The 446,799-nt window shown below is 35.8% G+C and overlaps 1 protein-coding gene and 1 non-coding gene across 7 annotated transcripts; both read right to left on the bottom strand.

The window, feature by feature from the left end:
• Positions 1-7,412: 7,412 nt before the first annotated feature.
• CNTN1 (contactin 1) lies at positions 7,413-361,090 on the bottom strand. 6 transcript variants are annotated; one of them, XM_067009073.1, is made up of 27 exons: positions 360,916-361,052; positions 319,804-319,886; positions 316,460-316,536; positions 262,025-262,072; positions 168,336-168,471; positions 166,881-166,913; positions 158,322-158,454; positions 154,583-154,755; positions 152,683-152,778; positions 137,802-138,008; positions 134,438-134,537; positions 134,103-134,284; positions 131,051-131,175; positions 130,265-130,382; positions 126,386-126,536; positions 120,234-120,361; positions 119,769-119,944; positions 105,404-105,524; positions 80,563-80,721; positions 69,549-69,698; positions 60,922-60,992; positions 58,284-58,518; positions 55,825-55,928; positions 47,978-48,164; positions 45,488-45,600; positions 44,562-44,718; positions 7,413-9,894 (listed from the first exon to the last, which is right to left on the bottom strand). In XM_067009073.1, the coding sequence occupies exons 5-27, from the start codon at positions 168,394-168,396 to the stop codon at positions 9,818-9,820; spliced, it is 3,057 nt and encodes a 1,018-aa protein (XP_066865174.1). In that variant the 5' UTR covers positions 168,397-168,471; positions 262,025-262,072; positions 316,460-316,536; positions 319,804-319,886; positions 360,916-361,052; the 3' UTR covers positions 7,413-9,817. The 6 variants fall into 6 exon arrangements, with proteins under 6 accessions (XP_066865174.1, XP_066865173.1, XP_058936701.1 ...); XM_067009072.1 differs by lacking the exon at positions 319,804-319,886 and adding an exon at positions 232,259-232,357 and having other exon boundaries at positions 360,916-361,027; XM_059080718.2 differs by lacking the exons at positions 316,460-316,536; positions 319,804-319,886 and adding an exon at positions 232,259-232,357 and having other exon boundaries at positions 360,916-361,090.
• LOC131767518 (small nucleolar RNA SNORA18) lies at positions 118,845-118,975 on the bottom strand. The gene has a single exon (XR_009338727.1). It is a non-coding gene; the product is annotated as a small nucleolar RNA SNORA18 (small nucleolar RNA).
• Positions 361,091-446,799: the final 85,709 nt, after the last annotated feature.

The following is a 446,799-nucleotide window of genomic DNA, read 5'->3' as shown; positions in this document are numbered from 1 at the left end:
ATAAAAATACCGTAGTGAATTTATCTAAGCCACTATTGACGGGCATTTGGGTTGATTCCAAGTTTGAGTTATATGAACAATGCTAACTTTGGTACTTGCTAACTTGGTACACCTATGCACACATTTTTCTATCACATATACCCATGAGTGAAACTGCTTATTCACAGATATGCATATCTTCATCTTCAAGGTTTCTATAGACTGTTAAGATATTTTTATAGGCAATTCATAGGAGAAGAATATACGTATAGTAATCATGCAAAGAGATGCTCAGGATATTTAGTAGTCAGAGAAATATAAATTAAAGCTCTTCACACCTGGTTAGATACGCTAAACTTTCTATCTATATAACTTTAAGTTCAGATGGGAAAATGGAAGCCATCAGGTGCTGGAAGAAGAAAAATTGGAGCCACCATTTTAAACTGGTGTCACTTTCTTTTGTTTATTGCTATACCTTCAACCACAGGTATAAGACAATATAAGTTATACATATATACTATAACTTAATAAACTTCCACACTGAATATATACCCCAGGAAAGTTCTCCAAGAGGCACACAAAAATGCATGTAAAAAGATGTTTGTTTTCAAATTGTTTTTAGTGAGGAGATTTTAAGAGAGAATGGCAATGAAGGAATGAAATGTAATAAAGGCAGCTAGAGGAATAAACTAAACCTACATAGAACAACATGGACAGTTTAGAACAAATAATATTAATTGAAAGAACTGAGAAACAGAATAAAATATGCAGTGAAGTATAATTTATGTAAATAAAACCAAATATAACAATACTATTTATTGTTCATACAACAACATGTGTAACTAAAACAAAGAAGATGAACTGAAGTGACAGTGAAGGCATGGCAGGATATGGAATTGGAGTTAAATGGAAAAAACATAATACAATATATAAATAAATACATAAATAAATAAAGGATAAGTATGAGAGACATTGTGCTCAGACAGTACTTAGTGTGTGCCACAAATTGCAGAATATTATTGATCATATCAACCTGATCCTGTGCTCCTGAGGTGTGAACATTTAGAAATAAAGTGTTACAGAAATAATACTCAGAGAAGGAGGTTCTGGCTATTCCCTGAAAGTACAAGTGTAGATGAATTTCTTCCTCTTTGGTGATGGCCTGTTTCCCACCCAGATGTTTTCACAAACTCAGACTTGTAAACACAACATTGTCAGAAGCTTATTATTCTCTTGTAATATTAGAATATTCAAATATTGCAATATTAGAATCTTGTTCTCTTATAATATTAGAATATATGTAATTATCATTATTATATCAATCAAGTAATATGAAAATATTTATAGAAACGTACTAAAACACTGTAAACTTAAAAATTTGTTTTTCATTCAATAATCCATTCAAAATATATATATATACTGAGTTCTTATTACATACAAGGTCTTATGCTGCTCTATGAAGATGAAAAGAAACACACTTCAGCCTGGTGGAACATTTTGAGCTGTAGTCTTTATGGTAGATGTAAATGTAGAGAGGCTATTTCCCTTGGCAGCCATGCTCATCTCAGCTCACCACTGCGATTCCAGCCACCTAAGCTGGCATCTTGCTTCCTCAGTGAACTAAACAAAAAAAATTCAGCAACCTAACCTAAACATAACTCTCATGTTCTTTAACTCAAATTTGGTCCAGAAGCTGTAAGTATTCATAAGGGTTGTAAAATACCATATTTTATCATTTCTAGTATACCCAGTGATTTTTACGTGTTAGTATCTCTGAAAATGGAATGCATCTGACAATTTATGGCATCTCTTAATTGCTGTCAGTCAGAAGACAATAATGACTTAGTTATCACTGCCTGAGCATATGTGACTTTGGTCATAGCTGTTTATACTGGCGTTACTTCAGTTGAGTTAGGAGTATTTTGGGGATAACACATGTTGAGTTTAATTGCTTTTTAAATGTCTTATGATTCATCATTAAAACAAAAATTTTTTGTATGTACAGAAATTTATGGAAATAGAGCATCTGGACATATAGGGATAACGTTTTTTATTCCTGTTGGCCAGATCAGACAATTTCATTTGCTTAAAATTCTTGTCAGCAAGAGTCTTTATTTTATTCTATGTATAACATACTACCCCCAAAACTTAGTGGCCTGAAACATCAAATATTTGTTATCTCATGCAGTTTCTGAGGGTCATGAACCTGGGAGCATTTTTGTTGGGTAGCTCTTGTTCAGTGTCTTTCACAGACGGCGATGACACTTTTAGCCAAGGCTGTAGTCATGTGAAAGCTTGACTGGGACGGGGATGTGCCTGCAATATGACTCACTCACATGGCTGTTGGTGTAGGGGCCTCAGTTTCTCACCATGTGGGCATCTTCATAGGGCTGCTTGAGTGCTTCCACAACATGGCAGGTAGCATTTTCCAGAACAATTGATCTGAGAAAGAGAGAGAGAGACAGAGAGATAGACAGAGAGACAGACAGACCAAAATGGAAACCATGCAAACCACATTGTTTTTTTATGACCTAGTTTCCAAAGTCCTGCACTGTCCCTTCTGCTTTATTCTATTCACTAGAAATGAGTCATTAAATCCAGCACAACCTCAAGAGGAGGAGAATTCGTTTCTACCTCCTGAAGGGAGAACTATCAAAGAATTTACGGACATATTTTTTAAATGGCCCTAATAACTATTAATGCCTGATAAGATTGAGAAAGTTCTGGCAGAATGAGCATCAGAAGCTTGGAATAAATACTGGAGCATTCTTTTAAGAAATGATGCATATACCAATACCATCAAAGAATAGTATTTTGTGGCAAAACACAAATATCATTTACTCAGAGTTTAAGATTGATTTAGAAGAGTCATATTCTGAATGTGGAAATATTTAGGACTATATTACACAATTTATTTTGTACATAGTTTCCTTCTTGTCTATGCATAAGAATCACGTCATAAAAATTTTTGTGTAGGGCTTCCCTGGTGGCGCGGTGGTTGAGAGTCCGCCTGCCGATGAAGGGGACACGAGTTTGTGCCCCGGTCCGGGAGGATCCCACATGCCGCGGAGCGGCTGGGCCCGTGAGCCATGGCCGCTGAGCCTGCGCGTCCGGAGCCTGTGCTCCGCAACGGGAGGGGCCACAACAGTGAGAGGCCCGCGTACCGCAAAAAAAAAAAAAAAAAAAAAGACATACAAAAAATAATATGGGGCTTACCTGGTGGCGCGGTGGTTGAGAGTCTGCCTGCCCATGCAGGGGACGTGGGGTTCGTGCCCCGGTCCGGGAGGATCCCACGTGCCGCGGAGCGGCTGGGCCCGTGAGCCATGGCCGCTGAGCCTGCGCGTCCGGAGCCTGTGCTCCGCAACGGGAGGGGCCACAACAGTGAGAGGCCCGCGTACCGCAAAAAAAAAAAACAAAAAAGACATACAAAAAATAATATGGGGCTTCCCTGGTGGCGCAGTGGTTGAGAGTCCGCCTGCCGATGCAGGGGACACGGGTTCGTGCCCCGGTCTGGGAAGATCCCACGTGCCGCGGAGCAGCTGGGCCCGTGAGCCGTGGCCGCTGCGCCTGCGCGTCCGGAGCCTGCGCTCCGCAACGGGAGGGGCCACAACAGTGAGAGGCCCCCGTACCGCAAAAAAAAAAAAAAAAAAAAAAAAAAAAATTGTGTAAATAACTGTTTCCATAAATATAAAATAAAATTCGACATGATAAACAAACATTGTGTTATAATTTAATTAGGAGTATTTTTTCTTTCTTAATGGTAAAATTAATGGCCTTTTAGATCCAATGGGATTTGGTAAACGTCTGTGGTAGACTGCATCTTTTGGCTACAATTCGTCAGTATTCCCTATATCCACACCCTTTGCTTGTAACTATAAGGTGCCCACCCATATACATGAATGACCTGCCCTGCTCCTTGGCTCTGGGTTTTATAATGTGACTTGATTTGGTTAATAGGATATTAGCAGTCATGAGGCAAGCGAAGGATTGAAAGTGTACATGCACGTTTCCATTTGCTTCCTTGCGCCTCTGCCACTGTCATGACAACATGCCAGAATTAGCCTGCTGGAAGATGAGAGAAAAGTGGAGCAGATCCAAGTTGCCCTAAAGGCCCCAACTAAAGGCAGCCTCTAACATTTGACAGTCAGCCTTCTCTCAAGCGAGTGAGAAAGCCCAGTTCACATTAGCAAAGCCACATTTCGGATCTACTCCTGATCCTGATGTGTGAGCAATTAATGTTTATTGTTACATGTCACTGAGGTTTTGTGGTTGTGTTTCTGCGGCATTATTGTAGTGATAAATAGCTAATATAGTTCACTTAAAATGGTGTACGTGTTTTCACCACTTTAATATGGTATATGCCCCTTCCCATTGATTAATTGGCATGATAATCTCTGTGGATAAGATTTTCCACTGAAGTTCTGAAATCCCTTGAAAACTTGTACTATGTCTGGATACACACATCAGTCTTTCTTAGAAATAAGGAAAAAAGTGTAGACAGGACTGCTTGACAGTGGGTTTCTCCTCACCCCTCATCATTGAAAATGTTATACATTTAAATGTAGTAAAAGGAAGATTTCAGAGCCAACAGACCCTTTTCCTTATTCTTTTACATTCTGCTATGTCATTCAGTTCAACTAAATCAGCTCTACCTGACCAAGGATAGGTGACTTTGAATTGACTGTGAATGCTAAGCTCTGTTCTAGATATAAACAGACAGCTATGCAATCACCTGAATTAAGATTTTTAGAAGCTCTAAATGCTAATTTGCATATATCTGGTGAAAACTCATGGTGGGAGAGGAAATTTAAGATTTTGGGGGAATATATTAATACTATATGCCAGGCTTTTCAACTCTATCATCTTTTTTTTTTTTTTTTTGTGGTACGCGGTCCTCTCACTGTTGTGGCCTCTGCCTTTGCGGAGCACAGGCTCCGGACGCGCAGGCTCAGCGGCCATGGCTCACGGGCCCAGCCGCTCCACGGCATGTAGGGATCTTCCCGGACCGGGGCACGAACCCGTGTCCCCTGCATCGGCAGGCGGATTCCCAACCACTGCGCCACCAGGGAAGCCCCCTCCTCCTACTCTTAATGCTTGATAACCACTGACTTGTTCTCTGTCCCTAGAATTTTGTCTTTTCCACAGTGTCATATAAATGGAATCACACAGCCTTTTGAATCTGGCTTCTTTTCATTTAGTGTAATGCATTTGAAATCCATCCATACTGTTGTATGTTATCAACATAAATGTTTTATGAAAGCATGCTTAGAGCAGCTTTCCAATCATATCCTCATAAGTGTGAGTGGGGCATATACAGGTTTTAAAAAGATGAAAAGAATGTATACTGGGTTGAATAATATTCTACCAAGATTTATATCAAGCTGGAATCTACGATATGAATCAAGATTTATATCCAGCTGGAATCTATTTGGAAATAAGGTCTTTGCAGATGTAATCAAGTTAAGATGATGTCAGACTGGATTAGGGTGGGCCCTAATCTAATGACCGGTGTTCTTATGAGAAGGGAGAAATTTAGACATAAAGATACAAAGGGAGAATGTCACATGACAATAGAAGCAGAGATTGGAGACATGCAGCTGCAAACCAAGAAACACCAAGAATTGCCTGCAACCACAAGAAGCTACAAAAGAGGCATGGAACAGACAGACTCTCCCTCAGAGAACCAACCTTACTGACACCTTGATTTCTGACTTCCAGCTTCCAGAACTGTAAGAGATAGATTTCTGTTATTGAAAGAATAAGTTTGTGGTCATTTGTTGTGGCAGCCCTAAGAAACTAATACAAGAAAGTATAGGGGATTGCTTTTAGGGCAGCTTCCATCAAGCAAAGGAGCCTGCCTGAGGAGATAGGATAGATGAAGACCAAGTTCTTTCACTTTACAGTTTTGCCTTAAGATGAGCCTGACTGAATTCTAGAGCCAAACTGTAATAGCATCATGGGTACTGGTATATTTCCCCAAGCATCAAATCTATTACTAGTAACTGAAACCTGTTTTTAAAATATGATAAACAATGTAGAAACCTAATTTTGGCCTCCCCATCAACTAATTTTGAAGTCAACTCATTCAAAACCGCCATGTTTCCATTGTGAAGAAAAAAAAAAAGTTCAAGTTGGGGAGGGGGCACCTTTCATCATTCTTTTTATTAAGCATCTCCAGAAGATTAGAGACTCAGGAAATTAGGTATTAAAATTTAATTAACTTACCAAGTTACTTGAAGAAAAAAGAAAGAAAAAAGTAAAATCCACATTCCTCTAGAGAAAAAAATCTTCTGAAGTGCATTTCAGTCTGCTGCTTGGATTTTAGACACAAACAAATTAGGGGATATTTTTAATAGACAGAAAGTATATAGCCTTTTGATACTTAAGATGTAGAAGCAAAAGAGAGCAAATGAACAAATTAGCATTTTAGACAAACCAAGAGAATGGATTTTTTTCTAAGAGATATTTAAATTATGTATCCATGATGTTAATATTGTTGATTAAGTTTAAAACATCAGTTCATCTACCTTGTAATAATGATGAAAATCTGTGATTCTCAAACCTGGCTCCTTTTCAGACACTCCTGAACAACCTAGAAATATCCCTATGCCTCACTGCCCAGATTCTGATTTGCTAAGTCTGAACTAACACCTAAGGAATCTATTTATTTTTTCAAATTCTCCAGGTTATCCTGATGGACGACCAGGTTTGAGAACAGCTAACATGGAAAATGCTCTCACAGAAAGAAGCTTTGATCTCCCAAAGCATGGGGAATTAGAGATGGGGTCAATCCAAGGTCAAATACCAAAAGCAAAATATTAGAATGGAAGTAATATAATCCTTAAGGTCAAGAAACAGAGGCAGGGTCTAAAAGGGAAACCAGGATGCAGGGTAGAAGCAAGCTTCATGAAACAGGAAGGGAGGCCAGAATGCCAATGAGAAATCACAATCAGAACACAGGGGAGGATTGTGAGCCAGAAACACAGGAAGCTCTGGCATTCAGAATTTGGGGCTCAGTCTGGCTCAGGACTCAGAGAAAGCTCTACCTGAACCAGATTCCTGTCTGTAGAGTTATGCTTTTATGTAAATTCCTCTATTAAGAGTATCAGTTCATTCAGGGTTGATCTAGTCTCTTATTTTTTTCAGCATCTAGCAGCTTGCTTTAGTGTCCAGCATTAGATTGAGTGATATGCACTGACCTCTCCATAAACTGAAGTTATCTCCCAGGCGAGATTATTTCACTGTAATAATGCCTGTGTGTGTGTGTATGTGTGTAGCTCTATATTTGTGTGTATATTTTTTGTAGAATGCTTCAAACATTGAACTGTTGTTGAACATGTAATATTTTTTCCCCATGCTATTAAACTTTTAATGAAAACCCTCTAAAAACGAATTTTCAACTTCAGGTAAATTGAAAGGACAATTGTTATTTCTTGGGTAACAGTAAGACATTTATTTCTTTATAATTTGTTTTCATTCATAAAAAGGACAAAGCACAGTCCTATACTACTCCATTGAAAAAATGATAAAAAATAACTAAAAAAATCAATTCAATATTTATCAGTATCAAATAAAACTACTATCACCTTTCCTTGAAATACAAAGAAACAACAGATGTATCTATAGCTATATAAAGTTTAATTAAGAATCTTGCGTCTTAAAGCAGATGATACATTAGTTAGTTTGACAACAGTTTAAAACTGATGGTCCCAGTCAAATTTGTACACTTGTATGAGGAAATGAAAAGCTTGAGTTATCGGTGTATGAGAGATTTTAATCTACCTTATCTCTGCCACAAATCTAAAATTAAACAAACAACCTCCAAAGTCTGTTTTCTTCTTACCTTTCAGAACCATTTCATGCAAAACCAGTTTTGCTCTTTATTACCATACATTAGAAAATAAAAGGCAAGCATGCATTTGGCAAAAGATTTAGGTGTTGACTATATAAAAATGCCCAACGTGGGTCACATTGCAAAAGGAAAACCCCAAAGTGTAACAATGACAACACAAACATTTGTACAGAAGGCTCACAGAGTATTCGTTTCCCTAAAGTATGAAGAGATTTTGTTTTTTTCTTTTCAAATAATTAAATGCTTTATGAAATCTGGTAATGATCTCAAGACTGTTGACATACTTCCACTGGAGAATCATCCCTTTCACTTATTTTTAAAAAGTTTCATTTTATAACAAAGAGTTAAATGTAAACTAATGAAATATTTATTGGTATTTTCATAATGAAAACTCTAAACATTTATACATAGATATATAGTACAAAAATTATACAAATTAAAGAAAGGGGGGTAAAATAGTAATAGATCTATTTTGCTTCCTGTAAATATTTTTTTTTTAATGAACCATAAGGTATCCTTTCTAAAAAGATAAACTCTATCTCTAATTAGCTAGCAAGGTTGTGCTAATAAAATAGGATTATACCTCTTGAAGCATCAGACATGGCACTATTTCAGAAGCCAGCTAATCCTTTATTACTCGATTTCTTTCACATCCACACTCAAACACATTTCCGTGCACACCATGGAGAATGAAGAAATGTGCATCTTCCTTTTCACAACTTATAAAAACCTAAAGCACCAACACTTGGGAGACCACTGGACAGACACGTTATTTGTCTCCTCCCGGCCTTCCAGTTTTGCATACTCTTCAAAGTACCATTAGCAACATCTTGATTTGGTATTCATAGCCAGTTTTCGGTATTGCATTGAAGCAGGAAATTAGTTTAAAACTAAATTAAAAAAAATAGGGAATACTGTAGTTTTTCCAAGCTACAGGTGATTTCTTGATTCCATACCTTTAATAAAGAGAGGTTTTACTTAGAATGAAGCACAAAAACAAAGTCACTAGAATATTAGATAATTCTGATATTCACTTAACTGTCATTTATTCCTAACTGTGTAAAGACTGTCACATCTCAATTAAAAAATGGAAGCACTCTACTTCTCAAAATTCATAATTTCACGTATGAATAAATACAGCAACAAGATGATACTCTAACACAAGAGCTGTGATTTTCTGAGGTTTGAAATTGATGATAAGAAAAGCATAAAATAATGTCAGAGTAGAATACAAAAGTAAAAAAAAAAACTTCATGTAGTATATTAATTTTACTATTAAAAAACTAACTTAAAAGTATTACTGACTCTGAAAACCAAATATTTAGAAAATTACTTACTTCCAAAATACCAATACTGAAAATAAGTTCTAGAATTTGGTTTTCAATATTCAAAATCATCCAACTCATTCAGTAGAATGTTTTGGTATTGGAAATTATGTTAAATGCTTTAGTTATACTTTTTTTTTTTTAAAGAAAACTCAAAATGCCATGAATGATAGGGGCCATTCAAAAATATGCAGGACCCAAAACAGAGAGGATAGTACAAGAGACTGTATTACTCTTACATTTACCACATACGGTCAACGTTTCAACCTCTATTATACTTCACAACTTGTTATTAAATTTAAAGCACCTGTGTATGGTGATTTGACTTTCACTCTACAGCCTATGGTATTGAATTGAACACTGTAAATTGTCCCATTGGATTAAATCATGCAACTGTCACAGAATTAGGTTAAGTGGTTTATAAGGCATATTGGAACGAGTTAAAAATCATTTTATATCCATTTAAAAGTTTATTCTTTTGGATGAAGGGGTTCCTGGATGCCTCCGTCATAACATAAGCTGTAAATCAGTTGGATAGTTTGTTAAAGTATAATTTATTTGGCTTAGGATGAAGTTGCAGGAATTGGAAGGAATTGTAGTCATCACAGAGATGGAGGGTGTCCTCTGAGCTGGGCTGGGAGCAGCGGTTCTCATGCCACATTCAGAATTCCAAGTACACAAGGATGCCAAGGGCAGGCAGCAGGGAGCCAAGAAGACATGGTGATAGGACGGAGCTACCTATAATGTAAACCAAAAAAGTGCATATTATTTCATTGGTAACAGTCACTGTTGATCATTTACCCTGCTATGGGTATTAGGTAACCCTGAAGCCCAAGTGGTTCCTTTAAAAAAATACTAGCTTCACTTAGTCTTAAGTGACTTAAGAAAAACAAAAATGTTTGATGAAGGATTTTGTGTATGAGACTGTGTGGACTGTTTATACCAAAAGTTCATATAAATCTTTTTAGATAATAAGATCACAAATGTTTCTGTTTTTCCTGTGATCCAGCAGTCCCAAACTCCTACCACACGGCACTAGGTCAGGAAACATGTATAAATAAGTGAAAAATCATAAGTAAGCTGAGAAAAAATAAGATAAAGAGATGCAGCAAAAATGCTAATAATGTTACCTGGGGCAATGACATCATAGGTACACTGGAAGATCCTACATGATTTCATATCTTAATGGTTTTAAAATATGTAGGGGCTTATATGCAACGATTTTAGAAATGTATTTTTGATAATAATAATCTATTCAAATTTTTAGCTAAAGAACAATTGCCCTGAGAGATGTTATGTAAATGAAGAATAAAAATGATGTAATATTCTACAGACTTAAATTATGTCTTGATTGATTGCCACCTAGAAGGGCTCTTCCTGTGGTCAGGTAAGTTTATGGGTCCAAGTCCGGCTTCCCTGGAATTCTTGAGAAAGGGCTGAAAAGTGGGACCAAGAAGGTACGCTCTTCCTTTCAAGTCTCCACAATTATTAGGTGCTCTCTTCAATGAGCAAAAAATACAGCCAACAGCTTGTAAATATAATAGATTTGTGTCCATTTTTGGAAGTTTATTCTCTAAATTTGAAACTTTAAATCATTGTTATCTACTATATCAACAGTTGCCTAAATAGACCTTTCTTTAGAATATGCCTCTTACGTTTAGGAAGATTCAAGGCCATTTCTCTCGAATTTGATCATTGAAAGCACAGTCCTACTCCCTGTAAAGGGGAAGATGATTGTGTCCACCTGCATTCTGCTATTGCCCTGTGAGCAGCATTCAGTGCTGCATGGAAAATATGAGAGAAAACATTATCAGACACTGATAAATGCGTTCTTAGGAATGAGCAGGACAGTGAAAGTAAAGTAAGGGCAGAACAGCAAGCACTATATAAACAGCCCTCGAGGAGCTGCTTATAGCCTCTTTATGATAATGCATAACGGCATTATCGGTAGCAATGATGACACAAATAATGACCATGATAGCTGCTATTCACTGTTCTACAGCCACAAGACAGACACCACACTGGCCATTTATATGTATTATGACATTTATACAATAGATTATGATGGCAGATCTTATTTTCCTGACTTTATAGGTTATGTAACTCAGATTCAGGTAAAATGACTTGTTCAAGGCCAGTGGCTAGTAGAAGGCAGAGCCAGGATAAGATCTCAGATTGGCCTGGCTCCAAAGTCCATGCTCTTTCTACCTCTCTGCCACCTTCTACAGATAGCTTTGGAAAGGTACCAGTTCTGAAAAAGCGTTAGGACACTACATCTTGCACTTAAAGTGTCAAGGCAAGGGCACAGGAGGAAAATAAATGACATATGGGAAAGCAGAGCACCTAAGCTGTTTCAAAGTGTCTTTATTCTTGTAGTATTTTTCCTTCTATTTTTCTACACAGATATTTTAAAACTGTGCCACAGCCCACATATTATTTTATTCAATAAGATGGCCAGTAATAAACCTTAATCACACAGAAAAACATTAGCTTTCAATGTTTGACCTAATTTAAATGATCTTTCCTGAAGACCTTTGTCTGAGAATGACTGCAGGGTCTCTGCAATGCTCTGTCTTTGACCACGAATTACATCAGTGATGGGTACACATTCATGTATTTGCCTGAATATGTGGGCTGACTAAGTACAAGCTGTGGCCACGGAAAGAAGGTTAGTCAATTGTGGCTGCCATTTTGAAGTTTTGGTGTCAGTATGAAAACCAAACACAAGTTCATAATTTGTGGCTTCAACTTCAGGATATTTGATTTATTTAAAATAAACGCTTCATGTTTATGTGAGTTAGATTTAATTTCTCTAATGGCTCAAGCTTATGTAATTGCGGTCTTCAGCTTCAATTCTCTTCCACATTGCAAACACAAATTAGAGACCTGACTGAATTACTATTTTCAAGTCATTTTAAATGTGGGATCCCTATATTCTTGAGGGGTTTTAAACATATATTGGTTTTCCATCTAACAAAATGTACATCAAGCATAATTTCAGTACTTAACATGGTATGTAGTAAACATATACTTTGCTTTTCACATAGCTACTGAATATCAAGCACGAAAAAGTCATCAGTCTGGTTAATTACTTCTGCCTATAAGGACAAATGTAAGGCCGATTTTGAATACTATGTCTCTTCCATTGGATTTCTTGATTTTTTTTTTTTTAACCTAAACTGCCCAGATTTATTTTTCCCTCAGGAAGGATTCCTGCTAGAGGGAGTTATATATTGAGAAGAGACATTTAATTAAAAGTTAAGCAGTGCTTAACAATCTCTCCAGGTTTTATGCTAAATAGACAGCCACTCTAGTCAGTTTTTAATACAAATCTCTTTTCTGATGCTTAAGTTTAGATACCATGGTCCAATCCAAATTGCTAATGTTTACTATTAATACTTGGAATTTTCTCCTTGTGGTGTCATGTTTATGATCACACCGGTTAATATCTCTAAATTGTGAACAACTTCAGGACAGAGAATATATCCAAATCATATTTTCAGCTGTGTTGTCTAATACCAAGCCCAGCATATAGTGAGTTCTTGAACCATAACGTTATAATATGAATAATTCTTCCAGTTAAAAGCCCTGAACCTTTTCTGACTGCAGAGCACAAGGTGGGAGAGAAAGTGAAGGGGTAGGACACGGGGGGTTTAAAGAAGACAAAGGCAACCACTGTGACCTGCATCTCTTATCAGAGAGATGATATTAAAAATCTGCAGTATCAGAAAGGCCTTATTTTAACTGCTCAGCCCAAGGGTTTCTCCAACTTGTCTTGATAGGATGTTACTTTGGATTCCTTCAAAGCCTTATAACCATGGGTTGAGGGAAGAAAGCGTTTTGATAAGATGATTGATTCCCATGCCTAGGGGTATGCTTCATATATATCAGGTGTGTCAGGTATACATCAGTGGGTGTTTGCTGTTGAAATTTGTCGAATTCAATAAAACTCCTGCTGGGATAGCAGCAGGTTTAGAGACATATAAGAGTAAAAGTCTGTTTGGGATTGAGAGTAAAAATCAGCTCAGAGGGAAAAAGAACAAAGTCACCTGCCTTTATTCAAGTTAGTAGTAGGACAGACACAGATAATGCCAGCCTGAACTTAAATGGAGACACTGCCAAGGTCATGCAGCAGCTGGAAAATGCAAAAATGACCCCTTCCTTGAGTGGCTAGTGCTGTGTTACCAGTGATACTCCATACGTGCTTCACTCTTCCCACCTTTTACTAGAAGCACCCAATTGCTAAGCTACTCTCGCCTTGAGACGGCTCCCAACCCTAGGTAATTCCGGATACTCCTGCCCTCATCTTAGAAGCAGCAAGTGATCCAGAACTGATTGCTTCTTCCCTTAGACCTTCCTCTGGATTCTTCCGGAAGAACTCAAATCTTACAGAAGATGTTGCTCCTTCCCACTTGAGTGGTGTTCCACGACTACGCTGGGGTACGTTTCCTTGTTACATCCAGTCAATTACAGGTAGTCCGACTATCTATAAGACTACAGCTTTGTAACTGGTCCTTGGTTGTTTAGATTTTGAGAGCAAACAGGCAAATACGAGGGTCTGTAAGCAGGTCACTGACCTAGCAGGAGATGTAAGGGAATACTGAGAATAGTGTAATGGCGCTCTAGAGCCAGGCAAAGAAAGCAAGAGCCCAAATACTGCCTCTGCCTTTTACTGGCTAGGTCATCTTGAGCATGTTCTTTAATATTTTTATGCCCTAGTTCCTTCAAGTATAAAACAGGGCTAATATATCTCATGGCTTTACTGTGAGTATGGAGAAGATGTGTATCAATGGTTCTTATATATATATTTTAGCAGCATAACCTTTCTTCAGAAACAATCATATGTGGAAGCCCATTTACTGAACAAGCAGGGAGAGGGGATGCTTTATTTAAAGATGGGCCTGGGGCGGGAGACCACAGATTTGTTGCCTCCTTTATGTTCATGCTTGTACCTGTACTCCCCCTCAAGCCCATCACTCCAGGCAAATGTGTAGGGCTCTGCTTATCCCAGTTTGAAAACAGCTGCTTTATGTAGAGCACTTCAAAAAGTGCATAGCTGGTAGAAAACTTCTGTAAATGATAGTGATTCATACTATATTTGATGTTGTTCATCTCTATATACAGTCCTACACTGTATTTTTTGAAAAGCAGTTGGATAAAACCAAAGCAAAACAATAGATAAAGCAGGTGTCCCCTGCAGACAACTTACATTTGAGACCTGTATGTCTACTTACTGTTCCCCTGTCACACATTGTGTCTTTTTAGATCACAAACATTCATGAAATGTCCTTTCACCTATCAACACGGGGCATATTGGACTTTTCTGTAGTAGTCTAGCTCAAGTTGATCTCCTCTGTGACATGGTAGTTTGGGATCTTTGGTTTTAAGTAACTGGAGCTCACCTGAAGAAAAAGCTGATTTCACACTGCTTTGGGACAACTAGAGCTAGTTAACTGAATACCTGTGTCTGCCACGTTTCTGACTTTCATGTCTTCTTCCTTTGCAGATTGCCCTACATTCTCGGATTGATTTCTCAAGATAGACAAGAGAGTCAAGTTCACAATCATACATTCTCAAGATCAAAGAGATGATTTTTTTTTTACCCCAATTCCAGTGAGAAAACTCTCAAGGAAAGATTCTTATTTGCAAAGTCTGAGTCATATACCTACTTTCAGACCAATACTGTGGCTGAATTAGTGCATTTGTGTGATTGAACTAGCTTGGAACAGGTTCCCATCCCTCAATCAATCACTGTGGCCAAGAAGGAGGGTAGCTTAAGAAGACATCAACACTTTCTGATCTCAGGTATTGATTACGAGCTTTGTTTTTGGAGTTAGCCTGACCCGTTGGCAATTCTGGGTCTATCATTTACTGGCTGTGTACCCTTTGGAAAATTATTTGTGTCCGTTTACCCATTAGATTGTTGTGAGGTTTAAGTGAGAAAATCGCACTTATTTTCTTAAATTTTGTGGCAGAAATGGGTGAAAACAAAGGTTAAAGGAGGAAGAGCTGTTTTTTACTTTCAGATACTGACACATAACTTAATGTATTAATTAATTTTCTGACCAAGAAAAGTTTTTAAAAATTCATGTACTCTAATTTTCTTGCAGGACTTAACACTTGAAGGATGTGAAGCCATTGAGGCAAAAACAAATACTTCAAAATTTGTCTTGACTACTGGGATTTTACAGAATGTCTGAGACAAAACAATTATAGATTCGTTATTGGTTAATTCATTTCTGGAATTTCTATCTTATACGTCTCTTCTCCCTTTCATATTTTCTTTCTCATGATTCCCCCCACCCTTTTCCTGATTCCCACCTGATTTTTTACCCTTGACTAGAAACTGGTATAGAATTTGGAATAAAACTCCTGTAACTCAGTGAGGTTAATGTTAAAATTTTCTTTGGGCCATATATCAGAATTTTTATTTTTATAAATTTTCTAATGCTTATTAAGAATTAAAAGACGTATCTTTTTGAAAAGTTAGTTGGCTCTGCTTCAAATAGGTCTCTTGGGGAAAATGCTGTTACAGTTTTCAATTTTAAATCCATTATTATAAGCATAACTACCTGCCTTTGACAAAATGGAGTTATGGATATTTAGCCCAATCGGTTTTAAAAGTTTCTGGAAAAGAAAACAAAAGAGAAATCAGAAAATAAAATGGAGTTTTTCTTTGAGATACAGCAGACTTTTTATATTTGATGATTTTTTTGGTCTTTGATATCTATTATATTATAGTGTCTATGTGTATCAGCTTGCTTATTCTGTGTTTGAGAATTTTATCTCCTTATGCTTCTTTGAGATAGCAAAATACTAAGCTATGTAAAGAAGAAGAAAAAAAAGATAATTTAAGACCTATTTGCAGTTCTGTCAATAGCTAGTTGTGTAACTTTGGGCAAAAGAGAATATTTGGACTCAAAATATGGCTCTGAGGCTGGTGTGATCTTTGGCCATTTTACTTGTCAAGGCTGTGGATTTTTCTTCTATAAAATGACAGGGTTCAATATTATAAGTCCTTAGGTTCCTAGCATTGCCATTAGTCTATGATTCTATGCAAACCATAATGTGTTTAAGAATATCAAGCATTGAGCCTAAAATTTGCAAAGATATTTGTTATATTTCCCCTTATTTATCATAAAGTTGATATTTGTTTATATATATATATATATATACATTAAAAGCTTGATCATATAAGTGATAGTGGCTATGATGGTTTTTCTCAAACTGGTGAAACCCACTAATCTTGCTGCTCCTACTTATTTGGCAATTATAAACACATATGTCAAACAAAATTTTTTTGTGTGTCTTTTTTTCCCAAGGGTGTATGGTTTGCTGACAGCTTATCCTGGCAGTCATATGTTTTCCTTACTCTGGTCCTTTCCCTATCAGGAAATGTTAGATTGCAAGGATGCATTTCTTCTTTGAGAAAGGATCTAGCATCTCCAATAGAGTGATGACCAATTATTTGCTGGGAAATATAAAAGTAACTTCTAACAGTCCACTCACTAACAAACACATTCTAAATAACCTAATTTTGATATAATTTTGGGGCAAGATGAGACTATAATTCTGAGGACTTTTAAAACTGGTTTACCTACTTTTTTAGAAATGCAAGGAAGGTAAGATTTTCACAGAAGCTTGAGACTTGGCATTAGAAAGAATTCTAGAGTAGGAGTAAAACCAGTTGGTCATGACAGTCAATTTTCCTTAAACTTATCAGTGTATGTAATCAAAAGAAAGCTAAACAAAGGGAAGCAGGCAGGTATGTCTTCTCACAAAGCCCACTGAATTTTTCTTAGCTGTTCTTTTACATAAATTTGAGTAAAGGATCTTTTGCTGATTTTAATATTCATGCTCAAGGTCATGAGGGGCACAATGTTTGCTTGTAGGTGAGACCATGGAACAAAAAAGGCTTAGTCTATCATGCTCCTGGGGACGTCATGACTATTTATTCATAGATGGTCTATTTTGTTTAGGCATCCCTAAAATTATAGGAGAGATGACGTATTTTTAGCAGACACATATTTGCATGCCTATTTCTAGTACCAATATTTGTGGGACAAATCATTCCCCAGTTCTAGGAAAGGATAGGTATTTTGCCTTTTAAATTTGCTTAGAATAGCAGGCTTTTCAAGAGATGAGAGGATGGGATGACACAGAAAAGCCCCTGTTAAGCTTTGGCATTGTGAGCCCCAAAGTGGCAACTATATCCCGTTTCATGTGACTCTTTTGTGGGACGGAACTAGCAGCCATCATTCAGCCAGCTAGCTTTCGTGAGGGTGGTTTCCAATTCACATGTCAGGTTTTATCAAAGTATAGATGCAGATTAATTTCAATTTAAGTATTACCTCTGCTTTTCTTTTAAATCAAATCCTCATCTGTGAGGAAAACTCCAAAAATTTAAATGTACAGATAGCTATGATATAAGAATAATAAGATTTCTTTAAACCATTTATTCATAAGTTTTCTGGACAGTCTGGTCTACAGCATGTCCTCAACAAATATTTGTTCAATGGATTATTATTATTTTTTAATTTATTAAGTGCCTATTCTGTCCAGGGAACTTTTGCAACATGTTATTTTGTTTAATTCTTATAATAATGTTGAAGTATGTCTCATTATCCTCATTTGCAGATTAAAGGTCTAAGAGTCAGATTTTCCCACCTAGCACAAGGCGAAATTGGTTATTGAACTAAAACCTAGTTCTAAGCCCAGTGCCAGTTTCTCTACCCCAAAGATGCTTCATGAATCCTTCTAAATATGGCCAGACAATGCAGTGGTCCAACTTTCCTTAATGTAATGAGTTGAGAGTTGGATTTTATTACCAGTATATATACACCCCCATGTCACAACAGCCAAGGATCCTAGTCCCCCACTGGTTTCATGTGGTGGTTCAGAGTCACAAATACCTGGGAAGCTTTCCCAGGGCAAACGAGAGCAAAAGTCCCATTTGATTTTTCTTGATTCATCATTGCTTTGGGGCTATGACAAGTGAATGACTCACCTGTTTGAGGCGGTGTTTTGTTATTTAAGATTTTCGTCCCTAATATAATCCTGAACTCATTTGTTTGTCAGACCTCGGGGTCTTACTGTAGGCCCCCTACTTACTGTAGGATTCAGTGTCATCCATCTATCAGCAAGGATTAATTGGTGCTTCTCTGTTTTTCCACATGCACATGAAGTTCTTATAAGAAACAGTCTGAATTCATTGAATCTTCACAACTATTAAGAGGATCAGAATCAACTGAATCTTCTTTTTGTACTTTCACAGAAGAAACAATTTCTCAGCTATTTTCACAATAGTCTGAAACATGTAAGGAGGTACTGGCTGAAATCAACACTAATTACTCCAAAGGATTTCTAAGAGTTTGTGCTTATTCAGTAGAAGATATAAAATAATTTCAATCACTTTGGATGGCATCTACATGGAATTTTTGTTCTTTTTATATATTTTTCAGAGTTCATTTTTTTTCCCCAGAAGGCTCATTCTTAGTCATGTTTTCGTGGTGCTAAACTCTGAAATTTTAAGTTCTTTCCAAATTCTTTTTAGGTTAAAAAAAGTGGAAAAAAGAAGGTTGACTTTCATTATGTCTGTAAGGAGTTTATTTTAAAAAAATCAACAGAGTAGGGCTTCCCTGGTGGCGCAGTGGTTGGGAATCCGCCTGCCAATGCAGGGGACACGGGTTTGTGCCCGGGTCCAGGAGGATCCCACATGCCGCGGAGCTGCTGGGCCTGTGAGCCATGGCCGCTGAGCCTGTGCGTCCGGAGCCTGCGCCCCACAACGGGAGAGGCCACAACAGTGTGAGGCTCGCATACCGAAAAAAAAAAAAAAAAAAAATCAACAGAGTAGTTACTCCTTGCTAACCAATAGGAATTCTGGGGAATACTTTAAGGAAACCATTTTATTTACACTGAACAAGTCAAATTCTCGCACTGTGAGTGGAAATTGAAATTCTTTTGTCAACATCTATATTTCTTCCCAGTAATACCAGACTTCTCCCAGTCATTTCATTATAAAATTTTGGGAGTCATTATTGACTATCTCTCCATAAGACTTGTGCCTTGTGTCTCTATGACTCGTGAGAGTGTGTTTTATACAGAGGGACTTTTGGATGTTGATTGATGATGTTATACTAATATGCTTAAAATAACATAATTAATTTTCAAGATATTGAAAGAAATATAAAATCTAGAAAGAAGTTTGAGACCAATGATTTGCTTTGACATTTATTTCACCTGGACTGTCCTATCTCTTGTTTCCCTTCCCTGGCTTTTCCATATTAGGTTCTTCAGAGTTTGTCAGAGCACCACTTCTCTTGCCCTCTACACCATCTGTTCCATCCTTATTCTTATAGCATTTTCCCATCCTTCTAAATTACTTAGCTCAGTTAATGATTGCCATGCAATCAGAATGTTAAACATAGAGTCATTTTCAAAGTGCTTTTTCCTCTCACTTGCAATACACTGTCTTGGTCACCAAGTACAATTGATTCCGTCTCCAACATCGCTCTAGCATCTCTCTGCTCCACTTTCTCTCCTGTCTCTGCCATAGTGATCCAGGACCTCGTTACCTCTTACTTAAACACAAGAAAAAGTAAAAATATGAAAAAACCAAAACCCACAAATCCAATCTGCCCCCTTTGCAGTCTGTATATAACCTGTACTCCAATTATCCTACCTCCCCCTCTCCTTTTTGAATCCTGCATTAGAGACTCACTAAATGTGATGCCATTTTTATGTATACTCAGAGTCAACACTTGTTTCCTCAAACTCATATGCCCTATTACCCCCTTTTATGACTGGAAAATGCTCATTGATCTTAAAAGTGTCATCAAACATCATTCTTTTAGGTAACTGTGCATGCATTTAATGACTTCCTCCTCAGTGCTTGCTTGTACAACACTTAATACATTGTGCTGCCAATTATTTTTTCACCTGTCTTATTTATCTGTGACTTTATGGTTCCTTAAGAACAGAGACCATGTTTTTATTCAGCTTCCAACTTCCAGGGACCAAGTCCTACCTAAGACACGTGGTGCTCAGTACATTTTTGTTGAATGAATTGAACTAATGGTCCTGCTTCGGACCCCCCTCTGCTGTCATTCTACCTATGATCTCTTTCTCTAGGCATGTGTGAGAAGGACCATTCCTGAGAAAATGTGGTGCAGTGAATTTTTTTCCCTATCCAATCTCCACTTCTTTGTAGACTCAAAACAAGCAATCATCCCATTTAACCAACATCCAGTAGAGTGCTCAAGGTGTAAATATGAACAAACAAGGCCCTTCACTGATAGTCCATATTCTGAGGATGACTGTTAGCCAGAGGTTATTTTATAATTTGGATCAAAAAGAAAATAGAATTCACTGAGAGAAATTAGCTGCACACCAAAACTTTGCTATTTTTTCCTCTTGTGAGAGTTCTGCTAATAAACTTGTGAGCTTTTAAGTGTTATTTAACATCTTTCTTGCTTTCTGCAGTGTCTTGGCCAATTTTAAGTTGCAACTGTGTTCAGAATATAATCTTGGACCAGGAAAACAAGACTGTTCCTTAAAAGGGACATATTTAGATAATATTTTAATTTGAATACATAATTTGTGCTTCAAGAATTTTAACTTTAAATCAGATGAATTTTCCACTTGTACAGATAGAGTCTAAGTAATTAAAAGAAAGTAATCTGAGTTTATTTAACTTCTTCAATGACCATTTGGATGCTGCCTCATTATATAATGGTAGAGGCTGTGACACATCCTGTCTACATAGTTAACAAAATGTGGTTTGGGTTTGGCTGCTGGAAATCTCACTTCTTCCTATCTGGCATTTACTACTCATTCTGCAATAATGAATTACTTATAGAAAGACCTTGGTATTTCTGGGTGTTTTCATTTATCCTCCATTGTGCCATGTCATTTCCCGGTATCAGGTTTTTGTTAAAAATTGCCACACAAAATTAATCTTCTCTGGACATAGTATAGAGATTAAGAGTACATGTATTAGAGCTATAAATCATTTGAATCCTGGTATCTCACTTTAACAGCAATGTGATTCTGGGCAAGTTACTTAAACTCTGATGCTCTGTTACTTCATCAGTCAAATGAGGATAGTTTTACCTAATTGTGTCTTATAATAATAAAAGGTAAAGAAAGTGCATTGCTATTACATAAAAGTAAGTCAGAGTTGGCAGCTCTTCCTATTGAAATTACTGAGAAGTTGTTTTCCCGATCTGTTCCATTTGTCAAGGAATAGGTTGTCACTTATCTGTGGTAGCTGCAGGCCACATTCCAAAGAATTCTTTACTGGACTCGGGAAGGAAAAGGTACTGGGCCAAGCCCAAACTGAAGGGCATTTGCAAGGTAACAACTAAGATCTAGAAAACCATTCAAGACTAGCCACAAGGCATCACACTGTACTGACTACAATTTAACCACCCTGGATTTCCAAGGTTGTACAAACTTGAAAACTGACCTTAGGTACTGAAGTGAGGCCTCTGCTTCTTTTAAAATAAGAGCAGACCCTAGGCTATAATGCCCCAACTAGAAGCTGAGAAGACAGAGAAGGAAGTCACTGCTGAGAAAGGTACACAGACATGATCTACCTTGTAGTTAGTTACTGGATGTCTTAGCTAAGTAGGCAGTAACCATCTGGATGTGATTGAAATTTAATTCTGATCAACTCTGCTTCAATTTTTTTTTTTAAGATAGCTTCTTTAAGTTTTCATAGAATAGAAAGAGCTTAACTGCCTAATATTTGTTCATGAATTCAATTTACACATAATGAGAGCCTACTATTATTCTGCCCAGTGCTAGGCCAGAAACAGCCTTTCTTCCCCCTGGAGATCACAGCTGAATCATAAGTCAACCACACTGCAGTGTTTTTTGTACTCAGAATGCCCAAGACACCATGGAAGCAAAACTGAAATGAGGGGCAGCTGCAGGTGGTGGCACAAAAGGAGTTTTCTGGAGGAAAAGAGACCTGAGCTAAGAAAGAAGAGACGGGACAAACTATATGTATGTGCTTCACAAATGCCCTTCTGTTGTGAAAATAAAATAGTTACCAAGAAATGCATACTAAAAACAGAAAATCTAATGAAAAGTAATCCTTGATATTTAAAAGGAAACAAACTCTTATTCTAAGCCACTGATTTATAATAATCTAATTTAATTTAGTTATAGTTAATCCCCTCAGAGATATTAATTTCCATTTTGTTAATCCATAGAACACTCCAAAATTATAAAAACATGAAAATACTTTAAAATTTAAGAAGATATTTCATCATGATCTTCTTGAACATAAATTTAATAGCAGATGAATATACATTTTGTTAGACTGTATTTCAAATATAGTTGCTCAATGTCAGAGAAGTTAGTAACCTGGGAAAATAGCCACAACAGAAACATCTGCTACTTGGAAAAGTGTGTAATCTTTCATTTAAAACTGGCAATGTTGCATTCCATCTACTTTTTAAAAGCCTGAGGATAAGCCACAGAGGATATACTCTCTTCACTGACCATATAGCATATCGGTATTGAAAATATATTAAACATTAGAGACGTGGCATTTTAAAATTAACACAAATAAATAGGAATTTATCAAATTTGCACAAATGCATCCTATGACTTGACAATCTCTAAATCTAAATGTATATAAATACATTTAGTTCATCTTGTCACTAAAAAAATAATTCTCTAAATATGACATGGCAATTGATAATGTGATATGAAGACATTATTCTGTGTAAAGTAGATTATTAATGTGCTGGCTTGTATTGTTCACTGTAACTGCTGAAGATTAAAAAAAATTATTGAGTAATTGCTATGCACTGTGATAAGCGTTCTTGCCTATGTTATCAATAGGTTAATTTTAAAGACAAGAAATTTGCTCAAGTTTAAAGTAAGGAGAGAATATCATTTCATTTCTTGCTAAAGCAAAAACTGTCTGATCATATTGTCACTGTGATTTTCCATCTTTTATCTAGCTAACATTGCCTCATACATCTGACATGACAGCAAAACATATAATCTAGGATACTAGGCATTGACAACAATCATTAATTTATAGAGAAATGATTACAATCAAATGTGCTCTAGGAAATATTTATAACACTGAATTTAATATTGCCTGTAAAATATATGCCTTATTTTTCTTCCCAATGTCAATGCTGGAACTCCTAGCATAATTTATTACTAATTTTATTAATCTCAAATTTTAGTAAAATAAATATTCATCCAGAAAGAAAAACAAAGAAATTTTAAAATATGATATAATTTCAAATAATCACATAATAATAAAAAGCGTCCCTATTTTCACTTTAATTTCTTTGAGAACAATGTAAAATTCCCCCTCTCTCAATTAGGGAGCTAGTTTATAAAATTTAGATATAGAATATTTGTATACTTCTTTTATCTGACCTAAAATATTGATTATTTAAATAAAATAACTCTGAATATAATTAATAGTTAGAACTATATCTAATAGAAACTACTCCTTGAAGAATTAGAGAATAACAAGACAATAGGGTAATTGGGGCTCTTGATTGAGTGATAAATTATATTCAATTGATAAACGGGCAAAAAAGAATTTAAAAAATCGAGCAAGAAAACTCGATGTTAAATAATTCTCTTATTTTTTTTTTTTTTTTTTTTTTTTTTTTTTTTTTTTTTTTTTTTTTTTGCGGTATGCGGGCCTCTCACTGTTGTGGCCTCTCCCGTTGCGGAGCACAGGCTCCGGACGCGCAGGCCTAGCGGCCATGGCTCACGGGCTTAGTTGCTCCGCGGCATGTGGGATCTTCCCGGACCAGGGCACGAACCCGTGTCTCCTGCATCGTCAGGCGGATTCTCAACCACTGCGCCACCAGGGAAGCCCAATTCTCTTATTTTTTAACTGAACCTTAAGTTCTAGAAAAGTGTAATAACTGAATAAATATGAGATATATTTTTGTAATGTAATTTAAATATACCTTAGTTTACATATATTAATGATCATTTTAAAAGTTTTGATAAAGAGTTTTTTAATCCTAAGAAAAACACAAAATAATATGTGGCTTCAGAGAGCTGCAAAAAGATGTGTTCAACTGTCAAAATCATCCACATAAAGGGCAAAGTTATTAACAGAACCATAAAATAACCAGGGTTCCCAGAAATGAGCAATCTTCTAAAGAACCAACTCTATGTTATCAGGAGAAAAATATATTCAGTGAAAACATAAGAGACAGAAGCTAATTAACCTATCCATGTACTACTTTATTCTCTACATCAAATTCACTTTGGGTATCAGGAACCCATGACAATATATTTATGTTTGGAGGGTTAGGCAGCCACTTACGACAGTATAAAAAGAAAAAAAACATGTTTTCATTTATAAAAACCAAAGATTTCTCAAAAACCTTAGAATACATGAAGTTACAAAATTACTTGACGTACTTGGAAGAATATAAGAATTATGATGGCTATATATTTCAAACGTGATGGCATCATTTTTTTATGCTTCCAATCTTTTTTTCTTTTAAATTTGTTTGCTTTATGTTTTGGGTTGCTCCTTGGATTACAATCTCTTTGTAATTTTAGAATTACATATGTCAGTTCTCCATTTGTCATGAAAATTATTATACTAAAAATATAAGTACTTTTAAATTGCGTCAATTTTTCTTCATTTTTAGCATTTTTTCTTTAGATTTTATTGGCTCTTACATTTTACAATACATTCTTTATGACTTTATATGTTTTAAGAATCCTTTTTAACTTACATTTTAGTCACAAAGCATATACCGGGAATCAAATACATGTGTCTTATAGTTCTAGAGGGTCAACACATGTTCTTAAGGCATTTATGATCTAAGTCTTTGAAGCATTTTAGTACATCAGTATTAATTTAGATCACTTATTTTTGCTAGTTTAATTGAAAAAATAAATATTGAGTCAAAATTCTTTGCCAGGTTTTTTGGAGAATAAAACATAAATATTTACTTATGAGTTATATGCTACCTCATTTTAAAAAGGCTTTAAGATAGTTTACAAAGATATATAAATTATGATAAAGAAAAAATATTAATTGAAGGGAAGGGAAAAAGTTTAGGAAAAATGAGACAAAGCTGAGATAATTATACATAAATAGCAACAACATCCACTAATGCTACTATTGAAAAACACTTTACCTATATTCACCTATATTCAGTTAAAATATACAATGCTCTATGTACTGATACTTTGCTGAAGGTATGTTGGAAATATGGCACTGAGTTTTGGCCAGGCAATTCAAATAGAAAAATAGATCAATCATAAAGTTGATTATCTGAAAGATAAAAACAAGTATTGTGCTCAAGAAAAGTGTTCTACTTCTGGTCCTCAGACCAAAGAAAGGATGCAGGTTAAAGGACAGTCTAGCTGGGCAGTACCTGGGATAAAGGATGCTACACAATACTGGAAATACATCTTCTCCCCCTCCCATCACCCCTAGATCTTCTAAAGGAGAGTACTGTATTCAAGGGAGATATTGATAACCTATTTAGAGTGAGTATGTGTGGAGAATAAGGTTCCTATTAAATATGGTCCAGTAAGTAATATCTAAGGTGCCTACAGAGGACAATGGATTTATTTAGCTGTATGAATTTTTCTTGTGTGTGTGTGTGAAGCATGGGGTGGTGTTGAGGAGATAAATTTTTCTAGTATTTAGACAGAAGCGGTCTTCCTTCATATACTTCCTCTAATAAGATCTCACCTTCTCCACTAAATTGTGTATAGGAATTTGAAAAATACTGATTTAATATTAAATATCAGACATTTTATTTAAATATTTATTTATTAGCCTGGCCCAGTGTGTTCACTTCTCTAGGTTCAGCCTCACCTGAGAAAATTTTCAATCATGTTTCCATAAAAGGAGGACACTGTAGTACAGCAAAACATATCCTCAACTATCAAGGAATAATATGGTAGCAGACTTCATGTAATTGTTTTTTGCTTTTGTTGTTTTTTTTCCTATAATGTTCCTCAATATAAGCCAATACCACAATACCAAAGTACAGTTCAATAAAAATCAATCCTATGAAGATGGAAAACACTGTCTTCTAAAGACACAGCTCACTGAAGTTTTAGATTGATCAGTTTATAGAATTGATTGGATCTCCTGGGAATGGATGGAAGGGGGTATCTCCATAGCCCATGCATTCTCTACAGGGACAATATGGCTTCCACAGAGGTGAAAATTGGTTCTTGTGAGGTGAAAAATATCTGGGCTATTACAATGGTTTTTGCATCTCCAAAGGGCTACAGTACATAAACAGATATGCAGTATTTCTGTGGTATTAAAATTTCATGGGTGGCAACAGCTGCTAAGGAAAAACATGTTAAAAGTCTTATTAGGGAGAAAAATAATAAAAAAAAGATTGAGAAACTCTGGTACAGAGTATTATCTCTCCCAGTCATTCTTCTGTTTGGAATTGGGTGGCAGAGATGTAAGGTACATGAAAATAGATTTTAATTAATTAATTTATTATTTATTTATTATTATTTTTTACTCACATAAAATATGGACACTATTGTTCCCATTCTACATGTAAAGTATAGAAATACCTATGCTAAATAATCAAGCCATATAAATAATAAAAATATACACAAATATATAAGAATATTGTAGGCCTCTTGATTAGAGTTAAATTTGCAAGTTTGCAAGATATTAGAAAACCAATTTAAAATCTCACAGAAACAGATTTATGATTTATGAGCAAGAGAGTTAATGGCAATGACCAAGGTTGACAAAAATCAGACAGAATATAAGTATGAATATGATCTAGTCCCATCTGAGTAGATGAAAATTATTGGAGGTTTTTGCACAGATAAGACCTGACATTTTTGTGTGCGTGTGTGGTATGTGGGCCTCTCACTGTTGTGGCCTCTCCTGTTGCGGAGCACAGGCTCCGAACTCACAGGCTCTGCGGCCATAGCTCACGGGCCTAGCCGCTCCGTGGCATGTTGGATCTTTCCAGACCGGGCACAAACTCGTGTTCCTTGCATCACCAAGCGGACTCTCAACCACTGCACCACCAGGGAAGCCCCTGACATATTTTAAAATGATCACTGTGGTCATTCTGCTGAGAATGAATTGTAGGGTTTTAGCTAAGTGCAAAGCAGAGAAAACAGTTGGATGGCTAATCAATAATCCTGCAGACAAAGCATGATGGCTGGATCATGATGGTGGCAGCAGAGGTGGAGGTTTCTAGATATATTTTAGTGGTAAAATGAATAGGATTTCTTGATGAAGTGAAACTAGTATATAAGAGGAAAAAAGAAGTCAAAGATGACTTCCAGGAAGACTGGAGATTCATTGTTGAGACAGGTGAAAGTGTAGGAAAAGCATATATATAAAGAAAAAAGTTTAATTTAGATATCCAAGTGGAGATAGTGATTAGACAGTTGGATAAATCAGAGATTTATGTTTGAGAGTTTTTAGCATTTATAGCCTTGAAACAATAAGATTGCTTATGGACTAAGAAGGATAGAGTTATTGGAAGGATGATCAAGAACCAGCAAAAGAGATGTAGAACAGCATCCTATTAGAGAGGAGGAAAATCACAAGAGACTGGTGCCCAGAAAGCCAAGAAGGAGAAAGTGATCAACTGTATTCAAGCTGCTAAGAAATGGAGTAGGAGAGAACTAACTTCTGCATTGAAAACATGAAGGTCATTGGTGATCTTGACAAGCGCTATTTGTGTTGGGAGGATGCAAATTCAAAACAGGATTTGAGAAGGGGAATTAGAAACGCTGAAGTGGGACAAATTATTTTTTGCATTTTGCTCTATAGAAAATCATAGAACAATGCATTAGTTACAAGGGGAGATTTTCCTTTTTTCTTGTTGTTGTTGTTGTTTGTTTGTTTTTGTTTTCCCTTAACAATGGGCAATATTGCAGAATGCTTGCATAGTGATGAGACAAATCAAATAGAAAAAAGAAAAATGATGCAGAAGAGAAAAGAAAGAATGGCTGAAGCAATATTCATGAATTAACAAGAGGTGATGGCATCTGGCTCACATGTGGACGGATGCCCTTAGATAAGAATATGGAGCTCAGCCAGGGCATTAAGAAGGAAGGCAGAGCACATGGACACATATTTATGTGTTGGTTGCTTCCAATTCATTCCATTTTCTCAGGGAAACAGGGAGCAAGTTATTGACTAAAAAGGGAAGATAGGAAAGATACTTTGGGAATTTAAGGAAGGAGAAGGAGGTATGTAATTGTTGTCTAAGGGAGAGAAGAATAAAGGTACTAGGAAAGCCTAGTGGAATGGCCCAGCAGCACTGTGGGCCCACTGACATGGTCATGAGTTCAAGGTGTAACCAGTCTGAATTTGGGGTATTTTTCTCTAGCCACCATTAAATGTGAGAGTGTAGGTTTTGAGTAAGTGGACAGTTAGATTTAATCCACAATTTTTCCAAGTGAGTATGACGAAGTGAGAGAAGTAAAAGGGTACCAGTATGTATGCCAAGGAGTAATGATAATTTATGGCTGTGGGATTTCAGCTAGATATGGAGACATTGAGAAAGGTAGGGGACATAGGAAAAGTGGTGAGATAAAGGGTTTGTGGTTCCTGGTGGGTCAACATTTTTCAGGAATCTGAGTACTAAAAAAAGTGAGAAGAAAGATAGGTGTCTCTCAGAGACGAGAATATTTGAGATTATGAAGACAGCATTGATAAGGGTAAAAGTGGAGCCATGGCAAGGACAACACAAATTGGAGTAAGTGTTTCAAAGAACTGAGAGGACAGTGTGATGTAAGGATCATCGACATGTATATGGAAATCAGCAAAAGGTAGGAGAGAAGTAGTGTTGGAGAGAGAGCCAGTGATCTGTGCACCAAAATCTTCAAGGAATGAGTAGGAATGATCTCAGGGACTCATAGAAAACTTCAGGAAGGGGAAATAAGTGAGAGAAGCGGATGATATCAGGTTCTAAGCAGGGAACTTGGGGCAAGAAAGGAGGACACAAAAGAAGCATCATCAGGAAGGAAGGAGAGCACCTATCTTGTCACGAGGCCCAGTGTTCAAGGCGTATGAATAGACTGCAGGAGGAGCGACATCATTGGGAGAGGCGGGGGGTGGGGTGGGGAGTAAGGTTTCTGATAAATTAATAAGGTGAACGAAACATTCAGTGAAGAGATGAATATTATAGGAGACTACTGATGACTGATAATGAATTCCAGAGGCAGAGTAGGAAGGTTTTAAGAATTAAGTTTGGACAGAAATGATACCAGAAAATGGGGCACAGAGTAGTATTAATCTGTTAGACTTGAGGGTCTCCAGGCAATAGTGCTGGGGAAGTGGTGAATGTTGGGAAAGGGGATTGAAGAGGAGATCTTGGTGGGAACACATGGAGTTCTGCTTGTATGCAGGCATAAAATATGAGGAAAGTTGTGTTTAATCAAAATTTGGATTTGGCCATGTGAGGAGCATAAAGAGAGAATGAGGCAAGGTACAGTGGTTTTAAACATGAACTATGGAATCTGAGCTCTTTAAGACCGCAATTGAGGACATCAAGGAGAATGAGGGAAAGGAAAACAAGTGATAGGGTCAATGGCAGGTCTGGGTGGGGGAAGGTGAAAGAACTGTTGGAGATGGAAGGAGATTTGAAGGAATAAACTGGAAAGATAACAGTTAGTGGTCAGAGAATAAAAGCTTAAACTTAAATTTTTAATTTTTTATAGCTATTGGTAAAGCCAAGATTTGCAAGGATTTTTGTGTCATAGACACCTTGGCATCCTGTGAATCTCTGAGAACATTGAAAATAATGTTTTTACATACATAAAATACAATACATAGAGTTAAAAGGAAACACATTATATTAAAATGCATTTTTTAAATATCAAGAAAACAAATATATGTTTGTTAACACTTAAAATAGTGTGCTTATTAGAACATTACATAATAAGAACTAGGATACAGTCTAATAAATACATTTTTTGAAGAAGTGATATTGCAACAGGTGAACTATTATATGAGAATATCTGGGATTGTTACTGAGAACAGTGATTTGTAGCTTAAATTCATATTTGAAGAAATCATAAATTTTAGTTAGAAATTAATAAAATTTTTTATTATTTTTTTCTCAGTTAAGTTTCAGGGACCATTCAAGTTCTAATTCACATTCAAGTCTGTGAAGCCCTGCCTAGACTGCAATCATGGGTGGGTGGCTGAGGCAGGCAGAGGGCAAGATCATCAAGAAACAGGAATTAAGAGGCCAGGACATGGGAAGGATCATCTCCACACATGTTGATTCCAAAGTTTTCAGAATTTCCAGGTATATCTAGACTTTGAGGCAATGACTTTGGGCTAAGTGTCTTGTTGTGCTACTCCTTTGTAATCTACAGTATCCTTGACTCTTCCTGAGTCCTCTGTAACCTACAACAAACACTCTTCCCTCTTTCTGCTTCTCACAGCCACGTGAGGAAGGCTGGCGATTTGCTTTAGAGATGAGAGGCAATTATTCAGGGTCTGCTTGGAGTGATAGGTTGTAGAAGAAAGATTACTGAATGGAGAAATTCATACTCTTGGATTATGTTCCAAATGATTTATTTTCTCTTTATCTGGCTCATTTTGCAGAAGGTGTCTGTAGAAAGTGCCCTTGGAATGTCATTTGCTTCATTACATTGCTTTTATACTGTGAATAACTTACCAAAGAATCTGGCTTTTAGCCGTACTCAACTATGAGAAGTACTCTGAGACCTAAACATTCCTTCATCAATCACTAAAGCTGGTCCCTAATGTAGTATCAAATGGACCATTTTAATATGCTGATATATCACTTTCCAGTTTAAGAGTTATATTCCCTTTTATTGGAGCATTAAAGGTTTCCTGTTCTATTTGTGAGAATTTTGCAGGATTTTATTTTTAAAAATAACAAAACTCATTTTCTTTTCTAAATGGTTTTCAGATTTATGTTACAGTGAGTAAGTGTCAAACCTCAGGAGAGAAAATTTAAAACCCAACTCTCTTTCTCAGCACAGACAATTGCCTCTATATTTTCCTAAGAAGGTTACAAATTTCAACAGAGCCTATAATTTTTCATAGGAAAATTAATTTTGAAATGGTATTTTAATGGTTGATGTATATATCATTTTAAGATAATATAATTATTTTAATTCACTTATTTGTTGCTCTTCTTTCAGGAGAGAATATAAAGTAATATCTTATAATTTGAGGGGAGGTACATTTATCCTAATATTCCTTCCTTAGGATCATAGAATATTTCCAACCCATTTGAGTGTACAGAACAGATATCTTAATGTACTAGTTTAAGCCACCAATATATAAACATTCATAAAATGCAAAATTGAGTTTACTAATAATTAAAACTATACATTTAAGATATGCCATTGCACAAGATTACCCATCTTATGACTAATTTATTGATGCATAATAATATGACCCATTATAATGTTTGTTGAAACTTTATATTCCACAAAACTTGGTATTATGGAAACAAGGTAAAATAAACAGATTACTATTTAGTAAGACTGTAATTTTGCTGATACACAAAATTCAGAAAAAGAAAGCCCATTTTGAATGGACCATTGGTTCATTTTCTGAAACTTTTTCAATGTACTTACATTCTTCAAAAATGTTAAATGCCTTAATTTACGACTCTTTCGGAAAGCACTTATTACATATGGAAATCCCTTCTCAAGCTAGGTTCCAATTTTAGTTACATCAACAGTATTCTTTCCAGATTCCATCCTCCTAGGATAATTTCCTAAATGTAGAAAATACCACCAAATGCAGCTCTTGGGGGGGAGGGATTGTCTCACAGATTTAAGTATTGTGGAGTATATAATCTAATATGCAAAACAAAGCAAAGACATGTAGAATTCTCCTGTGACAGTAATAACTTAAACTGTTCGTATGCCTATTTACCTACTTACATGTTCTTTAACAGTGGTAGTGACAAATATATAATTTTAAGGATAAACTTGTGTTTACTGACTTTGGATTACAGTTCTCTCAACTTAGTTTATTGACATACTCTTTGGTTACTTGTTTGACATCATAAATCTGTGTTTTAGTCTCAGGATCCATGTTGGTGATCACCGCTTATTACCTAAATAAAAAATAATCCTGCCTAAATTTTCTGCTTTTGAAGCTAACTTTCCATCCTTCCTATGACTTTCCTCTCTCTTCTTCTGCATTTTTATAAGTTGCTCTTTGACCTAGTTTCTTCTTCTTCCTTTTCCTATATCCACGTTTATTTACCTCGCTATTTAACTTTTAATATTAAGTAGAAATCTTTTTCTCTTTGCTTCCTTGTGAATACAGTCTCCATTTTTTGTTCAGACGTTCATTCCTCAAGGAAGATTTTTCCATCCTCAGATTTGTGGTAAATTTTATCACATTGAGCAATCATGTAAATGCCATATTATGTATTTGAGGGTAGACTTGTGACTCAGTTCTAGACAATATGGGAAAGATTTTCTGAGGGCCTTCTGAGAAAGGTCCTTCATTTTAAGAATAGAGTTTCAAAAGAGAGAGACCCCTTCTTTCTTGGACATCATCAGGCCTCTTTGTAATAATTCCTAGCACTGTGGCAGCCATCTTGCAACCACAGAGAGCCTTAGATGAGCCTTAGAATGTACCTGATTCTGAGACCTCCCAAGTAGAGAAAGCTGGGGAGCGGGGAGGGGAAACTTGTCCTTGATTATATGTTTGAGACACTGATTTCACGAAAGACATAAGGCCTACCTATCTCTCGAGCAATTTTGAGTTGAGAGTTTGTTACTGACAGCTGAAAATATTCTAATAGATACGAACGCTCTGTCCAGCTATTTAAATTTTTCTTTAACTGAAAGTAATGAATCCTTTTTTCCCTTGATCTCCTATTATATTAACAATAACTTTGGGCAACACCAACAACAATCTGCTATCTCTATTTCTGTATCAGGCTGGTATGGGTTGTAGATACTTAGACAATTATGCCAAGTGGTTCTCTGACAAATTTATTATCTGATCTCAGCTGGATTCTCAGTTTTGCTTGATAATTTTTAAAAAATCTATATACACCTGGATGTCTAATAGATGTAACATGAGCTAGCATGTCAAAATTTGAACTCCTAATTATTTTCTCCAGTGATCTATTTTCAGTAGATGATTCTGTTAAGTAGATATTCTGTTGGCCATGTAAGTAGATGATTCCATTGGTTAATCTAAATTCCTAAGAGTTATGCCAATTCCTTTTTCACACCCCTTATCATCAGAAAATATTATTAGGTCTTCTTCCAAATAAATCCTGACTATAACTATTTCTCACCTCTTCTACTGTGACCACACTAGTCAAAGCTGACTTCATCTCTTACTTGGACTGTCACCTTTTGGCTGCTATTTCCTGCCCTCCTTATTTTCTGACATTTACAGAGATTTTCCCCACAATTCACAAGATTTCTACTTCCTTCCAAAGAATAGCAAACATACAACTTGTATAATATAAATATAAATATAATATAAATCTGATCACATAAGTCCACATTTTAAAATACTTCAACAGTTTCTTGTCACATTTAGAGTAAATTCCAAAGTCCTTAACCTTGTTATGATTCAGGTCCTATCTACCTCTCCAGACTCGTGTGCCCACTCTCCCCATGGCTTTCTCGGCCCCACTCACACTGGTCTCCTTGCTGGAACATTGAACATTCAAACCTACTCCTTGCTTGGGGCTTTTTAATGTTCTTGTGGAAATACTTTTCTTTCCAGATAACTGCATGGACAATTTCCTCACTTCATTTGATTTTCTTTTCCACTGTTACCCCGTCAGAGCAGGCTTTTCCTGACACTCTTATTGAAAAACATGTTTTGAAAGGATACATGTACCCTAATGTCCATTGCAGCACTGTTTACAATAGCCAAGACATGGAAGCAACCTAAATGTCCATCAACAGATGAATGGGTAAAGAAGATGTGGTACATATATACCATGGAATATTACTCAATCATTAAAAAGAAGGAAATAATGCCATTTGCAGCAACCTGGATGGACCTGGAGATTATCATAATAAATGAAGTAAGTCAGACAGAGAAAGACAAATATCATATGATATAATTTATATGCAGAATCTAAAAAAATATGATACAAATGAGCTTATTTACAAAACAGGAACAGACTCACAAACTTAGAGAATGAATTTATGATTACCGGGGGGAAAGGCAGAAGGGAAAGAGAGACTGGGAGTTTGGGATTGACATGTACACACTGCTATGTTTAAAATAAAATGCCTTTCCATGGGAAAAAAAAGAAAAAGAAAACATAGGCTCTAGCCCTCTTCCATCTCTCTTTACCCACCTGCCTCTCCTTTATTTTCTTCATACATTATCTCTATCTGACAAAATGTTATATATCAATACATTGATTTTACCTCCTCCCTATAGTATGTAAGTTCTGTGTGGTTTGCTTAGAGAAATATGACTTTCACCCACACTATTTTATGGAGGTTTTTCACTTGAAATTACCAATGATTTTATTATGGGCAGAATTTTACCCCTGAAAATTCATATGTTGAAGCCCTAATCCTTAGTACCTCATAATGTGACTGTATTGGGAGACAGAGTCTTTGAAGAGGTAATTAAGTTAAAATAGGTTATTGGGGTGGGCTCTAGTCCAATATGATTGGTGTTCTTATAAGAAGGGGAAATTAGGACACAGACCTACACAGAGGGAAGAACGTGTGAGGACAGAGGGAGAAAATGGCCATCTACAAGCCAAAAAAAGAGAGACCTCTAAAGAAGCCAAACATGCCAACTCCTTCATCTCAGACTTCTAGTCTTCAGAATTGAAAGAAAATACATTTCTGTTGTTTAAACCAGTCTGTGATACTTTGTTATGGCAGGCCTAGCCAACTAATACAGATCTATAAAATACCAAATTCAATAGTCTTTCTCCACTCTTCAATTTCATCAAACCCCTTTGTAGTGTTACAACCTTGAAATAAATTATGTAAATTAGTATTTTTAAAAATACTATTTAAAATCAACAGAAAACACCTGTATACTTATCAGCAGGCAAACAAATATTGATAACATTGTTAACATCCTATAAGCCTCTTCCTGATAGCCCCTCACAACACTGTGCTGAATTTTGTGTTAATCATTCTCTTTTGGGGGAAGTTTTACAGGTCATATATGTACCTCTTTAAAGGTTGCTTTATTATATTCTTTTTGAACTTCATATAAATAAACTTACATTGTATCTATTATTCTATTACTTCTTGTTTATGTGCATTAAATATTTGAGAATTTTTATAACTATTCATTACTTTGCTTAAAAATAAAACATATCAATCGAGTGTCAATAACATTTGAATACAAGTTTGAAAAATATTGGCTACAAATATGGCATGAAAATGTTAAAAATCTTGCTTTATAAATTGGTCATAAAAATTTAAAGAAAGTTATTAATAGTAAAGAAAAAAATATAAACAGAACTTCATAGAACTGAAACTAAGTAGCTATTAAACATATTAATATATTCACCTCAATCGTAATTAAATAATAAAAATTATGAGGTAATATCTTTGCTTAATTAATGAAAATTTTTTGAATAGCAAAATGCTAGTAAAAAAAAAAAAGACTTGTTTAATGATGAAATGTGGGCATCACTATTTGGATAGCAATGTGGCAGCTGTCAAGTGTTTGCCAAGTCTTTGAAAGGTCCTGCCCTTTAATCCTGCATTTCCACTTGTAGGAATCTTTTCTAAGAAAAACTGGGAAATTCAGAAAAAAGGTCTGTATACAATAATATCCATTATGATGTTATAATAATACTGAAAAAGGAAATATGGCGAGTGACCAAATATAGTAGCCACATTGTTATCTGTGAGTCCTAGTGATCAGGTGATATTAATCATTATTTTCCATATCTTGGCCAAATCTCCCTTTTAGATATTCTCATGATATAGCTTTAATATCTGCAGCTTCTCTTATCCTATAATTTTAATGGTGCTTCTAATAATATGAATTTCTATATCATGAAGTCAAGTTTAGAAGTTAAAACATATTTATTTTCTCTCTTTTATTCAATTTAACTTTCCCTAAAAATCCGTATTTAGCTTGGGTCTTCTTGTTAGTTTCGATGTAAACCTACTTATTTTTGGAGAAGGACGTATTGTTCCTGGAATTTCAGCACCATTCTTCTTGCTCCCTATGATCTCCTGACTATCTCTGGGGTAAAAATGTGAAAACAATATTTCCTAGATTCTCTTGCCACTGAGAGGCACTAGGGGGGTGAACTGGAAGGTCACAGAAAAGCAGAAGCCACTGCTGCTCCGGCTGTGGTGGGCAGGACTGTGGGCCTCAGCTGATATCAAAGGCCACTGCCTTTGGGGTTCATCTGTGGATCCCCTACTTTGGGACTGCAAGCAGACAGAACACCAGTGGGGGTTCCTTTCAACTACTTTGCTTTTCTAAAAGCCGGCAGACATTCATTCTCACAGTTCTTATAAAAGGTTTTCTTTTTTAAGACTCGAATGTTTGATTAAATTATCCAGAGAGGTTTCATTTTTCCTGAAAGCTGCACCATCTTTCACTGACAGAAGAGAGAGAGAGGAAAGAATTTCATAGTATATGTGGGTCGATCCTGATTTTATTGGAAACTAGTTCAATTATTATAGAATTGATCAGAGATCTGTAATCTGTTGATGAAAGCTATTGATAGTCTAAGGGCTGCTTATAAAATGGGTGAATTCCCTCCTCATCACCAACAGTGTTTAAGCTGATGTTGAGAGAGCATAAGTCATCAATGTCCTTCAGAGAATTCCAGCCCTTGGGAAGGAGTTGAACAAGATGGTCTAGACATTTTCCTCCAGCAAGCCTATGAATACTTTTATAATATTTTTATCTCTAACTTTTATATTCCACCTGAAAATTTTTACAAGAAACATTCTAAATTGTATATTTTTACCCTCTGAATAGTATATAATATCTTCCTTAGTCATTTACCCTCAAAAAGATCTTGTAATTTGCTTTGCTTTGCAGAGCAAGAAAAAATTAAACTATCCTACATATTGATTCTTTCTGAAGAAAAATCTGCTTGTGCTGATTGGGTTTCAGACTTTCTCTTTCTCACCAGCCCCACCAATTCCCCTTTTGTTCCACTCCAATTTATTTTCTGCACTATAGCGAAACTGATCTTAAATCAGATTGCATCACTCATCTCCTAAAGGCTCCTCAATATTTTCCCATTGAACATAGAATAAGGTACAAACTTCTGACAAAAGCCTTTAATGACGGGATGAGGGAGAGAATTAAAATGAGAGAGAAGGGTATGAGATGAGTCTAAGATAGAATCAAGGCTGTTCATGGCTTTGCCCCTCTCATTTCTCCAACTCATCACACACCTCTACGTAATGGTCACACTGGTCTCCTTGAACATGTCAGGCTCCTTCCCTGTACCTGGGACTCTTAGCCCCACTTGAGTGGTCTGGCTAGTTCAGTTCCTTTTCTTTAGGCTTCAGCCCAAACATTTCCTACTTAAGGGAGGCTTGAACTGATCATCTCATTTAAATCAGTTTTACCTCTTTTATTCTCTATATTAGCCACTTATATTTTCCTGATAATCCTTAATAAAGCTAAGTATAAATAAACTTTATTATTTGGTATTAGTTCTTTATTTTCCTGATATCTACTAGTTTTCTTATTTTTAAAAATTGATTTACAATGTTGTGTTAGCTTCTGGTGTACGGCAAAGTAATTAAGTTTTATATATCTATAGTTTTATATTTTTTTCCATTATAGTTTATTACAAGAGACTGAATATAGTTCCCTGTGCTATACAGTAGTTACTTGCTGTTTATCTATTTTATATAGAGTACTGTGTATCTGTTAATCTGAAACTCCTAATTTATCCCTCCCTGTCCTTTCCCCTTTAGTAACCATAAGTTTGTTTTCTATGTCTGTGAGTCTTTTTCTGTTTTGTAAATAAGTTCATTTGTATCATATTTTAGATTCCACATATAAATGATATCGTATGATATTTGTCTTTCTCTATCTGACTTAGTTCACTTAGTATGAAAATTTCTACGTCTATCCATGTTGCTGCATGTAAGCTTCAGAAGGGCTTGCCAATTATTGTAACCAGTAACCTAGCAGAATGCCTGACATATTGTAGGTGTTCAGTAGATGTTTATTGAATTAATCAATTTCCTGGAGAGCAAAAGTATTATACAAATATGGAATATTTTAAGAGTAAGGTTTATTTATCAGAGGAAAAAACTATTTGCACATTGTAACACTAAAGTATAGCTTCAGAGACTAAGACCAAATTTTATAAACCAAAATTATTTTGGTAGTAAGTAAATCTTGGAGTATTATTTTTAATTTTCCCTTCTATTATTATTATTATTATTATTTTCTGCGGTACGCGGGCCTCTCACTGTTGTGGCCTCTCCCGTTGCGGAGCACAGGCTCCGGATGTGCAGGCTCAGCGGCCATGGCTCGCGGGCCCAGCCGCTCCGCGGCACGTGGGATCCTCCCGGACCGGGGCACGAACCCGTGTCCCCTGCATCGGCAGGCGGACCCTCAACCACTGCGCCACCAGGGAAGCCCTTCCCTTCTATTTTTATAATGTATTCCACTGATTACTTTTCCTATCAAATTATGGCTGAATCTAAGTAAATGGACAAATTATGTTGGGACTGTTGTGTGAATTTACTAGTAGCTAAAAAAAGCATTGGGGAAGATTCCGGAGAACCCGAGTTAATTTAGACACAGGGATGCCATCCATGGCCTGACAAAGTGGCAAAATCCGCTTCTAGAACTACTGCTCAAAGCTTCTGAAGGGTAAGTAAACCTCTGAGAACTCCCTTTGCTGGGAGTTCCTAGCCTTGTTCATCAACTGCTGAAACAACCCTAAGTCATTCATAGAGCTACATTAACAATAATCAAGGCAGTGAGTCACTCTTCTAAGTCAAATTTAGAAATGCGAAAAAATATTAGTTTGTTCAGATAACTTCTTGTCCTTTTTCATGTTTTTTGTAAAACGAGGAATGCCAAGTACTGCTTTACAATTGGAAAGGTTTTAAGTGTGTAGTCAGGACTGAATGGTAATAAAAGGAATTTATATTTTAGAGGTAATTTTAAATGTAAGCTACTTGTCAGCCTAGAAATACATAGGTTGAATTCGCCCTCTTCAACTCTTGAATCCCGCACAACATGTAGCAAAGTAAAACAAAATATTTGGTAATTTCAAAATAGTTAGGGTGATAGCATTTCCTGAATGATAATATCTGATTGTGTCATAATCACAAATACAAGACTTTAAAGTTATGATGATGGACCTATAAGAATGGCATGCAACTGTAACATTATTGTCATATAATACACCATTCCAAAATTTTAGGTTAGTAGTTAATTTATTTATGGAAATCTATTTCTCCAAATGATACAGGACTTTTACAAAGTCACAGATTTGGGGATCACTTAATTATATAGCAACCTGTCATTACAGAAGGCAGGATAAAGTAAACCTAAGACCACCATGCATATTACCCTCTCCTCCTATATACAGGCTATTGTACAAAATGAGATGCTCAAACTATTTTTGGTTTTTGAAAATGCTTACCAAGGATATTTTGCAAAATTGCTGACATTAATTCTTTATGAATTTTAATTTCATAAAGCATGAATTAAATCTAAACATTCCGACTATCCTCTCGTTCCTTTTATACTACACTACTTACATGGGTAATGGAGAAGGGAGCATGTGAGTAATGGAATCAAACATCTAAAGGTTCCACCTAAAGGCTGGTTTCCTAGCCCTTTGTCTTCTGCTACTGGGAAGAAAGGACAAAGTGAAAAAAAAATCTGTTTTTCATCAGTGTTGAAGTCAGTGGCTTTGGTTATATATATAGTTTAACTTAATAGCTTGGAGTTACCAAAAATAGTAGGTTAAATGTTTAGATTACTTCATCTATGGTGACATCAGGATAAATTACAGATTTATTCGAAGACATGAAGTCAACAAAATAAATATATAGTACCTTTAAATCAAGTGGAAAAGATGCCTTGTTCTTTTAGAACCTACCCTAGACTTTGCCACTACCCTCTTTCCAGTCCAGACCACCATCATCTTAATCCTTCTATGCCAATAACCTTGTAATTCATCTCCTTATATCTTTCTCCCCTACTATATATATTTTCTATAATCACGAAAGTGACTTTTCAAGTGCAAATATATGATATTACTCCCACCTTAAAGATTTCAAATGACTACTTTTTGCCCTCAGGAAGAAGTCCAGACTCTAAAATGTCCTTGAAAGTCTTCATTTGACTAAGATAGCTATAGTGTGTTTAAAGCTAAAAGAAAAATAAAAGCTCAAAATATGCACATTCACACATTAGTAATGAAATACATGCTTCTCTGTGGACATTTATTTATGACCAGAGATCCTTGTTAATCTATATTCTAACATTTATAAGTGAATATGTCATAAGCTAAATTAATCTGTTAAAATTTATATTTAGAATTATAGTTATCTTCACCAGACTCTTAATTTAACTCACAATGATCTATAAAAACAAAAGATTCTTAAGAGACAACATAGAATGTATTAGACATAGTATGTTTGTGACGAAACATTTACAGTATTATGTTTGCCTCACTGTGAACTATAAACATCTGATAGGGAACAATTTATTAAGACAGCAGCTGACAGTGTTCAGGTCAGAGATAAGTGGAGTTACAGATTACCATGTCTAATAAATTTTTAAGAATATCTCTAATACTAAGTCTTAATCTTTGTAAGAATCAAACTTGTGGATGAGTATGTCATAACGTAAATCACGAACCCAATGGGAAACCATATCAACATTCTAGACATCTAAATTATAGTTTAAGTTGCCAAATTATTCTTACTCTATACAGAAATCATGAATTCATTCAAGAATTATTTGTTAGAGCCCTGTTATGTGCCAGATATGTCCTCTGAGTGCTGGGGATTCAAGGGCTGAACAAGGCAGGCAAGAACTTGCTCCCTTAGAGCTTCCATTCAAATAAAGATAAAGATAGACAATAAACAGTATAAATTAATAAGGTAATTCTAAATAGCTATAAATATTATGAATAAATTTAAAAAGTGACATGATATGACAAAACATTGGAGTAGAGGGCTATCTTACATTGATGGCTGTATAATAATTCTTCATTGAGAAGGTGACATCTGAGCAGAAACAAAAATGACAAGAATGACCTGCTGTCCCGAGATCCAGAGAATCCCAGGCAGCAGCAAGAAAAAGTACAGGTGGTTAAAGGTAATACGAATAACGTTGGTATGTTCAAGAAGCAAAAACAGGTCAACGGACCAAGGGTGAAATCAATTAACTGAGGGGAGAGAGTTTGGTAGGGCCAGATTATAAAGGTAGGTGGGGAGGAATTTAGATTTCATTTTATAGGATATCTTTCTAAGAGGAGAGTTATATGATTTGACATGTTTGAAAGGATCAGTCTGGCTGCTGCATAGGGAATGGACTATAGGAAGTCAAAACTGGAAGCCTAAAAAATTTTTAGAATTGTAATAGAGCCAGAGAGGAATGATTGTGATGTGGACTTGAAGGCATGTGGAAATATACAAACGGTAGCACATTTTAAGTATGTAAACTATGCCTCACATATTTTAGGCATTTAATGTATATTTGTTGAATGAATGAATGAATGAATGAATTGACAGCATAATGTATATAAATATGAAAATGTAGCAGTGTATTATATTCATGGCTATGTATTTCAGGCATGAAAACCGAAACAAAGGAAAGTACTGGGAGTCTTTTAAACTTATGAGAAAGCCTAAAATTTTAATTTCTATTTAAATGCTTTTCTCACTACAAATAATTTAAACAGTTTGAAAATAAATCCAAACTTAAATGAGAAAATTCTAGCATGGTGCTATTCACCAAACATCTGACATTTCCTAATGTTAATTCTACAGTGTTTTTTTTTTTTTTTGTACAGTTATGGTCAGATTGAGATAAATAATAGAAATTCTTCATTAATAAGAATATTTTCCATTACTTAGAAAAAAAAGAGGAAACTATGTTTGAGGTTTCTAAAAAATCATACTCTGTGTCTTCTGCACATGGGCTATTACACTGGGCGATTAGACTATAAACTTGGTGTGCTGCAGCCGGCCCCTACTACTTTCCAAAAGGCAACCATTACATTTTAAGGAAGTTTATGAGTAAGTTGTTGAAAACAGTTATTAAAATTGAAATTATATAAACTTATTAGTTAAATGAAAAAGTTTAAAACAAAGGAGGTAGTAAATATTCAGTCTCTTCACTTCCTAATTATTGACTACATTTTAATTGTCATCAATGCTCTTGAGGTTATGCCTATTGCGTCTGTATGGTGACAATCCTATCACAGTGTGCTCCTAACCACCTCTTTCCAACTCCATTTTTAGTGACATCATGTGGGAAGCTTGAAATCGGACATGACGAAATATTTACGTCACAAAAATTGGCAAACGCTATAAACCAGGGCTTCCTCCCACCTAGGAGAGCCAATTGTTTAACGTTTCCCAGCACACCACTAGTTATAACTGTACTAATGCTACTGTCACTGCTACAGCATCTATCCCTGCTACCAACGTCTATAGCCTAAATGCCAGAAACTACGTTCTGCTTTGCATTAGGAATGAATCAAGGGTAAAAATGAAGAGAGCAACAGTGTGACACAGCTGGCTTTTAGACAGAGAAGGTCAGTGTTCAAAAGTACTTTACTTAGTCCGTTTGCATTTTACCACCCTCTAAATAATGTCCATACTTGCCTCTCATTTCCTTTTGTGAAACAGCCCTGCTAAGTGAAAAACTATTGAAGCTGTGTGTTATCAAAGTTCAAAATTTAGAAAAAGTTTCAAAAATAGAAAGATGCCATTTTCTCCTATTAAAATAGTGATGATTTAAAAGAAGAAGACTAATGTTGGAGTGGTGCAACATTAGTGCTCATACACAATGATAATAGGAATATAAGTTGATAAATATTTTAAAATAAATTTTGAAATATAGAAGTAAAACTCTTTAACTTATTGTTTAAATTTAGCCTGCAGAAAGATTATTTAAATTTAACCTGCAGAAATATTTATAAAAATGCACTCAAAATGATGTTATTTATGATAGGAAAAACTGAAATGGGTAGATAACTTTTGTACATTTGTTTGAGAGAATATTATATATAATTTTAAATAAAATGCATAAAGTTTTCAATGACATGGGGATGTTCATAAAACATAATTGATAAAATTTGGATATGACACGATATATTCAATAGAAATCAACACATGAAATTATATATGTATATAAGGTAACTAAAAGTAAATTCCACTGAACATTAGTTAAGCAGTTAGAGTGTTTGGAATATGACTATTTTCTTTTCCTTTCATAGTTTTGTAATTTTCTAAAAAGACATAATAATGTTTAAACTAAAAGTGTTTTCAATGTAAATAATTTGAATTTATAAGAAAACCTAAAATTTCCATTTGTATTTACATGCTCACTACAAAAATTTAAATAATTTGCAAATAAATCCAAACATATTTTTTAAAAGTCTAGAATGGTACTATTCACCTAACATCTGACATTTCCTAATGTTAATTCAACAGTCTCTTTGCATAACCATGATTGGACAAAAAACACAGGAATTGTTTTAAAGAATTTTTATTTTAGGTTCATATGTAACATATTCATCTATTTAGCTATAAATCACCAAATTTTCTTCTAAATCAATTATTGCCATCTTTGCTTTAGCATCTTCTAGCACTTCAAAGTCTCATAAAATTCTCAATTTTAATTCAGTATAATTAAACTATACCATGTATATAGGGTGAGAGAAAATATCAAAATTTTTAAAATTAGTAGAGTTCTACAGGAAGAAATAACTGCCTTAAATATTTATTTCAAATTAACCAATGCTGTGAGAAATAATTAGAGTCTGCAGAAAAGGAATAGCTATACTGAGACAAATAGACATACTGGTAAAGGAAGGAACTATCATCTACTGTCTTTCTATCTTATTATATTAATATATGTAAGATAAAGAAAAGGGGGTGAGAAGAATACTGATAGTTGTCCAGTGAATTTCCTTTTGATATAAGAGAAGTTTGGATATTATTATCTAATGATCTAGTATTATGTACCATTTTAATGCATTATGGTATTTTAATTGTGCTTTGCTGTCCAGATAATAACCAATAAGTATCTGATATGTTGCAAATGTACTTTTGTGACTCATAAAGGGAGAAATTTCAAGTTTCAGGGCATCCTTACCATTTCAAATCTACTTACAAATGATACTGATATTAGTGTGAATATCAGTCCCACATTTACCCTTGAGAAGCCATATGGGCCTAGAACTTATGAGTACTTAATTAGAACGTGCCTTAAATGATTGGCTTACCTGAAATTTTGACTTGAGACACCACTCCATCTCCTCCATCACTGTGTGCACGAACCTCTACAACATATTCTCCATCCCTGGGGATTGGGACTTCTATGGAGTGTTTATGAGTTGAATACAGCTTGCCATCATGCTGGCCATCAGGTCTATAGAGTACCTTTAAAAGTTTCAAAATATGTATATTTAATAAATTGGCAATAAGGAGCCAATGCCCTAACATTAAAACCAGAATAAAAACACTTATACTTTTATTAATTAAAAAAAAATTTTAGGGAGCTCTGTGTAATACTAGCTGGAAAAGTCATGTTATTTTTAATTCAGAGAAATTGATTTCATCTATTTTTAGGGTGATCCAAGAGGATGCATCTTAAGCATCTAAATTTTATTTTTTGAAATTACCAAAATAGAGAGAAAGGTAAAAAATGAGGGCTCTTTCAATATATTAAATAAGTCTAAAAATTGCCTAGCAATTAAAATTTTTTCACACTGTTTCTAAAAGTTAGTGTTGACTGAAAAATGTGATTGTGTGATATAGAGAATATATAGAAATAACCTTTTTTCCATTTTTGTTCATTTACAGAGGGTACCTCATACATCAAAGAATTCACTGTGTGCTTGGTGACACTATCTTAATCATTGTCAAACAAAAATGGATTCTTTCTCTCTCTTTTTTAAACACTAATTATTCTAACAACTCTATTCTTTAAAGCAGTTATTCTATCTATCTTGCTCATTTGACATAGTATTTTTCTAGAATTCACTGAAGATCTTTTCTCATTTCAAAATGTATCATGTCATCTGATTCTGCTTCACAGCTAGAATAAGAGAGAGCTGGATGGGTTTTGGCAAAACAAAAAACCAAACATCAGTCACTCTTTGTAAGAATGAAGCTTGTGTGGGAAATAATCTAGTAATCTTTTATATACCTTATATCCTGTCACTGTGGATTCATTTGATAGTGCAACCACATGATCCCAGGTGATTATGTAGCGTGAACCAGACCTTATGGAACTGATGATCCTTGGAGGCTGGCTTGGAGCTGTGAAAGTAATAACATGCAACTGATAGTGACCATATCCAATTTCAATTCTGCAAGCTGTATCACATCGGGAATTATAATACTGATAATGATGTGACAACAACAATGGCGAATTCTGATGTTTGTACTGTATGCCTGGCACTATGGTATGCACTTTACATCCATGGGTTCATTTAATTGCACTCTGTGACCCTGGGAGGTAGGTAGGTAGGTAATTCAATATTTTTATTGGTTCTACCGCTTTAGAAGTTATAAAATATTGGCTATATTCCCTATGCTGTACAATATAGCCTTGTAGTTTATTTATTTTGTATATAGCAATCTGTACCTCTTAATCCTACCCCTATTTTACTCCACCCCCTTTCCCTCTCTGCACTGGAAAACCACTGGTTTGTTCTCTATATCTGTGAGTCTGCTTCTATATTGTTATGTTTATTCATCTGTTTTATATTTTATTCCACATATAAGTGGTAACATGAAGTATTTGACTTTGTCTGACTTACTTCACTAAGCACAATACCCTCCAGGTCCATCCACATTGTTGCAAATGGAAAAACTTCATTCCTTCTTTAATGGCTGAGTAATACTCCATTGTATATATATACCACAACTACTTTGTCCCTTCATCTATTGATGGACATTTAGGTTGCTTCCATATCTTGGCTGTTATAAATAATGCTATGAACGCTGGAGTCCATGCATCTTTTCAAATTAGTGTTTTTATCTTCTTCAGATATATATCTAGGAGTGGAATTGCTGGATTTAAGTTTTTTGAGGACCTTCATATTGCTTACCATAGTGGCTGCATCAATTTACATCCCAACCAATGATATACTAGGGTTCCCTTTTCTTCACATCCTTGCCAACATTTGATATTTGCAGTATTTTTGATGACAGCCATTCTGACAACTGTGAGGTGATATCTCATTGTGGTTTTGATTTGACTTTGTCAGTGATTAGTGATGTTGAGAATCTTTTCATGTGCCTATTGGCCATCTGTATGTCTTTTAGGAAAAATGTCTATTCAGATCTTCTGCCCATTTTATTTTTTTTTATTTATTTTTTTGTGGTACGCGGGCCTCTCACTGTTGTGGCCTCTCCCGTTGCGGAGCACAGCCTCCGGACGCGCAGGCTCAGCGGCCATGGCTCACGGGCCCAGCCGCTCCGCGGTACGCGGGATCTTCCCGGACCGGGACACGAACCCGCGTCCCCTGCAACGGCAGGCGGACTCTCAACCACTGCGCCACCAGGGAAGCCCTAGATGTATTTTTAATGTGTTCGTGGAGGGGAGGGGAGCTTAGGTCCTCTACTCTGCCATCTTGGTCTCCTCCTCCCATATTATCTGTTTATTCACTTTATTGCTCTGTCATCTGATGTTATACTTATTTATTTGTCATATTTCTCTCCCTCTCTCCCTTTTCCTCTCTTTCCATTAGTTTGTTAAACCCTGTGACAAGAGGATCTGGGTCTTGCTTCACCCTTTCTGTATTGTCAACACCTAGACCTGTTCTGGGCATGTAGCATATTTTTGATGAATGAATAAATTGAAAAAAGCACAAATGAATGAATGCTCTTTTTACAAATTAGAAAGCTGAGGTTTAAAGATTTGATGTAATATGTCTACTGTCACACATTGAGTAAGTGATAGAGACAGATTTGAAATGCCTGTCTGATACCAAAGCCTGGATCTTACCACCATGTTCTATTATTTCATTAGAACGTTCTTTTCCCCCAAGTGAATTTCATAAATTTTCAAACTCTAATGGTAATCGTGTCTTCAAATTCTTGTGAAGTTTCCCTAAATTCTGAATATAAGTTCTCCTCTTCCATCTGTTTAACTGGGTTCAAAAAAGAGCTATCATCGTGAAGCCAGGGAGATGGGTATGACCAAAAAATGTGAGCAGGGCAGGTGGTCTTGTTATATTAACAACGAGAACATACAGTAATAAGAGAGTGAACATAATGCTACAACATTTAACTTGCATTTGCATTGTGCAGTGATGAAGCTTTATAAATCAAAGCATAGAAAAATTACAGAATTTTCATTTTCTCACGTTGATGCATTCCTATAAAACCAAGTTTAAAACAATAAAAAATTAATTGTCTAATGATACAAAATTTTGTTGGCAGTCTTTACAAAGGGAGGTTCTGTAATGGAACATTGAAGGTATTCTCCACATTTTTTCATCATCTACAATAGCTATCAATGCTTTTGTTTGTTTTTGTTTTTTAAAATCTTGTGTGATTTTAAAGGTTAAAATTGAAAACCAAAAGTGCTCAGACTGCTAGGTAGTAATTTTCTCTCAAATATACCTGCATCATCACTGAATCAATTGGGAGTTTTTGACAAGTATAAAATGCAAATATTGAGACTCACGTGCTTTCTTGGTGAAGGTCTCAATCATATCACTGGGAGGTCCACACCCTGCACTATTGCAGGCCCTGACTTCCATAAAGTACTGGGTGTCAGGCAGAAGGTTCTCCAGCCTGGCAGAGTATTCTTGGCTAGTGACTTGCACTCTGTGTGCAGCTGCTTCTTTATCGTGGACAGCCCAGTACCGAATCTGCAAACATACAAGTTGAGTAATATTTTTTCATGATTCAGACACTTCAGTTGCAAAAAATTCTTTTCAAGTTGTTCTGACACTTGATGTTGGCTGAGCTTCATATTCTCAAATGTTACTTAATGTTACTTACATTTCTGTGAATCTTAGAAAATGGTAAGGCACACAATGCAGATCTGATTAGAAGTGTCAAAAGCAAATTAAAGGCTCACCTCGTTGCCTGAAATAGTCACACACAGACGAAAAAAGAGAAAAAGCCAAAAAAATGTGCATAAGATTCGCTCTCCAACTGTAAAACTGGTTTCTGTTTGGAAGTATTTGCCACAATAATTTATATCATTTATTTCCAGCTTTATTTGTGTTTACATGATTGCAAATTTGTTAAGGGCCATTGATAAACAAAAATAGTCATGTGGCCTAAAACATGCTAGCTTAATTACTTTCTGCCAGCTTATTTCAGAAGTATGTATATAAACTTATTTCCTTTGAACTTATATAGAGGCCAGATATCAAAGAAATATTATACCTAATAACTTGATTAGTTGTAGAAATTATCTTTAAAATAAGTTTTAAAAAATTTCATTCATGTTGTGATTAGAAATTATTACTTTTACCAACCAGCATATCAATGACAGCCTTCCTTGTCCCTTAAAGTTTAAGTAAAAGCTATGAATTATATTATTCATTCTTCCAATAAAGCTGTTTTATTGGTTAAAAATCTATAATTACATCTCAGTTATAAATAAAAAGGAGGGGATTGCTTATAAGTATACTGCAATTTTATATTTTAGATGCCCTGTCTATAAAACAATGGGATTTTAATTTCACAATTAACCAACGTACTAGAAGATAATATCTAATATTTATATAATCCTGAAATTTTTATTTACGTAAACACATTAAAAAAACCATTATAAAATGGAACTGGATGGCTCAAATTCCCTTAGTAACAAAGTGAGGTTTATATGAAGAATGAGCACATTTCAGAACAAAGGCTAGTTACTAATTGCTTATTGGTTTCCTTTGTAATATTTTTATTTTGTTTACTAGGGCTCATTTTTTCTGATGCAATAATATATTTCCTAATAGTTTTGATGGAATCTCTTTGGCCTTTCTGTCCTCTGACCAGAAGGATGGCTTCAGAACCGAGGAAGTGGAATATTACAAGTGGCTCCAAAGGCAGATCTCAGTTGGCAGAGAAAAGACTTTATGAGGATGGGACCCTCCTTGTGAAGGCACGAGTTTCCTGGTGTTGGAAGCATCCAGGCAGTGCCTACATTCATCTGAGAAGGAGGAAGACGGCCTATATTTTAGTGGAAATTTGAACTGTGTGACATGTAAGGCCTCTTCCACTGCTTGACTGAAGAGAAATAAAATGAACATTTATATTCTAGTGAAATGCCAGGTACTAAAGTAGGATCATCCACGTGTATTATTTTCTCAACAAACCAATAATGGTAGTATTTAGCCTGTTTTATAGCAATCAAAACTGAGGTTCAGACATTTTTATGTGGATGCTTGTTGACTGACAGCACATTTTAAACTCTTCATTCATTAGAACAACTTTTCTATCCCGTTTAAAGAGGAGGAGATTTTTAACTAGACCATTTTTAAAAGACACTAAGTATTAAAATGAAGATTTAAAGTGACAAAATTTTTTGACATTTTACCCAAAATTCCATGAGGCATTTTAGCAATACAAAAGGAAAGAACAGAATTTTCTTTAATTTACTCTTTGCACCTATATCTTAAATGGCCAATTATTTTATTCCTCTGATTTTGGTAGGGATCTATATTACACAGTCTCCATTGAAATTCACAATAAATTTAAGCAGTGCCTTAGTTATGCCCTGGTAACTAGGGAACAGAGAGCGTTATTGAGTGTATCAAATAATCTCTGACTTTCTTATTTTAGAATATGAGATTTTTTACAGACACTTTTGCAGTATTTTAAACCTCTACTAATGAAAGCATCTGATACAAAATTATTTTGGTTGAATAATCTGTCTCTCCTTAATTTAAAGCATACCTTTAGATTTAACTTGCAAAGTTTTCAAAGAATTCTAAAATAAATAGTGGATATATGTAAAATGTAGCATTATTATTTTCTTTCATCTAAACTAGGCACTGGCCATGCACTTAGAAATAATTTCCAAATAGATAATCTGGACCACTGTGTTTGATCCCTGCAGTGAGTTGCCCATTGTGGTGAAGAACCAATATTAACCTGGCAGAAAATTGTTTGGAGTGAAGGGTTGAACCTGTAGTCATGGAGCAGAGCAAATGCACTCGTTTTGATTAATCACTAGGGAAACCAAAAGGCAGGCTGGATGAACTAGTGGAAAAAAAGAAATAAATGAAGCAGGTCCTGCTTTATGGACAGTAGACCATAAATTCATTTTCACATGCTAGAGCAACATATAGTGTATTTATTTCTATTTAACGCTGTGGCATTATATAAATTTAACTCTTTATTTACGTGTTCCTAAAATCTCCACAACACCCCATGTCTAGTGTTAAATTATCTTAGTGCTTATTAAACAATTATGGAATTTTACCTCATTACTGGTCTCTACTATTGCTAGGTTATAAACTCCTTGAGGACAGGTATTCATTATTTCGAATGCTGTGTGTACATAGGACCGCATTTGATGTATGGCACTCATTCATTCATTGAACAAATATTTACTGGGTATCTACTTTGTACCAGCTATGTGCTAGATGCTAGGAATATAGTAGTGAACCAAGCAAACATGTTTTTTCCTCCATAGATCTTATAAATAAAGTAAGAAATCAAAATGTTTAAGTTCACATAAAATTACTAATATATTTGATGGAATGATCTAAGTGTATAATTTTGTCCCAAGAAAATTTACTCTTTATAACAGTATTGGGAAGCTGAAAAGAAAAGCCTCAGAAAAAGGGCTAACCCATATAACAAAGTGATAATTATAATAATTATATATTTCCATACATTTATGAACTATAATAACACCACTTTTGTACAAAGATAATAGTTATATCTCTTCTGAGGAAAATTTAAGAAATTTGTAGGAAAAGCAGCTCTTTAATCTCATTTTCTCCAAAGAGGCTTAGAATAAAACTTGGATGTTACAATTATGGAAGTATTTAAAGATATTTAGCACTTTTGAAAATTAGGCTTGCTCCATTTTATTATTTTCTACTTCAGTAAACTTTTGTGTCAGATTTCCAAACTTTCTTCTTCAAATTCTGAATTTTCTGAAAAATATATCTTCTGACAGCTGAATATTCTTTTGTTATGAATTTAATACAGTTTTTAGGAAAAAAATCGAAATACTGTTATTTAAGTGAAAAATATCTAAAAAGATATTATATAATAACTTTATATCATCCAGATCACAGACTAATTCAAGTATTAGTACATTCTATGGGTTAGGAATAGTAATAATATATATCACTCAAAATCTGTATTCTCACACTTCTTGGAACCTATTCAAAGTTCTTTTTTATTCTAGCCATTGGTGCAGGAACCAAACAATTCTATGTAGGTTTCAGCCAGCTTCCCATAAGTACTACCAGTCAGCATTTTTCCTCTGCAATTGCTGCTAACTTCTCACTCCCTGTCTTGGGTCATCCTTGATTCTGCAGTGTGAACCTTGGCCTGCGATCAATGCAGGGAGGGGAGGTGATGTCCCTGGGGCCACCCTTAACCAATGGGGAATAGCAGTGGATGAACACTTCCCCTTTCATTCTATTTGGGGTAATTCTCAACCACATTTATGAAGCTCCTTAAAGATCACAAGGGATGGAGTACCAGTGCCCACAGTGGTTGCCAACAAGATAAAGCACTTTTCTAACCCTCTCCTGTTCATTCTGCTTTTTCCTCATATCTGCTCCCTGGGATCATATTTAAAACAAACAAACAACAATAACAACAAAAACACTAACTTCTTCTATATACCTGTGTGTCAGACTTTGCTTTGGGGAGATCCAGATGAAGATAGATGCCTTCTCCAAAATAAGAAAATACAGCACTTCCTAAATATGAGCTTATGCTCACCATAATAATTTAACTTTTAAAGACATCTGTGTAAACTACTCAGGATGGTTAATCTTTTAAGATAATTGTGAAATCAATCATCTGCATTAATCTCCAATTCAGCTGCTAAGAAGTTTTGTATTTATTATTCCCGATAGAATATTTTGCTTGTTTTCATTAAGTGAATTCTTTACCTGCTGGGTGAGTAAACTAAGTCTTTTGTGGATTCCTGGGCAGGAGCCCAAATTTCTAATAAGCCTTTGATAAGAAATACTTCTTGCATTCTTCTAGTTCACCTACACTGCAGGAAATTAAGATTAAAAGTGGGGAGCTCTTTAACTAGGCTGGGGCGGAGGGGGGGGCGCGGGGAGAATAAAACTTAAACTTTCTACAAGATACACTTTAAAACCACAATGGATTTTTTTAAACCCAATTGCCTGCAGTTCTCACTTGAAATGTCAGGAAATTAACCTTGAGATGGGGTCAATCACACAGGACTTGGGCTTTTCCAACTTTTTATTTATCTTATTTTATTAATGTCCTGCTTTTTTTTCTCTGTTTCTTTATAACTTAGACCCATAGTACATTTTCATGGGAAGTGCAGTAGGATATTAGTTTTCTTGATCGTCTATCTTGTTAAACCATCGGCTTCTTCCTTCATATTTAAAAATAGTAACAATAACCACATTATAGTGAGTCAAGCTTTTCCCCCATAAAGGGACATTTTCTTACAGGAGAATGAATGTTACAGATTTTCTCTTTTAAGGTTTCATGCTTGTCTCTTTGATATTTAAGGCTCTGTGTGAAAGACTTAAAGGCTTTTTAAAGAAAGAATAAATGGAAACAACAATTCTATGATGTATTTCCAACATTTTTAATTAACCATTCTCTGGAGAGGCAAGACCTAGGTTCAAGTCAGTTTATACCAATTATTACTCAGATAAATGTTTTTAACTTCAAGTTCTTCACCTTTAAAATGGAGAAAATAGGGCTTCCCTGGTGGCGCAGTGGTTGAGAGTCCGCCTGCCGATGCAGGGAACACGGGTTCGTGCCCCGATCCGGGAAGATCCCACGTGCCGCGGAGCGGCTGGGCCCGTGAGCCATGGCCGCCGAGCCTGCGCGTCCGGAGCCTGTGCTCCGCAATGGGAGAGGCCACAACAGTGAGAGGCCCGCGTAACGCAAAAAAAAAAAAAAAAAAAAAAAATGGAGAAAATAATAGTGTTTATCCCCTGGGATTGTGTGGATTCAATATGATGAGCTTAATTAAATGTTTAACATCATAGGGCTCAACAAATATTACCGTTCTTATCATTATTAACATTATCCTCATTGTCATAATCATCATCATCATCATTGTCTTCAAATGTCCAATGATATAAAACAGGGAAAAGCGTTAAACACAGGTTATTTCATTTAGGCCACACAACAGGATATGAGGCATTGATTGCTCTCAGCTTTATAAGTGAGGAAACTAGGGCCCAGAAAGTTTGAATAAATTTTCCACAAAATTTCTAAGTGACAGAGCTGAGAGATAAACCCACGTCTGTTCAGCAGCAGAGCTCATGATTTTCTAGTATGGAGTTGCAAAACGTCAGAAATCTGTGAAACTAAACTTCTCCACGGCATACAGTTTTTGATCATTTGAGAAAATCTTAGCTGTTAAGATTATTTTTTGCTACTTAATTGAGAATCCTCTACTTAGCTTATTCCGCATCAAGAGCGTATATTCTGATTATTGTCTAAATTCACTGGTGCCAGGGCATTGTTTCACATCTCATATTTCCTTTTTACTCTGCATGTCAGAAGTTATAAAATAGTCAACATATAATTCTCAGACAAAGAAAATATCTATTTCTGTGGCATGTTTTTAGCAAAGTAATAATCCATCTTTAGCACTTTGAGTTAATGCATGGGTTATATATTAAATAATCATTTTTTCTCTTTTTCATTGCTTACAAATGAATAATATTAAAAAAGAAGAAATCCTATGTCCAAAATTTGGCTTGAAAGCTCTAAATATTGATGTGTTCTCCCAAGATACCTCAAACTTATTTATTACAGGGCTTTCTAACATCTAGTGAATTTCTCTCTCTTTTCCATTTCCATTTCTCTTCTACCAGCTGCAAATGTAAGTTTAATAAGTTATGAATATTGGAACCTCACAGTCCACTCCTATAATTCCACTCTCTTGGTGACAACTTCAGCTGATCACTTGCAAAGATGATCTGAAAACACTTTGACATCTACCCAAATCATAACCTATGATACCAAGAAAAAAAGCTTCCTGTTAGCTTGTGAGTTTAAAACTTAAAACCTTGGGCTGCTTTTGTGGTTCTATCTCAGAAACATGGTCTTGAGAAAGCCAGGTTGCAGCACTTTATTTGAGCATACTTCATTATTTCTATCGGCACTTGGTGAATATTTCCTTAGTGACCAGTCTTCTTTGCACTGAGAGCAAAACAGACAAAATCCTGCCCTCATGAAATGAATACTCCATGGACAGATGACGAAGCACAAGAACTGAGAGGGCAGCTCACCAGCCTTGGCTCCAGAAGGCCACTCACTGAATTAAAGAAAGGGAGTCTGTGATCTGGCAAAAAGCACTGAACTTTGAATCAGGACTCCTGACGCTTTTCCTTAGTGCTAGCTAAGGACAGTTGTTGAATCTCTTTGGCATCCATTTTCTCATCTGCAAAGGTAGGATGATGTCAGTTCCTCTTACTTTTCACTCTTTGCACTTAAAAATATGAGATGACTTCATTTTTCCTACAAAATCAAGTCTAAATTTCATATTAAAGATCCCAGCAGAACTAGCTTCAATTCCCCAGGTCTTATTTCGACTAAGACAAGTCCTCCCCTATCCTTCTGGCTAAATCCTACTACACTTTTAAGACTTGAAGGAAGTTTCCTTTGAGACATTTTGAATGTTGTCAATTTTCTGCCTTCATAGATAACATAATGGGATACATACTTAGTATATTTAGAAGTGTTTCCTTTGTTTTTATTTTATTTTTTTTTAATTTTTGTGATATGTGGGCCTCTCACTGTTGTGGCCCCTCCCGTTACGAAGCACAGGCTCCGGACGCGCAGGCTCAGCGGCCACGGCTCACGGGCCCAGCTGCTCCGCGGCATGTGGGATCTTCCCGGACCGGGGCACGAACCCGTGTCCCCTGCATCGGCAGGCGGACTCTCAACCACTGCGCCACCAGGGAAGCCCTAGAAGTGTTTCCTTTGGAGGGCTTTTTGGAAGTGGAACTACTGAGTCAAATAGGGTAAAAAAAAATTAAATTACCAAACTACCAAAATGATTTCCCAAAAACTTGAGATTCACCAGCATTTTATGGGAATGTTTGTTTCAAAAGCTTGTGCTTAAGCCCGAGTGTTATTACTTTAGTTTTTATTTTGGCCAATTGTTTACCTATACACAGGACTCCACATCTCTTATAGATAAGTCAGTTGGGAACCCCTGCTTTACTCATAAGTTAGTTAATAAATGTCCAACATATTAAACGAAGAGAATATAGTGTTAGTTGTCACATAAATCAGAAGGACACAGAACGTTGAGAGATGCAACGTATTTGAAAAGGTATGCTGATAATTATGAGCAAGTGTATTTAGTTTGGTAAAAATTGAACTCACCTGATAGCTTTCCACTATATTTTCTACAACATGCTCCCAATGAACAGATATCTCAGAAGATGATAAGACTTTTACGCCTACTGCTGTTGGGGCTTCACTGGGAGCTGAAATTTGATGAGAACATTACATTCTTACATAAGATGCTTATTTCGTGGTCATCAGTAATACATGCACACACACATATTCATATACATGAATGTTAATACAGACAGATACATATACATTCACATGTACACACACACTTTTACAAAATATGGAAATCCATAAGGATTTCTCTGATATCTGTGAGCAAGAACCATAATATTTTTGTATTTCTTTTAACTAACCTGTTTATGAAAGCCTGTGGATGCAAATTAAAATTTATTATGTTTAGCTTATCAACTCTATAGCGTCAAAGATAGGAAATTTGGTATTTATTATAGAAAATTAGTCATTACAATTAATTTTCAACTCTCTCACACTTCCTATTTAATATGAGCTAAAGATATACAGCAATACTTCCCTCTTTCTCTGTTTAAGCTAAGATCTTTTTTTTTTTTTTTTTTTTTTTTAAGATCCTTTGAAACAAGTTGTGACATCCACCACTTCTTGTGCTCAGGAAAGCCTTTATAAGTCTAATCGTCCAACTGGGCTTCTAGTCAAATATGTATCAAAAGGCTCTGTTCAGTGAAAAAAAAGTAATTTACATCCCTTACAAAAATTACACAAAGCAACTAAGGAAATCTTAAGCAGAAGTGATCAATTTTTATTGTCTTTTATTAACAAGCCATAATCCTCTTTTATGCTAAAATGTCCCGCACATGAACACTGTCATCATATTCCAAATCAAGGTAAACGTGTGGCACTGTGACTGATTTCTTAGCAGTAGCAGTGAAGATGAACACTTAAACGAGTTTTGTCACATGCACGTTTTATGAGACTCATGAAACATTTAGGAAAGAAATGTAATTAAATACAGATGGCCATAACCAAAGAGATGACAAGCATGGCCTTTGCCTGATTACTTTAGCATCGAACAAAACAGTAAAAAACAAATCATATTGGGTGAGAAGGTAACTTGTAAAATGCTTTACACTTTCATTTTCTCTGTGAGTTGTACTTAAGTTGTTCAAGCTATTGAGTCAAGTTATCATACGTCTGCCGAATCAGAATGAGTGTAGAAAATGTGGGATTAATTACTCAGGATTAAATAGTCCTGAATTGATTATTAGAAATTTCTACTTGTTATTCTTTCTATGTATTTAATTGAGCTAACTTCAGAAAAGTATGCACGTGTTTGTGTGTGTGTGTAAACATATATACATATATATGATTGCCTTTCATGTTTTTATTGAAAGTAAAGATCATGGGATGATTTGAATAGATATTAAATTTTTAACAAATGTGAAAGCTAATAACTCTATGACCGAAGAGCATAAATTCTAAGGGATAGCTGAATGTTTATTGTGGACTAAAATTCGTGTAAATTGGGTAAATTAATAGATAGTGTTTTTCCTCTAAGAGATCAGAAGAGTATTTCACATAGTTCTAAGTTTTAAAACCCTTCCATTTTTGCTTCTCACACATGTGCAAAGGGAAACTTGTCCAAGCACAAATGTTAGGTCAGAAGGCAATGAAAATCTCTACTTGCCTTTCTAGCCATTAATTATTTACATAATGCACGTGAGTACAAAGGTATAATAAGGAAGTCTTACCTTTTTAAATAGGAAAATAAATAATAAAAAATGTGTAGCAGCTTAAATAGGAAATCATAGAAATCAGTGTAATTAAGTTTAATATAAAAACATGTATCATTTAGCAGAGATATATAAAGTCCTCCAGAAGCATGCTCAGTTCAGTTAACGTTTCTAGAAAAACAAAGAGCCAGTATCTGTAATTTTTTTCCCCTGAATAGCCTTTCAGATATCCTTTTTTCTTTCCAAGAAAAAAATTTCACCTGGCTTTCTGACTCTTTTTTCATAGAAGTATACCTAAGTTCCCTTTAATGAAATTCTAGCATGCTACTGTAGTGACAAAAGAAGTGACATAAATGATACAATACACAATTTTGAGTTAAAAGGAGAAACTTTATCCAAAAAAAAAGTGTACGTTAAGGCGTTTGTAAAGTAGTGAATTTTATGAATGCACAGACATACTGAGATTCCCATCAAGTCTGGAGAATTTCTGACTGCAAAATTATAATCAAGAGTCCAGGAACAGGGGTCTAAGCCAAGGATTTTAGTGGAGCTTTCCTAACTACCATAAACATGATCTAAAGGATGAAAGAGATTTTGACAACGTTCCTGTCATTTAAATAAAGAGATTGACATTTTAATTTGGCTCAGAATTTGCTAACTCATTTACTAAATGCATGGTATCTTCAAAAGATCTTAATAAGTAGGCCTGAAAGGCAGCAAACAAAATGCCTACTGGAGAAACAGAATCCCTTGACAGGTCAGTGGGGTCTTTCTTTCACCTACCGTCTTGCGCGGAGTGGATGACAGCTGTGAGGCTGTATGGCCCATCTCCTTTGTTGTTGAAAGCTTTGACTTTGACTTGAAATGCAGTGGAAGGGCGCATGGTCTCATCTTTATGAACGTAGCGGCCAGTATCTGGGTTAGTAACTGTCACTTTTTTCCATTCTTCCCCATCAAATGGCTTAAATGCCACTATGTAACCAAAATTGTTGCCGTAGTGGTATTCTCTTGACAAAGGCTGAATAGAAATGGAAATATTTAATAGGTTTAAGCATTACGGTTAACTCGGGGAAAATCCTATGCAAACAATAAATATGCTACACATGGAAGCATGCTCTCTGTTAAAGCATTCTTAGTTCGTAAGTGAGAGCTGCCTGAAAAGGCCAGGGCACAAATGTGCTCCAACATGTGGTGACTTCATTTACCAAATTCGTTATTTCTGGAACACCCCATGCGGGCTCCCACTCTGGGCTTTTTTACTTTCAGTTCCTTCCTTCTAGGATGCTTTCCCATTTGTCAGAAGGTCCCTCTCTCACTTTCTTGAGTTTAAAAAGCCACTTGATGTTTTCCCTGGCCACAGGATCTGCCGTTTCAAGACTCTTTCTGCAATAATCCATATAGAATCCCCCCACTTTATTTTTTTCTCTTTATTACAATAATGATGATCTACACTACATATTTTACTTATTGTCTACTGTCTCTCTCCACTAGTATAACATAAGTTTCATGAGGGCAGGGCTATTGTCAGTTTCATTTATCTAGACTCTAGAACAAAGCCTCAAGTAGCATTTATTCAATGGATAAGTAAATGAATTTCTTTAGAGTTGAAAGGCTATGTTAAGACAGTTAACAACGCTCTGGAATATCTGTATTGTAACCAAGCAATAGAAACTCGTCAGAGGAAAAAGGGTGCGAAAGGAGGAAGGGATAACATCGCACTCATCTGTAGGAGGCCGGCTGTGGGCCCCGTCTGACTCCAGGGCTGAAGTAAGAGCTCTGCTTTGCATTATTTTCTCGGAGCTATTATTACGTAACAATTGCTCAGTAAAGAAGTCTGTGTCAGCCCTAACAATCCATTATTTATAAATACTGACTCAAAGCAAGTTCTACTGAGTATCCATCATTTAGTCTTTTTTAGCCAATAAAGTAAATGTGCCCATTGTATATGGACTTTTTTCACCAGAATATCAAAGTTAAGGTGTCTTGAGGAAAAACCTGGAACTAAATACAACACAGTAGCCTGAATATCCATAGGTCAAACAGGAATGTTTGTAAATGCACAAAGTTCAAAGGGAAAAGAAGTTGTTCTTGGTTGCACAATATAGAAATCCTGAAGCATGATCACAAGGATGTACAAAATATGATTTTACATTATTAATAGAATAGCTTAACAGTCCCACCATAATTTAAACATTTTTTCTTATTGATAGTTCTATACTTAATTTTTGCAATTTAGTAGATCAGAATTAGCTACGGAGTTTTCAAAAATTAGTGATTCTCAGGCCCTAGTCTCAGAGAATTGATTTCAAATTTTTGAAATAGGAATTTCCAATTCTGAGTTTTTTGACAAGCTCCTCATCTTATTGTGATGCATATACCTACACAGCTTAAGAAAATCAAGCCTAAAGAAAGGAGGAAGATGTTAAAATTTTTCCAATATCTTCAGTTTTGTGTGGTACACTGACACTAAAACTGACAAATCATTTGAGATTTGAATGAAGAAAAGGCATTTTTTTCTAAATCTTACTTAAAAATGTGATTTAAATGCCAAGTATAAAATATGACTACAGAGCACAGAGTGAAATCAATTTCTGCTAAATATCCATTTATTATATAAATCAATTTAACTCATGTAAAGAATAATTTTCCTGTAGTTCTCAGAATCCTTTGGAGCCTTAGTTGTGTTCTTTGACATTCTGCAGTGATTAAATACTAAAAATATTTAAAAGATACATAGAGCTATACAAAACATGTTACCTAGATAAATGCCAGATGTCTAATTCAGGCAAATCTATGTTACCAAAGCCTTCCCCACCCCCAGTATCTCTCTCAACTTCAAAAATTCAGCTAAGATGCATTGTTTTCCAGACATTATAGTCTCTGAAAAAAAGTTCCCCTTTGGGTCATAACAATTTAATACAATGTTGTGGACACCTCAATAACAAGTCATTTGGGGGGACTTCTAAGACTGACTAATGATAGATTACACATGGTGATGAAAGTAAGTCTCAAGTGAGAAAGCGAGCTCCAATTTAAAAACAGATGCTGATACAAAAGATTTTTTAACTGAATCTTTGGAGTTTTGAAAATCCAGAGCAAATGTTATGAATTGCAATTGGGTTACCAGGCCACAGTGAGTACAAAATATCTTTGGAATGAGAGAGTTGAATGTTTGTTTAATCTTTAAACCTAAGGATACTTTAGCATCAATAATCTGTTTTGGTATAAGAATTGCACTAAGCCATAGTAAGCTAGGTAAAATCTGGCATGCATTTAAGAAAAAAAAATAATTTAAGTAATTTATTCTTGTTTGGGTTTCGGGCATTGTCTTTTATTTCAATTTATTTCAGGAAGCAAAATGGGTTTGAGATTAAGTGTAGGTAAAGCAGCCTATTAACATATGCAACTTCTTAGCACTTACCGCCCATGTTATGGTCAGTTCTCTGTTGCTTCCACCCCCACCTCCTACATCTGAAGGAGCCACATTAGGTGCTGAAACAAATAAACAAATAAACAAAGCTACAAACGAGAGGCCCTGTAATTATTTTCTGATGTTAGAGTTCTTATTCACTTAGAAACTGTACATTTTTTCTTTCACCAGGAAAGACAAGCTGCACACATGATCCACTCAGATATACTAACAATGCCGCATAGTTGCTGTAATGTTTTACTGCCAAGAAAAGGATTGGTTCAGTGCCATAGGAAATATACTAGTTTCCTTCAACAAAGTAGTGAAGCAAATTTGCCTTCCCACCTTTTCTTTTCTGTCTTTTTATTTAATATGGTTTTGAAAGATTAGACGTATTTTATTGGAAAGATATTTCACAGCTCGTTTTGAACTCTATGGCCTAACAACTCACTGCTGTGTTAGTTTTATGCCTCAATCTACAAATAACTGTTAAGAAACAGTGCATGTGCATTAACATAGGATTATGCTTCCCTGAGATATTTGGAAACAGAAATCTAATGCTGTTCTTATGCTCTTATTTTTAATACCTAAATCTCTTCTAGAACCCTATCCCATCAGTGACTCCAGTTCTCACCTACTCCCATCTTTTTATATCATCCTTCTATTTTTCAGTCTCTAGTGTAATGACTATCCTTTTCAGTCTCTCCAGCCTTAAAAATCATCCTGTAATACTGTTTTACTCTTAATCTCACCCTTTCCTGTCACTGAACTGCAAAGAATGATATATGACTATTTTAATACTTCACTCCATAATCACTTTTTAACAACCCATAATCTGTTTCCACTTCTTCATATTACTGAAATCACTCTCTCTCAAAAATTACAAAATTACTTTTAACTACCAAGTGCAATGGCCTCTTCGCTTTTCTCCGAGTTATTCTCTCTCCTTGGAAGTCCTTCAAGGTGGGTGCTGTATCTTATCAGATTTGTATACTCTTTCTTATTGTAGGCTTTACCTTATTGGATTTGCATCTAATTGGAGTTGTACAGATAATACTAAAGCATAGTTTGTTCCTGCACTCAGGCAGTTGGAGACCAGCTACCCAGCTACACAGATGAAGACCGTGTTTTTACTGAGGACATACATTTTCCCACACAACCGCTGTGGCTCAGTCTGAAATATCATTCGCGGCTCTTTTAACATTTTAAAGAACAGATGAAATGTCAGTTCTTCCATGACTCCCCAAATAGTCCTTCCCTAAAGGAAACAGTCACACCTTCTACAGAGTACTCATTTACTGAATTATAGATCCTAACAAGTAATTGTGATTCACAGATAAATACTTCAAAACTTCCTCTGTGTTAGCCACGTAAATTCTTTGCTGAACTATGTACATTAATTGCACAGAAACAAACAAAATACAGGCTTTTCTTTCTATCTATAAAACTATATGGTTTCCTTTCCTGATTAAGAAATTAATGTGAAGTTTGACAGATTTTTATTATTCTATTTGATTTTATTATTTTATTATTTATTATTAACTGTCACCACTTGGGTGTTAGAAATTAAATTGAGTGCATGGGGGTGTTAAAAGGTAATTTACTTTTAGCACTTTAGATGAAATACATATTGAAGGCTGGGACATTAAAATACTGCTGGAAATCCTTTAAGCCCCATAACTCATATTCTGAGGTTAAAATTTTACATGCTATACAGAAACAAAGAACATGTCTTATAATCAATGAATAAATCAAATTTTGTGTTTAAGTACAAATATTGTGGTCACAGGCAAATAATTTCAAAAATAACTCTCGAATAATTTAATTTATTATGTTGCAATTTGTTGAATCAAATATTGCCTTCATCAGGACAAGTATTATTTGCCAAAGCATTTCACTATAATCTTTTTAATTATAATCAATATTAACCTTTGTTATTTAGAACAGAGCTAAAAATAGAGTATGTTTATGTTAGAGTGAATATTTTTCCCATTTCATCACTTTTAGTTTCAGGTCGAACACACTTCAAATAAGTAATTCAAGATTATTTTGCTCTTCAAAGATCATCCATTGAGTTCACGATGCTGAAAATAAGACAAAACAAAAGCACAGAAAAAAAGGTAGCTATATCTCTTAATAGAGTGTTTTATATCTTACTTGGAACAATAGAGCGTTTTATATTTTAATTTCCTTCTTTAAGCTTTGAACATTCATTTGAAGCTTTAGGAGTTAAGGGACATTTTTTCACAAGTGGAATTGGCATATAACCTACATATTTGACATGAATCTGAGTACCTAACTACTCTGTATTTGTATTCAGCCCTGCAGAAACAGGAGGACTTGGCCAAATACTGATTCGAGTGCAAGGAAGTTTACTTAACTTTAGGCTCCAGGGCATCTGACGGTGAGCAAAATAGACTTTCTCTTAACAATAAATTATTAAAAATAATTTAAACAAATATTTAGGGAAAATACAAAATTCTTGAATTAACAATGAATAAACAATTAAAAATAGTGAGGCTTTTAAACTTGTCTTTTTGCCATGATTTCAGTCTAATGATGATTCCTTAATGATGTTTATAGGAAGGCTTTCGTATTTCAGTTGTAGATCTAAAAAATATTTAAAAAGAATCAAGCCAATGTCATGATTATTCTTACCTATGAAAAGAAACTGTTGCCAATTTTACTTGTAAATTTGAATGCTTAAATAATTTGCATATAAGTAACATTTGGGGCTTTGGCGTTTTATTTAACAATGTACAAACTGCCTTGTGACAAATCCTAAATTATAAAAATCATGGAGTATAAGAAGAAAGGCCCTTGATTTAAAATATATGGACTACTCAGTTTTTGTTAATTATTGCTTTCCATTTTTACAGAAATAAAGTTACCATGATTGTAGCTTCTCATTTCAATTTGCATCAGAATTTCACTGTGATTTAAACAAATTTTTTAGTAAGAGATTCAAAATGGTATGTAAGTAATTTCTCTAGGGTCTAGATAAACAAAGGGATTAAAGCCTTACATCTGCTTTTATTCTATCTATAAATATATTTTCTTTCTGAAGTCATTAATAAAATCAAATGAACTGTATAATATTTGGATAGTCAAATGAGTTCTTCATAATTCTTATGATCTCCTGCTCTGATGGTGGACCAGATTGCTAACATTCTTTATGCATCTACCATGTTAAATTGATGCTCTTCCCAGGTAAAAATTATATAGGGGCTGAAGTAGTTCACAAAAACCTTAATGTCTTTAGATGTTATCAGGCCAAAATTGTAGTTTGCTTATTAATCGAGACTTTGTTCTCAAACAGGAAAGTTAAATGGGCGTAGCAGAGTAAATCCATTAACTGCTCAATAGAATGACAGTGTAAAGACAAGTCATCTGGGGCAATGTTTAGATGGGCAGAAAATGCTACAAGCATAATGCATAGTAACTTTATTATAAAGAACCCAAACCGATTATGGGTTTTTCACTTAAGTGAAAGAATGAACACTTCCTAGTTTATCTCAGTGTATTAAAAACAAAAGCATCTAATGCCTATGTTAACCTTGTTTCAAACAAAACAAATTATATTTGGTAATGTATTTTTCTAAATTTTAATATGCAAATATCACAGTAGCTTTGATCACTACTTTTCATTATCCTCTATTAACTTACAATTGCAAGAACCATCCTCTTTCCCTTCTTGTTCCTCTCTTTTCCTTCTAGAAATAATTTTAAGTACCAATTATAGACACTGTGTTGTGTTAAGCACTAAAGTTAACAATATGAATAAAATCTGATTCCGGTCCTGAAGATGCTAATGTAGTAAAATTAAATATGTACAACTGGTTTTAATTCAATGTGTTAAATATCCCCAATGTGTTAAAATTCCTAGTAGAAGTTTGCTGGATGAATGAATGAATGAATAAAAAAGCCCAGCTTATTAAAAGACTCATCTAGAACTTAGAAATGATTTTTACATATCATACCTAATTGGATACTCAGGTCAGCACTTTAAAATAAATATACAGAAAAGTAGCATTATTCTCTTTTTACAAAAAAGGCGAATGAGTCCCAAAAGTAGTTAGTTAACTAGCCCAGGTCACACTACTCACATGTAGAGAAGCTGCAACTTTAACTCAGGTCTCCTGATGGCTTAAAAATCTATACTCTTTGCTTCTTTAAAAAAAAAAAAAAAAAAAAAAGATTTTTCTATTACATAACTAGTGACAGCTACTAACGTTAACATAGCACCTTACTAGCTATAAAAGCTAGAAAACATGTTCTTAGCACCATCTTCCTCCTTTATCAAACATATCTAAAAAATAAAAAATAAAAATAAATGACACAGCTGAATAGCTTCATTAGACATGAAATTAAAGCTCTTACATAGTATGAAAGTGCTGATTACAGCACTTTCATTTCAAAGTGATTATAGCACTTTCATTACAGCATTTTCATTTCATTTCATTTCAAAAAATGTTATTTTTTCTCTTTTCCTTCTTAGTTTGATCTGGCAAATAAATGGTAAAGTTGTCAAAACAAACCTGAATGTATCATTTTCGGATATCGACTTACCAACTGCACCTGCAGAGCTATTAGCTATGGGGGTATGTCTTACAATGACACATCGCTTTGAAGGATGCTTCTGTTATCTCTTATTTACAGTCAAAATTAAATGGGTTACAATGATTACAAACACATCTTCTAATTCTTCTTTTGGGGCCATCCATTTACAATACACTTGTCCAAAACCAAAGAATATGCCCAACTGTGCCTGGCAATATTAAAATTAAGTAACTGGACAGATAAGGGCATATGCCACACTAGATAATGTCCTGTCTTTCAGTCGGTATAATGAGGCACAGGAACAACCTTTCCATCAAATGGGAACCAGCCTTTATCCCACATAACATATGCTGGCATCTCTTAGAGAGTTGTTATAATGGTACATGATAAGACAAACATGCCCCTGTTTCAGAAAGTATTTTTATTTTTTTGTAAGGATAAAAAATGTAAATGTCCAATTTTATGAATATTCAATTTTTCAAAAATAGGATGAAATGAAAAACAGAAATTAAAGAGAAAGTCTGTTGGATTGTATTGTATTAAATATATAAATTATTCCTTTAAGATGATTAAAATTACATGAAATTATACGATTCTCTTTTATGTTAATAAAAATGGAAATATATTGCCAAAAGAGGTGATCTATTAGAGTAGACAATATTTTCTTATAAGCATATTAAAGCTTAAAATGATCATTAATGGCATAATAAAAATTTTATTCAGCAAATATTATTCACTAGACAGCACTAACTTTGCTTTCCTTACATGTTTTTAATCATAAAAAAAAATTCGTAAGATAAATAATTTCCACTTAGAGATGAGAAACCTGAGGCTCAGAGAGGTTAAGTAACACGCCTCTAATCACAGAGTTTTAAATGATGGAACCAGTATTCTACCAAAGGATCAGTGTCCCAGAGCTTTAATACTGCATATTGCCCTCCTAGAAAATTATTTAGGAATGAAGCTTTTAGAATTGCAAAGCCCTGAATGTGAATCTCACATTAATCAAGTGTAATCTTGACTTCTTTGTCTGTAAAATTAGGAACAGTAATTCCACTTGCATGAAGTTATTGTGGGAATTAAGTGGAACAATGCAAGTAGAGAGTTTAGCTCTCTGTGATAACATACAGCAAGTACATAAATGGTAGTAGCCATAAGACTTGATTAATAAAGGATCCAAAAATATTTTCTTATGAAAGATTAACAAATGTATTAGAGGTTATAGGATTTATTTTTTCACAGTTGAAAGGAAGGCATCATCTTATTATATCACGATTGGGCCATATCTTGCATTGTGAATAAGACCGTTATCACTTCATATGTTTGTTTTGTGTCTGAAGGCTTTTAAGAGAAGTTATTTTCCAAGTACACTAGAGAGAGAATTAATTCCTTAACAAAATACCATTTGAGCAAACATGTTAGAGGTCATGCTTAATGAAGGTGATGCCAAAAGTTGTTAGTTGAAAGTAACAACCTTACCAAAATATTAGGTTTGATATCACTAAAACAAATTTTTCCCAGCATTTCTAAAGATAAGAAGACATTAAGGTTGGAAAGTCTTCAGAGTTACATACAAACTACAGGTAGCAAGCACATCAAAAAGTATTCTTATCTTCTAAATATGATACTAAATATAAATTATATTTATAGATTCACAGATGAAACAGTCAGACTGAATCTTTCTTTCTGAAACATGTTTTGCTGTTGTTGTTCTTAAAAACATATTTAATTTAATCAGGGCTTCTCTGGTGGTGCAGTGGTTGAGAGTCCCCCTGCCTATGCAGGGGACAGGGGTTCGTGCCCCGGTGCGGGAAGATCCCACATGCTGCGGAGTGGCTGGGCCCGTGGGCCATGGCCACTGAGCCTGTGTGTCCAGAGCCTGTGCTCCGCAACGGGAGAGGCCACAACGGTGAGAGGCCCGCGTACCGCAAAAATAATAATAATAAATTAATCAAATATACACTGAGTTTTTTTAAAAAATCCAAGTTCTTATAATTCTGTCCAGACGATCAACCGAAGTATACTACTAAAGCAATCATTTCTGAAATAAATAATACATAATTTTTTGGTAACAGAGTTCCTACAATTTTTTGGTAACAGAGGGGAGGGTCTACTCCTATCATCAATGCCAGAGAAAGTGTTTTCCCTCCCCATGAATGATGTTGTTTGTGGATCAGAATTAATTCATATTGTACTAGTCAACAGATCACAGAAAATTAATCAAGCTCAATGAGATAAAAAAGGCCTATATCTGAGATAAGCATGTTATAATTTTTAACTGAAATAAGTTTGCTTACAACAACTTAATCATTTGATATTTTTGCAATTTTATTTTGGAAATGAATACTTGTTATAACAAAGCAAGTGCATGATCTCTCAGCATGAATTATGTGGTTGAAACCACCAATCAGATAATGTGCCAGTTGCTTTTTATTTTTGTTTTTCAAGAAAGGGCAACTGTGTTCAGTCCATCACACAGAAACTTCTATTACAAACATAGGAGGCTCTAGGGAATAATCAAACCAAACAAACACAAGGATCCTGGCTACGTGGTATCTGTGTTCTCTAAAGCTGCAACATATATTACCTCCATATCCTAATGAGATTTCTGTGAGGCAGAGAAAAAGGAAAAATTGTGTTCATTTCATAGGTGGATATACTAAAACAAAAAACGCTGTTTAAGTCATATCTAGCTCTGTAACTGAGAATGAAATATGAGCTTCTACTAGAACGCAAATAAAGGTTCATATAAATGGCTGCGTGTTTAGGAGTCCTGCTTGAAAAAACACCTTTAAGAGAGGAAGTTGAATGTATCAGGTCTGTGTTTGAATTCTGAATCTTGCAAGTAGTTATATTAACCTAGGTAAACGGTTTAGTGTTTCTGAGTCTACTGCCAATTAATGAGCATTGGATTGTAATACCTACCTCAATATATTATTGTGAGGATTAACTGAAATGCATCTGAAAATGCTCAGCACAGATCAGTATTTTAGTGTTTCTGTTCTTCCTTTATTACAGAATCATCAGTTTTTAACTGATAAATTACATGAAATTACATGAAACTTTAAGAGATCGTTTATTGATGGCAGTCTCTGTGAATAACTTGGCTTTAAAAACTCAAGACAGTACAATTCATAATTCTATTTAGAAGTTAGGCCAAGGAACTGACGCAGCCAGAAATGTGGATAAGTGATTTTAAGATATCACAGCAGAATTTTAATGGCATTCTGTCATCCATTTAAAATATTTTCCCCCAAATAAAGCACTGAAGTTTGGCAAGGCTCAGTAAAAATAAACAAACTCAGAGAGTCTACAAAACATTTTCTTTTTCATAGACAGGGAATAATAAAGAAGAGTTATTATTAGAATCAGAACAATATTTTTGCCTAGAAATTCAAGGGAGAAGGAAAACAGAGTGGGGTATTTCTTGTATAAAAGGCTATTAAAATGGAGTTGGTATTCAGAATAAAAATGTGAACCTAAATTGGAAGAATAGCCATGGTTGAGCCGTGATAAAAGAGCACATTTAGAGTGACACCTAATATTAAAAGAACACATTATAGCTATTTCTGAGATGCTCTGACTCCCCAGGTGGTATAGATCCAAGAGACCCCATCACATTCCCTCCTTACCAGTCTCACCCTACTCTCCTGCCCATAACCTCCATCCACGTGGCTGTTTGGTTATATCCATGTCTTTGAGAGATAAAACAAATTGTGAGCCTTCTAAATCATGGAATCTGCTTAACCATGACTCTGCCCGGTTAAGATTCACAATTTACATTAAAGTTTATATTCTAAACACCAACTTCATTTAAGCGGTGTTCAGTGGATCACATCGTTGCCTCTATTTACCTCTTTTCCATTAATTATGTAAGAATATTCTAAAGCTTTATATTTTCTCTTTTGGTTTTTGACTGTCTTGACACAGAATGCACACACCTGTGTGAGATACATATACACACATTTTTTAGATAAATCACTTACCTCAGAGAATTATTTCCAAATACATTCAATTATATGCTAAAGTGTCACTGAAGTTATAAACCTTTTAAATTTTAAAAAGTTTCTTCTACATACCAGCACCATCTGTTTTAATTTTGCTTGATGGTATACTGGGCTCTCCTATACCCAGTGTATTGGTTGCTAGCACACGAAATTCATATTCCATCCACGGGATTAAATCCACTGCTCTTGCTGCCTCCATATTTCCTTCAATCATTGGGGGATCTAAATAAAATAAATATTAAATAGAGACTATTAGGTGAGTAATATCATTCTTATAATTTTTTATTTTACTGTTTTGAGAAAATGGCACATGTTCCATTGAGTTGAAATAAAAATAAAAAGTAGGAATGACAAAATGTTAAATTCAAGGGAGTAAGAGGAGAGGTCCTTAATAGATAACACGTTAGAAAGAGAGAGATGCACATGTATCATTTATTTATTAAGTATAGGGTGGGAGCACTGAGATTTTGCATTTCTAACCAGCTCTTGCTTCTCCTGCTAGTCCACTGGCTACAACCTGAACAGCGAGGGGCTGTATCCTGAAGACAGAATCCAGAAAGATTTCTTGAGGCAAAGGTACAACTTGTGCAGTTAAAAGTTTTGTGGACTTCCACTGATGTAGTGTATGGGTAGTGAATGATTTATTACCAGGGTACCTGTATGTTTATACTCTTTTGTAGTTAGCTTTTTAGATTTATACCCAATTCATTTGGGGCACTGATAATAAAGGTTATAATAATTCATTAAGATATATTAAGTATTTCTCAGAATTTATGCTACTAGATACTAACAGGAAAATTATAACTTAGGGGTAAGATACATTCAAGATGGCTTATTATTATTATTATTTTTAGAAGATGTTGGGGGTAGGAGTTTACTAATTTATTAATTTATTTTTGCTGTGTTGGGTCTTCGTTTCTGCGCGAGGGCTTTCTCTAGTTGCGGCAAGCGGGGGCCACTCTTCATCGCGGTGCGCGGGCCTCTCACTGTCGCGGCCTCTCTTGTTGCGGAGCGCAGGCTCCGGACGCGCAGGCTCAGCGGCCATGGCTCACGTGCCTAGTTGCTCCGCGGCATGTGGGATCTTCCCAGACCAGGGCTCGAACCCATGTCCCCTGCATTAGCAGGCAGATTCTCAACCACTGCGCCACCAGGGAAGCCCAAGATTGCTTATTTAATTGAGGTACGATAAAACATACAACCAAGGCAGGACTATACGTTATTTTAAGCTCTCCTAAAATATTCTCACATGTGTTTTTAATAATTAACTTATACATAGATATGCATGTAAATACCTGTACATCACTTATTGGAAAATGTGTTCTCTTAGGCTTATATATAACTCATTATCTTATTACTTAAGGAATTTTTATCTGGCACTGCAGACCATGAATAAATAGCTTTTTAAGATGTTGTACCCATTGTCACAATAAATGTTAAGCATCCCAGTGTCCAGTTTCTACTTTTAGACAAATTCCTAATGGCTCAGACTATCCCATGCCTCACACTGTCATGTGTGGCACATGTGGCATAACTCTCCCAGACACGAATTTTGCCATCCAGTCTCTTATTTTGTTAAGAATTTGTTTTATATACTTGACATATATGTTTGACTTTCTGATTAAAAGTTTGGCTTTCCTTCTCCTCTGTTTTAATTCTGCCTCTTTATCTCCTGTTTTCTTTACCCCTTCCTCACACCAAATTGGGATTTGTTTGTCTTACTTCCTATACATAGGAAGTTATTTTAGGTAATTGGAAGGGGGAAGTTGAAGTTTTGATTTGAGAAGGACTCTTCATGGAGAAAAGGAAAACACAGAGCTGGTTGTTATGACACTGGGTAGAGAGGCCCCCTTCTTCACTAGATACCTTTTTATGATTTTGAGCCTCCTATAGAAGGAGCCATTGTAGTGAATAGTTGAATGGTGACCCTCCACACACAAAAGATATGTCTATGTTCAAATCGCCAGAACCTATGAATGTGACCTTATTTGGAAAAAGGGTCTTGTAGACCATTTTAATTTTAAGACAAATTAAGTTAAGAATCTTTGGATAAGATATCCTGGATTATCTAGATGGGCCCTAAATCCAATGACAAGTGTCCTTATAAAAGAAACACAGCAAAGAGACATACAGGAGAGTGAAATGTGACCACAAAAGCAGAAATTGAAGTGATGCAGCCACAAGCCAAGGAGTATTTGGAGCCTCTGGAAGCTAGAAGGGGCAAGGAATGGGTTGTTCGCTGGGATTCTTGGAGAAGGTGCAGCCATCACCTTAGTTTTGTACTTCTGTTGTTTCAATTCATCAGATCTGTGGTAATGTGTTATGACAGACACAGGGAATTAATACAGAGGTTTATTTGTGAGCTTGTGAGTCCGGGGAGTCCAAGTAAAAAAGTACAATAGAAGGGCCAAGGAGGCAGTCTGATCCTCTCTCCTGCTTCTTATGTTGCAAAACCCCAGCATCATTTACATGCCTGAAGAATGGAAATGAAGGAACCATTCTAAAGGGTCCCTCTTGGCAAGGGCATGGTGTTCTCAAGATGGTAAAGTCTACCCTGGGGCTTTTTCAAGCAGCTGGGCAGTCAACAGGTAGGGGCAGGTGAAGGCTGGGTCAGAACAGGAAGAGCCAGATGGATGTGCAGTGAAAACTGCAGCTGATAGACTGATTCTGAGCATGTATGAGGATCCAGTATGAAAATATCTCCAAACAGATGGAAGATCAGGAATATGTTCAAACAGTAGAAATTCATACTTCACTACAGAAAACATTTGGAAGAATGAGGAGAGATAAAGAAAGAAAAGTCAACTGGAGTCATTTTAAGACAGGTTTTAGATTCCAGATGAGGAGTAAGGCCTGTGACTAAATGAAGTCTGAGATGAAGAAAGGAAGAAGAATAAGCAGAAAGCCTTGGAGTTACAACCATGAGAAGACAGACCTCAGTGGGAAACCCTTGACCCAGTGATGCAAACAGCTTTCCAAAGGGGAAGCTGGAAGTGGATGTTAGCAAGATGGACTTCCAGAATGTACCTTCTGAATGATTAAGGAAGGAATTTGATATCTATAAGTTAATAATATAGTCTACAAGGATAGCTAACAGTTGTGAACACTTCTCCTTTTAGAACAAAACCAATTATGATCATTCTTGTTAATACACATTAACATCAGTACTTATGAGAAGATAAGTATCTAAAACAAATAAGTTTTTGGCATATCTTTATAATACCCCCTCTATAAAACCATTTATATAAGTAGTAGGGCTAACTTAGCAAAAAATGACTAATGTCAATCATTTTAGAAAAATGTATTTAGAATTAAAAATGGCTCTGTATCTGGCCTGCTTTGGATGCATACCACATCATAAGAACAGGGTTTAAAAGTTTGCTTTCTAACTTTTTTCCAGTCCAATCTTGAGCTCGGTAGCCCATATCACCACTTTACAACTTGAACTTCAAGACCGGCTATGTCCATACCAAGCCACACCTATAATGTTTCTATGCCCCCCCTTGTTTGTTCCTGGTTATTATTTATGGACATACATATGTTTCTTTTACTTCTTATTCATGTTTGGGAACCACTCAGTGCCTGGTACACCTAGAATGATGTTTTGTAAGTAGAAGTACTTAATAAATATTTGTAAAAATTGTAAATAAACTACAAATACAAAAGTTGTGCTTATTTAGAGTCGACAATGTCTTAATGCAGGAAGCACAACAGTGTGTATAACTTTATTGTCTCCTTCAACCCTGAATCAGGCAGGCAACTGGTAGAAGAAAAGAGGGCACTCTGTTACCCTGTCCCACCACAAAACATCCGTGCTCTATGGCTCTTATGCCTGTATTTAGCTCATAAATCATCCTGCCTTGTCTAAACCAGAGGGTAGACCTCATCTCCATCCTCTTAAGCTCTCTCCCACCCTCTTTAACTCTGAGTTGATCCTTTTCAATGTCTCCCCTCCACTGCTACTGTGTTCTACCTCCAGTACACATTTTTATTTATTTTATTCTGAGCCCTAAATACCCCTAGAAAAGAATTTGTACCTTCTCCAGCCCCTTCAGCCCTGGTAGGAACTATTGGATGGATTTTATTTTTCCAAAACCACCCACACAGATAGGTTGGAAGCAAAGGTCATCTTTGCTTTGGAAAGAGATTCTTGCCTCAAGCCAAATGCACAATAATCAGGAGCAGAGGGACTTTGTGTTCCCTCTCTTCAGCCAAGTTCCTTGCAACCTGTTTGCTATTCCTGGAGTTAGAAAGAGAGGGGAGTACTTGGCAAAATAGAGGCAAGCACCAGGAATCGGGACTGTGGTCTCAAGTTCCTGAGTTTTAACTGGGTCATTTCTGAGTCAGGCCACTTTTTACAGACAATCTCAGCTTTGGAAATCAGATTGTAACTGTATAAAGGCTGTCAGAGGCTTCTTTCGATAAAAAACTAAAATGTTGTATATTAACCTGGTAGGTATTTAAATCTTGGTTTTACTTCTAAGTGTACATTTCAAGCAAAGGGATCCAGAATAAGAGACATACTCCTTACTTTAATATTCAGGTCAAAAGACCCCCTTTAGAAGATTTTATTCTGATAACCAGCCATGAGCACTAATCTCCAGATCTATTTTCAAATACCTTTAGTCTATAAGGCTCAGAATAAAACAAATTCTGACTATTCTTTGGAGGAAAAGAGAAGCAAGCCTCATGGGTATCCCAAGGCCAATAGTCACAATTGCCTGGCAACCAAGCTTTGTGGAGCTCTGCCTTCAGACCCCAACAACTAGTTCCCTGAGCAGCCTCAGAACTAGGCAGAATGACCTCCAGACTAAAAAACAGATGCTTCAAAAATAACTCCAGGTAATATAATCCCACCTGTTCTAGATTCTGGGAAGTTGCCACAGTGAGTTCTGCTATTTCCTCGGGTTTTAAATACAGCTTGAACCCTTAGGATCCTCCATCTCAATCTAAAACCCAAGTATTTGAAACTACCCAGAAAGAATTACCCACTTGGGGATCTAGCTGAAAAAGCTGGTCCATTGTTTCAGAATGAAAATGGACAATTAAAGGACTCTCTCTGGCTCTGACACAACTACTCAGTGTGATGTTAGAGGCTGTAGACCCAACCTGTAGATCATCGGGCAGGACTCAGAGAAGAGCCAGAGGTGTGACAATGTTCCTTGCAGAGAAAGAGAATCGGATTGTTCTCTGAATTCCCAGAAAGTGTGATTCATCGATTCTCTATGGAAAGTTTGCATGCTGCCTCATAAAAACCCAGAAGTTTATCTTTGAAATAAGAGCAACAAAAGTGAAGCTATGGAAAGGCAAAAAATAAAACAGTAAATTCTAAAATGTAAATCTCCTACAAGGAGCCTAATGCTTTTTCATTTTTTTAACCTATCAATTTGACAAAGATTTAAAAAGAAAATACTAAGTAAAGGTATGGTGGAAGAGATGCTTATATACTGTTGATTGGAATAAAACTTATTCCACCTTTCTACAGTGTAATTTTGTAGTAAGCTCATGGGCTTAAGCATGCGTACACTCAATAATTTAACTCACAAATGTCTATTCTGAGGAAATAATCTAAAATTCAGAGGAACATTTATGTGCCGTGACGATAATTGCAGGGGATTGGTAACAATTAATTCTAGTCTTCCACAAGACAGAACTTTAAATATAAAGACACTTGCTTCTCCTTTTTCAAGAACATATCTGAGGTTCTCTCAATTGCTCCTCATAGCACAGTTTCCAAGCTATTTTATGTTCTGGCCAACATTCCTTTTACACACACACACACACACACACACACACACACACCATCACTAACAATATTCTATAATTTTTCCTCTGAAAGTAGCAGCATAGAATCCAACACACATTCTAAATGTGACCTGAGCATCTTGTAGAACCCTAGGAATGGTATCAGGTTTCTGTTGTCCATCCCCAAAAAGTTCCAGAGAAGTAATACTTACAGTAGATTGTTTTAAAGATCTACAGTCTATTATTTCATCTCATTATTCTAAATTTAATCATTGGAATGCTGAAAGTTGGTGTCTTTGAAAAATATTTATTGGACACCTTAACTGATTACCTGCATGAAACTGAATTTAACCCTATACCTTCCTTTTTCAGTGGACACCACTGTAAATAAGAACCACGTGATTTTAATTTCTGCCCTGGTTGTAAATCTTTTTTTTTCCACTTCCACTTAGAACACAGTCACAAGAACTTTACTGACCAACTAACAGGAAGAACATGCAAGATAATCTACAAAATAAGTTTTTCTAGAGCCCATTGGAGAGCTGAGTTTGTGAAGAAATCCCATTAACTAAAGTCATCATCAGTAGAGTCACGGGGAGAGGAGGATTTAGTCATAGACGTTCATAAGAAAAAGGCAGTTTAACTTTTCATAGATGTTTAAAGATAAAGTGCAGGCTGGCATGGCTATTTTGAATCCCTGGGAGCCCCAAATCAAGGAGAGTCCTTACCTGTTGACTAACGCTTTCTCTGTAGGCTTTACCAGATGCATTCAAGAAAGTTCGGAAGCCCGGACAAGAGTGCTGAGAGACCACCCTTAAAGGCACAGACACCTCAGATCTGCTCAAATCTAAGAGCAGAGCAGGAAAATTGAGACCCTGCATGCACTCTGAGCCTTACACTGGATATAAGTGAGTGCCCATGTGTAGCTGGGTGAGTGGTAAGAGGGTAACAGAGATTTGCCTCCCATCTGAGGAGCAGGTGCTTTGGTTTTTTTTGTTTGTTTGTTTGTGTTTTGCGGTACGCGGGCCTCTCACTGTCGTGGCCTCTCCCGTTGCGGAGCACAGGCTCCGGACGCGCAGGCGCAGCGGCCGTGGCTCACGGGCCCAGCCTCTCGCGGCACGTAGGATCTTCCCGGACCGGGGCACAAACCCGTGTACGTGTCCCCTGCATCGGCAGGCGGACTCTCAACCACTGCGCCACCAGGGAAGCCCCGGAGCAGGTGCTTTGGATCTGTGAAGTCTGAGGGAAGGATAGGAGAACTGAGAAAATTCTCCCCCACCACCCCAGCACTCTGTGCTTTAGACTGATTTTCAGACAACAGCTGTCTGGGGCAGGAGAAGGGGAGGAGCAAGAGCCCTCGCTGATGTCCAAGCTGGAGAAGAAAGCTGAGGTCTGATAGGAAGACTGGAAAACGTCCAGACATGCAACATGGGGGAAAGGTTGTGATCCTGTACTCAAAACACTTGAAGCCTGTATAGAACTGAATTTAACAGCAAAGCTCAGATCATGCCAATGACAGATTAGATTGACTCAACCCCTGAAAGAATGACATGAATTTTCCTGGGAAAAAAAAAATTTCCTCTACTGTTCTTTTACACACAATGTTTGAAAATCAATCAACACACACACACACACACACACACACACACACTGTCCACAATCTGTGGAACACATCAAACAATCTAACATATATTTCACTAGAGACCAAGAAGAGCGAGACTGGGACAGAGGAATATCTAAAGAGATGATGTCTGAGAATTTCCAAAGCTGAAGGAAGATATCACCTCAAAGGTCTAAGATGCCAGTAAACTGCATCTGGATAAATATATTCTCATCAAGCTGAAAAGCAAATACAACGGGAAATCTTGAAAGCAGCTAGATAATATGGACACATTAAATACAGGAATATAAGGTAAAAAGAATAGTTGACTTCTTGTCAGAAACAATGAAGGCAAAAAGACGAACACACTTTATTAAGTGCTCAAAAGAAGCAGCTTAGAACATATATCCAAAAAATCACTTAAATATTAAAAGAAAACTATTTGTTCGTGTAAAAAAAAGCTGAAGGTCTTTGACTCCAACAACCTGAAGAGTTAGACATGTTAAAAGAAGTTCTTTACTTAGAAAAATTATAACAGATAGAAATCCAGTTCTACAGAAAGCAATGGAAAACCCAGAAATAGAAAATACATCGGTAAGTATGAAGGACTTAGAAACAACTTTCAGCAACTGAGAATAGAAAAGAACTTCCATCCAAGATGCCCTTTATCACCAGGGGCATAAAGCGGGGAAAAAAGCTGTCTACCAAGAAAATAAAACTACCTTTTAAAACTGAAAGCAAAATAAAGACATTCCCAGATAAACAAAAACAGAGAATTTGTTGGGAGCAGACCTGACTTACAAGAAATACTCCAAAAAGTTCTTCAGGCTGAAAGCAGTTGACCATTGACAGTAATTTGAAAAAACCATCCAAAAAAAATAAGGAGCACTGGTAAAGGTAATTATGTAACTAGAAAAGTACAAATACATATTTCTTCTTTCTTCTCTTATCTGATTTAAAGGCCATTGTAGAGAATATCTATCTATCTATTTATCTATCTTTATCTATCTACTTATGCATTTACCCATACACATATACATATGTATAAATGTATATATACGGTGTGTGTATGTAATAAAATTGTGTTGGGCTTACAGCATATAGAAATGTAATATATTTGACATAACTTAAAGGGACAGGTAGAAGCGAAGTTGTATTACAGTAAGAAAATAACATCAGATGATAATTCAAATTGACAGAAACAAATGAGGAGGATCAGAAATGTTAAATATTTAATATGTTACTTAATGTAACAAACGGTAAATATATATACTTGTTTTCCTTTCTTCTCTTAGCTTCTTTAAGACATTAAAATTACAGAACGCAATAATTTCAGCAGTTTATTGAATTTGCAACATACATAGGTGTATAATATATATAATATAGATGTATGAATAATAATCCATAGCACAAAAAAGGGGCAGAATAGAATACTGCTAAGAGTAATGTTTCTATATCTCACTGATATTGTTGGTAAAAATATGAAGTTTACTGTGATAAATTCCATTATACCAGGTAAGCTCTAGAGTAATCATTAAGTTTTTATATTTAGAGAATTTCATTAAATTAGTTGAATTTTTATGCTAGAAAATATTCATTTAATGCAAAAGAAAGCAATAAAGAAGAAATAAAAGGACATAAACAAATGAAACATTTAGAAAGCAAAAATATAGTGGCAGATATAAATTCAGCTACATCAATGATAATATTATATATCAATGGATTAAATAATCTAATCAAAAGGCAGAGATTGTCAGACTCGATAAAAAACAAAATCCAACTATATGCTGTCAACAGAAAATATACTTTAGATTCAAATATACAAATAGGTTGGCAATTGTAAAAGATATAACATGCAAACAGGTACCATAACAAATTGGAGTGGTTATGCTAATATTAGAAGCATCCTATTTAAATGCAACTCTTGCCTCCCCATCTCCCTTCTCTGTTGTTTTTCTTTATCACTAATCACCATGTGACTTATTATATATTTAATTAGTTGTTTATTACTATCTCTCCTACTAGAATGTAAGCTCTTAGAAGGTAGGGTTGTGGCTTTTCTTTTGACTTTTTTTTCCTCTCTGTTTTATTCACTGCTGGTCAACTATGTATCTAGGACAGGTTCAGGCACACAGTGGGAGCTCAATAAATATGTATTTAATGAATGAGCGCTATGGGCTCTGATCTAGTTGCTAGGGATAGCACAGTGAATCGAACAAAATTCTTCACCCTCATGGAACTTAATTTATAGTGGAAAAAATTTTTTTAACGGGAAGCATATTTTAATTGAGCCATATGTTAAGCATAATGTGGTAAGCATGGTAAGCACTAATGGAGATGATTGCAATCATTATTCCTTTTTCAAAGCCAAACCTAATTTTAACCATATGTTTATTTATTTCATTTGCTCTCTAGTATCTATAATTAATATAAATTTGGCTAGATATTGATTATTATCTATAGTTTTATCATTATCATCCATTTTCATTCTATTTAGAGAAGTAGAAACTGCTCATGCTTTATGTTTATCAAATATCTAAACAGTTTTTTAAATTGTTTTTCAAAAGGTCTGATTTTGCCAAGTATATTTATAGACTATTCTTACACTCACAAGCATAATATAATAGAAATGTTTCACTTGTTTCTAATTCATTTGAACTTCATACACTTATGTGGAGAATTACTTAATGCTAAAATATATCCTAAACCCTTGTAACAGATTTCAAGTTTATATTTCATTTATTGCCCATGATAGGAAGAAATTATCAAAAAAAAAGTTGAATCTAAATTAAAACTTCTCAGGGAGCAATACAAATAAATTCTGTTATGTTAAGATCAAAGTGAGCAGGTTTAAGATATGCTGGGATTAATTCTTTTTCATTTTTTTAAAAAGAGGAACATTCTATTCACTTTTGTCTTTTTTTCTCCCCTCTGGTGACAACTGAGAACATATTTCGATGTCTCTTCTTTATGCATGTAAAATAAATTCTGACAACTGCAAGTTTGGTTAAAAATATTGTCAACAATGACAAAGATAAACAGGTTATTTTATCAAAACAATCCTCTATCTTCTTTCATGTTCTATGAGAAAATACACTGATGTGTGATATTTGAAGACTAGTGATGACAAATGGCAATGGTAATAACTTACATACAAGGAAAAGTACCCACTTGCTCTTAATTAGTTTTTGTCTGTTAGAAAATCTTAATATGAGAGGAAAAAAAGGTTGAGGTACTAAACTTCTTTAAAAACCTGTTTTGAGGAAATTCAAGCCAGATAAGAACATATTCAGAAAGTAAAAAGTTATGGTAGTAAGATTTAGGTACTTAATCTTTATGATTAATTGTGTCTTTTTCTAGAATGCAGAACTATAGTGCCTATATAATTGGATAAAAAGGGTCATAAATAATAAGTTATAGATGCCATTTGCCAAATCCACCTTCCTTATAATTTTTTCCTAGTACATCTTGGGCTTAACACGTAGCCCAAATAAGAAACCCAGGAGACCTCTCTTTGCTTCCCCATTATAGATTTAGACATGCTGCTTCTTCCCCTATAGCTTTAAAACGTTTAGTTTGCTGTGGTTTTCTTTACTACTAAAAACATTGGGATGGTTTGTTTTAAGAAAATTTTCAGGGTCGATGATAAAATTCTTAAAACATCCAGGTTTTTTTTTTTGTTTGTTTTTGATGAAAGAATTCATCTCAAAATATGAACAGATTAATCAAACAAATAAAACTCACCCGTCTTTGCATCCTTCCAGTCATCTGAAAGAATAGTCTTGGTCTGGATAGTGTATTTAGATATAGGACTATGATTGTCTGAACCACGGCTCCAAGTAAGTCCCACAGAAGTGGCCCTAATGTCTTCTATTCGCAGACCACCTGGAGGGCCTGGAGGGCCTGGAATGAAAATTTGGGTAATGAATCAATGAATCCCAGCTAGTGAATTAAGTGCACATTAGAATACAAAAATGCCCTCTTTGCAATTAATCTAAAGAACATTTACACGATGAAATAAGTGGTGTCACATTCCATTTAAACATAAACTATAAGAAGCAGTAATAATGGTATTTATGGTTTTTACCAAATGCTTTCATGATGTCTCTTTTTATGAAAGGAGATAAATTCTGTCCTTTAAAAATGGCATTATTATTATATTATACATATGATACTCCTTGACTCATAAAATGCATTTGGCATCAAATGAACCTGACATAACTGATTGTAGCACAGTGATAGTTAATGAATGTTTGCTGACTACATGGGTCAGAGCTGACAGCACAGTCCAGATAGGAGGATAGTCAGTCGTATGTTTCATTCTGTCTACCCAAAAGGAGGCAGGACATATAACTCTAAATGTTATAGATAATTTATGTTACTTGGAGTAGAAATTTCTGAGAATGCTTGTATGTATCATTTTGGATAATGCATTTCATGTTAGTTAAACTAATAGAAATAAATAATATTAAAAGAAATATTTCTATTTTTATAAAATGTGGAAAACAACTGTCAATTCAGATATACAAGGAATGATCTGAAAACATCAAATAATATACTGAAGAGTCTTAGGCCAGAAGAATTATTACTGTAGAACATAAAACAATGTTAAAAATAGGCTTTCAGAGATGCTTCATAATTCAGTATTAATTTTATTCTCTAAACTGAGAACACTGTTCTGGGTGGTAGAGATGACAAGATAAATGAGACATAATTTTTAGGTTTTGAACAGCACTTTGTCTTGAAAAGGGTGAATTGGCCCAGTAAATAAGTAACAGTAATAGACAGTAGTGAATGCCAGGATTATGGTATACATGGTATACAAGATACTTATACCTTGCATCATGATTTCTTCCTTGTAAAAATGTTTTAAAAAGTCCTTTGGGTGGTAATGTGGCATCTATCACTTACAATGCTAAAGAAGGCTCTCAGTTGCCAGAGAACTCCTAGAATAGACATTTCAGACAGTGACATCACTTGTTTTCTTTGCACCAGAAAGGAGGCCATCCCCAAATGAATTAGGCATAGTGAATATAATAATCAACAACTTTGTTAAATGGCAACTATTTTGTTGAAAAAGTATTAAATAAAACAAAGTTTTAATCTTTTAGCTGAAAATAAGTGCCTTCCTATTTAAATGTCAGATCAGATGCTTTGTCTACTTGGCCTTTTTTCTCCACATGGGCTTTGGTCTTTGCAAAGGTATAGACAACACCACAAACCTTCTCCAATTTCCTTGCAGTTGGTCCCAAGGAGGAAAAGGTGTGTGTAGATCAACACAACTGCATTACTACTAATATTAAAATAACACAGGACACAGCCTATTGATGTTAGTAAATTTTATTTGGAATTATATAACAAATTAATAAAGGTAAATAAATTTTTGTAAATGTATAATCTGTAATAGTATTCTTATACTTCCTGATGTTAATTAAAAGTAATAATAATACACCATCCAAAATTAATGAAAATAGCCGCATAAATTGTATAAAACACATTTGATATTCAGAAAGAACACATTGTATTTTTCAGATGTAAAAACCACATTGAAATACAATGCACATTCTTGATCAGAACCACGAAGTTCCTTATTTCACATGAAGTATCATCCCAAGTCAATTACTGAGTGGAATATTTCAGAGTATTAAAATTAAAAATTAGAAATGAAAAATAAAAAATATAAATTTTAAAAAGAAGAGAAAGTCTTACAGTGAAGGCATTCAGACACTTTTCCTGAGCATAAAGTTATGGCATTCAGAAAATGTTAAAGGGAATTAAAGGCAAAATTGCCATAGGTTAGTCTTTTATCATTAAAGTGAAAATCATTTCCCTGCTATTATTCTGTGAAGTTCTTTGATGGCAAATGAATGACCTTCGCAAAGTCAGATTTAAGTCGCATACTATTAGTGTATCTGTTGGGACATTATATGCATGATAATTTATCCAGTCACCCATTCACTGAGGAACAATATTGTTGAGCAAAAGACTAATTATACTTATGCATTTTTTTCTCTGATATATGTCTGGCCTATAGTGAGTTCTTAGTAAATATTTGGTGAAGTCATAAATAAGTTTATCACATTGACCTTCAGACAGTTCTGTAAACATAACAGTCATCCACAATACAATCTGTATTGAAATACTGTATCATCATAAGAAGGTGAAATTGAGAAAACAAATGGAAAGGAGTTGGTTGATATTCCCAAAACCACTGTGTGGCAATATTGTTTGGTAATGGCTCACTTTGATATAAAGTAGATTTTTCCATCTAGTAATTAAATACAAATATCCCCCAGAAAATACCTAAGAGAAAATATACTATTAAAGAGCAGAGATTTTACAGTTAAAAAAGGCTTGACTTTAAATCCAGTGCCTTGATTTATCTTGGGCAAGTTTCTCAAATTTACTAAACTTTCATTTTCTCATCTATAAAATAGGAGTAATAAAAATTGACCAGATAGGACTGTTGTTAGGACTGAAATAAAATCTTTAAAGAATGTAGTGTTAGGCCTGGTCCAGAAGAAGTCCTTAGTAAATTGTAGCTATTAATGTTATTATTGTTACACCTGTAAGAGCTTTCTGGGCATCTGAGCTATATGACAGGCTTGTTAATAATTAACAGGGATTTGTTTACCAGGTTGTTCATTTATCACTTGTTTCCACTCAAAAGTAAGGTGTTTCTAGTAAATATGATGGAGGTAAGGAATGGCTGGGGATGTGAATGCCCTCTAATGTGTACTAAGGAATCAAGATGCAGCAAAAATAGACTGGTTCTCTGGAGACAAACTGGGCCAGCCCTTCACTGTCTCCCAGAAGGAAGCTTTTCTAAGCAGTGTAGCTGATGTTACTTGTTCAGATTTTCTGTTCAGAATGGAGAAAAAAGTGTTGTGGTAGAAAATGAAATAATGCAGCCACTAGATCCTCAGCACAAAGGCAGGCATTTAGGAACTGGCAGTCATTCTGATTCTTTCTTCAGTGACAAAAAAGCAATACATAATTCTGACTCAGAGTTTGTTTGTTTCTTTTTAAAGCTCTCATCACTGTGCAAACACTTTCAAGAAATCTTTAAGGAAAGAACTGAAGCGAGGGAAAATGGAAGCGAATGGACAGCTAGATGTAGGTTACTCCACTATTACTCTATCGGTACACCTTTCCAGTTTCTTAGGTGTCCTCAGGCAGATAGCTAATGATTGCTAAGAACACTATATATACCAAATTTAAATTATCATGAAACAGAGAAATTGGTCAGAGCGAAAGGACCTTTGGAATTTGACCTGTATTTTAAATGCCTAATTATATTAGATGACGAATTATTTTATTCTTCCTTTTTTTTTTCTGTCTTTTGTTTTTATCATTAATGATCCATAGTGGGAATAAAAAAAGAAGGAACTGGAATATTTCTCTGACTAGCCCTGCAAAGGTTTTTCATCAGTTCTTCTCACTATTAGTAAATACTAAGGGAGTTGGAAAGAGAAGAAAATGAGAAAAAGAGAAAAAGAGATAGGAAGGAGGGGATAAAAAGGTATTCCAAGTATGCTTTTTGTTTTTAGTTTTTATGAATATGGTTTTATCTATACTACTTGCTTGTCAATGCATACCCCCCATGCCCTGGAGTTCTGAAATTCATTTTATTAAGCTTATATATCATGTCCGTAAAACAGTGCTGCTATTTTTGTTTTCCGATTCTTCCAAATGCTGACAGATGCCGTTAAGTGTGGACATCACTAACTGTGTTAGGCCCGTCCAACTGACTAAATGCCTCCTTTATAAATTAACAGTACAGACTTCAATGTTGATTCTTTGCGTCTCCTTTTCCTTTTCAATATCACAGTGTTCAACCACTAGCTTTCTGTACTTATTCAGGTAGAGACTGCCATTATGGACTGTTCTTCCTTTTTTATTTGCATTACCCTCTATTTTTCAATTCTTGTTTTTCACCCATTATAACCCTTCTCTCTGGCTTTAAATATCTCTCTCAGAAATTACTGACTGAGAAAGCTCCAAAAAATCTCACCTATGGGGGATAATGAGTAGTCTATCAAGATCCTTGTTGGTGTTATGTTTCTACATTGTGAGCCCTTCAAAATCAGGCAAAAGGAGTCTATAATTACTGAGGCTTTTTTCTGTCACTTTTTTTTACACAGTGGAGGCTTTGGAAATAGCCAGAATGGTCCTTTATCATCTGTGGTTCAATGCAGTTTCACTGGCCACATCCATATTCTCTTTTCCTAAATTTTTCTAGGTTCTCAATGTTTTTACTATTAAATCACTGACTACAGGCAAATATTGAAAACATTTGGCTATGTAATGTAGATCACACACACTTTAGAGATAACTGAAGCCAATACCTGCACATTTTACAAACGGATGCTGAAGTTCAGAAAGGTTATTGCCAGAATCAAACAGCTGGTCTGTGACAGAGTACAGAAAAAGACAAGAGACTGGGTTTCCTGGTACAACCCAGGTAAAGCGAGAAGAAGCCCGTTTGAAATTCAGCCCAAATGTGTCTGTCCACAAAAAGCCTGCAGAGAACTACCTGATAACTGACACATTTATACTGTGGTTCTCTTGGATTTGTCTGCATTTTTAAAAAAAGTATGAACTCATAAGAGCATAAAATGTTAGTGAATCCAAAAAAGGAAATTTATATTGTCTATTTTAATAAAAGTAATATATTTTACTAAGTCCTTATTATATCTGAGTCATTACTAAATCTTTTATAATTCTTAAAAATAACCCTATGATGTGGGCACTATTATTTTCACTATTTTACAAATGAGGAAACCCAGACATGGACAGATTAAATAAAATAACCACAGTCATCCAGCTAGCAAACGGCAAAGCTAAGACTTAAACTCAACTGATTTGCCACGAGACTTTTCATTAACTATAGTAAAAACAATCATTTAAAAACAGCATTATCAGCTTCAAATTCAAAAATGGTATTTACTGCTTTCCTTTAGAGAACTTTTCTGTTGGGGAGAATATGAATTACTTGGGCACTAGTGTATATTATGGGAAAAATGACAAAAACTGCGATATATTGACTATAGCTTTTTAAATCTTTTTGTGATCTGTTAATTCAGATAAGTGAAGGTAAAGATGTCACCCATTTATAAATTCCTACTACATGCCCAGTTTTATTTATTATCGTGAAGGGATTTGTTAAACTTTCCTAAATTTTACTAGTGTTTTTAGAAAAATATACCTATGTGTGAACAAAATACAGATGTGATTTCCACTCAGTTTTCTTTCATATTTAAAGTAATTAGAAGGAAAAATGAACATAAATACAATTATTTCTCAATTCTGCCATTTCTTCTTTAGGAATGTAGTAACAGTGAAGTAGTTTTTAGACATTTGAGGTAAAATAGCAGGAAAAAAATTTTCAAAATGATTATTCACACATTATAAGCTGACTATAGTTTCTCAATCAATAACTGAGACTAACTTTCCCATAAGTCAAGTGGGATAGAAGATTTGAAACTGGGATCCTCCAGGATTAAACACGATGGATGCATAGTAGCTATGGCTATACCCCAGGCGTCACCTGAGTCAGCGCCAATACTTAGGCAGTAACCCTAACGCACTTTCTCCCTCCGAAAGGCTGACCAGCTCTCTAAATAACTGTAGTTGGAACTGGACCCAAAAAAACTGCTGGTCCTGGGCTTCCCTGGTGGTGCAGTGGTTGGGAGTCCGCCTGCCGATGCAGGGCACGCGGGTTCGTGCCCCGGTCCGGGAGGATCCCACATGCCGCGGAGCGGCTGGGCCCGTGAGCCGTGACCGCTGCGCCTGCGCGTCCGGAGCCTGTGCTCCGCAACGGGAGAGGCCACAGCAGTGAGAGGCCCGCGAACCGCAAAACAAACAAACAAACAAAAAACCAACAAAAAAACCTGCTGGTCCTTCTGGGACTCCACTCCACATACGCACACATTTAATGCAAGCCTTGGCGCTAAGCAGGAAAGACATCTCAGTGTCATCCTATTTCCATTTGTAATCGCTCCGTAAGTAATTAAAAGCAAAGCACCACATACGAATATCCTGTGGTCCACTGTTTATTTTTACCAAAAGAGCAAATGTTAATGAAAAGTTTAAATGTTAAGAAAACAAAAAACTTTCAGTACAAATTATCATCCCTTTTAAAATAAAATAATCTGAAAATAACAATGCTGAAACAACATCAGTTATTATTAAGGCACATGGCTTCTTCTTTACCAAAATATGTCAGAGTCTCTTTATTACTACATGCCCCTTCTTGCTCTGAAAATTAGTTAAGACAACAGCTTTATTATAAGGTCATAAAACACAAATTTGTGTGCACTTGTTAAAGCGTTAAGACTGTACTAAGATGAAGCTGAATATTAAACATCTCTACCATTTAACAGGAATATAGTAGTTTTTTAACCTCTAAAATTGGTATTTTAACCTCTTACATTGTTAAAAATGAACGCAGATCCCTATTAGAAATGAGAATGAGGATAAAGGAGCTAAATGAATCTATGTAATTCTAGTTGATATTGATGCAGTTTATCTAAACAAAAATATTCTCCTTTTCCTGCCACTTGTCATGCTTGTCATGTGGTTTCCTTTCTAACCTTTATTCTTTCTTTCCCAAACTATCTTCCTATCTGATCTTGGTGGTATACGTTCAGTGACGGACTGTGGACCACGATGCTGGTTCACGCACATCTCCATGGCAGCATTTATGGATACATGACAATCTCTAATTATTTTAAAATATCTTATTAAAATGACAGTTGCCCTAGATCTCCAGTCTAAATCCTAAGAGGCTTCCTTCTGTGACAATAATTAACACTAGAAAATGAAAAATGGTGGAAATAAGTAACATTTTGAACAAGAGACATGTATTCCTTTACGAGAACTAATCAATTATTTTTTTAACTACATACATATTTAGGGGTCATTACATATCTCTCAAAGCTTTCCTAAGAGTTCTTCCAACCACAGACGGGAATTCTAGAGTTACTAAATGAGAAGTTCATATACTATCCCACCCTTAACCATAAACCTGTTTAAGAAGAGCAAATTATTTCTTGTAAAGAAATAAGAATTTTAAACATGTCTCTTTGACCAAAGGGTGGAAATGAAAATATTTTCAAATAATGATATTTAAGCAGTTCCAGAAAGAATTATATACACTTCAATTTTAATCTGCCATTTCTGTTCATGTCCTTCCAAAAAGTCTTGACCTTCCTCTCAAAACAAAAGATCCAAGAAGGCTGATGCTAGGAGTTAACAGAATTAAATGTGCATACGTGCTGTTAATGGCTTAGTCATCTTCACTTAAATCTTGCTACTGAGATGACAGTTTTCTCCACATGCTGACCAATTTCACTTCCCTGTCCCAGGAATTGTTCCAAAAACCTTACAGAGCCATGGGCAGTCTTCAGTTGTTTACTGCTGCTTTTCATCTTTTCTTGCCAAAGAATATATATGGCTCCAGGATACAAAAGGCCACTGGAATAATGCCCCCCCTTAGCTTACATCCTAATTAAGATGACTCATTAGCAAATTTGACAACAACAGTGTTCATTACCTGCTTGGGTAAATCAAACAGTCCGTTCAGTGGCAAATCTCCTGTATTATAATTCACCAGTTCTTCATTTTTTTTTCAGATAATGAGCTAATTTCTGAGGTACGTAATTTCAAAGAAAAACAGGACATGAAAACACGAAAATTTTACTTGGCCATTATATGATGTACTGTGTTAGTTCAGTAGGCATTTTTCAGATATTAATGAAGCTATACAATTATATTTTTAAATATCATTCTGTTCAAAGTGTGTTTAGATGTTCAAAAGGGAAAAAAATCCTCTAAGAACTAGATTTTGGCAGGGGGAACTGCAGAAGCTACAAGACTGAGTTAATTAGTAAAATCTAGTATAATATGTTAAAAAAAAAAAAAAAAAAGGTTTTCCCACAAAGAGTGAGTGTCAACGATCACCAGGTTGGAGGCAGGCTTGCACAGACGGGGAGAAAAGGATCCGCCATGTTTTTCTCTCCATCTTTTCTGTTTTTACCTGCAAGAGGAAAGATCAAGGCTGAAGGGCAAGTGTGGATGCCCATTTAGGAGCAGGAAGCCATATACTTCAGGAATTTGCCAAGTATCCTTAATGGGTAAGTTGAAATAACGAACAAAGAAAGACATCTTCTAAACACTGTAGATGGGAGTCCAAAAAGGAGAAGGCTGAAGTGACAAGCTTTGGCCCAATCAAACCTGTTTCCCTCAGAAATAGTGACTGACTTTGTAAAGAACAAGAGTTGTAACCGGATCCCTTCCTCCCCTTTAAAAAAAACTCAAATTCCTAGAGCCTTTGTAATTCCACTCCACATAGTACAAGTCTACCTATACAAACATATGCTCATGCCCTTCAAGGCTTCTAAGTAAGAAAAAAATCCTGAGGATAAATTTCAGCAGCGATTTATGAAACTTAATCAGAGGTTGGGGCTGGAAGTCATGGGAACCTGTGTCTTGATTAATATTATATTTATTGTTTATGTCTATATAGACAATAGCAAAAGGGAGGGAAGTAGAAGAAAATGTTTATAGAAAGTCATCAAGGGCAACGTGTGAACTGGAGTTGTTATTATTCTCTTTCATAAATATGGACTCTGAGGCTTATGATGATTAACTGACTGGCCTAAGACCACAGGTTATTCAGCAGGTGGAGTGCGTTTCTAATCTATGTTTGCCTAATGCCAAAAGCCATACATTTTCCATTGTGCCATGCAGATCTTTTAATGACTATACACATATATTAGTATAACTATATTATTATAGAAAAGTATAGTATTAACAAGATGGTCATCCTCCTATGTTCCCTAACCGTAACTAGGGATAGTTTGATTATTATAATTAGACCACTTGATAACTACTAGTGCCCCCCTGGTTATAGTTATTTAAGTAGGAGAAATAGTATCTAGGAAAACTGCTGACTGCTTATTGCAAATTTAGTCCTATGATAAACGGTAACAAAGGTCACAAAATGCATTTGTCTCTTACATTTGTCTTCCAAAACGTAAGAGATTTCCAAGTCTTTTGATGAGAACTGAAATTGCTAATTTTAAATATATTCTTTTTTTCTCCCTTTTAAGTGAAGTTTTGGTAGTTTTGCGGAGAGAGGGGGCCGTGAACAGTCACACAGGGAGCCTCCCCAGACGGTTGCACTTTGGAGTGCCATTTCTGGAATTAGTAACAGAGGCTTCCACCCTCTGCAGGAACATATCAAACAGTGGTCCTCCAACTTGTTTAAACCACAAACATCAGAAATACCTGGTGTGTTGCAAAGAGGAACAGTCCCTTGCCCCAGAGAAATTCTCAGGGATGTGCGGGGGGGCTCAAGCACTAGCTGTTGAGAGCCACTAAGAGACTGTAGTAAGATGATGCTAAGAAGTGTATACCTCAGTGTGACAGAGCCCAGACTGTTAGTGACACACCAGGGATCGCTACCTTCTAGTGGGTCACAAGTTATTTGCTACTAAGAATATTGAAAATTCATAAGTTTGTACGTTATTTTTTTGTGTAAAAATGCAGTGGATTCAGGGTTATCGTTTTAGTTATGCTAGCTCTTGTTCACTGTGCACTTTCAAGATAAGGGAGTTGGTGTTCCAGCAGTGCCCTGGGAAATGCATGTGGGCCACAACCAAGTCCCTCACCTCATCCCATGTCAACAGAGTGACCATGACAAGCATTGGGCAGTTAGAAATTAAAATGGCGTTTTAATTTTTTGGAAAAAAAAAAAAAAGACCCTTTGGATTTATTCCAGAATCTGCATTCACTCATGAGTGTACTGAGCAGTTAAACATTATAATGGAGAGGTGTTGTGGCAGAGAGAGGACTGGGAGCTCCCCGCTGTGGTGATCTAATGAGATGTCCTAAGCCAAATTTAGATAACGGATGGGAGACAGGGTTCTGTCACACAAGGACCGGGTCCTGTAGTCACCTCTGAAGAGGAAATAGGGAAGGCACAAACTATGAAATAGCTGGATTTGTAGGCTACCAATGGAGATTCCATAGTCGGTTGTAGTACCCTTTTACATTTCTCCCTTTTGCTTTGAGTATGTCTCTATTAATCCCAGTGATGATGGTAGCTTGAGGACCTATGTGACAGGAATTTAAAAGGACTAAAATCTCCTCTCTACAGCTTGTTAAACTGACCACAGGTTTAGAGGGTAAAAGTTTTCTCTGAGTTTCCTTCATTTTCATTTGCTTAGGTGTAAGAAATTCTGTGACCCAATCAAATTCCCAGGGCTTGGGCTGGTGAGGTTGGCCGGTGGGAAGGAGATAGATGGTGGTGGCAGGCAGCCAGTCTGCAAAAGGCACTATGAGGAAATAATTGCACATTCCTGAGATTTGAAATGGCAGACTTTACAAAAATCACACCAAAAAAATAGTTTTGCTTAGAAGGGATTTTATACCATTGAGTCTTCTGCTGGTTATTTTTTCCATAATGAAGCTAAAGCATTTTCTCTTCTCTTTTAAATAAAATGAACCAAAAAGAGAAGATATTATGAAATTCTAATTTCAAATAACTTAAAATTTTACTCTCTGAATTAACTTTGAATTTTCAATGCTTCAGAGTATTTGGGTGGACAATTTAACAAACAAACCATATACCAATGTGAAACAGATGTACAATAAAATTATCTGAACTGATTTTTATATTTGGGAAGTTAAACACTAAAGAGAAGTGAGAAAAAGTAAGTTATGTAGTGAATTGGAAACACTGATAACTGGCCAAGTTCTGGCTTGATCATGTGAACACTAAGGAATATTTTCATTTCTTTTTCTATTTCTGTTTTAAACTTCCTTTGCCCATGAATGGATTACCAGTCCTTCAACGACTACCACACAGCAATTTTGTTAGGATGACATGATAAAATGTATATGAAAGTCCTGTAGACACATACATTCTAATCTAAAACACTTAAACATTTTGAATGTACTATTTTTAAGGCCAAAGAACACATTATAGAATCAAGCATAAAAACCTTCTACTATGATTTATCATTTTTGCTGTTGTAATTATAATTGTATGACATTGACTACATGAAAACATTTTAAAATTATTATAGCTTTCCCTTTTTATTAGACCAGTCATAAATATATTATGGGCAAAAATAAAATTGCAAAATCTGCATCAGTAACTTTTCTATAGAATAAACATTTCTTACCAAAAAAGAAAAAGGCCTACATTTTAATTTTTCCACATTGATTATTTTATCTCATTGACTATATCTGAATTAGTGTTTGATTATATTATGTTACAGCAATGAACTGGGTGTTATATGTGAAGCCAGACTGCCTATATTCAAATCTTGTCCTTTTACTTAGTAGCTAAATGATCTTGGGCAAGTAACTTAGCCTCTCTGGTACTCAATTTCCTTATGTGTAAAATGGGGATAATGATAGTATCCATCTCTTAAAATAGTGCTGTTATAATTAGCGTTTAGGGACTTCCCTGGTGGCACAGTGGATAAGAATCCGCCCACAAATGCAGGGGACACGGATTGGATCCCTGGTCTGGGAGGATCCCACATGCTGCAGAGCAACTAAGTCTGTGCGCCACGACTACTGAGCCTGCACTCTAGAGCCCACGAGCCACAACTACTGAACCCGCATGCCACAAATACTGAAGCCCATGTGCCTAGAGCCCACGCTCTGCAACAAGAGAAGCCATCACAATGGGAAGCCTGAGCACCACGCGAAGAGTAGCCCCTGCTCGTCGGCAACTAGAGAAAGCCCATGCACAGCAACAAAGACCCAACGCAGCCAAAAAATAAATAAAATAAAATTAATTTTAAAAAATAAGGCTTTAATAAATATTATGTATCCTAACATAATATAATAAATATATGCTATGTAATTTGTATTTTGTTATAAAATATACTATTTAATTATGTCATATATTATACATTAACTTATATAATTACATATCTTTATTTTTCATTTTATATTCATAATATATGTCTTTTCACAGGATAAAGATTAGAGTTGGAAACATATAATATTTTCCCAGCAGAATTTAGAATTATTTTTTAAAATATGAACTAATTGCCATTTATTCATGTCCATAAAGACTTTTGGATATCACTGGTTATCTGTACTGCTTGTAATTTGATGTAATTGTCAGCTTAATTTGACATTACTGTCTGGTAAGTGGACACTGATGTATAAAGCTCATGACGGGCCAGTGAAGTGGAGTGTCTAAAAGCCTGCCAGGCTATTAAGTTCTGTAAATCTTTCCTGCTTTCTCTCCTGGAATCAGAGTGAGGAGAAGCAAGTTTGCTGATTATTTTTCAAGGGAATCATGGATACAGACTGACTGTGTAGCAAAGAATAAATTCCAGTTTGCCAAAAGCTGACTAGTTTGATTGTAAGACAAAGAGAGTCAGGAGCAATTAATTGAAGAAGAGAAGAAATCCTACAAGGAAACTTCTCTCACTGTACTCCAGTGAGGAAAAAGAAAAGTAATCTAAATTTATATCAGTGCAACCTTCACAGTGTCATCTACCAGTTTATAACCCTCACACAGTTATGTTTCAATTTTTGAATTTGTTAAATGAAGGGTTAAACTAAAGCACTTTCAAGATCCATCTTAAAGCTTAAAATATCATGACTCATTCTGAATGAACTACATACTTTGTTGATATATTTGAACACTTCCTTGAATTTATGTCAATTTACATTGAACTGACTTTGAAAAATACAATTTCAAATTATTGATGTACTTCCTAACTTTAGTAGTAATTGGGAAAGCTGCTTTTACTAGGGCTTTTATCAAATAGAACTACTTGTAAGTTCTAGCTTTGAAACAATCAAGCTACCTTGTAAATTCTGTATTTATTATAAACAGATACGCCTTTCAGCTCATTATTTCAGCTTTAGCTTACAACAGTTATGGAGAACTGGCCCTCAGCAGCTTTTGAATTTGTTGATTCTCAATGGAAATGAGAAAGCTTAATTTCTGGGCAGGCTTCGCTATTAATAGATGTATGGCTGTGGTTTAGTGCCAAGTGGGGTCAGGATGCCTCCGAATGGCGCCCTGTAAGTCGTTGCTCCAGCCAATGTGGGCAGAGGGGGCCATTTTCCTGTCTCAGTCCTGCAAGGACTGACGAGATGGAATCTTTAGTCTGTCTCTGTGGCAAACTTTCTTGGCCAAAGCAAGTGGAAAGCAGAGGCAATTATCCAAATATCTGAGGTAAATGTGTGTTTTTCTGACCCAAATACTTGAAAAACTACCTCAACTATTCTCTTTGATTTGACTCTGATGATCTGGACACATCTTACTGCCTGTATAAGTGAATCTCTTTTCTGGATGTCTTCACATATGCATGTGTGTGTGTGGTGGGTAGAGGTGGTAAGCTGTGTGTGTTCTTGTGCATCTGTCTGGCTTTGTGTGCACACCACATGCAACTTTTTAATCTGTTCTTCCTAATTTTATAGTGATTAAATTAATTAATTTAAAAGTCCTTTTGAATTAATTTAGGCATGCCATGCTTAAATAATAATTTTGAACATAAATCCACATTTGGTTATTTAATAATAACTTGAATATAGGAATTCTTGAACACTGGGTAAATATTTATGCCAGATACTGCACAAATCTAAATCCTGATCTAGCACCAAGAGTTCCACTAACTTTTAACATGACGGCAGACTCACCATCCTTTTGCTTTCACAAATAGCCAGGGTCCCTGAGTTAGCCATACAAACAGAATGCTAAATAATCCAACAGGTGGTAATTTAACGTTTTTAAATAAATGTCTTTGTCTTTATTTTTCCCACAATGTTTTAAAAACTCAACTACTATTTATTAGCATGTGCTGGACAATGGATGGGAAAGCAAGAAGAGCAGAACTGCAGTCAGTAACTTTCACCATTTAGTAGCAGCAATTCTAGAACAGACTTGGTAATCGTTTGGGTACTATACCAAATTAACTATTGAAAGTTTTAGAGTATTAAAGTATTACAATTTTAAAGCACTAGCTACAGAAGTTTTAGAAATTAACTATAGATTTTATTTATTCCTACTCTCTGGAAGAAGCCTAGGTTCCAAAATGATTGTCACGAAATAGATGGGTAATACAAGACAAGCCTCTTTCTCTTGAAGTCTAAATTTTGTAGTATAAAGGGATGGAAATTTTCTAGATGACCTCCAGGATTAATTCTAGATTTAAAATTGTATATTCCAATTTTAACATAAATGCAGATATTTCATGTAGCTACTCTGAAGAAGTTGGAAGGAAAAACGATGTAACTGGTGCATGATTTTCCAATAATAGGGCCATTAGAACCCTTTTATCTGAGACAAAGAAAATGTTTACTTCATATTTTTTAAGAAAGAGTACTAATTAATCTGGAACAACATCTCCAAGTAAATGGTTCAAAATTGTTTGCCTGGATAGCGAAGAGAGGTATGCTCTGGATATGAACTCTGCTAACATAGAACATCTGGGAGTAACAAATACTCAAGAGCATTTTCTGTTGAAAAGACCATTGGCCAACCATTACGATTGTTTAAAATACAGCAGTATTATTCAGACTAAGAAGTATACTGACAGCTTCCAGCGGGTTATTTATTTGGTTATATTACCTTAACTTAGCCAACACAGGATTTAAAAGTGGGTTAGTCGTCAACCAAAATGACCTCCTTAAGAAAGAATCTGGTAACCATGTCATTAGGCCAAGTAATAAAAACTTCAGGGGATTACATCAAATAAAGATGACATTTAACATATCCATTTTCATTCTGCAACTGTATTTTGGCATTAGAAATACACACACACACATTTTGGCATCCATACATATACACACACACACACACACACACACAGAGTATTCTAATCTAAATAAAAATCTACATAAAACTATGAATATAAGCTTCTAATATAAAAATATAAATACAAACTTAATTTGGGGATGCAATGATTTACACAGTTTTGTATTATCCACTGGCCCTTTAGTTACACTCTTTCCTAAATGTTTCCAAATTTCACGTAGCACAGGTTAGTGCTGAGAATCAGACTAAAAGCAGAGAGTGCAAGTCTTTTTTCTTTTGTTTGTTTTTAAATCTCAGCCTTGTACTAAGAAATTTTGTTTAATATGGTATATAAGATGTAAAAGAGGGGGCAGATGTGAAAAGTATAATCATGATTGCATTTTCTGTTTTGGCAATTTTAGCGACAAACATTATGTTCAGCCAGGTGTCAGGAAGGTCCTCCCAACATTCAGTAGCATTGCCAAGGATATTTCTAATACAGCAGAAATGACATGGAAAGTCGTAAAACACAGACGTCAAAGCCTCATTTCTTGCTTTTGTGGCCTAATTTTATGGTCCATTTTCAATGCTGTCCAAAAGTGCACTCATAAAAGAGAATTTAGATTTGGCAAGCTACATAAATGTTCCCACAAGTGCTGTCAGATAAACCCTGAAACACTTTTCCTTCTAAATGACACTTTTTTTTAAACTGAAAACCACTAAGTCCTCCAGAAACATCTTCTGCTAAAAACATTCATACAGGGCTGTTGATGTGCACCAAACCTTACTTGATGAAACAACCCGAAATACACGTTTGTGGGACCTATTAAGTACAACCTTTATTACAGTAACAACAACAGAAAGGAAATTTGTATCAATCCTCTTGATTTGCATTTTTATATAAGAAGCCTAAAAACATTTGAAGTCTAATAGCTGGTTCTTTTTTTTTAAAACTAAAAATAGTTTTAAACTGTAAAGGTCTTCTAGATATTAAGCAATTTGTAGCTGTTTGAGTTATAAATCCCTTTGGCTATATTATATGCGACTCTGTCTTAAAGTTTTGTTCCAAAATTACCTCTTTCACTAATACAATAATAATTTAAATTGATGTCAGTATATGCTCTGATAGAAAAAAAATTAGTAAAATCTTCTATAAATTACTTGAAATGCCATAAAAACAAGAAATGGCATTACAATCTCTTGTAAAGTTATCTTCATTTTTGTATCAGTGCTCTAGCTGGGAAATATTTCATCATATTTTGTTTTGGTTTTTTTTTTTTACTTACTGTTGACACATAGATTGAGTGGTTCTTGATTAACTTTAGAGTTTTTTTTGTTTTGTTTTGTTTTTGTTTTTGCGGTACGCGGGCCTCTCACTGCTGTGGCCTCTCCCGTTGCAGAGCACAGGCTCCGGACGCACAGGCTCAGCGGCCATGGCTCACGGGCCCAGCCGCTCCGCGGCATGTGGGATCTTCCGGGACGGGGGCACGAACCCGTGTCCCCTGCATTGGCAGGCGGACTCTCAACCACTGCGCCACCAGGGAAGCCCAACTTTAGAGTTTTTGAAGCTATCTTATTTGGTGTGACTTAGGGCTTAAGTGTAGCTGTGCTAAAATGATATGAGGGTAAGGGAAAAAAGAGTTAACTCTTTTTCTCACCACCTGGACTGCCTTCCTCCGTTTCCATGCCTCTCCTGTCCTACGTCAGAGCTCCCTTCCCTGACTTCTAGCCAAATATTCATAACAGTTTTTCAATTGTCTGTTGATTGACTTCTATTTGGTTTGAACAGGACGAACTGGAGGAAAAGGGGACCTTACCATCTTTTTGAAACACATTTCTAATGTAATTTACCCATTCCATAAACAAAATAATACAGCTTTCAAACTATTTTCCAAGAATTCCCTACAACAATAATTTCCAAAAGCCATTTAAAGACCACTTCATCACAAGCATCATGGGGCATTATTAAAAATACAGATTTGCCAGCCCAGGCCAGGTTTAAACACTTGGTCACTCTGGAATGCTGTAATTTGATGCCCTCCATAATGACATGCTTTAAAAATATATCCAAAGGGGAGACAGAAATGCATAGGGAAAAAGGAGTAAAGGAGGGTTCTGGGGAAAGAAGTAGAATACACACTCTCTTCTACTGCCTTCGGTAATTCAACCCTGGTCCCAAAGCTGCAACTCCACCAGGTCCTTCCCAGGCCTGGATCCACTTCCTTAGAAGGCAGTTTGGTGGCCATCACTTGTTCAAACATTACCTCTGGGTTTGCCATACTCTTTGCCTTCTAGTAATATTATACTATTTTTGAAAAAAGAGCCCATATGTACATATTTTCTTTATATTTTCAGTATATTTTATGTCCAGTGATTTTTTTCTTAAACTTTTTTTTGGAGATAATTATAGATTCACATGCAACTGTGAAAATTAATACAGGAAGGTCCTGCATATCCTTCACTCATTTACTCACCATAACTTTCTGTATAACTAAATACAATAACAGAACCAGAAAACTGACATCAACATAATCCATCAACCTTACAGTACAGATTTTGCTAGTTTTACATTCATGGAGAACTGGCAAAAATAAGTTGCACACTGATCAAGTTGACAGCTGCTTTTACTTCACGTTTCTATTAAAACAACAAATCTATGTATGTATATGAGTATGTGTGCATATTTTATATGGTCAAGTATAGAGAATGCATGAAAATGATAATCACAAAATATAGGGGAGTGGTTACCTCTGGGTTGGAGATAGGAGAGGAGGTGAATGTGGTTAAGGAGGGAGGGGACCCACAAAAGGCTACATCTGAATAAGTAATGTTTTACTTCTTAAGCTGAATGGTGATTACATACATTACATTCATTTGCTAGTTTTACATTTGCGTGTTTATGTGTTTGTTTAGTTCTAAGAAACTTTTAGTTTTATCACATGCGTAGACTTCTAGGACCATGACCACAGTTAAAATACAGAACAATTTCATCATGAGGATCCCCTGTTGTACCCTTTCATGGCTACAGCTACTCCCCTTCCTCTAGCCTCCCTAAGCCACCATTAATCTACTCTCCATCTCTATAATGTTGTCATTTCAAGAATGCTAAATAAATGGAATCATACAGTATGCAACCTTTTGAAGTTGGCTTTCTTTCACTCAGCATTAATTCCCTTGAGATATATCCAAATCGCACACATCAATAGATCATTCTTCTCTTACTGCTAAGTAATAGCCCATGGTACTAATATACCACAGTTTGTTTAACCACTCACCTGTTTAATGGCATTTGTTTCCAGTGTTGGGCTATCATGAATAAAACAGCTATGAACATTTGTGTATATATATTTTATGTGGACATAAGTTTTAATGTCTTTGAGATAAATGTCCAAGAGTGCAACTACTGGGTCCTGTAGTAAGAACATGTTTAGAAACAGCCATACTCTTTTCCAGGGTGGCTATACAATTCTACATTTTCACCAGCAATGTGTGAGTGAGTGACTCTGTTTTTTTGCATCACTATTTCTTTTTTATTTTAGCCATTCTTATAGGTATGTAGTGATATATCACTGTGGCTTTAAATGTGCATTTCCCTAACGGTTAATGACATTGAACATCTTTTATACGTTTAACTACCATTTGTATATCATCTTCAATGAAATGTCTGTTCATGTCTTTTGTCTTTTTCATATTAGGTTATTTTAATTTTGAGTTTTGAGAGTTCTTTATATATTTTACCTACAAACCTTTCTTGGATACATGGTTTGCAAATATTTTCTCCCAGTCTGTTGCTTGTCTTTTCATCATCTTCACAGGGACTTTCATAAAGCAAAAGTTTTTAATTTTGATGAAGTTCAGTTTATCACTTTTTCATTTTATGCATTATGCTTTTGGTGTCAAGTCTAGGAACTCTTCATCTAACCCTAAGAGCTGAAGATTTTCACCTATACTTTATTTTTCTAAAAGTTTCATAGTTTCAAATTTACAAATAAATCCATGATCCATTTCAAGTTAATTATGTATAAGGTCTGAGGTTTAGATCAAGGTCCATTTTTGGACTATGAATCCTCATCTGTTCTAGCACCATTTATTGCAAAGGCTAATCTTCCTCCACTGAATTAATTTGCATTTTTGTTAAAAATCAGTTGAGCATATGTGTATGGGTTAATTTCTGTGTCCAGTATTGATGCACCATGGTTCACCAGGCCAATCTTTAATCTAGCTTTGCTAAACCCATCCCAGAGCTATTAATTTAGAAACTTCCAAGAGGGGCTTAGAATTGTGTATTTTAAATTAATTGTAGTAGTAAATCTGATGTACAGCCAAGTCTGGCACCTGCGCCCAGAGCTTACACAAAGATTTTTCATGAATCTTTGCTAAGAAGGTTGGTGGAGAGGAAGTAGGGGATAGCAGGTCACCCTGTTTAATTAAATTAAATATATTGAGAAATATTTAACATTTAGGTAAAGCTATAGAAAATAAGAAATGACCACCTACAAACTCACCATTCAGCTTAAGAAATAAAACATTACTTATTCAGATGTAGCCTTTTGTGGGTCCCCTCCCTCCTTAACCACATTCACCTCCTCTCCTATCTCCAACTCAGAGGTAACCACTCCCCTATATTTCGTGATTATCATTTTCATGCATTCTCTATATTTGACCATATAAAATATGCAGACATATTCATATACATACATACGTACATAAATATGTCAGATTTGTTGTTTTAATAGAAACTTGAAGTAAAAGCAGCTATCAACTTGATCAGTGTGCAACTTATTTTTGCCAGTTCTCAAACCTAGATGACAGCATATTCTGAAGTCTAGTTTAGCTCTATTTGCTTAGACTTGGATATGTTTACTGTTTTCTTTGTTCATCATGCTATTTGATGTCTCAGAACTTTACACTGGCATTATTTTCCTTCTTCCTGAAATTTACCCATTAAATATTCCTTTAGACATAAGAGTCTCTTGGGAAATAAACTCTGTTGTTTCTGTTGGTCTAAATATAACTATTTTTCCTCATTATGAAATGATAACTTGTCTGTATATATACTTCTTGGTAGAGAGTTATTTTTCTTTTGGCACATTCCATGGTTGTATTAGTTATCTACTGCTGCATAACAAATCACCCCAGGCCTGAGTGCCTTAAAACAATAGTAAACAGTTATCTCTTTTTTTTTTAACATCTTTATTGGAGTATAATTGCTTTACAATTGTATGTTAGTTTCTGCTTTATAACAAAGTGAATCAGCTATACATATAAACAGTTATCTCTTACAGTTTCTGTGGATTAAGGATTCTTGAGTGGCTTAGCTGAATAGTTCTTGATCAGAGTCTGCCATGAAAGTTATAATCAAACTGTAGGCCAAGGCTACAGTCATCTGAAAGCTTGACTGGAAGATCTGCTCTCTAGATGACTCACTCAAATGACTGGGAAGTTGGTGTTGGTTATTAATAGGAGGCCTCATTTCCTCTTCATGTGGGCTTCTCTACAAGATTGCTGAAATATCCTCATGACATGGCAGCTGGCTTCCTCCAGAATGAGAATTCCAAAAACCAAGGCAGAAGCAGCAATGTGATTTATGACAATGTTCAGCGCTGTCACTTCTGCTGGCACATACACTAACCCTAAGTGTTAGAGGGATTACACAGGGACTGGTTTATCTGAAAGCAAGGATCACTGAGGGTCACCTTAAAGTCTGGATCCCCCAATTACCTTGTGACTTTTATTATTGCTGCTGAGTAGTTGGCCATCAGAATTGTTATGTCTGTGCAAAAAATATTTTTTACTCTTGCTGTTCTGATAATCTTCTATTTCTCTTGAATGTTCTGCAGTTTTATTTTTATTAATTTTTTTGTGTTTCATTGTGACCCTTGAAAATGAGAAGTCATAATAGTCACTAATCCTCCCAAATCTATAGTCATTATCTTTTTGAAAATTATTCTTTCTTACTTTCTCTAATATTTCTTCTGGTAATCCAATGGGACTACCATTACTTTCTCATTGTGTCATTAATGTCATAATCTTTTTTTTTCATAATTAGTCTTTGTTTTTCTGTGATGAAATATGATGATTTCCTCATATCTGTCAATCAGGTCCCTAATTTTTTCCTAATTGGTCTCTAATTGTTGTTTAACCCATCCATTGATTGTTTTTTAATTTTCAATGATTGTTTATTTTTTACAGTTCTTCCTTTTCCCCCCACACTGCCTCATTTTATAGTTTCTTATTTCCAACTCATTTTGATCATTTCTTCTCTTATTTATCTAAATATTTAGGCATGATTATTTTAATTCTTATTCTGTTGATGAGAGTATCTGATGTACTCTAGACTCTAAATATATTGTTTTGTTTTTTTTTTTTGGCGGTATGCGGGCCTCTCACTGCCGCGGCCTCTCCCGCTGCGGAGCACAGGCTCCGGACGCGCAGGCCCAGCGGCCACGGCCCACGGGCCCAGCCGCTCCGCGGCACGCGGGATCCTCCCGGACCAGGGCACGAACCCGCGTCCCCTGCATCGGCAGGCGGACTCCCAACCACTGCGCCACCAGGGAAGCCCTATTGTTTTGTTTTTAATCCTTCCTGATTCTCTGTTGTTATGGCTTGTCATTTTTTGCATAATTCCATATTTGATTTATCTAAATTTGTTAGAATCCTAAAGGGGCTATGTTGAATGCTCACTATTTCAGGGAGTGTAATCCTTTACTTTTGTCAGGGCTGTGATGAAGAATGTTTATTGATTTATCTAAAATCTTTGGTGCTTTTGGAGCAGTGGAGTTTTTAGAACAGTGAATGAACATTTTGCCATAAAAAACAGTTTTCTCTTCTGTCAATCAGTGCAGTTTGAATTCTATATATTAAGTCTCCAGGGCAACTTTGTTTAAATAAAGGTTACTTTTACAAAAATAATGTCTATACTATAGAAATACTAGGAGAAATATTTCCAAACTGAAAGGATAGAACTAGTATAAAAGGCAGTTTTGGACATCAAAAGTGAAAATTACATGGCCAGTACTACCTCATGACTTGAAATTGTTTGCATAACTGGAGAAATAGGCAATGTATGTCAATTTTATGGTCTCTTTTCCTTGAGCACCTACGGACTCAATTAGTAGGTAAATAAATCGAAGTACTATAGGTTTTTACAAGTAAACATGACTATTACAAAAAGACAATGGCTTATATTTGATATTGGGCCAGTTTTCTATACATTTTTTTAGTTGACAACAATTGCTATTGTCTTCTTTGTTTCTCTGTTCTACCAAACATTATACAGATAAGTGGGGGAGTGAGTTTTCTCTGGGTAAAAAGCTCCATGAAATCAGATGCAATGTTACAGAAGCACTCATATTTAACTAATTCACTGCCTCCATTCTAAACGCAATTCAGTTCAATTTCAGGAGATCCATGGACCCCTTGAAATCTGTCCATGGACTCCAGGTTATGATTTCCTAGACTAAATGAAAAAACATAATTAAGTGGATAAATGGACCAATAATATTACGTTAGGCATACTATGTCAGTTTATTATAAGAGATAAAGAAAACTGTTTTTATATTCCATGATTTAAATATACTAATCATATTTGAAGGTATACTTCATATACATCTTTGACACAAGCTATGCAGAAATGTATTTGACTATTTGAATTGCAAATGTCTCTTGACATAAAATGAATACCTTTTATATTATTAGAAATAACGTTTGGAGAATGATTACAACTTTCAGACTTTTATCAGTGTTAAGCAATACTTTTTATCTACCTGTATGGTTTTTTCAACATCCTGCTATAGTGCAGGGACTTAAAATGCTATATCATATTTCTACTAAGTGCACTTGCCAGGTTGCATTGCTTTAAGTTATATTTCCTATGACTAAAGGGCTTTAGAAAAATAAAAAACAACTTTATATTTTCACATAATACCTGCTATACCTTTTTTTATATTGGTTTTACTGTAGAAAAATACAGAGTATGATGATTATTAATTATCTAAGTATGAGTGGATAAGATTATTAATATTCTTTGACTACATCTGTAAAACTTCGTCTTCCCTGTGAATACTGGGAGTTTACTGCAATGTAATTATATGAAGACACTGATGCACAGGCATTGTAACATAACCCCTATTGTAACGCTAATGATAATCTTTTAATATGCAAATAATTTCAGTTAAATACAAGCATAGACTATTGCTGGAAGTGGCTTAACAGCTAGTGGTCTGACTAGAAAGAACAGTGAATAGTCCCTCTCCCTGATAGCTCTCACAGACAGTAGATGTCCCAGATAACAAAATATTCCTAATGGAAATACTGAACCTAAATGAACTTCCTTTAATTTAGCATTTTGTAGCCTTGGAGTTTTATTAATTTTCAATAAGGGTTGTGTGTAATAAATGCCTAAATTCATTTGGATAAAGAAATTTCAGCTAGACTTCCATTACTCTACTGAAGAATATATTCAGCTGGAATAAGAGGGTTTTCAGTATTTTCCAATGTGACTGAGGGACTCCATATTACCGTTGTTACAGAGGAAAATGCAGGAGGTGTATGAGATTAAGTGAAATTATATCGATCTGCATCCAGAATGTGTATTAAGACAAACCATGAATATCATCTCATTTACTAATTGTTTATCTGATTGTGCAAAAGCTGACTGAAAAAAAAAAGTGCAATAAATAATGGTCAATAAATATTTCTAGTAGGTAAAATGTGAAAAAAATACAAATTTTAACATGTCACTGAGACAGAGGGAAAAAGAGAACAATGAAATTATGAGATAGAATTCTGCAACTCACTAAATATTAATAAAAATTCATATGTGAATTTCACAACTTAGTAGAGAAGGTAACTCATATGTACAGATTGCTATAAAACACATTAGAGAAAGTAGTATTTGTTATGAGAGTTTAGAAGAGAGGGCTTATATTTGGGACATCACAAAAATGACTCATGAGTTTGTTACTGCTTGAGCCAAGTCTTGAAGGATGGATAACATTTGGGCAACAATCAATGAAAACAGCATGTGGAAGGAACGCTGTGAACCAAGGAACAGAGATAGAAATCCTAGGGTATTTCTGTGGACTAGTTGGTCAGGAGGAATGGTGAGAGATTAAAGCTAAACAGGCCGAGGTCACCACACCTCGTGGAACTTCTTGGGTGCTGAGCTAAAAGGAACGGTCCTCATTCTGTAGGCAGGGAGTAAAGAGCCAATGAATGATTTTAAATAAAGTAAGGCATGTTCCGAGCTGGCCTCACAGCTATATAGCAGAGGCCAGTAGCAAAGGTGTTGTATTTTCAATAAGCATGTATCCAAGCACATTCTCAATCATTTATAAGGACAAAAGCACTAGTCTGAAAATCAGCAACAAATAGAAACATGTACAAATCATTTTTTATTCTAAGATGATACTGGTAAATATATAACACTTGAGGTTATAATAAACAGCACCAGTATATTTTTTCCATAAAAAATAAAAAAGGAAGCAAAACTCTACTCAACACATGAAAAGTGTTAGCAGGAACTGAGAACATCTGGTCAGTACTAAGTTTAAAAGCACAAACATTTAGTAGGAGGTATGTGGTATAAGTTGCTAAAAAATACGTAGTTAGTAAAACAAACAAAATCAGTTCTGTTTACAACTTGGCTGGCATAAATCAGTCTTAGGCATGGGTGAAGAACTGTTCTCAAGGATCGAGACTCTAAATATATAAGAATTCGTACCAGAGTTACCAGAAGATTATACATATTTATGTAAATCAAATAGCTTTGGTTTTGTGATTCCAAAATGTTGAACCTCTTACCTCGCACAACAAGGTCGGCTGAGGCTGAAGAATTGTCCACAATTGTCTGAGCGGTGCACGTGTACCTCCCCGCGTGTTTTAGCTGGGCATTTCGGATGAGCAGCTCCCCATTGGAATCCAGCTGTCAGCAAAAACAGCAGTCATTCAAATCAGTACATTTTTTTCACCAACTAAATGGTATTTAGGATACGAGAGGTACATTTTCCCCTAACAAAATGAACACCTGTTTTAGATGTGCTAACTGTCTGTGTGTTCTTAGGTTACTTAAACTCTGGGCTTTGGTATCTCAAGTGAAAAATAGAGTGAATTACCTCAGGTCCTTTTTAGCTTTAATGTCTTTAGTATTCTATTATTTATATAATCAGAGGGCATTTTGAGAGAAAACACAGGATGAAACTATTTCATTGATGTCTTTTAAAAAGAAATGTGAAGGTCCCAAAATCTTGATGCTGAATATCAATGAAGATACATAAATGCTGTATGGCTAGGGAGAATTATTAGTTTGGTTATATAAAACCAATCTAAACAACTAATTTCAAGATGTGCCACAGTTCATTTTACAAAGATACTAAAAGTGTGCAGAAACTGTCAAAATGGACAATTCTACAAACATGTTCTGTTTTGGCCAAATATAACCTCCTTGTGGGCAAGGATTTTTGTCTTGTTCACTGCTGTATTCCCAGTGCTTAGAATTGTGTTTAACATATGTTTTTTTAAGGAGGCTTGAGGGAATTTTGCTTGTGAATGATAAGGCACCATCCCAATGCAATTTCTAAAAATAGCTAATATTTATCGAATGCCTCCTCTATAACAGATCCTGGGATTCTCTTCTGAAAACAGTCCATTTTGTCCATTTTACTAAAGATAAAAGTGAGACTTAGAGTAGCCAAGTAATTTAACTATGGTTACTCGGTTTGCTTGGTTGGAGGACCATAACATAGTCCATGCTCATTATCTCCAAAATACTCTCTTAAGAGAAAAATTTGGAAAACTCGATTTTTAAATAGACATTTGGTTTTCCTGAGAAACAAAAATATTGATTTACTATTGCAATTATAGATATCCAGATAGATTAAAGGATGAAAAACTAACGATTAGGTTAATCTTTCACATAATAGATGAAGGTATTGTTTATGTTATATGACAGACCTGTAAATTTTAAAATTTTGATTATTTAATGACTATATGTGGAATAAATGCTCTGCTTCACCATCGGTTCTGCTGGTGGCCCCTTCACATATTACATTCCCTGATGGTCTTGGAAAGTACTTGGGTTGCAATCCTTGCTTGATTAATAAGATTAATTAAAAATAATAGCTAGTTATCATCTCAGCAGATTGATTCAGTTGGTTGTAACAGAATACTACTATCTCCATATGAAGAACTGGTCAGTGGCCACACACCTTGTTCCTTGGTTTCAGTGATTAAAATCGCTGTAAAAATGAAACTAGAGGTCATAGAATTTAATGTTAGTTGGGGTCTTCCTGTCTCTTGAGGTCTAAGATTGGGTAAAAATCCAGTTTCCAAGATTCCTTCAAATTCCTAAGGTAGGGGAATTCTTTCCTTCTGTTCTCTTGACCAAGGAGGTCCAGACCAGCCTTTTCTCTATTTTGCCATGAAACCTACTAGCACGAAGTATTCCCTAGTAAAGCAGGTGTACTAAGGAGTTAAAGGTCATGGAATTGGTTGTATCCCACAAAGTAGGGCAATTATCATCCACTGTATATTTCTATTTTTACAAGTCCTGTTGGTCATACTTTTACTAAGGATTTCTCAGTGACCTTCACCTCTCTCTGTTCCCCATCATCTTGCTGGCACTCACTCCCACTCCCATATCTTACCTCTCCCTGCTCTTCTCTTCTTTCCCTTGGAAACAAACAACTATTCTTCTTTCCTCATGTTAAGCTGCTTAATTATTGGATGGTTGCTTGGATTCTGACAATACTTCTTCTTTAAACCCTTATTTTCTGTTTTTAGCTTTTGCCGTTCCTCTACCTCTTACCCCTCAGTCCATTTTAATCTGGTTCCCAACTCTTCAACTCATTTTACTTGACTTCTAATAGCATTTGACCTTCCTTCCCCAAACATCCAACCTTTCTAGTCATCTGTGACAGCACATTTTCCAGAAAGTTTGAGAAAATTCTTAACCTCTCATCTTCAACTTCCTTATAATTCCATCATAAATTGTTGAATTTATCCCTTCCTTTTCTTCAACACTTCCTCTGTCCTTGTCCAAGCTACCAACATCTCTCACTGAATTACTATGTCCTATTTGGTCATGACCCTCACCCCTGTCCCATCTATTCTTTTCTCCACTTAGCACTCAGGGTGACCTTTAAAAAATGCAAATTATGATCAAACCATCCTTTTCTATGAAAACAAACTAAAACCTTTAAAAATGTTCCACTTCTTGGAATAAAAGCCATAAGTGTTATGATAGTCAACTTGGCTCCATTCTCTAAATTCTGTCCAGTTCAACTAGTGCCACCATTTCACTTACACTCTGCTCTCCAGAAGAACAATCCCTTTTTAAGACCTTAAATGTATCTTGTTATCTCCTATCTCTGGTTCTCCAAGGTGTTTGCTTGGAGAATTTGATCTCTTCATACCCCACCCTCTTACCACCTTCATCTAAATAACATTTACCCTCCCCCACCAATATCAGTTCGAATCATTTCCTTAAGCAAGTCTTTCTGTTTTCTGTTGTTACATTTTGCCATAGCACTTTTTACTTAATGCGATATTATATATCTCATTTACAATAAAATACTTTTGCAATTATATGATTAAAGTTGGTTTCCCTGAAGGACTGTAAGTTTTATGAGAGGAGGAAACATGCCTGATTTCTTCACATTGTATCCCTGCGTTACATGTGTACAGCCGTATGTGCTGTATCCCTAAGACCAGCACAGTCCCAGGGATATAATAACACCAAATATACATTGTTTGAATGAATTATTCAGCATGCTTATTAAGACTTCTGGCATCTGCTCTTAAGATAATACATGTTTACTTCTTTTCAGGTACAAGCAGAGTTAGGATAGCAAGTTCATATAGCCCATAAAAATGGCAGAATTTTGCAAGCACATAATGAGACATTTTGATGTCAGGATGAAGCACACACGCTTGCTACCTCTTTTCCCACTTCCTGTGCCCCAGAAACTTACATTTTACCATGTGTTCTCTTTCCTGCAGACCTTTGTACATATCACTTGCATTGCCTGGATTCTCCCATCTCCCACTTCTATCACTTGGCTAACTTCAAGTCGTGGTTTAGATGCCCCTTTCTTCTCTAGAATCCAAAGTCCTGGTTAGGTGGTTGCCCCTGGCATATTTTCATTTTAACTATCCCTTTCTATTCTAATTATTTAGTTGTTCATTTCTTCTACTAGACTGTAATTCTTTGAGGAAGGGACTAGGTCTTATTTATTATTACATACAAATTATGTATTGTGATATCTGACATACAGGAGGAATTCAACAAATAAATATTGCATAAATGAATTAAAATACCTATTATCTAAAATGTTTTTATTAAATTATTTTAGTAATTTCATATGATTTTTAAGGTAAGATAATGATAATATTATAAGATAAAATAGCTGAATTGAGAACAACTATTGCCATCCATATACCTGAGATCAGCTATCAATTAATAATATATTTCAAATTATTTGTAAACTAATTTCATGAGTAAATATAAACGTTTTAGGAATAATGTGTTTATTTATAGAGAAAAGAATGCAGTTGACATATAAGAAAATGGACACCTCTAAGTTTTTCAACCACCCATATTTGTTGTAAAGAATTAGGCTTTTACAAATTCAAAATTTGTAATACAAATCACCAATTTACAGAGAGATCTGCCCTTTCCCTCACCTTCTGGAAGGTAACCTGTAGTATTCTTTCTTTGCTTGGGTGTCTTGGGTCATACTGAACAGTTCTAACCATGTGATTTAGGGTGGCAGTTAGCCACACCTGTATAGTTTTAGAGTAGGGGCTGACCATGCCAGAAAGACTAACATTGACTTAGGGTAGGGGCTTTGGGTCATGTGTTATCAGTCAACCTAGATATTGAGATTAACCATTTGGGCAATCAATCAATCAATGCCTACATGATTAAGCCCTGGTTAAATCTCTAGATATCAAAGCTCAGGAAAGGATCCCTGGTTGGCAATACTCTGTGCCTACTGCCACAGACCAAAGCTGATAGAGTAATGCCTCCTGACTCCATGGGGAGAGAGCAATGGAAGCTCTATGTTTGTTATGTCTCCTGGACTCTGCCCCCATGCATTTCTTCCCTTTGTTGATTTTAATCTGCATGCTATTTGGGTAATAAATTGTAACCATAAGCATAATAGCTTTCAGGGAATTCTGTGAGTTCCCTCTAGCACAAGGAAACTGAGGCTGGTTTTGGCAACCCCTGGAACTTGCAGTTGGTTTCAGAGCTGGAGATGGTCTTGAGGACTCTGCCTGACTTTGTAGTTGGCCAATTCCACGTATCATACTAAATAGAATTCACCTGAGGGGGGGGTAAAGAAATATTATTTTATTACCTATAGCTCTCTTTTTAAAAATATTTAAAGTAAGAAAAGAGTAAAGTTGTGTATATGGGGAAGGTAATAATAAAAGAGGTTTTCTTGAGCCATTGTAGATGCTAACTGACACATATTTCTAAGAAAATTTCTAGTGAGAAAAAATAATATAAAATAATTATAGTAAAATAAAATAAACACTATATATTAATAAAACAGACTGCTTTAATGTGCTTTAACATCCTTAAAGTTCAATACATCATAGTACTGAACTTTGACATTAAATATTAATTAATGGAAAGATATTAAAAATATTTTTAAACTATTATGACACAAGATAATAGTTATATTTGAGACAGAATAATGTTTGCATAAAATAAAAAGCACTGGCTTCCCTGGTGGCGCAGTGGTTGGGAGTCCGCCTGCCGATGCAGGGGACACGGGTTCGTGCCCCGGTCCGGGAAGATCCCACGTGCCGCAGAGCAGCTGGGCCCGTGAGCCATGGCCGCTGCGCCTGCGCGTCCGGAGCCTGTGCTCCGCAACGGGAGAGGCCACAACAGCGAGAGGCCCGCGTACCGCAAAAAAAAAAAACAAAGTAAAGAAAAGCACTTAGCTCTATTGCATGCTTTTATTATGTGAACTCACTACTTGGGTTGCTTCATGTATCCAAATGAAAGATAACCCTGTTGCTAAACTTCCACTATTTCAGTGAACGATGGGATTAGGTTGGAATTTTAAAAATAAAATACTTCAGAAATTAAAATTTTAAAAAAATTCAACCTTAAAATAAAAAAATGAAAGCAGAAAAATAATATAAAAATAAACAATTTGTGACACCATAATTACTCTTTGTAAAATATTTGAATGCTGTACACCTAATAATCTTCTTTAATGAAATTGCTATAATTTCCCCCAAAATCTCAGTTTGAAACACAGTGCTGTTTTCATATTCACTTATTTAATCCTGAGAGGAATAACGTGGTCATGCTTTTCATACTTTTCACACGTAATGAAAAACACAGACTATTTTGTCTTAAAATATCATATTAAAGTTATACTTACTGAATCTTCAGAATAAACTCCTTAAAAACTTCTAATTAAAATATTCTAAAAGTTTAATGCTAAACTCATTTTAAAAGTTAGCCTTGTTTTAAACATTAGGACTTAGGTAGGTAATGATAGGCTGATTTGCATAAAGCAGTAATAAGCAGCTTTAACATTTATTCTCATTTGATCTATATTTGGTGAAGGTGTGGCACTGAAACACCTCAAAAGGAAAGTAAAGAAAAAATATGCTATATCATTTCCAATAGAGATGTGTATGTATAAAAGCTTTGCTGAAGTTTTTATAAATGGCACTAGCACTTTCCATACCTCAGGAGAAGTTGAGGTTCTCAGTGGTCGACAGAACGCTTACAAAGCAAGTAAAGATCATGGCTCTCAGCACATTCTAGCCACAAATTAGATTCGAATGCTCTCTATATTTTCACTAAAAACCACAGCTTGGCTGAATTACAAAATTACAAAATGCTTTCCTTCATATGAGGAGAGTTGAATCACATACTGGAAATTGTGATAGCACAGCTCAGGGATGTTCCAAAGTGTATATGTGGTTTACCACTTAGAAATTTCCCAAGTTTAAATCAAAAGACTTCCAAGATATAAATGCCTATTCCTTCCTTTCCACTCCCCCATGAACTAACTTTGAAAAATCAGTCCTGCAGTATAAATGAGTCTGAATTACTAAGTTGGATTAACAAATTCAGTTAATCATAATGAACAAAGAAATATGCCATAAGGTATATACAGGTCTAGATAAAGCTTAGAGGTCATAAATGGCTCTATAAAAACATCTCTTTTGTTCCACTGAAGTCCAGAATGAAGAGACAAATATGGAAGACTGGAGGAAAGCATAGCCTTTAAAGAGAATACTCTAGAAACCTGTAAGCAAAAATTATTAAATATGTATGATACATGCTATATCCATGAAAAATAAACATTTTTCTTTTTTACTTTTGGCTTGCTAGGTTAAAGAAGGAATAACCACCACCATCACCAACACACAAGTAAAAAAAAAAAAAAAAAAAGAAAAAAGTAAGGGTTTTATAGGTGCCAGAGACTATTATAAATTCTTTACATGTGCAAATTCACTTATAGCAATAACCCTGGGAAAGGGGTACTATTCTTAACTGTATTTTAGAGATGAGGACACAATAATACTGTAACTACAACCACTACTACTGCCACCACTGTTGCCGTTAATAGGATACTACTACTGCTGCTACTAATATCAATATTAAGATTGCTACTACAGCTTCTGCTATTGCTACTGCCATTGCTATAGCTACTATGAACTCCTACTAATACCTGATCTAGCTTATTAAGTGCCCTTAAGATGCCTTGCAATGTGCTAGCTACTTTACATATATGTTTCCTATTTAATTTTTATAAGACTCAGGGAGATATGTTTAATCTTTCCATTTTACAGATAAGGAATTTTAGATTTTAAGCTAAGCTACTGGTAGAAGGCTCAATAGTTAACCTGTTTTCCCCAAGTTAAGCTGTTGCCAAAGTAGTGCTTCATGGATCAAACAATTGAATTTAGATTCATAGTTTGGTAGGTAAAAGTGGATATTTTCTCATAACAGGAAAAATACAATATGTTATATTTTCTTTCTTCTTAAATTTTAAACCTATTTAAATGCTCAAACATAAGAAAATAGAAAGAATAATACAATGGTACAATAGTACAATGGCCACCCATTAGATTAGTTAGATTCAACAGTTGTAAACTTCTTGCCATATTCACTTTATCTAATTATCTAGCTATCTATTGTTGAACCCTTAAAAAACAAATTACTGATACCATCGTAATTCATTCATCAAAATATTAAATTGAATCTCCAAAAAGGTAAGACCATTCTCTTAAATAATCACAGAACCATTTTCACACACAACATAATTAACATTAATTTCCTAATATGATCTAATATTCAAGTTATTGTTATTTTAAGTAATGCATCAGCATTAAGTTTGCCTGAATGTAAAAAAATTTTAAAAGATATAACTTACAAAATCTTATGAAAATGAGTATTATCATTACAAATATACACACTTAAATATATTAGGGAAATAGTTGAGGATAATTACTGAGAGGTCACCCCGTACTTACACGATCAAAGGAGATGTTGAATATCCCTAAATTTGTTTATTTTGATGGCTGAAGAGTTCAATTTTGATCAATCGGACCATTTTAAATTAAAACTCACAAGGAAGGAAATTTTCTTTTCGATGTCTACTAAGCATTTTAAATGACGGACAGGGGCCTTCCCGGGGGCTTCCCTGGTGGTGCAGTGGTTGGGAATCTGCCTGCCAATGCAGGGGACACGGGTTCGAGCCCTGGTCTGGGAAGATCCCACATGCCGCGGAGCAACTAAGCCCGTGAGCCACAACTACTGAGCCTGTGCGTCTGTAGCCTGTGCTCCGCAACAAGAGAGGCCATGATAGTGAGAGGCCCGCGCACCGCGATGAAGAGTGGCCCCCACTCGCCGCAACTGGAGAAAGCCCTCGCACAGTAACGAAGACCCAACACAGCCAAAAATAAATAAATAAATTTATAAATGATGGACAAAACCATCAAAGCCTTGGGTTTAGAACCCATATTTTTGAGTTGAAAGAAAAATTGAACACTGTTTAATTTATATGGTTTTAAAATTGGTTTCCATTAGCCTTAGGGTTCTGAAGACCTTCATGGATCACTTGGTAGAAAGAAGGGATCAGAATGGGATGTGTTTTGGGATAGGAAGATGTGAGAGGCCCTATAGTTAAGGCTTTGGTCTCCTACACATGCTCACAAACGTGGGTACAATTTCTTCAATCAGACCAACTTTACCTTCCTCTTTGATATTGATTGGGGTTCTAATTTAAATTTTCTTGGCAAAAAGAATTCTGCTGCTAAAAACCTTCTGTTGCTGTTTTTCAAAACTTCTGCTGTGGCCCAACTTCCTCATATGACAGATGAGAAGCCTGAGGCACAGATTGACTGTTTTGCCCAAGATCATAAAGCTTGACAAGGGCAAAACTACAACAAAATTCCAGATCTTTAGATAATGTTCTGTTTTAAAAACTAGCTTTTTAAAAAATTAGTTTCTTGGGAATATGAGAGCTAATGACAAAATAGCATATTTCTAGTGTGATATAGTAAATAAAACATCAAAATTGACAATGTAAAATTATAAAATAAAATCCCTAAGACAGCAAAAGTTTATTTCCCCTTCGTTTTATTTTATATACACATTGTATTTTGCAAGCATAAAGAGCCAGAATAATTATTCCAGTGATGATTAAGTATGCAAGGAGTTCTATGTAAAACAAATGGGACTTTAATTGTGAATGAATTTTTGGAAATTTCTCCAAACCAGTACATTTCTGAAGAAAAAAGACTTGCTGTTATATGTGCTTTATTCCAATTATTTAACATTATCTTTGACACATGCTTCCTAAAGGCTAGACTCTGGGAGTCTCTGCTCGAGAATAACTTTAGCTGGCATGATCTCTGCCCTGCAAGTGTGATGATCTAGAAGGAGCCAACCCAAGTATAGATACCTGTAGTGAGCATACGTGCCTACCTCCCTCCATGTTTACTGGTGGAAAATAGCAAAATAAAATAGAATAGTTAGGCGTAAGTCAAGTTTTATTAGGATAATGAAAGGGAGGTAGAGGAAGTTCAGACAGAATGAGGGATGATAGAATTCTCTCTTTTCCAGTTAATTACTCTTAGTAGAGAAACAATTTGGGCACAGGTAGCCTGTCTTTGTGGGTTTTGTGTGGACCGCAGAACTATGTCAGGGGACATTTCACATATTTCTTTCTTTCTCCCCAAATTTAAGAGTCTTGAATTTGCAAAACACATGCAATCTATCCTCTACTACTGACACTATTTTGAAAAATGCTTTATCTATCCTCTTATACTTTCTTTTTTTGTCTTCAGCACTCTCATTTGCTCAAAATAATATAACTTCTCTTTGTTTCCAACATACTATGCTTAAAACTTTTCAGTCCCTTTATTCTTAAGTCTTTTTTTTTTTTTAAATCTCCCTTGAGAACAGCATTTCTCAATCTTGACCCTATGGATAATTTGGACTAGTTAATTCTCTGTTGTGGAGGACTGTCCTCGGCATTATGAGATATTTAGCAGCATCCGTGCTAGACAGGTGCCCATAATACACCACGTGCCTGCAGTTGTGATAATCAAAAATGTCTCCAAATATGACCAAATTTCCCTAGGGAGAAAAATCGTTCCTGGTTTAGAACAACCATTTTAGGGCTTACATCATCTCACTGTGCCCTCTTGGTTTTCTGTTGTTTCTTCAGCTCTAATTTGATTCTTGTCTTGGTCTGGATTATGGCTTAACACTCCTTTTCTGCTGTAACCTGTTGCCCCATAACTCTGGACAATCTTTACCTTCTTGTTCAATAATGACAGAGAGCCAATGAAATTGAAATAAATAAATAAAGACTTCTGTTTATTACTGCTTCTCTTTCTCTCTCTCTCTCTCTCTCTTTTTTTTTTTTTTTTTTCGGTACGCGGGCCTCTCACTGTTGTGGCCTCTCCCGTTGCAGAGAACAGGCTCCGGACGCGCAGGCTCAGCGGCCATGGCTCACGGGCCCAGCCGCTCCGCGGCATGTGGGATCTTCCCGGACCGGGGCACGAACCCACGTCCCCTGTCGGCAGGCGGACTCTCAACCACTGCACCACCAGGGAAGCCCTCTTTCTCTCTTTTTGCATGCACAGAAGCAAAACATCTGTTCAAATTCATAACATCTTCTAGTATGGGATACATGTTTCCGACTTAAACACATTTTTGTGACATGTTCAGTAGAATTAATATTTTCTCTCAGGATTAGGGTAAAAAATCTGTCTACTTTGGTTTTGAATGCTGTCGATACAGTCAGAACAAATGCATGTCCACACACCTGCAAACACACACACATAAACTATCTCTCTAAAGGGGATCACTAAGAACTGCCTAGAATTTTATAGTTAGACAATTTGAAACTCTAGACTTGACTTACAATGTAATGCAAAGGTTGCTAATCGTGTAGGAAGAATAAAGTAATTTGGATAACTTTGTACATAAAAAGTTCATTAAACAATGTTATAGAATAAGTTAGGAGTTGAACTACTGTTCAGCTGCTGTCTTATAGTGTTTCAAATAATGGGAGGGAGGTTATTTAAATAGATATAGACATGAGTACCAGTCAATGGATTAGAAACAAGTGGTGAAGACCACAGGGTCTACAATCAAACCACCTTGGTTTCAAATCCTCTCTCTGCCACCAGCAAGTTGTATGACTAGACAAGTTACTTAACATTTCAAATCTTGTTTCCCCACCTCAGAAACTGAGAAAAAATCACAGTAATATGTGCTCCATAGAGGACTGCTATGAAGATCACCTGAGAAATACATGAAAAACATTTAATCCAATGCTGGCTAAACAGCAAGCACTCAGTAAAATGTTGACTATTATTACCTCTCCATTGCCCTCAGCAAGGAAATACCTAGAATCTTTTGTCTCAAACTAGGTATCCAGTAGAGCAAGCAGTGCAAAATATAAATCATGAAAAATGAGATCTATAACCAGAAAAAAACTATCTGGCAAAAGCTTCTGGAATTTTCGATGTAGAATGATTGCTCTATTATAAAAAGTATTAGTAATAACCACTTACAATCTGCCAGATCTTGTGCCAAGCACTTTGTAGGCATTCTCTCATTGAATTTTCACAAAAGTATTATGAAGTAACCAGTATTGCAAACCCAATGAAGTAACCTGAATGAAATAAGTGAATTACTAATAAAATTTTACAGAGGGGGAAATCTGAAACTTAGAGAGGTTTAATCACTGACTCTAGATTAAGCCTAATGGAGCCTAGAGCTTTGGTTGTGGCAAAGCCTCTGAACAATTCATATAATATTTATGAATTCAAAGCAGGTATGTAAAATCTTCTAACTGAACTATAATTTTAACATTTATTTGTAATCAGAAAAAAAGCTATTATAGCAGCAATACCAGAAGAAGAAAGTTTAAGAAACTCAATGTGGTTAACTAAAATAATGGCTCTGACAGGGAGAATTGTCAAATAGTTGAAGGAAAATGACTCAAAGTGGGTGTCAAAAGTTAGGTAGGTCCTGAAAAAAAATTTCTGCAGATCAGGTACCACCATGAGAGAGGCATAAAATTATATATTACAAATATATATTTTTTGGTAGATAGTCTTACATCCTTTATAGAACAAAAGGGGTTATAAATTAAATTGGTAAGTAAAATGACTCCACTTTTGTATTTACTCTAAAAGAGTAAGTAGCTATTGAATTAGAAAATCAAAATAGAAATCATTTTATATTTGGACTTGAAAAATATAGGTATTTGCCATATAAATTTGACAGAATAAAAGAATGCCAGATAAACTACTTATAAGCTTATTGTATCAAAGCTCCAAAGTTATGAAATTTGTAATTCCTATATATATGTATATATACATATATATACTTAACATCAACACATAAATTCAAGTTCAAATGAAACATTTACTGACCCTAATTACATAACGATGTAACACTCAGTGAACATTTATTGAATAGTGAAAGAATAAACAACGTGACAGGTAAATTAGATATTTAACTTAATATTTTTCTATAATCGGTATTGTTTACTTACAACTTTAAAATTAATAGCTACATTTTTAAAACGAATTAATTCAAAAGAGTTTTACATAAAGCAGGATCATAAATGTAATAGAAATGTTATTTATATATTTAAATTTTATAGGTCACTATAAATTCTTAAAAGAAATGCAGATCTTCAAAAATATAGTTACTTTTTTCCTGATAATTATATTAATATAATTGGAAAAAGTATAAAGAAAAAAATTTAAATCACACATCTGAGATATAATTAATTTGATATCGATATATTAGATATATTATAATTTTATATATATAACAGATATAATTTGTTTAATTTCATAAAGCTTCAAGTTCCAAGTAGGTCAGGCTGTGAAATTTGAAACTTAATGCACGGTCGCCACACGGTGGTCAAGATCGAGAATAGCAAAAGCTAAACTCACAGCATGCTTGATTATTGAATATAACATATTATTGAAGCAAACTTGAAAATAAAAACTTAGGTTCTTAAAATTAAAAGTTTAAATTTTTATGTATATATTCTTCATGAATTAGAGTTTCTGATATTAATTTTTAGCAATTAAAATTATTAAAACATGATGGTGATAATGACGTCAGTTTCGTTAACTACGATAGCTACCAAGTCATTTATATTTAAATTTTAAACTCATAGGGTAACTCTGATTTATTTTGGATCAGAGCCTGTGCTTGTCTTTTTTTCCTACAAAAAGTGTAAAGGTATTTTCCTTTTATTATGTGTAACACAGGCAAAATTATTTAAGTCAATAAATTTTTAAGGAATTTCACATGTTCTGATTCCTTCCACTGCCAATCACCTTGGTTTCTCAAATGTTTGATCCAAAATTTTCAAGATAACCCTTTCAAAAAGAATTTTGTCTCCATCCACAGTTGTCATGTTGTCGGTCCATAGTTCTTTTAGTTGGGCTTCTTTGATCTCCAGTGGAGTATGGACACACTTCAAAATTCCCCACCTGTAATCTTTGGGATCCAATTTCCTCAAGCAACTTACTTTAGGACCATGTTTAGGGTCAAAGGAGATGGATCTGCCTGGTACTGAATTTTAGACACCCTCTAAACATGCATTAAGTTCAAACCATATTCACTCTTAAGCTATCACAACTTGGAACAGTACAGATCGTTGGGATATGCCAATACCCAAGATAAAAAGTTTGACTGTTAGGTTTTTCGTAGTTTATTAGCACCTCTCCTGAAGTTCTTTCCCACAGATCTAACACATAGTTCTCTCAGTAAAGGAAACCACACAGTTACTCTATGAGACGTTTCCAATAATGTAGGTCTGCAGAAAAAGTCCCATCGGGATAGACCTCAACAGTGCCTGTGTTTGTCTTATTCACTGTTTTATACACCCTAGTGCCTATCACTGTTCCTGCTGTGGTATGGGTTCAGTACTATATTTTTAAACAAACAAGTGATATTCAATAATTGAAATGTTGCCAGAATTAAATAAAATATAGAAACATGATTTAAAAAACCAAAAAAATATATACTGACATATTTGCTAGTGCAATCTGAGTAACAGACAAATGCAGGCAGCAGTGTTCCTTCCTTCGAATTTGCTTTCTCCAATACCTGCCATCCCTGTTACGTTTTCATTCACTGAGCTTTAGGTTGGAAGAGCCCCTCCTTCTGAGTGTTCTATTAGTGACCCCAGAAGCAGTTACTAGCCATTAGGACTGTCTTCCAAAAGGTGGATCAGACACATACGGTGTTTTACTCAAATTTGTGTGGTACATTTAGCAGTGAAGTGTGACTTTGAAGTTTGCTTTAAAAGAGAAGGAGGATGCAAGGGAAAGCTTCATAGATCTTTCTTAGGTTCAAAAGGCAGAATTAAATTTAATAATTTAAAATACATTTCTTATCTGGGTTTTAAAACTTTACAGAGTTAAATCGACTTGTCCATATACAAAGTGCTAAAAATGTGTCTTTGATACTTTTACTCACTGAAGTAAATTGTAGTATATTAATACTACAATTAATATAAGGAGACCCATGAAAAATTTTTGACTTTTCCAGTCTCATGTACCTGATTATGGTAATAGCAGTTGCAATGCAGACACATGGGGGGCACTGGAATGTTAATAAGATGAAAAATAAAACACATACCATAAAATTACGCTGGTAATGAATGTTCTCTTTGTTAAAGTCGATCACATAGCCATTGAAGGACCAAACAAACGTGAGATCCAGTGCAGGATCGAAGGAAGCAGCACACTGCATGGTTGCATTTTCTCCAACGGTGATATCGGCATTAATTGGAGCCAATATAATTCGTGTGGGATCTATACATTTTTAAATAAAGGAGTAAACCACTATTCAAAACATACGAGACACCATATTATCTGGTACATTAAAAAATAAAAATCAATATAGTTGAAATCTCTGTGCAAAAGAATAAGATGTTTACAAGTTCAAATTCCAAGAATAGTTTCATCAACCAAGAGATTTGCACAGAAGGCTTTTGAAATGGAAACATAAGCTTAGTGCTGAATCACGTCTTATAGTACATTAGAAATTAAGCACTGTCAAACTTAAAAAAAAAAAAGTAAAGTTAATCAAATGGTTTCTTACCTGTGATAACGAGAGTCCCAGTGCTATTAGCCTTCCCTTTATTATTTTCCACAAAGCATGTATAGACACCTCCATCATTCCTTGTAATGTTATTGATTTCCAAGCTGCCATCTTCCCAAATGAGTATTCTATTGAAATGAAAGACATACATACTTCACAAAACTAATTTAATGAAATATGTTACTATTCTATGTCTTAGATTAAAAACACTAACATCTTAGTATCATTAAAGTTTTACATAAGTGGCTTGACAGAGACTTTTTTCAAGATGAAACATTCTAGTCTTCGTTTAGAATATTCTTTCTCAGCATCAAGGTTTTTTTGGAAAACCACCTTTATCTTTTTCTTGGACTTATCACAGTAATCTCGAACTGTCCTCCTGCTGCCAACCTTGCCTCTACACAGTTTCTTTTCCCACATGTCAGCCAGACATGAAGACATACATCACATAAGTAATACAATGTCACTCTTTGGCTCAGTGATGTCACCCTACAGCTCAGAAGCCTCCAGTGAGTTTTCCATCTCACGCATAGTAAAAGCCACTGCCCTTGGTTTGCCCTTTTAGGCCCGGGTCATTTGCACAATCTGTTTCTCACAACCTTCAGGGTTTTGCACAGTGGCACCTTCAGTAAAGCTTTGTCTGATAAATTCTAGTTAGTATGGCATGCACACACCCATCCACGGAACTGCTGCTGTCCTGGCATTCCCCATGCTCTCCCCCTTCCCAGATTTTTTCTTCCTAACACATATTTCATCAGACATACTTCAGCTTTACTTATTAATCTCTCCTTGCATTAGATGGTAACATCCTGATGTCAGGAATTTGTACCTGCTTTGTTTGTGGCCCCATCTCAAGGTAACATATTCATTAACATATACAATCATTAGGAAAAAACAAAAAACTATGTTCCAGGAACTCCTTAAGGAGTGAGACACGAAACAATGAGTAGGCCCTCGATCAACCTGTTTTTCAATGTATGGGCTACATGGAGTTTAACTGAAGCAGTGGCTCTCTACGTGCCACCATAAAATGACTTTTAAACCACTGTGAGACAGACTTAGACCAGTCATAGGCCTGAAAGAAATGAGCCCAGATCTTCCAGGAACGTGACCCCAGGACTTCAGACTTGGTAGTTAGAACAGACTGTCATTTCCACAGCCACAGAGGAATACAAACATATTTTAATTTTAGGAAATTTCAAAGAATGATACTGTAAAACCTACCTTAGTAAAATCTTCTGTAACAGATGACTTTTAGGAAATTCTTCTATGAACAGAAACTAAATCTTTCCTACTAATAGAACTTAAATGTATTGCCTCTGCCTGTCTGCCTCTTCCTTGGAGTCAGGAGACCCCAAACTCATTATCTGTAACCTTATTATACCTAACTCTTACATAGAATTTATATTACATTGATATTACATATATTATGATATACTACATATAATTTATACATTTATTATATAACTTTACTATATAATGCCTTGCACTTACATTCAATATTGGATTGCCTGTCATTGGATTTTACTTTATTTTTAAATTTTTGATATTCTTTTCCATTACGGTTTATTACAGGATATTGACTATCCCGTGCTTTACAGTAGGCCCTTGTTGTGTATCCATCCTATATATAATACTTTGCATCTGCTGATCCCAAACTCCCAATCCATCCCCCCCACATCTCCCTCCCCCTTGGCAACCACAAGTCTGTTCTCTATGTCTGTGCATGTGTTTCTGTTCTGGAAATAAGTTCATTTGTGTCATATTTTCGATTTCACATACAAGTGACATTGTATAGTATCTTTCTCTTTTTCACTTACTTCATTCTGTATGATAATCTCTAGGCCCATCCATATTACTGCAAATGGCATTATTTCATTCCTCTGTATGGCTGAGTAATATCCCATTGTATATATATACTACATCTTTATCCATTTATCTGTCGATGGACATTTAGGTTGCTTCCATGTCTTGGCTATTGTAAATAATGCTGTATGAACATTGGGGTGCATGTATCTTTTCAAATTAGAGTTTTGTCTGGATATATGCTCAGGAGTGGGATTGCTGCATCATACGGAAACTCTACTTTTAGTTTTTTGAGGAACCTCCACACTGTTCTCCAGAGTGGCTGCACCAATTTACCTTCCCACCAACAGTGTAGGAGGGTTGCCTTTTCTCCACACCCTCTCCAGCATTTACTATTTGTAGAGTTTTTAATGATGGCCATTCTGATCAGTGTAAGTGGTACCTCACTGTAGTTTTTTTTTTTTTTTTTGCGGTACGCGGGCCTCTCACTGTTGTGGTCTCTCCCGTTGCGGAGCACAGGCTCCGGACGCACAGGCTCGGTGGCCATGGCTCACGGGCCCAGCTGCTCTGCGGCATGTGGGATCTTCCCGGACCGGGGCACGAACCCCTGTCCCCTGTATCGGCAGGCGGACTCCCAACCACTGAGCCACCAGGGAAGCCCCTCATTGCAGTTTTGATTTGCATTTCTCTAATAATTAGCAATGCTGAGCATCTTTTCATGTGCCTATTGGCCATCCGTATGTCTTCTTTGGAGAAATGTCTATTTAGATCTGATTTTTACTTTCCTTAAATCTATAATTTCCAAAACCTTAATTTATTTCTGAAGCTTTGTATAAACATATGCCAACAATTCTCCATATATTCCATTTTAAGAGCAGAGCTTGATAAAGGAAAATTACTACATACATACCTTATTAATAAAAATCTCCATACAAGAAAACACCAAAAATTTCAGCAATAATATAATCCATAATTTCCTTGCTCGTCTTTAACTCTCCAGTTCCCACTTAAGCTCATTTCAGAATACTTTTTACTTATTGAAGAAATAATGTAGTATCATAATATAAACATAAACATAAAAGTAATTATTTGATATTGTGGGAGCTATGCTAATGTCCCTCTATGGTCTCCAACTGTGAGGAGTGTAACTGATCCACAGCTCCCGCTGCTGCACTCAGAAATCCATCACTGTGTTTGAGCCAAGACAACACTTTCCACAGGTTGCTCTCAGCCAATGACTGAGTCCAGGAGGAATTTTAAGGCTGCATATTCCAGGTAAACATCAGGCTCCTCTTATGGTCATTTTTAGCTGGAACGCTTTCCAGTGGTCTTACCACACTCTCTTAGATCTGCACTGAAGTCCATTTCAACCCAGCCTTTCTTCCTTCCTTCCCTTTCCCCTTCATTTGGAAGCAGACCCGAATCTCAGATGGCTGCCCCAGCCTTCACCAAGAGTCTTCTCTGTTTTCCTTCCTAGGTATTGCCATTAATAAATCTCTTGCGTGGTTAATCCTGCATTGTCATCTGCTTCTCATAGAACTCATATTAACACAGTACTAACATTAATGTGTCTCATTTTTTCTCACTAAGCTCTAGTGTAAGTCCTTAGCCAATTTTTCACCCCCATCCATTGAATTATTTTGTAAGTAAAGCAATGAAAATTATCATCAAGTTGCAATGGAAACAACAATAGTAACAATTCATCTTTTTTTTTTTTTTTTTTTTGCGGTATGTGGGCCTCTCACTTCTGTGGCCTCTCCCGTTGCGGAGCACAAGCTGCGGATGCGCAGGCTCAGCGGCCATGGCTCACGGGCCCAGCCGCTCCGCGGCATGTGGGATCTTCCCGGACCGGGGCACGAACCCGCGTCTCCTGCATCGGCAGGCGGACTCTCAACCACTGCGCCACCAGGGAAGCCCAACAATTCATCTTTTAAAACCCACATTATATTCTTAGTTTTCTCATATATATTAGCTCTCAATTGATCATTGTCATCTTTAAAGGGTATACTTCCTTGTGCTGTTCAGCTCACCTACACTTTCAGGTACTTTGTCCATGACATTAAAATTAATTTCAGTAAGAGTATTTAGGGAACTTGATGCTTTTGAATAATGATCCATATTCTAAAGTCAATGTAGTTAAATTATCAGAATCTTATCCTTATTTTCAGATTAGATCATATAGGTAAGCAGTCAAACAAGCCAGGAACCATCTGGTCTTTAATAAAGTAGTCACTTATTGTTGTCAAAATTATTCCAGTGTAACCTCCATCTTATTTGTTAAGTTTAAAGCACACCAACTCTGGGGTAGAAAAGAATCTTGGAGAGACTCTCATAGAAATGGTTCAGATAAAGACCATTTTAGTTGATAGCAGTCCATTGGATATAAATGAACAACTACAAAGAGATTCTGTTGGAGAATGCATGTCATTTTAACCTCAAATAAAATCATACAGTTGAGAACTTAATTACAACTTATCAAGATTTATGTTTCCTCTCTCCTGACTGCAAGTACTGCATATGCTATTTTACAAACCATCTACCAGGCACAGTGATAACTTAGTAATGTGGAATGGTTTTTAGGTAATTATATTAATCAGAGTGAGATTATAGTTATGTTCAAAGACAGTTATTCAGTTACTCCTTGCATATTATTTTCAACAGAAATATTTCTCTAAAAGTAATTATTAGTTTAACTTTCCTTAATACATACTATTTTATAACATTCAAACTTATTTTTACGTGAAATACCAAATCTATAATAAAGAGATACTTAAATAATCTGAGATACTAACGGGTTAACATAGTGAGCAAACATTAGATTTATAGACTCTTTCATCAAAATGTCATACAATTTGATTCAAATACTTTAAAAATATTAACACAGGACTAAAATAATAAGATTTTAGGAGCTAGACTTTTCTTTTTTTGAACACATGTTGGTATTTAGGAAGAACAAATCCATGAAGCATAGTTCTGAGAAATCTGTGGTTGCAGAGGCCCATGGCATGAGTCCTCATCAGAATCAGAGCAAGATTCTTTTCATTAAGGAGAGAGAGCTAATAGTGCAGCCCACAGGGCATGCTGTGCTCGAGGCTGTTGCAGCAGTGCGTGTACCTAAAATTAGAACTACCTTCCGATCATGGTCTGCATCACTCACTACCTGACTGCTAAAGCTTCAACCCCATATTGCACACATTGACTTTTCCTTTAACACTGATTCTTCTAGTATCGCTTTGTTAAGGTGTTAATAAATCTTAGTCAGACATAGTACCTGTAGAATTTAATGTATTCAGGGAAGCGGCCGCTGTCCTTGCACATCCCTCGCCAACCACAGCCTTGTCTCATGCACAGCCATACCTGTGATTACCCTAATAAGGGAACTGTGTTGCTATGTGTTCATTCTGTATCAGCATGGCACAAGTTCAAGTTCTGGCTTGGAGATCACTGATGTATTTTCAGAGGGTCACTTTAACCTTTCCAGGCTTTAGATACTTCAAAACAGAGATAACACCCACCTTACATTCTTCATTGGATTACTGTAAAGATGTATCTCTCATACTTTTGCTAGAATATTTTTTTAAAGGCAAAACCTACTTTTTTCCTCCCTTATTTAGGCCTTTAGACAGATTTCTATTACTCTTAGCTGAAGCCACAGAAAATGCTGTTACTGATGACCTGGCTTACTATGTGTCATCCCTTAAGACTGTCCTCCATTTTACTCTAAAGACAGCCATGCTGGTTTTAGTCCTTACTTTCCTTATACATCCTCTGCTCTCTGCCTTAGGGCCTTTGCACATGCTGTGCTCCCTGCTTGAAATATTTGCTGCTCCCCAACCTTCACATCCCAATTCTCCTATTTCCCAACATTCCTTCTCCCCATAGATAGTTAGGAAGATGAGAACTTCCTGTTCACTTCAGAAGAGGGAAGAGGTGATTTGTACTTTAAAATCACCTTTTATTTCCCTACTGAAATATTTAATAGGCTAATTGCATAAAATTAAATCAAATATGAATGGCTATAGAAGCCCTTGTTAGGGGAAAAATTATAAAGACCCTATTTTATTTCCCACTGTTAATTAGTTTTGTGGCCTTGGGCAATTTGTCACATACCCCTGAGCCTCAATTTTTAAAATTCCTTATAAATTCTAGTAGTCTAAAAATTGAATTCTGTTTATAATAGATACTGACAGTGATGGGTATTTCTGTTTACCTTAGAACTGTGATATCTTCTGGGGAGAAAAGTTAGAACAAAAAATAGTTACATTATGAATATGAAAACAAGTTCTCTACAAAGTAAACTTTCCCATGTACTGAGTTGCAATTGGATTTCTAGTTTCTGGACTGACCTGCTGCTGTTGACAAGCCGCTCTGTACCTTTACTCCATAAAAATTTTGGTTTGGGTGCAGCTTTAGGTTTGCATTCAATTATAACTCTTCCTCCTTTAGCAGCCAGGATCTTTTTCTTCATAGGATTCATTTCAAAAGTTGGAGCCAAAGCTAAAAGAAAGTAAACTATTATTTGTCTCTTTTGCTAAAAAAGAAACAAAAGTTTCTTCTATACTATAGCATCTTTTATTCCCTTTTGATTAATAATCAATAGAAAAGATTAATCTCACAAAATGTTATCAGCAATGACCAACAGACATTCCATGCCTAATAATAATAATTGTTTTCTTTTATTTAAAACTTTATCGAGGTATATTTTACTTATCAAAAATTTACCCATTTTAAATGTATAATTCTTGGTGATAACTGAATTAATTATTACAGATTTAAGTTGTAATCAAATGCTGTATACATATTTACCTTGAAGGTAATACCTAATTCAAGTGTCTTGACTCAGTTGCACAAGGGAAGTTAAGTGAAAGGACAGAGGAAATTGAGCAATTATTAATATTGACACATATTCATAATCAGTAATCGTAGTCACACTTTGAATTAACTGTCCCCAGCTTATGGATGAAAGAACTGATATCTATTAAGATTATATAATTTGCCAAAGGTGCCACAGGCAGTAAGATATCAGATGGGATTTACATTTGAATCTAGATCTGTCTGATTTGCGAGCATGCTCTTTTCAGCAAACAATATGACTCCTCCTTCATTCTACAAACATTTATTGAGCACCAACTGCATGCAGACACTATGAGATGCCTTAATAAACAGAGAGACCCCTGGCTTCAGGACCAACCTACAAACAGTTATGGGAATGATGTTTTCAATTAATTGAGAAGTACATGATGCACCTGTAGCTCATCCTTACCTCAAAGTACAGATCAATAATTATGAAAACAGGCTATAGAGTCTCAAAAAATGTTACTCTCTTGATGATATGCTCTAATTTTCTTTAGTGTCCCCACATCTAGCTCATTTCTCAATCTCTTTGTCATTTTGAAGACTCCAGGGGGATTCCATCTTTTTATTTCCACACATCCCAATCATCTATAAAACTGTCCTTTCTGGGGGCTTTTCTAGGCCTAAGTATATCTTTATCCAGGTCTTGACCCTTCATCATCTAGTCCCATGATTCTCAAATTTTATTTGTGCATCATAATCATCTGAGGATCTTGGTAAAATGCTATTTAATAGATCTGGGGTGGACAGGAGATTCAGCACTTCTAACACGCTCTGAGGAACACACTTTTTATAAAAATGATTTAGGTTATCCCATTGTTCTTTTAGTCTGAGTTTTTATAATTGGAAATAAATAAGTAAACAACCAACCTGTGTTGTACACTTAACACAGCATGTGGTATTTTGTATAGGCTCAATAAATATTGTGGGTGACATATTGCTTATAAAATATGAGAAATTTAATCAGATTATATTTAGAAAGTCTAAATTTATCTAGAAAATAAGACTTTTTTCTGAATCTGTTCAGTCTTAATAAAATCATTGATTTGGTGCAGTCATTTAAATGACCCATGCTTGCCTAATATTTGAATTTCTAGTGACAGAATCTAGACCATGTTCATGTACACATATATATACATATATATGTGTATATATATATATTTTTTTTCTTTTGTTCTTTATTGAGCCTATTACTGACTAGTATCTGGTGCAGAGTAAGCAATCAATAATCATTTGGTGGATGAATAAATGAATTAACTAAATAACTCAGGAAAGAAGAGAGAGAAACACTGTTCCTAAAGGTAATAAACAAAAATAGATTGAAACAAATATAAAGCTGGTCAGGAATTAATCTCAGTCTCAAAATGATCAATTTGCTTAATTACTACCTTAATAGATTAATGATTGCAAGATTTAGGTTTGAAGACAGAAAGATCTTTCAGTCTGAGCTGTTAAATTTTCATTTTCTCTTGTAATATATAACAATTAACAAGAAATTTTAACAGAAAACAAAAGCATTTACATTTGGAAGGAATTGAAATTCACCTCATATCTTCTCTAAGAGTCAAAATGATTTTATTGCACTTCATACCAAAGCGATAGGGGATAAAGCCTAAGCCTAAACATTTCTTTGATACCCAAAGAAACTAGATTAAATATATTAGCAAGGAATTTTGACTTTAGGGGGAAGAAATGGAATATGATACTCAGCATAATAAGAAGAGGCAGGAAAAGTTAAAATCAAGAAGGCCTCAACTCATTTTAAAGATAGCTTTCTTTAATACTTTCTTATAACTGTCTCACTGTCTTTCATGTTCTTTTAGTGTCACTCAATTTGTAGTGATACCAATGTTTTAAAAAATTTCCCTTTGGTGTCTCAAGAATAAAAGAGGCTGCACTGAGTCATTGTTTTATCTTTTCAGTAATCATTTCTAGCAGAGAAATCCTGCCCACGTGATTCATTACTTACAATATGACTAAACTTGGTGACAGCCACTTCAAATAGTATGAAAAGGACATGATAGTATGAAAAGGACATGATACTTTTAATTAAAGTCGTTGTAATAAAAATAAGAAGAAAGTAAAAAATCTCAGAGATTTATGGGATAAAAATGAGAAATTTAATAGATATAATGGGGGAAAGTATGTAGTGGATTGTGTCATTCTTTAGAACAGTAAATATTTCAGGAGGAGATGATGTGAATGAGTGAGAAATAATGAATTCGGTTTCAGACATGCTGAGTTTGGGATATCTGTGAAGTTACCCAGATGACCATTTCTACCAAGAAGTTTTTATAGTGGGCTTGAAGCTGAGGATAAAATTCTGGGCCAGAGGTAAAAATTAAGGGGTCATTGATAGTTAATGGGCAAAGAAGAAGATATCATCCAGGTTTTTAAAAAACTTTTAAAATAATAATTGAGGAATAATATTATAAAATACATGAAAGAATGAGTAAGAAAATGGAATGCAAGCAGAGGAATGGAACTCTAGAAGAGAGCAAGATTTCCAACTGAGCAGGGAAGGGGTAAAAAGGAAAATGAAGGCGATCAAGACAAAATGATCTGGGAGGTATCAGAGCACGGCATCACCAAGGACAAAAGAAAGGAGAAGTCAAGAGGAAAGCATGACCAGAAAGAGAGACAGCTTGAGGATATGCACACACACTCACACACACACACATACACACACACACACACACACACACACACACACGAAGAAGGGATGTCTGTTGAGGGCAGAGATAAAGGGATTATTTTGGGACAAGATACATCGTTCTCTGGATAAAGAGTTTCAAAAAGACAAGTGTAGTAAAGATTCAGATAGTTCTGAAGAAGGATGGGAAGTTGAAATATTTTATTTCAGTGGTTTTCAATTTTCATGGAGAAGTAAGAAAGTAATATGAAAGTAGGAGTGAGGGTGGGGTAAGGGGCTTGAGGAACGTCTTGAAGGTTTTCAATAGCAATTTTAACCCAGGGACCCAGGGACTGATAAAGCTACCAAGTGCTAAACATTCATCTGAGGCTGGCTCACAGGCATTGCAGAAGCATCAGTCTTCACTATGTGATGTCCTGGCAGCGTTTAGCTGCCCAAACATAGGAGAGAACAAGACATAAAAATCGGCACGTGTGAAGTCTGCTTTACCATTCAAAAAATCTTAAAAACCTTTATACTCCATACTGCCTCCAATTTATTTACTGTTCTTTAATGAAAGGAAAATAATATCATTCTATTCCAAACCACATTTTAGAAATGTTTAACTTCTAATTCAAGAAAGTAATGTGAAATTAAATATAATCTGTATATCATGCAGGATCATTTTAATGTGTTGCTTTCTTGCTGATTGTTAACAGAAACCAGAAAGAATACTGACCCAAGATCTTCAACTCCGCGTTTGCATAAATGGCTCCATGTGTATTTTCAGCTATGCACTGATACATGCCAGCATTTTCAAAGGTCACGTCATATAGTCTCAATTCCCCTCTATGATACTGGAAAGAACACAAAGTGAAACACATTTTCTTGATAGACTTTAGTAGAAATGGTTTCATTTGGGTTTGGGCTTGGTTGTCTTTCCATTTAGGTACATTATTTTTGCCCCCACTGTTAACTAAGTCCAGTGGAGTGGGGTTTTCATGGTATGGGGAAGTAAAACCCACTTACCATGCCCAGTGGCTCTTGTTCTATTCATCCTACAGAGCAGAGAGTCCACCTTTTTCCCTCTTGGCCCAGCTGGGAGATTACAGTGGGAAGGTAGGCAAGGACCCCACTGCTGCTACTTGTCCCCAGGGCTAAAGGTAGGACCTTCATTCTTACCTCTGTTTCTGTGGGGTCATGGAAACAGTGGTAAGAAAAAGAGGACAATATCAGGTAGTAGAGATGGACACATAGGAAGAGGGTGAAAAGTGGAACAAAGGAAACAATAAGGAGAGAGAGAGAGAGAGAGAGAAGGTAGACATTAAGATTACAGAAAATTGTTTAAGCTGAAAAAAGACACTTTATGTTCACTTTCTGTTTTTTTCTTTTAAAGGAGAATTTTATATTTCAGGGGCTAGATGCCCTTAATCTACTGACACTACTGCTAACTTTATCCCAGGATCACCCAGAAATGTTACCTGAACATAGGCTCAAGAACTGCAAAGCACTTGAACATACATACCGAATATCCATTCTTCAGCCATCGGATGGTAGGGATGGGCTTCCCTGTGGCCACACAAGGCCAGTAGAGATCACTGCCTATATCCACCTCTGTGTCATTGATGTGTTCTACCCACTCAGGAAATGCTAAAAAGTAAAGAACATTGAAAATTGTCAAATGCAAGTCAACATTCATCATCATCTTAAGAGGACAAATATTACACTTTGTTGATCTTCTTCTGGAAAATACATCAAACACTCCATGTGTCTTAAAAATCAATGACAGAGTCAGTGAAATTGCATTTTACAGGCCAGCAGGTAAACTTTATCCTACATTATTACAGCACTAGGTAACTGTAATTCAATTCATAATTGTTTTTCTATTTGTGAACCATGTTTTTTTGGAAAGCTAATTCACGAATAGCACTAAAATAATTTATCATTTTCTTATAATGTAAATCTTTCAAAATGACATATAAGGTTTTAAAGAATTATGTGTTAATTTATTATGTAAGAGGGGCAGAGTCTAGGATACAAGTGGAGATGTTGACCTCAGAGAGCAGCTGAATCTAGAGTATAAAGAGATAAAGGTAGAGAAGTAGGTGTCAGTAGATGTGGAGTTGGGAGTTTGTGAAAGCTCCAATTTAATTACTACCATTTTCTCTGTGACATAGGAAGCCAAGTTATTAGCTGAGAGGAAGGCTGAAGGAGGAGGTACTGTGGGTTTGAAGGAAATCACGAAGGCATGAAATGGTCATCTAAGAGAGTGAGAGAGTAAGTGAATCTGGAGAAATGTAGTCTAGTTGCCAGGCAACATTAAGGGTCCAGTTAAAGTTAATGATGCTTCATTGAAAATGGGCTAATCAACCTGGTAGTGCTCATCTCAAGTCATATTCAAGTTCCTTGGTTCTGGCACTAAGGCACAGAGCTAGACTTTTCCAGGATTAGCCTTTGCCAAGGTAGTAAGGCAAAGTGGAGAGAGGAAAGTGAGCTGAGCAGGTGAGCAGGGGAATGATAATGATTGAACCCAGATTTAGGAAAGAGATGGGCAGGGTTAGGAGACGTGAGAGTAAGTTAAAACAGAGTAAGATTAACTGATTATAGTTGCTGGTAGATTCAAAGGATTGTAGGAATCTGGGTATTGGAGCTTGAAGGTGGTGATCAGAGTGAAATGCTTGAACCTGAGATGGTAAAGGGATTGGAACTTGGTGACAATAAGGTCTGAAGCATGGCAGTGGGAGTGAGTTGCTGAGGAAGGTTGTCGGACAACATCAGGGGAGGAAAGGAGTTCAAAGGAACTGAGACTGTAAACTATTGGAAAAGTTATTATAGCCTACATGATTTTATGTCACCAAGAATGAAGTCAGGAGTAGAGTTGTAGTTGGTGAGAGTTGTCAATAGTGAAAATCTTAGGGCAATGGGGGGTGGGGAGGGGTGACCTGACATAAGATTGTAAACTGGATGATTAAAGGAGAAGAAAGATAGTCTAGCAAGGGCAGTGAAGAGCAGGGAGGGCAGGTATTGGCAGTACTGCCAGCCACTCCTGGGGATGAGGGCTGTGAAAGAAAAATCAGTCACTGCTTGAGTGGTCTACAGGGGAAAGTGTCTTTAAGGGAGAGCCAAGTTTCAGTTAGAGCAAGAGAATAAAGGAAATGTTCATAGAAGAAGTTGAGAATATACGGGATTCTGATAGTGGACTATGTGCTCTAGAAGCATAGTGTAAAGACTTCAGAAGTTGGGAATGAGGGGGAAATAGAGACTGAGTAGGACACGTGCAGAGCTCTGTGGGTATTAAAGTGCAGGCCATAAGGAGGCCCTGGGGTGCAAGGGCTTCTTAAGGCAAATGAAATGCGCAGGGTGAAGGTAAAATGGTCCTAATCTTAGTGGACTTTATGAGATGGTGGTGGTGAGGCTGCATATCCTGGGTCATCGGAGACACTTACTTTATTCCGATATAGACAGAGGCCTGGGGTCTGAGGCATGGGGGTAGGGGTTGGTCTTGACCCTGCCATAGTACCCTTTCGGCCTTCTGGTATTCCAGTTCAGTTGAGGCATCATCTCCAGTTTTTCCTATCATGCATTTTTTGATGAGGCTAAGGTACCCTTTTGCCATATGCTTTATCAATATCTTATGTAATATTCCATATCACACTCTCACTATTTTCTTTATAATTATATATATTGGGGGTATATATTTATTTGATTGTATATGTTTGTATAAATTTGGGGGTTTTGTATGATATGACTAGAGTACGAATTCCTCAAGGACAGAATATTTCCTTTAAGTCTCCTTGCTCCTATCATAGTGTCTGCCTCTGAGGACACACTCAGTATACACTTGTTGAAGGCTTAGATGTTTACTTAGATGTGACCTGCAAACTTCACATTGTGGATTTGTCAATGGATTTGTAGGGATGATTTCAGCCTGAAAAGTTTCAAGCATTGACTGAGAAACAACATTCTCTCCTCCCAAACATAAGCTTATTTTAATGTGTGAGAATCAAACACTTGTGCCAAGAAAATTGTATTAAATAAAAATTTTCCTTAGACCAGTCATTCTCTAGGTGTGGCTCCTGAACCAGTAACATCAACATCTCCCAAGAATTTGTATTTCTAACAAATTCTTGGGTCCCAAATAGGCCTTCTAACTCAGAAACTCTCAGGGTGGAAACCAGCAATTTGTGTTTTTAATAAGCCCACCAGATGATTTTAAAACATGCTAAAGTTTGTGAACCACTGGGTTAAACTAAGTCATAATGCATAGGTTCTTGTTCAAATAAAAAAGAAAGCTTGAAGAAAGTCAACAAACTATATGAATTATATTTTCTGAAAATTATCAATAACACTACTATTGATCCATTGGTGTTCCTATGATACCACTGGCATAAATTCTTAACTTATATACTCATATTTGTGACTTAATTAGACATAAAGATGAATATTTTATCCTTTTGCATAATGTAATGCACATCACTATCTTTAAACTAATCATTTTATGCTAGTTTTTCAAGTATGAAAGTGGCTTTCAATAAGATATTGATTAAATGTATGGAAAATTAAAACAATATCTCTACCTTGAACATAAATTCTTGCCTGGTGTTTATCCTTTCCTCTAATGTTCTCAGCCTCACATTCATATGTGCCTTCATCTTCTAGCTGAATATTGAAGATCTTCAGGACCGCTCCAGAGGTGCTAATCTCAGCTGTGCTTGGCATTGGTTCTAGGACCTTCCGCCAACGGATATCAGGAACAGGACTTAAATAGGAGAAAGTAAGAGCTAATAGTCCACAATACTTAAAAGACAATTTACTCTATGTTTATAGCTAAACATTTACAACATTTATTTCCTAACAATACAAAATTTAATGTATTTCTATATTTGTTAATGAAAACTGTGAGTATACTTACTTGCCAAGTGCAAAACACTCTAAAGTCACATTTTGGCCCATCAATGCATATATGTCCTTGAACTGAACTACAATATCAGCAGGATATGGTTTTGTTGTTCCTAATTTAAGAAAAAAAAAACATCGACTAATTAATAAGCAGAGTAGTGTTTGTTTAACATTGTGGTTTTTATAGGATTAGAATTGCTTCAGTATGGAAGACTTTTCTCAGTACAAGTACTGGAAAATATCTGATCATGTCACAATGTATAGATTTGTTTATTTATGCATAGTATGCATACAACAGTATGAATTTTATTAAGCATTTTCAATCATATTGGCTCATTCTGACAACAGTGTAACCAGTTTGACTCAAATCACTAAAAAATTCAACAATTCTTTAGGAAGCATCAAATAGGTAGAAAACCAGCATAAAATAGGTATAAAACGAGCATCCCAGGCAATTCTGATGCATTGGATTTTTGATCTGTACCTTGAGAAAACATTTATCCTAGGGGCATTCCTTTTGATTCTGCCTCTAAAATACAACTTGGATCTGCCAGGTACTCTATGGGAATCAGGAAACAAGAGAAAAAGAAAGGAAATGAGGGATAAGGGAAGAAAGAAGAGAGAAGAGTGCAAAAGAAAGAGGCAAGGCAAGAAAGAGGAAGAAAAGAATAAAGGAGTGTCCATGGAGATGAAGGCAAAGAGAAAACAATTTTAAAAGAGGGAAGGAGAGAAGGAAAGAAGAAAATTGTTTATTTAAACATCACTGTGTTCATCAATGACAACATTTATTTAGCATGTCGGTAATGAAGGATGTAATTCCCTCTATCTTACAGTGGAAGAAATAGGCTCAGAAAGGCTAAATATACTGTTTAGGATCACAACATGAGTGTGTATTTTACACTGCATAACACTAGAAAGACAAATAGATACACAAAGACCTGAAATACAAGCCAAAACAAAAGTAAATGCTCTGAAAGAGTGGCAGTCAAGGAGGATTGTTGGAAGTATACAGGGGCCAAGGGAATTTCAAGCAAAGAGGGCATTTGAACCAGACCAGTTCAAGTTGAGGAAATAGCATATTATGACACAACTTCAGAAGTGTGCAGGGAATTATAAAAGGTCTAGGAATCAAAATGATATTGAAGCATATGTAGTTGAAGATGAGCTTGAACCTACAACATAGAAGACTTGAAACTGTGATATTAAAGATTTTGAAGATAATTTCCTCAATGGGTAACTACTAATAGGTTTTGATAAAAGAAGTAATATGAATCTTAATTTTGGTTTAAGTAGAAGACCTTGTTGTCAGTTTTAAAGGAAGGAATATGGTGAAGAAAAATAGCAGAGAGTCAGAGATCTAAGGGAGTGTGTTTCATAAATTCAGAGAAATAGATGTGGGACTAAACGAGGGCACAGTTGCAGTGGGAACAGAAAGGAAAGGGCAGATCCAAGTTATATTCTACAGGCAAATCAAAAGGACTGCCCCTTGGCTCAATGTTTTCTCAAGGTAGCGATCAAAAATCCAATTAATCAGAATCACCTGGGATGCTCGTTGAACTTGCAGATCACATCCTACGGGTATAGGATGGGTCACATCCTAGGTCTGCTGAATCACTATCTTTGGGTTCCACATTTTCCTCAAACTTCCCAAGTGCTTATGTCCTAAACGGGAACCGCCGTGCTTACTGTCCTGAGGACGGCAGTGGAGGGGAGTTGATGATGAAAAATGCTCCCCCGAGTTACTGCTAAATGAGAAATATGACAGTATTGCTAAATGAGATGAACACCAGAAGAGGAGGTTTAGAGAGGAGATAAAAGATGTACTTGGAATATTTCAAACTTAACATCCTTGGGAACTTTCTGTGTGTCAAGCCCAGGACGTAGGTAGAATTCAGGATTAAATACAGGGAAAAGTTTTGGAGACGCAAATTTGGAGTCATCACATAGGGCTACTAGCGGAAAAGGTGTAAATGAGTGAGAATATTTGGAAAAAGATTAGAAAGAAATATTAGAAGGAGGAAGATCTGATGAAGGATACTGCATAGAATTTGTCAGCGAGGCAGGTGGGAGATGAATGGAGGCAGAAATAGTCAGACAAAATAGGAAAAGAAGGGAGAGTTCAAGAGAGGCAGAGAGAACAACAAGTGTCAAAATTCATACAGTATCAGGCCTGAAAATGTCCTTTGGATTTAGCAAATAAGAAGTGTTTTTGCTTATTCATTGAATACAAAATAATACACAGAGGGAAAGGAATGGAGGAGAGTTTGAAGATTCAGAAAAGAAAAGAAAGAGTGATGTAGTGATGTCCTTAAATGAATCAAAAGGACTGTGAACCAGGGCATCTGGAGGAAGCAGCCTGAGCAGCAGGAGAAACACTTCTTCCACCGAGAAAGAAAGAAGCACTGAATTTCGAGGGAAGCATAGGAAAGAAAATTAGGGAAATTTTTACATGATGGCTCCTTTTCACTCTGTGAAGTAATGGTGAGAGTATCTCCTAAGATTTGAGAGAGGAAAAAAAGCCAGAAAATCAGAAGATATTTATTGAATTCTAACCATGTGACTGCTATCTCGAGAAGAATAATAAAAATAGAATCTTTGTGGTATAATGGACTTTTCCCCATTGTTATATACAACTTAGGGGTAGTGGTAGGAACCAAACTTAAGTCTGCCAACAACAGTACCAGTATTTCCTCAGAAGCTTGAACTCAGTGATATGAGTGTAGCAGCAGGACTGAGATAAAAATAATGTGAAGTAAGAAAACATATTGTGATCTGATTTTCTCAGGAAGTGGTACATTAAAAAGTGGAATGTAGTTCATTCAATTGAAGCCTGAGAAAAGACCAGTCAAGAATGTTAGTGGTCATCAAATATGGCGCCACGATAGTCATACCCTACACTACTTACAGTAGAACGGCAATTTATATGCTTATTTGCTTCATGTAAATAGTTCCTTAAAAATATCAAAATAATACAATTGCCTTCTTCCCCACCCCCAATTCTGTAATCACTATAGTTTGTTTTGATCTAATCATTCATTCTCTTTCATGAATTTACTAAGAAGTAGGATTGGACATGAAACAAAAAGCAGTTGCTGGTGATTCCCATTGTAAATGATATACTGGTATTTTGCTAATGAATTGATTGGCTCTCTATGCATTCCCTGAGCTAGAGGTAACCAGTCCAAACTCAACCACCTTAGGACACTTTTATGATGTAAATCTTCTCTATGGGAAAAACGAAGGAAGGGCAAGGCTTACAAAGTACATATCCTCCGACAGAGCAGTCAGCTGTTCTCAACACTGGATATCTCTTTTCATTATTGTAAGTATGCCATAAGCAGACAAACTTGCAAAAACAGAGGAACAAATATACTTACGTTCAGGTAGTGGAATGAGTGGGATAAATTTGCTGAACACACTCTTTGTAATAGAGGGACTGGATACAAAGCAGGAATAATTCCCTTTGTCTGATGCCTCAACATTAGCAATGTAGAGATTGCCATTTGTCTGAGACACAAATCTTCGTTTATCCATTGTGATAAATACAGGAAATTCATTTAGAAGCCAGCGGTAGCTAAGATCATCTAGAAGAAAATATTGTTGACTAAGTATTAAGCTCTTCTCCAAAAGCAAAGATTTCGTTTTCTAATAATAAGCTACCCCATAACCTAATCTAGGCTTTTAAAATATTGTTGACTAAGTATTAATCTCTTCTCCAAAAGCAAAGATTTTGCTTTCTAGTAATAAGCACATAATCTAGTCTAGGCTTTTGTAGAGCCAAAAAGTTGGAAACAGGCCAAGATAAACTGCAAATTTGCTAAAAGCTACTGTAGTTTGAGTGAGTATAAAGTGATGCTAAGCAATTATATCTATCTTTCTCTTAATTTTTTATGGATTACTAATTTTTTTTATTTCATTGATGGGAAAAATGAAACTCAGAGAGGTTAAATGACTTGCTTAGAATTTCATGGCTAAGAAGTAGGATTCTGAATCCAGGTCTAATAATTCCAAATTCCATCTTCCCTACTGCATTTAAAAGATAAAATCAATATTACTAACCATACTGTGGCTCTATATCTTTTTATTTTTATATTCCTATTTTAAATGATTGATTTAGGAATGAGTTTACATAGATAATTCTGGCCACATTAAAAAGTGAAAACTACAGAAACAGAGGAAGGCATCTTACTTGTTTTCTTAAATATCAGGAAGAAGATCATATGGTAACTTTTAACTGTAGGAAATTCCTTTGGCTAAACATACTGGCTGGCTAGGCCAAAAGTTGAATTTCCTCATTAAATTGCTGCTTTTCATGCAGTTTTCTATTCCTATCTCCCCTTCCAGCTTTGAGGAATGACCCCCCAGTAGTCATGTGCAGCAGTAATGTGCAAGAGGGAACTCTGGGCAATGCTTATTTCTCAGTCACAAAATGCTGATTCCCTTTAAAACATCATAACCATGTGAAGACAACTGTCACTAGGGATATCACCTCAGAAAAAGAGGGGATCTCTTAGTTCAAGTTAGAAAGGATTTTAGATGTAAGATGGTGGAAAGTCATGATCTTTTAAAAATGAAATTATCGTGACATAATACGCTTTTGCTTTAGGGAACTCAAGGTGATTGGTGAAGCTGCTAATGGGAGTGTGAAAGAGAGCTGAATATGAAAAACTATAAGAATTGCACACTATATACATCCAGCATGCTTGAGAATAATAATCCAGGGAATTCCATTTAGATTAGCTATGTAATTTTCTCCAGCAATATACAATATGATAAAAGTGAATGAAGATGATTATTCTGTTTTTTCATCTTAACTTTTTAATTATAGAAGTTTATTTTTATTAAAAAAAATAGGACACACAGATAAAGTTAAAAAGAGAAAGAACATTAAACCACCAGTTATCATTGTTAGCATACATCTTTCTAGGCATTTATATCTGTGAATGATTCTATTATCTCAATTGTTATTTTTATGCTGATTTAAGGTCAGGTAAAAACCACAGGAGAAACAAAATAAGAAGAAACTTTGGAGGCTGCTTAAATTGCTGAAATCAGGTTCTTGGAATTGGGCAACAACATAATTCCATGTAATCTTTGATCCAAAATAATATTTATAGTATATTTTAACAACTGTAAACCTGTCTAATTTTGAAATAATTTTTTGTATTCTCACTTAAAAAGAAAATTAATAGTTTTGTAATGAGTTCTGCACAAAATTAAATTCCCCAAATCAGAAAGAGTCAGGAAAGTATAGATTTCTTTACAGAAGAAGGATTTTCTTAGATATACAATGATTTCAAGATACCACACACAAAATGGATTCAGAATAGTCTGAGTACTCCACAGTTATGTGAATATGGAGAACTGTATTTAATTCTAGACTAAATACGACTTTGGTCAGTCCATTTTTAATTACTATATTATTCAGTTTCTGTAAATTTTAAGAAAGTTGTCTGTTTACCACTCATTAGAAAAGAGGAATGGGATAATGTTTTACTATTTGAATCTTCAAGGGAAAAAAGCTAGGTCAGAGAAGTTATTTCCATGATGTTGATAGAAACCTAAGTCTTGGACTACTGAGCAACTGGTCTGGCTGATTTAATGCCCAATGTGGATTCTCCAGTTTACTGAGTTATCTTCTATGTGCCACCAAACAAGACAGATTTGGTCTTTGCCCTTATGGGACTTGTAATATTAATAGTTAATCTAAATTTATTTAACATTTTTTTGCCTACTGATAAGCCACCTACTTGGACGAAAGAATAATTACAATATGTTGGAAGCTATCATTTCTTATTAAAATAAAGGTAGGAATTGCTATTGCTATTTTTAAACAGGGACACAGAGCTTTAGCTGGTTGACTTCCCTGGGGATATAGAGCAGTAGGGAGGCAGAACAGATCTTCCAACTTCCCTTTCCACCTCAGAACTACCAAAACGGCTCCACAACTGGTGTGGTAGCTGCCCTGCTGCTCGGACTTAAGAATGAGACTGAATTTAGGCAGTCAAGAGCCAAACCCTGACTAAGTTCTCATAGGAACTCAGTGGATTATCTATCTGTCTTCCCCTGCCCCATGCAGATGGTAAAATTAACCATCTCTGAAGAAGCCAACACATGCCTTCTTCATAGCCCTGCTGTCTGGCTTAAAAAATAAATTGTTATAAAATTACTTTTTTAGAAAAAGTAATAAGTACCAGCACCTGTTTCAGAAACATTACTTTTATTGATAGATGTCTGGGATGATTTTCCTTTGCCTCAAGAGAGTCTGGACCATATTACAGGGGGATTTGTTTTGGCCAATTATAGTGCATTTGACTAGTCTCATTGCATTACTTTGAAATACATCACTTATCTAACCTTGATAAATAATATATATTTCTCCTTGAAATAGATTTAAAGTAATTAAGTGTTCCCTGGATGAATAACTCACAAACTTTTTAGAAGATGTTTGTACTTCTTTTGTTAATTAACCTCAATAGAACAGAATTTACCTATACCAGTAAAATCACTATAGTTTCTAATTTTTCTTTGATACTCACAGTAAACTATACATTAAACTCTTTTAGAAAGAAATTTATACCAAGTTATACCATGGGCTCATATATTACCTACCATGCTCTGGCATTCGTGTCTATTTTTGTGCTTACCTTTTTAGTCTATTGAGATTCATTCAATATCATATTCAACATTTCATGAGTTATTTTTCTTAGGAGTATTCCCACTTTCTTATTCATTTAAAAATTCACATCATGTCTATTACTAGGTATTCCATATTTTGTCAATAGTATCCACCCTTTGAATGATGGATTTCATCTTTATTCTCTCACTTAATATACACATATATGGTTTCTATTTTGTGAGATGTATAACTCAATTTCTGATGGTTCTGAAAATTGTCCGGAAACCAAGCATCATGTTTTCTTTTTCCGAGGGTCTAGGGGTTTAGGAAGTCTTACACATTCATGAATTTTTTTTTTTTTTTTTTTCGGTACGCGGGCCTCTCACTGTTGTGGCCTCTCCCATTGCAGAGCACAGGCTCTGGACGCGCAAGCTCAGCGGGCCTAGCCGCTCGGCGGCACATGGGATCTTCCCGGACCAGGGCACGAACCCGTGTCCCCTGCATTGGCAGGCGGACTCTCAACCACTGAGCCACCAGGGAAGCCCACATTCATGACTTATTGATTGCTATTTAATAAAACAAAATCTTAACAGGAAAATTTATCTTTTCATGAAATTGTAATCACCACGTATCCACCAATTTAATGGACACATTTATTTACTCTTTCACTCTCTCAGTCCTCAAATATTTTTTGGACACTTATTCTGTGCTAGACATTAGGCAATCCGTTGTATATCAAATGTTATAAAATTGAATCATCTGTACTGATACAGTTACATATAAGTATTCTTTTTTTTTTTTTTTTTTTTGTGGTACGCGGGCCTCTCACTGTTGTGGCCTCTCCCGTTGCGGAGCACAGGCTCCGGACGCGCAGGCCCAGCGGCCATGGCTCACGGGCCCAGCCGCTCCGAGGCACGTGGGATCTTCCCAGACCGGGGCACGAACCCGTGTTCCCTGCATCGGCAGGCGGATTCTCAACCACTGCGCCACCAGGGAAGCCCACATATAAGTATTCTTGATAAATAAGTAAACTGGTTCAAATCAGAGTTCTCCCCTTTGCAAGAAACTGTATAACACCCAAATCCATAGAAAAATGTAATGGATTGTAAACAATGAGACTTCACTCCTAGATCTTTTTCCTGTGCATAAATGAGAAAGACAACATTGCTAGAATCGTGAATAAAAAATTCTTAGTAGAGTAAGAAGTACTTTATTTGCTTTAATAATAAGATTCAAAATACTAAATGTACTAAATGTATTTTGTTTACTTTAATAATAATCCACTTTAATTATATATCTATTTTATCATTTAAAAATATATTATTAAATTTGAATCTCATAATAAGGTCTATGAAGTAGGTGGCACAGGAATTATTATTCCCAAATTTTAAGCAAGGAAATTGAGATGTAGATATGTCTAAGTTGACTTGACTTAGTAAGGAGTAAATCCTAGGTTATCAGATAACCAAGTAGAGCAACAGGGTTTGACAACTATAAATAGTTACATATATAACATTCTTTGAGGCTCGGAATCCAAAGGCAGGTTCCTTTACATCTTCAACACCATTAAGTTTTAAACTGCAAACACAAAACCTTAACTTAACTGCATATAGGAGGAAGATAGATTTATGTCATGGAGATGGTAAAATAGTACACATACATACACACATTATGGGTTTGAAGCATATGTCCATTCTTATGTCTGAAGATGGAACGTCTAATGTTCAAAAAGGTCATAATCCGCTAAGAACACAAGCGGACAAAAGGAGATGAAGAGCTGCTCAGATTCTATTCTATGATTAATGATGTTTCTCTTGCTTATTTAAAAGACCTACTTAGTTCCCTGCCCTGCCCCTGCCCATATAAACATATGTATCTTTATCAGGATGAAGAGGTAATTCAGTCATTTGGCTTAATGATTTGAAGCTTCTATCAACCTTGTTTTGGTCCATGAAATTCTTCATTCGGCACAGTAGTAAAGATGCCACAGAGACTTGAAAACAAGACTTATCTTAGAAAAATCTCAAAGCCTGTTCCCTGGACATTTTCCCCCTTTCTATTTATACTAACTCCCTAAGTTACCACATGCATTCTTATGGTTTTTAAAACTATATAATGATGTATCACAAACTGATATTCCTAGCTCAGATGTTGCCCCTGGGTTCCACATTCACAGAACTGCCAATCTGACAGCTCCTTCTGAAAGTTTAAATCAGGCACCTCACTCTTATGTCTATAGCTATTCCTCCAAGCAATCGCAGCTCCATCCTCTCAAGAGCTCATGACAAAAACTTTGATGTCATCCTTGACTCCTGTTTTTCTCTTAATATCTCACAGAAAATCTACCAGCCAGTCTTCTTGGCTTTTCCTTCAAAATATATCTTGAATTCAACCATTTCTTCCCACCTCCAGTGCCACTGCTCTGGTACACCATTCATTGCCTAGATGATTGCAATACCTTTTAACTCATCTCCTGGTTTCACCTTTACCCTCCCCTCAGTCTTTTCTTACAACAGTAGCCAGATTTAAATTTCTATAACTTAAGCGATGTCATATGACTCTTCTGCTTAAAGCCCTTCAATGTAACTCTCACTCAAAGTAAAATCCAATGTAATTGCTATGGATTATAAGGTTCCACCCAATATATCTCTTGTATCACTTTTTTTCTTTTTTTTAACATCTTTATTGGAGTATAATTGCTTTACAATGGTGTGTAAGTTTCTGTGTACAACAAAGTGAATCAGTTATACATATACATATGTTCCCATATCTCTTCCCTCTTGAGTCTCCCTTCCTCCCACCCTCCCTATCCAACCCCTCTAGGTGGTCACAAACCACCTAGCTGATCTCCTTGTACCATGTGGCTGCTTCCCACTAGCTATCCACCCTACGCTTGTCATATATGGCCTTTATGTCCATGCCACTCTCTCACTTCGTCACAGCTTACCCTTCCCCCTCCCCATATCCTCAATTCCATGCTCTAGTAAGTCTGTGTTTTATTCCCGTCCTACCCCTAGTCTCTTCATGACATTTTTTTTCTTACATTTCATATACATGTGTTAGCATACGGTATTTGTTTTTCTCCTTCTGACTTACTTCATTCTGTATGACAGACTCCACGTCCATCCACCTCACTACAAATGACTCAATTTCATTTCTTTTTATGGCTGAGTAATATTCCATTGTATATATGTGCACATCTTCTTTATCCATTCATATGTTGATAGACACTTAGGTTGCTTCCATGTCCTGGCTATTGTAAATAAAGCTGCAATGAACATTTTGGTACATGACCCTTTTTGAATTATGGTTTTCTCAGGGTATATGCCCAGTAGTGGGATTGATGGGTCATATGGTAATTCTATTTGTAGTTTTTTTAAGGAACCTCCATACTGTTCTCATAGTGGCTGTATCAATGTACATTCCCACCAGCAGTGCAAGAGTGTTCCCTTTTCTCCACACCCTCTCCAGCATTTATTGTTTGCAGATTTTTTGATGATGGCCATTCTGACCGGTGTGAGATGATATCTCATTGCAGTTTTGATTTGCATTTCTCTAATGATTAATGATGTTGAGCATTCTTTCATGTGTTTGTTGGCAATCTGTATATCTTCTTTGGAGAAATGTCTATTTAGTTCTTCTGCCCATTTTCAGATTGGGTTGCTTGTTTTTTTGTTATTGAGCTGCCTGAGTTGCTTATAAATTTTGGATATTAATCCTTTGTCAGTTGCTTCATTTGCAAATATTTTCTCCCATTCTGAGGGTTGTCTTTTGGTCTTGTTTATGGTATCCTTTGCTGTGCAAAATCTTTTAAGTTTCATTAAGTCCCATTTGTTTATTTTTGTTCTTATTTCCATTTCCCTAGGAGATGGGTCAAAAAGGATCTTGCTCTGATTGATGTCATAGAGTGTTCTGCCTATGTTTTCTTCTGACAGTTTGATAGTGTCTGGCCTTACATTTAGGTCTTTAACCCATTTTGAGTTTATTTTTGTGTATGGTGTTAGGGAGTGTTCTAATTTCATACTTTTACATGTACCTGTCCAATTTTTCCAGCACCACTTATTGAAGAGGCTGTCTTTTCTCCACTGTATATTCTTGCCTCCTTTAACAAAGATAAGGTGACCATGTGTGTGTGGGTTTATCTCTGAGCTTTCTATCCTGTTCCATTGATCTATGTTTCTGTTTTTGTGCCAGTACCATACTATCTTCATTACTGTAGCTTTGTAGTGTAGTCTGAAGTCAGGGAGCCTGATTCCTCAAGCTCCATTTTTCGTTCTCAAGATTGCTTTGGCTATTAGGGGTCTTTTGTGTTCCCATACAAATTGTGAAATTTTTTGTTCTAGTTCCGTAAAGAATGCCAGTGGTAGTTTGATAGGGACTGCATTGAATCTGTAGATTGCTTTGGGTAGCAGAGTCATTTTCACAATGTTGATTCTTCCAATCCAAGAACATGGTATATCTTCCATCTATTTGTATCATCTATAATTTCTTTCATTAGTGTCTTATAATTTTATGCATAAAGGTCTTTTGTCTCCTTAGGTAGGTTTATTCCTAGATATTTTATTCTTTTTGTTGCAATGGTAATTGGGAGTGTTTTCTTAATTTCATTCTCAGATTTTTCATCATTAGTGTATAAGAATGCCAGAGATTTCTGTGCATGAATTTTGTATCCTGCTACTTTTCCAAATTCATTGATTAGCTCTAGTAGTTTTCTGGTAGCATCCTTAGGATTCTCTATGTATACTATCATGTCATCTGCAAACAGTGACAGCTTTACTTCTTCTTTTCCAATTTGGATTCCTTTTATTTCTTTTTATTCTCTGATTGCTGTGGCTAGAACTTCCAAAACTATGTTGAATAAGAGTGGTGAGAGTGGGCAACCTTGTCTTGTTCCTGTTCTTAGCGGAAATGGTTTCAGTTTTTCACCATTGAGAACGATGCTGGCTGTGGGTTTGTCATATATGGCCTTTATTATGTTGAGGAAAGTTCCCTCTATGCCTACTATCTGCAGGCTTTTTATCATAAATGAGTGTTGAATTTTGTCAAAAGCTTTCTCTGCATCCATTGAGATGGTCATATGTTTTTTCTCCTTCAGTTTGTTGATATGGTGTATTACATTGATTGATTTGCATATATTGAAGAATCCTTGCATTCCTGGAATAAACCCCATTTGATCATGGTGTATGATCCTTTTAATGTGCTGCTGGATTCTGTTTGCTAGTACTTTGTTGAGGATTTTTGCATCTATGTTCATCAGTGATATTGGCCTGTAGTTTTCTTTCTTTTTTTTTTTTTTTTTTTTTTTTTTTTTTTGCGGTATGCGGGCCTCTCACTGCTGTGGCCTCTCCCGTTGCGGAGCACAGGCTCCGGACACTCAGGCCTAGCGGCCATGGCTCACGGGCTTAGTTGCTCCGCGGCATGTGGGATCTTCCCGGACCAGGGCACGAACCCGTGTCTCCTGCATCGGCAGGCGGATTCTCAACCACTGCGCCACCAGGGAAGCCCAGTTTTCTTTCTTTGTGACATCTTTGTCTGGTTTTGGTATTGGGTTTATGGTGGCCTCATAGAATGAGTTTGGGCGTGTTCCTCCCTCTGCTATCTTTTGGAAGAATTTGAGAAGGATAGGTGTTAGCTCTTCTCTAAATGTTTGATAGAATTCGCCTGTGAAGCCATCTGGTCCTGGGCTTTTGTTTGTTGGAAGATTTTGAATCACAGTTTCAATTTCAGTGCTTGAGATTGGTCTGTTCATATTTTCTATTTCTTCCTGGGTCAGACTCGGCAGGTTGTACATTTCTAAGAATTTGTCCATTTCTTCCAGGTTGTCCATTTTATTGGCATACAGTTGCTTGTAGTAATCTCTAATAATCTTTTGTATTTCTGCAGTGTCTGTTGTTACTTCTCCTTTTTCATTTCTAGTTCTATTGATTTGAGTCTTCTCCCTTTTTTTCTTGATGAGTCTGGCTAATGGTTTATCAATTTTGTTTATCTTCTCAAAGAACCAGCTTTTAGTTTTATTGACCTTTGCTATCATTTCCTTCATTTCTTTTTCATTTATTTCTGATCTGATCTTTATGATTTCTTTCCTTCTGCTAAATTTGGGGGTATTTTGTTCTTCTTTCTTTAATTGCTTTAGGTGCAAAGTTAGGTTGTTTATTCAAGATGTTTCCTGTTTCCTAAGGTAGGATTGTATTGCTATAAACTTCCCTCCTAGGACTGCTTTTGCTGCATCCCATATGTTTTGGGTCATCGTGTATCCATTGTCATTTGTTTCTAAGTATTTTTTATTTCCTCTTTGATTTCTTCAGTGATCACTTCGTTATTAAGTAGTGTATTGTTTAGCCTCCATGTGTTTGTATTTTTTACAGATCTTTTCCTGTAATTGATATCTAGTCTCATAGCGTGGTGGGCGGAAAAGATACTTGATACGATTTCAATTTTCTTAAATTTACCAAGGCTTGATTTGTGACCCAAGATATGATCTATCCTGGAGAATGTTCCATGAGCACTTGAGAAAAATGTGTATTCTGTTGTTTTTGGATGGAATGTCCAATAAAAATTAAGTCCATCTTGTTTAGTGTGTCATTTAAATCTTATGTTTCCTTATATATTTTCCTTATGGATGATCTGTCCATTGGTGAAAGTGGGGTGTTAAAGTCCCCTACTATTATTGTGTTACTGTCAATATCCTCTTTTATGGCTGTTAGCATTTGCCTTATGTATTGAGGTGTTCCTGTGTTGGGTCCATAAATATTTACAATTGTTATACCGACTTCTTGGATTGATTGCTTGATCATTATGTAGTATCCTTCTTTGTCTCTTGTAATAGTTTTTATTTTAAAGTCTATTTTGTCTGATATGAGAATTGCTACTCCAGCTTTCTTTTCATTTCCATTTGCATGGAATATCTTTTTCTATTCCCTCACTTTCAGTCTGTATGTGTCCCTAGGTCTGAAGTGGGTCTCTTGTAGACAGCATATATATGGGTCTTGTTTTTATATCCATTCAGCCAGTCTATGACTTTTGGTGGGAGCATTTAATTCATTTACATTTAAGGTAAATATTAATATGTATGTACCTATTACCATTTTAATTGTTTTGGGTTTGTTATTGTAGATCTTTTTCTTCTCTTGTGTTTCTTGCCTAGAGAAGTTCCTTTAGTATTTGTTGTAAAGCTGGTTTGGTGGTGCTGATTCTCTTAGCTTTTGCTTGTCTGTAAAGGTTTTAATTTCTCCATCAAATCTGGATGAGATCCTTGCTGGGGACAGTAATCTTGGTTCCCTTTCATCACTTTAAATATGTCCTGCCACTCCTTTCTGGCTTGCAGAGTTTCTGCTGAAAGATCTGCTGTTAACCTTATGGGGATTCCCTTGTGTGTTATTTGTTGTTTTTCCCTTGCTGCTTTTAATATGTTTTCTTTGTATTTAATTTTTGATAGTTTGATTAATATGTGTCTTGCCATGTTTCTCCTTGGATTTATCCTGTATGGGACTCTCTGTGCTTCCTGGACTTGATTAACTATTTCCTTTCCCATATTAGGGAAGTTTTCAACTATAATCTCTTCAAATATTTTCTCAGTCCATTTCTTTTTCTCTTCTTCTTCTGGGACCCCTATAATTCGAATGTTGGTGCGTTTAATGTTGTCCCAGAGGTCTCTGAGACTGTCTTCAGTTCTTTTCATTCTTTTTTGTTTATTCTGCTCTGCCGTAGTTATTTCCACTATTTTATCTTCCAAGTCACTTATCCGTCCTTCTGCCTCAGTTATTCTGCTATTGATCCCATCTAGAGTATTTTTCATTTCATGTATTGTGTTGCTCATCATTGCTTGCTTCCTCTTTAGTTCTTCTAGGTCCTTGTTAAATGTTTCTTGCATTTTTGTCTATTCTATTTCCAAGATTTTGGATCATCTTTACTATCATTATTCTGAATTCTTTTTCAGGTAGACTGCCTATTTCCTCTTCATTTGTTAGGTCTGGTGGGTTTTTATCTTGCTCCTTCAACTGCTGCGTGTTTTTCTGTCTTCTCATTTTGCTTATCTTACTGTGTTTGGGGTCTCCTCTTCGCAGGCTGCAGGTTCGTAGTTCCCGTTGTTTTTGGTGTCTGTCCCCAGTGGCTAAGGGTGGTTCAGTGGGTTGTGTAGGCTTCCTGGTGGAGGGGACTAGTGCCTGTGTTCTGGTGGATGAGGCTGGATCTTGTCTTTCTGGTGGGCAGGTCCATATCTTGTGGTGTGTTTTGGGGTGTCTGTAGCCTTATTATGATTTTAGGCAGCTCTCTGCTAATGGATGGGGATGTGGTCTTGTCTTGCTAGTTGTTGGGCATAGGGTGTCCAGCACTGTATGTTGCTGGTCCTTGAGTGAAGCTGGGTCTTGGTGTTTAGATGGAGATCTCTGGGAGATTTTTGCCATTTGATATTACGTGGACCTGGGAGGTCTCTTGTGGACCAGTGTCCTGAAGTTGGTTCTCCCACCTCAGAGACAGAGGCCTGATGCCTGGCTGGAGCACCAAGAGCCCTTAATCCACACAGCTCAGAATAAAAGGGAGAAAAAATAGAAAGGAAAGGAAGGAAGGAAGGAAGGAAGAAAGGAAGGAAGAAAGGAAGGAAGGAAGGAATGAATGAAGGAAGGAAGGAAGGAAGGAAGGAAAAGGAAGAAAGGAGCTAGGAAGGAAGAAAGGAAGAAAGAAAGGAAGAAAGAAGATAAAATAAAGTAGAATAAAATAAAGTTATTAAAATAAAAAGTAATTATTAAGAAGAAAAATTTTTAAAGGTAAAAAACAAAAAAAACTGGATGGTCAGCACCCTAGGACAAATGGTGAAAGCAAAGCTATACAAACATAATCTCACACAGAAGCTCACACATACACTGACAAAAAGAGAAAAAGGGGAAAAAAAAAATCTTGCTCCCAAAGTCCACCTCCTCAACTTGGGATGATTTGCTGTCTATTCAGGTATTCCACAGATGCAGGGCATTTCGAGTTGATTGTGGAGCTTTAATCCGCTGCTTCTGAGGCTGCTGGGAGAGACCTCCCCCTCTCCTCTTTGTTCCCACAGCTCCTGGGGTTCAGATTTAGACTTGGCCCCGCCTCTGCATGTAGGTCACCTGAGGGCGTCTGATCTTTGCTCAGACAGGACGGGGTTAAAGGAGCAGCTGATTCGCGGTCTCTGGCTCACTCAGGCTTGGGGGAGGGAGGGGCACGGAGGCGGGGCGAGCCCGCGGTGGCAGAGGCCGGCGTGACGTTGCACCAGCCCGAGGCGCGCCGCGCGTTCTCCCGGGGAAGTTGTCCCTGGATATCGGGACCCTGGCAGTGACGGGCTGCACAGGCTCCCAGGAGGGGCAGTGTGGAGAGTGACCTGCGCTCGCACACAGGGTTCTTGGTGGCAGCAGCAGCAGCCTTAGCGTCTCATGCCCGTCTCTGGGGTCCGCGCTGATAGCCGTGGCTTGTGCCCATCTCTGGAGCTCGTTTAGGTGGTGCTCTGAATCCCCTCTCCTCACGCACCAGGAAACAGTGTTCTCTTGCCTCTTCGGCAGCTCCAGACTTTTTCCCGAACTCCCTCCCGGCCAGCCATGGTGCACTAACCCCTTCAGGCTGTGTTCACACCACCAGCCCCAGTCCTCTCCCTGGGATCCGACCGAAGCCCGAGCCTCAGCTCCCAGCCCCCGCCGGCCCTGCAGATGAGCAGACAAGCCTCTAGGGCTGGTGAGTGCCGGTCGGCACCGGTCCTCTGTGCGGGAATCTCTCCGCTTTGCCCTCCGCAGCCCTGTTGCTGCGCTCTCCTCCGCGGCTCCGAAGCTTCCTCCCTCCGCCACCCGCAGTCTCCGCCCGCGAAGGGGCTTCTAGTGTGTGGGAACCTTTCCTCCTTCACGGCTGCCTCCCACTGGTGCAGGTCCCGTCCCTATTCTTTGTCTCTGTTTATTCTTTTTTCTTTTGCCCTACCCAGGTATGTGGGGAGTTTCTTGCCTTTTGGGAGGTCTGGGGTCTTCTGCCAGCGTTCAGTAGGTGTTCCATAGGAGAAGTTCCACGTGTAGATGTATTTCTGATGTATCTGTGGGGAGGAAGGTGATCTCCACGTCTTAGTCCTCCGCCATCTTCTCTCTCCTCTCCTCTTGTATCCCTTTGATTTCATTCCTTGCTACCCTGTATGTCATTCACCATTTCAGCAACCTGGCTCACTTTGTCTTCCTCCACACTCCCATTGCAGACCTTTGTTCTTGCTGTGGCATATATCTGGCATGTCCTTCTTTCAAATATGTTCATTTTAGCTTCTTCATTTTCTTCAGGCTTTATTTCAAAGTTACCATCTCAGTGATGCCCTTTATAAAAGTTTAGCCATCCCTTCAACACTTCCTCTTCCCATTTTCCTGGATTATTTTTTCTGCCTTTCACTTATCTATTAATATCTAAAATGCTATGTCTATTAACTGTTTATCTTGTCTATTGTCTCTCTCCCTGTAGAAGGTCTCTGAGAGAGAGTAGCTTTTTCTTTTTTTGCTCACCGAGGTATTTCTGTGGTGTAAACAGTGCCTGATATATAACAAGTGCTCGCGAGAGATCTGTTGAGTGAATGAACGATTGAATGAAGCCCATCCAGTGTTGAATATGGTCACGTGTAGACACTGGTGACTTATGATCATTCGGTTTGTGGGAAACACTATGAACATAATAGGATTTCTTTTTCATAGTTTTGTCAGTTCTTCAAAAAAAAGACTACTCCCTCTTTGAAATTTTTTTTACAACATTTTGGATTCATAAATTCCTCCTATGTTTATCAATTAATTATCTTTCTCCTATAGCTATTAGAAAGAAAATTATCAATAAGCAATCTGAATTTATATATACATAATTGGAATAGTATATATATGTATATATATCCCATGTTAACATATTCCATAGAAAATGATTTATACTAGCCTGTTATGAATAATCCTCTATGGAGATATTTAAAGACAATTTTATGACATAATATTAAAACTATAAGAACCCAAAACATTTTTTTCTGTGAGAAAAGTGGTATTAATATATTGTTTGAACAGGATATTTGATAAATAAAACAAGTGAAATGTATGCAGTTTGTTCATCTTTTAATTAACACTTTGGTGGCTTTTCTTTTAGCCATATCAAATTACTGAAAACACGTATTCAAAAGTTAAATCTTGTAATAGATGACACTTGATTTAGCCCCTTTCTTGTGGATTGGTACTCCTATAGAGATTAATAATTTATTATGTCTTTCTTTATTCCTTTCTAGTGTTTAATTACAGTTCACAGTATACTGTAGATGCTAAATTGTAAATAAAATGATTGATTATATATTCTTCCTTGGTACTATTCTATTTCAGGAGTCATTTGTAGAAAATCTACAGTGTTTTCTCCTGTGTAACAGAAACTTTAATAGGGACATAATCCAACATACATATTGTTTATAAAGTGAAATGACCATAGATTTTTGGAATTAAGGCCCAGTTATGAAGGAATTAAAAAAGCAAGCACCTATAAGCACTAGTAAGTCATGCATTATAAGGTTACACAAATATTGTGTCTTATTTAATTATAAATGTTCCATTATTATTAAGAAAAAAAAAGAAAATAGAAACTTCCCCATTTCATTTCCTAGGTGCTTATAATCACAGAAGAGCTAAGTTTACCTGGGAAATGGTATGGAGGGTCACAGAGCAACACCATTCCTTTCCCTTCTTTCACTCTGACCTCGGGACGTTCCTCAGGTGGGAAAGGATCAAGATCTAATCATGAAAACGAAAAGGAAAACATTCACTCTCTGGGCAAGAGAAAGATTGATACTCATTAAAGTTTATCTAAAAGTGAGCTACTAACTCACTTTTAGATACAATCGTTCTCTGTTGGTTTGGTGAAACCTATCAAAGTCAATTAATTCCCTTTTACACACACTGGGATGTGCACACACTACAGAAGAGTATGGACGTTGGTAGCACCTGATAACTATTCAGACAACCCCGAAGATTGAGCATTTCCCAAGCTTTGTTTCAGATTTAGGAAGAATCTCCATAAGAGTATCCGGAAATAGTGTGTTCAGAGAAACCCAGGGCTCTACCAGAGAAAGTCTTAGGGAGGACTCCAACGGGGAGAAGGAATAAAGACGAAGGGCAGGATCCTAGATGAGGAATGTTAAGGTCAACAATCTCTTGCTCTTTTTCAAATTCTGGGTTTTCCTGTTTTTATTTCCTCTACTCTCTCCTGTGTATTTGGAACTCACATTTTGCTTGGTTTTTTGATAGCCTACTATTTGATTCTTCATTGGTTTTACTGGTTCCCATTCTGTTTCAGTCTTGCCTCATCTCCTATTCCTTACATGTGATCAGTACTCGAATTATAAAATCTAGTTTTTACTTCTCTCAGTATACTTATGTCCCTGAAAATTTATCATTCCAATAACTACCTTTTTGCAAAGAACGCTTCAAATCTACTTTTCTTGTCCTGGTGCCTCACTGGAATGCCATCCCTGTCCTCAAAACTTAGCTGACATCTTTCTCACTGTGGATAACTTAATGTCACCTCTGCATGTGAAGCGACAATTTAAATGCTTCCTCCCATCCTTGAAATTGGTTTTACTTGCGCCCATCCCATTTTAAAGAGAGCAGAATGTTTCTGGCTTTTGACTAGACTTTGTTTCCTTAAGAAAATATTGAAGGTCTTTTTCTTTCAATGCAATGCAATCTGTTGTGTATTTCTTCAAGGACTGAGTTTATTATTTACATTCTCACTGTCACCACACCAGTTTAATCTGACTGCACTTCCTGACCCTGTCTCACTCCCTTCTGGTAATCACTACCACTTGGGTCCTTTTAAAATGTCACTTTCATCCTATAATTCATTTTGCAGAATATTTAAATGCTGACATAAAATCACGCACGGAGAACACCCAGTCCAGCTCCCCTCCCAACACACATTTTTCTTTCAGAATAACGTCTAACTTTTAGTTTAGCACAATGTTTCTCAAAATATTTTTCATTATTATTGTCTCCAAAATGAGAAATTTTATTTAATTTAAACTTATTTAGTTAATCAATTAAAATTTTTATTTAATTTATTCCTAACAAGAAAAATTAAATACTAGGGAATAAGATTTTTTGGGTGGGGCTGAGCGTTGGAGAGCCATAGACCATTATGTTGCAATATCTAAGATGGTTCCCCCCACCGCAAAAACCAATTTTCACTACCTTGGGGGTGATATCACCCCCACTGAGAATGCATAACTTAGCATTTCCATTAATAGTAATCTTTAGAAACTTATTCAAGACCTTTTTGAACATGGCCTTAGTTTATTTTCCAGTGTTATCTTTCACTACTTCAAGTACATCCATAATACCCCTCGTGACATTTTGCTCTCCTGAAATTTTTTTCTTCTCCACACAATTAAGGTCCACTAATCTGGTAAGACACACCTCATCTACAGAGTCCTTCACTTTCTTTTCTTCTTGATTTCTCCTTTTGTTAAACTCTTATGATAACATCTAAGTTTTACTTCGCCTAAATCCATTTGCCCTTTTAAAAGTTACAGTTACTTACATCCAAAGCTCAAGGTTGCTTCAGTGCTTCTGACCATTCCGTAGTTATTTGATGCTAAACAGTAATATACTCCAGCATCTTTCTGTTTGTCAGGATTGTTGATAACAAGGTTTCCTCCTACCATACTGTACCGATCACTTGTCAGATCAATATCCCCATTATTCATTCTCCATCTATGACAAAAAGAAATAAATGGCATATCAAAGGCCAAGAGGACTGCAAACAGTGTACTGAGCTAACATTGTTCTAAAATAATATGAGTATAGCTCCATGTGAAGTCCGATGATTAAGTAGTAGACTCAGAGTGGTATTTCTTCACATCCCATAATTCTGTGCCTCTGCGCTCATGATGTATAATTCAGCTCAGGCACAGAAAGATAAATGTTCAAGTGTATGAATAATTTCCATTTTTTTATGAGGCATCCCAAAGGACAAATATTTCATTGAATTTTGCTACATAAACTGGTTTCTTAGCAGATATACATGGATTATAAATGATAACCATTTATGCACTATTTTAGATTCATGCATATAGATACATTGTATAAAATATTAAAAACATTCCTATAGCAAAATAAAATATAAAGTATCAATATCTGATTCTAAATATGAGTCATTTTTTAAAGAAGCATAATAATTGAAATCAGGATTCTTCTCAGTAAATGTCATATTCTGACCACTAGAGGTCGATCACACTATTTGAACATGATTAAAGTCAACTGGGTCTTCGCTTCCAAGCCACAAATACACTATTGCAGGTATATTTATATGGAGATGATGTTATGAATAAACCAACTAGAAACAGGAATCTAACTTTCTTGGTGAGATGATGAGAAGATTGCATATATAAAATAGTTGTCAGTTAAGTTGACCACCTGCATAATTTTATAATCATGTTCTATCAGGGTTAAGGTTCCATGTCTTCTGCAATGCTATAAAACTAGAGCCATGGTCAACCAGTGGGCTGTGGTCCCGTCATTCATTGCCTGGCTGCACAGTTCTGATTAGGGTCAGAATCTTGCCAAAGAGGTCTAATGATCTTAGAATATTTTTTAATATATCAAATTACTGGAACATCTTTAGTTTTAATTTTTACTGTGTAGAAGGGAGGGTGGGAGGGAGGGTGACAAAAGAGGGAAGAGTTATGGGAACATATGTATATGTATAACTGATTCACTTTGTTGTAAAGGAGAAACTAACACACTATTGTAAAACAGTTATACTCAAATAAAGATGTTTAAAAAAAAAAAAAGCAAGCAACAGAAAACTGTGCTTTCCTTCTGAAAACCTACCAAATACCAACCCAATGAATAAATCATCCCCTTCACCCCAGCTGATGGCAATATTGTCCCTGACTGAACCATCCAATGTCAAGTCACTTAGTACTTGCCAAGGCAATGGGTTTCCTTGTTAGGCAGTTCCAATTGTTATGTTTTACGCCCCCTCATTATATTTACTTTAACTTTTTATTTATTGCTTTAACGTCTTCCCAGCGGGTCTGATTCTGCCCTTGATGTCATATAATGATTAAGTTTTGCTGTGTTAGGGTAAGTTCACCGGTCTATTTTATTTTTAGGAAGATTCACCTTTGTTGTAATTCCTTTTACACAGCTTTAAACACAATTTTTATTGGAGTTCTTGTTACTGTGGGAGACAAGGCAAGATAATGAAAGCCTCAAGGCTGATGAGTGAAAGGTAAAGTTCCCTGTTGTAACTTTCATGATGTTGCCACGAATAACAAATTATCACAGAACATGCCATAAATATAAAAGTACTATGTGAATGACAAATTGCATGATTACCAAGGTAAGTATGGCTTGCCCTGAATATTAAGTAAATGTTCATAACTGCAAGTGTTCTTCTGTCAGACAAGCTGCATCATGAGCTGAATATTTTTTATTTTGCTGTCAAATGCAGATAACCTTCCTAACAATTAAACGTCTACTTCTCCCCTTCAGCTCTCTACATTAACGTGTAGATAATCAGGCCGTACTTGCCCTGGGGACTTAAGTGCCGATGCAACCTTTGGGAGTTGGTGATGTATTTGCCAAGCAATGTTTTGGTTTTCATTGTTCTTTTTTATATTTTAATGAGAAGACTAAGTAGGACTAGCAGAAGGGAGCTAGAGAGAGGTGCTAATCAACATGTACAAAATTTTATTGATGTAAAACTTTGCTTCTTACTGTCTCTGCTGGATGGTGGTAGTGGCGGCAGCAAAGAGAAGTACACGTTCGTAGAACACTATCTGAGAACAACCTCTGCTGTTCTTTTCTCTTCCATTGGAGCCTGGAGGCTGATTTGCTTAGGTTCCATGTATGAATGTCAAGGACACACTGTCACAGAATAACTGTCACAGAATAACCGTCACTGAAATAGCTTTTGAAATGCTATTGACCCGTCTAGATAGATAAATACTGAAAAAATTATATGTTTCTTTGAAAGTCATAAAACCTGTATTTCAGTCCTGGATCTGTGATTTACTAGCTCTGGAGCAGAGCAAGTCAACTTACTTATTCAGGACTCAGCTTCCTCTCCTATAAAATTTTGTACTTGGATTAAATCTTCTCTAGAGCCCCCATTAGTTATACTATGCCATGTCCACGGTTATGTACATAAACTCCCATTATATATGACTTAAGGGTAGAAATAAATCTAGCCCATCAAATATTTTCAGAACAAATGTGTTATTTATAATTTATAAAATATCTACTTCTACTTTTATAAAATTATAAAAATAATTTTAAAGAGATGGTGATTTTATATATACACTTATATTTATTTTAAGAAAATTTTTGTGATTATAGCCAGAGGCAAGAGAAAATGAGTTCAAGTATAATTAAATGGGGGGAAGGGGTATTCTCCATGAAAAAAACTTTTTAATAACAATAGAAAGTTGTTTTTCTATCCATGAGAAGAAAAATCTAGTACTAAAATGCACTTTGTTGAATGACAACCTTCAATTAACTCAGGTGACATTAACAGACTAGAGCCCCAATTTCCCCATCAATCACTTGCTTTGTTTTCCTGGAACCAAAATCCATTGGCATTTGCTTAATTTTTAAATCTTATTCTTTGCATCAGGCTAGAAACTGTTAGTATACTTTTCTGAACACTCTGAAGCAAGAGAACCAAATGTTACTTTTTACAAAGTTATTTTTGATAGCATAAATATGTACCCCAGAAAAACATAAAGAGGTATGTTATATAGATCGTCCAATATGTAGAGACATTTAAGGAATTTGCTTTGTTGTCTGGAATATAGATTTGAGACTACTGAAAAAATGGTGCTTTCTAGAGTTATCTATGTAAGAAGCTCTTTAAATGTAGTTAATATAGAAATACTATCCATAATCTGTAGGTATGAATTATCCAGGCCAATACATACAAAACCAGTTTATCCTCAAATGCATATATTTAAATTGTGCATATTATTCATATAACCATTTTCTTAATAGCATGATCTCCATTAGCCAGTTTTTAAGTGGATAATGTCAAATGACACTGGCATTATCTGTGCAGGAAATAGGAAGTGAATTATTTGCATATATTTGAGAAAACTATCTATTTGGGTATTAACAACTTAAAAAAAATAACCTGTATGAAAATATTTTTGTTAATGTTCCTGGACTTCATAGAAAGCTTTATGCCATAGCTTTCTCTATAGATACAGGGTCATAGATGCTGATCTGTAATCTTTAGTCCAACACTTCATTCTGAAAAGAGCAACAAGATACATTACTTGTAAACTGGGAAAGGGCTGGCTCGTGCCCTACAGTTTAGTGAAACTTTTCCTTCCGGTGACTCCTCTGGATAAATGGTATTGATTGGTTGTTCTTCAAAAATTGGTCCAAATCCTTTGTCTTCCTCAGAAACTATAAGAAAAATACAATTATTTTACATTGTTCTATTTTACAAATCAAAGATAATTTGGGTACATTAAAAAGTTTTTTGAAAAAACGGTCAGAAACATGGAATCTCCATTTTCATTCAAACCAAAGATATTTGCCACTATAATCCTGAGGAAAACGTTTAGGTTCTTTATTCAAAATTCTTTTCTGTCCATCTCTCATAATTTCTCTAAAAGCACTCTGCGTTGCCATGCTTCACTATTTACAGCTCCTCATACAAGTCTTGCTTTCTATGCCTCTGACACTTTGCACATACTTTTCCTCTTTCTGGAATCACCATCTGACTTTTCTCCTCTTATCAAAATTTGTACACTCCTGGGCTTCCCTTGTGGCACAGTGGTTGAGAATCTGCCTGCCAATGCAGGGGACACGGGTTCGAGCCCTGGTCTGGGAAGATCCCACATGCCGTGGAGCAACTAGGCCCGTGCACCACAACTACTGAGCCTGAGCGTCTGGAGCCTGCGCATCTGGAGCCTGCGAGCCACAACTACTGAGCCCACGTGCCACAACTACTGAAGCCCACGCACCTAGAGCTGGTGCTCCACAACAAAAGAAGCCACCACAATGAGAAGCCTGCGCACCACAACAAAGAGTAGCCCCTGCTCACTGCAACTAGAGAAAGCCTGCGCACAGCAACGAAGACCCAATGTAGCCAAAAATAAATAAATAAATTAGAAAAAACCCACAAAATTTTAAATCTAAAAACAAAAAATTTGTACACTCCTTTATGATTTAGTCATAGAGTTAGTTCCTTCACGAAGCCACCTCTCCAACCCCTCCTAGCTTTAGTTGGTCCTCATTTATGTTCTCATAACTCCCTATCAGGCTTATGACACTTAACACACCTGCTGTGATTCTTGATACAACTTTCTGTTTCACTAGATTGCAGATGCTTGGGGACAGGTCTGAAACATGCTAGGTGCTTAACAACTTTTGAACAATATAATGAATGAATTTCTAGATGCCCTGGGGGAATGAGTCCTTTTGGGGGATCAGTTCTTGTTTAGTTTTTGTTTTTGTCTTTAAACATGTGACCAGCACAAGTACTTAGCAACATCTGGAACAATCAGTAAACTAATTACATGATATGGGATCTGTCCAACTCATTTAAAATGTACCACAAAAATACCAGAAAATAGGGCTTCCCTGGTGGAGCAGTGGTTGAGAGTCCGTCTGCCGATGCAGGGGACGCGGGTTCGTGCCCCGGTCCGGGAGGATCCCACGTGCCGCGGAGCGGCTGGGCCCGTGAGCCATGGCTGCTGAGCCTGCGCGTCCGGAGCCTGTGCTCTGCAACGGGAGAGGCCACAACAGCGAGAGGCCCGCGTACCGCAAAAACAAAAACAAAAACAAAACAAAACCCCACAAAATCTACCACAAAAATAGTGTTGAGAAGAAGTTGTTCCTGACTGTGTATCCTCTCTGGAGGGCAGGCTCCTCATAGCAGGATGAGGAGAAGAGAATCACTCCCATGTCATCAGTGTGGCACCATTTACAGAGCACAGCTAAGAGCCATATACCTCAATTGAATTAAGTATATGACTAGAAATGAGGAATAATCTTACATGGGATCATTGTAATGTCTCTGCTTGATCAAAAGCTATGGTTCACTCCTCCAATTTATTTTTTTAAGAGAGAGTGTAAGGCAAATGCTACACTGAAATTTTGGTTGTTCTAACATTAAACTTAAGGATAAAAGCTTTCTCCCAGTTCCTCTTAACAAGCAGTTTAATTATGTCTTTTAAATCTTGCTTTAGTACTGTTTAGCAGTGCTTTTGGAAAAATTATTTAATGTCTCCAAGACAATATCATGCTTTATAAAATGTGGATAATAATAAAATCTATCTCATTGGACTATTGTGAGAATTACATTGAGACAACCCATGTAGTCAGTAATCAATAACTACTGATTTTACCAACATTCTCATGAATTTGCCAGTCCTTTCAAAGTTTAATTTAAATATCTTATGTATATCAGCTCTTAGACTAATTCCAAAAGCTTCAGGGGCCAAATTGTATTCATTCTTTTAGCTATGGTGCCATAAACATTATGTCAATACATATTTCTGTGTACATAGATGACTAATAAAAACCTTCAGTTAGTTTCTCCCAGTATGAAGCATTAAATTTTCTAAACTGACCTGAAATATTTCAAAGGGAGAAGCCTCATTTTTAGTTGGAATTTGCTGAAATTGCCATTCAAGAATTAATAGACCTTAGTTACATTCCAAAACCACCATTCTATTTCAGACTGCAGATAAATTGCTGGATCAGAATTGGAGGAACCAGAGAAACTGGGATTTAGCTCCAGCTGTGCAGCGTTCTAGCCGTTGTTTTATACAAGTTGTTTGTTCTACATGGTATCTACAGTTTAAAAAAAAAAAAAAGGAATAGGGGCACATGCCCTAAGGACTTCACAGGCCTACTGCAACCATAAGTAAGACAATGAGTACAAGGTGTTCACAGAAGTCCTCTGCTAATGCTTTTGAAGTCCTGCTCTGAGCTGTGTCTAGTTCCATATCCCTGAGGTTATAAAAACTAGAAATGCATATAATGTTTCTGCTTTGCTTCTATAATTTTTCTGATGATGTCCAATGTTTTCTGGCCTTTCAGGATGTAATAGCACACCAGGGAAAAATGAGGAATGAAACCCAAATCCCTGATAACTAGACCTTCATTTGGATGTAGGGTCTAGATTTTCTAATCTCTGAAAGAAATGACCTTGTGCTTATCTATGATAAAAATCATATGCTATTTTTTCTTCCCACTTGGACAATCTCATAAGCTCTTCCTTGAGTCTCTCCCAGTTGCACAGCTTTTCTAACTGGAGCAATTTAGTAACACTGCTGCCCTGGAGAGTCTGTTGTTTTTTCCCAACTCCCCCCCGCCCCAAAAAAAAGCTTACAAGGACAAGCAGAGGAGTTCAATTTTATTAATATATTTTGATTCTCTTCTGGAAGGTAAGATGACTTCTATTCTCACTTTACCCCCCGATGAATTATGAGTTTAGTATGAAATTTTTTGAACAATTAAAAAAATACCTAAATAGACTAAATATTTAGAATACTAAAAATAGTGTTTAGAGGAGTTTAAAGCTCATGAATATCTTCTAAGTACATTGTATTTATATACAAGCCTGATGATTATGGTATTACTATCATTACCAATAGAAAAGATCATCAAATTTAAAGAGGAATGGATGTTTGGTGCAATTATGCATATAATTAAAGCAGAAGCCCCCTGATCTGCACTGGATTAGATCTTGAGTTCCCATTTGTTACATCAGTGGCAACATAAGAATTTTAGATGGTCATCTACGAGGCTACAGTTTGGTGAACTAGAGGTGTTGGTTGTCCTTAATTCAGTCAATGACTTGATTCTGACTTTGCATATGGCGAAGTTTTGAGATATAATGCCAAAAGCATGATCCATGAAAGAAAAAAATGTGATAAGTTGGACTTTATTAAAATTTAAAAGTTATACTCTGTGAAAGACACTTTTAAAAAATTTATTTTTAAAATTAATTAATCAATTTATTTTTGGCTGCCTTAGCTCTTCGTTGCTGCATGTGGGCTTTCTCTAGCTGCAGTGAGCGGGGGCTATTCTTTGTTGTGGTGCGCGGGCTTCTCTTCTTGCAGGGCACAGGCTCTAGGTGCATGGGCTTCAGTAGTTGTGGCCCATGGGCTCAGTAGTTGTGGCTTGCAGGCTCTAGAGCACAGGCTCAGTGGTTGTGGCACGTTAGTTGCCCCATGGCATGTGGGATCCTCCAGGACCAGGGCTTGAACCCTTGTCCCTTGCATTGGCAGGCAGATTCTTAACCACTGTGCCACCAGGGAAGTCCCCTATGAAAGACACTTTTAAGAGAATTTCAGGTCTTTAAGATTAGGGGTTTTTCTTTAGGTCGACTCCAGCTTGAATCAGATAATTTTGCATTAAGCAGCAAATTGAAAAGACTGTCAACTAATTAAGTATCTACTTTGGTTAATAATGGTGATTACACACTATTTCACAAAATTTGAACTCATCTCAATAGGTGCAGGGTTTCATTACCTAAAGATTCTTCAACAGTATTGTATTTCCAATGTAGGAATAGTTAATCCTGTCCTGCTAGCATCTGCTTCTAGAGTGCCCTCTGGTAGTGCCAGTATAGGGTTTGTAATAATCCTGAATTCTCAATTTAATTTATAATTTTATTAGCCTTCTTAAAATAACTACTTTTATCACTTTGAAATAAAGTGAGTTTTGTTCATTCCAAGTTGCCTTGGTTATTTAAAGTACTGTACAGTGCTTTGAAATACAACAAAGACAGCTGCACATAAACATACATCAATATGGAGGTAGAGGTTAGTAGATTTGCATATTTTCATAAAATGCATAGTTTTAATGTTTCTTTTGATGGTGTATCTTTTTTTCATTTTTAGTTTATTTCTTAATTTTTTTTATTGTGATAAGTCACATAGTATAAAACATACTATTTTAACCATATTTAACTGTACAGTTCAGTGGCACGAAGTACATTCACGCTGTTGTGCAACTCTCACAATCATCCGTCTCCCGAATTTTTCACCTTCCTAAGCTGAAACTTTGTCCCCATTAAACATTAACAACTCCCCATTCGCCCTCCCCACGCCCCCCACCTCCCGGCCCCTGGCATCTCCCAACGTACTTTCTGACTCTATGATTTTAAGGTATATGCCTTTGAGATAAAAATCAGTCATCTTTTAGTAAACTGAAAATATGTTTATAGTTTCTTCATCATGATCATAATGCTTAGGGGTTTTTTTTGTTTTTTTCTGGAAGATACCAGCAATGAATATTTCCATTGAAAATAATGGAATGCCACATGTTAATAATGATGGGACTATATCTATTGATAGGCAATCCCTCAAAGGATAGATGTAAAAATAAAACACTTTTGGGATGAGCTGGGTTGAAGTTTATAGGCCAAACTGGATATTATCAGTGCCCCATGCTATTTTTTTTCAATGACAAGTGCTTTTCCAAAATTATATGCAGATATTTCCTAGTACTCCACTTCCATCTGCCCTTTATAGGAAGAGACAACAAAACATTTAAGGGATAAAAATATGAAGCTAATTTCCGATAAAATATTTATTTTTCACTTTGAGAAAATATTACATTTAAGATATTTCCCTTTGCCCACTTTCTAGATCAAAAAGCAGAATATGACACACTATATCACATTAGTGTTTCTACTCAGTATATTTTATAAATGTACATTTCTAGCTTTTGTAAAATTTTTGAGCCTGATTAAAATAATGCATAATATTCCATTAGGTGGTTTACCAATTACTCTATACATTTTATTTTGAGAACATATTTGGGCTCTGGGAAGATAAATTACTCAACACAAGGTTTTGAATTGTTGTGGCATGCTCAGTGTGAACTTCTGAATGTGAACTTCATAACCCTCTTGAATACTATCTGAGCTCATTGCTCTGTTAGCTCAGCTAGGGAGCCCAGATCAAGGAAAAATAACTTTCAGGGGGAATACAACACAAGGTTCAGCAAAGGATCCATTAATATAAGCATTATAATCTCCATCCACAAAAATTAAGCCAGCCATTGCTTTTCTTCTAGGGCCATGAAAATAATTAGATGACAAATTATCATGCTTTGGAAGTATTATGGGGTTAAAGCATACAAGAAACACATGGATAATATGTTAAAAAAATAAGATTATTTTAAAAACACATGCTCTTTTTTTGTACTGGATATATTCTTCTAAAAAGGAGCACACAATTATATAGATGACTTCTCAAGCTAATTGAAGACAGCACTTCACTCTTTTTTTGATCTATTCAATGCAAATTTGTGTATTTTCTACCATATAGTGGTAATATATTGCAGAAGTAAGTTCATTTCTTAAATCTGATCAAGAAGATGAATAGAAAAAAAGAAATCATGTATGAATATTTGCTGTCAAATTCACAGATGTGAGCAACAGGCAAAAACTGCTGCTTTTTTCAGTAGTGTTCTCAGTTTCATAGTTAATGTAATCAGTTAGTTGTATGATCTTAAATGGTATTACTTCACCTCTCACTATATAGAGATGGTCCACTGTAACCTTGTTATCCTATATTATCTCTGGAAATTGAAAGTATAATTACTATCTGTGCCTGAGAGTTATTTTTTATTCATTTTATATTCATTATGAATCAAATCCTATTTCTCACTCTGTAATATGTCATCTCAATCTGTTAGTTTTCAAACATAATTTTATATAAGTATGCTGTAATAAGATTCTCAGGAAAAAATCTGTTAGAAAAAAGCATTGAAAACAAAATTTTAACACAGTCTAATATTAGAATTTTTACAATATATACAATGCTACGGTGGTTATGGGATAAGGAGTGTTGTAGGCTCTCATGAAATACAATAAACTCTCCAAATGAAACAATATTTAAATTGGCTCAAGGCATGTTTCTTGTCTTCATTGTCAATTGTTCCCCACTGATAAGAGAACAAGGACATTTAGGGCTTAGGCTTTGAATACTCTGGTGCCCTAATTCTTTAGTCTCATGGGTAATAGGTAACATTGCAGTAATTTATCATAACTAAAATATAAGGAGTTGGCCTTGAGAATGTGCAGAAATCCAATAATTAGAAGGAAGATTAGGATCTGGTTAGCAGAATGGTTAAGTTGACTAAACTTTCCTTAGCATGGCATTGCCTGCCTAAGAAGAGCCTATCACATTTCCTGATGGCAACCATTTCCTTGACCTATGGTCCAACCCTGAAGCTCTAGACACTGTGTTTTGCATAACTATCTGGGCATCTGTCCACACCTACCTTATGTCTACCTATGTATGCTGCCACAAGCCAAGGAATGATGGGGGTACCAGAAGCTGAAAGAGGCAAGGAAGGAGCTTTCCCCTACAGGTTTTAGCAGAAGCATGACGCTGATATCTCCTTGGTTTGGGACTTTTAGAACTGTGAGACAATAAATTTCTGTTGTTCTAAGCCACCCAGTTGGTGGCACTTTATTATAGCTATAGCTGTCCTAGGAAACTAATACATGTATTACACTTAATCATAAACTGTTGAACTTTAATGAACTAGACTTTCTCAAATTTATTTGACAGTGAAGTCCTACTAACATCCTGCAGAATAAGAGTTCTTTGAATTAGTGATCTAACACAGCCCATATTTGCCCACATCTGTACTTTATTTGTGCCACTGCCTCTAAGAATTAGCTCCATTTCTAATAATTGAAATACTTCAAGTTTCCTTTACCTACTAGCTCCATCATTAAATACTCATTTATTCCTCAAAGTAATTGTTTTAAAATGCTTATTTCTCTTATAAATCTGTTTATCTACTTACTTTTATTATTCTCTATTATATGTAAGGTTCTTGAAGTCAAGAAACATATCTCACTGATCTTTATATAGCCTAAATGTAGTTATTCCTAACTCACAAGGAGGAAACAGAAATAGCTTTGATGTGCTTCTTGCTAGGACTGTCCTTTTTCTTAATCCCCTACAGATGGAAATTCAGACCCACGCTGGCATGAATATCTTACTTTGGCATGGAAGTTGTTGCATTGGTTGCTCAGTGATTCTTCCTAATTATTAATTCTCCTACCACTAAGCTGTGGCTTTTGTCAGTTACCAGTTTTACTATGTTTACTGAGCACCTACTATGTAGGTCACTGTGCTGGAAGCTATTGTCACATTATTTTTTTAGTTCTCACAAGAATCCTGTGGTTTTTACATACTGGAAACTTGAGTCTCATAGAAGTTGAATAATTTGCACAAGATCACATAACTAGTGAATACCAGGTTGGCTATGTAAATCCAGGCTGGCCTTACTCTAGATTCTTTTTTTTGCAGTCTACTATATTGCCTATATTTCCGGCAAGAACTGTTCAGTGGTTGAAACAGAATCTAAACTAGCAGGATTGCTAATTATATTCAATAAAAAATAAACAATAAATTTTGCAAGGTCTTTGGATTTCTAATTAAACTGAATCTTAAGGTTCCAAGTTCATTAATTTTAGTTAAAGTGATGTGTGCAGCAAAGCAGGAGGCTTTCAAAATAAGCTAGATTTTTACAATATTGAAAATGTTGCTTCAAAATTTAGTAGCATAGGATTGTTACAAAGCATGCAGGAAAAAATACAGGTTGCATTGAACACATTCCATCTGCTACAATCTTCTAGTTGGATATTTGTTTGTGGTGTATCCATTCATTCATTCTGGCAATCAAACAAGTTGCCTGAAGACCCTAGATAAATCATCTTACAAAATTTCCAAGTGCTCTAACATTAATCACTTGCTTGAAGTTTGGAGAATTAATAGCTTAAAGCAGGATGAAATATGATTTATTTGAGGAAAGCCATTTAAAAATTAACCCTTTCATCAACTTACCTCCGTGACCATACCTTCTGTGCCATGTAAACTCTAAAAAGAAAAAAAAGAAAAAGAAAAGAAATTAATCCCCAAAGCAGCTCTTCAGGTTGTGGTCTCAAACATTACTCAGATAACTGAGATATTAGTTAATGAAATAAGATCGCTGGCCTTTCACTATTAAGGCTGAAGTATCACCATATCTTTGCAAATATTTATTTCCTGTCTTTGCAATTTTATAGTTGTAGCACTAAAATTTATGGTCAACAGAATTAGTATGGATTTTCAGTACTAATAAGATTATTTTTGTTTTATTTTATTCATAAAGGTAATACAGCAATAATAACCTTACCACAAAATTTTTCTTTCTTATATTTATATAATATATAAGCATATAGTTATATATGTGTGTGTATGTGTGCATAATTATGTGGTTATATCAATGTCATTAAAATTCTTAAGTACTGATAAAATTATATTTTTCTTGATTTTGAAGTCATCATAAAAAAATTACTCCCTAAATTAAAATAGCTTTTTTATTTCCTTAATAATAAATAAGAAATATAATAAGATGCCTATCAAGTTCATCATTAAAGCAATCAAGGGGGACTGATAAATGAAAAGATGATATCCAACTAAGTCTTGAACTTAATAGCAACTCAACAAGCACTGACCTAAGGTAACTGAGACAAAGGTATCAGGAAAAACTGATTGTTAGAATACATGCTGCTTCAGATAAAAATACAATGTACCTCTCCTTGTAGAAAATATTTCTGAATCTTTCACACTTGTCTTTGAAAGATAGAAATATAGTATTTGTTTGTCCTAAAACTATACCATTCTTAAAACTGCTTTGTTATTCTTAAGTCCCTGAATGCGCTGTAGATTATTTCTGAATTGTTTTTCATAAGATTGACCAGCCAATAATAAAAATTAAATTATATTCTTATAAATAAAAAAGAACAAAGGTAACAAAAGCTTAAAATCCATTATTTTCTAATTATTTTACTGTATTTTACTTTTACGTATGCTAATGAGGTTAAGTCTATTATAACTATATAGTGAACATATTGTATAATGGTGAGCTGTTACCTATCTTTTCTGCTGCTACATTAAATGATTTCAAGTTGAAATTGAGAATGGTAGGATGGTTTACTCTCTAGGAATTGACAAAATGCTACACAGCAGGGATTTTTCTTTTCCTCCCAGAGATCCAGATTTTAAACATTTACCAGCACATCACTATATAAGACTGATTGACTAAATCTTGTGAACTTTAACTGAAACTAAAAAAAAAAAAAAAAAAAAAAAAAAAAGAAAACAAGGGCCAACCTTAATATATATGAATTTACTTGTCTGACCCAGGTGTCAAAAGAAAATATTAATTCTAACTTTATACACCAGATTCAATGAAGTGAACGGCATATTGTTTACATTGCTATAATTTATGGAGATTGTACAAAGGATACTCCTTACCTGATAGACAGGTTGTAAAAGATACAATCACAAGGTAATTGACCAGCAACCACATTTTCATCTTGTGTTCAGTAGAGGTTAGGTTCAATTTTCAAAAAAAACTTTACCTTTATGGTAGTTGGAGAATATTAAACACCTGCATAAAAAGGGAAGAGAAGAGGAGAGAAGAAAAGAGAAGAGAAGAGAAGAGGAGAGAAGAGAAGGAAAAGGGAAGAAAAGGAAGGGAAAAATGTTCATCATTTGGGGTCAACAACATTACCAATTCTATTTTATTTTATATTTCTTATTTGTAGAATGTTTTAGGTTATTTACGTACATTTGTAAACCCCATGTTGTAATGAAAGGAGTAGATTCTGCATCAGTGCTTCAGCTGCCTCCCAGTATTGACATGGTAAGAAACATGAGCAAGTCACTCAATTGATATGTTTTAGTTTTTAACTTTTTAATAATTGAGCATAGTAATATCTTTTTTACAAACAGCACAGTTGTGAACATTTCAATGTCAATTATTTTAATTGAAGATTAAATTTACTTGAAGGGCTGGTAGAAAGATTTAATAAAATATATTTGTATAAGGGCTTTGTAAACGCATACACGCTGTACAAGAGTTATACGTTAGCATTGTCTGTTGGTGGCTTATGGAAAATTTTTGCCAGAAATGCTAATTTTTAGACATTAAGATATATTGCTTAATAATATATTCATTCCCTTTCCCCTTCTTCATTTCTTTCTTTTATTCATTTAACAGAAAGTAAATAATTACTCCTTATAAGGAAGAATCTAGGTTTTGTGTGGCCAAATCTTTAAAATTTGGAGAACCATCTTTAAAGATAAGGAGACAAAATTACTAATATAAACTAAGCTACGAAACTATGCAGCAGTCTAAATAAAATATCTTGCTTTTATAAATTCTGCAAAAACTTATGACCACGTGATTATACTGGTGAGGTTTCAGGGCACTGAAATAGCCCCATGTAAGTGAGGGGTCCCATGACTTAAGCTTCATCATCTTCTTTGTAAATCCATCTGCGACCAAGCATACAGATAAAGGAATCTATAAGAAAGACATAGTCTGCTTACCCTTAAGAAGTTCACAGATCAATAGGAACACTTATGTGTATACAAGTCAGTGCAATGAAACTTTTTTGGATCTACATGCTATTAAACTTGAAAGCATGTTAATCATTTTAATTAAAAGCATTGCAAAATGCATCACAGTGGGAATGGGCCTTGTGGTGACAGGCAGGGCATTATGGTGGAGGTGTAACAAATTTTCTAATGTTTCAGGGCATTAGAGAGAGACTTCTTCAATTGGGACACAGTAGAGCTTTCAATTTGGAAGGATATTAAATCAAGTTTTCAAAGAATATATAAGAAATAGGATAGAAAAACCTCATGACATAAAATTGAATGTAAAATATTAAGATCGAGCATAAAAGCAATTCTGAAAAGAAAATATGTAATGTTATGATGATCAATATATAAATCTATTTAAATATTATCTAAAACAGCAAAAATAAAATGGTACTGATTTGTTGCATCAAAATGACATGTAAAAGTACTACTTATTTTTTTTTAATATGATGGATTTAAAGACTATATTTACCCCCTCTAATTTGCCAGAATCCTAGCATTTGCAGAGACTGGTGAAAATATTTAGTTGGTACTACATGGACCAGGAAAAACATATTTGTCCCTTTTGGTGTATAGGTTATTTTACAGTGAAAAATCATTTATTTCTAAAAAAAATTGCGTTGAATTCTTAGAGAAAACATAACAGAAATGGGTAAACTTAGCAACAGGAGATATTTAAAATATCTTTGTAAGAGGAAAAATATTCAACAGATAATTTTTAAATGCCAGGATTGATTTATGACCAATTTATTTCTCTTGGACATATGTAAGAAGGTGAGAACTCCACATCTGTATAAACTGTATTAAGTCTACACTTCTAAATTTAAATTTCATTTTATTTCTTTTACTAAGCAGAACTGATCAGAGAGAAAAAGAAACAGGTAAATAAAGGTGAAGAATGAAAAAAAATTCCTTCAGGAGGCAGAGAAATCAATGAAATGATCTATGGAAGGATATTAGCTTTTTATTTTGTTATCATTAATATTTAAATGTAACCTAAATTAAAATTATTGAAACCTGTGCACATTGTTTATGTCTCCTAAAGTTTGTCTTGAAAAATGTACATTTCAGCATTTTCTTGGCCTATTGGTTTCTAATTCCTTTCATTGAATTATGCACACTAATTAGGACAAGTTCCTTTAATGAGGAGGAAGGTAGAAAGGCAAACATAAACTGCCAAAACTGCTGTGTCAATCAAACAGTTCTTTTTGTAAAGATTAATTTAGATAAAATATTTGCAAACATTTTGCAAATTACAAAGCATGTTTGGTTTAATGTGGCAGTAATTATTGGATTTTAAATAGTTCAAATTTATCAATTAATAAACTGTTATAAATTGACAATTCTAAAGTAATTCTAAACAGTAAGTCTACATACTAATAATATTCAATGTAAGAGCAAGGGATGCTGCTGCAGTTTTTGTATTGTGTGTAGAGGAAGCAGTACTGACCAGAAAGAAAAAGAATCAGGTAAAAATGAAGGACAATCACAGTGAGAGTATCCTTCAGATTATTAATTTTGTTGGGTTTTTTTTTTTTTTTTTTTTTTTTGGGCGATACGCGGGCCTCTCACTGTTGTGGCCTCTCCCATAGCGGAGCACAGGCTCCGGACGCGCAGGCTCAGCGGCCATGGCTCACGGGCCTAGCCGCTCCGCGGCACGTGGGATCTTCCCGGACCGGGGCACGAGCCCGTGTCCCCTGCATCGGCAGGAGGACTCTCAACCACTGCGCCACCAGGGAAGCCCAGATTATTAATTTTGATGAATTGTGTGAGTGAGATTTTGGTCTGTTTACCTCATTGAGTCTACAGGGAAGCTGGGAAAGAAAGAGGGCAGGTCTAAAGGAAGATTAGCTGTGTCTACACAGAGCAAGTGATTTCAGGAAATTATAAATAAGGTACAGAAGGAGTTTCTAGGTCAAGGATATTATTTTACATTTCCTTCTTAGACAACACCCACGGTATACGGGAAAGTGAGGCAAGGCATGGTAGAAAGAGATGGGGGGAAGTCAGCCAGATCTTGTCTGAAGTTTGGCTCAACGAATATTTAGCTTGTAACTTTGGGCAAATCACTCAAGCTCTGACTCTAATTTTCCTCATGCACAAAGTATGAAAAAAAAAGTCTATTTCATAGGACTAATACAAGCATTGCATAAGATTGTGCAACGTGAAATGTTTACTGTGAAAGTATTCGATAAATATTAACTATTGTTCTACGAGATCTTAGGCCCATCGGGCTACAAGAGAAAACAACATGTCATTGTTTATTGTTATGCCTCTAATGCCCGGCACATAGACGCCATTTGATATATATTTATTGAATAAATGAAGAAATGACTGGACCATTCCATAACTGTATTTCAAAACACTTGCCACAAACAAAATTATAGTTCCTTAGAATAAGGATAGGATGCTGACAATAGGTAATAAGGAGTATCTCTTACTGGGGCTCTGGTCTTTGATAGGGATTATTGCTGCATATAAATACACTCTAGAAGAGGAATATTCTAAATAGCAATATTTTAAAGCATTTTTAATATGCACTTTATTGAATGTTGTTGGAAGTCTCTGTCTTCTGATTTGAATATGCTCTCTCTAGTCAGAAGGAAACTTTTTTCACGATTTTGAGCCACACTATCTTTTCCTTCACTCCAAAATATTGCCTATTTCAATAGGATAGTGAGTCCTCATTCTGGCAGCACGTATTTTATTTTATTTAATGGGTTTCTTGCTGTTTCAGTATAAAAGCATCTCTCGCATGTTGTGCACCCATTTGTTTTCTGCTGCTGATTTGTTTTCTTGTGTCACCAGTTATCCCATCACTGTGACTCCTGATCCTATCCTCTCAGCAGTGCAATAGAGGAGAGAGGCAGCAAGGCTGTGCCAATGCTTGCTAGTGTGGAAGAAATGGCTCTTCTTAATTGTCCCTTGAGGACCTGCCACTCAGTAATCCACAGACAGATCCCAGCCCCCATGGGCCTGAAAGGTTGCAGCAAGTGAAGTGGCATAGAAAGAAAACAAGTTGGACAAAGATGTGCCAGTTAAAGGAGTAAACATTTTCCTTCTCAATAACCAGAAGAACAGAATGACCAGCTCCTGGAACCCGGGGATGCATTCCTGTCCACAGGCCATGCTGTGCTGGCTAGCTCCCTGGTTTCTCCTACTCTCACCCTGGCCTTACACAAGGCAGTGCAGATGCTTCCCCCCAAAACCCATCACAGCTCTATAGGTGTCCAGTGACTGGTGTTTTTCTAACATGTATTGCAACTATAGTAATTTCCAAAGAACTTAACTTCTTTTCTCCAACATCGTTTATTAAATCTCTTCTTACTCATGTATTTAAACCACTACAACAACAAAAATATAATAAGGCAACACAGGGTGACAATCTCTATTCCCTTCCTTCATTCTCCCTTCTGTCTTTCCATGCTTTTCTTTCTCCGACCTTTCTCTCTTTACTTTAGATGATACTATGGTCCTCCTTTGAGAAATTTGGTCCATATCTATGTATGCATTTTTCTCCTGGACAGACATCATCTAGTTCTTGCCCTGTTTTGTTCTGTCATGGGATAGCCATATAATTATTCAAAAAAGCTTCAACAGTACATTAACAAACATTTAGCCACTAACAATTATTCACAAAGTATTTACTGCTGCTGTATAATCAAAGTTTGTTCCATCAATATCAATAAATCTAATATTTCATTGAACCGATGCTTATATAAGCATTTACAATGAGAGAGAACAAAATTTTAGAAATATTGAGAAAATACTAATATGTATTAGCAAATTGTCACATCTCTTTCAGAAAGAAAAACGATTTGGGGGGATATCAGGAACCTATTCGGATTTATCCTCAACACAGCTCATGAAAGGCCATGTTAAAAAATATTTAGGGCTTCCCTGGTGGCGCAGTGGTTGAGAGTCTGCCTGCCGATGCAGGGGACACGGGTTCGTGCCCTGGTCCGGGAAGATCCCACATGCCGCGGAGCAACTGGGCCCGTGAGCCATGGCCGCTGAGCCTGTGCGTCCGGAGCCTGTGCTCCGCAACGGGAGAGGCCACAACAGTGAGAGGCCCGCATACCGAAAAAAAAAAAAAAAAAAAAAAAAAATTTAACCTAAAATTTTACTTATGATACTCATCACTCTGCTCTGGTTCTAAATATTTGCTATAAAGTTCAGTTTCCAGAAAATAGAGGAAGCTTGTTGGTGTTGAGCACAGATGATCCTAGGTGAAAAGACATCAATAGCCCTTACTCTACAAAACCAGGGGACATTTTGTCCTCAACTCAATCTGAAATTCTGCCTTTGCTGCACACATCACTTCATCCTCCTGAGGTGTCAGTCACCCAGTCTGCAGAATGGAAATCCAAGTCCATTCTTCAGAACATTGTTGTGAGGAGTAAATTATTTATGCATAGAGATACATGTGTGTAAGTAAAAGCCCTTTGACATCTGTACATAACAGAAGTCAAAACATTAAAGTGAAATTAACTAAAATTTTCCAGAAATAAAATTAGTTTGTTTTTTTTTTTTTTGTCTGCGCCACGCAGCATACAACATATCTTAGTTCCCTGACCAGGGGTTGAACCCATGTGCCCTGCAGTGGAAGTATGGAGTCTTAACCACTGGACCACCAGGGAAGTCCCAAAATCAGTTTTGAATTTAAAAAATGGAAATCTTTTAAAAAAGGAATATTATATATTTAAAAATTCTTATCCTTTAGAAAGGAGATACTGTATATACTACACATTAAGCATTTGTATATCAATATTTTACAGCTCCAGTTAATTTTCAGATTATTAAAAACAATTTAAACATAGGAGACACAACTCCCTCTACCTATATAATTGCATACTTTAGATGATCTTCTCCAGCCTCATACTGACTTCTTTAAACTCTATTATCAAATTATTATTGTCTCAGTCTAATAGTTTTTAACAGTGTTTTAGCAGCTTACAGATGTAAAAAATTTTGAAGAACATGCTGTTCTAAGCCAAGGAATGACAGTGCACCGCCAAGAAAAACACCATGTTTTCTGAAAATGATTATAAACATTATCCTTCTTTTCCAGAATAGAGTCATACGCTGCTCAACTAACAGGTAGAATGTGATGGTTTTCAGATTGCAACTGCCTTAGCTGCTGAAGCAGCCTGCCACTTGATTATGTGTGAAGTATATGTAAAAAGAAAAGCAATATAATAAATATACTTCAAAACATTTCAATAAATATAAAATTATCAGACTGTGAAATTAATGACTTGGAAGCTGCTGAGGGAAAAATATCTGAAGGCTTTCTGAAGATATGGGTATTTATTGCATGCTGACAGCACACCTTGCATTTTACAGAAAACTGAATGCTCATATTTTTAAATAATTGGATTTATGATTACATTAATTACTTGCTTATTTCTAAAATGATGTAATGCCTGCAGAAGGACTTAAAAATAATGGAACCCTGTTTGTGATATTTATAGCACATATTCCTTGCCAGCCCATGATGTCATGCAAGATTATAACTGATGTAGTCATGATTTTTGTTGGGATAGTTTCAGGAAACCATCACTTTTATATGATAAATAAACTGAGAGTCCTACAGACTTTTTGTCCCACATTTCAGGAGTATGTGTATGTGTGGTTAAATATCTCTTAAAATTCAAGAAAATGCAAAAACTTCCTGCTGATTCTAAACTACCTCCCCAATGGAACTGACATGGTACCAATACTACATAATTATTTTGCTTGAAATTACAAAATTGAGATGCTAATGGAAAATACATATAGTAATAATAAGCAAATAATGCAATATGATTTCTTCATTATTTGCAATTCCAAAAATCATTGATTCAGTCAATGAATAAGGGAGGGGCTGCTTTGTCAAGCAAGATTTAAAACTCAAACATATACATGTGGGATTCCACTCAACCTCTTTCTCATCAGTGTACTAATAAGAATCAGTTTATGAGGGAGATCAAGATGACAGGGCAGGAGGATGCTGGGCTGACCTTCCACCATGAACACATCAAAATACATCTACACATGGAGCAACTCTTGCTGAAAACAACCCGGAGACTGGCAAGAAAGGCTCTTCTACAACCAAAACTTTAAAGAAAGATCCATATGCAATCAGGTAGGAAGGGAAAAGAAGTGACTTGGTCAGGGTCCAAGCCCCTAGCAGGAGACACAGAAGAGGAATGAGGATATCACAGGCTTGAGGATCTTCCCCGGGGATCAAATCACATATGAGGCACCTCAGCCCTGGAATCAGACCCTGGTTAGATGAGCCCCCTTAGCTGGCTTGAAAACCTGTGAGACTTACCAGAGAGCTATGAGAAACCAAGACTTTTCTTGTGAAGAGTGCATGCAGATGTTTGCTTACTCCCAGGAATGGTGCAGAGGCTGTAGATTGAAAATTGCCTGGAATTCTGACCAGTTTCCTCTGATCATCCCAGCATGCACCTCAGCCCATACCAGGAACTGGATCCAGCCTCTCTTGCACTGGTGCTGCTCTCCATTAGGGTGAAAGCTGCCATTGCCAAGGAGACTTTACACAATTAGAATGAAACCAGCTCAGATACAAACTTTAGAGCTTCTGCTCCAGCACCTTGGGCATCAACTCTGCCCTTGATAGAGGGCTGATTGCCACTGAGCACAGAAAAAGCCCTGGCTTAAACCTGGCTCTGGTCCTAGCCACTCCATCTTCAGCCCTACCTCCCTCCAAGGTGGTAGTTGCCAGCACGCTCCAAGGGAAGACATGATCCATGCTCACTTCAGATCCAGCTCTCCCACCAAAGCCACTGGATACATGCAGACTGAATAGGAATGCTCCCACACTAGGATAACCCTTCAAGACTGGAGTAGGTAACTGTTACACCTAATATAGTAGAAACAGAGAAAGTTAAGCAAAATGAGAAGACTGTTTCAAATGAAAGAACAAAAAAAGAAAAAAAACCCTAATGAAATAGAAATAAATAATTTACCAGACACAGAGTTCAAACAAGTAGTAATAAGAATGCTAACTGAACTTGGGGAAAGAATAGATGAACACAGTGAGAATTTTAATAAGAACTAGAAAATACAAAAACCAATTAGATCAGAAAAATATAATGGAACTGAAAAATACACTAGAAGGAACTAACAGCAGAATAAGTGATACAGAAGAATGCATAAGTGATCTGAAAAATAGAATAATGGAAATCACCTAATCAGAAGAGCAAAAGAAAATCAAACTTTAAAAAAATGAGGATAGCTTAAAGGACCTTGGGGACAACATCAAGTGCATTAACCTCTGTGTTACATGGATCCCAGGAGGAGAAGAGAGAAAGGGGTAGAAAATGTATTTGATAAAATTATGGCTGCAAATTTCCTGAAGCTGAAGAAAGAAACAGATTTCTAGGTGCAGGAATCACAGAGAGTCCCAAACAAGATGAACCCAAAAAGACTCATAATTAAAATGGCAAAAGTTAAAATGGCATAGTTAAAATGGCAAAAGTTAAAGATAAAGAGAGAATTTTAAAGGCAGCAAGAGAAAAACAAAGAGTCACTTACAAGTGAATTCCCATAAAGCTTCAGCTGATTTTTTCTGCAGAAATTTTGCAAGCCAGAAGGGAGTGTCATGATATATTTAAAGTGTTGAAATGAAAAACCTAAATCCTAGGAGTCTCTAGCCAGTAAGGTTATCATTCAGAATTAAAGGTGAGAAAGATAACTTCTCAGACAAGCAAAAACTAAAAGAGTTCATCAACACTAAATTGATCTTACAAGAAGTGATAAAGGGTCACCTTTAGTTGGAAAAGAAAAGGCTACAAGGAAAATTTATAGGAAAGGGAAAATACCACTAGTAAAGGCAAATATATAATAAAGGCTGTGGATCAACAGTTTAAATAAATTAGTATGAAGATTAAAAGACAGTAAATGTAAAATCAATATAAACACAATAAACATTCAAGGGATAGACATGATAATGTAAAATATAACATCAAAAACATAAAGCATGGGGGAGGAGAGTAAAAACTGTACCTCTTTCAGAATGTGTTTGAACTTAAATGACTACCAGTTTAAAACAAGTAGATACAGTTACAGGTCAACATATGTGAACTCCATGGTAACCACAAATCAAAAACATACAATAGATAAACAAAAAACAGAGAGAAAGGAACAAAAGCATAACAATAAAGATAGTCATCAAAACACAGAGGAAGAGACTAAAAAAAGAACAGAGAATAACTGCAAGGACAAACTGAAACCAAATAAGTAAAGGCAATAAGTACATACTCAGCGATAATCACACTGAATGTCAACAAACTAAACGCTCCACTCAAAAGGCATAGGGTGCCTGATTGGATAAAAAAACCAAAACAATGTCCTGCCTGCTGCCTGCTGTACACTGTGGGGTGTTGTTCCAGAACCCTTTGTTTTAGACTTGTAAGATCCTGCTCTCTAAAAAATCATTGATGTCTCTGTCAAAACAAAAAACAAACAAAAAAATGCTGCCTACAAAAGATTTACTTCAGAGCTAAAGACACACATGGACTGAAAGTAAGGGGATGGAAAAAGATATTCTATGAAAATGGAAATGAAAAAAAGTTGGGATAGCAGTACTCATATCAAACAAAGTAGACTTTAAACCAAAGTTACAAAACACAAAAGACAAAGGAGGGCATTATGTAATGATAAAGGGATCATACAAGAACAGGATATAACATTTTTTAACATGTATGTACCTAATACAGGAGCACTTAAATATATGAATCAAATATTAATAGATAAAGGGAGAAAATGACAATAATACAAAAATAATAGGGTACTCTAATACCTCACTTACATCAAAGGACATATTATCCAGACAGAAAAACAATAAGGAAACAGTTGTTTTAAAAGACACATCAGACCAGCTGGAATTAATCGATATCTATAGGACATTCCAACCAAAACCAGCAGAATACACATTCTTTTTAACTGCAGATGAAACATTCTCCAGGATAGATCACATTCTAGACCACAACACAAGTCTCAAGAAATTTAGGAGGATAGGAATTATATCAACCATCTTTTCCAACCACAATGGTATGAAACTAGAAATCAATTACAGGAGGAAAAATGTGAAAAACACAAACGTGTGAAGCCTAAACAACATGTTACTAAAAATCTAATGGTTCAATGAAGAAATCAAAGAAGAAATCAGGAAATACAAATAAAAACGAAAATACAACTTTCCAAAATGTATGGGATGCAGCAAAAGCAGTTCTAAGAGGGAAGTTTGTAGCAATACAGGCCTACCTCAAGAAACAAGAAAAATCTCCATTAAACAACCTAACCTATCATCTAAAGGAATTCGAAAAATAACAAGCAGAGGCCAAAGTTGGTAGAAGTAAGGAAATAATAAACATCAGGAAGGACACAAATAAAATTTAGACCATAAAAAAAATAGAAATGATCAAAGAAACTAAGAGCTAGTTTTTGAAAAGATAATAAAATTGATAAACCTTTAGCCAGGCTTATTATGAAAAAAGAAAGAGGACACAAATAAGCAGAATAAGAAATGAAAGATGAAATATTACAACTGTTATCACAGAGATACCAAAAATAATAAGGAATACTGTGGCAAAAAATGGACATCCTAGAAAAAAGGATAAATTCCTAGAAACATACAATCTTCCAAGACCAAATCAGGAAGAAATAGATAATCTGAACAAATCAATCACAATAGTGAAATTGAATCAGTATACAAAAATCTCCCAGCAAACAAAAGTCCAGGACTAAATGGCTTCATAGAGGAATTCTACAAAATGTACAATGAAGATTTAATACCTATCCTTCTCAAAAGTCTCTGAAGGCAAAAGAAATAAAAGCAAAAATAAACAAATTGGGCCTAATTAAACTTAAAACCTTTTTCACTGCAAAGGAAACCTTCAAAAAAAGATTTCCTACAAAATGGGAGAAAATATTTGCAAATGATATGATATTATATACATATAATTATATAGAATATACTATATATTATATAATATATAGTACTCAGCCATTAAAAAAATGAAATTTTGCCATTTGGAAAAACACTAATGGACCTGGAGAGTATTATGCTTAGTGAAATAAGTCAGAGAAAAATAAATACTATATGTTATCATTTACATGTAGAATCTAAAAGATAAACAAGTGAATATAACCATACAGAAATAGACTCACAAATACAGAGGACAAATCAGTGGTTACCATTGAGAAGACAGAGGCGGTAGGGGATAAGAGGTACACACTACTATGTATAAAATATGATACAAGAGTATTGTACAGCACAGGGAATATAGCCAATACTTTATAACTTTATAATATAACTTTAAATGGAGTGCAATCTATAAAAATATTGAATCACTATGTTGTACATCTGAAACTAATATAATATTTTAAATGAATGATACTAAATAAAAAAAGAATCAGTTTATTATTCAACTCCATAATTTATTCTACTTTGAATCTTCAGAATCTAGTGCTAGCTGTGGCAAACAATTGCTGGGCAAAATATGAGATAAATATTAAATGAAAAGTAAAACATAGCCAGTGAGTTTTAGTAAGACTTAGGGAAGGACAGTGGGGAGTGGAACTAATAATCCCTCTGTTGCCAATGATTTACACTATGGTTCATGTTGGAAGGAACTGAACAGAGCCAGGTGGATGAACAAGAAAACTGAAGGTAACAAGGTAACTTCAGACACATGGGAACAATTAAGGAGCAAAAACATGTAAATGTGCTAAAAACTTTACAATTTCCCAATCTACATATTATCTCATTAGATCTTGCCAAATAGAACGAGTTCTAAGGATCAAGGCGATTGCCCAGAGACACACAGCTGGTAACAGAGCTGGGTTTGAATTCTATTCCAGGCAGATTTAAATCCTTTATTTTCTACTGTTTAATTTTTTTTAAAGATACTTAGAATCTGTTCTTGCTCTAAATCATAAGAAATGATATTTTGTACACTCAAGGATTAACATATCTTTTAAAACACTGTCAGTGTTTCCCAAAATATGGTCTAGGGGCCACCTACATTAACAGTATTTGGTGTGCTTGTTAATAAAGCAGATTTCTGACAACTCCCAAGAATAATTAGAGTCTCTAAGGGAATAGTCCAGGTATCTGCATTTTAATCAAGCTTCCTAGGTAATTTGTACACATACATACTAAAGTTCCAGAACTATTGCAGTTAACGTGTTAAGTGAAGGTTGGATTATTTCCACTACTCGCAGAGAACATGCAAATGTGTTCTGAATTCATTAGGCCACATCTTTAGCCAGTGCACTCTCCAGATCAAAGATATGCAACACTTAATAACCTATCTCCTGAAATTATATCTGCACTGTACCTGTTGTGGCATTTGGTCTGGGTGAGAATTGAATATCCTCTCTGTCTACATCTGATTTACTTTACTTCTGATTTATCATAATGAACAAGGCATTTTGATATATTGCTTTGACAAATACCTGGAAGTTTTCCTACTTTTAAATGAGACTCTCTTGTTGGACTATAATGACATGACTGAATGTTCTATTAACCTCTCTTGTTGCCTAACTGAAGTTCAAACTGATCTGAGATAACTGGACTACTACAAAGAAACGTGCTCTGTGATACCTTCCCTGTGAATCATATCTAAGAATCCAAAGTAGGATTTAATAAGTCTTTGACAGCAGAAAAAATTCCCATGCCAGCAAGATAGAACTTTTGTTTTCCCACACATGCACAAAAGGACAAGACCTGTGAAGAAAAGGTGGCAGGTTGAAACCACTCACTCAATTTACACTGGGAGTTTTAAAGACTTCCTGGACCCTAATCTCCCCTTTGTATGGCTTTATTCCTCTGTGGAAATGGCCATGTCTAATAACAAGGCTTCATTGCTGCTGCCACTCTGCTATTGAGGCCCCACTCTCAGTCCTTCTCCCTAAAGCAACTGCAAAGGCCCATGATGTGAGTGACTGCTCATCACTGCACAGATCTTTCTGTATGTCCTGCATATAAAAGAGCAGACCTTTGTTCTACCTCACCAATCTAAAGGTACATAGAATTTCATACTGTTTTCTGACAAGTGACCCATCCATGATTGCAGAATGAGGCTGATGATCTTGTAACTCCTATATGCTGTTGTTCAGGTTAAGAGAGATACCACACGGAAGGCACAGACCTTCTGAAAGAACAAGATGTAACCGTTGACATTTTATTTTAAATAACAGGGAAGAGTCACTGACTCTTGTCGTTGTTTCAGTACTTAGACTCATGGCTGATTTCTACCCGGATAATTTAGGCCCTTATTTCTAGAAACAGCATAAGAGAATCATTTTTTAATGTGCTTCAATTCAAACAATTCAATCAGTATTTATTTTTGAAACACATGTAAGAAGATGTCTTTGAATGTTCGTGCAATTTAATAGACCTTGTTTTTTACTGAATGCTGTTCAAAGACCGAGAAGTTTGTTTCATTTTCTTTTGAAGAGTATAAAATAAAATAATCATGTAAAAGTAGCTGGATGGTAATTTTTAATTATTCATTCATTAATTCCATACATATTTGTGAAGTAGCTACCAAATTGAGACATTTCGCAGCAGCAACATAAGCATTGTTAAATCAAAGATGTATATTCAGTGCGAGAATTTCTAGGTTATAAATACCTCAATAGAAGATTGTATTTTTCAATGCTCCATGTTACCTGCTGTGATGTCTTACACATTGAAGATGCTCAATTTAACACCTGTTGAATAAATTTATTGAGCTATTACTAAAAGTAAATCACTGGTGTACATTTGGCTCACAGAGCCAAGCAAGTAGGAGGACGTAGCAATAGTAAAAGCATAAAGTAGGAAAGTATACGTCAAATTCAGAGAACTCAGGTATTTAATACGGCCAGGGCCTACGCTCATGGGAGCATTTAAGAAAGATAAGTGGGGAGAAAATATCGTCAAATTATAGGACCTTAAATGTCATGTGTTGAACTTTTGGTTTCTTCCACAGGCAGTGAGTAAATTTCCATTGCTGAATTGTTCTGAAAGAAAATGTCATCATAATGTTTAATCCTAAGTGCTTTGGTTGAAGAACACTGTTCTTCAGGCTCCTTTTCGGTGTTCCATGACCAGAACAGATATTGGTGAAACTCCCTAACTCCTGCATCCGTATGTCCTCACAGCATCAAGGTTTCAGATTTATAGTGACAACAAGGTCTTGGGCTGTACCCTTTTTATTCAAATTTGTATCAAAGATTAATTAAATTGCCAGTAAGGCAAGAATGGATATCCCTCTATTTATATGAAATTACAGAACAAAGATGTAGATTATTAAAAAACTGAAATATAAAAGAGGGATCTATAATTTCTGAAAATAATTTTATGCTCTTAATGTAAGTAATGATTTCTTTGTATCAAACCCAAGCCTTATCAATCATCAAATACTGATTGGGTACCTAATATGGGAAAGTCCCTATACAAGCCCCAGATGCAAATAGAAGTAGAGGAAAGTTTTCAAACTTCAGGAGCTTTGAGTCTAGTTAAGCACAAGAATTAGTGCAATCTCAATGGATCTGCCTTTGATCCCTGCTACCAAGAGGAACTCTTGCCTATGTGCTTGTTATTTTAATGAACATGGAGCCAAACATCTGAAACCTAGTGAATAATGTAAAATTAAATTTATCTTTAGAAAATTTAACTTACTTGTACTCTCTGCTTCAAAATTTAACCATCACTTCAACAAATATCTATTGAGTATCTATTGTATGTGGTACACATTATACTGTTACAGAAATTTAAAAAACTGAATTATAAGTTTTAGCTTAGTAGTTAAGATATCCACACTCTATTACCTCTCATTTTGTAAGCCAGGCTTTGTTCTAGAAGCTTAAGCATTAACTCAAGTAATCGTCACATGAACCAATAATGTAGTTACTACTATTAACTTTAGTTTATGGATGAGAAAACAAAAACCTCTCCTATTATTAAGACCCAGATCAAGATCATCTTTGTAAGAAAAAACGTCCTCTGACAATATCCTTCTGTGAGGTGCTATCCCTTGTCTAAAGTCTTGGAGCAGCTGTTTGACTCACTGATACCTTATTATTATGTGCTTGCTTGTCTACCAAATGCAAGGCCGCTTCCAAATGAATATATGGACATTTGATTATTAAACTTTTGAAGACAATTTAAGAGGTTGAGAAAAAAAAAGTATTTTGGAGAAGTGGTTTCTTTGCCAAAATCTGCTATTTCTTTCTTTCCTTTCTCTCTTTCTTTCTTTCTTTTTCTTTCTTTCTTTCTTTTCTTTCTTTTTGGCTATGTTGGGTTTTCGTTGCTGTGCACGGGCTTTCTCTAGTTGCGGCTAGCGAGGGCTACTCTTCGTTGCAGTGCGCGGGCTTCTCATTGTGGTGGCTTCTCTTGTTGCAGAGCATGGGCTCTAGACACACGGGCTTCAGTAGTCATGGCACATGGGCTCAGTAGTTGTGGCTCATGGGCTCTAGAGCACAGACTCAGTAGTTGTGGTGCACGGGCTTAGTTGCTCCGTGGCATGTGGGATCTTCCCGGACCAGGGGTCAAACCCGTGTCCCCCGCATTGGCAGGCAGATTCTTAACCACTGTGCCACCAGGGAAGCCCCAAATCTGCTATTTCTGATAGGTCTTGATGGCTTATGAAGATAATAAGTAGAGCAAAATATCTGACTATGAAACTCTCCTAGGAAATCTATACATATGGTCACAGTATTTTAGATTTTTGTATTATCAAAAGGCAATGAGATTGAGAGACAAGAGTGTGGATAAAGTCAGAACTCACTCATATAGCTAGTCCATTTTGGGCAAGTTATTCCAGCATGTGTCAATTGTGAGAATTATTTGAAAAATGTACACAAGACATCTGTGTTAATTTCTCATTACCCCGAACTACATTAGAAGTTAGGGAACAGAACATACCTTATACATATATTTATATTCTTATTAAGGATTAAATACTGTGCACGGAAAGTGTGATTAATAAGTATATGTGTGTGCACTTGTGTGTGAGTATGTGTGTGTGTTTAATGCCACAGAAGGTTTAGATGTCACAGAAGAAAGCTGATAACTAAAGAAAAAGCACCACAGTTGTGAATGGCTATGAAGCTGCTGTCATTTAGAACACTTAAACCACAAGAATCACTGTTAAACAGTTAACCCTGACTTGAGGATAATTCCACGCATTTATCCAATTGGGAGGAACAAAATGATACCATTTTTCTTCCAAGATCTAATGACTTCTCTAATGCAGTGCAGCTGCCAATACAATTTGCAATATAGGTAGGTAAAATCAGCAATTTGCTTAGCAGTAGCAGTAGTAGAAGCAGTTATACAGGCAACTTTGTTTTAAAATATTTGTGTCTATCATGTACACTGGGCTAGATCCTAGAGATTTAATAGAGCCAAAATATGTGGCCCTTGGCTTCAAGTATGGACCAGTGAGAAATTAACAGTGATTGGAAGTAGGAGGTGAGCAAAAGGAAAGAGTTCAGAGATGAGTCCTTATCTCTTGGCTTGCCCATGGGAGTGGAAGATGCTTCCATTTGGCAAAGGGGGGTCAGTGTTTTGGTGGGAAAGTGAGTTGACGAAGAATTTACTTTTGAATGTGCTAGGGTTCAGTTTCCCATTAGACATCCGAGTGGTGATACCTAGTGAACACTTGAGTAAATGAGACCAGAATTTGGAGACAAGCTGGGGGAGGGAACAGGTATTTGGAAGGGATCTGCATAGAGATAACATTTTTGAAGTTCAGTAATAGGTAGAACCTCCTAATCAATTTGTTTTATACAGTGGAGAAATGAAAAGAAGATAAATTAAACAGCAGAAAAATAAACCTGAGATTAATTTTTCACCCATCATGGCCTGCTCACTGACTTAAAAAGAAAATAAAAGAACAGAGCAGCTACAGCTGTAATTGGCAGGAATCTTGCAGCTCTTTGCACTCTTGCCAGAATTATTTACTTTTTTTATGATGTTAAAAGAAATATTTTGGCTTTTGTTCAAAATTTCTTGCTGAAAGCTCTATTTACAATAGCCAGGACATGGAAGCAACCTAAGTGTCCATCAACAGATGAATGGATAAAGAAGATGTGGCACATATATACAATGGAGTATTACTCAGCCATAAAAAGAAATGAAACTGAGTTATTTGTAATGAGGTGGATGGACCTAGAGTCTGTCAGTAAGTCAGAAAGAGAAAAACAAATACCGTATGCTAACACATATATATGGAATAAAAAAAAAAACAAACAAACAATGGTCATGAAGAACCTAGGTGCAAAATGGGAATAAAGACACAGACCTACTAGAGAATGGACTTGAGGATACAGGGAGGGGCAAGATTAAGCTGTGACAAAGTGAGAGAGTGGCAATGGACATATATACACTACCAAACGTAAAATAGTTAGCTAGTGGGAAACAGCCACATAGCACAGGGAGATCATCTCCAGGCTTTGTGACCACCTACAGGGGTGGGATAGGGAGGGTGGGAGGGAAGGAGATGCAAGAGGGAAGAGATATGGGGACATATGTATATGTATAACTGATTCACTTTGTTATAAAGCAGAAACTAACACACCATTGTAAAGCAATTACATTCCAATAAAGATATTTTTAAAAAATTTCTTGCTGAAGATTTTTTAAAAAGATTTACAAAACAGTTTCTTGGTTGTTTTGAAGATTTAATAAATAACACTAGTGTAGTTTCAGTTTCTTAGAATAAAGATCTCAAGTTTTAGAATGCAGAAATGTATCTGCTCTTTTGTGAACTAATTTTGAATGCATAATTAAGTTTATCATGGCTAGTCAAGGACTTTTAGTCTTAATTAACTATCAGTGTTGAATTCAATATGTCCATGTTTCTGTCCGAAATCTTGAATTATCATTGACATTTAAGGGATTTTTGATTTCACTTGAAAATTAAATTCCTTACATGACTATCATATAATGATTTCTACAGTTAAGGTGAAAAGGAAGGTTTTGTAATTAATCAGGAAACTTCAGGCAAAAAGGCAATACTTTTACTTGAATTATCTAAGTGACCATTCATTCTTTATTTGAACAATATCTGAAATCTTTAATAATAATAATAACCAGAATCTTTATGCTTAATTTTTTGTATTTTAATAAGTAATTTTTTCCAATCAATAAATGCATTATGTTTTCAACTCCATCATATTTTTCTTTATTCACCCTCCAGTTGTTTTCATTTTTCTTACATTTGTTTTGATTGATGTCTTGAATTTCTGGGAAAGGGTATTTGTAATGATTTGTATTCTGCTGAACCAAACCTCTCAGCCTTCTAGCAGAAACAAAAAATACCATATAAAGTACCTTTATATTTCTTTCAAAATACATTATATAATGAGATGTTGGCAAGTTGCCTCACAGCCAGCTCAGCTAAAAAGTTACAAAATATCAGATTGCAAATCTCTTGCCATTGGAGAAGTGAACTTCCATTTAAGAAACTATAAGTGTGCAGTTGTTGAATAAGTGATGTCATAAAAATGATTAGCATTTTCATCAAAGGACAGTCAATATGTCAACTAAATCAGGTGTTATTCCTGACATACACAAGAAGGTTGGTCAGTTATTATAGGCATTCATCCTCAGGGCTTCCTTAAAAATGCCAATAGTAATGATTATTTAGTTATGGTTCTATTATCTCTTCTGTTGCTGTGTTTCCTTTTATGGGAGGATGCCATTTTGTTTTCTGCAATTAATATTTTTATTTGAGTAGGAGTCAATAATATAGTCTTTCACAGTAAAAATTCTTAGTTGGTAAACAATGTTTTGTTGAGAATGAGAAGCTCCCCTGACTCTTCTGGAGTGTATGTAATCATACAGATTTTGAATCTGAGGTAAGTTCAGCTACACTGTAATTATGTTCTTTCTCTCACCTTCTGCTAAATACTTCTAATCTATACATCCTTCACCCTCAGACAGGCCTGATGCAAAGCTGCAACCTCTCAGTGGTAGAACTTTGTCTAACCTCATTAGCCAGCTGTTTATTTGGCCAGCGTTAAGCTGTGGAAGGAAGATAAATTTTTGAAATATGGCTGTGGTATGGAGGAGTTCAATTTATTCTTTTATTGAACAAATATTTTAGTAAATTTTCATGCAAAGATGAAAAGATAGGGAGGAAGATTCAAGAGTGTCAAGATGTCAGTTCTTCCCAACTTGATCTATAGATTCAAGATAATCCCAATCCCAATCCCAGCAAGTTATTTTATGTTATTTTGTGTATTGACAAACTGGTTCTGAAGTTTATATGGAGAAGCAAAAGACCCAGAATAACCAACACAATACTGAAGAAGAAAAACAAAGTCAGAGGACTGACACTACCCCACTTCAAGACTTATTATATATCTGTAGTAACCAAGACACTGATATTGGTGAGAAAAGAGACAGATGAATGGAACGGAATAGAGAGCCCAGAAATAGACCAATATAAATATAGGCAACTTTGACCAAGGAGCAAAGGCATTACAGTGCAGCAATGATAAACTTTTCAACAAATGGTACTAGAACAATGAGGTATCCACATGCCAAAAAATGAATCTAGACACAGACTTTACATTCTTCACAAAAAATAAACTCAAAATGGATCACAGACCTAAATATAAAATGCAAACTATAAAGCTCCTGGAAGTTACCATAATGCCTAGTTATACAAGAAGTGCTTAATAATCATTAAAAAAATCTCTGAATGTATAAATTAACAAATGCCTTGAAAGTCATAATTAATCTATTGACCTAAAAACAAGCATAATTAGCTAATATTTGCACAATACCTGAAGGGATAAATTGAAGACTGTAAAGTAATGACATACCAAGTGCCCTTTTCCTTTCTTCAATCACATTTTAACTGCACCACCATGTTAAACTGTCTTAGTAATTTTGTTTTGTTTTAAACCACTCATAATATCCAAAATTTTTGTCTTTTCTGCTTCACATTATGGTCTAAAATTCAGTTAATGAGGCCAGTGATTCTTATTGTAGGCCTAGCTACTTCTCACTAACTTTTTAATGAATCTCTCTCCTACATTAAGTGGATAGATAGGAAGTGAATTTCCTAAGACAAGGTTGAGCCCTTACAGAGAATAACCTGAGAAGGAATTTTTAAATGCTTTAATTTTTTTACAGCTCTAGTCAGAATACTTTAAAGAAATTTCAAATGACCTGCCCCATGAAGCGAATATCTGCAAGCCCAAACCTGTGCCCTCACTGGCATATTGTGGAGTGAACTGAGAGGCAGTCAGGGAAGGGAGACTTGTTCTTTGTCCTGATGCATTCCCCTCCCATGAAGGTTTTCTCCTAGCTCTAAATCAAGAAAGGTGAACTCTTTCCTCTGATGCATCTCTCACAGGGCTCGATCTTGTTTGTTGAGAGCCACTCGGCTTATTCGCCTCTTACTCTGATAAAGTGTTCCCATAGTCTCTCCACCAAAACCTGAGAAAGCCCTCTGCCTTCCCTATGAATCAGGCAATTTTATTAGAGAAAATACTTTCTATCTTTTCTCTGTTTCAGCAATAGAAATGTGAAAAAGAACAAACAAACACACACAAGACTATTTGTTTGCTTTTTATTTTATCAAATACATTTCTTTACAATTCTATTGTCTAGAACCACAAGTTATGATTGAAAATCATGCCCCAATTTATTCCTCTGTTTCTTAGGAAGCTTAAGTGATCAATCGGTGATTATGCACTTGAATTATGTTTTCTGTATTGCCTTTTAACATTCAAATATTATTTTTTTACATTTAAGCTAATGTATCTATAAAGAGTTCTTTTTAGGTTATTTTGGAGTTCTGTGTAGGTTACTTTACCATATTTCTATGGAAAATCAGTAACTGATTTTTGAGAATGTGGATTATTTTTAATATATATATACCTATAAGGAAACTAGTAGCACTATACAGGTTCATTCACATTTAAAAAGTCTATAATAGAGAATAAGAACATTTAAATCATCATGAAGTAACATTAATCAGGATATAACTAAGGTTACAACTTATTGCTATACATTAAGGTTAATGGTTCTTAACTTCTTACGGCCATTAACTCTTTTGATTATCTAACGGAAGCTATGTAACATCTTCTCTAAATAATGTAAACCCACGTAAAACATTTGATAATTGATACCATGTTAAGACCACAGGATTAGATTTAAAGTTTTATGAGGACAAGCCCTTTGGCTTTGCTGTCTGTTGGTTCATCCCAAGTGCTATCCACAGTATTTGAAATATGGAAAACACCCACTGAATATTTGTTCAATGAATTTAGCACTAGTAATTTAGCTTAAGTAAATATAGTTTAAAATGAAGTAAAAATCAGATTTCAACAATTAGAAAAGAAATAGGCAAAACTATTATTTGCATACAGTATGATTATATACCAGAATAGCAAAAAAATGGATTTAAATGAAATACTAGAATTAAGAGAGTTCAGCAAAATGGTTAAGCAGATGATAAATATAAACCAAACAATGGTTTTCTTGTGTACCAACAATTAACTACTTAGAAATAAGAAAAATAGATACTATTTACAATATTAAGATTACATAATTAATTACCTAGTAATGCTCTTAATAGTGTGAAAAATAATAACAAGCTATAAATATCTATTAATAGATCTAAATGAATCACTGAAAAATTCAAGAAATATACCATTTCCTCTGATAAGAATACTCAGTATTATTAAAATTTTCCAGAATACTGTACATTTCAATCAAAAAAAAAAAAAGGATCTCTCTGAACTTGACAGAATATCTCAATTTCATTAGAGAATAAAAATGGATGAAAAGGTCATTAAGACCATCTTGAAACAAATAATAGCTAATGCTACCATGACACTTAGCACTAACAACTTTAAACATATTTAATTCTCATTTAATCCCCATAGTAAATCTCTGAAATAAATGCCATAAATATCTCAGTTTTACAAATAGAGAAATTAAAACACAAAAATGTGAAGTAATTTACCTAAGGTCACATAGTTAATTAGTTTGGATACTGAGATTCACACCAGGGTAGTCTAGCTCTAAAATCCATGTGCTTAAATACTGTGCCAAATTGTGTCCCAAGGCTAATAAAATGAGAAAAATATCAACAGATAGAAAATTATAATAAGGCTCCATTAATAAAAGTGTGATGATATTCTAATATAAACAGATTCAATAATAGATAGCATTTTTCTGAGCATTTACTATGTACCAATACTTTAGATACATTACGTCACTTACCCCTCATAATATCCTTGTGATTTATACTTTTTCTTTGTGTTTATTTTCAGGATGACACAACTGAGACACATAGATTAAACAAATTTCTCAAAATGGTGGTGCTAACAAGTAGTGAAGTGAGTTTGAAACCATGCTTACATTTCATACTGCTATATTCTCCATTTGTAAAAGCACTAACAGATAAAGATATGAAATATGATTTAATAAAAGGCACTAGGTAATCAGATAGCTAGCTGGAAAAAATCAGTAAATGTTCTAATCTTGCTTCATACATCAACATGAACTCAGATGAATTAAACATTGAAATGTAAAAATCAAACCCACTTTAAAAAGCTAATAGAAAAAGGAAATAAATGTAGCAGTCCCTGACTATAAGAAAATACAAAGAAGAATTTTTAAATTGCATATACAAAAAGGGATGAAGAAATTTTAAAGCTAAAATATAAATGGGAAAAGCTTCAAAAAGATTACAGGCTCAGCTATAAGGCACCCACAGTAACAGACATAAAAAAATACTAATGTCACAATAGATAAATTGATAAAGGACATGTTTACAAACTTACATGAAAGACTAAATATGAATGACTAATAAATTAATCAAAAATACAAATTCTTAAAAGTGCTATGTATATTTTATTTGATCAAATTTTCACAGCATGAAAAATAATAGTACTCAGTGTTGGAATAGATACAATGATTGATATTTTCCTGTATTGCTACAAGAAGTAGTAACTAAGAAAATCTTTTGAGAAAATAATTTTGTACTATACATTAAAGGTTTTAAAATAGTTCAGATATTCTGACACAGTGATTTTCTACAGAGAAATCTATTATAATTAAATAATTTGAGTTATTTACATTATGATAAGGTAATATGATGAAATATTAGGGAGGCCTTAAAATTATGCTTGCAAGTGCTTTATAATAATAATAATCAGAATCAGAGAAAGTTTATTTTATTATATTATGTGAAAAAGCAGAAGTAAATATTATAGAGTATGACCTCAAAAATACAAAGTATAAAAAGACTTTAAATCAAATAGAAGGCAGGAAAGGAGAAAAAAGAGAAAAGAAACAGTATGGGTAGTAAAAAATAAATAAATAAGAATGTAGAAATACATCAAGATACATAAGAAATTACAATAAATATAAATGGATTAAATTAATTTATCTGCTAAAAAGGCAGGGGACATACTTTATTTTTTTTGTTTTTTGTTTTGAATTTTATTTAATTTATTTTTTTATACAGCAGGTTCTTACTAGTTATCTATTTTATACATATTAGTGTATATATGTCAATCCCAATCTCCCAATTCATCCCACGACCACCACCACCCCTGCCACTTCACCCCCTTGCTGTCCATACATTTGTTCTCTACATCTGTGTCTCTATTTCTGCCCTGAAAACTGGTTCATCTGTACCATTTTTCTAGGTTCCACATATATGCGTTACTATACAATATTTGTTTTTCTCTTGGGAACATACTTTAAAAAAAAAAAAAAAAAAAACTTTAAAAACCCTAGCTAATATGTACTATTTAGAGGAAATAAAGTATGAAGAAGTAATGATCTTTATCTTCTTTATATTTTCCATATATCCAAATTTTCCTGTGATAAAGGATATATTATTTTAATTGTCAGAAAATTATTATTAAAGCAAAAATTAAGATGAGTTTATTTTTCATTTATGTGTATTTCTTTTAAAAGTGATTATCTTGACAAAGTATTATTATATACTTACATTTTTATCCTTACACACACACACACACACACAGAATATCTGGAAGTTTCAGTGTAACATAAATAAACCAAAACTATTTCCAAAATGAAACTATTTAAATGAAATGATAACAGATTCCCTTTGGTTACACTTTAACAGATTATTTTTCTACTTTTTAAATCAGGACATGCTACCACTTTACTTTCTTGTTATGGGGTGATAGACAGCTCTGTAGGACATTTCATCTGCAAACTGTGTTTCTTAGCAACATTCTTTAAGCCAGAGTGTCTTTTTCATATCTATCACTTCCTTCTATGGAGAATGCCTAAAAACATTTCTTTCATCCTGTGAATAAACAATGTGAACTAGGCTAGTAGGCAGCTACAAAGGGAGAAAAGGAATATCAATTCTGTAATCACTAGCATTCTCTTATTCACTTTGGTATACTATAATGCTTTAAGTTTGGGGGAATATATTTGAATTTTTCATTCACAGTTATATAATTTCAGTAATACTTTTCTTTGTCAAGGATTTGGACTGAAAAAGAACAGAAACCATAACTATGTTATTGTTTTTCTCTCAAGACCTGAAATAGCCACTGATCCTAAAAAAATCTGCCTTCTCATTAGATCACTCACTCTCTACCTTAAATGCAAGGTAAAATCAACTAGAAATCTTTTAAAACATTCCAATGCCCTGGTTCAAAACCCAACTTATTATTTCTGGAGTGAGGCTTGACTAAAATCTCCCCAGGTGATAGTAATGTAGTAGAGCCTGGATTGAAAACCACTGCATTATTACAGTGTTCACAGTACCAGTGTTTGTTTTCCTAACAATGTGCAAGGCATTTAGTAAGTGATGAATAAAGTTTCTTAAAAAATGAGTGAAAGATGATACCTGGACATATCTCAAGTATATTAATTTAAACACAGATTTGCTACAATTACTCAAATGTAAAGTTCAAATAATAAAACAATAAAGAACGCCAAATAAAAAAAATCAATGCCTCATATGTTAAAAGCAAGTAAGAAATGAAGAAATACTTTTAAAATGTCTTCATTTTACTATAAACTATTTTACTTATATTAAATATGGAGTATGTTAAATTCAAAGCATTTTAAAAGGAGATTATGTGTGCAGTTGTGTGTTAATATTTATATTGGCTATAGAAAGTTGTCCATACCACATGGGTTTATTGAAGATGGAATAGTATTTTGAGCTCTAACATACAATTAAATGTGGCACAGATCCTAATGGGTGAGAAATAGGAGAAAGAGGTCCAGATGACACTGTTTCCTCTGATAGGGTTAGATCCAGTGGTCTTAGAAGAGAGATCTAGAATAGCGTTCATATTAATCAGTTTTCTGGGTTGCACGTTCCAGCCAGTCTGTTAGAGAAATTTTTAGGAAAGTGAATTGAAAACAAAAATCATCTGGGACACTACACCATTTATTTTCACTCTACAATGCTTTAGAGTTGTCTATTTTTATTGTTGTTAATGATGTTTCTTCTCATATGTAATAGTCTTTGAATCAAATTAAGAAGCTGATGAGGTTTATTTAACTCATGTGTTTAAATAATCAAAAGGAATCACTAAGAGAGTTTAAAGGGTTTTAAAATGCTTGTTAGTTTAACTAGTTCTCTATATATCATTCTGTATGCCTATTTTCCTGATACTTACTTGGCTCTTTTCTTGCCTTATCCAATCATAATCAAGGTTAGCTCTTAGAAAACTAAGAAGTGACCCAGGCTACTCATAAGTTATTCTTGCTCTACTTCTGTGTATCTTTCCTGTCCCTGTGCCCCTTTATCTCACCACCTGTTGCCCATTGTAATGAGGTATCATCCTCCTATCCTTTCTCTATCCCCAACAAAAAACTCTTCTCTGATAATTTACAGTAAGTTATAAATGGCATAAAAATAACTTCACATGTCCAAAAACAAATCACACTTTGCAAAGGGGGGCAAAATGGTCTAGACTAACTATATAGAAAGGAAATCAATTTCTTCTCCAACTACAAATGCCTTATTTGTAAAATTAGTTTTATCAATTTTTACTTTCTAATCAGACTTCATTAACCAGAACTTAAACTGGGAAAAAATTGGACAAAATGGTATATACCAATTACCTACTTAAGATCTGCATAAGTGAGTTTGATACTCTTTTATACACAATGTTACTGAACTAGTATCTGTGAAACTCTTGTACTATATAATTTTGATTTCCTGATTACTCTTAGGAAGTAATGAAACACTTTTGTAAGTCAATAACTATAGCTATGGTTCAAAAAAGATGGGTCCCATCGGGCGTTTAAAATTTTTGGAGTGAAACCCAACCATATTATTTCTCAGACCTAAATACTTATTAAACAGATCTCTTAGGTATTTATTTTGGTGTAGGGATAACATACAAAATATGACTCAGATACTAAGGCTGCTGTAATTTGAAAAGGTTTGGGAACCTCTGGGCTATAGTATAACTCTAAATTATGTATAAGTATGAAAATACCAACTATTGGAACAGCTAATGGATCATCAAGTTAACCATCATCATCATCATCATCATCATCATCACCATCACCACCACAACCTTCATCACTACCGGTAGCTAATCAATTAACAAGTTATACCAAGTCATCCTTGAAAAATTTTGCATATTTATATTACCCTTTCCAATCTGATTTATATAGATTGGATTAATACAATTTATGTCAATGGTATTTGGTCTTCCTGTTTGGGGGCTTTCTTTCTTCCAATCCACTGAACAACAACATCCTGCAGTGGTATTTTGGCACCAAAATTCACATTTCATTCTCTCTCTCTCTCTCCAGAAGAAATTTGCTCTGAGAAACAAGCCTTCCTTGATTCTTATTCATGTGGAAGTGGGGATGGTACAGAGGCTCTATGCCCAATCACTCATAATAATGAATTATTGAATTATTTTATTCATAGGAGGTATGGTTCAAGAATAGATCTGTGACCCACACCTGGTAAATCTATATAATTTTGTCCTTTTAGCCACAATGATTGGCTCAGAGATAAGCTTGTGACTAGAAGTTTCAAGCATAAAATACAGTAACATTACTCAGGAGTTAGATATTTCTCCCTCTTTTCTACTGGACTTAATCTTGGGAGGATGTGAGCCTAAAACTGAAGGAAATTACTATATGGAGCCTGAGAATGAAAACAATGTCAAGACAAGGATAAAAACGAATTCCTAATTAAATCACTCTCAGGATATTCCCAAAGCCCTGTTTACCTCTGAATTCTTCAGTGATATGTACCAGACAAACCCCTTCTTCTTCAGTCAACTGTAGTCGGGTTTTCTGTTCTAAGTGATGCACACTCTTTCACGATGCCATTTACTTGCTTAAGAGTAGATTCATTTTTGCCCATAACACCAATTGCAAATATCCTGGCTAGTGATTAAAATCTGTCTTTTCTAGAACTTTCGCTTCTATATTATTTTAAGACAAATCTATTTGTACACTGCATTCTAGCCAAACTAATTTACTGCTACTAAACCCTGAGAACGCAATGAATTTGCTTTACTCAGTAAATGTACACATGCTCAGGAAGAATGCTCTCTCACTTCTTCTTCTAACCAACCTACCCATAAGAACTCAGCAAAACGGAATCCGTCTCCTAAAAGACTTCCTAAATCCTATAACTCACAATGATCTTTCAACCTCTAAAATCTAGTTGACTCTGGATTTTTTGATACTCAACAACAAATAGTTGTTGAATTAATGAATATACTCAGTATGTATTAGCTAAATAATTTACCTTTTCTTTATTGCTATTCTGTCTTATCTCTCTATTGCATAAATTTTACTTTATCTCTGAATATTTATCACCCCAAGTAAATTTGCTCCCAAGGAGAACACTCTGTATTACACTGTGTTCCTTAAATATATTAGCTCCCCAGAGCACAGGTATAATTACAGGTATTTTTATAATCTGTATTCAGTTTATTTGATGATAATCCTATTTATTTTCATATAGCATACAATTATCACTAAGAATTTCTTGCTTCTACAGAGTTAACTGTTTTTTTTCTTTTTCTTGTTACAAAATTGAAAATTCCCAACAGATGAACAAACCATGAAGTAAAGTTGTATTCAAGGTAAAAGTCACAATATATGTAGAATTAATTTAAACAAAAAATTATGTATCTCTATGACCCTCTTATTCTCTCTTATTATAGGAGACTGTATTTTCCTCCTATACATGGGAAATCAAGAATAAGACTGAGAGGATTCTCTTATTCCATCCTTCAGCTAGTTTCTCTATATCCCTTCCTGCTTCCTGGAACATATGTCTTGTTATTTTGGGGTGGTAACACTAGTCGCTTCCTCAATTCTAAACTTCTCACTCCTTTCCTGATTTTCTCCTCTTCTTCCTAATCTCCAACCCTTGGATTTATTTTGCATAAATGTAAAGAAAGGAGAGAGGAGAAGAGAACCATTCTGGGGGTGACATAAAATATTTCTCTTCTTGGGAATCCCGTATCTGTTATTTCTCCTAGCAGCAGGATCTTTGTTGTTTTCTCAGAATTTTTTAATAAGCTAAGAGATTCCAAAGACCATATACCAGAGAAATGGAACTTTCTTTATTGTGGGGGGAATATAAGAAAATCTTTTAGAGAAATAGTAAATAAAATACTAATTAGGTGAAGAAAAGGGCAAAATGTGCTGTGTATAATATTGGATAAGTGATTTAATACGTGTAATTAAGGTCATCTTGGTACTTTAAAATCTCAACTTGAAAAACCATTACATTGATTTAAATTCCTGCACATGAGCCAACTCCAAGGCACAGTTAGTTATTAATCAATCCCTGAATAAACCAAGGCTGAGAGTTCTGACCTTAGCAACCTTCAGAGTCCCCAGTCATGTTGATTTTTTTTCATAATATTATTAATTTTAGATGGAGTACAAAAAAATTAAGAAATCTCATAGGAAGCCAAATAGTGTGAACAAATCTCATTAACTGATAGAAAGTGCATTAACCATGTCAACCTCATAAGGATTAAGATGATTTCTTCCTTTGAATGGAAAGACTTAAAAACATGTTTAGGTTTCTCACTTTCATTCTTTCATAAAAAGAAATTCTAGGGTGAAAAACCAGTGTTCGATTAAAATTAAAATTTTAAAGAATTATAGCAAGATGGTGTGGTTGTATTTTCTAATGATTCATAAGTCTATTTAATTGAACACATCATTTTACCTATTAACCTGGAATAGCTACTAAAGGCACAGTAGCAATTGCAAGGATACTCAAAGTATAAAATTTCAACTTTCACATGGAAAATTCTGATTAAATATCCCTGACCTTCACTGATCCCAAAGCAGGAGAATTAAACTTAAATGTTAGACTAGCTATCATGGCACATTGGCAGATGATGGGGGCTGATGAAAGAGATACAAGCAAAGTTGTCATGATAAGAAGGTCACAAAACAAGAGAATTCACATTCACAACTATATTGGTGAAATTCAGTTCTTAGAGCAACTCAAAACCAGGTGATTAAATTTCAATAGAAAATTAAGATACACTTGAAACTTTAGGCTTCAAAACATTATATATAGGTAAATAGTTCATAATTATCGAGGCTAAATTTTAAAGAAAAATAATGCACAGAGGGAAACACATTAGATTTATCAGTTCCTTTATAAATGTATTAAGCTCATGAAAATGATAGCATCACAAAGCTCTTCTATTAAAGTTTTGTTAAAAGAGGAAAATAATATGTTTCCTATAGAGGAAGATAATACAATTATGTTTCTGTCTTGACAAAGCAGAGAAATCTCTGTTTGCAGCAGGTAGGAAAAGAAAAGCTAACAGCTAATACATGTTCAGTTCATATATCTAGTAGGAAATGTTTTGGTATAGGAATAGACATATTAAAATATTTAAATAACTGTAATAAATTTTAAAAATTTCTGTGATAATTTAATTATATTTCCCATACTATGGCATTATGCTTTATTTTTGTTGGCTCTAGTGTCATTAAAAAAAAAAACTTTGAGAATAAAGGTGGCTATATTGATGGATTAGTCAAATTTAGCAGAAGATACTACATGTCTCTAGGATGTGAATATCATTCAATGCTATTCAAGTTTTCCATGAGATTTTATAAAGTTTAAATGTCATTTTATATCCAGTTTATTCTAAAAAGTGTTTTTTTCTTCAAAGCATCCCTATTATTTTGATTTCAAGTCAATGAACATATTATTAGAAAAATACGCTTCCTTTAATTTGGTTGTAGGAGAGTGAACACTGCTTAAGCATTTAGATTGTTTTTTCTCTCATCTGCTATATCTAGAAAGCAAAGGTAGGAAAATGAATGCATAATGATATTAATTTCCTAGTTAACTGGTAGTATGCATCATATTAGAAAACCTTAAACAATAAGTTCTATTTTTTCACTAACTAATGCTAGCAGTATTTAACCTGTAGCTATTTCATGTTTTCCAAGATCTTAGAAATAACATTTATACTCAAAATTAAAAATAAAATGTTTGTGATAAAAGAAAAATCCTCAGAGTAAAAAACTTAATTTTACCTTGAGATAGACACTGTATTTTACCTTCAAGTGTGATCAAAGAAAGAGGTTGGTGAGATAACATAATTTTTTTAATGTCAAGAATAAGTCAGGATGTCTGCTTCTACTCCTTCTATACAACTTTATATTTGAGACTTGAGCCATTAGGTCAGAAAAAAATAAAAGACAGAACAACTAGAAAGGAGGAAAGAGTGCCGTCATTATTCAAAGAGTATGACTGTCTACACAAAAATATCTAAAACAAAAATTACTAACTATAGCTAATAATAGTACAGCAATTTTTCTATAAGATCAATTATATAAATTAGTTGCAATCCTATAGACAAGCAGCAAGTAGTTAAAACGTCATAAAAATAATATTTACATTAACAAAAAAACTATTATACATCTAGGATAATATTTTACAAAAATAGTGTGAAACCTTTCTGGAGAAAATTGCAAACTTTGCTAAAAGAGTTTGGAGAAGAGCTAATTTAAATTTAGAGTTAGTATTAAATGTCCTTATGTTAAAGATCAAATAACTAAGAATAGTCAAGACAATTTTGAAAAAGAAATTAGTATTGTAAATAGTGCTGCAGTGAACATTGGGTACATGTGTCTTTTTGAATTATGGTTCTCTCAGGGTTTATGCCCAGTAGTGGGATTGCTGGGTCATATGATAGTTCTATTTTTAGTTTTTTTAAGGAACCTCCATAAATGTCCACCAAAAGATGAATGGATAAAGAAGATGTGGTACATATATATAATGGAATATTACTCAGCCATAAAAAGAAATGAAATTGGGTCATTTGTAGAGATGTGGATGGACCTAGAGTCTATCATACAGAGTGAAGTAAGTCAGAAAGAGAAGAGCAAATATCATATATTAACGCATATATGTGGAATCTAGAAAAATGGTACAGATGAACCTATTTGCAGGGCAGGAATAGAAAGGCAGGTGTAGAGAACAGACATGTGGACACGGTGGGGGAAGGGCAGGGTGGGATGAACTGGGAGATTAGGTTTGACATAAATACACTAGTATGTGTAAAATAGATAGCTAGTGGGAACCTACTGTATAGCACAGGGAGTTCAGCTCGATGCTCTGTGATGGGCTAGTTGGGTGGGATGGGGGGAGGGAGCTCCAAGAGGGAGGGGATGTGTGTATGCATATGGCTGATTCACTTCGCTGTGTGGCAGATACTAACACAACATTGTAGAGCAATTATACTCCAATAAAAAAAAAGAAATAAGTGGGGTCCTTACTTCAGCAGATCCACGGTTTATTATAATATTATAAGAATTAAGTCAACATAGTAACAGTGCAAGGGTAGAATAATAAGCCAACAGAACCAAATAGAAAGTCCATAAACAGACCCACCATACAAGGAGACCTGATCAATGATAGAAATATTCCTGCAACTAGTAGGGAAAAGAAGGATCATTTAATAATTGGGAGCTGGGACAACTGATGATCCAAGCAATAGATGATTACCCTAACCTCACATTAATTCCAAGTTTAATTTTCTTTTAATTTTTCTTTAAAAACATTTGAAGCATACAACTTCTAGAAAAATATGGAAACATACTTATGACCTCCTAGGGGGAAATAATTTTTTTAAAGAAATAAAAGCACAAATCACAATGAAAAGAGATTATAAATTTGGCTATGTTAAAAAAAAAAAACCACAAACTTCTATTCATCAAAAAACACCATGGGGCTTCCCTGGTGGCGCAGTGGTTGAGAGTCTGCCTGACGATGCAGGGGACACGGGTTCATGCCCCGCTCCGGGAAGATCCCACATGCCGCTGAGTGGCTGGGCCTGTGAGCCATGGCCGCTGAGCCTGCGCGTCCGGAGCCTGTGCTCCGCAGCGGGAGAGGCCACAGCAGTGAGAGGCCCGCGTACCGAAAAAAAAAAAAAAAAAAAAAAAAAAACACCATGAACAAAATAGAAAAATAAAAACAAGCCACAGCTCAGAGGAACCTATTTGCAATTCATATAACTAATTAAAGTTTCATGTCCAGAATATGTTAAAAAAGTCACACTAATTAGTATAGAAAAAGACAAAAGAGAAAAGAAATAGACAACTGGGCAGAGACTTTGACCAGGAAGCTTAGAAAAAGCTGCAAAGTTGATAAATGTATAGAAAGATGTTTAATCTCACTAGTAGATTGATGCAAAACAAAACCATAGTAAAATGTCATTGAACACTCATCAATCTGCAAACATTTTAAGATTTTGAAAATACCAAGTGATGGTGAGGAGTGAGCACCAGACTCACACACAGGAATATAAATGGTCACTTTCCTTTTGGAAGCCAATTTGTCAAATTCTAGTAAAGTTGAAAATGTATATGCCCTATGCCCTAGAAATGTCACTCCTAGGTATAAACCCTAGCACAATGATACCCAAATTATAAGAAGCTATGAAAATACTCACATCAGGGCTATTTAGAAGTTAAAAAATTAAACAAATAACTACTATATGACCCAGCAATTGTATTCCTGGGTATTTATCCCAGAGAAATGCAAACATATGCTCAAGCAAAACTTATAAATGAATATTCATAAGTTTTATATGTAACCGCCAAAAAACTAGAGATGATGGAGATGTCCTTCAACAGGTGGATGGTTAAACAAAACAAACTGCAGCACAACCATACCATGGAAAACCACTAGCAATAAAGAGGAACAAGCTATTTTGATACATGCAACAACCTGGATGAATTTTCAGACAATTATACTAAGTGCAAAAACTCAATTCCAAGTGGTTATATATTGTATAATTCATTTACATAATATTCTTGAAATGACCGAATTATAGAAATGGAGAACAGAGTTGCCCAGGCTTAAGAGGGGAGTCAGTGGGAGGGAAATGGGTGTGGCTATAGGTGAGCAATAGGAGGGATCTTCCTTGTGATGGAAATGTTTTGTGTCTTGATACTATTAATGTCAATTCTGGTTGTGATATTGTACTATAGTTTTACAAGTCCCATAATGTTTGAAGTTAAGAAATAATCCAAAGGTATTTCTATTAATACTAAAGTGAACATAAAAGTACCACCAATGATATCACCAAGAAAAATTAATTATAATAAATAAATCCAGAAAGGCCACCTCTATTCTTCTCTCCCTTTGCATAAAGGAGCCAGCATTGATCCTTTATACGTTATTAAATATTTAACAAAGAGCAAAATACAAGTTAGAAGAAAATAAATTTTGAGTATGTTGATCTTCAGTACTAGGCTTCTACAAACTACTAATCTTTTTAAAACACTCACATAAAAAAATAATAATAATAAAAATAAATAAATAAAATAAAAATAAAACACTCACATATTTCTATACGCTGTAATCAAGGTGACTGGGGAAATTCATTTAAGGTTTATAGGATAATTATAATTAGATGCATGGAATTGCTATTAAGTATATACAAGTGATTCATCGCTGCACAATCAAGAACATGATCCATTCAGGAGCAACTAAAAGTTAACTTGATTTATTGTTTTAAAATCTGACTAGGCCACAATTATTTTCAGCCTGGAAAGCCATTATCCTTTCTCTATCCAGAAAGACAGGATTCATGTGTCACTTCCTTTGACTCTGAAAATTAAAACCTGAACTTCTCCGATAGCCCAAGGCAAAGTTAAATACTGTCTCTTCTTGTATCCCTGTAGCATTTTGGATAATGATGTACATATTACATTACCTTCTGATTATTTGTATGTCTGTCTCCAGTACTCCTTATCTTTGCTTTCTAAGTGCTTCTATTGTTCTAAGCATATTGTATGTGCTAAATAAATATTTTTTAAATAAAAGCATTAATTAATGAATAGATTAGAAAGTCAGTACTGTGCTTGACAGTACTGTGCTTGAAAGAAGGCTTTGGTAAAATAGTAGGTTCATACTGATTTTATGATGATAAAATGTTTTAATAATTGGCAGAGACTACAAACACTATCTTTTTGCTCTTCTCTTCTGCATTTATAAGTTTAGAGCCTTATGACTGCTTTTGGCCAATGAAATGTAGATAGCAATGGCATAAGGCCTTTTTCTAAGCCTGGCCCTTAAAATCCTCTAGCCATCTCTCTCCCTAACACAGTGGCCTTTGAAGCCACATATTCCAAATGGCAAAGTAACAGATGTGATGTGAGTAAATAAGCCTTTCAGGTTGAAACAGATATTTAGACTGTTTATAGCTACAGCATAGTTTAACATGTCTGACTAATAAAGAAACTGGTATCTTAAAGAGGGATGCTGCTGCAAATTCAAAACTCATCCTAAAATGTGAGACAAGAGTATAACGGTCAGATTGTGAGCAGTGGGGAAGCTAATATTGGATGCTAGAAAGACCTTGATTCATGTTAAGCAATGGCAAATTTTGGTAAAGATGTTTCTTGCAGAATCCTGGGAAGCAGATCACATGAGTACTGGCTTAGCATATAAAGTCTTGTAGTGAGTGTTGATTATTGCTGGTTGTGTTTGGCTATATATTATCAAAAATAAATTAGCTCAGGAAACAACTGGCTAATTTGCAAGAGGAATATAAAGGAATAGAGTAAGTCCAGAAATGCATAGTCTTTCAGAGTTGAAAAAGACAAATGCTTGTAGATACCAAATGATAAGATAAAATAATAAAACAGGCTTTAAATGACAAAGGCCCAGGAAAACGTCTCATTTAAATAAGAGTAGAGAAAAGCTTGATTAAGGGTGTGGCCTTCACATCAATTGTTCCAGATACTCTTGGTAACTGCCATAGAGTTGATAGGAAGATGAAGGAAGTGTCATGATAAAGGGAAAAAAATAAATCAGATTTCAGAACAATGTTTAGAAAATATTTTGAGGTGTGTTTACTAGAACATGGTCAAACCAGAAGTAAAACATCAGGTCTTACTAAAATTGGGGAGAGAATTTTATTCCAAAGATTCTAAGAACTCATGCCAACAAAGTTCTGAATTTGAAAACCTAAACCAAACTGTCCATAAACTATGAACGTTTTGTAGATTCCCCAATGGTATGACTCCAAAACCTGCATTCAACGAGGAAGAGGAAGAGGGCAGAGCAAGGGTCCAGAAAGGAAAACAGACAAGAACTTTTCTTCTGGACAGCAGAGCATGAGTCTTATCAGGGGACTCTCCCCACTTCCAGGGCAGAGAGACTGCACAAATTGTCCAGTTGCCACATTTCTGTAGGGAAGTCATCTTTGTATATTATCCAGGCTTCCATTTTCTGAATGGTACTTGTGATTAAACTTTTTCTGCCCCCACCCCACTGTTTATGCTAGGTGCATTTATGAATGCAGAGGAGGGGAGAAAGACCTTGTCTTTTTATTTTTCAGGTCAGTAGACCAAGCAGATGCATATGCTGACCTGAGAGTTCCTGGATTTTGAACTGGATGCAGTAATTTTGGGTGGAACCCCCCTAGAGAAGAGGGTGATGGGCACACATGTGTGGAAAAGGATGACTGAAAGATTGGACTGTGGCAGAGATTGTTGGCGTTCACCAAATAACACTAATTCTCTACCTTTCCCAGCCCCTCTGGCAGTTAGGTTTGGGTCACGTGTGTGAATTCTGGCATTGGGGATTGGGGCAGATGTGTATATACACCTTTTAATTTTGGCCTTTTAAACAGTTCTTCACAGAAGTAGATTTCACAAATATTTCAACCAAGTCATTAAAAAAATAAACAAATGTCCCCCCAAATCCAAACAACAACAGTAACAACCTCCTGAGAGGGGGGACTGGTATCCAGAGTTACTCTAATATTATTACCTAAATTGTTCAGTTACCAACAAAAATTTATGAGCTGTGAAAAGAAACAATGCGACCCTTAAATGTAAAAACTATCAACAAAATACTAACAAAATGAATCCAGCAATATATAAAAAGGATTATATATCATAACTAAGTGGGATTTTTCCCAGGAATGCAGAATGGTTTAAAATCCAAATATCAAAAGATAAAATACACCCTATTAATATACTAAAGAACAAAACCACATGATCAATTCAAAAGGCACAGAAAAAAAAACACTTGAGAAAACCCAACACCTTTTACAATAATAATGTTCAATTAACTGGGAATAGCCAGGAACTTTTCAACTTGTAAAGGGCAGCTATGAATCATATTACTGCTTATATTACTGTAATGATTAATATTCCATTTTAACACTGCTAACATCATATTAATGATGGATTGAAATGCTTTCCCTTTGAGATCAGGAACAAGACAAGGATGTCTGCTCTTTTCACTTCTGTTGAATATTTTGGTCAAGGTTCTAGCCAGGGCAATTAGACCAAAAAAAAAAAAAAAAAAAGATTGTAAGGGAAGAAGTAAAACTAGCAGTATTTCTCTGTTTGCAAATGACTGATCTTGTACACAGAAAATCTCAAGGAACCCAACTAAAAAAAGCTATAGAATTAATAGATGAGTTCAGCAAGGGTGCAGAATACAAGATCAACATACAAAAACCAATCACCACTGAAAATGAAATTTGAACAGTTACATTTATAATAGCATCAAGAAGAATAAAATAGGTATAAATTAACAAAAGTGTAAAAATTTTACATTGAAAATTACAAAACATTGTTTAAGAAACTAAAGAAGTCCTAAAATAATGGACACCCATCTTGTTTTTGTGGATCAGAAGTCTTAACATCTTTAAGACGTCGATATTTCCCAAAGCATTCTACAGATTGAATGTGATCCCTTTCAAAATCCCATCTGGCTTTTTTGCAGAATTTGACAAGTCAATCCTAAAATTAATATGGAAATCCAAAGGACCCAGAATAGTCAAAGGAACAGTGAAAATAAGCACAAGGTTGGTGAATTCATAGTTCCAAATTTCAAATTTACTATAAAGCAACAGTAATCAAGACAGTGTAGTCTGGTATAATGATAGACATATAAATCAATAGAATAGAATTCATGGGAGTAAACCTTTACCTTTATGTTCACTTGGTTTTGAAAAGAGTGTTATGGAATCGTGATTTGTAAGAAATATACATGTGGTCATTCAGATGGCCAAAATATATTTTTCATTTATATTTGGTCTTTCTCCACAGTTCCTGGCTCATAGCTCCCCAAACAACTGATATTTCCAAAGTGTTGAAAGTGATACAGGTGTCTTTTGCTACATTAATAAGGTGACTTTTGGAAAGCACCTGAGAATGTGGGCTGGTTGCCAAAGGAGCCAACAATGTGATTAAAGGGTTAGAATTTGATGCTATCTTCAGGGTGATGGTGTCAAAATTGGGTTGAATTCTTGGATACCCAGCTAGTTTCTGGAGAAGTGCTTGTTTTACAAGAGCTATTTCAAATATTTTTGAATGGATAATGATGAGCACGGACTCTCAATACTCTTCAGACTCTTAAAGGATATATTTAGGAGTGAAACAACAGATTTATTTTAAAATGTCAAAATTTACAATATGCTGAAAATTACGTCTTTTGCAACTGTTTAAACTTATGATGAGTTTGTAAGTCAGTTCATAAGTATATGAGAGAATATTTAACTTTAAAAAATTCTTTAGGGGGTGTTTAAGGAAAAAGGTTTGAAAACCACTAGTCTAAGACATTATTATCTCTCACCAAGGTTACTGCAATATCTTCTAGTATTCTTCCTGCTTGGCAGCCACTCCCCACTTAAAAATGTCTTCAAAACTGCAGCAAGAGTGATCATGCTTAAATGCAAAAATTCAATCAAGTCACTACTTAATACAATACAATGGTTTCTCAATGTCTTTCCTTGTGTACCTTTCCAGTTACTGTTGCCACTGCTGCCCTTTACCACCGTCCCATGGAAACTGAACTGCAAGACATCCCAGATTCCTGTCTCTGGGTCCTTTCTCAAGTTCTTCTCCCTTCCTGATTCATTCTCACTCACTTCTTCCTCTTCCCCTGATTCCACCATCTGCCCTTCTCCTAATTCGCTCCTAATCATCACTCTAGTCTCAATTCTGAAATCACTTGTTTTAGAAAATATTCCTTGGCCCTCCAATTATGAGTTAGAAATCCCCTTAATGTGTTGGCATAGCACATGACTTCAGATTAAGAAACAGAAATTATAATGGAAGCGTAACACTTTCACTTGCTCATCTTGCTTTGGCTCCTTGAATCCTCATATTTTAAATGGTTAGATGTTTACATGGTGGTGGTTTTTGTTTTCTTATTTCTCCAGATGATTTCTGATCTAGGTTTATAGACATGTAAACTTAAGTTAATTCCTATCTTCATAAAACAAGACCAAATTTGTAAATCTAGAAGTATGAGAAGATGAACTGAGTCTAACTCCTAATTATTCCCCCATGCTCTGGCTTGGAAAAAAATCCTTACCCTTCCATATTCAAAATAATTGAATTCACACTTCCACCAAGACTCTTTCTACCTTCATCTAAATTAGGTGACAATCTATAGAAAAAAAGGACGGTATACCTATTGCTTAGCACTGAGGTTTCAATGCCTAGCATAAAATCTCACACATAGTGGGTGTTCAATAAATAGATGCTGAATGAATCAATGAAATCATACCAAGACAATAAACACATGAATGATTTCTGTTGTGTTAATTGTTGAAAATAGACTTCATATATGCCTTGGACTGAGCCCTCAGTTGAGTTTTTCACTAACATTTACCATGTGGGTAGGTCCATTCAACAAGGACTCATCCTCAGTTTCCAATGCTATGGTTTAATTTACCACCCAAAATAGAGCCATTCTTTGAGTTTGAATGAGTGCAATCATTTGGAATCTTATCTACCTCTGCTTTTCCCCTAACTCTTAGGGTCATTTGTTTGGACACTTTAATTTTTTTCAACTCTGACTTTCACTCTGCTCAGGTCCTGTTACCCTTGCTAACAAAACCTACACAGGTTAAGGCAAAGATAGAAAAGTTCAGCAAGAAATTCTAAAACTCAGTTTTTTTACATATATTTTCCCCATTAATTTGAAAATGTACTGGGGAGATATCATGAAATACAGGTAAGTTTCAAGATAGGTAATGTTTACAATAACACAATGGAGGAGATTGGTTCAAGATGGTACAGTAGAAGGAGGTGCTCTCACTCCCCCTTGTGAGAGCACTGGAATCACAACTAACTGCTGAACAATCATCAACAGGAAGACACTGGAACTCACCAAAAAAGATACCCCACATCCAAAGACAAAGGAGAAGACACAATGAGATGGTATGAGGCGTGCAAACAGAATAAAATCAAATCTCATAACTTCTAGGTGTTGACTCAAACTGGAGAGCACTTAAACCACAAAAGCCCACCCACTGAAGTGAAGGTTCTGAGCCCCATATCAGGCTTCCCAACCTGGGGGTCCAGCAATGGGAGGAGGAATTCCTAGACAATCAGACTTTGAAGGATAGTGAGATTTGATTGCAGGAATTCGACAGGACTGGGGGAAACAGAGACTCCACTCTTGGAGGGCACACACAAAGTAGTGTGCACATAGGGACCGAGGGGAAAGAGCAGTGACCCCATGGGAGATTGAACCAGACCGCCCTGCTAGGGTTGGAGGGTCTCCTGCACAAGCAGGGGGTGTCTGTGTCTCACTGTGAGGACAAGAACACTGGCAGCAAAAGTTCTGGGAAGTACTCCTTGGTGTGAGCCCACCCAGAGTCCACAAATAGCCCCATCAAAGAGCCCAGGTAGGCTCCAGTGTTGGGTCGCCTCAGGCCAAAAAACCAACAGGGAGGGAACCCAGCCCCACCCATCAGCAGACAAGGAGATTAAAGTTTTACTGAGCTCTGGCCCACCAGAGCAACCATCAGCTCTATCCACCACCAGTCCCTCCCATCAGGAAATTTGCACAAGCCTCTTAGATAACCTTATCCACCAGAGGGCAGACAGCAAGAGCAAGAAAAACTACAATCCTGCAGCCTGTGGAACAAAAACCACATTCACAGAAAAAGAGACAAGATGAAAAGGTAGAGGGCTATGTACCAGATGAAGGAACAAGATAAAACCACAGAAAAACAACTAAATGAAGTGGAGACAGGCAACTTTCCAGAAAAGGAATTCAGAATAATGATAGTGAAGATGATCCAGGACCTCAGAAAAAGAATGGAGGCAAAGATGGAGAAGATGTAAGACATGTTTAGCAAAGACATAGAAGAATTAAAGAACAAACACTAGAAGAATTAAAGAACAAACAAACAGGGATGAACAATACAATAGCTGAAATGAAAAATATACTAGAAGGAATCAATAGCAGAATAACTGAGGCAGAAGAATGGATAAGTGACCTGGAAGACACAATGGTGGAATTCACTGCTGTGGAACAGAGTAAAGAAAAAGAATGAAAAGAAATAAAGACAGCCTAAGAGACCTCTGGGACAACATTAAACACAGCAACATTTGAATTATAGGGGTCCCAGAAGGAGAAGAGAGAGAGAAAGGACCCGAGAAAATATTTGAAGAGATTATAGTCGAAAACTTCCCTAACATGGGAAAGGAAATAATTACCCAAGTCCAGGAAGGGCAGAGTCCCAGGCAGGATAAACCCAAGGAGAAACACGCCAAGACACATAGTAATCAAATTGGCAAAAATTAAAGACAAAGAAAAATAATTGAAAGCAGCAAGGGAAAAATGACAAATAACATACAAGGGAACTCCCACAAGGTTAACAGCTGATTTCTCAGCAGAAACTCTACAAGCCAGAAGGCAGTGGCATGACATATTTAAAGTGATGAAACGGAAGAACCTACAACCAAGATTACTCTACCCAGCAAGGATCACATTCAGATTCAATGGAGAAATCAAAAGCTTTACAGACAAGCAAAAGCTAAATGAATTCAGCACCACCAAACCAGATATACAACAAATGCTGCAGGAACTTCTCTAAGTGATAAACACAAGAGAAGAAAAGGACCTACAAAAACAAACCCAAAACAATTAAGAAAATGGTAATAGGAACATACATATTGGTAACTACCTTAAACATGAATGGATTAAATGCTCCAACCAAAAGACACAGGCTTGGTCTTCCCTGGTAGCACAGTGGTTGAGAGTACACCTGCGGTTGCCGGGGGCGTGAGTTTGTGCCCCAGTCCGGGAAGATCCCACATGCAACGGAGCGGCTGGGCCCGTGAGCCATGGCCGCTGAGCCTGCGTGTCCAGAGCCTGTGCTCCACAACGGGAGAGGCCACAGCAGTGAGAGATCACGTACCACAAAAAAAAAAAAAAGACACAGGCTTGTTGAATGGATACAAAAACAAGACCGATACATATGCTGTCTACAAGAGACCCACTTCAGACCTAGGGACACATACAGACTGAAAGTGAGGGGATGGAAAAAGATATTCCATGCAAATGGAAATTGAAAGAAAGCTGGAGTAGCAACACTCATATAAGATATAATAAATTTTAAAATAAAGAATGTTACAAGAGACAAGGAAGACAAGACAAAATGATCAAGGGATCAATACAAAAAGAAGAAATAATAATTATAAACATATATGCACCCAACATAGGAGCACCTCAATACATAAGGCAACTGCTAACAGCTACAAAAGAGGAAATCGACAGTAGCACAATAAGAGTGGGGGACTTTAAACCTCACTTACATCAATGGACAGATCATCCAAATGACAGATCATTTGGATGATTATTAATCATCCAAATTAATAATCAGATCAGAAAACTAATAAGGAAACAGAAGCTTTAAATGACACAATAGGCCAGATAGATTTAATTGATATTCATAGGACATTACATCCAAAAACAGCAGATTACACTTTCTTCTCAAGTGCACATGGAACATTCTCCAGGATAGATCACATCCTGGGTCAAAAATCAAGCCTCAGTAAATTTAAGAATATTGAAATCATATCAAGCACCTTTTCTGACCACAACGCTATGAGATTAGAAATCAATTACAGGGAAAAAAACGTAAAGAACACAAACATATGGAGGTTAAACAACACCTTACTAAATAACCAAGAGATCACTGAAGAAATCAAAGAGGAAAATAAAAAATACCTGCTGACAAATTACAATGAAAACACAATGATCCAAAACCTATGGGATGCAGCAAAAGCAGTTCTAAGAGGGAAGTTTATAGCTATACAAGTCTACTTCAAGAAACAACAAACATCTCAAATAAACAATCTAACCTTACACCTAAAAGAAGTAGAGAAAGAAGAACAAACAAAACACAAAGTTAGCAGAAAGAAAGAAATCATAAAGATCAGAGCAGAAATAAATGAAATAGCAACAAAGAAAATAATAGCAAAGATCAATAAAACTAAAAGCTGGTTCTTTGAGAAGATAAACAAAATTGATAAGCCATTAGCCAGACTCATCAAGAAAAAGAGGGAGAGGACTCAAATCAATAAAATTAGAAATGAAAAAGAAGTTACAACAGACACCACAGAAATACAAAGCATCCTAATAGAGTACTACAAGCAACTCTATGCCAATAAAATGGACAACCTGGAAGAAAGGACAAATTCTTAGAAAAGTATAACCTGCCAAAACTGAGCCAGGAAGAAATAGAAAATATGAACAGACCAATCACAAGTAATGACATTGAAACTGTGATTAAAAATCTTCCAATAAACAGGGGCTTCCCTGGTGGCGCAGTGGTTGAGAATCCGCCTGCCGATGCAGGAGACACGGGTTCGTGCCCAGGTCCGGGAAGATCCCACATGCCGCGGAGCGGCTGGGCCCGTGAGCCATGGCCTCTGAGCCTGTGCGTCGGGAGCCTGTGCTCCGCAACGGGAGAGGCCACAACAGTGAGAGGCCCGCGTACCACAAAAAAAAAAAAAAAAAAAAAAAAAATCTTCCAATAAACAAAAGTCCAGGACCAGATGGCTTCACAGGTGAATTCTATCAAACATTTAGAGAAGAGCTAACACCCATCCTTCTCAAACTATTCCAAAAATCTGCAGAGGAAGGAACACTCCAAACTCATTCTATGAGACCACCATCACCCTGATACCAAAACCAGGCAAAGATACTACAAAAAAATAAAATTACAGACCAATATCACTGATGAATATAGATGCTAAAATCCTCAACAAAATACTAGCAAACAGAATCCAACAGCACATTAAAAGGATCATACGCCATGATCAAGTGGGATTTATCCCAGGGATGCAAGGATTCTTCAATATATGCAAATCAAACAATGTGATTCACCATATTAACAAATTGAAGAAGAAAAACCTATGATCATCTCAATAGATGCAGAAAAAGGTTTTGACAAAATTCAACACTGATTTATGATAAAAACTCTCCAGAGAGTGAGGATAGAGGGAACCAACCTCAACATAATAAAGACCATATATGACAAACACACAGCAAACATCATTCTCAATGGTGAAACACTGAAAGCATTTCCTTTATGATCAGCAACAACACCAGGATGTCCACTCTCACCACTCTTATTCAACATAGTTTAGGAAGTCTTAGCCAAAGCAATCAGAGAAAAAAAAAGAAATAAAAGGAATACAAATTGGAAAATAACTAAAACTGTCACTCTTTGCAGATGACATGATAGTACACATAGAGAATCGTAAAGATGCCACCAGAAAACTACTAGAGCTAATCAATGAAGTTGGTAAAGTTGCAGGATACAAAATTAATGCACAGAAATCTCTTGCATTCCTTTACACTAATGATGAAAAATCTGAAAGAGAAATTAAGGAAATAATCCCACTTACCATTGCAACAAAAAGAATAAAATACCTAGCAATAAACCTACTTAGGGAGAAAAAAGACCTGTAAGCAGAAAACTATAAGACACTGATGAAAGAAACTAAAGATGATACAAACAGATGGAGAGATATACCATGTTCTTGGATTGGAAGAATCAATATTGTGAAAACGACTATACTCCCTAGAGCAATCTACAGATTCAGTGCAATCCCTATCAAATTACCAAGGCATTTTTTACTGAACTAAAACAAAAAATCTTAAAATTTGTATGGAGAAACAAAAGACCCTGAATAGCCAAAGTGGTCTTGAGGGAAAAAAACAGAGCTGGAGGGATCAGACTCCCTGACTTCAGACTATACTATAAAGCTGCAGTAATCAAGACAATATGGTACTGGCACAAAAACAGAAATATAGATCAATGGAACAGTATAAAAAGCCCAGAGACAAACCCACCCACCTATGGTCAACTAATCTATGACAAAGGAGACAAGGATATACAATGGAGAAAAGACAGGCTCTTCAATAAGTGGTGCTGGGAAAACTGGACAGTTAAATGTAAAAGAATAAAATTAGAACACTCCCTAACACCATACACAAAAATAAACTCAAAATGGATTAGAGATCTAAATGTAAGACCGGACACTATAAAATTCTTAGAACAAAACATAGGAAGAACACTCTTTGACATGAATCACAGCAAGATCTTTTTTGATCCACCTCCTAGAGTAATGGAAATAAAAACAAAAATAAACAAATGGGACCTAATGAAACTTAGAAGTTTTTGCACAACAAAGGAAACTACAAACAAGGCAAAAAACAACCCTCAGAATGGGAGAAAATATTTGCAAATGAATCATTGGACAAAGGATTAATCTCCAAAATATATAAACAGCTCATGCAGCTCAATATTAAAAAAAACAAACAACCCAATCCAAAAATGGGCAGAAGACTTAAATAGACATTTCTCCAAAGAAGACATCCAGATGGCCAAGATGCACATGAAAAGCCTCTCAACATCACTCATTAATAGAGAAATGCAAACCAAAACTACAATGAGGTATCACCTCACACCAGTTAGAATGGGCATCATCAGAAAATCTACAAACATTAAATGCTGGAGAGGGTGTGGAGAAAAGGGAACCCTCTTGCCCTGTTAGTGGTAATGTAAATTGATACAGCCACTATGGAGAACAGTATGGAGGTTCCTTAAAAAATTAAAAATAGAATTACCATATGACCCAGCAATCCCATTACTGGGCATATACCCTGAGAAAAACCATAATTCAAAAAGACACATGCACCCCAATGTTCATTGCAGCACTTTTTACAATAGGCAGGACATGGAAGCAACCTAAATGCCCATCGACAGACAAGTGGATAAAGAAGATGTGGTACATGTATAAAATGGATTATTACTCAGCCATAAAAGGGAACAAAACTGGGTCATTTGTAGAGACATGGATGGATCTAGAGACTGTCATACAGAGTGAATTAAGTCAGAAAGAGAAAAACAAATATCGTATATTAACATATATATGTGGAACCTGGAAAAATGGTACAGATGAACTGGATTTGCAGGGCAGAAATTGAGACACAGATGTAGAGAACAAACATATGGACACCAATGGGGGAGAGTGGCGGGGGTGATGGTGTGATGAGTTGGGAGATTGGGATTGACATATATACACTAATATTTATAAAACAGATAACTAATAAGAACCTGTTGTATAAAAAAAATAAAATAAAATTCAAGAAAACAAAACAAAACAAAACAATAACATAATGGAGAAAAGAGACTCCAATAAATAAAGCTGTTATTGAAAAACTTCAGTAACTATTCAGTGAAATCACTGAAAAACTGATAGATATTAGATCAAATTCTCTCAGAAAAGAAAATTATACAATGAGAATTATCTTCTCAGGAGGAAATCAAGTAACTTAGAAAAACAAGTTTAGAAGATTATGAAAATTCATAAAGTAAAATTTGACAGTGGTTTGGGGGAATTATAAGAACAGAAATCATGAAATAGTATTTGAATCTTCATATAAAGATATTATGCAAAAGCAGGGAGAAGAGAATCAAAGACATATTGTGTATGTTCCTAAGCATAGAGACACAAAAAACTGCCTTCTCAGATCTTTCACATCATTTGTTTTAGCAATTTAGTTTCAGATTCTTTTAAAATGTCATTGTGTCATTAATTTTTGTGACATCTTAATTTTAATAGCATTAAAATGGGGGAAACATACCATTAAGAATTGAAGAAAACATCATGCTAAAAAAACCACATGTGGTTCATAAATATTAATAAGCATTTTTGGATAAATAAAATGAAATCTAATAAATCTGATAAAAAGCTTGGAAGCCAAGCCACAATCATACCATGTACAGAAAGAGCAGTGATCCCAGGCAGAGCTGGCCTAGATTAAAAATAATTATTGCTGCTCGGTCTCATGATGTCTATGAAGCCAACTTCTCTCAATCTGTTTCCTCATCTATGAAATGGTAATAAAAATATCTTTCACACCAATCTTAGCAATAGCTGAGGACTTATTATGAGAGGATAAGATATATATATATAACAAGTTTACAAATTAAAGCTTGATTTAACGAAAATGAACATGTAGCTCTGTAGCAGTACTAAGCCCAGAGAGTCTAAGATGTGAAAAGTTAAAAGTCAGACGTCCCAGAGGGTTCCCAAAATGTTGATGGAACTTCCTTTTTGACTGGTTATTTCACACGAGTATCTACTCTTTTGTGAAATATGATTTAAAGCATATACACATGCATGGAAATGCATGCACACAGGCACTGCACGTGTGTGTGTGTGTGTATATATATATGATGTTTTTTAATTAAGGCTTTCATCCCTAATGCACTGGAAAAGCAAAGAGCATAAGAAGGAAAGAGAAAAGTGAAAAGAATACATGCAAATTCAAGACCAAGTCATCTCTATTTCTAAGCATTGTTTTTGCATAAGTATTCATTGATACTCCAGGTACATGGGCGCTCGGTCAATACCTTTCACTAAGAGCTTGAACTGAAGAGCTCCAGTTTCCACCAGTACTAGAAGTCTATTTTTTTTATTGAAGTATAGTTGATTTTCTATATTATATTATTTTCAGGTGCTACAGCATAGTGATTCAGTATTTTTACAGATTACATTCCATTGACAATTATTGCAAAATAATAGCTATGATTCCCTGTGCTTATATATATACATCCTTCTTGCTTATATATTTTATACATAATAGTTTGTATCTCTTAAACCCATACCCGTATCTTGCTCCTCCCACCTTCACTCTCCCCACTAGTAAAAACTACTCTGATTTTTATAGCTGTGAGTCTGTTTTGCTATATATATTCATTTGGTTTATTTTTTAGATTCCACATATGAGTGATATCATATAGTATTTGTCTTTCTCTGACTTATTTCACTAAGCATAATATTCTCTAGGTTCATCCACATTGCTGCAAATGGCAGTTTCATTCTTTTTTAAGGCTGAGTAATATTCCATTTTATGTATATATTGTGTGTGTGCGTGTGTGTGTGTATATATATATATATATATATATATATATATATATATCTCACATCTTTATCCATCCTTCTGTTGATGGACATTTGTGTTGCTTCTGTATCTTGGCTGTTGTAAACAGTGCTGCTATGAACATTGGGGTGCACTATCATTTCAAATTAGTGGTTTTTGTTTTTTCTAGATATATATACAGGAGTGGAATTGATGGACAACATAGTAGTTCTGTTTTTAGTTTTTTGAGGAGAAGTCTATGCAAAGCCTTTGGAAATGACTTTGTAGAAAATCAAAATTTCACTGTATGATAAATACAATCCCAAACAGAATCCCAATTGGAATATTTCCCTTTTATGTCCTACAGTCTGAAAGTGATCTAGATGAATGATGTCTAGATGAATGGTCTAGATGTCCTTGTTGAAGGCAACTGAATGGACATAACCATTAACACTGAGTTTGATTTATCATCCTTATACCAAAAAGGGGGGTATTTTAAAGCTAAAAATGAAAAATAATAAAATAGGAGACTGGATAATTTGTAATCGGTTTTAGTTTAGTGCAGTAATAATGCAAAGATGAATAAATAGCCTCATCCACAACTCCCATTAACAAATACTTTACTCCCATAAAAAAATACTTTCAAGTCAATTGGTGTATATCTGAACCAAGTATAATCTCATAGACAGCTGAAGAATACAAAAACTATCTATCTTATTTATCTAGACAAGCAATTTACTCCAGACAAGCTCATATTTTGATATCATCACTTTGGATAACTTTGATTATGTCAGCTGAAATAGGAACAATAAAAGATTCAGACTGTGTGTCTGCATCTGTGAAAGCTTCTTCTAAAATACAAAGCATAATCAAGGAATAGATTGGAGGCTTTAACAATTCCATTCTGTTTTATGACACACAAAGAAGCAGAGCTTTTGGTTACTATTCACTCCTTTTACCACACTCCTTCTGGGGAACCCTGCAGGACTTTGGATTGCAGCTAATGCAACATTTGAAAAGTACTGAATCAATTCTTTTGGATTGCAGCTAATGCAACATTTGAAAAGTACTGAATCAATTCAAACTCTTATCTGAAAAATCAAGAGAAAAAATAATTCTGTCCAAGTTCTCAAAAACTTTAAGCTGACAGTCTTTTAAAAATATGAAATGAACAATTAGATTTGTTGTGAGTTGATTTCATAATGAACAGTATAGTATCCATAGTAAGGAATATCCATAGTAAGAATGTTAAGAAAAAATGTGCAAATTGTGAGGTGCCTTTGTATAAAACACAATTTAATTTAAATCAACAAGCAGCATTTATAATGCTAAAGTTGTAAGCATCAACAAATAGACAACTTTAATATCCTCTAAAGAGTTGATTGATTGATTCTTTACTAACTCATCTATATATTTCCCACTAAGATAGTACTCTATGTCTCACAGCAGAAAAAATAGAGAGGCTCTTCCTAATTTGAGTTTGTTTTGCTTTGGTTGTACCTGACATGGCTGAGAAATTGTTTGAAAATCTTTATTTTAATAATACAAATCACTATTAGGTATTAATAATTATTAAAAAAATATTTACAAAGTTGTTAACTCTGTTTCCCCTTGTAAATCCCAACTAAGCACCCTTATTAGTATTTGTGAGGATAAGGAGGTCAAGAGGATAGATGGATAGACTGGATTGGAGCATAACTGTCAGTTTTGCAGGAAATGGTTCTAAAATTGACTATGATTTCTAATCTACAATATACTTGTTTTGGGGGTCAATTATTAATGTAAATTTTGCATTTGTTCATTTTTTACTTTCCCTGAATGAGATTTTATATATATATATATGTTATATAAACATATAAATATATGTAATGATGATATTAAATTAACTTTCTTTACCAAGAGTATAAGTTTTATTGATGCTATTAATGTTAAGTTTACTTTTTTGGTTTTTATACCTTTTCTTTTAGAAGTGTAAAAATTATTAACAATTCCATGAAATTTTTATGTGTACTTCACAAGCAGTCTGAGAATTGGGAGGCCAATGTTACTAATGCCCATTTTAAGATTAGTAACCTGGGGCTTCACTGGTGGCGCAGTGGTTGAGAATCTGCCTGCCGATGCAGGGAACGCGGGTTCGTGCCCCGGTCCGGGAGGGTCCCACATGCCGCAGAGTGGCTGCGCCCGTGGGCTGTGGCTGCTGGGCCTGCGCGTCTGGAGCCTGTGCTCCGCGGGGGGAGAGGCCACAGCAGTGAGAGGCCCGAGTACCGCAAAAAGATTAGTAACCTGAAGCTTAGAGGGATTAAGTTATTTGTTTAAAATTTAAAAGGGAATACATTCAGGTTTTCTTGTTCTTAATCAGTCCAGTAGTTTGATGATACTACCACATTCGTATTTATTGATACTTTTAACCTCACAGACATGTTTTCTTTTGATACTTCATTATCTATTGCTTAGTTATATGGATCTATCACAAATATTATCATATTATAGTCTTATATTACATTTGATTATTTTGTCTAAGAGGTCAATTTGTAGAGAAAGAAGTGATTTTTCTCCTTTATAACCAGTCCCTACTGCCTTTTTTTCTTTTTCAGATGCTCTAGATTCTGTCTGTACTACAAAGCCATGATATATAATTCAGTACTGTACAACTTAAGTAGGAGTTTCATCTTTGAGAAGCCCTAAAGACTATACTGGCTGCCAGACATATGAAACACATCCAGCAAAAGCTGGAAAAAAACTATAATTAATCAGAAAAGCATCTTTGAAATATTCTTTCTTCCTTTTATTACATTTTATCTCCTTTAGAGAGAACTATATGTGATCAGATTAGTGTTGTTCATAAATCCCAAAACAGCACTTTAATCTCTTGACTCAATCAAAACCAGTGAGGTCTAAATGCTAACTCTCATAAATTGTTCACATATTTATTTGTTCATTATATATTCACTAATGCTTCCAAAAGGAATCTGTTACAGCTTACATAGTCAACGAAGCTTTGAACACAGTGATAGAAGAATGAGATCCCAGTATGAAGGAAATCATGTAACCTAGTTTAGGGCACATTACTTATTAACCGAATGGAATATTTAGCTAAAATCTGCCTAGCTGACAATGCAAAAAAAAAAAAAAAAAATCCTAACATTGAACACTAAGAAAAATGTTGATGTTATAGACATGTCATTGGGAAAAAAAATAATTTAAAAGAAAAAATCAGATGCATTCTTCATATACATATTCTTATCTTAATTCTGGTGTCAAATTGCAGCTGTGAGAGTTCATTCTATGTCGGCATAAAGCTTTCTTCTCCTATGACAATATATGTGTAGAGTTTAGAAGTTTAGAAGCTCTGGAGGAACAACTCACTCCTTCAAGCTGTAACTCTACTGCTCCCTATTTAGGAATGTGTCTGTGGCATAAATAGTGAGAAATAACTCTAGTTGTTAGTCACATTATTAACTCACTATTTTTCAAGCTTTTCCTAGGATCTTTGCAAACAATACAATTCAAATAATTTTTAGTTCACATTTTTACTTAGCATAAGTAGGCTGCACAGTGCTTGAAAGCGACACAGATTGAAAGAAGGAGAAACCACTAGTAAATTCAATTTTCATTCTGAAATATGCAAGTAGAAAACAAAAAAGAAAGCTCCGGCTGATGTGAATTACTTTGTTAGAAATATTGAAAATGAAAAACTGCTCTATGGGATGATGATGCATAGGAAGAAAGGAAGTGAAGACTTAAAGTCTTTAAGGAAACTTAATGGAAGCATTTGAGTTGTTAACACTCTCACCCCCAATCCTTGCCATCTTTTTTTTTTTTTTTTTTCCAACTACTGGTAGATTTGCTCTCTTCTTTTTATATCAATTATCAAATCTCAATATGTTTTTCTAACTTCCACTACAGTGCATTGCTAAAGTAATCTTTTCCATCATCAATAAACTGGATTTTTTCCATTGATTTGTCTGCTGAATTCATTTTATTTAGATCAGGCTCTAAAATTAACACATGATTCAGGTTCCCCAATTAACTCAATCTGTGTATAGTTATTTTTACTGCCTATGTGGAATATTTGATTTCCATTCTACTCAAGTGCATTTTGATATGTTTCTTTAGAGCTCAAACTTAATCGCTCTATTCTTACCAAAATAATAAATAAATAGGAGGCTATATTTCTTTGCAATTTGTCTCATATTCAGTTATGTATTGCATAAAGACTTAATACTAAATTATTTTAAAATAACTAATCACTGGTATTTGACACATATATGACAAAATATCATTTCTTATAAAAATTAAAAGGTTGGGTTTTATTAACACATTTTAAATACTTATTGTTACTCGTGATAAAATTTTAATAAATATGCAAAACACTTATCACAATGCCTAGCACAAAGTGAAAAATGAATAAATGTTGGTATACCAATTTCCCTCTTTAAATTATGCTTTATTCTGTCAACAAAATATAATAAACAGTAATTCTGCTGTGAAACAGGTAGTAACATCTACAGGCAATTAACAAATATGTGTTCTTCATTCTCACTCTTTTAGCAGTTGCTAGGCAGTATGATCATCGTTTTTCTGCATTTAGTATCTATTGCATATCTACACTTTGATGGGCCAATTTAATCCTAATCAGTCTTCCATATGAGCAATAGAAATTCATAGGACCTCCATTTCAGCTTTAACACATTTACTCCTATATCTTCCTAAGTTATAAGCTACTGAAAATTCTGTTTTTAAGTCATATAACGAAAGCATTTATTTTCAGCACATCGATTGACACATGACTAGCTCTTTTAAAGAAGAATTAAGTTTATATTGATACTGAGCATGTCTCAAGGGATGCCCATTTTCTAATCAATGTTCATGAATGAGCATTATAGGTCTGTGGTTAAGATCTAAGAATTATACGTGTTCTGAATCACAAAGAAATAATTTTATTTCATTTAAAATTTCTTTTCGGGCTTCCCTGGTGGCGCAGTGGTTGAGAGTCCGCCTGCCTATGCAGGGGGCATGGGTTCGTGCCCCGGTCCGGGAAGATCTCACATGCCGCAGAGTGGCTGGGCCCGTGAGCCATGGCCGCTGAGCCTGCGCGTCCGGAGCCTGTGCTCCGCAACGGGAGAGGCCGCAACAGTGAGAGGACCGCGTACCGCAAAAAAAAAAAAAAAAAAAAAAAAATTAAAATTTCTTCTCTAAGAATGATTCTTGAGATAGATAATTTAGAGAAGGAAAAGCAATTCATTAAAAACATTTTTCAGATAAACCTGGAGACTGTCATACAGAATGAAGTGAGTCATAAAGAGAAAAACAAATATTGTATGTTAATGCATATATGTGGAATCTAGAAAAATGGTACAGATGAACCGGTTTGCAAGGCAGAAATAGAGACACAGATGTAGAGAACAAACGTATGGACACCAAGATGGGAAAGCGGTGGGGGGTGGGGGGGATGAATTGGGAGATTGGGATTGACATGTATACACTAATATGTATAAAAGAGATAACTAATAAGAACCTGCTGTATAAAAATAAACAAAATAAAATTCAAAATAAATAAAATAAATTCAAAAAAATTTAAAAAACAAAAAACATTTTTCATTAAGCTAAGAAATTAATTACATGAAGAACATTACATCTGAACAAGAATTCTACAGTTAAGGGAAAAAGTTACTGCAATTTTTATGGTATTATTGACTTTTTAACCATTTACGCTTTGAAACTTGTTTTTCTATATGTAGGTATCTCTAAATAGAAGGTCTTAAATTGTAACTCTCAATCATTAGAAACTCAGTTTCCACATGCAAAAATTAAGGATTAGTCACAATTTCATTTGAGACATTCCAACTCTAAAATTTCATTTTATCCTTGATGAGGGACTAGACAGACAAATTCTAAATAATCTTCATCTTGGATTACCAAAAATATTTTCTTCACTACTGCATGAAGCATCTATTTATGTTCAATTTAAATAAAAGGAAGGCTTCATCTAAAGGAACTGACATTTGCATAGGTGAGGGCTATATCCTACTGCAATAAAAAACAGAGAAAGAAATTTATTAGATTAGATTTTTTTTTTGCATTTAATAACTTCAAAATAATCACTGGGCCAAAGAATTTTCTTTTTTGCTACAAAAATGATTAAAGTATATCATTTATTAAAAAATCAACAGTATTTGGTATTCATCCTCTTCTGTAAAGGTCTTATCCAAATATATCTATGTAAACAATTGGCCATGTTTTCTCTCTTCTAGCTGAGTATTCTGGCACAAATAACCACTTCTCTCAGTACCTTTATTATTATTTCTGCTTAGTTCTACTCCCCTCAAGAATCTTCTATGTATTTAACATCTTGAGTAAGTTCCAAAGAACCAATGTACAATTTCAAGTCATCTTTAATAAATGATACAAATCCAGACTCAACAAGACACATTCTTTATGGCTTGGCTCTCTACTTATCTTGCAGGTCACTTACAGCTAAATATATTGTTTCATATAATTTGTCATTTAGCTGTGAATAGGTCACAACATGGAATACACACACTGATATTTTAAATACTTTCTTAACATTCCTACTGCCTCAGTGTAGTCCATTTCACTATTACTATTATGAATTAACTATGTGAATGAAGAAGACCTCTTTATCAATATATTAGTGACATTTTTACCAGCTGTTTACAATATATCAGGCAATGCGCTAAATGCTGGAGATATGGACATAAACAGAACAATTGTTCTCATGGTGTCTGAAAATATGTTGAACATCATTAAAAATAATTTAAAACATTTTTTATTACTTTCATCTCTGCTATTGACATAACTTTTGTATAAGCCATAATTTACCTTTAATTAAAATAGCCACAGCACTTTTGCTGGACAGAATATTTGTTCACATTTTAAAGCACCAAATGTTTTTGCATTAATATTCTAATCAATAATGTAAAAAAAAACCCACTTTGTTCATTCCAATCACCTGAACTTGCCAATTTCAACATAGTCTTTGTAAAAACTATCACAAAATACACTCACCTAGTGGTGGAGGTGGGAGAGAAGGGGCTACAAGATAAAAAAGATACCTAAATCTTGGTAGCCAGGCATGTTCCCTAAGGCATATATTAAAGTTGATCTTCACTGAGATTGAAAACCACACTCATAGAGAAGTTGACACTTTTGACATGACAATCAGATATCCAGGTACAGGTATACTTTAGGTCCAGCTACATCACAACCCATCCTTCCCAACATTTACTTGTACAGCCTTGAGTCACATGACACCATATCCTTCCAATAAATCTACCCTTTTGCTTAAGGTAGTTTGATAGATTTTTGCCATTATTTTATAATAACTTGAAATGAAGTATAATCTATAAAAATATCACTATGTAGTACACCTGAAACTCATGTAATATTGTAAATCAACTATACTTCAATTAAAAAAAAAGAAAAAAGAGAAAAAATCTTCCACTACAGGATTCACCTTGCATTTGATATGTATAATTAACATACAAATATTCTCCCCAAAGTCTATTCATTTGATAGTGTGACTTGAACAGTAATGTCTTATAAATTAATAAAATGTGATAACATTAATTCATGTGAACATTCATTCAACACAGATTTATTGAACATCTACTATGTTCATGGCACTGTGCTAGACACTGGGAATGCAGGCACCCTTTCTATCCTTCAATCAAATACAGAAGACTCCCCTGGTTAATATCATTTTTTCTCCTGAAGGAGTTAAGAAGAAGAAAAGGGTTCTAAAAGCACTTCCCCCAACAAAGGAATTTTAAAATTACTCATCATTAATTCATAGTTTAGAGGAACTAATAATGAACTAATTAATATAAATTTATTAAAAACATTATTCATCAGACTACTCTGCAATAAGCTGGGTACATGTATTGGACATCTTGTAAAATTTATATATTCTTCAAGTGTCATTTTTTTCCTTATCCACTAGTCAGATTTTCCATACTTGAGCAAAGTGACCATTTTTGACCTTAGATTATGCTTATGGATAGTTTCTTTTTCAAATTAAACTTGACTTTCTTCTAGTAAATCATAATAAAATTTAATTTTCAATTTTGCACTGCCTCCATTATGCCCATTTTAGTTAAAATGAAAGGAAGATGAACAAACTTATGAACATAGGGGTTCAAAATGTCATTGATTATATATGTGCATTGACATTTGAAGATTCCTGCAGTGCCAAGAAAATTTAGTAAAATTATGGGGATATAGAAAAGAAACTTTAATCTCCTAATCCTGAACCTAGAGTTTTAGTAACAGTATAACCTCTATCTCTCAGTTTTCCCATCTTTAAAGCGAGGATCTCATAGTCTCCTAGAGAGAATTAAATGAGATTATTCATTTAAGCATGATCTCAGCAAAATCTTTTTTCTTTTCAAGTTGTATTTTAACCACCTATCTCTTTTTAGTGAGAACCTCTGAGATTCAGTCAACACCATTTATTTCATAACTGCACTGACTAAATCATTATACCAATATTTTGAAACTATTTTAAGTATCCTTTTACTACCTCATTCAGGAAGTTATTTTTGATGCCCTCCCTTAATTTTAGCTAAAGCCCAATTTATATGCACTTACTCTACCTGCTTCTACCTTTACAAGTGTTAGCTTTGTCCAGTGAGCTTTCAGTTATTTTCTCTCCTTTTAACAGACTATTCTGTCCATGGAAATAAGGAATATGATTCCCTTTGCATAGCCAATGCACATAAAAGGAGCTTAATAAACATTTGCTGAATTAATAGTGTGTTCCCTGACCTCAACAGATTCACAATCATGTAGGATAATATACATATCTATTACATATGACTATAACATCATTCCATCGATTAGATTGTACCATAGTATCTGGTATATATACATCTATTTATTCCATCTGAATATAAACTCTTTCATGGAAAGGTTCATGTTATACTCATTTTTGTATCCCCAAAGTCTGACATAGTAGCTAGCATATGTGCAAGATTTGCCAAATACGGTTCTTCAGTTCAAGAGAGTTGTGTGTGTATACACACACACACACACACACACGCACCTACACACACACATAAAGTGGGCACTTGGAACTTGGGAATATACTGCTACTAGCTTTGTGCTCAAAAGTTTAATTCAAGGGATTGAAGTTGCAACTAAATGCATCACTCAAAAAGAATAGTCATACAGTCTAGACAACTGTTGATAAATGATCCTTGCTTCTGTGTGTGGGATTAATTGGAATGCAGATATTTTAGAAATAATTATGATGGCAATAAACATAAGAGTTTTAGGCACAGTGGCATAAGGGCTTTGGCTAGTAAAATAGATAGCAATAAATTGGCCTGAGAAATATAGTTGATGTATCAGAAAAGTAAGTTTAGAGGTTAGATTGGAGAACAAAAGGAAAGAGTGGAGTTAATTCTAAATTTATAAACGTGGCAAATGACAGTGTCTCTTGCACTTAGAACCCATGTAACTATCTGAAGATCAATCAAGATAGCCATAATGCCAAGATTCTCATACAAATGTTACTGTATACGGCACTTTTATGTTAGTCTATAAAGACAAATAAAATTTTAAAGTACTTAACTATGTTATATAATTTTACCAAGTGTTTGTAAGCATGGATAATTGTCCATGAATGTAGTGATTTAAGGATAGATAAGTCCGAAGACAAAAATGAGACAAAATGACTTGTAATCATCTTCTTAATGTTCACTGAGACAGAGCTGCTATCACTTTTAACAGGCAAGGACAAAATAAGAAATTTTTTCTAAAGATAATATTATGTTCAGATTTTCCACAGTCTGATAAATCCTCTTTTGGTAAGGATTAAAGTTCTTATTCTCTACAGGTATTACCTCTCAGTATTATTTTCCAGCCAAATCCTCCAAGCCAGGGCCAGAACTTAAATGATAGGAAACACAAAACTAGTAAATAATAAATAAATTTTATGTTCATGATGATTTCACAGAATACATTTCCTCAGTAGTAAGCATCTCAGAATTTTCTACTAAAACTGTTCCTCTATAGAAGATCAGTGTTCATCATGGTTTCAAAGCACTTTAAAAATTATAATAAAAATCATTTCCTAGGTTCAGGTAAAGGGAAAAATTGCAGTTTTCCATTATTCTTACCTATTTATTCTGGAACGTGGGTGCCCTCATACTGACCTATTTAGTTTACCACTAGTCCGCCTAATTCACCTCTTGGCTTCCTGCTCACCCAGTTCTTCAACAGATTTCTTCTGTTTGTCACCCAGCTTCTCATGTTGCCAACTTTATATCATCTTCCATCTGTTTAAATTCCTATGTTCTTTCTGGCACAGCTCCGCCTCCAGATTCTCTCCCAGCCACCTACCTTGCTGCCCTTCCATCTGCTAGCATGACTAGTGTCTTTTCTAACCTGTTCCCAATCTAAATTGTCTCCAATTATCTACTTGAATTTCTTTATCAAAAGTTTATCTCTTAAAGAACTACTGTGATTGCAATAGTTACTTATAATCACACAATCTTGGAGTAGATAGGGAAGTTAAAAGCCAAAATGCTCAAACATGCATTTAATGTTTTAATTCTTCTATCCTTTAAAGTCATTTACTTTTCTCAGCTTTTTTTTTTTTTTTTTTTTTTTGCGGTACGCGGGCCCCTCTCACTGCTGTGGCCTCTCCCGTTGCAGAGCACAGGCTCTGGACGTGCAGGCTCAGCGGCCATGGCTCACGGGCCCAGCCGCTCCGCGGCACGTGGGATCTCCCCGGACCGGGGCACGAACCCGTGTCCCCTGCATCGGCAGGCGGACTCTCAACCACTGCGCCACCAGGGAAGCCCTCAGCTTCTTTTAATGATAATGTTTTGATGGAATAGCGTGCACTACTGAAAGATACCACTAATGTCTTCATATACATTTCTTCTGCACACTACTTCTGTGTGGCTCAACTCTCCTTAGTCCTGTGGTTAAGTGCATTTGTCATTGTTCCAAAGTTCTGCATTCACTGATTACCAACAACCTTTTCTTGAACACCACATTCTCAAGACAGTTCAATTCAAATTTTTAGGCTTAATGTGGCAGAAATATTTTTTATTTAGGATGTGTGTTATAGTTGCCTACTGGATGCCAAAGAGGTTATATAAACAACACTCACATTTGATTATTACAGTTTCAGAATTTGATATTTAAGGAGCATAAGGTGGCATTTTCCCTTGACACTGATTTAATTGCTTGATGAGGTAGATGTTTATTTTCAAGTAGCAGATGTAACATATTACAAGTTAAAGTGGACTCAGGAAAATATTTAAAACTTTAGACCTACGTACCTTGTCATGAGATTAAAAACTAATTGTCCACTCACATTTCTGGAGTAATACCCTTCCTCTATCAACCACAACTTAGAAAAGAATTAAGTTTGTGTTTATAGGAGGTTCACTTAGAAATTACCTTTATATTCAAAATAATAATGTAATGGAGCAGGACCCTTATGGCGCCTTCCCAGGACAGGCCTTCCCCCCATATGCTCTGCTTTAGCTCCTCTCTGGAGTATGTAGATTACAGTATCTGATGCACATTTCCTGAGTTGTGTTACGGATGCGAAAACCCCCTACCAAATGGAAAATATTAACTGTTTGAAGACCATAAGCGCACAGCCCCCAAGCCTACTGGAGCCCGAGGATTGATAATGTTAACCCCTGTGACACGGCCCTTACCTCATTCCTCAGCCAAACAAAAGAACTGTGCACAAGCTGATCACACACCCTGCAATCCCCTTCCCTCACCTGGCTTTTAAAAATGCTTTGCTAAAATCCTTTGGGGAGTTCGAGGTTTTTGGGGACATGAACCATCCATCTCCTGGCATGGCCCTGCAATTAACCTTTCACTGCTCCAAACTCCGGCGTTTCAGTTCGTTTGGCCTCACTGTGCTGCAGGCCTAAGAACTTGTGCTAACAATATAGCAGTTTAATAAAAAGGTAATGATTTCAGAGAGACTTGACTGATTTATTTTAAATACTAAGAATGTAATACTTCTTATTGATGTTAACATTAAAGAAGATGTTGATAAGTTTTTCATGTTTATTTTAATATGTTTTCTTGTTATCTAGGTATGGTAAAGCCAATAGATCTGGTGATGACTGTCATTGAAAAGAAGGCGGGACATGCCTGGGGACATACAAGGAATCATGGGGGTGCAGGTTTGGTCAAGAGGTAGAGGTAAAAGGGCAACTGTGGGCAAGAGCCCTTATTATGGTTTTCTCAGGAAGGAGGCAAGATAAAAGTGGATTTAGGATTGGCCAGTTTGAATTATTTTAGGGAGCTCTGGGGCATTGGGGCTGTACCTACTTGTCTTGATGTGAGAATTCCAATAATAAGGTTGAAGGCAGGGCTTTGGATTGGTTGGTTTGCATTTGAAAAGGGAACTTGATGGCCAGTGGCTTACTAACTCCTGTGATTTGCTCACCCTGGGAGGTGCAGTCCCTCCAGGGTTAGCAAGGCAAAGCATTAGAATACAGAAAAAAATATATAGTTAATACAATATTCAATTCAGGATTAACAATCATTAAAAAGAAATGTTGAGAATTCTTCTGATTCAGAGACTAGAAATATCTTTAGCATTAAATGCCTCCAGTGTGATTAAATAATGTCTGTGAATACCCAATAACTAAAAGACCCACGTCTAAACAAGTTATTCTGGTGGTTTAAGTTCTTAACAACCTGCTCCCACCTTGTTTATTCTCATCTACACCTATACAATTCCTCTGTTTCAGTCCTGACGCCAGAATATGTAATATTGATTTTTGTTTCCACCCCTTTATGCACATTCTTCTCCTGGACTCCATTTAACATTTCTGAGCTTGGTTCCTCCTTTCTCCTGTGACACTAAAACTTTTAACAAAGTATTTTGCCTGATGCTATGCTCTAATTTTTTTCTTCATTTGAACTATTTGTTCTATTGAAAGCATAGCCCTTCATCTGTTTTTTGCATCTACAGTGAGTACCTAGAAAAAGCACACAAGAAGACCTTAATAAATGCTTCTTCATTGCACTGAGTTGTCTTGTAAGATGAAAGTGATTAAGAAACAATAAATAATTGGGTAAAATGTATATTTATAATCAGAGGGAATAAACTGGTGAAACATGCATGAAGCTATATTAAAATGACACACTCATCAGTGTCAACTCCTAAGAGCATATATAAAAGGAAAATGTTTCATAAACTATAATTTCTTAGGGAAAATATTTTAAGGAGGAACTAATTTTATCATTGTCTCCAATATAAAAGAATATAAAATCTCTTGGTATCACTCTTTGTTATAAATTCATACTTGGAAAAAAGTTTTCTGTGTATTTTACAAAGCTTGTAGCACATCAGGACTATTTACTAAAGAACCCTATAGGGGATTACCTTGTCTTATAAATGTAAACTCAGATTTAATCAATTTGTGTGTGTGTTTTAGGTTTGGAAAATGGGCATATCATCTCTCATCTTTTACTCTTCCAATCTTCCATAAATGATTCATAACTTTTCTATAATCTTATTTAATGCTGAATATAGTGTAGATAGAGATACAGTTTTCTTCTTAGAGTTATTATAATGTAGGTGAAAATATCCCTTTTTAATATACATATTTATTCTCTATAAGAAAATTGCTTGTTTACCAGTTTAAAATATTCTTCTCAACTGATTTATCACTCTAAGTCACCTTTAAAATTCATTTTTAAGCTAAATTCAAAACCTTATATTAGTGAATCATAATATTTCAGAATTCTTATAAATTGATTTTAGAGGCATTAATAATATATATCAACTATGAATTAAATTCACTTTTCTTTCAAAAATTTTACATTTGATATTTCACTACTATATAGGTTTCTCATGCTATTTTCCTTCTTTCCATTTTATTATACCCCTTTTATATCTTTAATTTCCTTTCCAACTGAATTTAATACTATTATACTTTGCCATAATAATCATTATCTAAACTCATTTTGGTGTTTCAACTCATATATTGTGGTTGATTTTCAAATATTCTCATTAGTCTCTTGTTATCTTCTCCCAATTGATAACCTATAAAAATTAATTGCAGCTAATGTGGGAATTGGGAACTGAGCACATCTCATTCCAGATTCCCCTCACACGACCTGGGAAATATTCATCAAAACCTTTAGATATTTTCAGTGAGATTGATTAATGGCCTGGGTTGAGACTAGAACAATGACAAAGAGGCTTAGGTAAGTACAAGTGCAATGTTACATAGACCCCTTTGTCTATACAATCTCCCTAAGTTGGTCCATTAATTTTACTGCTATGATCTTGTCACCCACCATGGGGGCTTTTCTTCTATTGTCACCTCAGCCAGCTCCAACAAGTAGCACTGCCATTATACTCATTATTCAGAATTTAGTATGTCATTAGGTAATAAATACCTTTAAGTTTCTGTTCCCTCCATTCTTTCTCATTTTCTTTTAGATTCCACTTTAGTAGCCGATAAGGGGCCACCTCATCCAGGAGGCATTTAAGCAGAACTGAACGCCATGACTCAGCAACGGGAGACCTCTAAGACGTATAGGCAGTTACCTATCCTCCCTTTCTCCCCCTGCCTAAGTAAAAACTCACACGTGAGCGTCCTCATAAAACACATTCTACAGTGCTGGGAGCGCAGTGCCACACCACCACCAGACAGTTGACAGGAAAGCCAAGTGACAGAGTAACACTGTAGCAGAACTGAAATGCACTGTGAAATGCTTGCAGGGTATTTTTCCTGTGGTCTTACTATCATTACTCTATTTCTTTTTTAATTTTTATTTTTTTTAATAATAATCCTTATTTTACAAAAAATACTGGCCTTATCTATTACTGGCTCTTGATAGATTATTTAGCAAACAAATTTTTAAAAACTTAGCATCAATTAACATACTTGAGGAGTAGGTAATGTTATATTATCTAATTTATATGATATACCAGTTATATTGCATATATTATGTTTTATAAATTATATATTATAGTGTATATATGTATGTATGCATATGTGTACATATATGCATATGTGTATACATATATATACTAATAGTATAAATGTACTGTTGAAAAGCATCCTTAAAAATGTTTACTATATCTAGAGTTTCCCGCTGAATGTTTATTAAATGCTATTTTCCCACCCTAAAGAAAGGTTTAGGAATATATATCATACTGCACATTGTCTGCATATTTATTAATTATTTGTCATGATATTTAAGCAAGCAGCTTTAATTCACAAAGACTGGCAAATATAGTAGTAGATAGAACTATATTTTTCAGTTTTGCAGAGTTTTTGTAAATTTTATTTGGCTTTTATATAGTGGGTTCTGCAATTGTATAAGCTTAATTTTTAAAAGACCAAGAAAGAAAGGAAACTTTTTTGGGGGGTGGGGGTCTAAATTCCAAAATATTACATCTATGCATTCTTTTTGGAGTAAGACATTCTGGACAAGAGGGAAAAACACCCAAAACACTACAGGTAGAAGTCAAACTGTTTTGTTTCTGACAACAAGGTCTTTCTTCAAGGACAAGCTAGTCCAAATTATTTTAATTCCATCTGTTCCATTTGTATGCAACACCGTATTTGAGTTTGAGTACCTCGGTGCTTTCCACTGCTTCTGGGGAAAGGATTGAGCATTTTTGATGTTTACCAACATTTTTTACCATAATTTGAAATTATTGACATTAAGGAAATAATACGAGCCAAAGGAATACCACAGCCCTGCTAAAACTTCTCCACGGGAGGTAATTTTTTATTGATTCAGCTCATACTTTCAGCGCTGCCCCTCCCCAGTTTTCAGGTTTCTGTCTACCTGAGACACACACATCTGAGCTCTGGTACATTCTTGAAAAGCTTTTGCGTGCAAAATAAAATACCCTACGGCAACTTGTCAAAAATATAAAATAAAATCAGCTTTCAATTAACATAAAAATAGAGAACCCTGACACTGCATAGCAATACTGAGGTGTGAGTCAATCCTCCTAATACTGCACCACGCTTATCCTAACTCAGCACATTCTCCCTTGGAATTTACTAACCTAGAGAAAAACCTCGGACTTACCTCATATGTTGAATTATCTGACGTTCTGGGTATAGTATTTATTGCAAGCTGTCCATTTGAATGAATGCAGCGACAGTTACACCACAGTATGTCTCTCTCCTGCAGCAGAAAGCAAGTTAAAAGGACTTCAAGCTGTGACCTCAGAGGCAGGCACAGCCGCTCCCATCCTTCAGCCAACCTTCTGGGGAGAGCAGGTTAGATGACAGTAAAGCTGGCTCTCTACATAGCATTACTTTCAAATAAAGCATTCTGTGCTGCGAGCTGTGGGATTTACATCCAAATTCAGCTGGCTAGAGTCAATGCTGCTTCTATGCCTGAAAATATTAAGCATTTCACTGCAGTCACTTAATGCAAGAAACTAGCTGAGGCGACTTCACAAACCCTGTCATTCTGTTCGGAGACTAAAGAATGAGCACCGCATGCATAATTCATGCATTAAAATCTTCAATGCACTTCCTGTAGCCTCTGTTCCATCCAGTAATGGGCTATTGATCACCTAATCGCTAATACAATTGGAAGTACGCGATTGGCTTATTTCCACAAATAAAATTACAACCTAAATCACAGGCAGAAGCCTCCAACCCTGCAGCATCCACTCGAGTAAAACATTCACATAAACGAGATAGCATTTGCATAGTGCAGAATGTTTAAACTGGACTCTTTCGCAGAAATGCTATAGCATCTATTTTCTTTTATTCAAAATACATATTTTCTGCAGGTTTAGGATGAATATTTTATATTAGAAGTGAGATATACAGAGTTGATCTTTTCCTACCATTTCGGGAAAATCAACAGGGCTAAACAGAAAATTAAGAAAAAAATAAAACACAAAGAATGGTGTATTGGTATAAATCATAGAAGTTTTCATCTGGGCTCATTTGAATAACATTTCTTAGAAGACTTTAACTTAAAAACAATTAATTTTCATTTCAATAATGTGGAAGAGGATTTCTTTTTTTTTTTTTAATCATCATAGTGGGTACATCATTGTTCATCATTGTTAACTATTTTGGATCATGGGCACCTGTGCTCTGGGTGTGTCAATAGTTCTGAGAGCCCTTTCTCTCAGAATTTAAGCTCCTAAGAACACGCCATGATTTCTACTAGTATTTTTTCATCGCCTCAATAAAGTAGCTTTAAAACAAATTGTGCTTTTTATTATGCTAATATTCATCAGGAGAAAACATAGGTAGCATTTTAAAATATCACAGTAGTATAATATTTTTTTAAATCACCATAATAATGGGAGATCGATGTAAAACAGCAAATGCATTTATGTACAAGAAATGTTTGTCTATTTCCCAAAGTATTTTAATTGTTAAAAACGAATTAAGCTTTCTCCACCAAAGAGGGCTGATGTTATTGAGATCATTTAGAAGCCTAATGCCATGTCTTTCCAAAGACTCTTCAATGGTGATTTGCAGTCAATAAGCCAGTAACAACTGATACCAGCATGAGAGGGTAGTAGGAGCCCTGATGACAATAGCAATGGAGTTCAGGGATGTTCAGGGAGACGGCTCTTCCTTCCAAGTGCAGTAAGAGCATAATCCCTGCTAGGCCATTGAGAAAATAGGTGCACCTAGCTGATAAAGATTATGCTAAAATATTCTAAAGGTGTCTGGGAAATTAACTATCCAATTACTATGTACATTATATATTCCATATTCTGCAATGTTTTGTTTTGTCCAAGCCAGGTTCTTTTTGTATGTTTACATATATACATAATAAAATTTACATAATAAAATTCAAGTAAACTACAAGAAGACCTTATTTTATAACATTTATCAGAGTAATATTCTTTATTCTTTATACGGAAGATCTCAAACACTTAAAAATTACAGAAGGTAAAAAAATAAATAAAATTATAGAAGGAATAGCTAAGGATTAATTTCCTGCCAAGAGTTGTATCAATTTAATCGTTTAGAGAAGCAATTTTATATGAAGATAACATCTCTTTTAAAAATAGTAGAAAATTGAAAACTTTGAAATTTAAGTTATCATGTATAAGGATATAGAGTACATTCATTTAGGAGATATAGATTGCTGACAAAATGAAAAATAATTACAAACGTAAGCATTGGAAATTTTAAGTTCTCTGAAATGACATAATTCAATAGTGCATAACCAGGTGGATAGGAAAAGCATTAGCTTTGTCCTTCTCTTCTTCTGCAGTGAGTGGAGGAAAGACAATATCTTTTCTCACATACAAATATCCAGGACCCAAGTCTAAAATGGTGATGGCAACTTTTCATCTACTTGTTGAATTTTCAGATTCAATTGTTTTAAAGGTGGGGAGAGAGATGAAACACACACATACACACACACACACACACACACACACACACACACACACACACACCATCAACCTAGAAAAGACCAAGATTAGAGACAGCAAAGAAGAGAAGAGTTTGGCATGAGAAAAGCTATGGAGATGCTAAGTCCCTAAGAAATCAGAGTGGGGGCAGCAAGCAAACCTTTAAGGGAAACACCTGGGTAAAAATAATCAGTTGCACTCCAGATAAGATGAAGCCTGCAAATGTAATAAGAATCAAGAACCAATTTCCACTTTCCAGAAGTCTGGCTATGCCTGAGAAACACACTTAATCAATCTTTTCAAATGGATGGAAAACAGAGATGGGTCTTTTAGATAATTTTGATCTCTTTGCAGATCTACAGGATTTCCAATATTTTGAATTTATAATGCGTGTAAAATATGGAGTGAACTCTGTAATGTACAATAGGGTCAATAAAATGAATCAAAATTTGTGAATAAATCAAAATATATTTAGTCTGCTAGTTTTGCAATATCTATTAAGATATATTCCTAGCCTGCCTGTCATTTGGAAAAATGCATAATTTATATCCACTATAAGAATACATAATGCCATGTAGAATTAGGAAAATGATTTAGCCTGCCAAAGTTTCTACATTCCTGAACTCAAGGGTTGTGGGAGCAGACTGCATTTATTCTCTGAGATTTAAGACATTCTTTCCTCTTTTATCAAGCTGTCCTACCCATAACATAGTCATCCCCTAATCATAACACATTCATTCAATCAAAAAATATTTATTATGTACCTTCTGTATGAAATGAATTGTACTATATGCTAGGAAGACAAATGTATATAGTGGCTGACCTGAAGGTATTCATGCTTTTGTGAGGAAAACAAGAAAAGATGTAGATACAGAGTGATGAATATAATTACCCCTGATACATGTTAAGGTATGCTAATGAGGTAATTACTAAAGTATGATGTGCCTGTGTGCTAAGTAACTGATAGATAAGTGTTATATATGAGGCATAGAAGCAGAAGAAATATTGGCATCACCAACTGCTCATGGGGCATTAGGAAATGATTCATGGAGGGGGTGCTATTTAAAGAAACTGTGTGGTAAATAGAACTAACATGGGCTTTAATGTTTGACAAATTTGAAATTAAATTCAAACTTCCTCAATTTGTTACCCAACCAAATTTGGGTCTGCTTGCCCTGCACAGTAAAGCCAAGGTTGACACGGGGTTGTAGTGAAGGAAAGTGCAGCATTTATTGTAAGGCACCAGACAAGAAGTCTGGGACAGCTAATGCTCAAACTCCCAGATGAGTTTCAGGGAACATTTTTAAAGGCAAGGTGAGGGAGGGGAGTCCTGGTGTATGTGATCAGCTTGTGCACAATTCTCTGATTGGCTGATGGTGAGTTAAGAGGGCAGTGTCACAGGGGTTAACATTATCAATCCTCAGGCTCCAGTAGATCAAGGTCATCAAGTAGTTAACTTCTTCCATTTGGTGGGGGTGTTAGCATCTGTTAAAAAACTCACAAAATATGTTTCAGATACTGTTATCTAGGTATTTCAGGGAGGAACTAAAGATTCTGTGAATGCCACATGGCTGATTTACTGTTTAAATTGTTACCAGTTCTCCTGGTTCAACTGCTACTTTTGTCACTACCTGTTCACATCTTTTTGATCATTAATTCTTTTTTTTATTGGAGTATAATTGCTTTACAATGCTGTGTTAGTTTCTGCTGTATAACGTAATGAACCAGCTATATGTATACGTGTATCCCCTCCCTTTTGGACCTCCCTCCCACCCATCCCCCCATCCCACCCATCAAGGTTATCACAGAACACCAAGCTGAGCTCCCTGTGCTATACAGCAGGGTCCCACTGGCTATCTCTTTCACACATGGTAGTGTATATATGTCAATCCTAATCTCCCAATTCATCCCACCTTCCACCTCTCTCACTGTGTCCACCCTTCTGTTCTCTACATCTGCGTCTCTATTCCTGCCCTGCAAATACGTTCATATGTACCATTTTTTTGAATTCCACATATATGCATATATATATATGGTATTTGTTTTTTCTATTTCTGACTTATCTCACTCTGTATGACAGACTCTAGGTCCATTCATATCTCTAAAATGTTCAATTTCATTCTTTTTATGGCTGAGTAATATTCCATTGTATATATGTACCATATCTGCTTTATCCATTCATCTGTCAGTGGACATTTAGGTTGCTTCCATGTCCTGGCTATTGTGAATAGTGCATAGCCATTTCTCCAAAGAAGACAGACAGATGGCCAAGAGGCACATGAAAAGATGTTCAACATCACTAACTATTAGAGAAATGTGAATCAAAACTACAATGAGGTATCACCTCACACCGGTCACAATGGCCATCATCAAAAAATCTACAAACAATAAATGCTGGAGAGGGTGTGGAGAAAAGGGAACCCTCTTGCACTGTTGGTGGGAATGTAAATTGGTACAGCCACTATGGAGAACAGTATGGATGTTCATTGAAAAACTGAAAATAGAACTAGCATATGACCAAGCAATCTCACTACTGGGCATATACTCTGAGAAAGCCATAATTCAAAAAGACACATGTACCCCAATGTTCATCAATCATTAATTCTTGAGCCAGGCCTTTGTGACTCAGGGGATGCCTGGGAGACTACAACTTTTCTACAAACAAAAGGCAGGGAGAAAATATGGGGGGAGGGATCTGTTGCAGGAAAGCACCATAGGGTCTTGTTCATGTGACCTCGGATGTGCTACCCATACTCCATGAGCATGAGTTTTATCATGTAGAAATCTAGTTAAATATCTATCTCTTTATCTTTTTAAAAGAATTAAATAAATGGCTTACAGAACAATAATTAAAAACACAGTTTTTGTAGTCAACCAGATGAGAGTTTAAATCCTGCCTTGATTTCCTCATCTCTAAATGGAAATTTCATTGCCATCACAGAGTTATTAGAAAATTCAAATATTACAATGTCTTTGTGTCACTTAACACAGTTTCTGACACCGTAAGGACTTTAGAAACATTAATTTATTTTCTCCAAAATCTTAGTCTTGAAGAAAAGGCTTGAAGGGAAAGCCATCTTTAGTAAAGAGAAAAGTATGCATTTGTAGAGACAGGACATCACATGATATGCTTGAGAAACTGAAGTATCTATATTATGATAATTTTGGATACAATAAACATTTTGTCAGGTGATGAGGCAAAATTATACAAAATCTGATAGTATAGGGTTCTTTTTAAAAACTGTTAAAATCATGATTATACACAACATTTTTAATCTGGGAAGGAGTTTGAAGCTATTCTACAGAGAAAGAGATATTTAAAGATTTCACCAAGAGAATAAAATGACTAGATTTTGTGGCTAGAGGATAGATTGGATGCAGTAACCAGATTAAAAAATGTGTTTAACAGGATATGATTTTAGTCTACCAGAAGTGATGAGGGCCTGCACAAAGCAGAGATAGTGATATTCTAGAGATATTTAAACATTAGAGCATAGGACTAAGTATGATTAAGAGACAGGGAGAAATCATGGAAGACTTTTAGGACTTGAGTCACTCAGTGTCCTTCTCTCATCCCTATCCAAAAAAAAAAAGAAGAAGAAGAAAAGAAGAACCACCGATATTATGAGAAGATGGTGAGGTAATGAGATTATAATATTAAATGAAACAAAGGAGAGGCAAACGAGAAGAAAGATGAAGAGTTGGTAAAGAATTGGACACTTATAGAACTTCTAGTCGACACTTGGATAACGAAGCTATAGCTCACTAAATAAATTAGGGAGTGGCCAGAATTGTTTAAGATATGGAAGTAGAGGAAACAACTCAGGGTTGAAGGTGTACAGAGAAAAGAAGGTGGAGGATGAAAACGTGAGATGTAGATAAAAAATGTACATAAAAGGCTTAATTAAATAAATATCTTGACATCATTAATAAGTTGACTACAGAAGGGAAACCTGCTAATATATGTTAAACATATACTATAAGGCTAGAACATGCTTAGTACTTTAATAAACTTATTTGATTTGATCATCACAAAGCTCTCGTGATATAAGTAACATTTACCTCCACTTATCAATGAAGACTCTGGCTCAAAGAAAGCCTAAGAAATTTGGCCAAGTCACATGACCAATGACAGGTAAGCCTGAAGTCACATCTAGATTTTCCAAATTCACAATTCACACCTTAAACCACATCAAGCTGCTGAACCACTTCCAAGAACCACAGTCCTAACAGAATGCATTCTCCCCATCTCTGCTTTTAAACATCCCAGAAGACCAGCAAAAAGTGAGTTTTGTATTAAAAGTATACAAAACAAGTATGTCTGGTAATCACTACTTGTTTTAAAAATAAGAGAAAAAAATTAAAATGTGGAAAAGAAAAATCATTTATTATTGTTCCAAATACATATTTTATATATCTATATATTTATCTCCAAATGCACAGTATGTAATTATGTCTAAACTAATTTATAAAGAAGACATTACCATCCCTTTTGATAGATAAGAAAATAGGCTGAAATAGTTTTCAGTAACTTTCTTAAGGGTACATAGATTAAAGAATAAGACAAAGTACCACATGACCAAAGCTCAGGGTTATTACACTGTAATATCTTTTAACAATATTTTTTTAAATTCACCAAGAAATGAACAATATAGAGCTAAAACCATCAACATAGATGGAGCTTGCATGCTTAATGCTGAGGAAAAAAGTGCAGAACTCATATATCATAATTCCAATTACATAAAATTTAAAAATAAGCAAATGGTATGATATTATATTTTGCCTAAAGGTATATGTAAATAAGATACATGAAAATTAAGATCTGGATATAAATTCCAAATTCTGGATTGTACTTATTTCTGGGGAGAGGAGGAAGGGTATTATTGGGGAGGAGGGTATAGAGAATTTTATTTGCATATACTTTTATTTATTAAGCTGGTAGTGGGCACGCATCTTTCAGTTAAATAAAGAAGAAAATAGCTATAGGGAACAGGTATCCCAACATGTCCCAAAATTTGATATACTTGTAAATTGTCCATACAACATTAAAGAATTCTTAGTTCCATTAATATACGCAACATTTTCTCAATATTTCAGTTAGCGTACAGAGCTTAATACACCCAAATGATTTCCAAGGTCTCATACAAATCACCCAACTGTAGTTCAACCTGCATATAAAATGAACCAAATAAGATTTCTGCTAATGGTTACAGGTATAATTGAAAAATATAACTTAAAGTTTTTTAAGTCTAAATAATTATAATAATCCCTATTTAATTATATTTACTTTTAGTTACTTTTAGAGAAGCAGTTTTCCTTTTTAAGGGACTAAATACTCTTGGAAGAAGACATATTTAACTTCAAGTCAGAGATACCAGCAACCAGTTCTATCCCATGAGATTCATTGAACACCTCTGGGAACATGCCAGTGTGTATCTTTAGATACACATTAGAAAAGAATTTTACAAGTTTAATCCTGCTTCTTTTTTCTAGTAACAAATTTAAATTTTTGCAAAATAGTCTGGTCTAAATAAATATCTAGTCTCAAGACAAATTTAGATTTACTTCATTAGGTCTCAATTTATTTTATTCAAGAAAAGTGTGTACTCTCTTAGGTCTTTAAGATTTTTGAGCTTTGGAAAGAATGACTTGACCCATAAGTAACTCCTTTAAGAAGGTTTAGAAAAATAAGGTTTATTGTATGAATTCACAAATGAATAAATGTCAACAATAAAATAAATGATACATTCACTACAATATTTGATTAACCCATTAAAAACAGAGACTCCTTTTATGGACTTTATACAAGTTTTAGCCTCACTATCACTAAAAAGTACTTAAAAAATAAAAAAATAAATAAATAATAAAAATTAAAAGTACTTAATTGAAAACTTCTAAATAGATGTATTTAAAAAATGACCACATCATGATTATACTGCAGAAGTTTACATTGTGTGTGTATATGTGGATGTGCATATGTATACAAATATTTAAAAATTTTAATGGCAGTATACTATATTTCACGTTTGTGTACATGTAACATCATACAACTTGTTGAATTTTCACAAACCGGCACAGCTATGTCACCCACACTCAGATCAACACACAATACATTACTAGGAGCCCAGAGGCCCTGTGTTCTCCCTTCCATCCTCCACCACCCACAAAGAGAACTATTGTCCTGAAGGCTAACATCCCAGATTAGTTTCACCTGAATTTTTACACAACCTTTAAAAACCAATGTCTAGTGCTGTAGAATTACCAATGTCTAGTGCTGTAGAATTCTTTAGATATAAAATCATTTCAGAAATAAGTTTGGACAGAGGTTTTTATTCACACTCTTTTTTGACCATAGGTTCAATGTAAAATGTAACTGTTATACTTTCATTTAATAAGGCAATTTTGTATAAGTTCTTTTTTATATGAATACTTTGCAATGCATTTTATTTTTCTACCGAAACTAGGTCTCATAGCAGGATATTAATATTCTAGTAAGTCCTTTCGTAAAATATTGGTTTTCATAGAGTCATTGCATAAGGCAATCAACTTCGCTTCTTCATAAGGAGTTTTATCTTTAAACTTGCAACTGTAATTTCCTGGAAAATATTTCATCATAGACATTTGTCCTATTAAGTTGAAGAGGCACTCATAAAGTATCTTAAAAATATAACTAATATTTTAGTTGTAGGGAATGGGTATGGGGACCTTTCTGAAAAAAGTGATACTTCACTGAAATACATGAGTTTAAATTAAAAATAGATGATTGATTGAACATAGGGATTGAAAGTCTTAATTTAAATATAAGAATAACATGAGATCTAGACTGACCCTTGGTGCAAAACTGTCAGATGCAAAACTCTTATCTAGCATATGACCCAGTAAAAATTATGTTTGAAAAATAATCCAAATAAACAATACAAAGAAACAGGTATATGAAATAGAAGGGAAAAAACCTGTCTTGGGGCATGCAGGTATGAATGCAAAAACACCTTTTTTTCCAGTCCAGTTCACATTGACTTGAGCACTCTTTTTTTCTAAAAATATTAATTGACATGGGAAATATTCACTGACATGGACTATAGGTCAAAATCTAACTTAGAATCAGTGGTCTGTTGGAGCCAGCCCACAGTTAGAGACCATTTTAAATTTCAGGATTTTGCAAGACAGTTGTTAAAAACAGTAATAATTAATAATTAAATGATATAAACTTTATCTTATGTACTTGCAGAACTTGACAGACAAAATTTCTATTCTGAACTCCAGACCCACCAGCCTACTTTTGTACTTGATGTTTATACTTGTATATCTCAGGCAGTTCACAAAAGAACTCAACTTCCTTTCTCTAAATTTGGTTTTCCTTTTTCTCCTCTGTGCTAGGAAATGGTACCATCATCTACTAATCTACTCATTCCAGAAACTGAGATACACCTTTTTTACTTGAAAGATTACCTATATGCTGATGAACTCAAATTTTGTCTCTAGGCAAGATATCTTTTCTGAAATTCAACACATCAACTTCATAGTTCTACTTGGTTATATCTCACTCATAGATAACTGAATTCCCAATATTTCCCCCAAATCTGATCATCTCCAGTCTTTCCTATCCTAGTAAATGACATCACCTTACACCATCCTATTTATGCTTAAAGCCTACAGCTTCAACCCTCTTTTCTACCACCTAATTATATACTGTATCCATCTACTTTTTCCTGTCTTTATTGTCAATAGCAAAGTTCAAGCTATCATCATCTCTCGCTTAGACTACTGAAACAGTCTTATAGATGAGCTCCCCATATCTACTCTGCTGTTGTCTAATCCATACCAAATACATAGTGAGATCACCTAAAAGGATATGTTAAAAATGCCAACGTCATCATATTGTTTACTGGCATAAAAGTGCTCAGTGTTTTCCTGAGCTACAATTAAGATAATATTCAAAATCTTCAACATAGTATATAATGTCCTGTTGGTTTCTAGCCAACCCTACAGCTTCATCATGTTCTCTTTTCCCCTTCCTTCACTGTTTTCTAGCAACTCTGGCCATCTCCTTGTTTTTCCTAACTTTAAGACTATTCTTCCTCTGTCAGGAATTTTTTTTCCAAATATTTGCTTGGCTAACTGACTTATCTTTCAGGCTATATATTCTACTTTACCAATTTGCAAACTTGGATACTTCCTTCTGTAATTCATTCTTGCAATACTTAGTAACTTTCCTTTATAGCTGATCAAAATTATAATTAAAAACATACTTTTATAATTGTTTAGTTAATGTCTAACTCTTCCACTATAATATAATTCTCACTACAGCAAAGATCATATTTGTTTCATTTGCCTTTCATTTATCACAGGTATGATGTGTATCACTGTGATTACTACACAGGGTACCAAATATGTGCTGAATGCATGGAAGAATGAATCAATACACAGTGTGTGCTTATATTAGTGGGTCTGATTCTTTAAGTTTGAATTATCAGGGATTATGATAGAATTGAAAAAGAGAGACCTGATCTGCTTGCCTTTGAATACATGTTTCATTTATTTTAGATCTGTGGCTAAGAATTCTTGTGTATTAAGTTTCTTTCTAAAAATCTGCACCATTTGTCTCTGTCCCAGGATTGATTTTGACTCCCTAGCTTATCAAACCTGTACCAGTCAGTAGACTTTGACCTGTTGCTACTCATGCTGGACATTCTGCTCTGATTTTGTGTCCAAACTCACTTATCCTTAGGTGGAGAAGTTTTATTATCTCCACAACCTCACCTATGCCCTGACCTACTTGAATTCCCTGTTGTCTTATATACCCACTTCGGTTCAGCCTAAAACAGAACACTGATTAACTTCTATTAATTCTAACAACTTTAGCTGCTGTTTTAACTTTACTTTCTCTAAGGAGATTCTCCTCAGCCCTTTGATAATTTTCTTAGCTGGTTCCTAAATTTCTAGTAGTTTAAGGCTGATGTGTTCAAATTTGGTGTGGTGATAACTGCCAGAGATGTTGAAAGAGCCTTGATGGCTTTAACTTATCTAACTTATGGTTTTCAGGGTGTGATCTATTTCTGTACTCTCACTGATTAAGCTGTCTGTTTCCTTCTTCATTAAAACTGGGAAAGCCCTAGTTGCTGAAGATTCTTATTAATAATATTTTTCAATTTAATAAGTTCACCAGTATTTCTTAACAGTAGAGAATGTTGCCTAAACAAAGAAAAATAAAAGAGTAATTTTTCTCCAAACTTGCATTGTTCATTTTTTTTCAAATATATTTTTCTTGCCTTCCCAATGTGTTGTAAAGAGAGAGGTGGTGGATCTAATAGTTGAAAACATAAGCTTTAATTTCTTACACCCTGGAGTTTAGTATCGTATTTTACATTTACTTGCTGTTTGTCCATAGCCAAGTTACTTAAGCCCTTTAAATCTCAATATTTTTACTTGTTAAATGAAATAACAATAATAATGCCTCCATAATAGGAATACTGTGAGATTTAATTAAATTAAAGAACATGAAAAAAACTTACCTCATATAGCACTTCAACATAGTGAGTGTTAAAAGTTGTTAGTTACTTTTATCGCATAAACTCCTCGCAATCTAGCACCATGCTTTATACTTCTGATAATAGGCATCTAACAGAGCTTACATAAAAAAGGTTTATGACAAATGTTTATTGATTGATTGATAAATTCAACCAGATTTTCTTTCTGAGTCTTTTTGTTTTATCAGATTTTAATGACTCAGAAGATGCTATCTCAGGAAAAGGCCAACACTCAGATTTGAAAGAGAGATTAAAAGCTAGTTTACAGGAAACAAAAGCTAAAGTGTTCAGCACCACTAAATAGACCTTACAAGAAATGTTAAAGGGACTTCCCTAAGTGGAAAAGACAAGACTACAACTAGAAATATAAAAATTTTGAAAGGAAAAAATCTCATTGGTAAAGGCAAATATACAGTAAATATAGTAAGTAAACCCCTTTAAAGCGAGTAAGAAACCTAAAAGACAAAAGTAGTAAAATCAACTATAGCGACAATAAGTAAAGGGATATACAAGACAAAAAGACATAGAATATGATGTCAAAAACATTAAATATGGAGTGGGTAGTAGAAATGCAGGGTTATTAGATGCATTTGAACTTTAGGGATCATCAACTTAAAATAATCATGTATATACATATATAGGTTAGTATATGTAAATCTCATGATAACCAAAACCCAAAAATCTGCAAAAAATACACACACAAAAAAGAGAAAGGAATCCAAATGTAACACTAGAACAATCATCAGATCACAGGAGAAGAGAGGAAAAGAAAAGAACTACGAAAATAAGCCCAAAACAATTAACAAATGGCAATAAGTACATACCTATCAATAATTACATTAAGTGTAAATGGACTAAACCTCCAGTCAAAAGACATAAACTGGCTGAATAGATAAAAGGAAAACAAGATCGGGCTTCCCTGGTCGCACAGTGGTTGAGAGTCGGCCTACTGATGCAGGGGACGTGGGTTCCTGTCCCAGGCCAGAAAGATCCCACATGCCGCGGAGGGGCTAAGCCAGTGAGCCATGGTCACTGAGCCTGCGCGTCTGGAGCCTGTGCTCCACAACGGGAGAGGCCACAACAGTGAGAGGCCGGTGTACCGCAAAAAAAAAAAAAAAAAAAAGATCTATATATATGCTGGCCATGCAGCATATATATGCTGCTACTCAAAGAGGAAAGTTTATAGTGATACAAACCCACCTCAGGAAACAAGAAAAATTTCAAGTAAATAACATAACCTTACAGCTAAAGAAGCCAGAAAAAGAAGAACAAACAAAACCCAAAGTTAGCAGAAGAAAAGAAATAATAAAGATCAGAACAGAAATAAAGAAATAGAGACCAAAAAAATAGTAAATATTAACGAAACAAAGAGCTATCTCTTTGGAAAGATAGGAAACAAAAGTGATAAACCTTTAGCCAGACACATCAAAGAGAGAGAGAAAGAGAAGATGTAAATAAAATCAGAAGTGAAAAATGAGAAATTATAGCCAACATCACAAAAATACAAGAGATCATGAGATAGTACTACAAACAATTATACAACAATAAAATGGACAACCAAGAACTTCCTTTGCCATTACTATGGTACAAGTCTGATGGCAATGAATTTGCTTAGCTTTTGTTTATCTAAAAAATTATTAAGTATTTATCCTACATTTTTGAGAGATATTTTGTTAGGTATGGAATTCTAGATTGACAGGGTTTTTTTTCCCATTTTCTTTCAGTATTTTAAAGATGCTATTCTTTAAAGATGTAAGTTGTATGTGGGAGATTAGAGAGAAGATGTTACAAATGACATTTAGGATTCTGGCTTGGAACAAATCAGTGGATGTGGACATGTGTAACTGAGATTGACTAAGAAAGTACAATAAATGCAGGAAAATAAAGGATTGTAAATTGGTTAGTCCTGTTCACTTCATTCTTTTTAATCCTGCTCTCTTTCTCATATTTACTGACTCCTTCTTATTTGAAACATCTCTTCAACTCGTTTCTGTTGTACTCATCTTTGCCTCTTGCTTTTCTAACCATTCCTTTTCAGTCACCTTTGCCAGTGCAACATTTTTATTATCATCCTTTAAAGATTGAAAGATAAGAGATCTCTTCTCATTTCATTTTCTCTTCCTAGGCATTTTCATCCACCCTAATAACTTGACCTACCATGTACAATGAATCCAAACTTACATATTCAGACAAAGTGTCTTTTCTGAGCTCAGACCCATCAATCCACTGGTCTACTTTATATTTACAATTATATTGGGTAACTGATAGGCATCTTAAACTTGGACAGTCCAAAATTGAATTCTTGACTTTTCTCTGAAACTTGGTTCCACCAGTCTTCCCTATCTTAGTTAATGGTACAAATCTCTACTCATCTGCTCATACCAAAATCTTAGATTGTATACTTTATATTTTCTTCCTCTTTGGCCACCAGCCCATTGGTTTTTACTTGGTAAATATACATATATTGAAACTGTCTATTTTTTCTTTCCTCACTACCATTAACATAATCTGAGTCATCACCATGCCTTGCGTGAACTAGTACGATAACCTCCTTAAAGTTTTCCCTGTGTAATTCGTGTCAAATACCCTATCGTATCACCTAGAAGAATATATTTTTAATGCAGATGTCATCATATTATTTACTGGCTTAAAATTGTCCTGTGTTTTTCTACTGCAATTAGGATACTATTCAATTCTTCAACAGAGCATAACAGGTCTGTATCATCACTAATCTCATCTTGTGCATTCTCCCTTTATTTACTACATTCCAACCACCCTGGCCATCCTCATGTTTTTCCCCAATGTACAGACTCTGTACAGACTGCCCTCTTGGCCTAGAATGCTTTTTCCTGAGCTCTTGTCTTAATCAACTTAATCTCACCTTTGAGGTTATAACTTAAAATTTACTTCCTCTGGGAACCATTCCTGAGCATCCTCCTACTCCTCCTCTTTGCAGGCTAGCTTAGGTATCCTGTGATTCAGTCTCATAATACTTGTACTTCTTCTGGTTAACACTTACAGCAATCATAATTACTTACTTGTATAATAACTGTGTATTTAATGCCTGATTCTCCTAATGGCAGAGATCACACTTGTCTCACTTAATTTTTTATCTCTGTTATTTATCACTGAACTTGGCACTTAAAGAGTGCCGAAAATATTTTTGTGGCTTCATAGACATATGATTCAGTGGCACAATTTGTGATAGTATTTATCTATTAACAAGACCTAATTCTTTAGGATGGAAAATTGGCAACTGTGATGTGGTTGGCCTAACAGATCTGGGCTGCCTGCTTCCAAATAAACAGTTTATATTCAACTTCAGACCTTTGGCTATGGATTCTTACATCTTTAGTCACATTCTAAAATAGTTATTCTTTTGTCCCAGGATTTTTGCCTCCTCAGCTTACCACATCTGCCCTAATCTTTAACTCTGCTTTGATCCTTGATGCATATCACCCTGACCACTTTCACTTATGCTATGTAACCTATACTTTGTGTCCAAACTCATCTTCACCTGAGTGGGAGAGTTTCATCTTCTCCATGATACTACTTAAGTTCTGTCCCTTCTGGATTTATTGTGGTCCCAGATTCTTATCTTGTATCATACTAAGACAGAACATTCATCAACCATTTTTAATTCCAGTTATTTCCAAATTGGTATTTTTATTCTGGTGTCCTGGCCAAGCTTACCTCACATCTTATTTGCTGGTCCTTGCTGCTGTAGTGCAGTGCTTTTCAAACTTTACATGACATGGATCATTTGGTAAACTCTTTTAAAATACAAATTCCCAGGCCCCACTCTAAGAAATTCTGATATGTAAAATCTGCATTGAAGCTTCCAAATTTGCATTTCTAGTAAATTCCTGGGTCATCATGCTGATGTTGATAGTCTTAGAATTATACTTTGAATAGCACTACTGTAATAGTTTGTCAACGTTTGTTAAAATCTGGTGGAAGGTGGCTGTCTGAGGTTGTGAAAACACTACAATTGCTTTAACTTTTCTTAGATCTGGTAATCATGATCTAAGCTACTTCACTATTTTCACTGTTGAAGCCATCAGACTCCTTCTACCACCCATGAAGACTTATCTGCTTAAAAACTCTTCTCTAATAAATATGCCTGTTTATGTTTTATGAATATTTAAAAGCACAGTTTTATTCTGATCATGTGTCATTGACTGCAGCCAATTTGTTTTACATTAGGAGAAGATGTGCACTTTAGTGGTTAAATACACAACATTTCATGAGCTGTAGCATGAAGTTTGGCCCTGAGCCTCATACATATTAGCTGTAAATTCAGTTTATTCATTAGTAAAATTAGAAAGATAATAATAGCCTCATTATTAATATCTATCTTATAGCAATGTTGTATTGATTGGTTAAATGAATTTGGAAAAAACAGTATTTTCCTGCCACACAGGAGTGCAGAAAATTACTAAAACTGCTACTATATTTTATGCTTATTTTTTCTCAAAGCATTTAAACCTGGCATAAATTAATGTTCAATAAAAGCTTAAAATTACAAGACTTAATTGTGTCATAATAGTTATAAACACAGTTTTGTTTAAAATTTGTAATAAGTCTTTATTTAGTCAGGCTGCTCCAGAGAAACAAACAATAGAACCAACAGAATGTGTGTGTGTGTGTGTGTGTGTGTGTGTGTGTGTATAACATATAAAATACATGTATAGCATACAGAATATATATGTACAGTATATAGGATATATATGTGTTTATATATAAAAAGATTTATTCTAAGGTATAGGCTCAGGTGACTGTGTGTGGCAGGCTGGCAAGTAAGAAATCCCTAGAGTAGGCAAGAAGGCTGGAAACTCAGCGGGAGTTGATGCTACAGACTTGAGGCAGAATTTCTTCTTCTCTGGGAAACTTCAGTGTTTCCTCTTAAGGCCTTCAAGTGATTGGTTTGAGCCCTCTCTCCTATGGAGGATAACTTACTTATTTAAAGTCAACTGATTATAGATGCTAACCACATCTACAAAATATCTTCACAGCAAAGCCAAATTCCTGTTTGATTAAACAACTAGATGTTACAGCCTAGTCAACTGACACATAAAACTAGCCATCATAACTCCTTTATATCTACAGGACAAAAATCAAATTCTCTCTTTGTATTTAAGGATCTCCATGATCCAACTCCATTTCTCTCTTCTAATTTCTCCCTCCTCAGCTGTGAGACTCCTTTTCCAAGTTCCATCGTTTCCAATTATTCATCTCCATGGGAAGTACTTTCCCTTTTTTGTCTCATAGTTATTGTAACTTTCCTGCATCCCTGTGTTATAGTCCTCTGTACATGTAATAATTTTTCTCTATTTGTTTAGAGCTCCTTGATTGTGAGAACTATGTTTTCTTTTTATGTCTATCCCCTACAGAGACTTTTCACTGTGGCACTCAAAAGACGTTTGTTGAATTTATTATCTCCCAGCAAAAAAGTTTCAAATAATGGCTTTATCAGTGGTGTAAAACTTAATCCACTTCAGTTGAAGGAACATTTTAAAAGTGTAACCAACTGGCAAATTGCCCATTCCCTGTTTTATAATGATATATTTTACTAAAAACATAATATTTAATAAATAAGACATTTAATATTTTGGCAATATACTGTGTGGATAAAATACCAGGTGGACATAATTTTTTTTTTTTTTTTTTTTTTTTTTTTGTGGTACGCGGGCCTCTCACTGTCGTGGCCTCTCCCGCTGCGGAGCACGGGCTCCGGACGCGCAGGCTCAACGGCCATGGTTCACGGGCCCAGTTGCTCCGCGGCATGTGGGATCCTCCCGGACCGGGGCACGAACCCGTGTCCCCTGCATCGGCAGGCGGACTCTCAACCACTGCGCCACCAGGGAAGCCCACCAGGTGGACATAATTTTAATGACAATATTATGAGTTGAGTTTTACTGAAATTATATATTTTGTCACTATCCATTCAGAAATAAAGGAGCAGTTATTCATTTTCAAATTCAAGGGGCAAGGTATAAAACAGCAGGAACTTAGGCAATTCAGCAATCCATCTATCTTGAGAGGAATAAAACATTATCCCACTCTGTACTGGCTGGCACAGCTCTTCACCAACAATCCCCCATTTAGGTATCAAAACAAACTGGCCTTTGTGTTTTCTTTATGCTGTCACCAGGACATTACTCTCAAAGCACTTCAGCAATACAAAAATAATGTTGCTGTCTCTTACAGGAATAGCTAAAAAATATTCATGAAAAGTGTTGCTCGAAGAACGTATTTATCTCAGGTGGTTTCTTCATTGTGCAAGGACAGCAATATTAAACAAAACTCTTTATTTTGTCAAGGTCCTGAATATTTTTTCATTTTATATACTTCTAGGTAAAATCCTGCATTGTGGAACATTTATTAGATATGTATAAGAGAAGTGATATAAATTTACCGACATGAACTTCCTCCAATATGATAATTGAATCAATGTCCTAGTTTCAAAAGAAACAAATCAATGCCCATATGTATTTTAACTGGCTTGCTAGGGAAAATGGTCCACCTTTGGTCACAAAGAGCATTCATAAATGGAACATTGGGAATTCCAGACCATAGAAGAGAATTTGAGATGTATTGAGGGGTAATAGAGATGAGCATTAATGCTGCCTGTACTTATTGCTAGATCAAGGTGATAAACCAGGAGTAATACAGTGACATGGCTTAAGCAAAATCAAAGATAAACTGATGACATTTTAAAAGCGATCACCTTTTCATTGGTTAAAATGTAAAAAGGAGCCAGTTGATAAACTACATACATATCACGTGCATCAACATGTGTAATAATTCTAAATTTGTCAAATACAGCACTTAAAAGAGTAGAAAATTATTAGTTCTAACGGCAGTAAGTAATAAGATTTGCTGTAACAACATAAAATAAAGATTTGAGAAAAGCGCTCCTTCTTAACCTCAGCCATAGACTAGTGGAAAGCCTCTTTTATAAGCTGTGTCTGAAAGGAAACGGCAGGGTTCAATCCTGTGGAGACAATCCTCAGCTGGCTGAGAATAAAGGCCCAGCCCTTCACTGCTGCACAGGATCCTCCCTCAAGTTTGGGTTACGGTTGTGGTTCCCTGGGAAATAGGCAGAACTGATCTCCTAGGATCTTTTAACAGAGAAGACATCTCAAAAGAAGGTTAAGAAAGAGAGCTGGAGAGAATTTATGGAGAAATAGGAGACTCACATTGCTCCCCTGCGTCTGTTGAGTGTTGGTAGGGTATAGGAGAGGTGGACAGAAAACCCTCCCTTGAGATTTGGATGTGATTTTGAATGTGGGGTGCTGGCTCTCCTTCCTGCCTGCAAGTTACTGAGCAGCAGAATCCCAGGTATTTCCAGTACTGTCAGAGCCTGGAAACTGGAAAGCTGGGAGATGGCCAAAAGGCACAGACAGGGAGAAGAGAGCAAAGCCCACTCTAGTTTCCTGTGGGACTCCACGATGCATGGCAAGAACTGTAAGTTTCCTATTAGTTAGGTACTCTACGACCACAGTTGGAAGCTGTAACTTAGGGAACAGTCTTGTAAGAGGTATCCTGGTAGAATGAAGTGATGGTATCACAGAGGTAGGGACGGTTCTCTGAGATAAGAGGGGAATGTGGTTTCCTATCCATAAGACTGCCCATCTCAGAAGCTGCAGGGGGAACTCACTGACTCCTAAACATCATCTGTGTTACCCTTTAGAGGCAGCTAAGGGTATCAGCTGGATAGGACAAGCTCCAAAGACCAACCAGACGCAGGCCTTAACAGCAGGACTCATACATATTTGTAAGAGTCTCTCATGTACTAGAATTTGCTGCTGGAAAGAATCTCAGAAACATGGTGAGAAAAGTGCCACCCTTCTTCTGATTTATAAACACAATGTATTTGGACACGAGTTATATCAGCAGCTAGTGTGTTTTGTTGGTACATATACTTGGGGTCCTTCTAAAAAAGTACAATTATTTATTTCATATGAATTGGTGTCAAGTCAGATCCCTTACCACCCCATATTTATAGAATTATATTTTCAAGTATAAAAGAAAAAAATTTATATTTATGCCTGTAATATTTTATCTTGGTTTGAGCTCAGTGTTATAATTGCACAATAAATTAAATATTGATTCTGTTTTCCAAAGTATAAGCTACTGGGCTATATAATGGCAAGTTGTTGTTATATTTAACTTTCTCATGTTTGCACTGTACTCTGTATAATATGATTTAGGCTACCACTTTCATTGTATAAACCTAGAACTACAGCTCTGACACCAAACTTAACAAGCAAAGCACAGAAGGGAGAAAATATAGATGTGATTGTAAGTGCTAAAAAATAAAATAAAATCCTAGAAAATCAAACGAATTAAAAGAATACTTTTTGGGTGGAAGGACAGTTTGATGAATTATTATAACACTCTAGTAAAGATAGATTCAATGTGGACCATGGAAAGGGGAGAAAAATTAAGCTGAGTGAGAGAGGGGCAGGCAGTCACTAGACTTCAATAGATGAAGTGAGTACTATTAACACTAGCCCAGGGCAGCACCCAAGTGTGGACTTCAATAAAATAAATAATAGATTTGTACAAGTCATGGGTCTATGGAGGTATTTCCAGATTAAATGGATCAAGGAAGGTTAAAGTAGCAAATATTAAGGATGTAAATCTAAAATGTAAGAATCTTACAAATGTTCTTATACATGAACATAAGAATATTGCAAGGATGTTAAAAATAAAATTATCTTTAAGTGAAACATTAGAGAAAAAAAACTTACATAACTAAGAGAAGTGGCCAAATTATATAAGTTATAATATTAAAAAATGGTTTCGAAAAATGTGTGACATGAAGAGTTTCAAAATTCAACACACTATAAGATGAACTAAAAAAATAGAATGTTAAAATTTATGTTAAAATTTATCTGTGACTTCAAAATATCTCAAGATGTTAACAAAAGTTTATATTTGAGATTATTAGTTATTTCACTTATTCTTCATTTTTTTTCAAAATAAGTGTGCATTTTTTAAATTAAAGGGTTTCTATTAGAGATCACTTACACAGTTATTTCCTCTAATCATTATAATAATTTTTTTATTGTTACCCTTTGTGCCACAAGAGGGACATTGAATGGCTTGCCTATACTCTTACCGGTGTCAGCAGAGACCTAGAATTCAGATTTAAGTTCCTTTCACTGCAACACATACAAATGTATTCTTACCTCACCATTTATGAGAAGGAATGAAACCCATCATTTCAAGGTTCTGTGAAAATTTCTAAGCAATTTAAGTGTTACTGACTGATAGGTGATTCAGTAATCAAAATGCAAATATATATGTTAGAATTTCATATCCTTTCCATGCCAAGCTTCTGCTCAGAATAATAATTTAGTATGATAGCATAAAGTCATACAAGGAAATTTAAAAAGCAGATTATATTATTTACATATGGAAAAATAAACTTCAAAGTAATAACTAAATCAATAATTACATAGCAATTAATATTTTTCTGTAAGGTATTATGCTGAGGCTTAAAAAATGTACAAGACATAACTATCTTCCCTTATCGGTTTTATAATCTCACTTATGAAATATATGTGAATAATCAAAATAACAGTAAAGATTTAAACTAAAAATTAAGAATATAAGACAAAGGAGAAAATTGGAATCTATTAAGTGTATACTAAATAGTGGGAACTGATAGGCATTTGCTATGTGTCATCTCATTTACTCTCTCAGCAACAGGATGTACAATGTAACTGATGAGGCAGAACCTAAGAGGAAGAGAAGAAGCTTCCCTAGTGAAGTCAGTGAGTCATCTAGAAAGAATCTTTTTTTAAATAGTCATGTGATTTATCCTTAGTAACCTAGTAGGTACCTATCTTCCTGGGGAAAGATTATTTAGAACCTTTTCTATTATTTAGAACCTTTTATGACCTGCTAAATTATGGCTCACCTCCCACAAGAGCGGGTCACTGAGTAAGTTTTGCAAGAGGTTACTTGGGGTTGGAGAATATCCTTTTGTGATCTAGTGTTATTGAAACGTCCTTAAAGGATTTCTGTTTCTGACTGAGGTTGTCAGCAGGAAAGGATATCAGGAGCCTCAACAAGGTTACCCAGTAGCAAGGGAGCACGCAAGGCCATTGACCCAAGCTCAGAACCATGGTTCAGAGATCCCTGGAGAAAGGTTGAGGCTGGCAGCCTTTCCTGTCCTGGCCAATATATGATGGTGGGAATTGCAGGAATGATAGCGGATGACAGATAGAATTATTAAGTCCACAGTGTGCAGGGATCAGTTCAGACACGACATCCCTGTAGCAGTGCAAAACCACCAGGTGGAATCTGCTGGGGAACCAGTTTTCCATAGCAGCTCCACGTATGCTGACAGAAAGCAATGGATGGACTCCCCGTTTTCTTTCTGCTTGGGATTTGGAAGCAGGGCAGACTACATTAGATAGTGTGTTCCTCTGGGAATCTTCAGCAATGGGAGTGAGGGCAGCAAGGACCTCAGGAGGGAGGCATTGGATTTCCTGCTAATATGGGCATGCCAAGTTTCAAGTTATGTGAAAAAAAATAAAAGAGATGTAACTGCATTTGAATTCCAGTTGCTTTTGGTTTTTTTTATCATGAGAAGAAGGCTCAGAAATGATACATAGCTTGCCTAAGCAGCCACAGTTAGTAATTTGCAAAACTAGAATTCAAACCAATTCTGTTTAACACTAATCTTCTATCCTCTACAAAAGGGATGTCATAAGACATTATATATTTTCCAGATAAAATTATACCTCTAGCAAAATTCAGTAAATTATTATTCACTAGTAATTAGTAAAATGTTTTCTTAAACTCCAGATGAATGCTGTTGTGCAATTCTGGGAGAAAATAAAGCTTATGTTTGCTTTGTGAAAAGTTCACAGTCATTTTATTTTATTCTTCATTGAATCTCAGGCACTAAATCCCCTGTGTCTTCCTGAATTTTCTTTTATCGAAGAAAACAATTATTGTTTTGATGAAATGGAATAAAAATTCACGCAGTTTTCTTACATTAGCCATGCTCAAAAAATAAAGCCACAGCTTTTAATATATATTCAATAATTCATTCTAATATAATTAATGAGAAACTTTATTAAGCATCTAAAATAATTCAGTTGTGCAACAGAAATAACAAGGCGAGTCTGCCAAAATTCATTATAATAAATAGTATTTAATGGCACTGAAAGAGACACTAGGGCTATAGTGTTTTTCCCATTGTTCCCGAAAGTGCCAAGTACAAGAGTGAGCACATGTTTGGTGTTAAACAAACTACTTTTGATTGATGATAGCTGCTAAGACCTGAGTAAACTGTAGCATTTAGGAGGGTGCATGGAATTGTTGAAAAACATGTAAAAGTTATAAAGATATCAAGGTTTATGACCGGCAAGCAAATGAGAGGAGTTACCTTATAAATAAAAAAGGTGTGACTTTATGCTGACAACCTCTAATTCATGAAAGATTGATATAAGTAGATAACTTGACGGGGACAGATTTTTTTTTATATCCCCAATGCCTAGAATAGAACCTGCATTCTAGTGAGCATCACAGGGAACTGATAATGAATATTTGTTGAATAAATGGATAGTTAGATGTGTTATACTTTTATTTAGGCTCATATTTGTTAGATATTAGAAATACTACACAGTATTTAAAGGTCGAGTGAAGAAATACAAATAAGCCTTCACAACAATAACACCCATAACTGGAAGAAGAGAGTAACGTGAGGTACGGGCTGCTCACAGAAAAAAGGAATCCTCTGGTAGATCCCATATCCCGGTAACTCTGGCTTCCATTTTAGCTACTTAGAAGTTGTCCATTAATCTAATCACCTTCCATTTAACAGTGCTGTCTTGCTTCTCTAGCTGCTTCCAGTTCTTCTTTTAGTGTTGGCATTCTGCAGTTTCATTTTTATGTGTTTACATGTAAACTTTCTTATAATTTATCCTATCTCAGGTTCCTTAGGCTTCCAAGATCTGAAGATTAAGTACTTTTCAACAATTCTCTGCTGTTACTTCTTTAAGTATTTCTTCCTCTTCCTTATTTCTATTTTCTGATTTTAGAACACTAATTACATGTTCTACATGTTTTCATTCTGTTCATCATCTGTTCCATGGTTCATAGTCTCTCTGGTAATTTGCATATTTTTCTTTCTGTGATGTTTCTCTCTTTGATAATTATTTCTTTGGATCACAAATTTAGCTGGGTCAATTCTATTAAACTGCTCTTTAAGTGTATAATTTCAATTATAATATGTTTCATTTCTATTATTCTTTTCCAAAGCCACACTCATTTTTACATTATCTGGTTCCTTGCTCATATTTTCATACATTTTTTCTTTAAATATATTTTTGGTGGTTAGAATAATGGTCCTCCTTCTACTCCCAGGATGCCCATGACCTAATCCTCAGAAACCTGCAAATATGTTACCTTACCTGGGAAAAGGGGCTTTGCAGATGTGATCAAGGTAGTGTTCTTGAAATGGTGAGATTATCCTGGATTACCTGGATGGTTCCAATCCAATCACATGAGCTCTTAAGAGCAGAAGAGGAAGGCAGAAGAACGGGTCAAGAGATGCAATGTGAGAATGACTTAGCCCAGTGTTGCTGGCTGTAGAAAGGTAAGGAAGAGGCCATAAATCAAGAAAGGCAGCAGCCTCTGGAAGATGGGAATAACCTTCAGTTTACAGTCAGCGTGAAAATGGGGACCCCAGTCCTACATCCACAAGGAATTGAACTCAGTCAGTAATTTGAATGGGCAGAAAACGGATTCTGCCTTACAGCTTCCAGAAAGGAACATATCTGCCACCCTTAATTTCAGTCCAATGAGAACTGTACTGAACTTCTGTTCTATAGAACTATAAAATAATTAACTTATGCTGTTTTAAGCCACTGTTTGTAATAATTTTTAGCAGCAATAGAAAATTAATATAGATTTTAGTACTAGAATTGAGGTGTTTCTGTAACAAATATCTAAAAATGTTAAATTGATTTTGGTATCAGGAAGTGGGTACAGGCTGGAAGAATTTTATGAAATATGGAAGAAAAAGCCTAGTTTTCTTTGAATAGACTGTTAGCAGAAATATGGACATTAAAGAATGTCCAAGAGGGCTCAGAAGGAAGTAGAGAGAATTACAGAGAAGTCCTAAATTGCCTGGTAGAAAATATAAACGGTCATGAACAAACTATTAATAGAAACATGGATCTTAAGAATGCTGCTGGGGCTTCCTTGGTGGCGCAGTGGTTGGGAGTCCGCCTGCCGATGCAGGGGGCGTGGGTTCGTGCCCTGGTCCGGGGGGATCCCGCGTGCCGCGGAGCGGCTGGGCCCCTGAGCCGTGGCCGCTGGGCCTGCGCGTCCGGAGCCTGTGCTCCGCAGCGGGAGAGGCCGCAGCGGTGACAGGCCCGCGTACCGCAAAAAAAAAAAAGAATGCTGCTGGGGGCTCAGAAAGAAATGAGAACATGTTATTGGAAACCAGAGGAAAAGGGATTTTTGTTACATAGAAATCTTAGCAGGTTTGTGTCATGCAGTTATATGGAAAACAGAACTGGTAAGCAATGAACTTGGATATTTAGCTGAGGAGATTTCCAAGTAAAGTGTTGAATGTGCAGACTGATTTCTTCTTTCTCCTTAGAGTAAATGCAAGAGGAAAGAGATAAACTGATAGAGGAACTGTTAAACAAAAAGGAATCAGGACTTGATGATTTTGGAAATTCTCAGCCTTCCCATATGGCAAAATGTTAAAATTAAGATATTCATTTAAATTTAAATTTATTTAAAAATTAAGAGATTATTTTTCTGAGCTATATCAGAAAGATCGAAAGATCAGAGTAATCAGTAACAGAAAAGACTCTTTGAAAAAAATTAATGAAGTTATCATAAATCCCATCAGTCATCTCATCAGAAGCCAAAAGTAGAGATTTTCTTGGAAAGATCTGTGCGTGAGCCTCTTTGTCTAATGGATTGAATCCTTGTGACATCTATGGAAAATCCACGGAGCTCTTGAGAATCTTATACAAGCAGAGACACTGCCAACTTGGACTGAAGAGGTCAGAGAGATATGTGAGAAAGTCTCACCTGCCTTTGCTGGCTTTGAAAGTAAAAAAGGGTCCCAAAGTAAAGTCATGCAGCAGCATGTGGAAACTGGGAGAAACCCTCAACCTAGAGCCAACAACAAAACAAGGAGCTCAGTCCTATAACCACAAAGAACTGACTTCTGCCAACAACCCAAATGAACAAGAAATTAATTCGACTCTCCCTAGAGCCTCCAGAATGAATTGCATCCTGCCTATACTTTGATTTTCATCTGGTGACACGTGTACAATGTGTTTGTGTTGTTTTATGACACTAAGTGTGAGGTAATTTGTCATTGAAAATAAAAATAGCAATAGAAAATTAATTTATTTTAATTTTAGAATATTCAACATACTTTTCTGAATCTGATCATTCCGATACAATGTATCTTTGTAACACTATGTCTTCTGTCATGATTTTTTTCAGCCTTCTCTCGAGTCTAATTTATTCTTTATGCTTTGTAATTTTTAAATTGGTAACTATTTTAGAAATTTACCTTGGGAACATTCAATTTGGATTCACAAAGCAAGTGATTTATTTTGCTTCTACTCACTGACTGAATCTGGAACCACTCTAAATTACTGGATAAAGTTCATTGATCACACAGGTAAATTCTGCCACCAAATCTCAGTGAAAGCCATCTAATAATTCTGAGTTCTAAGGACAAATCTGTGTCCCTCCACCCAGTGCAAGGTCTAGATAGGCATGTTTCTTTGATGTACCTTCTTGGTGGTAGGTTTATTTTGTATAGACCCTTATTCTTAGAGTGTTGTCCTTAAGGGTTCGGATTCTCTGAGAGAGACACTTCTATCAGACTACAACTAGAGTTAGCCCTTTGCTTCATCTTCTGTCCCAGTGTTGCTCTTACTTACCTCTTGTGTTGCTTTTTTCACTTCATTTTTGTCCCCTTTGGATTCTTTGCTTTCTTACCCTTTCAGAAAAGCATTTAAAAAGAAGTATTTTATAGTCATATTTTTAGTTTTTCATTTAACAGTTGCCCGAAAAGGAACGCTCTATAAATTATTTTTAATCCACTTAAATTTATTTTTTAAAACATGAAGTAATAGTTTGTTGCCTGTACAAGGGTTTTATTACCTTAAGTAAAACTGTTACCAAAGTGATAGTTTTTAAATTCAACTTCTTGATGCATTTAACAAGTACAGGGCTTCCCTGGTGGCGCAGTGGTTAAGAACCCACCTGCCAATGCAGGGGACACAGGTTCGAGCCCTGGTCCGGGAAGATCCCACATGCTGCGGAGCAACTAAGCCCACTAGTCACAACTACTGAGCCTGCCTGTCACAACTACTGAAGCCCGCATGCCTGGAGTCTGTGCTCCACAACAAGAGAAGCCACCACAATGAGAAGCCCACGCACTGCAAAGAAGAGCAGCCCCTGCTCACCGCAGCTAGAGAGAAAGCCCGCGCACAGACGCAAAGACCCAACACAGCCAAAAATAAATAATAAATAAATTTAAAAATTATAAACAAAAACAAGTACAGTTCCTTATGGTACTTATGTCAAGAAAAATAAGTAGCAGACCACAGGCAATAGGTTTCACATTTTAAATCTCTACTTTCTAAAAATGTATTGATAGCACTATATAAAGACTCTCCTCCAGACTCCAAATATAGAAAAAAAAAACACATAGTCTTTGAGAATCAAACTCTAAGAAATTCAATTAGTCTTTGTACTGCTTTTATATTTTAAATAAACATAATTAAGCTCAAATCGTTCGATTTAGAAAGTATATTTACTTTTTGGTTTGTAAATTAAAGATCTACATTTCCTTGATGATATTTATGACCAGTCTTGATCCACTCAATCAGAAGTAACACAATCCTTTGTCCTTCCATAACAAGCGATTACGTTATGAGGTAATAATTTGTTTTCATATTTGGGTTTTGTTTTTTTTTTTAACTAGACTGTGAGCATCTTGAAAAGAGAAACCATATCTATTAAAAGTATTGTAATGGGCCCAGAATTTAGCACTGAATTTAGGTACTGAATAAATATTTGATGAATTTAATCTACGAGTGAGTATGTTTAGTAAAATGTAAGAAGTTTATAATTCTGTATGCATATTATTTTAACCTGTATTTTAAACTAATATTAGGAAAAAATTTTTAGTATTATTAGAAATATTATAGAATTGTAGGCCAGCATTAGTGAGAGACATCACTCCAAATGAAGTAATTTGTACTCTTAAGTAGAGATTCCCTTCTTTCTTTCTCTTCCTGTTTATCATCTAATTCACATATTTCATTGCACAATGAATGAATGAAAGCTTAGATTCTTAAATAAAAGTAATTTAAAATTGTATTTTGCCTGAAGCATTGTTAACAGGATAATGGTAATGCCAAATGAAAGAAAATCCTTAAAGTAAAAGAAGTAACATTGTCAGCATTTAAAATAAATGTTTTCCAGAGCTGACTTTTAAGTAATTTGCATTACTTACTTTTAAAAGAAATACACTATGTTGCCAAACAAAGAAATAAACAAATCCCAAAGAAATAAAACCTTTGAGAATTTAGTGTTACGTATAGAAGGCATACAAGTCACATCTTCTTACATATATTTTTCAAGCTTACAACCCTGTATTTTGTTCTTAAAATGTTCAACTGAAAATGGTGTTTAAATATCAGCTGCATGTGCTTCTATTTTTATACTAATCCTTCCATAGTAATCACCCCCTCTAAAGTAATAAATACATTTAATGGAATTAGGACCCAATCTTCACCCCTTTCTTCATTTAACTTTCTATGTCCTGTAAGAACTGTGAATGTGGGTCCCCTTCAATATTTCAGATGCAAAATAGAGAAACCAAACTCATTCTGTTCTCTAACAAAATAGTTTATATTCCCTTTCTATCAGTTTTAAAATTTTTCCTCTTGTGCTGTGAGAATAATCTTAAAACCCTGTCTGTTCTTCCTTCCTTTATTCCTTTTATCTAATCTATCATAAAGAGCTGTCATATTTGTTTGCTTCCAGGTCTTCAGGCCTCTATTAGAATTAGGACATCATGTCATGCCTTGACACGACTAGATAATTTTCAAAGATCCCTTTTAATTCAATACTTTTTATCTTTTTTAACTGATCACCCTGACCACATTGTGGATTCTTGTACCCAACTCCAGTGGTAAAAATCCAATTTAGTAGTTTGCAGGTAGAGGACACTAGAGATGAAACTGGAACAGTCACTCAATATTATCCATCAAAGTATGTCCGTAATCTCAGTCTGCTCTGGGTATACAATTTTTATTACATTTTTCTCAAATGCTCTTCATTCCAACTTGTCACTCTAGCACACTGCATATCTATAGGATCTTTCACGCTTTTGTTAGTGGTCATCATAGCACAAAATGTTCCCTTCTCATTGTCTGCTCAGTAGAAAATTTGCAAAATTCGGTTTAACTCTTATCTTTCCCAGGTAGTTTACACAGTGATAGGAAACCAAAATTTGGTATCCTATCATTCCATTCCAACCTCTGTTAACTCAGCAATATTGAGCACTACATAATTCAGTATTAATTGTCCTTTACTTGTTTTATGTATTTGCACAGTGATTTACTTGTATGGCTATTGTGCGAGAGGGCACTGAGAGGACATTTAATAAGTAGTCATCAAACAATTTATCACATGTTTTGATATTTTTGAACTTGAGAAATAACAAAAAGATAAAACAGAACCAATATCACTGAGTGTTTATCATGAACTGGAAAATTTCTCAATGCTCAGTTACTAAAAATACATTTGAATATTCTATTACACACGGTTTTGGCATATATTTTTATTCTTTAAAACTAAAATACACATACATAAATATACACATCCTCCAAGTAAACAGCTTACCTTGAGATTGTTCTGAGTTTAGCTTCAGAAACCATCCAAAGCAGATATCTACAAATCAATAATTATGAAACTACAGTCAGTTAGCTTGAAGATAAAGGTGCTTTTACTTTTAACAATGATTTTTAATATTTTCTACAAAAAATTAGTAGCATATTCATCATCTAGAAGTTTTTGTTTATTGCCTTGACCACTAAAGTTTTGGAATATTCATAAAATATATTTTAAAAATCAGTAAACACTTTTAAGCTAAAGGAATTTGATTTGTTTCACTATTTGCAAAGCCTATTGATGGGTTATATCCCAAATATCATCTTATTAAGCATTATTGAATTGTATTAAAATTAACATTTTAAATAAAGCTATAATAATAGGACTCCTGAACTTGACCCATTTTATAATAATGAACACTAGACTAAAATATATTATAGAAAGCATGTGTATATACCATATGCACCACACATACACCATATGTATATGTATGAGTGTGTATTCCAAATGTATGTTTACATATTGACAGATAGAATGGTATTACACACACACACACACACACACACACACACACACACACATAACATACATAAATTTAAGGAAAAAAACACAGGTAGACCTAAATAACTTGGTAAAGTAAACCAAGTATTTGGGTGTAATCTAATGGATCAAATTCAACCGAGCTCAAGTGTTTGGATAAACTGATATTTTGGTGATATTAACAATAACAGCAGCAAAAGTCATGTTGTGAGTTTTATAGTTTATAGAACACTTTTTCACATTCTTGTTCAAGTCTTCAGAAACCCTCATGATCACAAATGTGTTCCCTCCCAAATACTAATAAGGCAAGCTTGGTCTGAATTAACACAGAGGTAGTTGCATAGGAAGCTTGCCCCTCAAATCTCCATTCTGAGATTAGCCTTTACATTTAACATACAAGCTATGTCATAGCCCCACATAAACAAAACACACTTGAAATCTATGAAATCTAACTTTTCATATGGCTGAAGCTCTTCTTTTAGATCTTGTCTCAAACATCCCTTCTTCAGAACGATGGCAGATATTAATCAAATAATGACTCAAATCAATGCATAACTACATGTTATATTAAATGTGATGAAGAAGACTCATATGGTACTTTGAGTATAATGAGGATCCTGATTTAGTTTGGAGGGAATAAAATTTAAACTGAGAATGATCAGGCAAAGACAGAGCAGGAAAGAGAGAGAGTGGCCAGTTTTGAAGGACGGACAGGTGCACAGTGCTGAGGCATGAAGGAGCGAGGTACCATGGAGGAGCTAGAAGAAGGCCATAGGGCTAAAGCACAGATAGGGAGGGGTGAGTGGGGGTGTACAGAGCTGGAGAGCTCTGGCAGGAGCATGGCAGGTTATGAAGAAGATTTGTTTTTATCTTACATGTTACAAGAGGCCATTGAAAGGATTTCTGCAGATGAGTGACACAATAAGGTTTCCTTGAAGAGGGTAGCTCTGAGAGAAGGAAAAAAGTGGAGGAAGAGGGAATGTAGCAACGCAGTGAAGGGTTATTGCTCTAGTTCAGGAAAGAGAGGTAGTGGCTTTGACTTGAGTGTTTGCAAAAGATATTGAGAAAATGGGTTTGTTTTAATAAGTTTTATAGGATACAGTATAATCTGTCTCTCTAACTTGATTATAAGTTCTATGAGGGCAGAGACTGTATCTTTTTACCGACCATTATATCCTCTGCCATCATATGCTTTGTACATAGTTGATACTCCAAAAAATAATTTTTTAATGAATGAATAGTAGGAAAGGAAGAGAAAATTGGAAAGTATAAGGAACTATTATACTATAATAGTATAATGGTACTATTTACTGTGATAAGAATCACTAGAAAAGATCAGGTTTGCAAGTGAAGTCATAAGTTTAGATTTTAAAAGTGCAATTTTTTGGAAAAGCAATATCTATCATAAGAATATCAGTAACTGTGTGAAGCCATGGGAATGGATGCAATATCTATGGGGAGAAAATAATAATGATAACTGAAAATTTGCAGGCTCTTACTATGTATAAGGCACATGTAAAATCCAAGGATTTTACATGTATCAGTCCCATTAATCCTCAGAATAACTCCACAAAGAATATTTTATTTATTATCCCACTTTAAAGATGCAAAAACTAAGGTACAGAGAAATTATATAACTTGCTTAAATTCATACAGCTAGTAAATGGCAGAACTAGGATGTGATAGGCAAAATTCTAAGATGGCCTCAAACACTCCTAACCCCTGGTGTACGTACCTTGTACACACAATTTCCTCTCCTGTGCAGGGCAAAAGCTGTAAATGTGATGGGATACAATTCCTATTATTTAGTTATTAATCAGTTGACTTTGAGTTAAAAACAAAAGGGAGATGATGTAAGCCTAGCCTAATCAGTTCATCCCTTTAAAAGAACATCAAATTGGTAGGTCTAGGTAGGGGGCCACGTGGCAGAGAATCACAGGCAGCTTCTAAGAACTGACACTAGGCCCTGGCCAACAGCCATCAAGAAGATGCGGCCTTCAGTTCTACAATCACAAGAAATTAAATTCTGCCATCACTAGTGAGCTTGGAAGAAGATTCAAGCCTCTCAGATGAGTCCTCAGCCCTAGCCTCCAGCTAGATTTAAGCCTGTTGAGACCTTGAGCACAGGACCCAGCTGAACTCCACCCAGACTTCTGTCCTGCAAAATTGTGAAATGCTAAATGAGTGTTGTCTTAAGCCACAAAGTTGTGGGAATTTGCTACACAGCAATAGGAAACTAATGCACAGGATTAAACGTAGGTAGTTGGTTTATGTAGCCTGTGTTGTTAAAGACTTAGCTGTACTGCATAAGGTAGCAGAGTTGGGAAGTGAGAAGAGAGGCTAATGCCAGCAGAGCCCTGGAGAATGCAGACATTTAAAGAATGCGCAGAGGAAAATGAGCTAGCAAGGGAAACTGAAGAGAGACAAAGAAACTCAGGAAAATCCAACAGAGTATGGCATGATGGAAGACATGAAGAAGAACGATCTGTGGAAGGAGGGACCTTGACTGGGCAAGAGTGTGGAGGCTGCAGAGAACAAGTCTGATGAGGACTGAAGCATGTTCACTGCATTCAGTAAGATAGAGGAGGCTGTTATGGGCTTTCCTCTGGTCAACTGAAAAGTGCAGCTGGCATTTAGAATACCCCCTTTGTTTTAATTAAGGGGAAAAACCATGTGATTGGCTGGGGAGAAAAATCTTTTCCAGATAGACTTTCATTGCTCAATATTTTCATACAGGAGAATTACAGTCCTCTTCCTCAAGAACTAGACACATTTGGTTAATTACAGAAGATTTGAAAAGTAAATCAATTAAAATGTTGTTTTGTCACAAAATTTAACTTCCAGAATTAACAATTTTTTAAGTGACAAGGCAAAATTACACTCAATTAGTATTCTAAAGAAAATTTAATCTCCTGAGATGACTTCACTTTGGCGACTAATTTTATGGAAAGAAGAAATAACAATGGCCAACTCTCCCCTTATCCCACATAAGATATTAAAAAACCAGAATTCATTCTACATATAAGTTGTTCCTAATACGTGGGGGGAAAACTTGTCTCCAATGGAACCCTTAGGAAATGAGAGGAAAGTTTACCCAGGGATCTCTGCCACATACTCAGCATAGGATTGGGGCCATGTGTAATGGCCCAGCCTGAACAGAGATTTAAAATTTTCTATTTTGAATGATCAAGACAGATGCCCAATGAGATAGAGACCCAAGTGTGAAAGTGCAGTGTTAGTGTTTCTTCTGGTGGCTTACACAAAATCTCTTCACATCTGACTTCATCCCTTTGTCTCTTCTGAGACCCTTTGTCCCAGACATGATTGTGGGTGGCCTGTTCCTAGCACTTTACCCATCTATTCAAAGATAGCTTAATAGACCTAATACAGTCATTACTTATATTCCAAGATTATCATTCCTTTTGCTGATCACTTACATGACAAAATCTTGAGTTCGTTTTGCATTCTATTTATTTTCATGTATTTGGCTTCCACTTTTAGCTGCTTATGGATGAGACAGTTCTTGCTAACAGAAGCAACCTTACTAGTGAGCCTGTGGTTGCTGTCTAGTGTAAGACAAAGACTGATTCATTAATGAGTCATACATCTTCATAAAGAAAAGAGACTTCTGTCATCCTTGCATAAAATTCTTTAAAAAGAAAGTCTACCCTTTAGTGTGATTGGTCATTCCAGAAGACACATCACATCTTCTTACTCAATAAGCCCTGAACCTCTAACCAAAACAAGAGGCTTGACTAGAATGTCTTGACCTTTCCTTAAAGTCCTTCTCTTTTCATTCATGGAATTTTGAGATGAACCTTAAAATGAGGCTTGGTCTTTTCTTTTTTTTCCTCAAAAAAGAACCTATAAAAATATGAGACAAAGACAAGTGTGAGAAACAATTTCAAATTTTATTTTCTATGTTGGATATCCCAGAACCATATTGTATCAATAGTTTCCCACATTACTGACAATTAAATAAATTCTTGGCTGATGTTTCAGATCTTTCATCTGAAACATTCCAAATCCCTAATGGCCTTAAATTTTAAAGCCTAATCATTCAGATGATTCTTTATCCCTTTTCCCACCTGGAATGTGGATACAGCAAGTCTACATGTGATCTTTCCAGTATGCCTTTGTTATACAAAATGAGATAGATAACTTCTCATGGCCATCTTGTCCAACCCTAACTTCTTATTATTTTCCCAAACTATAGTTTTTGTCTTAGGTTGTGTTCACTGTGTATGAATACTTCACGTTAGTTTCCAATTACTTGAATAAACTGATTGTTTTGGTGAGCAGCACTCCTGGTATAATAAGAGAGCAGAACAACTCTTCCATATCCCCGTGCTAATGAGCGATAGTCCCCAAAGGAGGTAAATTTTAAGCTTTGTAGGACCACAGTCTAGAATACGACATAAAATATAGACTACAATTTGGTCTGAAGCTTTTTCAGGAGAAAGATACATGGTCCAAAAGATCTTAGGAATCCAGACTAAATTCTAAACTCAAATTCTTTATATTTGCTCCAAGAACTACTGTGACTTTAGCGAGATTTATATTTCCAGATAAAATGAATCCTCATAACAATGGCAGAAGAAGGAACCAGAACTAGATTGCTTTGAACTATGCTTGTCTATGATAATCTTTCATAATCCAGCTAATAGGCACCCTGTTGTGCTTTGTACCTATATTTTGATATCAGTGGAAATGCTACTTTTTTGTAATCAATTTCTTCTTTTAAAAAGAGATTTCATTTCTCCTACCAATTTCATTTAACTTTGAGGATTTTCTATATTGGATCCCAAAGTATTTCTTAACTGCTTAACAGTCAATAATAGGAAAACTTAACTTTCATGACTTGACTCTAAAACACACTACAAAGAATGTCTTAACTGACAGCAAACTTCTTGGAGGATGTTCTTATAATTAAGGTCCATTCCCTGGCCATTGATATTTAGGAAATTGGAAAGCCTGATAAAAAATAAATCTCTTAAAGTTTGCTGTATATTTCCTTGCTCCATAACTAATTATACCTTTATGTATAACTACACATCCAAATGACACCAGACAACTAGCTTTTAAATTATAAATGTCTTTGGTAGAACAATTTTAAGTTAAAGGTGAAAAAAGGTGAGGAGTGTTAAATTCTGATTCATTTTTTAAAATGAGAAGTAGCACACAGAAGGAACAGTTAAGTAATTCAAAACAAACTGATGAGGAGTTGAGCATTAAACAGACTTTTTGAAGGGTGTGCTGAAATAATATGACAATTTTACTTAATGAACTTAATCTTTATAATTAAAAAAACCTACCATTGAGAAACCATTATTTACTGAGCTTTTAACGTAGATTATTAATATTTTTTTTAATCTTGCAAAATAGGAATTGTTTTCCCATGTGAAAAGTATGGTTTCAACTACTTGCTTTAATGAAAAAAAAATAAGTAATCACGAATTCCCTGAATTTCAATCAAAAATAGTTTCCAACAGGAAAATAACTCCATCACTATGTCATCAAATTCATGGCTCTTCTGACTATTAAATGGATGTTTCCCTACTGTCACTTTTTAATGTTAAAAGAAAGGAAAATATCAGTTGTTGAAAAGCTTATTTCTTAAAGGAAACATTTTCTAGGTAATGCCAATAAAAATCTGGTGAAAAGAAACAGGTTGTTCTGCCTTAGGGAGTTTTTGTTTGTACTGTTTTCTTAAAAAAAAAAAAACAACAAAAACCTGAGAATTGTACATGTTTAAGGCAGTATACAGAAACTAGCTTTCCATTGTTGAGCCATAAAATATATTTTGGAAGGAAAAATAAGGCTCACCATACTCCAGATTAATACAATCTTTTTTCTTCATATGTGTAAAATTGAGCAAAATCGAAGTTCAAGTGAATTAATATTTTTAAAGTGACCAGAAAAGCAGGGATCAGCAAACATTTTAGGAAAAGGGCCAGATAGTAAATATTCTATGCTTAGTGGACCAACAGTTCTCTGTGACAACTACTCAACTCTACCATTGTGGTGGAAAAGCAGCCTAGACAATGCATATATAAATGTGTGTGACTGTGTCCCAATAAAACTTTATTTACAAAAACAGTACATACGGCCCATTGCCTGTGGTTTGCTGATCCTAAAATAAGAGAATAATAAAGTATAATCATAACATGGAAATGATGAAACCAAGACACTTTCTTGTAGTGTGTTAAAAACCTTCTCATCATTTTGTCCAAATAGCTAACAGCAACTTTCAGGTATAAACATTAGGCTCTGGGCTATACCCTTAGTTATTGGAAAAATAAGACATCTATTCTTCTAATTCTTTTGAAATGTCCTCCATGAAATATTCTCAGAGATAAAAATTTTAATGATTTATAGTGAGCTGTTAAAACCAACAGTATTTTCATCTCATCTTTATATTTGTGTAAGGAATTCCACAATCTGGCATCTTTTAATGATTTGTACTATTGGGGCAGTAGATTGAGAACATATGCATGTAAACTTGAAGTTGCTAATTTTATATATATATATATATTTTTTTTTTTCTTATTTACCCTTGCTACAAACTCTGAAAGAGATAGCAGTATTAGTGACACTTTATAGGTGGTAAATCTGAATTTTAAAGTGGTTAAGTATATTACCAATGTTACATAGCTGTAGGGCCAGGATTTGAACAATGTAGACCCATGCAGTGCTACCATGTATGGTTGTGTAATTTCTGCACTTGTTAGAACACTACATATAAGGGTATAGATGAGGTAGATTGGTATATTTATTATTGAAAATTTCCCACAGGTGTCAATAGAGTTTATTTGTCTTGCAAAATCAATATTATGACTATTTTTTGATAGAAAGATGTATATTTTAGGATTCTTTTTCTAATTTACAGCAATGCACCATATGTGATAGCTCCAGTCCTGGCCTGATTCTAAAGACATTGTTCTTTCACATTATGCTGAACTTTATGTCAGGAAAGCCTCCTGGAGTGTTACAAAAACAAAGGTCTTGAGGGAATTCTGTGTTACTAGACTATATATTTAACAGTCCCTTCCCTGCCTTAAAGTCCTGGGAATAGTTTATAACTATGAAAACAGAGAAAGGTTTTATATAACATGAAAGAAATTTCAAGATAGAAATGACAGGACCTGGTAACTGACTGGATACAGAGGATAAAAAAGAGATAGGAATTATAGATAATATAAACATCATAAGATGGTTGACTAGATGTATGAATATATTATTAATTAAGATTGCGAGATAACATCTGGGGGAAGAGGAAAGATGCCTTTTTTGAAGTTCAGTATGAGATTACGGAGAAATCAAAAAGAAAGTGGAAAATATGTACCCAAAGTTAAGACAGTGAGTAAGGATAGAGCTGGGGATTTGGGTGTCATTTTCATAGAAGTGTGAGAGCTAATGCCAAGAGAATGAGAGAATGTAGTTGGGAAGCGTCTAGGATTGGGAGAAGTGGGACCTACAAGATAAGCCAAAAAAAGAAATAACACTGTAAAACTCTAATTAGAGAAGAGATATGACAAGTTAAAAATAGCACCACTGAAGCCAAAAACAAAAATGTGTTAATGAAAAGAGATTCTCAAGAACGTCCCTTACTTTAGAGAGTTCCAGGAAGATAAGAACTGTGCAGAAATCACTATATCTGGCAATCCAAGAACAACTAGTGAATGCTGCACAGTCAGTCTCAATCCAATAGTAAACTGAGAGGCCAGAACTGGGTGGGGGGTAAAGATGAAGAAATAGAATGTGCAGACTTAAAAAAAAAACTAAAACCTAAGAGAAGGCAGAAAAGGAGGAAAGAAGGATAAAGATTTGTTCTGTTTCATATTTGTTTTTATGAGCTAAAGCTGATTGGACATTTTTGAAGCTGGAAAAGTATCTGGAGGAAAGAAGCAATTTAAGAGAAAAAGTTGGAGATGAATAACTGACACTACTGTATTTCACAGAAGACCTAAGAATCCCAAGTCATCAATCAGTATTGGCTTCAAGTGATATCCTGTCCTGCTCCTATCTTTTTTTTTTTTTTGCGGTACGCGGGCTTCTCACTGTTGTGGCCTCTCCCGTTGCAGGGCACAGGCTCCGGACGCGCAGGCTCAGCGGCCATGGCTCACGGACCCAGCCGCTCCGCGGCATGTGGGATCTTCCCGGACCGGGGCACGAACCCGTGTCCCCTGCATCGGCAGGCAGACTCTCAACCACTGCGCCACCAGGGAAGCCCCTCCTATCTTTTTTTTAAGGAGTTTTATTTAGATATTATTTGCATACCATAAAAATTGACACATTTTAAGTGTACAATTCAATGGATTTTAGTATTTTTATGAGGCTTTATTTTTATGTGTCCAATATTTGACATAGCCATAAGAAGATCTCATCTGTCTTAGAATATTGTAGATCCTCCCAACTTAATCATGATGATAGAAATATAAAATAAAAGAATAATAGAGAAATGTCAGTGCTATGGGATGCATCAACATTACAGGTCACCGTGTGGAATGAGGTAAATGCCTTAAATAGTTGCATTTGTAGCTTTTGCAATAGATAATAATAAGCCACACTTATGACTTAAATAAACTTTTGTTTTCTACCATTAAGATCTATTTAGATCTGTAACTGACCTATAAAGTAACTATGCAGTAATGTACTAACTACAGGACATTTTTGCCTTACATTGACCTCTAAGGTTTGTTTTTGTTTGTTTGCTGGTTTGTTTTTGGCTATACTTCCCAGGGCAATTTTGTACCATTTCAAGTAGCCATTGTAATAATTCTTTGTGTTCAACCTTGATCTTAGGTTGTGAAAACTTTCTGGTACCTACAAATAACAAAACATCATGTATCTCTCTGTAGTCTTTCATTAAATTCATGGATGTAGATATTTGTACACTTTTTTTCCTGAGTGATGATTTCTAGCCTTACAGCTCTTTGCTTTACCTGGAATTGGGAGGAAAGGTTCTTCAAATGAAGTAAAATGTAAACAGTACAAAAAAGAACATGAACTGTGGTTTATTCATAATATACCTATATATGTTACCCCTCAACAGGATATAAGATTTAAAGAGGACCTACAAGATGGTGGAGATCACCTTCCTCCTCACAAATACATCAAAAATACACGTGCATGTGGAACAACTCCTACAGAACACCTACTGCATGCTGGCAGAAGACCTCAGACTTCCCAAAAGGCAAGAAACTCCCCACATACCTGGGTAGGGCAAAAGAAAAAAGAAAAAAACAGAGACAAAATAATAGGGATGGGACCTGCACCAGTGGGAGGGAGCTGTGAAGAAGGAAAGGTTTCCACACACTAGGAAGCCCCTTCAGTGGTGGAGAAGGGAGATGGGTGGGGGTGGGGAGCTTCAGAGCCAGAGGAGAGTGCAGTAACAGTGGTGCAGAGGGCAAAGTGGAGAGATTCCCGCACAGAGGATCAGTACCAGCACTCACCAACCTGACAGGCTTGTCAGCTCACCCACTGGGGCATGTGGGGGCTGGGAGCTGAGGCTCCAGATTCGGAGGTCAGATCCCACGGAGAGGACTGGGGTTGGCTATGTGAACATAGCCGAAGGGAGCTACTGAACCACAGCTAACCAGGAAGAAGTTTGGGAAAAAGTCTGGAAATACCTAAGAGTCAAGAGACCATTGTTTCGGGGTGCACGAGGAGAGGGGATTCAGAGCACTGCCTAAATGAGCTTCAGAGATGAGCATGAGCGACAGCTATCAGCAGAGACCACAGAGATGGGAGTGAAATGCTAAGGCTGCTCCTGCAGCCACCAAGAATCCTGTGTGCAAGCACAGGTCACTATCCACACCTCTCCTCCTAGAAGCCTGTGCAGCTCACCACTGCCAGGGTCCCATGATCCAGGGACAACTTCCCCGGGAGAACACACGGTGCACCTCAGGCTGTTGCAACATCATGCTGGCCTCTGCCGCTGCAGGCTCGCCCCTTATTCCATACACCTCCCTCCCCCACACTGACCTGACTGAGCCAGAGCCCCTTAATCAGCTGTTCCTTTAACCCCCTCCTGTCTGGGCGAAGAACAGACACCAGAGGGTGACCTAAATGCAGAGGCAGGGCCAAATCCAAAGCTGAACCCCAGGAGCTGTGCAAACAAAGAAGAGAAAGGGAGGTTTCTCGATGCAGCATCAGGAGCAGTGGATTAAATCTCCACAATCAAATTGATGTACCCTGCATGTATGGAATACCTGAATAGACAATGAGTCATCCCAAAATTGAGGCAGTGGACTTTGGGCGCAACTGTAGACTTGGGGTTTGCTGTAAATGACTGACTAGTTTCTGATTTTTATATTTATCTTAGCATAGTTTTTAGTGCTTATTATCATTGGTGGGTTTCTTTATTGGTTTGTTTGCTCTCTTCATTTTTTTAATACTTTTAAAATTTTTTCATTTTAATAATATTTTTATTTCTTATTTTAATAAATTTGTTTATTCTATTTTACTTTATTTTATTCTTTCTTTTTTTTCCTCCATTTTCTTCTAAGCCATGTGGCTGACAGGGTCTTGGTGCTCTGGTCAGGTGTCAGGCCTGAGCCTCTGAGGTGGGAGAGCCAAGTTCAGCACATTGGACCACCAGAGACCTCCAGGCCCCATGTAATATCAGTCAGCGAGAGCTCTCCAAGAGATCTCTGTCTCAACGCTAAGACCCAGCTCCATGCAATGACCAGCAAATTCCAGTGCCGCACACCCCATGACAAAAAACTAGAAAAACAGGAACACAACACAACCCATTAGCAGAGAGGCTGCCTAAAAGCATAATAAGTACACAGATACCCCAAAACACACCACTGGATGAAGTCCTGCACACCAGAAAGACAAGATCCAGCCTCATCCACCAGCACACAGGCACTAGTCCCCTCCAACAGGAAGCTTAAACAACCCACTGAAATAAACTTACCCTCTGGGGGCAGAAAGGAAAAACAATAGGAACAACAAACATGCAGCCTGGGAAAAAGTGACCCCAAACACAGTAAGTTAAGCAAAATGAGAAGACAGAGAAATACATGCCAGATGGAGGAGCAAAATTAAAAACATACCAGACCAAAACAAATGAAAAGGAAATAGGCAGTCTACCTGAAAAAGAATTCAGAGTAATGATAGTAAATATAATCCAAAATCATGGAAAGAGAAAGGAGAAAATACAAGAAAAGTTTCATAAGGGCCTAGAAGAACTAAAGAGCAAAAATACAATGATGAACAACACAATAAATGAAATTAAAAATTATCTAGAAGGAATCAATAGCAGAATAACTGAGGGAGAAGAAAGGATAAATGACCTGGAAGATAAAATAGTGAAAATAACTGCTGCAGATCAGAATAAAGAAAAAAGAATGAAAAGAATTGAGGACAGTCTCAGAGACCTCTAGGACAATATTAACTGCACCAGTATTCGAATTATAGTAGTCCCAGAAGAAGAAGAGAAAAAGAAAGGGACTGAGAAAATTTTTCAAGAGATTATAGTTGAAAACTTCCCTAATATGGGAAAGGAAATACTTAATCAAGTCCAGGAAGCACAGAGAGTCCCATACAGGATAAATCTAAGGAGAAACATGCCAAGATGCATACTAATCAAACTATGAAATACAAAGAAAACATATTAAAAGCAGCAAGGGAAAAGCAACAAATAACATACAAGGGAATCCCCATTAGGTTAACAGCAGATCTTTCAGCAGAAACTCTGTAAGCCAGAAAGGAGTGGCAGGATATATTTAAAGTGATGAAAGGGAACCAAGATTACTGTACCCAGCAAGGATCTCATTCAGATTTGATGGAGAAATTAAAACCTTTACAGACAAGCAAAAGTTAAGAGAATCAGCATCACCAAACCAGCTTTACAACAAATACTAAAGGAACTTCTCTAGGCAAGAAACACAAGAGAAGAAAAAGACCTACAAGAACAAACCCAAAACAATTAAGAAAATGGTAATAGGAACACACATATTGATATTTACCTTAAATGTAAATGGATTAAACGCTCCAACCAAAAGTCATAGACTGGTTGAATGGATATAAAAACAAGACCCATATATATGCTGTCTGCAAGAGACCCACTTCAGACCTAGGGACACATACAGACTGAAAGTGAGGGAATGGAAAACGATATTCCATGCAAATGGAAATTAAAAGAAAGCTGGAGTAGTAATTCTCATATCAGACAAAACAGACTTAAAAACAAAGACCATTACAAGAGACAAAGAAGGACACTACATAATGATCAAGTGATCAATCCAAGAAGTTGGTATAACAATTGTAAATATTTATGCACCCAACATAGGAGCACCTCAATACATAAGGCAAATACTAACAGCCATAAAAGAGGAAATTGACAGTAACACAATAATAGTAGGGGACTTTAACACCCCGCTTTCACCATTGGACAGATCATCCATAAGGAAAATATATAAGGAAACACAAGATTTAAATGACACATTAATCAAGATGGACTTAATTGATATTTATAGGACATTCCATTCAAAAACAATAGAATATACTTTCTTCTGACGTGCTCATGGAACATTCTCCAGGATAGATCATACCTTGGGTCACAAATCAAGCCTTGGTAAATTTAAGAAAATTGAAATCACATCAAGTGTCTTTTCCAACCACAACACTATGAGACTAGATATCAATTACAGGGAAAAAACTGTAAAAAATAAAAACACATGGAAGCTAAACAATACACTACTAAATAACCAAGAGATCACTAAAGAAAAGAAAGAGGAAATAAAAATATACCTAGAAATAAATGACAATGAAAACACTATGACCCAAAACCTATGGGATGCAGCAAAAGCAGTTCGAGGGAAGTTTATAGCAGTATAATCCCACTACAAGAAACAAGAAAAATCTCAGATAAACTATCTAACCTTACAGCTAAAGCAATTAGATGTAAAACATCTAAAAGAAGAAGAAGAAGAAAAACCCATAGTTAGAAAAAGGAAAGAAATCATAAAAATCAGATCAGAAATAAATGAAAAAGAAATGAATGAACCAAATAGCAAAGGATCAATAAAACTAAAAGCTGGCTCTCTGAGAAGTTAAACAAAATTGATAAACCAATAGCCAGACTCATCAAGAAAAAAAGGTAAAAGACTGAAATTACCAGAAATAGAAATTAGAAAGGAGATGTAACAACTGATGCTGCAGAAATACAAAGAATCATGAGAGATTACTACAAACAACTATATGCCAATAAAATGGACAACCTGGAAGAAATGGACAAATTCTCAGAAAAGTGCAACCTTCTGAGACTGAACCTAGAAGAAATAGAAAATATAAACAGACCAATCACAAGCAATGAAATTGAAACTGAGATTAAAAATCTTCCAACAAACAAAAGCCTAGGACCAGTAGGCTTCACAGGATAATTCTATCAAATTTTAGAGAAGAGCTACCACCTATCCTTCTCCAAATCTTCCAAAATATAGCAGAGAAAGGAACACTCCCAAACTTATTCTACAAGGCCACCAACACCCTGATACCAAAACCAGACAAAGACATCACAAAGAAAGAAAACTACAGGCCAATATCACTGATGAACTCAGATGCAAAAATCCTCAACAAAATACTAGCAAACAGAATCCAACAGCACATCAAAAGGATCATACAACATGATAAAGTGCGGTTTATCCCAGAATGCAAGGATTTTTAAGTATACTCAAATCAATCAATGTGATATACCATATTAACAATTGAAGGTTAAAAACCATATGATCATCTCAATAGATGCAGAAAAAGCTTTCAACAAAATTCAACACCCATTTAGGATAAAAACCCCCAAGAAAGTAGGCATAGAGAGAACCTTCCTCAACATAATAAAGGCCATATATGACAAACCCACAGCCAACATTGTTCTCAATGGTGAAAAACTGAAATCATTTCCTCTAAGATCAAGAACAAGACAAGGTTGCCCACTCTCACCACTATTATTCAATATAGTTTTGGAAGTCTGAGCCACAGCAATCAGAGAAGAAAAAGAAATAAAAGGAATCCAAATCAGAAAAGAAGAAGTAAAGCTGTCACTATTTGCAGATGACATGATACTATACATAGAGAATCCTAAAGACTCTATCAGAAAACTACTAGTGGTAATCAATGAATTTGGTGAAGTAGCAGTATATAAAATTAATGCACAGAAATCTCTTGCATTCCTATACACTAATGATGAAAAATCTGAAAGTGAAATTAAGGAAGCACTCCCATTTACCACTGCAACAAAAAGAATAAAATACCTAGGAATAAAACTACCTAAGGAGACAAAAGACCTGTATGGAGAAAACTATAAGACACTGATGAAAGAGATCAAAGATGATACAAGCAGATGGAGAGATATATCATGTTCTTGGATTGGAAGAATCAACATTGTGAAAATGACTCTACTACCCAAAGCAATCTACACATTCAATGCAATCCCTATCAAACTACCACTGGCACTTTTCACAGAACAAGAACAAAAAATTTCACAATTTGTATGGAAACACAAAAGACCCCAAATAGCCAAAGCAATCTTGAGAAAGAAAAACAGAGCTGGAGGAATAAGGCTCCCTGACTTCAGACTATACTACAAGGCTACAGTAATCAAGACAGTATGGTACTGGCACAAAACAGAAATATAGATCAAAGGAACAGGATAGAAAGCCCAGAGATAAACCCATGCACATATGGTCACCTTATCTTTGATAAAGGAGGCAAGAATATACAGTGGAGAAAAGACAGCCTCTTCAATAAGTGGTGCTGGGAAAACTGGGCAGCTACCTGTAAAAGTATGAAATTAGAACACTCCCTAACAGCATACACAAAAATAAACTCAAAATGGATTAAAGACCTAAATGTAATGCCAGACACCATAAAACTCTAAGAGGAAAACATAGGCAGAACACTCCATGACATAAATCACGGCAAGATCCTTTTTGACCCACCTCCTACAGAAATGGAAATAAAAACAAAAATAAACAAATGGGATTTAATGAAACTTAAAAGCTTTTGCACAGCAAAGGAAACCATAAACAAGGCAAAAAGAAAACCGTCAGAATGGGGGAAAATATTTGCAAATGAAGCAATGGACATAGGATTAATCTCCAAAATATATAAGCAGCTCATGAAGCTCAATATCAAAAAACACCCAAACAACCCAATCCAAAAATGGGCAGAAGCCGTAAATAGACATTTCTCCAAAGAAGATATACAGATTGCTAACAAACACATGAAAGGATGTTCAACATCACTAATCATTAGAGAAATGCAAGTCAAAACTACAATGAGATATCATCTCACGCCAGTCAGAATGGCCATCATCAAAAAATCTGCAAACAGGGCTTCCCTGGTGGCGCAGTGGTTGAGGGTCCGCCTGCCGATGCAGGGGATACGGGTTCGTGCCCCGGTCTGGGAAGATCCCACATGCCGCGGAGCAGCTGGGCCCGTGAGCCATGGCCACTGAGCCTGCGCATCCGGAGCCTGTGCCCCGCGACGGGAGGGGCCACAGCAGTGAGAGGCCCGCATACCACAAAAAAATTAAAAAAAATAAAAAAAAATCTGCAAACAATAAATGCTGGAGAGGGTGTGGCAAAAAGGGAACCTTCTTGCCCTGTTAGTGGGAATGGAAATTGATACAGACACTATGGAGAACAGTGTGGATGTTCTTTAAGAAACTAAAAATAGAACTACCATACGATCTAGCAATCCCACTACTGGGCATACACCCTGAGAAAACCATAATTCAAAAAGACACATGTACCACAATTTTCATTGCAGCACTATTTATAATAGCCAGGAGATGGAAGCAACCTAAGTGTCCATCATTGGATGAATGGATAAAGATGTGGCACATATATACAATGGAATATTACTCAGCCATGAAAATAAATGAAATTGAATTATTTGTAGTGAGGTGGGTGGACCTAGAGTCTGTCATTCAGAGTGAAGTAAGTCAGAAAGATAAAAACAAATACTGTATGCTAACACATATATATGGAATCTAAAAAAAAAGAAAAGAAAAAGGTCATGAAGAACCTAGGGGCAAGACAGGAATAAAGATGCAGGTGTGCTAGAGAATGGACTTGAGGACACAGGGAGGGTGAAGGGTAAGCTGGGACAAACTGAGAGAGTGGTAGTGTATATATGGACATATATACACTACCAAATGTAAAATAGATAGCTAGAGGGAAGCAGTCGTATAGCACAGGGAGATCAGCTCTGTGCTTTGTTACCAGCTAGAAGGGTGGGATAGGGAGGGTGGGAGGGAGGCAGATGCAAGGCGGAAGAGATAGGGTGATATATGTATATGTAGAACTGATTCACTTTGTTATAAAGCAGAAACTAACACACCATTGTAAAGCAATTATACTCCAGTAAAAATGTTAAAAAAAAAAAAAAAGAAGCAGACATGGAGAATGGACTTGAGGATGGGTAGGGGGATGGGTAAGCTGGGACAAAGTGAGAGAGTGTCATGGACATATATACACCACGAAATGTAAAATAGTTAGCTAGTGGGAAGCAGCTGCATAGCACAGGGAGCTCAGCTCCGTGTTTTGTGACCACCTAGAGGGGTGGGATAGGGAGAGTGGGAGGGAGACTCAAGAGGGAGGGTATATGGGGATATACGTATATGTATAGCTGATTCACTTTGTTATAAAGCAGCAACTAACAAAAAATGTAAAGTAATTATACTCCAATAAAGATGTTTAAAAAAAAAAAGCAGGGGTAATGTCTAACAGTTGTTACAAAGTACTTAGAATAGCAACATGAACAAAGCAGGGTCAGAAAAAAACTTTAAGAATGCTGAGCACCATCTTAAAGCTAATACATTTTGGGTTTTTTTTTTTTGGTTTTGGTTTTGGTTTTGGTTTTTGAAGTCTCTGAAACTCTCTACTGTTCACAATAGAAGAAATTTAACATACAAAAGTCAATAAAATGTTATACTATGAATAATTAAATCATCTCCTAGTTTTATACATCCATTCTTATATTTTAAAAAATAAATATAGATTTTGAGGATTTGAAAGGATGGAAAATGTCTGAATCTGCACTATTGTGGAGGATGAATATGAAAGTAAAATTTAAATGCACTTAACCATATTGCCATTTTCTCAAATTGAAAGTGCCAAGCCCAGTCAGTGCAGAAAGGGAATAGGCTATAGGCTTACATAGAATGTTTTATCAGCAGTTTGTTTCATATAACGAGGCTGGAATTCAGTTTTCTTTAATTCAGGTATTAATTTTCATGGAGTTAAAATTTATTGAAGGTGCTATTTTATACATATATTAAGATCAGAGTCAAGAGATACAGTGGCTACATTGTAATAATCTTTAAAAAGGATGATATACCAACCAAGGTTCAAATTTATGCACATTTGTCTATGAAAGACCAACTATGGAAAGCTTGTGCAAATGCCTACATAGAGGGATAAATAGATATTTATATGGATAAAGATTAAGATATACATATAGATAGGACTTATTTTGTTGTTAAACATTTTTAATACCACTCTGATTATATATACATATATATTTTACTCTCAAGGAAGAGGACTGAAAGCATAACAATATAATCCATTTTGGCACTTTTAAGTTTTTATAAGCTATAAAATTAATTTGGGTAAACTGTGTAATTCAAAATTCCATGAAAGGAGTACTTTTAAAACCTTATGTTATGTCTTAGGTGGAGGAAAGACAAAATATTCTGGCCTGTTTTGAATAGCAGGAAGATAAGGAAAGTGAGACAATAATGAAATGAAGGAAGGATTATGGTAAAACCGGGATTTGTCTGCTTTTAGAAAAAAATGACTCACAATAATGCTTCTTCTCTTTCCTGTCCACAACATTGCAAACCAAAAACAACCAACCAAACAAACCACAGTTAGTGCTTTGGACCTGGCCCTTTATCCACAGTCACCCCTCATAACAAGTGTCAGTTTGGGAGGAAGTTTGGGGGATCGAATATAGTAATATAAACTTGTAGCCCTGTTTCGTCATCCAACACTCAACTTCTGAAAAGAGGAGCTTGAATTCTTGGCTTCTATTTGCATCTTACATCACTCTCCTCAACCGACTGGCTTCCCCGACACACTCACTGACTCCGAGAGTTCAGTTTCCACCCACTTCTTAACGCTGCAGATAGCTCCCTCCTCCTTGCCTACCCTGAAATTTCTCTCATCTAGGTCAGTGGCCTAAATAAAAGCAATTCTAAAGGTACATATATATTTAGTTCTGATCTTCTTTGACTTTTATGCAGCTGTATCACCCTTAATGTTTCCTTCAGCAGTGCCATACTCTCCTTATTTTGTCTCCACTCCCTAAACCACTCCTTGGTTTCTTTCGTGAGCTCCTTTGCCCATCCTTTAGCGAAGACATTCCTCAGACATTTATCTGTCCTTCTATCTCCTGCCTATGTGTATTTCTTGTGGGCAGTTTTATTTCCCTTCATGGTTTTAGTAAGCAAATCTAGGCTGATAAAACCCTTATCTCAATGCTGCTAGTCCAAGGCTCTTTTCTGAGATCTGCCTACTGATTATCTTTACTTGGGTGGTCCACAGAGATATCAAATGTAACAAGTCTAATGCTGAACTCATTATCATATCATTACCCATCCCCCAATTAATCCCTTTTATATTCTCCTGGTTTAGCTGTTGGCATCATATTTCATCCTATTGCTCAAGTCAGAAACCTGAGCACCATCCCAGCTCCTCCCTCACTCTTACCTCATACTTCTGATAACCAAGTTCTGGTGATTCTTCAATTCAAACACCTCTCCAATCTACCCACTTCTCTTTATCTCCACTTAAACAATCATGGTTATTTCTTCTACAGTTCTTGTATATGTTTCTGCAATAACCTGGTTGTTTACAATCATTCCCAGAGCAAATCTATTCCTTATTGCAGAGTGACCTTTCTAAAATATTATCCTAGTCGTTTCACTCTCCTGTTCAAAACCCACTATTTTTCATTCATTCACTAAACTCCTGCTTCATTTACAGACAGTGTATTGTGCCAGGCACTTTGCTGAGGACCAGGGCTACAGAGACCATAACATATTACCCAGCAAGACACAGTTTCTTTCCTGAAGCAAGACATTGGGTTCTTCTTTTAAACCCAGAATCCACATTTGCAGTATCAGAATTCTTTATTGATCATAACCATTCATTTGCCTTTTTTGAACCTTGGTGAGTGAGGTTATTCAGAATTTCTCATCCCATAAATGTTACTGATATCTATTTCCCTGATTTGCTTCTGCTTCATCTCTCAATCCCTTCCAGATTGAACCTGGACCTATTTTCTCTAAGTTTATTAATCAAACAGTTTGAATGCCTTAGCTTGGCTGTATTCTCCAGTGGTGCTCCCAAAAGTTTCCCAAATTGCATTTTCCACAAGATCCTCTTCTCAAAAACATTGTTTGGCTTTAGATCTGCTATATCCTAGCCTGGTCTGTGAATTGCTGACTTTGCTCAGAAGGGGCTACAAATTTGTTCCTGTTTTCTCAAAGTTTTGTATCACCAATTATTTTCTAATTTCAAAATATAAAGCTTTGTCTTAATCCTCTTTCTCCTCATTTTCTTTACAGCATATATTGCTTTTGTTCAATTTTTCCTTTTTAAAACTCTCTTTTTCTCTGGTTTTTATGATACAGCACTATTTTGGACATCCTGCTAGCTGTCTCTTGGCTTATCTGTCCTTATCACTGGCCTGTGTTTTTTCTGTCACCCAATAAAACTAACAGACATTAACTAAAATTTGGACCATCATTCTCTTATTTTTTTTTCTCTGAACATACATGAGGTATTTTATATACTTTCAGAGTTTTAATGATCATTTCTAGATGTTTCCTTTTAGTTCCAGAATCACTGATGCTCAATTCTTGAGCTAGAGGTCTTCTCCAAATAATGCTAGAGGTCTTCTGTGTCTGAAACTCACGGTGCCCCTCTTTGTTAATCCTCTTCATAACTTCTTTCTTTTTCTGTGGACTGTACTTCTGTTACTATTGGATGAAATAACATGTGTAAATGGCGTACTGTGGATGGCACACAGTAAGGCTCAGTATTCATTCATCCCTTCTTCCTCACTATCTCAGCCTGAAACGGTGCATTTTGCTTCTACTTCTCTTAGAAGGTAAATGCATGAAAGTGGCACTTTTCATGAAGTCTACACCATTTTAGTCTCACTGTCCTGCCCTAATGAAGCACTCCTTTCTATTGTTTAGATAATCACAACTTTCTAACTAGCCTCCGCATTCTACTTTATCCAGCACTCTATTTCCAGATAAAATTCCTATGTCACAGCCTTAATCACCTGATTGACTTGTTCAGATACATTCAGTGGCTTCCCAACGTCTGCTGACTATTAACTTTGAGTTTATGAAGGTACAGAATGATACTCACACACCTTTTGGTGACCCTAAATATTCAACTCAGTGTGCTGGATTACTCAGGTGACAGGAAACATGGCAAAAACCCTACAGGTATAAAGTTAATCTTCAGAGCATACAGCACTTGAACAAGTATTACATGCCTGCCTTCTATTTTTCTTCTTTCCTAATGTTAATTCCAAAGTATATTTTAGTTATTTATTTTTTGGCTTTAAGCTCCTCACATTATAATTTAAATTCCTATTCCACATACTTGTCTATGTAATTCATCTGTCATAAAATGAATGCAACAGAGAGTATGATTATAGATGAATGTGATTGTTTCAATCAAGGAAAAAACATATTCTCCTTGCTTTTACTTATGTGATTGTTTCAATCAAGGAAAGAACATATTCTCCTTGCTTTTACTTATACAATATACATAAAATACATTTATCTTTAAGACTCAGAAGGCAGTTTAGAAACAACTCTATTTAGAATCATTTGAATAACTCACAGTTCAATATAACATCTACATTATATTATTTTACAGATAAAACAAATAGAGAAAAATGTTAGAGGTGATATTAGTATTAATATTCCAGTTTCTGGCTATCCAGGTTTCTTCTCAAGCAAACTTACTTTAACATATAAAAGTATACACATGCTTTCCTGAGAAATCTGAGGCATCAGCAGCCCTTGAGACTTCGGTTCTAACCATCTTCTGACATTTGCCATGTGACTCCATCCAAACTGCTATTTGTGTATATCCCATATGTCCTAATTTAGAAAGCAGTCTACTCTTTCAGCATTACTGCATAAGTGTTGAGAAGACCAATAGAATGCATACAAAGCAGTCTAAGATGAGGGATAAAGACCTCAAATGAGGGCTTCCCTGGTGGCGCAGTGGTTGAGAGTCCGCCTGCCGATGCAGGGGACACGGGTTCGTGCCCCGGTCCGGGAAGATCCCACGTGCCGCGGAGCGGCTGGGCCCGTGAGCCATGGCTGCTGAGCCTGTGGGTCCGGAGCCTGTGCTCTGCAACGGGAGAGGCCACGGCAGTGAGAGGCCCGCGTACCACAACAACAACAACAAAAAAACAGACCTCAAATGAAGAAAATATGCATTTAATTTATTTTCCAAAGTAATTTCATTGTTTTTCCTCCCACTGCCACCTTGCACTTTCTTGGTGCTATAGAGGCCACTCCCAAAGGGAAAGAAAAACACTCCCCCAACCACCTCCATGTTCACATCTTTCCTCGAATGCATAGCGGTTGAGGTGGAGGGAGAAGATAAGGAACATTTATATTGTTTTTGCAATCACTAAAAATCTTTATAAAATTGTTATATTTAAATAATTAGTATTATTAAATAATAACAACGTATTCTATATTTTATTTTCAGTCACCTATGCTGGAACTCCACCACCCACCCAAGCCAATTTTGATTTTACAATTGGCCATTCTCCCCCTGGGATGGTGCTCCAGGCAACCTCAGACCATAGTTGCCCATCCTGCTTGTTAACGCTGCAGGTCAGATGCTCACCAAAACAGAAGTGCAAACCTTTCTCACTTATTACAATTATATTAATTGATCCCAAATTAAGGACTTTCCACAGCAACATAAATAGTCTTACATTTCTTATTTCTGAACTGTCTAAACTCTATATCCTCTTAAATATACAGAGTTTCCCATCTCTAGCACAATACATCCAAGAATAATATTATAAAATAAATAACACTAGACATTGACTTTAGCTTAGTTGAAAATTAAGCTGCTCAGTTAACTATACTAAAGCCAATGTGAGAACTGTACAGGCTGCCCATTCAAGGCAGGACTACAGGGAGTCAGGCTGGTGAAGAGGAAAAGATTCTGGTTTGTAGCCCATAAGTGATTTCAGCCCAGTTTCTAATATGTTCTAACTGTGATTCTGAGTAAGTCAACAAGATTTCACAGGCAACATTTTTTTTTTTTTAGCTATACTACACTGAGATTTATTTCTAATGTGATTTCCTATTAGAATAACATACAAGTCTAAGGGTTTCATGAGACCCTATTGGATATCTTTTCTGAGTTTCCCTTGGAGCAAGCTTCTTCAGTATGTCACAAAATATTTTATCGACAAATGAAAATGCACTGAGACTTCTGACTTGACAAGCAAGGCAAGATTCAACTCATGGGACTGGAAAACAATTAATTAAAATTGAAACCCTAATAAGGAAGTTTCCATACCATTAGTTTCATAATGCACCTGCCTTGGCTTATTTCACTATCACTAGTAAAATATAATTGCTTCATATTTATTATTTTGCACACAGCATGTGCTTTAGATTATCCAATATATCTCAAGTAATATAAAAAGCATTAATTAAGCCAAGCCAGTCTCATCTCTTTTGCATAGTCTCTGATCATCTCCTTTTATACCCACATTTTGGAAATTCTCGTGATTATATTTTTAATTATATGTTATCTCTTAAGCCTTTATGACAGCATCTAACTTCTAAATTGTCAGTTTGAACCTTGAAATGCAAATTGGCATAAACTACGTTAAAAATTATTTTCATGGCTTCAATATCCAAAGTTCTGACTACATACAGATATATAGTTAATAAATCTAATGGCAATATTTTATAAAATTTTGAAGTAGAAAATTTCTGGTTTTATTTTTATATACTTTTTCAGACAAATTTAATTCTTCTAGCACAAGTTTTATTTCCAGTTCCAAATAATATCACACCTAAGTAGCGCAAAAGAATCTTAATTCCTCTGAAAATTTTCTGAAAAAAACCAGGCCAGAGAGCTATTCTTTTTCTAAATGGCAGACTTGGCGAATCTGCCTCTCCAGAATGATTGGGGCTGCAAAGACTGCCACTGTGTTCCACAAGGAACCCTCTTTCCAGGTAAATTTGACATCCTTTGTGGTGCTAAACAAATTTGATTGCTTCATAAAGAAGAATGATTTGGTAATATTTATTGAAATTCAAAGCTTGGCTTACCTAAGGCTACAGGGTTTCTCCAAACTTAATAGGATTATGGTTTCAGTTTCACAACCTCTAAAAAGAATGCTGTACCAGAGTACAAAATAATCTGGCAGAACTCTCTTCTCAATTCTCTGCAGTACAATTCTGAAACCCTGGTGTCTTATCCTCTCAATATATAGTTCTCTCTCTCTTTTTTTTTCCAACTAGCATTGTGTCAAAGAGATATTTACAGACAACTAGTTAAGATAACAGGCTAAGGATGAAACCTTTCCTGGAGGTATATTTCTACAAATATCAAAATTTATTATTGTCTTAAAAATATCTAAACACAGTCCAGGGCCAGGACCACAGTGATAAAAATAAGGCACTTGCCCCAGTGCAAAATTTAAGGGGAACCTCCCAAAATTAGCAATCAAGATAAGTAACATTTTAATGTAATAGTCTAAAACATCAAAATTAATGCAAAAATCCATGATGAACAAAATATTAAATTTTAAAATAAAGATCTTAGACACTATATCTAGCTAAATAAGTCCTTACACTTGCCACTTGTTTCATTTTAATTGGTTAATTGTAGAGTAACTACAGTTCAATTCATAAATGTTGGTACAAATATCATTTAACACTAAATCTATAATTTTATTGTTTGTCCTCCTCATAAATGGAATTTTAATTGTTGGCCATGGGCAAATGTGAGATGCACTTTATACTCTGCTGTTGTTTCCAAAAAAAATCACAATTCTTTGTGATATTGAATAGTATTAAAGTCATGTTTACTAAGTGGTCCAAATTAGTATAATGCTATTCTCCCATTATTAATAATAATCAAGTTGTGCATGTGCTTGAGATAGATATAATTATAACTACTTAATTTCACCTTGATGGACTTATTACACTTATTTTGGTTTTAAGATTTTTTAACAAACATTCTGAGTCCACAAATAAAAATAACAATAATAATTTTTTATACTTCCACACAGAAGCACTACAGTAAGAGTGACTTTGTAATTTACAAATAATAAGTCACAACTAGAGGACCCTGACATGATCTCAAACCCTTTGTTGATGCTGCTTTTGGAGGAGTGGCTCACACTGACCATCATAGCACACTGTTTTGGGAAAGATCACCAGAGCTTGTATAGTTACGTATAAAGAACACAGCCTTATGTATAATAATATCAGAATAGACAGTCCTTGATAGCAACAAGCATCAAAGTTTCAATTATTTAAAATTTGAGAAAAAAAGTAGACAAAGGGCGCCACAGAGATATTTTCTTGCTGAAGATCCACTTCCTTGTGTCAGTTTCTCATTTGGCTTTGAACGAGGGGGCAGCCTTTCAACTGACATAATGAAAATACTGCTGCAAAAACGAGAGGCCAACCTGTGTGCAATTGCAGTTCACCCAGAAAGAATGCTAATTCTTGGCTTCAGTGCTTTCTTTAACGAAATCATTCAGGCCTTTCTGTGGCATGGAACACTGTGATCAGCCAGGAACTGCTGGAGATGAAAATAACCTATCTTTGTTATAACCCCAAACATGTAGTACTCTTTTCAATCTCATAGGAGACCTTTGTACCTAGTTAAAAAAAAAGTCAGGGATGGGGTGGGATGGTGGAATCAATCATGTCATAGCTATTTTCTTTAAAGGATACAATTTTCTAATTTAGTATGTGTTCACAAGGGATTTGCAAAAGCAGCATGAGCAAGTGCTTTAATAAAAATATGATAGCGTTTTGAAATTGCTCAGGTGTGGTCAAAGTACTCTGGACATATAAGAAGAGAGCTGATGTGAGGGCCCCACTCTATGCTTATGAGCTGTAAAACGTTGACTTCTCATATGAAGTGTCCTTTTCCATAAAACGGCATTACTAATTCCCATGTCACCAAGTTGCAATAAGAATTAAGTAACATAACTACAAATAATTTGTAAATTATGAAATGTTACACAAATGCCATGAGGAATTTAAAAGATAACAAAATAGAAGAATATGAAGTAAGATTGTGAAGCCAATCTCCAATTGTAGTAAAAAGAATTAATTTAAAAATCATTGTTATCAGTCTACAGAAGTATAAAATGGTAAATCAAGATGCTGTAATGAAGTCATTTCTTACATTAAGATTTTCCCTCCTAGGAACATGAATTCAAAGACTGAAGAACTATTAATGATTCTTACAATTTACTAGGTTAGGAAAGTCACTTCATTAAGAAAAAACACTTTAAAAGTTATTTTCAGAGAGGGGGAAGATGGCGTTAGACTAAGACGCGGAGATCACCTTCCTCCCCACAGATACATCAGAAATACATCTACACGTGGAACTGCTCCTATAGAACACCCACTGAACGCTGGCAGAAGACCTCAGACCTCCCAAAAGGCAAGAAACTCCCCACGTACCTGGGTGGGGCAAAACAAAAAAGAATAAACAGAGACAAAGAATAGGGACGGGACCTGCACCAGTGGGAGGGAGCCGTGAAGGAGGAAAGCTTCCCACACACTAGGAGCCCCTTCGCGGGCGGAGACTGCGGGGGGGGCAGAGGGGAAGCTTCGGGGCCGCGGAGGAGAGCTCAGTAACAGGGTGTGGAGGGCAAAGCGGTGAGATTCCCGCACAGAGGCTCGGTGCCGACCGGCACTCACCAGCCCGAGAGGCTTGTCTGCTTACCTGTGGGGCGGGCGGGCCTGGGAGCTAAGGCTCAGGCTTCAGTCAGAAGCCGGGAGCGGACTGGCGCGTGAACACAGCCTGAGGGGGCTAGTGCACCACAGCTAGCCGGGAGGGAGTCCCGGAAAAAGTCTGGAGCTGCCGAAGAGTCAAGAGACTTTTTCATCCATCTTTGTTTCCTGAGGCGCTAGGAGAGGGGATTAAGCGCGCCGCTTAAAGGAGGTCCAGAAAAGGGAACAAGCCGCGGCTGTCAGCACAGACACCAGAGACAGGCATGAGATGCTAAGGCTGCCGCTGCCGCCACCAAGAAGCCTGTGTGCGAGCACAGGTCACTATTCGCACCTCCCCTCCAGGGAGCCTGTGCAGCCCGCCACTGCCAGGGTCCCGGGATCCAAGGACAACTTACCCGGGAGAACGCGCGGCGCGCCTCGGGCTGGTGCAACGTCATACGGGCCTCTGCCGCCGCAGGCTCGCCCCGCCCCCCATGCCCCTCCCTCCCCCGCGGCCTGAGTGAGTCAGAGCCCCCGAATCAGCTGCTCCTTTAACCCCGTCCTGTCTGAGCGAAGAACAGACGCTCTCCAACGACCTACGTGCAGAGGTGGGGCCAAGTCCAAAGGTGAACCCGGGGAGCTGTGCGAACAAAGAGGAGAGGGAGATTTCTCTCCCAGCAGCCTCAGAAGCAGGGGATTAAATCTCCACAATCAACTTGATGTACCCTGCACCTGTGGAATACCTGAATAGACAACGAATTATGCCAAATTGAGGAGGTGGACTTTGAGAGCAAGATATATAATTTTTTCCCCTTTTCCTCTTTTTGTGAGTGTGTATGTGTGTGCTTCTGTGTGAGATTTTGTCTGTATAGCTTTGCTTTCACCATTTGTCCTACGGTTCTGTCCGTCCGTTTTTTACTTTTACTTTTGAAAAAAAATTTCTTAATAATAATTTTTTATTTTAATAACTTTATTTTACTTTATCTTTATTTTATCCTTTCTTTCTTTCTTTCTACTTTTTCTCCCTTTTATTCTGAGCCCTGTGGAGGACAGGCTCTTGGTGCTCCAGCCAGGCGTCAGGGCTGTGCCTCTGAGGTGGGAGAACCAAATTCAGGAGAGTGGTTCACAAGAGACCTCCCAGCTCCAAGTAATATCAAATGGTGAAAATCTCCCAAAGATCTCCATCTCAGCCAGCTTCACTCAACGACCAGCAAGCTACAGTGCTGGACACCCTATGCCAAAGAACTAGCAAGACAGGAACACAAACACACCCATTAGCAGAGAGGCTGCCTAATACAATAAGGCCACAGACACCCCAAAACACACCACCAGATGTGGACCTGCCCACCAGAAAGACAAGATCCAGCCTCATCCCCCAGAACACAGGCACTAGTCCCCTCCACCAGGAAACCTACACAACCCATTGAACCAACTTTAGCCACTGGGGAGAGACACCAAAAACAACAGGAACTACGAACCTGCAGCCTGCAAAAAGGAGACCCCAAACACAGTAAGATAAGCAAAATGAGAAGATAGGAAAACACATAGCAGATGAAGGAGCAAGATAAAAACCAACCAGACCTAACAAATGAAGAGGAAATAGACAGTCTACCTGAAAAAGAATTCAGAATAATGATAGTAAAGATGATCCAAAATCTTGGAAGAAGAATAGAGAAAATACAAGAAACATTTAACAAGGACCTAGAAGAACTAAAGAGGAAACAAGCAACAATGAACAACACAACAAATGAAATTAAAAATACTCTAGATGGGATCAATAGCAGAATAACTGAGGCAGAAGAACGGATAAGTGACCTGGAAGATAAAATAGTGGAAATAACTATTGCAGAGCAGAATAAAGAAAAAAGAATGAAAAGAACTGAGGACAGTCTCAGAAACCTCTGGGACAACATTAAATGCACCAACATTCGAATTATACGGGTCCCAGAAGAAGAAGAGAAAAAGAAAGGGACTGAGAAAATATTTGAAGAGATTATAGTTGAAATTTTCCCTAATATGGGAAAGTAAATAGTTAACCAAGTCCAGGAAGCACAGAGAGTCCCATACAGGATAAATCCAAGGAGAAACAGGACAAGACACATATTAATCAAACTATCAAAAATTAAATACAAAGAAAACATATTAAAAGCAGCAAGAGAAAAATAACACACAGGGAATCCCCATAAGGTTAACAGCTGATCTTTTAGCAGAAACTCTACAAGACAGAAGGGAGTGGCAGGACATATTTAAAGAGATGAAAGAGAAAAACCTACAACCAAGATTACTGTACCCAGCAAGGATCTCATTCAGATTTGATGGAGTAATTAAAACCTTTACAGACAAGGAAAACATGGGAGAGTTCAGCACCACCAAACCAGCTTTACAACAAATGCTGCAGGAACTTCTCTAGGCAAGAAACACAAGAGAAGAAAAAAACCTACAATAATAAACCCAAAACAATTAAGAAAATGGGAATAAGAACATACATATCGATAATTACCTTAAATGTAAATGGTTTAAATGCTCCCACCAAAAGACATATACTGGTTGAATGGATACAAAAACAAGACCCGTATATATGCTGTCTACAAGAGACCCACTTCAGACCTAGGGACACATACAGACTGAAAGTGAGGGGATGGAAAAAGATATTCCATTCAAATGGAAATCAGAAGAAAGCTGGAGTAGCAATTCTCATATCAGAGAAAATAGACTTTAAAATAAAGACTATTATAAGAGACAAAGAAGGACACTACATAATGATCAAGGGATTGATCCAAGAAGAATATATAACAATTGTAAACATTTATGCACCCAACATAGGAGCACCTCAATACATAAGGCAAATACTAACAGCCATAAAAGGGGAAATCGACAATAACACATTCATAGTAGGGGACTTTAACACCACACTTTCACCAATGGCCAGATCATCCAAAATGAAAATCAGTAAGGAAACACAAGCTTTAAATGATACATTAACCAAGATGGACTTAATTGATATTTATAGGACATTCCACCTAAAAACAACAGAATACACATTTTTCTCAAGTGCTCATGGAACATTCTCCAGGATAGATCATATCTTGGGTAACAAAGCAAGCCTTGGTAAATTTAAGAAAATTGGAATTTTATCAAGTATCTTATCTGACCACAACACTATGAGACTAGATACCAATTACAGGAAAACATCTGTAAAAAACACAAACACATGAAGGCTAAACAATAAACTACTTAATAATGGAGTGATCACTGAAGAAATCAAAGAGGAAATCAAAAAATACCTAAAACAAATGACAATGGAGACATGATGACCCAAACCTATGGGAGGCAGCAAAAGCAGTTCTAAGAGGGAAGTTTATAGTAATACAATCCTACCTTAAGAAACAGGAAACATCTCAAATAAACAACCTAACCTTGCACCTAAGGCAATTAGTGAAAGAAGAAGAAAAAAACCCCAAAGTTAGCAAAAGGAAAGAAATCATAAAGATCAGATCAGAAATAAATGAAGAAGAAATGAAGGAAACAATAGCAAAGATCAATAAAACTAAAAGCTGGTTCTTTGAGAAGATAAACAAAATTGATAAACCATTAGCCAGACTCATCAAGAATAAAAGGGAGAAGACTCAAATCAATAGAATTAGAAATGAAAAATGAGAAGTAATAACTGACACTGCAGAAATACAAAAGATCATGAGAGATTACTACAAGCAACTCTATGCCAATAAAATGGACAACCTGGATGAAATGGACAAATTCTTAGAAATGCACAACCTGCCAAGACTGAACCTGGAAGAAATAGAAAATATGAACAGACCAATCACAAGCACTGAAATTGAGACTGTGATTTAAAATCTTCCAACAAACAAAAACCCAGGACCAGATGGCTTCACAGGCGAATTCTATCAAACATTTAGAGAGGAGATAACACCTATCCTTCTCAAACTCTTCCAAAGTATAGCAGAGGGAGGAACACTTCCAAACTCATTCTATGAGGCCACCCTCACCCTGATACGAAAACCAAAGATGTCACAAAGAAAGAAAACTACAGGCCAATATTACTGATGAACACAGATGCAAAAATCCTCAACAAAATACTAGCAAACAGAACCCAACAGCATATTAAAAGGATCATACTACATGATCAAGTGGGGTTTATTCCAGGAATGCAAGGATTCTTCAATATATGCAAATCAAACAACGTGATACACCATATTAACAAACTGAAGAATAAAAACCATATGATCATCTCAATAGATGCAGAAAAAGCTTTCAACAAAATTCAACACCGATTTATGATAAAAACCCTGCAGAAAGTAGGCATAGAGAGAAATTTCCTCAACATAATAAAGGCCATATATGACAAACACACAGCCAACATCGTCCTCAATGGTGAAAAACTGAAGCCATTTCCACTAAGATAAGGAACAAGACAAGGTTGCCCACTCTCACCACTCTTATTCAAGATAGTTTTGGAAATTTTAGCCACAGCAATCAGAGAAGAAAACAAAATAAAAGGAATCCAAATTGGAAAAGAAGAAGTAAAGCTGTCACTGTTTGCAGATGACATGATACTATACATAGAGAATCCCAAAGATGCTACCAGAACGCTACTAGAGCTAATCAAAGAATTTGGTAAAGTAGCAGTATACAAAATTAATGCACAGAAATCTCTGGCATTCCTGTACACTAATGATGAAAAATCTGAAAATGAAATTAAGAAAACACTCCCATTTACCATTGCAACAAAAAGAATAAAATATCTAGGAATAAACCTATGTAAGGAGACAAAAGACCTGTATACAGAAAATTATAGGACACTGATGAAAGAACTTAAAGATGATACAATTAGATGGAGAGGTATACCATGTTCTTGGTTGGAAGAATCAACATTGTGAAAATGACTCTACTACCCAAAGCAATCTACAGATTCAATGCAATCCCTGTCAAACTACCACTGGCATTTTTCACAGATCTGGAACAAAAAATTTCACAATTTATATGGGAACACAAAAGACCCCGAATAGCCAAAGCAATCTTGAGAATGAAAAATGGAGCTGGAGGAATCATGCTTCCTGACTTCAGACTATACTACCAACCTACAGTAATCAAGACAGTATGGTACTGGCACGAAAACAGATATATAGATTAATGGAACACGATAGAAAGCCCAGAGATAAGCCCACACACATATGGTCACCTTATCTTTGATAAAGGAGGCAAGAATATACAGTGGAGAAAAGACAGCCTCTTCAATAAGTGGTGCTGGGAATACTGGACAGCTACATGTAAAAGTATGAGATTAGAATACTCTCTAACACCATACACAAAAATAAGCTCAAAATGGATTAAAGATCTAAATGTAAGGACAGAAACTATCAAACTCTTAGAGGAAATATAGGCAGAACACTCTATGACATAAATCACAGCAAGATCCTTTTTGACCCACCTCCTAGAGAAATGGAAATAAAAACAAAAATAAACAAATGGGATCTAATGAAACTTAAAAGCTTTTGCACAGCAAAGGAAACCATAAACAAGACCAAAAGACAACCCTCAGAATGGGAAAAAATATTTGCAAATGAAGCAACTAACAAAGGATTAATCTCCAAAATTTACAAGCAGCTCATGCAGCTCAATAACAAAAAACCAAACAACCCAATCCGAAAATGGGCAGAAGAACTAAATAGACATTTCTCCAAAGAAGATATACAGATTGCCAACAAACACATGAAAGAATGCTCAACATCATTAATCATTAGAGAAATGCAAATCAAAACTGCAATGAGATATCATCTCACACCGGTCAGAATGGCCATCATCAAAAAATCTGCAAACAATAAATGCTGGAGAGGGTGTGGAGAAAAGGGAACACTCTTGCACTGCTGGTGGGAATGTACATTGATACAGCCACTATGCAGAACAGTATGGAGGTTCCTTAAAAATCTACAAATAGAAATATCATATGACCCAGCAATCCCACTACTGGGCATATACCCTGAGAAAACCATAATTCAAAAAGACACATGTACCACAGTGTTCATTGCAGCACTATTTACAATAGCCAGGAGATGGAAGCAACCTAAGTGTCCATCATCGGATGAATGGATAAAGAAGATGTGGCACATATATATAATGGAATATACTCAGCCATAAAAAGAAACGAAATTGAGTTATTTGTAGTGAGGTGGATGGACCTAGACTCTGTCATACAGAGTGAAGTAAGTCAGAAAGAGAAAAACAAATACCGTATGCTAACACATATATATGGAATCTAAGAAAAAAAAAAGGTCATGAAGGACCTAGGGATAAGACGGGAATAAAGACACAGACCTACTAGAGAATGGACTTGAGGATATGGAGAGGGGTAACGGTAAGCTGTGACAAAGTGAGAGAGTGGCATGGACATATATACACTACCAAGTGTAAAATAGATAGCTAGGGGGAAGCAGCCACATAGCACAGGGTGATCAGCTCGGTGCTTTGTGACCACCTAGAGGGGTGGGATAGGGAGGGTGGGAGGGAGGGAGACGCAAGAGGGAAGAGATATGGGAACATATGTATATGTATAACTCATTCACTTTGTTATAAAGCAGAAACTAACACACCATTGTAAAGCAATTATACTCCAATAAAAATGTTTTTAAAAAGTTATTTTCAGTTAAAAAAGCAGGAAAAAGTTAGAAAAGTGGATGGAAAATTGTCTTAGTTTGATAATTAGTTATCTTAGTTTGGTAACTTTCCAAGTAGTATTTAAGTAACATGAAAAGAATAGACACTAAAAATAAAACAATTCCATTATTAAGGAATACTTGAAGAGTAAACATTTTACATCATAGTACTACCTGACCACTAGTAATTATCAGAGTAGATATTATGTAAAATAAAATAGAAATTTCCAAGTACTCTGATTAAGTATATTAAAAATATACATTTCCTTGCATCACTACATTTGCTTCCTTAAAACAACTTTATAAAACACAAACAAGTTTTGTATGGCAAAAGAATTTTGAATAAAGCATAAGAATTCTTTTTTTTTTTTTTTTTTTTTTTTTTTTTTTTTTTTTTTGGCGGTATGCGGGCCTCTCACTGTTGTGGCCTCTCCCGTTGCGGGGCACAGGCTCCGGACGCACAGGCCCAGCGGCCATGGCTCACGGGCTCAGTCGCTCCGCGGCATGTGGGATCCTCCCGGACCAGGGCACGAACCCGTGTCTCCTGCATCGGCAGGCGGATTCTCAACCACTGCGCCACCAGGGAAGCCCGAAGCATAAGAATTCTTAAAGTTTATTTTTTATCTTTATTAATTTCTCTTTTTTCTTTACTCTACTAACTCTCCCTGAGAAATGTTACCTACTCTGGGTTTCCTTTACTATTAACATATGATTTTCAACTCTATTTCCATTCCCAATCTCTTCTGAAGTCCACATTCCTATTTTCAACTATCTGCAGGACATTATACTTGGATATGTGCCACAAACCCTTTAGCCTGTTCCACAACAAACTCGTCATCTCCCAGTCTATGACATCTGCTTCTGTCCCTATATTTCTATCTGATTGAAAATAACTGCTACCCACACAGTGATTTATTTCTAAAATGTGGCAGTCACAGCCTTGTGTGACCTCAGACCCATCTGATGTGTCATCAAATTAAATGGATTCTACTTCTAAAACATTTGTCATATTGGATTTCATTCCCACTCTCCAAATACTCATCCTCTCAGCCATGGAGCATACTCTACTATAGTGTTTCTCTGTTTAGCAATGCTCTGTTGGGGTTTACAGGATAAGTTGAGCAGGAGAATCCACTCAAAGATTCCAGGAAATTTAGTATTACTACCCCTTACTAAATGCTTGTAACACCCTATAGTCATTGGCATGACCAACTTCCCTATCACACACATTTCTACATATCTCAGAGGATGATTGTGCGGTTCTCTAAATATCCCGTTAAATGTCCTGCCTCTGAGTCTTTAGAACCTACTCGTCAGTGCCTTTGGGAACCTCTTTCCTCCGACATCTGTCTAGAAAACTGCCAGGCACTTCTCAAGCCTCAGCCTGCAGGACCTGTCCTTCTCTGAAAGCTTCCCTGAGCTAAACTGGTCATGCACATCTCCATCTTCTATAGAATGGGATATATCTTTAACATGGGACTTGCAAAATTTTATCTTAATTTTTTTGCATGTCTTATTCCCTTCAAAACTATGAGCTTAAGGTATAAACTTTAGTTTTTAATCTTCCATTCATTCTTTCATGATTAAATAATGTTATAAATTTTCTATTGGGAAAAAATATAGATAAATGTTATATAAGCTTTTCCTAACTGTTCTTGTTAAGGTTGCCAAGAATCTCCAGTTATCAAAACCAATAGTCACTTTTCTATTCTCATACTACTTAACCTCTTGGGAGCATTCAACAAAGTTAACCATTTCATCTTAAAAACACATTTTTCGGGCTTCCCTGGTGGCGCAGTGGTTGGGGGTCCGCCTGCCGATGCAGGGGACGCGGGTTCGTGCCCCGGTCCGGGAAGATCCCACGTGCCGCGGAGCGGCTGGGCCCGTGAGCCATGGCCGCTGGGCCTGCGCGTCCGGAGCCAGTGCTCCGCAACGGGAGAGGCCGCAGCAGTGAGAGGCCCGCGTACCGCAAAAAAAAAAAAAAAAAAAAAAAAAAAACACATTTTTCCTTGACTCTATTAGCCAAACTCTTATGGTTTTCCTTTTGCTCTGCTAACTATTTCTTCTTGCTCTCCTTTGATGGTTCTTTCTTCTTGTTCTATCTCTGAAGATGGAATGCTTTAGGATTCTTCTGACTAAACACTCCCCCAACATGACCTCTTTAAATCCATGCTGCTAAAGATCATTTATATGACTCCTTAATCTATATATCCATTTCCATCTTACCCCTGAGCTCTGAACTCCTACTGTTGTGGATCGACTTTTCTACTTGGATGTCAAATAAGCATCTGAACTCAGCATGGCCAAACTTAACATATTCTTCCAACTAGTTCCTTTCTGAGTCTTCTCCTCAGGAAATATAATCACCATTCACACTCTGGCTCAAACCATAAAACAAGAATCTAGTTACTCTAGATTCCTTTATTAACTCTTCTCCCCATACACAATCTATTATCAAGTCTCATTAGCAATATCCTCAGTTGACCTTATATCGTAATATATATAAAAGTGTATTGCATGTTATATTTATGTGTGACCTAATGTATACAATATGAAACACCACACCTAGTTACTGTAAATATACATTCTTTTCAAGTGCTTATGGAACGTTTAAAAATATTATTCTTATGTTGGACCATAAAGCAAGACTCACAAATCAAATAGAGTGTGTTCTCTAATCTCAATGGAAGTTTAACAAAAAGGTGTCTAAAAAATCCTCAACTGTTGAGGAGTTAAGCAGTATGCTGCTAAATAATCTATGGTTCAAAGAAATTAAACAATGCCTGGAAGTGTATCATTTCATAAAGAAAGATTATAAGGGATATTTCTGAGATGCTTCTAACTGTAAGCTTGTTCGTCCTTCTGACCAAGACAGTCTTAAAGTTCCTCTCAGCTTGATTAAACTTTAGACAGATATCTTTCGATAGGCCCCTGACCTCCCTTTTCTTAGAGCATTTACTTTAGAAAACTTGCAGTTGTTAAATCTTTCTCTTTCTTTTCCCCATTGCAAGTTTCCCTCTTCTGTTGCAATAGTCTTGAATAAAGTCTTCCTTTCCTGTTTTACTGGCCCAGGGTAATTTTTCTTTCATACTTCAACCCACGGTTTCTAGAAAAGCCCTTTGGCAGATTATATTATTGTTCACCAAATAATTACTCCCCTGCCCCTATAGAAGGAGCGTGTTTCCCACTCTATGGATTTTGAACTTGGCCATGTGACTAGCTTTGGCTAATGGAAGCAGTGGTGTAAGCAGATGTGAATGTGGCATCTGTGATCAAAGCATTTAAAAGTGTTTGCCTGGTTTGGCTTGGCCCATGCTATTCCTGTACCTGACTCCTATCCACCACCCACACGTCCTCCACCTCCTGATATAAGAAAGGCATGCCCGGGTACATACTGAATCCCTAATGAGAAATTCTGACAGACTCCAAGCTTGGAGACTGAAGCTTGGAGCAAAGCTGCTCCAGGCAATGTCAGACACATGAGTGAGAAATAAGTATCCTTATAAGCCACTGAGATTTTGAAGATAATGCAACCTACTCACAGTAAATACATGTGCCTTTCAATGAACATGCCATGGATGTTACATCCTTCTGAAGCCCCACTCTGTTTTCCTCATCTTGTTCTGTGGCACCTTGAACAAAGGTCAAAATCCTTAACATGTCCCTGCAAAGCCCTCCATTTTCTGTCGCCAGTCACCTCTTTATCCTCACATTCCTTCCATTTTCTCTTCTTTGCACACTGGCCACAGTGACCTTCCTTCTATTCTCCCAATACACTATGCTCCTTTCCTCCACATAACATTTGCTCTATTTTTTCCCACCCTGGAATATTCTTAGCTGCACGACCTCCTCCAGCATCACCTCACTTACTTAATAAAGTTCTACTAAACTTTCAGATCTTCACGTAAATTCCTCCATCAGCAAAGTGTTTGCTAACCTTCACTCAAGGTTAAGGTTCTTTTAATATGCAGTTTTATAATCTGAGCTTATTTGTCTTCAGATCACTCATCTCACTATTTAACTATATATTTTCATTATTATTATTATGTGATTGAGTTCTGTCTCATCCACTAGATATAAGCCATAGAAGACAAGGGACCATGCATGATTTTACTCACAATTGTACCTCCAGACCCTGCACATGGTGCAGCACAAAGCAGGCTCTCTGCCAGTTCTTATACATAAAGAGTGAAGATTCAAACTGAGCTCCTTATACACAAGTCCATTCTTTTTCTCACTATTATATGCAGTAGAGTATTTACCCTTGGACACTATATAAGGAGGATTACTTTTTTGCTTTTTTTTTTTTTTTTTTTTACCCCATGCTCAGTTTTTGTGATTGTACATATCACTCATCTCACATATTGCAGATATTTTTTCTGCTTAAGTAGAACTTTATGTTGGACAAATTCTGATCATTTCTTTGAATTTTTAAGATCATTTTAAATTCTAATCTGTTCTCTAAGGCTATAGTGTCTACTGTGTGCCCATGAACCAATTCTTTTCTTTCTCATCTTAATTATTACTTATAAAGTTAAAGAGTGCTCTTAGCAATCCATCTCTGATGAATGAATTCCATAAAATGTCAAGAGCTTGCCCTCAGTCTCTCTTGTGTGAAAAATGATTTCTTCTTTGGAAATTGTAGATGGCTAACTTAGGAGTGAACTTTTTGTATTTACAGACGTGAAATCCATAATGTAGGTACTCAGTATTCTTCTCAAAGAAAAAAAAAGGTCTAGTTTAAGTTAAATACATGCTTAACTGTAGTAACCCAAAGGGTAATACATTCAAGTTTGATTATGAACTAAAGAGGAATCAAAAGTGTACAGTCTGGAACATGGAGACCTTGTGGTGCCTATGCTAGTCAAGGTACATGGTAACACCTGATACTGACTAACACAGAGCAATCAGCTATCCCCCATGCCACTCAGCTTATATTAAAGTTCTGCTGTTAATCTGAAAGTTTGATTAAGCTTAGAAATTTAGCATATTCAAAACAACACTCTAATTTCTCTATGATTCTAGCTTTTAATGATTATTCATTGAAAAACCAGAGCTCCCCAAAATCCAAATGAACAGAAAAAAGAGAAAAAAATGTTCTAGCTAAGGTAAAAATGATGTTTAAAATAATAATCATAATAAAATGATTACCAAATGAACACTCATATTTGCAACTCCTATAAATCAGAGGTAAAAAAAAATGCTTACTCTTCAGAGTATCTTAAACTTATCCACGGGCTTCCCTGGTGGCGCAGTGGTTGAGAATCTGCCTGCCGATGCAGGAGACACGGGTTCGTGCCCTGATCCGGGAAGATCCCACATGCCGCGGAGCAACTAAGCCCGTGAGCCATGGCCGCTAGGCCTGCGCGTCCAGAGCCTGCGCTCCGCAACGGGAGAGGCCACAACAGTGAGAGGCCCGCATACCGCAAAAAAAAAAAAAAAAAAAAAAAGTATTCTTAAACTTATCCACCTAAGAAATAAAATAAAACTCAAAATATGGTCTAATGCCACATTTCCAATGCCAAGTTGAGAGCCAGTAATCAAAATTCATTGACTCATATATCTTAGAAATAGTTTACTAAAATTTTACACTTTACAAGGCAAAAAATAAAAAGAAAAGAAAGAGAAAGGAAAACTGCAGATTAAAGAGTAAAAGTATTCTAGTAAGTATTGAGAAAAGAATAAATCTTATATTATCATAATTTCCTAAGTCAAAGATACTTTTAAAAGATACCCTACTATTTTATGAAAAAATAAAGTGTTGTATAAATAAAAGAGTTACTGCACTAATTTATGGATATTTTTCTAAAAATTGGTACAAATGGAAAAATACTAAAAATTGAATGTGTTTATATAAAATTGTTGACAGTTCCATAGCAAATGAATTAAGTCAATATCTTCCAAATTGTATCTCACTTAGAGATGTTAATGTATTTATTGTAAAAATGTTACTTGTCAGATACATTTGTGAAATGCTACAAATATGCTTCTCTGAAGAACGCTACATGTAATCTTCTCTGAAGATTGTAATGCACATTTTCAATAAGCCTGCTTAATTTGACTAATCTAGTTTTTTTTCCTCAACTTATTTTATAGAGTAAGTATTTTACCAAAGAAACATTTCAATGTTCTGTGGCACATAGTTTTGGTAAAGTTGAATTTGGGGAAGCCAGGTAACAGAGTGCATCCCTAGTCTTTGACTATGAGATCAAAGAGGAAATACTGTGTAACATACCTATCATTAGAACTAGTAAAATTCTGATTGTATGGGCCAAAACTGACCCCATGTGGTAAACCTTATGTTAATCACTATTAACTGAATAATTTGAACTGTAGCTCATTTATATCCTTATAAAGTGAAAACAAAACATAGAACAAATACCAAAAATTACATTCTAAAACATTTCCTGAAAAAAAGAAAAAAGATTTGAAACTATATTTTGAAAGTTCATACTACATACCTTGGAAAATAATCTACCCCACACCAAAACATATCCTAGTAAAATTATCAGACTTTAAAGAAAAAGAAAAAAAAATTGGGGAGAGGTGCATCCATATACAATGACCAAATCACTTAGAGAAAGAAAAGCAGATTGTCATTTCAATAACATCTCTCTCTCTCTGTGTCTCGCTCTCTCTCTATATATACATATATATATGGCCTATTTGGGCTACCATTCATCTACTGATATGTATGCATATGTATGTATTTATGTGTGTGTGTGTATATATATGTATATATATACACACACACACATATATGACAATGTAAGTGGAAACTTTTTTTAATAAATAAGGAGATGAAAAGAATGGAATACAAGACATGAGCTACTAGCTAGTTTTTTTAATATAATTTGTTTTGCATTTTTGTCACTGACCCATGTAAATATTTCAGGTGACTATAAAACAAAACCAAATTTTAAACAAGGAGATCCTAAAATTAAAAATAAAATGAAACCAATGATCCCAAATGTGTATCCAGTTGGTGGTATGACCATACTGAGAGGAACTCTTCCAAATGGGGAGTTGCTAACCAATGGGCACGAGGTCTCAATTGTGCAAGATGAATACGTTCTAGAGATCTGCTGTACTACAGTGTCCTTATAGTTAGCAATACTGTATTGTACACATAAAAATTTGTGAAGAGGGCGATCTCATGTTCTTTTCACTCTAAAATAACTTTTAAAAAATAGACATACACAGTAATTTGACTTCAGATTCCTAGTAGGCTATTCTACAGGCAAAACAACTGCAAATTACCTTCTATCAGTAATAACAATGTTGGTGGTAGTGTTGGCATTATAGGCACTGTTATATGTATAATGTTAGAAGAAATAAATATGTGATTTTGTGATAAAATAAATTTATCACCCCTGATTTTCCTGACACAGAGATTCTTGACATGGGAGAATATAAGATCAAAGTAATTAAGTAAAATTCCTAAAATCTTGAATTCCAACTGTAAAAATCAGTAGGAACTAAGAATATATATGATTTTCAAAATGAAAACAAAACATATTTAACCTACTCTGTCAACTGAAAAACAAGCAAAAAAAACAATAACCAACTTAGTAGCAATAAAATCCCTCCAGTAGCAAAATTGAAAACTTGAAATACTAAAGAAATAATAGAACTTGGAGACAATGATTGAATCCAGATTTGCAGTAAGTTGCGTACAAGTGGGTGAAGTATAGAGAAAACCACATTCATCTTGAGTTGACAGCTGTCGAAACTGGTCATGTGTTTATAAGGGTTCATTAACTTTTCTGTCTAGTTTTGTACATATAAAAACTTTTTTTCATAAAACAAAAAAACCAAACAAAAATTACCAGATTGCATCGTCTGTTTGGATGCAAAATCTTACAGTGTAGAGTGCCCATAAGTGTTTCATAATGTATAGAAAACATAATTTTAAAGCAGCTGTAAAGAACCACATTCCAACAGGAAATCTAAATAGTGGTAAACTCTTGCAATTACAATCTAACTGATTTTTACTTCAAAAAAATAGTGTGTGTTTCTTAACTTAAGATCTACTCTGGTCTGGATTGTTTCCCCCCAGATTTACATGTTGAAGCCCTAACCCCCCAAAGTGATGATATTGGGGATGAGGTCTTTGGGAAATAATGAGGTTTAGATGAGGTCATGTGTGTGGAACCCTCACAATGGGATTAATGTCCTCAGAAGAAGAGACACCAAAGAGCTTGTTCTCTTCTCGCTCTGTCATGTGAGGAGACCCTGAGAAAGTGGCCATCTGCAAAGTAGGACGAGAATCCTCACCAGAACCCAACCGTGATGTTGGACTTCCCAGCCTCCAGAACTGTGACAAAATAAGTTTCTGTTGTTTGAATCACCCAGTTTATGGTATTTACTATGGCAGCCCAAGCTGACTAATACAGAGCCTTTCACTTGATAGGTGCTCAATAAATGGCAGCAGAATTGAAAATAGAAGCAAATTTCTCTTTCAGTTGTCTATAAAATACTCAAAACACCAAAAGAACACTTTGTTTTGAACTTGAAATATTCTGAGTATATAAACATGAATCAACTACTGTGTAAAATGTTCATAATACCAGAGGCTTAAAATGTAAATGATTAGAAACATTAAATTACTGATGTGATTACAGAATGACACTTTATAAAAATAGGACAGCAACGATTAGAATCATGCTACATAATAACCATATACAATGTGGAAAAAATTTCTTGCCTAGGCCATAAAATTAAGGTGGATAATTTTATTCTGTGTAAGAAGATAAATAACACATATTTGGTATGTTAAAAAGAAAAGAAGGGGAAATTAATTTACATTTGTTATCTTAATTAATCCTTGACAACACCAAGGGCTCATTCTTCTATACCATGCTATTTCTAGTTTATTATACATAAACTAAATAGCATGTTAATTAGTTACTTGATATTTCTACTTATAGCCAAAACATAAGAACATAAGTTTATCTCTAGTACTTTGTATTTAGCACAAAAATATAAAGATATTTAGATTTTTGTATAAAGAAAGAACAACTGAACACAGATAAATGGGTTTTTTCCTTATTTTTTTCTGACTAATAAGATTTTTAATTTATCTTTGGTCTGATTTCCAAAAAAAAGTGAGCAAAGGGTATAGTCATACTGAGAGGGGCATCAAGTTTACTGTTGTAGAGTGCTAATCTTTGGGCAGTATTTGCTAGGTATATCAGTATAGTGATAGTTGAAAACAATAAATCAGAAGATAACTATACTTCAAGTTCATTATCCCACTGTTGAGTCTTTCTTGAAGTAATGAGTGACCTAACTTCAATAACTATCACAAGGCAAACAGAACAAGCTTACTTTTGTACCTTTTCCTACTTGTGTTTTTCATTCATCTTTCTTGAGGAGAGGGCTGTAAATAGGAATTTTTATAAGAATGAATACTCTGAATTGGAAGGTGGCTTTAAGAAAGTGTATTTGGATTCTGGAAGAAGTCACAGGAAAGTGGGAGACACTATTTAACACTATGAATATCCATTCATTCATTCAACAACTAATTATTGGCTGCATATTATATGCCAGAAATCTTAAGTCTGGGAAATCAGCCACAACCAAGATAAGAAAAATCACTGTTTTCAAAATATTTATATTCTATAAGAGAACCAGTATATAAAAAGAAGTAAATAAACAAGATATTTTCAATTAGTTATCAATGCCATTAAAATATAAAACAAGTAAAATACAAAGTAGAGCATGCGTTGAGGGACTATTTTAGATTAGAGGATGGGGCAAAGCCTCCTGAAAGAAGTGATAGTTGAACAAAGACCCAATAAATGAATAAGAAGGAGCAAAGTATTGGGAGGTCTGGAGGGAAAACATTCTAGGCACAGGAAACATCTAGTGCACTAGGTCTCCTTAACAACCCTCAGCTTTGAATCTCATAATATTAAGTCGCCCATCCAGTACCCTTTCTTGGTACAACTACATATCCATTTCTCAGAAATCTTAGCTCATTGTCACAATCTCCGACACTAATTTTATATCAGCTTTTGGTGGTTTTAATATCTATACCCATAACTCCTTCAACACACTGGCCTCTAGGGTCCTTGATTTCCACTCATTCAGTGATCTTGTTATCAACACTACTTCATCTCCTCTGGTCATAATAATAAAAATAAACCATCATAGTCTCAGTTTATAGCATCATACTCCTTGACTACCACCTTCTTTCTTCCCAGTTCACTCACTCTAAGTACCCTGACTCCAGTGATTCTCCTCCCCACCAGGACCTACAATCTATGGAGGTACCAGCTGTTTTCTGTCCCTCATCCCCAACTCAGCTCCTCACCACTTTCCTTACTGGTGATAAATTTCATTATACTTCACTTAAATCACTTCACTGTATAAAACTCCAACTCCCTTGTCTCTTTCTTGCTTCACTCTATTCTTAACTAAATCCAACCCTAGTCAGAATCAATTCCACCTGTTTTCCCTACAGCCGTGTATCTAAACATAGCTGGAAAAAAAAATCACACTGTATAATCATACTGAATGGTTTCACGTTACATTCATGAACAATATCTTGAAAAGGGCTGTTAAACCAGACCATTCACTCTCTTAGATTCTCCTAGATTACTATTTCGTACTTACTTTTCTCTCCTTAGACTGTGAACATTTCCTCCCCCATAGCCATCCTTACTGAGTAAACACCATGTGTTATTCTACATAAGCAGAACTTCCACTTGTGCATAAGATCCCATTGCTCTAGCCTACTCAAGTAAGTCTCCCCTTTTCTTCTTGTAGCAAAAAGTTTTTTCAACACCCACTGTTTGTTTCCATTAACATACAAAATTGCTGTTACTTCTCTTTTCCAAACTATATTTCTTTAGAAGAGTAAGTAAATAAGAAAAAAGAAAATAAATAGGTGTTTTTTTTCTGGAAGAATAAATGAATAAATAGCAAGAATAATCAAACAATTTTAAAAACTTACAGAATTTATATGGGTGTGGTTGTATTAAAAGTATTAGAATCTACTATAAAGCAACAACAATATAAAAATGGTAATAAAATAGAAATAGAATTTTTTTATGGACTAGAAGTATGTAAACAGACCTAACATCAGATGAAATAATTATGGCTTTTCAAAACAAAAAAGAAAGCAGGTAGATTTTCTTTTAAACTATGAACTTATTGACAATCTGGGGAAAATTTGCAACATACTGATAATAGGAAAAGGAAAATATCATTAAAACACAAATAACTCTTACAGATTATTGCTCAGAAGAAAAAATTGGGCAATAAACATGATTAATAATTTCAAAAGAAGATATAGAGATAGGCAGTAATATATGAAAGTTTCACTTTACAAATATTTAATAATATAAAATAAAACAAAAAATAAGACACCATCATTACATATATGTTTTATATATTATATTTTATCATATATACATACATACACATATACAACATACACACACAGACTTCTGTATTTATATATCTATCTATAAGTATAGTGTATGCAGTATTGTGAAACATACAAGGAAGTGAGGATTCTCATACTAAGCTGGGATATCAACTGATGACTTCCTATAGGTAACTTGGCAATACGAAGCAAAGTCTAAAAAATATGGTGATTTTATAACAGCAAAACATTAAAAACAATATAAATTTCCAACAGTAGATTAACTAAATAAATTGTAATGCATCCTTATGTTAGCATGTGATAGAACAATTAAAAATCATAATCTTGAAGAATATGTAAGGATAGCTGATGTTGCTCCAAGCACGCTGCCAAATCTAAACATAGGTTACAAAACATTATCAAATAAATGGTCTAATTTTTCTAAAATATTCATTACAGTGTTCATTATACATAATGTACCAAAAAATGATTGGATAGCAGAGTAGTAAGACTGGTTATTCTGAGTTACAGAGCTATGAGTAATTATACTTTTCTTTAGTATTTTCCAGCTTTTTTTATAGAAGTATATTCAGCATATAGCAGTTAAGAAAGCAACAAATATTGACGATGAAGATGGTGAAAAGGAAGGAGGCAAGTTGGGAAGGAGAGTAAAGTTTCCTTCTCTTCACTCTGTTTAGGGGGAAATGGGCAGAATCACCAGAGCCTCGGGGTAGACACATGGTTTGCGACCCCCTGCACAGGAAAAACTAGCTTACTACAGGGTTGAGCCAAATCTCACTCTATCTTCACCACCATATTTAGAATTAATTATTAAAACCACCAAAAGCAATGACGTATACTGAAGTAGTGAAGAGATTCTAGGCTCTACATTCCAAACATGTAGCTGGGAAGTCATACAATATTTCTGAATTTAAGTATTTATTTGTTTACTTAGTAATATAGAAGAGATTAAGGGGAAAGAGCACTACTGTTTTTATAAATCAGATGTTATATGTCTAAGAAGATTCTAAGGCATTCTAGCATTTAAAATATCACATTTCAAACTTTTTGTCTTTAACTTTTGTGATATCATTTGAAAACATAAGTAATAATCTCAGAATTATTGGAAACTCCCAGTAATAGAGATTAGAATTATAAAAAAGTTAGTGTATCATAGAATTGTCTTATTTGGAATTAACTAGAATAACGACAAATTGATATCCACACTCAGATGACATTCATTAATGCTTGTACCAAGAGGGAAAATGAGGGATAATTCTCATCCTATACAGATTACATAGTTATTTTTCAAAATCGTATCAGATAAAGTTTCCACCATTTGAACTATTTTAATGTCTTTACATATTTCAACATTTTAGCAGGAGTTTCTAGAACCTATAAGAAAAGAACATTAGAAGTCCTAAGGTTATAGTCTCTTGACTCAAGCAAGAGAGTACTATTCACAGGACAATGAATGTACTATACACGTTGTAGCTCTGAAACAGTGAATTTAGGACAAGTTCAACTGCACCACAGCATGCGCTAATAAACATCAGACAAAGCAGTCACTGTAAGCCAAGGCTCATCTATTGTAACATGTGATCATACGAGGCATAATAATGTCTTTGTTCTTGTATTAGTGCACAGTTGTCAAGGGGAATTATATATTCTAAATTTATTTTGTTAACTTGCTCATAATAAACAATCAAGTGTTTTATAAATGTAAACATATTTTACAAATATAAAAACATTAAAATATCAAAAAATATGATTTTTTACTACAATTATAGTCTAATAAATAAAAATAATGATTATAAAAATTAAGTTGTAAGAACTACAAAATATAGGTCACAAGATTTGCAGATGTGCCCTGTCAATTACCATTTTCTTATAATAAATGTTTTGACTTATAAGGCTGTTTACAGAATCTATAATCTCATTTAACCAATGTAAGAACACCTTGCTATTGAACAGATACCGCTAATTTACACAGAAGCAACCATGGTCCCTCAAGGGCTTTTCCTCTGTTTGTATAGTTAATTAAGTGTAGGGATAGAATCACAATCTTCTGAAACCTATTATGTTGTTCTCACTGAACCACTGTATTTCTGTACAAAATCCTTGTTCATGTAAATGCCATAAACTGAAAATCCACCCTTTTTTTTTTGCGTTTTATAGTGGCTTCCTCTTGTGATATCAATGGCCCCATGCACTTTATGAACTTCCCTTGAATCTGTCACGCCATGGAACCACCTCTTTTATTCCTCTCTCTCTTTTGGCTCTTTCTCCTAATATAAAATTAAAAATTCTCAAGGCTTCTCAGGCTAAAGAAATAACCCAAATTAGAATGTAGGATATGTGAGGAGTGGTGTTTTGTCTCTTTCGTTTACAACGTCCACTTTGTTCAAGGCTGCCTTGGACAGTGTCTGGCACTGAGCAGATACTTACTAAACTTTTATTAAAATCTAAATAATCCATGGACTCCACCTCATTTTATAGATACTAACCTATTAGGATGTTTCCTTCCACAGTCATGGCCAAATACCTTAAAACTTCAGCCAATTAGATTATCACTTTACACCCAACACTCCTCAGAAATAACTGCCAGTTAGATAATCGATAGACTCCTAATTTTCAAAATGCAGTGGTCTATTTTTAGTCTTCATCCTATTTGAACTCGTTTAAGAACTGAACACTCGGAGGAGCTTCAAGATGGCAGAAGAGTAAGACGCAGAGATCACCTTCCTCCCCACAGATACATCAGAAATACATCTACACGTGGAACTTCTCCTATAGAACACCCACCGAACGCTGGCAGAAGACCTCAGACCTCCCCAAAGGCAAGTAACTCCCCACGTACTTGGGTAGGGCAAAAGAAAAAAGAATAAACAGAGACAGAAGAATAGGGATGGACCTGCACCAGTGGGAGGGAGCTGTGAAGAAGGAAAGGTTTCCACACACTAGAAGCCCCTTCGCGGGCGGAGACTGCGGGTGGTGAAGGGGAGAAGCTTCGGAGCCGCGGAGGAGAGCGCAGTAACAGGGTGTGGAGGGCAAAGCGGAGAGATTCCCACACAGAGGATCGGTGCCGACCGGTACTCGCCAGCCCGAGAGGTTTGTCTGCTCACCCGCGGGGGTGGGCGGGGCCTGGGAGCTGAGGCTCTGGACGTGGTCGGATCGCAGGGAGAGGAGTGGGGTTGGCGGCATGAACACAGCCTGAAGGGAGCTAGTGCACCACAGCTAGCTGGGAGGGAGTCCAGGAAAAAGTCTGGAGCTCCAGAAGAGGCAAGAAACTTTTTCTTGCCACTTTGTTTCGTGGTGCTCAAGGAGAGGGGATTAAGAGCATTTCCTAAACGAGCTACAGAGAAGGGTGCGAGCCACAGCTATCAGCGCAGACCCCCGAGACAGGCATGGGACGCTAAGGCTGCTGCTGCCGCCACCAAGAAGCCTGTGTGCGAGCACAGGTCACTATTCGCACCTCCCCTCCAGGGAGCCTGTGCAGCCCGCCACTGCCAGGGTCCCAGGATTCAGGGACAACTTCCCAGGGAGAACGCATGGTGCGCCTCAGGCTGGTGCAACGTCACACTGGCCTCTGCAGCCGCAGGCTCGCCCCGCATCCGTGCCCCTCCCTCCCCCCCGCCCGAGTGAGCCAGAGCCCCCGAATCAGCTGCTACTTTAACCCCGTCCTGTCTGAACAAAGAACAGACGCCCTCAGGCGACCTACACGCAGAGGCGGGGCCAAATCCAAAGCTGAACCCCAGGAGCTGTGAAAACAAAGAAGAGAAAGGGAAATCTCTCCCAGCAGCCTCAGGAGCAGCGGATTAAATCTCCACAATCAACTTGATGTACCCTGCATCTGTAGAATACCTGAATAGGCAACGAATCATCCCAAATTGAAGAGGTGGACTTTGGGAGCAACGTTATACAAATTTTTTTCCCTTTTTCTCTTTTTGTGAGTGTGTATGTGTATGTTTCTGTGTGTGATTTTGTCTGTATAGATTTGCTTTTACCATTTGTCCTAGGGTTCTGTCTGTTTGGTTTTTGTTTGTTTGTTTTCTGTATTTTTTTAAAATTTCGTTTATAGCACTTCTTGTCATTGGTGGATTTTTATTTTGGTTGGGGTGCTCTCTTCTTTCTTTCTTTCTTTTTTTCTTTTTAAAATTATTATTTAATTTTTTATTTTTAATGATTAGTTTTTATTTTAATAACTTTATTTCATTTTATTTTATTTTTTCTTTCTTTCTTTTTTTCTCCTGTTTATTCTGAGCCATGTGGTGATAGGGTCTTGGTGCTCCAGCCAGGCGTCAGGGCTGTGCCTCTGAGGTGGGAGAGCCGAATTCAGGACATTGGTCCACCAGAGACCTCCCAGCTCCAAGTAATATCAAATGGTGAAAATCTCCCAGAGATCTCCATCTCAATGCCAAGACCCAGTTCGACTCAATGACCAGCAAGCTACAGTGCTGGACACCCTATGCCAAACAATTAGCAAGACAGGAACACAAACACACCCATTAGCAGAAAGGCTGCCTAAATTAATAATAACGTCACAGACACCACAGAACACACCACCAGATGTGGACCTGCCCACCAGAAAGACAAGATCCAGCCTCATCCACCAGAACACAGGCACTAATCCCCTTCACCAAGAGTCCTACACAACCCACAACCAACCTTAGCCACTGGGGACAGACAGCAAAAACAACGCGAACTATGAACCCACAGCTTGCAAAAAGGAGACGCCAAACACAATAAGTTAAGCAAAATGAGAAGACAGAGAAACACACAACAGATGAAGGAGCAAGGTAAAAACCCACCAGACCTAACAAATGAAGAGGACATAGGCAGGCTACCTGAAAAAGAATTCAGAATAATGATAGTAAAGATGATCTAAAATCTTGGAAATAGAATGGAGAAAATACAAGAAATATTTAACAAGGACCTAGAAGAACTAGGAGAGAAAACAAACAGTGATGAACAACACAATAAGTGAAATAAAAAATTATCTAGAAGGTATCAATAGCAGAATAACTGAAGAAGAAGAAAGGATAAGTGACCTGGAAGTTAAAATAGTGGAAATAACTACTGCAGAGCAGAGTAAGAAAAAAGAATGAACGAATTGAGGACAGTCTCAGAGACCTCTAGGACAATATTAAATCCACCAACATTCGAATTATAGGGTCCCAGAAGAAGAAAAGAAAAAGGACTGGGAAAATATTTGAAGAGATTATAGTTGAAAACTTCCCTAATACGGGAAAGGAAATAGTTAATCAAGTCCAGGAAGCACAGAGGGTCCCATACAGAATAAATCCAAGAGGAAACATGCCAAGACACATATTAATCAAACTATCAAAAATTAAATAAAAAGAAAAAATTTTAAAAGTACCAAGGAAAAAACAACAAATAACATACAAGGGAATCCCCATAAGGTTAACAGCTGATCTTTCAGCAGAATCTCTGCAAGCAGAAGGGAGTGGCAGGACATATTTAAAGTGATGAAAGGGCAAAACCTACAACTAAGATTACTCTACCCAGCAAGGATCTCATTCAGTTTCAATGGAAAAATTAAAACCTGTACAGACAAGCAAAAGCTAAGAGAATTCAGCACACCAAACCAGCTCTACAACAAATGCTAAAGGAACTTCTCTAGGCAGGAAACACAAGAGAAGGAAAAGACCTACAATAATGAACCGAAAACAATTAAGAAAATGGTAATAGGAACATACATATCAATAATTCCCTTAAATGTAAATGGATTGAATGCTCCAACCAAAAGATATAGACTGGCTGAATGGATTGAAAAACAAGACCCGTATATATGTTATCTACAAGAGACACACTTCAGACCCAGGAACACATACAAACTGAAAGTGAGGGGATGGCAAAAGATATTCCATGCAAATGGAAGTCAAAAGAAAACTGGAGTAGCAATTCTCATATCAGACAAAAAATAGACTTCAAAACAAAGACTATTACAAGAGACAAAGAAGGACACTACATAATGATCAAGGGATCAATCGAAGAAGAAGATATAAGTATTGTAAATATTTATGCTCCCAACATAGGCACACTTCAGTACATAAGGCAAATACTAACAGTTATAAAAGGGGAAATCGACACTAACACATAGTAGGGGACTTTAACACCACACTTTCACCAAAGGACAGATCATCCAAAATGAAAATCAGTAAGGAAACACAAGCTTTAAATGATACATTAAACAAGATGGAATTAATTGATATTTATAGGACATTCCATCCAAAAACAACAGAATACACTTTCTTCTCAAGTGCCCATGGACCATTCTCCAGGATAGATCATATCTTGTATCACAAATCAAGCCTTGGTAAATTTAAGAAAATTGAAATCATATCAATTATCTTTTCCGACTACAACACTATGAGACTGGATATCAATACAGGAAAAAAAAACTGTAAGAAATACAAACAAATGGAGGCTAAACAACACACTACTTAATAACCAAGAGATCACTGAAGAAATCAAAGAGGAAATCAAAAAATACCTAGAAACAAATGACAACGAAAACATGATGACCCAAATTCTATGGGATGCAGAAAGCAGTTCTAAGAGGGAAGTTTATACCCATACAATCCTACCTTAAGAAACAAGAAAAATCTCAACTAAACTACTGAACTTACACCAAAAGCAATTAGAAAAAGAAGAACAAAAACCCCCAAATTTAGCAGAAGGAAAGAAATCATAAAGATCAGATCAGAAATAAATGAAAAAGAAATGAAGGAAACAATAGCAAAGATCAATAAAACTAAAAGTTGGTTCTTTGAGAAGATAAACAAAATTGATAAACCATTAGCCAGACTCATCAAGAAAAAAGAGAGATGACTCAAATCACCAGAATTAGAAATGAAAAAGGAGAAGTAATAACTGACACTGAGAAATACAAAGGATCATGAGAGATTACTGCAAGCAACTATATGCCAATAACATGGACAACCTGGAAGAAATGGACAAATTCTTAGAAGAGCACAACCTTCTGAGACTGAACCGGGAAGAAATAGAAAATATAAACAGACCAATCACAAGCACTGAAATTGAAACTGTGATTAAAAATCTTCCAACAGACAAAAGCCCAGGACCAGTAGGCTTCACAGGCTAATTCTATCAAACATTTAGAGAAGAGCTAACACCTATCCTTCTCAAGCTCTTCCAAAAAATAGCAGAGGGAGGAACACTCCCAAACTCATTCTGTGAGGCCACCATCACCCTGATACCAAAACCAAACAAAGAAGTCACAAAGAAAGAAAACTACAGGCCAATATCACTGATGAACATAGATGTAAAAATCCTCAACAAAATACTAGCAAACAGAATCCAACAGCACATTAAAAAGATCATACACCATGATCAAGTGGGGTTTATCCCAGGAATGTAAGGATTCTTCAATATACACAAATCAATCAATGTGATACACCATATCAACAAACTGAAGGAGAAAAACCATATGATCATCTCAATAGATGCAGGAAAAGCTTTCGACAAAATTCAACACCCATTTATGACAAAAACCCTCCAGAAAGTAGGCATAGAAGGAACTTACCTCAATATAATAAAGACCATGTATGACAAACCCACAGCCAACATCATCCTCAATGGTGAAAAACTGAAACCATTTCCTCTATGATCAGGAAAAAGACAAGGTTGCCCACTCTCACCACTATTATTCAACATAGTTTTGGAAATTTTAGCCACAGCACTCAGAGAAGAAAAAGGAATCCAAATCGGAAAAGAAGAAGTAAAGCTGTCACATTTGCAGATGACATGATACTATACATAGAGAATCCTAAAGATGCTACCAGAAAACTACTAGAGCTAATCAATGAATTTGGTAACGTAGCAGGATACAAAATTAATGCACAGAAATCTCTTGCATTCCTATACACTAATGATGAAAAATCTGAAAATGAAATTAAGGAATCACTCCCATTTACCATTGCAACAAAAAGAATAAAATACCTAGGAGTAAACCTACCTAAGGAGACCAAAGGCCTGTATGCAGTAAACTATAAGACACTGATGAAAGAAATTAAAGATGATACAAACAGATGGAGAAATATACCATGTTCTTGGATTGTAAGAATCAACATTGTGAAAATGACTGTACTACCCAAAGCAACCTACAGATTCAGTGCAATCCCTATCAAACTACCAAGGGCATTTTTCACAGAACTAGAAAAAAATTTCACAATTTGTATGGAAACACAAAAGACCCCAAATAGCCAAAGCAATCTTGAGAACGAAAAGAGGAGCTGGAGGAATCAGGCTCCCTGACTTCAGACTATACTACAAAGCTACACTAATCAAGACAATATGGTACTGACATAAAAACAGAAATACAGACCAATGGAACACGATAGAAAGCCCTAAAGGAGGCAAGAATATGCAATGGAGAAAAGACAGCCTCTTCAATAAGTGGTGCTGGGAAAACTGGACAGCTACATGTAAAAGAATGAAATTAGAACACTCCCTAACACCATACAAAAAAATAAACATAAAATAGATTAAAGACCCGAATGTAAGGCCAGACACTATCAAACTCTTAGAGGAAAAACATAGGCAGAACATTCTATGACATAGATCACAGCAAGATCCTTTTTGACCCACCTCCTAGATAAACAGAAATAAAAACAAAAATAAACAAATGGGACCTAATGAATCTTAAATGTTTTACACAGCAAAGGAAACCATAAACAAGACAAAAAGACAACCCTCAGAATGGGAGAAAATATTTGCAAATGAAGCAACTGACAAAGGATTAATCTCCAAAATCTACAAGCAGCTCATGCAGCTCTATATTAAAGAAACAAGCAACCCAATCCAAAAATGGGCAGAAGACGTAAATAGACATTTCTCCTAAGAAGATATACAGATTGCCAAGAAACACATGAAAGAATGCTCAACATCATTAATCATTAGATAAATGCAAATCAAAACTACAATGAGATATCATCTCACACTGGTCAGAATGGCCATCAGCAAAAAATCTACAAACAATAAATGCTGGAGAGGGTGTGGAGAAAAATGGACCCTCTTGCACTGTTGGTGGCAATGTAAATTGATACAGCCACTATGGAGAATAGTATGGAGGTTCCTTAAAAAACTAAAAAAACTAAAAATAGAACTGCCATATGACCCAGCAGCTCTACTATGCATATACTCTGAAAAAACCATAATTCAAAAAGAGTCATGTACCACAATGTTCATTGCAGCTCTAGTTACAATAGCCAGGACATGGAGATCAACAGATTAATGTATAAAGAAAATGTGGCACATATATATAATGGAATATTACTCTGCCATAAAAAGAAATGAAATTGCATTATTTGTAGTTAGGTGGGTGGACCTAGAGTCTGTCATACAGAGTGAAGTAAGTTAGAAAGAGAAAAACAAATACTGTATGCTAACATGTATATATGGAATCTAAAAAAAAAAAAAAAAGTTCTGAAGAACCTAGAGGCAGTACAGGAATAAAGACACAGACGTAGAGAATGGACTTGAGTACATGGGGAGGGGGAAGGGTAAGCTGGGGTAGAGTGAGAGAGTAGCATTGACATATTGACACTACTAAATGTAAAACCAATAGCTAGTGGGAAGGAGCCGCATAGCACAGGGAGATCAGCTGGGTGCTTTGTCACCACCTAGATGGGTGGGATAGGGTGGGTGGGAGGGAGGGAGATGCAAGAGGGAGGAGATATGGGGATATATGTATGTGTATATGTATAGCTGATTCACTTTGTTATAAAGCAGAAACTAACACACCATTGTAAAGCAATTATACTCCAATAAAAATGTTTAAAAAACCCCAAACACTGAACACTCTCTTTTGTAAATGTTTATCTAGTTACCTTATCCTAGTTTTCTTTATTCTTCTCTGTTTTGTTGTTGTTTTATATTTTCTTCTTTGCTGGCACTCTTCCCTTACCTAAACAAATGATGAAATACTTTGATTATGACCTTGGCTTCCTCTCTTCACTTTGCCCATTCTCTCTGGACATATCTTTTACATCATGGTTTAAATTACTATAACTATGCCACTAGTACCCATATCTGTTTCTAGTCTTAATCTCCTGACTAAGCAAAAGGATTGCATATCCTCTCTTCTTGAATGACCCACAGGACCTTAAACATAACATCCTCAAAATACACTTTTTTCTGTATAATCCTCTTTCACCAAACTGAGTTCTCATGAGTTTTCACACTTCTATCCCCTCTTTAGAATTTTTCTCTATTTTTGATTCTCAGCTATCTATGATTTCTATTTCTTTAAAAAAATGCAACCAAGAGAGAACTTCTAAATGTTGCTAGTGCCACATCCACCCACTTACTTTCATCTGTATCCATATATTACATATTTTCTTCTGTTAATTTACATGAGCTGCCCTACTTCTACCTAAAGCTAATCGCTTCTCTACTTGGAAACCATCCATACATCTTTAGCTATTCAAAGACAATAGTCCAGAATATCACCCTACCTCCTGTCTCCTGGATTTTTCCTCTTTACTGGATGATTCCCATCAACATGCAATCTGATTTAAGAAATTTTTTCATCTTAAAAATTACAACAAACCTTCCTTGATGCACATTCCTATCCAACTACTCTTCCATTTCTCTGCTTTGTTTTATAGCAAAACTCAAACAATTGTTAATACTATCTCCCCTTCCTCTTCTCATATCGTCTTGAACCAATTCAGTCAGGCTTATCTTCTTACCAATCTATACAAGACCCTTTTTCAAGACCCTGGAGACTTCTACACCATCAAATTAATGGTCAATCCTTTGTTCTCATTTTATACGAGGTAATAGGAGTTTTTGACATAGTACATCACTCCATATCTCAAGACAGTTTCAAGACTTCCCTAACCAAGTATAAAAAAATAGTGAAAATCCTGTCCCCATCACCCCAACCCCAAAGCCCCTCTTCTTCAGACTCCCAGCTCTTCACAGCACCTATTACCACCTGACATATATTTACATTTTGTGAAGTGTAAGCTCAATGAGATTGAGGACTTTGTGTTTACACCAGTCTCCAGCCCATATTAGGCACTCACTAAATATTGTTTATACTATTTGTTTTTACTATTTACACGAGTATACTAATTAATGAATTTATTTCAGACCCTCCTAAATTTTATCTGCACTATATCATGTGACTACCAAATATATATTTCTATATCAATTTTCTTTCCCTTTAAATCTACTTTCCATGCTATTATCTTTCCAAAGAATAGACCAAATTATATAGTAAATAAATCTACAACAATGGTAACATTCTAAGGAAAAGGAACAATCAATATAATATCTTGCGTGGCTTGATGAAAATTTAGGAAAATTCTTATTTTATCGAACATTTTCATTAGCCAATTGACATACCTTTTAATTGCTTTTAAAATATAGTACTTAAGAGCATTTTATAGCACTCATGGTCATACATGCTTGGATTATAATTGTGGCTCTGCTATGCCATGTTTTTGGTCATGTTGTTTAACCTTCGAACCTCTTTTTTTTTTTTTTTTTTTTTTTTGCGGTACGCGGGCCTCTCACTGTTGTGGCCTCTTCTATTGCGGAGCACAGGCTCCAGACACGCAGGCTCAGCGGCCATGGCTCACGGGCCCAGCTGCTCTGTGGCATGTGGGATCTTCCCGGACCGGGGCGTCCCCTGCATCGGCAGGCGGACTCTCAACCACTGTGCCACCAGGGAAGCCCAGAACCTCATTTTTATTATCCATGAAAATGGGGTGATCATAAATAAGATCAGGTTCCCAAGGTTGTTAAGAGCGTTAAATGAACTAATATGTGTAACTATCTCTATTGTTGTTATATAGATAGTTATTCTTTTTGTTCAGTGCTCACTCAGGACCTCACACCTACCAGGTTATTAATGAAAAAAATTATTGAACTGAACTTATATTCTGGCTCATAGCCACCTAACAGAAGCTTATTTCCTTCATTTGAAAGCTATCTCAATTAGTATTAACATAATTCACAATATTATTTGCAAAAACATGTACAAGACAGCATAACAATCAAAAGAAATATTTTTCAGTCAAAAATATCATTGAAAGGTGGACAATGAAGATATAGGCTGTCTACTCTAAATATACTGTAGATCTACTTTGCTACAATACCTGGTCCACTGTGTGAAATAAATAAATATTAATTTATGGTGATTTACATTAAATATTTAGAAAGGGTCAGTTTGTACAATTATTACATAGTTCAGTCCCTGAACTGTTCTTACAAAATGGAATCAAATTCCAGAGAGATAATAAAGTATTAGTGCTCTTTAGATAGAACAAATAAGTCAGAACATCAAGTTCATCATTTCTATAATAACTGAAAGAATTAAATTGAAATAATTCATTAATATCAAAGAATGCTATTGTTTAAGACCAGGTATAAGAACCTAAGGGGTGTTCTACCTATTTTCAGGTCTAACACATTTTAATATTAACTTGGCAAGAAAAGATAGATTAAAAATACATATTGTGGGGGCTTCCCTGGTGGCGCAGTGGTTGAGAGTCCGCCTGCCGACGCAGGGGATACGGGTTCGTGCCCCGGTCCGGGAAGATCCCACGTGCCGCGGAGCGGCTGGGCCCGTGAGCCGTGGCCGCTGAGCCTGTGTGTCCGGAGCCTGTGCTCCGCAACGGGAGAGGCCACGGCAGTGAGAGGCCCACGTACCACACACACACACAAAAAAATACATATTGCATCTATAATTTTTAAACTATTTTAAATTATAAGTTTAAACTATTTAAACTTATTGTAAAAGCATTTTCTCTTCTACTAAATTGTTTCCTCAATTTGATTCCTTTGACTTTATCCCACTTTTTTATCTGTGTGTTGGTTTACAATAAGAGTGTTATGGTTGATTAGATCAGTAAGGGAGCAGATGCAATAAAACATAAAATATATAAGACATTAGAAACCAATACATTAATATCATTTTTGAGATTAAATGAAAACAATGAGAATAAAAGCCAAATTTCTATTTAAACACGGTTTTGATTGCTTTAAATATCTGGAGTACACCAGTAGCAGTATTTGTAAATGAGCACAGAAGTTATCAAGTACAACAATTATTCCATGAAAATAAATATCTTGAGAACACAGTACAATACACATACACAACCAATCTTTAGAAACGTTAAATTATTTCAGAGCATTTTGGGGACAGTGTTATATAATTTACCTGGGTTTAAAAATCCCATCTGACACTCATTAGCTCTGAGAACTTGGCAAGCTACTATGCCTTGAGCACCTCAGTTTCTTCATCTGTAAAATAAGAATATTACCTATGTCATCAGTTTGTTGAAAAATTAAAGGTGATACTTATATTCCATATAAACTTGGAGTTACCTTTCATCCTTCCTTCTCCTTCTACCCATTAAATTAATACTTTCTTTCCATTGCCTCTCACCTAACAATGAAACCTGGCCTCTGTCCAGATGCTCACCTCATATCCCTCAGGATACTTTTCTCCCTAGTAGATCCTCTTGCATCCAATATAGTACCTCAAAAACTACTACAAACCACTGCTAGATCAACTTGTCTAAAGCACCAAACTGTGCATTCCATTGTCCTCTTCAGATATCTACAGTTATTTCTGCTGCCTACATAATGAACTAATTCCTAAACTTGTATTTTATGTTCTCCACAATCTGGGTCTCTTGCCTACACAGCTTTATTGCCTAATATTCTTCTTCGTAGATACTCCATTTCACTCAATTAGGAATACTTATTGCCCAGAAAGAGGTAATGTAAACTCAGACCTCTTTTACCAAAACAGTTTTCCATTGCCTGTGTTGGACTTGCCCTTCTTTGTATCACAGACTCCTATTAAGGAACATTTCTTTAACAGCAAATCAAAGTTAAGTCCATTGGCATTAAGTAGGACTTACTTTTTCTCATAACTTCTTTGTATTGTTGTTTATGCTATTTTTTTTTACAGCAATAACCTTCTGACTAGACTATTTCTCCTTTTGCCCCCTGTAATTCATTCACCATACAGCAGCCAAACTGAAATTTTAAAAATGCAATCATATCAGGTCACAACCCTGCTGAAAACCCTCTAGTGTGTTCCTATGCTTAGAAGAAAAGACAAAAGCATCACACATCACTCTGTACTTGCCCACACTGCCTCCTCATTTCTGCTCTGGGATTTGTCATTCTGCCCTTAGTCACTAGGCTCATGGGCCCTGCACTGTAATCCTTCTTTGTCTTTAATTTCTCCACATCTTTTACTGGCCTACTTCTCTCATGAGACCTTCTCTGACCATCTTTTGTAAAATATTCACCAACACACACACACACAAACACATATTCATGCACACATAACCACTCTCTACCTTTCCCCTGTTTTTTTGTCTTCTTAGAATTTATCATTATCTGAACTTACTTTTGTTAATTTTTTATGCTACCAAACACCCAACTCCTCATCTTTTTTACAAATGTGTCTCTAATTCAGTATATTGGAAATGCTCAATAAACTTTTGTTCAGTTAGTAAATTAATGCTCTGCCAAAAAGCATATAGTCTGTTTCCTTAACCAGAATATGAATTCCTTAAGGAAAGAGAGTTGTCTGAATGCTCTAATGTTCCTGAATCCAGTAGAGTGACTTGAACATGATAGGTGCTCAAATGTTTGTTTTTGTTTTAATTAAGTAGAATCACAGGTTAAAACAAAATGAATGCTAAGAATTATGTGCAAACAAGTAGAATTTCTAAAGTGAAACAGAAAATAGAACATAAAATAAAAATATCCCTCTACCAGTTTTATGAAAGATCTGGTTTCTCATTCAGTGTGCTATGAGAGTCTACTTTACTTTATGTAGAGGTTTTATTGGCAAGTCATCAGCCGTATTTTGTACAAAATTTCAACCCCATTGAAATCCAACTAGACCACAAGGCTCTGCAGATCCTAAACGAATTGAATTAATTAACTCCAGGTCCCTGCAAGGGAACTTTCTGTCAAGTGTATATTTCTAAACCCAGACAATGGCTTTTAAACTTTTTTTTTGTAGTGTCATCAAACAAATTTCTCTTTGTGATAATATAGAATGGGGGGGACGCAAATCAGTAAAAACACCAACAGTATTAAATCTTCAAAGGAAACCAAAATAATTCACACCAAAGTATTTTCAAAATCTTCTAACAGCAAACTGTTTTGCTGAGCTACAATTTTTCCTTCCCCCCACTCAAATTTGATGCTAAAGTTTACACTGAAAAGTTTTAAAAAGTAGATAAGAGTGAGTGAGCAAAAGCTGGGCACTTAGTTATCATTTAATGATTATTTTAAATGAAGAAATGAAACAATTTAAGAGACCCTCAATACTATTAAGAGGACCCAGGATATTATTACAATATATACAAAATTCAAGTGATTTGAAAAAATGAGATAGAAATGTGGTAGGTGATTATCTCATTTGTAAAAAATGCAACAAGTGAAACCAAAGGAAATATGACTTTTTTCAACGGGAAACTAAATGATAGAGATAGAATGGGTTTTTATATTGACCTATGTTATCAAATTAATTTCTTCAATTATGCCTATTTATTCTATATTCATACACATTTGTGACTCATATAGTTAGTTCTTTAATAATGAATAAAGAATTAAGTTTTTAAAATAAATATCTAAGATTATTTGAAGCAGTATTTTTTTTAAACATCTTTATTGGAGTATAACTGTTTTACAATGGTGTGTTAGTTTCTGCTCTACAACAAAGTGAATCAGTAATACATATACATATATTCCCATATCTCTTCCCTCTTGCGTCTCCCTCCCTCCCACCCTCCCTATCCGACCCCTCTAGGTGGTTACAAAGCCTAGAGGTGATCTCCCTGTGCTATGCGGCTGCTTCCCACTAGCTATCTATTTTACATTTGGTAGTGCATATATGTCCATGCCACTCTCTCACTTCATCCCAGCTTACCCTTCCCCCTCCCTGTGTCCTCAAGTCCATTCTCTACATCTGCATCTTTATTCCTGTCCGGCCCCTAGGTTCTTTAGAACCATTTTTTTTTTTTTAGATTCCATATATATGTGTTAGCATATGGTATTTCTTTTTCTCTTTCTGACTTACTTCACTCTGTATGACAGACTCTAGGTCCATCCACCTCACTACAAATAACTCAACTTCATTTCTTTTTATGGCTGAGTAATATTCCATTGTATATACATGCCACATATGCTTTATCCATTTATCTGTCGATGGACACTTAGATTGTGAAGCAATATTTTTAATATTTTGAAGGGTTTTAACAATTAAATACTATTTGGTAATATTAAGACTGGCCAAAATCTGATTTTTTTTAAATGGAGCATTGGATGTCAATACCCATATCTTGAATGAAAATCACTGAAAAATGAAGGGATTGAAGATGACAGTAATAAGTCTGAAAATGGTAATTGTTGGAAAGTTTTATGTGTTAGTTTATTGTAAAAGTAAAGAGCAATTCTGTTGAATAGACATTTTATGGTCAGTGTTTGGTCTCATAAATAGAACTACCTAAGAAAAATGAGAAATTTAGAAAGGAATCTTAGGTCTGAAAATATTTGCCAGAACAAAATAAATAAATAAAATTATATCTCCCAATTAAAAATAGTTAAATAAATATGGTACAATTCAACATGGATTCTTATAGCTGCTAAATGTGCTGATTATGATTATGTGACAATATGGATCATATTAAGTTTTTTGGGGGGATGATCATACTAAATGTTAAGTGAAAGAAGCAGGTTATAAATTATTATAATCCAATCACAAATATATAAAGAAACATTTGTTTAGGAAACAGAAGTTTAAAAATAGAGTTGCAAAATGATAATCATGGTTGTGATTGGAAAAGTTATTCCCTCTAATGTTCTATTTAAAAAGTGATTTTATTTTTAAAAAATATAATGTTGCATATGTGTTATGTTTCCATGCAAGAGTCCTTGCACTGGAATACCTCCATTTCTAATATATCTATAAATCTACCTTTAGAAATTTCTCCTCTGTCCATCTTAAAAACTGGAGTACCCCAGTGATTCTTTCTATCTCTTACTCCATGCACTCATTTTTGAATGGCTTAAACAATCATCCTCCATTCTCACTAACTCCCAAGTCTTTCTATCCCAATGACTACCTCTATTCTAAGTCCCAGTCCTCTGTATTCCAAGGTGAACTGAATGTACCAGAGTTTTCTTGAAAAGATTTTGTACAAAAGTGTTAACAGTAATTCCTTCAATCATCCCTGGCCTCCTGTAAGCTTTCATGTGACCATACTTGTTTCTCAAGCTGGAAACCTTAATAGGTAACTTCATTTCTTTCTCTACCTCTCCTATCAGAAGCAATCAGTAACCAATTACAGGCTCTTTTACTCTAGAAAGCTCCTTAATTTGATGCATCTTCTCCACTCTCACTTCATTTATGCATTCATCTACAGTGGTTTTTAAATTTTTTTCCAAACACTCATTCTAAATACTTAGTCTTTATTATCTCACTTAATCTTTACACCAATCATACACATTAGCACTATTTTAGAGACAAAACTGACATACAAAAAGGATAAGTAATTTGTTAACATAGCTAGTAAGAAGCAAAGCTGGCATTCTTAATTATTGCAACTGTCTCCCTTTCTCTATGTCACTCTTTCTAACTATTTTTTAAAATATTTTTTGTCCCCATTGCCCATTTGGTAACAATTCAAACTCATTAATGTTTCAAAGAAAGCTCTTGAAAGTCTAGAGCAAGTGTAGTTGTCCAAGCTTATCTCAACACTCCTAACCCAACCCCGTGTGTTCCTGCCAAACTGAACAGAAAGACTCAGGACATGTTGGGTTCTTTCTCAACCCCATTGGTTTATGCATGCCTCAACATCTGTCTCAATCACTGACTGCAAAATACAAGACTCAAAGTTACTTCTTCAATGAAGCCTCCTTTCCCTCTGTCAGCATCCTGCAGAATAATTTTTTCTGCTCACCACATTTCCATAACACTGTACTGATGTATCTGACACATTATCTATTGTAAGGTAACAGAATTTGATTATTGGTTAATCTAACTTTCTTACTAAATGATAGTCTCCTCCAGAGTAGGGACTGGGTCTTATTCATCACTGTATTATTTTCTCTTCCAATAATATTAATTTGAATATCCAGCACATGCTAACACTTAACTCAATTTCTGGCATAACAGACATTTGATAAACTATTGAAATGGAAAATTATCAGAGCACCATATTATAAAGTAGATATTTATGGAAAGGGTAATTCTTATCAGACAGTCTTCAAGGTCAAGGAGACTTAGAACTAGTAGCAAAGCCTGAAAGGTCTCTAGGGATATAAGGCAAAGGACATGAAAGAGGATGAGATATAGAAGTGACAGAGTTGAAAAGCAGCAAAGACAAACTATACTCCCTTGAAAATTTTGTCATTTCTGCAGTATTAAGTAATCAAGTGCAAGTTAATTTGGATAGAATTCTCTGCAACAAAGACAAAGGATTTTCCTCTTTCATTCTTTGTGTAAACTCTTGGTTCAGCTATTGACCAATGGAGCTACTATGGTGAAATATCACTCCACCAAATGTTTTTAGTTTTAGACCATTTAAACTATTGTGAAACTCAACTTGGCAGTCACCTTGCTGCATAGTGAAAGAGCAGGATAAATGCAACTTCCCTGAAGTTCTTTTTGTCATCAGACAGTAGGAGAACATTATTGGCTCCCTCCAGTTGTGGCTAGGTTACACAGGTTATATTTTAAACATTTTAAGCCAAACTCTCATTGTAATGTGATATTATTGGGCCAGTTTGTCCAACTTGAGAGAAAGGCCTATTATAAGTAGAAGTAGTTTTGCTTCATTTCTTGAGAGTATACATAAAACTTTGGAAAGATTAGAAATCTAGATTTTTTTTCCCCTAGAATGAATGGAGAAAAGAAATTCTACCTCTCAAAACAAATTAAAAAAACCAAAATAACAAGTTCAAATGTATTTTATTAGTAATGATATTATGAATCTATTTCTAGAATTTTCAAAATTTTTCTATTAAAATTCAATTCATATAGTAATAGTTATACTCTAATATACCTCTATCACAGAAGGTAAGTAAAAACAGGATCATACTTTTGATCAAGAAAAATAAGTCTGAAGTAAAATGAATTAGTCTACGTTGCTTCTCTGAGAGTTGACATTTACTATTTGTTACACTGAACATTTACTTCACCACTCGATGTCATATTTCCTCACCAGGAAAGTAAAAATAGTATGCAATGCACAGGTTGTTTCAAGTATTCAGTTGATATTTATAATGTTTGCTACAAATAAGTAATAAATAAATGTCATTTAAAATGAAATCTAAGTATATTAAAGTGATCAAATTCAAAGTCTTATTGAGGGGGTTAGTCAATAGCCTTTAATTAAAGCTAAAAGGTCAGATTATTTCTAAATAAAGCCATTGTTTCAGTTCATCATTCATATCTTCTTGTGGTAAAATATATGATACTTTACAGAGCCTATATATAAGAAAGAAAGATGGGTGGTCCAAAAAACAGAGGGAACCTTGTTCATTAGAGATTTTCTTGGAACCACATTTGGAAAAATGAAGAAATACGGATTATGATTGATTTATTTTATGTATAAGTTTAATTGAAATCAAAATCAAAATTATTGAAGCTGATTTAAAGTGAAATAACCAAATACATGTAAGGATATAGCCAGTAGAACTAGAAATACTGCTATCCACCCTCCTATTCCAGGAATTTTAGTGTGTTTGTTTGCCTGCTTGGTTGTTTGTTTGAGATATCACTTGTCTGAGCACTTGTGTGATATATTTTACTGAAAGTACTTCAACTGACATTCTACAAGTCACTTCAATATTTATTAACCATCAGTTATGTATACAGTATGCTGGGAAATAAGTGTAAAGAGATAAATGAAATTTTGTCTTGAGGGGTACATTGAGTAATAAAAAAATACTGGTATATAATTTTAAAATTCCAAGATTCACTCATGAGCTGTAAAATAGACACTTACAGGGAGATACCCAGAAAAGGTACATTTAGTCCATCCCACTGGGGAGGGCAGGTATAGTAGCTGAGTTAATTTTTTAGATGAAAAAAATTGGCCAGGTGAAACAAGTTGAAGAGAAATTCCAGGCAGTGAGAAATAGTCTGGTATATGGGAGGAGATGGGGGAAAGCTTTCTGAGTTATGTGAGTGCTAAAGACAAGACTGAAGAGATAGGTAGGGCTGGGTCCTAGGGTGTCTTTCATTCCATGCTAATATGATTACATTTGTCTAGGATGCAATGGAGAGCCTCAAACTATTTTACGTAAGGAAGTTAACACATTATGTGTGTTTGTGATAGATCATTTTGACCGAGGTGGAATAAAAGACCTGAAGAAAAGACCTGCCAGTATTAAGAGCAGTTAAAGAGCTATTACTATTTTCAGATGAAAGGTGATAAAGAACTGAACTGTTTTATGTTTTGTTCTTTTGGCCACGAAGCATGTGGTATCTTAGCTCCCCAATCAGGGATTGAACCTGCACCCCCTGCATTGGAAGGCAAAATCTTAACCACTGGACCACCAGTGAAGTCCCAAAGAACTGAATTGGAGAAAAATAAAAAGATAGCAAAGCCTCAAAAATATACTATGAACAACAAGGTCCTACTGTATAGCACAGGGAACTATATCCAGTCTCCTGAGATAAACCATAATGGAAAAGAATATTTTAAAAAATGTATGTATGTGTAAAACTGAGTCACTTTGCTGTACAGAAGAGACTGGCACAACATTGTAAATCAACTATACTTCAAAAAAATGTAAAATATACATATATATTTACTGTGGGTAAATCCATGTTATGCAATGATTATCACAATTTTATTTCTATGGCCATTTCACTCAAATGTAATTATGGGACTTCCCTGGTGGCGCAGTGGTTAAGAATCCGCCTGCCAATGCAGGGGACACGGGTTCAAGCCCTGGTCCGGGAAGATCCCACATGCCGCGGAGCAACTAAGCCCGTGCGCCACAATTACTGAGCCTTCACTCTGGAGCCTGTGTGCCACAACTACTGAAGCCCGCATGCCTAGAGCCCGTGCTCCGCAACAAGAGAAGCCACCGCAATGAGAAGCCCGCACACCGCAATGAAGAGTAGACCCCACTCACAGCAACTAGAGAACGCCCTCTCACAGCAACGAAGACCAAATACAGCCAAATATAAATAAATTTATTTTAAAAAATGTAATTATGATACTTTTGCATAGCCCTTATTTTAGCAACAGTAGATATATATTTTCTTACAAGGTTGGGTTATCTCCTTTATTATTCATCATTCTCAGATTTATCTGGAAGTTACTGCAAATTTATTTATTCTGATGAAGTTTAGAATTTCTTATATTGTCTAGTCCACAAAAAATTTATATTGAGTTTTTGTAGGGGAATTCATTAAATTGGTTGATTCACATAGAAAGCACAGGTATTTTTACATCATAAGTTTTCCTATCCAAGAACAAAATATAGCATGTTTTTCTATCTACACTTGTCTTCCTATCCCTCAATAGTGTAGTATGTTTTATTCATATGGATCTTGGACAATTACTGGTAAGTTTATGCCAAGGTAGCTTCTCCTTTGTGTTGTTACTACCAAAGAAGTCTGTTCCCCATTATATTTTAAACTATTTTTACAATAGTAAATAGGACTACAAGACAGATATGCCTGTACTAAAGACCAAGCTCTATCAAATTCTAGCATTTGATTATATTTGCTTTGACTTCCCTTAAGGAAATCCAACATCACAGTTATGCTTGGAACCTCTGTACATCCCTCCAGACCACTTCCCAAACAGGGTTGCCATATAAAATACAGGACTCTTTGTTAAACTTGAAATCCACATAAACAATGACTCAATTTTTAATATATCTCATGTGATATGCAATTTGAATGTATTTTTATTTGCTAAATCTGACAAACTTACCCTCTGAGATAGAAATGGCCTGAATTTATTTTGTATCATTCTTAAAGATTTAAAAACTCTACTGCTATACACTTTGTGATCTTAAACACTTTACAGTATCGTTTTTAATGTCTTCAAAACTTACATAAATGGTTTAAACATGTTGTTTCCATTGGCTCAAACCAAGGCTTGTTGCTTTTTCTCTTTAGCCTACTCCAATTGTCTGAACAGTGTTTGTATTTAGCTGGCTGTGTCTGAGACACGAAACTGCATATGTCCTCTGTCAGGATCTTCCTGTACCCTGGATTGATATTTACTGTATTTGACAATGCTGCTTCTTAAATTGTGATTTAAAAGGACAGATATTCCTAGTTTTGTTAAAAACATGGTTTACATTTTTTTGTTATTCTTTTAATGATTTAAGAGTAGAAAAAGGGAAAGTGTCTTTGCTCTTTCTTTACAATTGAAATTCCCTTGTGTCTGAAAATTATTGGTGCCTTGAGTTGCATTCTCAACAAATGGAATCAGAATCTTCAAAGGTCAGTCCAAAAACTGTGTAAACTGACAGACACCACAGGTACCTGTTCTGCAGGAGCAAAACCTGTGTCTTAGCCAAACGAAGATAGAGGCCTTTAATATTATTTAAAAGATTCTACTTAACTGTCCTTTCTTTGTATGAACCAAATGTACATTTTTAAGCATATTGCCATATATTTTTAAGATTCTTGCTGCTTCTAAAACACAGTACTAAATTGGCTTTCATAAAACCTAGCAGTTTTAATCTCTATAAGTTTATAAATGGCTTTAAGTATTAAACAGAGGCTAACTGAGATTTTATAGGAGGGCTTAGTCTGCTTTGGTTCTGTTGGATTCTCTGCTATTGGAATATTTTGGCCTGCAAAAAGTGATCAAAATATCCTTTGAAACTTTCTACAATCTATTGATGATCTAAATATATTCAACTCACAATATTTATCCAACATTTCCTTGCAGAATAATCTTCTTTTGCTTTATTACAAAATCTTATGCTCCAGTAAAATGAATGCTTTACTGTTCCTCAGTTATACATCATGCTTTTCCCGTTGCATGATTTTGCTCATACTCTTTAACTAAAATAGATATCCTCACCTTATTTGATAAACTATACCTATCTTCTTAAAGAACATCTCCAAAATCAACTTCTCCTCCAAGATTTCCGAGCCAACATGTTGGTTCTCCATTTCTGAAGCCTAAGGGCAATTTGTTTGTATATTTCTTAACATGTTTATTATATTATTATATTATACTCTAACAGTTTGTGTACTTGGCTTTTCTCTAAGTAATAGATTGTGATAATAATAGTTAGAATTATAATACATGATAATTATGTAGCATCTACTAAATGCCAGGCAGTGAATTAAGGTTGTTTTTTGGTTTAGCCCTTAAAATAAATATGCAAGGTATGTATTTTTTTTCCCTAACTTTTTCATGAGAAAACATGGGCAGAATAATGTTGAATAGTGCTTCCAAAATCATACAACTAGCAAAAAGCCAGTATTTGAGCATGTCTCACTGCAGAGGCAGCATTCTTAACCACAAAGCCCTGTAGCACCATAGATGATCTACTGTTTCAGGATCTTGCTCAGAAACATTCACATGGTAAGTCCTAGGATATTTATTACATTGACTCTCATTTAACCCCTACTTTCAATTTGATCTTATTTCGGCTGGTTTATATAATTATAAATATGTGAATCTCAAGTCAACATTTTTGAATGTTTCTGTTTCCTCATTATACTTCAGAATTTTAATTAGAATATGTTCCCAGCTAGAGAACAGGGACTAATCACTAGTTTTTATGCCTCCCCCCCTTCTTTTTAGTGGACTCCAATTGTTTTGTAGATCTGAATTGACAGCCATTACATAAAGCAGCCAGAAGATTAGCCTGGAAAGCTGAATTTTGTCAAGTTAATTACAAGTGGTACATACTGACTTTGTTTCATGAATATGGCTTTTAGCAGAGCTCTTAAAGTGAGATGTTAATCAGTAAACACTAATTTTTATTTTTTAATGGAAATGTCAAAAGGAGGGTTTCAGGGAGAGCCCAGGCAAGAAGGACCCTGATGTGCACTAAAAGAATCACCAAATAGAAAAGAAGCACTCATTTTAAGGAAGTGTTTTCAAGCTACTTGATCATGAAATGAACACTGCTTTAACTGCTGGAGCTGCAATCAAATCAATCTCAGTGCTCTTGACAAACACAGAGATCAATTGAGAGATTGTATTCTGTCTTTCAGGTACAAACTTTCCAAATTAAATGGAGCTATATGGTACTAAGGGTGAATGCAAAAAGGCAGAACAAAGAAGAAAATGTATTCTTATTAAATATAATTTTTTAAACTTATTATATACTTTTTTATCAAATTGGAAATATTCTGCAATTTTTCTCCCTAGTTTAACATTGAAAAAAATACTATTGGAAATAAAAACTTTTTCACAATCAAAGTCCTTCATGCTGCTTTTTAAGCTTGTTGACTTTCTTTGTCTCATGGTGGTGAAAATCTCTTGGAATTCTTCCTCTCAGGAAAAAGATCTCCTTACTTGAACACTTTTAAAAATGACAGCATGATAGGAAAATATGAGCCTTCTGTTTTGCTGCCAAATATTGCCACTAAATATATTTTAATATCTGGAAAAAAATCTAACTTTTATAGCATATAAGGAATCCAAGCTTTGAATGTATATTTCAGTCTTCATTTTAAGCTATTTTTTTATGACCAAGTAAAAAACAATACTGGAAAATAAATGGAACTTCATTTGGGCTTATAAGCTCTTTGTTACTGGACAACATTGTATTCCAAGAACACTGTACTTTATATTTTAAAAATTGCAAATCAGGTATGACATCAAACACAAAATATAAATGCATCTACTTAAAATATTCATAAATACCCTCTCCTGGTCTACCTATCTTCACTCAGAGCCCAAGTTCATACCCAGGAACTGTATCTCTTTTATAAATAGAATGCAAAGAATGCAAAAACTCCAAATTCCTCAGCAGGTTTCCACATCAGTGATGGAAAGAATAAGTTTCCTAGTAAAAATAACAAAGCAGTTGTATTTTTTGTATCTAATTAAAGTATATACCAACTCTATGAGTAAGGACAGAGAATGATGCAAAATGCCTGCATCATTTATTAATATTATGTAAGCAAAAATTAGTGTTTTGATATTTAAAAGAATTATCAAAGAATGCTACTGGATTGGAAGTGTTACATCAGTGAAATTATTTGAAAGAAAGGAATTTTATGTAATTAACTCCTGTCAGCTTATCCAAACACATAGACAGAAAAAAATCTGTAGGCAAATCATTAACACTTTAATGCTTTTTTTTTGCCTTTTCTTCAGCAGAGGCACTAATAGGATTTCTGAGCGAATGTGGATTTCAACCTTGTTTTGCACTAAAGACCATCACAGTCAGTGGCTTCTTATGCCACTCTTTACATTAGAGAAAATAACTGTAGTCTTGAAATGCAGTTTTCCTGGCAGGTCATGAACATGGTCTATGAAGCTGTGGTATATCTTCCAGGACACAATTTTTGAAATTTGAGAATTTGAATAATGAATCAGTAAAAAGTATCTGATACAATTTCATATACCACTATGATTATAGATTCAAACACTATGTTACCATTCGATTCTGAACCGTTGGGCAGACATTTTTCTCTTGAGATTGTGTCTCTCCATTAATCATTGGTGTTTTCATTATTTCTCACATCAAGTTATATTTGTGAAACTTAATTGGATGTTTTCAAAGAGAACCATAAAGTCGATGTAACATCTCATAATAACATCTTATCAGATACTAAACATATGGAATACATTAAGGAAAAATAATTGCCTAAATTGAGCCAAGATAGGCTTAAGATTGCTTTAACCCTTTCACATGGTGAGGCAAATAATTTAAGGAGCAATTTCTCTAGCTCTCCTGATTTGCAATATAAAATCTTTTATTTTATAGTATAAATATTTTTTCAGTCATTGATTCAACAAATATTTGCAGGGCTCCTCCTGCACCAGGATTATAATGATTACCAAAACCAAATGCCTGTCCCCCAAGAGTGCATAATTTAGTGGAACATTACAAAGTAATACATGCAAATTATGTGCTCATTTTGTTCATTTATTAGAATTAATTAGACAATTAAAATCACTAATATTCCCCCCCTCAGAGGTAACCAGAGTTAAAATATTGGGGTATATAAGTGTGTGTATTTATTAGTTTGGAGCATATGAAATCACTGGTTTTTTTTTTTTTTTTTTGCGGTATTCGGGCCTCTCACTGTTGTGGCCTCTCCCATTGCGGAGCACAGGCTCCGGATGCGCAGGCGCAGCGGCCATGGCTCACGAGCTTAGTTGCTCCGCGGCATGTGGGATCTTCCCGGACCGGGGCACGAACCCGTGTCTCCTGCATCGGCAGGCGGATTCTCAACCACTGCGCCACCAGGGAAGCCCGAAATCACTGGTTTTATATAACAAATTAGAAATGGTCGACAGCAGCAACGTCATACAAGTCAATCTAATCTATTTGACTGCATGTATGAACCACGATCCTCTGCATTTGTGTATTTAAATAATTTCTCATATTTTTCTATAATATATAGTGCTAATGAATGACACTACATTGCATATCTAGTCACATAAATCTATATATACACCTCTCATTCTTCCCCCAAGAAAAACATCTGTAAGCAAAATATCTAATCTAGAGGATAAGTACTGTATTTTTAATCTTTAAATTTACTTTTAAATTGTGCTGAGAATACTTTGCTCTATTGTTGGTTCCATTTCCATCTGACTTATGCTGTTTTGAAACTAAGTTACTGCTTTAACCATTTTCCCCATGCTATTCTATTCTCTATGGGATCAATTTTGGTCATTTTGTCTTTTACTAAAAAAACCTTTCATTTCATTCATATTTTTGCCTTTTCTTAACATATAATTGTCATATTATTTTCTTTATTAAGGGGAAAAATCACCCAAAATATGTTGTTATATCCCCTACATCATTCCTAACATAATATACTACCTTTCTCCCTTGTTTCCCTATAAGTCTTGCCCAAGGCTTGGTCTATTTTACTGACCTTGTAAAGAACAAATATTGGATTAAGTTTACAATGGCATTTCCCCTTCCCCCTTTTCTTTTTTCAAATTTGTAAATGTCAGCTTTTGATGATTTTCTTCTTTATTTTCCTTAAGCATATTTTCTTACTTTCTTTCTTGCTTAGCTTAATACTTAGTTCACTTATTTTCAGTCCTTACTATGTAACATAATTTTTTTTCTGAATATAGCTTAGGCCTATTGCATAATTTTATAAGTATTTTTTACTCTGCTACTTTTAATATCATATTATTTTACAATTGGATCTCTGTTTTCCTAAGGGTTAAGAGAGTCATTTAACTCAAATGTAAAATTGTTCAGTTTGGCAAATGCTGTGGGTGTTCAGAGTCACCCCAATCCTCCTTCTCATCTGACCTCCTTTCCTACAAGAAGGTGGACAGCTAAAATTCTCAACAACTAGGGGTGTATGTGTGATCTAGTTTTAACAATGGGATGTTCACTGAACTCACTGGGTAGTACTACCAGGAAAGCCAAGAGATTTTTACCTATAGAGCTTGTATACTGATTGGCTTGTCCCTTCGGTCCTCTGCTCTTCCCCTTGTTCCTGCCTGGAATGTGGTCATATGTACAAAGATTTAGCAGCCATTAGGATGAAACCACACACTTAGCAGGACACTACAGAAGGAAGGGAGAAAGAGTGCAGATCCTTGACATACTGGAGCTGTGCACAGGTCTAAACTGCCTATCTCTGGACTTCTTGCTTCATGAGAAAAATAAAGTCTTTACTTTGTTTTAACCACTTTCATCAGATTTTCTCTTTCTTGCAGCCAAAATTAATCTTGACAGAAAGCATGTCTACAGTAGATGCTGTCAGCCTCTTCAGATCTCCTTCACTGGTCAGTGCATGTCCCCCAGCTACTGTGAGTTCATGGCTTCACTTTCTCTGGAAAATTGTCCTGGACTAAGAAGAGCTGCCTCACCCTGGACATGGCTCACAGTCAATAGTTATTCCTGTACTTTGTTGTTATTATTATTATTATTATTAGATGCTTATTAAATATCCTTTGAGTCAAAAAGATCTGACTTGGATGTGTCAAAGTAAAGTTGTATTGGACAAATTCAAGCAGACAAGGAAGACTTTATTCAAGACTATCAGTAAGAAAAGAAACTGAACTAAACTCCTTTGAAACAAATGGTGCGAGAGTTTTTAGAGCTGGGGTGAGCTAGTGGAATAGTACTGAAAGATGTTAGTGGGAGGCTCAGTGTTATTAGGCCATCTGTTTGCTAATTTTTGCTTATTGAGGTTAGTTTCCTGCCCTCCCACAGAAACTGAGAGATGGGGTGCCATCTTTCTTGATGACTATATTTCAAAGGAATGATTCCCAGGTTTTTGAGAAAGACATTCTTGGATTATAAAACTGGCTAGAGGCTGGGGACTAATTTACATACATTTCATGGGGACAGAGAAAGAATTTTCAATTATAAGTTCTCTAAAGTAAATCCTCCAAGAAAAGGGAGATCAGAGAGGCCTGCAGTCAGGAAGAAACCTGTCCAAAATTAGTCACTGATGGGAAATTTAAGGCTATCTTGGTCACATATCCTTTGTCTTTTGTTATTTTGGTCTCTTAATACTTTTTCCCAATTCTGGGAGAATTTCTTAAACATGTCATTTACATGACTGATTTTGTGAAATGACATCAATGGTCGCTATTCTTATTTGAGTTTTAATTTGGCAGTTGTGTTTTTCACTCCATGCAATTTTTCTTGTTTCAGATCATTCTCTCATCATGATTTTTGCTCTTAAATTGCAATGTTATGATTTATTTATTTGATTAAAATCAAAAGTTGATTTATTTTTAAGTCAACCTAACATGTCCTAAAATTTGCTACTGTGTTGAAGTAAAAAATGCATAAGAATATACTCTATCTTATTTTTCAAATGTCATTGTCTTTTGAACCAAAGTGTTCTTTTGTTTGCTTGTGGTCACAGAGTACGGTCTATGCTTTTTCAATACTGAACATTGAGGATCTATTTACAAATCTTCTGAGTACAAATGAAAAGACATGGGAGTAGTTTTCAATTACTTTACTTTCATTTTGCTAAGCCAGAGTCGCAGTAGCCTGGGATGGAGATGGAAAGAAATTAAGCTGAACTGGACAAAGTCAGGACAGGATCTGTCAGTCTATGTTGAAGATGAGTTTTCTTTTTCTTTATTGAAGGAACCGTTTTTTGGCTGGGCCATTCCTGTATTCTATGCCTGTTAAATGCTCTTGTAGAAATCCAGGTACTGCACTGATACTTGGCTTTTAAGAAAAAGGATTGGTGAAGTTCTACTAGCATCCAGGATAGTGCTTATCCATGAGGCAGACACAATAGGCACAATGCCTACGGTCTTTGTTACTTTTAGGAGTTCACAAAATGCTTTAATTTTAATTTGTTTTAAAAGAAGAGAAAATAGATATACTATTAATGAATATATAATAATAAATCCAGCCTGGATTATATTTACCTTTATAACAAGACTGGTGTAAAATATCACTTGTAATTATTTTTTATTGAGGAAGGGGCCCATAAAGGTAGAAGTGCCTGGGGTCCATGAAAGTCATAACATGGCCCTGCTACCATCTCTTCCACTTCCTTTTTTGATGAGTCTTTTTAACACATACAGAGATTCTTGGTCACATTAGAAGTTCCTTCATTCTAATATGACTTCACTATGTGTAGCAAAAATATGTCAAAGTTTCTATTATGAATATCATCCCTTTCCATTTTACCACCTAGTTTTATACCTTAGTGTTGCTTATTTCAATGAGATTCTTATAGGGCAGAGGGTGTGATCACCTTATGAGTGTATTGAATGGCTTAGCTATTAAACTTGAACTAATCAGGAGTAAATAACACATCAAGTATTTCATAAGACAAAACACTTTGCTGTTCCAATTTCTTCTGCTTCCTGGAGAAATTCTAGAAATTAAATCTAAAAGTCTCATGTGAGTCAGCTGAGAGACTTCCAGTAATAAACACAAAGGCCTAGAGCAGCTGAAGATGGCTTCTTCACCAGATAACTACTTTCATTATTAGATATGAAATCTTAAAAGATTATAGAAAAATTTATCCTATCAAATGAAAATATAACATGCAATGAAAATAACTCCCTTGAATAGCTAAGAATGAATTACATCGAATTCTATAGCCTAAGACTATCTTTATCCACTGGGCCTGGATGAGAACAGCTTCATAATAAGCAGCATAAATGTGCTTCCTATGTGCCAGACATCCTCCAATACATGCATCACCTGATATAATCCTCTAACAAGTCTATGTGGGGGCTGCTTTTATTATTAATATTTTACAGATAATAAAGCAGGCTTAGAGATTTTAAATAACTTACGTAAAGTCATATCTAGTAAGGGCAGTAATGAAAGTCAACTAAATTCTATTTGGTTCTTTGATCTAAACTTGTTACACTGATCTATCCTCAAAACAGCTTTCTATTATATGGAAAGAAAAACATACTTACTGGAGGGTTTTCATCAAAATTTTACAGCCTTACTTGTTTTTACCTTCAGTGTTCATACAGAGGTTTCCTTATTGACTGTGCTTTTGCTTTATTTTATGAAGAAACAAATTCAAAAATGATTAAGAGAGAAGTTCTACTACTTTCTGAAACCTTTTATACCACTAGACTTTTTCTAAACTACTACTACTTGTCTCTTATGTTGCAAAATTAACATTATATATAAAACATAGTTTTATATTATACATATATACATATACATAGAATATATACATACATCTGTATGTGTGTGAATATCTGCCAACTGGTAGACTTTCAGTAACTATTTGTTGACTATGTGTTTGAAGGTAGTGTTCCTGTCATACACCTCAATAAACTACAAGTTGCTGGAGTTCAAGGGCAACGTCTAACAGACCTACAATCCCTTTTCCAAGTCCATGGGGCCATATATGTTTTGGATTAAAATATGTTTGGAGTTTTTGGAATTTTGGAAGTGTATATATCTGTCTGGAGTAGCAACATGTAATCAAAGACATCAATATTTCTTTAGCAAAAATTGGGTATATTCACTCCAGATGGAATACATAAGATAGAAATGGCCTCAAATCAGTTCAGAACAGTTTTTATTACCAAATGAGTTCAGGTCAAAATCAGGTTTTATCACCAAATGAATCACAATGCTGTACGTTTAGAGCTTTTTTTTAAATTCCAGAATTATAAGAAAGGAAATGTTGACCTGTACTTCTCTTGTATCCTGCGTAGCCCCACCATGAGGTATTTATTAGTTGATGGAGAAGTGTGATATTCCCCACTGTTCAAATTTATGTAACATGCTCCAATAGCAATCAGCATCCTTTGACAATAAATTACAAAGAGAGAATATATTAAGTACTAGGACTGAGTATCAAAGTCAAATTGGCATTTCTCTTTACCAGTGAAAATAAGATGATGTTTTAGAGTTCTCTATATAACATAAAGAATTTTAAAACTTAGAAAAAAGATCGAGGGACTTCCCTGGTGGTACTGTGGTTAAGAGTTCACCTGCCAATGCAGGGGACATGGGTTCGATCCCTGGTCTGGGAAGATCCCACATGCCGTGGAGCAACTAAGCCCGTGCACCACAACTACTGAGCCGGCGCTCCAGAGCCCTCAAGCCACAACGACTGAGCCCATGAGCCACAACTACTGAAGCCTGCACTCTTAGAGCCCATGCTCCACAACAAGAGAGGCCACCACGATGAGAAGCCAATGTACCGCAATGAAGAGTAGCCCCCACTCGCTACAACTAGAGAAAGCCCGCGCACAGCAACGAAGACCAAACACAGCCAAAAATAAAATAATGAATTTATATTTAAAAAAAGATCCAACATAAGAGAGAAAATAGGAGCTGGTCCTGAGTGATTTTAATGGGCATCACCCATTTAGCTTATTTTGTTGACTTTTTTGGGCAGGGAATGTGATGGGAAAGGTGAAAAGTTGAGTCTGGAAATGCTCAAGGAGGACTGAGATACAAAGTATTGCATTCTTTATGTGGGCTTCATTGTCTTAAACAACTCTGATAAATGAGGACATCCTGATGAACTGTGATGCTTGGGGTTTGGAAAGAGAAGACAGAGGATCAACTTATAATGTTCTCTCAAAGGGCAAAAATGTATTTTCCTTATTTTATATTTGACATAATCACAGCTGAGCTTCAGCTTAAATAATCTAACAAGATTATGTTCAAAAAATGTTGAATTACATAAAAAACTAGTTGATTATAGTTAATTTTTCAAAGGGATTTATAATAGGATTTAATTATCTGGCAACCATATTACCTTCACATTTCAAATAAAATTCAATTTTCAAAAACACAAAACAGCCATAAAAACTAAATGTTATTTGACTGTGTGTCATAACATTTTTTATATTGCTCTTCTCTTGCGTGTGTATACACACACAGACACACACACACAAAACCTTTGAGATGGGTATCTATTACTTAGACTGAGATCTATCTATAGTGTTTAACAATGAAACAAACATACTCTGAACTAAATCTTTAAAAGACAATGACTAAAGCTAGAACTTAAGAGATCAAATTACTGCTAATAAGTATGTTCTTCTAAACTCACTTTTTTGACTTTGACATTCTTTAGAGATAAATTTGAGTAAAAAATATAGAGAGTAGATTCATAAGTAGGTTAGTCTGAGAAAGCCACATTGCTGAATGTCAGTTAGGACCAACAAGGTAGACCTTTTAACAGAATTCTACTCTTTTAACTTTAGCATGATGCTAACACTTGGTAGATACTTAATACTTACTTTGCCGTCTAAGAGCCTCTGCACTTATGTAGCTAGTGTATTATATACTTCCTCTGAACCATGAAAGAATATACTAAGCAAATAAGAATGATTTATTTTTCTGACCTCAAAAGCACAATGAGATAAGTTGAGTTCTACAATTTCCCATGAAATATAGTCAAGTTTCTGGTCCTGATTCAAAATTGAATGCTCATTTCCTTAAAAGCTACTGCTTCCCTTCTTTCAACTGCTATATTTAGTATCTGTATTTTATACGCCAGATGATCAGGTTAAAAAGGACTGCTATTTAGAAGTTGTTTATAAAATAGTTTAGAAATTATATAGCAAATTCTTGGGCTAAAAGAATTTTGTGGTGACTAAATGATTAGGCCTCTATATAAAGTTTCTCTAAATACTATACTCTGAAAATGTAACTATCCTCAATTTTAAATCAAAGTGACTATTAGTCCATCTTCCCATTGTGTTCACATATTACTGATTTATTTAGCATTCTCCATTATTATAAAAGAATATCCATAAATATGCATTATTCCATGTGATGAATCAGCAACTGTTAACTTTTCCATCTTCAGCACATTATTTCCAGCTGAATGAGCAGCACTTCTGTCTTCAAGGGACAAATAACCATATAATTAACTTTAATAGTCCAATGTTTAGAAAGTTTTGAACTGCAGTAACATGCAGGTAGTCAGATAATGGTGATTTCAAATAGCATCTCTTAAAAGACTTAACACTTCATACCATCCAAGGTGGAGGGAAATAAAATTCAGTGAGACTGTCTTCTTAAGGGCACCTTTGGAAAATATGCTTTGATGGAAGAAAATGTCAAATTTTTATCAGATGGATAGCCAGAGCCTAGAAATACACAAGCTAGTCTGTTCAAATAAAGAGAACAGTAGAGCCTGGGAAAACTTTGAAGGATAGGTACAAAGTCCATCAGATCTGAGTCCAAATGCCAGCCTATGATTTATGGCTCTAAATAGGTAACCTCAGGTGTCCTCAGTTTCTCCATCTGTAAAGAGGAGATAATCTCTGCCTCATAGTGCCACCTAAGTACTCTATGCAATCATGCTGTTCCAGAATGCTGGGCTGGTAGAGTACTTCAGCCATTTCCCCAGAGGCCTCTTTTCTGTACTTTGGGCTCTACAGACAGGCCTGAATTCATTAAAGCCAACTATTACTGTTGACTGGAAAGCTCCAGTTTCCTTACCAGAGAAGGCACTGAAAAAACTTTCATAACCCTCAGGACCACCTTTAAAACTATCCAGCAAGTTCTTGGTTTCAAATGAGGATGTACATTACTTTAAAAAGAGATATCCATCAGATGGGATAAAAATCATTATAAAGGCTGAATTGTACATGAAAACATAATTTTAAAAACAGAGAAAAAAATTAAACCATAATCTACTGCACTTATAAGTCAGTCAATTAAAAATTTAGAATCTTTTCTTGAAAGATAAAATATACAACCAAAAAAATCCCATTTTACTTAGTATCTTTAAACCTGATTAAAGAGTGAATAATAGAGACCTCAATATGAAAAACAAATATTATAAAAAATTCATAAACACAATTACTTACATGAGGCCCCAATTTCGCTTGAGAAGTACTAAAAAAGATTCCTCCAATTCACTAGGTACACTGTGCTTACAGGAGTGATTTTATCCGATGGTGATTGTAATGCTAAATTTCAACCTAAACCAATGCAAGAAAAACAAAGCTGTATTTTTTATATAGAGCTATGAAATGATTTTCCTCGTGAAGTTATAATGCTCCTTCAAGGAAACAATAGAATTGACTTGAGATAGACGAAAGAGGCATCTAGTACCCATGCAAGGAAATGAAGAAGAATGTACACTGGGGCCACCTCAACCTGGGTTCTAATGACCAATCCCCCACTTATTAAACAACCTCTTGCCATGAGAAAGTTATTTTATCCCTTCATTCAAGTCTATTACCTTAGATTTTAGAAAGCTCTTAATTGATAGTTATCTTGTGAGTTTATGTGAGGTTTAGGGACAATATTCATAAAATGTCTCCTGTAGTTCCTGACATATGGAAAGCAGGTCTCGAGAAATGGTAGTTGGCTTCCTGTCTGGACTTCCCTCCTGAATCTTTCTCCTCTACCCATTTCCGTATGTCAAGACCAGACCCAAACCAATTAAATTTGAACGTCTAAATTGTGGGGCCCAGGTTATCAGTATTGTTAAATTACCCGGGTGATTTTAATATCCAGCTAAGATTGTGAGATACTCTATCATCCTGACTTTCAAAATATTAGGAATATTTGTGGAATTTTATCGTGACTCTCAAGGGTACATTTACTAGTTGTCATAGCAAATTACATTCACCCTCATATTCTCGAACTACTAGACTATAAGGAGCTTGAAATTATTTGTTAATGAGAAAGCATCATGGGTATCCCACTTGCTCCCCACAGACTTGATTGTAATAAAAATTTGAGACCATAACAGATTTATGTCTCAAAATCAACAGGAATATCAATATTTTCTCCAACACAAGAATCATCAAATGAGGCCCTAGAAGATTACTTCTGTTATTTTTTGATAGTAAGGAAAAAATGTGTTAGTAATGTTAAATCAAGGCAAAGAATCCTGTAATGCAGCAGCATCCTATAAAATAAACTAAGTTGTTTGTTATTTTTTTCCATTAGCTAATACTCTTGGTGTGGTTATCATTGTCTGAAGGTAAGTGTTACCAAAGGATTGGTACCAGAGGTAATTAGAGGAATACCCAAAGAGTGGCTCTTGAGAAGGCAGCATCAGCATCACCTGAGAGCTTGTTAAAATACAAATTACCAGGCCTCACTTCAGAACACTGAATCAGAAGCTTTGAGAGCATTGGTTTTAACAAACTGTTCCAGTGATATTTATTTTCATGCTGGAGAATCACAGGCTCAGAGGATATCTAAATCAAATAAAACTCAGTTCATAATCCATGGTGTTATAGATTGTCATCTCATTCCTTTCTGCATCTATTTTTCCTTTTCCGTAAAAATGTTTACAAAATAATTTTCACGCAGAGGGAATTTCTTCAGTCAGCTGCAGAATGACCATGAGGACTTGATGAGGTTCTGATTTGAAAGGATCAATATTTACCTTTTTGTAAGAAACAATACACTTGCAGTCCACTTTTGAGTGGATTGAATACAGAACATAAAATTTAATATCAAAGTCATATTCTATTTCAGCAGGTCCTGAAGAAATCAGAATCCCCTGGGAGCTGGATAGTACAAAAATCCAAAAGTTGCATGAACTGCAGAATGTTTAACATAATAAACACATTTTTAGCTCGCTGCAATTAAGCCTTTCATTTTGGTTGCTTTTTGATGAATGCCTATATATGTGTTTATAAAGCAATTCATATTAGAGTTCTTGACAATTTACATCTTACAAGGTAACCAGTTCAGAATTGAATAAATGTCTGCAGGAAAGCTAATTCAAAGTGTCATTTCTTAAAACAAACAATATATAATATTGTCCAGCAACATCTATTTCTGAGAAGACACAAGAGATGAGAGCATCCTTATAATAAAGAATTAGTAATTAGATATGCCACTGTGTCTTTTCACTTTCTAATAAAGGTGGATAACATAGCATCATTAATGATCAACATTTTAATCATGCCTGAAATGGACAGGGGGGGTGGTTATAATTCAGTAATATGTGATCCTCTGAGTAAAATTTTACAATTGCTACTTCCCAACCTATTAATTCCAGAAATCCCCCATAGTAAGAGTCTGTGAAGCCTGTTCCATTTTTTCACAAATTGCCTAAACTGCGAAAACTTCCTGGGTTTGCTAATGGTTAAAATGAATATCTAGTTCTTGAAATGCTGAAAATCTTTAGTGTGCCTATCAGTGGAGAATTTTCAAACAGACAAGATGCGTAAGTTAACTCTCAGTTATCCTCATAATTAGAGAAGACCTATTATATGGATAATCCAAGAACAAACTAACAATTTTAAACTGTTATATTGACTTTAGACTACGTACTTATATTCATATGTGGTCAAGTCTGAAATTTTCTTAGTTAATACCTCAAAGTCTAACAACAGAATAGAATGAGGTCATAATTAAGCATCCCATCTCTTACCACTTAGGTAGTCAAGGAAAAAGAAATTCAGAAGACTCCCAATTACTACCCATTGAGGTCATTTGACCTCATCTTGTTTCTCTTAGCAGGGAAAAATAGAGCAGAGTGTAATCTGAAAATATCAGGAAAAAACAGTATGATTCTGCCATTTAATAATAGATTAAACCAAAGTACTAAATGTGGAAAAGACATACAAATTTACTTCCCAACGGTTCTTAAGGTAACAGAAAACAAGGGTTTTTGGTTGGACATTTTATTTACGTTTTGACTTATTTTACTATGTACATAGAGAATTCCTCGGTATTCTCCCTGAATGATGATTATCTTCTCTGCCTTCATGATACTTTTTTTAATGCGATAGAACCTTAAAAGCATAACATCTTCAGCATGACCTCCCCAGCACTTCTATTATCAAATGCTTCTTTTGTGAGAAACTACACTGAACAACTTACATCTGTTAGGTCATTTCATAAATAGAAAAACTTACCTGAAATATGTCAAATAATTCAGAAATTGTTAGCATAAAGAAATAGAAATCACTGAGTGACTCTATTCTACTTTTCACATACTTTATTTAGTCTCATATAAACAAGTATGATGAAGACTTTGCTAACTAAGCTCCTTGAGATTGCAGCTTTGATTTTGGCTAACTTTATTTGCATTTACTTAATGACATAAATAAGTCAATTCCTATAATTATTTCAATGAATTATATAAATCTATGATTTGAGGGAGAGAAATATCTCTCTAGGTGATATGATACTTCATTGATATTTTTGAGAGAGCAGTAAAAGAAAAAGCAATAATAGGGGTTAAAAATGAAATACTCAGTTCATTTAAAGTACTCAGTTCAACTTTTCAATGAAATGTACTTGGTGTTGAAATGAACACAAAAGAGGCTGACCACAAGTCTGTGTTCAAGACACAGCTAAAGAAACTGGAATATGAAACTATTAAATAATATACACAAGTTATACGTTAACCACTGTCATTAGAAATAGTTTGAGAATCTCTTAAAGCCTTAAGCTTTAAATGAAGTGCATCTGAGAAGGAAAGAATCTGGATATATGTGGAGACAGCTACCATTATTTACAATAAATAGCATGAACAAAGACACTGAAGCAGTAATGTGGGTGGTTTGTGTGGAGAATAGCAAAAAAGTTTCTTTTGAGGGAAGAGAGACAGTTATTGTTGAATAGGTAATATGTGTATGCAGTACAGCCCCTTGAAAAGATCACTGGAGAGTCTGGCCCTTAAATTTAGATTTTAAACAAGCACCCCATAAAATTTGATAAGTAGGTCCACACTATGGGGTCAGACAGATTTGCGTTTGATCTGTTTCATTCCCTTACTAGCTATTGATCTTATTTTATTTAATTGGACTTCATGTCCATCAAAAGAGGGATAATAATTTACAACCCATGGAGTTGTTACAACAAGTCAGATAATGCATTTAAAGGCATAAAGTAAAAATGCAATAAATCATAACCTTTGTACTAATTTTTGTAATGTTGGTGGTATATAGCTGTTTTAGTTTTATCCCCCCTGTGGTTGAGTATGAAATGTATTGTGGAGCAGAAGCACTGTGTTCAGGAAATGGAATTTGGTGTGATTGTGAAACCACCAAGTGAAGATGTCCAATGCATTTTTGACAAGATGAGTCTGATGTATAGGTCAAATTGAAGCTATTATTTAGAAGTTATCAGCATATAGATAGCAATCAGAACCATCACTGGGAATAGGATCTCACAGTAAGTGTATTCAAACTGAGGTAATGGGTTTAGGGCAGAAGCCTCTGGAAGAAAAGATTACAAAGTCTACAAAGGTTTATGAGACTTAAAAGAAAAACTAGAAGATGGTTTCATGAAATTTCAAGGAATTGAGTTGTATCAATCAGCTATTGCCCAATAACACTGCAAAACAAACATCCCAAATTTAGAATATTTTTTTCTCTTGCACATGGGTCCACAGTTTGACTAGGTCAATCATGCTTTAGGCTGTACAGTAACTGGGTCTGGCTCCTAGCTTTGCATTGCCCTCATGTCTGCTCATATATTTCCACTTGCACCTTGGATCAGCAGTTTCCCAGCATATGTGCTTCTCAATGCAGATGATTGGGTGTAAGAACCATGCCAAACTGAGATGCATAATCTTTGCTTAGTACACATCTACTACTATTACATTGGGCAAAACAAGATGTATGACTGAACACAGCATCAATTGGTACAGCTGTATGCTCTATTAACAGTGGGAATGGAAGAGAAATGAATATTTGCTTAACAATAAATCCAAACTATAAAAAGGCCTTTCCAAGAAGTAAAATTCAAGTGTCAAATTTTCTCCTGAAAGGTCAAGTAGGTGATATTTGAAAGGTACCCACAGAATTTAGGAACTAAGGGGTACTTTGGAGACCTTGTAAAGTACAGTTTTACTAAAATGTCTGGCTTAAGAAGCAGGTTTCAAAGGTTAGAGAGAGAATTGAGGGCAAAATATGGTAAAGCAAACACAGATAAATGTTCAAAGAAACTTGGCTGTGAAAGAGGAAAGGGAAAAATGACTGCAGTAGCTTGTGGGAGGAAAGAGTTGGAGGATGATTTTGTTTGTTTAACTTTGTCTGCATTGTTTCTCAAATGAAAGAGAACTAGGCATGCCTAAATGCTGGCATCAGGAAGCCAGTAGAGAGATCAAAGTTGAAGATCCAAGAAAGAGGTGGTAATGAATATAGTGAGGACCCTAAAAAGATAGGAGGGTATAATCCAGAACGCAGGAAAAGAAAAAAATTATGAAGAAGTTGGCTTTCCTCTTCCATTACAATGAATCAGAAGAATGGAAGGAGAATGTTGCTAGAGCTGAGGTCATATTTAGAAACTGTAGACTAGTAATTCTGGAAGAGATGAGAAAACATGAAATTTTTAAAAGAACCTAGAAAAGTTAGTAGAAAAACAACTGAAAAGTTTGAAGGCAGGGGAATATTAGGGAGTTAAGAAAGAAAGATTGGCATTTCTGGGGAGGAAGCACATGAGCATAAGAGCAAATGTTCTCTCATGTTGTAGAAAATTGAGATCCAGAAAAAAAGTAGAGGAATTGGAATTAAGAAAGAGGACAGATCCCTCCTCCCTCATAGGCTTAAGGATAGCAGTAGAGATGAAGACATGCTGAATGAAACCACATTTAATTAATTAAGGCATTCCACTTCACAATGATATTTTTAGTAACATAAATATTAAGGACATCTTCCAGAATGTGTTACAGAAGGGTTGTGGAGGAAGGCTGGTTTAAAACTCAAAAACAGAAGTAACTAGGTTATGTGTGAATTACACCAAGTAATCTAAAAAGATAATTACAATAAAATAATTGCTGAGTCCAGCAAGATTGTCTCCTTACCCTACATATTAGCAAGAATCCAAATTCCTTTGTTCTGCAGTATTCTTCTTAAAAATAGAAGGTAATATGAATAAACATGATTTGTGGTAACATTTGTAACAGTTTCTCAGTTGGTTCTAAAGAAATATTTCAATTTACTAGCAGTTATTACATTCATATCTACCACCTCAGATCAGACAGTATGCATTGGAACATTTTCAGCATATTGTCAGAAACCAATAGGTATTGAAAAATGTGAACAGAACATTTTAGTGATACAATTTTGATTTCCAAAAATAAAAGCATAGCCATGAGTAATATACCATGTTTTCTCTCAAACATAAAATCAAATAAATGGAAGAAAATGTAACTTCAAATTAGACTGAAAATTCTAGTACATAATACAATTTACACTGGAGAAAAGTACCCAGGATTAAAAACCCACTGGAGGACTCAATATTATAAAATAATGCATCCATTTTATTGATATATATGTAAGAATTAGAGCAAGTGATCTTTGCTCTTTGCTCTGAGTTTGTAAATAAAATATTCATTTTTCTCAACCATCCTGAGAACTGGATAGGCTACAAAAATCTCATTTTAATATTCTTAGCAATCCAGTAAACTCCAAAGATCACCCAGGAAGCTAAAGACTCCAAAATATTGTTCTCTCTTCACATTTCCTTGTTCCTTCACCTTTGGGAGTACTACTGGACAACATTTTCAGTGATTTAGTCATGTTACAAATGGCTATTTTATATGCCCCTATAACAAATACAATTGTATTCAAAGAGTAAACCACGTGTGTTTATAAAATAAGCATGGTGGTATTCTCAGCCATGGCTAGAAATGACATCCAAAGTCCAGTGAACTTCTCTGAACTTCCATGAACTTCTATAGCTTTTAAAAATATATGTAACAGATTGCCAACAAAAACATGAAAGAATGTTCAGCATCACTAATCATTAGAGAAATGCAAATCAAAACTACAATGAGGTACCACCTCACAGCAGTCAGAATGGCCATCATCAAAAAATCTACAGACAATAAATGCTGGAGAGGGTATGGAGAAAAGGGAAACCTCTTGCACTGTTGGTGGGAATGTAAATTCATACAGTCACTATGGAGAACAGTATGGAGGTTCCTTTAAAAACTGAAAATAGAACTATCATATGACCCAGCAATCCCACTACTGAGCATATACCCTGAGAAAACCATAATTCAAAAAGAGTCATGTACCACAATGTTCATTGCAGCTCTATTTACAATAGCCAGGACATGGAAGCAACCTAAGTGTCCATCAACAGATGAATGGATAAAGAAGATGTGGCACATATATACAATGGAATATTACTCAGCCATAAAACGAGTTATTTGTAGTGAGGTGGATGGACCTGGAGTCTGTCATACAGAGTGAAGTAAGTCAGAAGGAGAAAAACAAATACCGTATGCTAACACATATATATGGAATCTAAGATTTAAAAAATGTCATGAAGAGACTAGGGGTAGGACGGGAATAAAACACAGACCTACTAGAGCATGGACTTGAAGGTATGGGGAGGGGGAAGGGTAAGCTGGGATGAAGTGAGAGAGTGGCATGGACATATATATACTACCAAATGTAAAATAGATAGCTAGTGGGAAGCAGCCGTACAGCACAAGGAGATCAGCTTGTTGCTTTGTGACCACCTAGAGGGGTGGGATAGGGAAGGTGGGAGGGAGACACAAGAGGGAGGAGATATGGGGATATATGTATATGTATAGTTGATTCACTTTGTTGTAAAGCAGAAACTAACACACCATTGTAAAGCGATTATACTCCAATAAAGATGTTTAAAAAAAATAATAAAATTAAAAAATAAAAAGATATGTATGTCTTAGCAGAAATCTAGCTCTCAGAGGAGTTACGGGAAGATTGAGATGAAAATATATATTTAATTTTCTCTCCTTATTTACTCAAGGAAGTTTTATAACATACTAATAGCAAAATAAAGTCAAAATGAAATTATTAGGAGAGCTTTTTAAAAGAGATGATTTGGAGAGTACAGCCCTGCCAATATTGTATCAATATTCCTTATCAAGAATGATCTAGACATTCTGCTTCAAATCTAGTTAATTTCCTTAACATTTTTTAAATTACAAAGTCTTCTAACACCTAATATCTTTCTTTTACTTCATTAAATTCTCAAAGAAACATTTTAGGATATTCAATTAAATCATTGCCTTACTTGGAACTATTGCTTCTAGGGTAAAATACAAACACTTTAAAAAAACTTTCTTGACCTACTATTTTCTCCTCTTTGCCCATATGTCTTGCTACTTTATAGTTTATACTCTATCATATACTAGATTTCTTTCAGTTATTTGAACCAGTCATACTCTCCTAAATGTCCCTGGCATACAATATTCACCTAACATGTTGAATCCCCTTGTATTAAAGCACTTACCACACAATTTGGGGTTATCTTTTCATCTATTTTCCCCACTTATCTTAGAAGCCTCTTGAAGGCAGGAAAAAGTCTGATTTATTCATTAATACAAAGCCTACCACATAGGAGATGTGTGTTTCTGCTCTCCCTCCCTCCCTCCCTCCCTCCCTCCCTCCCTCTCTGCTTCTTCCTTCCCTCCACTTACAAATAAAATATATAATAAATGATGGAAAAAAGTATCAATCACATTATTTCTTTCCATTTCTAGCAGAAGGACCTACTTTATAGATTGTTCATGGGAGACAGTCCTTTTTCATACCTGGAAACTGTTTTCCTTGAAGAACAAGTAACATTGAGGTCATAAATAGGCAAGTGAAAGAGAAAAGGCTCTGCCTAACTAGTTTAATCACCAAAATCAAATCTAGTAAATAATCAGATGACAGACATACAGCAAACTTACTTTCATACTTGTTTTCCTCAATTTAGGAAATGAAGCCACTCAGAGTTATAGACGTTGAGTAGATTTCTTAAGAATATATATCTACTAAGTGCCAGAATTTAGATTTAAATCTATGTCTACTGAACAGCTAGTACTATACTCTTTCCTGCATGAGCAAATATAGCCATATATTATATTGAAAATCTATTATACTAAAATAACAATGAAGGCAGGAGAGTTTTTTAGCACTTAAATTTTATGAAACCAACTTAGTGTAAAATTTAATTGAAATCTTTTACAATCCCAATAATAGACAAAATATTTTTATGTATAAAAGAAAACAATCAATAGGGAAATACCAAATTCATGTTTTATGATGTCATTGGTGCATAATTGTGCTTTATTTATATATATTTTTTAGTAATAGTCTGATTTGGAAAGAAAATATCTAAAAGTATTTGAAAGATTGATAATACTCAGTACAAGGGAGGATATTCAAGAGCAAACATTCTTATTTATGTCACTAGGATTATATATTGTTATAATGTGTTCAAAGAACAATTTGGAAATACTGATAATCTATAAAAGATGTGTCTGTTTGCTAGCAATTTCACTCCAGAAATGTATTAGGGAAATATTGGAATGAACGTACAAATGTACATGTAGAATAATGTTCTTGTGGCATTCTTTAAAAAAAATAATTAGAAATATCCCAAAGATCCAATAAGGGAGACATAAATAAATTGTTTCATGCAAAGGGATATTATGCAAATACTAAAAAGGATGTGTTAGCACTATAATGTGTGAAAATAAAAATTGGCCAAGATAAAAAAATGAGTGATAGAACATTACATATAGTATGATGCATTTTGATAGTAGTAACAATATATTTAAAACTATATTCTATTCATAAAAATCTTTTAAAATATGTACAAAATGTTAAGAATAGTCAGCTCTGTGGGTGGATTTAAATGAATGAAAAGAGAGTCATCATTAAAAATCTTATACATATTAAAAAGATTGTATGAGAATATTTTGAAGAACAATGTCCAATATATTTGAAAATTTAGATGGGCAAATTCCTAGAAAAGTACAACTTACAAAAAAGATTAAATAATATTTAGGAAATATGAATAGACTCATAACACATAAAGTAACTGAATTTTTAATTTAAAATACTGCCACAAAAATATTTCTAGGTCCAAATGGCTTCACTAGTGTATTCTACAAGAAATTAAAATGTATCATTCACAAACTCTTACCAGAATAATCCTAAATGAAACATTATCAACACTAATCCAGTAATATACATTAACAGGTAATAAATACATAATGAACTGGTTAAATTTATTCCAGGTAATAAATACATAATAAACTAAATTTATTCTGGGTGGGGATTCAAGTTTAACATTTGAAAATCAATCAATATAATTTGTTTCATTAACAAAGATAAGGTAAAACTCATATGATCACCTGAATAAATTTAAAATTATTAAAAATATTTAAAATTTTAACAGAAATAGGAGGGAACCTCCTTAACTTGATAAAATTATGCATAAAAAATCTAATACTTAAGGATGAACTTTTGAGAAATTTTCTTATGAGATAAGAAATTATTAATATTGATACATGAGTTTTACAGGTTTTGTTTAGATGAAAACAGTATAGTGTCTAGCACAAATACTATATTGAAAAATGTTTCCATGATTGTAATAAGGAAAGACTTATTAAATAAAACACAAAAAATACTAACTATGGACTACATTAAAGCTGAGAACATCTGTTGATTAAAGATAACATTAAGAGAATGATAAGGCAAATTATAGAGTGGGAAAAGATATTTGCAAATATTTTCTAAGGGCTCAAACTCAGAATATATAAGGAAGCACTTATGAATCAATAAATAAAAGACAAATAACTCAATAGTAAAATGGACAAAATCTTTGAATGACACTCCAAAACATCATATTCAAATGGCCAAAATATATATAAAAAGGTGTTTAACTACATATTCATGAAAAATTGCAAATTAAAACCATAATTAGATATCCAGCTCCACACAGTCCCAACCACTATAATAGTTTAAGTTTAAAAGACTATTAATACCAAGTGAAGGCAAAGCTAATGAGTAACTTGAAATCTCATACACCACAGATTGAATTGGAAATTGGCTCAACCTCTTGGGAAAATCTAACAATTTCTACTAAACATTAGCCATTGACTCAGCAATTTTAATCTTAGTTATATCCTAACAAAAACATATACACATACATGTGTAGAAAAGACATGTAAAAGAATGTATGTTCATAGGAAAACTATTACACAAAACTGAAAACAACCGAGATGTCTAACAAGTAGAACAGATAGGTACATTTTTGGAGTATTTATACAATGGAATTCTATAAGACAACAAAAATGAACTATTATTACATTAAAAAACATGGATATATCTCACCAAAAAGGTTGAGCAAAAGAAATTTGATACAAAAAAGTCACATACTGCGTGATTTTGTCTATATGAATTCCAAAAAAAGGGAAAACGATTCTATGGTCTTGAAGTCGGAATTAATGATTACCTTTGGGAAAAAGCAAAGTGGCAATGATTGAGAGTGGCTGGAAGAAGGATTTCTGGGGGCTGAGAAGGTTCTTTATTCAGAACTGAGTGTTGATTTCATGGATATAAATACTTTGTTATAACTCATTGTGCTGACTCTTTTCTGTGTGCTTTTCTATATTTCTGTCACTCTTTAATTTAAAAGGTTTAAAAAACAATGAAATGTTTTATTGAAAATAGCTGTGTTAGTTTCCAAATAACAATTTTGGGAAAAAATGAGTTAATTTTCTAGTACCAAAAGACTTGCTATGACCTCTAAAATAATATTTGAAAGCTAAAGAAACATACAGTAAATCAATCCACTAGGTATTTTTAAAGATTTTCAGTTAAAATATATTGTGTTTAATGTATAAAAATAATATGCAATGGGAATTTTCATCTGTTATAAATTTCTGTTATATTAAATAAGTTGAGCCTCAAACTGGAATATTATAAATATTATTTATAATATCTTAGCAGGCAATCTTGTCTGTTACTGATAGCAAATCTGTACTTTCAGTAACCATGACAATTAAATACTATCTGATTAGATGTCTTAGGATAGAATTACTGTTTATGGTTTGTAATGTCAGCCAGCAAAATTAGAGCAGAAAAGCATACAAAATTCTGTTACTTAGTTTAAAGTTAAAATAATGAATTTTAAAAGAGCACATTGTAATTGCTTAATTTATGTTTGGAAAACTGCCTCGTGTAAATCACTGTAGTGAAAGACCATTTTGTTTATGAGATTTCCATAAATAAAACATATATAAATTTAGAATGATTTAATCTGTTGTGTTAATGTCAAGTTCATGTGAGAGTCTAGGGATAGATAGATGGTCACCTCAAATACAGGAAATTTAAACTGTGACTAACAAAATACTAAAACTAGATATCATGGAGAGCAGAATAACATACTTAATAATCTAGGTTTAGGAGTTAGTTAACCTGCATATGAATTCTAGCTTCTCTAATCATTAGCTTTTTAATATACCTATTTTTTCTCATCTGTAAAATGGTAAAAATAATAAATAAAATCCATTTCACTGGGTTTGGTTAAGTTATGAGATACCATGTGCAACACATTTAAAACAATGCCTAACAGAGTGAGCACTCAATAAATGGTTGTTGTTAATAACTGAAGTGAGGTTATAGAGAAGACATTATCTGTACAACCAAATAAAAGAAATCAGTCTAATACTTCTGTTTTTTTCATTTTTAAACTAGACTAGATTAGTGCTCTAGGTAAGTACCCATCTATTTTTCATAAAAATGTTTTCACCTCTTGCACTATTTCTGAAAAACATTTTTGACTCATCTGATTCTCCAAGATTGTAGAGAATATATGCTAAGAGCCAAACTGAAAAGCTGGATATTTTCTACTTAATTAAGAATATCTAGAAAAAGCATTTTAATATTCTGGTAAAAAAAAAATAAGGGAAAGGGCATTGTACTTGTCACCAAAAATAAAAAGAAATACACTCTGAAGTTTTATATATATGTAAACAAATATATATAAATATACATAATCAATTAAACAAATACAAGATTTTACAATATGTTGAAATCAAAAATCACTGTCAGTGCGTTACTTCTCAGCTATTAAAAACCAAAGTGTATATACGTCCATATATACACTACCAAATATAGGGTTGATAGCTAGTGGGAAGCAGCCGCATGGCACAGGGATATCAACTAGGTGGTTTGTGACCACATAGAGGGGTGGGATAGGGAGAGTGGGAGGGAGGGAGACGCAAGAGGGAAGAGATATGGGAACATATGTATATGTATAACTGATTCACTTTGTTGTAAAGCAGAAACTAACACACCATTGTAAAGCAATTATACTCCAATAAAAATGTTAAAAAAAAAAAAACCAAAGTGGCAACTATACGTAGGTATTAGTGCAGTAAATTTTTACTAGATTGTTCAGGACTCTCAGTGGATTATTTATATCTTTCAAGACCAATGTCCTTGACCTGGACAGAATGGTGGACTGCACCTCTCTGTGAGATGTTTTGGATGAGCATAATAGACCAAACATGCAAGTATGAGTAAGATTTCCTTACATCTTGTCCAGATTTGCTACTAATGTGATCTTAGGCAAATTACTTATTTCTCTGAGCTTGTTTCTTTATCTGTAAGAATGGATAGCCACACCTTTCAATCTAACTTTCAGAATTGTTGCAAAGGATCCAACAAGGTTATACATGTAACCATGCTTTATAAACTTCCAGAGACCACACCAATGGAAGATTTTTATTAAATGAAGAGAAAAGGGATTAATTCCACCAATATTTAGTTCAAACACAGCTAAACTTATATATCTACACTATCCATGTAACTATATATTTCTTCCTTCTAAAATGGAGAATTATTTAAAAGAGTTACCTACATATTTAGCATTCAGGAATTATTCAATATCCTAGAATGTCTTATCTTGACAAATTGCTTATTAAAAGACTCTGTTTTACCTATCTTGCTGTATAAATCAACAAAACCAGGAAGTTAATCCTTGACAAATTAAGAAGATTGACATAGCTTCTAGTTTTATTTCTTGGTTTCCAAGGTAGAGATATAAATTCTTAACTTGTTGAAATCTTAAAAAGGTGTTTAATCTTAACCTTCTTTAATTCATTTCTTTAGAAAATATATGTCAAGGTCCTCACTGGGCACAAAGAGGAATACGGCATTGTCTCTGTCTTCAAGGGCTTACAAAAAACTCATCCTGGAAGTTCAGAGAAGTCCTCCTTAAGATGGTGGCAGCTGACTTGAGCCTTGAAGAGTTTAGACAGATCAACTACAGGGCAGACAAGGAGACTGGTAATGTCTGGCAGAAAATAGAATATGGAGGGGAAGTGGAGTTTGGGAAAAAAGAGAAAAAAATATGATGAATAAGGGGAAATGCAAACAGTTTAACATGATTGGCATTGTGGGAGATTGGAGATCAAAGAGACTGGAATAATGAGGAAATGAATTTAGAGAAGTAATCAAGGACCATTTAGTAAAGGACTTTAAGTACAACCTAAAGGACTTCTGGCATCTTGTTATTAAAAAGAGAAAGAGAGAGAGACCTCTATCAAAAATTTTTCAGCAGAGGAGGCACCTGTTGAGATTGGTTTCAGAAAGACAATTGATTATAGTGTGGAGAATGTTCTTGAGAAGGCTACAGAGAGGGGGACTGAAGTAGGGGCTCTGAACTCTGAATATCCTCAGAATATCCTCATTTCCTCCACAGGAAACAAAGGCTTAAAGAAATTAAGTAACTTGCCCCAAATCACACAGTTTGTAAGTGGCTGAGCTAGGTTTTGTGCAAAGCTCTACATAACTCTAAAACGTGTGCTCTTAGGACCATAGAAACTGCCCCTCATGAAGAGAAACAAATGTGACAAACCCTAGCATTTAGAGAATAGCAACAAATAAAACAGTGTAGGAAAAGTGATGACACAGTCAGTCTACATCATCAAAATCAAGTACAGGGGTGAGCAATTATCCAGTGAATTAAGGACCATCTGGATAATCCTGGCAAAAGCAGATTTAGTGCCTGAGTCATTCAGATAATTGTGCAAACAGTGTGCCCTGCTCTGGCGGAGTAACCTGGTCTTTAATATCTTCCATAGTACATTTTTCCCTATGGCACTTTAAAAATGGACAACAGTAGCTCAGAAAGAATAAAGGTACTATTCACTTCATGGGAAAGTCACATAAATAATAATGGGATCTCAATAGACTGTGAGTGTATTTATGTCCCCAGGAGCCATTTCACACAGAGATACATGATATACATAAGCCAAATACTACTTCAAAGAAGCACAGAAGTTCAGCAATAGCACCCTCAAATGTGTGTGTTTATGTTCAATTCTTTGTCAGGTAGCAGAAAGTTTTCTGAGCATTAAAGAAATGAAAGATATTACTGCAAATAGATTTATAGATTAAACTACAGTAAGGTAACAAATTTCTGTATGTTCAACACAAAAAATTAAAGGCCAAAAAAAACAAGGTGAGGAAAAATTTCACAGTTTACAACAGATTTCTAATTATATGAAGAAACTATGAATACCCCAATAAAGAAATAGTCAAACGAAATCCACAAATTAAGAAATACAAAGAGCAGATAAACAATTTGAGAAATGAAAACATTTCTCAAACTCATACAAAATCATAGAAACACAACTCAAAGAATAACTAGATACCTAATTTCTGCTATCAAAATAGTCGCAATTGTTTTAACCACAGTACCAAGTATTAATAAGACTATTGCCAAATCAGCTTAAACTGAGTACCAATTTCTGCACGAATTTTTTTGCTGGTGCAATTTGGCTATAAGCATTAGGAGTCTGGAAATATTTATATGTTTGATCCAGTAACATCTAAGAAGTTACTGTAAGGAAATGGTCAGAAAGGTAAAGATTAATGAACATTTATGTTCATTTCCATAAGTGTAAAAAACTGGAAACTATCTAAAAGCTCTATATAAAAATTATTTGGCAGCCAAAAAAAAAACATGGTTAGTAAGAATATTAAATAAAATAAATGAATATTTATGGTATGATGTTAAGTGGGAAAAAAGCTGAACGCCAAAATGAATATTCACTCTAATTTCAACTCTGTAAATTTAAAATACCTATGCATATTCATAGAAATAAAACTATAAGGTTGATAGTGGACCTCTGTGCATGATGATGTAATTACATTTTATTTCCAATTTTTCTTGAATGATCCCATATTTCCTTATAATCATAAAAGTGTTATTTAAATGTAATGTTAAATGAATATACTTTCAAATATAACTTTACACAGTAAGTCATCCAGACAACCATAGTGAAATAATGCCCCATTCCTCCACCTGCTACATTTCCAAGTTCACACAACTGGTAAGTCCTGTTCTCAGGATTTGAACCCAGGTATTCTTTCTCCAAAGCCAGTGCTCTTCAAGATACAAAGTAAAGCACAGTGAAAGTTTCAAAGCAGAATTGAATCAATAAGAGACATTAATAATACATTATACCAATAATAATATCTGACATCTTAGATTAAAGCAGAGAAACTTATACACTGGGATATTTGATAACTGCACTAATGGAGGTATGCAATGACAGATGAAACTGGTATTAAGGAAAACAGAGAAAAATACAAATTAGGTTGAGAATAGAAATGAATAAATTTATTACTGAATGGATGGTAGGCATTTGGAGGTAGAGAAAAGGAAATCTAAAAAATAAATAAATAAAACTGATCACAAATCAGAAAACCCTAGAAAACTGCAGTATCCTTTGCTAAAAGCCAGCTTAAGGGTGATGACAACTGATGGGGGAAAAGCAAAAAATGGTTGTTACTATGTACATTATCATTACTGTAAACATACTTCTACTACTAATAGCTATTGTTTATGAGTAATTATCATGGGCCAATACCTATTTTAAATGTGTTACATGCATTATCTCACTTAATGCTTGAAAAATATCCCACAAAAATCTCTGAGATAAGTGCTGTTGTAATTTCCAATTGACTTACTGACATTCACTTATCTGCCTAGTGATATATGAATATTAACACATCTAGGCTTCCTTCTAATACCTGTGCTCTTAGCCACCAGGATAATATTTTGGAATGACTCATGGAGGAGAGAATAGAAACAGAAATGCAAAGGAAAGTTTTATTTCTAATAAAATTGTCATCCATTTGGGGGATTCATTTGAAATCTAGGAGCAGGAAGAAGACATAAGAGGGGCATAAAGACAGGGTTATAAAAAGTAAGAGAATAATTATGACATCAGATCATTGTGGTACCAAGAAGTAACATTTCAAGGAGGAGATGGACAATACAGCAGAAATGGCAGATCAAAAGGGAAGAAAAATGAATGTACCAATAAAAAGAAAACGAATACTGGACTTGAAGAAGAACTTACTGATGACTTAGAGAAGATTGATTCTTGATATGACATAGATCATGGCCAATTTATCTGTAGAAATGGATGGACCCTGTTGATCACTTTTTTAAAAATAAGGCACATGGCATGTTTTGTGTGGAGAAATATGTATTGTCTATCTTTCAACTTGGTCTCAAGGGGAAGAAGATATGAGAGTGTATATATAGAATAACCTGTACACAGTCATAACCTCTACTAGGAAATAGAATCATTCTGTGGAAGGACATAGAAATGCCTCATGTCATTCATTCCTGCTCATGGAGAAGACAATGGAGCCGAAGGAAGTTTCCAGAAGTGGTTCTCAACACATAGCCTTCTATCAATAAATGGATTATCCAAAATCATTGCTGCATCCATTCAAACAATTCCTTATGGTGATACTTCCTCAGTAAGAATATTTGAGCCTACTTAGAACTGTAGCCTATACAAAATGTAGGTCATGGTCTTTTTCTGCAAAGTACTAACTGCCTAATTAGAAGACAAATCAAACATACAAATAATGGTCAAGCAACAAAACAGACTTAGTGTCTGAATGACTGAATAACCTTGGTCTATACTGTATCAATATTGATCAGATATTGTTACCAGTACCAAAAACCATAGGAAACTGAAGAATTCTATTTGATAGTAACTGCTATGCAATTAATTCACAGTAGGTTGGAATATTAGGGTTGAAATAGTGGACTTTCAGAAGATTTTAAACAAATTACTTATGTCCTCTAAATCTTAGTTTTCTCATCTAAGAAAATGGAAAGGTTTTCATCAAGATTAACTAATTCCAGGCAATGGGAAAAAGAAATGCACATACACCTATAAAAGAAAGTCCATGTCATGAAAATAGATATGATATAAAACAGCAGCACAAGTTTAAATATCAGGTCCACAAGTAAAATTTGTACAAAGAAATATATCAAAATCACCCTCCAAGATTCCAAAGGTCCCTTAGTTCTATATCCTATAAAGTGGGTGGATCTGGGATTTTCCCCCAGATCCTCTAATGCTGCCAGCTGTGAGTTACTACCCAAATAAATTTACCACCGAACAACCAAGGTACAGGCATAGGGAAACCATTACGCTCTGATGAATTTAATAAAATATCCCACATATGACATATTTATTTGATATATGTGCTACATTTCAGGCTAAGGCTCATGTGTACACTGTGAAGCTGAAAAATGCAGGGAAATGGATGAAGCTCAAATAGCACTCTAAGAATGTATTCAAAATAATATTTGGAAATATTGATCTTCATGTGCAATACAGAAACATTATTTCATGCAAGGTTTCCTCAGTCTGAGTGCATCTTCTCTGGCTTTTCCCCTAATGGAGAATTTGATTCCCTCTTTCCCCTCCCACTCAGTGCTTCCAGATTGCTTCAGAAGACCAACGCAGCCTGCTCAGCAGCAGGCAAACAGGGCTGGGTGAGCAGGAGCTATATATAGCTCCACCTTGGAGATATGCACACACAAGTACGTGTACAAATGCCCATGCTGGATGTGGCATGAATAAATGAGAAAAGCTTGCAACTTCTCCCCTCTCCCCGCTTCCCATCACCCGAATGTTTCAGCAATTGTCAAAGCAGGGTGTCATCAGTCGCTGAGAGTGATGCAGCGTCTAATTTCTCTGCAATTCTCTGCTTACTGCTTCCAGCAGTCTAACTCCGGCAGGAAACGGCACTGGGCCAACACCTACTACCCAGATGCGGTCACCCAAGGAGGCTGCCTTGCAGCCCCTGGGAGCCCATTCCGGCACGATTATTTGACTCTCCGCACATCCCCCAGGATAAACCCATCTTTTAGAAACTAGGCGAGAAGGTGGTTTCCGATAAACAGTGTCAGGCTAGGAGAGAAGAAGCCAAGCCCTCCTTGCCTCTTCCCTCCTCAGTCTGCCGCAGATAGTGGAGAAGGGCTGATGTCTTCTCAGTGGAGACGTAGTTAACTGGAAAATGCCCTGCGAGTGCAGGCTTTTTTCCCCAACCCCCCACTCCCGAAAGGAGCCGGTTCTTAACAAGGGCCAGGGAACATACAAGTCCTTTTCCCCTCAGCGCAGTCATTCCCAGTTTTTCAGGGCTGTACTAGTCTAGAGGCAAGGGAGGAGAGGGGAAACGAGTGGGTGCGGACAGGCGTGGGGAGGAGCAAATGCTCTTCTCTTCTCGATTTAGGAAGACCTGCAGGTTCCCGGCTGCTGACAGGTCTGCTCTCCCAGACCCTCCCTTGCCAGGTCGACTTGGCATCCCTTGGGCGAATCGCCGGCGGTGGCGGCCGCAGCCTCCGAGAGGAAAGTTGACGAGACGGAGAGGGGGCTCGGTGCCCTCTCCCATAGTACTGCCGCCCTGCCCCGCCCGTCACCCCGGGCTCCGGCATCCCGTAACCCTCCTTCCCAGCACCACACACCCACCACCCAGTCTTTCCTGCCGTCCTTCTCGACGAGAGCTGCGGCGACTACAGGAAATCTGGGGGTGACGAGGGCGGGGCGGGGCTGGGGGAAGGGGAAAGGGAAGGGAGGCAACAGCAGCAGGAAAACACGCATTCTTTATTCTGTCTGCAAAGAAGGGAAAGTCCTGCCTCCTACCTGTTCCCTGCTCCTGCTCGCCTTGGCGCGGCACAGCTGGACCATAACCTACAGGTTTCCCACTTCCGCCACAGACACCTGGGAGAGCATCTCCCCTCCCGGCGCCCCTCCTCGCCTCGGCCGAGCCCACCCCAGCTACTTGACAGCAGAAGCCAGGCCTTTTAGAGCGCTTATTGGGGCGGCGAGGGAACTGGGGCGGGCGCCGGAGAGAAAATCGAGTCTCTGATTGGACAGGCGGAATGTCACTCTCACCCCAGGACCAGGGCTCGCTGCGGACCCGGGTAGCTGCTAAACCCAACCGCAAAGGGTCTCTGCAGTCGCTGGAACCAAACCCTGCTGCTACTGGATCAATGACCCCTAAGAGGAGGGAAACTGGTTTGTTGACTTGTCATCTGAGACCCCAAGAGGGAGGGAGGGACCAGCCAGAACCAGACACCCAGCACTTTCCAGAGCTTCCCTGAAGGGACCATCTGCTCTGGGAGATTTGACAAGCGAAAATATCAGGAGCAGTGGTGAGTGCCTCGATAGAGAGGCAGGAACTTCGGTAACGAATGAAACAAAATAGAAAAATACATATAATTAAGTGGAAAAAAATCATAAGAAAAAAACATGAGGATTTTATTTCAAGTTTCCATTCTTTCCCCTAAATGTAACATGGCAGGATTTCATGTGGAGAAAATGTTGAACTGCTTATTCTGTAGTGCAGGGAGACTCCAAAATACCCACTGGTAGGAACACTGTGTTCGATGGAAAAGTGTTACGGTAATAACCTCTCAAAAAAGAGTAAAAGAAGGCAATTCTATCCAAACTGCATAAGACACTTGCCTTGGGCAGTTCATCTGGTGGCAAAAGTCTTCAAACAATCACCACCAGGCTGATTAATCAATCTGCTCCCTTTCTTCTGATACTGGGCCATCATTTCTTTTGTGCTCAAACCCTGAAGAGCAGAGGATGGATAAGCCAACCCAAATCTATATGATCCCAAGCTTGCCTTTTAGGTGAAGGAGGACGAGGGTAAAACCATTTTCTGCCCACATTCCGTCTCTGCCACTGGTCCAGGTGGAGTCAGAAATCTGTGGAATTCAAGGGACTTCTTAGAAGAGGAATAATCATAGAAAATCACAAGTAACATTTGGGGTAGGGAGGTGTCTTATTCTAATGCCATATAAGGAAACAGTCTTCTCCCTCAGAGGCTGCTTCCTTTCTGCAAATAGCCAAGTTCCTCATCCACCTAAATTAAGTAGCTGTCTTAACTAGTGCTGAGCATGACTGAGCTCCCATCCTCAGAGAGCTTAGGATGGACATGGTTCACTGGACAACCGTGGAGATGACATCGTTATCAAATGTTAAACAAGTGCAGGCTCTTTGTGCCTATGACTGTTATCACTGTTAAGCCAGACTCTTCAGTGTTCTCTTCATGAAGCTGGAGGAATCAAATTAATGTATTTGGGAGTCAGAAGGAATCTTAGAGATAATTTATAGTGAACAATAGATAAGACTCATGTCAGAAACCCTCTTAACACTGAATAGAAATAACTAAAATGTAATGGAAAGTTTCAAGATCCCATCATTCATGTTTCTACATAATATTCCCGTTAGTCTTATGCCTCCACCTATGCACCCACACCAACTGTTCCATTGAATTGGACAAATTGTTCATGACTTACTGCATGTACTGAGCACTTAATCTGTGTCACACGCTGTGTTAGGTGTTAGGGAATGAAGTAAGAATAATACATTGAACTTATTAAAAAGGGATTCAAGAAGCAATTGAGACAGTAAAATACTGTAGAGGAAGTGTGTATAATCAACACTAACATCTTTTGATCCCTGAGCATAGATTATTTTGAGTCACAATGAACTATAGCGCACCCTCCTCTAGACTTAAGCAGTGAGAAGGCCGAGTATCAAGGAAAAACACTGAGCACTGAGGTTAGCATGGGATTACTAAATTATTCTATCATTATTCTTTCATTCCTTCATTTCTTCAACAAATATTAGTGAAGAATGAAATAGGCAAGCTGGTGTGTGCCCACACACATACATACACAGACAACCTGGGAACAGTGTTAGGTTAAGTCCATCTGGTCATAGGTACCTCGTATATTTTCAGATAAAGCAAATTGTCTCCAGGTTACTGGTTATCATCTCAGAGAGCAAAACTTCCATATCTGTTCCCGGAATACATGTTTATTATGTATGTGAATATATCAGAAATACCTGCTGCAGAGCATTTTACATTTTCCAAATCACTTTCAGATACAATCCCCATCTATGTTCTTAAGTAAGAAGGAGAGTCATTATTAGCCCCATTTCACAATTGAGGAAATTGAAGTAGCCATGGAAATGTATTCCTTTGAAACAAAAGGTAATAAAAAATAGTTGTGTATATAATGCTTCATATGTAGGAAATATCCAACCTATACTTATTGATGAATACATGCATTACAAAATTTGAAAGTTTAAAGAACATTAGGAGTTGTCAATTTCCACCCATGATTCTATGAAGAAGAGATTCAGGCATTATAACTTGCCCAAGGTTGTATATCTAGTTAGGGGCAAAGCTGGCTCTAGAACCCAGTTCCTTACTTTTTCCACCTCAATGAACAATAGATTTTTCTGGTATATCTCATCCAGGAGAGTTCTTAGCTGTTCTCCTCCCCAAACTACACAGTCTATTGAAGTTTTCAGAACAGACACAATGCTATTCTCATCTTCCAGCATCTATAAATATATATGAAAGCATGCCATTTTAACTGGAAATTAAGCAGGGCATAATCAGTATCTGAGACTCAGTTTGCTTTTAAGTTTGGGGTCTGCCTCAAGAGATTGGGATCAGAGTAACTGGGGCTGGTGTAGAAGTATAAAGAAAGCAGATGGAAATGGGTGGTCAGCTAGACAGATTGCCTCTAGCACACATTGTCCCTAAAGTGAGGAAGAAGAGAACTGGAGAAACATGTCTCAATCTCCCTTCTCTGGCAGCCTGGTATTATTATTTGCAAATCTTCAAAAGAAACACTAGGAAAATGTGCCTTGTTCCCTGGATGGCTCTGTTTCCCTAATCACTGGCAGAGTTCCATAGCACAATTTACTGGGCATTACATTGCTAATCTCCCCTTGGCCCTATTATTGAATTCTCCTGCCATCCTCTCCTTCTTCCACCCTGCACTGGCCCTCATTATTAAAACATTCCAATTTTCTCCAACCAGTGATTAAATCTCAGTGAGAGGAAAGGAAACTACAGCAACAGTACAGCTTTCCACAGCATGTATTCCTTTTCTTTCTCCTCTGCTCAACCCACCATTTCCTCACTTTGAAGCTTCGCAGGAGAACAGTTGCTAACAGCCTGTTATGGGAAAGAGGGAGGGAGAGTAAGAAAAAAAGGGCTTTTCCAATCAAAATTTCAAGCAAACTTAACACAGCAGAAACTGGTTTGAAGACAGTCATCCTAAACCCAGCCTGCAACATCTCAAGGAAGATCACATCAGCCCACTGACCTAGCTTTTACAGAGCCGACTGGGAACACAGGCAAAGGAAAGGGGGTGCATGCACACACACACACACAAACACACACACACACACACACACCCCACACTATCAGTACCATGTGCCGGGAAGCAGCCTGAGCAGATAGTTTTCAAGTACTAAAGACTAGAGATACAGTCAACGGCAGCAGCTTGCTACTCACTCAGAACTACTGCAATCTTTTCGGAGGTTAAGAGTAAGAATAGACTATTTTTTTCTGTTTTATCAGTGACTGCTGTGTACCAGAAGGTCAGATTGACAAAAAAGCCACATACTAACATTGCAAGGATATCTTCACACAGATTCCATTGTTTCACAATACAGTCAACTCTTTCTCTTTAATATTGCTTAATTTGTATAATAAGAATCAACGTGTAATGCAACAAAAGAGCGTGTTACTCCTTAATTTATAGCCAATATGCCCTCCAAATTCTTTCAACTCAAGGAACTCATAAGGAGGGGCCAATTCTCAATTCAGTTATTAAATTGTACCTTCAGTGTCTCTTCATGGAGAGCAGGCAGTCAGATACTATTATGAACTCTCACTGACAACCTTAATTAGCATGTCCTTTCCCTTCTTTCCTAACTGCCTTTATAGATACTGAAAATTCTGTTTTCGTCAGTATGTCCTTGAAATGATGGACACCTTCACCATCTGAGGTGGACATAGGACCATAGAACAGGGTGTTAAGAGACCTTCGTTCTACTCTAGTAACTAACCGAGAGGATAGAGACTGGACTTTAAACTTCAGTTTCCTATGCCATAAGATGAGGGGCAAAGTTGCACAACACAAAACTATTTGCTAAGAATATAGTATCAGCATCTTTATAAAAGGTCATCTACCCAAATAGATATCCTACCCTCAAAACAACCAAAAGAAGCAAGGCGGTGGGGGGGGACTTCCCTGGTGGTCCAGTGGTTAAGAATCCACATTCCAATGCAGGGGAGGCAGGTTCGGGGAACTAAGATCCCACATGTCCTGGGGCAACTAAGCCCATGTGTTCCAGAGCCCACGCACCACAACCAGAGAGCCTGCACAACGCAACTACTGAGCCTGTGCAACACAGCGAAAGATCCCACGTGCTGCAACTAAGACCCAATGCAGCCAAATAAATAAATAAATATTTTTTTAAATAACAGAAAATAAAACTCTGGGCACCAGAGAAAAAAATTATATATATGATTCCTTAAAAAAAAAAAGCAAGAGGAAAAGAACAAAGGAATGAATTTGTCAATTTTATCCAAATTTATTGGCCTCAAATTATTCATAGTATCCCTTATTATGTTTTTAATATATATTAGATTTGTATATACAATCCAATTTTCATTCTTAATTTTGATAAAGTGTTTTTTCGCTAGTCAGTGTTCTAGTGTTTAGAAATTTTATTAAACATTTCAAATATCAATTCTGGCTTTATTATTTTATTCTATTGTATGTTTCTTTTGTATTCTGTTGATTTCTGCTCTTACCTCTATTACTTCCTTTCTCTTACTTCGCTCAATTTTGACTTGGTGTTCTTCTCTATTCTATTTTTTTTTTTTTTTTTTTTTTTTGTGGTACGCAGGCCTCTTACTGTTGTGGCCTCTCCCGTTGTGGAGCACAGGCTCCAGGCGTGCAGTCTCAGTGGCCATGGCTCATGGTCCCAGCCGCTCTGCAGGCATGTGGGATCTTCCCCGACCGGGGCACGAACCTGCATCCCCTGCATCGGCAGGCGGACTCTCAACCACTGCGCCACCAGGGAAGCCCTCTTCTCTATTCTTGTGATCCAAGTATATGTCATTGATTTTTCAGCCTTTCTTTCTTTTTTTTTAGTATTTGCCTTCAGTGCTATAATATTTTCTCTAAGTAGAGCTCCAGTGTATCTGACAAGTTTTAATATGTCTTATCTTCATGATCATTCAGTTCAAATATTTTCTAAATTCTCTTTTTTCTGTTTTTCATGTTTTTTGATCCAAAGATAATTTTAAAGTATGTTGTTTAGTTTATAGTCACTTCAGGTACTTATCTTTCTGTTTGAAATTTTTAGTTTTATTTTATTGTTGTCAGAAAAATATTCTGAAAGGATTTCAACCTTTGGCAATTTATTGAGGCTTTGTTTATAATACAAAATTATAAGGCATTTTTGGTGAAAGTCCCATGTACTCTTAAAAAAACACAGAAGTTCAGCTTCTGCTGACAGAGGAATAGCTACTGTGGAACCATCCTCCATATAGGTACAAATGATAAGCTCTGGCAAAAAGAAAAAATAAAACCTGTTTGAGGCCACTGGAAAATAGCCAAAAGCAGGCAGAACTTGACAAGATGTTTACACTTGGGAAAGGGAAATGACAGAGAGTGAATTTCCCATTTTATACAGCTTTGGTCTTGAGGAAAGGTTCCAGTATGTTCCAAACAAGATGGATAAAACTAAAATAAATAAATACACAAATAAATAAAACCTTTCTGCCTTGAAGAATCAGAAGACAACATGATAAATCAAAAAAAATATTTTCTGGTTTAAAGAACCAGAGGACAGAGTTCTGGATAATGATGGAACAAAGAAAATGAAAAAGGGACATCACAGAAAGGAGAGATACAGAAAGAGAGAGTCCTCAATTGAGAGTATAAGCCAAATTTTAAACTGACTTCTGAACTTTGGATACACAGGGCAGACTCTGAGCAGCCCAAATAAGGCTAACAGAACTGTAGTAGATGGAATAATGCTCTTTAATCTCTGGAATCTGTGAATGTTACCTTGTATGGCAAAGTCTTTGCAGATGCGATTAAGCATCTTGAGATGGGAAGATTATCTCAGATTATCCTGCTCCATCCTAAATGCAATCACATGTATCCTTATAAGAGGGAGACAGAGTGAGATTTTGCTATGCACAGAGCAGAAGACATGAGAAGAGAAAACAGAGAGAGAGATTTGAAAATTCTGGCCTTGAAATTTGGAGGGATGCAGCCATATTCCAAGGAATTCCCAAAGCCACAAAATCCTGGAAGGAGCAAGGAACATATACTCTCTAAATCCTCTGGAAGGAGGGTGGCCATGCTGACACATTGATTCTGACCCAATGATACTGACTTGGACATTCTGGACTTCCAAACTGTGAGAAAATAAATTTTGTGGTTTTAAGTGAGGAGATAATTGTTTTGTTTTGTTGTGGTGATAATTTGTTACAGTGGCCAAAGGAAACTAGTATAAGAACTTACCAGAAATTTCAACTACTGCCTGCCAAACGGGACACAGAGTTTGAAGTTTGAGTTCAGCTACAGTAACTGTCTTCTAAAACAAAAAGTGAATCATATTAATACTCTTCAAAAAAAAAAAAAAAAAAGAAAGAATCCAGAATCTCCACAATGTATTGTCACAATGTCCAGGATATAATCTAAAATAACTAGACAAACCTGTCTGCTCCTGATACCCCTCCTCCAAAAAGAAAAAAAAATAACAGGAAAAGATGACATACTGAAGAGTAGAGGCAGATATTTGAATTAGCAGACAAAGATTTTAAAACTGCTACTACAACTATGCTCGAGAGCAAAAAAGAAAATTTGTCTAAATAGACATTTACCCCCCAACCCAAATTTTCTGCACACAAAGTTTGATTCTAGAATCAGTTTCCTGGATAACCTAACATAATGTAATAAATCATTATGCTTATTATAGAAACTATAAAAAGTTAAGAGACATAAAAGTTGAAAAGAAATCATCTATCCAGAAATTGGCAAATTATTGTTTGATATTATTAGTTTACTAGGCTTTTGTAACTACAGATTTTTCCTGAATTTTCACGGATGTTCTGACTGAAGGCTGACTAGTTTCAATTATAACCAAAAATATTGTTTTCTTCTCCACCTGCCTCCTCCTGTCTCCTTTTCAGCAGTTGTCATTTATATCTCTTATCCTGACAATATCCATTTTTCTAGACCTCCTCCTTTCATAAAAGCATGTTTAAGTCTCTTTCATGAAAAATTACTCTGACCCTGCATTTCCCTCTAATTACAGTACAAGACCTTGAGAACTGAAAATTTGGCATTGTGGCCCTCACATATCCTTATTACTTTTAAAATTCTTTCCTGGTTCTCTTCCTAGTTCTCTAAGAACTCTAAAGCTCCTTCCCCAAATTCTTTTTCTCTTTCTCTCTGTTTCTATCAATATCAATTTAACGAATAATTGTATACCCAGTGCTTGACTCTTTTATCTCTTTACCTTTTCTAATGTGTGATATTATAAGTTCTTCTGGTTCTAACATCCTCCTATAAGATAATTTTTTAAATCTCTGTTTCCAACATTGGATATACTCTGCATTGCAGGCTCACAAATCCATTTCTCTAGTAAATTTTTCTACTTGGATGATTGAAAATCATATAAAACTCAAAATACCCAAACTGAAATAATTATCTTGTTTAGTGGCACAAAGGAACATTATGAAAACAGAATCTCAGTATGTCTGAGGGAGGAAAAACAAGATGATGTTTAGGTGGTTTTTTTTTTTTTTTTTTTTTGCCGTTTGCGAGCCTCTCACTGTTGTGGCCTCTCCCGTTGCAGAGCACAGGCGCCGGACGCGCAGGCTCAGTGGCCATGGTTCACGGGCCCAGCCGCTCTGTGGAATGTGGGATCTTCCCATACCAGGGCACGAACCCGTGCCCCCTGCATCGGCAGGCAGACTCTCAACCACTGTGCCACCAGGGAAGCCCTAGGTGGACTTTTAAAGGAAGAATTGTCAGTATCCAGAGTTTAAGAAGCTATTCCTAGTTGGAAGAAGAATGTGAAAGATATATAATATAAAATAGCAAGTCATGCTTAAGAATTGAGAGAATTTGATGATGCTTAAAGCATAAGGATGAAGAAAATAAGAAATGGATTGGAACTGCATTGGCCTCCTTGCTATTCCCAATAAATTAGGCACACTCCAATGGTAAGGTCTTTGCACTTGCTGATCTCACTTCCTGAAATGTCCTTCCTTGTTTTCTGTATAAACTCTTTCAGATTTTTATTAAAATGTTATCTTCTTAATGAGCCTACCCCTGATTGCCTCATTTAAAATTGACATCCCTCCTGTTTTGTTCCCTACCTCTTACTCCTCAGTGGCAATTTTCATCAACTACAATACTATACAACTTTTGTATTCCTTTGGTTTATTACCTGTCTTGCAGAATATGCCCTTACTTCTCTCTAGAATTTAATCTCCACTAGGGCTTAAATTGACTCTCTTTTGTTCAGTGTTCTGTGCTCATTTCTAGAACAAACAGTCCATGGGACATTATAAGTACTCAAAAAACGTTTGTTGCCTGTGGGGGAAGAAAAAAAGGATGAAGAATTAGGAACACAAACAAAACAGAGCTCCCATAATACCATGCTTACTGTTTGACCCTGTCTTCACATCCAGTGTTCTCTCAATCTGTGATCTATTATTCTTCCCTCTTCCCTACCCAGACTGTTTTCAACCAGATAAACTCCCGTGTATTCTCCAAAATTGTGTTGGCTGCTATTTCTTTTGTGAAACCCAAACTCTCCTCTCATACCCACACCCAGATACAGTTACTTCTCTTCTTTACATCTATGCTTTACAAATAAATTTATTATGATACTATAACATTTTATTGTAGGCTTTTGCTGGTATATCTCTCTTCATTAAAATAAAAAGCTTCTTGAAGGCAAAGGCTGTATTTGGTTGATTGAGGATCTTGGTAAGAACTAAAGAAAAAGGAAGTTACTCCCTTCTACCTTCTGTTACATGTTATCTGAGAAGTCTTCAAGGAAAGTGGCAAATGAATTCAAGCTTTAAAAACAAATATAAATTAACTAGACGGAAGGTAAGGAATAGCATAGACACAGTTTTAGTGTTAAAAATTGCAATTTTTTAGTTTGCTTATATTTGAAATGGAAAGCATAGATTTTTTTTTAGGATCACATTAATAGTTACTCACTATGTAAAGAACATGTAAATCATGTTTTAGCTTAATGAACTATTCCCTTGAAAGTTAATTATGAGAAATATGGCAATTTGCTGATAAAAGAACCAAAAAATGTAAATCCATCTAGACAAAGAGAAAATGTGTAAAATTTATATTTTGGGACTCTGAATTGAAGAAAATTTGTTTGTTTTTGAAGAAAATTAAGTCAGAAATGCCATTTCATTAGTGCTATTGCCCTTCCTTTGAGTATTCAGTAATAATATGAGGAACATATAGCATAAGTACCTCAGTACACAAAAAAGCACAAAGCATAGCTTAAGAGGAAATTATGACCTACTACCAGTAAATCTGAGCATTTCACTGCCATCCAATTACCAAATGAGAATCACTGCTTAAAAGAAATTTTACTTTAACCTTTATCTGGACATAATTATTTATTTTCCCCAAAATCTGTATCATTTGACATTGAAAAAAATTGGCTCAAGACCTGGACTCCTCTCCAGCTGGTTTTCTTTCTGGGGGAGTTGATATATATATCCTATATTTCATATATATTAGACATACATGTATTATACATGACATATTTTATATATTTAAAATATATGTATATATGTTAATCATATGTATATGGCTAGAAGTCACTTAACCTACTTTCCCAGTTTACCTGAATGTCTGAATATTTTCTATGTTGCCATTGCTCTTTACAACCTTATTAGTCACTCTAGGTTAAATAGGTAGTTCTTACAGTATCAAGAATTCCTTTGTTGACTAGCAGATTTCTAGTATGAACTCAAAGGACATAGGTCAAGTCATTTACAAAGGAAAAAGACGCTGCAGTGGTTCATTTGGACTGTGGGCTTGAAAATCATGAGTGGGGACTGAAGTTTCTTATGTGCTCCACAATTCTTTGGAAAGGATGTGTAGAAGAGGTCAACAGAGTTGATGGGAGATCCAGGGTTGTTGGAGCTAGATTCCTCCACCAGAGGATGTTCTCATATTCTGAAAGTTCCCTCACATTAAAATCGTCCTTCATTTAAAATTCTCTGATGGCCTTGAATTACAGTTGAAATGTCCAATTCTTTTTCCATTACATATGTCTGGCTCCGCTCTACATCTCTGACATCTCAAATCACTCAGTTTTTTGCTTAATATGTTCCAGCCATACTGGCTGTTCCTTAAATTCTGTTCTTTAAATGAGCCAAACTCAGTTGCTGTTCCTTTTTTCTAAGAAGCTCTTCTTGTTCTTCACATGATTAGTTTTCTATGAGTTTTCAAGTCTAATCATACTGAATAGCACAGGGAACTCTACCTAATGCACTGTGGTAACCTAAATGGGAGGGAAGTCCAAAAGGGAGGGGATATCTGTATGTGTATGGCTGATGCATTTTGTTGTGCAGTGAAGGCTCACACAATATTGTAAAGCAACCATACTCCAATAAAAATTAATAAAAAGTATAATCTTAAATGTTATCTCTCAGAGAAGACTTCTGTGATAATACTCCTAAAGGGCATCCCTTAATTCAGATTCTCTATCATATCACACTATTGTTTTTCCTTCATAGCACTTTACTGTAGAAAATAATATCTGACATTTAAATGTTTATTTGTTTATCTTATTTATTTCTCTCTACAGGATGTATGCTACATGAGGACGAGGATCTGGTCTGTCTTATTCACTGCTGTCTCTCCAGTGCTGGAACAGTGCATGGAACATGGCTCTTGCTCGACAGATATTTTAGCATAAATAAAAATCATGACACCGTGACTGTTTTTTTTTTTTTTAATATCCATTGCAGGCAGTAAAATGATCAATGAATATTGTTGGTGAGCACTTACCCAGTCACAGACAGACAGCTCTCCCTGGATGCACTGTCCTGTAGAGTTGTCCATCTGGTCTCTTCAGAGCAGGCTGCTTGGTTTTGCTCCTTTGGCAGTTGGTGGGCTCAGGAGAGTTAGTTACCACTACACTGATGCAGACAGTCCATCTAAGACAAGTGTCCATCTGACACTTTTATATTAAACAACCTGGTGTTTTATTTCCTAATGATAGTAATTTACTAATTCCTTCAAATAATTGAAATGCCCTCATAATTTCTGCTTATGTAGTCAAACTTTCAATCCGCTACCACACACTAAATTTCCCTTAACCTAGAGTAAGCCTAAGCTTAATTTATGGGAAAGGAGGAAAGGAAGAGCTGAAAAGCTACTCAATTAAACCATAAACTGACCAGATTAAGTACCAGGATCACAAGATTGAGTCCAGAGATACTAACTCTAATTTATTTTTGTTATATATTTATGAAAAACATTTCTTGAAACATACTAACTTATTCAGAGAAAGGTGGCTTTCCAGGAAAACAACACAATATTGGTCTGCTAAAAAGAAATGGATATTTTCAGAATATAACCTACAGACTGAGAGATTTTTCTTGCTAGGACAGTACATATGGAGGCTTTGCCATGTATTTTCTGATACAATTTTAATTTCAAAAAAAATTATCTATTTAAAACTTTATGCATGGAGGATATTGGTGACTGCCAAATGTGAATCTCTACACACACTAGCCAAAACCAAAACAAAACAAAACCAAAAAAGAGCAACAAGGAAGGCAAATAAAACATGTGATCCAAATTTTCAACATTATTAGGAGACTGAGAATACCACTAAATTAAAACTACTTGTAACTGAAGAAATAAGCACCAAAGCCCAAGAAAGTTCTCACTGCGGCTACATGCCTGTGGGTGTGGATAATAAGAGATTCCTTGAGAAAGAGGGACAGAATACATTCATGAAATACAGAAAAGCACTCCTAGAAAAAAATTTCATTACCAAATACCCAAATATTGGTCTGAGACTTGGAAATTCACTGCACCTACCATTGAGAAGGTACTTAAAACTGGGAAGAAAGGGAGGTAGCAGCCTTAGAGAAGAACTGCTTCTTCAGGAGATAGGTAAATAGAGAAGAAAGGTGCCCCTTGGGAAGATATGGTAGTAAAGGGAAAGGAAAGGGGAAGGGATGGGAAGTAATAATATTGTAGAACAAAAGGGGGCAAAAATTAAACAACTTGTCACCCTCTATCATCAACCAAAGAAACAAGAGTATCCATTAACAAACATATTCTGATAAACTGAAAGAAGTAGCCCTCAAACCAGGAATCTTGTCCATTAGATACTCAAGAGTAGAAAAAAAAAGACAAATTTCATACAAAGCTATAAGAAGAAAAGAGAAAATGTGAATCAAAAATTTCAGTTGAGAAAATTTCTACTCAAAAAATAAAAAATAAACACAAACAGGAGAAAACTGCAACACAACACTTTAATCTGAATTTTAAATCCTCAAACAAAAATTTGAAGATTTTTTTTAAAAAATCAAGAATCATAAAAAGAAAAAAAAAAAAAGAAAGAAAGGAAGAAGAGAGCAACCAAACTGAAAAACAATGTGATATCATCTCACATCAGTCAGAATGGACATCATCAAAAAATCTACAAACAATAAATCCTGGAGAGGGTGTGGAGTAAAGGGAACCCTCTTGCACTGTTGATGGGAATGTAAATTGATACAGCCACTATGGAGAACAGTATGGAGGTTCCTTAAAAAACTAAAAATAGAACTCTCATACGACCCAGCAATCCCACTACTGGGCATATACCTTAGAAAACCAGAATTCAAAAAGAGTCATGTACCAAAATGTTCGTTGCAGCTCTATTTACAATAGCCAGGACATGGAAGCAACCTAAGGGTCCACCAACAGATGAATGGATAAAGAAGATGTGGCATATATATACAATGGAATATTACTCAGCCATAAAAAGAAATGAAATTGAGTTATTTGTAGTGAGGTAGGAGGACCTAGAGTCTGTCATACAGAGTGAAGTAAGTCAGAAAGAGAAAAACAAATACTGTATGCTAACACATACATGGAATCTAAGAAAAAAAAATGGTCATGAAGAACCTAGGGGCAAGGAGGGAATAAAGATGCAGACCTACTAGAGAATGGACTTGAGGATACAGGGAGGGGGAAGGGTAAGCTGAGACAAAGTGAGAGAGTGGCATGGACATATATATACTACCAAATGTAAAATATATAGCTAGTGGGAAGCAGCCACATAGCACAGGGAGATCAGCTCGGTGGTTTGTGACCACCTAGAAGAGTGGGATAGAGAGGGTGGGAGGGAGGGAGATGCAAGAGGGAAGAGATATGGGGATATATTTATATGTATAACTGATTCACTTTGTTATAAAACAGAAACTAACACACCACTGTAAAACAATTATACTCCAATAAAGATGTTAAAAAATAAATTTAAAAAAAATCAAGAATCAAAAATTTAAAAAGTAAAAATAAAAATGGTATAAAAAATAACTACCAATAAATTCCTCACAGGGAAGAAAGAAACCATAGTTTAGTGAACTCAGGAAAGAATTTAACAAAAAGGTAAGCCATCTCTGAAAAGAAGAATAAATTACAAAGTACTTAAAAGATAATAAATTCAAAAGAAAATTTAACCAAGGGACATTGAAGAAGGAAAAATATAACCAAGGAAATGAAGTAAGATAAGGAAATAAAAGTGATTAGAGAGAGACTGAATGAAACAGAAAGCAGGCAAAGAAGGCCCAGCATGCATATAAGTAGTTTCAGAAGAAGAAAAGCAAAACAACCTAACAAAAGTACTATTTAAACATGTAATCCAAAAAAACTTTCAAAAGAATGCTAAATGTACATACTGTAAGGACCCATTGTATACCTGAGGAAATTGACCCAGAACAATAAACTCTGAGACAAATCTTAGTAAAACTATTAGACTTTAAAGACAAAAGCAAAATCATCAGGATTCCTGGAGAAAAATATCAAACAATAAGGACAAAACCATTACACTGGTGCCAGACTTTTCAAGAGCAACATAAAAAGCAAGGTGATAGCAGCATTTTTAAAAGTCTAAGAAAAGTGTGAGCCAAGGATTTTATATCCAACCAAGCAATACTTCAAGTATCAGGCTTCTAAAAATAAACAAATTTGTATGAGAAGGAACTCATGATATACTGTAACCATGAGCTCTCTTCATGGGGATTCTATGATCAGATGAACCTCATCAAAACAAATAATGACTGGGGATCATACCAGCCAGGGTTTTTGGCCTTCCCCAATGAAAAGAAATTGACTAGAGGCCAGACAAGAAATTCAGGCAAGGCTTTATTTGGGCCCCTGTTGCAGTAGTGGGGAGCAAGAACAAACAACAGTTTCCCTTACTTGCTGGCTCCCTGAGGGAGGCACGAGCTTGCTCCTTATATGTAGTAAGGGTAGGGATGTGTCCAAGGGTCGGGCCGGAGGGGTGGCTTGGGTGGTTTCCCACCCCTTAGGTGATGTTGTGTGCAGGGGTCATGCACAGTACCCTGCTTTTACTTCTCACTCCCTGCCTTTGCTCGAGGCTTTTCAAAAGTGGCAGTTGGGTTTTTTGGACTCTATGTATCTTTTGTCCAGAATTTACTCAAATGGCACATGCATGCAGTTACTTTTACTCCCATACAGTTTCTGTATATTTTGTTGCTCAAGGAGAGTTGTGTCTAGATGCAAGCACTGCAGCTCTGCAGCAAAGGGGCCCAGGTACCAGCCTGTCTCAGGGAGGTTTCTACAAAAGAACAGAAGGTGAGCATATAGTACATCTAATTGTAGAACTAATACGGGATTCGATATAGGTTTAGGTACATGGGTGAAAAAATACTATGTAAACATTACATATTCTGAAAAAGTAGAAATAATGTAACTAATGAATAGAAGGAGAAAACAAGAAAGGAGACAGTAGACTAAGATCATTGGCTATTGTTAAAGTGAATAGTTGGGAATCAAAGAATACCATTTAAATTTCACAAACTGCATACTGAAATATTAAGCAAGAAATATGCGGATTAAAGGTAATATAAAAGGTACACTTGAATAGGCAATAGTTAAAACAAAATATAAAACTTCCTCATAACCAAATGAAATTTTTTTAAAAAGAGGAAAGACTCAAAAAATATAGAAAGAAGTACAGTAAAGATAACACAATAGACACGGTAATTATAAAATAATATAAAAGAAGCAACATATCAATCATATCAATAAATATGAACAGGCTTCACTCACCTACCAAAGAAAAATATTTTCAAATTGGCTCATAAAGCAAACCCAACTCTCTGCTGTGTACATGTGACACACTTAAAACAGTAAGTCAAAAGTGTTAAACAAAAAATAAAACACCTAGGAATAAACCTATCTAAGAAGGTAAAAGACCTGTACTCAGAAAACTATAAGACACTGATGAAAGAAATCGAAGATGACACAAAGAGATGGAGACATATACCATGTTCTTGGATGGGAAGAATCAGTAGTGTGAAAATGACTATACTATCCAAAGCAATCTACAGATTCAATGCAATCTCTATCAAATTACCAATGGCATTTTTTACAGAACTAGAACAAAAAATCTTAAAATTTGTATGGAGACACAAAAGACTCTGAATAGCTGAAGAAACCTTGAGGGAAATAAACAGAACTGGAGGAATCAGACTCTCTGACTTCAGACTATACTACAAGGCTACAGTAATCAAGACAATATGGTACTGACACAAAAACAGACATATAGATCAATGGAATAGGATGGAAAGCCCAGAGATAAACCCACGCACCTATAGTCAACTAATGTCTGACAAAGGAGACAAGGATATACAATGGAGAAAAGACAGTCTCTTAAATAAGTGGTGCTGGGAAAACTGGGCAGCTACATGTAAAAGAATGAACTTAGAACACTCCCCAACACCATACACAAAAATTAACTCAAAATAGATTAAAGACCTAAATGTAAGACCAGACACTATAAAACTCAGAGAAAAACATAGGAAGAACACTCTTTGACATAAATCACATCAAGATCTTTTTTGAGCCACCTCCTAGAGTAATGGAAATAAAAACAAAAATAAACAAATGGGACCTAATGAAACGTCAAAGCTTTTGCACAGAAAAGGAAATTATAAACAATATGAAAAGACAACCCTCAGAATGGGAGAAAATATTTGCAAATGAATCAATGGACAAAGGATTAATCTCCAAAAAATATAAACAGCTCATGCAGCTCAATATAAAAAAAACGAACAACCCAATCAAAAAACGGGCAGAAGACCTAAATAGACATTCTTCCAAAGAAGACATACAGATGGTATGTACACGAAAAACTGCTCAACGTCACTAATTATTAGAGAAATGCTAATCAAAACTACAATGAGGTATCACCTCACACCACTTAGAATGGGCATCATCAGAAAATCTACATACAACAAATGCTGGAGAGGGTGTGGAGAAAAGGGAATCCTCTTGCACTGTTGGTGGGAATGTAAATTGAAACAGCTACTATGGGGAACAGTATGGAGGTTCATTAAAAAACTAAAAATAGAATTACTGTGTGACCCAGCAATCCCACCACTGGACATATACCCAGAGAAAACTATAATTTAAGAAGACACATACACCCCAATGTTCATTGCAGCACTATTTACAATAGCCAGGTCATGGAAGCAACCTAAATGCCCACTGACAGATGAATGGATAAAGAAGATGTGGTATATATATACAATGGACTATTATGCAGCCATAAAAAGGAACAAAATTGGGTCATTTGTAGAGATGTGGGTGGAACTAGAGACTGTCATACAGAGTGAAGTCAGAAAGAGAAAAGCAAGTATCATATATTAACACATATATGTGGAATCTAGAAAAATGGTACAGATGAACTGGTTTGCAAGGCAGAAAGAGACACAGATGTAGAGAACAAACATATGGACACCAAGGGGGGAAATCTGGGGATGGAGTGGTGGTGGGATGAATTTGGAGATTCGGATTGAAACATATACACTAATATGTATAAAATAGATAACTAATAAAGAAATAAAAATTTGAAAAAATAAAATTTAAAAAAGTGTTAAACATAATGCCAAGGGCAAAAATGTAGATAGCAAATGGGAGCAGTAAGAAAGCAGGGCTTGTGTTTTTTTTTATATCTAAGTAAAATTCAAGTCAGAAAAAGTTAAATGAGAACAAAAAAGGGACTTTAAAATGCTATAAGCCACAATTCACAATTAAGAAATAAAAATTATAATATCTATGCACATATATTAACCATTTATTTAAAACAAGCTGTGAGAGATAAAGATGAAGTAAATATTAAAAATAGGAGACTTTAACACATTATTCTCAGTTCAAGACAGATCAAATGAAAAAAATTGGGCCATGGAAAATCTAAATAACATAATCAACAATATAGAATATATGGGGATATATCAAACATTACACAGTGCTATGAAGAATATTCTTTCTTCTCAAACGCACATAAAATATTCACAAAAATTATCCATATATTAGGTCACAAAGAAAGAACCAGTAATTTCCATAAATTAAAACAGTTACAACTACACTCTGATCACAATGCAAAACAACTAGAAATTAAAAGAAATTCCACATAGAAATAAAAAACCTTCTTTTAAATAACTCCCAGGTGGAAGATGAAATATAATCACAAGTTACAAAATTTCTGAAAAAAGAATGATAACAAAAACATTATGTATTAAAATGTGTTGGCTATATTTAAAGTAATAATCAGAGGAAAATTCATAGCCTTAAACATCTATATCAGAGGTTAGAAAACTACAATCCCAAGGGGAAAATCCAGCCCAATGCCTGTTTTGTGTGACCTGTAAAAACAGTCAAGCTTATTCTCTTATGACTGTTTTTGCACTACAACTGCAGAGTTGAAACAGCTCACAAAACCTAAAATGTATACTATATAGGCCCTTTACACAAAAAAGTTTACCAGTTCTTGTTCCATTTGAATAGATAGATGAAAAGTAAATAAATAAATTCACAACTCAAGAAGTTCAAAAAAAGTAAGTAAGAAGATAATAGAGATAAAAGAAAATAATAGAAAATAAAGTGATAATAATAGAGAATAAAAGAAAATAATAGAGATAAAAGTAGAGATTAACTCAGTGGAGGAAAGGAAATAGCCTGTTAAATTCAGTCAAACTCCTGACTTTAAAAAAAATCACAAAATAGACAAAACACTAGCTAAATTAACACTTTTTTTAAAACAAGAGAAGACATGAAAGAGATAATTATTGATACAGAGGGAGAAATATATATTATAATAATATAATACAGTATAAAATAATTGGGAGCAAAATTTGCACACCTGCATAAAAAACTGAAAATGAAAATAAAGTTGATAATTCATTAGTAAAATAAAATTTATAGAATTATCAGGTAGACAGTAGAATAATTTCCATAAAGTTATCAACATAAAAAATAAAACAAAGTAGCAAATCAGGAGAAATTTTTTGCAATATATATTACAGATAAAGGGATAATATGCCTAGTAAAAATAAACTTTTTTTTAAATTTGGGGAGAAAAAGACAAAAATTCTATAGAAAAAGTGGCAAAAGATATGAACATAGATGAATTCACAAAAAGCATGATCCCTGAACACAAGAAATGCTGTTCAATGTTGTTTATAATAAAGAAAATGCAAATTAAAACCTCACTAAGATATCTTTTTTCAACTTTCAATTGGTAGAAATTCAAAAGCTTAATAATGAAATCTGCTGACAAGGCTGTGGAGAAACAGGCATTCTCACGCATTGCTTTGGGAATGCAAAATTGTACAATCCTTTTGAAGAATTTGGTGATATCTAACAAAATTATATATGCATTTACACTTTGTACCAGAAATCCCACTTCTAGAAAGTTACCATGAAGATATGTTTAGAACACTATGAAAATACAACTTGCATATTATTTGTAACTGCAAAATACTGAAAGCTACCTAAATGTCCAAACGTGGGGATTGGTTGGCTAAACTACTATACATCCACACAGTGGAAGACTATGCAGCTGTAAAAAGATGAGGAAGACTTATACGAATAAATGTGGAGTAATTTTTAGGTTACAGTAATGAAAAAACAAAGTGCATATCGGTACATGATACAGTGTGTGTGTCCTTATTTTTGCAAAAAGAAACAGGAAGAATAAGCCATAAAATAATGAAATCAATTACTTGCAAGGGGTAAAAAAGAACAAGAAGCTAGGAGAAGGTTCATAGCTGGGAATGATACTTCTCTAGCTTAATTTTTGTGTAGTTTTGAAATTTATAAGCATACTAATGTTTTCTATTTTAAAATATTAAAATTTTTTAAAATGAGAAAAAACCCTAGAACTGTATGCAATCAGAAACAAATGAATTCAAATTAATAGTATAACCACACTCAACAAAGGAGGCAAAAATATACAATGGAGAAAAGACAGTCTCTTCAGTAGGTGGTGATGGGAAAATTGGACAGTCACATGTAAAAGAGTGAAATTAGAACATTCTCTAACACCACACACACAAAAATAAACTCAAAATAGATTAAAGACCTAAATGTAAGACCAGATATTATTAAACTCCTAGAGAAAAACATAGGTAGAACACCCTCTGACCTAAATAGGAACAATATCTTTTTGGATCCATCTCCTAGAGTAATGGAAAAAAAAACAGGAAAAAAAAAAAAAGGGTCCTAATTAAATTGAAAAGCTTTTGCACAGCAAAGGAAACCATAAACAAAATGAAAAGACAACTTACAGAATGGGAGAAAATATTTGCAAATTATGCAACTGAAAAGGGATTAACCTGAAAAATACACAAAAAGCTCATACCGTTCAATATGAAAAAAAAAAAAAGCCCTATCAAAAACTGGGCAGAAGGTCTAAATAGACATTTCTCCAAAGAAGGCATACAGATGGCCAAAAGGCACATGAAAACATGCTCAACATTCCTAATTATTAGAGAAATGCAAATCAAAACTACAATGAGGTATCACCTCACATTGATCAGAGAGGCCATCATCAAAAAGTCTACAAATAATAAATGCTTGAGAGTGTGTGGAGAAAAAGGAACCCTCCTACACTGCTGGAAGGAATGTAAATTGGTACAGCCACTATGGAGAACAATATGGAAGTTCCTTAAAAAACTAAAAATAGAGCTACCATATGATCCTGCAATCCCACTCCTGGGCATATATCTGGAGAAAACCATAATTTGAAAATGTTCATTGCAGCACTATTTACAATAGCCAAGACATGGAAGCAACCTAAATGTCCATTGACAGATGAATGGATAAAGATGATGTGGTATATGTATACAATGGTATGTTACTCAGGCATAAAAAAAGAATGAAATAATGCCATTTGCAGCAACATGGATGGACCTAGAGATTATCATACTAAATGAAGCAAGTCAGACAGAGAAACACAAATATCATATGACATCACTCATATGTGGAATCTAAAAAAAAAAAGATCAAATAAACTTATATTAAAAAGTGGGTATACAAAATAAATCCACAGACAGAGAAAACAAACTTATGGTTACCAAAGGGGAAAAGTGGAGGGAGGGATAAAATAGAAGTTTGGGATTAACATATACATACTACTATGTACAAAATAGATAACAAACAAGGACCAACTGTATAGCACAGGGAACTATACTCAGTATTTTGTAATAACCTACAAGGGAAAAGAATCTGAAAAAAAATAGATATGTATGTGTGTATAACTGAATCACTTTACTGTACACCTGAAACTAACACAACATTGTTAATCAACTATATTTCAATTTAAAAAAAAATTATCCTGGGATGATACTCTAGATCATTCCTTTGCCCTTTTCTCTATTATGCCCTGAAAGTTTTATCCACCAGAACACTTCCTTTGCTACCACTTGATCACTGTGCATCAGAAGCATATTTATAAACTTGTCCTCTCTCTTCTTGTCCCAGCTAAATAAACACACAACACTGGAGATTTCTTGGAGGTATTTAGTGCTAATAACTATAATGAAACAGGTGTAAAAGTCATCACATGAGAAATACTTTCTAAGTCTTAAGACTTAATATTGCTAGTCTTGGTCATAATTGGAATGCAAATAAAAGTACCTTATTCTGACACTGAGCTTTCACTGACCCATATCTTGACTTTCCTTCTGGGAATCAAACCCACTTTTCCATTTATCTCCAAGGACAAAAAAGATAAAATTTTAGAAATGCAAGTCTCATGAAGTATACCACTTATGTATCCTTCCAAGGGGAAAAAAATACAAAGATGCTGCTCAAGAAATAAATTAACATAAAGAAATCAAGAAAAGGGAAATCAGAGCTAAAAGAAACATCTCCAGGCAGGAGGGAGAGGTAGAAGGATCAGGTACATCACCTGTTGGTTGCAACCTCAGGAGCTTCCCGGGTGAAATCTGAAACTGGCCCTTATACACAGAGGGCAAGGAGAAACCAAAGAAAGAGGCAGACCACAGAAGATTAGTAGGTGCCAGGTTTAATAAGCAAGGAAACTTAAAATGAGACTTGTCTTGGGTGGTCACAAGATGAGGAGATCTCCACCCACCCCGGCCTACCAGAATCTTAAAAGTATATATAGAGACCTTAACTGGGTTCAGTCCTGTATACCATCCAGATGGTCTCAACACTAAATTGTTTTCTCAAGGCTACATCCTTGAAGTGGCACCTAGTGCCGGAATTGTGGGCAGAACATGCATTCTAAGACCAGGGGAGGGGATGAGGAGCCTCTGATTGCCTGGGTCCAGATCAAGTGTCAACTGGCGGTCATGTCCTCTCAATGACCTCTTCCAACATCGTCTTAGGGGCAGAATATTAGAAACTCTAGAAATTATAAGTATTAAAGCATAACTATAATTTGAAGAGGCATCTTCAATTTTATAATAATTATTATTTGCTTTCAATCATAAATTTCTAGTTTTGAAAAATCAATTAAATATTTTATGCTCCTCAAACATATCTGGATGATAATTTTTTTTAAGCTGGGGAAAAAACTGTTATAAAATACCTGACAGTGAGCAACAAAAGCTGTCTGGATCAGAAGCATCAAATAATAGTGGCAAAGTAGCAGAAATCAATAGCTTTACACATGGATAATTAAATAAATTAGTTGAAAGACACTTTCCAATGTATAGGCAACCACCAAAAGAATAAAACAAGATGTACACTTTCCAAAACTTTAGGTAAACTTTCTAGAAAAAGAAAACAGAAAAAATAAATATACAGCTCAATCAGTATCCTTCCTTTTAACTTCAGCTTACATTGGAATTACTTTGAAGTGTTATTGTTATAGTTAAGCCAAAACTTTCAAAGATAATGAAATATTAGCAGAAGCCAAGCAACTTGGAATAAAAGAACAATGAGTTCTCAGATTCAAGTAGCCTGTGTGCCAGGTTCCTTTGAGTCAGGGTTTCATCATAAATCTTCAAAACAAGCATCATTATCCTCATTTTTACAAATGAGGAGACTGAAACTCAGGGAAAGCAAGTAGCTTGCCCAAGGTCATAAATCTGCTGAGTGTCAGGGTTGTGGTTCAAATCCAGATATTTAGACTCCGATTCCACCATTCTCTCAATTACTTTGTGTCATTTCACTACAACTTATTCAAGTTCAACAGTGCTCAAGTTCAGCAAGTCAACAATTGTTTTTTCTTTCTTCCTTTGTTGTGCTGACTTTTCTGTTATTATTTATGCAAAGAATCAAATCAACACCGTATGTATTGTGACTAAGTAAACAGGACGTTCCCACTTATAAGATGGAGTCGCACAAATTTGTATTCTATCAAGCTTCGGGCATCAATCTCAACAAAAGTGAAAAGGAGGGCAACTCTAGCTGCTTCTAAGTTTCTCTTACATTCTAGGAGCTGTGCCAAGTGAAATTTTGCAGCTTAAACTAAAAATTTAATTAATTAATTAATTAATAATAAATAAATAAAACTTTGTACATTCAATCTAGTAAGTAAGCACACAAAAACTATTTATAACTATTCCCAATGGTAACCAAGTAATTTCCCATTTTATTCTAAAAATCCCAGTTACATAAATTTTGCATTGTTTCCCAAACTATGAGAACAGAAGATAGATAGCCACTCCATTCTCAAAAGGCGGAAAAAACTGATAGATTGTCAGCATATAGGAGATTCTTCCAAGTTTCTGTGTAGCCACTGGTTATGATGTGACAGAGGAGCAATGCTGCTGTAATAGACCCACCAATCTTCCCTGCCATCCAACCAAATAACCATCCTAAATAAAAGTTAGGATATTTGGACAAAACAGGTACTTGAAGAATGGAGGTACAGTTTTTTTCTGTTGAGATCATTAATTCTCAACTCTGAGTTATTTAGACAAAAAAAATTATATACCATACACTTATTATATTGGAGAATTCAAAACTCCCCAATTTACCTCAACCTAAGAGGGAAGGTACACTGACTTTCTGCCAAGTAAATAAATATAAATATATATATAAACATATATATATATATAATGTCTAAGCAGAGTAATGGTAGTGAGGTAGTTTTGTTTTCATTAAATCTTTTCCATTTATATCCTAAAGTGCTTATATTTTCAGAAAACGCATGTGTTTCCCAAGTCAGACCTTTATTACCCAACAGTAGTACAGATGAGTCTACTGTTAAGACAAAAATGAACACATGCATAAACCATAACTTATATGGTTTATAACTTTATCCACTTTGGTAACTGTAGTGTTAAAGAGTCCATTTTTCTCTTTTCCTAAGAAAAAGAGGCAAAGAAAAGCTAAACTGATGACGAATAACCGTTCTCAGCCCTTTTGCAGAAATGCTCACCACTGCAACATCGTGCCCTTTTAAGCTTTCCCTTATGTGACTAATTACCAAATGAAAGAGGACATAAAGTAATAATTTCAGAGACCAAATTCAAGTTTTTATGTGGCAAAAGTTTCTCTCATGCCAGTTACATGCTTTATGAGAAATATATAAAAATATTGGTTTGGCCAAAAAGTTCGCTCGGGTTTCTGTAACATCTTACAGAAAAACCTGAACGAACTTTTTCAACCCCAGTGCAATATATGCTAACGCCTAGCATTTCTTACCACCCCGACTACTAACTTTAGGTCAAGCTACAGTCAGTTCTGGCTTGATAACTGCCCCTGGCTACCTGCCTCCTTTTGGATCTCTGCCATCATTTTCCTATTCAGCGTAGAAATAATGATACTTTTACACTATAAATAGACCATGTCATCCTATGCTCAAAAATCTCCTAATAACTTTCCAGCTCTCAGAAGAAAAGAATAAACATCTTTTCCCCCATGGCCTAAAAGTTTTTAAGTTATCTGCCCCTGGCCTATCTCTAAGTGAACCCAAAGAAGAGATGCACATGACAAGGCATAAAGCATAGGCCATAAAATGCTCCCAGGAAACAGGCCTACGGAAGAAATTAGCGTTGTGATTTTGATAGCAAATTTGATTCTCTAGAAATAAGGAAGAAAAAGGAATGAGCATATGTAGGTTAAAAGGAAAGAAAATAAAGAAAAAAGAAAGGAAATGTTTTCAAGCAGACATAAAAACCTTTTACTGGGCTTGCCTGGTAGCGCAGTGGTTGAGAGTCCGCCTGCCGATGCAGGGGACGCAGGTTTGTGCCCTGGTCCGGGAGGATCCCACGTGCCGCGGAGCGGCTGGGCCCGTGAGCCATGGCCGCTGAGCCTGCGCGTCCGAAGCCTGTGCTCTGCAACGGGAGAGGCCACAGCAGTGAGAGGCCCGCGTACCGCCCCCCCAACACACACACACACAAAAAAAAAAACCTTTTACTTATATATAACTGAAATGAAGGAATGCTGTGGATGTTAAAGAAAAACTGGTTGTATTATTTGGAAATGACTTATATGCACATAATCTCAATGTAAGCTTGCTTGGCCATGTTACACTGCCAGCTCCCCAGGCAGTTTTCAGTGTGCTGTCTCTGCACTGTGCCTGGGAGTAAGCAAACATGTGTGCTCACTGTTTAATAGCAGAGTCTCAGTTTCTTACAGCCTTCCAGTAAGCCCCACTGGTTTTCACCAAGCTTAGGGGGCTCCTCTTCCCTGTGTCAGACCCCAAGGCTAGGGTTCCTAATATGTAGCTCAAATGTCTCACTCCCCAGAGAGGATCCCTGAACCTGTGATATACCCCCTCCTCTTCTGGGCCTGTCTCCTGTGTCCCCTGCTAGGTGTGCGGGTCCAACCAGATTGCTTCTCCTCCCTTCCTTCCAGACTCTGTGTGGATCTTTCTTTACAACCTTCATTGTAGAAGAGCCGTTCTGCTAGCCGCTAGGTTGACTCAGTGAGAGTCGCTCTGGGTATCGTCATAGTTTTGATGCATTTGGAGGGGACGCTGGCACACCAACCTCCTATTATGCCATCTTGACCTCCAGAAAAGTCTTTACATTGAGTCAAATGCCCCTTTAAATTTTTCACTTACTGATTCTAGATTTGTCTTCTTGACCAATATAGAATAAATCAATTTCTCAACCACCTAACGTTGCTCTGTATATTTGAATACAACTGGCATTTCCCTTACATATGCTTTCTTCTATGGTCTAAACATTCCTAGAACACTCAATGCTTCTTCACATTAGGTGGTTTCCATTCCTTTCACCATGTCATTTTAATTCCTTTGGAAATAACATTGTTTATAGATACTTCTATTAAAATATCACATTAAGTACTAAATATAATATACCACATGTATCAGGACCGCTGAAGATTAAAACTATTTTACCTCTCTGGGTCTATACAATATCTTTAATAGTCATGAAATATTTATATTAATCTCTAGTCAATTAAAATTCTGTTTTTCACATAAACTTCTATGAAGTCAGGTACCTCACACATTATACTTTCTTTTTTTAATTAAAAATTGTTTTTATTCAAATGGAAAACCTTAATCCTCCTTAAATGTAAGGTTGTTAGTTGCAATCTTTTGGACTGTTGAGGTCTTGGATAGTTCTTTGTAATTTTTATTGTATTATCCATTATATTACCCTTCCAATTTTGTTTGATTAGCAGATTTGGGAAGATAGCTTGTGTCACTTTGTTCTTGATACAATGTTGAATAGAAGCAGATGTCTTAAGATACATCTTTCTAGAATATATTTGGAAATAATTGTTCACCAACTGTAAAAATTCTATCTTTATTGTCATCCAATATACATTGCTCTGGAGATATTCCTCAAGAATATCTTGAGACATTTTGTTTAAAATTTCAGTGAAAGTTATACATAGTAGTATATATAATTCTCTTGATTCAGCTATTTATTCAGCTATTTATTGGAATCTATTTCCAACCCCTCATAAACAAAGTATCATTTTCTAAGCAAATAACACATTCTAAATTCTCACAAACCAATTGTCCTGAATTTCCTGTTCTTTTACTGGATGTTTTAATCCAGTATGATTCCATTATTAGCCGAAGATAGTGTGTGTGTTTGTGTGTGTGCACACATGTGTAGAAGGTAGAGTTGTTTGAGTCTATCCACACCATTTCAAATGTTCAATCCTGAAAGCCCTAGTATACTTCCTGGTTTAACAACTACTTCGGAATCAATAAAATAATCAACCTTACATTCCTGTGGGTGAAAAGATTAAAAGACACACAAAAAAGAGGGTTTTTTTGAGAGCTTGGACAGATGAAGTATTTACTGAATGCTCTGTAGAGCAGTGTTAAAGCAAGTTTTGGACATTATTCAGACCAGAGTTAAAGGAATCATCACTTAGTAGAATCAATTTACCAACTTTCAAAGATGTTTGCGTGAGGCTTCCCTGGTGGCGCAGTGGTTGAGAGTCTGCCTGCCGATGTAGGAGACACGGGTTCGTGCCCAGGTCCGCGAAGATCCCACGTGCCGCGGAGCGGCTGGGCCCGTGAGCCATGGACGCTGCGCCTGCGCGTCCAGAGCCTGTGCTCCCACGTGCCGCGGAGCGGCTGGGCCCGTGAGCCATGGCCACTGCGCCTGCGCGTCCGGAGCCTGTGCTCCGCAACGGGAGAGGCCACAACTGTGAGAGGCCTGCAAACCGCAAAAAAAAAAAAAAAAAAAAAAAAAAAAGATGTTTGCGTAAAATTTTAAAAAGTTTTCCAGGTAAGGTTTTAGTTTTACAAAGAAAAAATATGGTTTAAACAATAATAAAGGTATTTTTAGACCAGGAAACTCTTCATTCTATTGACATCATCTGCTCCCACATTTACTATATAGTTTAAGCAAAGAAAAGGGAGATTTTTTTCTTTCCTGGAAAGTATCAGTTTTGCAATGATAGATTAGGTCAGGCTTCTGAGAAAAACATGCTTCTAAAGCTTCTAAGTTATAATTGATCTGATAATTGATTAGCATTCAGTTCATAATTGAACTTGGCTCTACTGGCACCCACCATGCAGCAGGAGCAACATTCTTACAGAAAAAGAATCACATACTCTAAAGAAACCATCACTCCACAGAGGGAGAATTTAGCAGGTTATTTGAGGGGAGGGGGACCACTGGACCAGGAGATCCAGAAACAGCAGCCAGAAAAATAGTGAGTCCTGCACTCAGGTGATAGCCATTGGGTTGGTTGATTCAGTTCCAGAAGCCATCTCTTCTGGCCATTATCTTGCCCGTCACCAGAACCCTCTCCATTAGGCTTTGCAGGAGAGGTGGGAAGAGTCATTGTATTTGGAGTCAATTATATTACCCTGGCTCCAGACTTCAAATGTGGCACATATATACAATGGAATATTACTCAGCCATAAAAAGAAATGAAACTGAGTTACTTGTAATGAGGTGGATAGACCTGGAGTCTGTCATACAGAGTGATGTAAGTCAGAAGGAGAAAAACAAATACCGTATGCTAACACATATATATTGAATCTAAAAAAAAAAATGTCATGAAGAGATTAGTGGTAGGATGGGAATAAAACACAGACCTACTAGAGCATGGATTTGAGGATATGGGGAGGGGGAAGGGTAAGCTGTGACAATGTGAGAGAGTGGCAGGGACATATACACACTACCAAATGTAAATTAGACAGCTAGTGGGAAGCTGCAGCATAGCACAGGGAGTTCACCTCTGTGCTTTGTGACCACCTAGAGGGGTGGGATAGGGAGGGTGGGAGGGAGGGTGACACAAGAGGGAAGAGTTATGGGAACATATGTATATGTATAACTGATTCACTTTGTTGTAAAGGAGAAACGAACACACTATTGTAAAACAGTTATACTCAAATAAAGATGTTAAAAAAAAAAAAGCCTAAGCCAAGCTCCCAGAATGTAACCTCCCTAAGGCAGGGCTTTTTGTCTCCTTTGATCCCTGCTGTGTCCCCACGGCCTACATCAGTTCCTGGCACAGAGGATGTGCTGGTCAGTGTTTGTTGAAGTATCACTTGGGATATCTTGGTGCTGGGGTAACAAGCAAATAATCCTACTCCATATTTATAATGTTTCTTATTTCTTTCTACTCTAATTCTCTTTTAAAAATTAAATAATACTATCACTATTAGGAGCTAACATTTATTGAGTGCTATGTGCCAAGTACTGCTCTAAGCATTTCACACAACTTATGCAAATTCACTAAGTGTTCATAGCTTTTCTCCTATCACATGTTTCACAATTGAAATTTCACTCACAGAGGTTGCTGCTTTGACAACTAAATGTCCTCTAACTGCAAAGTACTTCAATTTGCCCAGCTTCACATTTAGGGCCTAAACCAGCGACCCAAAAATCTGGCAGAGCAGATAGCTCTAGTTCTAGTGAGTGTCTTCTTTATTGTGTCAATATTGAGTGAGTCATAAAAATTCAAAAGAGGATCAAAAGGAATGCCAACCAGAACAGACTTTGTTTGCAGGTACATAGTTTATACATTTCAGGCTTTCAGTATATAAATTGGCCATCAGAAAGAATCTCACTTGCTACAGGGTAAATTCCAGACCTTTTAATAATTTATGCAAGGCATATATGATCTGGTCTCTGCTTTCTAATCAGCCTCATTCCCTGGCATGTCCCACTCCTGAACACACCATTCTATTTCCTGTTCCCAAGTTCCTTAGCTGTTCTGCTAATTATGCCCTAAGCTGGAGTCCCTGACAGTTTTCCCAGGCCTTAGCATGGTAATGTGCACCTGATACTCGTAAACCTTTATTAGATAAATGAGAGAATGGATAAAGAAGATTCAGTTCCAGAGAATGGTGAACTTCTTCTACACTTGTCAGCATGAATGCTAGCAACATATTTTACCAGATACAGTGTAATAAAGAAAACCTCCTTCACCTCCAACATTGTGGGGGTTTTTTCTTCACGAGAATTCTTCCGAGGCAGCTTTCAGTTCCATCTTCCAGACACTCTCTTAACTCTCCAAAGGCTACATCAGTTAAAATGTTCAGCATGAAAAAGGTTTGAAAAGAAAAGAAGAAACAGCAAATATGTTCTCAAGAATCCTTTGTGAATGCCTTCTCCTTTCTCTGTCACTGCCTAGAGAAGCCAGCTCTGTGCTTTTAGAGTAAGTAATCCAGTACGTACTCTGCTTCACACACTCATGTTCGTGTATGATATGGCAAGGGGGGTGAAGGGCACATTTCTTTTTTCCCCTGCTTCTAAGCATTTAACACCTGATTGCCATATACTTGCAAATACAAGAAATTCCAGAAAGAAACTTTAGTAAACGTTGTGAAACATCTGGAATAGTTTCAGTTTAATAACTTACATAAGCCTGGATAAACATTAAATATGGACCCTTAAATGTCAAACTATTTTTCCTACTTGAAACGCATTAACGATTTCTGAATGATAACTTTCAAGAACCAGCTGTTAGTATGTCAGATTTTTTCCAGACTTTTTATTCTCCTCCTCTATCCTAACATTACCTTCTTCACACCACCAAACAGACTGACTTCTGAAGCACAGCCCTGATCATGTCCCTCCCTGGCTGAAAGCTTTTAGTAGAACCTTATTATTATGAAATAATTTAGGCTTGTTATGAAATAAGCGTTTTTGTGTGATCCTCAAAGGCCTCCAAGGTCAGTTCAACTTATCTTCCCGATCTCATATTCCACCTTCCATTTACATGTACTCCATATTTCCAGAAAAATTAGTCCCCTTGCTGTTCCTAATTCTGCCTTCTTTCTGTGCCTAGAATGGCTTTCCTCAGAACTGCCTAATCATTTTCTACCTTTCCTTATTGTATGTATTACATGGTAGCTTATTTAAAAGTCTTGTGTGCATGCATGAATATGTACATGTATCTAATGTCGATAAACTGTTAGCTTTTTGCACAGATGGTTTCTTGTTTATAGCCTCCACAATTCAGAACATTACACATAGTAATGTGTAATGCACATTACACATAATGTGTAATAAATGTGCATTGAATAAAAGAAAAAATTTTTACATTTTCTAATAATACCACCATTTGGATTAGACATAAAGATTTTTCAGCCTCACACTTACCATCCAAACATCAGTTGTCTCTCCACCTGTTGCTTGTTATCCACCAGTTAAAGACTGCAGAAACCTTGCTGGACAAAAGAAACCCTTCTGTTTTGGAGAGTAGCGCCGTTTTCAGACATTGCATCTTGCTTCTGCTGTTCTTTCAATTTAACATGGATATTCAAACCCTCAGAAAGGGAAGCATTATTTTCATAATTATATCAATGTAGAACTACTACAAACTATGCTAACAGTTTGAAAACATAGACTCTGGTAATTCACTATCTGCTCCAGAAACCTCCAAATCATTCCAATTTTAGAAATGGCCTATAGAAAGATTTGGAGATTTAATTGTGGCAATCATTTACTCCTTAAATTCACAGTGATATATTTTCATATTTGAAAGTCAGGATCATTCTAAGAGACTAACAAAGTCGTATTCATGAAAACGAGAGGGTACATTGCAGTCTCTTGTATCCCCATAGAGGCTTAAGTTTTTTACATTCACTTCTAAAATGTGATTCATTATCTTAAAATGTATTTACTGAGTTCTCCTCTTAAATAGTGTTAACATGCAACTTTGCATGTTGCTTTTGTGATGGAAACAGAATTCTCTTTCATGAAGATTGTGTATGTGTCATATATGTATGTATGATTGGATTTGGATTGGGAAACTCTTTAAGGAGACCTTTTAGATATGCAAGTATAAATCCAATTCTGTTCTAGAAAGGAAAATTTCTGAGTCCTGAAGTACCAAATGTTCTGCACAGTATCTCTTGAGTTTCCACATCTGGACCCTGTGTAGGAAAGTCCTAATGGAAAGATCATGGAAGTGAAATTGGTGCCTGCAACTAAGTGGCAATGTGGGGGGTAAGAGAGTGATGGCAGATCCCTGGAGGGGCAGTGTGACATATATATTCTAGAAACTATTCTGTCTACCATCTGATAAAAGAGAGCATGGTGGGACCCCAGAGATTTTAGCATGAATGCAGAAAAAAGGAAATCACCTAAGATCCTGGACCCTGATTCCAAAGTATTTTTTGGGGGGGAGACAATATGGCCCAAACCAGAAAACAGAGCAGGACATAAAATAAAAATGGGTCAAGAGACAAATCCAGATAAGTAGTCAAGGTGGAATCAACGATAGGAGGATGTAAAAGACAAAGCAGAGATTAGAGAGATCAGATTTTAAAAAAGGATGTGGAATGGGAAGACAAGTTAGTAACTAAGAGTAGAGCTTGTAAGGGAGAACAACTTGGCATAGGAAACAAAATCAAAGAGAGAGAGAGTAGTATAGAAAATGATTGAAATCCTGGAATGAAAAGCCAGTCACATCTTGTCCAGGAATCCAGAGGTTAATTATAAAGGAGAGTATTTCTCCACAATGACATTCTTCCCTCTTAGAAGCTACACTGTTCTGTATCTTAAAGGGAGATCACTATCCCTAACTCAGAAAACAGCACCCCTCACAGAAGGATTTCTCCATCAGTACATTCTAACAGTTTGACAGTCAAGCCTCCTTGGATTGCCTCCGCTGGTTCCCACATTGTGGCTTCCACAGTTAAAACTCCCTGTACGTGGTCTGGAGCCAAAAACACAGAGGTCCCTTTGGAGATTCAAGATCTGAATGGAAAATGAGCATCTCTAGGACTTAAATGCCCTTCACTGAGCAATGATCAGTCATTTAAATGCATAAAGATTAATCTATGATTTCTAAAGCATGAATTATGAGAGCATGGAAAATGAATGAGCTTAACAGTCAAAAGGAATTTGAATCCTGGCTTCAGTTTACTTTAGTTAATTTTTCATGGGTCTCAGTTTCTTCATCTATATAAATGGGATAATAATATTTATCTAGAAAATTATTTTAAGAATTATATCTGGTGACATGTGTGAAAGCACCTATCACAGTGCCTAAAGCATAGTAAGTCCTCGGAAAATGGTTTATTTTCTTTGCTATCCTCTTTTTTTTTTTTTAACATCTTTATTGGAGTATAATTGCTTTACAATAGTGTGTTAGTTTCTGCTTTATAACAAAGTGAATCAGTTATACATATACATATGTTCCCATATCTCTTCCCTCTTGCATCTCCCTCCCTCCCACCCTCCCTATCCCACCCCTCTAGGTGGTCACAAAGCACCGAGCTGATCTCCCTGTGCCACGCTGCTGCTTCCCACTAGCTATCTGTTTTACGTTTGGTAGTGCATATATGTCCATGCCATTCTCTCACTTTGTCACAACTTACCTTCCCCTTTCTCATATCCTCAAGTCCATTCTCTAGTAGGTCTGCATCTTTATTCCCTCCTTGCCCCTAGGTTCTTCATGACCATTTTTTTTTCTTAGATTCCATATATATGTGTTAGCACACGGTATTTGTTTTTCTCCTTCTGACTTACTTCACTCTGTATGACAGACTCTAGGTCCATCCACCTCACTAAAAATAACTCCATTTCGTTTCTTTTTATGGCTGAGTAATATTCCATTGTATATATGTGCCACATCTTCTTTATCCATTCATCTGTTGATGGACACTTAGGTTCCTTCCATGTCCTGGCTATTGTAAATAGAGCTGCAATGAACATTGTGGTACATGACTCTTTGAATTATGGTTTTCTCAGGGTATATGCCCAGTAGTGGGATTGCTGGGTCATATGGTAGTTCTATTTTTAGTTTTTTAAGGAACTGGACAGGTACATGTAAAAGTATGAAATTAGAACACTCCCTAACACCATACACAAAAATAAACTCAAAATAGATTAAAGACCTAAATGTAAGGCCAGACACTATCAAACTCTTAGAGGAAAACATAGGCAGAACACTCTATGACATAAATCACAGCAAGATCCTTTTTGACCCACCTCCTAGAGAAATGGAAATAAAAACCAAAATAAACAAATGGGACCTAATGAAACTTAAAGCTTTTGCACAGCAAAGGAAACCATAAACGAGGCCAAAAGACAACCCTTAGAATGGGAGAAAATAGTTGCAAATGAAGCAACTGACAAAGGATTAATCTCCAAAATTTGCTATCCTCTTTTCCTTTCCTTTTCTTTTTGCTCATTCCCTCCTTCCCTCATTCTCAAACAGCCCCTGCCCTTCTCTCCTTTTCTTCCTTTCCTTTTTTAGGCACTAAATGTTATTACCAACAGATGTTGACCGGGAATATTTTATTTAAATATATTATTTTTTCTATTCCCCATCTGTCATTAGAAAGTGTGATAAAGGTCTAAATTCATTTACTTACAAGAAACACAAGTCTGCTATTTGTCACAGAATCTTGTTGCTTAAATTCTGACTTGCATTTGAAATTTCTTAATTAAATTTATTTCATAATATCTCTGCCCCTGAAATTTAGCATGACTTCCCAGAAAGTTCCCCATTGACCCTGCTTTTGTGAATGTTATTTTGGGGTAGGTAGGTTCCTACAATATAGCAGCCACTTTCTTTTGAGGTAACAGAAGCTTTTTTGAGTAGGTATGGTTATTATATGTTTTTATATTGCTTTATAAATGTAAGATCTTATATATATCAAAATATCTCAAGTCTGGAAAAAAATAGCTGTCTTTAAGCAACTACCCTGAAAGTCAATTCAAGTCTCCTCTTCTTCAAGTCTACATGATACCTGTTACTTTTGCTTGGACAAAATATTCTTGAACATTTAACAGCCACATCTTCTTTCCCACCTGCCTGGCTTTCCATCATCTCAGAAACATCACGAGGGTGTGATATTACCTCTAGCAGCAGGGTGATTAATGGCCTTTGTTGTTGATTCCTGCCAAATTCTCTTTGTTGAAAATCTCTCAATAGTTTGCACTTAACTTTATTCAAATAATTTATTCAAGGTTACAGGCCATTTCAGACCTAATGAAGGTGTTTTTTTGTGAAACAAAGTATTCTAGGCGATTCTTGCCTTCTTCAGGGCATGAGTGAAATACAACTTTGCACTTTCACAGGCATTGTTAAGAAATGATGCTTTGGTATTTTACAGAAGAATGCAAAAAATTTTAGATATAAAATATAACACTGCATTAAATCATCATCTTATTAAAATTATTTTAAAATGATTTTTCTACAGAGAGTTGATTTTTGTAACCATTTTGCTAAACCACGGTAATTTTGAAAATATAAGGAAATAGACATGGGAGAAGGGGACACGGGATTGTTACTCAATGGGTGTGTTTCAGTTATGCAAGATGGATAAGCTCTAGAGATCTGTGATAAACATGGTATTGTGTACTTTAAAATATGTTGAGGGACTTCCCTGGTGGCACAGTGGTTTAAGAATCTGCCTGCCAATGCAGGGGACACAGGTTCAAACCCTGGTCCAGGAAGATCCTACATGCTACAGAGCAACTAAGCCCGTGCACCACAACTACTGAGTCCACATGCCACAACTACTGAAGCCTGCCCACCTAGAGCCCATGCTCCACAGCAAGAGAAGCCACCACAACGAGAAGCCCATGCACCACAATGAAGAATAGCCCCCGTTCACTGCAACTACCAAAGCCCGCATGCAGTAGTGAGGACCCAATGCAGCCAAAGGTAAATAAATAAATAAAAATTTTAAAACTAAATAAAAAATAAAATTGAAAAGGTAAAATTAATAAAATAAAATATGTTGAGGAAAAATCTTATGTTGTGTTCCTAACACACACAAACAGAAGGAAATTTTTGAAGATGATGGATATGTTTAGCACCTTCATTGTGGTGATGGCATCACCAGTGTGTGTATATGTCCAAACTCATCAAAATGTATATGCTAAATATGTGCAATTTTTGCATATCAATTTTAAAAAGAAAATAGACAAAAACTCAAATAGCTGTACTCAGTTTTATGTGAAACCATTCACTATTCAAATAAACTATGAAGTAATATAAGGGAAAATAAAATACATCAAATAGCAGTAAATAAGCTTTTATAACATAGTTTTTAAAGTGTGTAGGTAATCTAAACTATTTTGGAGGAAAAGAAATTAACCTTTGGTTTAGGGAACACTGCTTTAATATCAAATCAGAATTAACACTAGAAAATATGAGATCCATATCTACAGAATTTCAAGACAAAGGTCTTGAGTGGGCAGAGACACTGCATTCTTCCTAAAGGTCTCCATTCAGGGGGTTCTGTTGTTGAAGGCAAGAAAAGGGTGATTAGGAAAATAAGGGAATAAAATTCCAGAGGAAAATTTCTCTTACTTTCTTTTATTACAAACAAAGATGGGAATCGTCAATAAACAAGTGATGGTATGTCATTCTGAGAGTACAGACCTGCTCATTCATGCAGACTGCCCTCCTATAGAAACCATATGGCTGGCTTTAGATTTTAACCATGTACAAGACACATGAGCTGCCCAGGTGTAATCTTTGATGCCAGACTTTTTAAGAAGTTCATCCTTAGCTCCTCTCTGAAGTATAAATTAACCAGTCATTCTTAGAATGATTAAAATACATTTAAATAAGTTAAAATATGTTCTCTACAAAAATAATGTTATTCCCTTGGGAAAAGAGCAAATTTTTAAAATCCCTGCTCTAAATCCTAAGACTCTCACCTTCTAAGAAACAGCACCATTATCCCAGAAACACAGAAAAATCGTGTATGCCATGTTCCTTCCAGTTTAAGCCGACAACATTTAAACACTGACAGTTTGTGTCAATTTTCCTGTCTTCAAGCATTCTGTCTAAAATAACTTTGAACAACTAAGAGTAATTTTAGGGCTTGACGAAAGGTTTTGACATCTCTTCCCTGTGGGGGCAAACACTGTCAAAAAACCAAAATTATTAAATTTGTTGAAGGCACAAGAAACATTAGTTTTTGATGCTAAATTGGTGTGGATTTGCTTATCCAGTCAATTCATCGGGGAATTAAAATGGCTAAGAAGCCTGGTGGAGGAGCTGAGCTGACATCAGGAAATCTGTCACTGTTAATTCCCTGGAAGCTGTTGGTGGGAGCTTGGCAAGAGTATCTGTTTCATTCATGTGTTCTGTGCACAGAATCTCTCGGCTCTGTGGTAGTCCTCTCAGACATGGAAAAGAGAGTGGACCATTGATCCAATGGTCCATTTACTTTGGAGAAATAGGTGATTTATTGTAGTATGGGTATGTGATCTTAAAATATTTGTAGAGCATGATGACATTTGGCCTGTTTAACATGTTCTCTGAAACCCAGGGCTGCATTAGGGTGCCCACACAATGCCAGGCTTGTATCTCTGCAGAGAGCCCTGTGCTCTTTGGTGATGTGGATAGTGAAAGCTGCGGTAGAGGTCAGTCAACATCCTTACCATAGACATTGGAGATCTTATGATGGACAGCCCTGGAATACTGAGGCTTCTACAAAGGATTTGGGGCTGTCCTAATATTCTAGAGCAGAGATTGGCAAACTTTTTTGTTGAAAGACCAGATGGTAAATATATTTGGTTTTCATGCACATGTTATCTGTCACATTGTGTCTCCTCTTCCTACTCCTGTTCTTCTGTCTCATTTTCATTCTTTAAGCAAATCCTTTAAAACATTTTTTTAAAAAAAACCACGTTTTTATAGTGCAGGCTGTATAAAAAAGAGGCCATGGCTGTATTTGGCCAACAGTCTGTGGTTTCCTAAAACCTGTCCTAAGGGGTAAGTAGAGAGTGGACAAATGATTTGAAATAAAGGCACTGTATTTTTCAAAGTGTGCTAACTTTTGTTACAGATAACTCCCAAATCCTAACCCTTAACAAAATAGTGAACTATTTTTGATTCTTCTCAAGGTCCAATGTGGAGGTGGGTTGGAGTAGAGTCAGTGGGAAAGGGGGTGCTCTGCCCCACATAGTCCTTTGGGTACTCAGGTTCTTTTTATCAAATGATTATCACCGAGGGCCTCTGAGTCTTCCAGTGAATGCTTTGCATCTGGTTAGCAGAGAAGGGAAGGGTAAGAGAAGGGAGATCTAAAAGGAGACTTTAAGGGCTAGACTTGTAAATGTTGCCCGTCACTGAACTCAGTCTGATTGCCATACCTGAGAAAGGGGCTGGAAAATGTAATTAGCAGTGTCAGTGGGAAGCAGAGGTGAACATGGATATTAGAAACATCTAGCCATCTCTGGGAAGTAGTGACAAATAAACTGTCAGCAGCAGCATGCAAACTTTTGAGGATAAGGGAGGTGGGAGTCAGGAGGGGAGGTAGGAAAAGATAGAAAGGAGGGGGCGGAAGATAAATCTCTGCCTACTTAATAGAAATCTTAAGACTTGGTTCTGTTTACATGCTGCATGCAAAGATACAAATATCACTACAGGAATTTAAAATGATAGATAGATGATTGACAAAGAGATAGATAGATAGATAGATAGATAGATAGATAGATAGATAGATAGATAGGTAGTAGTCAAATTAGATATATATTGAAGTAAAATACTATAAGGTAGTATTCTCCGACTTGATAATTTCCATAAGCAACCTTTCCAATGCAGAATGGGAGTTGGGGTCAAGTTAAGATAAACAATCTCTAATATTATTTTACTTTGATCAGGGCATGAATGAAAGTTTAATTATTTTTCTAATATTTAAAGCATATTGCTTCTTCTACTAATCACCCTCACCAGTGGCTAGAATATTTTGCTTACAAACCTTGGTTTTGTCATTACACATGAATATTTTAATTTCATTTCCTCTTCTCAGTCAAGAGGAAATGACCTTTGTTTGACATTGCTAGGATATTTTGTTTACAAACCTTAGTTTTGTCATTACACATGAATATTTTAATTTCATCTCATTTTCTCAGTCAATAAGAAATGACCTTTGTTTGACATTCTTTATTCTGTTGCAAACTGTACTTAAAGAACATCTATTAATATCACTGTGCCAGCCACTATAACAGAAAATTACACTTATAAAAACATAGTTAAAGCAGATATCTCTATGTAAGCATTTGCCAGTAATACCAGTCCCATAAATCAGTACAGTTATATAGGATGCTTTTGAAGAAGAAAAAGTATATCAGGCAACATTTTCACTGTTTTATGTATTTTCCTTAAGATAGAAATTACTGCTTTTGACTTTCAAGCTCAGGATATCTTTCTAAGCTAAGAAAACTCAGTGACTTCAAAAGATGCTTTAAAATTACTGCTTCTTTTCTTTTTTTTTTTTTTTTTTTTTGCGGTACGCGGGCCTCTCACTGCTGTGGCCTCTCCCGTTGCGGAGCACAGGCTCCGGACGTGCAGGCCCAGCGGCCATGACACATGGGCCCAGCCGCTCCGCGGCATGTGGGATCCTCCCAGACCGGGGCACGAACCCGTGTCCCCTGCCTCGGCAGGCGGACTCTCAACCGCTGCACCACCAGGGAAGCCCTGCTTATTTTCTATAAGCCATTTCTAAGCATTTGAATTAAAAATCCATCCAAAAGAATTACCATTGTTTTATTTGTAATAGTATAATGCCAAATATCCCTAAATTGATTTATAGATCTAGTGCTATTGCAATTAAATTATCAGCAGGTTTGTGTAGGTGTCTATGTGGAAGTTGACAAACTGATTCTAAAATTTATATGAAATGAAAAAGAAGCTTAAAAAACCCCACAAGTATGTCAATTATATCTCAATAAAACTGAAAGAAAAAAACAAGACAATCATGGAGAATGTAAGTAAAGGACTTACAATTCCAGATGTCATGATTTATGGTAAAACTACAATGAAGTGTTGCACAAGGACAGTAAGTACGCCAGCAAAAGAGAATAGAGAATCCAGAAGTAGACACATACATATACAATCAAAGATTAAAGTGTCACTAAGAATCAGTGGAAAAATGATTTTTTTTCAATAAATCATGTTGGGCCAAGCACTCTCCATATGAAAAAGCAAATGTTGACTTCCATAGTATATCATACACAGTAATTCATAAACCTAATTGTGCAATAGAAATAACAAGTTTTAGAAGAAAATATAGGAAAATAATTTCATGACCAGTGGTAAATAAAGATTTCTTTTTTTAATTGTCTATTTTTTTTTTTTTTAATTTAATACGCGGGCCTCTCACTGTTGTGGCCTCTCCCGTTGCGGAGCACAGGCTCCGGACGCGCAGGCTCAGTGGCCATGGCTCACGGGCCCAGCCGCTCCGCGGCATGTGGGATCTTCCCGGACCGGGGCACAAACCCGTGTCCCCTGCATCGGCAGGAGGATTCTCAACCACTGCGCCACCAGGGAAGCCCTAATTGTCTATTTTTATAAGAACATTGTTTATTGCAAATATTTGTTGTGCTTCAAATTTATGAATATAACATATATTTAACTGACTAGTATATACCCCCAATTTTTTTTCTGGGACTCCTTGTTCTTTTTTTTAACTGAAGTATAATTGATTTACAATGTTGTGTTTGTTTCAGGTGTACGCACAGTGATTAAGTTATATATATATATTCTTTTTCAGATTTTTTTCCCTTATAGGCTATTACAAAATACTGAGTACAATTCCCTATGTTGGGTATCTATTTTATATATAGTAGTGTGGATATGTTAATCCCAATCCCACTCTCAGGCAGGAGCTGAGGCCGCCATCCACAGGCAGAACTTCTTCCTCAAGAAACTTCAGTTTTGCTTTTAAATCCTTTCGACTGAATGGATGAGCCCCACCCAGATTATCAAGGATAATCTCCTTTATCTAAAGTCACCTGATTGTAGATGATGACAACTTCTACTAAATACGTTCACAGCAAAACCTAAACTGTTATTTGATTGACAACTGGGTAGGATAGCTTAGCCAAGTTGACACATAAAACTAGCCCTCACAGAGGGGAGTCAAGCACTTGGGAAATGGTTTGACAACATCTGTGAAAGTTTGTCATAGCTGTACTTTATGACGTAAAAATTCCATTCATTGGCATATAGCCAACAGAAATAAATACATATATCTACCAAAAAGCATACACAAGAATGTCCCAAACAATTTAATTAGCCAAAACTAGTAACTAAAACCTAGAAATAGGTCAAATGCCTATCAATAGCATCAAGTTAAATAGCTTGTGGTATATTCATTTAATTTCATACAATATAGAAATTAAAAAGAACAAACTACTACTACATGCAAAAATATGAATGAATCTTTCAGAAAGAATGTTGATACAGGGTCAAAACCCAGCAAAACTAAAGATAAATGTCTGAAAATTTGTTATTTTGAGGGGCATTATTGACTGTGAGGGAGCATAAGAGAGCCATTGGAGGTGCTGATAAAATTCTACATCTTGTTATGGTGGGTGGTTTCACCACCCACCAAATATGGTATACATATTTACATCAAGCTATAAACTTATAATTTGTGCACTTCATGCTACGTAAGTTCAACTTAAATAAAAGAAAATAAAAGTTCTTGGCTTTGCATTTCATTTTATAAATATATACAGAGGTAGTTACACTTATATCTCTATATTAAATTAATTTCAATTATCACCACCAAATCTTTTTTTAAATTAATAGACTTTATTTTTTAGAGAAGTTTTAGATTTATAGAAAAAATGAGCTGAAAGTGCAGAGTTCCCATATTACCCCTCCCCGCCATGTCCCAGTTTCCCCTATTATTAACATCTTGTGTTAATTTGTAACAATTGGTGAACCAGTGTTGATATTATTAACTAAAGTCCATATTTTACATTAGGGTTCACTGTTTTGTAGTTCTATGAGTTTTGAAAAATGTAAAATGACACATATCTACTATTAAATTATCATACAGAATAGTTTTACTTCCTTAAAAATTCCCTGTGCTCCATCCTTTCACCCCTCCTTCTTCCTCCCAAATCCCTGTTGACCACTAATCATTTTACTGTCTCTGTAGTAAAGTGTCATATAGTTGGAATCATATATTATGTAGCCTTTTCAGACTGTCTTCTTACACTTAGCAATATACACTTTAAGGTTCCTCCATGTCTTTTTGTCACTTGACAGGTCATTTCTTTTTATCACTGAATATTATTGCATTGTATAGATGTATCCAATTTATCTATTCACCAATGAAGGACATCTTTGTTGTTCTAATTACTGGCAATTATGAATTAGGCTGCTACAAACATTTGAGTGCAGGTTATTGTGTGGACACTGTTTCAACTCTTTTGGGTAAATACCAAGGAGCACAAGTCCTTCCGCTCCACCAACTTGTCAGAATCAAAGAGTTGCTTTTAGTTTGGATGCTAGCTGCCTTTTTCCTCAGTGCACACTGGCCATTAGCCCCTTGATATGAGGGTGTGCAGGGATGGCAGCCTATGAATGCTTTGGGGATGATGAGGGCAGAGATTGGCATCCACCTGTGGGTCTCCCAGTGGCATCAGCAGCCCGCATGCCCCCAGGTCAGCAGGGGTAGCGATTGGCACCTGTTCCTGGGTCTCTTAGTGGTGGCGGCCCACACACTCACAGGACAGCAACCAAATCTTGACTTTAATTCATCCCTTGTTTGTAAGGAACACTTCCAAGTAGTTTTCTCAGTAAGAGTATATTCTTAGCAATACATGTCCTGAGACCTTGCATACTTAAAAATATCTTTCGTTGAATTCACAGAGATGAAAACGTACACAGTTATGTCATAACCAGGGATGCTATTAAGCCAGTACTTAGTTGTAAGGCCATGCCACACCAGTGCTACCATTTATCTCATTGGTTTGTTTCCATGCAATATTGCTTGTTAAATACATCATTTTGATAAACCCCTCTTATGGCTACTTATTTTTTAATTTTTGTTTTTTTGAAATCTAAAGTTGATGGGTCTTTTCTTGTTTTTTTTTTTCATTGCAGTTGCCTGGAATTTGGTGAGTACATTCAGTCCACAGATGCAATTCTTCTTCACCTCATTAAAATTTTCTATAAGGTAATTGCTTATTATGTCCAGTTTCCTTTGGAATGTAAATAGTTCTTAGATTGGAACTCTATTTTTCTCTCCTCCTTAGATGTCATTTTCCCTTAATTTTCAACAGTGTCTTTTTCCTCTGTATAATGAAGGAGTACTAAAATTCTTCTACCATACCACTGATTTGATATTTTGCAACTTTATTGTGTCCTCTTTTGCAAAATTGAGTTTTGTTTTGTGATTGCTTTTGGTATTTCTATTTATACATTTTTACTTCTGCTGTCTCCCATTGCATCCTTGCCTCCACTTCTTCTTACCTCTAGGTTTCTATCATCTCATGTCTGCTTCAATCAGATGCCTTCTAACAATTTCTAATGTTCTGTTTATACTGGAAAAGAATGTTCAGAACTATACTGACCTCTCAACCATCAGCATTTTTTAACATAGCTATAAATTATTTTCTCTTTACTAATTTGGAGTAGGGAGCAACCAACCCAGACCTAACATTTGCTAAAAAAAAAAAAAAGCAGCAGAACACCTCTTATGCCATTTATTGTCCACTTGGATGCTGGTAGCACTCCTATCCAAATGGAAAAAAAGCCTGATGTACTCAGTTTGTGACACCTAACCATAATCCAGTGTGGTTTTGTTGAGTCTAAGGTCAGATCTTATACTTTCCTTGCCAGTATTTCTTACTAAGACCAACATGCACCGTTCACATTGTTGTTTGTGTTTTCCATTGAGAAAATGGGCATGGGGTGTATTTCTTAGACAACCAAATATCTTAGAATGCACTCGGCCTTTGCTTCTCTTTCTTGGCATGTAGCCTATTGGGAGTTATGGTTTCTGACTGATGTATAGAGATAGGTGAGGATCAGACAGTTTTCAGTTGCAGGAAACAGAACACATTCTATATACATTTTAAGCAGACATTGGTTTAATGTAAGGAATTGAGTGCTTACAAAAATCACTGAAGGAGTACAAAACCAGCCTTTAGCCTGGGTCTCCAGGAATGACTCCCAGGTCAATACCATTGAACTGACCCACCAGGAACTACAATCTTTACCAATTAGGAAGATACAAGGAGGCCAATTCTGAAACTGTGATCCAAAGAACAGCTGTGATTCAGAAAATAAGAAGTCAGCACCTCCATAACTATCCGCTGACACCCATGAAGTTAGTGCCTAGAGAATGAAATACTAATTTGGACCACAATGCTCCTTGCATCTACCTCTCCAAATCATGCTCTAGAAATGAGCTTCCCAGGCCAAATCCAGTGACCAAACACAGCCACTCACCTGTATTTATACCTTGTCTATGGCTTCTTTCATGACAGCAGTAGAGTTGAGCTGTTGAGACAGAGCTTCTGTGTGGCCTCTTGTTCCAAAAAACATAGCATATATACTATGAGGACCTTTACAAGAATATACCAACCTCCACTCTACAAGTCAGTGGTCAGAACCCATTTTTAGAAAAAGCCAACAAGTATACAGTGGTGCCTGCCAGAAACAACACCCAAAGCAGCAGGGAGACTTCTTCCTTCCATATTGGAGGCAGCTCCATCTAATAGACATCTAACGGACAGAAACTAATTCTCACCCTCAACTACAGCTTCAAGAAAGTTTTTAAGGTGTAATTTCAACTTCCCAACCTTTGGAAACCCACTTTAAGAGAAAGTTGGAGTGAATGAATGTGAGTGCCATTTCACTGTATCTGCCATATCCAATCTCTTTGATAAGTAACATTTATACACACATTTCTTTCTATACTTAACTTTCATCAATAACAATGGCAACCTAAAATACCCATCGCCAAAGAGATATAAATGCAGTCACCCTCTCCCCAAGAGGAGAGAATCAAAGTCTCATCAGTTACAATAGTCGTCTTTGGGTGATACTCATTCCTCTTCTGTTTCGCTAAAATGACATCTTAAATATGTTGTTCCCCCTTTTCCTTCCTCTTTCCTCCAGGCTGAACTATGGATGTGGGATTGGGTTATTTTTGGCATGACAGACAGTGAAAGCATTCTAGGAATGGGAAAATTGACAAGGAAAAGAGTGCTAACCCCTGGCAATGGCTCAAACTACCTTCCAGCCCTAGACCACAATCCAGAATAATACATGAGAGAAAAATAAACTTCTATCTTAAGACACTTTATTTTGGACTAACTATAGCAGCTTAGATTATTCTCTTATTTACAAACCTATAAGTTCAATTAGAAATTTAACATCAGTGATACATCCTACATAAAAGAGTAGAAGAGGTAAGAGGAGAAAAAGAATTACTTAGGTGTAGATATATACACAATACAGAAAGAATTTATGTATTTCTTTAAATAGTCATTTCTACAAGTACTCATGAGACCTAGGCCATATCCTCTTGCCTTCACCCAGCATCTTAGCTCGTTAGTTTTGTTTATTTGTGTGGTTTTGTTTTGTTTGATGGCTTATGTTTTTGGTCTGTAGGTTGATCCAAGTCTTTATCTTGAGGTGTCTGGCTCCTTCATGGTCTTGCCTGAATGTTCATTTGGTCAATGTAAATTATTTTACCACTACATAAGCAAGTAGAAGAGGTAAAGCAGAAGATCACTTCGCTCCGTACATACACCTCATTGTGAAAAACTAGCCCTACTGCTATTTGGTAATTAGATAAATCATTGGAAAATACAGTTATTCTACTCCCATCCCATTTGACGTTGTTTTATTTTATTTTGTTTGGCTTGTTGCAAGAAGAGCCTAAAGTGTAACCATTGCTATGTCCCCTGTGGAAACATTTCTCCTTTTGATAATTTGAAAAAAATATTGCTCAAACCTGGTTTGGTATAATTTCACAACCTCTTTCTGAGAAATTACAATTTCTAATGAAATTGCTTAGGTACCATTGCATACTTGCCTGATGAACTTTAATAAGCGTAAGATCTGTTCTAGAAAATTAGTTACCCGTCTACCATTTAACTGCCAGCTGAATGTCAGTTAGAAGTCTAATGACCTCCAATCAGAAAGCCAGCCTCCTACTGATTATCTAAAAACTCTTTTTTCTATAAGTGTCACCAGCAAGAGATCAACCTTTAAATTGGCCTGCTTAGTTCTCATTCTTTGAACAACCTTGAAATAAAATTTTGACAAGTCCACATAATTAAATTGTCAGAATAAGGGTTTTTTTTATGGCAGGGATTTTTTTGGAAGGTGACATGTGCAGTGGATTAGAGCATCATTTTTATTTCCACTCCTTGTTTCCTCAACTTTTATATTATGGCTATAAAGGAAAAATATAATTAACCATATTTTTCTATTTTGTCCTTTTTTTAAAAGATTTTTATGTCTCTGACATTAGCCTGCTTCTTACAATAATTGCAAACCATTGTTTACTTGGTAGCACTTTCTTTTCTTTCTTTTTTAATGGTATTTAATATAATGGTGTTCCTTAAAATCAAGGCCAATTATAGCATGAATCACTGCTTAAGTTCATACAATGCATTCTCCAAAAAAGTCTCTTAACCTCACAAGGTACTACTACCTTCCAGAAAATACCATAACTGAGTCTTCAATATACTGTTTCATTACTCTATAAGGATATCTTCTTTGCGGTAACAAGAGACATAGTACAACCAGGAAATTCCTCAGGCTCTAGCACATTGTCCCATTCTTCCCCCTAGAAAATGAGTCCTTTGGTTAGAAACAACATCATGAGGAATTCTGAAATTGTGAATAAGGTATTCAGTAAGTCCATGGATAAGTGCCTGTTCCAGGGAGAACAAATCAGTATCATATGGTTCAAAGTGATAATCTGCCACCAAATGTTTTCTGGTACCTCTGAAGTATGTGGTATATTAAGAGCAGCATCAGTCTCTGCTTTGGCAAGTCGGACATTTAACAGTACTCTTAACCAGATTAGCTTTGGTGAGGCGAAGCCTGTGTGTAAATGTTACCCTTGCCACCATGACCATTTTGTTCCTGAGCTCCCCGAGAATCTGACAGACATGCATGGATCTTATTCATGTGATTTACTTTAAGTTCTCACATTTGTGATTTTATTAAATCAGTTGCTTTACAAAACACTACAGATGCCACAATAATAATGATATGTATTTACCAATCTGTGGTTAACTGATAGTTTGCTGAGCATGTTCTATAAAGGAAGGGAAATGCCAAATCCCTGAGATAGTGGCTCCATTGCAGCTTAAGAGACAAAGGAGATTCAGTTTCTCAGACATTTGAATAGAGCTAATAAAGCAGGAAAAAGTTTCTCTCTCCCATTTGAAGAGCTGCTTAAGAAGGAATATTCTAGTGAGTATAAACTACACTCTTTATAGTGTAGCCCTCAGTTTAGTTCATAAGTTGTAGTGCCCTTTTCTTGGACTTCAAAGTTGGAGAGTTTTGGTCTCTTCATTTGTGTGTCTCAAACTTTTGGACACTTCAGCCTCAATATCTTCCCTCTGAAATTTAGTCTACTACACAATTTCTTTTTAAAATTCGAACACAGTACTTTAAGCCAAACATTTAATACTATGCTCACACTACATACCCTACTGCAAACTTTTTTTTGTTGTTCAGGGAGGCTGTATATCTGAGTGGTACTGATAAATGTTATACAATGTATTGATACATAAGAACTTGTTCCCAGTTTGATGACTGTTACTCTGTAATCAAATAGCAATCATGAAAACATATTAGGATTTCTCTTTCTATGATCCAGTAAAAACCTCTTTTACTAATTTTAATTCTGTAACAGCAAAATCCAAGTTTTTCGCATTGCATAAATAACTAATTGTCAAGAAGTTAAAAATCAATATTTTTTTTCTGTACCATTTGGAAGAAAGAAAAAAAAGTCATGCTACATGTTCAAGTAATTATAGGCAATAGGAAACAGAAATAAGGTATTCTAAAAGCTAATTTATATCCTTCATTATAGTCACCATGGTCTAGGATGACCATTCATAAAGGCCTTATATCCACTTCCCAGAATAATTCATTTCTTCTTTTTGATTTTGCCTCACTTTCTAGTTCCTGGATTTTGCTGCATATCATTAGCAATAAATCATTTTTAGGTTGTCACTGTTCAATAGAATGCATGCATCTTGAATAAATGCCTACAAAAAACCCTCTATTGCATAAAAAGTGATTTATCACTTAGTAACTTTCTCAACTATGCAATAATTTCATGAAGATGCACTCATGACATCTATTTCATGTGTTTCATTAATAACACAAAAATTGTATTTCCATTTCAAACTTTCCAGGAATTCCTTTTACTTAATAACAACTTTATCAAGATATAATTCATATAATATAAAATTCACTCTTTTAAAATACGAGGATTGAGAATTCCCTGATGGTCCAGTGGTTAAGACTGTGCTTTCACTGCCGAGGGCCTGGTTTGATCCCTGGCTGGGGAACTAAGATCCCACAAGCAGCGTGGCATGGCCAAAAAAGTAATGAAATAAAACATGAGGATTAATTTAGGCTGGTTATTTTTAAGAAACTGAAGACTCAGGAAGTCTTTCTTTTTATCTCCCCTTTAGCTGCCTAAAGAGTTTGTTCCTGGAATAGAGCTATCACTGGAGATATCCACAAAGAATATGAGCTAGTTGTGGTGGGAGAAACGCAGCAGGGCCTAGAGATCAGAGTCTACTCTGAGTCCCATAGTCTGTGCATTGCTCAGCAAACATTTCTTTACCAAAAGTTCACTTTTCCATCTCTATGTGAATTGCCTTCCTCCCCTTTGAGGTCCCAAACCACTACCCTCAATATCCTCTTTTATTTTTAGTTGAAGATAGTATTTAAGGTGAGGGTTTTAGGCATTTTGGTGAGTTAGTTTTCCTGGGTCTCTGTCATGTATACATGTTATTAAACTTCTGTTTGAGTTTTTCCTGTTAATCTGACTCATGTCAATTTAATTCTTAGATCAGTCAGAAGGGTAGAGGGAAATTTCTTTCTCTCCAGCAGTACTTACAGATGATTAAGGCCACAGGAAAAGTTGATATCTAACCATGGCCATTTTCTTCCCTTGTTAGCCTTTGCCAAGATATATATGATCCATATTAACCTTGAATGATCTCCATCCAGCCCCTCTGCCATCTGCTGCTGCTATCCATGGTACTGCCTTGCTCTTCAATTGCCAGGACAATATAGTTCACTCCATATATTCCTCACCCCAGCCCCAAGGCATGCCACTTTTTCAGCCTTCCTCTGTATCATTTCCAAGGGGACATGGAAATCATTCAGATGCTCATCCACACTGGACCCATGAAGAGCAGGAGAAAATGGGTAATAATCTCTCTCTTCCTAGAACTGCCCTGTATCCATTCTTATCCATTATGACTGGGGCGATCTACATAACTCCTCCATCCTAACAATCCAGATAAAGGATAGGACACAAGGCACCCCTGCTCTCCAATGTTAAACCTACTTGAAGGTATCTATCAAGCCCAGATTTTGGTCTTGAAAGGGGGGAAAGCAAGATACCTTTCCCAGATACCCACATGGGAAGGTTCTTGCTCTTCTCTCCCAAATTTCAAGCTCTTTTCCTTAGAACATAGAAAGCTTTTATTATTTAGCTTCTGTGCCATGAAAGAGGAAGATGTGTGTAGTGGACAGAATCAGAAACTGACTCTTCATGCACACACTTTCCAGTCCAGCATCACAATTTCTTCCTTCAAGTTATGTTTCAGGAGAGTCAAAGATTCTATTTTTATATTTACTTATTTATTGTGGAAATTCAAAAGTATTTTTCCTTTTCTTGCATTTTGAGATCATTATTCCTGATATTTTTCTTTCTTAGAAATTCATCCCGATATTTATTTTTTCTTTAGAATTTTTAGTGCCTTCCATTTTCAGAGGCAATTGAAAGGCTCTGAAGGCAACAGGACCAGTTGCATCAATAGGTAAGTGGGTAGGTGGATGAATAAGCAATTTTTCACCTCTGTGTGAAAAATTAGAGGAAATAGTTTCAAATTTTATATCAATCTCCAGATAATCATCTCATAAACTCTTTTATGATGTGGAAATATTCTCCTGCATCCCATGAATGAATGTAATACATGCAATTAAAGTCTCCTCCTGGGTTCTTCAGGACTCTTGTCTACCCCAACCCAACCTGCCCCAATTTACTTGAATTATGGGGGGTGGGGAGAAAAGGCTGAAAAAACACCTCTGACCACTTCAAAATCAAAATGAAAATAACACAGAAATTAGTTTCTTTTTTTCTGTTTGATACAGAATCTGAACTGCTAATGAAAAGATAGACCATAGGGGAAGGATGAAAGCTCTTGCAATTTTTTGTCAGATGGGTGGGGTTTGCATTTTTCCCTTTAAAAACTGGTTAAATCACTGTATTCCTCATTCTAAATCCCTTCAAACTTAAAATTAATGGAAATGTCTAAAGTTCCTGGAACTAGATGATCTGTCAAGGAGTAGATTGTCTACCCGTCTTTTCTGGGTCTTCTTAGGGTTCTAAGTAGGAAATGCGGGTGTGAGCATGCTACGTTAGAAACTGCTTGCCTTGTTTCAGACTAGGAATATTTTTATAGCAATTTTACTTAGCACTTTGTTGGTAAAGTTAAAATTCTGGAACCAAAACAACAATGCAGCCAGTCTAAAGTAACCTTACTGAGGTGAGGGTTTTTTTGTGTGTGTGTGTGACTATTTTAATGGCCCCCTTTGTGCTCTCTAAATGGTTGTCATCTTACCCCGTCTCTGCACCTGGAAGTAAAAGAATTCAGCATTATGTGGAGGAGAATGCTTGCCATGACCCAGTTCTCATCCTCCGCTGCATAACTTTCTCTCCTGAAAGCACTGATTGATTTCAAAGAGAACGCTGCAGAGAGATCGTCTGCGATGTGAAGAGAATTAGAATTGGACCCGAAGGTACAAGTGTAACTGGTGCTAAAAATAGCTCGCACTTTAGAAAGTTGATTAACGCAAAGAAAAGATGTTACTAAAATGTTCAATTAGAATATCTGCAGCTTGGAGATTCTATTTTTAATTTTTAAGGTGTTATGTATGCACAATACAGAAGGTTGTGAACCTTACTAAAAACAGGAAAATAGAGAGAGCTACAAATGCTTCCTTTGAGAAGCAGCCACAGAAAGAGCTTGATAGTAGGAATTATTATTACTGCAAATTTCCCAGTCCAATATACCCATTTATTATCATAACAGAAAATTTTTACTATTCATATTTCTTTGGAAAGTCTTTTTAATATGAATTTTAGAAATTCCATATCCTAGATTTAATGTATCATTACATTCGTTATTATATACTTCTTGACCACATTAAAGAATAGAGCATCAATGTAATTCTAAATATTAACTGGTAAATAAAAATCTATTCACTCCTAGAATTAGCAAGACTGTCTATCCAGCTGCTGCTCAATCTAGAAACCGTGAAGTCTCCCTGGATTGCTTCTGATCTTTCACTACTCACCGCTGGTCACCACACCCTGTCAATTTGCCTCCTAAATACACGTAAATCACTCCACTTCCTCTCCATCCGCATGGTTAAGGCCCTTGTACAATCACAGAAATCTTTTGCCTAAACTATTACTATAACCTCCTTATACTTCCCTAAACCTTCTGTGTTCTCCTCTATTAGTTCTGCATTTTGCAATCAGAATAATACATCAAAAACACAGTGTCTGCTTATTTTATTCCTCTTCTTAAAATCTTCTGTCATTGCTCCTTACTGTTGGGTAAAGTCCAATATCCTCAATAAGGCTTTAAGCAACCTTTACAAATTACCCCTTGCTTAACTCTCTACCTTATCTGAATGTCATTCTTCACCTCAATCTCCCTGTTCTGACGCACTGAGTTCTTCCTTAAACTAATATATGTCATCTTCTAACTGAGGGTTTTCACACATGCTCTTTCCTCTGCCTGGAATGCTTGTCTCTTTAGCTAACTTCTACTCATTCTTAGATTCACTGCCCAGGAGAAAAAGACTTGTTTGCAAAAGACTTGTTTTCCTAAAGGTCTTCTTAGCCTTCATCATTCTATAATTGTCCATATAATGTCTCCTTATTCTGCTAGAGTCTTTGCCAATAGTGACACAATTGTTATATGTCTTGGCACCCAGTAAAGTGCATGGCTAATTAAATAATAATTTACTACATGAATGATTGAAGGGCCATCTCTCTCTGAATATATATATATATATATATATACACACACACACACACACACAATATTATAGAAATTTAAATTTCACTGAAGGACAGTGAAAGGAAGAAAACCTTTTCAGAGGAAGTGACATTTGAGATGGATTTTGAAAAATAAGTAGAACTTGTCAGGTAGAAAGAGCTGGTGTAATTATTCCCAGAACTGGGACTAGCATGAGCAAAAGCACTGAAGCAAAAGAAGTGTTTGGGGAACGGTGATTTTTCCGTGACTAGAGTAGGTGATGAAGAAGGAGATGACTGTAGTTACTGTTGGTAAAGCTAATTCAGGTTCAAAATGTTAAAGGCTTTCATGCAACCTGAAGTAGTTCAATTCTAACATGGGAGCAAAATAATCATAATAACTTATAAAATTACACAGGTGTTAGTGCCTTACTATTGAGAGCACCTAATGCAACACATTTTTTTGAGTCAAATTGGTGTCAAGTGAATTAATTCATTTTCAAATATAAAATGTTCATAGCATAACATTCATCATACATATCCTATGTTTATTCTAAGCTCTTAGAGAAAAAATAATTTTTTAGAAAAGGATAACCTGTCATTTTACGTTCAATAAATTTGAAATTTTGAGTTTTTTTGTACTGAAGATACATTTTTAAGCAGTGAGTTTTCCCCATTGACTCTACAAATTGGTACTGTTTGAAATAAGCAGATATAAATACTATATGTGGAAACCCATTAATGCTTTAAATATATTTGGTAAACAATCACATTTTAATATTCTTAAATGTGGGCAAAGTTAATAGGTAGCCATGCAAGAAGAAACCACTCTTTGTTTCCATCTGATGGCAGCCCATTTTGCCATTAGGCCATCTCTTCTGGTCTCACTTCCAAACCTCTGTGAAGCTATTAGGCCAGCTTTACCAATAAACAGTCCACTGTGAACCCAGGAAAATTTGCCCCATCTGGCATATGGCTTCTCTGACCTCCATAGTTCTGGAAATGTTCAATGATCCTACTTCTTCTTTAACAGCTAGCAGATGGAATGACAGTAAGATTAATTAATATAAGAGATACAACAGCCCTTGATCAAGACAAAGATGGCAAGGAATCCTGGAGGAACTCCTGTTCCTGAATGTTGTCAACCCAGAACTCCTTGGAAACCGCCCCTAATCAGAGAAGCTTCTCCTTGTCCATCTTCTCAAATGTTCCTTCATACAAATAAATGAGGCTATTTGATCATTCAGAAATTATTTATTTTATTTAATCATACATTTAAGAAATGGTTGAGATACTTCAGCCTACAAGGAAGACATGGAGCTTACATTGCAGTGAGAGTAACAGGGGGGAAAAAGGAAATAAATAAATTAACAGTTGCAAGTTATAATAATAGTTTTGGAGGAAACAAGAGTGCAATGTAATATCAGATGAGACCCTACATTAGGAAAGGTGGTCAGGGAAGACCTCATGAGGATATAACATTGAAGTTGAGACCTAAAGAAAGAGAATGAACTAGTCATGTGGAAATTTGGGAGAAGTACATACCAGGGGAGAGCATGTGTAAAAGCAATGAGACAGGACAGAGCTTGGAATGTTCAGAACATAGAGGATGTTAGGTGTGGTGGGGTGGGAAAGGTAGGGAAAGATGAAGCTAGGACTAGATAATTCAGGGTTTTTAGATAACTAAAAGGTTTTTGGATTTTATTCTGAGTTCAGTAAAAAAAAAATTAAATTTAAAAAACCATGGGAAGGTTTAAGCAAGAGAATAACATGGTACAATTTATGTTTTAAGTTACTCACTGCTGGCTAACAGTGTGTCATAAGGGGACAGGAATGAAAGGAAGAAAATGAGCTAGTCAGTCTCCCAAGGCAATAGAAATAAAAGCAAAAATAAACGAATGGGGACCTAATCAAACTTACAAGACTTTGCACAGCAAAGGAAATCATAAACAGAATGAAAAGCCAACTTATGGAATGGGTGAAAATATTTGCAAACAATGCAACTGACAAGGGCTTAATGTCTAAACTATACATAAAGCTCCTACAACTCAACAACAAAAAAACAAACAACCCAATCAAAAAATGAGCAGAAGAACTAATTTGACATTTCTCCAAAGATGACATACAGATGGCCTACAGGCGCATAAAAACATGCTCAAGATGGCTAATTATTAGAGAAATGCAAATCAAAACTACAATGAGGTACCACCTCACACCAGTCAGAATGGCCATCATTAAAAAGTCTACAAATAACAAATGCTGGAAAGGGTGTGGAGAAAAGGGAACTCTCCTACACTGTTGGTGGAAAGGTAAGTTTGTGCAGCCACTGTGTAAAACAGTATGGAGGTTCCTCAAAAAGCTAAAAATAGAGTTGCCATATGATCCATCAATCCATTCCTGGGCATATATCCAGACAAAACTATAGTTAAAAAAGATACATGTGCTCCTATGCTCATAGCAGCACTATTCATGATAGCCAAGATATGGAAACATTCTAAATGTCCATAGACAGATGAATGAATAAAGAAGGTGTGGTATATTTATACAATGGAATACTACTCAGCCATAAAAAAAGAACAGAATAATGCCATTTGCAGCAACATGGATGGAACTAGAGATTATCATACTAAGAGAAATAAGTCAGACAAAGACAAATTCCATATGATAGCACTTATATGTGGAATCTAAAATATAGCACAAATGAACTTATCTAGGAAAGAGAAACAGACTCACAGACATAAAGACTTGTAGTCGCCAAGGTGGTGGGGAGGTGGGAGAAGAATGGAGTGGGAGTTTGGAGTTAGCAGATGCAAACTATTAATATTAAATACAGAATGGATAACAGCAAGGTCCTACTGCATAGCATGGGAAACTATATTCAATATTCTGTGATAAACCATAATGGAAAAGAATATTTTTAAAAAGAATGTATGTATGTGTATAACTGAATCACTTTGCTGTACAGAAGAAATTAACACATTCTAAATCAACTATACTTCAATAAAAATTGTTTTTAAAAAAATAAAATGAGCTAGGAGTTAACACTGTGATCTGAATAATTGGTGATAGTATCTTGAACTTTGTAATGTCAATAGACCTTCAGAGAAATGAGTCGTGAAATCTTTTGGAAATAAAATCAATAGGACTTAGGTGAGTGAAGAAAAGGAAAGACTTTTTGAAGTGAGCAATTGGCAGGAGACTGATGTTGCTATTTACTAAAATGAAGAAGAGTAGAAGTGAAAAGTGAGTTGGGGGAAAATGCAAGATTTGTGTTTTAAAGACTATAACTCTGACACCCTGGTGGAGACCATGTGGGCAGAAGTTTCTGAAATCAATATGTACTTGAAATATAAATTCAGTCATGACCACCCTAAAGATGTTATTTTAATCCATGACAATTGAAAATGTCATCTAAGGAAGATGTATAGCAAAAGAAGATAAGACAAAGCAGGACTGCAGGAATCATATCATGCTATATTGCCTTAACACTTGGTTTCTTTCTCCCAAACCAGTGTGACCATATAGTATCCCATTCATGTTCTTTCTAAAGTCCCCAGCTCTATTCCAAACTGTAATCTCTATCCCATCTCCCAGGTTTGACCTCCAGCCTGCCTCTCTCTAAGAATCTATCATTAGCGAATTCAGATGAATTAGATTTTCTATCTGTGGGCCCTGGCTCCTGGTTGCTTTTACATCCAGAGTCTTGAATCTAAATTACTGTCTAGTCTGGCCTCTGGCCAGGATCAACAGAATTTAAGTCTACTGCAGCATATTGGGTGACCTAGAGACTTCCAGGAAGAAAGGGTGTCATGAAAGAACTTCATGAAAAGTGAAATACCTCAGGTTCCATTTTTAGAAGTCTGTTCACTTTGGAAAGAAGGAATTTGATAGTAAAAAGAAAATGACTGCATGAAATTAGTGATTTTTTTATCTTTATTTATATTGCATCTAATCATGCCATTTTACTATGTTGTCCTACATCTATATACTTCTCTAGAAATTATCTCAGTTACTCTGAAAGCAAATGCAATTTCTATATCTTAATTACTTGAAAAGAGATAGAAAGCTTTTTGTTCTATAGACCACACAGAAATGTTTTTCTTGTAGTATACAATTTGCCACAAAAAATGACTTTTCAAATTAATATTCTAAAAGTTCTAAAACATTTGTGTGGTACTTTCAACCAGATAATTGATCCTAGAAATTGCAAAGAAATTGTCTTCCTATTGTACTCCAAGAATGTCTGGTTCAATCAGCAATAAAGATGAGAGGGTCAAGTTTAAATGTACATTGAGTTTACTGTCTACAAAAATTCTTATAGACTATGATTTTTAAACAAAAGAGCAATTCCTTCTGAAACCCTTTATTTGCTAGCTGAGATAGTGACACATTTGGCCTTAGCTTTCTTTCTTTCCTGACTGAGACTTGTTATTTGAAATGATCTAGCAATTTTAACTAGATAATTTTTTTTTTCTTTTAAATCACATTTGCATGCTACTTAACTTTCCTTTCTGCCCAAATGAATGCTGATAAGTTGGCTTAAAACATTTTGTTTTCAAGTAAGTAAAAAATCTTAGCAATTGAGAAAGAGCTGAAAGTCAGAATGACTAGCATATACTAAAAGAAAATTCATGGAAGTCTTTCAAGGACTTTCTCTTCTTTTCTGACTTTTGAAAATGTTAGAGTCCAAATACTGTTTTGTTTTGTGTAAATGCAAAGCTTGTTTATTATTTCAGAGGGAAAAAAATCCCTACAGATAATAAATATAAATTAAAATAATGCTAACTCCTGTTGTCCATGTATAAGTGAGTGACATAGAAGCTGGAAGAATCATACAACAAGTTGATTTTAGGTGGTGGAATACAGGTGTGCCTGGAGACCATGGAAGTGACACAGGTTTGGATATCCAATGTGCACTTCTACTGGGCTGCACATCCTTGGGCATCTCAATTAATCTCTCTAAGCCTAGGAACAGATCTGTTAAGTGGGGAAATAAAACTTACATGTGATGTGGGTTTTGTGAGTATTAAAGATAACTAATATAAAACATCTTGCATGTAATAGATGTTCCATAAATGGTATTAGACTGATGCTTTCCTGATCAGCATATGTAGGTAAAATAAGCTAGGCATCACTCCAAAGATGTGTCTCTCCACCTTTCAAAGGCAGTCTTTTCATGATTGTGTTTGTGCTGCACATAGGAAAGATTTACTACCAATTCACTTTGAACAAGTTAGACATGACCCAATTTCCTCAAGCCAGATGGCAAAGGCACTTCCGGTGGGGCAGATGGGCCTATTGACTCTCACTTCAATGAAAACATCAGGCTTGGAAGATACCCTGGGATTCAGATAATGCACCAAGAAGATAGAGGAATGCCTTTGATATTGGCCTGGGTATCATGGAAGCAAAAAACTATCAGAAAGACATGTGCAGTTTTAGACACTCACACAGTATTTGGGGCATGAAATAGAGTATTCAGAGGGAGCCAAGTTGCTTTCATTGGTGCTTGGGATATTCAAGAAGCTTCATCAACTAACCCTCTTTGTGTGAGATTGCAGCAATGCTTCTGAGTACCAGATGTGCTTTCCCTGAAAGGAAATGGACAAACTGGACATATTCATATTCATTAGTTAGGTAATATCAAAGTTAATTTATAAAGGCAGCTATTTGCTGGAATCACACTGGCAACAAACATTGAAGAGAAATATTACTGCAATGGAAAACATGTCAGGAAATATTTTGCCTTTGAAACAAATAAAAATTATATTGAAAATAATAACAACCCCAAATCCAACACTATGAATAGAAAGAGGTCTACTTATCATATAGCACTATTAAATTCCAAGAGATGTTCTTACTTTTGTGGGAGCCTTGGCTATAAAATAGAAGACAGATCTGAGTCAATAAAGGAAATACTTTACAACAGTCAGATAGCTAGACAATAGAATTAATTCCTTAAAAACTGTGAGTTTCCCTCCTCCGGAACTCAAATAGGCCTAATACAATATAGAGAGAGTTAGAATAAGCTCCCTGTGGATGGCTAAACCATACGACCTTGTTGGTAATTCCAGTCCTACATTTGTCTCTCTATATAGGTCACACTTCATAGCCTTATCCTTTTTTAAGAATCACCAAAAACCAGGTATTTTCATTATTTTAAGAGTAGAAGATAAGATGTATAGAGATGGGATTAAAACCCAGGACTTAATCCAACCATGCTTTTCCCACTATGTCATGACTCTGATATTGTTTAGGTACCAACTTGTATATAATCATTAGGCATATACACCTATTTCCAAATCAGTCTTTTAGGCAAGGTACAGCTGAGTAATAATTAAATACAAAATTCAGCATACATTGAATCTACATTGGACACTGCCATCTGCCTACACAAAATACATTCTCCCCTTGCTTCTTATTTATTATCAAAACCCCAATTTTATTAAGAGCAGAGTTCATTGGCAGTTAGAAGTGACCTGACAACTCCATGCAGGGCAAGGTTATATAAATGGAAGTGTATTTTGTTAAGGTTTCAAGGAAAGCTAAACTTCCCCCTTTAAAATGGTAACTTTTATTTTATATTTGCATTATGAAAAAATGCATACTAGTTATATAAACTAGAGATATAGAAAAATAAAACTAAATATATCTACAGTTCAACTTATACAGATAACCACTGGTGGTTTATTTTTTCTTAAATCACAAATTTTGTTTTATATTTTTAGTGAAATATAGTTAACATACAAGATTGTGTTAGTTTCAGGTTACAAGGTAGTCATTTGACATTTAAATATATTATAAAATGGTCACCACAATCTAAGTCTAGTAGCCATCTTTTCCCGTAAGTTATTACAATATTATCGACCATATTTCTTATGCTATATATTACATCCCCGTGGCTTATTTATTTTATAACTGGAAGTTTGTACCTCTTCATTCCTTTCATCTATTTCACTCAATCTCCCCACAGCCCTCCCCTCTGGCGACCACCTGTTTATTTTCTGCATCTATGAGTTTGTTGCATTCCTTTGTTTGCTCATTTGTTTTCTTTTTAAGATTCCATGTATAAGTGAGATCATAATATATCTGTATTTCTCTGTCTGACTTATTTCACTTAGCATAATACACTCTAGAACCATTCATGTTGTCACAAAATGCAAGATTTCAATTTTTATGTCTGTGTAATATTCCATTGTGTATGTATGTATGTGTGTGTGTATATATATATATATATATATATATATATATATATATATATACACACACATTATAAAAGTGACTGGTCACTACTATAGTGTATGTATAATGATGTATATATAGTGTATAGTATATATACATATATATACACTATTGTAATAGTGATTATAGGAGTGACTCCAATACATGCCTTTGTATGACCATAGCCTCTCATGGGCATGAGGATGAGAGTCTCATGTTAAGGTTAGGAAATCAGGAAGCTAAAAAGGCCCTAGGTCCTTGATGACTGCATTCAGTCACTGCAGCAACCATGGACTACTGAATTTTGGACTCATTTATACATGAGAAAAATATACCCCTAATTTAGGATGTTACCATGTATCTGTACATGGTTCTGAGCTCTATCCCTAAGTTGAACAGGAAATAAACTGTTGAAGATTTCAAGAAGGTGTTATTGATCCTTTAATGTTCAGAAACTTTGTGAGTTTACAAGTTGCAAACAACTCAGTAGGTGGGATAAAGCAAATAGAAATGATAAGGTTATTGTATATATGTGATATGTATATATGTGATACAATATATTATGTATATTTGTATATATATTATTATAAATTATAACAGCAGAATTAATTTTGCTGAAAAAGCCTGTTATACTTCTCAAGTAAATTTTCTATTCCTTTTAATAAAAATAAGCCAATGGAGTTCATAGATTTCAAAAAAGAATATTTTGGTATATATTCTAGGAACTAGTTTAGGCCACAGCAACTCATCAATATCAATAACACAGAAATAATTTTTTTAATGACAGTATATTATCAATAAGAAAAGTTTAAATTCAGTTTGGTAGTGTCAACTAAAAAATTATTCACAACATAAAAGTTAAGAGTTATGTTTTATTCGGTGGGAATTTTTAGGATGTCAAGCCCGGGAGGCAACATCTTAAGTAACCTTGAGAAAACTGCTCCAAGGAGGCGGGGGACGGGGGAAGCTAGGATATATAGGAGTTTTACAACAAGAAGCAGGTAGTAGGAAAAAAAGATTACTGTTAATAAAAGAAAACTAGATATCTCAAGTTAAGGAATGTAGTGCTTTTCTATGTATGGGAAGATTCAAGAGACTGGACTCACTGAAATCATTCCTTTGATAAGCACCTCAGTTATCTAGGGCCAGTATCCTGTGTTTTTCACATCCTGAGTTTCCTCAGGGCTCACTAAGGAGTGGCTGTAGTCTGATGGTTGCTAGACAGCAGGTATTCTTTTCTTTCCTGAGTATTCTCAGGGCTCACCAGCTCACCATGCTGTGGCTGTGATCCCTGATGAGTGTGACATCCTTCATTTACTGATATAGCAGGCAATTTTCCATTTAACAGTAGACTCTGTTTACAAAAGTGAGGAAAGGTATAAACTAGTTTAGAGAAGTATTATTTGCAAAACTTCAACACAACCTCCAAGTTGCCAATAGTATGGAGATTTTTGTTACAAAAGCAAGAACAAAGTGGGAATCTAACAAGATGCCATCAGAATGACAAAAATAATGCAGGACTCAGTCAGACAGTTAATAAATATATTGAATCATATTAGTAGAAATAAGTGTTGATGTATGAAAGAATTAAGCAAGTGGCCACTTGAACATGGTGAACATATATTTGCAAAACCAATCATATCTAAGGCTGTGAACATGAACGTTCATATTAAAGATCCATAAAAAGGGGCTCATTAACTCCTGTACATAAGTGGCACCTGTTCATATATCCTTATCTTAATCTTCAGATTAAGAAGCAATTGTACCAGTAACTTCAGGCTTCCTGAGACTGAAAAGATATTCAACCAAGTTGTTTGGGTTACTATCTTTCAATCCTGGAAGGATTTACAGTTAAACTTAGAAATGTTGAAATAAATAAAACTCATAATACAAACATTTTAATGTTAAATATGAGAGTAATTTGAATTTTTATTAATCAGTGATTTTAAACGGAATTTTATTTAGTTTGTAAACAGAATTGGAACAGTTTCAAGAAACTGATTTGATATATTTATAACCTTAACTTTTTAAAATGCTTACATAGGAATCAAGTATATAGTTTTTAACATATTTATGAAGTGTGGTAGGCAGAATAACTACCTTCAAAGATATCTACATCCTAATCCCTGAGACCTATAAATATGTTATCTTAAATGGCAAAAGGGATTTTGCAGATGTAATAAAGTTAAGGATCTTGAGATGAGGAGATTTATCTTGTGTCGGTGTGCTCAATGTGATCACAAGTGTTCTTATAAATAAAAGAGGGAGCACAAGTCAGAGAAGGGGTTGTGACCTTGCAAGCAGAAGTCAGTGATGTGGGACCATGAGCCAAAAAAGGCAGGCAAGCCTATAGAGTCAGGAAAAGGCAAAAAAAAATTTTTCCCTAGAGTCTCTAGAAGGAATGTAGCCCAATTTTCTATTATGAATGCAATAAATTACCCAAGATTAATGGTGTAAAGCAACACAAATTTATTATCCTACAGTTCTAGCAGTAGGAAGTCAAAAATGGACCTTTTAATACTAAAATCAAGATGATGACAGAGTTGTTTCCCCTCCAGAAGCTCTAAGGGAGAATCTGTTCCCTTGCTAGTCATCTCTTATATAAACTGTTTGTATGCAGTAAGAACAAAATCTGACTCCATGTTGGATCTGTTTCTTTTACTTTAACCTTTGCTCTCCATTGCCTTTTGTTACTATAATCACTAAAATGATGTTGTCTATAGCTATTGGCATACATAATGGTCTCCCTCGGGGAACACTGTCCTTCTGCCTAAATGTTAAAGTGCCTTTGTTCAGCTCACAGGGAAGCACTCTGACCCTGCCCACCTGTGAATGTCTGTAAGAAAGAAGAAATTAACACATCCCCTCCCCAAGGCTGGTCAAACCAGGAGGTGTTTTGCAAGATTTATTGCCTTTTAACTTTACTCCCTCACCTCCTCTCCCTCTCTGTTCTATAAAAGAAACTAGCATCCAGACCCCAAGAAGATGGTACTCTAGGACGCTAGTCCACCACCTTCTCAGATGCTTGACTTTCCGAATAAAGTCATATTCCTTGCCTTAACACGTCGTCTCCTGATTTATTGTCCTGTCGTGCAGCAAGCAGAGAGAGCTTGGACTCAGTAACTTGTTCTCTAGCTTCTAGAGGCTGTTAGCATGTCTTTGTTCTTAGCTAGCCTCTTTCTCCTTCTTCAAATCCAGAAACATATCATCTTCAAATTTTCCTCTGTGATTCTGACATTCTTGCTTTCTTCTTAATAAGGACTCCTGTGATTATATTGGGCTCAACCAGATAATCAAAATAATCCAGAATAATTTCCCCATCTCAAAATTCTTGATGACCTATGCAAAATTCCTTTTGCTGTGTAAGATAACACTTTCACAGACTTTCAGTATTAGGGCATGGACATCTTTGGGGACCATTATTCAACTACCATGTTTCCCTTCCATACACAGCCCCTAATCTAATTTTATTTCTATAGAATTTTTTTCTGAAACATTTCATATAAATGGAATAAAATAATATATGATCTTTGTGTTTGGCTTCTTTCATCCATGCTGTAATATCTCTCCTTTTTATTGCTGAGTAGTATTCCATTGTATGAATACACCACAATTTGTTTGCCCATTCATTGTTGATGGATATTTGGATTGTTTTCAAATTTTGGTTATTATAAATATGCTGCAGTGATCATCTACATAAAAGCCTTTTTGTGGATATATGTTTTCATTTTGCTTGGATAGGTACCTAGGAGTAGAATTTCTGAGTCATATGATAAATTTATATTTAACTCCTTAAGAAACTGCCAAATTGTTTTCCAAAGTGACTGCACCATTTTGCATTTCTACCAGCAATGGATGAGGTTTCCAGTTTCTCCATATCCTCACCAATACTTATTGTTGTCTTTCTTTATGATTATCATCATTATTGTGGATGTGAAGTGATATCTCATTGTGGTTTTAATTTGCAATTCCCTAATGACTAATTGTGCTAGGCATCTTTTCATGGGATTATTCATAAACTTGCTCTGGTGAAATATCTATTCACAAATTGGGTCATTTGCCTTCTTATTGAGTTATAAAAGTTCTTTATGTATTTTGGATAAAGTCCTTTGCCAGATATATGATTTGCAAATATTTTATTTCTTTCTGTGCCTTTTCTTTTTATTTTTTAAATGGTGTCTTTTGAAGCACAAAGTTCTTAACTTATTATTTTTTTAATCACCTGCACTTGTCATCAGTCCAAAAAATTTTAGCCTAACCCAGGACCATGAAGATTTACTTCTATGTTTTATTCTAAGAGTTTATAATTTTAGCTGGTAGAGTTACGTTTATGGTCCATTTTGAGTTAATTTTTGTGCAGTGTGTGATGTAAGAGTCTAAATTCATCTTTTTTGCATATGGAATACCAATTTTCTCCTCATTCTCTTTAGGAAAACCACTATTTCCCCCATTGAAATTGACCTAGCACCTGTAGCTGCATTCAGTGGTCAAATACACAAAGGTTTATTTCTGGACCCTCAATTCTTTTATTGATCTATATGTCTATTTTTACCACACTGTCTTGATTACTGTTGCTTTGTATTAGTTATTGAAATTGGGTAGTGTAAATCCTCCAACTTTGCTCTATTTCGGAATTTTTTGCTATTTAATACAAATTTTAGGATTGGCTTGTAAATTTTAGCAATAGTCAGTTGGGATTTTTATAGGCTTTACATTATATTTGAAGATCAGACTTGGGAACAATTGTTATCTTCATAATGTTGAGTCTTCTGATCCATGAATATGGACTACCTCTTAATTTATTTAGATACTATTTAATTTCTTCCAGCAATTTTTTTGTAGTTTCTTTCAGCAATGTTTTGTAGTTCAAATATGTTGTATTTTTAAAAACAGTGTAGGGCTTCCCTGGTGGCGCAGTGGTTGAGAGTCCGCCTGCCGATGCAGGGGATACGGGTTCGTGCCCCGGTACGGGAGGATCCCACGTGCCGCGGAGCGGCTGGGCCCGTGAGCCATGGCCGCTGAGCCTGCGCGTCCGGAGCCTGTGCCCCGCAACGGGAGAGGCCGCAACAGTGAGAGGCCCGCGTACCACAGAAAAAAAAAAAAAAAAAAAAAAAAAACAGTGTAAAATGCTCCAGGAAATTTAATTAATTAAATTTATAAATGAGACTTCTTGTTTAAGGGAATTTATTCTGTTCAAATTAAGTTGATCAAACACTAATCCAAGAAAACTTTAAGGGAAATATTGGCATTTTAGTTATTTCCATAATGAGATTTGTAAACAGAACTTCAAAGCATAAGGAAAATTAGGCTATTTTATTTTTATCTTTAATAAATTAAATGTTGATTTAAATCCTGATTACTGTAAGTAGTTCTTTCTATGAACAAAAGAGCAAAAGCTTTCTATGCTTGGATTTTAAAAATCACATTGATCTTATTAATCAAAACATTTGCTTTTTAGACTTGCCTTTTGAGAGTTTAACATTTTTTTGTGTAATAGCATCTGTTGGTATAAAAAGTTAGATTAAACATATACATCCATCTAGAAATGTTAAAATAGAGACAATATTGACAAAGAAATACTATAAGAACAAACAACAAACAGGAAATTGCACCCTGCAGAGCTGACCGATTTCCCCTCATCATTCTGGCTCCACTTTCTCCACTAGTTTTTTTCATACTCTATATTCTACTACATTATATCAAACATACCTTAGTCACATCCTGATTTTGAGAGAATTCTCCCCAGGGCACTCCTTTTCTCTCTCAGAAATCTTTTTTTAAAGCCCTCAGATCTTCTTATACCTAATAGATGTGTTCAAAAAGAAAAAAAAAAGCAGTAACCATGGAGAGATTCAGTAACATGCCTAATGCTGTTCAGAAAACCAGTGGCAGCCCTTTCTGTGAGACCTATTTCTTTCATATTAAAGATGTTTTGGCAAAACTAATTTTATAAGCAACATAGGTAGAAAATGATATGCTATCCTTGATATGCTTAGGATAAGGCACAGAATGATCAGATATCAGAAATGGTAATAATGTGCTCAAAGGAAAGCAATTATGTGAAAATAAATGTGGGGTTATAGGAGATTCTAAGCTATTATCTTACCCTGAGAAGTATGAATTTAGTTTGAATTTTTTTTGGGGGGGTGGGGCTTCTCACTGTTGTGGCCTCTTTTTTTTTTTAACATCTTTGAGTATAACTGTTTTACAATAGTGTGTTAGTTTCTCCTTTACAACAAAGTGAATCAGTTATACATATACACATGTTTCCATATCTCTTCCCTCTTGCATCACCCTCCCTCCTACCCTCCCTATCCCACCCCTCTAGGTGGTCACAAAGCACAGAGGTGATCTCCCTGTGCTATGCAGCAGCTTCCCACTAGCTATCTAATTTACATTTGGTAGTGTGTATATGTCCCTGCCACTCTCTCACATTGTCACAGCTTACCCTTCCCCCTCCCCATATCCTCAAGTCCATGCTCTAGTAGGTCTGTGTTTTATTCCCGTCCTACCACTAATCTCTTCATGACATTTTTTTTCTTAGATTCCATATATATGTGTTAGCATATGGTATTTGTTTTTCTCCTTCTGACTTACTTTACTCTTGTAGACAGCATATATACAGGTCTTGTTTTTGTATCCATTCAGCCAGTCTGTGTCTTTTGTGGGAGCATTTAATCCATTTACATTTAAGGTAATTATAGATATGTATGTTCCTATTACCATTTACTTAATTGTTTTGGGTTGTTCTTGTAGGTCTTTTCCTTCTCTTGTGTTTCTTGCCTAGAGAACTTCCTTTACTATTTGTTGTAAAGCTGGTATGGTGGTGCTGAACTCTCTCAGCTTTTGCTTGTCTGTAAAGGTTTTAATTTCTCCATCAAATCTGAATGAGATCCTTGCTGGGTAGAGTAATCTTGGTTGTAGGTTTTTTTCCTTCATCACTTTAAATATGTCCTGCCACTGCCTTCTGGCTTGCAGAGTTTCTGCTGAAAGATCAGATGTTAGCCTTATGGGGATTCCCTTGTGTGTTATTTGTTGTTTTTCCCTTGCTGCTTTTAATATGTTTTCTTTGTATTTAATTTTTTACAGTTTGATTATTATGTGTGTCTTGGTGTGTTTATCCTTGGGTTTATCCTGTATGGGACTCTCTGTGCTTCCTGGACTTGACTGACTATTTCCTTTCCTATATTAGTGAAGTTTTCAACTATAATCTCTTCAAATATTTTCTCAGTCCCTTTCTTTTTCTCTTCTTCTTCTGGGACCCCTATAATTTGAATGTTGGTGTGTTTAATGTTGTCCCAGAGGTCTCTGAGACTGTCCTCAGTTCTTTTCATTCTTTTTTCTTTATTCTGCTCTGCAGTAGTTATTTCCACTATTTTATCTTCCAGGTCACTTATCCGTTCTTCTGCCTCCGTTATTCTGCTATTGATCCCATCTAGAGTATTTTAAATTTCATTTATTGTGTTGCTCATCGTTGCTTGCTTCCTCTTTATTTCTTCTAGGTCCTTGTTAACTGTTTCTTGCAATTTGTCTATTCTATTTCCAAGATTTTGAATCATCTTTACTATCATTATTCTGAATTCTTTTTCAAGTAGACTGCCTATTACCTCTTCATTTGTTAGGTCTGGTGTGTTTTTATCTTGCTCCTTCATCTGCTGTGTGTTTTTCTGTCTTCTCATTTTGCTTATCTTACTGTGTTTGGGGTCTCCTTTTTGCAGGCTGCAGGTTCGTAGTTCCCGCTGTTTTTAGTGGCTGTCCCCAGTGGCTGAGGTTGGTTCAGTGGGTTGAGTAGGTTTCCTGGTTGGGGGGACTAGTGCCTCTGTTCTGGTGGATGAGGCTGGATCTTGTCTTTCTGGTGGGCAAGTCCACGTCTGGTGGTGTGTTTGGGGATGTTGGTAGCCTTATTATGATTTTAGGCAGCCTCTCTGCTGATGCATGGGGCTGTAGACCTGTCTTGCTCTTTGTTGGGCATAGGGTGTCCAGCACTGTTCGTTGCTGGTCCTTGAGTGAAGCTGGGTCTTGGTGTTGAGTTGGAGATCTCTGGGAGATTTTCACCATTTGATATTGCGTGTAGCTGGGAGGTCTCTTGTGGACCAGTGTCCTGAGGTTGGTTCTCCCACCTCAGAGACACAGCCCTGATGCCTGGCTGGAGCACCAAGAGCCTTTAATCCACACAGCTCAAAATAAAAGGGAGAAAAAATAGAAAGGAAAGAAAGGAAGAAAGGAAGGAGGGAGGGAGGGAAGGGAGGAAGAAAGGGAGGAAGGAAGGGAGGAAAGAATGGAGGAAGGAAGGAAGGAGGGAAGTAGGGAAGAAAGGAGGGAAGAAAGAAAGAAAGGGAGAAGACAAAATAAAGTAGGATAAAATATAGTTATTAAAATAAAAAATAATTATTAAGAAGAAAAATTTCTATTAAAACAAAAACGGGTCGGTCTAACCCTAGGACAAATGGTGAAAACAAAGCTATACAGACAAAATCTCACACAGCAGCACACACATACACACTCACAAAAAGAAAAAAGGTGAAAATAATAGTATATCTTGCTCCCAAAGTCCACCTCCTCAACTTGGGTTATTTCGCTGTCTATTCAGGTTTTCCACAGATGCAGGGCACTTCAAGTTGACTGTGGAGCTTTAATCCGCTGCTTCTGAGGCTGCTGGGAGAGACCTCCCCCTCTCCTCTTTGTTCGCACAGTTCCTGGGGTTCAGCTTTGGACTTGGCCCCGCCTCTGCGCGTAGGTCGTCCGAGGGCGTCTGCCCTTTGCTCAGACAGGACGGGGTTAAAGGAGCAGCTGATTCAGTGGCTCTGGCACATTCCGGGGGAGGGAGGGGCATGGATGCAGGGCGAGCCTGTGGCAGCAGAGGCCGGCGTGACGCTGCACCAGCGTGAGGCGCGCCGCGCGTCCTCCCGGGTAAGCTGTCCCTGGATCCCGGGACCCTGGCAGTGGCGGGCTGCACAGGCTCCCGGGAGGGGAGGTGTGGAGAGTGACCTGTGCTCGCACACAGGCCTCTTGGTGGCGGCAGCAGCAACCCTAGCGTCCCACACCCGTCTCTGTTGTCCGTGCCGACAGCCACGGCTCGCGCCCGTTTCTGGAGCTCCTTTACACGGTGCCCTTAATCCCCTCTCCTCGCACCCCAGGAAGCAAAGAGGCAAGAAAGAGTCTCTTGTCTCTTCGGTAGCTCCGCGCCCGTTTCTGGAGCTCCTTTAAGCGGCGCGCTTAAACCCCCCTCCTCACGCACCAGGAAGCAAAGAGGGAAGAAAAGGTCTCTTGCCTCTTCGGCAGCTCCAGGCTTCAACTGGACTCCCTCCCGGCCAGCCCTGATGCACTAACCACTTCAGACTGTGTTCACTCTGCCAACTCCAGACCTTTCCCTGGGATCCGACCGAAGCCCGAGTCTCAGCTCCCAGCCCCGCCCGCCCCGGCGGGAGAGCAGACAAGCCTCTCAGGGGCTGGTGAGTGCCGGTCGGCACCGATTCTCTGTGCGGGAATCTCTCCACTTTGCCCTCCGCACCCTGTTGCTGTGCTCTCCTCCGCGGCTCCGGAGCTTCCCCCCCTCCGCCACCCGCAGTCTCCGCCCGTGAAGGGGCTTCTAGTGTGTGGGAACCTTTCCTCCTTCACAGCTGCCTCCCACTGGTGCAGGTCCCCTCCCTATTCTTTTGTCTCTGTTTATTCTTTTTTCTTTTGCCCTACCCAGGTACGTGGGGAGTTTCTTGCCTTTGGGGAGGTCTGAGGTCTTCTGCCAGCGTTCGGTGGGTGTTCTATAGGAGAAGTTCCACGTGTAGATGTATTTCTGATGTATCTGTGAGGAGGAGGGTGACCCCCGCGTCTTACTCTTCCGCCATCTTCTCGCCTCTGTGGCCTCTCCCGTTGTGGAGCGCAGGCTCCGGACGCGCAGGCGCAGCAGCCATGGCTCACGCGCCCAGCCGCTCCGCGGCATGTGGGATCTTCCCGGGCCGGGGCACGAACCCGTGTCCCCTGCATGGGCAGACGGACTCTCAACCACTGCGCCACGAGGGAAGCCCTAGTTTGAATTTTAAAAAGAGCGGTATATACTAAGAGACTATGCACGTATAAAAAAGTTTAGTATGAGACTATTTGGGAAAACATAATGTAAACCAGATGCTTGCACTATTTAAAGTACCCGCTCAAATTTATATTCCTTTTGTGGATTAAAAGAGTGTTTTGATTGTATCAGTTCTAGTAAGAGACATTGAGCTGTGCTGCTCCAATTCCTCCAGGAATATTGGAGATTAATTTGAGTGATGATTTTCTCATTTTATCATTTTTCTGTTAGGCTTATGTATGTACTACAAAAACTATAAGTATTCTCAAAGCCCCAAATTAAAACGAATCATTTAAATTAATTATTGGACTTCCTCATCTATTCAGTGTTTTCTTTTTTGGCTCAAATGTGCATCTGTAAGTCAGTGATAAATTATAAGCTTCGAGGGAAACCTTCATGTTTGTGATTATTTGATCAGAAAACTCAGACATGAATACTCAATAGTTAGAATTAAAGATATACAATATGCCATAATTTAACTTTAATAAGTTCAATAAACTAAGTTTAATAATGTTAATAAACATACATACACATTTATATCCATATATATACTTGATAGATAATCTTTCTAGAAAGATAACATTGACAAAATTTGACAAAACACTTTGGCAGCTATAAGTTTGACTTTTCCAGATTTTAGTTTGGAAGTAACTATAATTATGAGTAATTTCCATTCAAAACTTGATCATGGTAACAACAGTACATTTGTTTTCCTGACTTGGAATATGAGGAGGCAGTGCTATAGGGGCAGAACAGTATTAGAAAGGGGTGGACTCTCCATCTCATAGAAAGAATCATGCCACATTACAATTATTTTTTACTTCCTTTTTCTCCTCTACTCTCAATCCTACTGCATTATTCATCTTTGAATTCCTGCCACACTGCAGAAAGTTGGCATACACTATCCTCTCAATAACCGTAGAATGAAAATAAAATGAAATTTTATACTTTCTCTATCATGAGAAAACTGTGTGTGGCTTTGGGTAAATCACTTACCCTGTAATTTACCAGGAAATTTGACAAGATTGTTCCCTAAGAGCCCTTTCACATAAGAATTCTATAAATACAAATTTTTATGTACTCCAATTCCATGTCCTACCACAGATATTTTCATGATGTTATTATTACTATTATTATTTTACTGAAAACGTTTATTACAACAGTGTCAGAGCTATGTGACAGTAAGTTCACAAACTGGTGAGTTTGCCCCAGGTTAGAACTGGGGCAGGGGGGGTTATTATTATTTTTATTTCACAAAAGTTTTAACTTTTTTATCATTTTGCCATGAATAACAGAACATTAGTCTAGCTCTGAAACTGATTTGCTTTGTAATGTCAGGCAACATTATATGTCTATGCCTCAGGAGCGATTGCCTGTATGGTACGGTTAATGATGCCTGCCACTTTCTTTAATGTAATAATTTTGTTGAAAAGCTCTTTGAAGACCAGCAAAGAACTCTATTATGGGCAACTGAAAATTAATAGTACAGAAGATCTTCTTAAGGATTTCTCTAAAATACCTATGGCTGAATAATCAAAATGGTTTTGAAATGAAAAGAGGACATAAAAGCATGCTTTATTTGTTGTTTTGATATGAACACTTTTAATCAAACTGTTACTACTAATATACTGTTGGACTATCCAGGGAAACACATACTTACATGAAGCTATGTTAATTCATAATAGAAACTCCCTAATTGAATTTTAAGATGAAAACTTTTCTGAATTACATCAGATATTAATTACTACTGGTAAAAAAATCCCCCCAATTTAGAGAAATTTGACTTTCCCAAGCTGCCTCTAATCTGATACCCACCTTCTCTTTAATTCTACCATCTTCTCATTAAACGCGTTTCTTACATGCAATTAATTACCTGGGTGCTGTTCACAAAGACTAGCATGCTATCCCAACTCAGCAGTGATCAAATAAAAACGTAATTGTGCAGGGCTCTGAAACACAGTCACTGCTTTGCTGGAGAGCCCTGGTTGTTGGGGGAGTTATATGTTTAAGAATCACTAGAGCTAATGACCAGTTATTAAGCAAGAACTAGAGATTGCTTTCCTTAGTTTTATGTACTATACTCTTTGTTAAAAGTTACTAATAAGCTAAACAAAAACAAAGTAAAAAAAAAAACAAAAGTAAAGAAATAATCTATGTTACATGCTGGTGAATAAAGTGGGCTCTAAATTCAGACTGAGTTTAAATCCCAACTCTGCCACTTCCCCAATTAATGACATTAAGCAAGCTACTTAGTGTCACTTTTCCTCAGTTTTCCTTTTAAAATGGAGGCGATAATAATTACCCTACCTCACAGCTTTGTTGTGCAGATTAGATGAGCTAGTATGTTTGTAATATCCTTAGAAGAGTGCTTATCTCAGAGCAAGTGTTCCACAAATAAAAGTTGTTGTCACTGGCATTATTAGTGGTTTAATGCCTAAAAAAAGACTGCTATGGGCTGAATGTTTGTGCCATCCCCAGATTCATCTATTGAAGCCCTAACCCTTAATGTCATGGTATTTGGAGGTGGAGCCTTTGAAAAGTAATTAGGTTTAGAGGTCATGAGGATGGAGTACTGATGATGGGATTAGTGCCCTTATAATAAGATCAAGAGACCAGAGCCCTCACTCTCTGCTCCATGTGAAGATACAGCTGAAATGTAGCTGTCTGTAAACCAGGAAGAGTATCCTCACTAGATATTGAATTTGCTAGCACCTTGATCTTGGACTTCCTAGCCTTCAGAACTGTGAGAGATATAATAAATATTTTGTTGTTTAAGTCACTCTGTCTATGGTATTCTGTTACAGCAGCCTGAACTAAGACAGAAACATGGAAGGTAGGAACAAGAAATAATGTAAAATTTCAAAATGAATAAAGTAGAAAATTAGTTGCATGTGACTTAAAAGGTTAGCACAATTTGAACCTGGTGACAATTGCCACATCTTAAGGATAGATATTTCTGCTTTGGAGACATGTTTAAACCAGATTTGAAGTACTATGCAGTAATGCATCTTTTAACAAAGCAGATAAATTCTAATGATATTCTAATGTCTGACATTTTGCTTCCAAAAGTAGAAATCATATAGTAGCAGAGAGTTCAATCTAGGATAGCAGAAATTAAAGTGAGAGTTAACAGTTTTCAGAAGGAAGTATTTTTTCCTTTCTTCTTGCAATTTTAAAAACTTTGACACGTCCTTAATGCTGATTTTTAGAATATGTTGAGCCAAAAATTTTTCTAGAGCAACATAGATTCATAATGGAAAACTATGTATCCATATAGCTAGGATAATTTTTAAAGCATATATTTTTTAATTAAGATAAATTTGTATTACCTGTCCAACTCTAGTATAAATAATTGCTACACCTGGAATCCAGCAACTCAGTGTGAGGTTACATCATTCAAAATCAAAGTATCCATCGAGATCAGCCAGAGTGAATAGACCAAACCTAATTTTATATGCTTTGCTTCATAACTCCTTGAATGACTTGGAAGTTGTTGTGTATTGGCTTGATATGATTTAAAGTCTACTTGTTATTTGTTTCTAAGAATGAATATGTTTTGTTCTAAGAGTGAAAATGTTTACACTGAGAAAGCTGTATCAGGATGTTTTCATTTACATCTGTAGTTGTTGGTAAGCACTCAGTAGCTCAGCTAGTGACCAGCACTGCTGGGGCCTTGAGCAACTATGGCTAGGGGACGTTTAGCTTTAAATACAGAGGTTTGACAAGCAACTCCAGGTGTTTGATCTGGGCAAGTTTACTCTTTGCTGATCTAAATTTCTCTCTGAAGACCTTGGGGGCATTAGCTCCAACCTAGGCATAACAACTCTTTGCTGGCAGTGATGAAAACCTGCAGGCCCCTCCAGGGAGGCTACCTTACCTACCAACATCAGTGCCTTTGTTCCCAGCAACACACTCTAGCAACAAGGGATTTCACTTTTGCTTGGGCAGCTGGCTGATCCCTCTTAGCTGGCTAACCCACTGTCCTAAATCAATTTATCGAAAGTTACACCTCAACTAAATTGGACTTTATTCCTATCATCTTCCCCTTGCCTGGAACAATAGTGCAATTAATCTATTATTGGTTTGGAGTATGTTATTTCTTTATTGGCTTACTAAGAGACATTATCCTATATGCTGTTGGCTTGTGAAATATTATAATTCCCACAGTGAACCTGTATTAAATAAATTCTTGCCACAGACAATCTCAATTTCTGAGCATAATTTGCCACCCAGAAACAAGACAGAAGTAGAATTCATGGATGCTAATTTGCCGTCCTATGCTTGGAAAGCTATTTTTTAGACAGTATAACCTTCTTTCATCAGTGAAAACTAGTTGGCCATACCAGTAAGCCATCACACCAAGAGCACATTACAATAATTTCCAGGTTTTAAAGCAATTCATTTGTTACAAAAAATAAGGAGAAAGAAAATAAGAAAACTAAGTTGTATTAAAGAGGAGGATTAAGGCTTTAAATTTTTATCATATTTAATATTCCTACCACCCGGTGTTCTCGTATGTCTCTGAGGATATTTTCCTCAAATTAGGTGATTTTAATAAAGCAAATGACATCTTGTCAGTAAAAGTAATATTTTTATCAATATTTATATAATTTCCAGTGGAATTATATTTATATAATTTCTCATTTTAGGAGATTTAATAGCCCTTATGACTAATTTCTTTCCCGGAGACTTCTTTCTATTAAAAAAAAAAAAATCAGGGCTTCGCTGGTGGCGCAGTGGTTGAGAGTCCGCCTGCCGATGCAGAGGACACGGGTTCGTGCCCCGGTCCGGGAAGATCCCACAAGCTGCGGAGCGGCTGGGCCCGTGAGCCATGGCCGCTGAGCCTGCGCGTCCTGAGCCTGTGCTCCGCAGCGGGAGAGGCCACAGCAGTGAGAGGCCCGCGTACCGCAAAAAAAAAAAAAAAAAAAAAAAAAATCAGTTTTAGCTAATGGATTGAATTAAAGTTTTTCTAAATTTCTTCAAAGGGATTTGACAAAATTATACATTTTTAAAACATCATCAATTTTTAGCATATATTTAACCTTTTAATTTTTTTAGCTTTTGCCATATTTTAAATGTTTGCTTCTAATAACATTTCTTTAAATCGAATCTATTAAATCTGTTGGAAATTCCGGAAACTGAACAATGGTAAACAAATTATGAAGAGCAAAAAAAAAAGTCAAATAAAATTGAGATTATCCACAATTGAGCCTTTTTGGATAATCTGAGTCAACTTCAGACTTTCTCATCACCCTGTTCTAGTTGCTTCTAGATTATCAGTACACAGTATCTGACTATCACACAATATGAAGCATGGAAAGCACCTATGTATGTATGCTAAGTGCCCATTACTGTGTGTGCATGAGTGAATCCCCACACCAACCATAAGTCTTGTTTGGAATATCTCTAATGTGTTGTGTTTACTCTCAAAGGAGTGAGAGTTATACATATTTAAGATATAATAAGTTTGGGGTTTGGGTTTCTTTTCCCGTTTAGGTTTAGAATTTGATTGGAAGTGTCTAAAGGAAAAGTCACTTTTATTATTATTTTTTAGTTATTGTATGGAAGAGGGAGATGAGCAAGTTGTCTCCAAATTATTTTTTTTACCAATATTGTATTAAAAACTATTGGCAAAAATATTTGTTCCTAATATTTATGAAATTTAGAGATTTAGAGAAATAGTGATCAAGTCACATTCTATTGATAGATTGGCATAGCAAAGACATTCAGGGTATATGGTTAGAGACCCAGGGTTTTCTCCTCCCTTACAAACCACTTCTTCTGGGCTCTCATTCTCTGCTTTTTGGAGTGCCCCAGAAATCCACCCTCAAAACTTCTCTAACTAGACTCAATCTGTAGGTGATCTTGTCTACTACCATGGTTCCAAAAATTATCTATAGTTTGCAAATGACTCCCTAATGTGCATTTCTAGTACAAACCATCCCTTGAACATAAGGCTCAGATACCCAACTCTCTATGGCATATCCACTTGATTGTTAAATGGGCATCTTAAAGTTAAAATATACAAAACTCTCCCCACAACACTCTTCTGCTCCCAATATTTCCCACCTCAGAAAATGGACACCACCCAATTATTCAGGACCAAAACTTTAGAGTCAACATTACACCTTTTCTATCCCATCCTTTCCACTTCTCACTTTCTCATGGCCACAGCCACAGCCACAGCCACCACCTTTTGCCTGAACCACTGCAAATCAAAACACTGGTCTTCTTGCTTTCTCTTCTGAGGTCTTCACACTACAATCTTCACTATAAGGATTACTAGCAATCCTTTCAAAATTTAACTTGTCATGTCAATTTTCTGCTCTCAACTCTTCTTTAGTTTCTCATAAGACTTAGAAAAACAAATCCATTGTCCCGCCCACCGTGGTGTCCAAAGTCCTATATGATCTGATTTCCTGCCATTGTCCTCTCACTCACTCTTCTAGCCACCCTTGCCATTTTGGAAAACATCAACCATATTCATAATTCATTGCCTTTGAACTTAAGTTTTCATTGCCTAGAATATTTTCCACCAGATACTTATAAGGCATGCTTCCTCATTCTTTTTATGTACAGATTCAATAATCAGTTTCCTAGAGAGGCTTTGTTGAAAGCCCAATCTAAAATAACCTTCTTTTACCTCCTCCCAACGTTGTTTATCCCTTGCATTTTCTTTATTGCTCATATCACAGCCTAATATTATATTATAATTGTTTGCTTGCTTAACTAAAGGCAGTTTCTTCCATCATAATATAAGCTCAATAAGAGCATAAACTAGTAATTAAAAACAATGTTATATTGCCAATACTTAGAACAATGCCTCCTACATAGTAGACACTCAGTAAATAGTTGTTGAAATTATCAGTGAGGTAGGTTCCTCAGAGCCCAAACTTCTAATCTAATAACACCAGTACATAACAAATAAAGCAAACCATCCAAAAACACCTTACCTATGAGACATCAGGAACATGTGTGATTAAGAAGTTTCCTGGGGACTTCCCTAGTGGGGTAGTGGTTCAGAATCCACCTGCCAATGCAGGGGACATGGGTTCGATCCCTGGTCCAGGAAGATCCCACATGTCGTGGAGCAAGAATACATGGTTAATATGTGAAATTCAATAGATTTCCTATATATCAGCAATAAACAAGTGGATTTGAAATTGAAAACACAATACTATTTACATTGGCACCCCGCAAAATTAAATATTTATTATAAATCTAAAAAAATACATGTAAAAGATCTATCTATATGAGGAAAGCTACAAAACTCTAATGAAAGGAAACAAAGAACTAAATAAATGGAGAAATATTCCATGTTCATGAACATCAATACTCATATTCTCAATATGTCAGTTCTTTCCCACTAGACCTACAGATTCAACACAGTGCAAACCCAAACCCCAGTAAGTTATTCTGTGAATGTCAAGAAACTAATTCTAAAGTTTATATGGAGAGGCAAAAGACCCATAATTACCATAAAGCTATAGTTATTTAGATAGTGTGATATTGATGAAAGAATAGACAGATCAATGTAACAGAATAGAGGACCCAGAAATAGATCCACAAACATATAGTAAACTGATCTTTGACAAAGTAGCAAAGGCAATACAATGGAGAAAAGATAGTCTCTCCAAAAAATTGTTGTGAAAAAATTGGACATCCACATTAAAAATAAATTTTTAATTTATAAAATTTAATCCAAAATAGATTATCAATCTAAATGTGAAATGCAAAACTACAAAACTCCTAGAAGATAACATAGTAGAAAATCTAGATGATTGGGATATGGTGATGACATTTTAGATACAACACCAAAGGCACAATCTATGAAAGAAATAATTGATTAACTGAACTTCATTATAATTAAAAGCTTATGTTTGGTGAAAAACAATATTAAGAGAATGAGAAGACAGGCCACAGACAGGGAGAAAATACTTGCAAAAGATACATCTGATAAAGTTACTCTTACCAAAAATATGCAAAGAGCTCTTAAAACTCAACAAGAAAACAAATAACCCAACTAAAAGACCAGAAGATCTGAATAGATATCTCATCAAAAAATATATACAGATGGAAAATGAGCATATTAAAGGATATGTCATATGCTTATATACTCCATATGATATGTCATCAAGGAATGCAAATTAAAACAGTAAGATCCCATTACAAATCTATTAGAATGGTCAAATCTGGAACACTGGCAATAGCAGATGCTAGTGACAATACAGAACAACAAGAACACTCATTCATTGTTAGTGGGAATGCAAAATGGTGTAGCCACTTTGGGATATGGTTTGGCAGTTTCTTACAAAACTAAATATACTCTTACCATACAATCCAGCAATCATGTTCCTTGGTATTTTATGCAGAAGGGTTGAAAATTATATTCACACAAAAACCTGCACATGGATATTTATAGTAGCTTTATTCATAACTGACAAAACTTGGAAGCAACAAAGATGTCCTTCAGTAGGTTAATGAACGCATAAATAAACCGTGGTTCATCTAGTCAGTGAATAGTATCCAGTGCTAAAAAGAAATGAGTTATCAAGCCATAAAAAGACACAGATGGACCTTAAATGCCTACTACTAAGTGAAAGAAGCCAGTCAGACAAGGACACACAGCATATGATTCCAACTGTATGATATTCTGAAAAAGGCAAAACTATGGAGATAGTAAAAAATTAGTGGTTGCCAGGGGGTAGTGGGGAGGGAGGATGGAGCACAGAGGATTTTTTGGGCAGTGAAACTATTCTGTAGATACTATAATGGAGGTAAAATGTTGTTATACATCTTTCCAAATCTATAGAATGTATAATACCAAGAGTGAATCTAATACAAATTATGGACTTTGGGTGATAAAAAATAAATCAATGTAGGTTCATCAAGTTAACAAATGTGTTGCTCTGGTGCAGAATGTTGACAGTGTGGAAGGACAGGTATTGGGATGTGGGGTGCAGGCAGGAGATAAATTGGAATGCTTTTTTCTTTCTGCTCAATTTTGCTGTGTCGACAAAAATTCAATTAACTATCAAGTGAAAAAGAAAAAAGCAAATTTTATTCAAACCAAACTGAGGATCATAACCTGGGAAGCAGATTCTCAGAAAGCTCTGAGAACTGTTAGAAGCCTGTTAGAAGTCAAAGGCACAGTCATATACATTTTTGAGACATAGGATCATACATCGAAACGACATACTGATATTTTATGTAGAGTTCATTAAGGGTACATAGTTCAGGTAAACATGTACAAAGCAAGCAGCAAGCAAGTCACCATGACCCCCTACAGTGCTGGAAAAGAACACTATTCTTTAAGCAATTACATTGCTAGCTTTGGAAGAAAGAAAAAAAAAATCTTTACATTGAGCTGGCACTGCCATCTTTGAGGAACTCTGGTTAATGTGTAATGCAGATGCACACTGCACATTAGGGAGGTAAGGAGGAGGCCCATAAAACACAGAGAGAGAATTTTATGTTTAATTTTTTCTTGTCCTGCCTTAAAATATAAATTTTATTTCATCAGTTGTGAATCCAAAGTTGCTCTACAATATAAACCCATTTAATGCTTTTCCCGATATTTATAAGTTCCTGTCTTAAAACATACCCACACTTCTAGTTAATTCCCAACTAATCAGATGAAACTCTCTTTATTTGATAATTGAATCCTATTCGCATGTTCTTTCTTACATGACAGTGTACACTTTCCTTCTAGGGTGCTTGAAGGTCTTATCTGGCTTATACGCTAATATCCATATTCGGCTTCAGCAGTACTTCTTGGTAAAAAGCAAGAGAGGTTATGATAAATTTTTGGTCTCAATTCTTCCATTCTTCCTGTATTCATGCCTTTTGAATGTAACTTTGAAATTCCTCCTACAGAAGGTAAATATACTTCCTGCCCCTAGAGTTTGGACTTGGCCGTATAATATCCTTTGGTCAGTGAGTTAGCAGACTTGATGTAGGTTATGTGCTTGGCTGGTTGGGTCATCACCATTCTTCTGCCATCACCATGAGAAGAGGCTGAGAGACACATAAATCAAAGCCACCCACCTGGCATGAAATGTGAAGCTACGCTACTCCAGCTGACCTGAAAACTTGTGAGCTAGACAGAATGTTCATGTTGCTTGCCACAGAAGTTTTGAGTTTGTTATGTAGCACTAATTGACTATTACACAGGCCAAGAGCTAACTCTCTACTATCAACTCATATGCAACTCCATCCCTATCTGTATATATAAAACATAGAGTAGTCAGTCATTCAATTTATTCATTTATTCATGCATTCATCCATTTATATATTTAAAATTCTTATTGAGTTTCTACCCTGTGCCAGGCACTGCATGATTCAGATATTGGCTAGGAATGCATATAAGCATATATATCAACTACATATGTGGCTGCACATATGTATGCATATATGTGTGTGTATAAATTTTATGGCATATATGTGTATATACATGTGCAATTTTCTGATCGCTGCTTATAACAAATTACAAACGAAGAGTGGCTTAAACCACACAAATGTATGATCTTACAGTTCTGGTGGTCAGAAGTTCAAAACTGGTCTCACTGGGCTAATATCAAGGAGTCGATAGGGCTATATATATATATATATATATATATATATATATATATATATATATATATTTCTTTTTTTTTGCAGATATTAGGAGAGAATCCGTTTTCTTAGCTTTTTCAGCTTCTAGTGACTTCTTGCTTTCCTTGTCTCATGGCCTTCTTCCTCCATCTTCAAAGTCAGCAGTGTTGGTCTGAGTCCTTCTCACACTGCCATTTCTCTGGCTCTTCTACTCATAAAGCCCCTTGTGATTACATTAGCCCACTCAGATAATTCAGGATAATCTTTTCATCTCAAGGTCAGCTGATTTGCAACCATAATCTATCTACACCTTAATTCTCCTTTGCCATGTAACCTAACATATTCATAGGTTCCAGGGATCTGGGTGGGTACATCCTTGGGAGGCCTTTATTTTGCCTATCACAATACAAAAAAGCATAATAAATTCACATGTGCTGTCAGATTTCATCTGTATATCTTCTTTGAATTCTCTGAAAGTAAGAATAAAAGTTTTAAAACATTTTTTTTAGAAATACATAAAGCTATATATTAAATTCTTAGGGTCAGATATATTTTGGAACTGAGAACTTTTAGTATTTAAAAGATAATTTAAAGATTTCAAACCAGTGATGTCTGCAGCAATATTCCATATTCAAGCACATTAGTCTTTCTGTGAGAAAGTATGAATATTCACCCCAAGTGGGATAAATAAAAACTATAAATAACCTCATAACAGTCGAGGCCAAGATTTGCCACTAAATGAATTCTGCTCAGGTCAGAATTTTGTTGCTATATGAGCTATGAAACAAACTTAGTTTTGAACTTTGGGGATTATAAAAGTTTAGATTGTATGTATGCAGAAAATACAGTAGAAAATATGTAAAAATATTAACGGTTGATTTCAGCTTGTTTAATATTTTCTGTGAGTTCCTAATTTTCTACAGATATTATTTATCCTTTCTTTAAGGTAATTTATACTTTAATAAATTTATCAAAAAGTACACTCCATAGGAAAATTTATAACACCATGAATTTTCATAAGGTAAACACATTGTGTAACCAGTACCCAGATCAAGGAACAAACCATTACTGAAAGTCCAGAAGCTCCTTTCTGCTCTGTAGTCCTTCCTCTAACACTACCACCTAAGGGGAGCTACCCTCTGTTTTTATTATAAGTTTAGCCTGTTTTGAACTTTACAAAAATGGAATCATAAAATATATACTCTTTTGTGTCTGGCTTATTTGCCTTAATATTACTTGTGTAAAATTCATCTGTATTATTATATGTAGTTGCTAGTTTTGGTGTTTTTTTTGACTCTCAATGACTTAGGTAGCACTTTGTTTTCTAAATATGCATGGTTTATCTATCCATGTTAGCGTTAATGGACATTTGAGTTGTTTCCATTTGAGGGCTATTAAAATGAATGCTGCTATGAACATTCTTGGTAAACATATGTGCACATTTCTGTTGAGTGTATACCTAGAGTGGAATTTCTACACTACAGGGTTTCCAATGCTCAGCTTTAGTGGATACTGCCAAGCAGTTTTCCAAAACTATTGTATCCATGTATTGTTTGTATAATCAGGAAAAAACAATTAAAAATATAAAACAAGGGGAAAAAAATCTGTTTATTTCCTAGAAAGAGCACTTGATTGTATCACCCGTGATGTATATTTCAGGTCTGGCCCTGCACCAACTAACTGTGAATTTGGGCAAGTCACTTTTCCTCTAAGGGATGAGTTATCTTTAACAAGAAGGTTGGAGTAGATGAATGCATGAGATCCATCCAAATCTGAGTCTATGAGAAAGAGTGGAACAGAGGCTCTGAAGTTTGATGTGCTACTGTTCCAGCTTCCACACTACCCTGCAACCTCCCTTTCCAGGGTCTCGGACTATCTCTGGGGCTATTTTGTTATTTATGGTATCTTTTTAAACTTTTCAGTTTCCTTTGCTTTGCTGGACCAGTATGTAGGCTTTGAGGCACAATGAATTGAAATTTAAGAAGAGAAGCCAAAGATCAAGATTAAGGGAGATTTAGAAACCTGGCATGATTATTAAAGTAGAACTACCTTCAAATTCCCTGGGACAGAGAGACTCTTAAATGAATAAAGGTAACAGTGGCAGTTGATGAAAGTAGCACTGACAGGGTGATGACTAAAAATGATTTGTGGGATTTAGCCATTTAAAGTTCACTCATCCTGGAAAAAGTAGTTTTCCTACAGTAGAAGCAGTCCGAAGTCATACTATTTGAAAGCATGAGTTCCCAAACATGCTTACAAATACAAATGTACAGCCCACACCTCTGTCTCACTAAATCTGAATTTTTAACAGCTTGTTATGAGGCTACCAAGTAAGTATCTACTTGTGGACTCGAATTTGGAAAACACTAGTACAGTATAGAACTTCTAGAAGGAAAAAAGAGAATGATAAGAAGAAAGCATGGGGGCTTCCCTGGTGGCTCATTGGTTGAGAGTCCTCCTGCCGATGAAGGGGACATGGGTTCGTGCCCCGGTCCAGAAAGATCCCACATGCCGCGGAGCGGCTGGGCCCACGAGCCATGGCCGCTGCGCCTGCGCGTCCGGAGCCTGTGCTCCGCAGCGGGAGAGGCCACAGCAGTGAGATGCCCGCGTACCGAAAAACAAACAAACAAAAAAAAGCAGGGACAAGGGCTTACCTGGTGGTGCAGTGGTTGGGAATCCGCCTGCCGATGCAGGGGACGCGGGTTCGTGCCCCGGTCCGGGAAGATCCCACATGCCGCGGAGCGGCTGGGCCCGTGAGCCATGGCCGCAGAGCATGCGCGTCTGGTGAGAGGCCCGCATACCGCTAAAAAAAAAAAGGAAAAAAAGACATACAAAAAATAATATGGGGCTTCCCTGGTGGTGCAGTGGTTGAGAGTCCGCCTGCCGATGCAGGGGACACGGGTTCGTGTGCCGGTCCGGGAAGATCCCACGTGCCGCGGAGCGGCTGGGCCCGTGAGCCATGGCCGCTGAGCCTGCGCATCCGGAGCCTGTGCTCCGCAACGGGAGAGGCCACAATGGTGAGAGGCCCGCGTACCACAAATAATAATAATAATAATAATATGACCTTCTAATTATTTTTCGTTGATGTTTTTTTTTTTTTTTTTTTTTTTTGTGGTATGCGGGCCTCACTGTTGTGGCCTCTCCCTTGCGGAGCACAGGCTCCGGACGCGCAGGCTCAGCGGCCATGGCTCACGGGCCCAGCCGCTCCGCGGCATGTGGGATCTTCCCAGACCGGGGCACGAACCCGCGTCCCCTGCATCGGCAGGCGGACTCTCAACCACTGCGCCACCAGGGAAGCCCATCGTTGATGTTTTAATTTCCTTCTTCACTGAAACAAAAGTTTTAAGAAACTACACTCTAATGCCATGTTACTTACTTCAAAACTAGGTAGGTCCCGAGTGCTACAGGTACTGTCAACCCTTCTCTGTGCCTTAGGATTCCTACAGTCAACATATTCAGCCGCTCTAGAACAATTCTCTGTGGCACAAGGGAAGCTGTTAATCAAGGGCCCCTTGACCTGCTTATTTTAACCAAAGTAGATATCTTAAGCATCATGATTTCAAAACTTACGTAGGGTTAAATCAATGGGAGTCTGGCAAAGAAGAATTCCATCTCGACATATGCTGGAAATAAAAGAAAATGATACTTTTTTTTTAGGCTGTGCCGTGCAGCATGAGGAATCTTAGTTCCCCAACCAGGGATCGAACCCATGTCCCCTGAATTGAGAGAATAGAGTCTTAACGACTGGACCGCCAGGGAAGTCCTGGAAATGATACGTTTAAATAAAATTCCAATGACAGCTTCTTCATACACTGTTACAGCAACTTTAACCTCTCATTCATAAACCACCTGTTTTATCACAAATAATAAGACCAATGAGACACAGTCCCCCAGAAGATGCATAAAATGTACCAAATTATAAGATATAATCCAGTATGTATTATAGAAATGTTCAAACAAGGTTCTTATGGACATACAGAAAACTTCATGGAAAAGATGGCTTGATCTTGATGGATGAGTAAGATTCAACAGGTATTGCTGATAAGACGTAAAATGTGACAAAGGAAAGAACAAGGTATGTTCCAATGACTTGTTTGATAGAAGGCAGGATACATTACAGGGAGAAGTACTAGAAGTAAGTTACGGCCAGATTTCAGATGGTCTCAAATGCCATGCAAGTGTGTTTCTATTCTTTAGGCAACTGTCACCATAACAAAAGTGTTTGAGCAGCTAAGTGACACATTCAGAATAGTGCTTTAGATTTGATCTTCTAGTGGTAGTACAAGAAACATGAGACAGAGACAGAGAGAGAACAGCCAAGTTAGTTCTCACAGTAGTGCCAATAAGAGGTCTTAGAGGTCTGAAACAGGATAATGATGAAGGCAACCATAATTTGGAGGTGCTGGCCTAAGTTTTTTTTAAAAGGTAATCTACGGATTCCCCAACATTTACAGGGAAAGTATCATTACCAAACCCCAACCAAATGTTTTACATATTTGATGAAAAAGAGTTGATATACATGCTTTCCTTTAAAATGACCAAGAAAAATTATTCATTGCTAAGTGATACCTTTATGGAACTAAAGAAAAGAGAGAAGGCGCATCCACAGTTTTTTTGGAATAGCTGCTTCAATTTTGCAGGTATGTTTTTAAGAATTGCTATTTATGTGTATCGAATTAGAAATGTGGATAGACTACTTTGCCCAGACTGCAGAAATCACAACCTTCTTATCCATTACAAAAAGTTATAATTCTTCAGCACCTCCTACTGCCCAGGAACAAAGTTCAAACTCTTGAGTATGGCCTGGTCACTGCCTTCTTTTCCAGCGTAATCCTGTGCAACAGCAACCTGCATGTACAATACTTTTTCAAACATTTCCTGCATCAGTTCATTCTGTTTACTCCACTAGAAGTCATTCTTCACAACCCAATTTTGTCAGGAAGATTCATCCCTAAGAAAACTGAAAAATGCTGGTCTCCTCTGAGAAGTTTTTTTATCTCCTGCAGTAGGAACTGGACCTTTTTGGTACCATATGATAGTATACAAACCTCCTTGCAATATCTGAGTCCAAGACAATGCTCACTCATCTTTGTAACTCCAGGGCTCAGCACAAAGCATGGCACACAGTAGATATTTATGGAATAACTCTCTTTGTTGAATGACAAATGCTGAGAGACAACTAGGAAACATTGAATATAAAATCATTTTGCATTGTCCTTGTAGTTTTGCTGATTTATGCATACCATCTTATGGAAAAACCCAAATGAATTTTTTTGCCAACCCAATATTTGAGAATATGTGATTATATAAATTTTAATGCATATTGTGCATATAAATTTAAAATTTATGTCTTTACGGTGGATTAAACATTTTGCCATTATGAAATAATCCTCTATTTCTGGTACGATGTTTGCCTTAAAGTCTTTTTGTCTGACATTAATATTGCTGCCTTGGCTTCATTTTGGTTATTAATTGTATATGTGCATGTTTGTGTGTGTGTATATTTCTATTATTTTACCTTCAACACTTATATATACTTAAATTTTAGATGTATCACATAATGCACAGATGGATTTTTATTTTTTATCAAGTCTCAAAATCTTATTAACTGGATCGTTTAATTCATTTACATTTTATTTGAGTACTGATACATTCAGTTTCATACCTATGAAATATTTTTTATCAGTCCCCTTTTTTAGTTTCTATTTAGTCATTTCTTTCATTTGGATTGAAAAATATTTTGTAATTTCTTTTTTCCCCCCTCAACTAGTTTGGGAATTATATACTCTGTACTTATTCTTTTAGTGGGTACTCAAGAATTGACACTATATACATTGTCAATATATACATATATATATAACAAAATCTAAAGACTTTGCTTTCTCCCTAGCTAATTCAAGGACTTTAAAACATTTTTCATTTAATTAATAGCTTGGGTGATTTTTAAAAAATAATACAGATGATGCAAATTTGGGTTGTAACTCCAGGAAGGATGACTTATGGGCCTTCCCAGAACTTTGCAGTCCCCAGTGGGGAGAGGATGGGACAGTTTTGCTTCTCGCTTACACTCAGACGTATCCCTTCATGTTCCAGCCCAGTGGGAACACCTGTCTATATTTGATTCCTGACCTTGGGATTTATCCTTTGTCCTTCAATCCTTTTGAAGCTGAGAAAACTGCTGCTATGTTCACTAGGATCAGCAAATGCTCACAGGAAAAAACAGCTTTGGTGTTCTGCTTAAGTCGTTGTCTTCACCTTCACTTTAATTTCAGCTTGATACTTCTATGCCATCTTACCAGATCTTTTCTTTCTTTTTACCTAGGCTTTTTAGTTTTCAGCAGATGGACTTCTCCAAATCATTGCCA

The sequence above is a fragment of the Kogia breviceps genome, chromosome 12 (genome assembly GCF_026419965.1).
Source record: "Kogia breviceps isolate mKogBre1 chromosome 12, mKogBre1 haplotype 1, whole genome shotgun sequence".
In the NCBI taxonomy this organism is placed as follows: Eukaryota; Metazoa; Chordata; class Mammalia; order Artiodactyla; family Physeteridae; genus Kogia; species Kogia breviceps.
This window is presented reverse-complemented; position numbering and strand designations above follow the sequence as displayed.

What these genes read in the sequence shown, in the direction of transcription:
- CNTN1 (XM_059080718.2), bottom strand. Translation starts at nt 168,396, where the DNA reads ATGAAAATGTGGTTGCTGGTCAATTACCTTGTGATTGTATCTTTTACA. An exon ending in CCCTCCATACCATTTCCCAG is followed by an intron (nt 138,009 to 152,682) that starts GTAAACTTAGCT and finishes ATTTTCTTCTAG; the next exon opens with ATGATCTTAGCTACCGCTGG. An exon ending in GGCAAGAATTTATGTTCAAG is followed by an intron (nt 131,176 to 134,102) that starts GTAGAGATATTG and finishes TTTACTTTTTAG; the next exon opens with CATTTCCTGAGTGGGTAGAA.